The sequence below is a fragment of the Schistocerca cancellata genome, chromosome 3, assembly GCF_023864275.1.
Source record: "Schistocerca cancellata isolate TAMUIC-IGC-003103 chromosome 3, iqSchCanc2.1, whole genome shotgun sequence".
NCBI lineage: Eukaryota > Metazoa > Arthropoda > Insecta > Orthoptera > Acrididae > Schistocerca > Schistocerca cancellata.
In genome coordinates this window covers 306,604,686-307,164,416 of record NC_064628.1, presented here as the reverse complement: position 1 = coordinate 307,164,416, position 559,731 = coordinate 306,604,686, and the positions used below count along the sequence as shown (strand labels likewise).

The following is a 559,731-nucleotide window of genomic DNA, read 5'->3' as shown; positions in this document are numbered from 1 at the left end:
CCTTTCAAATTTACATTTCCAGTTCCAGAATATTTTAACTTGTATCAGCAGTTACATTTAAATATCTGAATATTCTCTTGACTGCCATCCAGTGCTTTTCTCTCGGATCACTGCAAAACTTGCTTAATGCATTTGTGGCAAATGCAATGTCTGGTCTGGAAGTCTGTGCTAAGTACAGTAGACTTCCTACAGCTTCCAGATAGGATACACTTTCCCTACATTTCTTGTCATCATCAGTTGTTAGCAGTTTTGCATTGTTTTCCATAGGAGTAAAAACAGGTTTACAATTTTCCATATTGAACTTTTCTAAGATCTTTCTTGTGTACAGAGATTGATCAATCCATAATTCTTCTCTGTTGGCACTTAATAGAATCTTCATGCCTAAGTATTGATTAACTTCCCCCAAATCATGCATATTAAATTCTGACCATAACTGTTCTTTTAAAAAGTCCATCTGGCTTTCACTATTGGCTAAAATTAAAAAAAATTATCTACCTATATGGCCATGATTACAGTTTCTTCATTGCTCCTTTTATGATATATATTGGGATCTGCCTTTGGCTGTAACATGCCTAGTTTTACCAAACTTTTATGCAAACATTTATTCCAGCAATGGCTACTTTGCTTTAATCCATATATTCCTTTCTTCAAATCCCACATTCTTCTTTCCCTTTGATAAGGTCGCTTAACTTCATCAGGTGGAATCACATATATTTCCTCTTCCAGTCTTCCATTCAGGTAGGCTGTTTTCACATCCATTTGATGAATTAATAAGTCTTCCTTTACTGCCAGAGCTAAAAGATATCTTAATGATGAATACTTCACCACTGGTGAGAAAGTTTCATTGGTATTTATTCCTTCTTTCTGGGAATTTCCTTTAACTACCAATATGGCTTTGAATTTTGTTATTGCACTCTCAGGATTTTTAATACTAAACACCCATCTTGTTCTTAGTGACTTTTTTTTCAGGCATGTCAACCCATTCATACGTATTATTATCCACAAAAGATTGCAGCTCCTTTCCAGTAGCCTTTTTCCAATCTTGAGCATTTGAACTTGCTACAGCTTCATCAACTGTGATTGGTTCATTGTTGATTGTTTGGGCAGCATACATTTCATAATCTGGATATTCTTTTGGTTTTGCTATATGTGAAGATTGCCTTAAACTGACTTCCTCTGTTGAATCTTCTTCCTCAATTTGATTCTCAGATAGCACATCGGTTTCCTATCTATTCTTGTCTTCCTCTGTTTCAGTTTCCATCTCTCTTTCAGCACTATCACACATTATGCATGGTTGCAATACTGTATCATTTTGACTACTTTCCTTTATTTTAGGTCTATAATCCTCCAAAAATACTATATCTCTACTATTTATTATCTTCTTATTCACAGGATTATAAAATCTGTAGCCTTTTGAATCCTCACAGTAGCCGACAAAAATATATTTTTGAGATTTTGCATCCGACTTTCCTCTTAATTGTTTTGGAATCTGAACCATGGCTTCACATCCAAAGACTTTTAAGTGCTTTAGATCCAGTTTCTTCCCAGTCCATATTTCATAAGGTGTCTTGTGTCTCACACCTTTGGTAGGTGATCTGTTAATTAAATACACTGCTGTTGACACAGTCTCTGCCCAAAAACACTTAAGTGGCTCAGCATTGCTTAACATACTTCTTGCCTTTTCTACAATGGTTCTGTTGGCTCGTTCTGCAACTCCATTCTGGGAAGGACTGTAATGAATGGTAGTCTGATACCTAATACCATTTCCTTAAACCGCTTGTTCACGAATTCTGATCCATTGTCTGATCTAATGATTTTAATTTTCTTCCCAGTCTGTCTTTCGACCATTTTGCAATAAACAACAAATATATCACTCACTTGATCCTTGCTACTTATAAAATAAACATGTGTGTATCTAGGAAAATCATCTATGAATGTCAGGAAATAGAAGCTACCTCCTAAGGATTCATTCTCCATTGGTCCACAGAGATCTGAATGTATGAGTTGCACAACTTCGGTAGATCTGCTCTGACTCGATTTAAATGGCAATCTAGCCTGCTTCCCTTGCAAACACACGTCACATTGAACATCATTCATTCCACAATTTTCCATCCCAGTTGCCATATTATTCACTAAAGTCATACTTTTCCTATTCAAATGTCCAAGTCTCCTATGCCACAAGAAACCTTTTGCAGCATAAATAGAGTGATTTCCTGTTTCAGCAGTATTTTGAACTGTATTCACTTTGTAAATACCTCTTACATTACTTGCAGTAGCTACAATATCACCACAAGGGTCTATCACTTTGGCTTCCTCTATATCGAAGATAACTTTATTACCCTTCTTTACTATTTCGCTTACTGACAACAAATTAGTTGCAATATTCTTTACATGATGTGCATCATGAGCAGTAACAATTTCCTTTTCCCCATTCACAAGCAAATTAAAATCCACTTTTCCTGCGAGTTCACACCTTAACTTAGATCTATCAACTCTAGAAATTCCAATGTCTGTCCTTGACTGAACATCATACAAACCTGACGGAGCTTTGTTAATGTGCACAGACGCTCCTGAATCTAGGAACCGTTCTGCATGATCGTCACTCACTTCATTAAAAGAGTGAAAAACAGAAAATGCCTTACCTTTATCAGTATGTTTCTCTCAGGACTACTAGAATTAACATGCTTCTTTTTCTTTATACTAAACTTTTCATTAAACTTTGAAGCAATATGTTGTGTCTAGACAAGACAGTCTAGACACAGGGTGAGGTTACCGAAAGGGCACGCGTCAACTCACGCCGACTGGCGTGAAGTCTGGAACAGGATAAGTTATGAATGCACTAAGGAAAAGTACGTAGCTTAGGTTATACTTAACTTTTATTCCATCATTGTGGTACATCGCTCTTGACTATACAAATTAGACTCTCTCCAGATATGGTTAATGGCGCCTTGCTAGGTCGTAGCCATGGACTTAGCTGAAGGCTATTCTAACTGTCTCTCGGCAAATGAGAGAAAGGCTTCGTCAGTGTAGTCGCTAGCAAAGTCGTCGTACAACTGGGGCGAGTGCTAGTCCGTCTTTCTAGACCTGCCATGTGGTGGCGCTAGGTCTGCAATGACTGACAGTGGCGACACGCGGGTCCGACATGTACTAATGGACCGCGGCCGATTTAAAGCTACCACCTAGCAAGTGTGGTGTCTGGCGGTGACACCACACAATATGTCCAATTTTCTGGCATCTGAAACATCTTACTGGCTTCTTCTTCTTGTACATAGAGTATAAAGCCGACACTGTTTCTTTTTCTGGCGCATTAGAATCTGGTTCATTCTTCACGCCCTGTAAAATCTTTACTTTAACTCTATCCGCTGTAATGGATATTCCCAAACTTTCCAAGCCCATAATCATTGACGAATATTCCTCTGGGAGCCCAGCTAACAATAAAGTTCCAATCCATTCATCCGCAATTTCAAAACCAATAATCCTCAGACGACTGGAGATTGAAATTATTTTACTCATCCATGCTTTTACACTTATTCAATCTTGTGGTTATCAGCTCAAGAAGTAATCCTACTTTTCTGGTTAAACCACAATCTTCAGTTTGAGTTTTTCAGTTTGTCCCTTACCTCCTTTGCTGACGTAACCTTTTCAATGTGAACATAATTCACTGGATCAATCAAAAGGATTAGTTTTGATTTCGCCTTCCGATCCTTAGCAGCGAAACTTGATGCCGTAGGTGCCAATTTACCTTTTACGACGTCCCATAAACCATCCAAGTGCAAATACGCCTCAATGGCAAATTTCCGAGTCGCGTAATTTTCGCGCCCTACAAGCCGCTCTATTTGCGGTATTTGTGTTGTACCCATTTTACAGTTATTTCTTCTTCGTATAGCGTACACAATCCAAGTTTATACGAACTTCTGCGCACCTTTTGCGCAAATACGCGTCACCTTAAAGGTTATTATTTCGCTTTAATGCAGTACCTGGGCCCATAACCTGTTGTAGTTTATGCAGGTTAACGCAGCTAAATGACAGGTAACAACTATTTAAGGGACAAAATAAACTTATGCTTTATTCGCACAATACATATTAATACATTTGATTACCAAATTATATTACGTTACCCCATCAACAAACACGGAACATGTATATTCCATAGAGTCTAATGCACTCTGCACATCATATCTTGTGAGCCACTATGCACGGTGGAAAATGTTTGTTCACATATTCCCAACAGCATCCTCATGCATAGGCTGTATATTCTGCTTTGGAAGTAAATCAGTAAGAAATCAACATATTGAATGTGAATCATAATAATGGGGAACAGAACTCAGACAAAACACATACACAATGTAATCAAAGTACTGTAGCGACGCTGCCGCGCGCTAATTCAAGCTCGCCGGTGTGTGTGTGTGTGCTGTGCGCGTGCGTCAGTGCAGTGGTGTGCGGTCGTAATTACTTTACGCGACGTTTGTGTAGTTCCGCGCCCAGCCTCTAGAGGCGCTGTGTTTTCTAGCTTTTATATACGTTCTGTTTATTATTATTATTATTCCTTGTTTTTTGAGTTAGTTAGTAGTTCCGTGCCTCCTGACTTGTGTGGACGAGTACTGTTTTCTCTCCTAACTACGGAAGTTTTCCGAGGATTAAGGATCCTCTGTATAGGCCGGAAGCAAATTTTATATCTGTCTATGCATGCCGGGCGTCGTCAGACACGCGCTCGCAATAAAGTTATTGTTGCTCAACTGAAGGTCTTCATTCTTCTGAATCACGTTAAGCAAAGGTCGGACAGCCACCAGTTTAGCTGAACCCGACAAGTGGTGACCCCGACGTGATACAAGCAGAGACCGACGTGATTAAGAAGAAGCAGCCGTGAGCTACATAAGTAACGAGCACATAATGACCGAACAGCAGGCCGTCTCCAGGATTGCAGTCCGTTTGCCGCCGTTCTGGCCCGACAACCCGGTACTCTGGTTCGCGCAGGCAGAGGCAAGTTTTAACTGCGCTGGAACAACGGTCGAAGCAACTAAATTTGCGCTGATTGTGAGCCAACTCGACCAACGTTATGCAGCCGAGGTGCAGGACATAATCACAGCACCGCCCGAGGCTGGAGCTTATGCCAGGCTAAAATCAGAGTTGATTCGACGGGTGGCTGTGTCACAAGAGGACCGGATACGTCAGGTTCTGACACAGGAAGAAATTGGCGACAGGAAGCCTTCTCAATACCTGCGACATCTACGCAGCAAAGTTGACACCGTTACTGCGCCAGACAGTCTGCTCAGAACGCTGTGGAACAGTAGGTTGCCGCCGCAAATAAAAGCCATAATCGCCTCACAAACGGACATGCCGCTGGATGACGTGGCGCAGCTAGCAGACCGGATTCAGGACGCGATCACACCGGCTCCGGTCAGCGCAGTCGCGGCGTTGGACAACAGTGCAAACAGTACCGCGTCTGTAGCACGAGCCGACCATGATTCTCTCGCTGCCAAGGTTGAGCTTTTGTGCGCCCAGGTCAGTGCGCTGCTGGCACGTGACGACGACAATAATAGAAGAAGCCGATACAGACGGCGGCGTTCGAGAAGCAGATCTTCCGGCGGTACTACCACTCCGCAAGGCGAGGTACCGTTGTGCTGGTACCACCGACGATTCGGCGATCAGGCAAGGAAGTGCACATCGCCATGCTCGCACCCAAACGCCACCGGCGGTCGACAATAGGCACAACCGACTGCCAGTTATCCTCCAAGCGCCTGTTCGTTACCGATAGGAGTTCCGGTGTAAAGTTTTTAATTGACACTGGGTCGGACCTGAGTATCATACCACGAACAGCCGTACATCGTTGCCGGCCGCCAACTGCCTTCCGTCTGACGGCTGTCAACAATTCTTCCATCGCAACGTATGGCACACAGAGGATGGAGCTTAATCTCGGCCTACGTCGCGCGTACGAGTGGAATTTTACAGTGGCTGACGTCACGGAGGCGATCGTCGGGGCTGATCTCCTCGCGCACTACCACCTGCTGCCGGACGTCGCGAACGCACGCTTGGTAGACAGCGTCACTGGCTTAGCAGTCACGGGTTTCCGTCGCAACACCGCAACGCACAGTGCCAAGTTCGTCCATGCTACGGAGGGTGAGTACACTGAATTACTGCTTAACTATCCTAACTTGACCAGGCCGCCCGGCGCTCCCCGGTGTATACCACATGACACAGTGCATCACATTCAAACGACTGATGGTCCCCCAGTAGCATGCCGACCTAGGCGTCTCGCTCCGGACCGATTGAAGATAGCGAAGGCAGAATTTGACGCTATGATTCGCGAGGGCGTAATGCGGCCATCTAAGAGCCCGTGGTCCTCCGCATTACATTTTGTTCCGAAGAAGGGTGGAGCTTGGCGCCCATGCGGTGACTACCGTGCGCTTAACGCGCGAACAGTGCCGGACAGATATCCCGTTCCGTTGCTGAGGGATTATAATCACGCTTTACATGGTGCCACGGTGTTCACAGTTCTGGACTGTGCTAAAGCGTATACTCAGATTCCGGTGGCCAATGACGACATTCCAAAGACTACAATAATAACGCCTTTCGGTTTATTTGAAAGCAAATTTATGACTTTCGGTTTACGCAATGCCGCTCAGGCCTGGCAAAGGTTTATAGACTCGGTTCTCCAGGGGCTGCCGTTCTGTTTCGCCTACCTGGACGATGTGTTAGTGTTCTCTGCTGACCACGAACAACACCGACAACATCTGCGAGAGATTTTCGAGCGATTGGAGCGTTAACGGTGTCGTCTTGAACGTGGACAAGTGTGTTTTTGGGCAGTCAGAGGTGACATTTCTTGGCCATAAGATTTCTGCTGAAGGCTCTCTTCCTCTGTCCGAGAAGGTGGACGCTATCTTGCAGCTACCCCGACCAACTACGATCAAAGAATTACGTCGTTTTTTGGGGATGCTCAATTTTTATCGACGACACCTTCCTCACGCTGCGGAGCTGCAGGAACCTTTGACGGCGGCATTATCAGGCCCTAAAGTAAATAGCAAGTCTCTGATACAGTGGACAGAGGACATGTGTTCTGCGTTCGAGGCAACAAAGAGGAGCATGGCCGACGCGGCGCTTCTCGCACACCGAAGGCTCGACGCGCCATTAGCAATTGTCGTAGATGCGAGCCAGACGACGATCGGTGCCGCGTTACAACAATGGTCCGACAACGCATGGCAGCCACTGGCGTATTATTCCCACAGGCTTTCGCCTGCACAGAGAAAATGGAACACATATGACCGTGAGTTCCTGGCAGTATACCAGGCAGTGAAATATTTTCGCCCCCAAGTGGAAGCGCAAACTTTCACGATATATACAGACCACAAGCCACTCACGTTCGCCTTCCGTCGGAATAGTGTCAACTGCTCTCCCCGTCAATTTCATCAGCTTGAGTTCGTGGCCCAGTTTACTACCGACATTAGACATATTTCTGGGATCGACAACATTGTTGCGGATTGCCTTTCACGGATCAGCAGTGTTTCCAGTACCATAGACTTTCCTGCACTGGCACAGGCACAGAGAGACGACGAAGAACTCCTTGCCTATGTTAAAGACACGGCTTCCGCATTGCACGTGAAACTCGTTGATGTTCCGGGGGAAGATACACAGCTATACTGCGACGTTTCTCGCGGCCGACCTCGTCCCTATCTGACGCCGGCTTTTAGAAGACAAGCCTTTGATATAGTACATGGATTGTGCCATCCCGGGGTACGCCCGACATTCCGCCTAGTATCGCAACGTTTCGTGTGGCCAGGCATGCAAAAAGACTGCCGCGAGTGGGTCCGATCTTGTCTTCAGTGCCAACGCTGCAAGATTAACCGCCATGTACACGCACCGATCGGCGATTTTCCGGATACCTCCGCCCGCTTTGCCCACGTTCATTTAGATGTAGTCGGACCACTTCCACCTTCGAACGGGCAAAGATATCTGTTTACAATGATCGACCGTTTTACACGTTGGCCGGAGGCAGTGCCGGTGGATAATATCACAGCAGACACATTAGCTTCCGCTTTTGCAATGACTTGGTTGGCAAGATTTGGATGCCCACTACATATTACCACTTGAAACGTCCCCTTAGAACAATTGTACAAGACTGTGCTTAACCTGACACACAATGTTTTTAGCGCAACGCAATCTGACTATCAAAAATCCCTGCAAAAGAATGGCCCTGAGTAACATTAAACTACACCTTTCAGAAATCACTTACCTCACAAAAATCTTCGTTGCTCGAACTACTGCAATACAGCGAGTGCCACTACTGCCAGCTAAATAAAAGATACAAACTACGGAAGGCACTAACTACTGATAGTCTTAGCAAATGAAAGATTCTAATAGAGAACAAACAATGTATTTACCTCAAGATTCATAATATATACAGCAGTTCATGACATTTTTCAAAACTCCGCCATCTCTCTCCCCACATCCACCACTGCTGGCGGCTCACCTCCAACTGCCCAACGCTACGCGCTGTTCGCATCCAGCTATAGCAGTTCATGACAACAATGGCAGACAACAATGCAAACTAGCCACATACTGCACACAGCACAGCCAGTGATTTTCATACTGATTTTCATACAGAGTGCTATGTAGCGTTGCCAATAAAAAACATAAACAGCAAACTTACATAAAGAAAACCTAAACAGCCTACTTACATAGCCCCCATGCTCCCCACAAAAAATTTTACAAAATGTTTTTGGCCAGTGGCCAATACAGATTTGAAAAAATTTTTCATAATTACAATAACAAAGATATCAAATGCACACACTTATTGATACAATGTTGGTCAACAGCTAAAATTTTCTCACAGTCCATAAAGACAGTCCTGATCGTTCATCATAATAGTAATTACAGTTTTTTTTCACAAAGTCTCATTAGTAAAAGAAATTGCACACAGAAGTAGTGGATTTCCATGCAGTCTTGAAGAAGTAGTGTTGTCCTTCCAACGGAAAGACAGTGCTGACTCTTGACATGCTGATAGGTAATGGGCCACAACAGAGCAAACCCACAGCAGAGTCAGTCGACGTTTCGAAGAATATTGGTAGGTAGGTCATCACAGAGTAGACCCACTGTAGTCCTGGTAGAGAGTATTGTATTGGTGGGCCATCAAAGATGCAGACCCACTGTAGTCCTTGTAGAGATGGCCAGCAGCCATCTGTTGTGACTGTGCAGGTGCACAATCACCATTGAAGAGTCTTGCGGATAATAGAGCAAGTCCATAACCACCACTTGTGCATTCACAAAGTTTTTGGGAATTGTCCTTAGAACCAGCAATGCTGTTATCCAGTCCCTTGCTGAATTATTAACACACGTGCAAACACTAACAGTCCCTACTTCTCACATATCGTCCATATACTATGACCAACAGAAATGTGTGCAGTGAAATGAATGCTTACCAGTTAATAATAAGATGAACTGGTGTCAATTACAATTTTATGACGTAAGAATACAATTACAAAGGTACAAAATACATCATTAAAAACATAACAATACAGATAACATTTGTAGTACAGGCTTTACAAAAGAATAGAAATAAACATATACATCAGTGTTACAGGAATGATGACATGAGCACATACATAAAAGATCAGAATCACTTTTGAAACGTCAACTTCACACATGAGCATTAAAACAAAACAGAATAAATAATGTCTAAGCATCTTTACAAAGTAAATAACATATTATTAGAAAAAGTCTACAACAGAGCTTTCATCAGCTAAACACATAAAGACAGGAAAAAAACACAAATACACAAGGGTACACAAACACATAGTGGGATAACACCAAAAGGAAAGGACAACACACAATTACATATTTGGAAAAAGCAGCAAAGAGGAAAGGACAGGGTTTGGTTTACTGCAGTATTTTGCTTGGAGATCTCCCTTCATTCCATAGTCAGTTTCTTATATAGTCTACCCCCTCTTAAGCTAACTTAAATCTACTGAGCTCAGATATATATATCAAGGGACGAGGCAATGCAGCATCACAACAAATCAACACAAACAGAAATGACAAAAAATGCAAATTGGCAAAGCTAGCAGCGTAAATTAGCAAAGCAAGTGCAATATTACAACTAATATAAGGCAATGCAGGAAACAAGAAAAACTAGCTTAGAAGAGTAACACAAAGTCCAATTCAGTAACACTATGCCTGGCAAACAGCAGCAACTTATACCTAAACATGACGTAGCTCAAGCAGAAAAATTATTACAGGAAAAACAACAATGCAGACAAGGGAAATGCATATTCACATCTTAATGTCTATGTAATTAAAGTGGTGCACCATAACAACTTATTGTAAAAAAAATATTACCATGTACTTGAAAAGAAAATTTTGTTTTACTGTTGCTAGTTCCTTCTTATTGTTCTTTCCTTTCCAAGTGCTCCTTTCTTAAAGAATGTGGATTACAAAATTATCATTTAATAGATCTGTTGACAGAAAGAGTTCACATTAGCAAATGCATCTCATTTTATAAAAGCAATGCTGCAACACAGCTGGAAACCAGATATCAAATGAAATAAGCAATTACGCAAACCAAAGCATAAAAATATCATTCAGTAGTCATGTGACATTTCATTTCATAAGTTAATGGCTCTCAACTCTCGTAGAAAGACACTTGTCATAATCAGGTGAGCAGATGTATGAATATTTCCCATCAATTCATAAGCATTTCAATAATTAGCACAAAGTGCGAGTAATCATATGTTTTTAAGTAACGAGGGTGTCGCATTAGCGATGAAAGGCACACCTTAATGGCTTGTTCTCCAGGTGTTTGACACAGCTGTGTGCCCACAACGCATTACAAAAATCATATGTTTTCAAGTAACGAGCGTGTCGCATTAGCGATGAAAGGCACATCCTAATGGCTTTCTTTTCTACCTGAGCGTCTGAAAAGGGTTGTTCTCCAGGTGTCTGACACACCTGGGTGCCCACGTCGCATTATGTGCAGGTGGTCACTTAACTTTCTTACGGAAATATTTACGACAGCAGTTTCCGCTACAGTGACAGTCTCATATAAAAACATTTCATAGGTCAAGAATTTTATTGACATAAACATACCTCAACAGCATAATACACATCGTCGTCGTAAAAATAACATCATAACACCTCAGTCAAATGTCAAAAACGTCGTAGCTTCCTCCAATGATTTCAAAACCTAAAGAAAATTCTCTGCTCATTTCAGTAGTGTCATCTACCTCAAACGTACTTTAAAAATTATGATCTCATACCAAAATACATCATTCAAAGCTCTCATAGTATCACAATGGTACCAAAAAAATATGAACAGTTCACACAGTACAGACAAAGTACAATTTCTTAAGTGTGAAGTAATCCAACTCTGTAATCGCGTAAACATGTGTCACTGACGTAGTAAAAAGGTTTGTCTCTCTCAGTTAAATGATCAGATAGCTGTGTAATTTATGTGTTAGAGAAATATGGTACCGATGTGTTAAATTGTATAAGCAAATACCATATTAGCTAGGGCTCCTTGTGCTTGCCAAACACATGGTACACAAAGTAGGCGTGTACCCCCCTGAGGTTTATTGTAATTGTATCCTCAGGTATTACAGCTTACAGCAATGAAATGAAATGTGTCACGAAAAACTTTCTTTGTAATTCAAAAATCTCTAAAAATAAATGTCTTAAGTACAAAATTAATCACTCAAATACGTGTCCAGTAGCGCTAAATGTGCGTCTTGCTCTAAGATAATCTCTGGGGAGTGTCGTAGTTATTGTCCTCCGAAAGCTAAGTTCTGCAGAAGTCAATGTACTTACCTCATGATACACAAAAGTGAAATGCTTTGCGTATAGATATCATACTTATTACGCTTATTGCCGTGATGAGGAAAGTACTGTGCTGTAACGTATTGTTGTCCTACGGAAAAGGCTGTCTCCTTGTAGCAATAGCACAAAAGTCACCACTAAAACATGTTTTACTTTACAGAAGAATTCAGAAAAACTGTGCAGATATCAAACAGATACACCGCAAAAGCAACATTGTAAATTGTCACTCATTAGTAACGTCGTGATATAATCGTGTAGCTGTCACACAAACCAACCACTGTGTCATCTGGCATTTCACAGAAAGCACCTCAAATCCAGAATCCACTCGTAAGCAAACCAAAATGTTGCATGTTAACAGTTTCTTAACTCTGACAAATTGTACAAGTAGCGTGAAGTGAAAATTGCAAAGACTAAGTTAAAAAGCAAATTATCTGTCAATAAATGGTTTGACATGAGAAATGTGGTGTAAACCTTTACTCTTCCTAGTACGCAGAGTTTCAACTTCAACGCAATTATCATGTGGTATACGTCGGTGAAGAATACTGGAATTTTGCTCAAGGTTAACGTCTATGTTATTTTTCCCTGAGCCAGCGGGCGCACGCGGCTGCCTGCGGTGTGAGTCATTGTCTGTTTCTTTGTTGGCGCGCGCCGTTACTGGGATTAGGAGGCCTAACTTCCACAAATTCGCCTTGCCCAGAGGGCCCAGCTCTGTTTAAAGCTCGCCAGTTCTGATGCAGTTCAGGTCTGTCGTTACGATCATATCGCCTGTCGTCATGTCGGTAGTTTACATAGTTTCTTTCTTGTCGGTCACGTGGTGGAGAATTTCTCCTTGAATCGTAACTACGCGCTGGACCGTTGCGTCTAAAGTTATTCTGTCTCCCTTGATAATAGTTATTTTGGTTCCCATATTGTCTGTTTCTCTGATTGTCTCTGTGATAGTCATTACTGCGGAGAGGTGATCTTTCCCTGTAATTATTACTACTCTGCCAACGGTTGTCATACGGGTGGTGTCTGTTTTGGTCACGATTTGCGTTGTAAGAATAGACTTGTCGTGTCCAGTTATTATTTCTGTCGTCACGGAATTGTGACGGATGTGACCTGTAATGATTGTTTTCCTGTTTTCGCATCCCGCGACTGTCTGTGTCAATTTCCAGTTCTTGTAACAATCCCTGAAAAGCTTCAATGTCGTCTTTGCAACGTCCTGCTAAAATAATATGTCGTAAATGTTCAGGCAGTTTGATTAAGCAAATGCGGATGAGTTCTGAGGGGCTGTATGGGTTTGATAGGTACTGATTCTTGTGCAACATGTCTTCAAAATATTTCACAAGACTGGAAAATTCAGATTGCTCGAAGTGTTTCATCATTATGATGCTATGTTTTACGCGGTCTTGTGTGGCTTGAGACCAATATGCTGAGAGGAAGGCATGGTAAAATTCTCCTTCACTGTGACAATCGTGAATGACCGATCGCATTCTTACAGCTGGTTCATTCTCCAAGTAGCCACACATAAATTCTAATCTGTGTTCTAATGACCAGTTGGGAGGAAAACAATGAGAGAATTGATGGAGCCACGCTTGTGGATGAATGTCGTTGCCAGAATTCTTAAATGTTTTGAATTTACGTGTAGTAATGAACAGCTTATAGTCAAAATCATCATGTCGGCGAGTCACATATCGGTCATTGTTACGTCGTGTCGGCGGTTCCATCTCAAAATTCGGTGCACCTTGCCAATTTCTTTCATAATTACCGAAATGCTCTGTGTTATTATATTGTGGCTTTTCCGTATTTCTATGTCCCTCTTCCAGTATTGGGGCGCGAGTGTCCTCTGAAATACGTAATTCTTGTATCACCTGCGTCAACTGATCTTGTACTTCCCGGATTTCTCTTTTATACTGTGTATTAATTTGATTTTGATTTTGTTTGAATTTTCTTATTTGTTCATAGTCTTCTGTGTCAGTGAAGGCTACGGGTCTTGTGTCATTCAGATCATCATCTACCTTTGTAGATAAGTTAGTGACCTGATCCGAAAGTTCGGCTACTTTCTCTGATAATGAACTAATTTCCCCCATGTGTCTTTCTACTGTGTCCTTTAAGTTTTCCTGAGTTTTTGCAAGTTGCGTAACCGAATCGGTAGATGCAACTGAGTCCATTTTAGCTTGCAAGGTCTCATGATTTTCATGAACAATAGTTTGCAGTTCTTTTATGGCTGCTTCGTGATTCTGTAATGCATTTTCATGCCGCGAAAAAATAGGCTGAAAATGCTCACAAATTTGTGTTTTTACGTCATTACAGACTTTTTGACATTTCGATTCAATGTTATGTAATTCAGTAGTTAAATCTTCACGTGTTTGTTCAAGTGTGGTGTCTAACTTTTGAAGCTTTTGCTGTGTTTGTCTCTGATTTTGTTCCATTGAGTCTAACTTTTTAAGATTTTGTTCCATTGTGTCTAACTTTAGGAGATTTTGTCCCATTTGTTGCATTAATTGTAATAACAATGCATTAGTGTCTGGAATCTGTTCCTCTACGCTTTTCGGCAGTGCATTTGCACCAGCAACATTCACATTTTGACAAGAAGAAAATGTGTCTTGACTCATTTGAGAAAACGGTGAGGACGCAAAACCTGAATCTACAGTATTTGCAAAATTGTGTCCTATCATTTCGGATTCCTGAGGCGAGCTGTTGCCGACCGATCGATCGATAATGCTTCCCTGTTCACTACCTGTTTGACTGTCTATGCCATTGTTTGACGCCCGCTCCATTTCCCTATGCACAGTTACCAAATTACTACTTTGAACATTAGTTAACTCATTACACAGTGGCGCTAACACATTGCTTTCGTCTTCACTGTCGTTTCTTAGTTTACTTTGGAGCCGAGTGTTACGTTTTTCACACGCCATTATTGAGACAATGTTTCACACGATAACACACAAAAACACAATTTGAAGAGCAAAAAATAAGAGAACACATTAACATAGCACTGAAAATAATATCTAGTTAATTGCAGCAGCGAAATACTTGGCGCAAAGCTACATGCATGCCACAACTGTTTTACTGTACAACAATGAAAGACTGCAACTACAAAGGAGATTCTCTCTACAATTACGCGCTAGCAATAAACAAAAGCTACACTAAATACACAAACTACAAGAAAAAAATCAGAAGATTCCAGTGAGGTATCCTGGCAGGGTCGCCATATGAAACGTCCCCTTAGAACAATTGTACAAGACTGTGCTTAACCTGACACACAATGTTTTTAGCGCAACGCAATCTGACTATCAAAAATCCCTGCAAAAGAATGGCCCTGAGTAACATTAAACTACACCTTTCAGAAATCACTTACCTCACAAAAATCTTCGTTGCTCGAACTACTGCAATACAGCGAGTGCCACTACTGCCAGCTAAATAAAAGATACAAACTACGGAAGGCACTAACTACTGATAGTCTTAGCAAATGAAAGATTCTAATAGAGAACAAACAATGTATTTACCTCAAGATTCATAATATATACAGCAGTTCATGACATTTTTCAAAACTCCGCCATCTCTCTCCCCACATCCACCACTGCTGGCGGCTCACCTCCAACTGCCCAGCGCTACGCGCTGTTCGCATCCAGCTATAGCAGTTCATGACAACAATGGCAGACAACAATGCAAACTAGCCACATACTGCACACAGCACAGCCAGTGATTTTCATACTGATTTTCATACAGAGTGCTATGTAGCGTTGCCAATAAAAAACATAAACAGCAAACTTACATAAAGAAAACCTAAACAGCCTACTTACACACTGACCGCGGACGGCAATTTGAATCGGACCTGTTCTCACAGCTGGCCAAGTTTTGTGGTTACACCCACCATAAGACCACAAGTTATCACCCAGCAAGCAACGGAATGATCGAACGCTGGCACCGTTGTTTGAAGGCCGCGCTGATGTGCCACGAAGAAACCTGGACAACCGCACTACCAGTGGTTAGGCTTACGGACTACTTTCAAACCAGACCTGGGGTCGTCAGCGGCAGAACTGGTTTATGGAGAAACACTGCGCCTTCCTGGGGACTTTGTAGACGCCGATGCCACAGAGACAGTTGCTACTGGCCAGCCGGATTTCTTGCGACGATTGAGGGACCATGTATCAAAGATTCGTCCTCCGAAAGCCACTCGTCATGGCAAGCCGCCCACTTTCGCGCACCAGGACCTGGAACAATGTCGTCACGTCATGCTCCGCACTGAGGGCGTTAAACCGCCTCTACAAGCTCCTTATTCTGGTCCATATGATGTGCTACGGCGCAGTGCCCACACCATGGATATCCTAGTGAACGGCAAAACCACGACTGTTACGTTGAATCGGGTTAAACCTGCGTATGTTTTTCCTGACACCCCACTAGCGGCACCTCGTCGTAGGCATCCACCTACCGCTGTTCCAGACACTGACGCCACATCTCCGGCGCCGGCTCTTCAACATCCGCCGTCCAATGCAGCACACCATCCGCCTCCTGACGCTGTTCCTCCTCCTCCGTCGAGGACGACCCGTTCTGGACGTCGGGTGCACTTTCCGGCGCGGTATCTCGACGCCGACGCTCCGCTTCCGCCCGGGGGGCTGATGTAGCGACGCTGCCGCGCTAATTCAAGCTCGCCGGTGTGTGTGTGTGCTGTGCGCGTGTGTCAGTGCAGTGGTGTGCGGTCGTAATTACTTTACGCGACGTTTGTGTAGTTCCGCGCCCAGCCTCTAGAGGCGCTGTGTTTTCTAGCTTTTATATACGTTCTGTTTATTATTATTATTATTATTCCTTGTTTTTTGAGTTAATTAGTAGTTCCGTGCCTCCTGACTTGTGTGGACGAGTACTGTTTTCTCTCCTAACTACGGAAGTTTTCCGAGGATTAAGGATCCTCTGTATAGGCCGGAAGCAAATTTTATATCTGTCTATGCATGCCGGGCGTCGTCAGATACGCGCTCGCAATAAAGTTATTGTTGCTCAACTGAAGGTCTTCATTCTTCTGAATCACGTTAAGCAAAGGTCGGACAGCCACCAGTTTAGCTGAACCCGACAGTACAAAATTATCTGCATTGTCGGATTTTACTTTCAATCTATCGTCTTTACCTTTTGACTAACAAGCATAAAATATTGTTACATAAGATGCTATCCATGAGTGACGCCCACTTCCCTTGAGCTGTTAAATGGTCTAACACTGAAGATCTAAAGTAAATGTCACAGGAGCAATGGAATTATATGATCATGCAAGATGCTGTGTGCTAAGGGAGGAGGGGTAGTTGCCAGTGGAGAGTGCAACATCTCATGTACATTTGTAATATGTGGAGTACACTTGGCTTCGTTCTATATTTAACCAGCGATCACGTTTTTATTCACTTCGTAATTAGTATTAATGAAGGGGAAAGCAAATACACTAAATACATATATCAGAGTGTAACCAGTAAGCAAAACGTGGCGCTAGCCTACAAGGAGAAGGAATAAAAATCCACAAATCTGGAAAAAATCCATGAAGCAGATGGTATAGTCGCTAATGCGCGGCAAATTCGGTGGTTTTCGGACACTTTCAAAGGCCCTGGCTTGTTATTAAGTTGTTTTGCGATAGTATTGTAGCAGAAATCAAAGTCGGTAATACGATTAAGTGGCATGTAAAACCGGAAAATTGCGGTGCCTGCCACACACACCAAAATATGGGTATATATAAGCTGTGATACTTGTCACAAAGAATATTTCAAAGTTTCAATTTCTTGCTTTCCTTATTTCTCTTCATACCGATACACTTCAGGTATCAAATACAAATCGCTATGATGTCTATAAAACGTATGTGCCAAATCCAGAGCACCTACGAAGAAAAAAGTCTGTACTAGTGATGTAATAACATTCTAAATGTAGAGCGCGCTTTATGGCAATAACTACGACGCCCTGACATCATGTTACGACGTTGGCAATGTGTGTTGGCAACACAAAATCTGTTGTGCGAATCCAAATGCTCACTCTAGAGATAATTCTACTTAGTATTTGCAACACGAAGATCACTGTGTGAAAAAATATCAACAATACGGTTGGGCCTCATACATTTGTCATCCCCCCCCCCTCCCCCATCATCCTCCAAGGACAAAGTATGTTTCTCTACATCCATGGATGAAATTTTTGGCACATTTTCCAAGATGGCACCAACTGAGGTAGTTTGGGTGGGTGTAAGTGTAGATGTACAGATGATAACTCAAGAGCTTACAGATAGTTTAACGAGAGGAAAACTGACTCCCTCCCTAGCCAGAAATATTGGCCACAAGAAATAAATTCCTCATAATAGAAATCCTTTGTCGAACTCAAATGCTAGTAAAAGAATGAATTTTCGGATAAATAAAACTAGTTTTTAATTCCTCCACAAGTGTGTTTCTTTCTCTATTCGAAAGACAGGTATATGAGTGTGCAGGTATTCTCCACAAGCCTATCTTAAACGTAAAACATATTTGGCAATTGGTAACCCTTACCACCACAGCAGTAAGCTCTGATGCATTGCTGAAAGCACAATTTCTAAGTTGTTACGTGAAATGCTGCTGTTTTCAATACATGTCAATTCATCTGTGTTAGCGGCACATTGTCAATGTTATTTTAAGGAAGCAACACTGTTTCTTTTCGTTTGTGTTAACTTACGTTTTCCAGCCCCTTTTTTCTTCTTTATCTTTGTCTGCATTATTGTTGTCTGCCATTGAGTGTAAGCTATTACATATTTAAATAAACCTCGAACAAGCAATCTCATTATCAAGCTTCATTTGCTGTGCCTAATTACAGGTTGTTGACCCAGGAACAAAAGTCTGTTTTTCAGTGTAGTGGGAGAGTTTTTTGGTGGTATCATGAACAACAGAAAATATGACATTACTGGCATAGTGTTGGCATGGAGTGATGGAAGAGTTTACTCATTAGTGTTTGAAGTTGTCTGGAAGGGACAAGTGGGTAGTGTGGAAATTCCAAATGGAAGTGATATTCAGAAGAAAAGGCCTTTGGGATATTGTCATTGGCATAGCTATTAAATGTCCGAAGGGGAAAGAAGCTGAAGGAAAAGATGGTTTGAAAAGGGCGCAAAAGCACAAGATCAATGTGTAGTGCTATATTTATAAGTGGGGATGGGGGTAGCGCCAGTCAGTCATCTACTTTTGTGTACAACTTCAGCTGGCATATGAACTAAACTGAAGGCAATGTATGAGAAGCATTCAGTAGTGAGCATTCACCTAAAACAGTAAAAGTTTTCTCGCACTGATATGGTCGAAAATAGAAGAAACTGAAGTAAGTGGATGAACCACTTTCAGAGAAAATGAAAGTAACCAAGGCTGTTGATGTCACTGCCAGAGAGATATAAACATTTCCGTTCAGCATGGGGTCCATTCCCTTTGAGAAGCAAACACTTAGCGAGTTAACTTCAAGATTACCAATCGAGGAAGAGAGAAACAATCAGTCCAGTCAGCAAAAGTTAGCTTTGGAAAGTGTAAGCAGGCAGCAAAAACATCCCTGTTACTCTTGTGGTTAGGGAGGTCATTTTGCAAAAGACTGTAAAAACAAAGTGAAGAGAGGAACTAGAAGCTGCAGTTATTGCAAGAAATGAGGCCATTTGAAATCAGATTACAAATTGTTGAAGTCTAAGAAAGGCAAAAATGCTCAGGATGTAAATATCCTTATACGTATGAGGCAAAGAGTTGACCTGGAAGACTATTGGTTCATGGATACAGGTGCTAGTGACCATAAGAGAGAATTGTTTAAGAAAGTGGGCGCTGTGTGAATAACAGCGAAAATTGCTGTGGGTGACAGTAAACTTCTCGACGTGATTTGGTGTGATACTATGGAACTGTATGCGTGGAACAAGGTTAAATGTATCAAAACCGTGGTTAGTGGTGTGCTTTTTGTGCCTGAACTGAAATTCAGTGTGATTTAGACAGGAACTGTGTTGGACAAAGGTATGTTTTTAGTGTCAAACATGGAACAATGTGAATTCTTCAACAGCAAAAGTGAAGTTCGTGAATTATACAAACATATCGATAAAATGTGTCATACATTGCTTCCCCTAATCTGAACAAATCAGAAATGCCACTGGTTACTTTGATGTGTGGAGGTGAAATGCACTCTAAGGTAGACTGTAATGATACTAGTGACTTTTCATCTATCAGTACTGATTGTAGTCTAGTAAATTTGTCTAAATTTGTTGATAACTTTTGTGTTTGATATAAAAAATGATGACATCAGAGCATTATGACATGTGAGAGAATTCTTGCTGTGTATAGGAGTAGACTTTGTTGACGACTTTGGCACTTGCGAAAAGTGTTTCGCAATTAAACAGTTTCGCTTGTCAGAAAGAGATTTTCACTCTGCAGCGGAGTGTGCGCTGATATGAAACTTCCTGGCAGATTAAAACTGTGTGCCCGACCGAGACTCGAACTCGGGACCTTTGCCTTTCGCGGGCAAGTGCAGGAGAGCTTCTGTAAAGTTTGGAAGGTAGGAGACGAGGTACTGGCAGAAGTAAAGCTGTGAGTAGCGGACGTGAGTCGTGCTTCGGTAGCTCAGTTGGAAGAGCACTTGCCCGCGAAAGGCAAAGGTCCCGAGTTCGAGTCTCGGTCGGGCACACAGTTTTAATCTGCCAGGAAGTTTCATATCAGCGCACACTCCGCTGCAGAGTGAAAATCTCATTCTGGAAACATCCCTCAGGCTGTGGCTAAGCCATGTCTCCGCAATATCCTTTCTTTCAGGAGTGCTAGTTCTGCAAGGTTCGCAGGAGAGCTTCTGTAAAGTTTGGAAGGTAGGAGACGAGGTACTGGCAGAAGTAAAGCTGTGAGTAGCGGACGTGAGTCGTGCTTCGGTAGCTCAGTTGGAAGAGCACTTGCCCGCGAAAGGCAAAGGTCCCGAGTTCGAGTCTCGGTCGGGCACACAGTTTTAATCTGCCAGGAAGTTTCATATCAGCGCACACTCCGCTGCAGAGTGAAAATCTCATTCTGGAAACATCCCTCAGGCTGTGGCTAAGCCATGTCTCCGCAATATCCTTTCTTTCAGGAGTGCTAGTTCTGCAAGGTTCGCAGGAGAGCTTCTGTAAAGTTTGGAAGGTAGGAGACGAGGTACTGGCAGAAGTAAAGCTGTGAGTACCGGACGTGAGTCGTGCTTCGGTAGCTCAGTTGGAAGAGCACTTGCCTGCGAAAGACAAAGGTCCCGAGTTCGAGTCTCGGTCGGGCACACAGTTTTAATCTGCCAGGAAGTTTCAGTTTCGCTTGTCTTTCCCCATTAGTTCATCAGAGCTAACGCCCCACTTGAATTGGTTCATGCAGAAAATTTCTGACCTATCGAGATGCATTCGCTTGGAGGAGAGAGATATTTTTGGTTTTGAAGGAAAACTACTAGGTTTATCGCAAAACATTCTTTATGAAACAAAAGGGTGAAGTTAAAGATTTGGTCACGAACTTATTGCAAAATCGGATAGAGAAACATTAAATATTAAAACTGTAAGGAATAATAATGGAATGGAGTTTATGAATACTGACTTAGGCACGTTTTTGAGTGAAAACTGGATAACCCACCAAAGCAGCGTTGTGTACACACCACACCAAAATGTAAGTGCTTAAAGAAAATGTGCACCTCAGTTGAAGCTAGTCATTCAACGATTTCAGGAATGCCCAAACATTTCTGATCTGAAGCAGTTAACACAGAAGCTTATGTACTAAAATGAACTGGTATAAGTCCCGTCAGAAGTGAAGCTGCCTTTTATGACAGAGGACTGTTCTTAGACGTTCTGAAAATGTTTGGGGTTCATATGTCAGTCCTTATACCCATGGAAAAGAGATTGACACTAGACCCCAAAAACAAGATAGGTTTATGTACAGTTTATAATAATGATGTGAAAGGATACAGAACGTTTATACCTTCCACAAAAAAAAAAAAAAAAAAAAAAAAAAAAACTGAGGTGCATCGAGATGTGGTTTTCTTGATACCATTTGTTGTGATGAAGAGAACACAGATAAAATTTCAGAATCAGAGGGACAGAAAGAAGAAAAAAGGATTGTGCACATTAAAACTTAAAGAAGACCAAGAAATCAGTGAAGGCAGAGCAAACAGGAAAGATTATTTTGAGGATACAGATGAAAATGTAGATGATGTCGATGAGAGGACATACAATCTGAGACCTAGGAGGTATATTCAATGACCAAATTATTTAGAGGACTATGCATTGGGCCCAGTGACAGCAGTGAATGATGATGACCCCAACACCTATGCTGAAGCGATGTCTTGTAGCAATGCTGAAAATTAGAAAGATGACATAACAAGAGAGCTGCAAGCCCAGGAAGAAAATAATCCATGGCATTGTGTATTTAAGCCAAATGATTGTAGTGTTATTGACACAAAGTCACTTTTAGGCAAAAAAGAGGTGATAAAGTTAATATTGCTTTTTATAAAGCTCATCTTTCAGGTTAAGATCGCCAGCAACTATTGACTTATTCAGAAATATACAGTCCAGTAGCAAAATTAACTTCACTGTGTCTTTTTCTGATTTTTTGTAATGAAAATAACTTTCCCATCTATCAAGTGGATGTTTGTAGTGCTTTCCTCTATGGAGAAATAGTTGGAGACTTTTATGTTAAAATATCTACTGGATGTTGCAGTAAAGTGAATGGTAAGTGTTGTAAACTTAGAAAAGCTCTGTATGGTTTCAAGGACTCATCCAAAAATTGGAATGTTAAATTCCACACAGTAATAATCTTAGGACTTGTAAGAAGTGATTTTGAACATTGTATATAAGGACAGAAAAAACCCACAAAACGTACTTACTTGTTTATGTTGATGATCTGCTGATAATTTCAATTTCTCAGAACAAAACTGACAATTTGAAGCTGTTATTGAACGATAAATTTAAAACGAAGGATTTAGGTCTGATTATTAAATATTTAGGTATGAATATTGTTCAAAATTCAAAAGAGCATACTGTTACTATCCATCAAAATACCTATATTGAAAAAGTATTAAAAGTTTTTGATATATCTGAATGCAGCTCTGTATCAGCTCCCATGGAGGAAAATTTTGACTGCAGTGTGTTAAACAGAGAAAAATCTGAAAATGTAGACAATGAGAAAAGATGTAGAGAATTAATAGAGTCACTGATGTATGGCATGCCAAATTCCAGTCCAGTTATTTGTCTAGCAACAAGTATTATAAGCATGTGCAAGACCGGGTGTATGAAATGCTTTAAAATGTGTATTATGTTATGCTAAGGGAACCCTAAAACTGGGTCTGTTATATGTTAGGAATAAAAATTGTGCCGATACTACAACTGGTTATGTTGAATCTGACTGGGCTGGTGACAAACTAGATAGAAAGTCCACAGCTGCTTACCTTTTCAAAGGCATCTATGAAACAACCCACAGTGTGTCTGTTATCAACAGAATCAGAATTTGTAGCCTTAAGCATGGCAGCTAGCGAAGCCTGTTGGCTCAGTAACTTGCATTACAGTCTTTCTGGCAGTCAAATACTTGTTACACTTTATGAAGATAATATGACAGTAATGAGCCTTTGCAAGACCTCATAGTTCCATCATGAACTAAATCTTATAGATGTCAAAATTTAATTACCTAGAGAGAAAATTTTTGCTAAGAAAGTTCTGTTAAAGCACATTAATACAAACAAACAACAAGTTGATGTTCTGATGAAGCCTCTATATACAATAAAATTTGAAAAAATTAGAACCTTGTTAGGACCTACTTAAAGCTTATAATTTCGTTTTTGTAACACCAATAATTAACACTGAAGGAGTATGTTCATGGTACAATGTTAACGTTATTTTAAGGTGGCAACACTGTTTTTCCTTTAGTTTGTGTTAACTTCCATTTTTCAGACTCTTTAGATTTTTGTTTATGCTCTATGTGCATTATTGTCATCCATAATTGAGTGTAACCTATTGTACATTAAATAAACTGTATAAAAACAGAGTTATTATCAAGCTTCAGTTACTGCATCTGATTACTATCTGAAAGGAAGGCTCTTATCTCAACAGACCTTCTTCTTTTTTGTTCTTAGTAACGTCTGAGAGGTCACTTTTGCAGTAAATGTAACTATTTATGTACATTACTTTGTTAGCAACTTTGCACAATTGCCCACAATCAGTCATCATTCAGTGATTGCACCTATAAGAACACTGTTCTATTTGCTTAGGATTTTGTTTCAAGCCAAAAGGCTTTCAGTATAGAAATAAATTTCCTATTTTCACTTTACTATGCTAATTATTATCAATAGGGGTAAGATAGATACTGCCTACAGGAAAATTAAAGAGACCTTTGGATAAAAGAGAACCACTTGTATGACTATCAAGAGCTCAGATGGAAAAGCAGTTCTAAGCAAAGAAGGGAAAGCAGAAAGGTGGAAGGAGCATATAGAGGGTCTATACAAGGGCGATGTACTTAAGGGCAATGTTATGGAAATGGAAGAGGATGTAAGAGAAGATGAAATGGGAGACGTGATACTGCATGAAGAATTTGACAGAGCACTGAAAGACCTAGGTCGAAACAAGGCCCCAGGAGTAGACAACATTCCATTAAAACTACTGATAGCCTTGGGAGAGCCAGCTATGACAAAACTCTACCAACTGATGAACAAGACATATGAGACAGGCGAAAAACCCTCAGACTTCAAGAAGAATATAATAATTCCAATTCCAAAGAAAACAAGTGTTGACGCATGTGAAAATTACTGAACTATCAGTTTAATAAGTCAACGGCTGCAAAATACTTACTTTACAGACGAATGGAAAAACTGGTAGAGGCCGATCTTGGGGAAAATCAGAAATGTTGGAACACGTGAGGCAATACTGACCCTACGGCTTATCTTACAAGCTAGATTAAGGAAAGGTAAATCTTCATTTCTATCATTTGTAGACTGAGAGAAATCTTTTGACAATGTTGACTGGAATACAGTCTTTCAAATTCTGAAGATGGCAGGGGTAAAATACAGAGACCAAAAGGCTATTTACAATTTGTACAAGAACCAGATGGCAGTTATAAGAATTGAGGGACATGAAAGGGAAGCAGGGGTTGGGAAGGGAGTGAGACAGGGTTTTAACATATCCCCGATGGTATTCAATCTGTATATTGAGCAAGCAGTAAAGGAAACAAAAAAATTCGGAGTAGATATTAAAATCCATGGAGAAGAGATAAAAACTTTGAGGTTTACCGATGACATTGTAATTCTGTCAGAGACGCAAAGGACCTGGAAGAGCAGTTGAATGGAATGGACAGTGTCTTGAAAGGCGGATATAAGATGAACATCAACAAAAGCAAAACGAGGATAATGGAATGGAGTCTAATTAAATCAGGTGATGCTAAGGGAATTAGATTAGGAAATGATACACTTAAAGTAGTAAAGGAGTTCTACTATTTGGGGAGCAAAATAAGTGATGATGGTCGAAGTAGAGAGGATATAAAATGTAGACTAGCAATGACAAGAAAAGCGTTTCTGAAGAAGAGAAATTTGTAAATATCGAGTATAGATTTATATGACAGGAAGTCGTTTCTGAAAGTATTTGTGTGGAGTGTAGCCATGTATGGAAGTGAAACATGGATGATAAATAGTTCAGATAAGAAAAGAACAGAAACTTTCGAAATGTGGCGCTACAGAAGAATGCTGAAGATTGGATGGGAAGATCACGTAACTAATGAGGAGGTATTGAATAGCATCGGGGAGAAGAGGAATTTGTGGCACAACTTGACTAGAAGAAGGGATCGGTTAATGGGACACGTTCTGCGGCAGCAAGGGATCACCAATTTAGTGATCGAGGGAAGTGTGGAGGGTAAAAATCGCAGAGGCAGACCAGGATATGAATACACTAAGCAGATTCAGAAGGATGTAGGTTGCAGGAGGTACTGGGAGGTGAAGAAGCTTGCACAGGATAGAGTAGCATGGACAGCTGCATCAAAGCAGTCTCTGGACTGAAGACCACAACAACAACATTCTAATTACAGTCAATAGCCAAAGCAGAAGTTCATTATTGCCATAGTGAAATCAAAATACTTCTAGAATATAACCATTTTTGCAGTACTGTGAACCTCAATTATTACATATTTGATAGGTTGAGTTACTGAAAATGATACGGTGTTACTTCAATAGTCTTCAGGGGCTGTGGCTAATTCACACGTGAATTCGCTTAAGCTATCCTCACATGGAATGAGTTAGCTAGCATCAGCGATATTTCTGCAATGTGCCATGCAAAGCGGAACTAGAGACAGCGAGAACGCTCTCTACACTGCAAGCAGAATTTACCGAGGTGCCATATTGTATCGGTCGTTTTCAGCTGAAGGCTGTATATAGTGGAATTTATGTTCTAACTTACATTTTATTTTGTTTCTAAGCACCAGCATACTGAATCTCTCGAAAACGCGTCGATTTGTTGCAATAATGTGATAAGCGAATTTTCGTGCTTAGTTATTTTAGTGTTATAACTTATGGAAGAAGGCCATTTTAAGGAAACAGCGCATGCAGACAGCTGCCACCACACTTCTCAGAGGAATGGAGTACTAAAAACACTAGTACACAATGCGCGCAGCATCTCAGACGCAGAGAATCTGCCCCAGGAATTGGAACACCTCAAAACCGTGTTCCCAAAAAACGGGTACTCGGGATGGCAGATTAGACGCGCTCTCCGTCCCACCACCACAGCACAACCTGTGGAGACGGATGAAGTCACGGAAGAAGAGGTAGCCACTGCCTTTAGTCCGTACAATGGCGCACTATCGGGGAAAATCGGCCGTATATTAAAGAAACATCGAGTTAAAACCGTCTTTTGCCCGCCCAATAAAACACGGGCATTACTGGGGAGTGTGAAAGATGACCTCGGCATATACCAAATTCCCTGTGAGTGTGGGAAGACTTATATCGGACAAACAGTACGCATCATAGAATATCGTTTCCGAGAATGTCAAAGGCACACTCGATTGAAATATCAAAATAAGTCGGCGGTAGCAGAGCACTGTTTGTCCGAGAAACACGAGATGGATTATGAGCGTACCAATATCCTGGCTCAGCCCTCTAAATATTGGGACAGCGTTATAAGATATGTTGTTGTTGTTGTTGTGGTCTTCAGTCCTGAGACTGGTTTGATGCAGCTCTCCATGCTACTCTATCCTGTGCAAGCTTCTTCATCTCCCAGTACCTACTGCAGCCTACATCCTTCTGAATCTGCTTAGTGTACTCATCTCTTGGTCTCCCTCTACGATTTTTACCCTCCACGCTACCCTCAAGTACTAAATTGGTGATCCCTTGATGCCTCAGAACATGTCCTACCAACCGATCCCTATTTTGTAATGAGTCACATGAATATCTTTTAAGAAATCACCTGTGGAGGCTGACTGTATTTTCCCAGTATACTACAAATGAAGTGATTTCTGTTACTTGCTTTCCTTACACTTGAGTTTATGTCATCATTCCATTGCATACAGTCTCAGATTTTGGCCCAAGTTATCTGTGTTTCTTAACCGATTTCAATCGTGATTCATCTGCATCCACACCTCTACGCTGAAACCACTGTCAAGTGCATGTTAAAGGGTACTTCCCAAAATTCCACATAATATTAAGATTTCTTCCAGTCAGCTTGCATATTGAACATGGTAAGAATTATGGCTGAATTGCCTTATCTACCATGTAATTAGTCTAATCTTGTCTTCAGATTCATACAGAAGTGTTATGCAGCCAGTTGTAACATATTAGTAGATTCTGAAATTAATACTGTTACTTGAAACTTTGTAAGTAGGCTTTCACCATATAATTGGAATCCATCCTCAAGTGCCTGCCAGTCTAGGCTTTTCAGCCTCCTTGTGACACTCTCTGAAGGATCAAACAAACCTGTTACCATATCTCCTGCTCTTCTTTGCATATGTTCAATGACCCCTGTAAAACCTATTAGTAACGGTAGGCACAGTTTTGCAATATTCTAGGATGGATCACACAAGTGACTTGATGGAAATTGCCTCTCGAGAATTACTGCATTTTCCCAGATCCTACTCAATGAACCATCATCTGCCACCTGCCTTACCTTTCACTGTGCATATGTGATCATTCTGACTTCATATCCCTACGAATTATTAATGCTGACATTTGTGTGAGCTGATGTATTCCAGCTGTGAGTACTGATACTGAAATCTAAGGATACCAGTTTTTTTTATTTTGTGAAGTGCACAATTTTTTTATCGCTTAACGTTTAAAGAAAGTTGCCAATCATCACATTACTTTCCAGTCTTATCAAGATCTGACTGAATATTTGTGAAAATTTTTTGAAGCAATACTTCAGTAATGATGAGATGTTAAGCACTAATTTTCCTTCCATTTTTAGTACTTTGTACACAAAACTGCATTACCTGCAAAAAATTTAAGAGTACAATTATTATTGCCTGGCAGGTCATTAAGATACAAAATGAACATCAGGAGTTCTAATATAGTTCCCTGGGATACATCTGAAGTTACTTCTGCATCTTTCAATAACTCTCCACCCTAAATAGCATGCTGTGTCCTCCCTGCTGAGAAATCTTCATTCGTGTCCTACAGAATCAAAGGCTTTTTGGAAGGCAAGAAATATGCACCCACATGACTGTCTTCATCCAAGACTTTCAGGAAATCAAGTTATGCCGATTCATGCTACTGAACCCCACCCAAACAATCTTGCATGCAGTTTCAATTTTTATCTCGTTGGGTCAGATTTCTTGCCTACTATGACAAACAGGAGTACACTATCTCCAGTTTCCATTAGGTTATCCTTTCAACATACATTAATATTTGCCATAAAATCTCACTACTGTCAATTTAAGATTTTTAACCAGCTTTCTTTATCTAGTATTATTTTAGCTCCATTGCTTTCTGGTTGCTCTTCAGACTTTGGCATGGATGCTCTGGCAGTTAATGACTAGGATTTTAACAATCTATTCCATGGCAGATATTTCTTTCCATCTTACACTAACACTTTGGGGTCTCTTACAGTTATTCGTATGTGGACTGCATGGAGAGTCACCTAAGTTGTCTAATCCAAAAAAAAAAAGAAACTTTTTTACACCCCAATCGCTGTCAGCTATCTCAGTAGCAGCCTTGGATGTTTAGTACAAATACGATCCTTTAAGGGACCTCTCATTTCTCAGCCCTGTGGCGCAGTTTAGCAAGTTGCACCCTATCTTATCAAAGAACCTTCACCATTACTGGTCTGACTGAGAACGAGAGGCCACAATTAATTCTGAGACAGTACTCCAGATTTCGTTGCATTTTCCTAACCAAGTTTGATCGTTTCATTATTCTCTGTCAGTCATCGGAATGATCCAGGTATACTTCAAAGCCCAGATGTCAGGTATTGTTTGTTTCAAAGTGTGCGACATTCTGCAGGTTGCATACTGTCCCCTTAATGGCTGACGAAAAGAAGCCTCCAAGCACACATAGTGAGTTCACAGGGCGATGCTTCGCATCCCTTGCCGCCGTCTCCCTAAGTGGTACGATTATTCGCTTTTTGTTTAAAATACTGACGACAGACTGACTCCTAGTTTTATTTTATTTCCCTCTCTTTGACAAAGGTAACAGTGGATTTCCCAATGGGTGAAGCGCGTCTCATGTGCACAATATCAATTTCAGTGGAAGGTAATGCCTAGAATTTGTTCGTTTTGGGGTAGGTGCAAATACAATGGTATGTAATACTTAAGGAAGAAACTTTCGCATGATGTGTCACTGGCAAGTAACACAGCTCGATGAAATTTGGGCCATACGTAGAAAGAACTGCTACAGTATAGCACAGAACGTAACTGAAAGAAACGAGAAAAACAGAAATGACACTAATTACACTGAATTCACCACATTTATGACGATCCCCTGACCATTACACAAGCGATACATGGTTGTTAATGGCATGTGTGACCACCACAGATGACAGTGTGTGCTCTAAAACTTGCATCCATGCAGTCCACAAGACTGTTAATGCGTTCTTGTGGTAGGGCCCTCCAGTCGTCCATCGGTGCAGTTGACAACTGCTAGACGTGGTCATGTTGTAATACATTTCTTCAACGAATTCCACACATGCTCGATGGGTTTCAAGTTGGTGGAATGGGCAGGCTAGTCCGTTCACCAAATATGCTCTCGCTCTAAGAGCTCCTCTAACTGTGCAGTTCAACATGGTTACACACTGTCATCTGTAAAAACGAAGTCAAAGCCAAAATAAGCCCTCAAAGGACGCACATGGGGAAGGAGTACAATCTCAAAAGATGTTTAACGGTGAGTGTGCCATATTCAAATATTTGGAGGTCGTATGCCCATGCAGTACTACGCCTCGCAACACTGTAACACCTGGACCACTAAAACGACTATGTTCGACAGTATTCCTGGGTGCATTATATGTTCTTACCTCTCGCCATATGAGGACACGTCCGGCACTGTCGAACATGGTCCTATGTGCATTACTTGTTTCCACCTCTCGCGATACGAGGGTACGACCAACGTCGTTGAACATGATCCATTTGGTGGTCCAGGTGTTATGGTTTGGTTTGGGAGACATACTGTTACATGCGCAAAATGACTTCCAATGTTATTGAAACACTGTACACCTTCGATAGGAGCGTCTTTTCAGGGATGCATTTGACCCTGTCTTGATTTTCGTGAATGACAATGCGTGACTGCATGAACCTGCACAGTCGGGAGAGCTCTTGGAACAGAAGGATATTTGGCAAAAGGACTAGCCTACCATTTCCACCGACTTAAAACCCACCAAGCATATGTGAAATGTGTAGAAGAGACATACTGCAGCATGTCACATGCATTAAAGACTGTTCAACAGTTGTCAGCTGGGCTGGTGGAGGACTGGAATGCCATACCACAAGAACTCCTTGCCAATCTTGTGGGCTGACGGGATGCAGGCTGCAGAGCATGCATTGTCGTCTGTGGCGATCACATTTTGTAATGACCACATGGGACCACCATAAATGGAGTGAATTCAGTGTAGTTATTGTCTTTAAATAAAAGTGTCGTTTCTGTTGGTCTCTTTTCTTTCTGTTACGTTCTGTATTGTACTGTAGCAATTCTTCTGTGCAAGGTCCAAGTTTCATGAGATACGTTACTTATCCATGACACATCAGGCAAAAGTTGCTTTAGTTATGCATACCGGCATACCAAGGGATTTTCCTTGTCCTTGTCCTATTATACAGGGCCCCAGACTCACTACTTATGCGCCATTCACAGGTAAGAGCACAAGTGGTGATAGATTCTTCCGAGAGAGAAGATGGTATCCACAGGACAGGATATTACCTGAAGTACTTTTACATCTCTAATACATGTATCTTGCTAGCTCCCCCAGTATATCCATTTGCAGCAGCTTTCAATTAAGTGACAACTTTCAGGGTGATTTCCAGTGTCTGCATCTATCTCATCCTGTACCCAAGTACTGCATTCACTGTTTGGTTACATTGTTTCTGCTGCAGTGTTTTACAGAACAGTAAACAAATAAGTTGTTTAAACTAAATCTGCTGTTTCTCTTTTAATGTCTGGGTCACTGCATTCTGTTTTTTGAAAATTTTTTCCCTGGTCTTTGAATGTCCCTCAGAAAAGAATTTCATAAGTTATTAGTGAATCGAAATATCGAAAATTAAACAGTTTCTTCATTTTTAGTATGCCTATAGCAGTATTTATGCTTACCGCAAGCATAACTGAAGCAAGGCGTTTCCTTAATTTTAAGCAAAATTGAAATTGTGATCTATCCGTAGTCCCAAAAATTTAACTCTTCCCACTTCTTGTATTTCTATGTGTTGAGATAATTATTTTTACAGCTTGTGGAGTTCTATGAGAAGTACTGAACTCTATGTACTGAGTAGTGTCAAAATTCAATGATAATCTGTTTGCCCAGAAGAATCTGCTGATGTTTATGAATATTTTATTGGGTTCCTTTGCAGTAAGTAGACTGGTACTATCTTTTATTACCTAAAAAGATGTTCAAAATTTGTTTCTTTTGAAACTGCAACTGGAAGATCGTTTATTTATATCAGGAAATAAAAGAAGACCCAAAATTGAAACCTGTGGTAGACCTACATCATGGCTGAGTGCTTAAAATTCTGAGTGCCTGTCGTTATGTGAGTGTTGGGGAACTGATCCATATCGCTTTCTATCATTCACCTAAGATAAAATCATGAACCTACTGTGCCTACTGACAAATAATATTTTAGTATTTGCTTTAGAATACCATTGTTCAAAGAATCAAAAGCCTTTGCCAAGTCAAAAAATACTTCAATGGTAGCAGTTTCTGATTTACTTATCCTAGTACTTCATCTGTCATGGTAAATGTAGTCTGTGCAATTGAAAGTCCTTTTGAAATTCAAACTCTTTGCTACCAAGTATGTATTCATGGTACATTATGTTCCACAAAATTTTTGATAATGTTGGCAGTAATGAAACGGGTCAGTAATTCCTTAATAATGTTTTCTCTCCTTCCTTGTGACTTGACAACAGCATCTTTAAGACTCTCTTGTTAAGAACCATTGTAAGAAGTTTCATTGTACTAGTTGTATATTACTAAGTTCAGCTGAAAAATATTTCAATACCTGGCTACTGATTTCATGATAATCATCTGGACACCTATTTTTAAGAGGGATGGTAATGTTGAAAACTCCTTCTAGAGATGTCAAACTAGTTTGGAAGGCTTTTCTTAGCAAGTGTTGTTTATTTTCAAAACAAAAGTTCAAAACTAAATTACCTGCTACTGACAGAAAAAATTTATTAGAAGTTTCTGCAGTGCTATTACTATTTTTAATCAGTTCATTATCTACCATTAAAATCCTTCATTATCTTGATTTATTTTTCCTGTGCCAATATTGCTATGTTCCAAAAAGTTTTAGCTTGTTGCTGGAGGAACTTATTTTTTCGTGTAATTACATGTGGGTCATTGAGACCTATAAGGGCCCAAAGCAAAGACATAAAGTTTTGAAAAAAATAAATCTTTGTGAAAATCCAGTTTGTAGACAATCCACTAGTCTAATACAACTTAATTGTATTTTAACCAAGCCTCAGCATCCTATATTTCCTCTGAAAAAACAATATACCCACTTTATATTAGGATATTTTAATTAATATTGAGGATTATAAAATTTACATACATAGATGAGTGAAAATAGTGTGTTCTGACACATGTAAAGTTCGTAATTCATGTGGAACTAGAACCATAACATAAAGAAAGAAGATGCACCACATACATAATTATGACTGGAATCAAAGGGGTACATTTTTTTAGGTTCAAGTCAGGTTACAGATACAGGGTATCGAAAGAAATTAAAGCTGTAGGCCTTAATATGTGCAACAGTTTCCATAAGAATAAAGTTAATTTGTTTCATTAAAACACTAGAAGCTTGAAAAAAAGATAGGTGAGCTTACTATATGCCTAGAAGATATGGAAAATTCTGAAGTGATACATGTTCTGTTCCTTTTTGAACACTATGTAACCACAGGGATGGAGAAGTTAAGTATAAAGGATTATTGCATCATTTTAATATAGAGTTAACATGATGAAAGGACTAGCAACACATGTAAACATTGGATACAAAATCAAAAATATTGAAATAAATCGTTTTTGTGTTGATCAGAATCTAGTATCATGTGCTTATGAGTTGTTACTGTAGAACACTTCTCTGATTATTATTACAGTCTACAGATCCCCTCTAGTAAACTTTCAGCTATTTGTGAGAAATCTAGATGCATTCCTGAGCGACCTTTCAGACAAGAAGAAGCAGTTAGTAGTGATAGGTGTCATGTCTAATTTAGGTATGTGAATTTTTGTATCTGAATCGATTGTAAGGGAGCAGCGATGTTGTAAGCTGCATCACAGTAGTTAAACTAACATCTTTGAATTGCACGAGGGTGCAGGGAGGCAGTCGAAGTTTAGCTGTGTTTGTGTAAAGCAGACAATGTTTAGCTCTGGTAGCGAGTGCAGTCGAAGTACAACTGTGTTAGACTTAAGCTGATAATGTTAAGCAGTGTTAGTTAAGAAGCTATGGAAATATTTTGATTCAAATGAAATGTCTAGTTTATCTTTGTTCAATCAACATGATCACGAAACTGATTTGTGAAGGAAAAAATCTAATGGAATGTGAGGTAAATAAAATGATGATCTTATTATTTTTTACTGTTGTTGCACCATCGAAAGAACTTGTTATTGTACTGAAATTTTTTAGATTTGAGAGATAGGAAAGTCTATTGTTTGGATGTTGAGAAGATTATTAAATTTAAAATCTGCCTTGAGCACTTTTTCTAAATATACGAAGAAAACAGAATGTTGTCATTTTTCTTACCAACCTTTCTCATACAATTCTTTTTAATGAATGATCCAACCAAGTATGTTCGATTTGCAATTAACAGAGAACTCATTGCACCTCTCGAGTGTCTCTGTAGATACTGTAATTTACAGCTTTAGTATAGTGGCGCGCAAGACAGAGCAGTATTGCAATGCATTATCCAGATTTGTGCAGATTAGAGGTAAGGAGAAAATATTTTGATTTATTTATTCAATCAAGGCCAACTTATGTTATTCAGAGACAGTTTTTGTGAATGTTCTAAATCTAAATTAAAATCATTTCTGCTGGGCAACTCCTATTCCGTCATTGAATTTCTACTTAAAACTGGTAGCCACTAAAAAGAAAAAAGAAATAAATGTTAAAACTAATCACGTATACATATTGCATAAACTAACTCATTCCAAATCATTTCGATGAACAGAACGTTCAAATGTTCTTTAGAACATGTCACTAACTAACTAAATATCTAACTAACTGACCTATTCCAACACTTCATGGCCCTTGTTGTCATCATTTTCATGAAGCAAATTCTCTGACTTGAGGTTTGGAATAAACTGCCAATACAGCTCAAATTACGAAGTACTAATACCACATACATGATGTTGACACTAAGTTACTTTAGCAGTTCTAGATAACAATCGAGCAGCACAGCCAACAAAATTATGCCTTGTCCTTTGGGCCCATATGGAAATGAATATCTGGGAAATTGGTGAGGCACCTTTCTGTGAATGTTCATATAAAAGACGTGACTCTACAGATAGAGATATGACGTGATCCTATAGATACAGATAAAACTGATCCACCACAAAATCAACAGACATAAAGAGCATTCATACATGCTACAGTCTCAAAATCAATGACGGTGTGCCCTTTTGCTTGTTAGTGCCTCATATGTTGTGATGTTACGACGGCTTTTCTTAGTATTTTATAGTACATAGTGATACCATCTGTAATTATCAGTATGTTTAGCTTTATTTTACTGTCATACAATAAGTACAGATTGGCTGAGAACATAGTAGATGGAGTTGTGGTTATCATCTTTGAAAATGTTTTAACAAAAATATATAACTTAATAGTTCATCTTTTGCAGCACATGATATTTCGATACAGTTTGCTATCTATAAATAATAAGAATTTCGTTTAAGTAGTGTGCTGTATGTGGAGTGATAAATGCTGCCTAAAATCAAACCACTATTGACTACATTACTTTTTACATTAACAATGCTTATGAACTTACTGTTGCTGTTAATTGTTACTTCTACTGCCAACATTGCAGTGCCAATTATGTTATCATTTGTTTTTAAATTTTTGTTACTTGTGGAAATGTGCGCTTGCTTGTTAATTAAGAAAATGTATTATTTATAACTAACTTCTTAAAATTCTTTTGTTAAAAGTTATTTATAATTTACAAGTTGTGCAGGTTAATTACCATCTTTTGCAACTGTAATGAAAGTCTTATTAAGAACAAATGCTTTTCAGTTTATTCTAAAGTATCTTCAATGAAGATGTGTTTCACTTCATTCCAAAGTATCTTCACTGAAGTCTTAATAAGACTTTCATTGCAGTGCAAAAGATGGTAAGTAACCTAAACAACATGTATATCTGCAACTGTGGAAAAAAGAGACCCTGAAAAAAGAACACAACATGTTTATTTAAGATTTGTTTTAACTTACTTCCATTTTGTTGTTGGCTGTCATCTTTACGATTTAGGAGTTATCTACTTTAGGAGTTTATCTACTTTTTTGAGTTAGGGGTTTATCTACTGTCTGCATGTGAGATACAGAAACTCTTACTATGCACATTTTCATTTCTTGTTGTCATAAGGGATTATGATTCTGGGTATCTCAGTACAGGAACAAATCCATCATATTCATTCATGACATTTATTCTCAGAGATCTTGTAGGCCTCTGTCTAGCAGTCTGACTTAATTACACTCACATCTTGATGGAGTCAATTCCTTACAGATCTATGGTTGGTAGCATAAGTTTGTTTGATCTAGTTAATAAACAAGAAATGGTGGAACAATTTTTAAGAAGTAAGCACACCAGTGGTAGTGGGCTACTCTCTTAACATACATCTGCAATATGCTTCCACAGGACATGAATAGTGTTAATGGAAAAAGGAACTACTAAAACTCACACTGAAGGTTTTTTCCACTGGAATATTTCATTTGCATTTAATTGTGTTACAGGAAGATAATCCATTGAAATGAATTGAATAGTAGACAGCAAGGTCTACACATAAGTTCATTAGCACAGCTTGAATATGTAACATTAACTGTAGCTCTCTAAAGGAAATTAAAGGTATGAAAATCGGTTTTTATGAAAATGATTCAGACATTATAGGTAAATTCCAGGATACTTCCCATTTATATGCCATAGTCGAGAAATTCACCTCTCCAACATTACTCTGCATTACACATTAATAGCATTTGTGAAGTGACCTACCATGCTTGGGTGTCACTTACAACCGAGCAGTAGCTGGCAGCTGATGTCGCAACATAGCAGTGGGAAGTGACAGACGTTAACTAACAAGTAACTTTAACTGGACTGCTGTAAGTACGTTAGTGTACTTTTGTTTAACCATACAGGAGCACAACATTCTGATGTGCTATACACTGTTCCTAATGCAGAGCAGCGGCGCATTGCAGCTTTTGATCCTCATGAGGTACCATACAGCTTTTGGTTGATGTTGCTCCTGGTGTAAACATTGGCCTTAGTATAGTAGAGGGTGATGGATAGTTCAAGGATTGTCCACTGTGTAACCTAAATATTTTGGGGTAGAGCTGTATTTAATAGAGTTTCCTTTAAAATAGGTTTGTAATTCACTGTTGGCCTTTTTGTTATTGATATGGAAGCATGAGTATTCTGTTTTACTTGAGCTGATTTTGAGTCACTGCACATGAGAGTAACGCCAGAAGATTGAGAGATCTTCTGTCAGTATCCTCTGTAGGCTTACAGTGGACACTAATGACTACATCATGTATGCAACGAATTTCCTGCTAGTGATTGATTACACACCTTAGGAGGAGAGGGCTCGTTGCAGTTGACAAAAATGTTATCATCAGTGAGATCGAAATTGAGTGTACAGTGAAATTATATGGTCGCGTATAACAGATCTAGGTAAAGCCAAGTTAACTGCTGGAAGTTTTTACTGGCCACCTGATTCTGCCATGACAGTTCTAGAGTCATTCAAGGAAATTCTACAGTCAGTTATACTTAAGCACCCAGATTTTGCAATACCAGTTGGAGGCGACTTTAACGTTTTGAGTGTAGACTGGGATGTCAATGGATTCATTGCAGAGCTACAGACAGACAGTTTTGCTAAGTACTTTTTAGCATTATCCCCGAAAACTAGTTCAGCAGCTCATATGCAATGGAAATACCTTAGACCTAGCAGTTACAAACAGGCCAGATGTTATCGATGGCGTCACTATAGAGCTCGGAATTAGTGAACATGATGTCGTCATACTGACTATAGTTGCGAAAGTTAGTGAATCAATCAAGAAGGCTAGGACAGTCTCCCACTAGGAAGAGCAGATAAGCATTTTTTAGCATCTCACTTATCCAATGCAGTCAAGTAATTTAGATTCAGTATGATGGATGTAGAGGAATTGTAGCTCGAGTTTAAACAGACTGTAAACTGTGCACTGAACAAATATGTGGCTGGTAAGTGGATTAAGAACGGAAAAACCCACCACGATTTAACAATGAAAATCGGTAAACATTGAGGAAGCTAAGGCTGTGGCACTCTCGTTTCAAAAGAGGACATGCAAATGACGACAGCCAAAAGTTGGTAGAGATTCTTGCATCTCTGAAAAGATCTATGCAGGAAGCATACAACAGTACTGGGGTAAAGCAGCTTCTGGGGCATTTTATTAGCGAGGGTTGCACAAATCCAGGGGCAAATTTGATTGACATACGACCCCCTCCCTCTCCCCTTAACCTATTGTTCTGCTAATTGATTTATGACCCACTGGGCGTTGATTTATGAGCCCCTGGCAATAATCCATCCTGCTGAGAAACCATCCAACTCTCCCTCTCCATCTCCCCCATCTCTTTGGGAAATCCCCAACCATCCCACCTCCCCCTCGATTATAAAAGCACACTTTTGATATCAAATTAAGTGACTAATTAATTCGATCAGTTAATTAACGCCTCCCCCCTCTGGTAAATACGCAAGCATCCCTCCCTTACCACGCCTGGAAATTGACAAGAAACTCTGTGTTGAGCTGCAGGACTGGAAGTGTCAATATAGTATTTATTTAAACAGCTTTATCCTGTTTCTTTATTTATTTAAACAATTAGGAATGCCACACTCAAAGAACCTCCCACCAAATCCCCAATCCATCCCCAACTCTCTCAAAAAAAGAAGCTTGAAATTGACAATGTCACACAACTGGCGTTAAAAAAATTCACAATATCACTCGAAACTACTAGCATGCAGATTCAAAATCTACATAGAGCGCCTCTTCCATGCAACTCTAAACACATAAATTTCTCTGTAACTCTAAATAGGGCGCTCGCCACTTTTTGAGTTTTAGCTGCTTGTTTCGGGACACTGTCGGAGAAAGAAAAACTTCTGAGTCTTACAGCTGCTGTGATGTTCATCACTATTTTGAAACGCTACGTGGCTTAACTACTATTGCCTGCAGAGTCAGGGATGTTAAAGACACTTAATTTTTTATTTTCCTCACTATTCGAAGTACTCTGGTGTCTAAGCACAGACGGGAAAATCGCAACGATTACAGATAGAGCAGTTCATACCATACATCGAAACTTACAACAGATCGCAAAAAAAAGGTGCACAGGCCCACAGCAGATTGGGTGTCTAAAAGATTCTCCTAGAACTCGAAGCGCTATCCTGCAGACGAGAAAAATGGCTGGAATCTTCTGTGAAGTTTCGATGTCTTGTAACTGCTGGAATGGTGATGGCTCTAAAGCCACAATGGCAGGCTGGGGACAGCATCCCACCTGTCCGAACCAGAGGAGGCTGGTCTGCCTGGACTTGTCTCTGAATACTCGAACAAAGAAGACATCACATGACTCTTCGACGTCACAGAACTTTCTGTAAATACCTTGTCTTGGGACTGTATTCTTCGACCCAGGCTCATATGTCCCCAACAAAGGTTGTCTTGTGATGTTAATGTAATGGAACTTCCTTGAAAGGAGCATTCTAATTGGTTCTTATTGAATTTACCCGCCAAACTGCTGCTGATGGTGTGGGAGCACTGTCCACTACTCTCTACAGACGGACAAATTACGAGAATTTCAGCAGAAAACTATTTTGTACAGATAGAAAAATATACAGCAGTCATATTGCTTGTGCTACTGTAACCTTCTTGTACACAGGTCCTTGCTGTTCTTGTTAGCAGTTTCCCAGATCGATGCCTATTAGTGTTTGCAGCCTCAATGTCTTGTTGGATTGGCAGGCTTCGATTTCCCATGATGTTTTTGTATTCACGTACAAGGGCGTCAGTACATTGCAAGTGTGGCGGCAGGATGTGGCTTAATATTGGGATTCATTGCATTGTAGTGGGTTTAATTACTCCAGAAATCATCCTTAGAGTGTTATGCAACTGGACATCCACCTTTTTTTACATGTGGGCTGTTTAGCCAAATCGGAGCACAGTATTCGGCAGCTGAGAATAGAATTGCTAAAGCAGAGGTGCGGAGACTGGAGGCCGTTGCTCACCAGGTAGTACTACAAAGCTTTTGAATGATGTTGTTTCTTGTCTTTAATTTTTCGGCAGTCTTTGTTAGGTGCTATTTAAAAGATAGTGTTCTGTCCAGCATCGTGCCCAAGCACTTTTGGAGTTTTATTGTGCCTGAGAATGGTGTTTTCAAATCAAATGTTGAGTTCCTTTCCAGCGAGTTTATTGTTGAGATGAAAGCAACTAACCTCTGTTTTGGAAGGAAGCATTTGGTTGAAGACTCCATTTACGGAAATATTCACCCATTATCTTCAGGTCTTTCGTTAGGATGTCCTCAGATCTTGTAGCAAGGGTCCATTCATCAGCATAACCGAACTTTCTTGATTGTGTTTCCGGCAGGTCTGCAATATGGAGGCTAAACAGCAGTAGTGTGAGCACTGATCCTTGTGGTAAGCCATTGTTTAGTTTTTTGATGGAGCTGTAGTCAGTGCCCATACTTATTTGGAACACCCTATCATTGAGCTTGCTGTCTATTAAGCGTGCTATAGATTTGAAAGGAATTACTTGGAGAATTTTGTACATGATGCCTTCTCTCCACACGGTGTCATAAGCTGCTGAGAGGTCAATAAAGGCCACTGATGTTTCCAATTTTCTCTGGAATCCGGCATCAATGCAAGTAGTGAGTGACAACACCTGGTCAGTACAACTTCTTCCTGGCTGAAAGCCTGCCTGTTCAACTGGGATCACCCTGAACAATTCTGGGCTAATTCTGTTATATGTAAGCCTCTTCAGTAATTTGTAAATTACAGACAGCAGGGCAATTGGTATGTAGCTTTTTCTGAGTTCCTGTGGGATATTGCCAGTTTGCATGATGTTTGTGAAAAATCGAGACAGCCATACTTTTGTATACTTGCCACAGTTTATTATGAATGCAGGGTGAACGTTGTCGAAACCTGGTTCCTTTGTTGGTTTGACATCTTTAAAAGCTTTTTCTGTGTCTTTGCTAGAGAAAGGGCGAGAGTGTTCATTTTCTGTGGCTTCATTTTTTAAGATTTTGAGATCTCACTTCACTTGGATTGTATGTGTTTTATCCTTTGATGTCCTAGATGTGTTAACTAGATGTGCAGCTATGGCATTTGGTCTTACAGCTGCTTTTTGTCATTATGCTGGTGGGCCTTTCCCTAGTTTTCTCAGCAGTGACCATGCTTGCTTGCTAGATGTTTGGAAATTGAGGCTTTCTACCATTTCCATCCACTTTTGTCTTCTGGCAGCATCCAAGCTGTGAAGCAGTGCATCCGCTATTTCCTGATCTCTGGATTCAAGGAAGCTCTGGTATAGTTCTCCACTGGTTTGGGACCATCCAGGGATGTATTCTTTGTGGTGCCCTCTTGGTATGTGCTTCTTGGCTGTGCTTATCATGGCACCAACAAATCTTTGGTAATTTTTGCTAGTAGGTGGTATCCATCCCAAACATTTTCCAGATCTGTGGAGAACCCAGTCCAAATAGCTTTTTTTTAAATTCCATCCTGGGTGAGGAATAGAGGTAATTAGGGGAATTTAAGTTCCTACCTCTATTATTTATGAAATGTATGATGAGATAAAAGAAATTATTCAGGTAGTGAAGGGAGATGAAAATTTAATAGTCATGGGAGACTGGAATTCGAGAGTAGGAAAAGGGAGAGAAGGAAACATAGTAGGTGAATATGGATTGGGGATAATAAATGAAAGAGGAAGCCGTCTGGTAGAATTTTGCACAGAGCATAACTTAATAAAAAAAAATTTAGGTGTGTCCATTGATGATAGGTTAAGCTGGAAGCAACACATTGATGGTCTGCTGAAACGTCTGAGTTCAGCTACGTATGCTATTAGGGTTATTGCAAATTTTGGTGATAAGAATCTCAGTAAATTACTATGCCTACTTTCATTCGCTGCTTTCGTATGGCATCATATTCTGGGGTAATTCATCGTTGAAGTAGAAAAGTATTCATTGCTCAAAAACGTGTAATCAGAATAATTGCTGGAGCCCACCCACGGTCATCCTGCAGACATCTATTTAAGGATCTAGGGATCCTCACAGTAACCTCACAGCATATATATTCACTTATGAAATTTGTTGTTAATGATCCAACCCAGTTCAAAAGTAATAGCAGTGTGCATAGCTATAACACCAGGAGAAAGAATGATCTTCACTATGCAGGGTTAAATCTGAATTTGGCACAGAAAGGGGTAAATTACGCTGCCACAAAAGTCTTTGGTCACCTACCAAACAGCATCAAAAGCCTGACAGATAGCCAACCGACATTTAAAAATAAATTAAAAGAATTTATAGATGACAACTCCTTCTACTCATTGGCTGAATTGTTAGATATAAATTAAGGGAGGGGGAAAAAACAACTAACTTAAACATTAGTGTCATGCAATATTTTGTGTTATGTAATATCTTGTACAGACATCTTTTATTAACCTGACATGGTCCACATCATCAAGTGTCATATTCATGATCTATGGAACAAGTATTAATCTAATCTAATCTAATCTTGCACTGGCAGTTAAAGCCTGCAAAAGTGGTCTACAGATCATGTAATATGGAAGCTACCACCAAAGACACTTCGTCAATTACAGTGTTCTGCTGCTCTCAGGGAAAGCTTGAACTTTTCGGTGAGAAACTTTTTTCCAACCCGGCTACATTACTACAAACTATTGTACCGCCATACCATATCGTTATAGTAAACAAAATCCCATCCTGCACCATACAAAATCATCACTTCTGCATCCTGCATATAGCTGTAGACCACCACTCGCTCACACTTATACCGTGAAGACACATAGATTCCAGAAACATAAACACATGCAGCGTATATAGTTGCAGCATGGATTTTACCTGTGAAGTTGGTCAGTCATCCACCGCGGCCAATTATCATGAGCCAGCTGCCCCCTTGGCGGCTTGGCGCGCGATCAGAGCGCCCTTTGCAGACAGCAATCACTCTCTAAACTCGTATAAATACATTGGGCTTTTTCCCCTGGCACAAAGGCGTCCACGAATGGTACTATTTCTGGTCTGGCCTGCTTGCTGCCATGACTTCTGCAGTGAGCTGCGACCATTTCCAGACTCTGCGGTTACAAGAACATTTACTTTCTGAGCTCTGTCGATGAGAAATGCTTCATCAATTGGAAGTTAATTTACCAATCTCGAACCGATGTCATCTGCAGTATACAATTACACACGCCAAAAAAGCGACGTATTTATGACACTTTTATGCTGAAATTATCGAAGAGCATATGAAAATTTCCAGAATTTGATGCATCTTCATATGGTTTCAGAATATTATACCATTCACGCCACTGTTTTGATATCAACCACATAGCAGTTTGCTACCGATCGCTTGGCAGTGTACTTCCGAAGATAAAAGAGTGGAATTTATATCCCTAGAAAGCCGAAACTTTAGTGAGGTCTTTATGTGGGTCATGCTCCAAACTACTGAGTAATTAGAAACTTATCTCGTCTGCATAGGATTTTACGTGAAAACTCACAAATAGAGGACACTGGTAGCTCCACTCGTATTTTTAACGAATAACAATGACAATGATGTAACAGATTCCAGATCATTGTTGTACTTTACAAAGTCGACTACGCTTTTAATACTTATAATGAGGTGCGTTTTTCATGTCTAGATAACCAGAAAATGTCTCTTCCACCTGTGTTACACCATCTTAATGCAAAAAACACATCACAATTTATGTTTCCTCAGACAAATAAAGACAGAAAATGTGTAGAATGCTAGTACAATCAGTTAACCAGTCAGTTTAAACGGGGGGAAATAATTGTCCAGTGCAAACACACGCCATATTGGATCTTCTCAAATGTACACATGGGAAAGTACTCGCAACACACGCAGTCAGGAAGGCTGCCTAATAGATGCTGAGTATTAGTTTATTATTAATTGGCTCAGAGGGTGACATGATTAGATCAGTTACGAAATTTTTACCACACCTGTCCAGTTTGGCAGGCTCAGTAGTGGCTTGTACCTTAAGCCATAAATGTCAATTCACTACACTCACTGGCTACCTTCTCCACACACCCAAAAGGCCGTCATAGTGATCCTAGGGATCCAGCCACATATTTCTAATTAAATATTACGAGTGCAACTCTAATCTGGTGACATTCGACAGTGAGTGAAGTATCGGAATTATCTCCTCCTGGCGACTGTGGCGTTAGAAATACAAGTATCCATATTCTTCTTATGACAGGAAATAATTTTCCAAGTAAAGTCTTTCATCCCCTTACAGATATCAAAGAACTGAAATCACAGTTTCCCACGTTATACCTGTACCTCCCTTACAACTGGACATAGTTATTTTATTTACACATGCCGGAACACTGACCATAGTAATATGTTTAAACAGCGCAACATTCCCAGCAACTACTATAGCTGTACAGCATCTGAAAAAATATGGTATGTCCACGTTCACACTAGCTGGGTGTCGTTTATTATGGCTGTCATAACTTCTCACTATGAAAGCCCTCCTGCCACACCATTGTTATCACATCTTTGTCAAGGAATAATGGGGGTAATTACAATTAAAAAGCCCTCACATCTTTTATTTATGTTATGTACAATAGCCGAGATTTGTGAGAGCAGGTAGAACTGATACCCCCCCAGCCAAGTCACAGACCCCTGCTAATTCTTTCGAAATCCCATCATGTTCTGACAGCACTGTTCCATAATTTGAAGTACTAGATAGTACTCCATCTCTTACTAACTAGGTAGTAGTCTATCACAAGGATAAAAATAGCACACTAACGTAGGTGGAAATTCACAATCATGCAGAGTATAGGTGGACTACACAGAGAAATTCAGAAGAATAACACTGACAATTCGTCAATACGAAATGACGGTCAATAAATATCACCCAGTACATGTCCTTATCTCCTTCATCATATTCCTATGATTACCTCACTAGAAAAACAACATCGCAGTGTCTCTCTCTCTTCTCTGTCTCCTCATTATTTCTGTACCATCCAACGGAATAAAACAACGAACTACAAAAACTTCGCTAATGTCACCTGGTAGCGCACTCAATAAGATATTAGCATGTCTCTCTCTTCCAATATATTGAAAATGAATACGGTCTGCGTGTTGACATTGGGCATATTAAACATATACTTACTGGTCCTCTGGAGCAGGTGGCTGGCCAGTAATCAGTCACTTCTGTGGACCTGTGTACAGTTTTGTTGCCTGTGCTGGAGGAAGACCGTGTCCCACAGACTATCAATCACAAGATAGGACTCTTGTGTTGTTCTTTCATAAGACGTTTGTCTGGGATCTTTTTTTGTGTAATACAACCAAGCAGTGTATGACTACAGCTACAGCATTGTAAGAGGGTCACTCCAAAAGAAATTCACACTATTTTTTTTTAAATCCATATTTTATTCTACATGTTTGAAAGTTTTACAGTGCGTAGATACATCCTTTAGGAACAATATTTTCATTTCTCCACATAATTTCCATCCCACTCAACTGCCTTCGCCATCTTGGAACCAGCGCCTGTATACCCGCACGGTAAAATTCTGGACCTACCTGTTGGAGCCACTGTTTGGCAGCGTCCACAAGGGAGTCATCATCTTCAGACCTTGTTACACGAATAGAGTCTTTCAGTTCCCCAAAGAGATGATAGTCACATAGAGAAAGGTCAAGACTGTTAGGCAGGTGTTTCAGTGTTGTCTATCCGAGTTTTGTGATCGCTTCCATGGTTTTTTGACTGACATGTGGCTGTGCATTGTCGTGCAACAGCAAAACATCCTGCTTTTGGCGATGTGGTCGAACACGACTCAATCGAGCTTGAACTTTCTTCAGTGTCGTCACACATGCATCAGAATTTATGGTGGTTCCACTTGGCATTTTGTCCACAAGCAAGAGTCCTTAGGAATCGAAAAACACCGTAGCCATAACTTTTCCAGCAGAAGGTGTGGTTTTGAATATTTTTTTTGTTTTTCTTGGGTAAATATGCATGATGCCACTCCATTGATTGCCTCTTCGTCTCTGGTAAAAAACGATGGAGCCATGTTTCATCACCTGTCACAATTCTTCCAAGAAATTCATCTCCACCATTCTCGTACTGTTCCAAAAGTTCGCTGCATACCGTTTTTCTTGTTTCTTTGTGAGCCACTGTCAACATCCTGGGAACCTACCTGGCACAAACCTTTTTTAACGCCAACACTTTCAGTATTCTGCAAACAATTCCTTCCCCTATCTCAACGTAGCGTGACAATTTATTCACTGTGATGCGTCTGTCAGCAGTCACCAATTCGTTAACACTCTGCACATTGTCTGGAGTGTGTGCAGTACGAGGCCTGCCGCTGCGAGGACAATCCTCAATATTGCCGCGCCCGCTTTCATCACGTAACCTGCTTGCCCGCCGACTAACTTTACTGCGATCGACAGCAGCATCTCCATATACCTTTTTCAATCTTTTGTGGCTGTTTCCCACTGTCTCGTTTCCACAGCACAGGAGTTCTATGACAGCACGTTGCTTCTGACGAACGTCAAGTGTAGCATCCATCTTGAAAACATGCTGTGACGGCGTTACTCACGGGAACAGGTTGAACTAAGTTTGAAAACAAGCGGGAAGGATGTATCTATACACTGTAAAACTTTCACACATGCAGAATGAAAACTGTATTTTTACAAAAATAGTGTGCATTTCTTTTGGAGTGACCCTTGTACCTCGCCACAAATTTTGTTTTTCCACCATGACTTTCTCATGCTAAACCGTCATTAACATGCTTTGATCTATCAGCTCTCACAGAAAGCTGAACATCGCATAGTGGAAACTAAGCCGCTCCCACAACACACACAGTGTGGTAGAAAAAAAGACAGAAGCGATGTTCCTTATTGTCAGAATGTGGAAGACTCCGCAACATATTAAAACTGGAAGAGGTAATCAATACACTTCAATATTCTGTTTTCGAAAGAACACAATACATGTTCCACACTGGCAGAACTCACCAACGGCAGTGATACAGCCCAGTATTCTCATCCCAGAGTCGTAACTAACATTCAGAGGAAACTGTTCCTTATCTGCCTTACTCACTGCACTAATCAGGTACAGATGAACTCTCCAGATTTGTGCTTACTGAGGAGGTTAGCACTCCTTATTGATGAACAACAGATTTGAGCCTGAAACATTTGAGAGTATTATGATGATATAACTGATGGTTAAGAGGAAGAAGGAACGTTTGGTTTATGCTTGAGATGCCTCCAGATGGGCAGAGTTTGAAACACTTTGAGAGGTGGCATTTTTGTATTCTGAATTTTTGTTGTGTGTATGCAAACAGTGTGCCCGAAGTCCCCATAAACTGAAGCAGATACCACCACTGTCATTGTGAATGGACCATCAGTTCAGGGAACATTTTGTAAAGGTTATTCTTGCTGCAGGGAGACAGAATGAATCGGAGGTTGTAATTAGATTCTGAAAGCTCACAAAGAGATTGTTAACTTAAATAGTATCATGTGTGAGTGAGTTCAGGTTAGTTTAATGATTCAAATTGTTGTAACATCTTGGGCATTTAATTGTGGAGCACTCCAACTCTGATTGTAAAGAATAAACTGCTCCATATTTGGCTCACATGCCCGGGCCATATGTAGAGCGTGAATGTCTGTGTGAATCGGTGTTTGGAAGGGGCTCCCTGGGTATGGATGTGTAATGTGAGTGTTAGAGTTCCATATTAAGAAGGTGAAGTTGGCTACATCATAAATAATCCTCCCTCTATGAGCTGCATTTTTCAGTTGCAGTGATTTTCGTTATAGAGTGCGGCGTGTGGAGTCAGTTTGCAAGATTGTTCTTGGGCGATTGACTCACTACCTTGCTCCTAAGTGAGCCAACCGCTCACCAATTACAATCTAAAATGGCGTAGGGGCTATGAGAGGTGGCATGAGCCCCCTCTCATATTTCTATCTTACGATTTTCCTCTCTAATTGCATGCAGTGAAAAGTTGCTATTCCTTCACACGCTGACTTCCCACGCAGCATCTCTCGTCACCCGGGTGGTCCGGTGACAGGCGGGCTCTGCTGATTTTGAAAGGGTAAGCCGACGGGTGTGAGGCAGTGGAGTGAATGCTTTCCAGACGCCGACATTGTCAAAAGACACGCCCGCAGGGGCCTGAAGGAGCGGCTGGGCTAGAGATTCCGTTACTTCGCAGAAACTTAGCGAAAACACTTTCTGGCGGGCTACCAGCAAGGCGTGGGAATAACTTTTGTACCCAGGCAGTTGTGGCAGGCAAATTCCCGCGCTTTCTGCAAAATCGTAACTGTGATTGGCTTGCTCAGGGCATAGTTCCGTGACGTAGAAAATCAGCGCAGAAATTGTCGCCAAGAATCTCCATTGGTGGAATGGTAGTGCTCCGGCAATAGAGTGGAATTTTCCGCCGGTTTTCGAGTTGCTGATTGGAACAGTTAACCACGGCCACTGTCGTGGGGGTGGAAATGTTCTGTGTTCGGTTTGTACGGGTGCTCTGGTGGTAGTCGGCTCTCGACTTTCGGTCGGGGTAGGTTACAAGACTGAGCTCTCGCTGCTCTGGACAGCCTGCCTTCCGTTGGCTGTCTAATATACTTTTATTTGATTGTAACTGTTTAACGAAGTTGCTGAAGTTTCGACTTCAACGTAACTTTCCGAGTACAGTTGGCAATTGAGAGTTCTGCGTACAAGCGGTCTATGCTGTCTGTCTTGAGCAGTTTTGGCTAAAGTTGACTGTATCGGAATTACTGTGTGACTTTGCTTGTTAAAATTAATCACTGTACCGTCAGTGATTGTGTGGCGAACCTTCTTCGTCTCCCTCAGAGGCGCATTTGTATTGCTAGGAAGTCTTTAGTCTGGAACAACCAGACCAGGATAATTTGTTTCGGACTATACTCCCGACATTATCATCACCACGACGGGACGTTGAAGCATTCAGCCATCGCCTCCAGTACGCCAGATCGTGTATGTGCAGTTAAGAAGACAGCTTGGTAATGTACGTCTGCAGCACTGGCAAAGCAGGCAATTTCGCTAGGTGATAATCAGAGCTCAGCAGGGCGCGCCTGTTTGTCTTTTCGAACTTTGTTCTGTCTTGGGTGTTCATTGTCTGAGTTCTCACTAATGTAGCAGCAATTAATGTTGGGTTAGCTGTGTGCCTCTGTTAATATTTGAGTTGCAAGGAATTGGCTCCACATACCACTTCGTCATAAACGTCACAATCTACACTCCTGGAAATGGAAAAAAGAACACATTGACACCGGTGTGTCAGACCCACCATACTTGCTCCGGACACTGCGAGAGGGCTGTACAAGCAATGATCACATGCACGGCACAGCGGACCACACCAGGAACCGCGGTGTTGGCCGTCGAATGGCGCTAGCTGCGCAGCATTTGTGCACCGCCGCCGTCAGTGTCAGCCAGTTTGCCGTGGCATACGGAGCTCCATCGCAGTCTTTAACACTGGTAGCATGCCGCGACAGCGTGGACGTGAACCGTATGTGCAGTTGACAGACTTTGAGCGAGGGCGTATAGTGGGCATGCGGGAGGCCGGGTGGACGTACCGCCGAATTGCTCAACACGTGGGGCGTGAGGTCTCCACAGTACATCGATGTTGTCGCCAGTGGTCGGCGGAAGGTGCACGTGCCCGTCGACCTGGGACCGGACCGCAGTGATGCACGGATGCACGCCAAGACCGTAGGATCCTACGCAGTGCCGTAGGGGACCGCACCGCCACTTCCCAGCAAATTAGGGACACTGTTGCTCCTGGGGTATCGGCGAGGACCATTCGCAACCGTCTCCATGAAGCTGGGCTACGGTCCCGCACACCGTTAGGCCGTCTTCCGCTCACGCCCCAACATCGTGCAGCCCGCCTCCAGTGGTGTCGCGACAGTCGTGAATGGAGGGACGAATGGAGACGTGACGTCTTCAGCGATGAGAGTCGCTTCTGCCTTGGTGCCAATGATCCAATGATGGTCGTATGCGTGTTTGGCGCCGTGCAGGTGAGCGCCACAATCAGGACTGCATACGACCGAGGCACACAGGGCCAACACCCGGCATCATGGTGTGGGGAGCGATCTCCTACACTGGCCGTACACCACTGGTGATCGTCGAGGGGACACTGAATAGTGCACGGTACATCCAAACCGTCATCGAACCCATCGTTCTACCATTCCTAGACCGGCAAGGGAACTTGCTGTTCCAACAGGACAATGCACGTCCACATGTATCCCGTGCCACCCAACGTGCTCTAGAAGGTGTAAGTCAACTACCCTGGCCAGCAAGATCTCCGGATCTGTCCCCCATTGAGCATGTTTGGGACTGGATGAAGCGTCGTCTCACGCGGTCTGCACGTCCAGCACGAACGCTGGTCCAACTGAGGCGCCAGGTGGAAATGGCATGGCAAGCCGTTCCACAGGACTACATCCAGCATCTCTACGATCGTCTCCATGGGAGAATAGCAGCCTGCATTGCTGCTAAAGGTGGATATACACTGTACTAGTGCCGACATTGTGCATGCTCTGTTGCCTGTGTCTATGTGCCTGTGGTTCTGTCAGTGTGATCATGTGATGTATCTGACCCCAGGAATGTGTCAATAAAGTTTCCCCTTCCTGGGACAATGAATTCACGGTGTTCTTATTTCAATTTCCAGGAGTGTAGTTTAGGGACAACTTCACCTTCACAGCATTTATTTGAGTATCCAATTTGAGCCAATTTGATGTATTGTAAATGTTTCATGTGTTTTTGTTTATTATTTTGAGTTTAGTCTTAATAAATCATATTGTTATTTTGGACAGAACTTTCATTCTGTAAATCAGCAGAGCAATCCTATCATTTCTCACTACGTTAATGAAACCTTCCTTTATTTAACTTATTTATCAAATTAAATTATTGCAGGTGCCAAACTCTTTTTCTACTCCACTTGCAGGGTTTGTTACAGTCAGTTTGCGTATCTTTTTAATCCATGTGCAACAGCAAAAGTCGGAGTTAGAATAGGGGGGGGGGGGCTTAGAGCATCATTTACATATGTAGATGAATGTGTTTTTCAGTTTTATTAGGTCTCTCCACATTCGTTCCTTTTAATGTGTGTCAGGGTGCTGATGACCTCGATGTTGAGCGTCCATAAACCCAACACACACGCACACACACACACACACACACACACACACACACACACACACATATGTAGATTCTAGAAGAATTTAGTGTTAAATACACTCCTAGCCCCTCACCTCGCAACTTTACGTAAATCACTTATCTTATCAATTCCCGACTATTTTTCTAGTGTCTGGAATCCGTACCAAGAAGGTATTGGCAACAGACAAATGTTCCTAGAACATAAACAAACATTTCTAAGGCTATGGGATCCTGCACTCAATCAGGTGCTGGAAGGTTTTTTGGGGAATGGCAGCCGATTCTTCGCGGAGTGCTGCCCTGGGGAGAGGTATCGATGTCGGTTAGTGAGGCATGGCATGAAGTCATCGTTCCAAAACATCCCAAAGGTGTTCTATAGGATTCAGGGCAGAACTCAGTGCCGGCCAGTCCATTACAGGGATGTTATTGTCGTGTAACCACTCCGCCACAGGCCGTGCATTATGAACAGGTGGTCGATCGTGTTGAAAGATGCAATCGCCATCCCTGAATTGCTCTTCAACAGTGGGAAGCAAGAAGGTGCTTAAAACATCATTGTAGGCCTGTGCTGTGATAGTGTCACGCAAAACAACAAGAGGTGCAAGCCCCCTCCATGAAATACACGACCACACCGTAACACCACCGCCTCCGAATTTTACTGTTGGCACTACACACGCAGGCAGATGACATTCACTGGGTATTCGCCATACCCACACCCTGCCATCGGATCGCCACATTGTGTACCGTGATTAGTCAGTCCACACAATGTTTTTCCACTATTCAATCGTCCAATGTTTACGCTCCTTACACCAAGCTAGGGGTCGTTTGGCATTTACCAGAGCGATGTGTGGCTTATGAGCAGCCGCTCGACCATGAAAACCAAGTTTTGTCACCTCCTGCCTAACTGTCATAGTACTTGCAGTGGATCCTGACGCAGTTTGGAATTCCTGTGTGATGGTCTGGATAGATGTCTGCCTATTACACATTACAGCCCTCTTCAACTGTTGGCGGTCTCTATCAGTCTACAGACGAGGTCGGCCTGTACGCTTTTGTGTCCCTTCACGTTTCCACTTACTGTCACATCGGAAACAGTGGATCTAGGGATGTTTAGGAGTGTGGAAATATCGCACACAGACGTATGACACAAGTGGCAGACAATCATCTGACCATCTGGTTCTGCAGAGCGCCCCATTCTGCTCTCCTACGATGTCTAATGACTACTGAGGCCGCTGATATGGAGTACCTGGCAGTAGGTGGCAGCACAATGCACATACTATGAAAAACTAATGTTTTGTGTGTGTCCGGATACTTTTTGTCACATAGTGTAGGTTCTTTGCGATACATGCACTATATCGCATTCCGGAGGTGTACAGTGCCCGCCCTTCACACCAGATTACGATTCGGAAGTTATGCTATCCTCGCATCAGTCTTATAAAATTATGATCATCAATGGAAAATGCATGAAACAGCTACGTTTCATGAGGAAATAGACATATGCATAGCAGCTGCGCTTGACATCTGAAACTACACACCATGCTGCACTAACTCCGTGAACAGAACACAGTCTCTTCCATACACAACAACTGTCAAGCAGGGTTTGCAGTACATCAGAAACCCCTGTCACTTACTTTAAAAAGGAGTGTGAAACATTTTATGTAAGTCACTTCTAAAAATTCTGAAGTATTGTTCCAGTGTTTGGTGCCCATTCCAAGAACGCATCAGAAAGAGAGAAATGATCGTAGAACATAAACACATTCCAAGGGCTACTTGGTTCTGCACCTAAACACGCTATAATGTTAGAGCTGTGCGGTTTCCAACCTATTAGCCATGTGGAATGCAACGCTGTTAACATTCTAATATATGAAATATAGACCCAGCACAAGATATACATTCTCCATGCAAGTTTCTTCATGATAAACTAAAGTGGAAAACCATAAGGAGAGAAAAGAACTACCTTGTACACCAAAGAAAACATCGATTCTTTGTAACACAAACACTACATGGGTTTCAGGAGATGTATCATGTTTGCTGTTTATAAAGTTCAGGACTGATTACAGTTTGGAAATTATGAAATGTTCACAACAGTCTTATAAAACGATCGTCGGCAACTGAAAATGCATATGAAATACCAGTGACATCTTGCGAGGAAATAAACATCATGATCAGTCGCCTTACGAGGAAATAAAGATCATGATCAGTCGCCAGAGGAGATGTAACAGTCTTACTGCACTTTACGACCGCTGCCTCTTGCACACACAAATCATGGCCCAATGTTAAGTTGTATTGCTCATGTGCAGGTTAATATGGCCGTTTCGCCTTGACACCGTTTCTCTAGAATGCCTCCTCTTTCCACTATTAAGGTATGTACATGTAGCATCAGTCCACTCTCCTCTAAACAAGCAGTTTTATTGATTTCGGTCAGTACTCATTTATCGGTATTTTTTCTCTAATTTTACGTATTCTCAGTCAGTTTCCGTAATTTTGCTAGGTTTTCGCGATTTTACTATTTCATCGTAATTCCTCTTATTTTACGTATTTCATATCAATTTTTTGCGATTATTCCAGGTTTTCTTCGAATTTTATCGATTTTATGTCTTTCAAATTTTTTGACAGTTTTCCATATGTATATGGTCATATTGTTGACATACCCATATGTCATTTTATTTTCTATGAGAATATTTGCATGTTTTATGCATGAACGTACCAGAAATTCCAAAGACTTCCCACTCTTCCTAATGATCAACATGAGCGCATTTCGAATAGTACGATCATGATGAGTATAGTAACAGTTGCTTCGTACCTATATCAAGCTCAATGAGTGGTGCAGATGATGGATGTATTGGAAACTTGAAGTTTACAGACAATTCCGTGTACCGCTCTGACCCGTAAATCGGCTTGTCTGCAGCTCATTTAGTACTGCAATTGATTGAAATTCAAAGTCTAGAAACAGTTCTACATGTTCATTTGACTTACATTCCATCGTGTAGGGATCGGCAACAGGGAGTTGACATGTATACAGAGTTGTTTTCTATTGCCATTCATATTTTGTTTTCTGTATGTGTATGCTCTTATTGCTTACTGGATATGATATGCTACTTTTGTTTATATCTTCCAACCCTGATATGTACCCATAATTCTGTCAGGACATCTACAAACTGTAGCTTTCTGGTATTTATTTTTATTACACCAGTTGACAGTGTGTCGACTGCAGGTAGTATCTTGGGCCACAAGAGATTCTCTTCTCCATCTCTACCTACGGAGTGTATCTCCCTGGCAGCGTCATTTACAGACGAACAGTTAGCAAGATATGCGTCCGAACCACAACCATCCACCACTGACAGCTCTACTCACATACAAACAGAAAGGCTCCACTCATATTAACGATCGCGAAGTCTCGGTTTCAACCACTTGTACATTACTTTCAGCAGTGTTACAGCTCTGTAAAGAGCGAAATACTCTTCGCAAAACGCTTCTACAGTAGGTGTAAGCAGATTTAAATTTATCCTGCTAAAGAGCATAACATCTTCAATATAATTTATACTACTAGTATTTGCAACAAGATTGTCTAAATTCTCCAATAATGAGAACCAAGGCGTCCTGCTGCTCCTGTCACACGTCGTTTACCATTCTAAAGATCCATGATGATGACACATGATCACCCAAATCAGGCTATTTTTTGTGCAACATGTTTGATGGATGATGGGAGATAGTCTTCCTATGTATGAGATAGAACAGCACATTAGTCGGACGGTATAGTATAGCACTGTACTCAAATGTATCCAATCACTTCAAACTACATATTCTACAGTTGCAGTGTATTTGCCCTATTTTCTGTATGTCTACGTCTGTGTGTGTGTTGCAGATGGCTCCCATGACTCAGAGTAAACCTGAGTTAGTGTTCGAATGTGGATCCACCACGTGTTATATCCAGAACAATGTTTGGAGGTGATTCCACAATATGGTATGTTCAGGATAGGGTTTGAAGGTAGATCCGTCACATGTTATATCTGGAGTGGTGACTAGAGCTGGATCTACAAGGGGCATTCAATAATTAAAGAGTCAAATTGGTCTGAAGAAAACAGCATTTATTTTTACAAAATAATACTTTTTCTACTTTTCAACATAATCCCCTTAAACACTTATGCACTTGTTCCAACAAGCTACAAGCCCTTTTATTCTGGCTGCAAAGAACTCTTTATCTTGATGTTTGAACCAATTTCCCATAAACTTTTTCACGTATTCGTTGTCCTAGAACCTCTTCCCAAATAATGCCTCCTTCAGTGCACCAAACAAATGGAAATCAGTGGGTGCTAAATCAGGACGGTAAGGGGGATGAGGCAACACCTCCCAGCCCATTTTGTCGATGGTTTCACGGGTTAGTTGAGCAATATGAGGACGTGCGTTGTCTTCCTGAGGAATCATACCTCTCCTCTGAGATCCACGACGTCTCTTTCTCATGGCTGAATTCACCTTGTTTAAAAGCAAATCCGAGTACTACTGGCTGTTCATTGTACGCTGCTCTTCGACATAATCACAAAAACCTGGACTTTCAGCATCCCAAAACAACGTCAACATGACTTTTCCTGCTGATGCTTGGGTTGTGAATTATTTCTTGACAGGTGAGTTGGTTAGTTTCCACTACATGCTTTGTCTTTTTGATTCTGGCTCATAATAGCGAATCAAAGTTTCATCACAAGCTAAAATTTTGTAGAGGAAGTGCTCACCTTCTCTTTCACAAAGTTCCTTTAGATCTGTGCACACTTCCAACCCTGTTTCAGAAATGGTTCAAATGGCTCTGAGCACAATGGGACATAACATCTGAGGTCATCAGTCCCCTAGAACTTAGAACTACTTAAACCTAACTAACCTAAGGACATCACACACATCCATGCCCGAGGTAGGATTCGAACCTGCGACTATAGCGGTCGCGCGGTGCAGACTGAAGCTCCTAGAACTGCTTGGCCACACCAGCCTGCAACCTTGTTTCCTTGTGTAGCCATCTTAACTCCTTTGGGACCTATCTTGCACATGTTTTGCGGTACTTCAGTTTGTTACAGATAATGTTATGAACTGTACCAGTACTAACTCGAACCTTATTAACTATCATTTCCATAGTCACACAGCGGTCGGCACAAATAATGTCATCTATTCGACTTTCAAGTGAGGGAGTTGAAACTGCAACTGGTCGGCCAGAACGGTGTTCGTCAGTCACTGAGTCGTGACCATTTTTGAACTGTTCTACCCACTTGCAAAAATTTGCACGATTCGTACGACCTTCACCATGAACTTTAGACTTTCTACAGTATTTACTCACTGGTTTCTCACCTTCAGCAAGTAAAGAACGAATAACAGAACGTTGTTCAACTAATGTGGACGTTTCAAGCGGACTCGCCATTTTGAAATGTATTTTTGAGATTGTAAACAAAAGAATGTTGATGCACCAATTGATCAGGACTCATCCCAGTGATGCCAACTTAAAGCCATGAAAGTACCAAACTTCACCTACTAACAGCTTTTTCCCCAGACCAATTTGTCTCTTTAATTATTGAATGAACCTCGTACAATGCGTTACTTCAGGATAGGGTTCGAAGGTACATCCATCACGCATTATACCTGAAGATGTATTCTATGTCCTTAGGTGGATCCACCAGTGGGAGGACTCGGTCAGTTTTATGGGAGCCATCTGAGCTACTGCTGAGCCTGCCGAACTGGACAGGTGTGGTAAAAGTGTGTCACCCCTGGGCTGGGGAATAGTGAACTAATACTCAGTATGTGTTGGTCAGCTTTCGTCGTCGCGTGTGTTGTGAGTATACTCCCATTTTCATGAGGGAATTTGAGAAGATTCAATATGGCGTGGGTTTGCACTCAATAATTATTTCACCCATTTAAATTGACCGGTTGGGTGTTTGCACTACCATTCTACACATTGTCCATCTTTGTTTGGTTGAGAGAACAAAGAATGTTTGCATCGAGATGGTGAAACACAGGTGGAAGAGACATTTGCCGGTTCTCTAGAAATGAAAAACACATATGATTATAAGTATTAGAGGTTTAGTTGACTTTGTAAAGTACAAGGTTGATTTCATATAATTGACATCGGTATTGTTAAAAAATAGGAGTAGAACTACAAGTTCCCTCTATTTTCGAATTTTGATGTAAAAATATTTGCAGTTAAGATAAGTTTCCAGTTACTCAGTGATTTGCAGCATGTTCCACATGATGACCTCACTAAAGTTTTTGCTTTTTAGAAATATAAATTCCACTCTTTTAACTTCGGAAGTATAATGTCAAACAAATGGTAGTATACTGCGTGTGGTTGATATAGAGAACAATTGCGTAAATTGTATTATACTCGGGCAAACTAAGTGAAAATTCATCAAATTCCGGAAATTTTCATATCCTACTCGATGATTTCAGCGTAAAAGTGAGACAAATACGTCGTTTTTTGGCGTGTGAAATAGGACATTTCAGCTGATATGGGTTTAGAGATCGTTAAATTAATTTACCCTTGACGAAGCATTTCTCATCGATAGAGCTCATAAAGTAAATGTTTTTGTAATTGCAGAGTCTGCAGATAGTCGCAACTCAGTGCAGAAATCACGGCAGCGAGCAGGCCAGGAAAACAGTGCCGTTAGCGGACCCCTTTGTGCCAGGGAAACAGCGCAACGTTTTTATCCAGGTTAGATAGTGATTGCTGTCTGCGGAGGGCTCTCTGATGGCGCACCAGGCTACCAAGATTGGGGGCAGTTGGCTCATGATCATTGGCCGCGATGGATGACTGACCAATGTCATGGGTAATATCCAGTTCTGCAACTATATATACTGCATGTGTTTGTGTTTTTGGAATCTATGTGTCTTCGCGGTATATGTTTGAGTGTCTGGTGGTCTATAGCTCTATGCAGGATGCAGAAGTGATGATTTTGTATGGTGCAGGGTACGAATTGTATTTACTACAACGATATGGTATGGCGGTACAATCGTTTGTGGTAATATAGCTGGGTTGGAAATAGGTTTCACACCAAGAAGTTCAAGCCCTTCCTTGACAGCAGGATAACACTGTAATTGATGAAGTGTCTTTGGTGGTAGCTTCCATATTTCCTGATCTGTAGACTACTTTTGCATGGTTTAACTATCACTGCAATATCAATGCTGTATGTTTTTCGATCTGTACAAAACAGTTTTCTGCTGAAATTCTCGTAATTTGTTCGTCTGTAGAGAGTGGCCTACAGTGCTCCAACACCATCAGCAGCAATTTGGCAGGTAAATTCAATAAGAACCAATTAGAATGCTCCTTTCACAGGCAGTTCCATGGCATTAACAGAGTCACAAGACAACCTTTATTGGGGACATAGGAGCTTGATTCGAAGAATACAGGGGTAGAACAAGGTATCTACAGAAAATACTGAGACGTCAAAGAGTCATGTGATGTCTTCTTTGTTCGAGTGTTCAGAGATAAGTCCAGGCAGACCAGCCCTCTCTGGTTCGGACAGGCGGGATTCTGTCCCCCCCCCCTCCCCCCCACCATTGTGGCTTTAGAGCCATCACCATTCTAGCAGTTACAAGACATCGAACATTCACAGAAAATTCCAGCCATTTTTCTCGTTTGTAGGACAGCACTTCGAGTTTTAGGAGAATCTTTTAGACACCCAATGTGCTGTGGGCCTGTGTTCCTTTTTTTCGATTTGTAGTGGGTTTCGATGTATGGTATGAACTTTTCTGGCTCTAATCGTTCTGATTTTCCTGTCTGTGCTTAGACACCAGGGTACTTCGAAAAGTGAGGAAAATAAAAACTAAGTGTCTTAACATCCCTGACCCAGCAGGCAATATTAGTTAAGCGCACCTAGTGTTTCAAAATAGTGATCAACATCACAGCAGCTGTAAGACTCAGAAATTTTTCATTCTCTGACAGTGTGTTGAAACAAGCAGCTAAAACTCAAAAAGCGGCGAGCATCCTATTTAGAGTTACAGAGACATTTATTTATTTAGAGTTGCATGGAAGGGGCGCTCTACATAGATCTACATTCGACTAGTTTCGATTGGTATTGTGAATTTTATTAACGCCAGTTGTCCTCACGAGTCACCCGGGTACGTAAAAATCAGTCTTCAAATAACTTCTAACTTCTGTCTTCTGGCGGCGGGGCTGCTGCTTGCTATTCCATTACAGTGGCGGACTTGGTGCTTCTGTGTACGATGTAGTCTCTTCCTGCATGACGGTCTTCAGCACCGACTGTACGGTACTGGAAATGAACTCGAACCGAAACTGAACTGAAAACTACTGTAACTCCCACTGCGTCTCGCATATTTATTTACTTCAGTTCACTGGAGGTGGACGTCTTCATGGTCATTGTCTTTTCTGTCACGTTGTAAAGCTTCTCGAAGAATCTTCTTAACGTAGGTCATTGGCTCTTGGAATATAGGCGAGGGCCTTTGATCACATGTGACAATTGAGAAATACGTCAGCCAGTCGGGTGATGCCCTGACGGCTGAATCGACAGCTTCCGCTTATGTGGGGAGGGCGATGGCTTCTCCTGAACGTGCTGACTTGCAAGCGCTGGCCATTGCCACTGCTGCTCTGCCCGCTGTTTGCCAGTATGTAACTCTTCTAAACTAAACTAAGTTTTTCATTTATTTTCTAATTTCTACTCACATTGATTTCACTAATTTATTTACCTATCTTAAGTACCACTCAACATTCCTCCAGTCTTCGGAGAAATTTGCCCTCGAATTTACCACTCGATATTCCTCCACTCTTCACATGGCAAAAGCACTAACACAAGTAATGAAAACTTTTGACTTAGACGATTACACATGCTTCACATTAAGTACAATGAAAATGCTTTATCACTTTACTAAAGCACTGTACGCTCATGAATCACATAGTACACACATAAATCGATATAATAAGTGCAACAAATCTTGTTGACAATGAATAAACAAAAATAGATTTTTCACTTTGAAAATTACAGAGCAACACCTGTTTAATCTACCCTATATTAATATAAGAATATCTGTTCTGCAGTATTGTTTATTTTAACATGAGACTGTTTAATAAAGACTGAAGTACAATAAACAAAATTAATACATTAATGCTCAAAAGTAACCACTGAAGTACACCAGTTAAGAGTGTGGTATCCAGTTAACAGGGATTTGATGAAGTGGTATATTATTATTTGGCTTATTTTTTCGTCTTAAATAAAACAAAACTGTACAAAGCAGAAACACCAACAAAAAGGTTCTAGATATATCCGTTCTTAGCATTATAATTTTAGTTTTGTGTTCACTTTTTAACTTTAAGACATGTTGCATCATAACATTGGCACCAATTTTGCCTTACTGTGAGTTTATGAACATATCTAATGACTTCAGAAGGGAACTGTCAAGGGAATCATTCAGGTAGGATAGGTTTTGTGTATGAAATTCTTGCATGGCGTTTTCTGGCCATAAATTAGAGGGAAGGATGAATTAACATTAGTTGTAACAGTGATTGTTGCGGGTAAATGAAAATTCACTCCTGAGATGGAACAAAACGTGCCGTTAATTATTAGTCCGCTTCCGTGAACTTCAAAATGTTGTAATGTTGTAGCTACACCATCCTCGTAACATTGCGCAAAAATATCAGTTGGTTTGCTGACTGCATATAACCAGAGATTTTCTACTTGCTCGAAAAAACATGATGTAGAAGTTAATATATCGCGTGGGCAATTGGTGGCTTTAGATTGTTCGAAAATAATTAAGATTCACAACTATTGGTATGTAATTCAATTGCGTGAGATGGACATATAATAACTTGTTTGGATAGGCAACTATTTAATTCCGAAGTTGTCGTTACCATGCTGGTATTGGTTGTTTGGGAGATTAAAAATACTTGGTGTAATAAAATTATAAACAGCCGACCAGTTGCAATGGATAAAGAATTCTTTACCTAGGTTTCAACAAATTTAAATTTGTCTTCTTCAGAAGGTGTCAATTTTAGATTAGTAAGGACTAATGTACCATCGCCATAAACTACTAAAATACTGAAATACTTGGTGTGTTCGGAACTGTACAAATTTATTTAGTTTGCCCCATTTTTCCAGAAATGAGTGTACTCTGTAGCAGTCATATATACCCATTTTATCTGTAACAGGGAAAGGTATACGAACTCGTATCCTTGCATTATCAGTGTCCACTAGTACTGTAGCTAAGTGGTAATACTGCGGTAAATGTTTCTTATCTGCAGGAAATATTAACTTTAGTGATTCTGGCAATTGTTTTTCAATTTTAACTAATAATGAGATGAATGTAACTGGCGATAGTAACGTGGCTGACAAATGTCCTTGTACTGCATAGTGGATGGCTTCCTTTAATTCTTCCGCTGCTAGTTGTGCATCTATCACTTGATCAGTGAGTAGCCTAAGCGATCTTCTTACTGCAAGTTTCTTATCTACAATATCGAGCCTTGTCTGTATGACTTCTAAGTCTTCATTCAGCGTAACAGTAGTAGCTAGAAGATAATCGTTTAATTCTTGGGTGAGGTTCCTGATGACCTTGGTATTAGTAAAAATTGTTTGCTCCAATCCGTTTAATCTTGTTGTGTGCCATTCTATAGTGCCTTTATTTAATTCTGCGGTATTCTCTATGTCCTGTAATGAATTATTTAACCAATTAATATCTTCATTATCCGCTGTACCGAAAATGGTCTTTAGTAGTTTACCTTCTGCATCCACCCACCCACGTTTAGCTCGTTTAACGGTCTGTGGACGTATATCTTGCAACTGACGCAGCTGTCTTCTCAACTGTTCATATGAGTAGTCTAATGTTTTAAATTCACTGGCTATTTCCTCAAATGTCTCTGGTGAACTTGCCCTTTCATTTAGTATATCAAATTTCAATTCAAGGTTCCTAAGTTCATTACGTAAGGCCCATAAATTATACTCTAATGAAATAGACCACTTGTGATTGGTCAGAATTACAGTACCCTGTTTTACAAAAATTATACCACTTATCAACTGGTTGATCTGTAGTCCATTGTTCGTATTAGACGATAATGCAATTATGATAAGCAGTACAGTCACAATGTAGTTGTCCATTATGCTAGAGGCGTTACCTGAAAAAAGCAACCAACATGGTTATGGACCGACTAACCTAGTAAAAACAAAAACAAAGAAAAGAAGGAATACATTGTTAACTACAAGATCTACATGTTTCTACATTCAACTTTTTTTCTTAAAAAATAAACCATTATCATTTATTAATTATTTACATTTGTATACTATCCACAGTCTACTATGATTCAACTAGGACATTCGCACCCTTGGTCGAGGATTGTATGGTTCCATGTCTGTATGTTGTGCTGGCGTGGCCACTCTTTTTCCTTTTCGGGCACTTCCTCCACGCTTCAGAAAAGCAGACACTATTGTTGAAGGAATTACATCTGGAGTGCCCTTAAAAGGTTTTAAACGACTTGCATGGACAATAGTATTTCGGGTGGGCAGTTGCAGTTTAATGTTGAGTGGTGACGTGATCTCAATAATTTGATAAGGACCCCTGTAGTTTGTTACTAATTTCTTCATTTTTCCTTTCGCAATGTATGGGGTTGACAGTATCACCCACTACCCGATTTTGTAATTTGGATATGTAGCTTGGGCATTACCTAATCATTCCTATAGTTCCAAAACCTTTGTATTAGATTTTTGAACCTTTTTCCATACATCCTTCATCATTCGACAGAAATCTTTTACTGTTTCTCCGACTTTTCTGTTTTTCTGCCTGATTACATCAAAAGCAGACGGCATTTTTCTCCCATAGACCACTTCATAAGGTGACATGCCAGTTGCTTCATGCGTTTTGGCGTTGTATCCAAATTAGAATGTTGTTCGTTAATATAATAACTAAGCATCTTGCCAATTGTCCGATGAACTCTTTCTGTGCATCTGTTGCACTGAGGGTGTAATGTAGTTGTGCGTAATTTACGTAGTTTTAGTAAGTGGCATAGCTGTTTCATTAATTCAGACATAAAATTAGATCCCTTATCTGTGATAATAGCTTTAGGTACGCCAAATTTAAGTATCCAGTTGTTAACTAAAGCTTGGACAACTGTATTTGCTTGCTGATCTGGGAGACTCACCATAGCTAGATAGTGTGAAAAGTGATCTATAATCGTAAGAACATACTTATTACCAGCAGGTGTTTTATGGAAAAAAAATCTAATCCACAGATTTGAAATGGGCATGAAGCCTCGGGGAGCCTCTGTAAGGGTATTTTTAAACGAGAAAGTTCAGCTCGTTGTGCGCACGTAATGCAATTACGAACGTACTGCACAACATCCTGCTTTCTGGTTTGCCACCAAAATCGCTCTGCTACGCGTCTTTCGGTTGTCCGTTGTCCACCATGTCCTGCAAGGATATGATCGTGAGCCTCTGCCATTATTTCTTGTCTAAGGTGTTGGGGAACAACAATTCGCGGTCCAGGTTTTGTTTTACGCCATAATACACCATCTTCAAAGCAAAATTGTTTTTGAGTTGTGTATTTTTTGCAATCTGTATCCTCATCTTGTGCCTTTCTCCAGTCCTCAGAATCTCCGTCTGTTGCTTCCAAAATTGCTATTTTACAACAGGCAATCTGCATTCGTGTGTTTTTTGCCTGGTTTATGGATAACTTCGAAATCCATTTCAGAAAGACATAGGGCCCAATGGGTGAGATGACTAGATGGATCCTTTAACCCAAGCAACCATTTTAAAGCTGCGTGGTCTGTAATAACCTTGAATTTCCTACCATACAAGTAGCATTTAAAGTATTTGATGCCATAAATAACACTTAACAATTCTTTCTCCATTGTGGAATAATTTCTTTCTGCCGTTGTTAATTGTCTCGAAGCGTAGGCTATGGGGTGTTCTGCGCCATTAATATTTTGACTCAAAACAACTCCTACTGAATGACCACTTGCATCACAGGATAAAATAAATTCTTTATTATAGTCTGGATAGGTTAATACTGGACTGTGTGTTAACTTATCTTTAAGGGTTTGAAATGTTGATTCACAATCTTCAGAACAATGAAATTTTGCACCCTTTTTTTATAATTGGGTTAAGGGTCAGGCAATTTCAGCAAAATTTTGATGGAATTTTCGGTAATACGATGCGAGACCAATGAAACTTTGTACTTCCTTAACGCATTGTGGTGTTGGGAAGTCCTTAACTGCCGAAATTATCGAGGATCTGTTTTAATTCCTTTTTCACTAATGATATGCCCTAGGTATGTAACCTCTGTCAATGCAAAACTACATTTTTCTATATTTAATGTTAATTTAGCTTTTCTAAGTCTCTGAAAAACGTTACGCAGACGCACAGCATGTTCATTAATGTCTTCGGAGAATACAATAATATAGTGTAGATATACACAACATTGCTGAGTTTTGAGTCCTCGCAATACGCCATTGAGTCGTCTTTGAAAAGTTGCTGGTGCGTTTTTCAAACCGAAAGGCATTCTTTGAAATTTTCAGTGGCCTCCAGGGGTAGAAAATGCTGTTTTATGCCTATCTTCAGGTGCAACTTCCAATTGATGATATCCGCTACGTAAATCGATTTTTGAAAAGTATTTACTGTTATCCAAACTGTCAGTGATATCTGTAATGTTTGGAAGAGGATAAACATCTGAGATAGTTTGTTTGTTAAGGTGTCTGTAGTCACAACAAAATCTATATCGTTTCGTACCGCTGGGAGACTTCTTTGGAATAGGTACAATATTTGAATTATAAGGCGAATCAGAATATTCTGTAATTCCATCTTTTAGATGCTGTTCTAAAAATTCATCCAGTAGACACATTGTAAGTGATGTGGAACTGTATAAGGCTTCCTATAAACTGGGGGGGGAGGGGCTATTTCCTGTTGGAATCCTATGCTGTGTGATATCTGTTGCTGGCAGTGGACCTTCTGCATTAAATAAACCTTGTAACTCAACTAAAACTGCTTCTATCATGTCTGAATCATTTCCTTTCAAATGCTCAATCTTCTGGCGTAGTGCAGTTTTATAGGTGTCTGGTTTCTGACCATCAGTAATATCTGACCAAATGAAATCTTCTTCAAAAGTGCTGACTGTAGCTACTAATATTCCCTTATGCAACTCTTTGTCCTCCACTCCGAAACTGTCGATATGTACTGGTACTTTTCTTTCTCCCTCAACATCTTGAACCCAACACTTCTACGTACAAAATAATGTGATACATCTAATTCCTCATTTTACTCTAATGGCTCTATTAGACACATTGTATCTGTAGGTACCTCAGGGTCAACAGTCATCCAGAGAAGTTTTCCTGAGCCAAATGGTATCTTATCCTGTCAATCAACCTTCAAGGACGTTGCTCGCAGTGTAGTTGATTTCGCCTTCCGGTTGGGGAAATCTTGCGGCAGCGGGCACTTCGCAGCAGTGTCACCTAGCTGAAGCACTATTCCGCTAAGTCCTACAGTTTGCTGTCTGAGATCGATTTTAGCGTGATGTTTATTGAGGAAATCCAGCCCTAGGATCGCGTCGTACCCATCAGTTACCTTTGTTACCACTTCTACATCTTCTTGAAATTGTACACCGTGAATACAGAAAATCAATTATGTACATCCTAATGACTTCACTGTACTTTCTCCTACCCCACTCAATCTATTCCTTGGAGGGTCATATTTCTTTTCTCCAATGCATTCATTACTCACTATTGATACGTTTGTGCCCCTTATCCACCAGTATCCTTGCCTCTTTATCCTGTATGGTAGCAGATAACCAGCATTCTGCCTTCACATTCGCCTTAATGTCATGAAATTTTATTGGGAACGCCTGGCAGCGGCTCCGACATTCCCGTTTGAGTTCAACTGATTTCTATTTCCAAAAACTTTCTTAGACTTGCATTCCTTGAATGTGTGACCATTCTTTGACAATTAGTGCATTGAGGTTGTCTGCAGTTTTTTGCTATATGTCCCTGTCGATTGCACCTAAAACATCGTACTCCTGCTGAAAATACATTTCGCTTCTCCTTGTATTTGGTGGCAATGTCTATTTCTTCGAAAGCTGTTGCCACAGATACAGCTTCCGCTAAATTTTTAGGAAACTCTGCCCTGACACTATGTGACATTTCAGGAGGTAACCCACGTAAAAATGTATCCAGAGCTCTATCTTCTGCCTCTTGTAAAATAACTTTATTTGCTTCATCACTAGTTGTCAACTGATAGGTGTTAATATTAACTTTTCTAATCCCATCTACAAAGCTTTCTAACGACTCGTTTTGCCTCTGAGTGATAGTGTTTAATTTTTCCCTATAAAATCTACAGCTGTTCTGTTTTTGAAAACATTTAAGTAATCCTTTCTTCAATTCCTCAAATGTTGGAGCATTCCGTTATTCTTCATGATATAATACGTGTGCTTTAGCCTCTCCTATCAATCTTAACTTTGTCATTTGTAAGAGCTGTTCATCTGACCATGATCCTAACTTTGCAGCTGCTACTAAATCATCAAAAAAGGCTGTTATGTCCTCGCCAGGTTTACCTGAAAAAGGAGTTACCAAGGCTGCTGCTGAGGAATCTTGGGTGGGAGGGATTGAACCGGTTTGCCTAACCTCACAAAACTGTTTAAATAATGCATTATTATCATTTTTAAGCTGTGCTATTTGATTAACTAAGCTCTCAATAGCTTCCTCAGTAGAAACCGCTTGTGGTGCTGACTCTTTGTACGATTTCGTGTCATCATTTTACAAACTATTAGTTACACAATTTTACTACATTGAATTAAAAAGATGTTTAAATATTTTCGACAAACACTTAAAATTATGAGAGAAAATACACTTCTAAATAAAGAAAATGTTATGACTGCTATGCAAACCTCTATCCTTTCACACATTAAACAATACTAACTGTGGACCTTTAGTGACTTTCATTCACACCTCATATTGAGCCAAGGATTTATTCTCTGACACCAAATGTAATTGGGTAACCTCTTTTGATGCTAGTCAATTGTCAGGATGAGCATTACTGCAAAGGGCATTTGATTCTAAAGCATTATGTCAGGGTGAAAAACACTAAATAAATTACTTTTTCTCTCTTAACAACGTGTGGGCAGGGTGAGTTCTTCCTTGGCTCGGGTATGAGGTAGAATAAAAACAGCATTTTTACATAAGATAACTTTTATTGAAAGATTTGTACAATGGTTTCCTTACTGCATTGTTCTGGCTGGAAGAGCGGCAGCTGTGTCATTTGCAAAGCCTTCTGCTGCGTGAGCGGTGGTGTCTGATTATGCCTGGCGGTGTGTATCTCATGTTGCTGTGTCGTCCAGTTGACTGGAGACGCGCATTGTGAAGTGGCCCGTTTAATTATTGAGAAAGAAGTCGTGAATCGGATGGTGATACCTTGGATGTGGTGTCCCAATGTTTCTCTTCTCTAAGCAGCTGCGTGTGTCAGTGTTGTGCGTCGGCCAGCGGAGCGGCGCGGCGGGGGAAGGCCAGTGTCCTGGTGTCCTGGACTCGAACAATGGCCTCCAGCTTGCCTGTCTTCGGCTGTCAGATCTTCATCACCAGCACACAGGTGACTGCTGATGTGAGGCAGTTTCCTTCCTGTCCTCACGAGTCACCTGGGTACGTAAGAATCAGTCTTCAAATACCTTCTAACTTCTGTCTTCTGGCGGCAAGGCTGTTGCTTGCTATTCCATTACAGCGGCAGACTTGGTGCTTCTGTGTACTATGTAGTCTCTTCCTGCATGACGGTCTCCAGCACCGACTGAACTGTACTGGAAATGAACTCGAACTGAAACTGAACTGAAAACTACTGTCGGGCCCACTGTGTCTCGCATATTTATTTACTTCAGTTCACTGGATGTGGACGACTTCGTGGTCATTGCCTCTTCTGTCACGTTGTAAAGCTTCTCCAAGAATCTTCTTAATGTAGGTCATTGGCTCTTGCAATGTAGGCGAGGGCCTTTGATCACATGTGACAATTGAGAAACACGTTTGCCAGTCGGGCATTGCCCTGACAGCTTAATCGACAGCTTCTGCTTACGTGGGGAGGGCGATGGTTTCTCCTGAACATGCTGACTTGCAAGCGCCGGCCGTTGCCACTGCTGCTCTGCCCACTGTTTGCAAGTGTGTAACTCTTCTAAACTAAACTAAGTTTTTCATTTACTTTGTAATTTCTACTTCACTTCACATTGATTTCACTAATATATTTACCTATCTTAAGTACCACTCAACAATAGTGTCAACTATTCATTCACAACCGACACAAAAGAGTTACATGCTTGCACCGGTTATTGTTCTTCAGAGTAATCACCAGTGTTGTGTAGAACCTGTTGCCAGCGATATGGAAGGTGTAGTATACCATTAGCAGAGCTTTTTCTGTTGATGGTACCAATGGAGCTGTATACTGCCTTTCAGGTCTCTGGAACAGTTCTCAAGCGAATGCCATGAAGTGGTTCCTTCATCTTCGGAATCAAATCTAAGTCACAAGGACTTTTCTCCCAGTCCTGCAGCTCAACACGGAGTTTCCCGCCAATTTTCAGGTGGGGGAAGGGAGGGAGGCTGGGGTATTTACCAGTGGGGGAGGTGCTAATTAATTGATCGAATTAATTAATTAGTCAATTAATTTGATATCAAAAGTGTGCTTTTATCAGCGAGGGGGAGGTGGGAGGGTTGAGGATTTTCCAGAGGGGTGGGGGAGACGGGGGGCGAGGGTTGGGTGGTTTCTCAGAAGGATGGATTATTGCCAGAGGGTCATAAATCAACCCTCAGAGAGTCATAAATCAATTAACAGAACAATAGGTTAAGTGGAGGAGGAGACTGACGTAAATCAATCAAGTTTGGCTCTTAATATACGCAACCCTCACGAAAAAATGCCCCAGAACCCACTTTGCCCTATTACTTATAAAAACTACCTCCATCATACCTTAACAAAATATCTGACCGGGAACTCGAGAAATTCTTGGTCCTGTGTAAAATCGCCTTGTGGGTCTAAGGCTTCCTTCAAGTCACTCGTTGATCAGATTGGTGTGGTAATAGAAGGCACAAAAGCAGGAGCCATAGTATAAAATTTAGCGTTTAAGAAATCGTTCATGCAGGAGAATCGTACAAACATACTGTCGTTTGCCCCTCGCACAGAATTCCATATGGAAGACACAGTAATAAAAATCCCTGGCGTAGAGAAAAATCTGAAACTGTTGAAAACTAGTAGCTAAAGTCGCCAGGACAGGATGGAATCAGAATTTGGTTTTAGAATGCGTATTTTACGGCACTGGCCCTGTACTTAGCTGACATTTATCGCGAATCTCTCGTCCTGCACAGTCCCAAGCAACTGCAAAAAAATACAGGTGCCTCCTATATACAAGAAGGCTAAGTGAACGGACCCCAGCATCGGTTTGCAGCATGATTCTTGAACATTCCCTGAGTTAGTATAACAGATTTCCTAGGTACCGAAAATCTTACATCCACGAATCGACACGGTTTTAGAAAGCATCACTTGCAAGAAACCCAGCTTGCACTTTTCTCAGATGATATACTGTGAACTGTGGATGAAGGACATCACGCGGTTTCCTTATTTCTAGATTTCTGAAAACGTTTTGACACGATACCCCACTTCACAATGAAGGTACCAGCATATGGAATTAGTTCCCAGATCTGAGACTTCTTAAGTTATAGTACCCAGTGTGTTATCATTGAGGGCGAGTGTTCATCAGAGACAGGGGGTCGTGAGGAGTGCCCCAGGGAAGTGTGACATGACTGCTGTTCTTTTCTATTTACATAATGATCATACGGATGGGGTGGCTGCAGTATGCGGTTGTTTGCTGATGTTACTATGTTGTATAGCAAGGTGTCGAATTTGAGTGACTGCAGGAGGATACAAGATGACATAGACGAAATATCTAGTTGCTTTGAAGAATGGCAGTTAGCTCTGAATATTTTAAAAAAAATGTATGTTAATGTGGATGAAAAGGGAAAGCGAAGTCGAAATGTTCAGATACAGCATTAGTAATTTACTGTTTGACACAGTCATGTCGTTTAAACATCTGGGCGTAACGTTGCAAAGCGATATGAAATGGAACGCGGCTGTGAGGATTGTCGTCAGGAGGGCGAGTGATCGCCTTCGGTTTATTGGAAGAATTTTAGGAAAGTGTTGTTCACCTGTATACGTGACTGCATACAGGACGCTAGTGCGACCTATACTTGCATACTGCTCGAGTGTCTGAGATCTGCAACAGGTCGAATTAAAGGAAGACATCGATGCAGTTCAAAGACGGGCTGCTGGATTTGTTACCGGTAGTGTCGAGCAACATACGAGTATTACGGAGATGCTGCAGTAACTCAAATGGGAATCCCTGAAGGGAAGAAGACGTTCTTTTCAAGGAAAACAACTGAGAAAATTTAGAGAACCAGCATTTGAAGATGAATGAAGAACGATTCTACTACCGCCAACATACATTTCACGTAAGGACCACGAAGAGAAGATATGAGAAATTAAGGTTACACGGCACATAGACAGTCGTTTTTCCCTCGCTCTATTTGCGAGTGGAACAGGGAAGGAAATGACTAAACTCCATTCACCGAAACAAGAGACGTACTGTAAACACGGCAAGGCGCGTGACCACAGCACTGCCGTCGAGGGGTGTACAAGGCAGGGGCGTCACAAATGAAAAAATAAAAGTCCGGTTTTTGATAATTTGGCACCTGAACATGATAAAGTGATGCGAGAACTACCTTCCGACACCTTTTTTTCATTACATTAAAATTTATTGTCAGTTAAAAAGAGAAATATTTAAGCTTTCAGGAAAAGTTGTTTTTCGCGTTACTCTATATTTATCACACCATAACTCCTAAACTTTGTGTCGCACAGCAAAATCATTTTATAATTGCCTTCAGTACTATATGTTGATGACGTCTGCAAATTTTCTACACAATAGAGTCAGTAATAGTGAAGTAATAAATTAAAATCTCACGTCTGATGCAGAACTTTTACCAAATCATCATCCGAAATATAGTAAGCGACTAACCTTTCCCCTTTAATTTTTTTTGTGGGAGTGTACACGAGAAAAGTTTCAGAAAGGTTTGAATTTAATTTTGTAGTTTGTTCGAATGCGATGGGTGCAACCGTTTGTCCTTTATGAGGGATGCATTGTGCGGTTCACAGGCGCGGTGCTCAGTCAGTGTGGCCGTCTCAGTTGCAGGTGTGAGCTCGTTAGCGGGCGTTGTACAGCGGCGATTACACGATATCTTAAGTTAATCTGTAAAGACGCTTGAAAGACTAGTTGTTGATTATTAGAGTAAGTATGTGTGTTTGTAGTTACGCTGAGCATTCACTGTTTATGTGCGCATCCAATAGCATCGCATGGTTTCTTATTTTATATATTCACTTATTTCATTAGCATCACATACGGCTGTCCTCATTATGTCAGCCACGGATTCAGCGAGCGAGGTCGACATGTCAGTTCTGAGTCCACCAAAGAAGCGAGCACAGAAGAAATCATTAAGTTCTTCTGAGAAGCACATGGTGCTTAATGCGTATAAAACGGAACTGTTACATCCAGAGCAGTCGATGAGTGACATTCTTTTGGAAACAGCTGCAGCTACAGGTGTTGGACGTTCTTCAGTGTATCGTGTGATCAGTGAGTACAAGGCCACACACTCTTTGAAGTCTCCCAGAAAAGGATTATTACGACAGAAACTTTCTGAAAGTGTTGATGACTTCGATAGAAATGCGATACGAGGGAAAGTACACGATTTTTTTTTCGTAACGAATTGCCAACAATTGACAAAGTGCTTACAGTCGTGAACGAAGATGCAGATCTTGGCAATTTTCGGAGAACTACATTTTGTAAGTTATTGAGAGAAATGAATTTCAAATATGTCCGGCGTTGGCGCAATAGCATGCTAAAAGACAGGGATGACATCGTTTTATGGAGGCAGTGTTGTCTTCGAACCATTAAACGGTTGAGAGATAAAGGCAGACCCATTTACTATTTGGACGATACTTGGGTGAACGCAGGATATACCCGAAGTTACGTCTGGGTAAATAACAATAAATTCCTCAAAACAAGCGTTTCTGTAGGGATTATCCACCGGAAGCAAGGGCCCATCAGGTAAAGGGAAAAGTCTGATTATCGCACACATTGGCAGCAAAGAGCCGGCCGCGGTGGCCGAGCGGTTCTAGGCACTTCAGTTTGGAACCGCGCGACTGCTACAGTCGCAAGTTCGAATCCTGCCTCGGGCATGGATGTGTGTGATGTCCTTAGGTTTAAGTAGTTCTAAGTCTAGGGGACTGATGACCTTAGATGTTAAGTCCCATAGTGCTCAGAACCATTTGCACCATTTGGCAGCAAAGCAAGGTTCGTTGAAGGATGTTTGTGGACTTTCGAATCCAAGAAAAGTGGAGATTATCATGAGGAGATGTGCGCCGAAACCTTCGAGAAGTGGTTTCAAGATGTTCTTCCTCGGCTTCAGGAAAATGTAGTTATTGTTCTTGATAACGCGCCGTACCATTCTTGGAGAAAATAAAAAGTTCCCAGTGCGAATTCCAATAAGCACGAAATATCAGAGTGGCTAAAATTTAAAAACATTGATTTCGAAGACGGTATGTCGAAGAAAGAACTTTAAGATATAGTTAAAAATCACAGAACAGCGCACAACGAATATGCAATAGATGTAATGGCGAAGAATGCAGGGAAAACTGTTCTCAGAATTCCTCCGTACCACTGTAAATTAAACGCCATCGAGTTAGTGTGGGCCAGAATCAAAGGCTATGTTGCAGCGGAAAACAAAACATACAAAATGCCGGAAGTACTGCTAGAAGAAGCAGTAAGAACAGTGACTACAGAGGATTGGAACAAGTGCATCCTCCACGTCGTAGAAAAAGTGGAAACTCAAATGTGGAAATTAAGACTGCATTATAGAGGAGCGGTTTGTTATAAACCTCAATGAAAACAGTTCAAGTTCGACAGAGTGAACCTTGTTTCGTTCTTTATCATTATTATTATTACTGGTATTATTGTTAAAATTAACAGTTAATTATGTTTGAATGGAGCGTTTTGTTAGCAACCTGAATGAAAGAAATCTGCTTCGACAGAATGAACTCAGTTTAACATTATTTTAACATTATTGTTAAATTTATTTCGTACATTGTTGCCCAGGTTTCTCACGGTCCGCTGTGACAGCTCGGCAGCCAGCCGAACGCCGCCAGCTGCAAAACGTGCGCCAAGGATTTTCCACACCCCTACGTATCACGTGAACACCGAATGCTTTCTCTGGAAACGAGCGTAGTCGCTCACGTGACACTGTTTATGTTTCGTCCCAGCTCTCGGTGAATAGACTATACACTCTGTTTATCGTACCAATAAACATGACGTAATGATTACGCCATGTACTATTCCGCGTTTGCTTGAATCTCATTGTATTTCGTTTCACGTGGAGCGGAAGCCAAGCTGTAACCAGTGCACTCAAGTTCGGTCGTAAGGATACATTTTATGCCGTGTTACACGCACGTAGACTGCGCCATAATGCGAGACAACTGCTTCACTGGCGCATTAAACTTGGAATGCACTGGTCAGCCAGCGGTCCAACTTTCCTGCAATGGTGTGAGCAGTTGAAGTTCAGATGTAAAAAGAGGCGAGCAAAGAAAAAATATAGCTTCGAATGTAATCTAATTTTTAAACAGAATGAGATAACATTCGGCAAAACTCCAGCAATTCCGCGCCCTTCTTAGGTGACCAAACGGAAAGCATAAAATTCTTTCGCAGTCTCCTGACACAGTATTCTAATTACAAACAAGAGTGATGAAAATTCCTAACTTAAACAAAGGGTAATTTTTCTGAGCGAGCTATGTGTGATGCAAAAACATACTGCAGGGATTTCACCGTACTGTTGAGTGCTGAAGCCACTGAAGATACTAATTACCTCTTACCTCCTTCCTTATCCGAATCCGAGAAACACATATCAGTTCTCGAACTGTCATCTGCTACATCGATCAACAACAGAATCCACGTAGCCAACCAGGCGCCGCCTTTTCCCCTCTTCTTTTATGACATGTTGTTCTGTATCCCGCCAGGTTCGGTAGTGACATGTCAAAAAGCTGCATTCCTTAGTTTCCAGTACGTCTGGCAGCTCCACAATCTTGTTATTTCTTGGGCCAAATCCCTTAACTTGGCTCCCAATAAGTTCTGTTGGGTTCATATTGTAATGGTGCAGCGGCGAACGCAAAAATGCAGCATTTGTATGGTGTGGTCGATGTTGTGAAACTAATTGTTTTTCATGTTTCTATGACACTTATCTGCATCTGCGGTATAAAACTGTGGGCATAGTCCAAATAAAGAGTAATTTTTTTAATTTTTGCCTCAAAAAATTAAATTGTTATGTTTTCTTAATTTAAGCAACCTTTATTAACAGTCTTTCACAAAATATCGATAATTAATAACTTATATTTGTAAGAAAAACAGGAATTTCGCGTGCAATACGTAATCAGAAACAAGAAGACGTGCATTAATCATAAAAAAAGATGATGAATTTTACAAATTCGAGACGTAGGTATTCCAAATTGAGTGTGAAAAAAATTACGACTCAGGTGAGACCTGAACGTGCGAACCGTTAACTGCAGTGGGTTACAAAACGTCTGCCCTACCGCCTATTCTATAGACTCGATATACAATGGTTTGTCAATTGCATCTAATAAAGTCTGGGAAAATTTTCAAGCCGATTAGCTCTGTAAATTTATGAAAAACGTTAAGAACAACCTATTTATGAGTACTTTTTAACCGTGTTCCGTGGATTTGCGGAGTATGTATGTAGATGTAGATGTAGATGTGTTTCACTACGGGACAGGAAGCAGCAGCCTCAGCCATTTTCATACTGTGTATTAACAGAGCGACAGTCAGAGCACAATAGTGCAGAGTCTGTGACTGTACACGATTTTTGAAATAAAAACTATGTTGCTAAAGCTCGATTAAGAACAACGTTAATGGCTGTTAATACATTTAAATATCTTAATGTTTCATTTAACATAACTTGTAATAATATATCTAATACGTAAGTATGAGCAACTTCCAAGAGTGTAACAACACCAGTGCACGTGTACTACAGCTTCTACCAATCATCAGTGTTTGTTTACATCAGGTTTATTCTTATGATGAGCGGAGTACAAGGTACCTTCCACCATGCACCATATGGTGGCTCACAGAGCTGTATGTAGATGTAGTTGAATATCTGCAGTATTGTAAGGCATCCAGATTTTTCGGACCTTACATGAGATTGATCCATAACAACAGTGCGATACAGTATGAGATCCTAAAAAAATAATAATTATATTATATCAACAAAAGGCAATTGCAGTCAATCTTACGTACCAAAAAATAAAAAAAGAAATCTACCAATATATGGACAGGGGCATGAGTAAACAAGTTAAAGTGAAACACATTTTTGAGACAATCCTAGCAGGTGGTTAATGGCTTTGGAAAACCACATTTAACAAGAGAACAGCGAGCTTCAGCGCAGAAAGGGATAAGGCTAGAACAATACATTATTCCTATTAACAAAAATACGGCCGGGGCCGAAGGTAAGTGGCTGCACGGCATTAACTGCGACCCAGCAAGAAAAAATTCACATCTAGTGAGATGGTGATTAGCTGAAGCCACACTGGGCGACGCGGATGCGACACAGTGGGGAGATCCCCATTATATAAAAGCATTTTGAGAACTAAGTGAGCCAGATCTCTCTCTCGTCTCGTGGCGGACTGCACAAATGTGTGGAAAATAAGCGAGGGCGATGAGAGCTCTGCTTTGGACTGGGCAACAAGGGAAATATAAATATGAACAGAACTGTCATACTTTGCTTACTTTCCACGAGGATGCACTTGAATGCTGGACAGTATGGTAGGTACGATTGCAGAAAGAAGACTACACAAATCAGAAGTTCCATGTTGCCTGTCCTCTGTTTTCCATTGCTGCGACTTAAGTGATCTGTCAGTACTGGCATTTTGGAAACATTGAGAAACACACACATCAAAAAATGTTTTACATCACCCCAGTTCACAGAACTTCGGAAGACAGACATTGACTCTAGATACTGTATCACAGACATAGTCCCTTTGACTGTTCAGAGATGTCACTAAACCTGCCCAAAGATGTAAACAACCATGCATGTGCAGCGCCTATTAGACGGAAGGGGTCCGACAGCCGATCAGTTCCAGTCATTCCACCAGGAAGAAGGTACATGGCTCATGTTGTCTGTAGTTCAACCATGCCTAGACAGCCAATACCGCAGTTCGATCTCGTCCACATTGTTACTTTTGTGTTAGCAGAAGAGCCAACACCGTGTTACGAGTGGAGGCCGAAATGCACGCGATTTAGCTCACGCAGGCTGGCGTGAGGAGGGAAGAACTATACTGACGTGAGGTCTGGTACATGACAAGGAATGAGAATTCAGAAAGCGGACGTAATTAGTTTGATACTTAACTTTAATCCATTAATGATGAACGTCGCTCTTGACGGTGCATGATTCACAATATTATCTGTTCAGAATACATTCTTGAAGATAGTAATTACAGTAACTGACTATGGCGCCTTGCTAGGTCGTAGCAAATGACGTAGCTGAAGGCTGTGCTAAACTGTCGTCTCTGCAAATGAGAGCGTATGTAGACAGTGAAACATTGTTAGCAAAGTCGGCTGTACAACTGGGGCGAGTGCTAGGGAGTCTCTCTAGCCTAGAACTGCCGTGTGGCGGCGCTCGGTCTGCAATCACTGATAGTGGCGACACGCGGGTCCGACGTATACTAACGGACCGCGGCCGATTTAAAGCCTACCACCTAGCAAGTGTGGTGTCTGGTGGTGACACCACATTCCTCCCCCGCAAATCGGCGTACGGTTGTGGTATAAGGCCTCCGCCCGCCGTGGGGAGGACCCCATGTTGACGTATGCGACGAGGTGGGGAGCCTAATAACAGGCGAGGCTGTGTCGCCCGCACCCTGCCATTCGGAGCGCGAGGAGCTAGGGAACGCCTGAAAACCTACTCGAGGGTGCACGCCAACACGCGGTGTATGTGCCCGTAGAGAGACAGGAGAGACCAAAGGGTCGACCTCCATCGTGCCCGGGCACCCGATGGGCGAAGACGACATATGGTCCGGAGCGGGCAAGACTTCCATGTCGGAGGATAACTGGTCACGGGGAGCGATCGGCGGCGCGTGACCCAGGGGGGGGGGGGGGGGCGCCCGGCAGCTGCAGCGATGCGTCCACTGCGGGCGTCGCCGGCGGGAGAACAGGCGGCTGCGCGTCGCCATGGGGCAAAATGGAAGGCAGCGTCGATAACACGTGGGGCCGAGGCGAGCCAGTAGATCGGTCCTCGGGGCGCTGACCGGAAGGCACCGTCGCTGAAAGCAGACGGGGAGCGGCAGATCCCGTGTGACGACAGCGGCGCATCTGATTGAGATGACGGCGCTCCTCACAAGAGGCCCCCAGAACCAGATACATAGCGCGTCCGAGGCAGCGAAGACTGCGCCCTTCGAGCCAACGCAGTGAACCTCGATAGTGGCGGTTGTAGACAACGTCGCCTGGGGCAAAAGCAGGTGTCTGCCGCGGCACAGGAACCTGATGCGGCGGATGTAGCAAAAACATCAAGGTTCGATTATGGCGATCGTGGAGCAACTCAGCTGGCGAGCGACCATCTCGGGCTGAGAGCGATACAAGGACAAAAAGAGCAATAACGCGTCCTCCCGAGAATGCGACTCTTTCAACTTCAACATCTGTGACTTGAAATTCCTGACCAATCGTTCAGCGGCACCGTTTGACTGTGGCGAAAACGGCGCGGACGTCAGATGTTGAATACCATTAGCCTTTCAGAATGACTGAAATTCTGGGGACATGAATTGTGGGCCACTGTCGGAAACAATAGTCTGTGGAAGACCTTCAATGCAAAAGATAGCGGATAACGCTTGGGCGGTGGCAGATGACGTCGTGGAAGACAACTGGACAACAAAAAGAAAATTACTGAATGAATCTATCACAACCAACCATCGAGCATTCCAGACTGGACCAGCAAAATCGATGTGTAAGCGTTGCCAAGGGCAATTGGCTTTTGGCCATGCAAAGAATTTCCGCGTTGGTGCTGATTGTTGTTCGGCACACACCATGCAAGAAGAGCACATATTCGTAATCGCGGCATCGATTCCGAAACAAGTACAGTGCTGACGAGCAAGTTGTTTCGTTCTCACTATACACCAATGTCCTTGGTGGAGAAGCTTGACAGAGGACTGTAACGAACGTGGGACCACGACCCTGCACTGATCATTATCAGAACGCAAAAGCAAAACACCACGTCGAACAAAATGTCTCTCCTTGTGAGCAATTAAGCGGCGAACCAACGGGTCCCCGATCCGCGACTTTCACAAGGGCCATTGCGTAGCAACAAAACGCAGAACGGTAGCAAGGACAGGGTCGGCACTTGTGGCTGTAGCTATAATACGAAAATCAATCGGAAACGATTCGACCACGTCATTGGTTTCCGAATCAATGAGCATGCAAGCAAGTTCGGAGGAATCGAATGCCCTATCCTCAGTATCAGGCAAACGAGACAACTCATCGGCGTTTCTGTGCTTAGCAGTGGACCGATACAAGATATCGTAGCGGTACTGCGAGAGGAAAATAGACCAGCGAATGAATTTCTGCGCTGTACGTGGAGGTACAGGCTTGGTCGGATGAAAAAGCGATGTCAAAGGCGTGTGGACTGTGATTATGGTAAAGCGACTACCATACAAAAAGTCATGAAACTTTGTAACACCAAATACGAAAGCCAATGCTTCTTTCTCGATCTGTGAATAATTTATTTGCGCAGACGAGAGCAATTTGGACGCAAAGGCAATAGGGCGATCGTGTGCACCATCTTCGTGCGCAAGCACAGCACCGATCCCGAAATCCGATACATCCACCATCAACAAAAGTGGCTTCTGGGGATCGAATGGCGTAAGGCAAGTATTGGAAAGCAACGCCGATTTCAACCAGCGAAAGGCGCGTTCGCATTCCGACGTCCAGACGAACGGAACACCGTTACGGCGTAAGCGATGAAGCGGAGCTGAAATGGAAGCGGCATATCTGTGATAATAGTTGATTTTTCTCAGCACACTCTGTAGCTACTTCAAATTCTGCGGCGAAGGCAAGTCATGTATGGCACGGAGGTGCGTGGGACTGGGATGTATGCCTTGGGCATTGAGTACATGTCCCAGGTATGGCAAGTCAATAGCAAAAAACACACATTTGTCCCTCTGTAAGCAAAGACCATTTTGTCGCAAGACCTGAAATAATGTTCTGAGATTGGCTAAATGTTCCTCTTCCGTCTTTCCGGAGATCACAATATTATCCAGATAGCTGCAGTAGGGACCGACATACAAACAGTTTGTAGATATTGCTGAAACATTGCAGGGGCGGATGCACACCCGAATGGCAGTCGTTTGAATTGATACAAACCAAGGTGCGTGTTAACCACCAAAACGCGCTGGGATTCTTCGTCCACCGGTATTTGCAAGTACGCATCTGCTAGGTCCAACTTCAAAAAATATGTGCCTGGGCACAGTTTGTCAAAAAGATCTTCCGGGTGGGGTAAAGGAAAAGTTGAAATCACTAGTTGTGGATTCACTGTTCCCTTCAAGCCCACACAAAGTCTCAATTTTCCCGAAGGTTTTGGCAAAATTACTAAGGGTGATGCCCAGAGAGAAGCCAGTACACGTTCAATTACACCTTGTGATTCCAAATCGTGTAATGTTTTTGCGACCTCATCACGCAATGCGTGGAGAACATTGCGCGCTCTGAAAAATTTCGGTTACGCGTTTACTTTGTAAGTAGGCTGTTTAGGTTTTTGTGTTGGTAACGCCACGTAGCGCTCTATATGAAAATCACTGACTATGCTGTGTGAAGTCTGTGGCTGGTTGGCATTGTTGGAATAGTCGCTATTGTAGTGTTGGGCAGTCGGATGTGAACAGCGCGTAGCATTGTGCAGTTGGAGGTGAGCCGCCAGCAGTGGTGGATGTGGGGAGAGAGATGGCGGAGTTTTGAGAACGGATGATCTGGATGTGCGTCCATCAGAGATAGTCAATTTGTTAAGACTGGATGTCATGAACTGATATATATATATATATATATATATATATATACACTCCTGGAAATGGAAAAAAGAACACATTGACACCGGTGTGTCAGACCCACCATACTTGCTCCGGACACTGCGAGAGGGCTGTACAAGCAATGATCACACCCACGGCACAGTGGACACACCAGGAACCGCGGTGTTGGCCGTCGAATAGCGCTAGCTGCGCAGCATTTGTGCACCGCCGCCGTCAGTGTCAGCCAGTTTGCCGTGGCATACGGAGCTCCATCGCAGTCTTTAACACTGGTAGCATGCCGCGACAGCGTGGACGTGAACCGTATGTGCAGTTGACGGACTTTGAGCGAGGGCGTATAGTGGGCATGCGAGAGGCCGGGTGGACGTACCGCCGAATTGCTCAACACGTGGGGCGTGAGGTCTCCACAGTACATCGATGTTGTCGCCAGTGGTCGGCGGAAGGTGCACGTGCCCGTCGACCTGGGACCGGACTGCAGCGACGCACGGATGCACGCCAAGACCATAGGATCCTACGCAGTGCCGTAGGGGACCGCACTGCCACTTCCCAGCAAATTAGGGACACTGTTGCTCCTGGGGTATCGGCGAGCACCATTCGCAACCGTCTCCATGAAGCTGGGCTACGGTCCCGCACACCGTTAGGCCGTCTTCCGCTCACGCCCCAACATGGTGCAGCCCGCCTCCAGTAGTGTCGCGACAGGCGTGAATGGAGGGACGAATGGAGACGTGTCGTCTTCAGCGATGAGAGTCGCTTCTGCCTTGGTGCCAATGATGGTCGTATGCGTGTTTGGCGCCGTGCAGGTGAGCGCCACAATCAGGACTGCATACGACCGAGGCACACAGGGCCAACACCCGGCATCATGGTGTGGGGAGCGATCTCCTACACTGGCCGTACACCACTGGTGATCGTCGAGGGGACACTGAATAGTGCACGGTACATCCAAACCGTCATCGAACCCATCGTTCTACCATTCCTAGACCGGCAAGGGAACTTGCTGTTCCAACAGGACAATGCACGTCCGCATGTATCCCGTGCCACCCAACGTGCTCTAGAAGGTGTAAGTCAACTACCCTGGCCAGCAAGATCTCCGGATCTGTCCCCCATTGAGCATGTTTGGGACTGGATGAAGCGTCGTCTCACGCGGTCTGCACGTCCAGCACGAACGCTGGTCCAACTGAGGCGCCAGGTGGAAATGGCATGGCAAGCCGTTCCACAGGACTACATCCAGCATCTCTACGATCGTCTCCATGGGAGAATAGCAGCCTGCATTGCTGCTAAAGGTGGATATACACTGTACTAGTGCCGACATTGTGCATGCTCTGTTGCCTGTGTCTATGTGCCTGTGGTTCTGTCAGTGTGATCATGTGATGTATCTGACCCCAGGAATGTGTCAACAAAGTTTCCCCTTCCTGGGACAAGGAATTCACGGTGTTCTTATTTCAATTTCCAGGAGTGTATATATAATGACTTTTGACCACTATTAAGGTAAATACATTGTTTGTTCTCTATCAAAATCTTTCATTTGCTAACTATGGCTATCAGTAGTTAGTGCCTTCAGTAATTAGAATCTTTTATTTAGCTGGCAGTATTGGCGCTCGCTGTATTGCAGTAGTTCGAGTAACGATTTTTGTGAGGTAAGTGATTCATGAAAGGTATAGGTTATTGTTAGTCAGGGCCATTCTTGCCATTCTTTTGTAGGGATTATTAAAAGTCAGATTGCTTTGTGCTAAAAACATTGTGTGTCAGTTTAGTGTTGATCTGAATAAGTAAAGAGAGAAATGTCTGAGTACGATCAGTTCTGCTCAGCTGTTTGAAAATCAAATAACGTAAGAGGTTTATCAGCACAGTAATTAATTAATTTTTCTACAGGGATGTTTCATATGTCGACCCTTAGCCGAGGATACCTCACTGGAATCTTCTGATTTTTTCTTGTATTTTGAGTATTTAGTGTAGTTAATGTTTATTGCTTGCACGTAATTGTACAGAGAATTTTCTTAGTAATTGTAGTTTTTCATTGTGTAGTGGAAAACAGTTGTGGTGCATGTAGATTTGCACTAAGTATTTCGCAGCTGCGCTTGCAAATAACGAGATATTATTTTCAGTGCTATGCCAATGTGTTTTCTTGTTTTTGATCTTCAAATTGTGCTTTTCTTGTTATCGTGTGAAATACGTGATAATTATGGCGTCTGAAAAACATAACACTAGGCTCCAAAGTAAATTGAGAAATGATAGTGACGACGAGCATAGCTTATCAGCACCACAGAATAATGAATTAACAGACATTCAAAGTAGTAATTTGGTAATTGTGCATAGGGAAATGGAGCAGGCGGCAAATAATGGTGTAGACAGTGAAACAAATAGTGAACGGGGAAGCATTATCGATCGATCGGTCGGCAACAGCTCGCCTCAGGAATCCGAAATGACAGGACACAATCTTGCAAATACTGTAGATTCAGGTTTTGGATCCTCACCGTTTTCGCAAATAAGTCAAGACAAATTTTCTGCTTCTCAAAATGTGAATGTTGCCAGCGCAAATGCGCTGCCGAAAAGCATAGAGGAACAGATTCCAGACACTAATACATTATTATTGCAATTAATACAACAAATGAAACAAAATCAGAGACAAACACAGCAACAGTTAGACACAATGGAACAAAATCTTCAAAAGTTAGACACAATGGAACAAAATCAGAGATAAACATAGCAACAGCTTGAAAAGTTAGACTCAATGGAACAAACGCTTGAACAAACACGTGAAGGTTTAACTGCTGAATTACTTAAAATCGAATCGAAATGTCAAAAAGTCTATAATGACGCAAAAACACGAATTTGTGAGCATTTCAAACCTATTTTTTCGCGTCATGAAAATGCATTACAGAATCACAAAGCAACCATAAAAGAACTGCAAACTGTTGTTCATGAAAATCATGACACCTTGCAAGCTAAAATTGACTCAGTTACATATACCGATTCGGTTATGCAACTTGCAAAAACTCAGGAAAACTTAAAGGACACAGTGGATACGATTTCAACACAAATGGACTCTCTGAAACTTGGTTCAGAAAAACACACTGAGGTAATAGGTTCACTATCAGAGAAAGTAACCGAACTTTTGGATTAGTTCACTAACTTGTCTACAAAGGTAGATGATGATCTGAATGACACAAGACCCGTAGCCTTCACTGACACAGAAGAGTATGAACAAATTAGAAAATTCAAAGAAAATCAAAACCAAATCAATTCACACTACAAAAGAGAAATCCGAGAAGTACAAGATCAGTTGGCACAGGTAATACAAGAATTACATATTTCAGAGAACACTCGCGCTCCAATACGGGAAGAGGGACATAGAAATACGGAACAGCCACAAACTTAGACCGGGCACTTCGGAAATTATGAAAGAAATTGGCAAGGTACACCGAATTTTGAGATGCAACCGCCGAAAAGAAATAACAATGCGACTCGCCGACATCATGATTTGAATATAAGCTGGTCATTACTACACGTAAATTCAAAACATTTAAGAATTCTGGAAACGACATTCATCCACAAGCATGGCTTAATCAATTCTCTCATTGTTTTCCTCCCAGCTGGTCATTGGAGCACAGGTTAGAATTTATATGTGGCTACTTAGAGAATGAACCAGCTGTAAGAATGCAATCGATCATTCACGATTGTCGCAGTGAAGGAGAATTTTATCATGCCTTCCTCTCAGCATATTGGTCTCAAGCTACACAAGACCGAGTAAAACATAGCATCATAATGATGAAACATTTCGAACAATATGAATTTTCCAGTCTTTTGAAATATTTTGAAGATATGTTGCACAAGAATCAGTACCTGTCAAACCCATACAGCCCCTCAGAACTCATCCGCATTTGCTTAATCAAATTGCCTGAACATTTATGACATATTATTTTGGCAGGACGTTGCAAAGACGACGTTGAAGCTTTTCAGGGACTGTTACAAGAATTGGAATTTGACACTGACAATCGTGGGAACCAAAAACAGGAACACAACAATTACAGGTCACATCCGTCACAATTCCGCTATGAAAGAAATAATAACTGCACACGACAAGGCTATTCTTACAACATAAATCGTGACCAAAACAGACACCACCCGTATGACAACCGTTGGCTGAGTAGTAATAATTACAGGGAAAGATCACCCTTCTGCGGTAATGACTATCACAGAGACAATCAGAGAAACAGACAATATGAGAACCAAAATAATTATTATCAAGGGAGACAGAATAACTTAAGACGTAACGGTCCACTGCGCAGTTATGATTCCGGGAGAAATTCTCCACAACATGACCGACAAAGAAGAAACTATGTAAACTACCGACAAAACGACAGACCTGAATTTCTTCAGAACTGGCGGGATTCAAATAGGGCAGGGCCCTCTCGACAAGGTGAATTTGTAGAAGTTAGGTTTCCTAATCCTAATAACGACGCGCGCCAACAAAGAGACAGACAATGACATGCACTGCAGGCAGCCACGTTCGCCGGCTGGCTCAGAGAAAAATAACATAGACGCTTACCTTGAGAAAAATTTTAGCATTCTTTACTGAGATACCGATAATTGCGTTCAAGTTGATTTGCTGCATAGTGAGGAAAGATAAAGGATTACACCACATTTCACATGTAAAACCGTTTATTGAAAGATAATCTGCATTTTAACTTAGACTTTTCCATAAAATTTTTCACTTCACATTACTGGTACGCTTTGTCAGACTTAGAAACTGTTAACATGCAACAATGTTTGAAGTTAACTATCCAGTCAAGAACCTAGGCAACATATTTAGACAGTAATTACGAATGCATTTTTATAGTGAACAGACGACACAGTGTTGTTGCGTGTACATTCTTCCTTGTTCGTTGCATGATTACGTAACGACTATAAGACTTACATACTTCGAACATATACTGCTACTGAGATTTTAATGCAACATTTTGGTTTACTTGAACAGACATTTTTTATTTGAAGTACATTCTGTGAGATTAAAGATGTCTTAGCATTTGGTTCCTTTGACAGCTACACAATTATATCATGACACTACTAATGAGTGACACAATTTATATTATTGCTTTTGCGCTGTATCTGTTTTATATCTGCACAGTTTTTCTGAATTCTTCTGGAAAGTAAAACATGTTTTAGTAGTAACTTTTGGGGTATATCTACAATGAGACAGCCTATTCCGTAGCACAACAATACGTTACAGTACAGTACTTACTTCATCTTGGCAATAAGCGTAATAACTACGATGTCTATACGCATAGCATTTCACTTTCTTTATTATGAGGTAAGTACATTGACTTCTACAGAATTTTGCTTACAGACGACGATAATTACGACACTTAGCACATTTTTTACCCTTAAGTAATGACAGAGATTATCTTACAACAAGACACACAGTTTAGCGCTGCAGTACACGTATTTGACTGATTAATTTTGTACTTAAAACATTTATTTTTAAAGATTTTTTAATTACAAAGATACAAAGGTTTTCTGTGATACATTTGATTCCATTGCTGTAATCTGTAACACCTGAGGGTATAATTACATTAATCCTCAGGGGACTACACGCCTACTTTGTGTACCATGTGTGTAGCAAGCACAAGGAGCCCTATCTAATATGGTATTTGCTTATACAACTTTACACATCGGTAACACATTTCTCTAACATAGAATTACACAGCTATCTGACTATTTAACAGAGAAACAAACATTTTTTTACTACGTCAGTGACACGTTTACGCAATTACACAGTTGGATAACTTCACACTTATGAAATTGTATTTTGTCTGTACTTTGTGAACTGATCATATTTTTTTGGAACCATTGTGATACTATGAGAGTTTTGAATGATGTATTTGCTATGGGATCATGATTTTTAAAGTACGTTTAAGGTAGATGACACTATTGAAAAGAGCGGAGAATTTTTTTAGGTTTTTAAATTATTGCAGAAAGCTACGACGTTGTTGAGATTTGGCTGAGGTTTCATGATGTTATTATTATGATGACGATGTGTATTATGCTGTTGAGGTATGTTTATGATCAATAAGCTGATTGTATATGAGGAATTTGATTATGCTACCTTTTTATTATGATGAAATATTGAAGAAGTGTCGACGAATATGCATATGTATAATAAGGTAAGGAATAATGAGTAGTGGTTAGGGACTCTGACTTGTGATAAAGGATGTTGGAAATCAAGAATCGTACCTTAAGAATTATGAAATGTGTGTACATACGTGGAAGTATCACAAAGCCGGCGAAAATTTTTTGGACACTGTTATATTTATAGGATTTTGTTTCTACACATTTGTAACGCAAATTCTCGAACTGTGAAATTTTATTTTATATGAGAATGTCACTGCAGCCCAAACTGCTGTTTTAAATAGTTCGGCAAGAAAGCTAAGTGACCTTGACGTAATGCGTTGTGGATGCCCAGCTGTGCCAGAAGCCCGGAGAAAAAGCCATTAGGAGGAGAAAAAAGAGGCCATTAACGTCGCTATTCACATTCCTTTGTAGAAAGCATCGCAAATATGACACACTATTACTTGGAATCATATGATTATACTGTGGAGCACGTACTTTGTGCTACTTACTGAAATGCCTAATGAAATGATGAGAAATATTTTATGTCTATACACCTGATTATGACTACTGTCTTTCTAGTTGAGAGATTTTTTTGCTACCTTATGAAATGCCATATGGCTAGTGAATGATGTTTTATGCTTTGGTTTGTATATATATTTGCCTATTTTGTTTAATATCTAGTTTCTAGCTGCACGGCAGCATTGGTTAAAATAAAATTTAATAGATGTACTAACATAAATATTTTCTGTCTACAGAGCCATTAAACAATAATTTTATGATCTACTTTCTTATAAAAGGGGAACACAAATAGACATTTCCCTTCACAGGAATTGCATAAATAATTTTTTAACTATTTGTTAACTTGTCTGCTAGAGTAAGTTATCATGATGCATCACTCTAGTGTTAAGAAGAGACATAGCTATAAGACATGCACATCTTTACTGTAATATTTTTTCTGCTTGAGCTTTGTCATGTTTAGGTATAAGTTATAGCATTTGCTGCTGCTGTTTGCCAGTATAGTGCTACTGAATTTCACTTTGCATTACTCTATTAAGCCAGTTTTACTACTGATTTATTTTTCTTGTTGCTGCACATTGGCTCATATTAGTTGTAATGTTGCATGTGCTTTGCTAATGTAGATATACTGCTGCTTGCTTTGCCAATTTCCATTTTGTTGTCATTGCTGTTTGTGTTAATTTGTTATGTGCTGCTGCATTGCCTCGTCCCTTAGTATATATATCTGAGCTCAATAAATTTTAGTTAGCTTAAGACCGGGTAGACTACATAAGAAACTATGAAGAATAGGGAAAGAATGCATTGAGAAGTTATATGAAAAAGATTTGTGGAAAAATGAGTATTGTACAATGAGAAATATTTATTTTGAAAGAGGATACGAACAAAACAGTAGGGTTTAGGGACAACACGTTTATATAGGATTTTTTTTTTTTTTTTTTTTTTTTTTGCAGGAGCAAATGTTGAAATAAGAGGAAAGATCTATGGAATGAAGTTTTGGGTTGGACTGTAGTACCAAATGTTACACTGAAAACGAACGCTGTCCTTTCCTTTTGTGTTATTCCGCTATGTGTATTTGTGTTTTTCCTGTCTTTATGTGTTTAGGTAATAAGATTTATGTTGTAAAACTTTTCTAATACTAAGCTACATTCACTATGATGAGGAATACTGTTATCCTCAAATGTAGTTTGCATTAATAATATGTTATTTACTTTGTTAAGATGTTTAGACATATTTTCTAAAGCTATTCTGATCTTATTTCATAATTCCTGTAACACTGATGTATATGTTTATTTCTATTCTTTTGTAAAGCCTTTGTTACTACAAATGTTATCTGTACTATTATGTTTCTTAACGATGTTTTATTTACTTTTGTAATTGTATTCTCATGTTATAAAATTGTAATTGACACCAGTTCATCAAATTAAGTAACTTGTAAGTATTCATTTCAGTGCACACTTTTCTGTTGGTCATAGTATATGCACAATAGATAAGAAGTTGGGACTGTTAGTGTTTGCACGTGTTTTGGTTAACAGCATTGCTGGTTCTAAGGACATACCAAAAAGTTTGTGAGTGCACAAGTGGTGGTTTATGGACTTGCTAAAAGCGCCACCTGCTTTTTTGTTGTATAACTACATTATTTGTACCAATGCTCCCATACTGTTATAATGGGAGTGTTAAATGCTGTCCTTGTTTTTTATTGTAACTTTATCTAAGGATGTTATTAATACTGATAATTTACACGCCTTTGTACGCCAATTGGCACATGGTTCTCGCCATGAGCGCCATCTGCCCTGGTCTCAGACTGGTTAACAGCATTGCTGGTCCTAAGGACATACCAAAACGTTTGTGAGTGCACAAGTGGTGGTTTATGGACTTGCTAAAAGCGCCACCTGCTTTTTTGTTGTATAACTACATTATTTGTACCAATGCTCCCATACTGTTATAATGGGAGTGTTAAATGCCGTCCTTGTTTTTTATTGTTACTTTATCTAAGGACGTTATTAATACTGATAATTTACACGCCTTTGTACGCCAATTGGCACATGGTTCTCGCCATGAGCGCCACCTGCCCTGGTCTCAGAGTAACTACGCTCGCCAATTACACTCAGTCGGTTGTGAGCTCTGCAAGATCCATGTACTAATTAATATTTACGTGACAAACCCTAATTGTAGGGCTATATTTCATTTTTTGACAAATGGATCTATGCCGACATTTGTAAAAACGGCGATGGTACATTAGTCCTTACTAATGTAAAATTGTAAGTACCAGTCGTCGTTCTCATATTTCTGTAATGCAAGAGCTCTCTAATTTGTGTTAAAATTTATTCTTGGCTGAAGTTTCATACTTTTCTAATGAAAGCTATGATGTTCATTGTCCTTTGGCCACCTTCTGAAGAAGACAAATTTATATTTGTCGAAACCTAGCTATGGAATTCTTTATCCATTGCAACTGGTCGGCTGTTTATAATTTTATTACTTGCTATATTGTCCGCAAGACTCTTCGATGGTGATTGTGCACCTGCACAGTCGCAATAGATGGCTGCTGGCCGACTCTACAAGGACTGCAGTGGGTCTGCACCTTTGATGGTCCACCAATGCCATAATCTCTACAATGACTACAGTGGGTCTGCTCTGTGATGACCTAGCTACAAATATTCTTCAAAACTTCGACTGACTCTATTGTGGGTTTGTTCTATTGTGGCCCATTACCTGTCGGCATGTCAAGAGTCATCACTGTCTTTCCGTTGGAAGGACAACACTACTTCTTCAAGACTGCATGGAAGTCCAATACTTCTGTGTGCATTTTCTTTTACTGCTCAGACTTTGAAAAAAATACTGCAATATTACTGTGATGAACGATCAGGACTGTGAGAAAATCTTTGCTTTTGACCAACAGTATATCAATAAGTGTGTGCATTTGATTTATTTGTTGTTGTAATAATGAAAATTATTTTCAAATTTGCCCAAAACAATTTGTAAATTTTTTTGTGGGGAGCATGGGAGCTATGTAAGTAGGCTGTTTAGGTTTTTATGTTGGTAGCGCCACATAGCGCTCTATATGAAAATCACTGACTGTGCTGTGTGAAGTCTGTGGCTGGTTGGCATTGTTGGAATAGTCGCTATTGTAGTGTTGGGCAGTTGGATGTGAACAGCGCATAGCGTTGTGCAGTTGGAGGTGAGCTGCCAGCAGTGGTGGATGTGGGGAGAGAGGTGGCGAAGTTTTGAGAGCGGATGATCTGGACGTGTGTCCATCAGAGACAGTAAATTTGTTAAGACTGGATGTCATGAACTGATATATATATATATATATATATATATATATATATATATATATATGTATATATATATATATATATATTATCACTTTTGTGCTCTATTAAGGTAAATACATTGTTTGTTCTCTATCAAAATTATTCATTAGCTAACTATGCCTATAAGTAGTTAGTGCCTTCAGTAGGTAGAATCTTTTATTTAGCTGGCAGTATTGGCGCTCGCTGTATTGCAGTAGTTCAAGTAATGAAGATTTTTTTGAGGTAAGTGAATCATGAAAGGTATAGGTTATTGTTAGTCAGGGCCATTCTTGCCATTCCTTTGTAGGGATTATTAAAAGTTAGATTGCATTGTGCTAAAAATATTGTGTGTCAATTTAGTGTTGATCTGAATAAGTAAAGAGAGAAATGTCTGAATACGTTCAGTTCTGCTCAGCTGTTTGAAAATCAAATAACGTAAGAGGTTTATCAGCACAGTAATTCATAAATTTTTCTAAGGGGATGTTTCAACTTTCAGTTCAAAATGTGCTTTATAGTTCTTAGCACAACCGAGGTCCAGTGCAAAAATGTCTGCAAAATCTTCACATAGACGAGAAACACTGTATAAAGGCACAGTCTGGTTCACTGATAGGACCTGATTTACTATAGACAAGTTAAACAACTAAAATGAATCGAAACCAAACAAGTTCACTGCAGAAGAAGAACGAAGGACATAAAATGACACAAGTTTTGTTTGTCCTTTGTATGTTGCAAGAAGGCTGCACTGTCCTAACACAGGGATCTCGTGACCTGAATAGCTAGTTAACTTAACATTTGCGGCACACAACAGAGGTGTGCCCAGCAGTTTGTAAGTGTCGTGATTGATCAGTGAAACTGCAGCTCCGGTATCGAACTGGAATGGTACCACTTTGCCGTTAATGCCCAAGTGTACAAAAAGTTTATTGTCCTGCTGACGACAAGAGCGACTGCCTCATGCAACGTGAACTGACACTGGTACAAAATCACTTGCAAGTTGACGGGAGTTCCGGCGATCGATGCACATATTTGTGGGACGAACACAGTCACTGTTAGAGAGAGTGGCACAGGGCGGAGTGGAATGAACGACATGAATTTCCATGGGCGAAGTTTCCCAAGCCTGAGTATCCTTGGTTCGATTCCGATTCTGGCGCGAAGCAAAGGGCCTGGAATGGTTTTGAGTTTCCGATCTGAGCTTTTTCTGGCAACACTCTGAACATGTCCTTTTTTATTACAGTAAAAGCAAATAGCTTGGTGTGATGGGCAATTCTCACGCGAATGTTTAGTAGCGCACTACGGGCATGATTTGAGCACCGCATTTGCTTGCCGGCGCGGCACACATGGCTGAGAGCCTGGCGGCAGCGGCGCGGCCAGGTGCGAGGGCTGTATACTGCTCCGTGCAGCTCACCTGGTGGGCCGGTTAACCTGACACACGGCTGGCGAAGTTTCAAATGATTCCTGAGCAAAGTCAAGTGTGTCTTGCCGATCCAATATGTCCATCACTTGTTGAAGGGAGGGACTGACTAGTTCAAAATCTGTTCCCTTATACGAACATCAGAAACGTTCTGTGCAATTGCATCACGTACCATAGTATCTGAATATGGGAGTCCACATTGACACTCAAAAGCACAATCCCTAGTAAGGCCTTTCAAGGTTGCAACACACTCCCGATTAGTCTGACCTGCTGTACGTTTTGTACGAAAGAAGGTATACCGTTTCGCAACTACAGTGACTGATTGTTTGAAATATGCATCTAATGCAGTCAAAATTTCTTCATCGGACAGAGTGGCTATGTCGCGTTGGGAAAATAATTTGACTATCATATGGTAGGTTTGCACACCGATGGACGACAAAAGAAAAGGCTGCCACTCGTTACCTTGAATTCTGTAGGCTGCGAGATGCATCCAAATTGGCGTGACCACTCTGTCCAGCTTTCCAGTGCAGCATCAAAAGGTCTGAAGGTCGGTGCAACTGCGTGTTGTGGCTGCGTTGGGGTTGGAGCAGCGGCTGCCGCATCGTTTTGCATTGCACATTGACCCTGGATGAGCTGTCCAAGAGCATCCAGTAATGCCTGCATCTGCTGATTCTGTAAGCGATAAAAATCGGTCCGGACATCTGGAGATTGTGGCAAAGCAATTACACAATGAAATCAGGGCAGTCTCAACGACATATGTCAGTATAGTTAAGAACACCGTTTTTACTCCTCATCGCCAATTTTGTTTTAGCAGAAGAGCCAACACCATGTTACGAGTGGTGGCCGAAATGCACGCGTTTTAGCTCACGCAGGCTGGCATGAGGAGGGAAGAACTATACTGATGTGAGGTCTGGAACATGACAAAGAATGAGAATTCAGAAAGCGGACGTAATTAATTTGATACTTAACTTTAATCCATTAATGATGAACGTCGCTCTTGACGGTACATGATTCACACTATTATCTGTTCAGAATACATTCTTGAAGATATTAATTATAGTAACTGACTATGGCGCCTTGCTAGGTCGTAGCAAATGACGTAGCTGAAGTCTATGCTAAACTGTCGTCTCTGCAAATGAGAACGTATGTAGACAGTGAACCATTGCTAGCAAAGTCGGCTGTACAACTGGGGCGAGTGCTAGGGAGTCTGTCTAGACTAGACCTGCCGTGTGGTGCCGCTCGGTCTGCAATCACTGATAGTGGCGACACGCGGGTCCGACGTATACTAACGGACCGCGGCCGATTTAAAGGCTACCACCTAGCAAGTGTGGTGTCTGGCGGTGACACCACAGTTACTTTGTGCCAGGAAGGGCGCTCAAAAGGGAAATGTCCAGGCGTATCGGAGTGAACCAAAGCGATGTTGTTCGGACGTGGAGGAGATACAGAGAGACATTAATTGTCGATGACATGCCTCGCTCAGGCCACCCAAGTGCATGACCGCTACCTAAGGATTATGGCTCAGAGGAACCCTGACAGCAATGCCATCATGTTGAATAATGCTTTTTGTGCAGACATAGGAAGTCATGTTGCGACTCAAACTGTGCACAATAGGCTGCATGATGCACAACTTCACTCCTGACGTCCATGGCGAGGTCCATCTTTGCAACCACAACACCACACAGCGTGGTACAGATGGGCATGTCGAATGGACCGCTCAGGACTAGCATCATGTTCTCTTCACCAATGAGTGCCTACAACCAGACAATCGTCGGAGACGTGTTTGGAGGCAACCCGGTCAGGCTTAATGCCTTAGACACACTGTCCAGTGATTGCAGCGAGGTGGAGGTTCCCTGCTGTTTTGGGGTGGCATTATGTGGAGCTGACATACACCGCTGGTGGTTACGGAAGGTGCAGTAATGGCTGTACGATATGTGAATGCCATCCTGCGACCGATAGTGCAACCATATCGGTAGCATACTGGTGCGGCATTCGTCTTCATGGACGATTATTCGCGCTCCCATCGTGCACATCTTGTGAATTACTTCCTTCAGGATAACGATGTCTCTCGACTAGTGTGACCAGCATGTTATCCAGAAATGAACCCTATCGAACATGTCTGGAATAGACTGAAAAGGGCAGTTTATGGACGACGTGACCCACCAATCACTGTGAGGGATCTACACCGAATCGCCATTGAGGAGTGGGACAATCTGGACCAACAGTGCCCTGATGAACCTATGTATCGTATGCTACGACGAATACAGGCATGCATCAATGCAAGAGGACGTGCTACTGGGTATTACAGGTACCAGTGTGTACAGCAATCTGGACCACCACCTTTGAAGATCTTCCTATGTGGTGGTACAAAATGCAGTGTGTGGTTTTCATGAGCAATAAAAAGGGCCCAAATGATGTTTATGTTGATCTCTATTCCAATTTTCTGTACAGGTTCTGGAACTATCGGAACCGAGGTGATGCAAAACTTTTTTTGATGTGTGTATTACGGTGTTGCATGAGTCAAGTGAGAAATACATAATGAAACTTGTATGTTTATACATGAACTTCTTTATATCCGCTTTCGCGAGTTCTTGTTACTTTCCCGTGCTATACATGCCACAGATGTTGACCGGTATGAGACAAGTGCATCTGTGCGTTACAGTACTGACAAACAAGTGAACATGCCCTGTCTCACGACCCCTCTAGGCGCGTAGAAGATGTCATTCCTTCTCTGCCCCTCCCATTCCCTTGAGCGAAACCATCTTCTTTCGGCAGAAGCACGAACAGAAAAGAACCATGTATCAACAAAAACATCCGTTATTGCATGAAAACTTTTTGAGGTCTGTTGGTCAGGGAATCTGAACTATCGATAGTACTTCGCAGGTTTAATATTTATAATAGTTAACGCTGATGAAATATATGCGAGAAGCATGCGGCTAATAAGAATGCCAGGAAGATTTAAAAAATTGTTATAATATGTGAGATCCCAGGAAACACGGATGGGTTGGTCACCCTAGATGTGGCCAGGTGAACAACAGACGTATCCGTAACTCAGCTATGAAGAGTGCAATACGGTATCATGGCAACCCAGGAAGGTGGAATCTATCTTTTTGCTTGTGGCATCGATTTGGGAAATATCGTTTGAGAGAATGGGGAGTTGTGCTCCAGATGAGGGTGTTAATTGGATCCATACTGATTCTTTGAGAGAGGCTTGTTTTCCTCAAGGGCTGTGACTGTGCTCGACCTTGGAATATGTTTCTAGATTCCTGTAACAAAGTTATATACACTAATGGAAAAAAATCACAACACCAAGAAGGAGTTGTACGACGTAAACGAAAGTTGGTAGGCGTGTTTCTACATCTGGAAGTAGAAGTCCATTATAATATGGTGCCAGTCGCATAAGAGTGGCCCTATAGGGCCACTATGAGGATAAAAATCAGGTTTGCTTTAAATACATTCTGTAACGATCGTGAGCCTTTAATTACCATTGAGATTGGACGTCGTGAGTTGATCTTAACTCAAGAATGCCTTTAAGGGGACAAAGAATATTATCAGCACCTCAATCAGTTTGAACGAGATGTCATGTAATAGTGTTATGAGAAGCTGGATGTTCCTTCTGCAGTACTGCAGAAATACTTGGTACAGATGTAGCCATAGTAGATGATTGTTGGCAGCAGTGGTCACAGGTCCGTATGGTCGCAAGAACACTGGGCTACAGACAGCCACGTGGCACTGCCAAGAGGGAACACTATCGTGTTTGGTGTATGAGTCTGGCGCATAGTATTACATATGCAGCAGCAATCTCAGCAGCATTCTCCACAGGGATCTCAGATGCAATCTCAGCAGCAATCGGCACCACAGTGACACAACAGACTGTTACAAATCGGTTACGTTAAGGACAACTCCGAGCCAGACGCCCTGTAGTATGTATTCCACTGATCCCAAACCACCGACTTCAGTGGTGCCAAGCAAGAGCACATTGGAGGGCGGGGTGACAATCTGTTGTGTTTGCTGATCAAGGCTGGTTCTTCCTTGGTGACAGTGATGGCTGTGTGGTAGTTAGAAGGAGGTCAGTTGAGGGCCTGCAACCAGCCCTAGTCACACTGGACCTACTCCTGGCGTCATAGTCTGGGATGCAACTGGGTACGACAACAGGAGCACTTCCATGGTTATCCCACGCATCCTGACTGCAATTTTGTAAGTCAGTCTCGTGATTCGACCTATTGTAATGCCACTCATGAAAGACATTCCCAACTGGATAACGCACACCCATAGATTGCTGTCGTAACCCAACATGCTCTACAGATATTCTGTTTCCCAGATATATATGCATATAATTCGAATTGTATCAAGACTCACTTTCCTTGACGCCTCATAATCAATTGTAAAGACCATGGTTTGCACTGTATGTGCGCAAACGTGAACAATACTTTCATACTTCATAACCGTCAATGGGTTACTGACATCACTACCAGGTCTGGTGCAGTTTGTCAAAGAGCACACAGACAGTCCTCATGGCGACCATGTGGTCAGTGGCGATCACAGCTTTGTGCAGAGCAGAAGACGCTCACCACCACCAACCAGAAGCAGCATGCTTGCTTGCTGCCCTCACTCTCACAAGCTGTGTGCGTGTATAATACAGACGCTGTACCCAACCATATTGAATCCCAATACAGAGAGATGCCTTGTGCTGTTACAACCCTTATAACATCACTAATCCTGTTAAATATACTCGCTGCCATCACATTTACAGGAGCGTCTGTCTCAGTAACAGCTTTATTCGGCATTTTACGAACAATACCATTAACAGGGGTCTCAACTACGAGGTGCATTCAAGTTTTAAGGCCTCCGATTTTTTTTCTCCGGACTGGAAAGAGATAGAAACATGCGCATTGTTTTAAAATGAGGCCGCATTCATTGTCAATACGTCCCAGAAATGGCAGCACCGTACAGCAGATGGAATTTTACCGCCAGCGGCGAGAATGAGAACTGTTTTAAATACTTAAAATGGCGACGTTTTCCTTACTTGAACAGTGTGCAATCATTCGTTTTCTGAATTTGCGTGGTGTGAAACCAATTGAAATTCATCGACAGTTGAAGGAGACATGTGGTGATGGAGTTATGGATGTGTCGAAAGTGCGTTCGTGGGTGCGACAGTTTAATGAAGGCAGAACATCGTGTGACAACAAACCGAAACAACCTCGGGCTCACACAAACCGATCTGACGACATGATCGAGAAAGTGGAGAGAATTGTTTTGGGGGATCGCCGAATGACTGTTGAACAGATCGCCTCCAGAGTTGGCATTTCTGTGGGTTCTGTGCACACAATCCTGCATGACGACCTGAAAATGCGAAAAGTGTCATCCAGGTGGGTGACACGAATGCTGACGGACGACCACATGGCTGCCCATGTGGCATGTTGCCAAGCAATGTTGACAAGCAATGGCAGCATGAATGGGACTTTGTTTTCGTCGGTTGTGACAATGGATGAGACATGGATGCCATTTTTCAATCCAGAAACAAAGCGCCAGTCAGCTCAATGGAAGCACACAAATTCACCGCCACCAAAAAAATTTCGGGTAACCGCCAGTGCTGAAAAAATGATGGTGTCCGTATTCTGGGACAGCGAGGGCGTAATCCTTACCCATTGCGTTCCAAAGGGCACTACGGTAACAGGTGCATCCTACGAAAATGTTTTGATGAACAAATTCCTTCCTGCACTGCAACAAAAACGTCCGGGAAGGGCTGCGTGTGCGCTGTTTCACCAAGACAATGCACCCGCACATCGAGCTAACGTTACGCAACAGTTTCTTCGTGATAACAACTTTGAAGTGATTCCTCATGCTCCCTACCCACCTGACCTGGCTCCTAGTGACTTTTGGCTTTTTCCAACAATGAAAGACACTCTCCGTGGCCGCACAGTCACCAGCCATGCTGCTAGTGCCTCAGCGATTTTCCAGTGGTCAAAACAGACTCCTAAAGAAGCCTTCGCCGCTGCTGCCATGGAATCATGGCGTCCTCGTTGTGAAAAATGTGTACGTCTGCAGGGCGATTACGTCGAGAAGTAACGCCAGTTTCATCGATTTCGGGTGAGTAGTTAATTAGAAAAAAAATCGGAGGCCTTAGAACTTGAATGCACCTCGTATATTTTTACATTCCGTGTCTTCATTATATATTTACAGGTTCACTGAATTGTGTTTTCTACTCCCAAACCAACCCACAGCTGTCATTGGAGGTTGTAACACAGTCAGTTCTAGTTTGTTGAATGAGTCATAGTTGGGTGGTATTCTTCTGTCATCTCAATAACATTTGTTATTGGATACTGTCTCGCCAGTTTGTGTCAGCAGCACGCTTTTGCACTGTACCCCTTTGGTAGTGAGTACTGTTTGGATTTAACTGGGTGTGTATTTCCATGCTGAAGTTCCACTCATTGTTATTGTATTGATGTGCAGCCTAAAATGGCGTTAAGGATAAAAAAGAGCATTATTTTCTTTTCCAAATTTTTCAATATTTTTCTAGCAACTACAACTTCGCCCTAGTGGCGTGTTGTAGGTTACATAAGCAGCTCTGTAACACTGGAGATGGATGCCACACTCGGTTCTGCTGTGCTAGGGACACTATCCATGGGGCTTCTGAACAAGTAACGCTTTCAGAAGATTCAAAGTCAACCAATGGTTCAAATAGCTCTGAGCACTATGAGACTTAACATCTGAAGTTGTCAGTCCCCTAGAACTTAGGACTACTTAAACCTAACTAACCTAAAGACTTCACACACAGACATGCCAAGGCAGAATTCGAACCTGTGACCGTAGCGGTCTCACGGTTCCAGACTGAAGCGCCTAGAACCGTTCGGCCACACCGACCGGCCAACCAATGGGAGAGCGGAGTTTGGTCATGTGGGTGTGTAGGTTGGCTGGTGAGACAGTGATTGTAGTAGCAGATGACTCTCTCGTCTACCAGACCTCCTCCATACGGTTGTGACCACCTGCACCTCCCAATGAGAGCAAAATGCTCTCTGCCACGATGTGTGGTTCCCTCTGCAGTTGCAGCATATGATAAACCGTATGTACCCCATAGAACAAGAGAAAGAAAATAAATCTCGACGTTTTGGCAACTCTCCTTTTCATTCCATGTGCTAGAGTGAACAGGATCGTTCCTGGCTGCCCACTTAAGCTCCTTAACACATTCTGACATGTAAAAGTGGTGTCCTAGCGACTTTTCCTGTCCACTGACATGACATGGTAGACACACAAGTGCCCGGCGGTACCTTGCCGTGGGTTACATGTCTGCCTGCGCCGGACGCGCAGTTTGCATTCCTACCGCACCAGGCACAGCACTCAGCCTGGATGGATAAGTACTGCCGCCGAGTGCGCTGTCAATCGCTCGCCACCGTCGCCGAGCTAAGCAGAGGGGAATCGCTAGCAGTTGCTTGACCGCCGCGGGCCGTATCACTTCGACGGATGCAGCGTACCGATCAGGGCCGCCACCAAAGCTGTCGCCGCCTTCGCCACCGAGCCGCCGACGCCGACGCTGCCACGGTGTCGCTGCTGAGACCGATGTCGCTTTCGCCGCCCCCGAAGTCGACGCCACCGTCACCTTCACGTGATGTAAGTGTCGCAGCGATCTATTCTGCCAGTTACCTTTTCATCGCCTAGAATAGAGTGATACCTCTTTTTGTGTACATCTGATCAGTCCCAGTTCTGTAATCGTGCTTGGTTTACGTTCTCGCTAACCAGTGGAGAGGACAAAATAGGCTCCCAGCGCTGCAATTGCGGGCCACTGACGAGCCTGATCGCATTACGTTACTGCAACAGCAGATAAGCGCCCTGACACTTGAAAAAAATTAAGTTACAGGAACAGCTTAACGCGATAACTCTCGAACGTTAAGCCAGAGCTGCCGAAAATGAGGCAACTCTGGATCCTTCAAGAGCCCTTAAGGTTGAACTGAAAACTGGTACCAGATATAGCCAGCACTCTTCCAACAGTAACTGTTGTAGCTTCTTTTGCTGGAAAGCTAGGCAAAAATGTAACGTTTTTGCAAAACGTCAGGGACGGGAGACATACATGTGCATGACCACACCATCTTTTGTTAAATGTCAACAAGCTGAAGCTTTTGGGCGATGTGTGAACTTCAGTTGAGTCAGTAGACGCGTTGTGGGAATTCATGTCAAAGAGGTTAGCAGAGCGCTACTCTGACAAGCATGGGGTTAGCTGTTACCATGATCGGTTGTCCACTCATAGATAGAAAAGCGGAGATGACTTTGAGGCATTTGCAGACAGAATTAGGGCAGTATCTTGTCACACATACACCCCAGGAAGAGACAATACACGTAATGGTTAATTGAAAAAGCTGAAGCGAGAGCATTCTATGTATTCATACACGGAATCCGTTCACAAACAGGGAGTGGGGTGAAGGTAGTCACCCCCACCTCCTTGCAAGAAGTGACTCTGCCTGGGGACTGGATGGTTGTGTTATCCTCATCATTTGATCATCATCATGTGTGGCAGTGACTAGATTGGACTGTGAAAAAAAAATGGACTGTGTAAAAACTGAGACTTTGTACGGGCGCTGATGACCGCGCAGTTGAGCGCCCCACAAACCAAACATTATCATCATCACCTATTATGCAACGAAATGGGAAGATTTGTATCCGCCCCCACGTGCACCAGTGAAGCACGACATTCGTTCGTTAAGTACACGAATTGTCAAGATGCGGGAAGCCCAACCATACAGCTAAGTGCTGCTGATACTTCTGTCCTAAGAAATGTCATACTGTCGGACAAGTACAGCACTGTTGTCCGCAAAACAAATTGCCAAATGCCCCCAAGAGGAATGTACAAGTAGACAAAAAAAAGATCAATCAGACAGGAGTACTAACACACAGGGAAACGAGTGTGGGACAGATTCTGTCACCGAACCTCGCTCCCAATGAAATATAAGAACCTTATAAAAAGTGGAGAGACCACTGATGTGGCAAATTTACTTTTAGAGAGCAAGCTCAGAGGGAAGGCTGTCAAAATTCTTGTCGATACCGGAGCTCAGATTAGTGTTCTTTTTGTTCCTAATAATGATAAGCTTGTGCTAAACGCGCCACGCTATAATATGAGTGGACTTGGAAATGAGATAATCATTCCTGGAGGCATCTGTACAATAGACCTGCACGTTGAAGGTCTATGTCTTTGATAAGGAAGTAGCAAGGAAACGCAAATGGGACTTTGATGTTATCTTAGAGCATGATTTCTTAACAAGCTATCAGGCTGCAATAGATAATAAAACGCTAACCGTTTAATTCAGTGATTCCATTCATTGTCTGAGCAGTGAGTGTGCATCATAATCATGTAGAATTTATGAAGGGGGCCCTGCCTCTCAAACTCCAACCAAGTCATGCATATGGGAGCTGAAAACTAACACACCTATAAAAATCAGTGGCGGAACAAGAAGGGTTCTCTTGACCGATATCAAAGACTGGGAACCTCTGTGATCGGACCTTCTGGTCGATCCACGCGGCCAGAATGACTTTCTCGAGAGGTTGCAAGTACATGTTGAAAGTGATCTGGGTAAGCCCGAGATTAAGGGGAACAGGCTTCAAATAGCTGTGTGTGCTGCCAATTTTGGTCAACAGGATATAGAAATTCTGTGTCACATGGTACAATTTGACCAGAGATGAGGAGGTTATAGAACCTGAAGTGGCATAGCCAAAACAGGCAAAAAGAAAGAAAAAGAAGCAATTATCAGTAAGGAAGATTTGCATAATAGCACCTTCGTTAAGAGCTCAGTTAACTCTTTCACGTACAACTAATTTGACCAAAAAACAGCTCTAGAAGTACCCGACTTACTTTTATTGTCAAAAATTCATACAAGTAACATATTTATAATAGAATGAACATAATAATTACCATTGTACACAAAAATTCAATTTTTATAAACATTGTTGGTCACAAGGGAGGTGGTTCATTCTTTGTACCACCGTGCATCAAGATGCATGATAGTCTTGGAAGCATGTCTTCCTTTTCCCTAAGCATAGAGGGACCTTACACACACTACACATCCAGTCGGTGCGAATTTGTTGTTTCTTGGAAGTACATGCTGCACATCTCCTCCTTGTAGATCTTTCTGGCTGACGAGATGAACTTTCAAGACGCACGGATTTCGGAACATTGGGTTTCTTCTTGTTGAACTGGAGATGGCTGCTCAGACTTCGCTTTTTACCTCTTGAAGCTACCAAGGAAGGTGCCACTAAATACCTTGCGATTTCTCTTCTGAAGTCCTTCTGAGTCATCTTAGGCAACTTCATTTCTTTATGGGTGATGAAAGCATTCACCACGATGGCATCAATAAAGTACCAAAATATTGTGCCACCACTTTCTGCTCTTTCTGTCGGTTTCATATACACCCTTCAGCTGGTCAAATTTATCTACACAATTCATGTTGGCATTGTAATTGGACAGAGCAATGGGGGAAGAAACTTTTATTTCATTTCCATCTTTTTCCTTTCTTGTAACCTCTGGTGGTTGAGTTGGATCATGGAAATTAGAAAGCAGATGGACAGATCTCTTATCTTTCCACTTCATCACACTAAGGCCTGTATTGCTAGTAGCCCAATCATAGTCACCCTTTTTCATTTCCTTGTCACTTTTAAGCATAGGTAAAGATTTTCTACTTGGATTCACTGTACCACAAGCATGTATTTTGTTTTCTTTCAAATCTCGAAGGAGATCTGGGCTACTGAAATAATTATCAAAGTAAACTCTGTGATCCTTACCTTTAATACACTCCTGGAAATTGAAATAAGAACACCGTGAATTCATTGTCCCAGGAAGGGGAAACTTTGTTGACACATTCCTGGGGTCAGATACATCACATGATCACACTGACAGAACCACAGGCACATAGACACAGGCAACAGAGCATGCACAATGTCGGCACTAGTACAGTGTATATCCACCTTTCGCAGCAATGCAGGCTGCTATTCTCCCATGGAGACGATCGTAGAGATGCTGGATGTAGTCCTGTGGAACGGCTTGCCATGCCATTTCCACCTGGCGCCTCAGTTGGACCAGCGTTCGTGCTGGACGTGCAGACCGCGTGAGACGACGCTTCATCCAGTCCCAAACATGCTCAATGGGGGACAGATCCGGAGATCTTGCTGGCCAGGGTAGTTGACTTACACCTTCTAGAGCACGTTGGGTGGCACGGGATACATGCGGACGACATTGTCCTGTTGGAACAGCAAGTTCCCTTGCCGGTCTAGGAATGGTAGAACGATGGGTTCGATGACGGTTTGGATGTACCGTGCACTATTCAGTGTCCCCTCGACGATCACCAGTTGTGTACGGCCAATGTAGGAGACCGCTCCCCACACCATGATGCCGGGTGTTGGCCCTGTGTGCCTCGGTCGTATGCAGTCCTGATTGTGGCATACGCATACGACCATCATTGGCACCAAGGCAGAAGCGACTCTCATCGCTGAAGACAACATGTCTCCATTCGTCCCTCCATTCACGCCTGTCGCGACACCACTGGAGGCGGGCTGCACCATGTTGGGGCGTGAGCGGAAGACGGCCTAACGGTGTGCGGGACCGTAGCCCAGCTTCATGGAGACGGTTGCGAATGGTCCTCGCCGATACCCCAGGAGCAACAGTGTCCGTAAATTGCTGGGAAGTGGCGGTGCGGTCCCCTACGGCACTGCGTAGGATCCTACGGTCTTGGCGTGCATCCGTGCGTCGCTGCGGTCCGGTCCCAGGTCGACGGGCACGTGCACCTTCCGCCGACCACTGGCGACAACATCGATGTACTGTGGAGACCTCACGCCCCACGTGTTGAGCAATTCGGCGGTACGTCCACCCGGCCTCCCACATGCCCACTATACGCCCTCGCTCAAAGTCCGTCAACTGCACATACGGTTCACGTCCACGCTGTCGCGGCATGCTACCAGTGTTAAAGACTGCGATGGAGCTCCGTATGCCACGGCAAACTGGCTGACACTGACGGCGGCGGTGCACAAATGCTGCGCAGCTAGCGCCATTCGACGGCCAACACCGCGGTTCGTGGTGTGTCCGCTGTGCCGTGCGTGTGATCATTGCTTGTACAGCCTTCTCGCAGTGTCCGGAGCAAGTCATGGTGGGTCTGACACACCGGTGTCAATGTGTTCTTTTTTTCCATTTCCAGGAGCGTATTTTCAGTGAGGTCTTTCACAACTCTTCCTCTCAATTTCTTTTCCACAGCATTGTCTTTCTCTCCTGTGTAAATATCCAATTTCCATGCCTAGCCAGATTTGTCTGCTAGTACCCACACCTTGTAGCCTCTCTTGATAGGCTTCTTTGGTAAGTACTGTTTTATAGAAGATTTTCCTTTAAATTTGATCATAGATTCGTCCACTGCCTTACATTCATTTGGATTAAGTGCTTTCTGAAAGTTATGTGAAATTATTTCTAGGAAAGGATGCAACTTATAAAGTTTATCATAGTTGGTGTCCCCTCATTGTGGCATTTTACTATTGGCATTCAAATGTAAGTTGGTGAGAAACCATTCGAAACACCTCCTCGACATCAGCTGACTCACATAACTATCATGTAGATCAGCACCTGAACTCCAGTAGTCTCTGTACCTAGGAAGTGGTTTTGTGCCCATCAAGATATTTATCCCTAAGAAAGTTTTTAATTCTTCCATGGATGCTGGCACATAATGTTTACCAGTAGTCAGAGATGACGGTTGCGTTTATAAGTTCGCCTGAAATAGAAATAAATCCACAATATCATCTGAAAGCAGAACTCCAAATAACTGATATGGTGATCGTGTACCTAACTCGACAATAAAAACACTGGGACCACACTGGGAAGTAAATGCAGGGGCATCGGCAGGGCGTTCAGTTTTGCTCCACTTATGTTCAGTCTTCGACTGATGATCAGCAATCTCAGATGGAGTCTGATGCACTGTGACGGTTTGACTTAGCTCAGTCTCTGGTGACCTAATCACTGAAACGGTAGCTGGGCACTCATCCTCAGAATCACTTGACATATCAGAATCAAACAGAATAGTTTTAGATGTAGTTGGTTCCAGACAATAAGAATTGTCATTGGTGTTGTCACTGTCCCCACTATCAAATGATATGTCAGATGAAATATCCTCTTCAAGGGTTTTCAAAATTTCAGACTCAGTCAGGTTTCTCTGACCCCTCATTATTACTGAAAAGTAAAGAGTAAGATTTACCTGTGTTTGAAGTAGGCTGACTGTTGTGGTACAGTGGTACATATTTTGAACCGATAAATAATTAACTACATTTTAATAATTTCTTATAGAAATAGTCTGAACAACCCAAAAAACTACAATAAACAAATGTACTTAGATATTCCAATAGAAATTTTGTTGGAAACTTCCGTTAGCAGGTAACAAATAACAATGTTGCACAGACAGTGTCTCCACAGTGTACTTGAGCGCACCTGTCGTAAAAATATGAAGTACTGGTGCTGCTACAAGAACCCAGTAGCAACTGCCATCTGGTGCATACAACTAAGAACTACAAAGAACATGCCCTGCTAGTAGTTCAAGTAATCTACCACGAGAATGCGCTGTTCTATGCATCCAAATTGGTGGTACAAATAATGTACCACAGTACAACCTTGGTGCAACATAAGGTGGTACACAAATTGTACCACCAGACTTGAAAGAGTTAAAGTAGAAGTTGGCACATTTGGTGGAGTCAGAGCAAAATCTTTTATACCCAGTTTTAGAGGAATATGTACGGTTGTTTGAGGAAGGGCAGTATTTGCCAGTTACTGTCCTCATGCAGCATGAAATTCCCACGGGAGACACAACACCAATCACGCAGAAAGGTTATTGAATACCATACCACCTACAGTTTGTTCTTGAAGATACTATTCAACAGCAGCTGAATGTGGGGATAATTCAACCCTCTGCAAGTCTGTGGTCGAATCCTATCGTCGTTGTGCACAAAAAATCAATCAATGAGGAAAAATGGATCGTCTATGTGTCAATATCAGCAGGTAAACAAGATTATCACACCTGGTACCTACCCCCTGCCACGATGAGATGTCATACAGATTAGGAACTTGCCAATACTTTACCACCTTGCACATGCATTCTGAATATCATCAGATTCCTATTGCACCACAAGATAGACCAAAATCTGCTTTTGTGGATAGTATGAATTCTTGTGCATGCCTTTTGGTTTAAGTAATGCGCCTGCCACGAGGTTCTCTGACTCTTTACTAAGAGGTCTAAAACCTACTACGTCTTTTGTGTATCTTGACGACATAGCAATTTTTTCAAAAACAATTGAAGAGCATACCGAGAGATTAAAAGATGTATTATCTCGAGTCCAAAATGCAAATTTAAGTTCAAAGCTAGAAAAATGTTCTTTTGCACAGTCAGAGGTTCAGTACCTGGGACACATCATCGAAACCATTTCAAATTTTGGCCTTGGATATCTGCAGCCCATTTCTACAAAGTGCCAAGAATAATAAAGTAGTGGGGTAACAGAGTTACTAGGACGCTTTTGATATCACATTGATATCAGATTAATTATGCAAATTAATTAAACAATAAATTATTTATCCCCTGTAAACAATGTGTGTTCCAGCCCCCTACCCTCCCCCACCTGCCCTATTGGCGGGAATTTCGAATTTTGATGAGTATTCTGAATTTTCAAATAAAATCGAATTTCATGGGAATTTCGAATTTTCACAGAAAAATTTAATTTTAAATTCAGAGGACATAATATTAATGAAAACTGTTGATGGAAATTGTTTATAAAAAGGGGATATGTGGTAGAAATCGAAAAAATTCCGATGACTGGAAAGCAGGGAATTATGCACAGCAGAGGACGTAATTTGCATTTTGTAGGACAGTGATACTCCTGTTTAACTTCTGGTTGCATCATATACCGTGGTCACACCGCCATTAAGGTGCTCCATGGTGTGCCAATGGGTGGTATTGCAGTGATGTTTAAAGCTCTTGCAAACACTGCACGTCTGTGACTGAATGAGCAGCCATGTGTGCCACACCATATGTGCTGCTTGGTCCATTATCTGATGGCTGGCCGCAGAATCATGGGACCCACCCAGGGCCGGGCTCAGATGTCTCGAACGACCTTGATGGCCTGGCCCACACACACTGGGCCGCCCCCCCCCCCCTCCCACCGCCAACTTCCTCTCCACACTGGCCATCTCGACGGGATGGCAGCTCTCCAGGTCCTCTTGCCACTCAATATTGTGCCACCCACCCCACAAAGGGTTGCAGCTGCCTCGTACATGGCCAGCGATTAAAGGAAAGCCATAAAGATTGTAGTGTGAGCCATCATTCCCGAAGCGAGCGGCAGTGGATATCTGCTACACCCTCTGGAACGAACAATAGATATTTTTTTTAAGTTAGCGTCTTCCTCCCACAGCTATGTTTTGATGAACAATAACATGTATTTCAAGGGATGTAGCTGCCGCCAAAGTCTGATTTCGGACATAACAAACTTCCTATGAACAAAAGATTATTCTTTCAGCTACCTGCTGCAGAATCAAAGAAAGTGTCATACCATCTGTTTCTCGCTGAATGAATGAAGGTTTTTTTTCGAAAGATAGCAGCTGTGTTCTATTTTCCAGCCACATGCAGTTACTTGCTTGGGTGTTTTCGAAAGTCTCCTCTATCTGTTTGTCCCACATTTTTTTATCAAACATAGCTCTCCTCTCACAGCAGCATTCTGTTTTCTCAGCCATCTGCACCAAGCCTACTCCAGCCTGCTTGAAGAAAAAGAAGGCGTGTTCTAACTTGCTGGCGTGACATTCTGAGTTCCTATTGGTCCTCTGCAAAGTAGAGCGTGAGGCCTGAAGGTATATAAAGGCCAATACCTGCACAACCATCATCAGTCTGTCTTTGGCAGTGTCTAGTTGAGTTTGTGTGCTCATTGCGAGGTGAAACGTTCAGCCAGCAGCATTGGCAGCGGCATTGGCGGTGAGAAACGGCCAGACTTCGAGCAGTTGCCATGTAAGTGTTTATAAATATAATTATGAGATTAAATTCCAATAGTTATAGAATATCATAGCAATTTCGAGATCGTGAAATATTTTCGTAACAAGTGGTCATAAAAATTCTCTTTCTTGCTGTTGCAGCAGTTATTTCCGAAACGATGACCGGCCTAGAACATCTTTTAAAGTATTCAAATCCTAACATTTCTATTGTTGTTCTAGCATTAGAATAACAACTGTATGCTGAAAGTTGACAGTAGCAGCAACCGAAGAGGTTATGCTACTAACATGTAAGTACATCTCCAAATTCTGTATGTGTTGTAGTTTATGTGTTCCGAAAAAGCTCTTGATGTATTCAAATCACAAGTGTTTATAAAACCTATGATCTCACTGTTGCAGCATTAGAACGGCAGCTGACCGAACATGAGCAGCTGCTGGAGGCCGTAAGGCTGCAGCAGCAATATCGTAACTACATTTGTAATGTATTGTTGTTAGACAATTTTTTTTCATCGTATACATTTGTGTGAGACATACATTCTCTATTGTTGTAGATGCTGCTATGGAGCAAGAGGATAATCTAACAGGGGTATGCATGGAAGATTACGAACAGGTGTTATCGTTTGTACCAATTTGCGCGGCCCATCCCGCCAGAGGTTTGAGTCCTCCCTCGGGCATGGTTGTGTGTGTGTCTTGTTCTTAGCATAAATTATTTTAAGTTAGTTTGAGTGGTATGTAAGTCTTGGGACCGATGACCTCAGCAGCTTGGTCCCTTAAGAATTCACACACATTTGAACATTTTAGTACCAATTTTTTGTTGTTGTTTCTTATAATCAATATCTTGTTGTAGACGACTCCAGTGAGATAGATTGATGGCTCCGCAGCAGTTCTGGCGGCGATGAAACGCCTGAGTGGGCCAAGGAGTTAACCTCTGAGGAAGAGGCATAAAGGCATTGTGACTTGGCCCTTTTAAAGGACTTAGCTGAGTGGGTGGAAGAAATGCTCAGAGGCCTGACTGAACTTCTCAATCCATGGACTCAGAATGGAAATGATGATTATAATGCAACTGCTGTCACAGCAAATAATCATTTATCTGGAATGTTGAAGTACTTAAATGTTGTTATTTGTTCCAGCATATATCAAATACATCTGGAGCATTGTACTTAATTTTTTTCATCATTCATCTGTTACAGAGGTGTCACCAACACCAACACCACAACAGCTCACTGTGGCACTGGTGACTAGAGTGGTGGTTGTGGGGGCAAGCGTCAAACATACACCCGAATGGCGTGTACCACTGTGCAAGACACTGCTCATGACTGCAAGAGAGGTGGCAGCAGATGCGTCTGCTGCAGTGCCAGCCCCCACACCATCACATACCCTCTGGTGCCCATGGGTGGTTCAGTCAACAGAAGAAGAGCAAGGATCTCCCTCCCTCAAGGTTGGTGGTTGTGAAGGCTCCAGCATGCAGCAGTATCAACGAGCGCCCTCTCCACAGCCTGGGTGCTTCTACCAGGGCTCACTGCCACAGCCTCCATCTACTCCAGCTCACGCCGATCGCCCTTGCCAACGAAAGTGTAAGTGTGCCTCGGCGCATACATCTCAGTCCAGCAAGCGCCTCCTCCCCAACGCCATCATCCACCAGGTGGACACAGTCGTTGGCTTCCCCTAGACATAGTTTTATTGGTAATGTTAATGGTAAAGAACCTGTGCCTAGCGGTAGTTCTCTCTCCCATTCTGATAATGAAGGACATGAGATTAGTGGTGTCATGACTCAGCGGTGGCTAAGGCCTTTGGGGGGGGGGGGAGGGTATCTCTTTCACTAGAATTGAGAATCTTGCCTGGGATGTATCACGATCCTATCGGATTTCTAGAAAAATACCTCCCGATGCTGGAGACAGAGTTCCTCAAAGTCCTAGTTGATCCGAGATTTAAAGCCATTAAATGTTTCACAGTACTCAGCAGTGAGCTGACTCACCCTCCCAAACAGTAGGCTGCTGCTGAGAAGAAAAGCATGCACTACATCTGGGATGATAATGACATTATATCTCATAGCACATCAGTCACGGAGTGGTATCGTGAATCTACCTTGGGTGCTATACTGGCCCAGTTTTCCGAGATAGAAGTAAGATGGTCAACTAAAGCGTTCAGCCAAATACCACATCTCGACGTCCATATTCATGTCTATGATCTGTCAAAAGGAAGGTCCAATTATATGAAACTCCCTGAGGATATTAAGAACAAGTAGGCTTGTATTAACGTTCAAAATGAAAAGGATAATGCTTGTTTTGCATGGTCAATCCCGGCTTGCGAGAGAAATTACAGTTTACATCCATGGTGTACCAGTAAATACCACGTGCGCAATATTACGATTCCTGGAGCATATAACTTTGACAGTATCGAGTTCCCCTAAAGATTCAGGGCATACCAAAATTTGAGGCACCAAATACCAGAATATCGGTTCACGTTCCTGGCCTGAAGAAAATAGGAAAAAGCGAGCCAGATGACGCTGATGATGATGATGATAATCAGCAACAGAAGCAGGACAAGCATACTGTAGTTCGACCACTACATTTTTAGAAATATGCAGGTGAGCATGATCTTCATGTAAAAATGATGTTCTTCTCTGAAGGTGAAAATTAACATTATGTTTGGATCAAAGACATGCCCTGACTTCTTAACTCAAAACTCAATAAACACAAGTGAAAAAAAAATACATTTGCTTCAGGTGTCTAAACATCTTTTCGGAAGAAAAGTGTTTAAAAAGGCATCTGAAGGACTGTGAACCCAAAAAACCTACATGTGTTGTTTTGCCTTCAGAAGAAAACAAGTTCATTAAATTCAAGAATGGTCACCACCAGGAGTGATGTCCGTCTGTTGTATATACTAACATTGACTGTCTCCTTTTCGCATCACACATTGTGAAGGGAACCCCTTAGCCTCACCTACCACCTTCATGTAAAAACACATACAGTATGTGGCAGCATACCAACCTGTTTGCTCATAAGATTCAAGTTTTAACCGCTATGAATCTTATGCTTAGGATAATCCTGCAGTTTGGTTTCTCACTGAGCTTGAGAAACTCTCATGGGAGGTTGAGAGGCTTTACAGCACGAAGATCCGCATGACCGAATTGGAGAAGGATATAAATTATACAAAAAAGTGGTTAACTGTTCTATTTGTGGGATGCTATTAGATAGAAAGCTGAGACTCCCTGTAGAGACCATTGTCATCTTGCAGAGAAGTTCTTTGGTGCAGCTCACAACGCACGCAATTTGAAATACAGATTAGCACGACACATACCCGTCTTCTTTCACAATTTAAACAGTTCTAGTTAGCAGTTGACTAATTTCGGTTCAAAGAAAGATCAGGTCAGAGTCCTACCTGAAAATATAGAGAAGTGTATTTCTTTCTTGAAATGAATGACGCCAAAAATTACGCTCCGCTTCCTTGACTCTTTACTTTTCATGCAAACTTCACTCCGGAAATTTGTTGACACACTACCTTAAAAGGATATGCACATCATCCAATCTGCATATCAAAATGAGGAAAAGCGGCTAAGAAAGGAGTTTCCCCTAATGAGTATCTGGATAATAAGGCGATATTCGACAAAACCAGGGTATCCAACATACCTACATTTACCAGTACTCTCACACATGATGCCATAAGTTGTGCAGATTATGAGCATGCTGGTGTAGCGGCAATTCAGCACTCCCAATATGGATGGTTACTCAAGACTATACATGGATACTGACGTGTGCTTGCTTGCAGAAGATTCTGAGCAGTTCGAGAGTGTATGTATGGCCATGCAGTCTCTGGACCCCGCTTTTTATTACATGACACCTGGATTGTCCTGGGACAAGATACAGCATCGAACCTTTAACTGATGCTGGCATCCTTCTTTTCTTTGAGTGCGGGATCTGTGGGGGTCTTTGCCAATGTGTCCATAGAAACACCAAGGCAAATAACCTATGTATGGGTGCGGATTTCAGCCCATCTCTTGATTCAAGTTATATTCTATATTTGGATGAGAGTAACTGATTTAGGCATGCCATGACCCAGCCACTGCTGGTTGGTAGGTTTCAATGGGTGCCCGAAAACGAATTAGAGGGATTACATAGAAAAATAATGGGTCTGGCAGCTGATTCTGATGTAGCATATGTGGTGAAGGCAGAAAGTAATATTTTATCTGCAGATTATGAAAATAACCCCAAAAATTTTGGTCGTACATAAAATCTATGAATGCTACAAATAATTCAATACCTTCTCTTGCTGACAATACGGGCAATGTAACGGATGATGATGAACAGAACGCCGAAACTCTAAACCTAGCTTTCAAAAACTCGTTTACAGTAGAGGACTGCATCATATTTCCCCCTTTCAAATATCGAACAAACGCAAGGATGGCTGACATAGTGTTTAGTGTATCTGAGACTGTAAAACAGTTAAGATCCTTAGACGCCAGGAAGGCATCTGGCCTAGACGGTATCCCCGTAAGGTTATATGTTGACTATGCTACAAATATAGCACTATTCTTATCCATCATCTATCAGAGATCATTGTTCCATGGGACTGGAAGAAGGCCCAGGTCATAGCAGTCTAAAAAAAAGGGTAGAAAGTCGGATGCACATAATTACCGGCCAATATCACTGACATCGATTTGTTGTAGAATCATGGAACATATTTTGTGTTCAGACTTAATGACCTTTCTAATAGTTCCAATGGCTCTGAGCACTATGGGACTCAACATCTGAGGTCATCAGTCCCCTAGAACTTAGAACTACTTAAACCTAACTAACCTAAGGACAGCACACACACCCATGCCCGAGGCAGGATTCGAACCTACGACTGTAGTGGTCGCATGGTTCCAGACAAGCGCATAGAACCGCTCAGCCACTCCGGCCGGTAATGACCTTTCTAGACTCTGAGAAGCTCATCTGCAGAAACCAGCACGGCTTTAGGAAACAGCGGTCATGCGAGGCACAGCTGGCCCTCTTTGAGCATGATATACAACAGGCTCTAGATACCGGCTCCCAGACAGATGCCATATTTCTCGACTTTCGAAGGGCATTCGATTCAGTTCCGCACTGTCGCTTGCTCCAAAAAGTGCGCGCTCTCGGTTTAACCAATGACATATGCGGTTGGATAGAAAGTTTTCTAACAGACAGGGAGCACTATGTCGTCCTGAATGGGGTGACTTCAACAGAAAAAAGCGTAACTTCAGGTGTGCCCCAGGGCAACGTAGTAGGTCCGCTGCTTTTTACGAATTACATAAACTATCTGGTTGATGGTATTGACAGCGGAATTAGACTGTTTTCCGATGATGCTGAAGTCTACAGGAAAGTAGTATCACACGTAAGTTGTGAACAATTCAATGAGGATTTGCGGAAAATATATGTGTGGTGTAATGACTGGCAGTTATCTCTCAATATTAGTAAGTGTAACCTACTGCCTATAACAAGGCGAAAATCCCCATTAATGTACCAGTACAAAATAGATGCCCAGTCTTTGGAAGCGGTAACATCCGTCAAGTATCTGGGTGTGATTATTGGAAATGATCTCAATTGGAATGATCAGATTACACAAGTAACAAGGCAAGGCGAGCTCTAGATTGCGGTTTATTGGTAGAATCCTGAAGCGATGCAGTTCTTCAAGAAAGGAAATTGCTTACAATACGTTTGTTCGTCCAGTTTTAGAGTATTGTTCGTCTGTATGGGGCCCTTATCAGTTGGGTCTCATTCAAGAGATCGAGAAGATCCAAAAAAGAGCGGCAAGATTCGTGACTGGTACATCATTTAGCAATCGCGAGAGCGTTACAAATCTCATAGAAAGTTTGAAGTGGGATACACTTGCAGATAGACGACGCGCTAAACAGAAGGTGCTGTTCACTAAATTCCGAAATCCGATCTTTGCCGAGGATGTAGAGGATATATTATTATCACCAACTTTCAGATCGCACAATGATCACCATTCAAAGATAAGGGAAATTAGAGCTCGTACTGAGGCGTTCAGACAGTTGTTTTTCCTCCCTCGTGTGATCTGCGAGTGGAACAGTGGGGTGGGGGGGTGGGGGGGAGGGAATATGACTTTGTCGCGAATTGTGCCCTGCGCCCCCACACCGCTTGGTGGCTAGCGGAGTATATATGTAGGTGTAGATCTTATTTGCCTTGTTCTTATGCATGAAATGACAAGCGACTTGACGTTATGTTCAGAACAACAAGTTCCGTGAGGTAACACTGTCCGTAAACTGATGACCACTGCTGGACACAAATAGAGGCATATAATTCATTGTTGTAATCGCAAGCAGTGCCTCAGCTTAGGAATGGAGCTAGGTAGATTCCCCCAGGCTGTCTCCTTCAATCAGTCCCCCTGGTTGAAGCAGTATATTGAATCAAATACAGAAAAGAGGGCGGGCGCAACTAGCTGTTTTGAAAAAAGAAGTTATTAATTAATGAATAATTTCATTTTCGGTAAAACCATGCAGAATGTAAGAAATGAACGCGGTATTTTGATCAGAACCGATTGGAATGGGTGTTGGGGCATAAGAAAATGCGTCGCCAGACCAAATTTTAAGTGGGTCACTATTTTCAATGAGAGCTTTGCTGCTGTGGAGATGCCGAAGGTTTCAGTAGAGTTTACGAAACCTATCTGTTTGAGGATGTATATACTGGACGTCTCCAGACTCTGCATGTACCGGTTCCACTACGAGTTTGGTAAGATTCATTTTGTGGATACAAAGTCACTTGATATGGATACAGATAGCTTCATCTATTGGTTGAAGGACTGTGGTCCATATGAAGTAATTAAGTACCACGGTAATGAATTCGGCATGTCCTCATACATGGCTGATAATCCTTATGGTATTGCTCCTCAGAATAAGAAGGTTATCGGCTTAGTGAAAGATGAGGCGAATGTATTGCCGATTGTGGAATTTGTGGGTGTAGGATCCAAAATATATGCATATTGTAGAATAGATGGGCCACCCAGAGCAGTCTAAGGGTGTACAACATACAGCATCACGTGTCCTCATAGTCGAAGACTATTTGCAGTGCCTGTACAATGGTGTTTGCAGTTCTCTGCCGCAACCTCCCAATGTGGTACGGCAAGCTAGTATTCGATTGTGAGGTCATGAGGAGTACACTTTGGTGCAATCTAAAGTTGGATTGTCACCTCATTACGATAAAAGATCCATTTGTGATGACGGGATCGAAGCCCTCCTGTATGCACGCTACTCACTTGAAGGATGAGAAGGGATGGTGGACTCCCGTGGTATGAATGAGAGACAGTGAACTCCATGGATGCCAGGAATGGGAAGAAACCCACTTCGCACTCCGTCTACATACCGGGTGGAGTCATTCCAGATATGGAATGGGTCCTTCCAGAGGCCGTTAAGAGCACAGGGTGCAGCCAACTGCAGGTGGTGGCTCACGTCGGTACCAATGATATTTGTCGCTTTGGATTGGAAATGATTCTCTCTGGTTTCGAGTGGCTAGCAGGGCCGCCAGTCTTCCTTGCGAGATGAAAACAGAGCTCACCATTTGCAGCATAGTCGACAGGACCGATTGCGAACCTCTGGTACAGAGCCGAGTGGAGGGTCTGAATCAGAGGCTCAGACAATTCTGCGACCGTGTAGGCTGCAGATTCCTCGACTTGCGCCAAAGGGTGGTTGGGTTTCGGGATCTGCTGAATAGATCAGGTGTCCACTATACGCAGGAGGTGGCTACACGGGTAGCAGGGGCTGTGTGGCGTCGACAGGGCGGTTTTTTAGGTTAGAAGGTCTCGGGAAAAAACAAAAAGGGCTTCAGTCATAAAGGGTGCAGGCCAAACACAGGAAGAACGTAGATACGGGAAACGTCGATATAACAGTTGTAAATTGTCGTAACTGTGTTGGGAAAGTACCAGAGCACCAAGCGCTTACAGAAAGCACTGATGCTCAAATCGTTATAGGCACTGAAAGCTGGCTAAAGCCGGAGATAAGTACAGCCGAAATTCATGCGGAGAAATTAATGGCGTTCCTAAAGAAAAGGCTACAAACAGTTGGTGTTGACGTGTTTGTTGCTGTTAGAAGCAGTTTATCTTGTCGCGAAATTGAAGTAGATAGTTCCTGTGAGTTAATGTGGGCAGAGGTCATTCTTGTCAACGAGAATAAAATAACAACTGAATCCTCTTAACGACTTCCCAATTCAGCTGATACAGTTGCTGAAAGGTTCAAAGAAAACTTGTGTTTTATTTCGATCACGTACTCGATTCATACAGTTATAGTTGGTGGTGAATTTAATTTACCCTCGGTATGTCGGCGAAAATGCATGTTTAATTCCTGAGGTATTGTCCTAAAAGCATTCTCTGAAAATTATTTTGAGCAGTTAGTTCATGAGCCCTTTCGAGTAGTAAACGGTTGTGAAAACACACTTGACCTCCTAGCAACAAATTATCCTGAACTAATAACGAGCATCAAAGCGGATACAGGGATTAGTGAACAAAGGTTTGTCGTAGTAAGACCTAATACTCTAATCCCCAAATCATCCAAAAATAAACGAAAAATATATCTATTCAAAAAAGCAGATAAAAATTCACTTGACGCCTTCCTGAGAGACAAGCTTCACTCCCAAATTAACAATGTAAGTGTGGATCAGATGTGGCTTGAATTCAGAGAAATAGTATCGGCAGCAATTGAGAGATTTATTTCAAATAAATTAACAAACGCCGGAGCTGATCCACCTTGGTATACAAAACGCGTTAGAACACAGTAGCAGAAACAAGAACAAGAAAAAAAGGAAAACATGCCAAATTTAAACGGACACAAAATCTCCAAGATTGGCGATATTTTACAGGAGCTCGAAATTTAGCGCGGACTTCAATGTGATATGCTTATAATACTTTCCACAACGAAACTTTGTCTCGTCGAGATTCTGGTCGTTTGTGAAGTATGCTAGGAGCAAAACACAATAAATGCCTTCTGTGCGCTATTTCAGTGCAAACACTATCGAGTTACTAACCAAAGTCTTCCGAAATTTCTTCACCAAAGAAGACGAAGTAAATATTCGCGAATTCGAATCAAGAACAGCTGTCAACATGAGTAACGTAGAAGTAGATATCCTTGGAGTAGTGAAGCAACTTAAATCAGTTCACAAAAGCAAGTCTTCCAGTCCAGACTGTATATCAGTTAGATTCCTTTCAGAGTACGCTGATACAGTAGCTCCATAATTAGCAATCATATACAACCGTCCGCTCGACGAAAGATCCATCACCGAAGACTGGAAAGTTGCACAGGTCACACCAATATTCAAGAAAGGTAGTAGGAGTAACCCACTAAATTACAGACCTATATCATTAACGGATATTCAGCAGGATTTTGGAACATATACTGTGTTCGAACATTATGAATTACCTCGAAGAGAACGGTCGATTGACACAAAGTCAAAACGGATTTATAAAAAATCCTTCGTTTGAAATACAACTAGCTCATTACTCACAGGAAGTGTTGAGTGCTATTGACAGGGGATTTCAAATTGCTTCCGTATTTCTAGATTTCTGGAAGGCTTTTGACACTGTACCACGAGTTACTGATGGAAAGTCTTCCAGTAAAACAGAAGCGATTTCTGGCGTTCTCCAAGGTAGTGTTATAGGCCATCTGCTGTTCCTTATCTGTATAAACGATATAGGAGACAATCTGAGCAGCTTTCTTGTGCTGTTTGCAGATGATCCTGTCGTTTATCAACTAGTAAAGCCATCAGAAGATTTAAAAAATTGCAAAACGATCTAGGAAAGATATCTGTATGGTGCAAAAATAGGAAATTAACCCTACATAACGAAAAGGTGAAGTTATCCAGATGAGTGCTAAAAGAATCCGTTAAACTTCGGTTACACGATAAATCAGTCAAATCAAAAGGTCGTAAATTCAACTAAATACCTAGGAATTACAATTACAAACAACGTAAATTGGAAGGGACACACAGAAAACGTTTTGGGGAACAGTAACCAAAGACTGCATTTTATTGGCATGACACTTAGAAAATGTAACACAGCTACTTAAGAGACTGCCTAGACTACATTTGTCTGTCCTCTTTCAGAATACTGCTGCGCAGTTTGGGATCCTTACCAGATTGGATTGACACAGAACATCGAGAAAGTTCAAAGAAGGGCAACACATTTTGTATTATCGCGAAATAGGGGGGAGAGTGTCACTGAAATATACAGGTTTTTGGGTGGACATCATTAAAACAAAAGCGTTTTTCGTTGCGGCGGAATCTTCTCACGAAATTTCGAAAATATTTTGTTGACTCCGACCTACATAAGGAGAAACGATCATCAAATAAAATAAGGGAAATCAGAGTTCACACAGAAAGATACAGGTGTTCATTTTTCCCAAGTACTGTACAAGATTGGAATAATAGAGAATTACTGTTAAGGTGGTTCGATGAACCCTCTACCAAGCACTTAAATGTGATTTGCAGAGTGTCCATGTAGATGTAACTGTAGATGTAGATGTGTGAGTGAGAGCTTGTGCCGAGTAGTATGGTTCTTTTATCATAGTGCTAATATTGTATGTGTGTGATGTATGGTGTGCCTGCATGTGTTATTGGTCATGTGTCCATCTGCATGCATGTGAATGTGTTTGAGTGTGGATGCCTGTAAAATATGAATGCCTACATTAAACACCTTAAATACATTCAGTTTATTTTTTAATTGGTAGCATATTATGTATGCAAGAAAACATAAAAACCATGTGCTGGAAAAAGTTTAAATAATTACAAAAATTATAAAAAGTTAAAAAAATGTGAAAAGTATACATAAAAAAGTTTAAAAATTTTAGAAAATCATCAAATAATTAAAAAATTGTAAATGGAGAAAAAAAATGTAGTTTTACAGTATTTCTCCCTTTTCTACTTCATTTGCATATGTGATTGTGTGTACACATGTGTAAATAGAATAGTTTTTAAGTTTCACCTATCACTAGCTTTCCAAATCATACTAGTTTTAAGTGTGAGTTCCACCTAGTTCATTTTAGTGAAGCTGTTTGGGATGAACATTTTAGAGCCACCCACTTCATTGTATTATTAAATTATTTCAACTGCTTGAGATGGAAAGTGTTTAGAGCCACCAAATTCAGTGTATTAAATAAGTCTGCTGCTTGGGTGGATTGTCACTAGTAATAGTAACGGTATTATTATAAGGGAAACTGTACTTCTGCCGTAGCTGTAATCAGTACTGCAATGTAATGTAGAAATTTTCAAAGATACTGTTAGTGATATAGGAATATTTAATCAGTATTGCAATCTAAAATTAAAAAAAAATTCAAACAGTACTGTTATTTGTAAAACCAGGACCTCCAAGCATGTGTAAAAAAATTTGAAACAGTAACAAGAAATGTGAATTTAAAAGCAGTATTACTTTGTGTATTGTAAAAGCAATAAGATTTATGAATGTAAAGCAGAATTACTACAGTGAATATTTATGTGAGAATAAAAAAGCTGTAATCTTTGTTGTTATTTCACAAACACCTACACTCACAAATGTATGTAAAGGCTGTGCAAGAGGCATAAGGTATTAGTTTGAAGCATGAGGGTGGTGCTGTTTAAGATGGAGGAAAACAAAATATATGTAATGATTGCAAAGGATTTCGCCTATCGTGCTGCACATACAGATTTTTGGGAACATGCAGCGCGTTATCGTGGCCACTTTCAAAGATATATAGCAAAATGTGTCTTTAATTATATCATTCTGTGTTTGAACAAAGCCATATATGTAGAGTCTAGGCAAACCTACATAGTATCTAAGTGGAAGCGAGGTGGAGAGGAAGATAAACACACAATTTGAGGTGGAAAATTCATTTATTTTTATTACCTATAAAGTAATTTTACATTTTCATAAGTAAGCACAAACTAGTTTCACACAACTTCTTCTTCTTGAGTTGATGGGTAGCAAGGCACCGGTAGAATTCCAGGTCTTGAATAGATGCAAACTTGAAGATTCGATGCATCCATATGATCTTCTCCTAGTCCTTGATGTAGATGATGGTCTCAGGATGATCGAATATTCGAAGTGACGTCATCATACCATTATAAGGTATACGATAATCATTCCAGTGGAGTACATGGATGAAAAGTGTTAACCATTTTACACTCGTCCGTGTTTTAGCACAAGTCACATCCTTGAAAGGCCTTGGTGATGCAATGCTTGCTGAGTATGTCTCTATTATACCAGCATCTTCTGTGTATGCTTTGATTGCGGTGTCTTTAAAGATGAATTGTGTGCACTCATCATCATAGACAAATTGAATGTCAGCAACGAAGTTCATACTCCAAGTTGCTATTATGAAATGCTACATGTATCACATTTATACAGCACGCTACACAACACCAGTAAGTGGGCAACAGTTAATCACACGGTCATGTAGAACTGAAACATACACTGCAGTGTGTTCTGGGAAATTTATGAGGATTCAGATTCGATTCTTACATCTATTGGTCCTCATTTAATTATCTCATTCTACTGAGAACAGTCCATTATGATGACTATTGCCAGCTCCTTGAATTTCCATGGACTGAGTAGGCATCCTTCCTCTTCAACACCTTCGTAGTAAGAAGCACGGAACCTTGCATACATGTCAAATGTTAGACTGTATACATTCTGGTCTCACTCTAGCAGTAAGCTGTCATATGGATATAATTCTTAATTCAATTTGACTCTGGCATTAGTTAAATTACGGATGTCAAGTACTGTGGAACCATTTGCTAAATTCCCCCTTCTATTGGTCTGAATTGGAAGAATGAAGAATCTCGTTGTCTCCAGTTGGGCAGAGGGTTCAATAGCCCATGTTTGTCTGCTCACTGTCAGTAACACTGGATACTCAAAAAGCTCCCATGAGCGGAACGTTAACGGCATGTATGCACCAGTATTCAGAAATTTTAAAAGCTTTAAGTGCTCCCCCCCTTCCATGGTGATGTGGGGCATTTTCCTTATAATTTTACCGATAATGATCTGATTCTCCTCTTGAGCCTCTTGAATGTACGAGTTGCTATCTGTTGCACTCTGTACCACAATAAGTCCCTGTTTAGCATTCATAATAATTCGCTGCATGACCTCATAGCACCCAATAAGCATTTTTAGAGGTATGCAGGTGGTAAACTGGCGGTACTGTTCTGGTGTTCTGCCCACAGGCTCGTCTCTAAACCATCCTGCATCTTCTAAACCCTTCAAATCCGAGGGTGATGGTGAGACATATGTTTTAAGGGTTGATACTATGCCTACATTACATGTACGATCAATCTCAGCCCCATCAAGTTCATGTAGTATTTCCTGGAACAGGAATGCCAAAGCATTCTGTGTCAGCTTTGATCTCACTGTATGTCTACCATCCCTTTCCTTAAGTGATCCAACCAAATATATGAAACTCTTGCATGGAAAAGTTAAAGCGTCTTGGTGCTGAATGACTATCTTAATATCATAATTCTTGTTAAATGTCGTTGAAGCTCAAGGTTTATGTGAGAAGTATTCCTGGTGTATGATTCGCTCATCATTTCCCTCTGAGTCAGATATATTGGGCGACGACGTCATTATGGCAAAGGTCCCGAGTTCAAGTCTCGGTCCGGCACACAGTTTTAATATGCCAGGAAGTTTCGACGACGTCATTGCCATGTTTCAAGCCTACTGACTCAAGAAACTCGTAGTTTGCGCGTATTATCGTCTTGCGGTTCTGCTGCATAGTGCTGTGCTGTGCGTTGTGTGCATTTTATACTTTACGCCCATCCTGTCTTAAATATAGTCGTACAATGATTTCTTCACCACGAAGGTTAACAAGTTGGTTATTCTGGTGCACAGTACGCAGCTCCAAGTAGTCCAATGTCTGAACTATCACTGGAAGGTATATAGCATTGGTAGGAGTCTCAACAATCTTATACCCTGTGCCAACGGATGGAAAGAATCCTTAAATTGAATGAATCAATCTGTCGTTGAAATATGAGATCGCTGCAGCGTTACACTCAACACAGACTGTGTTGACAGGTAGAATATCCACAGTCTGATCAATTTGTAAACTTTACTGGGATCCATCTTCAAAACCCATCCATTTGTGAAATCCAGTAGTGGGTCTATTGAACCTCTTTGCGTAAAGTCAATTGATGCATTCACCATCCTTATTTCAGACTTAAGTGTATTGATGTTTGCACAGAGCGCAATTTCTTTGCCACACTGCTTTAAAACTTCATCTAAATCATCAATATCGTATCCACCAGGTTCAATTTCCACAATTTCGTTGTTACCATGAATTTCCAGATGCAGTTTATTGTTAGCCTCTGTGATGTTTGGGATGGTGTTCTATGTCTCCAGTCCAGTCAGTGTAATACTCCAATCTCCAATGCTTAAATCAATTGGTGGGAAGTAACTCACATGTAGTACAGACGATCGTTCTTTTAAAGTCAGGATGTGTGACATTCCATCTAAACATCAGCGGTGAGTGGATGGTTAATGCCCATCCTCTTATATCATTTGTAAACATCAGGAGAAACATGATGCATAGATGAACACACAGGAATGTACACTCCTGGAAATTGAAATAAGAACACCGTGAATTCATTGTCCCAGGAAGGGGAAACTTTATTGACACATTCCTGGGGTCAGATACATCACATGATCACACTGACAGAACCACAGGCACATAGACACAGGCAACAGAGCATGCACAATGTCGGCACTAGTAAAGTGTATGTCCACCTTTCGCAGCAATGCAGGCTGCTATTCTCCCATGGAGACGATCGTAGAGATGCTGGATGTAGTCCTGTGGAACGGCTTGCTATGCCATTTCCACCTGGCGCCTCAGTTGGACCAGCGCTCGTGCTGGACGTGCAGACCGCGTGAGACGACGCTTCATCCAGTCCCAAACATGCTCAATGGGGGACAGATCCGGAGATCTTGCTGGCCAGGGTAGTTGACTTACACCTTCTAGAGCACGTTGGGTGGCACGGGATACATGCGGACGTGCATTGTCCTGTTGGAACAGCAAGTTCCCTTGCCGGTCTAGGAATGGTAGAACGATGGGTTCGATGACGGTTTGGATGTACCGTGCACTATTCAGTGTCCCCTCGACGATCACGAGTGGTGTACGGCCAGTGTAGGAGATCGCTCCCCACACCATGATGCCGGGTATTGGCCCTGTGTGCCTTGGTCGTATGCAGTCCTGATTGTGGCGCTCACCTGCACGGCGCCAAACACGCATACGACCATAATTGGCACCAAGGCAGAAGCGACTCTCATCGCTGAAGACTACACGTCTCCATTGGTCCCTCCATTCACGCCTGTCGCGACACCACTGGAGGCGGGCTGCACCATGTTGGGGCGTGAGCGGAAGACGGCCTAACGGTGTGCGGGACCGTAGCCCAGCTTCATGGAGACGGTTGCGAATGGTCCTCGCCGATACCCCAGGAGCAACAGTGTCCCTAATTTGCTGGGAAGTGGCGGTGCGGTCCCCTACGGCACTGCGTAGGATCCTACGGTCTTGGCGTGCATCCGTGCGTCGCTGCGGTCCGGTCCCAGGTCGACGGGCACGTGCACCTTCCGCCGACCACTGGCGACAACATCGATGTACTGTGGAGACCTCACGCCCCACGTGTTGAGCAATTCGGCGGTACGTCCACCCGGCCTCCCGCATGCCCACTATACGCCCTCGCTCAAAGTCCGTCAACTGCCCATACGGTTCACGTCCACGCTGTCGCGGCATGCTACCAGTGTTAAAGACTGCGATGGAGCTCCGTATGCCACGGCAAACTGGCTGACACTGACGGCGGCGGTGCACAAATACTGCGCAGCTAGCGCCATTCGACGGCCAACACCGTGGTTCCTGGTGTGTCTGCTGTGCCGTGCGTGTGATCATTGCTTGTACAGCCCTCTCGCAGTGTCCGGAGCAAGTATGGTGGGTCTGACACACCGGTGTCAATGTGTTCTTTTTTCCATTTCCAGGAGTGTATTAAAATCTTGGTAGCGTCGAAAATAATACAACACATGTCTTCTGACGGTGAAGTATCATTGTAAATCTTCTGCAGGTTGCAGGTCGCCGAATGAACTGAAATGTTAGACGTCATTTATATTTCTTTTTTTAATTTACGCTATCCATTGAGTTTCGGGTCCTCAATCTTCTGATTTGTACGTAGTCTTCGGTAATGTATTCCATATAAACCCACCTCCTGAGCCGGCCAGGGTGGCCGAGCGGTTCTAGGCGCTACAGTCTGGAACCGTGCTACCGCTACGACAGCAGGTTCGAATCCTGCCTCGGGCATGGATGTGTGTGCTGTCCTTAGGTTAGTTAGGTTTAAGTAGTTCTAAGTTCTAGGGGACTGATGACCACAGAAGTTAAGTCCCATAGTGCTCAGAGCCATTTGAGCCAACCACCTCCTGACTTCAGAATGTTGAATTTCTTCTTAACAAACTTGAGCAGACCTGTATTTGTAAGCGCCTTGTCTGTTAGAACTGCTAGGTGCTTTTTTTTTTTTTTTTTGTTTTTTGTTTGTGAAGAGTTCAAAAATGGTTCAAATGGCTCTGAGCACTATGGGACTTAACATCTATGGTCATCAGTCCCCTAGAACTTAGAACTACTTAAACGTAACTAACCTAAGGACAGCACACAACACCCAGTCATCACGAGGCAGAGAAAATCCCTGACCCCGCCGGGAATCGAACCCGGGAACCCGGGCGTGGGAAGCGAAAACGCTACCGCACGACCACGAACTGCGGACGTTTGTGAAGAGACCTAGACATTTCTTGTATGTTTTCAAGTAGAGTTCTTTTCCGATGGCTGCTGCCTCCATCATGTGGTTATGTCTTCGTGGCTCCTGCAGTTGTGTCTGTGAGTTTTGCGCATTCTTGACTGTCGTAGCAATAGCCGCAGCACTCACAGCCAGTGAACTCACCGCTGAGAGGCTGGCTAGAGCATGAATGAGGAAGGGAATAATTCCATCTCACGGCTTGGGTATTGGCAGAACCCCAGGTGGTTTAATCGATCTTCTTTCTCTCGCTCCTTTCTGCTTCAGGGCCCGTTTAGCTGCATACATCGCTGTAAGGATTCAGTTTTTCATGCGCCCTTTGGCTGTCATCTTTTTCCTTAGCGCCCAATGTACAGCGCTCATAAATTGTCTCAACTTCTTCACACCCAAGCCCAACTTAACTTTACCACACATGGTTTTTCTAACTGCAAATGCTGCAATGTGTTTACCTATGCCAATATCACCTCTCGCACAATTTCCTTAGCTTTATCAGCTAAAATTCGATCGTCGGTGTGACGATCTTTATTTGCTGTGTATACGACGAGATCCACATATGCTTCGTCGAGTAGATCTATCACCTTACCACCGTGTGCCAATCGTTTTTGAAGTTTTGTTCCAGGTCCACAATAGTTATATCCAGGAATGTGTAATTCCTCGTAGGTTGTCGGGAATACCACCTCCTCTTCTAATCCGTCTCCTATCATATAAGTTGTGCTACTGAGATAGTTGTGGTCTGCCCACCCTGTTATATAGCAAATCGCCAGCGTCGATCCAGGTGTTTTGCGATGCGGGAAAACCAAGCCATGTAACTAATGCTCTATTCCCTCTGCACCAAATGACCCTCTCTACAAGATACACATCTGGTTCCGAGCTCTTCTGTAACTCTTCAGTGTAAAAGCATCCTGCAATTTCAATACCACTGCTGTCCTTTAAGAGTAAATTCTAGGATTCGTTCTCTGCACTTTGGAAATTGTGAATATCTCGATTGACCAGCTCGGTACATATGACTATGCTGTCTTTCGTTTTGAGTTACATACTAAATCACCTAAATTAAATTGCTGTTTGCGTTTATCTAGTATTTAATTCGATTGTACATTGTATCTAGAAGTCTATTACCACAAACGACGATTGGTGTCATTTTTATTTTGCAGTGTTTGGTTCGATTATACTGTGCAATTATTTGCAGAAGGATGAGGCATGAAGATTAAAATGCATTCACATGTAGGCGTTGACTGTTCTGTTCAGGTGTCCTACGGTACTCGCCTTCAGGTGGGTGAATGTCGAGTAGTGATGTAATCCACACCGCTCCATCACAGTCTTGAAATATCTATTGTAAAACTCATTGCCGAGATCTGTTTGAAAGTTGTCTGGGCTTCAATTCGTCCCAGTCTGCAGCAAACGCTCAAACACGTGCGACATCCTTCCCCGTTTTTGTTTTCACAGGTAATGCCCAGCCAAATTTAGAATAGTTATCAATGACCATTAAAATATATTTGAAGCCATTATTCACAGATGAATATTGCCTCATGTAAACAAGATCCGCCTGCCACAGGTCATCCAAACCTTTAATCATAACATATGTAAGAGGATATGTTTTGTGTGCTGGTTTGTACGGTTCTCGAACTACAGCATCCATACTTATTCGATAATACCACTCTCTCTAAGCTCAGAAATTATTGAAACAACTTCATTCGAACGAGCTGTATTACCAGCAGCAGCTGATGCCACGAGCAGTAGCCGATCTATTAACTCATTGGTGCTGTAGTACTATATATACTGCGGGAGTCGATTGCTCACTCTTTTATGCTGAATGTCAACTCCATCACCACTGCTATTTTTCCTCAATACAATACAGATTGTATAATGAATTTGTATTGCACATTTCTTCGGTTTTTCGCGTTCTTACGCAGATAAATCAATTGTAATATTTCGCGATACATTTCCAGATCTTCAGGCGAATAATTTAGTTTTTCTGGTTCTTAGGAAAATAAGGTTCAGTGGCCCAGGTGTTCTCTGAGATTGCCTATCACTGATCTGTTTTGTGTTCTCAGTTAAACTTATTGGCTGTGAGCCCATCATGTGTGGTTTTATTCTGCTGACACCGAATACTTTGTCTACCCTAGCATCACTATGACACTTTATAAAATTGGCAGTGGCCTCATCGTCATCGCGTAATTCTGCTGAGAGTTGACTGAGAGATTCTGTAACTGACTTAAATGTTTCTCTCCGCTTCAAATGCCCAGACCTTAGCAACTGCAATATCTTTTGAACAGCCTTCCGTGTCTCGATGACTTCATGTTTAGTCGACATCTCGTTGTATACTAATCGGGCTACTGTGAAGTGCGAGGCTTAATATATCTTCTCTTCTTCTTCCTCCTCTTTTTCTTCTTCTTATGCTGCTCCCCCTTCTCGGCAACAGGTATTTTCCCTTCAGTTGTTGCCTGCTTTTTTTTCAGTTGCATTAACAGTCATTTACTTTCTTTTTGGTTGCATTGACTCAATCATTCAGTGTATTGTTCCTTCTCAGATGGGTATGACAATGCATCACTAGTTTCTTGGATAAGCCTTCAACTTTATGCTCAAGAGTTTGAGTTTAAGTGTCCATGTACAAACGAATGTTTTCTCTATGTACACACATCCTACCAGATTGAGCACCCGACATGCGTGCGAATTTATCCATGGTGATGCATATGCCGATGTACTCACCTCTTTCCACAACTATATATATAGGAACTCCTGGTAGTTCCATCTATTCCATCTATACCTGCCATCATTCAGTTTTCTTGTTTTATCAATAACGAGGAATCCATACTGTGAGTGATTCCAGCAATAAGCAGATATCTTTTCAAAATCATTGAATGACATATCGGTTTCTACAGGAGCCAGGTAAATGTGTTATAAATTAAGATTGTCCCGTTTGAATGCTATAATTAGGTTGGCATTACATCGCACCAGCTGTTTTGGGGTTCTGGAATATGTCTGAATCAGATAAAATACGTCAAGAGTCATATGGCGCGTTTGATCTTGGTTTTCCACAGCAAAATCTTCAAACATGAACACTGTATTTGACTTAACTTTTTCCAGTGGAGGGATATCACTGCCCTCACTGAATGTTGTGTATGTCACACCATCTACATCCTGCAATATCTCCTGCAATAGTTGGTACTTGGGCTGAAACAGTATTTTTGAAAATACACATACATGCTCAAAGCGGGTTCCATCCGAATATGTTAGCAGCAACATGAGAACATCTGTCTTGGCCCAGGTGGATGGACCTACAGTTATAGTACGTATTTTGTCTGGAAGGAGTATGCCATTCTTCTTCCAGTCTCCTTGCACGCCGTTACAGCTCCAGTCACTTATAACAAAGTCTTGATGGTTCGTCCACCCTACAATGATACCAACTACATCAGGTAAAGGTGTGCAATGGGATTTTATAGAAAAATAATGAACACTATGCCCTGCCATGGTACCGACTATGTCAGGTACCTGCAAGCAATGGGCTTTTACAGAGAACTTAGTTATATGACATAATTTTCTGCTCTTGCATGATTGCATTGTAAATAATGGTAGTAATAGCTTTAGTACTTGCAATATAAAGAGAGTTAAGAAATAAAAGATGTACATGGTTATATACATTCTTATTCAGTTATCATGCACAGGGTTCACTACGTCAACAGATTCTTTCTTTATCTTAACGCCAGTACAAAATATAGAAAATAAAGTCTCCTTGTTTATTTCTCTCAAGCTTATTGGCATTACATTAGTTTCCGCTGGCATCATACTGACCCACTGTTCAAAGTCGTCAACATGCACACTGTTCATATGGAGATATTCCACAATGTCCTTATACACAGCTTTAGTACAAGGCAGCCATCTATTCAATCTTTCCAACACAATGGATAGCACCATCTGCAGACTGAAAATGTTTGTAACAGTGGAGTGCTGCAGAAAAATGGATGTGTCACTTAGTTTCATGTAGAGTGCAAATTCATCGTACACTGTTGTGATAGACAGAGTTAGAGCATCACAATAAATGTCTGGAGGAGGACGGCTTGGATGATACTCAGCACTCAAATGCTGCTTTACATACGCTTTTGCATGACACAGTTAATCCCATTCCACCTCTGTAAACCGCACTTGAACACTTTTCGCTGCATTCTCGAGCTCTGTCGCAATATGCCAATCTCTGTGCGCAGACGCTTCTATACCAATACGTAAACACTTTGAGCCACTATATAGTGGTTAATTTATACACCAAAATGAACAGTAGTAGTGTATGTTGCGTAAATGGTACCTTCTCATTCACTATATCCTCACTTCATCCATGTAGTATCACTAGACCAGTATTTTGAACAAGTGGACGGTGTCGCCATGGGAAGTCCTCTGTCTCCCATGGTGGCTAACTGTTTTACGGAAGACTTTGAGGAAAAAGCACTGCAGTCGGCAAGTCTCAAACCTTCTTATTTTTGGCGGTATGTAGACGATACTTTTGTGGTGTGGCCCCACGGAGTAGAGACATTACCTGTGTTTCTCCGACATCTGAACTCGCTCCATGCCAATATACAGTTCACTAGGGAAGTGGAAAAGGATGGCATCTTACCATTCCTGGACGTCTTAGTCAGAAGAAGAGCTGACGGTACACTGGGACACAGCGTCTATCGCAAATCAACTCATACAGAGCTATATTTGCAGGCCACAAGTTGCCATCATCCTGCGCAACGCGGTAGTGTCCTATGCTCTTTGGTGCATAGAGCACATGTAGTCTCAGGTGCCGACAGTCTACCTGGTGAGCTACAACACCTGAGAACGGTATTCCAACAGAATGGCTATTCCGATAGGAAGGTACGCCATGCATTCCGTTCCCAACAAACTCAAGGCAGGGATGTAAATGAAGATTCGGAGGCACCCACTGCAACAGCGTTCTTGCCCCATTTTGGCGGCATGTCTTCGAGAATAAAAAGAATCCTCGAAAAGCACGACGTCAAGTGTGTTTTTCGGCCACCAGCAAAACTGAGGAATTTATTGTGCTCGGTCAAAGACGACCTTGGCCTCAGGAAACGTGGCATGTATAAAATCCTATGCCAATATGGAAAATCTTATATTGGACAGACATGCCGAACCGTGCAAGAACGTTGCGTCGAACATCATCGTCATACACGCCTGGGGCAACCTGATAAATCGGCGGTAGCGGAGCATTGTCTGGACATGGGACATCGTATGCTTTACGAACAGACGGAAATTTTATCCCCAGCGTCATCTTTCTAGGACTGTGCTATTAAGGAGGCCATACATATTCGCACGGCGGACAAACTTATCAACAGGGATGCAGGTTTTCAACCGAGCGCCGTCTGGAATCCAGCACTGGCTGCCATTAAATCAAAAACAGGGAAAACAAGAACTTCCATTTTCTCAAGTGACGCAACGCGTAGCTGAGATTTAGTTCAGACTTTAACCGCAGGAGCGTCCGGCAGCATAGTTATTGCCCATAGCGCACGCGCGGATGGCCTTTGTGCAGTTCCCAGTAGGGGGCACCAGGAGCGCCGCTTCCTCCAACTATGAGCGTCTTCCCGCGCACGCGTATTACCTGCTCCCGTCATGATAAATTCCGACGCCGCCGCTTGATTATCATGAGTCGCGCCTTGCAGCAGTGACAGCAGCAGCTACCACCATCTGATGATGTCGAGCAGCTGCATCGAAGAAATGTGCGATTTACACAATACGATCCGGCGGCAAACCCGAGAAGCGTATTTGCAACAGACCCGTCGGAAAAGCATGAAAAGTCACATCACTAGAATATTCTGCAATGGCGCATATTATGTGGTCCAGTACCGACCTGCGTCATGCTGTTTAGGACTCCCAGTGCACTTCTGCGAGTCAGGGACTGGCTGGTTGTCTTCAACCAACAGTAACAGCTCACTGTCCTGCTCCAACAGGCTGACCAGGTGCAGGGCAGCCACTGCTGCGTGTCCCAACAGGCTGGGACACCTTGCTGCTACAGGCCCTGACAGGCTGGAGGATGCTGCATCCACTGATGAGCAAAGAAGAAAAACCGTTACAAGCGATAATAGTAGCTTTCTCACAATGACAGTAAACACAGACATAAAGCAGGGGTCACTTACTCTTCTTCAGCTTCTTCCTATTCTGCTGCTGCTGCAGCTGGGCAACACTGGACGATCTCGGCTAGTACTTCATGCTGTCTGACTGACTGAATCTGAGGCTGCAGAGCTGCTGGGCCTGCCTAACATTCCTGAGGTAATCGGATGCTGTGCTCCTACTAGTTATTGCCAGTTTCAAGCACCTCTTTCTGCGTAATTGTGAACTAGACCAGTTGCTTGGTCCTCTGGATTGGAGGAACCTCTTGTGAGGTGGAAAGCTGACTCTGAATTTCAGAAATAGCAAGCAGCTATAACAATATCATTAGTCTGTATGAGTTGCAGATTGCATCTTGATACCATTCTGCTGCATAGCCATTATCTACTGGGAAGTATTCCTCTTCTCCTTCAGGCACTCATCCAATAAAACTCCTTTCTTTTCTGCATGTAGCAGGCTATGGGCACAGTTCTCAGCTATATGTTTACAGACAACATGGTTGGTAAACTCCTGCCAGTCAGACACCAGCAGCTCTTCGATAGTTCACAGCACTTAGGATGTTGAGCAGCTGATGACGGGATGAGAGGATGGGCTGGTGGAGGGGGAGTGGATGGGAATTAGCAGCTGATGCTCTTCAACTGTGTATATTACATCTACAAGTGAGCTTCCACTGAAGCGAATCAGCATCAACTGCCCACCTCTTCCATTCTGGAAGAGTAAATGCTTCCTGTGGAATAGCTCTGCAGTTTGTGCATCCGCATGAGCTTGTATCAGTTGAACATGCATCTTGGCTCCATCTCTCTGCATTGCCACAATCTGTTGAACCGAATTCTTCTGTTTCTTTCCCCTACATACCTCCATTATTATTGTCTTCCAACCCCTGTGCAGTGAACTGTGACTACAATTCTCCCTTGAATGCATACATGTAATACAGCTATTGGAAACTGCTCTATTCTTCACATTTATCTCAGTGATCAAACACATAGCTACGCTTCCACAATGACAGCTCAGCAGAGACTGAACCTCTCCCAATTCTGCTCATGCGAGTGGAGAAAAAATAATTCCCACCCAAATTTGAATATTCTGTCAATTTCTGGAGGAGGAGGAGGGTGTGGGATGTCAGCAAAGCCTTGGAACAAAGAAATTCCCGCTATTTTCGATATTCTTATTGTTTGAATTTCTCGCCAAAATTCGAAATTCCTGCCAATAGGGAAGGTGAGGAATGGGGAGGGGCTGCGAGCTAACATCCCTGAGATGTTTGAGCTCACATGCGGTTCCTCTTTGTCGAAATGTCTTGGTCCAAACTTGTCTAGAGGTTGAACCGCATGTGTCGCATTACACGCCCTAAATTAAACACTTGTGACACTTTGGTTAAATTTTCTGGCTGACGGTAGTAAGTTTGCGAAATACAAAGTAGTATTTAGAGTTAAGGTTAATTCAAGCGCATATCCATTTGACACAGTTCGATTATTCACAATCTATTCGCGAAATACAAGTTATCTATGCGAAAAGTTAGAGTTCACACACAGGCGCGCGGCTACTCACCGCTCAGAGACTAAGTCCCGTGATACCACACGACGCGAAATTTTCTAAGTGGCTTCACTTCCTAGCTCCTGAAGGCTGACTCTCCGCTTTCGCGTCTCCATCCGAACTGTACCTTTCGGTGTCTCTAGCCGAACTGTACACTTTTGCGTCTGCACCAGCACTGTCCTTATGCCCGTCCCCCGCCGCGTTTCCGGCGCACCAAATATCCTCGCTCAACTGACTAGGGCAGTTTCTTTTCCTGAAGCCGTCCATCTTATTGGCTACAGCTTATTCTACATTATTTTACATTTTAACATATTTAAATAATCAAAGCTTGACCACTCTTAAGTTCTAAATACTTTTACTTTTACTTTACTTTACTTTTCCGTGTCCAGATCAAATTTTATTTTTCCAGTAGTTAGCCACCGCTACGGCTTTGTCGTTGGCTTGTAGCAGGTCACCAAAACTGCAGGGCTCCGGCAGTAGTCGGCACATGAGCAGATGTGCCTCGTCTTGTACCTCTCCACATCCGCAAAGAACGACGTCATCGTTAGTCAGCAGTCCCCACTTGCACAGATTAGTTTTGCATCTGGGTACACCAGCCCTCAGCCTATTTAGTGTTCTCGACACTGTATAAGGAAGTTTGTTTCCAGGTGCCATTTGCTCTTTTCGTATTATCTGCAGTGCGGTTTGTTCATTCTCCCATTTACGGACTCTATTATCTTCCTGTGAACCGTCAAGGATCTTGGTTCTTGCAATAAAGCTATTTCTAGACTTAAGCCTCCGAGCCTGAGTGACGTGCCCATTCAGTGGGTGTCGGGAATCTGTTTCTTTCTTTGTTCTCTCAGCGTCCGCTGCCACCTGCCTTCTGATCTTGGATGGGGAAATTCCAGCAAGTAGGTACAAATTACCCGTTGGTGTGGGTCTGAGACAGCCTGTAATAATTCGCATTGTCTCATTTACGCTTACATCAACCTGTTTAGCATGTGCAGATGCTTCCCATACTGGCGCTGCATAGTCTGCTGCAGAAACACACAGAGCAAGTGCTGATGTTCTCAGTGCTGATGGTTGAGCTCCCCATTCATTGTTTGTCAGCCCGCAGATAATGTTATTCCTGGAGCAGACTTTAGCCTTGGTGTTTTGGCAATGCTGCTTGAAGGGAAGCGTTCTGTCAAGTACAACCCCAAGGTATTTAGGTGTTGGACAGTGCTTTAGCTTCTTACCTTGCCATGTAACGTCGAGCTCAACTCCAGCATCTCTATTGCGCAGATGGAAAGCACATACTTGGGTTTTGTCAGGGTTTGGCTTGAGGTGATTGGCGTCGTAGTATTGAGCCAGTTCTTCAAGCGCTCTAGAGAGATTTCCAGATGTTGCATCAAAATTGGACCCCTGGACCACCACAGCTGTGCCATCAGCATATACGAACAGTCTTGCATCTTGAGGTATAGGTTGGTCATTAGTGTACACATTATAAAGGATGGGAGAAAGTACACTTCCTTGTGGTAAGCCATTCTTCTGCAGTCGCCATCTACTGTTCTTATCATTTAGGGAGACATAAAATCTTCGATTCTGCAGAAGACTACCAATAACGATCGTCAACCTACAGTCCCCTGTGAGGTGATATAATTTGTGCAATACTTTTCTGTGGTTTACCGTGTCGTATGCAGAAGTAAGATCTATGAAAGCTGCTCCAGTTATTAATTATTTTTCAAACCCATCTTCTATATGTTGCGTCAGATTAAGTATTTGCCCACAACAAGATCTTCCTGGTCTGAAACCGGCTTGTTCCTTTATGAGCTTACCATCTATAGTTTCTGTCACCCGGTTGAGAATCATCCGCTCCAGTATGATTCTCAACCAGCTGGCAGAAACTATAGATGGAAAGCTCATAAAGGAACAAGCCAGATCACGTTCTAAATAAAGTAACAATAATATCCATTCATAATAAATGTTAAATTCTTTTACATAAAACCAACACAGTTTCCTTCTTAACTTTGAATGTCATGGCCGGTAGCCTCGCACCAATGTGCTTTCTGATAAATAAATAAAGAACAAAAGTAAGTATTTTGCACTGAACTTTGCAATAAGTATTCTATTACCTAGTGATTCAATAAGGTGTCAAGCTGTCATCGTTCAAGGTGTTTTGTGTGGAGGAAATGACGATCTGATGCTTAACTAAAAAAATGATAATTTAAATTTACTACATCTTTTAAACAAATGAAGTTACATAGTTGATATTTGCAACATTTGTCATTTTAATGATGCGCTTCTATGTGGAATTTCGATCGTTAAGCTCGACGAAAGATCTTAGCAGTCAGGTCTTTGTTACAAAACTTGCGAATCTCACTTAAACAGTAAATCCCAAACTATTATAGGTATGATCAATATTCAAGTTTTATTGGAATCATCATGAAAATTTATGAAGGATGGTAGATTAAAATCACCGTGGTTTCATTCCCTGCATTACTACAGACTTAAATAGTCTCCATAAATGTTTGCCTTTATGGCTGACCTTAGGTCCGCCATACTTAACACTGCTGTCTCCTTGGCAACAAACGGTTTCTTCTGAGTTTCCCTATGACGTAGGTTCCCGTCTGTCTCATTTGCACACTACAGCACACTAGACGCCTGTGAGTTACTCCATCTCGTGGTGAAACTGCGCCCTTTGTGGCACACAGTCCTCGACGACAGGGTTCATTTCACAATTCCTGTAGGCTGACTCTTTCCACCATATATTTAAATGAGAGCACAATGTTCGTTAACTCGCACATCTGCACTTCATAGCATGTTGGCGTGCCATATATGTTACGAAACAGCACCAAAATTTACAAGACATAAATTCATAATACAATAACATGAATATCCTAAGCGCCAGATCAATAGTGTAATTATTTGTGGTGGTGTTGATGCAGCATGATTTAAATTTAAAGAAACTTACATCTAGCATAAATTATGAATTGCAGCATATTAATTAAATGCCATATAAAACTATACATTTATCAAAATCGACTGTCTATTGAAATGCCGCAGAAATATCAGCACCACTGCCCTCACTTCACAGAACCTTTTCGTCACAATGAAGTCTCCAGCGGCACTCCACAGATTCGGAGCCGAGTACCCTTCCGAAATTCTGTATGGTTCTGAATTCCATCGCCAACGTTTTTCGGGAACAAATCTGTTGAAATTCGAATCGGATGTAGGTATCAGAAAACAAACACTTTCCGAAACCACCCAGGATCTGCACCGAACGCTTCCCCCAGTGGAATCGATACAAACAGATCTAAACTACATAGTAAACAATTGATTTACAGCGTTTTTAAGATGCTGGTAAATCATTCAATGATTCTGACACCTTATTCAAGTCCCACTAAAGACATGTATCTCATGACAGATTCCCAAACGACTTCATCGGCCAGTTAATCTTTTCTTTTAATTTAAATAACTCCCTTGGACTGAAAGCTAACAACAAATATGAACAAATCTCACCCTTCGTTTAATTCCGTGCAGTGAAGCTGCATACACTAATCGATACTCCATACAACAATAAATTATTCCCCCAAAATATTCTCAGATAAGCAGATAAACATACATCTGTATTCCTAGGTAAGCTTTATTAATTTTCATTTTCCAAATTTCTGCGACCACCATGCACCCAAATTGGTGCGACCATAACTTATAATTTGGAAATTACAACAAACATAAAACCATCCATAAACTTAAGCATAACACATACATATGCCTAAATAAATCCCATATATAACCCCAAAAACCTAATTTATATCCATACTGTGCACTGATCTTTTGACTTGATACCATTCACCAGGCCGGCCGGAGTGGCCAAGCGGTTAAAGGCGCTACAGTCTGGAACCGCGCGACCGCTACGGCCGCAGGTTCGAATCCTGCCTCGGGCATGGATGTGTGTGATGTCCTTAGGTTAGTTAGGTTTAAGTCGTTCTAAGTTCTAGGGGACTGATGACCTTAGAAGTTAAGTCCCATAGTGCTCAGAGCCATTTGAACCATTCACCAAATAACTGAGTACTCCGACCTCCTCGCACCCAAATGCGCGTCTAAACTATCTATTTATAATTCCACAGCCGTTGTGACAAAAGAAAATCCTTGTGCGACGAAACAACAAACAATCTACAATAAATCCTGAAATAAAACATCGAAAATTACCCCTCCAAACCTGTCACACATGTTTTCTTCTCATCCCAATCATGTGTAATTATGAAGTGCGCAATCTGGTTGTCCCCCATCAAAAGATTCTTAAATTTTACTTTCCTTTTTTCACCCTCAATTTCAAAATCCAATCACCTTACCAGTTCGTGAAGCGAAGTTTTATATTTACATAAGAAATCTGTTCCCAGCACCACATCTTTTACAAGTCCATTCACTACAAAGCACCCTACACTAAAATAATTCTCCTCGCACTTGAATTCCAAGAGCACTTCTTGCCTTGTCGGCATACTTAAACCGCCAACTGCCGCTTTAATTTTTACACTATTTACAGGTAGTAATACTAATTTCTTATTCTTTATCCTTTGTACTAAACCTTCCGACGCTGCCTCCACATTACTTCTAGAATCGAGCAGTTTCTCGTCATTTACTTTAATTTCAGTGATAGGATGAACGTTAATCATTTCTTTTTGCTCTAAACACTGTCCCTCAATAAATCATTCTGTATATCTCCTCGCTTCTCTTCCTTCTCTAGAGTACACTTATCCTGTTCGATCCACCCCTCAATTTCGCACTCGTCCGAAAATAATTCGTTAAATGCTTCTTTCGCCCCAATTTCATTTTTTTTCCTTCTAGACCTCTCGCTATCTTAAACTTCTCTCGAGTCCACAAATGAGGCAATAACGATCGTAATGTTCTGCCGTACCATCGCCAATCAGCTACAGTAAAATTACATTCTTCTTTAAGATAGCATTCTGTCCAAATATAACTTTCTATATTAGAATCAAGCTCACTGTATTCTCCCTTAAAATTATCGATGTTATAGCTACAACATCATTATCATGAAATAAAGCATTACTTTTTACTTACACGTCATTACAAACACCTTCACAAACAGCACTTTCAACAGCCACTGATACTTCATACAGCTCGCTGCATAAAACCTCATTTATCTCTTTCGACAAATCACCTATATGAGAAACGTTCATAGTTTCACCATCCTCTGCCATTACATCACATAAATTGCAGCTGCAGCATTGTGCAATTTCAGAATCAACAGTACCATTAAATCTGCTGCGTTTTGATTTAAATCTGAGCATAATACCTTTTCCTCTCCTACACGCTCCTGCGCCACATTAATTTCAGATCGCACATCAAATTCAGATCCACATTTATTCTCAAACAAACATACATGATCCACAGATCCTTTCAGACTTTTGGGTTCACCTCCAGTAATAGAAAGATACGCACAGATTCCTTCCTCTGAAGTATCAGTACCAGCAGCTTCAACTTTCGTAACTTCAGCACATTACTACCTTCCTTCAAAAATAATTCACCAATATCCACCGATACACACACAAATTCACCAACGCCGCCCTTATTAACCTCCTTAACAACTTTCGCCGTCACAATATCACCTGAAACATCGTCACCTTCACCACTATAATCGTTACTGCTGATTAGTACCTCTTCAGAATTTTCTGTACCATCTAACTCCACCAAATTCAGCTCCACCTCAGCCTCCTTTTGGCACATAGAATCTTTCATTGTATTAACGTTCACACAGTCTTTGGTCTCACATTCATAAAACAAATCATTTAGCCCTAAATCGTCGTCATCGCCTTTTTCGTTATCTTAAGATAATGCCTTTTATGTACGATTTGATTTGAAAATTTACTTATTTGAGTCTCATCTATTACTAATTTCATTTCAATATTCTGACGCCTTTCTGCCGATTTATTAATACCTATCACATTTCCTTTTACTCGTGTCCTAGTCATCGCCCGTTTATTTTGCCATCTCCGGACCTGAGATGCTGCGAAACTTAGTTTCCTGATCTCCCATTACGCTGGATCATTTCGCCAGGTGCCGGTCCCTCAAATCTACGTTCTTGGTGTCGGTCCCTGTCACAAAAGTATCCATTCACATTCCCCCTTGCTAGGACTGTGCACTATATCCCACTGCAAATTTTCCGGTAACCGCCTTTTCAACGTCGTAATTTCAGTACGCACTTCCAATGGACGATTCACATCCATTAATCTCGCAAGTTCGCGTTTACAAAATTCTCACATCGGCCCATTCCCATATTTAAATGTTGGCCGGTTCAGAAACTCGTTTTGGAGTCGCGTTTGCTTCGGTTCACTCCAGAACTTGTTCAAGAAACTGCTTTGAAATATTTCGTAGGTAGTGAACGTTATCACTATGTATATTGGCCCACGATTACGGCTCACCTTCCAAATGTCTTTTCACGAATGTTATCTTCGCCTAGTCGGAAATTCCACTTATACAACCATCCCTACATACTGCTAGATAATTTACTGGGTGATATTTCCTGTCGTCTCCAAAACATTTGACCGATCCTGAGTTCATCACGGAACAGGTTTGATGTGCAGCTAAAGAATTCAATTTGCTTTTTAACTTCACTGTTTTCAATTTTAATGCCAGATTCTACTTGTTCCTTTTGTTTTATCTACTTCTTTCTCTCCTTTACCTATTCAAACGGATAAGTTGCTGATAGCCTCTGTCGTCTCAGCCATTAGAGCATTTTGCCTACTCATATAATTTCTTACCTTGCCTCCCAGATCTACCTGCGGCTTCTCTGCCTTATCACTGAAATTTTTCTCCGCTTGATACACCTTAGAGTGAAGTATCCCAACTTCGTCAGAAATTTTGCCCATTTCATCCCGAATGGTTTTTAGTTTTCCGTCTATCAATTCCTCGATTCCACTAGCAATTTTACCTACTTCGTCTTTCACGACCGAAGCTATTTCGGATTGAACCGAATCAAATCTTAAATTTACGTCAACCACATCGGTTTTAACAGAATCAATTTTGGATCCCAATCCTCTTATCATTTGCATTAATTGCGACATCATGTCTACCCAAAAATCATCTCCCTTGCCTGATTTCGGACTATTTGCCCTACTAAATTCACCGCCGATCACGCTGTCCCTCTCCCACTTCGGGCTAAGCGGCTCGCTAGTATTTTAGGAACCACACAAACTGGCCGACTGCTTAATATTAGTGACGTCTACACCACTGGCCATTAAAATTGCTACACCACGAAGACGAGTGCTACAGACGCGAAATTTAACCGACAGGAAGAAGATGCTGTGATATGCAAATGATTAGCTTTTCAGAGCATTCACACAAGGCTGGCGCCGGTGGCGACACCTACAACGTGCTGACATGAGGAAAATTTCCAACCGATTTCTCATACACAAACAGCAGTTGACCGGCGTTGCCTGGTGAAACGTTGTTGTGATGCCTCGTGTAAGGAGGAGACATGTGTACCATCACGTTTCCGACTTTGATAAAGGTCGGGTTGTAGCCTATCGCGATTGCTGTTTATCGTGTCGCGACATTGCTGCTCTCGTTGGTCGAGATCCAATGACTGTTAGCAGAATATGGAACCGGTGGGTTCAGGAGGGTAATACGGAACGCCATGCTGGATCCCAACGGCCTCGTATCACTAGCAGTCGAGATGACAGGCATCTTATCCGCATGGCTGTAACGGATTGTGCAGCCACGTCTCGATCCCTGAGTCAACAGATGGGGACGTTTGCAAGACAACAACCATCTGCAGGAACAGTTCGGCGACGTTTGCAGCAGCATGGACTATCAGCTCGGAGACCATGGCTGCGGTTACCCTTGACACTGCATCACAGACAGGAGCACCTGCGATGGTGTACTCAACGACGAACCTGGGTGCACGAATGGCAAAACGTCATTTTTTTCGGATGAATCTAGGTTCTGTTTACAGCATCATGATGGTCGCATCCGTGTTGGGCGACATCGCGGTGAATGCACATTGGAAGCTTGTATTCGTCACCGCCATACTGGCGTATGGCCTGGCGTGATGGTATGGGGTGCCATTGGTTACACGTCTCAGTCACCTCTTGTTCGCATTGACGGCACTTTGAACAGTGGACGTTACATTTCAGACGTGTTATGACCCGTGGCTCTGCCCTTCATTCGATCACTGCGAAACCCTACATTTCAGCAGGATAACGCACGACCGCATGTTGCAGGTCCTGTACGGGCCTTTCTGGATACAGAAAATGTTCGACTGCTGCCCTGGCCAACACATTCTCCAGATCTCTCACCAATTGAAAACGTCTGGTCAATAGTGGCCGAGTAATTGGTTCGTCACAATACGCCAGTCACTACTCTTGATGAACTGTGGTATGGTGTTGAAGCTGCATAGGCAGCTGTACCTATACACGCCATCCAGTCTCTGTTTGACTCAATGCCCAGGCGTACCAAGGCCGTTATTACGGCCAGAGGTTACTGGACTGATTTCTCAGGATCTATGCACCCAAATTGCGTGAAAATGTAATCACATGTCAGTTCTAGTATAATATATTTGTTCAATGAATACCCGTTTATCATCTGCATTTCTTCTTGGTGTAGCAATTTTAATGGCCAGTAGTGTATTATTGGCGATTGAACTACAGAATCATACATAATTTCGCTATCAGCGCAGGTACTTAGCTTTGTCGTGCTGGATCCTTCTGCCATGGTATTGCAGCCGATGTTGCTGTTGAAGCCGACGCTGAAGATCTCGTAGCCTCTGTTCTGTGCGATGAATCGCTGTCGAAGATGCCACTGCTGGCTGTAACCACGTGCTTTTGATATCGCTTCTTCTTCCGTGTTACTTTTTTATCACTCCTAACCACTGCTAAAACTCGGTACAAACAACTGTTTTAAAATTCGTAGCTCAGAGCCCCCACGCAAACTGCCTAGGCTGCCACAGACTTGGGACCTACATCACAGAATGGAGTTAATTGTGAGAATTACAATTGTAATTTCACAAGTATTTAAGAAACCTAATATTCAGTCCTGAACCGATCTCACATTTAACTTTACCGAGAAGTCCTGTCGATCGAAGTTCAGATAATACTTTTGGAAACACTTTTCAGAATTCAAATCCAATTCTAAAACTTTCCAGAGTTCATATTCCAAAACTAACACCTTCCAAAATCCACTCCTGTTCCAAACTTTGCAAGATTCTTATCCCTCAACTAACACTCTCCAAGATCCTATCCCGGACGAGCCCCCAGTTGCGAGCTAACATCCCAAAGATGTTCGGGCTCACATGCGGTTCCGCTTCATTGAAATGTCTTGGCTCAAACTCGTCAAGGGGTTGAATCACACGCGTTGCATTAAACGCCATAAATTAGACACATATGACCCTTTGCTTAAATTATCTGACTGATGGCAAGTTTGCAAAACACAAAGTTACTATAACATATAATAACAGTAATACTAATATTGAGATTTAAATTAACGACCCATAACTGATGTAGGGCAAACAGTCGCGTTTTGGTTAGAATAATGTTTATTCAGAAAGTAAACTAATAGCGAAAGTGGTCGTATTTAGAGTTAAGGTTAATTCAAGCGCATAATTATTTGACACAGTTCGATCATTCAGAAGCTCTTCGAGAATTAGAAGTTATCTACGCGAAAAGTTAGAGTTCACACACAAGGCGCGCGGTTGCTCACTGCTCAGAGACTAAGTCCCGCGATACCACAAGACACGAAATTTTCTATGTCGTTTCACTTCCTAGCTGCCTAAGAGCGACTGTCTTCTTTCGCGTCTCAATCCCAACTGTACCCTTTGGTGTATCTAGCCGAACTGTCTACTTTTACGTCTGCACCACCACTGTCCTAATTGCCCGTCCCCCGCCGTGTTTCCCGCGCGCAGAATATCCTCGCTCAGATGTTCAAATGTGTGTGAATTCCTAAGGGACCAAACTGCTGAGATCATCAGCCCCTAGACTTACACACTACTTGAACTAACTTATGCTAAAGAGCAACACATACACCCATGCCCGAGGGAGGACTCGAACCTCCGGCAGGAGGGGCTGCGCAGTCCGTGATATCCTCGCTCAACTGACTAGGGCTGTTTCCTTTCCTGAAGCTGTCCATCTGATTGGATACTACTTATTCCAAATCATTTTACGTTTTAACATATTTAAATTATAAAAGCTTGACCACTTTTACGTTCTAAAAAAGTAACAATAATATCAATTCATAATAAATGTTAAATTCTTTTACATAAAACCAATACAATTTCCATCTTAACTTTGAATGTCACGGCCAGTAGCCTTGCACCAGTGTGCTTTCTGATAAATAAATAAAGAACAAGGGAACTACTATGCACTAAACTTTACAACAAGCATTCTATTACCTAATGATTCAATAAGGTGTCATGCTGTCATCGTTCAAGGTGTTTTGTGTGGAGGAAATGATGATCTGATGCTTAACTGAAAATACTGATACTTTAAATTTACTATATCTTTTAAACAAATAATGCTACAGAGTTGGTATTTACGTTTGTCATTTTAATGATGCACTTCTATATGAAATGTCGATCGTTGAGATCGACTAAATCGTTCAGATTTTAGCATTCAGGTCTTTGTTACAAAACTTGTAAGTTTCACTTTAGCAGTAAATCCTAAACTATTATAGATATGATCAATATTAAAGTTTTATTGGGATCACCATGAAAATTTATGAAGAATGGTGGATTAAAATTACTATGGCTTCATTCCCTGCATTACTACAGACTTAAGTAGTCTCCATAAATGTTTGCCTTTATGGCCGATCTTTGGTTTGCCATACTTAACACTGCTGTGTCTCCTTGGCCACAAACAGCTTCTACTGATTTCCCTATGACGTAGGTTCCCGTCTGTCTCATTCGCACAGTACAGCACAATAGACACCTGTGAATTTCCTCATCTCGTGGCGAATCTGCACTGTTTGTGGCACGTGGTCCTCGACGACAGGGTTCGTTTCACAATTCCTGTAGTCTGACTCTTTCGACTATATATTTAAATGGGAGCATAATGTTCATTAACTCACAGGGCGGATAGGGGAGGGGAGGGGGAGGGAAGGGGAGGGGATGGGACCCACGAGCTGGCTGCAGAATGCAGGAAAACCAATGACATCCCCTGGGGGATAATTAATTAATTTGGTATCAATTTGATACCAAAAAGTCGTTGGAACCGCATTACCCCACTACTTAATAAATAAATATTGTCAATTATTGATCACTTTCAAGATACTTAATTCTGATATCACTTGCAGATACCACAACTGAAACTATTGCTTGTGCCTTTGTCATTTTCTTGGTATTGCCATTCGGAAGTCTTGATGCAAAAATCACCGGCCAAGGCTCAAATATCATGTCAGCACTGTTTATGCAAGTTTGTAAAATGCTGCGAATAAAACATGGCGAAATACACCCTTCCACCCTAAAACTAATTGGCGCCTGGTGTGTGTGAACAGAGCTATTGTGCGATTGTTATCGTATTATGAATGCAAAACACACTTATATATGGGACAGATATATAGGATTCGTCGTTTCTGTGTATAACAGTCGTGTCCATGAGGCAATGGGATACTCCCCATATGAAGCCTTTTATGGGAGACCCATAAATTCACCTTTTAAAACTGAAAAATAGCCCCTTGGCGTCCATGTAGGTGAAGTGAAAAGATTAGCCCGCTGTCTCAAAGGCATCTAAAAACGGTTAAACGCAGTGATTAGAAAGCCACACAAACAAGTTGGAACGTAGCAATGATGGCACTACGCTAGCTCAGTACAAGCCTGGCGATTTACTATTGCTTAGAAATCTTAAAGAAAGGGCAAAGCAAGAAGTTCTACCCTTCTTATGAGAGCCCTTACCCACTCTTAAGGATAACTTATCCGATAAATGCTGAAATACAGTTATCTGATCTTACTATAATAGTACATTTTAACTGGCTAAAGCCATATCGCGGACCAGCTGTGCCGACTCAATTAACTCCACCTGTCCTTGTAAAACAGCTACGACACCTAAAAATGCCGCAATGACAAAGCCAAAGAAAATGAACGACCGGCTATTGCCATCCTGACACGCTATTCCTCCAGGAATACGCTTCCGGGACTAAATACGTTCCGTAAGTGAACAGAAACATCAATGTTATTGCTGAATGAAGTTTAATTGAAGTTTTATTTATGCAACATACTGGGAGGAGATGCATTGCTGCCACCAGCACGCAGTAAGAATTTGCTTTTGCTTTTCATGTTTATGACCATATGTGTTTGTATTTGTGTCATGTTATATACAAGCCACAGTTTTGAGAATTAGCAGCTGAAGCAGAGAGAAATAATTTTGTGCAATTAACAATAGGAAATGAGGATAAATGTTAAATGGAAGTCATAGTAACTGCTGTTGAAGTCATGGCAAAATCATGCCAGTCGCAGGAAAACACGAAAGTACAACTGAGCTTCTGAAGCAGTAATCTCTTAAGTTACACAACTAGTATTTCCCAACCACTTGTTCCTGGTCATAGACGCAGTTACTTCGAGTAGAAAAAATTAACTAATTACAAGCTCATTGCTTTCGAAGTCATGTGAGACGAAAGACCTTTGTGAGGCATATAAGAAACACTTAGTTTACATAATATTATTACCGCTAGTAACAGACATAAGATGACGTAAAAGGCCTCTGAAATGCCTAACAATAACCATCGTTCAGGAATACACACTCGCAAGTCGCATCTGAATATTAAGTAATTCAAATACACACATCAAAAAAGGTTTTGCATCACCCCAGGTCCCAGAACTCCAGGAGATAGACGCTGACAGTGAATACTGTGTCACAGACACATCTCTTTGACTGTTCAGAGATGCCACTAAACCCGCCCAAAAATGTAAACAACCATGCATGAGCAGGCCTATTAGACGGAGGGGGTCCGAACAGCTGGTCAGTTCCAGTCATTCACAAGGAAGGAGGTACCCAGCTCGTGTTGTCTGTAGTTAAACCATACCTAGACGGTCAATACCGCGGTTCGATCGTGTCCGCATTGTTACTTTGTGCCAGGAAGGGCTCTCAACAAGGGAAGTGTCCAGATGTCTCAGAGTGAACCAAAGCAATGTCGTTCAGACATGGAGAAGATACAGGGAGACATGCCTCGCTCAGACCGCCCAAGGGATACTACTGCAGTGGATGCCTGCTTGTAGGAACCCTGACAGCAACGCCACCATGTTGAATAAAGCTTGTCGTGCAGCCACAGGACGTCGTGTTACGTCTCAAACAGTGCGCAATAGGGTGCATGATGCGCAACTTCACTCCCGACATCCATGGCGAGTTCAGTCTTTGCAAACACGACACCATGCAGCTTGGTACAGATGGCCCCAACAACATGCCGAATGGACCATTCAGGATTGGCATCATGTTCTCTACATAGATGAGTGTCGCATATGCCTTCAACCAGACAATCGTCGGAGACGTGTATGGAGGCAACTCAATCAGGCTGAACGCCTTAGACACACTGTCCAGCGAGTTCAGCAAGGTGGAGGTTCCCAAACGTTTTGGGGTGGCATTATGTGGGGCTGACGTACGTTGCTGGTGGTCATGGAAGGCTCCGTAATGGCCGTACGATACGTGAATGCCATCCTGCGACCAATAGTGCAGCCATATCGGCAGCATACTGGCGAAGCATTCGTCTTCATGGACAATTCTCGCCCCCATCGTGCACATCTTGTGAATGACTGTCTCCAGGATAACGACATCGCTCGACCAGTGTGACCAGCATGTTCTCCAGATACGAAGCGCATCGAACTGCCTGGGATAGATTGAAAAGGGCTGTTTATGAACGACATGACCCACCAACCATTCCGAGGGATCTACGCCGAATCACTATTCAAGAGTGGGACAATCTGGACCAACGGTGCCTTGATGAACTTCTTGATAGTATACCACAACGAATACAGGCATGCATCAGTGCAAGAGGACATGCTACTGGGTATTAGAGGTACAGGTGTGTACAGCAATCTGGACCGCCATCTCTGAAGATCTCGCTGTGTGGTGGTGCAACACGCAATGTGTAATTTTCATGAACAATAAAAATAGTGCAAATGATGTTTATGTTGATCTCTATTCCAATTTTCTGTACGGAATGTTCGGAACCAAGACGATGCAAACCTTTTTTTTGATGTGTGTAGTAATAGAGCGATCTTTTGTGCTTCCTTATGCTGTCCCTAATTGCCTTTATTCTTTGTCGCCATAGTTTTATCTATTAATTTCATCCCATAGCTACTGGCACCAAAGATGTACTTGAGGCTTTGTAGTTTACCCTTTAGATGTACCTTATCGCTGACCCTGTGAGCCCTCTTGGTTAAAGTCTGCAGGGCGGATTTCTTCTGCGTAGTGTGATGATGAGAGGAGGTATGTAGGTACACTATGTGATCAAAAGTATCCAGACACCCACAAAAACATACGTTATTCGTATTAGGTGCATTGTGCTGCCACCTACTGTCAGGTACTCCATATCAGCGACCTCAGTAGTCATGACACATCGTGAGAGAGCAGAATGGGGCGCTCTGCGGAACTCACGGACTTCGAACATGGTCAGATGGTTGGCTGTCACTTGTGTCATACGTCTGTGTGGGAGATTTCCACACTCCTAAACATCCCTACGTCCACTGTTTCCGATGTGATAGTGATGTGGAAACGTGAAGGGACACATACAGTACAAAAGTGTACAGGACGACCTCGTCTGTTGACTGACGGAGACTGCCGACAGTTGAAGAGGGTCATAATGGTATAGGCAGACATCTATCCAGATCATCACACAGGAATTCCAAACTGCGTCAGGATCCACTGCAAGTACTATGACAGGCGGAAGGTGAGAAAACTTGTATTTCATCACACATCACGCCGTAAATGCCAAGCGACGCCTTGCTTGGTGTAAGGTTCGTAAACATTGGACGATTGAACAGTGGGAAAACGTTGTATGGAGTGACGAATCACGGTGCACAATGTGGCGATCCGATGACAAGGTGTGGGTATGGCAAATGCCCATTGTACGTCATCTGTCAGTGTGTGTAGTGCCAACAGTAAAATTCGGAGGCGGTGGTGTTATGGTGTGGTCGTGTTTTTCATGGAGGGGCTTGCACCTCTTGTTATTTTGTGTGGCACTATCACAGCGCAGGACTACATTGACGTTTTAAGCTCTTTCTTGCTTTCAACTGTTTAAGAGCAATTCTGGGATGGCGATGGCATCTTTCAACAAGATCGAACATCTTTTCATAATGCACGGCCTTTGGCGGAGTGGTTACAAGGCAATTACATCCCTGTAATGGACTGGCCTGCACAGAGTCCTAACCTGAATTCTACAGAACACCTTTGGGATGTTTTGGAACGCCGACTTCGAGCCAGGTCTCACCGACCGACATCGATACCTCTCCTCAGTGCAGCACTCCGTGAAGAACGGGCTGCAATTCCCCAAGAAACCTTCCAGCACCCGATTGTGCGTATGACTACGAGAATGGAAGCTCTCATCAAGGCTAAGGGTGGGCCAACACCACACTAAATTCCAGCATTAACGATGGAGGGCGCCACGAACTTGTACGTGATTTTCAGTCAAGTGTCCGGATACTTTTGATCACATAGAGTACCTGTCAGTACTGGTTGGCATCCTATGTACTCTATGGCCCAGTTTACCATCAGGCTTTCTGGAAACTTCCACATTAGGGAAAGGCAGCACCCCATTCTTTTCTATCTCCGTAGTGAATCGGATTCTGCTGTGCTGCTGGTTGAGTTGTTGGTGGATATTTCGTAGCTCTTCCTCTCCATGTCGCCAGATAACAAAGGTATCATCAACATACTGGAGCCAACATTCTGGACGTAATGGTGCGGACTGGCGCGTTGTTTCTTCAAATGCTTCCACGAAGATGTCTGCTGCAATAGGCGAGAAAGGGGAAGCCAAAGCTACACCATCTGCCTGTTCATAGAATTCCCCTTTCCGCCTGAAACAGGTGTCGTTAAACAGTGGGACACTAGCTCGCAGATATCGAGTGCCATACATTCCTCTAAAATGTACATGGTGTCTTGTACTGGTACCTTCGTGAATAATGATTTCACATTGAAGCTAACCATCAGGTCTGTGGGCGAGATACACTTTTCTTCTGAAAATTTTACAAAATTGGTGGAGTCCTTAGCATAGGAATTTGTGTGGCTCACCAAATGTCGGAGCTTTGGAGCCATTTCCTCCGCTAGACTGTGCTTTGGTGAAATAATGGTACTCACAATTGGGAGTAAAGGAAAGGCCTCTTTATGGCTGTGTCAAAGTTCATTCTAGTTTGCTTTAGCAGTGCTTGTGTCGATTTGATTACCTTGGTCGTTGGATCTCCCTTGAGCTTCTTATAAATGGGTTAATTCAGAAGATCCTCCATTCATTTGTCATGATCTTCCATTCCAACACAATGGTTTCATTTCCCTTGTCTTCTCATGTTATTACTAAATGAGAGCTGTTCTTCAGTTCTGCGATAGCATGACGTTCCTCCTTGCTGATATTCTATTTTGGAAGCTTTGCACTGGTCATGACTCATACCGTTTACTGTCTAATCTTCTCCTCGTCAGATTGTGGTAGATGACGAATCGAATCCTCGACAGATTCGATGATGTTTTCTTTCGGAACTAGTTTTGGTTCGACTGTGAAATTCATCCCTTTACCCAGAATTTGTGTGGCTTTGTCGCTTAAGATGTGGCTATAAAGGTTATCCAACGTCCGTCGAGTGTCCAGCATTAGTCATTCCTCAGTGGTTTTCTACTGCAATTTGTCGAACTTCAGCATTTAATGGCTGGCGGTACTATCGCTCGACCTTGTGGCCCGTTGGAAGGTCGACATGTCGACGTTCTCCCAGTCATCCATGTCCAGCTTTCCAACAAGGAAGACATGCAGTTTACAAAGTTTCCTGTTGTTTGTGTCGATACTTACTTGAATGTGGCGGATTCTTTCCAGTAACAAAGCTTTGCTGGCTTGTACACAGATATTCATCGCCTTGTTCGATTTTATATGGGATGTCAGCCATAAGAAGTTTGGCACTACACCAGTGTCCCTGAATTTCCCCAAAAAGGCAAGATCATTCAGCAGTTTACCTCTTCTTAGCTGCAGAGTTTCCAACTGTCTGATGTTTCCGCAGACTTCTTGCCCATACAGGTTGGTTAAATATAAACGTAGGCTTCCGTGGCCATTGTCACAGCCAATAATGTTTTTCTACGTTTGTGACGGCATTGTGAATATGTACAACTACCGACGTTTCTGGGTTTGTGACCGCATTGTCAATATGTAAAACTATCGACGTTTCGGTGGCCTTCTTTGGGGTGTTATCATTTACTGCTGAATGAGAAAACTTTGTTTCTTATATATTTGCAAACGTGGCTGTCGTCTAATTCTGATGGGCTGTTAATGATGAAGGGGAGGCATGTTAGAAGTTCTTTATTGGTGTTTTTATTATTTCTTTTCATTGGTGGAAACCCGACGTTTTGATTAGTGTTTGCATCTTTTGTTGTGCGAAGATCATCTTTTATTCTGTTGCTGCTTTAGTGCCAATGGTTATGGGATGAAACTAATAGATAAAACTATGTTGATAACGAATGAAGGCAATAGAGTAGAGCAGAAGGAAGCACAGATCATCGCTCTATTACTGTATGTCAGGTTGTTATGAATGGGTGGGCAAAATTCACCAGCGAGCAGGCATCAACCCGATTTTCCGAAACAGCAACAGAATAAAATACATGTTCTTCACACAACGAAAGATGCTGTTGACAAACTATATGCAACTGGAGTTTACGAAATAAGGTGCTAATCTGGATTAGTGTATTTAACAGCGTTACGGGACGACAGCCAACGTGAAGCAATACACAAAGGACGGCGGGGGACTGCAGCAGTCGCAGCTACATAGAGTACTGGCGCGCCTCAGCTGGCGCTAGAAATCAGGAAAGCAACGTCACGTCCGCCTGGTTTTCCATTCGCCGATTTCCACCAATCACAAGCATTAATGCAAACACTAATCAAAACGTCGGGTTTCCACCAATGAAAGGAAATTATAAAAACACCAATAAAGAACTTCTAACGTCCCTCTCATTCATCCTTAACAGCCTATCAGAATTAGACACGACCATGTCTGCAGGTATATAAGAAACAAAGTTTTCTCATTCAGCAGTAAACGAAAACACCCTGAAGAAGGTCACTTGCAACAGTGACCGAAAGGTCGGTAGTTTTACGTATTGACAATGCGATCAAAAATACAGAAAAATTGTACTAAGCAATTTCATTTGAATTAATTTTCTGAAACAAATACCTTACACAATAAGTAATTTATTTACGATATACTGCGCCGACGAGCAACCTACATGCATCAAGGAAAGTTCATCGCCAGTGAACCTGCAGCCACTGTCTACGAGAATTATTGATTTACCTCAGTAACTGACTGGATTCGGGAAGTAAGTCGAAAACCACCGCAAGCACCACTGAGGATTTAGTAATGAGGGACAACTTGGCAGTAAAGATTACAGAATGAAAAACATAGGCGCAAGGAATAAAAACAGGTACAGATACCAAAGCTTTAAAATATACCACGCACTTATTACCATACAGGGTGTTACAAAAAGCTACGGCCAAACTTTCAGGAAGCGTTCCTCACACACAAATAAAGAAAAGACGTTATGTGAACATGTGTCTGGAAACGCTTAATTTCCATGTTAAAGCTCATTTTAGTTTCGTCCATCTACACTCAGTGGAGCACGTTATCATGATTTCATACAGGATACTCTACCTGTGCTGCTAGAACATGTGCATTTACAAGTACGACACAACATGTGGTTCATGCGCGATGGAGCTCCTGCACATTTCAGTCGAAGTGTTTGTACGCTTCTCAACAACAGATTCGGTGACCGATGGATTGGTAGAGGCAGACCAATTCCATAGCCTCCACGCTCTCCTGACTTCAACCCTCTTGACTTTCATTTATGGGAGCATTTGAAAGCTCTTGTCTATGCAACCCCGGTACCAAATGTAGAGACTCTTCATGCTTGTATTGTGGACGGCTGTGATACAATACGCCATTCTCCAGGGCTGCATCAGCGCATCAGGGATTCCATGCGACGGAGGGTGGATGCATGCATCCTCGCTAATGGAGGACATTTTGAACATTTCCTGTAACAAAGTGTTTGAAGTCACGCTGGTACGTTCTGTTGCTGTGTGTTTCCATTCCATGATTAATGTGATTTGAAGAGAAGCAATAAAATGAGCTCTAACATGGAAAGTAAGCGTTTCCGGACACATGTCCACATAACATATTTTCTTTCTTTGTGTGTGAGGAATGTTTCCTGAAAGTTTGGCCGTACCTTTTTGTAACACCCTGTATTTGAGAGACCTAGAAATTGTTAGGAATACATAGGAAAGACCACGCCTTGCTTCTACACCACAAGAATAATATAACAGACTTACTTTCATGTAAGTTAAGCTGATCAGGAGTCAGAAATATGGAATACTGAACATTATGTCTAAACCATCTGCTCCTGCTCTGTTACTATTTACGTGTGTTATTAAGGATATACACTCCTGGAAATTGAAATAAGAACACCGTGAATTCATTGTCCCAGGAAGGGGAAACTTTATTGACACATTCCTGGGGTCAGATACATCACATGATCACACTGACAGAACCACAGGCACATAGACACAGGCAACAGAGCATGCACAATGTCGGCACTAGTACAGTGTATATCCACCTTTCGCAGCAATGCAGGCTGCTATTCTCCCATGGAGACGATCATAGAGATGCTGGATGTAGTCCTGTGGAACGGCTTGCCATGCCATTTCCACCTGGCGCCTCAGTTGGACCAGCGTTCGTGCTGGACGTGCAGACCGCGTGAGACGACGCTTCATCCAGTCCCAAACATGCTCAATGGGGGACAGATCCGGAGATCTTGCTGGCCAGGGTAGTTGACTTACACCTTCTAGAGCACGTTGGGTGGCACGGGATACATGCGGACGTGCATTGTCCTGTTGGAACAGCAAGTTCCCTTGCCGGTCTAGGAATGGTAGAACGATGGGTACGATGACGGTTTGGATGTACCGTGCATTATTCAGTGTCCCCTCGACGATCACCAGTGGTATATGGCCAGTGTAGGAGATCGCTCCCCACACCATGATGCCGGGTGTTGGCCCTGTGTGCCTCGGTCGTATGCAGTCCTGATTGTGGCGCTCACCTGCACGGCGCCAAACACGCATACGACCATCATTGGCACCAAGGCAGAAGCGACTCTCATCGCTGAAGACGACACGTCTCCATTCGTCCCTCCATTCACGCCTGTCGCGACACCACTGGAGGCGGGCTGCACGATGTTGGGGCGTGAGCGGAAGACGGCCTAACGGTGTGCGGGACCGTAGCCCAGCTTCATGGAGACGGTTGCGAATGGTCCTCGCCGATACCCCAGGAGCAACAGTGTCCGTAAATTGCTGGGAAGTGGCGGTGCGGTCCCCTACGGCACTGCGTAGGATCCTACGGTCTTGGCGTGCATCCGTGCGTCGCTGCGGTCCGGTCCCAGGTCGACGGGCACGTGCACCTTCCGCCGACCACTGGCGACAACATCGATGTACTGTGGAGACCTCACGCCCCACGTGTTGAGCAATTCGGCGGTACGTCCACACGGCCTCCCGCATGCCCACTATACGGCCTCGCTCCAAGTCCGTCAACTGCACATACGGTTCACGTCCACTCTGTCGCGGCATGCTACCAGTGTTAAAGACTGCGATGGAGCTCCGTATGCCACGGCAAACTGGCTGACACTGACGGCGGCGGTGCACAAATGCTGCGCAGCTAGCGCCATTCGACGGCCAACACCGCGGTTCCTGGTGTGTCCCGCTGTGCCGTGCGTGTGATCATTGCTTGTACAGCCCTCTCGCAGTGTCCGGAGCAAGTATGGTGGGTCTGACACACCGGTGTCAATGTGTTCTTTTTTCCATTTCCAGGAGTGTATATATATATATATACATATATATATATATATATATACATATATATATATATATATATATATATATATATATATATATATATATATATATATATATATATATATATATATATATGAACCATGGACCTTGCCGTTGGTGGGGAGGCTTGCGTGCCTCAGCGATACAAATGGCCGTACCGTAGGTGCAACCACAACGGAGGGTTATCTGTTGAGAGGCCAGACAAACATGTGGTTCCTGAAGAGGGGCAGCAGCCTTTTCAGTAGTTGCAGGGGCAACAGTCTGGATGATTGACTGATCTGGCCTTGTAACATTAACCAAAACGGCCTTGCTGTGCTGGTACTGCGAACGGCTGAAAGCAAGGGGAAACTACAGCCGTATTTTTTCCCGAGGACTTGCAGCTCTACTGTATGATTGATGATGGCGTCCTCTTGGGTAAAATATTCCGGAGGTAAAATAGTCCCCCATCCGGATCTCCGGGCAGGGACTACTCAAGAAGACGTCGTTATCAGGACAAAGAAAACTGGCGTTCTACGGATCGGAGCGTGGAATGTCAGATCACTTAATCGGGCAGGTAGGTTAGAAAATTTAAAAAGGGAAATGGATAGGTTAAAGTTAGATATAGTGGGAATTAGTGAAGTTCGGTGGCAGGAGGAACAAGACTTCTGGTCAGGTGATTACAGGGTTATAAATACAAAATCAAATAGGGGTAATGCAGGAGTAGGTTTAATAATGAATAAAAAAATAGGAGTGCGGGTTAGCTACTACAAACAGCATAGTGAACGCATTATTGTGGCCAAGACAGACACAAAGCCCCTGCCTACTACAGTAGTACAAGTTTATATGCCAACTAGCTCTGCAGATGATGAAGAAATAGATGAAATGTATGACGAGATAAAAGAAATTATTCAGGTAGTGAAGGGAGACGAAAATTTAATAGTCATGGGTGACTGGAATTCGTCAGTAGGAAAAGGGAGAGAAGGAAACATAGTAGGTGAATATGGATTGGGGGGAAAGAATGAAAGAGGAAGCCACCTTGTAGAATTTTGCACAGAGCATAACTTAATCATAGCTAACACTTGGTTCAAGAATCATGAAAGGAGGCTGTATACATGGAAGAAGCCTGGAGATACTGACAGGTTTCAGATAGATTATATAATGGTAAGAAAGAGATTTAGGAACCAGGTTTTAAACTGTAAGACATTTCCTGCGGCAGATGTAGATTCTGACCACAATCTATTGGTTATGAACTGCAGATTGAAACTGAAGAAACTGCAAAAAGGTGGGAATTTAAGGAGATGGGACCTGGATAAACTGAAAGAACCAGAGGTTGTAGAGAGTTTCAGGGAGAGCATTAGGGAACAATTGACAGGAATGGGGGAAAGAAATACAGTAGAAGAAGAATGGGTAGCTCTGAGGAATGAAGTGGTGAAGGCAGCAGACGATCAAGTAGGCAAAAAGATGCGGGCTAATAGAAATCCTTGGGTAACAGAAGAAATATTGAATTTAATTGATGAAAGGAGAAAATATAAAAATGCAGTAAATGAAGCAGGCAAAAAGGAATACAAACGTCTCAAAAATGAAATCGACAGGAAGTGCAAAATGGCTAAGCAGGGATGGCTAGAGGACAAATGTAAGGATGTAGAGGCTTGTCTCACTAGGGGTAAGATAGATACTGCCTACAGGAAAATTAAAGAGACCTTTGGAGAGAAGAGAACCACTTGTATGAATATCAAGAGCTCAGATGGCAACCCAGTTCTAAGCAAAGAAAGGAAAGCAGAAAGGTGGAAGGAGTATATAGAGGGTTTATACAAGGGCGATGTACTTGAGGACAATATTATGGAAATGGAAGAGGATGTAGATGAAGATGAAATGGGAGATAAGATACTGCGTGAAGAGTTTGACAGAGCACTGAAAGACCGAAGTCAAAACAAGGCCCCAGGAGTAGACAACATTCCATTAGAACTACTGATGGCCTCGGGAGAGCCAGTCATGACAAAACTCTACCATCTGATGAGCACGATGTATGAGACAGGCGAAATACCCTCAGACTTTAAGAAGAATATAATAATTCCAATCCCAAAGAAAGCAGGTGTTGACAGATGTGAAAGTTACCGAACTATCAGTTTAATAAGTCACAGCTGCAAAATACTAACGCGAATTCTTTACAGACGAATGGAAAAACTGATAGAAACCGACCTCGGGGAAGATCAGTTTGGATTCCGTAGAAATGTTGGAACACGTGAGGCAATACTGACCTTACGACTTATCTTGGAAGAAAGATTAAGAAAAGGCAAACCTACGTTTCTAGCATTTGTAGACTTAGAGAAAGCTTTTGACAATGTTGACTAGAATACTCTCTTTCAAATTCTGAAGGTGTCAGGGGTAAAATACAGGGAGCGAAAGGCTATTTACAATTTGTACAGAAACCAGATGGCAGTTATAAGAGTCGAGGGGCATGAAAGGGAAGCAGTGGTTGGGAAAGGAGTGAGACAGGGTTGTAGCCTCTCCCCGATGTTATTCAATCTGTATATTGAGCAAGCAGTAAAGGAAACAAAAGAAAAATTCGGAGTAGGTTTTAAATTCATGGAGAAGATGTAAAAACTTTGAGGTTCGCTGATGACATTGTAATTCTGTCAGAGACAGCAAAGGACTTGGAAGAGCAGTTGAACGGAATGGACAGTGTCTTGAAAGGAGGATATAAGATGAACATCAACAAAAGCAAAACGAGGATAATGGAATGTAGTCGAATTAAGTCGGGTGATGCTGAGGGAATTAGATTAGGAAATGAGACACTTAAAGTAGTAAAGGAGTTTTGCTATTTAGGGAGTAAAATAACCGATGATGGTCGCAGTAGAGAGGATATAAAATGTAGACTGGCAATGGCAAGGAAAGCGTTTCTCAAGAAGAGAAATTTGTTAACATCGAATATAGATTTAGGTGTCAGGAAGTCGTTTCTGAAAGTATTTGTATGGAGTGTAGCCATGTATGGAAGTGAGACATGGACGATAACTAGTTTGGACAAGAAGAGAATAGGAGCTTTCGAAATGTGGTGCTACAGAAGAATGCTGAAGATAAGGTGGGTACATCACGTAACTAATGAGGAGGTATTGAATAGGATTGGGGAGAAGAGAAATTTGTGGCACAACTTGGCTAGAAGAAGGGATCGGTTGGTAGGACATGTTCTGAGGCATCGAGGGATCACAAATTTAGCATTGGAGGGCAGCGTGGAGGGTAAAAATCGTAGAGGGAGACCAAGAGATCAATACACTAAGCAGATTCAGAAGGATGTAGGTTGCAGTAGGTACTGGGAGATGAAGAAGCTTGCACAGGATAGAGTAGCATGGAGAGCTGCATCAAACCAGTCTCAGGACTGAAGACCACAACAACAACAACATATATGTATTTGCTAATTTAAGGATTGGGGCTCTGCCTGAAAGTGTTGTATTTAATGTAATATGTTCATGTATTTTGCTTTCGCTTGACAGTCTACCTCTTCTCTCTGAGACTGATTGCCATTTGAAGATGTGTTTCAATTTTATGATGTCAGTTTGTGTGAATATTTCAGTACAGTTAGATACTAGTCAGCACAAGCCTTAGGGTTGTAAGTGATATCAAAGGGAAATACCCTAGCTTTGATGACATATCTCTTCTTGCACTTAATATTGTAATGAATTACTGTTATCATAAAGAGGCTTATACCTATTTGTTCCCCAAATTACAGACGTTTTTGTGCCCTACCTTAGGCACAATATGCACATTCAGACTCATTTAATTTATATTTGGGTTATTGTAATAATCCCCATCTTACGGATTATAAAGGATTTTCCCCCTAAGAACAGGCAGTAGTTACCTGTGTAACACAGCTATAGAACTTTTTTTAACCATGGCGACAGCACAAGCTCTAGCCTTCACCTGAGCTAAGGTATACTAAATATTGTGCACACATAGCATCGTTACCAAGCCCATAGCAGACGGGAATTTAGCGCTGTGTACTTCAGTTAATCAATACAAGAGAGGCACTGGACTGTTTCCGTATTAGAATGAGTAAATTTGGAACAACTTTGGTAACACAGTTCTGTCACACTACTGATGGGACAGGGAACATGTGCATTCATTCTGCTGGGATTGACCAGTGGTTGCCCAAGTCTGCATTGTCGCTGCAGTTAATTTTTTGACACTCACAACTATTATAATAAAATCACTATATACTTAACAATTATTTGTCTGAACGGACGTAATGTACCTTCTTTGTCACAAATTATCTACGCAATATGCAACTTCATTTTGGTTCATCATCGTCATGGACTAGTAATGGCACACACACAATTGGTTTGCTGATGGAACTACTCAGCCCCAGTAATCATTCTTCTGGCATCATCTTACGCTTTTCTTCGTTTGATCACTGCCGCTGTAATCAGCATATCTTCCCTCACTACTCGAGCTGAATCACTTATTTGCGAGGATGCTACGAACTGCAGCTATTATGCTCTGATACTTAGTACTTTGTGAAACTGTTGTCTATTGATAAGCACTTTGCTTTATTGCTGTTCAGGACTTGAAACATTCTTTTTGCTGATGACAACAGTCACATCGACGACATCAGTCATTATCTAAACTCTACTCACTTGCTGTCACTACAATGTAATTGCGTACCAGCTTTGTTCTTGGTTGCAAGTTTACTTGTGTAGAATGTATCTGTATAACATAAGGACCATTTCAGCTTTGTGGTAATTAATGTATTGATACTTTTTTGTTACCTGGTTGTCTGGATAGTACTGCTGTTTTACGAAACCGACCATAATTACTGTGTTTGTCAAGAGGCTTGTAATCGCTACACCCTCTTAATCATGAGGAGCTCTGTTGTACTGTTTATTAATGCTGTGGGTGCCCCACCCTTTCAGAATCATCCCTCATCGTCAGGCATAACGTCCAAATGCCTAGAAAATTCACTGCATAGTCTACTTCTACTGACATGATAGCCGATCAGAATCTAATGGTATTAAAGGAGGAAGTAACAACTTTGCAACAAATTACTATCTGCTTAATCTCTCATGAATCAACAGTATGCAGCCTAGGCCATGTCGAAACCTTTTGTACCCTATAGGACATTAAACGGATACTTACTGCATCACAGGAACAGTTATGAAGCTTTGCAAATTCTGTACCACTCTGTCACGCAAAACAAGCCTGGTTTAATGCAGGTGGTACCATAATGAAAACAATATTCGGTATTCCTGACAAGATTGATGTTGATGGTCGGTACAACGCTTTAAGCCAAGCTATGTCTGTTTCCAAACAAAACCACAATTTCTCGTACAGCAATAGGTTCAACACAATGAAGATAATCTCTCGTCCACCATTCAACAAATCCATAAAATAGCCAGTGAACTACTATAACAATATGAAGTACTTGCACCAACAGCGAACAAGCTGCCTTGCTCCAGTTGATTGGAGCGTGGAATCTAATGACGAATGGCACATACCACAATAAAACACATAACGCACCTGATGCAAACACTGTCCAGATATGTAAAAGAACACCCATTCAAAAGAATACATCAAAATACATTCAATAACAGCTATAATAAAATAAAGGACTGAAACAAAGAAGGTAAATAGTTATTACTACTGTTGACAGCGAACCAACAATGTCAACACAGAATGTGAACATAAACTACAGAAAGCAAATACTAAAAAAAGTTTGTCATAAACGAACAGAAATTGCATTTGAAAAAATAGTAAATACTTTGAGTCTTTGGGGGAGAGAAATGAAAGAGGAGATACTAAAAGGTATCAGATAGATTATATAATGGTAAAACAGAGATTTAGGAACCAGGTTTTAAATTGTAAGACATTTCCAGGGGCAGATGTGGACTCTGATAACAATTTATTGGTTATGAACTGTAGATTAAAATTGAAGAAACTGCAAAAAGGTGGGAGTTTAAGGAGATGGGACCTGGATAAACTGAAAGAACCAGAGATTGTACAGAGTTTCAGGGAGAGCATAAGGGAACAATTGACAGGAATGGTGGAAAGAAATACAGTAGAAGAAGAATGGGTAGCTTTGAGGGATGAAATAGTGAAGGCAGTAGAGGATCAAATAGGTAAAAAGACGAGGCCTAGTAGAAACCCTTGGATAACAGAAGAAATATTGAATTTAATTGATGAAAGGAGAAAATATAAAAAAGCACTAAATGAAGCAGGCAAAAAGGATTACAAATGTCTTAAAAATGAGATCTACAGGAAGTGCAAAGCGGCTAAGCAGGTACGGCTACAGGACAAATGTAAGGATGTAGAGGCTTATCTCACTAGGGGTAAGATAGATACTGCCTACAGGAAAATTAAAGAGACCTTTGGAGAAAAGAGAACCAATTGTATGAATATCAAGAGCTCAGATGGAAACCCAGTTCTAAGCAAAGAAGGGAAAGCAGAAAGGTGGAAGGAGTACATAGAGGGCCTATACAAGGGCGATGTACTTGAGGACAATATTATGGAAATGGAAGAGGATGTAGATGAAGATGAAATGGGAGATATGATATTGCGTGAAGAATTTGATAGAGCACTGAAAGACCTAAGTCGAAACAAGGCCCCCGGAGTAGACAACATTCCATTAGGACTCCTGACAACCTTGGGAGAGCCAGTCCTGACAAAACTCTACCATCTGGTGAGCAAGATGTATGAGACAGGCGAAATACCCTTAGACTTCAAGAACAATATAATAATCCCAATCCCAAAGAAAGCAGGTTTTGACAGATGTGAAAATTACCGAACTATCAGTTTAATAAGTCACAGCTGCAAAATACTAACGCAAATTCTTTACAGACGAATGGAAAAACTGATAGAAGCCGACCTCGGGGAAGATCAGTTTGGATTCCGTAGAAATGTTGGAACACGTGAGGCAATACTGACCCTATGACTTATCTTAGAAGCTAGATTAAGGAAAGGCAAACCTACATTTCTAGCATTTGTAGACTTAGAGAAAGCTTTTGAAAATGTAGATTGGCATACTCTCTTTCAAATTCTGAAGGTGGCAGGGGTAAAATACAGAGAGCGAAAGGCTATTTACAATTTGTACAGAAAGCAGATGGCAGTTATAAGAGTCGAGGGGTATGAAAGGGAAGCAGTGGTTGGGAAGGGAGTGAGACAGTGTTATAGCCTATCTCTGATGTTGTTCAATCTGATTAGATTAGATTAGATTAGATTAATACTAGTTCCATGGATCATGAATACGATATTTCGTAATGATGTGGAACGAGTCAAATTTTCCAATACATGAGATAATTAAGTTAATTTAACAACATACTTAAGTTAATATAACAACTTTTTCATTTTTTGTGTTTTTTATTTCTATTTTTTATTTTTTATTTTTTTAATATTTTTTTTATTTATATCTAAAAATTCCTCTATGGAGTAGAAGGAGTTGTCAGTCAGAAATTCTTTTAATTTCTTTTTAAATACTTGTTGGTTATCTGTCAGACTTTTGCTACTATTTGGTAAGTGACCAAAGACTTTAGTGCCAGTATAATTCACCCCTTTCTGTGCTAAAGTTAAGTTTAATCTTGAATAGTGAAGATCATCCTTTCTCCTAGTATTGTAGTTATGCACACTGCTATTACTTTTGAATTGGGTTTGGTTGTTAATAACAAATTTCATAAGAGAGTATATATACTGAGAAGCTACTGTGAATATCCCTAGATCCTTAAATAAATGTCTGCAGGATGATCTTGGGTGGACTCCAGCTATTATTCTGAATACACGCTTTTGTGCAATAAATACTTTATTCCTCAGTGATGAATTACCCCAAAATATGATGCCATATGAAATCAACGAGTGAAAATAGGCGTAGTAAGCTAATTTACTAAGATGTTTATTACCAAAATTTGCAATGACCCTTATTGCATAAGTAGCTGAACTCAAACGTTTCAGCAGATCATCAATGTGTTTCTTGCAATTTAATCTCTCATCAATGGACACACGTAAAAATTTGGAATATTCTACCTTAGCTATATGCTTCTGATTAAGGTCTATATTTATTAATGGCGTCATACCATTCACTGTACGGATTTGTATGTACTGTGTCTTATCAAAATTCAGTGAGAGTCCGTTTACAAGGAACCACTTAGTAATTTTCTGTAAGACAGTATTGACAATTTCATCAGTTAATTTTTGTTTGACAGGTGTGATTACTATATTTGTATCATCAGCAAAGAGAACTAACTTTGCCTATTAATGAATATAGAATGGCAAGTCATTAATATATATTAAGAACAACAAAGGACCCAAGACTGACCCTTGTGGAACCCCATTCTTGATAGTTCCCCAGTTTGAGGAATGTGCTGATCTTTGCATAGTATGAGAACTACTTATTTCAACTTTCTGCACTCTTCCAGTTAGGTACAAATTAAACCATTTGTGCACTGTCCCCCTCATGCCACAATACTTGAGCTTGTCTAGCAGAATTTCATGATTTACACAATCAAAAGCCTATGAGAGATCACAAAAAATCCCGATGGGTGGTGTTCGGTTATCCAGATCATTCAAAATTTGATTGCTGAAAGCATATATGGCATTTTCTGTATATTGAGCAAGCAATAAAGGAAACAAAAGAAAAGTTCAGAGTAGGTATTAAAATCCATGGAGAAGAAATAAAAACTTTGAGGTTCGCCAATGACGTAATTCTGTCAGAGACAGCAAAGGACTTGGAAGAGAAGTTGAACGGAATGGACAGTGTCTTGAAAGGTGGATATAAGATGAACATCAACAAAAGCAAAACGAGGATAATGCAATGTAAATGAATTAAGTCGGGTGATGCTGAGGGAATTAGATTAGGAAATGAGACACTTAAAGTAGTAAAGGAGTTTTGCTATTTGGGTAGCAAAATAACTGATGATGGTCGAAATAGAGAGGATATAAAATGTAGACGTGTAATGGCAAGGAAAGCGTTTCTGAAGAAGAAATATTTGTTAACATCGAGTATAGATTTAAATGTCAGGAAGTCGTTTCTGAAAGTATTTGTATGGAGTGTAGCCATGTATGGAAGTGAAGCGTGGACGATAAATAGTTTAGACAAGAAGAGAATAGAAGCTTTCGAAATGTGGTGCTACAGAAGAATGCTGAAGATTAGATGCGTTGATCACATTGTAAGACGTGTACATTGCCGGCAATGGGCGAGGCATGACAGAATCTCTGACCAGGGAGTAGTTTATCGTTAGTTGTTGCTTGTGGCTAGTCTGCGCTTGACTGCGCGAGTAGTCAGTAGTAGTCGTCAGTAGTCGGCAGTAGTCTTCAGTCCGTGCTAGTAAGCTGTAGTCGGAGGGAGTCAGCATGTGTCGGCTGTGTGCTCTGCTCGTGACTCTGCCGGGACTCTGGAGGATGGGTATTATTGTAGAAGGTAAAGAAGCAGCCTTGCGCATATTTAATAATGTATGTTAATTGTAATTTAATTTGTTCCAAAAAATGCCGCAATAATAATTTTTATAATATAAAGCAACTCTTTTAAAGAAAAGCATTCATTTCAATTTAAAGAATATTTCAAATGCATGATCATTCCTTCCAATAATAAAAATATATATATATATATATATATACGCCAGTATTGCACGAAGCTGTGTCGAGAAATTCCAACTTAAGAGCAGATATAATTGCGGTTTTTATTGAGGTAAGAATTTTTGCTTTTTTATTCAGAATACAGGGCCGAAGGGCAGCGCTGCTGTCATCATAAGATTTATCAGGTTACTAAACTTTTTTATTATTTTGCTGTTTAGGAATTTTTCTGTTTCGAACTTGATGTTAAATGTGAAAAGAATTTTGTGGGAACATTAAATGTGAATGCATTTCTGCACACAGACTATAAATGGGAGCCAATTTTGTTCAGAGGTTACATTAAGATTAATTTTGTTCAGAGGTTACGTTAAGATTAATTTTGTTCAGAGGTTACAATATTAAAAAAATTCATTTACTTGTTATTCTTTGGGGAGGTTACACTTGGCTCATTTTCATTTACAATTTTTGTGGGGAGGTTACACTTGGCGACATCTGGCCAGGATCGTATTTCTTTGTGAATCTTCTGAGAAGTAGTCATGTATCTGCTCTTATTTAGTTAAATGTAGTTTGCATCTGGTGCAGCGCATTTACTAATTTGTCACTCTTTCTTTCACAGATCATCAGCAATTTGTTGCTCTTTGTTACAATTGTGTTTGTTGCATTTTGCATTGTCCTTGTTTCATTAGTGCTTAATTCTGTTTTGTGAAAAATGCGGCGAAAAACTGTTAACAGTACATCGCGATGTGCAATGAGCGAAATAGCCGACTCTAATAATTTGACCAATAATAAAAAAAATGGTTCAAATGGCTCTGAGCAATATGGGACTTAACATCTGTGGTCATCAGTCCCCTAGAACTTAGAACTACTTAAACCTAACGAACCTAAGGACATCACACACATCCATGCCCGAGGCAGGATTCGAACCTGCCACCGTAGCAGTCCCGCAGTTCCGAACTGAGCGCCTAGATGACCGATTATACTTGCGACACTCAGTGTAATGATGATAATTCCCTAATTGTAGAGAATCAGTGCGTACCAACCGCTAGTAATGATTTTGATCCTAATATGAACAAATAAATTCAATTGTGTCCTCTGTTAATTTCACGACAATTGATGACGCTGCACGTTCTGTTACAATGAACGCTGCCCAGCTTGACACACCCGGTTCGCAAAATTTATGTAATGAACAGATAATTATTTCTAACGAAAATGAACAATGTACTCAAAGTACTCAAAGTACGTCAGTGCACATTTAATTGGCAAACCTTTTCAAGAATTACAGAATGACCAAATGGTTATAGAAAACGTGAGTAATGTAGATACACCGACACACAGCATAGTAAATAGAGTCGCTAATTTTGGCTTGGATCAAATTATGGCAGTATTACTACAACTCGATAAAATATATGACAATCAGATGAAACAACTTAATGAAAATAATGAAAATCTCAAACAAATTAATGAAAAACTAGACAACAATTCCAAACAACTTAGTGAACAGATTGCAGCCGTTGCCGTGCAATGTCATGATACTAAAGAACAATTATGTGATGAAATTAAGGCTTATGCTAGTAACAGTAGTGAAGAAATTAGATCTGTTGCACGTGAATTAAGTAATACGGATGCAGCGACAACAGAATCACTTAGAGATGAAAGTAGTGCGGTCGCTGAACAATGTTCTGAAAATGCAACAGTTACATGACGAGTTTAATTTAAAGTCACCAGAACTTTCACACACTCTGGATACGGAAGTCGATAAGAAATTTGAACAACAGATCAGCCAAATTGACGAATGTTTTAAAGTGACAGAAATGAAAATTCTTTCACTCACTAACACGTCACAGCATACGCCACGTTGCGAACATTTGTCACACTCACACAGCCAGTGTAACTTAGGTAATTTACAGAGATCACGCGACTTAAAATACGAAGTGACACAGACAAATAGATTCTTATGCAATCGTGAACCTGTTCACAGATTCAGAGACGACAACGTTGATTATAAGCAATTTTTATCTGTGAGAAAATTTAAGGTATTTAAAAATGACAGAACGCAGACTCACTCTTTCGACTGGATACGTCAATTTGCTTTTGTATTTTCATCAGCTTCGGCTATAATGCAGAAGCTAGAATTAGGATGGATACAGCAACTTGCTTTTGAATTTTCACCGCCATTGCCTGTAACGCAAAAGCTAAAATTTATTTGCAGTGCGTAATAAACCTCAGGGGATTCATTAGGCTTCAATGAATATGTGCCGTAGCGTGCACAGGGCCCCGAGCCGTAGTAGTGCTGTTTCATCTTTAGTTTTCTGCACTGCTGCCTTCTCTTCTACTATCCTTTATCTCTATCTGAATAGCTCTTTAACTATCGCTCTATCTAGGATTAAGAATGAGTAAAGAAAACCCGATATGACAAATTTTACCAAAGTGTCAATTTTTCATCAGGCACTCCAGAACTACCAGCGTAATTTTGATTACAAACAAAATTGTAATCATCAGTATGTGTAAGATTATCAGCAACAGGAACCGCATTTTGGTAACAATAGTGGTTTTTCCCAACAACAGCAACAAAATCAACCGGTTAGCATACCTAACCAACAATGTAATATACAAGGTCAACCAAGCTTTAATGTTTCGCCGCCTGCACGTATAGCATCAGCTCCAACAAATAGTAATGCACAGCAACAAGGAAACCAGTACGTCCAGAAAACACACCATTTCAATTCATATCGTAATGCACCATATAGAAATGACTATCATGACAGACGTAAAAGTAATGAGCACAATTTTCAGCGTACGTTTAATAACAGTCGGTCTTATCAGCAGCAAAATCATCCGCAACAACATATTATCATGAATGAACCAGACAGTAGATATCATCACGAACGTAACACGTCAGGAAGAAATAACAGAACCGTACAAATAGTAGAAATGCCACAGCATCCTCCCGCAAATGATAGATAGAATTTGACTAGATACAGTACTGGTTGCATCTTCCAGCGATGTAAGTAATGCTTTTGACACGCAGAATCTTGTTCACGAAAATGTTATTACTTTTCACGACATCCGATACACACTTTTGCATTAAAAGACAGAATCATAACGTACGTAGACGACATTCTTATTGCAGAAGCTAACTGGTCTGAACACAATCTGATTCTTGAACAACTGTTGTAACTTTTCGTGCACAAGGACTCGCAGTTAATCTCAGTAAATCGCACTTTGGTAAAACTCCTATAAAATTTCTTGGACATGTAATTTCAGCAGTAGGCATTACGCCTGACCCGGAAAAATTTCCAAGCTTTACGTGATATTACTGTTCCTACGACGAAGAAACAACTACGCAGCTTTTTGGGTTTAATTAACTTTTTTCGTAAATTTATTCATTACTCTGCTTTAGACACCACTAGTTTATGTCAATTGACAGGTATAAACAATATTTGGTCCTGGGATAAGCAAGCACATTCTGAATTTATGAACCTGAAACATGCTTTGGTGAATGCACCACTGTTATCACATCCAGATCTTACTAGAAATTTTTCCATTGCCACCGACAGTTCTAACACCGCTTTAGGCGTACACATTTTTCAGGAAATTGAAGAAGATGGTTCTACAGTAATTAAAAACATCGCCTTTGCGAGTCGCATTCTGTCACGTGCTGAACGCAATTATTCTGTTACAGAACTTGAAACATTATATGTTGTATGGGCATTTACGAGATTTCGGCATTTTCTTTATGGAAGACATACCACCGTTTATACAGACCATAGAGCGATACAGTTTTTACTTTCCGCTAAATTTACACACGACAGACTAAGTAGATGGAAACTTTATTTACAGGAATTTAATTTTACAATTGTTCACATTCCCGGAACACAAAATATTGTAGCAGACGCACTATCCCGTTCTCTCAGCAACAATCAGCAAGACATCGCAACCAACTTCTGCAAAGCAAATTTCAGCGTCATGTACATTCAACAAGTTGCATTTGAAAATTTCATTGTGTCGTCATTACAAGACATAGCACAAGAGCAGAGTAAAGACAACGTATGGAAAGAGATTAAACACCTTTGGCAAGATAGGAATAATGTTACCATTAGAAACCATTACACTGTACGCAATAATATTCTGTTTCGCCGCTCTCACCCTGACAGCAACAATTGGTTATTATGCATTTCTGACGAACTTGTTAACAAATTAATTTGGTATACTCATTTAAGTTACGCACATTACGGAGCCAGAAAACGTTTTCTTATACTGAGACAGAACTGTTATTTTACCAACATGGAGGAACGTATTCGACGAGTTTTAGCGTCATGCAAAATCTGCCAGAAAACTAAGTCAGATACGACTTCACATATTCCTCCATTACATCCCATTGTACCTGTTAAATTGAGACACATGGCCGCTGTAGACATTTTTGGTCCGATTCCCAGAACTAATAGAGGTTTTTGCTACATCTTTGTCGCTGTTGAACTCACTTCAAAATTTGTTACCTTCACTCCGTTACGCAAAGCCACTGCTAAAACTGTTTCGAAAGCATTTATAAAACATTTTCTGTTTCAAGTAGGGCATGTGTTGAAAGTAATTTCCGACAATGGGCCACAGTTTCGATCTGCTATATGGACACATATGTTACGAGCTAGAAACATTTCTCCGATCTATATATCCAGGTACCATGCTTCTTCGAACCCTTGTGAACGATTAATGAAAGAAATTGGTAAACTGTGTAGAATATACTGCCATAAAAGACACATTGATTGGGACACACACATACTCTCATTCCAGGATGTAATTAATTCCATACCAAATGAATCTACTATGCTATCTCCGTCTGTTATAATGAAAAATGTTGAACCACCTAACAAAATTAAAGAATTAGTAATCTTTCCTACGTCGCGTCGACTACGCCACCATGAAATAATTGACATTGCGCTGCACAACATCAAACGTGCCGCAGAACGCCGGAGAAGACAGCAAAAACAGGTTTGTACACGCCGTGACTTTCACATTGGACAGAAGATATTAGTACGTACACACTATTTATCCAACAGAGGAAAGAGTAGATGCAGTAAATTTGAGCTTCTATACGCAGGTCCATATGGAATTCGCAGCATTCCTCACCCCAATGTAGAACACGTCGAAACTCTGAGAACAAGAAAAAGCAAGGGTAATCACCATGTCTCCAACATCAAACCCTTTATTGAATGAACATACTTTATGATTTATCACACTGTAATGCCATTTCCTAATTTTTTTTATGACCACTTATGCAATTATATTTACATGAACACTTACTGATGATTATCGTATTTTTTCTTGGCAAGTGCCCGGCAAGGTAAGTTTAGCAGGTAGCTCTTCTTGTCGTTACACATCAGACCGTGCATATTTATCCAGATGAACTTACACATTTTATGACCACTTATGCAATTATATTTATGTGACTACTTACTGATGATTATCGTATTTTTCTTGGCAAGTGCCCGGCAAGTTAAGGTTAGCAGGTCGCTTTTCTTGTCTTTACACATCAGACCGTGCACATTTTTCCAGATAAACTTACGTATCTTATGAATAATTATGCAATTTTATCTAGTGACATATTAATTTTATTAAATTCTCTCTCCACTAAAGTCTTCAATTCTCGCCTCTATTAACTACACAACATACAAGCTGAACACAAAGAAGGTCACATTTCTTGTCATCATATATCAGACCGTGCATATTTTCCATTTTTACGTATGTATGATTGTTTTCCTGTTTTGTTTGTATGCACTATGAAATATTTAAGATATAACAAACACCAGTTAACTTTGACATTATGCCTTATGATATCTCAACATCATGACTATTTTTACATTTTTTTTGCTGCTACATTGTGATACTCTGTGTACATTTTTGCACCTGCACACTGTCTGTCTTTTTGACATATTACGTTTTCCGTCATGCTATGCTGTATGCTCAATTATATCACTAGAAACCAGTTTTTATTTAATGGGTATATGATTTAAATGCAAGACATTAATCTTTGTTCATCATTTTCAGAACGAAATAACGTGTAAAAGAAATAAATTAAACAGAAATGGAATTTCACCTTCGGAATGAACGAAAGAAGATGCAATACTTCGTCATGAAGAGTAAATGGATCAGAATTAACAAGCATTAACGAGAATATACTATACACATCGTATGATAGCTGTCTTAAATAATTTTTTCTTTCAGAATACGAGGCGATTGATGCAGGCTGTCAGACAGAACTACACATCTTAGTTTTAGTGATGAAATATGCTAGAAATAAGGAATAGTTGAATAATGAATAATGAAGTGACTTTTTTCAGGTGATGATAATAATGGAGTTATGATGAATAATGATGAAGAATATGTTAATATGGATAATGAGGTTTTCCTTTACAGGTGATGATAATAATGGAGTTATGATGATATGGATAATGAAGTTTTCTTTGCAGATGAGGATAATGTTGAAGTTTATGTATTTATGCTATGTAGTTATTTAAGTATTTGTTGCAGTTCATTTTGACAGTATGTCTTATGTCGCATGGTATGATGACTGAAAGTTTTGGAAAGGACAGCTACAGAACACATATATTTTATACACATTTCACTACCTGTTAATTCGAAGTTCACTACTTTTCAGCATAATATGCGTTTCTTCTTTCAGCTTAATAATCCATTTTTTTTAGGAGAAGCTGTTCACGAAATTAATACGCTATAAGCAGTTAATGATTAAACGTGTGTCATTCATGAATGTGATCACATATACTCTACTTGTTTCATAACATTGCTACAGCTGACTCATGACGAATGACGTTAATGATCTTTATTTGCAGCAATAAGTCAAAAACAAATATTTTTATCCCCCAGTAATCAATTAACGGTCCCAACGCAATGCATTGCTAGCACAAAAAAAATGTATTACCAGTCCCAAATAATGCTACCAGTTTAAGAGAGTTCTGAGTAATACTGAATAATGTTTTCTAGTCATAGATCTTGAATAATACTTACAGTATGTTACATTTTCAATATGTCCTATGTCACTGGAATGATCAGTTCTGAGTAGTATGTCATATGAATGATGAATTTTGAGTAATACTGAAAAATGTTTTCTAGTCACAGACCTTGAATAATAGTTACGGTATGTTAGATTTTCAATATGTCCTATGTCACTGGAATGATCAGTTCTGAGTAGTATGTCATATGAATGATGAATTTTGAGTAATACTGAAAAATGTTTTCTAGTCACAGATATTGAATAATAGTTACAGTATGTTACATTTTGAATATGTCCTATGTCACTTGAATAATCAGTCCTGAGTTCTGCATAATGTTTTCTAACCACAGACCTTGAATAATAGTTACAGTATGTTACATTTTAAATATGTCCTATGTCACTTGAATGATGAGTTCTGAGTAATTGAGTAATGTTTTCTAACCACAGACCTTGAGTAATAGTTACAGTATGTTACATTTTCATTATGTCATATGTCACTTGAATGATGAAAATTTTTTGTACTATTCAATACTTGCTGTATATTTTGTAACTGACCAATGAGTGCCAATAATTATTTTTAAATATGTTGTATGTCACTTGAATGATGAAAATTTTTTGTACTATTCAATACTTGCTATATATTTTGTAACTGACCAATGAGTGCCAATAATTATTTTAAAATCAGGTGTATGACACTTGAATGATGAAAATATTTTGTACTATTCAATACTTGCTATATGTTTTGTAACTGACCAATGAGTGCCAATGATTACTATAACTAAGTGAATTATGCCATTCATTAGCTCCTGTTTTCAATGATGACTTCTGATGGTTTGTAACTGGCCAATGAGTGCCAATGTTCACTGTAATCAGGTGGTTTATGAACATTATTCTGTAATACTTCATACATGGTACAGAAATGTTCAGTAACTTGGCGATTAGTGCCACCAATTATTCAAATCAGTTGTTAGACTAGTGTAATTCTCAATGAAGACTAGTATGTGACTTAATGTCCTTCACCTTCTGACCTAATTACCAGAAATTACTGCCATATCCGTTTATCCTGTGTATCCTCATGATCATGGAGCAGTATATTTGGTTTTTGCACTAATTCTACGTTGGTGTACCTTACAAGAACGTGGTGTTGACACGACATGCTGTCCACCACCTTGGAGATGTTATTATGGTCCCACTGTTTGGTGTACCTAGTGTACTACCAAAATGATAGCATGGAATATTATTACGACATTTCAGTGTCTTGGCTACACTGATTAATACTTCGAGGAAAAGAACTTCAGATTGTCTCACTTGGTGTTGTGCTTCTATAGAAAGATATGGACTTTCAGTGCAGCTGCGTGCAACCTAAAGTGCTACAATCATGACGCAATCCTTCCCATTCCTTTACTAGTTCTTGTAAAATGGTAAACACTTATACAATGCTTTTAAATTCTTGTAGAATGATAAAGACTTATACAGTGTGTGTGAACTTTATTTCACTCCATGATATGTTATGAAAGAATGCTAAAGACTTCTACAATGTGTGTGCACTTTATTTTACTCCATGATATGTAAAAATACTAAAGACTTATACAGTGCGTGTGCACTTTATTTCACTCCATGATATGTTATGTAAAAATGCTAAAGACTTCTACAGTGCATGTGCACTTGATTTCACACCTTGATATGTTTATTTGTTGTAAAAATGCTAAAGAGTTTTACAGTGCGGGTGCACTTTATGCCATTTGTACTCATTGCATATACATTTGTGATTTCCTGATATGTTCTGTCCTACAGTGCGTGTGCACTTTATGTCATTTTGTTAACATGATTTGTATTCATTGCATATACATTTTGTGATTTGGTGATACGTTCTGAACTACAGTGCATGTGCACTTTATGTCATTTGTTAATATGATTTGTACTTATTGTGTATACATTTTGTCTTTGCCTGATATGTTCTATACTCAGTGCATGTGCACTATATTTTATTTCATGTTCTGCATCTATTCTGTGATTGTAAAGTTAGTTAATTAAGAAAAATTTGTTGCTCATGGCAAGTCCAATTGACTCACCATCGCTGCCAAATTTTTGCCCCCCCCCCCCCCAGTGGAGGGTTATGTAAGACGTGTACATTGCCGGCGATGGGCGAGGCATGACAGAATCTCTGACCAGAGAATAGTTTATCGTTAGTTGTTGCTTGTGGCTAGTCTGCGCTTGACTGCGCGAGTAGTCAGTAGTAGTCGTCAGTAGTCAGCAGTAGTCTTCAGTCCGTGCTAGTAAGCTGTAGTCAGAGGGAGTCGGCATGTGTCGGCTGTGTGCTCTGCTCGCGACTCTGGTCGGGACTCTGGAGGATGGGTATTATTGTAGAAGGTAAAGAAGCAGCCTTGCGCATATTTAATAATGTATGTTAATTGTAATTTAATTTGTTCCAAAAAATGCCCCAATAATAATTTTTATAATGTAAAGCAACTCTTTTTAAAGAAAAGCATTCATTTCAATTTAAAGAATATTTCAAATGCATGATCATTCCTTCCAATAAAAAAAAAAAAAAATATGCGCCAGCATTGCACGAAGCTGTGTCGAGAAATTCCAACTTAAGAGCAGATATAATTGCGGTTTTTATTGAGGTAAGAATTTTTGCTTTTTTTATTCAGAATACAGGGCCAAAGGGCAGCGCTGCTGTCGTCATAAAATTTATCAGGTTACTAAACTTTTTTATTATTTTGCTGTTTAGGTATGTTTCTGTTTCGAACTTGATGTTAAATGAGAAAAGAATTTTGTGGGAACATTGAATGTGAATGCATTTCTGCACACAGACTATAAATGGGAGCCAATTTTGTTCAGAGGTTACATTAAGATTAATTTTGTTCAGAGGTTACATTAAGATTAATTTTGTTCAGAGGTTACAATATTAAAAAAAATCATTTAATTGTTATTCTTTGGGGAGGTTACACTTGGCTCATTTTCATTTACAATTTTTGTGGGGAGGTTACAACATAACTAATAAGGAGGTATTGAATAGAATTGGGGAGAAGAGAAGCTTGTGGCACAACTTGACTAGAAGAAGGGATCGGTTGGTAGGACATGTTCTCAGACATCGAGGGATCACCAATTTAGTATTGGAGGGCAGCGTGGAGGGTAAAAATCGTAGAGGGAGACCAAGAGATGAATACACTAAGCAGATTCAGAAGGATGTGAGTTGCAGTAGGTACTGCGAGATGAAGAAGCTTGCACAGGATAGAGTAGCATGGAGAGCTGCATCAAACCAGTCTCAGGACTGAAGACCATAACAACAACAACGAGTCTTTAGAAGGGAAGAGTGCTTCTTGTTACAGCTTATCTTAGTGTGTGGTCGTTGCCATGTGACGTCGACGGCGTCTCGTTAATGCTGGTGACTTAATTATTGTAGCTTTGTCAGTCTTGAAATCTCTGTGGCTACGTCCTCTTGCTTAGTATGTGATTTTCCTGGGGAAAATATTGTCATTTGTTGGTGTCCTTTTGTCACAGGCTGGTCGAGCATAGTTGTTGCTGTATACATCCAGTTTCATATGTTAGTGACAATAATGCCCCTTAGACACAAACAGTTCTGTTATCAACGTTCTATACCCAGTTTTAAAATAATATATAATTGCCCCCCACTCTCTGATCACGGAAGTACAGTCCATCTCTTTTATCAATCAGGATAACGAATGCATAGTTTTGAGAGAAACATTATCACATGTAATAAACAGTTTGAAAGTCTCTAATGTTTTAAGATGCTTAGTAGTTGATTAAATTGCAGACTATATAAGTATTTCAAAACACATTAGTTCATACAAGTCAGTTGGAAGTAAACAGTTTGGTTCTCACAACGACAATCACCACCCCCAAAGAAGTCCAGTGCATGAAGTGTACATTTTTAGAGTTCAATTCCAGCTCCAGCCAGACAGCAGAGACCACCTCAAGCGATGTGCTAGTCAAGTAAGCCACTCTGCAGTGTTATTGACATCACATCCAAGCATTCCAGCCAGACAGGGTTGTAACACCAGTCATGGTCGATGTGTGTAAATTGCGAATGCCACAACAGAGTGTGACTAACAGTGAGGTAACATTTTGTAACTTAGAGCATCATGTGCTATCGAGGAACTCACATGTCGCAAATTTAGCCTGGCCTAGCAAACTGTATTTGAGTCAGAGCGAGCTTGGAAAAGATAACAAGACAAGAATATGACAAATCTATTCATCCCCTTTCAATAGGAATATCTCAAAAACATAACTATAAGGGTGTAAATAATCGAGTTTAGGGGCTCTAGACATTCTGGTATTAAATTAATATGAGCATTGCTAAGAGAATTATAAAACTTCAAAAATGTTCCCTGTGACGCTATAGAAATTTCTAATAGAAGAAGAAATCTATAGTGTAGCTGAGTACATGAGCAAACAGGGAGCAGAAGTTCACCCTGAGTATGACAAATTTAACATTAAAAACTAGTGTTACAAAGTAAACTAGAATTAGAATCACTCACGTACAATCAAAGATAATATTATGTCACAAAACTGCACTTTTTATATTCTGGTACTGTATCATTACAAATTGTATATCATTGTGCACTATGTAATATAATGTATGCACTGTGCAAGCTGTTATACATATTACTGTGTAAGCAATAATACATACATATGTTCTGGATTGTAAGCATAATGATGCACCCTATATTATAAGTAAATAACTGCAAGAAAGATAATTCCTTGGACCAAGAATATTCACAATCACTTGTGATTGGAACTACCGCTATTCCTAGCCCTTCCAGTATATTTCGTAGCACACTGTGTTGAAGGTCTTGTTCAGATTGTGGAAAGTGCCATTTACATGATTTCCTTTGTTCAGTGTCAAAAACAAAACTGATGAAGAAGATTGTAGTATATCTTTATGTGTCTCATGAGTCTACTGATCATGAAATTTGCTACTACAGTGGAAAAAAGTGTGATTAGTGAAATGCGTTCATAATTTTCTATACACTTTACATCACTCGTTTATAAAAATGTATGACATTGCACACTTTAAGAATTCTGCGAATGTACCCTTGATAAAAAATGAAGTTATAATGTACACTAAGGGGATTTCTCGGCATGAGTCCACCTGGGGGATTAGTGTCATGGTCAGGTGTGCCGGCCAGTCTGTGGATGGTTTTTAAGGCGGTTTTCCATCTGCCTCGATGGATACGTACTGGTTCCCCTTATTACCCCTCAGTTACAATATGTCGGCGACTGCTGCATGATACTGTCTCCATGTATGCGTACACCATAATTACTCTACCATGCAATGGCATTACACTTGTCTGGTGTGAGACGTTCCCAGGGGGGGGGGGGGTGGTCCACTGGGGCCGAACTGCACAATAACCCTGGGTTCGGTGTGGGACAGAGGTGGGGTGAGTGGACTTCTGTAGCCTGTTGTGGTTTTTTTTAACCACTGAGGACTACAGCAGGGACGAACCATCTCCGTCGTTTCTAGGTCCCCAGCTCAATACAATACATTACAATACAATACAAGGGGTTTCTAAGCTTTCTACAAAATCCTTTAACAGACACTTGGGTACTTCTTCTAAACCTACATAGATTTTATTTTTCAGGTTACACAGAACGTTGTTGAATTCGTCCACAGTCACATTGACAAAAACAACAGCTAAATAGCGTAAGAGGAAAAATCAATGACTTCTTTCTATTTCGAAGAAGTTTATTTCGTAATAATCTATTTGTGTGTCGGAATAAACTCAATAAACGGAAAGTAATTTAGAAATAATCCCCAAATCAACAGTGTGAGTTAATTACTACTAATTGTAACTTATTGTCAGTATCTGTAACAGAAGTAGCCCTCTGTGGTTTCTTCTGCCTGTTACTATATAACTTGATTTGTTCTTCATATCTTAATGCTCCTCCTTGTGAAGAGATACACGAAACAGAATGTGTGAACAAATAAATGGGTGAAGTATCTAAGATCAGAAGTAGTATAAGCATAAGCCACTTAGTCGACTCAGTGCTTCTGCTGAAGAGATAAACAGATAAGTAAATAAACGAATGTAATGCGCTGTGTAGATAGGACAATTACAAAAATATTCCTGTCGTTATTTTCTCGATTGAACATGCTTCCATTACAGTGAATTCAAATCCATAAATATATGTAAAATAAACAATGTAACAAGAAAAAAATGTATCCGTTGCAATGAATGTGTTATTGACTGTAAAACACTCGTGAAACAGCAAAAACAATTTCAGAAGACACTTTTCTTTTACGTAACAACTTAGGCCACGCAGTTGAAACCGTTTGAGTTTTAAAAAAAATTAAGGCTGTGTGGGTTGACCTGCAGGCTGCTCAAGTGAAGCCCGGGCAATAGACAACATAGAGAATTACAATAAAGAGGTCTAATTTTGTGCTGTAGAACGGTCGCCTACAGAGGAGGCTGCACGGTATATATCGGTTAACAGATCAGAGACAGCGACTGGGCAAAAAATTTGACGTCACAGAGATGGTGGGTTGTATCTCTTACGAATGTCACGTCAAGAGGCTGGAGAATGGCTTGCCACGTAGTCAAATTCAAAAACATGGCTGAGGGAACAGTACTATGCCCACTTCAAAAGCATGTGGAGTCTAGCTTCCTATTTCAATCAGTGATCTCTATATAGATTGAGATCATTGGCCTCATTTCGACGAAAGCATACTATCTTTGGTACAACAAATTTCACTTGTTGTGGCATTTGTGTTGTTGTTGTTCAATATTATCTTTGCGTGTACCTAGGAAAATCTTTGAGTAGTTTACCGCCGGCTTCAGTGTTTGTTGAAATATGGGAGAAGTTAGTGGTGTTGCGTCTACATTTTTGAGTGAGGATGAGTATTTGTGCATTCCAGAACATGTTCGGAAAAAAATCGACAGCTACTTGCTAAAGCAAACAGAAGAAGTGAATCTGTATCGTGCTCTAGCTCTTTCGCAGAAGCGTGATTATGGTGAGAATTATTTAGACGTATAAGCAGTTTTGCGTTATGGATTTGACAAAAATTTTCGGGCGATTTATTTTGTCTTTCGTTTTGGTGTATAACATTTATACTATATTCTCGTTATAGCTGTTGAATGTTTATTGTTAATGAAATAAATTCCATCTATTTTTTAAATTGTTAGATGATCACTGACATTCCGTTTTGAAGTACTTTCTGTGTTACTGTTTCCTTTCACAGTGTAAATGTAATAGCTTGTTTATACACACCTTCTACAAAGTAGTTTACCTGTTATACATGACCGGTGTTCATTTTTGTATGATGACAATTTAATTGCGAAACTCGTGTTGTGAAAGAAGGGGTATAGCGGTTTGTTGCAAGCCATAAGCTTTAGAAACTATTAAAAAAAATTGTCAAGACTAATTTAATCGTCAAGACGCTCAAAGTGTAGTTACAGGTGCTGGCAACTCTGCTTCCGAGTGGTATAAATTGTGAGAAACGAGTAGCGATAAACATGCTGCAATGTGCCACTGATAATTGTGACGGAGAGTGAAAGTATTTTGAATGGACGTTTGTTAAACACAAACTTAAGGAGTAGAAACCTTCATTGTTTATTAATTTAAGAAATTTTTGGTATTTTATCGGAACACTTAGTTTGAAACTGAGGTGGTGAGGCATTAATATGATAAGCGTTATTATAAAGGGTTGTTGATACCGAATGTTACGGGTAAAAATCCCAGGTCTTGAGTTGTTGTTTATTCGTTTGACAATAGATAAGTATGTATGCCGTCTCTTCTTTCTGGATCGGTTTGTCAGCAGCATGAGGTATGGAGCGTATAAAACGAAATCGTGGTATTGCCCTTACGCAGCAAACACAGTTTGCACGAATTGTAATAGCACAATGCGCATAGTAATATTACGGTTTCAAAATTCACTTGTAATTGTTAGTGCCCCCTTTCTCAGTTTGGTGGATGGGAGGGGGGGGGGGTAGTTACACAGTCATACTGGACCCTTCAGTGTGTGTCTGTAAAACAGTCACTACCGAAATAGCTGTGGCTCAGGTTGCAAATAATGACAATGTTGCAAGATATTATGTTGTTAAGGGAACTATTCTACTGTTTAGTTAAACATGTTTGGCCTATCATTGCTGATCATATGCCTGCACTATAATTTGAATCTGTTTTTTTGCTGATGTGCTTTTAATTCTGAGAGTCACGTATTGTGCACATTTTACATTTGAAAGATGGTTCTGAATTCAAGTTGCTGTAATAGTTCAGCTCTACAATCCACATTTATTAACACCTTATGTTCTGTTTTCATTTGTATTTTTCTTGTATTGCGTGCAAGGTTTGTATTGTGGTGTCATCTTAGCATTTGCATAGTAAATGAAATCCGTTATGAGATTTCTCTCTTTTTTGCTCTCTCCCTCTCTCGTTTCCTCTTTGTTTTAATACATGTATAATTGGTTGCTACTCACTTCTTCTGGTTGTTGCTCGTGGTAGATGCACAAATTGTGAATATATAAAATTAATAATATTAGTGGTTGTAGTCATCGGACACTACTGATGTGTTTAGAGTGCTTATTTGTGTATTATTGTTTTGGAAGATAATCAAGAATTCAGACACTATTAAGAACAATTGTTTGTATATCTTATCGTTCTATAGACATGAGAATTGTGATCTATCAGAAGCAGCTTTACAATTATTGTCTACTGTCATTAGAAACAGCTTTGCCTAGCAAAGGATGCCACAAGTGGCTTCAGACCATTACAGAAGTGACAACCATGTGCTGAAAGCCTGCCTCAGATAAAAGAACTATGCCTCAGATAAAAGAACTATAGATACAAAGTGGACTTTTAAAACTAAAAAAATGAATTCAAGGGCAATTACCAGATAAAACGTGTTCATTAATTAGAAGATGTACCTAAATGAAGGCTTTAGACTGTGGAGGGGTATCTAATCAAGTAATCCACTGCAATTCCTTAAGATACCAGTATGTTTAACAGCTACAGATAATATAGGCAGAGTTCACTTAGACATAGTAACAGTATTCCTGCAAGGTAATTTAAAGTAGCATATTTGTGCTAAAATCCTAGAATTTGATTTTGTTGCCAGCGCTGTTAACAACAAATGTAGCCTATCAGAGAGATGGTCATAGCGTAAAATAATTCAATTTCAACTGTAATATTAAACTAAATAAAGCACTGTTGAAAATTAAAGATTTACTAAAGATACAGTGTTTATCAAAAGAGTGATGGAAATAAATGCAAGCTTATTTTTAATAATAATGCAAATGATAAAGAAAAATTTAGAAAGAAACTTGAAGAACAATTTACAATGAGGTGACAAAAGTCATGGGGTAGCAATATACAGTTGGTGGTAGTATCGTCTACACGAGATATAAAAGGGCAGTGCATCAGCAGAGTTGTCATTTGTACTCAGGTTATTGATGTGATTATGGCTGCGTGGTGAGAAGTAACGGATTTTGAACATGTAATGGTAGTTGCAGCTGGGTGCATGGGACATTCCGTTTTGGAAATCATCTGGGAATACAATATTCTGAGGTCCAAAGGGACAAGTGTGTGTCAAGAATACCATATTTCAGGTGTTATCTCTCACCATGGACAATGCAGTGGCCGACTCACCATGGACAATGCAGTGGCCGACGGCCTTCATTTAATGACTGAGAGCGGTGGCATTGGCACAGAGTTGTCAGTGCTAAGAGACAAGCACCACTGCGTGAAATAACCACAGAAATCAATGTGGGACATACAATGAATGTATCTTTTAGGCCAGTGTGGCGAAGTTTGACATTAATGGGCTATAGCAACAGGTGTCCGATGCTAGTACCATTCTAACAGCACACCACTGCTTGCAGCGCCTCTCCTGGGTTTGTGACTGTAACGGTTGGGCTCTTATGACTAGATAAACCATGGCCTGGTCAGAAGAGCCCTGATTTCAGTTGTTGAGCTGATGGTAGGCTACAGATGTGGTGCAGACCCCACAAAGCCGTGGACCTCAGTTGTCAAAAAGGCATTGTGCAAGCTTGGTGGTGACTCCATAATGGTGTGGGCTGTGTTTACACGGAATGGACTTGGTCCTCTGGATGTTCGGCTACTTGGAGACCATTTTCAGCCATTCGTGGATGTCGTGTTCCCAAACAACGGTGGAATTTTTGTGGGTGACGGTGCGTCATGTCACTGGGCCACAGTTGTTTGCAATTTGGTTGAAGGACATTTTGGACAGTTCAAGCATATGGTATGGCTACCCAGATTGCCTGATATGAATCCCATTGAATATTTATGGGACATAACGGAGAGGTCAGTATGTGCACAAAATCCTGCAATGGCAACACTTTCGTGATTATGGACAGCAATAGAGGGGTCAATCCAAAGGATGTGGTCCAATAAAAATTAAGTTGGTTGCTTGACAATTTTTAAATATTTTAATTTTTGGTTATGTGATTACTCTAAAATTTAGAAGTTCAAAACAGTTTTTTTTTTTTAAATTACCTTTCACCTTAACTGAATGGTGGCCATTTTTGTTTGTAAGCATGCGACAATGTTTCAGTTTAGAGACGTTAGCAAAAATATGAATATCTCTGCAGTGGGTTAAGATACAACACTGCAATTGACATGAATGTTTTTAGAAAAGTGTCCTCTATACCATTGTTTATTACACAAAATACCCTAAATTCAAAAATAACCAGTCAAAATGACCTCCAAAGTTTGGTATCCAAATTTTCAAAAATCCACTTTTTAGGAAAAAAAAAAACAAGGAGTGATTTATGAGTGTCTATTTTTTCCAATAGTGAGCTATCATACACTACTAGCCTCATATAGAGCAAGAACACTTACAAATGTTTCTGTATTTTTATATGAATTTTTGTAAAGTTTGGGGTTAGTTATCTCAGATGGGACTCAATATATAAATATGATTTTTGCACAATTTGTACACCTATATGATAGCAACGTACTGTAAAAATTTCAACTTTGATATCTGATTGTGAACAAAGATACGAATTTTTGAAAATGAGGAAATAATTCACCTTTCTCTACAAATGATCTTATGGCTGTTGCCTAGACATGTATGATATTGGCGGGATATAATTAGTTATTATTGAAGTAAGGTACTGAATTATATACAAAAAGTGGAAACCACTCAAATTAACATTTATATTATTTTGAAACATTTAAAATAAATATTTTCAATTAGCATCCTTCGAGATGCGACTGTTCCTAAACCTGGAAGTGAATGTTAAGAACACTTATTTCTTCAGACAGCTTCTGTGATATAGAATAAGACCTCCCAGTTGCTGTGGTAAGTTCAAGCACTGAAAGTTTCCTTAAACATTTTTCATTGGTAGGCAAACTTTGTCATTTGTAGATTTCTTGAATGATGTTTTTGGGCCAGCAGGGTGGTAAAAATGCACAATAACATCATTGTGCATTCTTTCAGCCTCTGCAAGCCACTACTTTCCATCATACACACATGCCACTATGTCATTCAATGTTAAAAACAGAAATGTAATTTTACCGACACAATGATCCTCATAAATTTCAGTTTCTGATGTTACATAGCATCGAACTAAGTTTTCTGCAATGCCAAGGAATTTGTGGACATGCCTTGTTCGTTTTTTGCTATACAGTTTTCAAATCTGGTTTGGAGTGTTGTTTTCATATGCAGAACCACTTCTTTCTTGATCAGAAAATAGGTAATGCCTTTAATATTAGCCTTGCAAAAGACATACATGTCCTGTACTGTGAGAATTTGGTCTGTGGCTGGTCTTTGTAGGCTGGCCTTACTTACTTCAAGTTTTGTTGTACCTCCTACTCCATCACATTCATTTTTACCATGGCAAGATGAAAAAAAGTGCCATTCAGCCTCCAACCCAAAGTGTATCAGCTTCTCAACCTTTTATGTAATTTATTACATACTTTTGAAACATGTGTACAGCCGAAGTCTTGTGCTCAAAGTAGTTCCTTAGAATGCAAATTGAAGAACTGCAAACTTCATCTTTCTCATTTTTAAAGTGGGGAACAAATGGATGCACTGTTGCCTGGTCACTGACCCAGTCGTACCCTTGTATTGCATTCTGGATCACAAATGTAAAATTTTCTGCAAAATTGGCTAGCATTATGCATTGTTTCATGAAGTTATGCTTTTTTGTCCTTCAAAATCTTACTTTGGATTTTAGAAACATAGTAGTGGCTTTTGAGTTTTTGTAAGTTGTCAGTTATATATCCCAAGTACTCTTCCTGAGATTTAGCCACTGTTACCATTTCTGCCCTGTCAGTTGTGACCCACTGCTTGAAGGTAATATTGTCTGGCATTTCCTCATCATATTCGTGAAACAATTCAATAACGGTTTCCTTACCAGGGCATTTATTACACAAACTCATCATGCAGTCATAACTGTTAGTGTCACAGACCATTAAATCTTGTAACTCTTTGTAGTTAAGATCACTGAGTTTTGCACCCGTAATAATCAATTTGACATTTTGATGATATAAACAAACACATACGGAGTGTGTGCCTGAGGATCCAGCTAAAATACACCACTTAGGGTGGAGGTCAAAAAATTTTGATCTTCTAATTTTGCATTCAGGATGAGAATTTTTGAAAGCTACATAAAGTTCATTTAAATTTGACAGCACTAGTTGTTACTTTTAACTCCATTTATAACAACCCTTTTGCTATCTTTAAACCTGGGCACATCCTACTGTTTTCATCATCTTCAAAAAACTGCTGGATCTTTTTGTTTCTTCACTTATATCTATTCCTTTCTTCTTTCCTAAAACTGGAAGAATGCCTTGATCTTTCACTAATTTTGGGGTTAGTTTAACCAAACAATGAGAAATGTTGAATACAAGAACTATTTTTTTTTCTCTTGACCATGAGTCAGGGAGCAAACTTAAAATTTTAACTTTTTCATCTGTAGATGTCGCTGAACAATAATTTTTAATTTCTCTATTAAGCTCAAACACTCAGTGTTAGATGATGCTGGTGGTAGGTTTTCTTCTTCTTCAGAAATAATGTTGTTATCTGTATTACTAAAGCATGATTACAAGTCTCTTCTCATTTTGTCTGAAATTTGTTGTACCTTATTTTCAAAGCAGGAGATACGTCTAACTTAGAGCAAGCAAAATCCAATATGCTAACAGCTTCCTCATGAGGAATATAAATGTCATTAACAAGATTACATGATTCTGGTTCTGGATTCACAACAAATATTTTTGAGTAACAATTTGGGCACACGTAATTTCCAGGAATCTTGTTATGTTTCACTTGGGGAGCTGTTTCACTCTCACATAACAAGGACAAATGTTCAAGTTTTATTTCCCTCAAACCTTTAGTAATAGGGTTTTTATGAACTTTAAGTGGATCACAGCACTTTCTTCCAAAAATGTGGTTATACTTCAGAATATATTTCTTCTCATGATACTCACATATTGATGTTACAAAAGAACTTGCTCGAAATTTAAACAAAGTTTGTCTAACTTCATCAAAGTCATTGACATTTTTCAAGTTTTTTGAAACTGAACTGTAGACTGTTTTGTGACAAACTTTCACTTGCTGTCTGTCCAAGAGAGCACTGTTCATCCATGTTATTTCATTCCAGTTAATCTCTCAAAATTAATTACAAACTAGACACAGAACAAAGCACGTAACACATTTTACACTCAATGTAGTATGTACATCCACTCTAACAGAGGTTTCAGAACAGACTGAATACGACAATGTCACACCCGGCAATTATGTTCTTCTACAATGCCACACCCAGCAATAATGTACTTCTACAATGCCACACCCAGCAATAATGTACTTCTTTATTGACAATAAACCTAAACAGAAATTGGCATTTTTGTTACCAAAGAACAAAAGCGAAAGCTCCTATTGTTTAATATTGCATGATTAAAAATAAATAAAGTAAATTAATATTGGGTGATAGTGTTAACGAAATATGTCACAATTAAATTTTATTATATTGAGTCCCACCTGGAGATAACTAACCCCAAACTTTACAAAAAATGAAAATTTTCAAATTTCAAAAATTAATAAAAAATTAAGAAAACATTAGTATGTGTTCTTACTCTATATGAGGCTAGTAGTGTATGATATCTAACTATAGGAAAAAATAGACTCTCATAAATCACTCCTTGTTTGTTATTATTGGGCCTACAAAGTGGATTTTTGAAAATTTGGATACCAAACTTTGGAGGTCATTTTGACTGGTTATTTTTGAATTTAGGGTATTTTGTTTAATAGACAGTGCTGCAGAGGAAACTTTCCTAAAAACAGTCATGTCAATTGCCATGTTGTAACTTAACTCAGTGCAGAGATATTAAAATTTTTGTTAATGTCTACCGGCTGAAAAATCGTGGCGCGGCTACAAATAAAAATGGCCACCATCGAGTTTTGTACTTCTCAAATATAGGGCAATCACATATTAAAGAATTAAAATATTTAAAAATAAGCAGCATGACTTAATATTTCTGCAGGGGACTTAGATCCACTTGTTGAGTCCACGCCATGTTGAATTACTCCAATATGCTGAGCAAAAGGAGGTCCAGCATGATATTAGGAGGTGACCTTTGTCTCCTCAGTGGAAATTGAAAGAGCTAACTGGATTGTGTTACCTGGCCTTCAGAATCATATTAGATGACAGAAGATGGATGGATAAGTCATACAGATGTAATCCTAGACAAATAGCAATCCAAAGGACTGCACTCCAATGTCAGCACTTGGACAATAATCAAGTACTTACACAAGTAGTTTGCTTAGAGACATTTAATATCCATCAAAAATGTTTTGTGTGTTAAATGTGTATCATCCAAGTTTTCAGCAGTATTTTGGTTATCTTTAACAAGACTACTATATCCAAGATCCCATTTGATTCAAGACGGATGTAGGACCTACCCCATGAACCATGGACCTTGCCGTTGGTGGGGAGGCTTGCGTGCCTCAGCGATACAGATAGCTGTACCGTAGGTACAACCACAATGGAGGGATATCTGTTGAGAGGCCAGACAAACGTGTGGTTCCTGAAGAGGGGCAGCAGCCTTTTCAGTAGTTGCAAGCGCAACAGTCTGGATGATTGACTGATCTGGCCTTGTAACAATAACCAAAACGGCCTTGCTGTGCTGGTACTGCGAACGGCTGAAAGCAAGGGGAAACTACGGCCGTAATTTTTCCCAAGGGCATGCAGCTTTACTGTATGATTAAATGATGGTGGCGTCCTCTTGGGTAAAATATTCCGGAGGTAAAATAGTCCCCCATTCGGATCTCCGGGCGGGGACTACTCAAGAGGATGTCGTTATCAGGAGAAAGAAAACTGGCATTCTACGGATCGGAGCGTGGAATGTCAGATCCCTTAATCAGGCAGGTAGGTTAGAAAATTTAAAAAGGGAAATGGATAGGTCAAAGTTAGATATAGTGGGAATTAGTGAAGTTCGGTGGCAGGAGGAACAAGACTTCTGGTCAGGTGACTACAGGGTTATAAACACAAAGTCAAATAGGGGTAATGCAGGAGTAGGTTTAATAATGAACAGGAAAATAGGAGTGCGGGTAAGTTACTACAAAAAGCATAGTGAACGCATTATTGTGGCCAAGATAGATACGAAGCCCACACCTACTACAGTAGTACAAGTTTATATGCCAACTAGCTCTGCAGATGACGAAGAAATTGAAGAAATGTATGATGAAATAAAAGAAATTATTCAGATAGTGAAGGGAGACGAAAATTTAATAGTCATGGGTGACTGGAATTCGAGTGTAGGAAAAGGGAGAGAAGGAAACGTAGTAGGTGAATATGGATTGGAGCTAAGAAATGAAAGAGGGAGCCGCCTGGTAGAATTTTGCACAGAGCACAACTTAATCATAGCTAACACTTGGTTCAAGAATCATGATAGAAGGTTGTATACATGGAAGAACCCTGGAGATACTAAAAGGTATCAGATAGATTATATAATGGTAAGACAGAGATTTAGGAACCAGGTTTTAAATTGTAAGACATTTCCAGGGGCAGATGTGGACTCTGACCACAATCTATTGGTTATGACCTGTAGATTAAAACTGAAGAAACTGCAAAAAGGTGGGAATTTAAGAAGATTGGACCTGCATAAACTGAAAGAACCAGAGGTTGTACAGAGTTTCAGGTAGAGCATAAGGGAACAATTGACAGGAATGGGGGAAAGAAATACAGTAGAAGAAGAATGGGTAGCTTTGAGGGATGAAGTAGTGAAGGCAGCAGAGGATGTGATGATGATGATGTTTGGTTTGTGGGGCGCTCGCGCCCAACTGCGTGGTCATCAGCGCCCGTACAATTTCCCAACCTTTGCTCAGTCCAATTTCGCCACTTTCCTGGATGATGATGAAATGATGAGGACAACACAAACACCCAGTCATCTCGAGGCAGGTGAAAAATCCCTGACCCCGCCGGGAATCGAACCCCGGGACCCCGTGCTCGGGAAGCGAGAACGCTACCGCGAGACCACGAGCGGCGGACAGGCAGCAGAGGATCAAGTAGGTATAAAGACGAGGGCTAGTAGAAATCCTTGGGTAACAGAAGAAATATTGAATTTAATTGATGAAAGGAGAAAATATAAAAATGCAGTAAATGAAGCAGGCACAAAGGAATACAAACGTCTCAAAAATGAGATCGACAAGAAATGCAAAATGGCTAAGCAGGGATGGCTCGAGGACAAATGTAAGGATGTAGAGGCTTATCTCACTAGGGGTAAGATAGATACTGCCTACAGGAAAATTAAAGAGACCTTTGGAGATAAGGGAACCACTTGTATGAACATCAAGAGTTCAGATGGAAACCCAGTTCTAAGCAAAGAAGGGAAAGCAGAAAGGTGGAAGGAGTATATAGAGGGTCTATACAAGGGCGATGCACTTGAGGACAATATTATGGAAATGGAAGAGGATGTAGATGAAGATGAAATGGGAGATACGATACTGCGTGAAGAGTTTGACAGAGCACTGAAAGACCTGAGTCGAAACAAGGCCCCCGGAGTAGACAACATTCCATTGGAACTACTGACGGCCTTGGAAGAGCCAGTCCTGACAAAACTCTACCATCTGGTGAGCAAGATGTATGAAACAAGAGAAATACCCTCAGACTTCAAGAAGAATATAATAATTCCAATCCCAAAGAAAGCAGGTGTTGACAGATGTGAAAATTACCGAACAATCAGTTTAATAAGCCACAGCTGCAAAATACTAACTCGAATTCTTTACAGACGAATGGAAAAACTAGTAGAAGCCGACCTCGGGGAAGATCAGTTTGGATTCCGTAGAAATACTGGAACACGTGAGGCAATACTGACCTTACGACTTATCTTAGAAGAAAGATTAAGGAAAGGCAAACCTACGTTTCTAGCATTTGTAGACTTAGAGAAAGCTTTTGACAATGTTGACTGGAATACTCTCTTTCAAATTCTAAAGGTGGCAGGGGTAAAATACAGGGAGCGAAAGGCTATTTACAATTTGTACAGAAACCAGATGGCAGTTATAAGAGTCGAGGGACATGAAAGGGAAGCAGTGGTTGGGAAGGGAGTAAGACAGGGTTGTAGCCTCTCCCCGATGTTGTTCAATCTGTATATTGAGCAAGCAGTAAAGGAAACAAAAGAAAAATTCGGAGTAGGTATTAAAATCCATGGAGAAGAAATAAATACGTTGAGGTTCGCCGATGACATTGTAATTTTGTCAGAGACAGCAAAGGACTTGGAAGAGCAGTTGAACGGAATGGATGGTGTCTTGAAGGGAGGATATAAGATGCACATCAACAAAAACAAAACGAGGATAATGGAATGTAGTCGAATTAAGTCGGGTGATGTTGAGGGTATTAGATTAGGAAATGAGACACTTAAAGTAGTAAAGGAGTTTTGCTATTTGGGGAGCAAAATAACTGATGATGGTCGAAGTAGAGAGGATATAAAATGTAGACTGGCAATGGCAAGGAAAGCGTTTCTGAATAAGAGAAATTTGTTAACATCGAGTATAGATTTAAGTGTCAGGAAGTCATTTCTGAAAGTATTTGTATGGAGTGTAGCCATGTATGGAAGTGAAACATGGACGGTAAATAGTTCGGATAAGAAAAGAATAGAAGCTTTCGAAATGTGGTGCTACAGAAGAATGCTGAAGATTAGATGGGTAGATCACATAACTAATGAGGAAGTATTGAATAGGATTGGGGAGAAGAGAAGTTTGTGGCACAACTTGACCAGAAGAAGGGATCGGTTGGTAGGACATGTTCTGAGGCATCAAGGGATCACCAGTTTAGTATTGGAGGGCAGCGTGGAGGGTAAAAATCGTAGGGGGAGACCAAGAGATGAATACACTAAGCAGATTCAGAAGGATGTAGGTTGCAGTAGGTACTGGGAGATGAAGAAGCTTGCACAGGACAGAGTAGCATGGAGAGCTGCATCAAACCAGTCTCAGGACTGAAGACCATAACAACAACAGTGTATGTACAAGTTTATAATACAGTAACCATCTGTGGTGTTGACCCAAGGCATTTGGATACATATTGTTAATATTGATATGGATGATTTTGGTTACTGAGTTAAATGCTGTAATTCGATTCACCCTAACATAGTATCACAACTTGCATCTTCGACATAAGGTAAAAAAACGACCCTTGCTTTATTGTTGGTGAGCTACATGTTTTTGGTCTGGTGAGGTGCAAGAGTTGTTTTCATTTTTTGTTGGCTTTGATGTCCATTCAGTGATAATCATGAAAAAGTTCTATCACTTGGTGGTAAAGAAGATTATTCTGATTAAATCTACACTTCACAGTTTGTTCTTGTTGAGGAATGACAGGCATCTTATCTCCTCACCTTTACGTGTTATTCCCGAGTTGCAGTATGATGAGGGTGAAAGGAGAATGACAGTGTTCTTATCTTAGGCTTGTGTTTTATATACAGGCTTTGTTCCAAAACAGTTGCCTTTATGGTCAGTGCTCTGTGGCCAATTCTTTTCTATTAAATAGAACCCTGAAGTATGATTCTGGAATGATACCCATCTGTGGCTGTCATGATGTCATCCTTGTATTCAAAACATTTTCTACTCTCAGTGGCCATTGCCCTTATGTCATAGATTTTTCTGAAAATTTGGTGTAAGAATGTACCTAATGAGTTAGGGTTAAAATATTTTTTTTTTCTGGAATTTTTTGACCAAAATTGTAATTAGGAGACCATTTTGAAATGTGGTCCCCTTCTACCAATCCGTTGAGAAACGAAGTGCCTTGTAAGTTTGTAATCATGATAACTATTTTTATTTATGAATAAATTTTATTCAATTTGGTGTCATTGGAAAGTAAAAGAATAGAGCTATAATATAAAAATTATTAAAGAGCTGTGTCTAAGCAACAAATGTTTGAAAATTTGTAATTAATGTAATTTCTCACCAATTTTTTTATTTGTTTTTATATTTCAGGAATTTTTTTTCAACAGAATCACAAGTTTTGCCATCTGAATTATTGTTTCAAATAATTCCTACTGCCACACTTTTCAACATAAAAAAATCAGAAGGGTGTTTGTCCTCTATTGTTAGATCTTATACTTTTTCAATAATGCTGTAATAATTAATTGCTTCAAATAGCTAATCTACAATACATGAAACAACAATGAAAAATTCAGTCTAGCAGCAACACTCACATGCAACACAGGTTGTGTGTATCTGTGCACTTTATATATCTGAAGGACTTTTTTGTCTTGATTTGTGCTTCTTACATTAGCAGCCATTCTGTCTGGTAAGTTATTTGAAAGTTCAGTTGAACCCCTCAATATGATAACGTTTGGGAAATAGAACCACTCAGTTTGAGATAGTGAAAAGAAGCGATTGAAATTGAAAAGAGAAAGAATTCACGCAGTCCATGCATAGTTGCGCTGTAACGTATAACCAGGGAGAAGAATAAGTGCAATGGGTTGAATTTTTCAACATATTACAGTGCCCTTTGATGTTGTATAATTTTTATGAAGCGACGCTAGACCACCCAATCATAGTATAACCTTCAAACGGTTGTTGCAGTATATGCTTTGTTTAATTGTGGCTTGTTATCAAATGTTTTAGTGAATTTTATTTATCAAATATTATAATGAGTGAAAAAAGATTAGGTTTTTTTAAATGTTGTTTTTTATATCAATCATCATTAGAAATAATGATATATTCATATAAATATTATTATTATTTATTAATAATACATAATTTTGTTTCATACAAAATTATATTATAATCAATGATAATTCATTTAAAAATACGTTAAATTAAAATTTAGTCATATTTCTAACTCCATTTTGAAGTTTTTTTTTATAATAAGTTATTACTCCTTAAATTATTATTTATTCACTATATGATATCATCAGTTTAATTATAAATTAAAAAATTGGGGTTTGTATATTTATTTATTAAACGTAATTTATGTACTGGAAATGTATATTACCTTCAAACCAATCATTAATCCACTCAGTATTAACAATATATAATGAAGTAAAAAATAAATAATTATTAATTATTTTTGTCATTGATTTTGTTATTGACAGTCGAAAGTTAATTTTTAGGTATTTCATGTTAAAGGCTGTTAAGACATTATCAGTACTACATATTTAAGGTAATAAGTGTTTTACATATTTACACACAATTTAAACAAAAAAATATTTTCTTTATTTATGTAAGATTTATTATTTATATATGATAATTCAAATAAAATAAATAAATCAAATTATAATAAACATAATTCAATCCCACAATCAGAGGTTTTATGTATTATGGATCTTACTCTGCTCCTATAGTAGCATCTGATTGACTGTCATAAAATACATCACACTATCAAGTTGAGGGGTTTTAGAATATCATATTGAGGAGTTTTACATATTGAGGGGTCCGACTGTAATACAAAGGTGTTCCATAATGTGAACATTAGAGATCACTTAATAAAGTGGTCATTAACTCCTTCTCATTTCCCTCTTACAGATTCTTCATAGTACAGTCTTGACTAATAGAGAATAAGAAAAAGTTTCAAACCATCCAGTTCTTATTTGCATTATACACAGTTGATTAAAAATCACAATGGAAAACAAATGTTCTTTAGGTTTTGTGTCAGCAGTTGTGTGTCAGAAGAAAAGTAGTAGCAGTGAAGAGCTTGATTTAATAGATATGTGGAAAAAAGTTGTCCAGAATTTTTACTATGAAGATGATATAAGTCGCATTTCTCCTAATAAAAAAACTTTCTGTCTGTCCCTTCAGAAAATGGCAAAAGAGTGTATAAGACAAAAAGACTAATTTTACATAATCTGAAAGATGTATACTTAGCTTTTAGAGAAAAATACCCTGAAGATAAAATCGGTTTAACTACATTTTGTGAACTTAGGCCAAAAGAATGTGTTACTGTAAACAGTCATGGAATGCGAAACGTATGTGTATGCACATATCACCAAAATGTAAAACTGTTAATGCATGCTGCACATGTGAAAGAACCGTGCACTGAACTTCTACAGAAACTTGTGAGCAATCTGGAAAATGAGGAGTGCATGCTGTATCACTGTTCTCAGTGTCCTGACAAATATGAACTGCACAATTTTTTAATGGAGCTGGAGTTCTTACAAGATTGTGAAAATGTTGTTAAAAAACAATGGACGCAAACTGATCGACCTACACTGGAGACATTAATGAAGACGACCAATGAATTTGTTGAGTATCTCATGCAAAAACTTCAAAACTTAACATAATATCACTATGTATCACAATCTCAGAGTCACTATTTCAAATCAGGAAAATGCCCTCCCTGATACTACAAGCATCATCATAGTGGATTTTGCAGAGAACTAGACCAGTTTGCTTCAAGATGCTGCAAAAGCTTTTCACTGGCAGGACATTCAAGTCACCCTTCATCCTTTTGTGGTATACTTTAAAACAGATGATTGCAATAAGTCAATGTAATTGTGTTGTATAAGTAACTGTTTGCAACATGATACAAATACATTCTATGTTTTCCAGAAAACTGCTCTCACTTATATACTGGAACACTTACCACAGCATGTTATGTACTTCGTAGATGGCAGTTCTGTACAATATAAAAACTTTAAGAACTTTTTAAATGTGTGCCATCACAAGCAAGATCATGGAGAAACTGCAAAATGGAATTTTTTTGCCACTAGTCACGACAGAAATGCATGTGATGGAGTTGGTGGTACTATTAAACGTTTAGCAACAGAGGAGATAACAAAGTTGACAAACATGTTACAAAAACAACATGAGACTGGTTCTACCATTCTTGGGACAAGAGTGAATCATTTTTTCAAACAACTGAATGAAAACAAGTTGCTGATAAAGTATGTTTCATCATTTACTAAATTCATTCAAGTTTCTCTTGGAATTCAAAACACTGCCTCTAACATAGTTAAAGAAGACACATTTGTCGCATCTTATCTACAATAACCAGTGGTGGCTTGGAAAAATTCTAGAGATGGTGAAGAACACAGAGATGCAAAAGTCAAGTTCATGAGTCCAAGTGGTCCTTCCTCAAGTTATTCATGGCCACTTCACACTGATGTTTGCTGGATTCCTTATGAAAACATTTTAATGACTTTGCCTGCTCCTAGTGCAAGCACAAGTACTGGTCGTTTATATAATTCTGAATAAGGCATAATATTGTCCATTGAAAACTTGTTTGAAAGAATGAATGCTTTTTAGAATTTTATGAATGTGTTTTATGAGAACTGATCATCATTGGTGACCACTAGGTAAGAGTCACAAAATGAAGCATGTATATTATTATTTATGTTCTTTCCATTTTAAATGATTAAACAGAACACACACACTTCTGATTTTTTTGTGTTGTAATGCATGACAATAGCAGTTCTTTGAGACAAAATTTAAAATGACGGAACTTGTGATTTTGATGGAAAAAATTCATGAAGTTTGTAAACAAAATTTTGAAAAATGGCTTTAATTACAGGTTAGCACGTATTTATATGCACAGTTGCAGCATTTTTATAGTTTAGTGGTGTAGTTGGTCCTTTTATCTTTCTAATGTCACCTAATTGAATAAAATTGATGTATAAATAAGGGAGTTATAATAGTTAAAAACTTTCAACCTACCTTTCATACTGACACCAGATGGAGAAAATGCTAGACATTTCTAAATCCCCCCCCCCCCTCCCCCGGACTACAATTTTGATCTAAAAAATCTGAAAAAAATTATTTTATCACTTTCAATGATTCCAAATCTTGTGCATTAGACAAACGGTAGATGCCCCAAACATATAAATTTATGATCTCTCTCTTTTGAATTGCCAAAGCATTTTTTATTGCCCCAGTGATAAAATTTTTCATCTATTGTCTGGAGCAATTCAACTCTCTTCTTGTTCATTTTTGTCCTCTTTACAATTGTTTACTTGACTTGTGTACACATCACAGAGTACTGTTTTACTCTTTGTAAGGTAACTTTCTTTTTAATTACAGAAAAATACTGGCTGCAACCATTCTGGCAGAAAAAGTCGACATTACTTTCTTTGGCATAGAGCCATTGTCATCTACATATTGCTTCTACTGCAGTTTTGTTGTAGAAAATAGTGTACAAACTTTTTGAAGGGTACACATAATACAACAAAATTTTAGATTTTGCTATATATTAATATCAACAATTAAGGCACATATCTCGCATAAAGCTTTCTGATAGTTAATATTTCTTGTAAATGTATCATATTGTTTCTTCAGATATGCCTATGAGATCAGCTACTCCATAGACCGTAAACCATCGATTTTCTAGTCCTATATTATGCACTTTTTTTGTAGTTACAATTTTGTAAAGCTGTATCTTTTCTTAACTGTTGAAAACCAAGGGGCAGGAGCTAGAAACCTTCACCAATTTTAGTGGATGAATCTTTATTATTGATAAGCTGTATAAATCATACAGTTTTACAGTGGCAAGACTTTTTTATTTTTGGGTTTTAATGGAGCTCTCATGAGGTCATTTTAGAAAGCTATACAAACCAAAATGTTTGCACATCAAGTTGACACTTGGTGTATGCTACTGCACACCGTCTACCCACGTAATAAAAACAGTTTATTTGGTATAGGTGCCACAGGGTGTGGACTTTCCACCTTTTCCGTCATAAGTCCGTATCTTGAATATAATCAGAAATGTTTGCATAACTATAATGGAAATTCCTGGATTGAACAATATGTAAAATAAGAGAAAGGCAGCAACTCATCTATAGTGAACTGCTTTTTTGCAGCCTATGGCACCTATCAGAGACGACTGATACGACAAGTTTGTGGAAGGCAAGCTGGTCAGATTGTCTTTAACAGGGTGCAGCATATCTCATGTCTTGGGGGTAGGCCAATACACAGGTGTCCTTTGTTGGTGGCACCTGTAAGCATTATCTCTCAACAAGTCTCTCAGATACTGCAGTTCAGACTGTTAGGTGATCATTTTCAGAAATAACATTTACTCTGTGTAGTAGCTTGTTCAGGACTGCACTATTTTGTACAGATGGTGAAAACTAATCAGAGTCCGAAGACTGGTCAGTGTGTGTTGGCTTCCTGTACACTGAGTGACCAAGCCAACCTCCTGCCTTCCGCTCAACTAAAACATCCAAGAACTGTAGCTTAGAGATACAGAGTATGGGGGGGAGGGGGAATGAGGAGGAGATGAGAGAGGAGAGAGAATATGCTTCCATCATTGGGGAGGAGGGGGGGGGGGAGAAGAAGAATGGTGGAAGAAGGCAGCACGTGATATGGATGGGGAAGTAGCAGTGGGTATAGAAGGAAGAAGGGGAAAGGTAAGATGAGGCAGTGGGAAATATGTAAGTGAAGATTTAGGCCATGGGGGTCAGACCATACCAAGTGGTTCAGGGAAAAAATTATTGGTTGCTGGACCATCTCAGAAAAATTTGATATTTGCTGGGGGAACTCCCTAATGTTTAGTGAGTACAAAAACCATTTTTTTTTTAATTTTTATTGTTTATCATTTAGAGGCACAGGCCATTTTTGTTTCAGGCCGCAAGTGCCCCCCCCCTTCCCAAGCATTTGCGTTGTTTTTTATTTTTTTTTAATTATTCAGTAATGCTTTGCCCCAGACCTTTCATATAAGAGGCATTGAGCTCAGCACACTGGACTATAAATTAAAACCATGATCGTCTAGCCGAATATATTCCTTAATGTATTTCTAATGGCTCAAAGTAGTTGGTTGGAAATTAAAAAAACTCAATTTTTCCTAAGAAGGAGTAATTTCTCAGCCACACTGCTTTTGGGCTACTACACTGTACAGTATAGTTACTTATCAGTGATGAGAAGCTTTCACTTAAAAAAATAAACTATTTTTTCTTTCATTGGCATGCAATGTCTTTGTAAGGAGACCAGACAAAAATCTGAAAATTACACCCTTAATAGAACTTATGGTATCAAACTTAAGTATAAATTTCAACTTTGATATACAGTTGGAAGATATGAAAAAAATTACAAATATGACTCAAAAGTACATTTTTCAATATCTGGATTAATAGAATAAGATATATCAGAAACGGAAGTAGCGAATCATTATTTGCTGAAACAATTGTCTGCAGAAAGTTTCAGCAGGTTAGCAGACAGCATCTGCAAGTTTGCACAGGCTCACAGACAAGCCTATACAAGTCTGTGTATTGTCCTCCCACTTCCACCGTGAACTGTACATGGCATGGTCCATATCAATGCAGGCAGGCTAGGAAAAAATCTTACCTTCATAGTCATGTTATTGAATTTAGCATATGTTAAAATGGAGGACTAAGTAAGGAATACGTATTGTTTTTGTTGTCTCCAAAAAAATTTCTGCTCCAAGATACAGCCCTCCAAAGATGACACTGCGCAAATCTTTTGAAGGTATAAATTTTGGGGAACAATTCAAAATTCTGTATCGCTGGTACAGTTCTGGATTTTTTATTTATTTTTTTTATTCTAAAGATAATTGCTGTATGATTGCAAATAAATCCTCCATTTGGGCTCAAAGTTCTTTTACTATAGCATTCTGAACTTTTTTTAAAAATAATTAATGGATTTTTTTTTTCAAAAATGCCACTCCATGAAGTTTTGATTTTTTTTCTGTTGATTAGTACCATATAGTTCTACATTCCTTGAAAAGGAGAGCTTACACTTTTAGATTGAACAGGTTTTATAAACGATTGAACTTTTTGCCATACATGAAACCTTTTTATTACCACATTATCACATAATGGGCTCATAAAAATCAAAACCTAGCCTTATTTAACATAATTTTAGTTTTGGAAGATGAGTAAGAGACTCATTTTTTAAGCATTTTAAGTGGTTCCAAAATGTGTGTGAAAGGTCCAAAGACATAAAGGTTTTGACTTATGCAACTTCTGTAGACTCTGTTTTGTACTGAAATTAGCCAGTCAGTGAACTAAACGGAGGGGAATAATCCTATGAAATTGTTAAATAGTATTATAATAAAGATTGAAATGAAGATGAATGTTGTTCCATTAAATGAATTTGGTCCTAGTAATGTTTTAAATTCATTGTGTAAGGTTAAGTTTAGTTTATTTCATTCCACAGCTTCCGTATCTTCCTTTGATATAGAATTATGCCTTCCCGTTGAACCAATAGGAACTGGAGCACTTACAATCTTCAAAACATTGTGAATAGGAAGTGAGCACTGATGGCATTATTGCTGTCCTTCAGCTGGAAACGTATATCCAACAGCTGGCCCATGTGGTAGCATAAAGTTTACTACAGTTTTGTTTAACTCATAACTGGTGTCTATAATCTCTGCAATCCACCAGTCACAGTCATACACACACATCACAAGCATCCCCCTTCTCAGGTTGTGAATCTGAATATTATCCTTCTGTTTATGAGGTGTTGGCTGAACGAATGAAATTTCTTCTTTCTTGCTCGTTAAAGTGTGTGCAATATGAGTTCGCCCATCACTTTGCGTCGAAAAATGTATCTTCTGAATTCCTTTCACAGAAGTAGTTTGTTGGACCATTCTTATTTTTTCTGTTCACAGAAATCTACGATTTCCTCTTTGGACAAAAGAATGAGGGCTATGGATGTGTAAGAATTCACAACTCTTGTAAAATCCTCAGAATTCTGAATCAGCTATATTTGGTCTGGAAAGATTATTTTTTGTGGCATAGTGCTTCAGTAGGCTTCCTGTGACCAATAGCACTGTATAGCCAATCAGTTGGCACAAGTGACTTAATCGATTCAAACAGCTGGTAACGAATTTTAAAATGACTAGGAGGACCATCAGAAATGATTATGACCTCATCTGCCCATGTTTGCAGAAGGATTTTGCGCATTGCTAGCAAAGCATATGCTGAGTCATGTCCTGTGTCATCACTTATAATTCGAACACTTGAGGTGGTGTTAGGAAAATATTTCGCTCCTACAAAAATTGAAACATGGTCATTACTCCAATGATACCCTCGTATTTCTTGTGGGAGAATTACAGACCAGTTCTCAAAGCATTAAACGTAGTTCTTCAGCCTGTACACACCCTTTCACTTCTGCAATGTGTTGTTGCAATTTCTTCAGATGCCGGTGTGTTACTGCTTTCACTGACCATTTACCAAGTTCACCAATGAAACTGTCAAACACAACTGTTTTCTTAATTAGTTTCTTTTCCTCCCATGTAGCATATCTAATTTCTTCAGAGTTATCTGCTTCGTCTTCCAGGCCAAGTGTATATAAAAACAGTCCTCCCTTTCCAGGGCAGTCACCACATTCTTGAAACAAACAAGTCTCTCACTTTATGTCACAGACTACTAATGACTTCACATGCCCAAGCAAGGTTTCATATGTCGCATGCTCCAATAAGTTCTTCAAAATTACCACACAATGTTCAAAATTCGTGCAGTACACACATAAACAGACATCTCTAGGTGGGTGTGAAACTACCCACTTAGGTTGTAGTGCATAAAATTTTGATCTTCCAATATGTGAAGTTGTATAGTTGCTCTTGTAAATTGCAAAAGTTTCTGTAATACTGCGAGTCATGTACTTCTCCACTTTCACAACAGTTACAGTGTCTTTTTTTGTTGGTACTCTGGTGAGAACAGCCCCATTTATCTTCCAGATAAATGGACTGCACCATTTGAAGCTGAGCTGCTTCTACAGGATGACCACAATAGGGATCTGGTCTTCCAAAGATTCCTTTTACAGACCTCACATTTCTGGATTTGTCTACCATGTACTTTGATACTGATGGAAGGTGGTTAAAAATTGTTTTCTTTGAAAAAGTCTCATAATAGTTAAAACTTGCATCTTTTCACTTAGGATGCATAATATACAACAGCTGAATTGATATTGAGTTTTTCAAAGCCAGGGTAATAGTGGGTGGTCAAAGGAATACTAGTCAGTGGCTGTGACAGTGAGGTGTAACAAGGCGGTTTCAGTAACCCCTTCACTCATGGCGCAATGCAAGGTGTCAGTGTGACCTAGTCATGCCATTCTTAACTATATTAAGTTGGAAAACTTCCACTGTGCACATTTCCGTCTGAGAGGTGCACCAGTGGAGGCAAAAAGGATGAAATGCATAGTATTGAGAAGGCAAGAAGCAGTTGAGTGTCCCCACATGCTGGGTGTGGCTGCCTGTGTTTTGGATTGGTGGCTTGCCTGTGCTTTGCTAATCTGAGTAAAGGACGTTGTAACAACAGAAATCTAAAGAAGGAAAGAGACAATTGAATAATTGTTGTGTTAATTATGAGAGAGAACTTGAATTAAACTGTTTGTGATGTTGAGCCAAGATTTGAATATGTGGATGATCTGTTGAGCTATGTGTGGAATATTAAGGAACTGTTTTATTTGTAAAAGCGTTTTGTTAAATGTAACAGTTCTTACAACAAACTTTGGTGTTCCATGGTAATTTTGGCAGATGGTGTGAATTTTCTTTCCAACACTGTGACTATGCAAGAGGATACAAGGTCCATTACATATTGCTGGAGCACTGTTATTGGGTACTAATTAGCAGGCCCCCGTCAGCAGCAAAGTGTGTAAGGTGACCGGAATATTTTATGAGATATGTGTCTGACAATTCAACAGATCATAATATGCAGTAAAGGGTTGGTAAGGAAATGAAACCTTTTGTATGCAAGAAGAAACTCATTGGAATAGGTTTACTGGTGTCAGAGGAGATGGTATGCACGATCTGTTTGTGGATAAATTGGGTAGGATAACATCTGTCAGTGAAGGGTCTGGTAAGATTATCAGCATTTTTGATGACTGCTTTTCACCAAGGTGGCTCATTGAGTTGAGAAGGATCAAGTGAAGTGGATTTGGGAGTAGATGTTGAGGTTATGGAGGAAAGAATAAAGGTTGCCCTTGCCATGGGTCTGGATCATGAAAATGTAATCAATGAATGCTTTACATGTTATCAAACTAACTGGTGAACTGTGTGGCAACCCCTACATGCTGTTGCTTGCAGATTTCTGTAAGGTTCTTCAGAGCCCTTAAGGTGCAGGCTTACAGTAATACATGAAAATGAAATGTCGTGTAACGAGGGCCTCCCATCGGGTAGACCGTTCGCCTGGTGCAAGTCTTTCGATTTGACGCCACTTCGGCGACTTGCGCGTCGATGGGGATGAAATGATGATGATTAGGACAACACAACACCCAGTCCCTGAGCGGAGAAAATCTCCGACCCAGCCGGGAATCGAACCCGGGCCCTGTGGATTGACAGTCTGTCGCGCTGATCACTCAGCTACCGGGGGCGGACACAGTAATACATGAATTCATGGCTTCTGCCGTAACTGGTGGCTTGCACAAATAAGTGTATTCACCTTGTTGATGGGTGACAGCACCATCCTTTTTCCATCGCAAGTGCTCACTCCATCTACCCACAGAAATCACACTATGGCATATTGTTCATTAATGGTATATCTCACCACAAAGGATCCACGTGGAAGCCTTCATGTTTAAACAACCACTTTGGGTCAATATTTAGCTTTACTTGCTAAAGCTCTTGAATTGTCATTGTAGTTGTTGGCCCATCGGAAAGCTCAATCTAAGTACAGTTGAGGTATGGAGATTTCATCAAAATAGGTGCAAATTGTTTGACATCATTGGGTGTACATGTCCTGTAAAAATTTGGAAAACACCAAAAAAAATGAAGATACTTATTGTTAACAACAGGAATTGAAAGAAAATACCTGGATTTGTGGCATGACAGTTGCACTAAGATAATGCACCTTCACAGAGTTCACTACTGGTTCTTGAATTTTTGGCAAAAATATGGTACCATTATGATGCCTCAGCATTTGTATTTTCTGATCATCACCTACTGGGAATTCTTCCTAATCCTGAGGCTGAAAATGACAATCCAAGGATTTTGTTTTCCCCGACACTGAAGAGACAGAATATTTGAAGGAACCAGACACCGTGGCAAGTGATTTCAAAGAGTGAAGAAATGCGCTGGTGCAAATAAATCACATCTCATACAAAGTACTTGGAAGGGGACGAAATCAATATTGATCTTTAAATAAACGTATTTGAAAAAAACAAAAGTTTTGTGTATTTTTGTATCAAACCTTGTACATTGAAAACTTACTTTTTATAAGTTGATTTTAATTTAGGTGTAAAACTTGAAGTACAGTGTTCAAGAATTTCCTTAAAAGCTGTTTAGGGAGGTTTTAGTTCTATGCATTTTCAGATAGCAAGTAGAATTGAATATTATAGCACAATTTTCAATCAGTTGCAGACGAAGGTATCAAACCATTTGAGGAGAGGCTGAGTAGTACACTTTTCACAAAATTATGTTCTCCCCCCCATTCTCTCATATTCTCATTATTTATTAAGACCACATAATTTCAGTTATATTACACAGTTTGATAGCTTTTGTTTTTAATATTAAGAAATTGGTTCCTAATTGCACTGCAGGTGCAGTGTGGTCACTGGTATGGTCTGTTCTACTTTACGGAGAAACAAATCTATTTCTTTTTCGAAACATATTGTCAGTCCACAATTTAATAATGCCTATCACCTCCGCAGAAATTCTCCTTCTGTAGCTAGGTAATGCCCCCCCCTCCCCCCGCTGGGTCTGGGGGTTAGAGTAAGCCTGCGGTATTCCTGCCTGTCTTAAGAGGCGACTAAAAGGAGTCTCACACGTTTCGGCCTTTATGTGATGGTCCCCTGTAGGGTTTGACCTCCATATTTCCAAATTTTCCTGAAGAGCGAACCAATTGGGGAAAGAGCGCCTTACATGGTGCTCCTTGCGTGTGACAAGCTGGGGGATGTTTCTGTTCCCATCATGCTCCATAAGAGCTTGAATATGGTTCAGGGTCTTATATTCCACAGGGATCTTCTTTTGCAGTCTGATGATGAATTGCGCGACAACATAGAACAACGAGGTGTTCACATCGTCTGGCACATCCATTGGGGTCTGAGGGATAATCAGGTTGCCACCGGTACCTAGATCTTGGCCTTTGAAGGTGACGCATTACTCGAAAAGGTCAAGGTGATGGTTTACCGCTGTGATGTGAAGCCATGCATCCTACCCCGATGTGGTGTTTTAAATGCTGGAAGTTTGGCCGTATATCTTCCCGTTGTACTTCCAGCGTCACGTGTCGAGATTGTGGATGTCTTTCGCATCCCAATACTCCATGTGCCCCACCTCCCATCTGTGTTAACTGCGGAGAGCACTATTCCCATTGCTCGCCGGACTGTAGGATTCTACAGAAAGAATGGGAAGATAATGGAATACAAGACCTTGGACCGCTTGACCGACACTGAGGCTAAGCGAAAATACGAGAGGCTCCATCCTGTGCATATGACATCTACCTACACCACTGCTGCGACAAAGGTTCTACCGTCTCCTGTTTCGCCACGTACAGTTGGCTCTCAGAGCCGTCAGACTCCACCAGCCCCCTTGATGATGGGGGCCACTTCCCTTCCTGTTGCTCCTGCACCTCCTACTTCGGGAGCAACACCCCCCCCCCCCCCCCCTCCCTGTCCCCGCCAACCATCGGGGACACCAGCCCCCACTTCTCAGCCGGAGAAGCATATGTCTTCTTCGGCTCCTCTCGCCAGGAAGGGGTCCCTTGGGTCACTCCCCACGTTCCGACAAGTGGAAAAGCAGCCACCCGCCAGTGGCTGGTTGTAGGACTTCATGGTCGTCCTCAGTCCGTGAGACTCCTCACACAAATGAAAAAATGGCTGACATCGAAATAAGTGTCCAAGGAATACAAAAGCAATTGAAGTCACTCAACAGAGGGAAGTCCACTGGACCTGATGGGATACCAATTCGATTCTACACAGAGTATGCGAAAGAACTTGCCCCCCTTCTAACAGCCGTGTACCGCAAGTCTCTAGAGGAGTGGAAGATTTCAAATGATTGGAAAAGAGCACAGGTAGTCCCAGTCTTCAAGAAGGGTCGTCGAGCAGATGCGCAAAACTACAGACCTATATATCTGACATCGATCTGTTGTAGAATTTTAGAACATATTTTCTGCTCGCGTATCATGTCATTTCTGGAAACCCAGAATCTACTCTGTAGGAATCAACATGGATTCCGGAAACAGCGATCGTGTGAGACCCAACTCGCTTTATTTGTTCATGAGACCCAGAAAATATTAGACACAGGCTCCCAGGTAGATGCCATTTTCCTTGACTTCCGGAAGGCGTTCGATACAGTTCCGCACTGTCACCTGATAAACAAAATAAGAGCCTACGGAATATCAGACCAGCTATGTGGCTAGATTGAAGAGTTTTTAGCAAACAGAACATAGCATGTTGTTCTCAATGGAGAGACGACTACAGACGTAAAAGTAACCTCTGGCGTGCCACAGGGGAGTGTTATGAGACCATTGCTTTTCACAATATATATATAAATGACCTAGTAGATAGTGTTGGAAGTTCCATGTAGCTTTTCGCAGATGATGCTGTAGTATACAGAGAAGTTGCAACATTAGAAAATTGCAGTGAAATGCAGGAAGATCTGCAGCGGATAGGCACTTGGTACAGGGAGTGGCAACTGACCCTTAACATAGACAAATGTAATGTATTGCAAATACATAGAGAGAAGGATCCTTTATTGTATGATTATATGATAGCAGAACAAACACTGGCAGCAGTTACTTCTGTAAAATATCTGGAAGTATGCGTGCGGAACGATTTAATGTGGAATGATCATATAAAATTAATTGTTGGTAAGGCGGGTGCCAGGTTGAGGTTCATTGGGAGAGTCTGTAGAAAATGTAGTCCATCAACAAAGGAGGTGGCTTACAAAACATTCATTCGACCTATACTTGAGTATTGCTCATCAGTGTGGGATCCATACCAGGTTGGGTTGACAGAGGAGATAGAGAAGATCCAAAGAAGAGGGGTGCGTTTCGTCACAGGGTTATTTGGTAAGCGTGATAGCGTTACGGAGATGGTTAGCAAACTCAAGTGGCAGACTCTGCAAGAGAGGCGCTCTGCATTGCGGTGTAGCTTGCTGTCCAGGTTTCGAGAGGGTGCAGTTCTGCATGAGGTATCGAATATATTGCTTCCCCCTACTTATACCTCCCGAGGAGATCACGAATGTAAAATTAGAGAGAGATTCGAGCGTGCCCGGAGGCTTTCCGGCAGTCGTTCTTCCTGCGAACCATACGCGACTGGAACAGGAAAGGGAGATAATGACAGTGGCACGTAAAGTGCCCTCCACCACACACCATTGGGTGGCTTGCGGAGTATAAGTGTAGATGTAGACTGACCCAGTGAAGCCCTCCCAGCCAGAACCATTGAAGGAACAGTGAGAGAAACCCAAAAAGAAGGCACCCAAGAATCCAGACCTAGCGGTGGCACCCAGACCACTGCACCCTATGAGCTGCGTCTGAGGGTGAGGTGGAGATTTTGGCATCTGCTGAGGACCTAGATATCGCCGGACTCTCAGATGCAATGGATGTCAATCTCACAGGTACTCAGTCGGTGGCAGCAGGAGACCCAGTGGCGTAATCTGCCTCCTTGGTCCCTTCATGCCATTTTTGGCTGCGGACAGTGTTATTCACCAGTGGAATTTCATCGGTTTTTTCCACCACCTTGCTGAGCTCCAACAACTTATCAGCCTTCACCCTTTCTTCTGCGTTGCTCTCCAGGAAACTTGGTTTCTGGCAACGCGAACCCCTGCCTTCCATGGCTATTGGAGTTGTTATAAGAATCGGGCAGCTTATACGAGGATATCCGGTGGAGCAGCTTATGCAAGGATATCTGGTGGAGCAGCTTATGCAAGGATATCTGGTGGAATCTGCATCTACGTCCTTAACTCTGTTTACCTTCAGAGGCTGTCGCTGTTCGGGTGTGGACGCCTCAGGCTGTTACTGTCTGCTGTATCTGTCTTCCACTGGATGGTGGTGTCCCACAGCATGTATTGGCAACTCCTCCTTACTTTAAGCGGCTCCATGCCTGAGTCTGATGCCTTATTCGCCAACGGAAGCAGGAGTGCTGGGAAAGGTATGTCTTTACCATTGGTATCTGTACCTCTCGATTGCAGGTTTGGGCCAAGATTAGGCGACTCTGGATATCATACCCCCATCAGCATCCCTGGTCTTTTCCTGAATGGAGCAATCTGTACTGAATTAGACACAATTGCGGACCTCTTAGCAGAGCATTATGCTCAGAGTTCTACTTCTACGAATTACCTGCTGGCTTTCCGCTTCCTGAAAGAGCGACTGGAACTTCAGAGCCTTTCATTCCATACACACCATGCTGAATCGTACAATGCTCAATTCAGTGAGTGGGAATTCCAAAGTGCCCTACCTGCTTGCGCTGATACGGCTCCTGGGCTAGATCGCATCCACTGTCAGATGCTCAAACACCTCTCGGTGGACTGCCAGTGACAACTCCTAGACCTTTTCAACCGTAGCTGGGTTGAGGGTGAGTTCCCGTCTCAGTGGCGGGAAAGCATAGTTGTACCAGTGTTGAAGCCTGGCAAGAACACACTGGAGGTGTACAGCTACTTCCCCATTAGCCTCACCAACATTCTGTGCAAGTTGCTTGAACGTATGGTGAGCCGGAGGTTGAGATGGCTACTTCATTCTTGGGGCCTTCTGGCTCCATCTCATGGTGGGTTCTGTAAGGGCCGCTCTGCCACCGATGATCTGGTCTACCTGGAATCTGCCATCTGTACGGCATTTGACCGCCGTCAGTATCTGGTTGCCGTCTTTTTTGATGTGTGGAAGGCATATGATACAACATGGCGACATCACATCCTCACCAGGCGTCATGGGTAGGGCCTTAGTGGCCCGCTCCCGATTTTTATTCAAAATTTTCTGTTGCTTCATTCCTTCCATGTGCAAATTGGTCACTTCCATAGTTCCTCCCGAGTCCAGGAGAACGGGGTCCCGCAAGGCTGTTTCTTGAGTGTCTGCCTCTGTTTAGTTGCTATCAATGGGCTAGCTGCAGTTGTTGGAACATCCATATTGGCTTCTTTGTAGCTGATGATTTTGCCTGTACCATAGCTCCACTGGCATTGCAATTGCTGAACGGCAGCTGCAGGGTGCTATCCGCAAGGCGCAGTCTTGGGTGGTATCGTGCGGCTTCCGGTTTTTGGCCGCCAAGACTTGAGTCATGCATTTCTGCCAGCATCGCACTTTTCACCCTGAGCCATGGCTTTATCTTGATGGTGAACCTCCTGCTGTGGTGGAGATACATCGGTTTTTAGGATTGCTTTTTGATGCCTGGTTAACTTGGCTCACTAATATTCGGCAGCTTAAACAACATGCTGGCGTCGTCTTAATGCTCTATGTTGCTTGAGTCACACTAGCTGGGGTGCCGATCGGTCTACCCTTCTCCGACTGTATCAGGCGTTGATTCAGTCCCATCTTGATTATGTCTTACAGTTCGGCATCGCCTTCCGCGTTGTGGTTGCTTGACCCCATACTTCACTGCGGGATCCGACTCGCAGCTGGAGCTTTCCGCACAAGCCACTGTAATGTGGAGGCTGGTGTTCCTCCATTGCAGATCCAGCACCGACTCCTGGCCGCTTATGCTGCACGTGTTTGTACCTTGCCCAGGCATCCAAATTACTGTTTTGTTCCCCACCTCGGTCGTCCATCTTCCCACATAGCGGTCCCGGTCGGGGTGTCCGATTACGGTTCACGTCTGATCTCTTCTCTCTGGGCTTGAGTTTTTTCCTCTCCCACCTGTTTCCCGGGCCCATATACATATACCCCTGTGGTGTATGCCCCGTCCATGCCTTCAGCTGGATTCGGCAAAAGGCTCGAAAGACTCAGTCCCTCCTGAGGCCCTCCGCCGACACTTAACTTTCTGTCCTTGCCACGTTTCCCGGCTCTTCCATAGTCTATACCAACGGTTCGATGGTTGCTGGTCGAGTTGGTTATGCTTCGACTCTTGGGGAACAATCTGAACAATGCTCATTGCTGGATGGCTGCAGTGTTTTCACTCCAGAGCTTGTCGCCATCTCTCGCATCCTAGAGTATATCTGCTCCTGCTCAGGTGAGTCCTTTGTTATCTGTAGTGACTCCCTGAGTGGTTTCCGAGCTCTTGACCAGTGTTTTCCTCGCTCTCGTCTGGTGATGGCTATCCAGGAGTCCATCCATACTCTTGCCCATTACGACTGCTCCTTGGGTTTTGTGTGGACCCCGGGTCATGTCGGCTTCCTAGGTAATGAAAGTGTTGACACACTGGCCAAACAGGCTATCAGTGTCACGGTCCTGGAGATTGGCCTTCCAGAATTTGATCTCCAGTCAGTATTGCGACAAAAAGTCCTTGATGCTTGGGGGTACTGAATGGCGCACCTTGCCTTCTCCCAACAAACTTCGGGTCATCAAGGAGGCTACTGGTGTGTGGCGCTCCTCCTTGCGAGCCTCTTGCAAGGACGTGGTTGTTTTCTGTTGGCTTCGCATTGCCCACACCTGACTGACACATGGTCATTTATTGCCCCGCAAGAACCCACCTCTATGTCGCTGTGGATCAGCGTTGACAGTGGTCCACATCTTGTTGGCTTGGCCGATCTTAACTGCACTCAGGCGGACATTTGCACTGACTGATACGTTCCCTGCACTTTTAACAGATGACACTGCAATGGGAGGCTTAGTTTAGAGTTTTATTCATGCAGGGGGCTCTTACCACTCGATCTGAGGACTGTCTCTTTTTTTGTGTCGGGTCTGGCCTTTGGCCTATTGTTTTAGATTGCAGTTTTTAGTGTCTCTCTCTTGATGGTTGGCTTTTCCTTTCTTGTTTCCATGGTCGGCCAACCACGGTAATGCTCTGTGTGTTTTTAATTCCTGTTTTCTGGTCTTTGTCTATGTCTTTCTTGTTCTGTGTTGTCCCTAGTTACCTCCATTGCTTGTTTTTATTCCTTGTGGGTTTTCATGGTTGTGGAAAAAGGGACTGATGGGCTTCGTAGTGTGGTCCCTTCAACCCCCACAAACCAACCAACCAGCCAAAGTCTTGTGCTGAAACAGGCTTATTGTTTCCTGTTACAAGATTTATTTAGTGTTGCCCAGTGGTGAGTGCTGCTGTAGCCCAACTTCTATATGCATTTATAGAGATGAGTAAGATTTAACTGCATGGTTTCACAAAGAATCATTCAATTAGTATTTCATTTGACCATTATTAGGGATACTGATGGTTACAATGCCTGTCTTTCTGCAGTGTACTTATCTTCACATTACAATGTCCTTTTGACGTGCATATGTGTTTAATGTGACATACACTGTACTGATGATTACAGTTGTGGTAAATATGATGCAACATATTCGCCTTTTTTGTGAATCTGGATTTACACCTTCTGTTTGCGACACATGGAAATTTGTGCTTTACCTAGACTCAACCTTTATTTTAATTCCTCTTTTCTGGTCTTTGTCTATGTCTTTCTTGTTCTGTGTTGTCCCTAGTTACCTCCATTGCAAACGGTTGCCTTAAGCACTTTGGGTACCCGAGCACACCTCCAGGACCACTTCCAATTTCCATATGTCACAGAGTCTGGAGGACATTGTTGTGTGAAGATAGATGCATTGTAACCATCAGTAAAGTATCCAGGCCTCAACAGATAAAAATAATGATAAAATATTTGTCCCTCCCTGTGCCGGAATCATGGAATGTGTGAGCATAAGGATTGTGGACTCTGTGACATGTGGAAGTTTGGATCGGTTCTGGAGGCATATTCAGGTAGCTGAAGTGATTAGGGTAACCACTCGCAATAGGCAGGAAATCCGGGTTTGAGTACCGGTCCAACAGAAATTTTCATATATCACAAACAGCTGAGTCAGCAAAATGTGAATCCATTTCGTAACAATATTAGTGTAATATTGATTTTGTATACTTTCCAAAAGGCTCAATATCCTTCTGCCCTTTGAACAAGTCATGCTATGTACTGGTTGTATCAGTAGGACTTAGATGTCTTCTGCATGTATGTAGCTCCCAAAAACAGGTAGGATAATAGCTGTCACTAAGGAGCCTTTGCTGGTGAGCTTAAATACCAAATTGCCAAAACTGCTACACATTGAAATTTATTACTAGCTGATGGGTTTCAGTATGGAGGCTATTTGAATTATCTTCTTTGACACTTAACACTTCACAACTGGCAGTAACTTTTTGTCCAGAACATTATTCATCTATCTCATTTATCAGTGTCAAAACTTTGACTAATATTTAGGCTACATTTCCTACTTTAATTCATGTTGTGCTGTCCCTCTCTCCCCCCAAATCCTGCTGCTCCCCTCTCCCGAATAGGTACTGCTCCAGAAAAGAAGTTACGCTGAGAAACATTAAGTAAAGCAGATATTAAACTGTTTTTGTTGAGGAATTACTCATTGACCAAATGTTGCCAATATTTTGATCATTTGAGCCCTGTGTCCTGCTGAAACCGTACTATTCAAGAGAAGAAGCACCTTATTTTCAGTGTCAGAAATTTGTAATGTTATGATCTAACACTAACAGTTTCACCATAAACAAAAAAAGAAAGTTTTGTTTGTCATTGAAATAGTTAAAATTTAAATGAGCTATGTGAGTCATCACTACGAACACGACTAAGGTTTCTTCTTGCAATGATAATTTTGTCTACATGAATCACAGGTGTCACAAGTAATCTGTTTCATTCAGTGGTTGTGCAGTCATTACTTTTTACAGTTGCAAAAACCATCTAATTGTATGAAGTTCAGGAGTCTGTCATCAAGCAAAGATATGAGTACATATAAATTCCCTGACAGTCTCACTATTTTTTATCATTTGCGTTGCAGTTATGGGTTGCCATCATGATGGTTAAAAAAAAATAGAAAATCTAGGATAGAATAACTTTTTGTAGGATAGGCTGCTGCTGACCATATGGAGGAGGAGCTGTTGAATAGCGGACAGGCAAATTTAAAAGCAAAATGTTGTATATTTACTTTTAGCTGTCCGAAGTCTTTCATCAGATCACACACACACACACACACACACACACACAGGGAAGGAGGGGGAGAGAGAGAGAGAGAGAGAGAGAGAGAGAGAGAGAGAGAGACTGTCATCTCCAGGAGCTGTCTCTCCTCTAGGTTAAGTGGATAGTGGGAGTACAGCAGAGGTGTCAGATGGAGGGAGGGATAGCAGGACGGGAGTGAGGTAAAATGCTGTAGTGCTGTGTGAGGGAATGTGCAGGGACATGTTGGGGCCAGGATGGTGGGCTGCCAAGTACAGCATCAGGGGGCTGTGTGGGAGGGAGGGGGAGAGGACTTTGGAGATGCATTGGGGGAGACGGTTTGTATGGGGCTGGAGTGGGAGTAGGGAAGGGAATAAGGGCTGGTGGAGGAAGGAGACTAATAGACTCAATTCAGTGAGGGCACTAGTTTGGTGATTGAAACGTCCAGGACAAGCCCTGTACCTAGCCACTGCGCAGAGCATGAGGAACCACCTGTGACCATCCAGCCAAAGTTCCTCATGGTGTGACATGCGAGTAAGTTCCAGTCCTTCCCAGTGATCAGTTTGTTATTTTTCACTAACTGTAAGTGGAACATGTTGATACAAATCTCTGAGGAGCAACAAAACTGTTCTGGGATTAGTGCAAGTGAATCGTCTAACTAAAGGTTGGTCAGTAGTGAGGCGCAGGATAAGGACTCTTGTACACAGTCACATTTTATTTGGGTGGGGGAGGGGGGGGGGGAAGAGCTTTAATGCATTTTTTGATAAACATTGTAATTTTACCAGCTGTTTATACTGCTCGTTCTAAGCAGGGCAGTTCTGTCAGCTGCACAGTAATTTCTCTTGACTGCGCCTTTGGGATTTGACTTCACTGCAGATTTACAATCTTATACACAGGGCACTATGCAATCCTGAAGGTGATAGAGCAGATGAGGTACATTCAATGTAATTATTTTCTCGTTGGTTCTGGTTCCCTAACTGCTGTACATTCCATTTATCCAACAGAAAAAAATGTACACAGCAGACAAAACACATTTGACATGCTACTATGGAAACGGTAGGAAGTATCATTCTGCCAGGTACCGGGTTACACAGGATTGCGGGGAATTGAACAAGCTGATGTGGCAGAAAGGGACTTTTGCAAGGAATATAACGTTCTACCTTGTGCTGTCCACTTGGGTGCTACTATCTCATTGAGGAGAGTTAAGTGTAATTTTGAGAATGTGTAGCTAGAGGTACGAAATAACAAACCTTAGTTTGTGAAACCAGCAGTTTCACTGCGGCAAACATCCCTCCAGTTATAACTTTGGAAAGAAGTGGCTTTAACATAGTTCAGAATAGGTCACCTTGATCCACCAACACCTCCTCCAGCGGTAAGTTGCATTTTATACCATGACAAGAGAGCTGTGGTTCTTCTGGATGCACTGTTTTAAATTAGATTGAGACTGGTATGGAAAAGGTTTTAAAGTTTTGTGTGTTATTAGACTCCTGCCCAAATTGCTAGATAGCTTATTTTAATGTTGTCTTTCAGTGTGGACGATTCATCTGCTTTTTTTAAAAATGTCCCAGAACTATCAGAATCATAGTTCTGTAATTTGGACTGTGTGTTCACTATTCTTGTAATAAATATTGAGAGTCATATTTTTATTTCAGTAATTTTTAATGTCCATCTAAGGAACAGTTAACCAAATTTTCCATGTTCTCAAAGTGGTTTTTCATGTTATTAATTTGGGATCAGCCATGCATGTGCACAAGCACATGCATATTCACATGTACCCAAGAAAGAAAACCTTTGCACTTATTTCATAAAATTCTCGTTTTATTTGATATTTGATGTGATGACTGAAATAACAGTTTTACAAAGTATGAGGAATGGTGTGTGGATGCATGTGCGCACACACACACACACACACACACACACACACACACATTAAATTATATTTTTAATTATTTATATTAATATATTGATAAGTAACTGCTGTCTTTGTTGTCATTGTGAGATGGTCTTTTAAAGTTCTTATGCAGCTGGATGGGCCGCTTTCTCAAGATGATTGCTCTGAGGAAAGGCTTTGTTTCTCCCACAAAAACACATATATTATATTCATCATCATTTTGATCATTTCTCATACATTGTCCAGTCTTTCAGATACTTACCTTCTAGAGATTAGATTCCATATAATCCTGTTGAATTGCATACTCAACTCGTATGTAACAGTGACTTACTATTACTCGCAAGTGTGCTTAAAATTTGAATCTCTTACATCTCTAATGCTCTTGTCATCATTGGAAAGTTGAACCATAATCTTCCTTCTTTCTTTCCTTTCTGTCAAATATAACATTGACTATCAGGAGACCTCGTAAAATTTTGAGACAGTAATGCAAACTCATGTTTTTCCAAAAAACTTAACATCCTCTCCAAGTGAATTCCAGCAAGTTATCTGGTCAGGTTCATATTCTCAAAATAATTACTGAAGTTTACACATTATGCTACCTCTGGAATTTTCTTCAGGAATGTTTCTTAGGTACACACAGTTGTTCCCAGTGACTGATGGCCATGGATGGTTTCTCTGACTTGTGAGAGGAAAAACAAGTCACATATACAATAATTGGATTGTTAATTGGAACAGGTATATTTGGGTTTGTAATGAGCTGTCATCAGGGTATAAATGGACCCTGAGTGAACTATTTATTCTGTATTATTTGGACACATTGTCTGATTTTACTGTCATACCTTCTTCACAAAAAATTGTAACAGTAGTGTATCTGATTGTAGTACATACCATTCTTTTGATCACTCTCCTTGCTGGTTTCACTTTTGATGACTAATCCTCATTGTGTACTAACTGCTGTGTCATCTCTCTAATCTACCAGAAAGTTTTGAAGCAATACTCACTCCACTGTAAAGTTAAAAATTCATTTTGGAAGCAATCCCGTAGGCTGTGGATAAGCCATTCCTCCACAATCTCCTTTTTTCCTTAAGTGCTGGCCCCGCATGGTATGTGGGGGAACTTCTGTGAAGTTCGGTAATTGGGAGGGTGGATTGTGACCTGTGTACGAATAGCTCAGCAGTAAGAGTATTTTGTGGAAAAGTAAGGTTCTGGGTTCAATTTCCAATCCAGCACAGTCTTAATCTGGCACATAGTTTCTGCCCCAAGATTTTACAGACTGTACTGTGGATGCAGTAGGTGCCATCCACCAACCATTCACAGAACAATTACATTGTTTTCTAGGACAATTGTTTCCGGGTCCATTGATTCACTTTTGTTTTTAAGGAAATTTCTTTCATGCTGGAAGTCACTTATCCAACAAAATAGAATGGTTTTGGAAGGATAACCTTACATAAATCACAAATGCACTTTTTGATGTCCTTATCCCTGCTCACAACTGCTTTTTCTCTGTGGCCAATAGTGATTAAATACCATATGGAAATATGCTTTTAATAGTTGTACACTGTTGAAAGTTGTAAACATAGATAGACTGATGCTGCAGTGAAGGGTCTTTTTTGGAAGTTAATTGGTAAACTAAAAAAATAATTGTTCTTAAAACTTTGTCATTTCTGTAGTTTTCTTGACATAAATCTGATGTAATTAAATTTTCCTTGAGACATAGGCGTCTCAGTTTTATTTATAGCCCCCCCCCCCCCCCACACACACACACACACAACTGAGATGCAGACAGGATTTCCCCATTACATACAAAACTGGGGTGCCATTCCAATACCAGAGAGCCTCGGCAATGCTGACAATTTAAAAAGGAGAAAATAGGCTGAAGGCGTGAAATTGAAGTTTGTGTTAGGGAGGGCATTGGACGAGGATACTCCATGCAGATGTGTTATGTATACTGCTATGTTGGTGTAATTGCTAGCACATCTGCCTAGTAAGCAGGAGACCCAGGCTCAAGTCCTGGCCGTACCACAAATTTGAGTCCATTTCTTCAGCTTCTGTCATTTTCTTGGCATGATTGATTTATTATATATTTTGTGGCATTTAGCAGATTCATAATTACGTTTTGTGTCCAATATTTCAATGACTTACTTACTTTTCCTTCATCGCGTGCTCAAAACTGCAGTCATAAATGAACTTGGAGCACATACAAAAGATCTCTTCCTCTCTTTTCTAAATAGTGTGTGCAAATGAAGCCATGTACTTTGTTAGAAACCTGAAATCATTCTTTTGACTTTCAGAGTGACCTAGTCACCTTGAGAGCTGTGAAGGATCAACTTCCTCCAATTCATCTTAAACCTATTATTGCCCTTTAATTTAAAGGCAGTGTCATCTTATTGTATTTGACTTTACTGAGTTTTTCTCGACATAGGACAACTAAAGCTATGTAAGACCCACACAGTTGTCAGCGGCATAAATCTGGTCCCAGATTTTACTTATGTCCATTCTTGATTAAAAGCTTTCTTTTTCTGTTATGGTCTACAGAATTCAGGTAATTTCCTCACTCCTTAAGTGCTTCCAGTGTACACTGAAATTACAAAGTTGAATTTTCCTTTTTTTTGGTTACTCTTGTGTGCATTGTAATTGGGTTTTAGTATTCATTTTCTTGTGGAACTTTCCATTTCAGATACGCGTTAATGGAAATAATACAAAATTTATTATTAATTTTCATTGTGTTAAAGAGCTTCATGTCAACTGTTCTTACACAACACACAGAAATTGGGAACTTTTATTAGTCATGTATAAAATGTATAAAAGCCATTAGAAGTAGATTTAATGAAAAGTTGTTGCTTAGAGTCAATGTCTAATTTATAAAGTGAGGATGATCTGCGTTGCTCACATTTTGAATAAAAAATTGTTTAATTTTTCAGAGCAGCAGATCAGTGATTTGGAAAGCAACTTGTCATGCAAATCAGAAGATTATTTTGCTGTCAAGAAAGACCTCAGTAATGCTTTGTGTGAAGCATCTGATTTGCAGAAGAAATTGCAAAGCTTACAGAATGAAAATTTAACATTGCATCAAAAAACAGTAACGTATGTATTCTCAGATTTTGTCTGTATTGTCTTAGAAACATATTTATTCTGATCTTTTTGCTTTGTGACATTTTGTCTCTATACAATTTTTTCTAATTTTTACCCTTGAAATTGTTTTCATTGTTTGGTAATGTATCATTTTGGAAAGACTGTTAATGTAAGTAGCTGTGGCTGTCTATGTTAATAATAGGAACCAAAACAACAGAGGTCATGACAAAATAAAAAAAAAAAAAGAAAGAAAGAGAGAGAGAGATATTGCAGCCTGTCTAACTTCTGTATTTTAGTTTCTTTTTCATTGCCAAATCATTTTTGTTACAGTTTGGAGAAGCAGTTTGAGGAATACAAACTTCGACATGATGCAGCACTTGTGGAAAGAGATAATGCAAGAAGAGAATTGGAACAGAGGTTGTGTGAAATTCGTGTTTGTCATAGTGAAATTGAATCACTTACGCAAAAATTTGATGCTGTTACAACAGAAAATTGTAGGATACTCCGTGAAACTGGGTACTTGAAAACTAAAGAAGTGGATTTAAAAGTCAGGTACATTCCTAAAGTGTGTAGTATTAGCAGTTGGAGTCTAAAACTTGTATACCATTTTAGTTGCAAGTGGGTCTACAACCACCACAATTTGTCGAATGAGAGTACATTCTGCCAACCAGCTGTCATCGGACAGATTGAGATATCCCTTTAATTTTGATTTCAGTGCTGCACAGTTTTGGATTCTGAAACCATTTTCATATGATTGTATAGTATACCAATAGAAATGAACGTACCTAGAGTGCAGGCACTCTTCAAATCTCACAGTATTTGAAATGTTGGGGTTAGCTGGACTTCACAGTTAAGGAAATTACAGCGCTCTACTAATTATACTAAATGATTGAACATTTGCTCTCATGCTTCCAAAACATTTCTGCTGTTGTAAAAAAGTTAAGATAGTACATGCATCAAAAGAAGTTTGGTATCACCTGGGTTCCCAGAACTCCTGAAGATAGATGTTGACTGTAGATATTGTATCACAGAGACAGCCGCTTTGACTGATCAGAGATGTCACTAAACCTGCCCAAAGATGTAAACAACCATGCATGAGCAGCACCTGTTAGACGGAGGGGGTCTGACAGATGATCAGTTCCAGTCATTCCACCAGGAAGGAGGTACACAGCTCATGTTGTCTATAGTTTAACCATGCCTAGAAGGTCAGTACCGCGGTTTGATCGCATCTGCGTTGTTACTTTGTGCCAGGAAGGGCTCTCAACAAGGGAAGGTCCAGGCATCTTGGAGTGAGCCAAAGCGATGTCGTTTAGACATGGAGGAGATACAGAGACATGGGAACTGTCAATGACTTGCCTTACCCAGGCCACCCAAGGGCTACTACTGCAGTGGATGACCGCTACTTACGGATTATGGCTCTGAGGAACCCTGATAGCAATGCCACCATGTTGTATAATGATTTTCGTGCAGCCTCAGGACATCGTGTAATGACTCAAACTGTGTGCAATAGTCTGCATGATGAGCAACTTCACTCTTGATGTCCATGGCAAGGTCTGTCTTTGCAACTATGGTACCATGCAGCGCGGTACACATGGGCCCAACAACATGCCGAATGGACTGCTCAGGATTGGCATCATGTTCTCTTCACCAATGATTGCCGCATATGCCTTCAACCAGACAATCGTCAGAGACGTGTTTGGTGGCAACCCGGTCATGCTGAACCATTAGACACACTGTCCAGCAAGTGCAGCAAGTAGAGGTTCCCTGCTGTTTTGGGTGGTATTATGTGAGGCCGACATACGCCGCTGGTGGTCATGGGAGGCGCCGTAATGACTGCACGATACGTGAATACCATCCTCCTACCGATAGTGCAACCAAATCGGCAGCATATTGGTGAGGCATTTGTCTTCATGGACGACAGTTCGCACCCCCATGTGCACATCCTCTGAATGACTTCCTTCAGGATAACGACATCTCTCGACTAGAGTGGCTAGCATGTTCTCCAGACAAGAACCCTATTGACGTGTCTGGGATAGATTGAAAAGGGCGTTTTACGGATGACATGACCCACCAGTCACTCTGAGGGATCTATGCCGAATCACTGTTGAGGAGTGGGAAAATCTGGACCAACAGTGCCTTGATGAACTTGTGGACAGTATGTATGGCAATCTGGACCACCACCTCTGAAGGTCTTGCTGTATGGTGGTACAACATGCAATGTGTGGTTTTCATATGCAATCAAAAGGGCAGAAATGATGTTTATGTCGACCTCTATTCAAATTTTCTGTACAGGGCCCAGAATCCTAGGAACCGAGGTGATACAAAACTTTTTTTGATGTGTGTATTTCTACCATTTGGCAGTTATAGTGTTAAATTCCATTATTTTTAGGTTTAATGAAATTTTCCTAGCATAAATTAGATAAATATCTTTTTTTCCATAGTATGAAACTCTATTGTGAATGCTAGAATGAGTAGTAACTAATATAATAGTAGTTCCAGTCTTGCTCTGCCATTGCTGACAATGTCAATGTCTTAGCTCTGTCAGTAACGTAAACGGTGACAATTTGAGTTTCCTGCAACACTGTGTGATGACGGGGCAGCAACGGCTGTAATGAAGGCTACTGCAACAACTGGCCGAGTGAAGCTGTGGATCCTGTTTCATAAGCTATTTGTGGATGAATGTTCATTGGTACTCTCCATATAGAGGAGTTGTTGAATCACAGACAGGCACAACAAAAAGATTGCTATACAGTTGGACTTATGGCCAAAAGGCACATTCACACAAGTGCAAGTTGCACACACACACACACACACACACACACACACACACACACACACACACACACGTCTGGATGCTGAGACCTTTTATGCACTGATGCAACAAACTCTACTTACTTTAACAATTCGGAATTGGTGCTCTGATTGTTCTTCTGTGCTGTGAAAACTCTCTCTCTTTCTACCTTTTTCCCTTACCAATTTTTCTTATCAGTCAGTCATTCAACTAGAGTGAAATGCAGAAATGGAATGAATTTTCTACCGATTTTTGGAATACCTCACTCAAAAATCAACATTATTCTGTGATCATTATCCTTAATCCACATATTTGTCTTTAACTGTTAATTCATATCATCGATTAAAATGCTTTTTGTACTAAATGTTACATTTTTATGTCTCTGGAGTTCTTCTTTCCATTTTGTTTCATCATTGTCAAACAGCGAACAGTGTTGTCTTCTTTATTTAGTATGCCTCAACATAGCCATCCTTCATGCCTATCTTATATTAATATCAATTATTTATAGATATTTGCCAGTGTCCATAGAATAGAATAGAATCCTAATTGTCACATGACATGCTATATACAATCATGTGATTGAAACATTGGTGACTCGTTAATGAATAATTCTGTGCCTACCTAAGTATACCTAAAACAAAATACATTAAAATAACGCATATGGATGCTCCCAGAAGTACATTACAACATAAAAAGATAATTACATGTAGATTTCTTCCTTTTTCTTAAAATTTGCACAGTGGTTTGGAATCATTCTTTTAAAGTATTTTTCATGTTTGTTTCTGTAGTTTATAGATATGGACATACTTCAAAGACCACATACTTCCATAAAAGTAGTATATATGTTTGCATCTAGATATTTAGACACACAGTTCACATGATACATAATTTATAAGCATGGACACACATAAAAAGAACATGTACCTCCATTAAAAGGTAACATATGCAAACACACAGGGAAAAAAAAAAAAAAAAAAATGAAACACATGTAATATCTCCTACTTGTCTTCCTTGTTTATAAAATCATCCACACTGTAGTAGCATTTGCTTTTTAAATATTTTTCAATGTTTGTATTGGTGGATTCTAGCTTGCAGTCCATCTTTGAACGGATTTTATTGCTAAGCTTCAAAGCCATGTAATATGGAGTGTTTTCAAATAATGTTAGTCTGTGGCAAGGTAACATGTAATCTTGTTTATGCCTTGTTTCATAAGTGTGTGTAAATGAATATCCCTCAAAAAGATGTGCATTATATTGGGGCTTAACGTGTGTAGGAGGGAGTTTGTCAATTTTGTTAGAAATTATGAAATAGTTGTTGAATTCTTCGCAAATATGTCTGGAGTTTGTAATCATTCCCCCACCTGTTTCTAATTTATGATTAAAACTTTTTGTTTTTTTTCTGCACCTATTTCACTCCAGACAATTTGCCATACAGCATTTGATTTATTTGTGGTATCTGATATGAATTTACTCTTTGCCATTTGTTTTGCCTGTTTAACTACTCTACCAAATATTCTTTTGTATTTGTTTACATAGCTGACAAACTGTGCATCATAGTTGTTCTTTGCTTGCATGTGCAGTTTCCTCTTTCTATTACTAGAGATCCTGATGCCTTCAGTTATTCGTGAGTTCTTTTTACCGTTTTTGTCAAGTGCTATTATGAAGGGGAAGCATTCATTGAAAACACTCATGAATTCTGATACAAAAGCATTGTAGCTTGTGTTTACTGATTACCGCTTGCTGAAAGACCAGGATGTTACATGTAGTCTTGAGACAAATGTATTCACATTCCTGACTTGTTTCACTGTTAAAGTTTAATCTAAATTTGGCAATGAGATAAAAAGGGCTGAATAGTCAGATGTACCTAATTCTTAGATGAACTTTTCTGTAGCACCATAGCTGATGCTGCTCACTGTATTATCTGTTGCAGAAGATGCTGTTATTCTAGTGTACTCTCTAAAGTTTAATGATAATCCGTTTGTAGATAACATGTCCTTCAGAGAAGCGGCAAACCTGTCATCTGCTCTTACATTTAATTTGAAGTCGGCACAAATTGACATTTTTACGTAACTTTTCTACCTGCAATCTATACAACAAGGTTTCAAGTTTGTCTAAAAGTGCACATGTAGCGGAATAGTCAGGGATATGATATATACTAATAATTTATATGCAGTATTTCAACAGTTCAATGCAGCAGCTTTCAAATAATAATCCCTCGTTCAAGCAATTAAAATTCTGCCTGGCTTTAAAGCTTAGTGATTCTTCTATTAGGATGCACAATCCTCCAAAACCGTTTTTCTACAAAAACTGTCTGCTAAATTGTAACCTGAAAGTGAGTTTATCAAGTTTATATTTTCACTTTTAAGCCAGTGCTCATTTAAGCATATAACTCTTACAGAATTTGTGTTCTCCAGAAGTACTTCTAGTTCATATAATTTGTTCATCATTCCTACTGATAGACCGCCTGTGTTAAGATGCATTAAGAAATTATTACATTTTAAATCAAACAGAGAATCATTTAATTGGTCATCAAATGTGGCACCAGAGTGGATCTTTAATTCTAAATTGCATTCCATTATTTTGTTTCTCGTGGACCAAATTCCATGGGAATAGGTCCACCCTGTTCGTTTCCCTGTGAAGAATTGCCCAGCACAATAACAGACTTATTTCTACTTTCGTTGATGAGAGAGATCTCTTCAAGAGCATTGCTTATGTTAGAAGCTAGCATCCTTTTACCGTATTTGTTGAGATGCATTCCATGATATGTGAAACAGTTTCTTTCATTGTTACTAATGTCTATCACCTTGACATTCATAAACTTGGTGCAGAAGTCTTTCAGCTTGAAGTTAGTAAGTTTAATTTCTTTGTTTATGCACTACCAGTCTGGTAAGTCATACCTTAATAGCAATGTTGTTAAGATGACATTGGTGAAATACAGCAACTGCAGCACTTTAAACAGCTTCTTAATAAAGGCTCTAGCTTTGTTCCTGTAGGGTGTTCCTACAGGAACAAAGCTAGAGCCTTTATTAAGAAGCTGTTTAAAGTGCTGCACCCCCTATGAGCACAGCACAATCAGTCCTTGTGAAATTAGAACGTTCTTCGTTAACACTCACTATTACCCTATCGAAATTTGCTCCCGGTTTTACAATGCCAGAAACTTGAACACTGTCATTCACATTGTTCGTCAATAATTCTGCAATGTTTCATGCATGATTGTCGCCAAATAGTTTCACTTTCTTCTTTTGTAGCCGTTTTTCCACTGCTGAGCCGTTGTTTGACAAACACTTAGCGTATTCCTTTGAAAAACTGTTATTACACGATGCTGAGATGTCTTTCTCAGTTTCCTGGTGTTGATGGCTGTCTTCTTTTGATAAAGTACAATTTGTACAGTGAATCAATATGTCCACTTTGTTTACATCTGATTTTTTTATTATGATCTTCTAGCGGTGGAGAGAAATATATTTTCTTTTCCAAAAGTGCACTCTTATTCTTCAGAGCATTATACGTTTTGCTTAGAGCAAACATATCACTTTGAAGTGCTCTGATTATTTCGTCCTTTTTCTGATTACATCTTTAAATTTGCGTTCACAAGCATCACCAATGCACTTAAGACAAGACCGTATAAAATCGTCAGTTACAAATGTTATACTTGATTTGGAACATTTCTCATGAAACCAACGGCGACAGTTGCTACACTGGATACCATTTAATACTTTCTTGTCACAAATCTTGCAGTTGTTTGCACTTTTAAGTGTACTTGTGTGATTTGTACAAGAACAAGATGTGATTTTTGCAAAATTTTCATGTAGTTCAGTTGTGTTCCGATTTTGGAACTTATGATTTGAAATTTAATGTATATTTATGTCTTGTCTCATTCTAAATCTGTACTAAATTGTTTTCTGTATTCACAATACATACTGTATTGTGCTCCGTCTTCACTTTTCCATTGTTGTTATTTTATTTAGTAAACTCCTATGCATATTGATGAAGGCAAATCATTTTGTGCATCTGCATTTACCAGAATCATAAACTGAATACAAGAAACACGTCAGTAATCAAATACAAAATTTCACTCCTGTCAGGCAAGTACATGCAGATACAACTGACCTGGTGGATGAATCTCATTACTGTAGCTTGGCTGAGGTCACTCCCCAACTTGGGGCAGCCATTCCCTTTCGGCCTGTAAGGTATGATCAAAACGTAATTGTCATGTTTTAATTTTGCAGGGGGGGGGGGAGGGGGGCAAATTCATATTCCTGAGGGTAAAAAAAACCTTGTTGCACAGAGCATCTAGCATCCAGTGCACATCAGGCTGTTGATTATTCATATGATTTTGAAACGCACCCCTGCTGGTTTTTGGACATTTTTGAACACAGTCTAAGTTGATTTCTGAATGAATTATAAGTTGATTTTTGAATGTGTGCATAGTGTACGTGATGTCTCTGCCAGGGGAATCCTCGTCACATCTAGAAATTAACTTTCCAGCAGACAAAATGCACAATTACTGCAATATTGGAAAGGCCTATTTTGTTTTATCCAGCACACGGTGACAAAATAGATGTAATCAGATCGAGAAACCACACCAGTCTTGGGTACTATTTGTATTAACAGCTTTTTCAGTATTAGACAATGACCTTTCGATTTTTCGTGTAGCAAAATGTTTGACGAGCTTTGATGAGGTAATAGTTCTTTCGTGGAAAGGAAGGCACGCCATGTAAAGCTGTAGCAAGATCAGAGAGGAAAATCACTAGGACCTAAGGATTGAAGAAATGTGTACTGTCTTGCCTGTCTCTTGTCTTTACTGGTTTTAGGTTCCCTGTATTTAACTTTGTCACACAGAAGAGTAAGTTATTAGCTAATAGGCAATAAAGAGTCCAGATTTTCTGAAGATTTCTTGTTCTCCCGGTTACAATCAATCCCATCCAGTATTAATTGCGATTTCTTTTTGTATTTTTGTATTTTTTTTAAAAAAAGGGGCTTGATGTCAAACCGGCCGACTGGCAGCAGGAGAGGCACTACAGGACATTTTAATTTCCAGTGTCCTGAAATAGTTTGATGGCATCCATTACAAAATATACATGTTTGAGTTCCACAGGCGAAATACAGTGACGTGCGGTATGAGAATGTTGTTTGAAGAGGCGTGGCACCGCACTTCAGCACACTTAAGACCAAATAGCATGTCTTACATTTCCTTGAAGAGACATGTTTTATGTATCAGACTCATCAGAAACATGTGTGCTACAAAATTAATTTATTTTTGAAAAGTCTTTAATTTTTTCCCCCCATTCTGATGCGCAGAGCAGTCTGAGTTGTGGTGGTGGTGGTGGTGGTGGTGGTGGTGGTGAGGGGTAGTCTCCACGTGACCCGTGTTTACATTTAGTGATTTTTCTGTTTCCTCTTGGTTTACTGCTCTCACGTCAAATGAAAACAAGATGGATTTCTGTGGCTGGGAGCTATCAAGTCAATTAAAATAAATTTACATAATTATGGAAGGCTAAAATATGTTACTAGTTTCAGATTTTATTTTATTTCCACCTTTCTGACAGTCAAGCATTAATCACCCTGCAGAACAATAAAGGTATTTTTGTCGGTTTGGTAAAGAAATTTGGCTTTCCTGCTGAGGCAGTAAATGTATTTGAAACGAAGTGTTTAATTCCACACTGTTGGCGAGTTTCAACTGTTCACTGCATTTCAAGGGCACGTTTTCATCTTCTAGCACGTATGGCATTATGCCATAATAAAGAACCAAACATGAGATAATACAGTACTGGTACTCCTAGAAAATTTACGTCCCGAAAGCCACACCGAAAAACGTAATATCAGATAGAGGTCTACGTCATTGGGAATCAGGACGTACGAATGTGCGCTTTAAGGTGAACTATGCGTTTTAGAATGGTTCATGGAAATTTTGATGCTCTTGGAGTACTGTCTGATGTCTGTTTCTTTTATGACATAATGTAAGAAAGATCTTTTAATGTTTTACATGTATGAACATATGGGCTTCCTATGTCACTGTAGCTGCGCGAGCGTGGTGACGCCTCTTATCTGGCGCTCTCTGACAACTGCTGAAATGAATCTTAACAGGTAGCGGGAAAATATTGTGAATTGTGGTTCAAAACGCTATATTTTCAAAGTAAATTTCCTTTTACGCAAGATGAACTATGTGCGAGAATGTATGATGAATTTCTTAAATCGCAGAGCGTTTGCTCTCATTTAAAAATCAACTCTTTGATGACGAGCCATTTAGAAGAATTTCGAGCCCAGAAGATCAGAGATTTATGTCGGTATTAAAAACTTTACTGGCATTTTGTATGATGTATCTTAAAGTGTAACATGCGCTAAACAGATCAACATTATATGTCAAAGTGTAGCTTCTCTTGAAGCGTATTAATCTTCGAGACAAATATTACATTCGAAAGCTTTGCTTCTCTTGTAGCAACACTATGTATATTAACTTAAACCATTAACTTTTCCTGTTGGTGGAATTAGAATTTATGCTTTCTTAATACAAAAGTATGCAGCGTACATGTTGCTGCACATCAAAGATCTTTCCAAAACGTGTTTTTTTCCCCTGAGTTTCATTTTCTAAAGTGCTGAGAAATTCTACGCTGCTGTATAGAACCATATTCATTCAAAGGATTGATAAGTTTTACTGTTCTATGGAAAGTATACTGTTACTTAACACGGAAAAAGTGTATTTTCATCCGGGAGAAAATGTATTTTTAACCAGGAGATCCGGGAAAAACCCGGGAATTTTTTTTTCCTTGTCTGCGTATACGCCCTGTGTATAAGCTGGTGTTGCTACATATGACCTGCATGCTTGAAGGTACTGCAGTCCCCGTGTTTCACAATTGCTCAAGCTCAGCATTATGGAGGGGGAACAGTAATATATCAAATTGGCTGAGAACTAGGATGAGTGTGAGGATGGGAGTAGTGAGTGGGCAGCAAATTACATTGTGCTACCAACCATTGCAATCTATACTGCATACATTGGCTTTTTATAAACATCTACCACGTTTGCCTCAATCTGTTTGAATTGATTTTAAAATTGGACTGATGCACAACAACGGTATACATTTCTGCAGCATAAGTAAAAGTCTAGATAGGGGCTAGAGGTGTACTTCCATGTTTCCTGCAACAGTGTTGTCAACACTCGCCGTAACGTATGACGGGAATGAAAGGGGGTGACTCAGCTGCTGGTTCTGTGCAACCAATGAGAGAGTGCTGGGCAGACAGTATGTTTGGAAGCAAGAGACATTGTAACACACTCACGCTAGTTTAGAAGTGAAATCCGATTTGTATACATCGAAAGACAGCTGCATTCTCAGGTTCCATCCTAACCACAACCTCAGAAACCACAGTGTATTCGAAAGAAACAGGGGATTCTTTGTGCCAGCAAAGGTATGAGGATGAGGAGGAGTAGGAACAGGAGTAGGAGTAGTAATTGTAGTGATACCACGGATGAGTAAATATAGTGATACCACAGACGACAGGCTCAGTAAGTGAAAAAGGAAGTAAAGACAAAAATCATTGTAAACCATTTCCTTTTGTTTATTTTTCTTGTATTGTTGAGTAATCAGAATATGTTAAAATTAAATCTTCCTCCAAGGGCTTTTTTAGAAAAAGGGGATTGTCTTATATTCAGGGTCATCTTATACTCTGGTAAATACGGTATGTTTGCATTTTCAGCTGTTTTGAATATTTAGTTTATTGTTGACAGTCGAAAAGGTTATTCATGTTTTTGAGTTCTCGGCTAATTTTTACTGTACTGGATGAAAGAATTTGCATTGAATTTTGGTTGAAGAATAGATTAAAGTGCAAAACTACATCCAAAATATTGGCGAATCTATTATGAGCAAGAAAAAGAGTTCAATAATGGTATAAATTTTTCAGAGAGGTTTGAAAAGACATTGAAGACAATGACTGCCCTGGATGCCCTAGCATGTCAACTCGAATAACCATCAGAGAGGTTGCTGATGATGTTGGTACATCCTTTATCTCGTGCCAAGCAATCTTTTTGGATGTTTTGGGTATGAAATGTGTAGCAGCAAAGTTTGTTCCCAATTTGTTGAATTTCGACCAAAAATAACATCACATACACATTGCTTTGGAATTGCTGAATGAAGTCAACAACGATCCAGGGCTTCTAAGAAGTTTACAACAGGTGACAGAACATGGTATATGGATATGACATTGAAACCAAGGTGCAATCATTCCATGAAAACTTGGCTGAAGAGCTAAGACTGAAAAAAATTTGACAAGTTCAGTCCCTGTTTTCTTTGATTACAGTGGCGTAGTGCATTATGAGTTCCTGCCTTATGGTCGTACTGTCAATAAGGAATACTACCAGGAAGTTAAGCACCATTTGCGTGAAGGAATCTTAAGAAAACAACCAGAATTTTGGCAAAACCACTCATGGATGTTGCATCACAATAATGCTCTTGCTCATATCTCAATGCTTGTTTGTGAATTTTTGGCAAAACACAAAACTGTTACATTGCTCGAACCACTGTATTCACCGGGCGTGGTCCCCTGCAACCTCTTTCTATTCTTGATGCTCCAGAGAACCATAAAAGGATATTGTTTTGCCACCACTCATAAGGTAAAAACAGAATCACTGAAGGAGCTGAACTCTATAATGAAAAATGAGGTCCCGGAGTGCTTCCAAGATTGGAAAAGGCACTGGCATGAATGTGTTCATTTGAAGGGGACAAAGTTGATGATGAGTGAAGAAAGATTCTTTAAGAGAAAAATTAATTCCCATTACTTTTTGGTGACACCTCTTATTATGGTTCCAGCCACATGCCTTCTTTTTGAAATCAGGAAAACTATACCAAATTAGCACCCACTTGTGTGAAACCACAGGAGGGTGCTCTCCATCGAAGATTGTTGTGATTGTTGCATTGACGTAACCATCGATGATCAAGCATAAGTTGACTCGGAAGAGGAGAGCAAGAGGTGAGTCTTACCGATTTGGGTCAAAGTGTACGAGTAGGAGGAAGTAGATGACCTTTCCAATTTCCTATAATATCTCGCCCTAGTGATCCAGAGGCAAAGAGAAGACACTCTGAAAACAGGGTGTATATGCCCCAGGGCAAATGGGAAACCCAAGGAAAACATGGGAATGTTGTTATCCAGGATCAGTCCAGGAAAAACCCGGGAATTACCATAGTTTTAGATTTCAGTTAAATTTTTGTAATTTTGACTGGTAAGAAGTGATAGTCCAACAAAGAATTTTATTTTAGCCCGCTACTGCAGTATAATACTGCATCAAAAAACATAAATGAGAGAATAACACCAAAATAAAACTTTAGTTGGAAAGAAAATATGCCATTTACAAGAAAACACAGTGCACACTCAAACGTGTGCTGACAGCGAAATGCGTTAATGGCTTCAGAACGAGCCTATGCTGTACTTCGAAACTACAAGCTGCTTTCAATGAGCACGACATCACAACTATTTACATTTCTAAAAGGTTATGGGAAAATATTGTAAGTGGTGGTTTGAGAACCAATACTTTCAAAGTAAATTTCTTTTTATGCAAGATGAATTACATTATGTGTGTGAATATCCAATGCATTTTTCTAATCACAGGGTGTTTAATTCTCATTCAAAACTGAAAACTTGAGTACCAGTCACTTAGAAAAATTTCAGGTCCAGAAGACCAGCAGCCATTTACGCCATTATTTAAAATTTTATGGGTACACTTGTGTTTGGTATATCTTAAAGGGTAACACGTGCTGAAAAAGGCCAATAATATATGAGAAAGCTTAGCTTGTCTTGTAGGTACACTGTATGTGTATTAATTTAAACCGTTAATTTCTCCTGTTTGTGTGTTCTTGCTAATTAACATTGATGCTGCTATTGGCTGACTACAACAGGTGTCTTATGTTCTGAATATCTGCTGTCCTTGGTTGATGAGATCATGTGGTGTGGAGCTATGATTTACTGACAAAAGTGCATTGTGCAGTGCAATCTCAGTTTCAGTATGTCAGAAGCTGACATGCTGTTTTTGGTGTGATTCGTATTTATACTTTGATAATACGGAAATGTGCAGCTTATATTTTACCACACATTGAAGATATTTCCAAAACAAACCTTTTTTTGGCTGGGGTTCATTTTCTAAAGTGCCGGGAAGTTCTACGCTGGTATATAAAAACTTTACCAATGGAAGGACTGATAAGTTTTACAGCTCTGAGGGAAAGTATATTGGCTCCTAACATGGAAAAAATGTACTTTCACCACAGAAAAAGTGTATTTTTAACTGGGAAATCCAAGATATTTTTTTCTTTTTCCTGCTTCGTGTATACACACAGAAAGGTTTTTGAGTACTGTGTAAGGAGCTTAAAGCATTAATGTACATGTCAGCACTATAGTGCAATGGGCTAATGCACTGATTACACGTTTCCCAGCTAGAGTTTGATTCTCGCTGCGTCCTCTTTTATTTAATTTTTAATTTTTATTTCTTTAAAATTTATTGTAATCTGCTCAATGTTAAACTATTAATTATAAAATTTAAACATGTTTGAACAGTTTGTATACATTAAATTATTATATTCAATTTAGCTATGATTACTTCAATTTAATCTATTGTATGTGTTTGTATGAAATGTCTCAGAATTTTATTCCATAGGTATATAAAACCACATGTATTTGAATGCAGCAGCCAGCCGTTGTGGTCGAGCGGTTCTAGGCGCTTCAGTCTGCAACCGCACGACCGCTACGGTCGCAGGTTCAAATCCTGCCTCGGGCATGGATGTGTGTGATGTCCTTAGGTTAGTTAGGTTTAAGTAGTTCTAAGTTCTAAGTGACTGATGACCTCAGATGTTAAATCCCATAGTGCTCAGAGCCATTTTTTGAATGCAGCAGTGTGTCAAAATTTCAAATGAATCGGTGCAGACCTTATTTAAGATTTTGAACGAAAGAACATTTACACTGCATAAATAAAAATGCAAAAGGAACTTGGAATGGCCATCTGCCTACTCTTATTCACATAGTTTGAACCATATCAGTGAGACCTGTCCTGTGCCGCCCTCTTGTTAGTGACTTCCTTTTCCTTGCTTGTCATTGCTGGCTGAAGAAGACTGTTGCAAGATATTCTGGTAATTTAAAAGGAAACAAGCTGGAGACTGTAAATTGATATCTGTAGAAGGGATCATAATATCATTGCCTACAGGCAAGATGTGGTCCTGGAGCCGGTAGAAGGACATAGATGTGCATCTGTGTGGTGACATAACGAGCACGAGACTGCCTTGACCATCCATTACACTTAGTCATGCTGTCGTGCTGAAAACAAAGGAGTGGAAGTTTCAAAAGAAGAGCAAAGGAGTGAAGTGCATTTACTTACAGTGGAAGTGGAATGGGGAACAGAAATTTATCAAGGAATGACACAGAGCACTGCTTGTCCATTGCAAGGATCAAGGTGTGACACAGGTGATTCGAGGAAGGACAGATGTTGTTGGCTGATGATGCACAATATGGAATGTCACAATGCATTGTTGATACCATTGTTCAGCAGATGGATGCACACATTATTGAAGAGCAGCAGGTTAAGATGGCAGCCATTGTTCCAGAGGTTGGATTAATTGTTGGACTTCCACTGGACATTCACTGCTCTCTGTTCACTTCTGCCATTCTTTGATGAATATGTATTCCCCACACTCCATCCACTGTAAGCAAATGCACTGTGTCAATTTGCACTATTTTTGAAGCCTTCATTCCTCTGTCCTGAGCATAACTGATTGCAGAGGACAGTTCATGCACACGTGTTTGCTTTGTCGTCAAGTGGGTGTACACCCGTCTCCCTGTAGCCGCTTGTTTGGGGGCCTCAGTTGTTGTGTAAGGACTGCAAATTCTTCTGTAGGCAGGGGCGTTATGATCCCTTCAACAGTTTTCATTTTCTGGCTTATTTGTTTTTGAATGATCCTAATAAAAAAAAAAGTAATGGTCAAGGATTAAAAGGAAAATTTGATCAGTAAACTGAAACTTATATTGTGCTGATAGCTGAAATTGAACACACACACCTCATTGAATTTGTTGTAATTTCAAAATTCAGCCATAGAGTTCAGCTTCGATAGACTAATTCTGTGGATGACAAACCATCTCGGGCTGTAGAATATAGGAGCTTCAGATCACCTAGCTACTTCAAGATGTTTACACAGTGAAAATTATAATGGCCTGTGTTTTTGATGAGTTGTCATCAATAATCTGGATGCTTGGGTCAGCTGTGAAGGTTGACTTAAATCACAAAAAATCAGAACAATCAAGTCAGAACATTGGGATGAATAACTAGAGTGAAACCCCGCTTTTACACTTTTCAAGGTACTTCAAAAAATGGTGTAAAATGTGGGAAATTATGTTTTAAACTGTAAAAGTTACGTATAGGATACCCCCTTCTACTTTATGTATGACATATGTACATAAAAGGTATCAAAAGACTTGTCAGGGACTTGTTTATTATCCAATGAAGGTTTATTATCCAATGAAGGTTTATTATCTAATGAAGGTTTATTATTTAAAAAAAAAAAAGAGGCTGATGTAACTGGAACTGATAACTGTCTGGGAAGTAGGAAGGTTAGACTCATTTTCATATGTCGTAATCGATGTTTTGAAAGCCTGCAGCTGTCATTCATTATTTAAATAATGAAATATTGCACTGGTTATGTATTTTTTCGTGCTTAGCACGATGCAGTTTCGAGAATTTTTTCCCTTTGTCAAGTGCAAATATATACATAAGTATTTTGTGTGGTGTTTGAATATGAATTATTCTGCGTCTCATGCACTGTAGTAGCCTTTTCGAGGTTATCAGGTACTGTGCCTCATCAGTTATGTTGGAAACTACACACACACACACACACACACACACAACACACACAACACACACACAAGCAAACTGTCACTCACATTGTTTGTTCGTGTATCATCACAATAAATACATATGTAAATACTGCACTTGACAACGAGAATAAATTCTCAAAACACCTTTTACTCAGCGTGAATAAAATATGCACCGGCGCTGTGTTTAAAATAAAAACATTTGAGCAATGCAAAGTGAATGCCGGTGCCAACTAGTGCTTCAAGTGGCCATACATCGAAACACACTAAATATGGTTCACAACAATCACAAAACTGCATTTGTGCAGTAGGGACAGTTTGGAAATGGTTGTGATTGGTCTTGATATCTTCATTCGAACTCCCATCAGCCACCATGCCACGTAGAGCTTGGCAGTGGCGGGGGATACAGCATGAATTGTTCCAACTTTCACATGTTTACCAGTTCAAATCTGCTTAGTAGAGTGTCCAATACTGGACAGCCAACATCTTGCTAGCATCATTTTTTCTCCACAAACATTTTTTCGCAGTGCATAAATTGCGGGAAAATTATAAATATGTTGATGCAAAATCCTTTGCAAATTAACATTGTGGGCATAGGAAATGTGACGGGATCAGTAAAAAATGTTGTAAACAGTGGGAAAACATTAATTCCAGGAGTGTAAAAGCAAGGTTATTTTTACTGTATATCACATCCCAAAAGGTATGAGCTTAGGGGTAATCAAATCAGTTTTTCGTGAACAGCTCAGTGCCATTGAGGAAGAATTGCAGACAATCGCCAGAGGTCATCGTCTCATCAATGAACAATTTTGATGCATATTGACCATTCCATGCCAATTTTAAGATAATTGTAAATTCAGAGTGGAGAAAACCAGATTATACAAGGTATAACATTGTATCAGTATTGGTTAACAGCTACCTACTAATCACCACACATACAGGGTGGTCCCCTGTGCATCAGATGATAATTTGAGAGGAACAGGAGAATATACTGCTTCATTCTTATGTAGATAAAAGGTAGCCATTGGTGTTTCTATGTCAACTAACATTGATTGAACAAGGTTACCAAAAGATACATGTAACAATTGCCATCAGTTGGTGACAATTGGACCTGTTTGAAAGGAGTTAATATGTAATGGGAAACCTGGTTTTATACCTCATTTTAGACACGTGATTACAATAAGTGTGACATTGTCGTTTTCTGGAATATTTGAGGAGCCTTTAAACTACTTAACAGTGATGCTGAAGTACGTCTGAACTGCATCTTTGTCTGTGCCTCTATGTTGCCCAATAAATGATAGTCTTGGGCATAGGCGTCTGTAGAAATTTATCCGAGCGGGGTGGTTGTCACATCCTGAAAATTGTCGTATTTAATATAAATGAGTTGGTCATTTTTGATAAACCCACTAGAACTAAAACTAAATGTATCTGGAGAATTGATGGTTATCACTTCTAGAAGAATTCTCTAATGAATAAAAACTCTGTAATCCAGATTACAAGACCGAGCGGGATGGCGCAGTGGTTAGACACTGGACTCTCATTCGGGAGGACGACGGTTCAATCCCGCATCCGGCCATCCTACTATCGCTAGTAGTCAGTGCATGATTCTGGTGTCAGTGTGACAACATTTCTCCAACCATTGGTATAGTGTGGAGAGTTGCAGTTTGCAGTAGAATAATAAGCTCGAGACATTATACATTTTAAAAATGATTTTGCTTCTGAAAGTGTCATGCACAAGCAACCATAGTATTAAATTAATTGCTAAACTGATAAGTAATTTATTAATAAATTTCAGGGAGAAGGAGTTAGATGATGAGCGTGACATTCTTATGCAGCAGATTTCCAGTCTTAAGAATGAGATGAAGAAGACAATGGAGCAAAATTCATATCTCGAAAGAGAACATGCTGTGAGAAGAAATGAATTTGAAGTGCATTTGTCACATAAAGAGGAAGAAGTAAGCCCATATTTGATTAGTATTCCTGTAAATGTATCGGACATGTGCTAATATACTTGCAGTTATAATTTCTAAATAGAGTATTATTAGTTATTTCAATAGAATTAAAGTTCAGCTTTAGAATACTTTTTTCTCAGCTACGGGTTATTCAAGAAGCTAATGAAGAATTGACTGCAACTGTGGAGAAACTCAAAGAGCAGCTAGAAATTTCTAAGCAGACTATAGCACAAGAGCGTGAGAATATGGAACAGTTGCATGAGAATCATTTAAAAGAGATTCAAGCGCACAAGACAATGGTAAATGAACATAAGGGTATGTAAGCTAAATATTTTGTCTCTGATCTTTTAATCTCTTTATATTGCATCAAGCAAACTATTAATTATAGAAATTGGAAAACTGTCTCTCTCTCTCTCTCTCTCTCTCTCTCTCTCTCTCCCCGTGTGTGTGTGTGTGTGTGTGTGTGTGTGTGCTTTGCAGCATTATCACTATACTAATAGTTGTTCCTAAAAAAATTGTTTGTCAGGCCAAAGGGATAATGCAGTCTCCAAAGCACAGTACTTTGAATATAGATTAGAAGGTGTACAGAAAGAACTGGAAGAAACTATGGAACAGTATGAGAAGATGGTAGGTTCAGTGGAAGAACATAACAGTTATCATGAGAAAAGGCACAAACAGCTGGAGAAAGAGAAGGAAAAGTTGAAAGAAGAACTAGAGATTGCAAATGAGATGGTGAAAACTGCTTTGAAAGGTATGTTTACCTATTAATAGTGCACTGGAGATTTGTTTCATGTGTTCTTTCACCTTCCAAATGGATTTATTAACTTTTCCTTTATATTTTTTCATTCTGTTCCTGTCACAGTTATCCTTGTGTAACTATTCCTTCGTTCATCATAGAATAAAATGTTCCTCTCAGTCCACAAGTCACCAAGAGTACTCGGTAAGAACAGCTTGCAGTTGTCGTACTCTTTAGGATATTATTGGAAAATAGGTGTAAACTAATGTTCACCCATCTCCTTAGTTGATGCTGTATTGTGGAGTGTATCTCGGGTGATGCAGGAAAGTAACCTACAGTTTCCTTTTTAATTACAGCTTGGAATGGGGATCACTGCTCAATTGAAATTATTTGTGCTTAACTAGCAAGTACTTGATCTAGGCATCTAGATTTGTTAGACTGACAGTCTATCAGTCTCACTCCGTAGATGTGTGTCACCACTTACTTATTCTGATGTGATCATTTCAGTCACATTAATGGTGTTTAATAATATTTTTATCTTCATGCTTGTCATTTGTGTATTATTATGTCTTCAGATGGGACATGTCAATATAAATGTACAAGCCACTGAAATTACATGGGTAGTTTCAAAATTCATGGAATGATTTGAGTTGTGTAATGTATTCTTGTTAGTGCTGAGGGTAAGTATTTTGATTGGGGATGTCAACCATTTATGACCCATGAGAATAGTAGAAAAAAAAATTTGTGATGGGAAAAGAAAAATATATGCTAGGTACTGAAGGCTGAAAGTTTCTGGCTTGTAGTTTTGTACTTGACTTTTGTAATTATAATACTGTATATATTACACATCACATTTATTGCTAAATGAAGTTTACTTTTAGTACAGTTTGCAAAAATTAAGAGATACAGTGCATAAACTTTCATTTGTGAGTAGGATACCATGTAGTCCTTTTGGATTGTTTGATTTTTGACATCATATTAACAGCATGGTTATTAGATGTGAAGCTCGTAATTGGATTTGACAAGAGAAGCAAAACAAGTAAGGTATTGAACTATCTGACAAGTAGTTAATTTGATTTAATGAATACAGAGCAATGGTAAAGAATTGGTACTGTGTTTTTTCAAACTAGGGTGCAGGGGAACAGTAGCACAGCCATAGACAATATTTTTATTCATTCTTCATTACTAGATGGGCATTCCGTTAGTAAAAGTGTGAATGGCCTTTCAGACCATGATGCACAAATTTTAACACTAAAAGGCTTTTGTACTCAAACCGAGGTCATATTTAATTACAAACTATGTAGGAAAGTTAATCCAACAGTAATACAGAGTTTTTTAAACCATGTCAAGGAACAAGAGTGGAAGGATGTTTATAGTGCCGATAACATTGATGATAAATACAATACTCTCCTGAACACATTTCTCATGATCTTTGAGAGTTGCTTTCCATTAGAACATTCTAAACAGGGTACTAGCAGTAATGGGCATCCTGGGTGGCCGACTTGTGGGATAAGGATATCATGTAGAACAAAGAGGAAATTATATCAAAATGTTAGAAGTAGTCACAATCAAGCTACAGCAGCCCATTACAAACAGTATTGTAAGGTGCTTAAAAATGTTATCAGGAAGGCAAAGAGTATGTGGTATGCAAATAGAATAGCTAATTCACAGGATAAAATTAAAACCATATGGTCTGTTGTGAAGGAAGTGTCTGGTCAGCAGCACAAGGTCGATGATATAATGTCAGTTTGCAGTAAAAATATTTCTGTTACTGATAAATCAGATATATGTACAGTATTTAACAATCATTTTCTGAGGATTGCTGGTGAATTAAATAAAAATTTAGTTTCTACAGGAAATCATGTAACTTTCTTGACAAATGCCTTTCCGAGATTGATGTCTGAAATACTCCTCTGTGATACAGACAAGAGGGAGATCGAGTCAATAATTAAATCACTGAAGACTAAGGACTCTCATGGTTATGATGGAGTGTCTAGCAGAATATTAAATTACTGTGCTGCATATGTTAGGAGGAGGAGGAGGAGGAGGATATTGGTGTTTAACATCCCGTCGACAACGAGGTCATTAGAGATGGAGCACAAGCTCGGATTGGGGAAGGATGGGAAAGGAAGTCAGCCGTGCCCTTTCAGAGGAACCATCCCGGCGTTTGCCTGGAGTGATCTAGGGAAATCACGGAAAACCTAAATCAGGATGGCCGGACGCGGGATTGAACCGTCGTCGTCCCGAATGCGAGTCCAGTGTGCTAACCACTGCGCCACCTCGCTCGGTGCATATGTTAGCCCTGTATTTAGCCATATAGGTAATTTTCTCTTTAGGAGTGTTCAGTTTCCTGAGCGATTAAAGTACTCAGTAGTAAAGCCGCTTTATAAAAAGGGATAAAGGGATAATTTAGGTAATTTTAGACCTATTTCTATGCCATCAGTGTTTGCAAAAGTTATTGAAAAGGCTATGTATGTAAGGATAATTGATCATTTTATATCACATGACATGCTATCAAATGTACAGTTCGGCTTTAGAAGTCGTTTAACAACTGAAAATGCTATATTCTCTTTTCTCTGTGAGGTACTGGATGGGTTAAACAAAAGGTTTCGAACGCTTGGCATATTTTTTGATTAACTAGGGCATTTGATTGTGTAGATCACAAAATATTGCTCCATAAGTTGGACCATTACGGAATACGGGGAGTAGCTCCTAATTGGTTCACCTCTTACTTTAGCAACAGGCAGCAAAAGGTCATTATTCACAATATTGATAACGGCTGTGATGTGGGGTCTGAGTGGGGTGCTGTCAAGTGGGGGTTGCCCAAGGGATCATTGTTGGGGCCAATCCTGTTCCTTATTTATATTAATGGTATGCCCTCTAGTATTACGGGTAACTCTAAAATATTTCTGTTTGCTGATGACACTAGCTTGATAGTAAAGGATGTTGTGTGCAACATTGGCTTGGTTTCAAATAGTGCAGTACATGACCTCAGTTCATGGCTTGTAGAAAATAAACTAACGTTAAACCACAGTAAGACTCAGTTTTTACAGTTTCTAACATACAATTCAACAAAGCCTGACATTTTGATTTCACAGAATAGGCATATGATTTGTGAAACTGAACAGTTCAAATTTCTAGGTGTTCAGATAGATAGTAAGCTGTCGTGGAAAGCCCACGTTCAGGATCTTGTTCAAAGACTTAATACTGCCAATTTTGCTATTCGAACTGTATCAGAAGTTAGTGATGGTTCGACGCAAAAATCAGTCTACTTTGCTTATTTTAACTCGGTATTGTCGTATGGTATTATATTTTGGGGTAACTCTTCCCATATTTTTGGCTCAGAAACGGGCGGTTCGGGCAATAAGTGGTGTTAGTTCACGAACCTCTTGTTGACCTCTTTTCACGAGTCTGGGTATTTTGACATTGGCCTCCCAATACGTATATTCCTTATTGTCGTGTCTTGTTACCAATATTAGTTTATTCCCAAGAATAAGTAACTTTCACTCGGTTAATACTTGGCAGAAATCAAACCTGCATTTGGATCGGACTTCCTTAACTCTTGTGCAAAAAGGTGTGCTGTTTACTGGTGCATCCATTTTCAATAAGCTGCCACTCGAATTCAAAAATCTTAGCAGTAATCCATGTGCTTTCAAATCAAAACTGAAGAGTTTCCTCATGGGTCACTCCTTCTATTCTGTCGAGAATTTCCTTGAAAAATTAAGCTGATTTTTATTGTATTGCTGATAGCGTTTATTTAAACTTATGCACTGACTTTTTTAAGGTTCATGAACATTTATTTTTGTCTGTTATTACGTTTATGTTGTATTTCATGTACTGACACGGTCCATGACCTTGGAGATTTGCTCCTCAATTTGGTCCTACAGAACTTGACGAGTAAATAAAAATAAAAAATAACTTTATTGTCCCCACAGGTCTTCATTTTGGGCGTAGTTCATCCTCTTACTTGGTTAAGTATATTCTTGTCAACATTGTTTTTCTTCTTCATAAATCTTTCAAATGGTCGACAGCTCCCTACGTGACTCTGTAAGAAGCTAAGCAAGCCCATTTTTTGGAATAGTTATTGATTCCCACATCACTTACGAAATTAAAAAAAATACCAACCAGGGTCTTTTGTGTTCACTTCCCTTGCATTGTTGCTTCAAGAATGTGTGTATGGATCTATTTGTGGCACATAATGTGATGTCAGTTTTGTTCATTGTTTTTGTTACTTTTCTCACCAGTTCTTTGAAAGGCTTTCTGCACCGTGGCTCTATTAATTTATTTTAATTGTACTTTTAAACATTTATAAAGCTACTTTCCTTTTTGATTATAGTTAAGTTTCTCATCCACGAAGTACTCTGCTCCAGTTGCAGCTTTTAACCAGTTTTTTACGTCACTTGAACATTTGTATTTTAAGAAAAGCCTTATTGTTTAACTGTAAATGTTACTTTTGTCTCTCTTCCTCTCCATTTTATATCGTCCTTTCTTCTTTTATCTTCAGTTGTATTATTACCTAGATATTTGTATTTTAATGTTGATTTAATCTTATTAATTTTAGTGTTTACCTTCTCTGATATTTTGGGGCATGCTGGTATTTGTCTTTTTTGCATTAGTTCTCATTTTGTGTTCATTTCTTAGTATTCAGTCCATATCTTTTAAGTGCCTTTGTAGGTTTCTTTCATCCTGGGCTGTCAAAATTATGTTATCTGAAAACCTAAACTTCTATTTTCTCTGTTTATTTTACTACCTGTACAGCATTATTTACAGTCATTTATTGCATATGCTTCAATAACTCTTTCTCATGCCTCCACCTTCATCCTTGTATCCCTTCACTCTCTCTACTGGTAGGTCCCTCTCATTCTTCTGTCTGAGTTACCTGCCCTTCATTTTGGCTTACCCAATGCATCCCTCCCTCCTTCCCAGTCAAGGAGCTATTAGTTCTGAAAGCTAGGAAGCATCCGACTTTTAATTTTGCATGTGTTTATCGACAGTACTACACAATTTGCCTGCTGAAGGTAACTCTTGCCAGCAGATCCAGCTCATAATTTGTTAATTTTCATGGTTGAATATTTCTTTGATACACTGCTCTTTATTGATGTTGAAGATGAATGAGAATTAATTATATCCTTCTCCAACTATAAGTGAACTGCCAAATAATGACTGCAAATCTTGTGTACAATTTTGTATAATAATATAATTTTGTATATGTTATTGACCACTGAAGATGCCCCACGTGAATTGGCAACACGTGTCTGGTACTCAAGACTAAATTTCAGCTGCAAAAGATGGAAGCTTTCTTATTTTTATCGTAAAACATCATCGATGAAAAGGAATTAACTATGATGCTCAAGAGCAGTATTTCCCAACCTGGGGATAATTACCCCCTTAGGGGTAAAATGAAATTTTCTGAGCAGTAAAAACTATACAGTTTGATTCTGTTCGTCACAAAATTAAATTATTTTCAAAATATCATTATCATAGTTTTGTAAGACTCTAATATTGATTATATATATTTTATCAATAATTACTTTTTCTCAATTAGTAGCATTAATGCAGTGGAAATTACAGGTTCCTCACATAGTTCACCCACTACACACACACATGTTGTGTTTTGTCCCATACATTGCTAGAGATAAAAGTGAGACACATAAGTAACAAATGCTAAATACCTTTAGAAAATATCTTCCAAGTTGTCGATAGTACCTGCAGCAGTCCAGAAATTGCTTCATTATTCGCTTCTAAACAGATAAATGAATTAATTGACAGCATGACACAGCAGTAACTACATAAGATGTACTATAGTGCTGTATACAGTTTTATTATTATAATTAGATGGTTAGACGCAAAGCATTAACAGCCTGAAGTCGTCCAATTTCGGCTAGTTCAGAATTAAGGAGTGCAGTATATTATTATTATTATTATTATTATTAGATGGTTAGACACAAAGCATTAACAGCCTCAAGTTGTCAAATTTCAGCCAGTCCAGAAATAAGGAGTGCAGCATTGACATGATTTACGAACAATAAGTATAGTGCACATATCTGAACATGTTTGATTTTAAATGGGGTTGCAGTGTGCAGGTCAGGCAAGTTCCACAATGGAGAGGAGTAATACAGGGCAAGCATGATTTGTAACAGATGTTTATCTTCACTGTGGATAGTTAGCTTTCTTATCTGAGAAGGAGTTGTGAGTAGCACTTGTGATGCACCACGAATTGCTTCATCATTCACACACATAAAAATGTTCCAGGAAAAGTCTTTCATTCGATAGTTTAGTTAGGTGCTAAAGTTGGTGATAAAGTGGGGGAGGGGGGGGGGGGGGGTGAGGGACAGACAACAGGGGGTGGGGTGGGGGAGGGAGGGGTGACATAGGAGAGGTTATTAGCTAATGTTTGATTGCACTCAACATTAATGATTAAGAAATGTTGGGAACCACTGTTCTAGAACATTCAAAATTATAGCATTATCCAGAGCAGTGGCATAGCAGAAGTGGTTAAGGTATGTTCTTGACATGCTGAAGGTTGTGGGGTTGAATTGAGACAGATGCTTCGAAATTTTTATTGTTAAATGGTTATTGAAATGACTTTGTTCCTTATTTTACTCAAGTTATTGTTTTAAATGCATTTTTTAAAATTTCTAACCCGTTGTTACATCATTTTAATCACAATGTTAATTGTTTTATTTGCTCTCTTTTTTTCATTCTGTACTTATTTTTCCAATTGAAAACAAGCCTTATGAACGTGAATTTCATTTTTTTTTTTTTTTTTTTTTTTTTTTTTTTTTTTTTTGCCTGTCATAATATTTAAACATTTGAAAATTCTGATCTGTCAGTTAAAAACAAAGAGACAAAGTGATCTATTTGTGTCGGCTGTGCAGTGATGACAAAAATGCATTTTTTGTTAAAATATGTACATTGAAAATGTACATTCTTGTTGCGCTGTGGGTAAAATGAAGCAAATGAAGATTTAAATGAATGGACGAAAGTGTGAAATGGAAGAAATTAAATCAATGGTGATATATTGCAGTAATTAAAATCACATGAACAAAGCTTCGAAAATAAAAAAAGAAATACAGGAAGAAAAAATTAGAGCAGATAAATTTAATTCAGTGGCATGGCAAATGATTCGAAATAAAATCAATAGCATTTGAATCAGTTAACTGAATAAAAATAATTATGTTAGTCAATTCAGTAAATAATTAAAAATAAAAATTTTAAAGTACCTGACAGGATTGTAACCCACAATCTTCACAATTTCAGGAATGTATCTTAGCAACTATGCTACCCTGCATAATATAATGCTATTATTTTTAAATATCTAAAGTAAGGCTGTCCAGACTTTTTAACGATTAGACAAAACTGATGATTCAAAAATGACAGGCAAGCCACTGGCCTCTGACGGTTCCTATTTTTGTTACATTATAAAAAATTAAGTCATTGTGCAACAAAAGAAATGCAGCATTCTGAAATATGTCAACTATTAAAGTAAAATAAATAGCAACTTCTGCCAAGTAAAGAAACAGATTAACGAAAATCAAAGTCTAAATAACTGATACAATTAATGTGATTTTGGATATGGTTTCTGTTTTAGTAATTTTCCTATGTTAGGTGTCAGATCACATGTTGACAGCAACACCAAATCATAAATCTTTTCAAATCTTGATAATTTTCTTTTATGCTTTTGAAGTTCTGGAATGTGCTTTAAAATGACTGTAAGGTAATCTTAGATTAGTGCTTATTACAGTTGATAGCAGCAATATTGAGCTTCTCTTTCAAATCTTTATGTTTGGGGATAAGGTCAACATTTGCATTGGCTAAATTTGCTTTGAATTTGCTTATTAAAGTAAATGTAGTTGGAAGTGAACAATCTTTGCTCTAAGCACTGTCGGACTTAACATCTGGAACAATCTTTGCCTCCTAATTTGAAATTTAAAATGTTGAGGCAATTAGTAATGAACCAGGATTTATTTTGCAGTAAATCAATTCCCAAAGAGTAACAACCTTTGTTCCTCTAAAAATTCCAATACCCGCTCTCTCAAGTTGAAGAAATGTTTCAACGAGTTGTCCCCTTGAAAGCCGTCACACGGCACAGATAGTTGCAACTCTCCATATTTGTGATATCTTCTTCAAATAAAACCCTGAATTGACATCTGTGAATAGCTTTTCCAGTTATGTCATTTATGCTGGTTACTACCTGGTCCATAATATCCTCCAGCTTCATGTCCTTTCCGCACAATGCTTTCTGGTGGATTATGCAGTGATATGAATTTTCTAACAAAGCTATGCAATGATTGTTTTTCTCGACCATTGCAGTTGCACCACCACTGCAAATAGATGTAATTTTGTCATTTGGTAAAGTTTATTTTTTCCCTAACGCCTTTAAATTTCATGAAAATGTCTTTTCCTTGCATTGTAGTTCCAGCTGGCATAATTGTAGTCAATATTGAAATATATTTCAGTGTTTATCAAAGCAATGAACAAAAATAGGCAACTGAGATCTACTCGTTAAATCAAAAGTTTCATCTAATGCCCTCTACAAGTATTTATGCTATCTTGTATTTGGTTGCTGACATCAATGAAAATTTCCTCCACCTGTCTCATAAGTGTTTTGTGAAAGTGAAAGACTGTCAGCTTAAGCTTTGACATTTGGTCATTACAATTTCGTGCAAAGGTTGTCAAAGTCTTTCTAAGAAATTCTCCACAAGAAAAAAGCTGCTTCTTTTCCACTAAAAGCAAAGAAGACATATCCTGCAAACATGTTTCAGCAGTACTTCCAGCAGCTACACGGTTGTTGGCTGATTTGCATAGCAGCCAATGGCAACTATTTTTAGGCAGGCTGTGGATCTGTTGAAGTGTATGCCACGGCATTCAGGCCAGAAGCCATTAAAAAAAATTAAAGGAAAGTGTATGTCAGGGCTGTATGTCTTTCAGAACAAACACAAATCAACAAAAGTATAAGTGTATGCTGTGTTATGCGGCATCTTGAGACATCCAGGCTATTGTGGGTGCCTACTTCGTGGTCTCTGTCTCAAAACTGAACGACAGTAGTAGTATATATAATGAGAGACTAACTGCAAATAGTTTTTGTAAACAAATTCTATCAGTAATTTTTAACTGTTTTTAATTTTATCATTAAATCTGTGTATTAAAAAGTTAAGTTCGAAAAGTACTACCAAATATATATTTTATTTTTTTAAATGATGCCACACAGTTGAAAGCACAGAGTACTATTTAGTAACTCACAGCTCTACAGGGAATTTTTTTGTTGAAATTCATGACTAAAGGTTCTGTGATGGGTTTCTCAATCTCACTTATTTAGCTCTTGGGATGACATCACTTGGGGGGGTGTATCCCAGAGGCTTGTTAGCAGTTAAATCGAAGTTCCAGAGGTTAATGTTAAGTTTCTTTCTGTCATTATTTGAAGAGTACTCACAATACTTTAATCTATGAACATTTTCAGTCAATGTAACAACACTGATGTCATAAAGTAGTAGTCCACAATTGATCCTATAGGAAGATTGTTTTTCTGCAAATGTTGTGATATATTGACCAAGCCCGAAGTCCTCATCATGTGCTTTTTTGTTGGAGAAACTTGCTGTTTACAAAACATATTGAGAATATGGTTTTGTACATCAGCAACTTCAGATGTTACCAGAAAATAATTTATTAAATGAAGATACAGAGGTGAAAAGAGGTACAAGCACAGAAAGTAAGTAAGATGTAGAGAATAAATGAGTGGAAATGTGGAAAGCTTCAGAAATTTCATTGGTAAATATAAGCAGTTTGAACATCGTGTTTGCCACTTCTTATCATGTCTCAGTTCTCTTATTAAACGTGCCACCACTTTACTGTGGCATTATCTTGTTCCATAATTCATAACGAGGTTGAACTATGTGTAATTAGTGGAGACAGCAAAAAAGTCCAATTTTTTGCCAAATTTGGTGTTATTTTTTGCTGATTTTGATCTTATTTTTTGCTGATTTTGATCTTATTTTTTGCCGATTTCGATCTTATTTTTTGCCTATTTAGATTTTATTTTTTGCCTATTTTGGTGTTTTTTCACCCCCCTCTTCAGTGTTACTTTGTCTATATTTTGGTGTTACTTTTTCGAAATTTCAGTGTACTTTTTTTCAAATGTCGGTACCATTTTTTCCAATTTTTTTGTTTTTTGTCAAATTCAAAATTTTTCACTGAATTAGTTTATTTTTTGCATCTTTTGTAATTTTTGGCCAATTTCAGTGTTCTTCTCAAATTTCGGTGATATTTTTTTTTACCAAATTTGAGGTTATTTTTTTGCCAGTTTTAGTGCATTTTTTGCCAGTTTTAGTGCATTTTTTGCCAGTTGCAGTGTATTTTTTGCCGGTTTTGGTTTTATTTTTTAAAAATCATTTCGGTGTTATTTTTAGGCACTTGTGCTGTTTCTATGGCGATTTTTGTGTTACTTGTCAGCAAATTCGGTGGGTTTTTTGCCAAATGCGGTGAGGTTTTTTTGCCAAATGCGGTGAGGTTTTTTTTGCCAAATGCCGTGAGGTTTTTTTTGCCAAATGCCGTGAGGTTTTTTTGTCAAGTGCGGTGAGGTTTTTTTGCCAAGTGCGGTGAGACTGTTTTTTGCCAAATTCTCTGGTACTCATTTGCCTGCCACATTCAGTGTTACTCTTTCTTGGCCATATTTGGTCATTTTTTCCGTATTTGGTTAAATTTTTACCATATTCAGTATTTCTTGCAAAATTTATTTCTTGTGGCAATTCTGCTGGCTTTCTTATAAATTTTAGTGTGTTTATTTCTAAATTTGGTATTTTTACCAATTCGGATACTATTTTAGATGTCACATAGTTTTTTGCACAGGGAACAAACTGTCATTTAAATGTTTAACACAAACCTCAGTCTTGAGGGGAGAAAAAAAGGCAAAATGCAAGCTAAACCTTCAATAACTATCATTTATGAATATTGGTGAACTCGTCCTCAGATTTATAACTTTTTTTTGTATATGGGAAAATGACAGATTAAAAGATATTTCATAAAAATGCAAAAAAAGGGGTTTTTTGTGTTATCATTTTTGCGAAATTTTCCTGTCTCTGGTAATTGGAATATCTTCATCTCACAGGTGTGAGCCCCTCCTTTGCTTATCAACATATTACTGCACACTGATGTATTTTAATCCAAACTTAAAGATATGTGCAACTTTTTCCAGCCTGTGACAACTTTCTCTACAGTCATATTTGGTCTATTGCTCTGTCCATTTATATATTAGAATTATTGACTTACTGGTGAAAAAAGTTTTTGGAGAACTTTTTCTGAAATTTACTTCAGTACTTTTTAATAGATCTTAAGACAAGTATACACAAAATACATGCCATTCCTTCCTCCAGTTCAGCAGTATTTATTGTAAGTGGGTGAATGCCATGCATTTTACTTCTAAATTTTCTGCTTTTTTTTTCTAAACAGAGAATTTGGAGCGAGATGTGGAAGATCTCTCTCCATTGTTAGCTTCAGTAAAACGTATGTTGAAACCTGGTACAAGGCTCACACAAATATTTGTTAGCCACGCTGAACTATTACAAGAACTAGAACAGGAGCAGAATCGTAATTGTCGTCTTCAAAAGCATATGGATGCTATTATAGAGGTTTGTACTTTCAATGCGTTAATTACATTTCAGCATTCAGATTTTAGATATATGAAAAGTTTGTTCTCCAAGAAAACATACTGCCCAAATAGTTTACGGTATTCCGTAAACTATTTGGGCAGTATGTTTTCTTGGAAGTTATAAAATTTAATTTGCTGTAACACCTTTAGAGCAAGAACAAGGTGACGATCTTTTAAATTTTTAAAAATTAGCTGTCCACATACAGTTCTATATTTAATAAGCAGATACTGTATTCTGGTAAATTATTGAGTTTTGATGTCATGCTACCGGAATCTAATCAGCTTTGATTGGGTTCCATATCATTTTTTGCTTTGAACTTTATGAATGGTGGTTTGGTAGCTAAGTTTAGTAGATGGGGACTATTGTGATTGAAATTGTTGTGCATGCTCCATTATTTTACTGTAACCAGTTTCAGACCAAAACTGAGACTTCTTCATATAGTATTAGTTATGATTCTAAAACTGAAATGTGTGTATTATCCTCAGATTAATGTCTTGAGCTTGCGAACAACCACGTCCTCTATTTCACTTGTCATTTGGAACATCACTATAAAATATGTGTAAAGAGTATAACGCTGAGTGTATGTAATCACTAATTATTTATTATGCAAACAAATGTTCCAACGTGCTTTTCTGTATTAAAAATAAGCTAGAATTTGCTAAGGATTATTGAAGATAGTCACTGAGAAGGCAGGTTTTATGCGTAGTAATGGGATATTAAGAATGAAAACAACAAATAAAAATGATAAAAGATTCATTCACAACTGGTTTACAGCTGGCGTGTAAAATACATAGTATCCCAAAGTACATTTCTAGCTCCTCAGGGGGCTCACGACTCTTTTTTGAGTACAGTGAAACCCCACTTTTACACGTTTCAAATCCGGGGAAATGTAAACTGTGGGAAATAATGTTTTAAACAGTAAAAGTTACAAAAGGAATCTCCCCTTGCTGTTTTGCACTTTTATGTATGAAATATGTACTTCGTAGGAATCAAAACACTTGTCAAGGTCTTGCTTATTATCTAATAAAAACCTATGCACTGATGTAACTGGAACTGATAACAGTCTGGGAAGTAGAAATGTTTCATATATCACAATTGATGTTCTTGGAAAGCCTGCATCAGTCATTCATTACATAAAGAATGAAATGCTGCATCAAATGCGTAGTTTTTCATGCTAAGCATGACATGTTTCAAGACTTCATTCATTACGTAAAGAATGAAATGCTGCACCAAATACGTAGTTTTTCATGCTTAGTGTGACCTGTTTCAAGAATTCATTTTTGTTGTCAGGTGCAAATATTTATGTAAGTATTTTGTGTGGTGTTTGCATATGTATTGCTCTGCATCTCTTGCACTGTAATAGTCTTTTTGAGATTATGTGTTACTGTTCCTTCTGAGTAATGTAGGAAAACCACACACACACACACACACACACACACACACACACACACTGTTTGTTAGTGAAATGAGTTCCTAACCAGGAGCAAATTTTATTATATCATCTGTGTGCTTTAATAGTTTAGCTTCTTAAGTTTGTGTGTGTAAATTTAAAATCTAATAGCCACAGTTCTCGCATTTTTGTTTGCGTCAGAAAGTAAACCGATTTTGTGATATATTACAAGTTCCTTATCACGGGCAAATTATTTAGTTTCACCCGAGTGCTTTGGTAGTTTGGTTCTTGAATATCTGCATATTACTAGACACAGTTCATGCGTTTTTGTCAAGGTCTGCAGTAGAGTTGCGCAGCACTTGCCAATAGTCCGTTTATCTGCATAGTTTAGTTTTCCACGGTATTTGGTATGGACAGTGACTGCGATTGTTGTGTGCGGATGCGAACCGAGTTGGTGGCACTTCGCTCTGGGCTTCAGGCTGTGCTGGCTTCGGTTACACAGCTTGAGGCTGCAGTGGTTGGGAACCACTGTTGTTGGCCGGCCTTGGAGATCCAGCGGACGTCTAGCGCGTCCGAGTTCTCCGATTGGTCCTCATCGGTGGCCAACCCAATTACTGCTCACACTGAGGCTGACCCCTCACGTGTGGTCGAGTGGAAGGTTGCCCCGGGGCGAAGCAATACAGTTACTGCTCGCAGTGAGGCTGACCCCTCACCTGTGGTCGAGTGGGAGGTCGCCCCGGGGCGAAACAGGCGGTGAAAGACTTCCCAGGCGGCTGCATCTAAGGCTTCCCTGGTTTGCCTGACAAACAGGTTCCAGGTGCTGTCTGTGGCTGACAATGTCGCTGAGCCGGATGCTGTCACCTGTCCTGTTTCAGAGGAAACCACTCAGCCTGCCATATCTGGGCAATCGCAGAGGGTGGGACTATTGGTAGTTGGGAGCTCCAACAATAGGCGCGTTATGGGGCCCCTTAAGGACTTGGCTGGCGAGAAGGGTAAGAAAACCAATTTGCACTCTATGTGCATACCGGGTGGAGTCATTCCAGATGTGGAAAGGGTCCTCCCGGATGCCATGAAGAGCACAGGGTGTAGCCAGCTGCAGGTGGTTGCTCACGTCGGTACCAGTGATGGGTGTCGCTTTGGATCAGAAGATATTCTCTCTGCTTTAGAGCGGTTAACAGAAGTGGTAAAGGCTGCCAGTCTTGCTTGCAAGATGAAAGCAGAGCTGACCATTTGCAGCATAGTTGACAGGACCAATTGCGGACCTCTGGTACAGAGCTGAATGGAGGGCCTGAATCAGAGGCTCAGACGGTTCTGCGACCATGTAGGCTGCAGATTCCCTGACTTGCACCAAAGGGTGGTTGGGTTTTGGGTTCCACTGAATAGGTCAGGTGTCCACTACATGCAGGACGTGGCTACTCGGGTAGCAGGGGTTGTGTGGCATGGACGGGGCGGTTTTTTAGGTTAGAGGGTCTCAGGAAAACACAAGATGGGCTTCAGTCACTAAGGGTGCAGTCTGAACACAGGAAGGACATAGATAATAGGAGCCATTGGTATAACAGTTGTAAATTGTCATAGCTGTGTTGGGAAAGTACCAGAGCTCCAAGCGCTAATAGAATTATAGGCACTGAAAGCTGGCTAAAGCCGGATATAAGCTCAGCTGAAATTTTTGCGAAGAACCTATCGGTGTTCTGAAAATATAGGCTAAACGCGGTTGGTGGTGGCGTGTCTGTTGCTGTTAGAAGTAGTTTAACTTGTTGCGAAATTGAAGTAGATACTTCATATGAGTTAGTATGGGTAGAGGTCATGGTTGGCAATCGGAATAAAATAATAATTGGGTCCTTTTACCGACCTCCCAGTTCAGATGATACAGTTGCTGAAAGGATCAAAGAAAACTTGAGTTTGATTTCAAACACTTACCTGACTCATACGATAATAGTTGGTGGTGACTTTAATTTACCCTCGATATGTTGGCGAAACTACATGTTTAATTCCAGAGCTATGCATAAAATATCATCCGAAATTGTGCTAAACGCGTTCTCAGAAAATTATTTCGAGCAGTTAGTTCATGAGCCCACACGAATAGTAAACAGTTGTGAAAACACACTTGACCTCTTAGCAACAAATAATCCTGAGTTAATAACCAGCATCAAAACCGATATAGGGATTAGTGAACGCAGGGTTGTCGTGGCGAGACTGAATGTTGTAGTTCCCAAATCCTCAAAAAATAAGCGAAAAATATACCTATTCAAAAAAGCAGATAAAAATTCACTTGATGCATTCCTGAGAGACAGTCTCCACTCATTCCAAATTAATAATATAAGTGTAGACCAGATGTGGCTTAAATTCAAAGAAATAGTATTGGCAGCAATTGAGAGGTTCTACATCTACATTTATACTCCGCAAGCCACCCAACAGTGTGTGGCGGAGGGCACTTTACTTGCCACTGTCATTACCTCCCTTTTCTGTTCCAGTCGCGTATTGTTCGCGGGAAGAACGACTGTCTGAAAGCCTCCGTGCTCGCTCTAACCTCTCTAATTTTACATTCGTGATCTCCTCGGGAGGTATAAGTAGGGGGAAGCAATATATTCAATACCTCATCCAGAAACGCACCCTCTCGAAACCTGACGAGCAAGCTACACCGCGATGCAGAGCGCCTCTCTTGCAGAGTCTGCCACTTGAGTTTGTTCAACATCTCCGTAACGCTATCACGGTTACCAAATAACCCTGTGACGAAACGCGCCGCTCTTCTTTGGATCTTCTCTATCTCCTCCGTCAACCCGATCTGGTACGGATCCCACACTGATGAGCAATACTCAAGTATAGGTCGAACGAGTGTTTTGTAAGCCACCTCCTTTGTTGATGGACTACATTTTCTACAAACTCTCCCAATGAATCTCAACCTGGTACCCGCCTTACCAACAATTAATTTTATATGATCATTCCACTTCAAATCGTTCCGCACGCATACTACCAGATATTTTACAGAAGTAACTGCTACCAGTGTTTGTTCCGCTATCATATAATCATACAATAAAGGATCCTTCTTTCTATGTATTCGCAATACATTACATTTGTCTATGTTAAGGGTCAGTTGCCACTCCCTGCACCAAGTGCCTATCCGCTGCAGATCTTCCTGCATTTCGCTACAATTTTCTAATGCTGCAACTTCTCTGTATACTACAGCATCATCCGCGAAAAGCCGCATGGAACTTCTGACACTATCTACTAGGTCATTTATATATATTGTGAAAAGCAATGGTCCCATAACACTCCCCTGTGGCACGCCAGAGGTTACTTTAACGTCTGTAGATGTCTCTCCGTTGATAACAACAGCCACACAGCTGGTCTGATATTCCGTAGGCTCTTATTTTGTTTATCAGGCGACAGTGCGGAACTGTATCGAACGCCTTCCGGAAGTCAAGGCAAATAGCATCTACCTGGGAGCCTGTATCTAATATTTTCTGGGTCTCGTGAACAAATAAAGCGAGTTGGGTCTCACACGATCGCTGTTTCCGGAAACCATGTTGATTCCTACATAGTAGATTCTGGGTTTCCAAAAACGACATGATACTCGAGCAAATAACATGTTCTAAAATTCTGCAACAGATCGACGTCAGAGATATAGGTCTATAGTTTTGTGCATCTGCTCGACAACCCTTCTTGAAGACTGGGATTACCTGTGCTCTTTTCCAATCATTTGGAATCTTCCGTTCCTCTAGAGACTTGCGGTACACGGCTGTTAGAAGGGGTGCAAGTTCTTTCGCGTACTCTGTGTTGAATCGAATTGGTATCCCGTCAGGTCCAGTGGACTTTCCTCTCTTGAGTGATTCCAGTTGCTTTCCTATTCCTTGGACACTTATTTCGATGTCAGCCATTTTTTCGTTTGTGCGAGGATTTAGAGAAGGAACTGCAGTGCAGTCTTCCTCTGTGAAACAGCTTTGGAAAAAGGTGTTTAGTATTTCAGCTTTACGCGTGTCATCCTCTGTTTCAATGCCTTCATCATACCGGAGTGTCTGGATATGCTGTTTTGAGCCACTTACTGATTTAACGTAAGACCAGAACTTCCTAGGATTTTCTGTCAAGCCGGTACATAGAATTTTACTTTTGAACTCACTGAACGCTTCACACATAGCCCTCCTTACGCTAACTTTGACATCGTTTAGCTTCTGTTTGTCTGAGAGGTTTTGGCTGCGTTTAAACTTGGAGTGAAGCTCTGTTTGCTTTCGCAGTAGTTTCCTAACTTTGTTGTTGTACCACGGTGGGTTTTTCCCGTCCCTCAGAGTTTTACTTGGCACGTACCTGTCTAAAACGCATTTTATGATTGCCTTGAACTTTTTCCATAAACACTCAACATTGTCAGTGTCGGAACGGAAATTTTCGCTTTGATCTGTTAGGTGGTCTGAAATCTGCCTTCTATTACTCTTGCTAAACAGATAAACCTTCCTCCCTTTTTTTTTATATTCCTATTAACTTCCATATTCAGGGATGCTGCAACGGCCTTATGATCACAGATTCCCTATTCTGCACATACAGAGTCGAAAAGTTCGAGTCTGTTTGTTATCAGTAGGTCCAAGATGTTATCTCCACGAGTCGGTTCTCTGTTTAATTGCTCGAGGTAATTTTTGGATAGTGTACTCAGTATAATGTCACTCGATGCTCTGTCCCTACCACCCGTCCTAAACATCTGAGTGTCCCAGTCTATATCTGGTAAATTGAAATCTCCACCTAAGACTATAACATGCTGAGAAAAATTATGTGAAATGTATTCCAAATTTTCTCTCAGTTGTTCTGCCACTAATGCTGCCGAGTCGGGAGGTCGGTAAAAGGAGCCAATTATTAACCTAGCTCGGTTCTTGAGTGTAACCTCCACCCATGATAATTCACAGGAACTATCCACTTCTACTTCACTACAGGATAAACTACTACTAATAGCGACGAACACTCCACCACCGGTTGCATGCAATCTATCCTTTCTAAACACCGTCTGTACCTTTGTAAAAATTTCGGCAGAATTTATCTCTGGCTTCAGCCAGCTTTCTGTACCTATAACGATTTCAGCTTCGGTGCTTTCTATCAGCGCTTGAAGTTCCGGTACTTTACCAACGCAGCTTCGACAGTTTACAATTACGATACCGATTGCTGCTTGGTCCCTGCGTGTCCTGACTTTGCCCCACACCCTTTGAGACTGTTGCCCTTTCTGTACTTGCCCAATGCCATCTAACCTAAAAAACCGCCCAGCCCACGCCACACAACCCCTGCTACCCGTGTAGCCGCTTGTTGTGTGTAGTGGACTCCTGATCTAACCAGCGGAACCCGAAACCCCACCACCGTATGGCGCAAGTCAAGGAATCTGCAGCCCACACCATCGCAGAACCGTCTCAACCTCTAATTCAGACCCTCCACTTGGCTCTGTACCAAAGGTCTGCAGTCAGTCCTGTCGACGATGCTGCAGATGGTGAGCTCTGCTTTCATCCCGCTAGCGAGACTGGCAGTCTTCACCAAATCAGATAGCCGCCGGAAGCCAGAGAGGATTTCCTCCGATCCATAGCGACACACATCATTGGTGCCGACATGAGCGACCACCTGCAGATGGGTGCACCCTGTATACTTCATGGCATCCGGAAGAACCCTTTCCACATCTGGAATGACTCCCCCCGGTATGCACACGGAGTGCACATTGGTTTTCTTCCCCTCTCTTGCTGCCATATCCCTAAGGGGCCTCATTACGCGCCTGACGTTGGAGCTCCCAACTGCCAGTAAGCCCACCCTCTGCGACCGCCCGGATCTTGCAGACTGAGGGGCAACCTCTGGAACAGGACAAGCAGCCATGTCAGGCCGAAGATCAGTATCAGCCTGAGACAGAGCCTGAAACTGGTTCATCAGACAAACTGGAGAGGCCTTCCGTTCAGCCCTCGGGAATGTCTTTCGCCCCCTGCCACACCTTGAGACGACCTCCCACTCTACCACAGGTGAGGGATCAGCGTCAATGTGGGCAGTATCCCGGGCAACCACAGTTGTAGCCCGATCGGGGGATGCGTGGGACGAGCTGGCCGTCCCCGACAAACCCCCATCCGGACCCCCACAGTGATGCCCATTGGCAACAGCCTCAAGCTGTGTGACCGAAGCCAACACTGCCTGAAGCTGGGAGCGAAGGGATGCCAACTCAGCCTGCATCCGAACACAGCAGTTGCAGTCCCTATCCATGCTAAAAACTGTTGTGGAAAGAACGTCTGAACTAATCTACATAGAGCGCAAACGAATCGACACAAAATTTAAACGGTTATTAAAATACAAGATTGCCTAGTAAATGCAGTAAATGCTGCTACATGCGCACTGCTGACACACTGATCGGCGGCGGAAGGAGGCTACGCGATTTTACACTATTCAGGTACTAAAACACGATGCTACAACTTTCAAATGCTACAATATGCCCGAAATTTATGAATTAAACAATGCAAGTACCAAAAACACGCAAAGAAATTAAGAATTAAACTATGTAACAAAATGAGTGAGCTAGGAGTATACGACTTGCTGCTGCAGCTGCTTATCCAAAGGTGGCAGGGAGCACACTTGACTGTGACCAACCGACACTGGCCATTCAAAACAAAAACAGAAGACAGACGACTACGTGAATTTACACTATTCAGGTACTAAAACGCGATGCTACAACTCTCAAATACTATAATATGCCCGAAATTTATGAATTAAACAATGCAAGTACCAAAAACACACAAAGAAATTAACAATTAAACTATGTAACGAATGAGTGAGCTAGGAGAATACGACTTGCTGCTGCAGCTGCTTATCCAACTGCGGCAGGGTTGATACCAAATAAACTAACAAATGATGGAGCTGATCCTCCTTGGTACACAAAACAGGTTAGTACACTGTTGCAGAAATGATGAAACAAACATGCCAAATTTAAACAGACGCAAAATCCCCAAGATTGGCGATCCTTTAGAGAAGCTCGAAACTTAGCGCGGAGTTCAATGCGAGACGCCTATAACTGTTTCCACAATGAAACTTTGTCTCAAAACCTGGCAGAAAATCCAAAGAGATTCTGGTCGTATGTGAAGTATGTTAGCGGCAAGAAACAATCAATGCCTTCTCTGTGTGATAAGAGTGGAAATACTATCGAAGACTGTGCTGCCAAAGCAGATTTACTAAACACAGCCTTCCTAAATGCCTTCACAAAAGAAGACGAAGTAAAAATTACAGAACTCGAATCGAGAACAGCTGCCAACATGAGTAACGTAGAAGTAAATATCCTTGGAGTAGTGACGCAACTTAAATCACTTAATAAAAGCAAGTCTTCTGGTCCAGAATGTATACCAATTAGGTTCCTTTCGGAGTATGCTGATGCATTAGCTCCATACTTAACAATCATATACAACAACGAAAGATCCATACCCAACGACTGGAAAGTTGCACAGCTCACACCAATATTCAAGAAACATAGTAGGAGTAATCCACTAAATTACAGGCCCATATCGTTAATGCCGATATGCAGCAGGATTCTAGAACATATATTGTGTTCGAACATTATGAATTACCTCCAAGAAAACGGTCTATTGACATACAGTCAACATGGGTTTAGGAAACATTGTTCCTGTGAAGCACAACTAGCTCTTTATTCACATGAAGTGCTGACTGCTACTGACAAGGGATTTCAGATCGATTCTGTGTTCCTGGATTTCCGGAAGGCTTTTGACACTGTACTACACAAGTGGCTCATAGTAAAATTGCGTGCTTATAGAATATCGTTTCAGTTATGTGACTGGATTTGCGATTTCCTGTCAGAGAGGTCACAATTCGTAGTAATTGATGGAAAGTCATTGAGTAAAACAGAAGTGATTTCAGGCGTTCCCCAATGTAGTGTTATAGGCCCTTTGCTGTTCCTTACATATGTAAACGATTTGGGAGACAATCTGAGCAGCCGTCTTCGGTTGTTTGCAGATGGCGCTGTCGTTTATCGACTAATAAAGTCATCAGAAGGTCAAAACAAACTGCAAAACGATTTAGAATAAATATCTGAATGATGCGAAAAGTGGCAGTTGACCCTAAATAACGAAAAGTGTGAGGTCATCCACATGAGTGCTAAAAGGAACTCGTTAAACTTCAGCTACACGATAAATCAGTCTAATGTAAAAGCCGTAAATTCAACTAAATACCTAGGTATTACAATTGCGAACAACTTAAATTGGAAAGAATACACAGAAAATGTTGTGGGGAAGGCTAACCAAAGGCTGCCTTTTATTGGCAGGACACTTAGAAAATGTAACAGACCTACTAAGGAGAATGCCTACACTACGTTTGTCCGTCCTCTTTTAGAATACTGCTGCGCGGTGTGGGATCGTTACCAGGTAGGACTGATGGAATACATTGAAAAATTTCAAAGAAAGGCAGCACATTTTGTATTATTGCGAAATATGGGAGAGTGTGTCACAGAAATGATACGGGATTTGGGCTGGAAATCATTAAAAGAAAGGCGTTTTTCGTTGCGACTGAGTCTTCTCACGAAATTCCAATCACCAACTTTCTCCTCCGAATGCAAAAATATTTTGTTGACACCGACCTACATAGGGTGGAACGATCACCACAATAAAATAAGGGAAATCAGAGCTCGTACGGAAAGATATAGGTGTTCATTCTTTCTGCACACCATACGAGATTGGAATAATAGAGAATTGTGAAGGTGGTTCGATGAACCCTCTGCCAGGCTTTTAAATGTGATTTGCAGAGTATCCATGTAGATGTAGAAACACCGCAAAAAATACTTACATAAATATTTGCGTTTGACAACGAGAATAATTTCTCGAAGCACATCTTGCTAAGTATGAAGAAATACATAACTGGTGCTATGTTTGAACCAGAAAGATTTGAGTAATGCAGTGGGAGTGAAGGTGTAAACTAGCGGTACAAGTGACCAAACACAAAATACTATTTGAATAATGCAAAGGTGTCCGTATGATTACAACACACTCAAAGCTACATATGTGCTGTAGAGAGAGTTTGGAACTGGTTGTGATTGGTCAACTTAATTCGAATTATCCTTGTTACTCCCATTAGCCAACACACCAAGTAGCAATTGGCAGCTGCAGAAGAGCATAGATTGTTCCTACTCTTACCTATTTACTGGCACTGATCTGTGGAGTAGAGCACCTTGGTGTCAAGAAACTCAACCACATAACGTTTGTAAATACTTGATGGCCAGCGAGCGCCATTTTATGTCGGTTATGTCAGTTCATTTCTCCATGTTCTCCATGAACATTTTTTCATAAAGCATAAATTGCAGGAAGATTATAAATATATTAATCGAGAATCAGGTGCGAAATAACTTTGTGAACATAGGAAATTTGACGCAGGAAAACATTAATTCTGGGAATGTAAAAGCAGGGTTATACTGTACGTTCCTGGCGAGCACGGTACTCCAAGCTGTTACAGCACTTACTTCTTTTCTTGTACTGAAATCTCTCATCATTGTCTATCCTTCCTTGTCTTACTCTCTTTATCATGGTGGCAGCCCTTGATGATGTGGACCCGGCTATTTTCTAGGTTTTGCTCTTTCTCGGAATATTCATTCATTTACTTTACACCATCTCTTGGTTGAAGTTAATTTTTGCTCCCCTTTTGGGCTCTGACATTCATTTTCCAAATTTTTTCTCTATTGTGGATCGACAGAGTAAGATCACATTCAATAACGCCTACTAAATGCGTTGTTAAAGATCATCTGCACAGAACACATGTGTAGACTCTTACATATGCTTCAAAGCCAAATCACACTCCTGATGCTTGAGATGCTTGTTCTACACGCATGCCAAGAAGTTGGTTCCAGTCTTTGTGGGGCATCAGGACCCCTGGCAATGGCAATTGTGCCAGATGGCCTTTGCTGTGGCTGGGTGGCACCTATGGGGAGAGTCCAGTGGCCACCAATTTCATCAGGCAGGTCTAGACACCTCAAATTGATAACTTATAACACTACTGCTTTCCATACTTTTGCTACCCCATGGGAAGTGGGACAAGCCAGACATCTGGGAACGAAACAATTTATCCAGTACTTAGTATGCACTCGTACTGATGGATCTTTTACTGGGACAAAACAGTTATTTTTTGTGCAACATACTGAAGACAAATCTGTAGAAGCTGTGTCTTTGCGAAAAATACAAAGTGGATTACTACTGATTAAAGCCTCCTTGTGCACAATCTGTATCTCTTCAGGCAAGTCTGGGTTAAATACTAATGACCATTGCCCCCATACAAAGCTTTGAATATGATTCAAGGAATTACCTTGTACAGACCTCATTCTCCAGACAGACAAGGAGCTACAGGCTGATCTTGAACAGCAAGGTGTACATTTTGTTCAATGTGTTTAGAAATGTCCCAAATATAATCAAACACATACAGGTACCTTTATGTTAGTGTTTGAAGGGAATGCCCTTCCAGAAAAAGATAATGTCACGGTATACAGATGTGAAGTAAAATTTTATGTACAACCAACCGTGAAGTGGTACTGATGCTTGTGCTTTGCTCATAGGTCACTCTGCTGCACGGTGGACCCAAAATGATGCAGCTGTGGATGATCAGTCCTCAAAAATAGTCCTTGTGAACAGCTAACTTTGTGTGTCAATCACACAGATCATCCTCCTCCTCCTCCTCCTCCACATTCACAGGTTTCTCCAGTCTTCAAGAAAGGAAAGAAAATACAGGAATATACTGAGGCACAAAAACAAAATGAACACCTAAATCATGTTGACATGATGACTAGTTAGGTGAAAATCCTAGCCATCACTTCGGCAACCTCAGGTTTTTTTTTTTTTTTTTTTTTTTTTTTTTTCCCCCCAAAACCATTTCGCCCACCACCCTTCTGCCTTGTGCCTGTCCTGGCGGATCTTCAGGAATCATACACTGCGCCTAGCTGCAGATGTAGGTTCCTCTTCCAGTGTCTAAATGTGACAGAGGCCCGACAAGAGCCAATGACTGAAGAAATTGCTACCTGTGGGTCCCAGGCCCCAGGGTTGCTCACTCTTCATCCGTCCTCACACTCTTCACAGTTAAGCCCCCACAAGCATCGCAGGCATCAAAGACTATGAAAAAGAAGAAGAAGAATCAGGATAAGGCTACTCCAGTGTTCTTGGAGGCACCAGATTCCCCCTCACATTTGGATTCAGAACCAAGCTCATAGATGTGGTTCCATCCCTACTGGTGGCATGCAGTGATAGTGAGGTATGACCTGTACTCCTAACCTCTACATGCCTAACCTAGGTATCCATAACATCATCATTCATTGGAAGTATAATGGATATTACTATCGCTTGCTGGAACCACAACATGTTATTTCCTCCTCTTGTGCAATTTGTGTTGCTATACAACAACTCACTTCAGTAATGACCATTCTTCAACACTCTGTAGCTATTTTGCTTTGGTCAGAACTGTGGTAGCCTTGAAAAGGCATCATCTGATGAGCTGTACATTGGTTTGCATAGATGTTCTGTTAGCGGCTGCTGTTTCATACCATGTTGGAAGCAATAACAGTATTGGTATAAAGGACCTCATTGGTCACCATTTGCAGTGTTTATATACTGTCAGGCAGCCCACTTACTTAGACTGAGTTGACACCCAACATCTACTTGCTCCCCCCCCCCTTCCCCCCCTCCCCTGCCACCCATTTTCTCCTACTTGGGGACATAAATGGGCACCGCCTCCTTCTTGAAGGGGCCTTAGAATTGATCAGATTCTTACAGACCATGATGTATATCTGTTTAGTAATGATAGTCCTACAACTTCAGTGCTGCCCATGGCACCTTTTCAGGTATTAACCTAACAATCTTTTCTCCCAGTCTCGTGAGTGGCTCTGTTACATTGGTCACTACAGACAGTCTTTGTAGCAGCGATCACTTTTTGGTAATCCTGTCACTTCCTTGCCATCGCCAGACAGACCAACTACCATGTTGGGTGCTTTGAAGAGCCATCTGGCAGTTGTGAGCCTCTGCTCTTACTTTCACCCCCCTTTATCAGATTTCATTGATGAGGTCGTGCAAGATGTGGTCATCCACAGTGTTGGAAGTGCTATCCCTTTTTCTACAGGTTGTCTTCATGATTGGCCAGTGCCGTGGGGAAGGAAAGACATTGCAATAGCTGTTAAGTTTTGCTGAAAAGCCCTCCAATGTTTCCATTAACTTCCTTTGCAGGCCAGCTGTACCATTTTTAAGTGACATCTTGCTAACGTTCTTGCCTTGTCTCCTGATATGGTCTTCGACCCTGGTTCCACTCACAGTTGCATCTTACTTTTATTTAGTGGCCCTGTCTCCTCTGTGTCTTGTGTCACATTTGACTTCCCTTCGCAGAGGCGACACAGTATCATCGTTCCAATCCTTATGCCAATATTTGTTGACAGTTAACGGCCCATTAGCATCTCATATGTGCACTGTAAAATGTTTGGAAGGACCGTTGCCCACTGATTATGCTGGGTTCTCGAATCTCGGGAGCCTTTTGTCCCCTTATCAATGTGATTTCCTGGAGGGACAATCTATGACTGGCCATCTGGTTAGGTTGGAAACGGCAGTCCAAGAGGCTTTTTCTAAATGCCAACACCCTATTGCAATCTTTTTTTGATCTAAGTAAGGCATATGATGCCGCCCGGTGTCACCACATTTTATTTATTCTCCATGACCAGGGCTTTCATCTAAATCTACATCTATACTCTGCAAACCACCATGAGGTGCCTGGTGGAAGGTACATTCCATTGTACCAGCTATAAGTGTTTCTTCCCATTCTGTTTATGTAGGTAGTGCGAGAAGAAAGATTGTTTGAATGCCTCTGTGCGTGCAGTAATTATTCTTATTTTATCCTTAAGATTCCTATGTCAGTGATGCGTAGGGGATTGTATTATATTCCTAGAGTCATCATTTAAAGCCGTTCTTGAAACTTTGTTAATGGGCTGACTTGGGATAGTTTACTTCTGCCTTCAAGAGTCTTCCAGTTCAGTTCCTTTGCAGATTAAACAAACTTATGATCATTTGCGCTGCTCTTCTCTGTATATGTCCAATATCCCCTGTTAGTCCTATTTGGTATGGGTCTCACACACTTGAGCTTTATTCTAGATTTGAGTGTATTGTCCTCTGCGACAAATACACCACCTCCATTTCCCATTTGCCTATACTTTCGATATGCACTTGAATTTTCCTCAAAAATATCACCAGATTTCAACCAGCTTTGTGTACCTAGTAAATGTGAACCTCACTGCCTTTTAACAAGGGCTTCAAACTATGGCACTGTGTTGCAAATGCTTCGGCAATTTACCGTTAGGATTTTAATACTCACACCTGTGGAAGGCATTTCTTTCAATCTTACACAGATACTCCTAGGTTTCCTACAACTGTCATTATCTGGATTGGATGGGGAGTCGAGTAATCTTAAAAAACCTTGTACACACCCCACACGCAGTCAGCTACCTGAGTAGCAGCCTCTGATATGCAGTGTATACCTGATCCATGTAGAAGGGGGGGGGGGGGCTACGTTTCTCAGCCCTATGATCCAAGACCAAGAAGTTGCAGCCTAGCATGTCACAGAACCTTTGAAGTCTCTGGTTTAGTCCTTCCACTCAATTGAGAACCAAGGGCCCACAATTAGTTCTGGCGACAAAGCAGCAAACTGTGAGGTTCTTTGAAACTTCCAAGTGTTGCTACTACTTTTTATTTAAAAGTTTTTATCCCACTGGTTGTTTTGGATTGGAGTAGTTACGTCACTCAACCTTCCAGGAGTCCAAGAGAATGGTGTCCCACTGGGCTCCGTGTTGAGCATTACACACTTGCTCATAGCCATCTACTAGTTGGAATGTGCCTACAGCCCTCTGCCAAGATCTCCGCCTATTCACCTTAGGATGTTGTTATCATGTTTCCTTGCACACTTCCTTCGGTCAGTACCCAGTCCACAAATTAGGACCTATCTATTTCAAGAGCATAGTGTCTCAGTCCTCCCCATGATCTTTGATCATGTTACTTTCAGTTCTTTGCAAATTTCTGGTTACTTCTAATTTACAGTGTCAGTTCTAAAACGTGGATAAGACAAAATACACTTTTACATCTCCTGCTGACCAGGGACACCATTATTTGCTGGGAACTTGTAGTGTTTACATGACAGAGGTGGTAGTCATTAACAAAGCTCTCCATTATATTAAACAAGCCTCCCTTGACTGTGTTTTAATATGTAGTGACTCAATAAGCAATCTCCAGGCAACTTACCAGTGTTACTCTTGTCACCCTGTGGTCTCGCTGTTCATGAACTTCTCGCTGAAACTAGTCATTCTGCCTGCTCTGTTGTCTTGCTATGTGTTTCAAGTCATGTGAGTGTCCCAGGGAATGAAGTGATCGACTATTTGGATAGAGACATGATTACTTGCCACTCCATTGGCTTTGACAATCCCAGGTGCAGATTTGCAGGTGCAGGTAAGGCCTTTGCTCACTCGGGGATGGAATAACATTTGGTGGCTTCTGCCCCCTGTGGTAAACTCCACATTATCCAGGCACTCCTGGCACTCAGCCTTCCTTTTCTAATGGTAGGAATACACCATTATACAAGGGGCATGCAGTAAGTAACGCGATACATTTTTCCTGTAGCCAATTTCGGTTGAAAAAAAAAAAAATGTGGAATACTCCCACTTCAGCCACTACAGTTTCATGAAGTCCTGATAAGTGGGGGTGTTATACGTAACCTTCAGAGTGGTGTCTGTTTGGGTTGTGTTCCATGCAGAGAGCTATCATTAAGTTTCTTTTGTCAGAAAACCTGGTTATCATAGATACTCATAGGTGCTAGCAGAATGTCTACGGAGACCTGGCAGTGAACAAAAGCACATTGAATCTTTGGATGAGTCGCCTGTCGTCATTTCCACAAAATCACGCAAACTTGTCCGATTTCCCAGGTGCTACCTTCAGGAAATTGAAGAAGCTAGTTTAATGTGCTTGTTCCCACAAAAATGCAAATGAACTACTTCTTCATAAGACAAGGCCTCACACAAGTATGTGCACCTGAGAGGAACTCACAAAACTTCATTGAACTGTTCTTGGCTCCAATGTTGAATAATAGAGTGGTACCATGTGGGCATTCAGGCTCTCCCAGTAAGGTGGCATAAGGCCATCACGTTGCACAGAGATATGTTAAAATAGATTTGTAGCTAAACAAGTGGGGAATAATATGGTGTATTAGAATCCCGAATAAAACCAACCTGCTTTCAGGAGGAGGGGGGGGGGAGATGTGTTGCATTACTTATTTAATGCACCTTGTACCCTTGTATTCACATTCCAACTGATGTCTATTACATTTTAGCCATTCCCTTTTACTTTTAGGGACTTCTTGACTAAAAGGCATTCTTTATTCTGTAGATATCTTCACCCTTAATCGGGTTGGCTGAGCCCTGAGAGACCACTTGTCTACTCTAATCTATGTACTGATTCAATCCATATACTTTTGTGTCTCTGTAAAGCGTTTTTTTCAGCTCTAGCATCAGTATTAGCTTCAGTGCATCGCTTTTACCACTTTTTCACACTTTCCCCATCTGAACACATTCTTGGTGGATGTCAGTATATCCAAATGAACAAACCTTTGACCTGAGGACTGATAACCTTGCTGTGTAGCCTCTTCCGCCCCGACCCCAATCAGCCAAGCAAGCAAGCAAGCAAGCAAGCAACCAACCAACCAACCAACCAACCAACTTGCATTTTGTACCTCATCTTAAACCTCCAGCTATGACCCTCTCCACCTTCCACCCAGCCTTTCCTTAGTAGTTTGTCTTAACACATCTCTGCAACTGTTATCCATCTGTCCTTCCTCCCATCCAACCCTTGGTAACTTTGTAGGAAATCCACTCCTCAGAGCTGGCTCTGCCTTCCTTCCCAAAACCCTATCACAGGTACAGAACAGATAACCATTCATGATCTGAAAATGGATCCTTACCTTATTATTTTCCTTCTGACCATTGCTTCACCACTGTGATGATGAATGATAGTGATTAGGTGTATAAGAATGTCTGCCACTAACTGTACTACTATCGCACAAGTCCACCATTAACCCCCAACTGCTCCCACTGAACAAGATGGTGCTATGGTAAAGGCCTGGGCTGGAACTCAGGAGGAGCAGTCATGCACATTTAGATTTTCTGTGGCTTCGTAAAAGGTTTATATAAGTATTCAGAATGACAGTTTAAACAATTGTGGGGCTGATTTCTGTCTCAGTCCAAAGATGTGCTCACTAATACATTCATCTTTCTTCCTGCTCAAAACAGTAGGCTCATCCTAGAAACCTATCACCTGAGTCCATCTTCCTCCTCACACTTGCAATGCTCCATAGATCCATCTTAAACTTACTCCCAAAGCTCCATAAACTCAGTTCTACTAGTCATCCTACTGGTTGTTCCATCCTGGCTGATTACAGTGCTCTCATAGCAATTTCAACAAAATGTTTACAGTCACCCCTCTTACAACCAAGATATTAACTACGCCCTCTACTGCCTATATACTAGAGACCCCCAAGAGCATGGCCCATCCAAATGGTCTCACACTGTGCTAGAGAGCGTGCACGAGAACACTTTGCAAAGGTTAGTGGAATTTGCCGTAGGTGACCGATGCTTCCTCATATAATAACACAAACTCTTACCACCAGAGTTGGGCAAAATTTATTTGAATAACGAATAACAAATACAGATAAAATTGTTTGTAATTGATGAATAAAAACTATTTATTCAAAACGCTTTTCATTTATGTGAATAAAAGCTTTCAATTTGTCATCTGTGAATAAAAACCATTACAAGTTACAGATAAATTAGAAGTCTGAGGAGACCCATCCCAATTTTAGCTGTGATGCTGGTCTGCACAGTCTGTGTAATCTCTCAGTTGATACAGGATGGATAATTGAGTGCCTTTCAGTTATAGCAACCCATAGAGTCCTTTCGACATAGTCTGAATTTGGTAGGGCGTTGTACTCATTCTTCAGGTGTATTATAAATCAATTAATATTCTTCAATGTCTTCTTAGTGAAATAGTCTTCAAGTGGCTTCTTTCATTGATGTAAATGACTGTGTTAGTTGGTGGAAATTAAGTTATACCTTCCGTAATAGAAAATAGTCCAGTTTCTGCGTAAATGTGTAGCAGGATTGTTTAGTCAGCCTAGTTAAGAAAGGACTGCCTTCTAAATTTGAAATAAGTCATCGTTGTGCAAGAATTACTTTCTCCTTTTTCCTAAGACAATGACACATTGTGTCATTAAATTTCTGTCGGCCACAGATACTATTTGACAACAATGCCACATAACATTGAAATATATCACTTAAATGTCAGTTAATCTCTTCCAACTGAACATAAGATCAATAACTCTTTATGGCTTGGATGTCCACTTTAATGTCAAACATACAGATTCTATTACTGAAGGTGAAGTTCTCTCAAATTTATTGTTTTGATATTACTCTTGAATTACCACCAATATCAAATTCACACTCAAGCAATAAAATGAAATTGTTCAACTATATTGTTCAAATGTTGGATTTTTAAAATTTTGTTTGAGGTATTTTAGATTTGACTTCAGGGGGTAGCTTATATGTTCTCAGAAAAGGTACACAAAACACTCACAAAAGGCTGCTCATTATCCTAAACCAGCACTCGTCAATCCTGTTTACCAATTTTGTCTGTACATTGCTCACCTTCCTCTCCTGGAAGCAAAAGCTTGATCTACATCACCAACCTATGTAATCTTTTATTCCAAAATATTATGAAAATTTGCATAGTTCACATGTTTTGCTTCAGGTTGTGAACAATATTATTACTGGTGCCATTCACAGTAGCCATAAATTCCCTCTTTTTTTTGTTAACATTTATTACACTTTGTGTTTATTGACTTGTAAGTTAACTGTTTGTAATAGGACAACTCTTTTTTAGGAACTGGAAACCAGAACACCTCTTTTAAAGATGCAAATGAGTGACCTGACAGAAGCAGTTAAGCAGAATGCAGAAATGGAACTCAAATTTAAAGAAGTGTTGCTAGAACTAATGAGTTTGAGGAAGTCCATGGCAAATATGAGGACTAACTTGAACCCAGATGATGACTTTGGTGAAACAGAAAAAAGTGAAATGCAGCAAGATACAGTGGGTGTGGAAAAATCTGACAGTTTCAAAGATGTTGCTGATATTGTTGATTATCTACGCACTAGACCACAATTAGTGTCTACAAAAGAGTTTATTTCAGAGACAACACCAAAAAGATTCTTTGGTTCTAACAGTACTGCTGATAATGAGAGGCTATTTCCAAAATCAGTAAGTATGAGAAAGTACCACAAAGTTCATTTTAAATAATAGTAATAATAATAATAATAATAATAATAATAATAATGTTTTGAGGGATGTACAAAAGTCAATAAAGTCTCGATGGATGTACAGGTGTCAGCTGCAATCGAGCATTGAAATAATTCAATTTCGAAAGTTGAAATATTTTCTGTACTGGGACTTGAACCCGGATTTCCCACTGTATGAGAGTGGTCGCCTTAACTGATTTGGCTATCCAAGCACACTTTCCTTCTGAGCTAAGTTCTAAACTTTATCACACTCTACAAAGTAATGTCCCTATCAATTTATATCACTTTGCTTGCAGTGTTGTATTCCCGAAAGAAGTATGGGCATTATTGTGCATCAGCATTGACGGTGTCATAGCAGTCAAGCTTACAGACGTGTGGTGCCTGTTCTGTTGGACATGTCTGACGGAACAGACCCCACACATTTGCAATAAATAATAAGATAAATAAATAATAATATAGCTCTCTCTCTCTCTCTCTCTCTCTCTCTCTCTCTCTCTGTGTGTGTGTGTGTGTGTGTGTGTGTGTGTGTGTGTGTGTGTGTGTGTGTGTGTGTGTGTGTCTCAAAGATTTACAACATTTTCATTCTTATTTATGTATTTATGTGCCTGGTGACCTCTCAACCTGAAGTACCAGGTAATAATAATCAAAGTTTGCACTTTGAATCATGCAGTACGAACTTATCAGTTAGATACATTTAAGTTGTGCTTGTTTGGGCCCAAAAAAGTGTGTGAATGAATTAAAAGAATATATGAATGTACTAGTCATAGTGCATAAGTGGAACACACCTTCCTCTCTTGTAATACCTGGTGGTTGTTATTGAAGCTACCCATGATTGTCCAATGTGGGCAGTAATTGTCGTACAGTACCAAAACTTGGAAGATGTAAATCTGGCACTGTACGCTGTTTGTCTGACAGTATGACATCCATGCTGTCATTCGACAAGCCATAATGTGGGTGAACAGCCCATGGCCATCAGAAAGAGAGATCATGCACTGTTAGTGAAACTGTTTTATGTGAACAGCAGCAGTTACAATGTTGCACTAAGACTGTTGCCAACTAAAAGGTCTGAGGAGAGGCTTGATCTCATTAAATGGTTTAAAGGAGATGGTAATGAAATTCGGAAACACGGGTGATGTTTGTGACACCTGGAAGAGGAAGGCATCCTATCCCATTGGAAGTTACAGACGAGGTTGCTTTTGCTGCAACTGACCATGCATCATATCCCCTGGGTAGTGATAGTACTTGTGTGGTGTCAAGAGAATTGTCCATCCTATGGTCAACAGTACAGAAAGTTGTGTGGTCTATTTTACATTGGTACCCATATAAGGTGCAGACAGTGCAGCAAATGGAACCTCATGATCCATGGCAATGTTCTGAAATAGCTCTCCAGTTTCTGCCTCAGATTGAAACTGTTTATATGCTGTTTGATGATCTGTGTGCAATATTTGACATTCTTGCATTAATGTTTCAGTGACATCATCTGTTCCAGGTTAATACACATAACAACAAACAAGCTGTTTTGTTCTTAAAATATGCAATGAACTTCATGTAATGATGTCAAAACTTGTAATGGGAGAAGTAAAGGTAACACCATGTAAGATGATTTTGTTTAAGTTAATTTTTTGTTTTTTCTGATGCAGTATGTGAAAGTGCAATTATTTGGAACAGTGACTGCTCATTTATGTATACCCATGAAATGAAACAAAAGAAATTCTTAAGTACAATGTTTGAAAAGTGTAAATGCAGTAAATATATATGACAAAAATGTTTAAGAACATGAAAATGTTTATATATCATGGACAGTGTGCTTAAAAACATTTTGCCTTCCTATGTTTCGTCATGTAAGTTACATTACTCTCTGTGATCAGTCATCAGATGTAATCACCAAGATTCGCTCGTTAGACTGCCCTTGGTACCTTCTTTCAAACAATTGTCAGTCCCGATGGAACCTTTCGGCCCATCTCCCCAAATATTCACCCATAAAAGACTTGAAAACATCTAGATTCAAGTGGAGTACATGAACTTTAGAGACATTCTGCTTCCCATCCAGACTGTTTTTGTTATGTATGTGGTGTCTTCGTGGGATCGAAAGCAGTAAAGCATACAGTAAAGGATGCTAACAACTCCCATTCAGCATACAGGTCTTATTTTGGTATCCCTTCAGGAGACCTAGACAAGAACTGGGCACCACATTTGTGTGTGGGTGTTGCAGAACCACTGTCGAGGCCTGGTATAGAGGAGAAAACAGAAAAAAATGACATTTGGTATACCTAGAGTTCTTCAAAACACCCACTACCACATCCCTGTAATTGTCCACCCTGTGATTCCCTAGGAAACCATTCACTACATCCTGGAATTTCTTCCAGGCCTTTCTTTGATCTGGTAGAATCTTGCTGATGAATGTGTCATCAAGAAGTAATTTTTTCATGTAGGGTCCACAAAAATTCTGCCCTTTATCTTACCCTCTGATAGTTTGAGTAACACATTCTGGAGTTACTTTATTCCATCTCATGTATTAATGCTTTTACAAAGGCCAAGCTTAATATGGGAGGGAGGCATTATAATCTTTTCCTGTTTGACAAAGGATTCATGTATTTCTGACCTCTTTGTAAACCCATCAAAAACAAAATCATTTTGAAATCACAAATTACATCCCACTGTTGTTCAACATATTTCACCACCTGAAGGAGATGTTAGAACACTGGAGAGTAACCATCCTTTAGGTGTGTCGAATGAGCGATTGGAATTGACGGATACTTGTCTCCATTATGGAGGAGAACAGCTTTCAGGTTATTGCAGGAACTATCAAAGAGGAATTGCCAGTCCTTTGGATCACAGTTAAATCCTATTTCTTTGCAAAAGGTGAGAATATTGTGGCAATAGCACAGTTTGTCTGTCAGAGTGATGTAGTGAGAAAGTTTCATGGTGATTCCGCTGGTTGGATATCTTGCAAATCTTTCCACTGCTTTAGTCTTTATGTTAGAATTTTTGAATTGGATTTTGTAAGTCCTAGATCCCTGATCAAGCCATTTAACTAATTTTTTATGGAGTAGTAAGGTGTTGCATCATCATCCTCTGAGAAGTCTATTACATGATCAATTTCGCTATTTGATTCACTACTGCAGTCTTCACACTCCTTTAGTACAGGTGAAGGAGGAATAGGATGCTCCTCATTGTATGTAATGGGCCTAAGAGATGATGGCAAGTCTGGGTATGCAGTAACATTGGTTTTCTTACCCCTCCTGTGATGAGAGAAGTCAGCAACATGGAAATAGCAGTTGGAGAGGTGATATGTTGATTCTTGCCAAATTCTAGGTATACCAAATAGCATTTTTTTTCTGTTTTCTCCTCTATACCAGGCCTCGAGAGTGGTTCTGCAACACCCACACACAAATGTGGTGCCCAGTTCTTGTCTAGGTCTCCTGAAGGGATACCAAAATAAGACCTGTATGCTGAATGGGAGTTGTTAGCATCCTTTACTGTATGCTTTACTGCTTTCGATCCCACGCAGACACCACATACATAACAAAAACAGTCTGGATGATGCTTAAAACAACGGGAAGTTGCTGTTAGTCATTAATAATGTGAATCTGAGACAGCTGTCATACGATAGAAATGTTTATCCATCTCATAGATAAAGTGTTCTTAGCTAATATAATTTTAACCAATTAATTCCATATAGTTGAGCATAAAAAGCAAAGAAGTTTAGTGTAGATGTGATGTGATTCGTTAAAAAGAAGCACAAAATTCACGTAAACAAGCAAAAGGCTTTCTTATGGTACATAGTGGGTCATACAAATGCCCTTCATCTTATTGTAAATTATACAATGTTGTTTTAACAATATAAAATGAAAGAATTGTATGATGTGGCTATAATTAAAATGCAGCTACTCACAGAGATACAGTGTGGTCTGTATTTATCCTATGGCTGCAAAACTTGGTAGATATTGTAATGTGAAAAAAATACAAAATAAAAAAATAAAATAAAATAAAAATTAAAAAAAAATGCTGGAAGAAATTTAGCTCCAATTTTTACCACCAGGTGCAAACCTGGCACTGTTGAATGCAAGAAAGACATATAGAAATGTTTCCACATATAATGGAGTAGGAATGGGATGCAGGCAAAAAAATGTCAAACAACTGAGAGAAGCATAATATTGATTTTATTATTAACTACACAGTTTGTTCAATAATTGCACTGGAGACATCGACAACATGCTTTAAGTGGCAGATTTGCACCTGGTGGCCTAAACTGGAACTAATTTTTTTCCATTGTAAGTCAGTTCTGCATTAATGCATTATCATATCTATCAAGTTTCAATACCATACAATAACTGCAGCCCACACCGGACCGCCGTCAGTAGCTTTATTTTAATTACAGAATTAGAGGGAAAGATGTGTTCCACTTATGCATTATGATTAGTATGTTCAGATATTCCTATAATTCATTCATTCAGTTTGACCCAAACGAGCACAACTTAATGTATTTAATTCATAAGTTCTTCTACTGCATGATTAAAATTGTGGACTTTCCCCATATCTCAACTCAATATCGATGGTTTCCGTCATTGTACTTCTCCTTTGTTGCATTTAGAATAGAATCTATATATCGTTCTTTTTTACATTTTTTTGTAAGCCGTCATATATATTGTCATGTTGTAACCACAGTGATGTTCACATCCAAAAACAGGGCCGTGAGTGAAGTACAACACAGCACCGGGAGCATGTTTTTTTTTTTAGACACACTATTGTATTGCCAGAGCAGAATTATCTCTTGGGTGGAGAGTGTTGCTGTTTACACAAACATCAAATATTCCAGAATATGCAAACATTACAAATGTAAGAAATTTTGAGAACCTCTTAGAAATGATAAATACTAAATAACAAATATTACTAGTGACAATATTATGAAGGAAAGTTGTTACTCACCATATAGCGGAGATGCTGAGTCGCAGATAGGCACAACAAAAAGACACACATTTAAAGCTTTCGGCCATTAAGGCGTTCATCAACAATAGATCACACACACACACACACACACACACACACACACACACACACACAAGCGACTGCAGTCTCAAGCAACAGAAACGTTGCCCTGTGTGTGTGTGTGTGTGTGTGTGTGTGTGTGTGTGTGTGTGTGTGTGTGTGTGCTATTGTTGACGAAGGCCTTAATAGCCGATAGCTTTAATTATGAGAGTCTTTTTTTTTGCAATTCAGCTTCTCCACTGTATGGTGAATAGCAACTTTCCTTCATAATATTGTTACATTCCATCCTGGATTTTCCATTGTTTGAAATATTGCTAGTGATCGGATGTGAACTGGCAACCTCGGCAGCATGCCGGCCAGTGACACTAAATGCAGCTACTCATTTTGTGCAGCACAGCTTGCAACTGTTGTCCTTTTACACCTTTGTTAGAACTATTCTGATTTCTTAACAAAGAGATAGAGGGGCTGGCCAGTACTTACCTCAGCTCAGTACAGCCGATAGATACACATAAAACGGAACCGAAAATTACATTCCTAGCTTTCGGAACAGATGTTCCTTCATCAGGGAGGAGAGAGGGGAAAGAAAGGGAAGAAGGGAAAGGAGATTCAGTTACTCACAACCCAGGCTATGAAGCAACAGGGAAAGGAAAATAGGGATCCCTATTTTCCTTTCCCTGTTGCTTCATAGCCTGGGTTGTGAGTAACTGAATCTCCTTTCCCTTCTTCCCTTTCTTTCCCCTCTCTCCTCCCTGATGAAGGAACATCTGTTCCGAAAGCTAGGAATGTAATTTTCGGTTCTGTTTTATGTGTATCTATCGGCTGTACTGAGCTGAGGTAAGTACTGGCCAGCCCCTCTATCTCTTTGTTAGTATTTGTTTCACATCTTTATATGAGATTTTCCATTAATTATTTATTCTGATTTCTTGTCTAACAAATTGTGCAGTGTTATGCTTCAGTTCCAGCCAACAATGTTGGAAGTTCACTGAGTGTGATATTGCTTTTTCCTTTCATTTGCTTACTCTTGAATTAGTACTGCTCACCTTGTTTTTCAGTTATGCATTAATTTACAGTGCCTGAGGAAAGGCAACAAACAGTGATGTTAATAACTACACTATTGTGGTCTGCCAGAGAGATGAAATCTGATATTTTCAAAACACCATAGAGTGGTAAATATTTCATACTCTCAGTGGCTAAGTACCATTTCCTGTTTACTATCTGATTTTTATTTATCTGTCAACTTCACATAGTTGAAATTTCAGAGAATTCATAAAGTTCTGGGTGGTGCAATGCCGATGATTTAAATAAACTGTTCTTCATTCCAATTCCATGGATTATCATTCTTCAGTAGCTTCTTTAATAGTGGATTAGGAAGACACTGATCTCCTGTAAGCCTTTGATAGAACCTGCACAGTGCTATAAAAGTTTTCAGTTGCTTTTTTACAAGTTGGAGACACACGTTCTCCAACGGCTATTAATTTTACTGGATCTGGGTTGATTAAATAGAATGAAATTAAACCCTCCACTTTTGATTTTTTTCCATGCATACTCAATTTTATTTTACTTTATAGTGACTTCTGAATTCTGAATAATTGTTAGCATATCATTCAGTATCTCAAGCTGCGCCTCCCATGCGACAGTACTGATTAAAATGCCTCCAATATAAATTGTTAGCTTTTCCAACATTTTATCTCCCGGTATCTGATCTAAGACAAATACAAATGGTGATGCTGAAATATTTAAACAAAGTGGCATGACCTTGAATTAGTAACATCTTCCATTAAATAAAAATGCTGTATCTTTGTGCCTTCTTCCGTCTTATTTCAGCTACCAGTAACAGTTAGCTGCACACAAATTCATTAGACACTGCACAACTTTGGATGCTTACAGTGGTTCTTCTAGGTTCTCTGGTTGGTGAGGTTGCAGCAGAATAATTCTGTTAACTACATCTGCATCAATCTCAACTCTTTACAGTTCATCTTTCTTGCTCATGATCTGTAGCAGCTTTAGAATAAGTACTGTAACATCTTTCACTTACATCATAATCGACCTTTTTTTTTTTATTTCTCCTTTTACTGCCATTGGGTTAAATGAAGGTATTGGATGTTTTTCTGCCAAAAATCAGCACCTAGCAAAAAACTCTTCATCTGCGTGAAACCACATGAACTCCTACCTATGTCAGGGTCTATTCACACACACACACACACACACACACACACACACACACACACACACACGGTGAGCTTATACAAAAGTGGATAATTACTTAAGTGTAATGTCCACCTCTGGAGTCTTTGTACAGTTTTGCCAGATCAGTAATAGTGTGTAATTTTGTTCTATAAAAATAGAAATGAAAATAGTCAATGCCATAAATTATCAGAAGAACTTCCTTTCATATTTGTGAATAGCCTCTCTAGCCAGATACAGAATCTGTAAGCCCTTGTAATCCATTGAGCGCTATGTTCAACTGCCTATTGATAGTTGGAAGTAGGCGTCAGCTAAATAAGTGTTGGAGAAAAAACTTCCCCCAGTTTTGTCATCAAGTATGTTGGAAATGGAGTTGGCTAAGTCTCATATCTTATTGAGAATTAACATTTTACCTGTGTAACACAGAAAATTAATTCTTCAAATCTATCTAAGTCTACTTTTACATTTTCCTTAAATGCAAATGTTTTTAGTCTAGTTAGATAAAATTGGGATTACTACTGATGTGTACTGTTTAGACAATTGGTTTATCATATCCTTAATTTGATAACTGAAACTCGTGCACACTTCCAATCCAAACAGAATTTCTGTTGTGGACAACACTACTTTGAAAATGACAAATATTGTCCAGGTTTTTAAAAAGAAAGATCTAATTTTATTTGATTTTCAATAAGAAACTTGTAATTGTAGATTAAAAAGGTATTTGTAGATTTGACAAGGTTTGGAGAATAACTCTGCCGTGTGTTTGTTTTCATGTTTAAAAGAAAATGGCTGTGTTTGTATGTAACGAAAATCAGTGACCTGTCCTGATGAGACAGAAGGAAATATGGGCTTGTATATTATTTTTGTTATGGGTCCAGTATTGGAAAGGCAGAATAGTCTGGTGGTTAAGACACTGAATTCTCATTTGGGAGTTGTATTGAAGTTCTTGTTAGGCCATACAAATTTTTTTTCTATGCCTTCCATAAACTGCTTAATGCAGATGAACTACAATTAAGATGAAATGAAATGAAGGCCTGTAAGCAGGCATAAATGCCAAATGATGGCAGTTGTGATTGGCTTTTGATGTGCATCCATAATCACACCAGTAAGAGTCTAGTGCCATATGTTCTGATGTCAGTACCTGGAGGCATCATTGTTGTGTGTAAATTGATGTCTCACATCAGTTTAGTAACAGAGTTTAAAGATAATATTTTTCTTCTTGTGATTCCGTATTTGTTGATGAAAACTGTAGTGTTAATTTATGATTGACTGCCTGTATTGTGCTGGAATGTAATGTAGCATACCATTGAGGGTCTTAACTTTTTGAAAATTTCTTTTTATAGTCTTTCGATGAGGGCAGCCTAGCAAGAAATAAAATGTCCTTTGAAGAAGCAGAGATTTCTGGAGTTACACAACAAGTAAGTGAGGTTACATTAATGATAATAGGAATTCATATTTATAGTTGTACTGATTACAGTAGTATTGTTGCTACAAAATAGAGCTTCAAAAACTCACACCAACAGGAAGTAATCAATAAAACAATAAAGCATAGTTAAAACAGGCAAAACATCTACACACACCCCACCAGACTTTCTGGGTGCAGGAATCTGCTGATGCTTGGAATGTGTGAATCAGTAGTATTCCTCTTGTATTTATTATTTATGATAGTGTTTCTGAAAATGGTCTTGTTTGTTGCCTTCAAAAGTCTTTTATTGTATGTGAAAGGAGTTAGAACAATGAAATCATTATTTTATTTGCTTAACTTGTTCAGTTGACAGAAAGGTTTTCTGCATGTGGCACCACCTCGTAATGTAGACCCAGAAGAAGGCCACTGCAACAGTGGCCGATATGTTTCTCTACTATAGTTTTTACACTATGATGCCGTACCATACTCAGAAAACTTTTATGTTAACTTACTCTGGCCTTAGAAGCTTACACAATTACATTAACCTGTTTAGATTAGAACAGTCAGACCATTGGATGAAGATCGTCTCTCTTTCTAATGTTTTTAATGTCTATAATGCCGCATCAACTTTTAGCTAAAGCAGGCTATTTCGAACGTGCACTTGCAGTGTATGTGGCACACAGACTGTGGAGGCTGCCCACCAGATAACTTGGACTTGTTGGAAAGTTTGTCATATACTGTCCAAATTTTGTGCTGTGCCACCAGCTCATTTGCCTTTTAAAATGTGAGAAAGGAGCAATGGCAACTAGGGTGACATCTATTGCTATTGTGTAGTATCTTGTTTACCAAAGTCAGTTTTCTGTGTGTTCTTTGTGTGGTAGGAAGTCTTACTGTTTACTAAAATGAAAGGAGAAAAACAGTTGTAATTTATTGATTACATATGGGAAGCTGACTTAGCCATTATGGATATAACGAGACCTTTAAATAATCTAAACATGTTACTACAAGGAATGACTCTGGCCCACTCAGATAGCTGCGCACATTAGCACGCTGTTTCTAGGATTCAGAGAAGTGTGCTGGCCCCATATTCAATCTACCCTGTAGATTGACAAGGACTTCTGTGTTGTGACAAGGACTTCTGTGTTGATCAGCTGCATGTGGTTTTTAGTTCGTTTCCCCACATCTGAGTAGGTGAATACTGGGCTGGCATACACATCCCGCCTCATTACATGATTTACTAACGTTTAGAAAACATTTGCACACTTTTGCAAGGGATAGAACTAGACATAGACAATTGGAGTACACAAATTCCATCCTGTGGAACAAAGGGGTGGTGAGAGGGAGGGCATCTGGTCACCCTCTACCACTAACACCACCATATCCGAAAATGAACATGCCAACCTTTTGAAAATAGGGATCATCATCATCAGTTATCTGCTATATTAGCAGGTCCTTTGCCTCTCCATTTTCTGTGATCCATTGCTTCCTTCTTAAGGCTGCTGTATGTTGTACCGTCCATCATGTCATCCAGTATCTGGAATCTCTTCCTTCCTCGCTTCCTTTTCCCTTCTACATAACCTTCTAAAACTGTTTTTATCAGTCCGTCATTCTTTCTTAATATATGCCAAATCCAATTTCTTTTTCTTCTCTTTATTACATCCAGTAACTGTCTTTTCTCTCCCACTCTTCTCAGTACCTCTTCATTTTTTACTCTGTCCATCCAACTTATTCTTTCCATCTTCCGCCATGTCCAGATCTCAAAAGCCTCCAGCCTTTCTCTGTATTTTTTTTCCTCATAGTCCATGTATCAGCGCCATATAGAAGAACACTCCATACAAGACATTTTATGAGTCTCTTTCTGAGTTCTCTGTCCAGACTGCTGCAGAAGATTCTCCTTTTCTTATAAAACACCTCTTTTGCCATTGCTATTCTTGTTTTAATTTCTGTGGTGCACTTCCGGTCAGTGTCTATCCTGCTTCCAAAATACTTAAAATTTTGCACCTGTTCTAGTGTTTCTCCATTCAGCATAATTTTTATTTCCTCATTTCCTTCTAGTGCCAATACTTTCGTTTTATTTGTGTTAATTTTCATTCCATATTTTTTCCCCGTTAGTTGCAATGGTGTGCACCAAATCCTGTAACTCTTTTTCCCCTGTGGCTAGAAGGACCATGTCATCAGCAAATCTCAAACAGCCTACTCTTCTTCCTCCAATTTCTACTCCTTTGTCATCTAATGAGCAGTGGTCAATCATATTTTCCAAGTAGAGGTTGAAAAGAGTAGGTGATTAACAGCATCCTTGTCTTACTCCTTTTCCTACTCTGATCCAGTTTGTACTTTCTCCTCTCACTTTAACTGAAACTTTTTGATTAAGATATAATGAGTTTATAAGTCTTCTGGTTTTCCAGTCCACTTTCTTTTCCCTCATTATAGTCGCCAGCTTGTCCCAAACCACATTGTCAAATGTCTTTTCTAGATTGATGAACCACATATATAGGTCTCTTCCTTTTTCAATAAACCTTTCTTCCAAGATTCGTAGGAGCCCTATTGCATCTCTGGTGCCCGTATTCCATCTAAAGCCAAACTGCTCATCGCCAAGATTCTCCCCCATTCCTTTTTCAAGTCTTTTATTAATTATTCTTAACATCACTTTGGCTGCATGTGAAATGAGTCTGATTGTCCTGTGCTCGCTGCATTTCTTGGTTCCTTGTTTTTTCAGTAATGGGATCATTACTGTTGTCAGAAAGTCCTCAGGCCATTCACCACTGTCATATATTTTATTACGTAACCTCAATATTTCTCTATTTCCATCGTGGTTCAAGCATTTTAGTATTTCTCCCGTTATTGTATCTGTACCTACCGCTTTGCCATTTTTCATTGCAGCTATGGCAGACTTTACTTCTTCCATTATGATGGTCAGTCCTTTCTTGTCATAACTTACACTGTTGTGTGATTCAAGTTCCAGAGTTTCTGGTATGCTATTTGTGTCATATAGCTCTTTTATATATTCTTCCCATCTCTGGAAGACATCGTCATGATCTTTGACAATACCTCTTCGTCTTTACTCAAAATTTCCATAGTAGCACTTCCTGCTCTGTTTTGTTCCTATGTCATAGTCTTTACTCTGTTGTATAGTAAGTTGTATCTTCCCTTCCTGTCCAGTTCTTCAATTTCATCACATTCCTCTTTTAGCCATTTTTCCTAGCCTGCTCGAGGGATTTTCATCAAATAGGAATAGAGGACAGGGAAAAGAAGACTCAAGGAATGGATATACCGATCATTAACATGTGTGATACGTGGGGAAAGGAAGGAATTGTTTTATTTTGTATCTAAATTTGGTGGTTTTTCTTACCAGATTCATTGTCATTTTAACTTAATTAGTTGTTATTTTTTGCCAGATATGGTTTTTTTTTGTTGCATTCATTGTAATTTTTTTCTTTTTTCCAAATTCGGTGCTTTTTCCTTTTTTCTCCAGTCAGGTGATATTTCTTGCAAGTTTAAAGTTTTTGCCAAATTTGGTGTTTGTGTGGTGTTCTGAGATACCATGCAAAAAGAGTTTACAACAGTGGGTAGCAGAAGTACTGTGGATGTCTGTCCTTAGTAACATTGCTGCGTGCATACCAGTCACATTGCCCTTAAGAATTGCCCCCTGGAGTGGCAGCGCCACCAGAAAGAGAGATGCGTGCTTACGTAACAGTCCACGAGCCAAAATTGTCAGTTGCAAGTTGTAAATCAGTCAGAGTCTTGCTAGCGAGTTCCTGCAGAACATTTGTTGTGTCTTCAAGTCGTTGAGTAAGATAGAAACAGAGGCTGATAGACAGACAGTGGTTAGTCTTCAGTAGAAACAGAACAGTGAATAGAATTATCATGTATGGACAGGGACCACCTGCCTAGAGATTTAACTGAGTACTGTTAGTTTGGAACTGTTCTTCAAATAATGCGTTGAGACAGAAGATAAGTTTTCTTTGAACTTAAGTTCAGAGAATGTTAATTAGTTCATGTTCATGGAACTGTAGTCAATGCAGAACAGATAGTCTAAACCTGCATTCTACTTTTGCTGTCACCAGCATTACCAAAGTTGAATAACATATTCACTATTCTGGGTTACTTTCATTGTGAGTGCATGTGCTGCCCTGGAACCCACACATCTGTCATACCAGGACACCTTTATTAGTCTTTTTCAGCGGCAATGGTATTTTCATCATAGAGGATGCTCTAAGTCCACAACATTTTTTGTTAAATTCTGTGTAATGTTGATGTTATGCTCTCTGCATTCTGTGCTGAGTGCAGCTTCGTTGTGGCTGTACTGCTTGCCTGATGCTGCTACGTGTGGTGAGACAGCATTCTGGCCCCTGTGGAATACTTCCATTTGATTTTAAGAAAACTATGTGCTGAAAAAAAATTGATTTCTGCCCATCTTACAGTATCATATCTTCATTTCTTAAAAGACTGAATTTCTTTTCGCTATGTCATAGTTACTGTGCTGCATCAAATTTAGTAAAACATTGCACAAAATTGTAAAGAGTTTGCAGAGGTGAAAATACATTGCATAAACTTTGTGTATGGTTGGTTTTAGTTCATACATTTCCATGTGTGAATTGTAGATACGCTATCGAAATTTTATTTACAATTGAGAGCAGAATGATATCTCATTTCATTCTTGAGTTATTGAATTTCGCATTCGACAGACAGCTGCACATAGCATGCCAATTTCTGTCCCTGCATATTAGGAATAATATGGTCATATTTCATAAATGGTTCAGGATATCAAAATGAAGTTATTTTGCAAATGATAGCCTGTAAAGAGGAACACATGTTGTATGATAAATACTCGCACTGGCATATGAAAGCAACTTGTCCGCAGCAGTGAGAGGTTGGTAGAAATGCACGTGTAAACATGTCAGTAGCGCATCAGCAAAACGAAATGGCATGGTATCAGCACTTGGGGAGCAATGGTGCATGACAAGTTACCTCATCCATGTAAGAGGGATGTTAATTTTAAAAATATTTTTATGAAAATTATTCATAAGGTTAAGATGTAGCCGACTGAGTTCACACGTTTTGCAACTTCTACATATTGTGGTAACAAAGGACTTCACAAGGGTAATTGGGACAGACAAAAGCTTGTAATTCACAATCTTTGATTTTTGGTGTTTTGTAATGTCTTGCATACAACACAGTCTCAATATTTTCCACCAGTATCCTGAGAAAACCTCACATCTGCTTATATTTTTTTTATTCCTGTGTAATGTCCTTAATTTCATTTGTCAGAATGGGAAAAATAAGTTCCTGCAGCAGAGTTAGGAACACCTAAATTATTTTGAGAAATAACGTTATTTGACATTTTTGCTGCATGTTTCCAAGGGCAGCCTTTTTCTCAAAAACGCTCTACAATGTATCGAAATGTAGCAACAAAAAGAAATCCATATTATGGTTCAGATTTTGAGTTTTATTCTATTAGGTGGTTAGATAAGTCAGAAGTTGCACATATGGAAATGGCAATCATTTTGCATACCAAAAAATTCATGAAGAGGACTAACTTGGCTCATAAGTGCAAGAGCTATAAAGTAAGCGTAGTTTTTTCTGATAATCCACTACTAAATGCGGAACTCACAATTTTTATTTAATGACATATATATGGAATGCTTTCTTCGTGATGTTGATGTGGCATAGTTCCATTTCTACACATTGCTGTAACCTTGATCTAGAAAATCTTATTGTAATGAATAATGGTGCCTGACGAATTGGAAAATACTTTATTTGGTAACATTGGTGGAATTTGGAACAGCCTTTGATTGCAGAAAGTATTTTTTAAATATTTGTTGTCGATCTATATTATCATTGTTAGATATCACTCTTTTTGCTGATATATTCGGCTTGCTTACAGTGCATACTGTCCTTTATGACTAATGTTTGCTTATTTTGACCAACTCCAGAAGCTATGCTGACCTGTTCGGAGCCTTCTGGCAGCATTGAGTGTGTGCCCACAACGACATTTTGAGTATCTGTTATGCATACATGATCTTAAAGCTGTAGCCTTGTAAGGAGACGCACCATGTGGCGAATTAAGTGTGTGATGATGTACAACTGATTGGTAAGCTCAGTGCTCGATGGTCTGTGTAGACCTTAGTAGGGTATCCCAGTAAATAGTAGTGAAGTCTTTTAAAGGCACACACTAACATCTTGATTTTGTTGGCTGAGTAAGATTTTCCACAGGACATTAAGAAATTACGTGCAAAACTGCTTGTTATAATTGTCTCATCTCTAGTCACATTTGGCAAACTAGAACAGGTATGCATCCATCATTAAGCCTTTGTAAAATCAGGGTGGTAAAACATCATTTCTCCACCTAGCTCCTGTTTTGAGGGTGTTGAATGTTCGCTGCTCCACTCCCAGTGGACGTTTACTTAACAGCCAGTTCAGTGACAGGTCATTTTAAGCCTGACTAAGTACAAACTGTTGCTTATGGACAAACACATATTTTTGGATTTGCCCAGTGATCAATTCCAGATCAAGATTTTCCTTCCAAATGCTCATTCCAATTAAGTGGTTATGTAGACTAACATTCTAATGAGCAACTTTGGCCCTGACACTCGGTTAAGAGCAGGGATAAAAATTCCTGCAGTAACATTTAATTCGAATGGTAACACTTTAAACTGGTAACTGTGTGCTACATAAATAAATATAAGGACATGACTCTGTCCAAATGACTGTCCCATTACGATATGTACAAGATTTGTAGCATACACCATAGAAGGTTTGCAGTTCTTAAAGGTTTTCTGAACATATTCTTGCCAGAATTATTGTCCTGTTCATCACTCAGACATTGAGCATCAACCTTACACTGTCCCCGAGATTTGTTGTTGTTGAGGTCTTCAGTCCAGAGACTGGTTTGATGCAGTTCTCCATGCTACTGTATCCTGCACAAGCTTCTTCATCTCCAAGTAACTACTGCAACCTACATCCTTCTGAAACTGCTTAGTGTATTCATATTTTGGTCTTCCTCTATGACTTTTGCCTTCCACACTTCCCTCCAATACTAAATTGGTGCTCTCTTGACGCCTCAGAATGTGTCCTACCAACCGATCCCTTCTTCTAGTCAAGTTGTGACACAAATACCTCTTCTCCCCAATATTACTCAGTACCTCCTCATGAGTTACAGGATCTACCCATCTAATCTTCAGCATTCTTCTGTAGCACCACATTTTGAAAGCTTCTGTTCTCTTCTTGTCTAAACTACATTTTGTCCATGTTTCACTTCCACACAAGGCTACACTCCATACAAATACTTACAGAAAAGACTTCCTGACACTTAAATCTATACTCAATGTTAACAAATTTCTCTTCTTCGGAAACACATTCCTTGCCACAGCCAGTATATATTTTATATCCTCTCTACTTCGACCATCATCAGTTATTTTGCTCCCCAAATAGCAAAGCTCCCCAAATAGCAAAACTCATTTACTATTTTAAGTGTCTCATTTCCTAATCTAATTCCCTGACCATCACCTGATTTAATTCGACTACATTCCATTATCCTTGTTTTGCTTCTGTTGGAGCTCATATTATATCCTCCTTTCAAAACACTGTCCATTCCGTTCAGCTGCTCTTCCAGGCCAATTGCTGTCTGTGACAGAATTACAATGTCATCAGAAAACCTCATAATTGCCTTCTGGTTTCTGTACAAATTGTAAATAGCCTTTTGCTCCCTGTATTTTACTCCTGCCAGCTTTAGAATTTGAAAGAGAGTATTCCAGTCACCATTGTCAAAAGCTTTATATATGTCTACAAATAATGTAAACGAAGGTTTGCCTTTCCTTAATCTATCTTCTAAGGTAAGTCGTTGGGTCGTTATAGCCTCACATGTTGCAACTTTTCTATGGAATCAAAACTGATCTTCCCTGAGGTTGACTTCTTCCAGTTTTTCCATTTGTGTTAGTGTTTTGCTGCTGTGAATTATTGACCTGATAGTTCAGTAATTTTCGCACCTCACAATGCCTGCTCTCTTTGGGATTGGAATTATTATATTCTTCTTGAAGTCTGAGAGTATTTCACCTGTCTCATACATCTTGCTCAGTAGATAGAAGAGTTTTGTAATGACTGGCTCTCCAACAGCTAGTTCTAATGGAATGTTGTCTACTCCTGGAGCCTTGTTTCAACTTAGGTCTTTCAGTACTCTGTCAAATTCATATCTCTCATTTCATCTTCATCTAAGTCCTCTTCCATTTCCATAATATTGCCCTCAAGTACATCACTCTTGTGTAGACCCTCTATATACTCCTTCCACCTTTCTGCTTTCCCTTCTTGCTTGGAACTGGCTTTCTGTCTGAGCTCTTGATTTTCTTACAGGTGGTTCTCTTTTCTCTCCAAAGGTCTCTTTTTCATTTTCCTGTAGGCAGTATCTATCTTACCCCTAGTGATACATGCTTCTACATCCTTAAATTTGTCCTCTAGTCATCGCTTCTACATCCTTACATTTGTCCTCTAGTCATCCCTGCGTAGCCATTTTGCACTTCCTTCCAGTCTCATTTTTGCGATGTTTGTATTCCTTTTTGCCTGCTTCATTCACTGCATTTTTATATTTTCTCCTTTCATCAGTTAAATTCAATATCTCTTCTGTTACCCAAGGATTTCTACTAACCATTGTCTGTCTACCTATTTGGTCCTCTGCTGCCTTCACTATTTCATCTCGCAAAGCTACCCATTCTTCTTCTATTGTATTTCTTTCCCCTGTTCTTGTCGTGTGTTCCCTAATGCTCACTCCGAAACCCTCAACAACCTCTGGTTCTTGCAGTTTATCCAGGTCCCATCTCCTTAACTTCCTATGTTTTGCAGTTTATTCAGTTTTAATCTACCGTTCATAACCAATAAATTGTGGTCAGAATCCACATCTGCCCCTGGAAATGTCTTACAATTTAAAACCTGGTTCCTAAATCTCTGTCTTACCATTACACTATCTGTCTGAAACCTTCCAGTGTCTCCAGGCCTCTTCCAAATATACAACCTTCGTTTGTGATTCTTAAACCAAGTATTAGTTAAGATTAAGTTATAAATTTAGAGGACTGTAATTTGGGCATTCCAGCAGTGTGCCCAGTCAGGTATTTATTTAATTTTGTTATTCACTTACGATTAGCTAGTGGTTCAATGCAGGGCACAAACATAATGCTTCATGAGCCTTCACTTGCAACATGCAGACAATTTTCTTTTAAGATTGTGAATTTTTCCTCAAACACACAGGAATACTGCATTAAGAGAGATCTTAACTCTCCACGGTTCTGATGGTTTAAGTCACTATCTTCCTCTGTCTTGTTAATCACTTCTGTCAAATTTATTGAACTTGTGCCATTGATGTTTTGTAGTGGTTAATACTCAATACCTACCATACATACGTTTACTTGCTGATAACATTTATCATGCCTGCATGGTGATGTGATTTAAGTTTTCCACAACCTCATGGCCCCGTACCTGTATCTCAGTTCTATCCCTGGGAAAGTCAATTATTCCTTCCTTTTCGCATAAAAAACCTCAATCCCTAGGACAATTCTGCTACCCCAGTAAAAGCATGCTCCACTACAGCATTGTGTACTGCCATTTCTTGGCAAACCTGCTACTTCTTATGCATGCTATGCTCTCTGGCTGTGAATAATACCTTCACACTGTTTATAGGAAGCTTCAAAAGTTTTTGATCCTCTTTTACTTTATAGTACAGTTCCGGCATTGTGACACTAAGATTGCACCCTTGTGGGAGGGCACAGGTTGTATAGGCTACCTGCCAGGTGGCCCTAGTGTAAGCATTCTGCACAGCCATAAATTATTGTGTCACCTCTGCCTGTGTATGCTCAGCCACTGCAGTAAGATCCTGTACACCATGGCCTGATGCAAGCCTGTTGCTAAGTTTGTTTGCCCACCTCTGCCCAGCTGCACCCGTGGGTGACCCCCCCCAACCCCTTCAGCTGCACCTGTACATGCATATGATCTATAACATCCTAGTCTAACTTACCCCTCCATGCTATATCATATGAATTGAATTTATTTGGAGCTGCTTTTACTTGTGTCACCAGCAAGTTGTTTGAGACAGCCAGTGGTCGCATTCAGTAGCATTGGATCACTTTTCTTTGGTATATTGGCATCCAGATCTGCGTAATCTTCCTTTCTTGTCCTAATAACCATATTTATTACTGTGTCTTTTGTGCCTCTCTTGTCCATTGGTCGGATTGCAGTAGCTGTTACACTACCATTCTGAATGTCTGTTATGGTACTCAGTGCGCGAAGCATCATTCGTGTGTCTCATATGGCTATTACATTCGTGGAGAGTCATCCTGCATCCTTGTCTGTATCAAGTATCACTGTTTCCGTTGGCAGCTTGCATAATTTGTCCCAACAATCTATCCTTTTGTTGCAAATTGAGGTTGTCTACTGCCACCAGAACTTCCTTAATATTTTTGTCAGGAATCTTGACAAGTTATCACAGTATTCAGTTTGTTTTGTAGTATCTGCAAGATATTTATCTGTGTCATCTCGCAGTCCCAGTACTTCACTTTAATCAGTTATTTTTTAATATACTGTCACAAACTACGTACATTTTGGGGTTAAATACATCATTGCAGGACCACATATGTATTTCTGCCAAACAATATTTAGCCAAGAACCCATGTTCAAATATTGCGTAATCTTGGTATCTTTTTGCAGTGTCATGCAACTGACTGGTGACAAACCAAATTCATTGCTCATCACTCCAGTAATTAAGCAAAACACCACAGAATGATTTTTATGAAAACCAGTGGATGGACATCTTTCCTCCCATTCATTCAAGTAGGGAATTGCTGGTAGCAAGACCTGCTGTCTTCTACAACTAGAACCTGCCCATCTAATTCTGCCCCCATGTTTATTCATACTGGAATGCATATGTTGCCTTGTACATAATTTGCACATTCAGCTGGAGCACAGGGATCTGCGAGTTCCAGGAAAAGATTTTCCACTACCATTCCTGCAGTGGTGGTGTCATACCTGTCAACTTCTTGAGTTCATAATTTTACTGCACTGACTTCCACTCACACAGTATGCAGTTCATTTTCTGAGCTGTGGCTATTCTCTGCTAACACACTGAACATTTACCCCATGGTTAAAAATGATGGGCATAGAGTTTCTATTACTGATGTGCGTAGACCAATCCAGAAGCAACAAAAATGCCAGTGTGCTTGCTCAACCTGTCCTTTGCCATCTAGCAGCAGTCAACTGTACTGACACACTCATATACTGGATCTACCATTATGCCTGAAACCACTAAAAATTTTAAGTTGTGCTTTCCAGGCACTAGTCCCATGTAAAAAAAATAAAAGAACTAGACTATCATGTAACCACTGCCTGGTGAAAGCCTATACTACGGCAGATAAGTAGTCACCACTTGCTTGGTTTTATGGACATTGTTTTTTGTTGAATGTTTGGTGTTTCCTTTTTACTACCTTCCTTATACCTTTCTGCTTTTTTATGTTTTATCTAATTAGATTCATTTATAGTGATTGAAAATAAAACAGAAATGGATTAGTACCTAATATTACAAATAAACATAAATTAACATACTAAATACTTTATATTTGCAGATTGTTGTGCTGTCCATGTTAATTTGTCTAATATAACATATTAGTGTTGAATCATTCTTACCTTCTTCCTAAATAGGCAGGTGGAGCAACTCATTTCTGAATGTAAAGTAACACAGTTTCATAGTAAGTAATTTACAGTTACTGTTCACTGGTTTTATTGGAAAAAATTCTCCCTTACTATTAACATGTCTGCATTGTTAAATGACTACAGGAAAGAGGACCCCATTTGGATTTTTATAATTTGTTTCATCAGAGATTACTTTCAACCAGTGACAACATTTTGTTTGTATATAAACACAACACTAACCTATTGAACTTAGCTTTCAATGATTACTAAGTAACTGATTTTAAATTAGAATGGTGGTGGCAATAATAATAATAATAAATAACAACAATAATAATAACAGTAACAGTAACAATAACAATAAACAGAGTTCAGAAAACAGAGAAAACAAAACTACTTCAGTTTCAAAGAGTGTAATATATCTCTTTAATAAATTTTTTTGGGGACTTTTTCCTCTTGAGCTATCTGTTGACAAAAGATGCAAATAGTGCTGATGCCTGCATGATTGTAACGTGTCCTGATTTGAGCAAGAAGTAGTTGGATAACTTTCATTCAGTACTTACAGAAAAGGACTGACACTTCATTACCATCGCATTTCCCACTTGCCTATCTGTTATTCTTTTGGGGAAAGAATGGCATTGTCGGGAGACTGATTGACATATTTTCGGGGAAAGAATGGCATTGTCGGGAGACTGATTGACATATTTTCATTAACACAATTCCAATAAGTTTCATACTGTCCACTGGTATTGAACACTATTGGCAATGACTAGAACAATTCAAGCAGGATCGGAGTGGGCTCCAAGTAATGCTTTGTCAGACGAAGTTGTTGTTGTTGTTTTGATGTCACACACAGTCAAGTCACATTAATGTGACCACTTGTCAAAAGCCTGGATAACAACCTTTTGGGATGCAGACTGCTGTGGGACGTATGGTAAGAGAGTCAGAGAGGTTCTGCAAGGTACTGAAAGTGTTATGGAACCATACCGACAACAGTGCCATAGCCAGTTGTGCTAAGTTTCTCTGCTGAGAACCCCTGGTGCAAACAGCTCAATGTAGGTGATGCCACAGATTCTCAGTAGGGTTTAAATTCGGGGTCTTCGGTGGCCAGGGGAGTATGGTTAACTCAAGCTGGTGCTCTTCAACCACACAGGTACACTGCAAACTGAATGACCTGTTGAATTATTGTGCTGAGGAAAAACAAACTGCTTAGGGGATGGAAGAGGTCACACAGCAAATACCACAAAAACATTCTGCAGCCCAGGGCTTCCCAATCTTTTCAGCTGGCAGACCCCTTTTTCAGTCGAAAATCCACGGTGGACCCCGAGACAGTCAAGAGCACAGTAACTTTAAATTTCAGAGCGAAACCCATGGGAACTGAAAGCTTCTTAATGCAAGTGCTATGTTCCCAATGACCCCCCCCCCCCCTCCCCCGAAATATCAATAGTCTTTGGTTTAGAGATGAATGAAAACAACTTGAAATTAACAATCCAATTTGAATTCCCGCTGTATCCAGACACTTACTAGTGGATTTACTCCCTTTGTTCAGCACACTATAGTCTGGTTAAACTTACTTGGTAATTGACATTTCACCCGTTGGAGCTGCCATCCTCTAAGAGCAATCAATGTCACCTCCAAACTGTTGGCTGTTGACAAGCTGCCTCTTGTGGTCTGTTCACTTCCACTGTTTGGGTACTGTTGTGTAAGGAGCATGCATATTTCGTTTGTGTGTGTGTGTGTTTTCATGAAATCCGAAGAACAATTTTCAGATGTATGTAAAGTCTATGGGACTTAACTGCTGAGGTCATCAGTCCCTAGTCTTACACACTATTAACCTAAGTTTAACTTCTGCTAAGGACAAAACACACACACACACACACACACACACACACACACACACACGCCCGAGGGAGGACTCGAACCTCCGGCGGGAGCGGCCGCGCAATCCGCGACGACATGGCACCCTAGACTGCGCAGCCATGCCGTGCGGCTGTGAAGAAAAGAGGCAGACCCATGATTCGGGATACAAGCACGTCACGAAAGAAAAGAGGCCAAGGAATTGCCTTTAAAGGACTATTGTTGCATCTGTTGTGCAATGTGTGGGAATACATTCACCCAGTGTACATGCGTTTCCAAAACCGGTTTTCGATAGCCGATGTCCCAGTTCCGCTTTCGGTTAGGCAGGTAAACACTTTAAAATCGATTCTGGAAATCTGCTTTTATAAAGCCGTTTTCCAGTTCCACAATCGATTTTCGTGCCCATGTAAACAGCTTGGAAAGTCTAGTTGTTTTTACATCTTTACGCATCTACTGAACGGCAACTGTCAGTCCATAGCCGGCAGCTAACAGGCGGCTTTGCAACAGTGTACTGTCAGTTGGTAGCTGGCAACTGGCAGGCGGCATGGCAACAGTTTAGCCACAGCTGACAGCTTCAACTACTACTTGGACACTATATCGTGGCAGTCAGCCTCGACTGTAAAAAAAAAAAATTAGGAAAACAAACAAACAGACTCTCTTATTTCTATATAAGAAGACAAAGCATTTCATAGAATGTAAGACTTTTTTTCTCAAAGGAAACAATTCTGGCTGAGGTGGTTTACCTTTTACAAGGTGGCACATGAAAAGTCCTCATTTGTTTACGCTCGCAGCCAGTTGCCACAATATAGTGTCAGAGTAATAGCAAGTAATTGTAATTGAAGTATAGGTAGGCCATATTTTTAACTGAGAGGATGGAATATATTATAAAGAAAAGAAATTAGCTTTAGAAATCATTTTAATTTTCGTAACAAAAATATCAATGCCAACAGAATTCAATTAATAATTATTTTGTAAATGATAGAAGACAGAAACAAAATTCCTACAGAGCTATAGTTCAGGCACGTTCAGTGAACATCTACGAAGAAAAATGCTTTCTTCTTTACTATAGATGAGTCTGTAGGACTAACAATGGAATCCTAATGTGATGGTTGAGGGTGCTTCTGCTGACACAATTTTGAAAAGTTGGGTTCAATTCTTGACAACTGGAGACGGATGTCTGGTTCTGCATCTAGACAGCTTCAGTACTTAGTTTTGCGGGCAGCATAGATTGAGAATCCAGATTCACACATGTATGTTGTGGCAAACGGAAGAAGTACGTTTTGCCTTTTCAACAAGGGGGTAGTATTTCTTGTTATCCAAAAGTGTGAGTAACCATCAATGTCAAAACTTGATTTCAAGGTAGGGTCTGTGGCAATTTCTATCAACAACTCGTATTCATTTGATGATGTTCGGCTTTTTGGATACAGTGAATGGGTTGACCACCCCTCCGTATTTCTGCAGCTTCTCATCTTTAGCTGTTGGGAAATAATGCTCCACCAATGTCATCAAGCTTCGGAGATGTTCCAGGATTTGATGAAACAAATTCTTCCCTAGTGCCAATGTTTTGTTTTTCAAAAACTCCTTGAGAAGAGGAAAACACTCGACCTCCACCTCCTCGACACACTCTGCCCAAAAACTGATTTTCCTCTTGAATGCTCAAACTTTGTCGATAGCAGTGACCTTTGTTTCACTTTGCCATTGGAGTGAAATATTCATTTTGGAGAAAATATCTGACAAATAGGCAAGTATACGCTGCCAATTTTCGTCATTAGTAAGGTCTGCTAATTTGATGTTATGGTGCAAAAGGAAAGCTAAGACTTCCAATCTTAATTCGTACAACCGAGAGAGTGCGAATCCATGTGAGAGCCACCTCACTTCTGTGTGGAGAAGCAGGGAACAATGAAGGCTTGCCATATCTTCACACAGTATTGTGAAAAGTCTTGACTTCAACAGCCTTGATTTTATGTAGTTAATGATTTGAATGGATTCGTCTAAAACTTTCTTGAACGAAACAGGCATTTGTTTCGTAGCTGAAGTGTATCTGTGGAGAGCACAATGACTACTGCTGCAATTCTTGGCGTTCTCTTTTATTTTTGTTATTGCTCCAACTGTAGGACCCATCATAGCTTTTGCACCATCTGTGCGTGCATCTATGTAACTAGACCATGAAACTTCGTTAGTCCTTAAAAAATCATCCAATAGATAGAATATTTCAGTACCTGTTGTGTTTGCAGGTAGTGGTCTGCACAATAACCGGTCCTCCTCAAAACATCCAGAATACTCACAACGGACAAAAGCCAATAAAATTGCTAATCCTGCAACATCAGTGGATTCATCTATCTGCAGAGTAAATGAATTGTGTTGTGTCTTTCACATCATTTGACATGTCAACAATGCATCTCTTGACAGTATTGTTTGATAATGGCACCGAACATACAAGCTTTACTGCCTTTTCGTCTAGCATGCAAGAAACATTATCATTAACACATGACTTTGTGAAATTTTCTGCAATGGTATGAGCTTTGCCTATTTTTGCCACTCAATAACTAACCAAGAAAGAAGCTTTTAATGATTTTTCATTAATTGTTTGTGCATGAGTTTTCATGCTATGTTGAGAAGCAGCTAGTTCAGCACTCTTCCTTTTGAAAAAAATCGATGTCTTTAGCCTGGAAATCTGGGTGAGTACCTTCAAAATGACGGCGCAATTTAACTGGAACTATTGAACTGTTCGGAAGGACTCGTGCACAAATTACACACTGAGCTTTACCCTCCTTTGTCTCCATAAAGCCTATTTCTAAATAGCTTTCATTGTTCTTATGCATCTTGGTTATTCCACTTCCACAGGATATTGCACCCAATGGAGTACTTGCAGTGTTTTCACATAATAAATCTGGCTGTGGAGCTTCTTGTGATTGTTCTTCTTTTGGTCATCCTCCCTCCTCATTCATTTCAACTGGAAACTTCCCTTGTTGTGAAGGCAATGGAGAAATTGCACCCTTCTTCAATGATCCTGACTTAAGCCCCCAAATCCATGTTAGAGGTAATAAACAGGTCAAAAATCGACTTATGAAAAAGGTAATGCACTGACAAAGCAAGTTTAACATTTAATGATGCCTGGGGTTGCATACGTGCCAGCGAGCGCTGTGATTGGTCGACAAAGCTCACTCCGCGCATGCGTAAAAGGTTTCAGCGCATCTAGTGCCATGAGCCGGTGCACAAAAGACCCCCGTATTGTTGCGAAACAGTCGATCAGAGAAGCCACATTCTCCAGCACTAAACTGTGTATGCGTTCTCACTTAGGAACCGTGAAGGCTGCTTGGGAATACGACCTGAAGTAAAAGTACACGTTTTTCACACGAAAGAAAAATTAAAAAAGTGATAAATTTGATTTTCTCATTTTTATTCAATAATTTTACTCATTTTTTACACGATTTGGTGAAAGGTGGCCACGGACCCCCTAGAAAGAGCTGGCGAACCCCTAAGGGGTCCGTGGACCACACGTTGGGAAGCCCTGCTCCAGCCCATTGTGCAAGCAGGGTGTTTGCTTTCAGGTATTTCGTGCCATATGTGTGAATGGCCATCTGTCCAGTTCATCTGAAAAGTCCACCTTTTGCCATTCAGTGGATGTCCAATTGTGGTATTGCCAAGCAAATTCCACCCTTTGTCGCTGATGAACAGCAGTTAGGTCCCTAAACAGCAACATTTAGTGAACGATCATTGAAGGTACAATGTTGGTAGCCCCTTGGTTCATCTGGGCAGCCAGTTGCTTGACAGTTGCACATCTGTTTGCTCATATACATGTCCATCATTCATCCCAGTCATCTATCACCCGTGATGCACTGCAGCTGTCTCGGCACCAGATTTGGGCAGCGCTGTTTTGCAAGGCTCAGTATACTTTAACCATGGTGGCATGCAAACAGTTTACAAACTTAGCTGTTTCAGAAATACTTCCACTTTTGTCCCAAAAAGCCAATGATCATGCTCATTTGGATGTCACATAAATCACTCTGTCTCTGCATTATGACAACAACTGCACCATTTTCCACGTCCCCATCCCGACATGCTTTATATACACTCCACCGCTAGCACTACCACCTGCTATCTATGAGTGGTTATCACATTTTATGTCAGACGTATACTGTGGTTACATTAACATGTGACTGAACCATGTGTAATAACCTCTGCTGGTGTCACTGAATTGTTAAAAAAAAAAATTATATGACTGTGCTAATCAATATGAACTGAATCTTTAAGGTCTGGATCATGATTACTACATGTTTTTATTTGAATAGTGAACACTATTTGAACTTAATCATGATTCTTTGAAAAACCAACTTTCAATGAAGTTCAGTGTGACAAAAAACAACACAAATGTGCCATTATTCTCTGTGTGTGTGTGTGTGTGTGTGTGTGTGTGTGTGTGTGTGTGTGTGTGTGTGTGTGTGTAGCCTCTAATTAAACAAGTGAATATAAGGAATTCTTCCAGTTACATGAAAGCCATCTTACCAAAATGAAGGCTAGGCATCAACAGCTACTTTCATATGCTTCACTAGCAGTCACACTGTAGAGCCAGCATTTTAGTTAAAAAATAATATCAGATTGTTAATAGCAGTTACTGGCATTGCTGGTGTGCTGCTATTTGTGGGATATTCTGTGCGCACAACATTAACAGGCATATAGTAACAATTAAATAAAGGGAGTAAACACGGAAAAGTATTTTGAGTATGGTATGCTCACAGGTTGCATTTCCGGTTCTCTGTCATGCAGTTATGAGTGTATGTCAACTCATATTTGTTTCCGTCTCCATCCATTTGGATTTATTCCTCAGACCAATGAGTTTTTTGCGGTGGCCGCTACAGCATTCTGCCCATCCAGCTCATTAGGGTGGCTAATGGTGAGCACTGCCACACCGATTTTTAACTATGAGCATATTATACTGCTTTGTGTCCCACATCTGACTGTGCTTGCATGCGACACATTAACAATGACTTCTTAAATACTTGATCACTGCCAGATATTATAGACTTTTCTTTCTTTTTACAATTGTATTTTGGCAACATTTATAACAACAGTTCATTTTCTGCAAACATCTATTTAATTACATTTCAAATACTTGTTTATTTAAAAATAGAAAGTATTGGAAATACCAAACACAAGCCGTATTTGATAAATTTAGAATACTATATTGCCAATAAAAAATTTAAGAAAGTAAATCTGTAAGTGGTATGTTACTACTTTCATTCTTTGCTTGTAATTTTTAAATAATATGTAAATTGAGAACATTCTGCAAACTTACTTTTCTGCCCAAATATGATTAGATGCTGCCATTTCCATTATTTGTTTCCTATACTCTACTAGACCAAGTCGGGTAATGAAATGTCCTTGTAGAAGTAAATAATTTAGGCGAAAGGTAAGAACTCACTGAATAATAGTCATTGAGACATTGAAAGGCACATAAACAAGTTTAAAAACTTTCCTAGCTCGCAGATGAATCTTCCTTTGAGCAAGTGTGTGTGTGTGTGTGTGTGTGTGTGTGTGTGTGTGTGTGTGTGTGTGTGTGTGTGTGTGCGCACGCGCGCCCTTTTTCTTTTCTTTTTTTTTTTCTTTTCTTTTTTTTTCTTTTTTTTTTTATCTGGAAGCTGGCAAAGTTTTCAGTTGGTGAGCTGTTACATTTACTTATAAAATATTTATACCTTGTTTGTTTAGCTGATTTTGACTTATCTACTTCACAATGTGTACTGCCATGTAATAGTGTATCTGCATCTGAATTGTGTTTTGAGATGTATTTCCTGTTTCAACACAATGATTTTGTTAAGAATTTATTGCATAGTGCTGTGGATTCATTTTCCAGGGCCAGCTGGCATTGTTTAAGCAACAACTAAACCACATGGCAAAGCAGCTTGAGAGCAAGTCAATGAAAGTTATGGATATGGCTATTCAGTCTGATCCACTGCCTCCAGATGAAAATATTGAGAAGGTAAATACAAACTATATTGTGCAATGTGAAAAGTTTTATTTTGGCTGTGTATTAAGTATTTACCTGAGACTAATTTATATTTAAGAGATTGACGATTGCTCTTTCCAGAGCAGTGGTAGTAGAAGATGAGTAAATTATTAGAGTTTCTGAGATTGTACGACAGAGAAGTGAAAAAAGAATATTTTTTCCTTCTTGTGAAATTCTGTGACAGTGACCATAGCCACTATTCTGATCATAATTGTTTTTAAAATTGAGTTCAACTATCTTACCATATTCCCCATGGCTGTTATTCTGATATTAATTGTTTTAAAAATTGAATTCAACTATCTTACAATATTCATCATCAAGGTGCAGTATCATCACACAGATAATAGATGCACCAGCTCCTGCAGAAGTTGCACATGCAAGGGGTACAGTAATTGGTCATGTACTATTCTTAACACAGGTGCTTTAACAGTTAAGGGTGCAGCTAATCTCTGAATATTAGTATTCAATGAGCATTCTGCTGCTGAATACAGATCTGCCTCCTCCACCGCAACTGTTGTGCGATGTCGCTGCCTACCAGCATTGACCATTACAGATGCCTAGCGACCTGTCTCTCTCAAATCATGCTGATCGAGGTGGTGCAGATTTGCATACTGGACTTCCATTCTTTGGACAACAGTTCAAATACATGTCCATCCATCTCGATGAAAGTTTCCCATATCCTGAACCTCCCATTCGAAATGCTGGGATGGTTGGTTTCAAAGAGCATAGCTGATTTCCTTCTCCATCTTTGAAACATTCCAAGCTTGTGCTCCATCTCTAGTGACCTCAATGTTGGTGGTTCATTGTACCCTAATTTCCTTCCTTCCTTTTGTATGACGAGTTAGAGACACAACTGTTCTTGGAGTGGGATGTTGTCCAACAGGAAAAATGCAACACACACATGGAAAGCAGCAGTAGCAGCAGCGTTCTGGTGGTCCTGATCATAAATCAAAACCATATCAATGAATTCATCATTACCACATTCCATTGTCTTCTTTCCACTACAGCAACTAACTGTCCGAATGTTTACATTCAGTGCTAGCATTCTGCAGCAGTGAGTTGCATTAGTGCTTACAGTACCAAGTTGCAATGACACTTTCAGTTTATTTGTTTAGTGCAGTTTCCACTAGTAACCTTTGTAGTCTGCAATTGAGGCACTCTAGAACAAGACTTCCTGAAATCAGTCAGTAACTTGTACATATTACACTATCACAACATGTATTCTGAAATCACAATAGTAGTTCGTTTATATTTGACTGAAATTTAGTCCATGTACAGGAGTTTAAAATGAACAAAAAAACAATTTCAGACATTTGATGCACTGTATCTCGATCTCAATATATTTCAATTAAGTTGTTCCAGAGAATGCCTTGATTATGGAGTACCTTGTTTATTAACCAATCATTATTTCTTTGTTTTTGGCTATTACAGAGGCCAATAGAGCTTCAAGATAATTTATAAATAGCTTAAAATCTCCTTCAGGTGCTGCGTTTGCAGTTACTGTTACAAAGAATTTGTTACAAAATTCAATCTTGTATTGCACATGCATCCTGATGCTGCTCTGAGTAGCAATGTTTGTTAATGAATGAAAGTTTTTGATTAATGTAGTGACTCTTCCTTGCTTTATACCGACACTACAGAAGTTAGGTGTTAACCTAAATCCTATCACACTTAACATATCTGTACAGGTGGACATGACATTCACAGGGGCAGATTGTCAAGTGAGTTTGACAGCTCTTAATTCACCACAGTTTATTAATTTTACTGTTCGTACTGTTTGTCCTATAATTAGGTAGAAATTAAAGTTTTTAAAAGCAGTTTACGTGATTGTCTTATGCTGTGATTATGCTGTTCAGTTACTTTCTAAAACTGAATATTTATTTCAAACATAATCTCTCTTAAAATTTTCTTTCTGCGCTTTCTACATTTAAAATACGCTGCTCTGGTATCTGTAACCACTGATATTATACAATTCATGAAAGAGGTCTTCACAATGCCTTAAGCTGTTTGCTGTTAGCCACTGTTCCTGTCACAGAACCTTAGACTTCTCATTTGATTTAAATTCATCAGTAATGTACAGTGTGAAAATACTTACCTATGTTTTCTTCTAGAACTTGACACATTTTCACATGCCCACTTGGAATGACTGTTTATTTCCCCTATAACTGTGTAAGTCATCATCCTTCATACTGATTTCATATCTGGTAGCATCATTACATTTTGCAGTCTGTCAATAGATCCTCCACTTTGGCAATGGCCACACTTTCTCAATATGAAAATTTCCCTTAGAGCCTCTGCAAGTCCCGTCAGCATGACAAACACTGCGCAAAGGTGTTGGGGGGGGGGGGGTGGTTCACCGCACCCTTTATCAGAAGTGAGTATCCTCCCCACAAGGTTTATTAACAGATCATTGCATACTCTACCTTTCCAGAGTCCTTACTTCTTGCACACACCATCTCTAACCAGCCAATGAACAATGAAGAGGCAAACACTTGGTGCATATCTCTTACATTTTCCACTAAGATATTATCTTTTCAGCCATTGTAAAGGCATGTTATGAAAAACGAAGTGGATGTTTGTTATGCCACAGAATATTTTAAAGATTGTTTTTACAATACTGTAAATTCCAATAGTGAATCTATGTATACAAAATAAGGAAAATCTCTCAGTCACCAGTCACTGATTAATGGATGACACACACACACACACACACACACACACACACACACAGTAAGGGTGGCACTGAATGGCTGCTCATACTTACAGAAGTGGGGCAGAAGAAATGAGTGTGGCAGATAGGATTAGGTATATTGGGGTAGAACAGGATTGAGAACAGGGCAGGAGAAGCAAAACGAAGACTAAATAAGATGACACAAATGGGGGTGAGGTGCAGGGGGGGGGGGGGGTGTAAAGGTATGTATAGAGGAAGGGAGATGGAAAAAAGATAGGTTAGTAATGATGGAACTATAAGATGTTTGGGACAGTGGTGTTTTTGGGGACTCGTGGACTTGATTCGCATACTTACATGAGCTCGAAGGCAGCATCATCACGTGTTGCAACAGCACCTTTTCTGGCACATAAAATCAAAATTAGGCATCCATGATGTTCATATTTGTGGACTAAGACACTGACATCAATGGCACCCCTTTTTTCTGCATACTAGCAAGTTCTCCTCAAAGACCGTGTTCTTGAGAGTACAGTTATTTCATGTTCACCTCGTCTTCTGATATTGACTTTGTTTCTTTACTTACGTTTTACAATGGCTGCATTATAAACTTCTGGTACACAATTGTGCATTGCTGTTAGTAACGAAAAAATGTTCAAGACACACAAATAAATTTAAACATCTGAAAATGGTTTGCCAGAGATATTGAAGTGTCATGATTGAAAAATAAACAGGTGACCTGACAACAGATAACTATTTTGTTCACTAACTAATTGTGTGTGTTGCCATTACTCAGATTGGCACTTTTCATGAGCAGTCAGGAATTTTTGTGCAATTATCACCCACTCCCAATGTTTCGTGATACATCGATGTGTAGGTGGTTAGTAGTAGATAACATTTGTATGTTGTCAGCACTGACCCAGAGGCAAAAATACATCCCTTGATGCTCTTTCAAGGTAGTTAGCTGTTTCCTCAACTCTCCACACACACATTTGCAATGGGCGTAACTTAGTGTTCACGATGGAAATGTGTTTCTCTTTGTTGTTCAAATACAGTGGTGGCAGAATGGCATTGCACTTCCACAGAATAAAGAAAACTGTAATTGGTCTGTGCCATGAGCTGCAAAACTCAGTGGAGTTCTGTGTTGAAAGAAATATCCAAAAATGCTCCTCGGATGGAGCACAATGCGAGCACCATGATCTCTCTCCCACAAATTTTTTCCGTGGGCTGGATTGAAACCATTGACAGGCTGGATCTGGCCTGTGGGCTGTTGGTTGCCCACCCGTGAGCTTGAGAGACTGTTCCCACCATCTATGTAATTGAGAGAAGGTGGGTGGGGGAGGTTGGGGGGGGGGGGGGGGAGATCAGTTGGAAAAGACAATTGGTGTGCTACATTAACTGCATTTTCAGCAAGTGGGTGGTTGAGTTTTTGTTTAGCTACAGTCTGACAGTGGCTTTATGTGGCTACTTTTGCAAGAGCCTCTATCTGTTACAGGATAGAAAATACTGCTGGCGGAACTGTGGTAGTAGGAGGTAGTTGTGACAGTGTATTGGCCAAGTCTTGCATCTGAGTCATCCACAGAGGAGTGACTTATGGGATGCAAGGATTGGGAGTAAGGCTGGGAAAGAGGTGGATGCAAGGATAGGGAGTAAGGCTTGGAAAGAGGTGGACGAAGATGATGTGTTGATTAGCCAAGCAGTTGGATAATACTGTGAGTTGTGAGGGTGGGAAAAGGGGTAGCATATTCTTTTAACCAATTTATTAGATTGCTACCAATATTTTCAAAAGACATCAGTCTTTTCCAATTCCATCAATCCTTAAGCCTTGCTTCTTTAATCCCACATTATCACTTCACTGAAGCTCAGACAAAACTGCAGTTCTGTCACAAAATCCTTTTACACGTAGAAGGAAATTTCTGCATCTCATATCAGAGATAGTGTTCTTCTCCAACAGCTGGCACAACATTGACAGCAGTACCTGAGAAAGCTGTCACAGCTACTGATGTTCCTTCAATTTTGGTGTGCCAGTTGCTCTTGATGATCAAATCTATAAACAGTTCTGCAGAACTGCCATGGATACTGACATGACACTACTCCATGGTATATTAGAAGAGTCTTCTCTATCTACCCAGTACCTAAAAACGCTTTTTTCTGGTTTAGATTAATTGATGACATTTTCCCGATTTAGACATATGATGAGGGTAGCCTTTGCTCTGTCCTTCAGAATTTCATTCACTCCCAAATCGACTTAACGATTATTCTCAACTTTATAAGCTACCTTTCTAGATGTTTATCTAAACATCTGCTTCTACATGTATTCTCCACAAACCACTGTATGGGTTGTGCCAGAAGGTACTTTGTGTATCAGTGGCACTTCCCCCTTTTGCTGCTTCATCGTATATGGTATGCAGGAAGAGCAATTGCCGGTAAGCCTCAGTGTGGACTCAAATCTTCCTAATTTTATCTTGATGGTCTTTTAATGAGATAATGTGAGGAAGCAATATATTGATTGACCCTTCTAGGAAGGTACAAATGGCTCTGAGCACTATGGGACTTAACTTTTGAGGTCATCAGTCTAGGAAGGTACACACTCAGAACTTTAACAGTAGATCATACTGTGATGCCTCTTTTTCATTGTCTGCCACTGGATTTGCTGAGCATATCTTTTATGCTTTCATGCTTACTAAATGAACCTGAAATGAAATGTGCAACTTCTCTTTAGATCTTCTCTATTTCCTCTATAAGTCCTACGTGGTACGAATCCCATACTGATGAGCAGCATTCAGCTATTGGGCAAATGAGTGTTTTGTAAGCTACTTCCTTTGTTGATGGACTACATTTCTTGAGGATTCTTCCAATGAACTATTCTGTCATCTTTCTTACTCGTGATTAATTTTATGTGGTTGTTCCACTTTAAAATACTCCACATGCATATTTCTAGATATTTTATGGAAGTAACTGTTTCCATTGATTATTCGGCAGTTGTCTAATTATTCAGTAAAGGATATTTCTATCTATGTATTTGCAATTTGTTTATGTTGAGAATCAGTTGCCACTCCCTCCACAAAGTGTTGATTCACTGCACATTATCCTTCATTTTGCTACAATTTACTAGCGCACTTCTGTCTGTTCAAAATGATGTGCTGTGTTCCGTTTGCTAGCAACTCTTCAATCCAATCGTGCAGTTGGTCTGATATTCTGTGTACACTTGTTTTGTTTATCATATAGTAGTGCGGAACTGTATTGAATGCTTTCTTCTACTATTTTCTGGGTCTCGTGGATGCACAGTGTGTGTTGCATTTCAAACAATTGCTGTTTTCAGAACCCATGTTGATTCCTACAGAGAAACTTGAGAAATGTCTTAATTCATGAGCATAAAAGATGTTGCAGAATTTTATGACAGACAGACATCAGAGACAGCCTTTCTTGAAAATGTGAATGATCTTTGCTTTTTTTCCAATGTTCTTGTAGAAACCTATAATACATTGCTTCTAGAGGGAGGTTAAATTCTTTCACATACTCCCTGGAGAATTGAATAGGTATCCTGTCAGATCCAGTGGCCTTTCCACTGTTGAACGATTTCAGTTGCTTTTCTGTTTCTTGGTCATCTGTTTTGATATCGGGCATTTATTTGTTTGTGCGATGATTTAAAGGAAGAACTACAATGCAATCTTCCTCTGTGAAACAGTTTGGAGAAAGATATTTAGTAGTTTGGACTTTTCTATGTCATCCTCTGTCCCAGTGCCAGTAAGATCACAGTGTGTCTGGACAGATGGCTTCGATCCATTAACTGATTTAACACAAGTCCAGAAATTCTTAGGATTTTCTGTCGACTTGGTAGGTAGATACATCAAACATTCCAGTTATCAGGAGTACTAAAATTTTGACAGCTGTTGACCATTACAGGTCAAAAGTTCCACCATGTAGCCTCAGGACCTGTGGGTTCCACATCTGCATTGGGGAGGAATTGTCTGCATATAAGGTTAAAGTGTTGAAAATACGCTGTCCAGGTAGACCAAAAATAGGTTTTGTGACTTGTAAAAAATAAGACCAAATGTGAAAGCAGGCGCGTTATATACCATTTGGTATACCTGCATTAATGATTACAGTAAAAATGTCATGTGAAGAGGGCCTGCTTCCCGTTGGGTAGACCGCTCGCCTGGTGCAAGTCTTTCGATTTGACACCACTTCGGCGACTTGCGCGTCGATGGGGATGAAATGATGATGATGATTAGGACAATACAACACCCAGTCCCTGAGCGGAGAAAATCTCTGACCCATCTGGGAATCGAACCCGGGCCCTTAGGATCGACAGTTTGTCGTGCTGACCGCTCAGCTACCGCGGGCGGGCAGTGAGTGCAAACAATTCATACTACACTCCGTTGTGTATTTAACCTTTCCCGTACTGTAGGAGGTGATGTGAAGCTAGATTTGAAAATGTTAACTGTTGTGGTGAATTATTCAGTTTCGCAGCTTTGCTCAGGAACAACGAACTGCCCGTCCATTGCCTTCAGGTATTCTTCCACGCAGTGTTTGCAGTTGTCATTTATGAACGACCAAGCACATGTTGTGGTTTGTGGTCGTGGTAAATATTTTCATGCATGGACTAGTTACTGATGATCTTGAGCAATTTCAACTAATGATCAGCAATTTAGACCCATGGACAACATAATTTGCTGTTGGACATTGTTGTGCACCCACAATGTCATTGAGGGTGCTGTGTGTTAATAGCTGAATTAATTGCTTGCTGCACCAAATTGCCAGACCAAAGGCTCAGACAAGTGCTTTATCAGGAAACATGTGGTGAAAAAACTCCTACAGAGACTTACAGAATAATTTATGGTTTTGGATGATGAGTTTTCACATATTTGGCAGCAGCGAATATTATCACAAAAGCAAGCAGTATTGGCAGAGCATGAAGATCAAGCAGTAATCAAGTTGCTGTACATGGCTGATACAATATACACATCATTGGAGATGCCAGCAACAATGGCTGTGACGTTATTTAGCAGATACTGCATCAGCTGACTCCAGCTGATGGACCGAACTGAACTGCAGAGATGACACCAGACTGCACCACCATCACTCCCCACCATCCCAAGCATTTCTGAAGAGCTTCATAGCTTAAACTTAACAATTCAAACACCAGCCAGACAGGGTCAAGTGCAGCAACATTGCGGAGGGACTAGCAAATAACTTTGATCCTGACACACTACAATGCTACAATGCCAAGATTACCAGCAGTCTGGCTATGAAAACTTTTATCACTTTTTGCTGGTACCACAGGCATTTTGGTTGACAATCATTGAAATGCACAAATCCATATGCCTATCCATACAAAAACCACGATCTGGATTAGGTTCAACATATTGCAAATCAGGCAAAAAGTGCCACCTGTCATGGATGCAAGATAAACAGCAGACATTATATCATTGTGCAGCAGTAAACAAACTGCATCACAACAGTGGGTACATCTGTGGCAGCAGTCCGGTGTCTTCATAAGCCCCACAAAAACTACAGCCACTAGCACACCCTACTGCTTGACAACGGTTGGACTTATCAGACAGCCATAAGGCCAAAATAACTTTTGAACCTGTAGGCAGTAAACAGTTCTGTGATTATCACCTAACGCTACAAGGTACTGGCTATTGACTTAGGCCCTCCTCTACGTCGGCAATTATAGTTGCTGAGCCTATATTACACTACTGGCCATTAAAATTGCTACACCAAGAAGAAATACACATGATAAACTGGTATTCATTTGACAAATATATTATACCAGAACTGACATATGATTACATTTTCACGCAATTTGGGTGCACAGATCCTGAGAAATCAGTTCCCAGAACAACCACCTCTGGCCGTAATAACGGCCTTGGTACGCCTGGGCATTGAGTCAAACAGAGACTGGATGGCGTGTACAGGTACAGCTGCCAATGCAGCTTCAACGCGATACCACAGTTCATCAAGAGTAGTGACTGGCGTATTGTGACGAGCCAGTTACTTGGCCACCATTGACCAGACGTTTTCAATTGGTGACAGATCTGGAGAATCTGCTGGCCAGGGCAGCAGTCTAACATTTTCTGTATCCAGAAAGGACCATACAGGACCTGCAGCATGTGGTCGTGCATTATCTTGCTGAAATGTAGGGTTTCGCAGGGATCGAATGAAGGGTAGAGCCACAGGTCGTAACACATCTGAGATGTAACGTCCACTGTTCAAAGTGCCGTCATTGCGAACAAGAGGTGACTGAGACGTGTAACCAATGGCACCCCATACCATCACTCCGGGCCATACGCCAGTATGGCTGTGATGAATACAAGCTTACAATGTGAATTCACCGCGATGTTGCCCAACACGGATGCGACCATCATGATGCTGTAAACAGAACCTGGATTCATCCGAAAAAATGACGTTTTGCCATTCGTGCACCCAGGTTCGTCGTTGAATACACCATTGCAGGTGCTCCTATCTGTGATGCAATGTCAAGGGTAACCGCAGCCATGGTCTCCGAGCTGATGTCAAGGGTAACCGCAGCCATGGTCTCCGAGCTGATAGTCCATGCTGCTGCAAACGTTGTCCAACTGTTCGTGCAGATGGTTGTTGTCTTGCAAACGTCCCCATCTGTTGACTCAGGGATCGAGACGTGGCTGCACGATCCATTGCAGCCTTGCGGATAAGATGCCTGTCATCTCGACTGCTAGTGATACGAGGCCATTGGAATCCAGCACGGCGTTCCGTATTAACCTACTGAACCCACCGATTCCATTTTCTGCTAACAGTCATTGGATCACGACCATCGCGAGCAGCAATGTCGCGATACGAAAAACCACAATCGCGATAAGCTACAATCTGACCTTTATCAAAGTCGGAAACGTGATGGTATGCATTTCTCCTGCTTACAGAAGGCATCACAACAATGTTTCATCAGGCAACGCTGGTCTAGTGCTGTTTGTGTATGAGAAATCGGTTGGAAACTATCCTCGTGTCAGCACGTTGTAGGTGTCGCCACCGGCGCCTACCTTGAGTGAATGCTCTGAAAAGCTAACCATTTGCATATCACAGCATCTTTTTCCTGTCAGTTAAATTTCGCGTCTGTAGCACGACATCTTCGTGGTGTAGCAATTTTAATGGCCAGTAGTGTAGATTCTGTTTTCCTTGCTCTTTAGGCACTAACGGCAGATTTGAGGACTACAATACACAGTTTGTCGACAGTGACAGTAACCAGTATATGGATACGCTCTACCTAAAGAACAGAACAGAGAGTAGACTCGGAATGATTTATGGATACCGTAATAGGTAGTGGCATCAAAAACAACATTGTGCATCACATCCATACTACACTGGACTACCTGTTTCACAGTGTGCCCATAGACTTGCCCGAGAACAGTGGTTCCCAACCTGGGGTTAATTACCCCCTTAGGGGTGGAATGAAATTTTCTGAGGGGTAAAAGCTAAACAATTTGATTCTGTTTCAGTCATTAAACTAAATTATTTTCACAATTTTGTAAGATTCTAATATTGATTACATAAGTTATCAATAATTACTTTTTCTCAAACAGTAGCATTAATGCTTTGGAGGTTACAGGTTCCTGACATAGTCCACCCACAACACACACATGTTGTCTTTTTCCTGTACATCACTGATGATAAAAATGAGACATATAAGTGACAGATACTAATTATCTCAAGAAAATGTCTTCTTCAAGTTGTAGATAGTACCTGCAGTAGTCCAAAAATTGCTTCATTACTCGCTTTCAAACAGATAAATGAATTAATTGACAGCTTGGCACAGCAGTAACTACATAAGGACTACTATAGTGCTGTGCACAGTATTATTGTTATTCTTATTACTATTACTATTGGTGGCTCTGGTCAGACACAAAGCTTTAACAGCCTGAAATCTTCCAACTTCTGCCTGTTCAGAATAAGGAGTGCAGCAATCAGTTGATTTATGAACAGCACACACACACACACACACACACACACACACACACACACACACACACACACACACACACACTAACTAAGCATCATTCACCTTTCATCATTTTAAAAATAAAAGTTTTCCAAGAAAAGTCTTCCATTCTATAGTTTAGTGGGGGAAGGGGGCAACGGATAGAAAGGGGGGGGGGGGGGGTACTGGGTACTAGCTAATGTCTTATTGCACTCAGGGGTAATGGTCTAATAAAGGTTGGGAACCAATGACTTAATAGAAACAGAAGCCATATCCAAAGAAATGCTCCAAGTGGGGACAGTCCATCATTCCAACAGCCTGTGGCCTCCACCTTTGTACCTCATTTGCAATAAATATGGCTCACAGTCATTATCGTGCTTCCCAGATAGGTACCCTACACCAAATATTCAAGATTTTATCTGGCGCAAAATTCTTCAGTGTCATGGAATGGCACAAAATGTGTAACAAAATACCTGTTGCACCTTGTGAAATCCCAAAGACTGCAGTAATTATGCTCTTTGTCATGTTTGAATTTTTAATTACCCCATTTGGTGTGAAAAATGCCACAGACACAGAACATTTTGTTGGTGGAGTGTCAAAGAGACTTCAGTTTGACCCCTGCCTCACCAAACTTCGAGCTGCAATAGTGACACATGCGGTAGGTGCATCAACAGCTGCACAACTATAGCATGGTATTGAATGAAGAGATGTGTGCAATGAGGAAAACTGAAGCAACCTTCGTGGGACTTACGGTTTTGGCAGATGGCATTTGTCCATTACCGTAGAAGATAGAAGCTCTACAAGCCCATCCAAAGCCAACGGATTACCAGGAATTAAAAAAAAAAAAAAAAAAAAAATGCCTGGGAATGGTTAGCTTTAATATCGCTGCACCTACTAGCAACAGCAGCTAATGAATGCCACTTACAGATGCACTGGAAGATGCTACATCATAGGTCGACAATCCCTCAAATTGATGCCAGAGATGGAAAAAAAAGGAAAAAACCTTTCCAAAAATTTAAAGTGAGCCTAACTAGTGTCATACTCCTTGCTCACCCAATACCATCTCCACCACTGGTGATAGCTGTAGGTGCTAGTCAATCAGCAATAGATGCAGCCCTACTTAAACACATCACCAACGTTGACAGATTTTAATTTTTTTCCAAAAAAGTTGCAACTGTTGTAGTAGCAGTAGACCGCGTATAACACAGAAGTATTTGCAGTTTATGAATCTGTTACAAATTTCTGCCCAAAAATCTAAGTTCATCCCCTAACAGTTGACATTGACCACAAACTGATAATCTGTTTTCCTGAACGCCAGTGACATACTTCCCACAACCCTCCATCCCCAATCCCAAATCTCCACAGTTCAGACATAAAGAGCTATTCAACTAGTTTATAACAGATTTGTGCCAAATAAAATGAGCAGATAATATTGTGGATTACTTTTCACACATCTGTGTTGTGGCAAATACCTTGCAGTACAAAGAACCTGGCACCGAGCAGACTGTCAGTCTATAACTACAGCATTTATTGGCTGACCCTTTCACAGGACTGTGACTTGCCTAAATCCTGAGACCAGGGGCAGAATTAACACTGTGTTGGGATGTTGCAATGTCTCTCAGCAGAAGCCAAGGCCCTACATTGCACGAGAACTCTGCAAGGCTGCTTTCAAAAGTGTTCATAATCTATCACACCCAGGAGCAGATATGACAATCAAGTTATGGACCAATCATTTGTATGGTCATTGATTAAAAATAGCAGTTTGTGCATGGGCGCATTGGGATATTCAATGCCAGTAGTCCAAAGTGGGACATCAAGTACACACTGACATTGGGCAATTTCAAGGCTCTCCACCAGTATTCGCTCACGTGCACATTGATCTCGTTGACCAATTTTCACCTGCATATGGTTACAGACAACTTTCCACAGCGGTGGACAAATGCACTCAGTAGCAGATATTTTTGCCGAGACAACAGTAAAGACCCTTGTCGCCACATGGATAGCATGATTGTGCACAGTGTACAGGCCGGAAATTATAGCCTCACTACCAAAAATTATGTACGGGGAGCCATTATGCAATCTGGCAGGTTATCTCATGCCTTCACCGCTATCCTCTGTAGCGGAACTGCCGCAGATGGTGCAACAGGTCTATGACCACATGGCCAAGAAACAATGCCCGCCTGCTTCGCGCCACAGTGGCTGTTTTCATGCACAAAGCAGTAGACAACTTTACTTTCATCATGCTGCGACAGATCTCATCAAATTGCTTCTCCCTCCACCATACACTGGACCATTTCTGGTATTGCGATGAGAACACCAGAACTTTGAGAATCTTTGCCCCTACAAGACACCATACCAATGCCACAAGACCCACCACACCTGGAGACACCCACTCGCAATTACCATCTCCCTCCATCAGTTTGCAGCCACACTGTTATTGCTAGCAGCAGCTGCACCTGTGGCATGGCAGCAATGCACACAAGAAACGGCCAGCACATAAAGTTTAAATTTCGTTCCATTCCATATGTTCTGCACCGGGCAGGGGGGGGTGCTATGAGCCACATGTTTTCACGCGCGTGTGTGTGTGTGTGTGTGTTTTGCTCAAATTAAAAGAAGATAAATGCTGTACACTTCAATTTCAGGTACTTTATTTTATGTGGAATATAAGCTTTACTCACTGGCGTACGATTAGTGTTCTTCTGTCAAATTTGTTTCTGTCATCACAAAAGCTTTGCAGTATTAACATTCTTTTTTAAAATAATAATGTTCCCAGTAACCCTAATTTAATGAAACAGAAACAACATATTTTATCCAGACTCAATATCATCACTACCACCCTCATACAATACATTTAAATCTTAAGTATAGTTAACAGTTGTTTCATCCACTGTAGTTGTCATCTTGTGTAATTAGAATGTTTCCACAGTCATGATGTAAAGATCTGTGCTTCCTACTTGTTAACTTGCATATGATCGACTTTAATGCACATAATGAAATCTTGATCAATAGGGCCGAAAATTTAGGAGTATGGGATGTCTTTTACTTGCAGGTGAGAAGTTGGATTGATTTTCATTATTCTGACCAAGTGTACATCTACATCAATACTGCTCAAGCCACCTGACAGTTTGTGGTGGAGGATACTTCTGGTACCACTGACTGATTCTGCACCACCCCCACCCCCTTTCTGTTCCAATTGCAAACAGTGTGTGAGAAGAATCATTAGCTCTAATTTCTTGAAGTCATTTGTGGTCATTTTGTGAGATGTATATGGGAGGATGTTGTCAGACTCTTACTGGAAGGTACTCTCTTGAAATTTCAATAGTTAACTTCCCTTTGATGCCTGTCTTTCAGCATCTGCCAGTGGAGTTCATTTAACATCTTTGTATCGCTCTCCTGCATGCTAAACAATCCCTTTATGAAGCATATATTGTCGGATCATCTCTCTCTCTCTTCTGTGTCATACCTGGTAAGTGTCCCAGATTGGTCAGGGTGTATATGACCCGGGACAACTGGGAGATCCGGGAAAAACCCGGGAATTTTTTCATCCAGGAGAAAAGCGGGAAAAATCCGGGAATTTTTTAGAATTCTGGTAATTTTTCGTTGTTTTAGTTTTCAGTTAAATTTTTATAATTTTGACTGCTAAGAACCGTTACTTTAACAAAGGATATTGCTGTATCCTGCTATTGTACCATTAAAACATGAATAAAACTTAAACCGCAAAGGAAATGCGCCGTATATAATAACACAGTGGTCGTACAAGCGTCTGCCAACAGCAAAATGTGTCAAAGGCTTTCAGAGGACTATGCAATGCTTTATAACAGCAAATTGCCTTTGATGAGTGTGACGTCACAACTGTTTACATTAGACTCATTTAATCAGTTATGAGTGGGCTCATGCACACGCGCAGTTGAGTCGCGTGTGAGTAGTACCTTCTCCTGCTTCTGGCTACAGAAATGTGGCTGTTGGCTGTGTAAGCAGCAGTAGCAGCAACCAGCCACATGGTACTCGGAAAAATTTTACTGGCGCGCCCAAGTTGCCAGATTCATGCGTGTGCAGCAGGCCTGGATCTACCGTATTTACTCGAATCTAAGCCGCACTTTTTTTCCGGTTTTCGTAATCCAAAAAACCGCCTGCGGCTTAGAATCGAGTGCAAAGCAAGCGGAAGTTATGAAAAATGTTGGTACGTGCCGCCACAACTAACTTCTGAAGTCGAATATATGTAGCGCTACGCACACATGCTCTGTAGGCACAAAGATAAATACTACTGGCGCCAAAATCTCTGCATCAGTAAATAAATTAAAAAAAAAAAAGTGGAAGACGAGTTTTTTTTCTCCGCCGCGAGTTTCGACCACTGCATTTTCATACATTATCCAACGAAGTAAATACAAATTCCGTATTGTTCATCTTCGAATGTAGCACAATTTCAGTGTACTACGAAAATCTGACTGGCAAGACTGTTTGGGATGTTTGTCAATATGGCCAACTCTACGTTCTGAATTTTTTCCTATCTGTGAGAAGAGATGGTTGCTAATAGGAACCTGATGAAATTTGAATCACATACAGTATTCTCTTCACCATAAGAATAATACGGATATAAACATGTTGCCATGTATTCTTTCGTGTTTGCTGCTCTCTCATTTAAATCCTGTCTGCCTAATAAACTACGAAACTAGAGTGAGACAACATCAAACGCGGAAGAATATACGTATCGTGTCATGTTTATATTCGTATTATTCTTATGCCTAACAGCGATACAGTCAGAAATGAAGCACGGCAAGTGACTAGATTTTTAAATCTAAGATGACTCTAATTTCTGTGCAGAATTTGATGTAATAAAGAAGCGGCCGCGAAGATTTTCAAACGGAGAAAAATTTTCGCCTAACTCTTGTTCAGAACATGTTCTATCATATGCAGTCTATTATTTGATTCTTGTTGATCATTATCAAAGAAAGCAGCAGTGCAAGTAACAACAAATAGCAGTCTCTTGCCATTGTTTCGCTAATGAGACGATTCCTCACTTTTTTTTTTTAATTGTACGCGGCGGTAGCGCGCACAAAAGCAAGCCATGCCGTGAGCCGCGACAGGCCGTAAACACGCACTATCAGAATGCAACAAACAATGCATGACACAGTGCAGTAATGCATTTTCAGCTTAAGAGTGACGCAAACACCTATAACAAAGAAAACGGCACTTGTCAGCTCAAAGCAAAATAAGCAATCGATTCAAACCAGACGAAGCACGTGAAAAAGGAAGGGCACCCGTATAAATACGGGCGGAGCGCCTGACGCATAGCAATGGCTACGTAGTAAAGCTTAACTGCTAAGCTTACGACTCGAACCAAACTACTGTAGCAGTATCGTCATTCATTCGACCTAAATTGTGTCTCATATTACAATGGACCAACTTTGTTTCGATTTGGAGGTGCGGCCTAAAACTTTTCTCTCCCCTTGAATTTCGAGTCTCAAATTTCAGGTGCGGCTTAGATTCGGGAAATTTTTTTTCCCTTTATTTCGAGTCTCATTTTTCAGGTGCGGCTTAGATTCGAGTGCGGCTTAGATTCGAGTAAATACGGTAGTGGGGAGTGAGGGCAAACTGGGGTATCTGAACCAGGCGGCAATTTCGGGGGGATGGGGCAAATTCATATTCTTGAGAAAAAAAAACCTTGTTTCACAAAGCACCTAGCATCCAGCACACGTCAGTCTATCGATTATTCATATGATTTTGAAATGCACCCCTGCTGGTTTTTGAACACATTCTAAGTTGATTTCTGAATGTTTATTTTTGAATGCGTGCGTAGTGTACGTGATGTCTCTGCCAGGGGAATCCTCGTCACATCTAGAAATTAACTTCCCTGCAGACAAAATGGGACGGGGCCATACGAGCTGAGCGGAACAAAGCCGAACCGGTGAGTGCCAAGTGCTGCTTGTTTATGTGGTTGATTCGGTTTGCGAATGTTCAGTGTTGTTATAATTACTATCAAAATACATAGATACAGACTACCAGAGTGGAAATAAATGACTAACAGGTAAGAAAGATTATGTATTATCTTCTCGGTGTATCCAAGAAAGTGAAGTTTTGACAGAAATTTTTTGGCCAGATCGCTACATGAGACAGGGCCATTTGTAGACCCCGGCTAGCAGCCGCTTAAGTTCCATTCTGAGAGTAGTGCGGAAAACGCGTTGTACGAACACGTAATAATGCCTAACCAGAGAATAATCGCTGGATAACTAAGCCGGTGATTGTGGCAGGGTTAGTGAAGTTAACCGGAGAATATGTTGTGACAGTTGTAGGAATAGTTACAGAATTAGTGATTACAAGACTGTTTGTTAGAACAAGGAAGGAGAAAGAAATGGGGACATCACACAAATTATGGTGGAATATGACAATTCCAAATTTATACAAAAATTTCGTTCTACTACTTTTTGGTCTCGTGCATGAGAAACTGGAGCTTATGAATGAAATGTGAAACTATTTCCTAACGTAAAGCTTTTTGCTTGTAGTAGGCCAAATAGGTATTTCGTATTGGTACTTTGTGAATTATATTCTGACATATTATAAAAATGATCATTATTGCCAAAACAGTCTTGCTTATTTGGAGTGTGTTACAATTGTTGAAATATTAGAAAGTCCCATGTAAAGCTTTAGCAAGATTAGAGAGAAAAACACTATGACCTAAGGATTGAAGAAATGTGTACTGTCTTGCCTGTCTCTCGTCTTTACTGGTTTTAGGTGTCCTATATTTAATTTTATGTCACAAAGTAGAGCAAGTTATTAGCTAACAGGCAATAAAGAGTCCAGTTTTTCTGAAGAGTTCTTGTTCTCTTGGTTACAAGTAATCCTATCCAGTATTAATTGCGAGGGGTTTTTTACAAAAGAAAAGGGGGGGGGGGGCAGGATGTCAAACCGGCTGATTGGGAGCAGGAGAGGCACTGCAGGACTTTTTAATTTCCACTGTCCTGAAATAGTTTGATGGCATCCATTATAAAATATACAGCGAAATACAGTAACGTGCGGTATAACAATGTTGTTTGAAGATGCGTGGCACCCCACTGCAAACATCAACATAATTAAAATACATCCACATAATTACGGAAGGGTAAACTATGTTACTAGTTTCAGATTTTATTTTATTTCCAACTTTCTGACAGTCAAGCATTAATCGCCTTGCAGAACAATGATGTTATTTTTGTCAGTTTGATAAACAAATTTTGCTTTTATTAAGCTTTCTTGCTGAGGCAGTCAATTTATTCCACACTATTGGCTAGTTTCAACTGTTCGCTGCATTACAGGTGCACATTTTCATTTTCTAGCACATATGGCATTATGCCATTATAAAGAACCAAACACGAGATAATACAATATTGGTACTCCAAGAAAATTTAGGTCCCGAAAACCACACTGAAAAGCTTCATATCTGGTCAAGGCCTACGTCATTGAGAATCTGGACATACAAATGTGCACTGTAAGATGAATTAAGCATTTTAGTATGGTTCACGAAATTCTGATGCTCGTGGAATGTCCTCTGATGTCTTGTTTCTTTTATGACATAATGTAAGATCTTTTAATGTTCTACACGTACAAATATAACGGGCTTCCTACTTCACCATAGCTGCGCAAGCGCGGTGACGCCTCTTATCTGGCGCTTTCTGACAACTGCTGAAATGAATCTATTTCTAACAGGTCACGGGAAAATATTACGAATTGTTGTTCGGAAAGTGTTATTTTCAAAGTAAATTTCCTTTTATGCAAGATGAACTATATGCGAGAATGTACGATGGATTTCTTAAATCACAGAGTGTTTGGTCTCTTTTAAAAATCAACTCTTTGATGATGAGCCATTTAGAAGAATTTCAAGCCCAGAAGATCAGAGATTTATGTTGGTATTAAAAATTTTGCTGGCGTATTTGTGTGATGTATCTTAAATTGTAACACGCGCTAAACAGATCAACATTATAAGTGACAGCTTTGCTTTTCTTGTAGCAACACTATGTATATTAATTTAAACCATTAACTTTTCCTGTTGGTGGAATTCGAATTTATACTTTCACGATACGAAAATATGCAGCCCACATGTTGCTGCACACCAAAGATCTTTCCAAAATGTGATTTTTCCGCCTGAGTATCGTTTTCTAAAGTGCCGGGAAATTCTACGCTGCTGTATAAAACCATATCCTATCAAAGGATAAGTTTTACAGTTCCGAGGGAAAGTATACTGTCACTTAACATGGCAAAAGCATATTTTCACCCGGGAGAAAATGTATTTTTAACCTGGAGATGCGGGAAAAATCCAGGAAGTTTTTCTCCTTGTCCACGTATACACCCTGTTGGTGAACAATATTCAATAATCAATCAGGCAAGCATCTAGCAAGCCACTTCTTTAGTGGATGAACTACATTTCCGTTAGATTTTTCTTATGACTCTGTCTGGCATCAGCTTTTCCTACTATTTATTTTATGTGGTTATTTCATGTAAGGTCATTCTGGTTAGGTACAGTAATGGATTTCTTTTCCTGTTTATGCACAATGTGTTACATTTATATATGTTCAAGGACAACTGCCAGTGACTGCATCATTCAGCAGTCTTTTGTAGGTCATTTTGCAAATTGATATTGTCTTCTGGCATTCATCTGCATCTCCATCTACACGATTACTCAACAATTCACAGTGAAGTGTGTGGCAAAGGGTTCATTGAACCACTTTCAGACTATTTTTCTTGAACATTGCACCAGAAAAATGAACACGTAAATATTTCTATGCAAATTCTGATTTCTCTTATTTTATTACAATGATCATTCTTTCCTATGTAGGTGGGCAACTGCAAAATAATTTCACATGCTGTGGACAAAGCTGGTGATTTAAATTTCATGAGAAGATCCTGCTGCATTGAAAAGCACCTTTGTTTTGGACTTAATGATTGTCATCTCAATTCATGTACCATATCCATGGTGCTCTCTTCCCTATTTCACGATAGTAATAAACAAGCTGCCCTTCTTTGAACTTTTTCAGTGTCCTCTGTCGATCCTATCTGATGTGGATCCCACACCTCACAGCAGTACTCCAGAAGAGGATGTACAAGTGTAGTGTAGGCAGTCTCTTTAGTAGACCTGCTGCATTTTATCAGTGTTCTGCAGTAAATCGTAGTCTTTGGTTCGCTTGCCCCTCAAAATTATCTGTGTGGCCATTCCAACTTAAGTTATTCGTAACTGTGATCCCTAAGTATTTAATTGAATTTACAGTCTGTAGATTTGTGTGGTTTTTTGTGTAACCAAAATTTCGTTGGTTCCTTTAGGTACTCAAGTGGATGAATTCATGTTTTCGTTATTTGGAGTCAGTTACCACTCTTTGCACCACACAGAAATCTTGTCCGAGTCATTTTGCAATTTTTTTTTGATCGTATGATTACTTTACGAGGTGGTAAATTATGACTGCCTCATCTGCTAACAATCTAAGAATGCTACTCGGATAGTCTCCCAAATAGCTTATGTAGATCAGGAACAGCAGATGGCCTATGATACTTCCTTGGGGAATGCCAGATATTACTTCTGTTTTACTGGATGACTTTCCGGCAGTTACTACAAACTGCGACTTTCTGACAGGAAATCATAAATCCAGCCACACAACCGAGGTGATAGCCCATAGTCACAGAATTTGATTAGAAGTTGCTTGTGAAGTATGGTGTAAAAAGCCTTCTGTAAATCTAAAAATATGGAATCAGTTCGATATCCCCTGTCACTAACACTCATTACTTTGTGGGAATAAAGGGGGAACCACATCATATGCGAACAGTCTTAAATTACCTTCATCTGTTCCATTAAAAGTGACGTGTTGAGTTTCATCTGCAGGGAAGTCCTGAATCCAGTTACAGATCTGACCTGCTCATATTTTTTTCACTAGATGGCATTGCATGATGGTGTCAAATGCCTAACATGGCATCAACTTGGTTGCTGATGTCTACTGCTCTTTGGATCTCTCAGAACAACAGAGCAAGCTGAATTTTGCAAGATCTCTGTTTGCAGAATCCTTGTCAATTTTTACAGGGGAGATTTTTATTCTCTAGAAACTTCACAATTCTTGATTATAAAACATATTCCATAATTCTGCATCAGACGCCTTCAGTGTACCGGCCTATAATTAATGCATTTGTCCTACAACCCTTCTTCAAAATTGAAATGATGTGCCCTTTTTTTCAATGTCTAGGTACCCTTCATTGCTCTAGTGACCTGCGATAAACTCCTACTAGAAGGGAAGCAAGCTCTTGCACATAATCTCTGTAGAGTCTTACAGGTATCTCATCTGATCTTGATGCCTTTCCACTATGAAGTGATTGTAGCTGTTTTCTATTCTGCTATCAGTTATCACAATATTTGCCATTTAGAAGTTTGTACAATGATTGACAGGAGGAGCTGTATTACGATATTCTGCGGTGAAAAATTTTTATAAGACCAATTCAGTATTTCAGCTCTCGCTTTCTCATCTTCCATTTTGTTGCCCTTGTGATCACTGAGTGAGTAAATAGATGATGATTTCGAACCACTTACTGATTTTATACGAGACAGAAACCCCTAGCATTTGTAGTCAGATCAGTTGAAAGAATTTTTCTTTGGAAGTCATTGAATGCTCCTCTCATTGCTGTCTTCATGCTTATTTTTACTTCATCCAGCTTTCTTTTGTTAACTTAGATTTTTTACTTCTTTTGAATCTGTGATAAAGCTCTCATTGTTTATGTAGCAGTTTTCTAACATAATTATTACAGGGTGTATACGACCCGGGACAACCGGGAAATCCGGGAAAATCCCGGGAATTTTTTCATCCGGGAGAAAACCGGGAAAAACCCGGGAATTTTTCGGAATTCCAGGAATTTTTCATTGTTTTAGCTTTCTGTTAAATTTTTGTAATTTTGACTGCAGTATTGATTCTCTAGCAAAGAATGTTATTGTATCCTGGCTTCTGGAGAACTGCAGCAATAAAATATAAACGAGAGGGAAAAAAATAAAACTTTAGTGGCAAAGGAAATGTGCAATTTAGGACAATAAACACCATGCACGCACAAGCGTTCGCAGATAGCAAAAATATGTCAAAGGCCGTAGGGCGCAGACTGCAATTCTTCGTAACAATAAACTGCTTGCTATGAGCATGACGTAACAACTGTTCACATTAGGTTCGTTTGACCAGTTGCCAGCGGTCTGTTGCGCATGCGCATTTGACTCGCGGATAAGCAGTACCTTCTACCGCTTCCCGCTACTTGAAGTTTGGCTGTTAGTTGTAAGCCAGATGCAAAGGAGAAAAATTTTCTCGCGTGCCCTAGCTGCTAGATTCGCGCTTGCACAGAGTTGTAGTGGGGAGGGGGTTAGTCCTACGTGACCCGTGTTCACGTTAAGTGATTTCGATGCTTCTCTTCGTGTACAGCTCCACAGTCAAATGAAAACAAAACGGATATCTGTGGCCGGGAGCTATCAAGTGAATTAAAATACATTCACATAATTACGGAGGGCAAAAATATATTATTAATTTCAATGTCTGATTTTATTTTCTTTCCAAGTTAGTAGCAGTCAAGCATTAATCGCCTTGCGGAAGAATGAAGTTATTTTTGCAAGTTTGCTAAAGAAATTCCACTGAGGCAATCATTTTATTTGAAACGAAGTGTTTCATTCTACAGTATTGGCTAGTTCCAACTGTTCGCTGAATTTCAAGTGCACGTTATCATCTTCTGCCATGTATGGCATTACGCCATAATAAAGAACCAAACATGAGATCGTAGAGTACTGGTACTCCAAGAAAATTTACATCCCAAAACCCACACTGAAAAGCTTAATATCAGATGGTACCTACTTCATTGTGAATCTGGGAAAAGCCAATTTGCACTTCAAGCCAAATTATGCATTTTAGTATGGTTTACGAAATTTCGATGCTCGTTGGAGTATCCTCTGATGCCCTGTTTCTTTCATGGTGCGATGTAAGCTCTCTTAGTGCTTTATACACACGAACATGCAGGCTTCCTACACCACTGCAGTTGCACACGCACAATAATGCGTTTTCTGGAGCTCTCTGGCAACTGGTAAATCGAACCTATTTCTAACAGTATTGCGAACGGTGGTTACAAAAGCGTTACTTTCAAAGGAAATTTCTTTTCACGCACGATGAATTATGTTACATGTGAGAAAGTGGAATGGACATCTAAATCACAGAGCGTTCGACACTGAACAGTTTGAGGAGCAGCCACTTACAAGAATTTCGAGCCGAGGCATTTATGTCATAATTTTAAATTTACTGGCACATTTGTGTGATGTATCTTAAAGTATAACACACGCAAAAAAAGATCAATATTACATGTGAAAGTTTAACTTCTATTGTAGCGTGTAAATCTTAGAGACCAATATTATTATATGTGAAAGCTTAGCTTTTCTTGTAGACATACGGTACTGTGTACATTACTTTAAACCGTTAACTTTTCCTCTTGTGTGTTCGCGCTATGTAACCAGTAATCTTGCTATTGGCTGACTATAACACGTGTCCTATGCTATGAATAGCTGCTGTCATCGGCTGGCTTGAGATATGACTCGCTTACAAAAGGACATAGCAACCTCGGTTGCATTGTTCCGGAAACTAACGCGCTGTGTTTGGTGCAATTCGAATTTATACTTTCATAATACAAAAATATGCAGCGTATATGTTGCTGCAAATCAAAGGTCTTTCCAAAACTTCTCTCCTTTTTTTTTATTAAAAGTCTCTCCAAAACTTCTCTGCTCCGCATTTTTTTTTTTTTTTTTTTTTTTTTTTTTTTTTTTTTTTTTTTTTTTTTTTTTGGGGGGGGGGGGGGGAGTTCTACGCGATTATATAAAACGTTAACCATTCAAAGGATTGATAAATTTTACAGTTCCGAGGGAAAATCTACGGAAAACCTACAGTGACTTAGCACAGAAAAAGTGTATTTTCGATATTTTTTACAACCGGATATCCGGGAGAAATCCGGGAATTTTTTTTCCTTGTCCCCGTATACACCCTGTATTAACCCTTGGAATATCAAGGGGTAAGGGGTACTTTATGCCGACTTTTCAAAAATATTATAGTTTACTTTGTATTTCAAATTTTGGAAAAATATTTACTGTTTATAATGATTTCTTGTATCAGATTCTGCTATTGTTTTAAATATTTCAGTAAAACTTAAGTAAAAAATTCAAGTCTTACAATTAGTAGTGAATGTGACTCTTTGCAACGATCATATTCGTATTTTCAGGTTTAGGATCCTTCTTACGCAAATGTATGTCTTTAAAAAGTAGATTGTGAATAAAAGTCAAGTGCTATTAATGAAATTGGTATTTCTTAAATTTTTTTGTGTGGTGGTCCTAAAGTATCCCTTCCCTTGGTGTACATATACACAGAAAATGTGTTTGTGTTGCCTCCTTCACGAGTTGGTTCTTAACTATCTGCTCAAAGTAATTTAGGACAAGACATTCAAAATAATGGCACATGAATCCTTGTCCCTGGCACCAGTTTCGATAAGATGACGCTGGTCTATAAAAGCATCCTATTATTTTTTTAAAAATTTTTTAAATCCGCTCTTCTTGCTTAAATTCACCCAGATTAAATCCTGAGTAACCTTCCTAGATATTATCGAATTCTTTACTGGAATAAATACGCCGGCACCATTGGTAACTAACCTCTCCTTCCAATAAGTATCCCAATCTGAATTCAGGATTTCATTGCTATTCACTTCTTGTTTCAACCAACTTTCTGTTCCTAACACTAAGTGGGCATTATAACTTTCAATAAACCATACTGATTCTGGGACCTTGCCATTGATGCTCCTGCAGTTTATTAATATTATATTAATGTCTTCCATTTTTGATCTGCTGGGAGGAGCATTCTCTGAGAATAATGTGACTGATGTATCTACCATTTCGACAGGTAGTTCAGCTCTGATCTCAAGGGGAGGGGCGTTCCTTTAACCTAAAAAAGTTCACATGTGTACACCCCACATACTCTGCTACTGTAGTAATTGCTCCCTGCTTCAAACCAGAGGATTGCAATAGACTCTGGGTAGGATGCTGAAAATAGTGAGCTTAGCCTGCACCCCATAGGCTGTGTTAGCTGTCTTCTCCAAATCAGCCTTTTGCCTTCAGGTACTGAAGATGGCCTCTGAAGTCAAGCAGCAGGCATTATTCGTGCTAGCATGAGCCACGATTTACAGATGATTCACCCATTTTGCTTGATAGCTGCTGTCAGAGCTGTCCACATTTCAGACGAGATCCCCGTGCAGACATACAAAGTGCCCACTGTGATTCTTACGTGGCCTGCACAATCTTTATTGCCTTAAATGCTATTTCCATTAGGGGCTCCATGATCCACCTAACTTTGGATCTCCCATTGACTAGTGTACTTCTTCTGCACTTGCCCAGACACAAATTGGAAGTAGTAGCAGCTTGCTCATGCTAACGAACTAGTCTGGTGTTGTCGGACTGCACTGTATGTACCGTATTGTCTGAGTTTAGCATATATGAAGAAAGACACAATACACAGAATTGACACATGAAACAGAGCTCTGCACAGTGAAGACAATACAGAATGTTGACAGCACTGCTAGTGTGCATTATACTGTAAGCTGTGCAACTGTTGGTAATGATCTGAAAGAAGTGAATGTGGGTCAAAGACATGCACTATAATGTGACTTCTGTTGATCCTGCTACTTCCATCACCCACCATGCTGATTGACTTCTTGGAGTCCATGAATGGTGTCCTTCATGGTATGTTGTTCACAAACATTAATGTGTTTCCTGTATTCCAGTGTCCAATTTTGCTCTGATTTTGAAGGCGGTACATTTTTAGTATACTGTTTGTATTTGGTAAAACTCACTCAAAACTTGAGAGGGTGCTTGCTAAATGCTACAAAAATGCACAGACATGCCTTTTGTGGCTGTTGTACACATCCTGTGGATTGTCTTAAGAAAATATGCACAGTGAGTCTGCAAGCTCTATTTTTGTCTAAATTGTAAGAACTTGCTAAATAATATGCATGAGTCCTTAAAGTTGTCCATATGTCTTCAGCTTCTAATTGTTTAACATGATGTCATAATAATTACAACCAGTGACCTTATGTACAACAGTGTGGTAATTCTGTTGCTCAACTTTAAATCTGGTATAATTTTTAGTTGCAGAAAGATCTTGCTGATAAAGATGTCATCATAAAAGACCTTCAGAAGCAAGTAGGACAGGAAACAGTTTTGCGACAACAATTGGATGAGAGAACTGTTCAAGGAGCCTCAATGGCTGCACAACTCCAGGTGGCTCAGGATGGATTAAAAGTGTTACAGGCAAATACTGCTGGCTACAAAACAAAATTGGTTGAAGTGGAAAAGAAAAGCCGCAATTTTTCTGCTACAATTTCAAAGCAAGAAGGTATCATCCAGCAGTTAAAACATGTAAGTACCTGCTCTCTCTCTCTCTCTCTCTCTCTCTCTCTCTCTCTCTCTCTCTCTCTCTGTGTGTGTGTGTGTGTGTGTGTGTGTGTGTGTGTGTGTGTGTGTGTGTGTGTGATATACACTCCTGGAAATTGAAATAAGAACACCGTGAATTCATTGTCCCAGGAAGGGGAAACTTTATTGACACATTCCTGGGGTCAGATACATCACATGATCACACTGACAGAACCACAGGCACATAGACACAGGCAACAGAGCATGCACAATGTCGGCACTAGTACAGTGTATATCCACCTTTCGCAGCAATGCAGGCTGCTATTCTCCCATGGAGACGATCGTAGAGATGCTGGATGTAGTCCTGTGGAACGGCTTGCCATGCCATTTCCACCTGGCGCCTCAGTTGGACCAGTGTTCGTGCTGGACGTGCAGACCGCGTGAGACGACGCTTCATCCAGTCCCAAACATGCTCAATGGGGGACAGATCCGGAGATCTTGCTGGCCAGGGTAGTTGACTTACACCTTCTAGAGCACGTTGGGTGGCACGGGATACATGCGGACGTGCATTGTCCTGTTGGAACAGCAAGTTCCCTTGCCGGTCTAGGAATGGTAGAACGATGGGTTCGATGACGGTTTGGATGTACCGTGCACTATTCAGTATCCCCTCGACGATCACCAGTGGTGTACGGCCAGTGTAGGAGATCGCTCCCCACACCATGATGCCGGGTGTTGGCCCTGTGTGCCTCGGTCGTATGCAGTCCTGATTGTGGCGCTCACCTGCACGGCACCAAACACACATACGACCATCATTGGCACCAAGGCAGAAGCGACTCTCATCGCTGAAGACGACATGTCTCCATTCGTCCCTCCATTCACGCCTGTCGCGACACCACTGGAGGCGGGCTGCACGATGTTGGGGCGTGAGCGGAAGACGGCCTAACGGTGTGCGGGACCGTAGCCCAGCTTCATGGAGACGGTTGCGAATGGTCCTCGCCGATACCCCAGGAGCAACAGTGTCCCTAATTTGCTGGGAAGTTGCGGTGCGGTCCCCTACGGCACTGTGTAGGATCCTATGGTCTTGGCGTGCATCCGTGCGTCGCTGCGGTCCGGTCCCAGGTCGACGGGCACGTGCACCTTCCGCCGACCACTGGCGACAACATCGATGTACTGTGGAGACCTCACGCCCCACGTGTTGAGCAATTCGGTGGTACGTCCACCCGGCCTCCCGTATGCCCACTATACGCCCTCGCTCAAAGTCCGTCAACTGCACATACGGTACACGTCCACGCTGTCGCGGCATGCTACCAGTGTTAAAGACTGCGATGGAGCTCCGTATGCCACGGCAAACTGGCTGACACTGACGGCGGCGGTGCACAAATGCTGCGCAGCTAGCGCCATTCGACGGCCAACACCGCGGTTCCTGGTGTGTCCGCTGTGCCGGTGCGTGTGATCATTGCTTGTACAGCCCTCTCGCAGTGTCGGAGCAAGTATGGTGGGTCTGACACACCGGTGTCAATGTGTTCTTTTTTCCATTTCCAGGAGTGTATATATATAGACACACACACACACACACACACACACACACACACACACACACACACACACACACTATTCGGGTTTCATACAGTATTGCAATAATAATACTGTAAATTCCTGATCGGATAAGTGACCTTTCATTACTTGTTTTACATTTCAGTAAATTTTTTTTCATATCTTAACTTCTAATGTTTTAACACTGTTTTGTGATACATACTCTGTATTGTCTTATTGGTAATTTTTTATTCTTTTTATGAGGTAGAATTTATCTGAATGGAAGAGGAGTTAGAGACTTACACAACATACTGATACTAGTAAACAGAGTGTTTGGGATGGGGGGAACTGTCTTCTAATTTTTACCTCCGATGCTCTCAACACTGCATGAATACATTAAAGTTGGATTTATGCTTGCCAACGCACGACACAGTATCACACACTCTTAGTGTTGCTATACCTGTTGAAAATTTGAACACAAAATGATTGTATGTGGAAGCAAAATGCCTTGCTCTAGCGAGCACCCACTGCAGAGTAAGAATGGTGAAAAAATGCAATAACTGAAGTTCATCAACTAAATAATAAATACTGAAGCATGGAAGGTATTTCATGCACAGCAGCCCAAAGAGTTTGCTACTTTGTTTACCTCTACCCATGAAAAACCATTGCTAATTCACAGTGCTATACAGACAGATGATGATATCACTGTACAGATGCAGAGGTGATGTGATCTGGTTGACAAGGGTTTGTGCATTGGAAAGGCTTTGTAAATGAAAGACTCAAGTAAAAAATAATAAAACCAAGTATATTCATTATACTCGGTACAGATGGGCACACCCAGGTCAGTCAATGAGGCTGTCAGCTAGTCTTGGCAGGCCATGAGGTAAAGTTAATTTTGTGTTAGAAAAAAAGACATAGGAAAGGAGTCACATCTTTGCTAGCTGGAAGCCGGGGCCAGAGTGTGTCTAGACTACAACTGAAGCTCCAAGTGGTGATTAACAGACCTCACGTGTTTTCTTTCCCATGTTTCCTATTAACTACCTACATTGGGTTCATAATGGATATGTTGTCGGCAGATAACTTTTTACAGTAACAACCAACCTCTGCTGAAGTGATGACCCTATTTGGCAGGTAGATGACGACGAATTACACTTGAGCATTACAAGAAAATATCAAAATGAAAAATTTGAAATAAAGGTTAGACTGGCTAGGCGACCTGCACACAGCTACATGTGCTACCCGTAACTGTTAATAAAGTGTTTGACAATTCCTATTACAGGCTTCTACAGTTTGTAGAGAGGACTTAGTAGATAAAGTTTCGATAAGGAAATGTACCGTTTGGATTTGCAATAAGTTTGAAGATCAGACCACTTTCAAAGTGCCTGTTTCACAGTAGGCACATGAACTGACAAGAGTTCACTGTCATCAGTCTCTGTTCTACCTGGGACATCACATACCAGTTTTGTCGAACTGCCACAGCTACAATAATTTGGCATGTTTGCAACTAGGAGGGTTGACAGTGGTGCTCCAAGGACATGCTGCACTATCAACTTTGAACAGGATTCCTTCATCACAAAAAAGAGAACCCGACAATGAGTAGTTGACAGATTGCCCTTGCCAAGAGCTCCTGTGCAGCAGCACACAGGTCAGTGCTCATTGTCTCTGTTGTGTGCATACCATGAAGCAGATACAAAAATGGTTTGATCTTCAAACTTATTTTACATCCAAACAGCAAACAGTACTTTCTTATCAATACTTTATCTACGAACACCCCTCTACAAGTCCGAGAAGCCTGTAGAGGTATTTTGAACTGTGAACAAAAGAATAAGTAAAAAAAAAGTAGGTCATTGACTCACCATTCAGCAGTAATGTTTCCTGCCATGTCCCATACCCTCCCCTCAAAAAGAAGAAAGCCTGTAGGTAAAAGAACACATGCTTTGAGGTAACAAAACTAATATATTTATTGTATGGCAAATTTCCTATGTTTGATGACACAGATTGTCCTGAAATGAAACTTGACAGACAAATCATAAAATGATAAACCTTCTATAAAGGTCTTGGTCTCATTACCAAGATGGAAAGATAAGATAAAATTAACCCTAAAATGGTCCCATTATTCAGGAGAATATGGATTGATCGGGAGGGGTGCAGAAGAATTGAAGCTCCTTGCATATGAAACACCTTAATGTTTTTGTCTCTAAGAGAGACATTTTAAAGATAGGGATTCACCTGTGTTATGGGGCTACAAGGAACTTGTTAGTGAGTAATCCAAATGTGGGATGATTCTTTTTACTAATGTTTTGAACTTCTCACCAATCCCACTTTCATTGCCTTTCTAACAATTAAAATCACTGAAAATAAAAAACTGTCACTGTGGTAAAAAACACATAGGACAAACAATATGCTGTGTACACGAACAGTGTCTCAAACACCCACCTTCTATGGCACAGCAAAAATGCAGAGGTGAAACTTAGTATTTCCACTGGCCATTCCATGGATCATAGAGAAGTCAAAATCTGGCCACAGCCTCATCCTACTGCGGTTCAGTGATCAAGGAAGCAGTGGAAATACAATTAGCAGGATTGCATCCTCAGAAGCTGCACTTCAGTAGATTATCACTCACTTGATACACTTCCATGTTGTTGTTGTGGTCTTCAGTCCTGAGACTGGTTTGATGCAGCTCTCCATGCTACTCTATCCTGTGCAAGCTTCTTCATCTCCCAGTACTTACTACAACCCACATCCTTCTGAATCTGCTTAGTGTATTCATCTCTTGGTCTCCCTCTATAATTTTTACCCTCCACGCTGCCCTCCAATACTAAATTGGTGATCCCTTGATGCCTCAGAACATGTCCTACCAACCGATCCCTTCTTCTAGTCAAGCTGTGCCACAAACGTCTCTTCTCCCCAATACTATTCAATACCTCCTCATTAGTTATGTGATCTACCCATTTAATCTTCAGCATTGTTCTGTAGCACCGCATTTCAAAAGCTTCTATTCTCTTCTTGTCCAAACTATTTATCGTCCATGTTTCACTTCCATAAATAGCTACACTCCATACAAATACTTTCAAAAACGACTTCCTGACACTTAAATCTGTACTCGTTGTTAACAAATTTCTCTTCTTCAGAAACGCTTTCCTTGCCATTGCCAGTCTACATTTTATATCCTCTCTACTTCGACTATCATCAGTTACTTTGCTCCCCAAATAGCAAAACTCCTTTAATACTTTAAGTGTCTCATTTCCTAATCTAATTCCCTCAGCATCACCCGACTTATTCGACTAAATTCTATTATCCTCGTTTTGCTTTTGTTGATATTCATCTTATATCCTCCTTTCAAGACACCGTCCATTCCGTTCAGTTGCTCTTCCAAGTCCTTTGCTGTCTCTGACAGAATTACAATGTCATCGGCGAACCTCAAAGTCTTTATTTCTTATCCATGGATTTTAATACCTACTCCAAATTTTTCTTTTGTTTCCTTTACTGCTTGCTCAATATACCTATTGAATAACATCGGGGAGAGGTTACAACCCTGTCTCACTCCCTTCCCAACCACTGCTTCCCTTTCATCTCCCTCGACTCTTATAACTGCCATCTGGTTTCTGTACAAATTGTAACTAGCCTTTTGCTCCCTGTATTTTAGCCCTGCCACCTTCAGAATTTGAAAGAGAGTATTCCAGTCAACATTGTCAAAAGCTTTCTCTAAGTCTACAAATGCTAGAAACATAGGTTTGACTTTCCTTAATCTAGCTTCTAAGATAAGTCGTAGGGTCAGTATTGCCTCACGTGTTCCAGTATTTCTACGGAATCCAAACTGATCATCCCCAAGGTCGGCTTCTACCAGTTCTTCCATTCGTATGTAAAGAATTCATATTAATATTTTGCAGCAGTGACTTATTAAACTGATAGTTCGGTAATTTTCACATCTGTCAACACCTACTTTCTTTGGGATTGGAATTATTATATTCTTCTTTAAGTCTGAGGGTATTTCGCCTGTCTCATACATCTTGCTCACGAGATGGTGGGGTTTTGTCAGGACTGGCTCTCCTGAGGCTGTCAGTAGTTCTAATGGAATTTTGTCTACTCCTGGGTCCTTGTTTCAACTCAGGTCTTTCAGTGCTCTGTCAGACTCTTCACGCAGTATCATATCTCCCATTTCATCTTCATCTACATCCTCTTCCATTTCCATAATATTGTCCTCAAGTGCATCACCCTTGTATAGACCCTCCATATACTCCTTCCACCTTTTTGCTTTCCCTTCTTTGCTTAGAACTGGGTTTCCATCTGAGCTCTTGATATTCATACAAGCGGCTCTCTTTTCTCCAAAGGTCTCTTTAATTTTCCTGTTGGCAGTATCTATCTTACCCCTAGTGAGATAAGCCTCTACATCGGTACATTTGTCCTCTAGTCATCCCTGCTTAGCCATTTTGCACTTCCTGTCGATCTCATTTTTGAGACGTTTGTATTCTTTTTTGCCTGCTTCATTTACTGCATGGAAATGTCTTACAATTTAAAACCTAGTTCCTAAATCTCTGTCTTACCATTATATAATGTATCTGATACCTTTTAGTATCTCCAGGATTCTTCCATGTATACAAACTTCTTTTATGATTCTTGAACCAAGTGTTAGCTATGATTAAGTTATGCTCTGTGAAAAATTCTACCAGACGGCTTCCTCTTTCATTTCTCTCTGTCAATCCATATTTACCCACTATGTTTCCTTCTCTCTCTTTTCCTACTCTTGAATTCCAGTCACCCATGACTGTTAAATTTTTGTCTCTCTTCACTACCTGAATAATTTCTTTTATCTCATAATACATTTCATCAATTTCTTCATCATCTGCAGAGCCAGATGGCATATAAACTTGTACTACTGTAGTAGGCATGGGCTTCGTGTCTATCTTGGCCACAATAATGCGTTCACTATGCTGTTTGTAGTAGCTTACCTGCACTCCTATTTTTTTTATTCATTATTAAACCTACTCCTGCATTGCACCTATTGATTTTGTATTTATAACCCTGTATTCACCTGACCAAAAGTCTTGTTCCTGCTGCCACCGAACTTCACTAATTCCCACTATATCTAACTTTAACCTATCCATTTCCCTTTTTAAATTTTCTAACGTACCTGCCCGATTAAGGGATCTGACATTTCATGCTCCGATCCGTAGAACGCTAGTTTTCTTTCTCCTTTCACTTTCTCCTTCCTTTCTCCTTTTGACTTTCATAGGTTAGGATATATCTGCATCACAACTGGTACAACATATCTCTTGGAAGTCTCCCATTTTGCAGCACCAGTGGCATGTTGAACCCCACTGGAGGCATGTGCTGCATACATTGTGAAGGAAGCATTGCTTAAAACCAGGCCTTAGCACTGCCACTGACATGGCACATTTTAACTGGTGAGGTTTTCACAAAATTATCCAGGTCATAAAGCTGGTAAAGGCCCCACCAGAGGTGGTGTGAGATCCTGTGTGACTGATGTGGGAGAGGTGACTGCTTGGAAGATATCCGTCATAAACAAACTCTGGGCATAGTGGAGAGTTTCATAGGCATTGCTTTCCTCATAGAGGAATCTGATTCCCACAGTACGTTGTTTCTCACTTCAGAGTCAAGGGTGAGACACACCATAACATTCCTGATTAGTGTGTCTGCCTGTACAAACATTTAAGATTGCAATTCCTTCTTAACTGATAGACTGGCGTACTTTTTCAGCTATCAAAAACCTAGCTGCAATAATATGTTTCTCCATTGGAAAATGTTCTTGATACGCCTTGGACACAGTGCAAGCTAACTTAAATCCGTATTCTAAAGCAATATCTAGCCCACACCATATCAAAGTTCTGCCTATGACAGAAGGAGTCCATGATACTAGCACCTGAACCAAATTGGTTGCACACTAGCTGTGCACTTCACAGATCACATCTCAACTGGCTTGAGCTGGCCCTTGACCGGCTTCAGCTGGCCCTTGACTGGCTTGTATACTGGATTGTGGCATGGTCTTGTCAAAGGGCATGTTTAATACCAAGTGCTCTGTAGGTTGGGGTGCCACAGCAGTCAACAGTAATGTTGTAACAACTACTTAGTTTCTACAGTAGCATTGGGCGTGCTTATAGATTATTTATTGTAAAGGATCTAAGCTGGGCAATATTCTTACTTGCTCCACTGTTTTCCTTGATTGTGGCTTCAAGTTGTGCATACCCGAGCAATTAACAAATTATGACATTAACGTGTGCGATTATTAAGGTGAGAACTCATTAAAGAAGAATATTTGTTATATTCTCAGACTCGTATCCACAAGGAGATAGAAAACCAAAGGCAAGAAAGACAGTGTTGTGCTAGTTGCCAGGATGTAGCAGGATAAAGGCAAATAATGCAGCCAACAAAGAAGCCATGACTTTATGCAAAGAAAGGACTGTAATACAGTGGCCCATTCCCACATGCTATCATCTCTCTGTTGAGTAAAAGAATAATGTGTCAGTGGGACAACTGCCAAATCAACAACCTCACCTCGACACAAAACTATTACTATTCATAGCGATTATATGATGTGTTGCTTCCTGGCGTAAGAAGATTCTATTGCACATATACACTCATCTTCCTTCCCCATCAAGTTGATCAGCTAATTTATAAACATTGTGGAGTATCACTTTCTGTATAACATATTTTAACAATATGTGCTTTATTTGATGATGTCAGTACTCATTTCATGTAGAGATTTCCTTCTTAATTTAGATGACTAGTGTAACACATCTTTTGCTTCCTTTTTGAAGGATTTCAAAAGTTCCCTTGAATTGACTGCCTTTCGCTCTCCCATGTTTTAAAATTATCATTAGTGATCACACCTGTACACCCATGCACACTGAGTAGTACTGTTTGTTTAACATCAGACTACACCTTAAGCATTGTTGTATGATTCATTTGTCATTTATAGTTGACCACTATTAAATTATGATGATTAAAGTGCCATCTATTGCTACATGTTGTAACTACTTATTTTTCTTCTGCCATACATTTTCCCCCTTCTCTGATAATATTCCACTACAAATTGATGTCATTCTGACCAGCGGTGTTACTTCTACAGCGTTTTGAAAGCTTAACTTTAATTATAGCCACCCTGTATATATTCCTCACTGTCATTTCTTGTTAAGAATATCAACTTATTCCCAAGAATAAGCATCTTTCATTCAGTTAATACTTGGTACAAATCAAACCTCCATTTGGATCGGTCTTCCCTAACTCTTGTGCAGAAAGGTGTGTAGTATGCTGCTGCATCCATTTTCAATGAGCTACCACAAAAATTCAAAAATCTTAGCAGTAATCCACATGCTTTCAAATCAAAACTGGGTCACTCCCGTTCTTCAAGAGTTCCTTGAAAAATGAAGCTGATTATTGTTGTATTGTTGATTCCGTTTACTTAAACTTATGGCTTGACTTTTTTCCGGTTCGTAAACATTTTACTTTTATCTGTTATTACTTTTATATTGTAATTTTATGTACTGACACGTTACATGACTTTGGAGATTTGCTCCTCAATTTGGTCCTGTGGAACTTGACATGTAAATAAAGAAATAAATAAATAAACAATACAATGTCATTGAGAAAGGTCAATGTTCTTTATTTTTTATTTGTAAACTTTAGTTCCTTTTCGAAATTTTTCTTTTACATTCTGTACTACTTGTGCTATGTACAGAATGAATAACATTGTGGATAGGCAAAAACTCTGCCTCTCCCCTTCTCAACCATTGATTTCCTTTCTTGTCCTTACTGCTGTCTGGTTTTTTTACATTTTGTGAAAATATTTTACTCCCTCTATTTTACCCCTGCCACCTTCAGAATTTCAAAGAATGTATTCCAGCCAACATTGATGACTGGCTCTCCAAAGGATGTCAGAGTATTTATGGGGGAATTTCGTGTACTCCAGGAGGCTTGTTTTGGCTTAGGTTTTTCAGTGCTCTGTCAAATACTTATCATAGTATCTTATTTCCCATGTCATCTGTATCTACTTCCACGTCTTTTCTTTCTTCCACGTCTTTGTCTTGAAGTTCATTTCCCTTGTTTAGCCCCTCCATATAGTCCTTCTTTGCTTAGCACTGAGTTTTCCATCGGAGCTCTTGATACTCATACTGCTGCTTCTCTTTTCTCCAAAGCCCTCTTTGATTTTTCTGGAGGTGGTACCCCTAGATATACGAGGGGCGTGCAAACTAGATTTTTAATTCTAAGATGACTAATTTCTGTGCAGAATTTGATGCACTAAAGAAGCGGCCGCAAAGATTTTCAAACGGAGAAACATTTTCGCCTAACTCTCGTTCAGAACATGTACTATCATACGCAGTCTATTATTTGGTTCTTGTTGATCATTATCAAAGAAAGCAACAGTGTAAGTAACAACAAATAGCAGTCTCTTGCCATTGTTTCGCTAATGAGACGATTACTCTCTTTTTTTTTTTTTTTTAATTGTAAGCGGCGGTAGCGCGCACAAAAGCAAGCCATGCCGCGAGCGGCGACAAGCCGTAAACACGCACTATCAGAATGCGACAAACAATGCGTGACACAGTACAATAATGCATTTTCAGCTTAGAGGGACGCAAACACCTATAACAAAGAAAACGGCACTTATCAGATCAAAGCAAAATAAGCAATCGATTCAAACCAGACGAAGCATGTGTGAAAAAGGAAGGGTACCCATATAAATACGGACGGAGCGCCTGACGCGTAGCAATGGCTACCTGGTAAAGCTTAACTGCTAAGCTTACGACTCGAACCAAACTACTGTAGCTCTATCGTCATTCATTCGACCTAAATTGTGTCTCATATTACAATGGACCAACTTTGTTTCGATTTGGAGGTGCGGCCTAAAACTTTACTCTCTCCTTGAATTTCGAGTCTCAAATTTCCGGTGCGGCTTAGATTCGGGAATTTTTTTTTCCTTTATTTCGAGTCTCATTTTTCAGGTGCGGCTTAGATTCGAGTGCGGCTTAGATTCGAGTGCGGCTTAGATTCGAGTAAATACGGTAGTAGTCCGAGGGTACGAAGTCTGCAGAATAAGGGGTATGTGAAATGATTTGGAATCCTATTTCCATTAATTTTGCGACCACAACAGTTGAGGTGTGTACTTGTGCATTGTCGTGATGGGAAAGCACTTTTTTGTGGTCCAATTACCGGCGTTTTTCTTGCAGCTCTGTTTTCAAATGGTCCAATAACGATGAATAATATGCAGCTGTAATAGTCTTATCCTTTTCCATATAGTCAATGAAGATTGTCCCTTGCGAATCCCAAAAGACAGTCGCCATGACCTTTCCGGCTGAAGGAATGGTCTTCGCCTTTTTTTGTGCAGATTCTCCCTTGGTAACGCAGTGTTTAGATTGTCCTTTGGTCTCAGGAGTATAGCAATGTATCCATGTTTCATCCACAGTAACAAAACAATGCTTGAAGTCCCATGGATTCTTCCTGAATAGCTGCAAACCATCCTTGCAACAGTTCACAAGATTCCGTTTTTGGTCAAGTGTGAGCGATCACAGAAACCATCTTGCAGATAGCTTTCTCATGTCCAACTGTTTATGCAAAATATTACGTACCCGTTCATTCGATATGCCCAAAGCACTAGCAATCTTACGCACCTTAACTCTTCTGTCATCCATCACCATATCGTCGATTTTATCAATGCTTTCTGGAGTCGTAACCTCCACAGGGCATCCAGAACATTCAGTATCGTTTGTGCCCATATGGTAACTCCAAAAATTTTGAAACCACTTATAAACTGTTCTAATTGAAGGTCCAGAGTCACTGTGATGTTTATCAAGCGTCTCTTTAATCTCCTGAAGTATTTTGCCTTTCATAAAGTAATGTTTAATCACCACACAAAATTCTTTTCATCCATTTTTTGACAATCACTCGACTTCCTTGATTCACACGAATGCCAAATACAAAGAAATATACCAATATGGCTGAAACTTGGTGTGCGTTCTTTCCAAAGATGCTACTAACTAAACACAACCTCGATACGTTGTGAAGACGAATATAAACATGACACGATACGCATATTCTTCCGCATTTGCTGTTGTCTCACTCTTGTTTCGTAGTTTATTAGGCAGGCAGGATTTAAATGAGATAGCAGCAAACACGAAAGAATACATGACAAAATGTTGATATTCGTATTATTCTTATGGTGATTCACATTTCATCAGGTTCCTATTAGCAACCATCTCTTCTCACAGGTAGGAAAAAATTCAGAAAGTAGAGTTGGCCATATTGACAAACATCCCAAACAGTCTTGCATGTCGGATTTTCGTAGTACATTGAAATTGTGCTACATTCGAAGATGAACAATACGGAATTTGTATTTACTTTGTTGGATAATGTATAAAGTGCAGTGGTCGAAACTCGGGGCGGAGAAAAAAAAGCTCGTCTTCCACCTTTTTTTTCTTTCTTTTTTTTACTGACGCGAAGGTTTTGGCGCCATGCCTGTGTAGCGCTACATATATTCGACGGCAGAAGTTAGTTGTGGCGGCACCTACCAACATTTTTCAGAACTTCCACTTGCTTTGCACTCGATTCTAAGCCGCAGGCGGCTTTTTGGATTACAAAAACCGGAAAAAAAAGTGCAGCTTAGATTCGAGTAAATATGGTACTTGCTCCCCAATGTGAAGAAATAGCTGGTGGGACAAAGATTTTATTCAAATGAGGTGGTGATTGCAGCAACTAATATATATTTTGCAGACTTGGACAATTCCCATTATTCGGAAGGGATCAACAAATTAGAACAGCATTGGACGAAGTGTATAAGTCTAAAAGTAGACTATGCCGATAAATAAGAAAGGTTTAACCCAAACACATAAGTAGTTTTTATTTTTGCATGGACTTTTCAAACGCCCCTGGTACATGCTTCTAAAGATTAACATTTGTCCTCTAGCCAGTCCTGCTTAATCGTTTTGCACTTCCTGTCAAGCTCGCCCCCCCCCCCCCCTCCCCCGCCCTCTCTCTCTCTCTCTCTCTCTCTCTCTCTCTCTCTCTCTCTCTCTCTACCTGCACCATTTGCTGCCTTCTTTTAATTTTCTACTTTTGTCAGTTAAATTCAGTATCCCCTATGTTATCCAAAGATTTCTCCTAGGCCTTGTCTTTTAACACTTTTGATTCTCGACTGCCTTCACTATTTCACCTCTCACAGCTACCCATTTTTCTTTTACTGCATTCCTTTCCCTGTTCTAGTCAGCTGCTGCCTAATGCTCCTTTTGAAACTCTTAGCAACCTTTGGTTCTTTCAACTTATTCAGATCCTGTCTCCTTAATTTTCTAACTTTTTGCAAATTCTTTGGTTTTAATCTACAGTTTACAACCAATAAATTACAGCCAGAGCCAACATCTGCCCATCAAAATGTGTTACAGTCTAAAATATGGTCCCAAAATTTCTGTCTTACCGTTGTGTAATCAATCTGAAACAACAGTCCAATGTGTCCAGGTCTCTTTCACATAAACCACCGTCTTTTGTGATTCTTAAACCAAGTTAGTGGTGATTAAATTATGGTTTGTGTAAAATTCTACCAGGTCGCTTTCTCTTTCACTCCTTTCTTCCAATCCATATCCTCCTACCATGTTTCCTTCTCTTCCTCTTCCTACAATTGAATTCTGGTCGCCCGTCAAAGTTAAATTTTCCTCTCCCTTAACTAATTGAGTAATTTATTTTATCTCATCACACATTCTTTCACTCTCCTCTTCAACTGCAGAGCTAGTTGGCATACAAATTTGTATTACTGTGGTGGTTGTTGGCATTTTGCCTCTCTTGGCTATGACAGTGCACTATTCTGCTCATAGCAGCTTACTTTCATACTTATTTTCTTATTCATTACTAGACCTACTCCTGCATTATTTCTTCATCCCTTCACTGAGCTCCACTGATCCCCACTGTATCTAACTTCAAACTATCCAGTTTACTTTTTAAATTTTCTAACCTCTACTCGATTCCTCTTTCTTCTACCACCCATGTTAAAAATTAATTTACAGAATAAGTGTTCACTTGCAGAAATATATACTCTATGTAAATTTAATGTTTGCCATGATCTAAATTCACTGGCTTAAAGATTCATAATACTCTTTGAACAACTTCTGTGAAGTTAAAATACCCTTTTTCATGTTCATAGTTTGGAAATTGACTACTTTCTTATTTTTATTTGAATTACTATAGATGCTGGATGACATGCAACGTCGTCTTGAGCATGCTGACCTACAAATAAGGAATCTGCAGCGCGATAATGAAATATTGCGGAATGTGCAGATTCGCTCTGCAGCCCAACAGGAATTGCTAACTGTTGAACGACAAAGAACTGACTTGTTATTCAGCCATCTAGAAAAACTACAAAGTAGTATTAACCAGTCTGAAGAGGAGGGTCGTTTACATCTGCAATCCTCACTTGAGAAATATGTAGCTGAGTGTGCGGAATTGAAGTTGAAATTGCAGGTAAGATTTCTCAAAAATATCTGATTTTGCTATTGAGTTCTTTTCTTTAATATATTTTCATTTGTCTGTTGCTGCAATTTTGGGTAAAATTTACATCCTGCCCCACCTTTATTCTTTTGTATATTTTCCAGGATTCCTCCTTTCCATATTATGATAATTTCAACATAAAAAAATTTAACAGTTTACCTCATACAGGAGATGCCATGAATATCAGTGACCGACATAGGAAACAATTAGCGACACTAATAGGAACACACAACAACAAAAAACATATCTTTAGTATCCACAAACTGCAGATTTTTGATTGAAATAAAGGCAAGTTGTAGAAAGAAGGATAAGTGGAGAAACTAAATTACAAATCATGAGGGAAAGAAGTTGTTAATAATTTTTGTATTTTTTGGCAGGTGGGGTATTGGTGTGATGTCTGTCTTTTTGTCTCGAGTGTGTTACAACGACCACGTTTCACCTCCAGTCACTGTAGAGCTCAGAAAACCTTCAAATTCAAGCTGCTTAAAAAACTTGTGAACACTATTGGCCTGATTTTTCTTGTGCTCCTGTGTCAGCTATTTTAGGGTCCATCATGTGCACAGTTTCTGGTATCCCAGTGTTTCTGTGAGTGAGTGCCTTGTATAAGAGAGATAAGGAAAGTTGTGAGAACATCACAGAAATTTCATCCGATATCAGTCAGTGGTCTTCACAAACGTTTTCCTCGATTTTTTTTTTTTTACACAAACTTATCAGTCAAAATGGAAGATCTTCCATTCCTCTGTTCATCATAAACATTTGTTCTCTTTCCAGTAAACTCACTACACTGCTTGAACACACTTATTCTGTTCATAACCCATTTGCCGTAAACTGTTCTGATTCCTAAAAAAAAAAAAATGTGGTAGGTGTCATTCAAAATAAGAAGTGGATCACAGCATGTGGCTTGCACATGGTGGGATTTCTTACCAACATTTTTCATGCAACTGGACAGTGCAACATGAGTTACATTCTGCCTTGCTCATGTGATGCTCATTCTGATCAGGGACACCACCTCTACCACTAACAAGGGAGTGGTCCAATAATAAGACACGTCGAAATGTACCCTGAAATATTTTACACAGGAAGAAGACAGTGAAAAAATGCACTGGCAAAATTTTAGCTGCTAAGAGGCACTGTGAGCATTTGAAGAAGAAGAAGAAGAAGAAGAAGAAGAAGAAGAGGAAGAAGAAGAAGCTGAAAATTGCCAAATTTGTAGTGCACCAGGCAGCGGTAGAAATTTACACCACTGCTGGTGCTGCAGCAACTGACATGCACAACTAGGCTCACACACAGCAGAGGTCGGTGGTACCTTTGTAAACAGGAAACACTATACAACCTGATTGTAACTTGTAAAGGATGTTTCAGGTTACCATTCGTTGATACTCGTAGTTTCTCTGACACTACAGTACACAGTTACTATTCTCTTGAATTAACCACTCGGGTAACATCTAATACAAATTATCAGTTGCTTTTTGCAGTATTGGGAAGTAAGCTGAATTAATATTTACTGTGCTTTTGTGAGATATGCCTGCCAGTTGTACTTTTCTTTTCTTCCAGTTTCATGGTAATGTGGAATCGAATTAACGTTCTCAATTTAATAACGATGAAATATGAAGAATGTGGTTTCCAGCCAAAATCACGTACTTCTCCTGAGGACGTACATATGTGTCATTTGTTAGTTGAGTTCCTTGACATTCATTCGAATGTTATTGACATTTGGTTTGAAATTGTGGATACATTAGAAGAAATACGAAATAACTGTGATGATTCCATGAATTGTGGTTCTGAAGAACACCTTCAAAGTCTAAAAAAGGATATGTACTGCAATAGCTTTCAGCAGCAAAGAAAAGGCAGTGAAATATTTGTTAAACAAAGGAGGGAAAGAATTCTTGAAGTTACGCAGTATGCAAAGGCATTTTTGTTTCGTAAAATCAGAGCATGAACTGTACAAATAGCAGAATGAATTTTATGAAGTGAAAAATATGCTCCAAATGGAAACCAGAACCATCTGAATGAAAAACTGTTCGAAAGATTTAGAACTGCTCGTGAGGGGCTACGCACCATTGCCGATGGAGATCTACGAGGCTGAGCCCTTCGAATTGCATCTGACATGAATGTTGATAATTTCTAGGCTTCGGTGACCTGGTTATGCAGGTTCAAGAAATTGTACAGAATGGGAAGTCGCAAAATTACCAATTTTACGTGACGTAAACGTGTAGAGCAGCTGACAGTGATAGTGCTATAGAGAAATTCATAGCTGATGTGAATAAAGACTAAACTTGCTGTTATCCCCGCAGCTGCTGTTTATAATGCTGATCAGTCAGGTTTCTTGAAAGGACTGTGTGTACACTGCAGTGATAAGTATGAGTGCTTTACTGTTTCCACAGCTTTATATCTGCCGTCAAGAATCACAAGGCAAATTAGGACCAAAAATAAAAAAAACGGATTGTTTAGTTGGAAACATGTTGTAATCGATGTACCAAAATCTGTAAAAATGGGAAAGAATAATTTTCAACATTTCGTTTGAAATGTATTCCTACCAGCTGCAGAAACTAATTCATTGCTTTTGTTAGATTCATGATCTGGCTGTAATGATGCCTCTGTTTTTGTGGAGGATGACGAAAAATCTACAGATTAATGTGGATTCCCCCTGGAACTACTAGAATTTTTTCAACAGTGTAAAGTATTTTTCAGGAAATAATCAGACAACATAATTTCCGACACCTCTCTCTCATTTCAGGTTTGTCAGTGGAACAGTATTCTTAAGCTCCAGTCATTTGTGGATGACCAGTTTCTTTCACCACGTTATACGAATTTGAAGTATGCCTGGTATACAGTTCAGTAAGGAGAACAACGGCTGGGACCATTTTTGACTCCATCCCACTTCTGTCTAAATAAAAATGGTGGTTACTGCGAAGTGCCTGACTGCAATTTTTCCTTTGTTCTGTGTGCCTGGTGCAAGAAAAATGTTTGTTTTAGTCTTTCAGTAGACACTTCACATTTTTGTGGCAACTACAGTGAATAAACAAAGGACTGTTTCACTGATAGTCAGATTTACAGCACTCAAGCATTATTATAAGGAATGGCGTATAAGAATTTTTGTAAAATGTAGTACTGCAAGAGACATTTCATTTCAACAAATTACAAGTCCTCGTTGATGGAAGTCGTCTGTGACATCAAAAACTGCCATGATTTTATTTTCTCTGCTAGCCACTTTTATCAGAATTACTTGTGCAAGAATTGAACTGTCAATTTGAAGTTATTCAAAGAAAATGTTTGTATAGTTTAATCCAGGATTTCTCTGGAGAAAACAACCTAACAAGCATGAGCAAAAGAGAATTGTGTCTGGTGTGCCCAGTAGGCCTCTTGCAGGTCTTTCAACTGGACACCACTGCAGCTGCTTACGTGTCCCTAACCTTCCCCAGTCACTTAATAGAAAAATGGAGACCTACAGTTTAATGTGGAATCCGAATCGCATGTCTTTCGTGGCCACTCCAAAAGCTATGAGAAGTGAATACTCGGTTAAAAATCATGTTGTTGTTGTTGTCTTGAGTCCTGAGACTGGTTTGATGCAGATCTCCATGCTACTCTATCCTGTGCAAGCTTCTTCATTCCCAGTACTTACTGCAACCTACATCCTTCTGAATCTGCTTAGTGTATTCATCTCTTGGTTTCCCTCTATGATTTTTACCCACCACGCTGCCCTCCAATGCTAAATTTGTGATCCCTTGATGCCTCAGAACATGTCCTACCAACCGGTCCCTTCTACTAGTCAAGTTGTGCCACAAACTCCTCTTCTCCCCAATTCTATTCAATACCTCCTCATTAGTTAAGTGATCTACCCATCTAATCTTCAGCATTGTTCTGTAGCACCACATTTCAAAAGCTTCTATTCTCTTCTTGTCCAAACTATTTATCGTCCATGTTTCACTTCCATAAATAGCTACACTCCATATAAATACTTTCAGAAACAACTTCTTGACACTTAAATCTATACTCGATGTTAACAAATTTCTCTTCTTCAAAAACGCTTTCCTTGCCATTGCCAGTCTACATTTTATATCCTCTCTACTTCAACCATCATCAGTTATTTTGCTCCGCAAATAGCAAAACTCCCTTACTACTTTAAGTGTCTCATTTCCTAATCTAATTCCCTCAGCATCACCCGACTTAGTTCAACTACATTCCATTATCCTCATTTTGCTTTTGTTGATGTTCATCTTATATCCTCCTTTCAAGACATTGTCCATTCCGTTCAACTGCTCTTCCAAGTCCTTTGCTGTCTCTGACAGAATTACAATGTCATCAGTGAACCTCAAAGTTTTTATTTCTTCTCCATGGATTTTAATACCTACTCCAAATTTTTCTTTTGTTTCCTTCACTGCTTGCTCAATATACAGATTGAATAACATCGGGGATAGGCTACAACCCTGTCTCACTCCCATCCCAACCACTGCTTCCCTTTCATCTCCCTCGACTCTTATAACTGCCATCTGGTTTCTGTACAAATTGTAACTAGCCTTTTGCTCCCTGTATTTTAGCCCTGCCACCTTCAGAATTTGAAAGAGAGTATTCCAGTCAACATTGTCAAAAGCTTTCTCTAAGTCTACAAATGCTAGAAACATAGGTTTGACTTTCCTTACTCTAGCTTCTAAGATAAGTCGTAGGGTCAGTATTTCCATAATATTGTCCTCAAGTGCATCACCCTTGTATAGACCTTCCATATACTCCTTCCACCTTTTTGCTTTCCCTTCTTTGCTTAGAACTGGGTTTCCATCTGAGCTCTTGATATTCATACAAGCGGCTCTCTTTTCTCCAAAGGTCTCTTTAATTTTCCTGTTGGCAGTATCTATCTTACCCCTAGTGAGATAAGCCTCTACATCGGTACATTTGTCCTCTAGTCATCCCTGCTTAGCCATTTTGCACTTCCTGTCGATCTCATTTTTGAGACGTTTGTATTCTTTTTTGCCTGCTTCATTTACTGCATTTTTATATTTTCTCCTTTCATCAATTAAATTCAATGTTTCTTCCATTACCCAAGGATTTCTACTGGCCTTCGTCTTTTTACCTACTTGATCCTCTGCTGCCTTCACTACTTCATCCCTCAAAGCTACCCATTCTTCTTCTACTGTATTTCTTTCCCCCATTCCTGTCAATTGTTCCTTTATGCTCTGAAACTCTGTACTACCTCTGGTTTAGTCAGTTTATCCAGGTCCCATCTCCTTAAATTCCCACCTTTTTGCAGTTTCTTCCGTTTTAATCTATAGTTCATAACCAATAATTGTGGTCAGAGTCCACATCTGCCCATGGAAATGTCTTACAATTTAAAACCTAGTTCCTAAATCTCTGTCTTACCATTATATAATGTATCTGATACCTTTTAGTATCTCCAGGATTCTTCCATGTATACAAACTTCTTTTATGATTCTTGAACCAAGTGTTAGCTATGATTAAGTTATGCTCTGTGCAAAATTCTATCAGACGGCTTCCTCTTTCATTTCTCTCTGCCAATCCATATTTACCTACTATGTTTCCTTCTCTCTCTTTTCCTACTCTTGAATTCCAGTCACCCATGACTGTTAAATTTTTGTCTCTCTTCACTACCTGAATAATTTCTTTTATCTCATAATACATTTCATCAATTTCTTCATCATCTGCAGAGCCAGTTGGCATATAAACTTGTACTACTGTAGTAGGCATGGGCTTCGTGTCTATCTTGGCCACAATAATGCGTTCACCATGCTGTTTGTAGTAGCTTACCTGTATTCCTATTTTTTTTATTCATTATTAAACCTACTCCTGCATTGCCCCTATTTGATTTTGTATTTATAACCCTGTATTCACCTGACCGAAAGTCTTGTTCCTGCTGCCACCGAACTTCACTAATTCCTACTATATCTAACTTTAACCTATCCATTTCCCTTTGTAAATTTTCTAACATACCTGCCCGATTAAGGGATCTGACATTCCACGCTCCGATCCATAGAACGCCAGTTTTCTTTCTCCTGATAATGATGTCCTGAGTAGTCCCCGCCCGGAGATCTGAATGGGGGACTATTTTACCTCCGGAATATTTTACCCAAGAGGACGCCATCATCATTTAACCATACAGTAAAGCTACATGCTCTTGGGAATAATTACAGCTGTAGTTTTCACTTGCTTTCAGCCGTGTGCAGTACCAGCACAGCAAAGCAGTTTTGGTTAGTATTACAAGGCCGGATCAGTCAATCATCCAGACTGTTGCCCCTGCAACTACTGAAAAGGCTGCTGTCCCTCTTCAGGAACCACACGTTTGTCTGGCCTCTCAACAGATACCCCTCTGTTGTGGTTGCACCTACTGTATCGCTGTATTGCTGAGGCACGCAAGCCTCCCCACCAACGGCAAGGTCCGTGGTTCATGGGGGTAGGTTAAAAATCATAGTGAAATAGTTATGGTCTGAACAGGATTTGATCCAATTTGATCTCTCGATCACGAAGCATGTGCTTTGCCACTAGACCATTTTTTTATTTTATTTTATTTTATTTTCTTTATTTTACTTTTTTTTGTAGGGGGAGGGGGGGGGGAAGAATATTACTATTAAACCTTATACGCTATGCGCTAGCTGCATCACCTGTTGAGATGATGCTTGATATCAGTAATTAGTGTTTTGTTTATAAATTTTGCCTAAAAGGTAATGAGAAGCCAGGGAAAAATGGCAGCCGACATACAAGGAACATTTTGGACCAGTGCAAAGGAGAGATGGAGATGCAATTTTGTATAAAGTGCATGATCTCCATGCATGTCATGCTTCCATACAAATTGAGACACTTAAATTCTCCTTCCCTGCACCATTTTGCATACTCTGTCAAGAGCAGTGTGCTCGCCATGCAAAATAATCATCACTGAATAGTAAAGTATCCTGTATGCTGAATATTAGCTCCAAAAACTAAAAACTAATAACACAGCATTCATGGGCAATGTCCACTACCTCATGTTCTCTTCTATTCCCTATAGTATAAACAATTCTACTCGTATACAAGCGAGGGGACGTCCTCCGCTCGTGGTCTCGCGGTAGTGTTCTCGCTTCCCGAGCACGGGGTCCCGGGTTCGATTCCTGGCGGGGTCAGGGATTTTCACCTGCCTCGAGACGACTGGGTGTTTGTGTTGTCCTCATCATTTCATCATCATCCAGGAAAGTGGCGAAATTGGACTGAGCAATGGTTGGGAAATTGTACGGGCGCTGATAACCACGCAGTTGAGTGCCCCACAAACCAAACATCATCATCATCACACAAGCGAGTGGTAGTGAATTTTCTGCAGATGCTCATTCGCACGTGTTCGCTTCCATTCACTCAATTGTAAACCAGGTTTTAGGTGGTTAGATGATTGACATGTCTTATTGGACCATTCCCTTGTAAGTGTTGCCAAACCTTTAAAAACAAAATGCCACAACTTGCTACGACCACAGCAAACTTGCTTCCTCAACATGCTTTGTATTATTGAGTTTTACAAAATGAGAATTCTGAATTCACTTTGGAAGGGGGGGGGGGGGGGGGGGTGTAGGATCACAATGAGCCAGAATGATTGGCCATTGTTTACCTTTTAGGAAGTGAAATTCCAGTATGGCCATCAAACATTTAAAACTAAAGTAAACTGTTCCTAACTTTTGGAACTGCCAGTTCTTTCCACAGGGAGGAAAGAGGTTTGAGAAGAAAAGGCAGTCACTCAGATCACAAATTGAGAAGGGGCCACCCACTGTGAAAAGATAGGGAGACAAAGAGCAAGAAGTCAAATATGGTACATTGTCAAGGACTGTGGTAACTTCAGCCCTGAGATAAAAGGGGGACAAAGGGAGAAGCAGGGATGGATTAAGAGGAAGAGAAACTAGAAGTGAAATGAACAGTGCGATTAAAAACTTAAGGAGGAAAACAGAAAAGAGAGGAAGGGGTAAAAACCTAAAATGAGGAAAGACGATGATTTGATTCAGTAATGGTGGCAGTTCATGTAGGTCAAGCCATGGACAGGATTTGCAGTGTTGCCGGTTCCAAAAAACAGTTGTAGTAAATGCCTACGTATGCTTTGTGCATGATGAAAGCATGTCTCCTAAAAATTAGCCCACTCGCTTGCATCTGTAGAATTTTATTACTTACCATCACTGACAGCGATGATAACCCACAGCAGATGGAATAAAAATTCACTGAATAACTTGCTGTGATTGTATTTAATGCTTCATTGGCTACAACATTCATAGCAGAGTGTTCAGAACACTACTGAACAGTCATTGGCTGTCGGAGATTGGATGACATAGGTCTGCAGAAAAAAAAAACCTGAGCTTAGCCGCCATTGTCTGTGACTCTGAGTGGTTGGTGAATAACATATGTGGTTTCACATTTTGCTCTACCTTCGATATTTTCTCTACCCCTAACATGAAAGATGACGGTGACAACAATCAATCAAAGAAAGGCGACTTCACTTCCAAAGAGCAGAAATTTATTATCTTGTCCTTTTTGCCTTCATAAGTGTTACTCCTGTTGTGGATTTTGTGACACCTCTGAGTTCAGTAATGAAGCTATATTTTTAAACTGTAAAATGTGTGTGTGTGTGTGTGTGTGTGTGATATGCTAATAGTCAGAGCTGCAGTCATTAAATATTTAGGTGAGCAACCTGACACCAAAAATAACATTCATATTCTAATTTTCAAAAACGTCGTCTACTATACGGTAATGGTTAGCAGCATTTTGTGAATGCAGCTAACCAAAGCAATTTAGAATATTGCTTTTCCTACAGACTATGTTTTGTGTTATGAATGCTGCTAAGAGCATTTACAAACAACTCATATGAGTTGTTTATCTGAACTCCCTTGCCAATAAGAGTTGCTTAATGAATGTTATACAGCTGCTGCTGCAATGCGGCTTACATTCCCCTAAGTCACTGAATTCCTTAATTGTGCTGATTTATGTGATAACAACTGAGAGAAAGGAAAACTTTAAAAGGCTGTAATGTTATCCAAATCAAATACAAGTAATGTGTAATATTATACCATTGAGCATAAAATAAAACCACTGATTATAGCTTTACAATAATGGAAGCCCCATTAAAGTAAAGCAAGCCACAATATAGTGAACTGTTGTTATTAATAGAATAGAATATTTGTCATTTGAAGATCACATGAATACTAGAAACTGGTCTGGTGAAACTTCACAAGAGATTGAATATTTTAGGGATACCTCTGTGACTTCTTATGAGGTGCTTAATGTTCATAAAGATCGTTAAATGTTCACACTATTCAGCTGTACTATCAACTTTTAGTAAGAGAAAGTGCTAATGCAGTGTTGGAAATGTGTACCACTATTACCAGTCCTATGAAAATACACTGCCTGACAAAAAAAAAAGGTGAAGCACTCATAAGGAAAGGGAAAGGGTAATGAAACCTCATCGGTAGAGAGATTATGTGCTGTTATGTCAGTGAGTGTAAAATCAAGTCACACTTACAAAGAACATAGTGTATAAGCCCACTTACCAGTATAACTTCCCTCTTAGCATGGATGGATCCAACAGTTTGGTTGGGAAGGGTGTCATAAGGCCATTGTATTCTCGCTTGAGCTGGCCCACAACTGTTGTAACTGGATCTGGAAATCCCAGATACTAATGCCAGGACAGAGATGACATCAGAGCTTGTCCCAAACATTTTCTGTCATTGATAAATCTGAAGGTCTTGGTGGCCCCAGGACATCCACATATCCCGGGCAGTTCATAGAGACACTTGTGATATGTGAATGAGTGATGTCCTTTTGAAAAATGGCAACAGGATACTGTCACATGAGAGGTAGCACATGAGTACGCAAGATGTTCGTGACATGCTGTTGTGGTGTCAGAGTTCTCTGAATCACTACCAGCTATGACCTGAAGAATTATCCAATGGCTCGCCAAATCATAATGCCAAGGGTAATACCTCTGTACCTCTGTAAAACATTGGAAGAAGGAGACCTCTTCACTTGTCACCAACATACTCTCTGAAGATTCTCATCCTGGGTAGTGTAAAACGGCTCTTAATCACTGAACACAATGCTTTATGGTCATGACATCACTCTAAATGCAACCTTTTGTGTTGTGGAGTTAATGGCAACCTTCATGTGGCATAGTAATTCCCTATTCCAGCTTCTGCTGTCTCTGACCAGGGGTGTGGGATGACACAGAATGTTGCAGAGCACCCATTACTTGTTATCAGATGGCAGGGGCAGATGTGAAGGTGCTTGGTGCACATAATGGTTATCGTCCCATATGGTTAGATATGGTCGGCCACAACATTGACAATGAGTTTGCCTGCATTTTTTCCTCATGCAGTCCAACATCGGGTCACTATCACATCTGAATTCCCCACAAATATGGATACTGCATGATTCAATCAACTGGCCACATCGAGATTCACAATGGTGCTCCTTTCGAGCTGTGCCAGATGCTGATAATGTTCTCACATGAGAGTGAAGCACTTCCGTGTTCTTTGTAATGATCACTCAACATCTGATACTGTTTACACCACTTATATACTCTACCAAGCTTGGTAACAACACTAAACACAAACAACACTAATGTGCTCTGGTGGCCATTCTACCTGTCACAGAGAATCACAACTCCATAATTATTTACATAAACACTGGTGAATTGTGCATGTACAAAGTACAAAGTTACAGAAGTCAGTTACTGAAGATTTGGTTTGACTTTTAGTTGATATGAGATGCATTATAAACCTTGTGTTGCAGCATTATTTTGTGCACCTTCATTGTAAAGTTGTTATAAATTCAAATGTTACATTTATATACTATAATGCCTTACTAGTCACACTTCTGTTGGAGGTGGTAAGCCTTTGTCAGGTTTTGACTTCTGATGTGGCTTACTTGATTATGGAGCAATTTAAAATTCACTGTTGATTAAAACCTGTCCTGGGACAGGAACATAGTCTTATTGGCAAAAACACATGAAAAACTAGAAAACTTACTGTATTGTGATTATATCAAACTTTGAACATTTGGATATGTGGTTTGATGCTTTTACATACATCCACGATGTCAGATTAACATCTTTGCAGTAAGATAATGAACCTGGTTTTCTGACATGTACATGCTTGTACATGTAATGCATTTGATGAACGATAGGTCTGAAGTCAATGACTGTTTCATTTTTAGAATAAGTGTCATTCATAATTAAATAGTCTGTTATAAAGCAAATTGACAATGTCAAACTATGTGATTAACAATTAATTCAAGCCACATGTTTGGCCCCAACCAGCGGTCTTCCTGTGCTGGAAATATTCTTCATTTTCTGAAGCATTACTTAAGAAATGTAGTTATTTCCCATATTGAAATTCTAAATTTGTGCTGATAACTATTAGTAACTGATCAAGTCTTCAGCAGTATATTTTAATACAGATTGTGAAATGCTTCAGCAGCAAGTTCAGTGTATTGTACAGGGAGCACTGTTTGCAGTGTCAATTGTTTAACTGCCCTACTTTTTTTAGGTGGAGTGGAATGTGAGACCTTGTTAACAGTAGTAAAGTCTGCTTCCCTTGCAGATTGGTCATCACGTAAGACTACCATGTGGTGGACCCGGGTTTGGTTCCCGGTAGTGTCAGATATTTTTTCCTTGATCTTGACTGGAAGAGATTCTACACAGCCTCGTGATGTCATAGAGCTACTTGAATGAGAAGTAGTGACTCCAAGGTCTGGAAAATGGACAACGGCCAGAAGAGCAGTGTGCTGACTGCCATGCTCCTCCATACCACGTCCAAATGACGCCATATGGAAGAGGATGACACAGCAGCCAATTGACATTGCTCACAAAGGAAACTCCCCATTGCACCCCCTCCATACCATGTCCAAATGATGCGATATGGAAGAGGGTGACACAGCAGCCAATTGACGTTGGTCACAAAGGAAACTCCCCATTGCACCCCACTCAAACTTAGCTGTAAGATGACCCATTGGATAGCCTATCATAATCTTTAACACAGATCAAGCATGGAAACGGGAAGAAGGTGTACAGAACTGTGAAAAAAAGGAGTAAAATCGAAACAGTGAACAGTCAAAGCACAAGATGTGCAATGTGGAGTGCATTTGAGTATCCACGTCATCTTAGTTCTGTGGTCCCAGTGGTAGACTGTGAAGGGGGAGATCCATGTTCAAATCTCCCCTGTAATCCCCCCCCTCCCCCGTTCACAGAATTATTAACTGTCTGTCTGGTCATTGACATGTCTGTTTGCTGTCTTTAAATTTGTGTCTGAGTCATGGTGCAGTGTCCGTTTGCAACAGTGAGGTGTAAGGAGGGGATCTCCAGGTGTAGTGAACTTGGTATGACTCATACATTCTGTTTTGGAAGTTTTGCCTCTTGAATTCCTTTGTTGTAACATAGTTCACACCCGCTTATTTGTTGTTTTCCATTTCTGTGAGAGGTCTATGCAGTATCTTGCCTGCTCTGATTATTCATCACATTTACGTGTGATGGTAATATATTCTTACCACACGACTCCTATTCTATAATTATACAACCAGTGTATAGTATGACAATTGCCAAGACTACGGGAGGGGAACAAACATGTCAATGACCCGGTGGAAAGTTCATAATTTAAAAGGTGCCATGAGGAAGATTTGAACACAGATCTTCTGTTTTGTAGTCCAGTATAGTGGCCACACGACGATAATGCCATGATTCGTGCACTTTGCTTGATGTTGAACGTCCTGTGCTTGGACCGTTCACTGTTCCTATTTTGCTTCATTTTTCACCCTTCAGTACAGCTTCTTCCTGTTTTCAAGCTTGATCTGTTTTCAGTTTTTGACGGGCCACCCAGTGGGCCACTTTCCCAATAAATCTGAGGAGCTGCAATGGGGAGTTTCCCATGTCAGTTTCCCATGTCCCATGTGATTGCAAAGTTTAGTTTTTTATTGACTACTGCTGGCCAAAACTGGATTCTTATTGGAATCTTTTGTTGTGACAAAGTTCATTTGGATACTCCCACCAATTTATGGCATTTATCTTTAGGTAATATATTGGTGTATAAAATGTTCATACTTAGTAAATTATGTGAGCCTAATTGGCAAAACAAGTTGTTCTACGGCTATTGATAAACCACTGTTATTTTTCTCCTCAGTTCTTCTGCAGAACTAGTAATCTGTGTAGAGACTAAATATGTTCAAACTTTGTTTTGAAGAGCTTCATACAGGGCTGAATTTGGCATCCATTGTTTACGAATGTAGGTTATAACTTGACATCACCTTCATATGTTGCCCATCCAGAAATGAGTAGCTAATTAGTCACGTTCAGCATTCAGGAGTGAATTTATTAAAAACAAACTTAAGACGATATTATGTGGTTGTATTTCAGAAATCACAAGAACAATCTTCCGAGGATTCTAGAAGGCTGCAGAAAGAAGTGGAAAATTCAAGAAAAGAATGCACTTTGTTAAGTCAGCAAATTGAGTCCCTTGAACGGCGTCTGACAGATAAGGATGTACAGATAACTGAGCTTTCTTCAGTGATTGCAAAAAGATCTGCTGAAATAACTAAACCACAGAGTAGTGAGAAAGATAAAGTACTTACAGGAAAAGGTATAGTTGTAAAATAATTTTAAAAAATAAGTTTAATTTGGAAAAAGTGCTGTGTCCTGAAATTGTTTCATAAAAAACGTTATCCAAATTATGTTCATCCTGGGAATTTATTTATTCGATTAAGTTTGATATTGCAAACTATGGTTTTGTTTTCTTTTTTGTCCTGTTGTTTGGTTTTATGACATGTGTAGCAGTAATGCTCAGTTTTATATGATGCTGTTCATGTAGTTCTATGGAACTTTTAGAGGCATTACTGTGCCATTCAAAATAATACATTCTTCATCAAACAAATCTTCATCCATTCTCTTGATATTAGTTAATACAGTGTTGAAACAACACAACCACATTTTATAGGTGCTTTCTGTTTTATTGTAAAGTAAGGGCTTCCTTAAATTTATCAGATTAAGTACATAGTGTAGTGTAGAGCACATGAGTCAGTATCACTTGTTAATTATGTGTTAGAATTTTGTGTTTAAGTGGAAATCTGGGTTTTATTGTCAGTAGATGAAGTTACAGAATTTCTTTCACACCTCGCAACAATCTTTGAATTATCTTCAGAACATCTTCTAGGTATCCAAAACTAATATTATGGGGAAGAGAATGTTATAATGGTAGTTTAGAAAGCACCCTTGTTTAAGTAATATGTAAAGTTTCCAGAAGTGCTACGAGATGTTTATGCAGTTAAAAAACAACTGGTAAGAGAGAAGTAATTATTAAAATGTTGTGATTGCTTGTATATATTGTTAACTAGCTAGCAACCCGGCCGTAAGCATGTATTCGAGTCTCCAACACCCCCTTCACACCCTTTGTTGTTTTCATTCTCCCCTCTCTGTTCATCAGCTCCTTCCTCCTTCCATCTCTTCCTCCCCCCTCTCTCCTGGCCCAACTCCTCCTTCCCCCTTTCAGTGTCCATTACCTTCTCCCATCCCCCTTACTGTATATCTCCTGTACCGCGTACGTCTACTCTATCCCGTACGTCTCCTCTCCCCCGTACATCTCCTCTCCCCCCATTCCCTCTCAGACTTTCAGCCTTGTAAACATTGGTATTACAACAAAACCTGGTTTGTGATTTGAAGGCACGTAAAATGAGTGGGTAAATCGGTTGGGATCATTGGTATGCAGGGTATGAGGGACATCTCTCCAGCTCCTGGATCTGTGAGGATAGTAGTTTCAGTGACAGTGTTTTGCGTAGTTTTATTCTGCAAGTGGGAAGGATTTCAAAGTTTCAGATAATTCAGATTCCATAATAGTATTCTAATCATAAGCCAATAAGCTATAAATACATCTTTCCTGTTTTCTGTTGAAACTGGCTGCACGGAAGAAAACAAAACAGCACATTGTTGTGTATACAATTTTTATCTAAAATTATATATCAGAATAAAGAACATATATGGAAACAATTTGTCTAATAGTTACATGTCCTAACATCGTAGTTAAAACTCAATGCAAGAAAGAAAGCTAAACCACACATTTTCACATCACAGCACAACATTCTCTTTCCATCTGTTAGTTAAACAAAAAACCTGTACACTGTGGTTTAAAAAAATTCAAATAGCCTATGTTCATTTGAATATTTATAAGAGTGGCATGTAAAAATTGAAGTAAATCAGTCAAGAACTTTTTGAGATATTTGGTAACAACTTTAAACAGTGTCTTGTCTTTTGGTACACCTGCCTAATATCGTGTAGGGCCCCCGCGAGCACACAAAAGTGCTGCAACATGATGTGACATGGGCTCGACTAATGTCTGAAGTAGTGCTGGAGGAAATTTACACAATGAAACCTGCAGGGATGTCCATAAATCAATAAGAGTATGAGGGGGTGAAGATCTCTTCTGAATAGCGTGTTGCAAGGCATCCCAAATATGGGCAATAATGTTCATGTCTGGGGAGTTTGGTGGCCAGCAGAAGTGTTTAAGCTTAGAAAAGTGTTCCTAGCGACACTCTGTAGCAATTCTGGTCGTTTGGGGTGTTGCATTGTCCTCCTGGAATTGTCAAGTCTGTCGGAATGGACAATGGACATGAATGGATACAGGTAATCAGACAGGATGCTCACATATGTGTCACCTGTCAGAATTATATTTAGACATATCAGGGGTCCAATGTCACTCCAACTGCACACACCCCACATCATTACAGAGCCTCCACCAGCTTGAACAGTCCCCTGCAGGGTCCATGGATTCATGAGGTTGTCTCTATACTCGTCCATCCACTCGGTACAATTTGAAACGTGACTCACTCAACCAGGCAACATGTTTCCAGTCATCAGCAGTCCAATGTTGAACTTGACAGGCCCAGGTAAGGTGTCAAGTTTTGTGTCGCGCAGTCATCAAGGTTAGATGAGTGGGCCTTTGGCTCCGAAATCCCATATTGATGTTTCTTTGGACGGTTCGCATGCTGACACTTCTTGATGGCTCAGCATTAAAATCTGCAGCAATTTTGCAGAAGGGTTGCACTTCTATCACTTGAATGATTCTCTTCAGTCGTCATTGGTCCCATTCTTGCAGGATCTTTTCCTGGCCACAGCAATGTCGGGGATTTGCTGTTTTACCAGATTCCTGATATTCATGGCACAAACATGAAATGATCTCAAGGGAAAATCCCACTTCATCACTTCCTCAAAGATGCAGCATCCCATCGCTCGTGCACTGACTATAACACCACATTCAAACTTGATTAAATCTTTATAATGTAGCAGAGTGACCGATATACACTACTGGCCATTAAAATTGCTACACCAAGAAGAAATGCAGAAGATAAAATTGTATTCATTGGACAAATATATTATACTAGAACTGACATGTGATTACATTTTCACGCAATTTGGGTGCATAGATCGTGAGAAATCAGTTCCCAGAACAACCACCTCTGACCGTAATAACGGCCTTGATACGCCTGGGCATTGAGTCAAACAGAGCTTGGATGGAGTATACAGGTACAGCTGCCCATGCAGCTTCAACATGATACCACAGTTCATCAAGAGTAGTGACTGGCGTATTGTGACGAGCCAGTTGCTCGGCCACCATTGGCCAGACACATTCAGTTGGTGAGAGATCTGGAGAATGTGCTGGCCAGGACAGCAGTCGAACATTTTCTGTATCCAGAACGGCCCGTACAGGACCTGCAACATGCGGTCGTACATTATCCTGCTGAAATGTAGGGTTTCGCAGGGATCGAATGAAGGGTAGAGCCACAGGTCGTAACAAATCTGAAACGTAACATCCACTGTTCAAAGTGCCATCAATGTAAACAAGAGGTGACCGAGACGTGTAACCAGTGGCACCCCATACCATCACGCCGCATGATATGCCAGTATGGCGATGACGAATAGACGCTTCCAATGTGTGTTCACCGCGATGTCGCCAAACACGGATGCAACCATCATGATGCTGTAAACAGAACCTGGATTCATCCGAAAAAATGAAGTTTTGCAATTCGTGCACCCAGGTTAGTCGTTGAGTACACCATTGCAGTCGCTCCTATCTGTGGTGCAGCATCAAGGGTAACCGCAGCCATGGTCTCTGAGCTGATAGTCCATGCTGCTGCAAACATCGTCAAACCATTCATGCAGACAGTTGTTGTCTTGCAAACGTCCCCATCTGTTGACTCAGGGATCAAGACGTGGCTACACGATCCGTTACAGCCATTCGGATAAGATGCCTGTCATCTTGACTGCTAGTGGTATGAGGCCGTTGGGATCCAGCACGGCGTTCCGTATTACCCGCCTGAACCGACCGATTCCATATTCTGCCAACAGTCATTGGATCTCGACCAACGCGAGCAGCAATGTCACGATATGATAAACCGCAATTGTGATAGGCTACAATCCGACCTTTATCAAAGTCAGAAACGTGAAGGTATGCATTTCTCCTCCTCACACGAGGCATCACAACAACGTTACACCAGGCAACGCCGGTCAATTGCTGTTTGTGTATGAGAAATCGGTTGGAAACTATCCTTGTGTCAGCACGTTGTAGGTGTCACCACCGGCGCCAACCTTGTGTGAATGCTCTGAATAGCTAATAATTTACATATCACAGCATCTTCTTCCTGTCAGTTAAATTTCGCATCTGTAGCATGTCATCTTCGCGCTGTAGCACTTTTAATGGCCAGTAGTGTAACAGTGAAGAAATAAAAACTTTGAGGTTCGCCGATGACATTGTAATTCTATCAGAGACAGCAAAGGTCTTGGAAGAGCAGTTGAATGGAATGGAGAGTGTCTTGAAAGGAGGATATAAGATGAACATCAACAAAAGCAAAACGAGGATAATGGAATGTAGTTGAATTAAGTCGGGTGATGCTGAGGGAATTAGATTAGGAAATGAGACACTTAAAGTGGTAAAGGAGTCTTGCTATTTGGGGAGCAAAATAACTGATGATGGTCGAAGTAGAGAGGATATAAAATGTAGACTGGCAATGGCAAGGAAAGCGTTTCTGAAGAAGAGAAATTTGTTAACATCGAGTATAGATTTAAGTGTCAGGAAGTCGTTTCTGAAAGTATTTGTATGGAGTGTAGCCATGTATGGAAGTGAAACATTGACGATAAATAGTTTGGACAAGAAGAGAATAGAAGCTTGTGAAATGTGGTGCTACAGAAGAATGCTGAAGATTAGATGGGTAGATCACATAACTAATGAGGAGGTATTGAATAGAATTGGGGAGAAGAGGAGTCCGTGGCACAACTTGACAAAAAGAAGGGACTGGTTAGTAGGACATGTTCTGAGGCATCAAGGGATCACAATTTAGCATTGGAGGGCAGCATGGAGGGCAAAAATCGGAGAGGGAGACCAAGAGATGAATACACTAAGCAGATTCAGAAGGATGTGGGTTGCAACAAGTACTGGGAGATGAAGAAGCTTGCACAGGAGAGGGTAGCATGGAGAGCTGCATCAAACCAGTCTCAGGACTGAAGACCACAACAACAACAAGAACAACAACAACAACAACAACAACAACAGTGTAACAGCTGCACCAGACATAGGTGTTGCCGACTGCAGTGCTGTATTCTGCTTGTTTATGTATCTCTGTATGAATACAAGACCATAACAGCAGAAGGAAAAGTTTTGTAAATTACTAATTTATTTCTTTGTATCGAAAGGAAAATTCTCTTAAGAAAACATTAAAGTTATGAAACAGAATTCCTGTTCAGTACTTACGTTCAAAAGGTGAAATTGTTAGTACTACCGATACACATATAAAAGAACAAAAACTTACCGTTTTGGGAGTGGAGAGGGGTATTTTGGGTGAGGCTGAAAAGAGGAGCAAGCCATTCAGATCCCAGGGATAGGAGAGTCCCAGCTGTTGTGAGGATAAAGGGAAATACAGATGAAGGGGGAGGCATCAAGGAGAGTAGGTGGTAAAAGATAGTATATTGGTAAGCCCTATGCCAACTTCAGCCTAGAGATTGTGAGCACAGAACGAGAAGTAAATGTGAATTAAGAGGAAGAGAATGAAATGAATAGTGCAGTGTGTGTAAATCTTATAGTATCAAAATTAGAGGAAACTGCTAAACTGTGCACATTAGTTTACCAGGTAGCATGTGTCCACTGCGAAGCTTTTTATACAGGAATGATAACAGCTAAACTGGCTTAGCACCTGAGTGGATCTAGAACAACTACCTGCCTGTCTATCTTGGGGACACCGAATACCTATTGCTGACTAAGCACTGCACCATGACTTAAGGGACTTAACTGCCAGCAACACCACATGGCTGTTTGAAACCACCTTTCAAACACTACTTTCAATGAACATGGCCCCCAGCTTATCCTTGCATCCCAGTACCCACCGAGGCTTGACCTCTATTAGAATAGTATCTCCCATCTTTTTTTCATTATAATAATCATTTATATAATTAAAATTTATTATATAATTTATTTATTTATTATCTCTTACTTAATTATTTTCTATTATTACTTTTTAGTCTTCATTCTTCTCCACCTGACCCATCTCCCTCTTAAGTTCTCCGCCCATCTCCTTTTCCTCCTGGCTCTTAATTGCACTATTCCCTCAGCTTAACTCACCTTTGCTTATCTCTTTACCATCATCCTTTCTGGACTGAAGCTAGCACAATGCTTTCTTTGCCAAAGTACTTCTTGGTGACCTCTCTTCCTTCATCTTTGTCTCTCTTTTGTCTTCATCCTGGAGTCTTAAATGACCTTGAGTGACCTGACCCTCTTTTCTAACCTTCCACAACATATCTGTCTCTCCTCCTCCAGGAAGGAACTAGTAGTACTGAAAGCTAAGGATTAGAGTTTTCAAGTATAATTGTGTTTATTGCAGCACTGTCAGTATTCAGCAGTGAATAGTTACCCCAACAAGAAGCTGAACAGTGTAACTTATTCTTTGTCAGTGTGCACAGCTAATAAACTCGTTGATATGCCTTTGCATGTTTGAGTGCATATGCATGTGCACCCAAAAGTGCGAGTGTGCGCGCTCACACACACACACACACACACACACACACACACACACACACACACACACACACAAAATTTAAAACTGCTGTTTCAAATAGCTGTTAAATCCAACAGCACACAGTTAACACCCCTGCTGCATCTTAGTTGCAGCCTTGTAAATTTTCCCCTTAATTTTATTGGTCCCGATTTTACAAGTAGTATACGGTGAGAAACAGTCAGTACGTAATTATCGTGCAACATATTGTATTATAAATTTCACTTCTGCAACTACATCTACATCCACATTGTTGCAAAGCACTGTGAAGTGCATGGCAGAGGATACTTACTATCGTACCAGTTACTAGGGCTTCTTCCAATTCCATTCATGAATGGAGTGCAAGGAGGAGATGTCTTTAGAAGCCTCTATGCATGCTGCAGTAAGTGTAATCCTGACCTCATTATTCCTAGGGGAGCGGTACTCAGGAAGTTGTATATTTCTAGAGAATCTTGTTCTTCTTCCTTTCTCTCGCTACAGCCCATGAAGGGTCTGTGCCTTGTTGACTACCTTTCTCTTCCAATCCTCTCTTGAATTCATCAGCCTCCTCCAGTTCCGTACTCTGTCTCTACATCATCCAGCCATTGCAATATTGGTCTCCCCACTGATTGGCTCACTTTGGCATTGCAGTTGGCACTTCCTTTGGAAATTACTCTTATTATTCTTTCTTCCACTATTTTGTTCCTCAATAGCCATCTTGCAGTCATCCTCATACCACTCACTTCGTCTTATCCTGTTTTCCAGTTCCAGCTTGACTTCCATCGTTTGCCCTATTGTTCTTTCCAGTAATTGCCACTGCTATTCGGGGCCAGCTTCCTCCTCAGTGGCAATCACTTTCACCCCTTCATTCATCTCCGTTTGGAATTTTGCTCTTTCCGTCTTATTGATGAGGACTGGGTTCACATTATACTTCCTTCCCTTTCTACATGGTTTTATCCTCTGCCTATACTTGACCATCACCATATTGTGGTACAAGTATGTATCAGGCCCTTCTCATCACCTTAACATACTTAATGTCTGTGCCTTGTGTTCTTTGAAATATGGTGCTACTTATCGAGAAGTTTTTGCCTACAGCAAAATCAACCAGCCTCAGTTCGTTGTCATTGTACTCTTCATGTAGACTCTACATTTTCGCATTTGGTCTAAACAGCATTTCTCTTCCCACCTTAGCATTCGTATTTCCTAGAATCACTTTCATTTCATTTTCTGCTATTGTTTCATATGTGCCTTCGAGGTGTTCATAAAAGGAGCCTTTGCCCTCGTCATTCGCTTTCTCTGTTGAAGCATGGGTTCAAGTCAGTACCATATTGAAGAATTTAATTTTTATTCTCAGTGTGCATATCCTGTCATTCATGACCTAAAAATTTGATATTGCCAACTGGCATGTCCTGTATGCTAGGAAAACGGTACCAAGATTATCTGTATTGCTACTGAAAATAATTGTGTAGTCACCAGACTCAAAAATGCAGGCATCCTTCCACCTAATCTCCTGGAATGCTGCTATTCTTGTTTGGTACTTTAGTTGGTCTTTCAAGTTTCTGGATGGAGTGCATTCCAAGTAGCTATGTGTAGATCAGTCCATGTCCATTGCTGGGTTGTCATCTTGGGGCTGTCCTTTTTCCACATGTGCTCAGCATTTTCATGACTATGAGTGGGTGTCAAAAAATAACCGGAATCATTTTTTTGCATTTTAATGTGCCTGTGCTTGAGATTGGTGTTGGTAGTATCAGAGAGATCTGATCTTGTGTAACGTAATACCACATGCGTCATTCGCATGGTGGTATGTAGTTGGAGGAAAGCAGTGAAAGTACACAGACGTACTGTACCCATAATGGATCTAAAGTTGCAGCAGTGCATGTCAATTAGATTTTGTGTTCTTGACTAAACACCATCAGAAACACTGAAAACGTTCAAGCCTACAAAGAGCACACGGTGGGTAAAACACAGGTTTTTCTGTGGCCAAACTGATTTCAGGAGGCAGGGAGGAGTAGAAAGACTTTGTGGATGCTCCACACACCAGAAGATCATCAACTTTGAAGACTGAAACCAACGACAACACAATTGATCTCATATCGCAAGAAGACTTGTTTATCGTTAACAGAGATTGCAGAGATAACAAATCGTTAACAGAGGTATCGTATGGATCAACTGAAGACATTGTACGAAAAGTTCTAGGGTATAGAAAAGTTGCAGCAAAGTGGGTGCCTCGTATGATCAGTGACAAACAGAAGGCTCGCCATATGATGGCATGGCAACAATGGAAGGGAAGGCTTCAGCATGAACCAGATTTTTTGGGAAGTCCTACATGCAGCAAATGAGACAAAACAAGACAGTGTCTGATGGAAACACCCTTCATCTCCAATACCCAAAAAGGCCAAAGTTCAACCAAGTGCAAAAAGTTATTTATCTTGTCTTCTTTAATAAACAAGGCATTGTGTACAGTTGTATGATGGATGAGCAACATACTGTTACTGCAAATTACTATTGTGATCTATTGAAGAGGCCATTAAGGAGCAAAATTGCAACAAGAAGACCATATGTTGCCCAAATGAGATGGATCCTTCATCAGGATAATGCACTGCCTCATCATTCCATCAAGACTCAGGAAACAATAACAATCACTGAATTAGGCATTGAGGTGATGCCACATCATCCTTATTCACCAGACCCAGCACCATGTGACTTCCAACAATTTCCTGCAGTGGAAAAGAGCTTCGGGTGTGTTATTTTCAGAGTGATTGAGAACTAAACAATCAAATTTTTGGTGTACTCAACAGACTATAAGAAAGTATCTTCAGTTAGTGTTTTGAACATTGTTGTGTTGTGTTCGAGGGAGATTACTTTGAAGGTCTGTAACAGAATTTGAATAAAGGTGAGCAGTATTTTTTGCTAAATAAATAATTCTGGCTATTTTTTGATATCCCCTCATACATACTTTTTACGTGGCAGAGAAGTCACCCCTTCACACTACTTGCTGACCCTTCACAGCCTCTTTGGTGGCTGCCTTTTCTGTCAGGGATGGTCCCCTTAGCCTTTGAGGAGCCCTCCTCTTCATACAAGGCAGTTGGTTCCTTCTATTATCCTCAGCAGGCAAGTCCCCCATCGAGATAGAAAAGGAAAAATGAAAGACACCCTCAAGCCTCAATACCTAATACCAGTGGGATTGAGAAAGCCAAGAGTTGCCCAAAAGGGGCCGATAGGAAAGAAAACAGAAAAAGTCTTATACAAGTAAGTGACGTAGCTAAGGCTCATGTGGTTGCCACCCCCATCCTCCCAAGAAAGGAGGCTTCTGTGGAAATGCACTTTGTCCATTGTCCTATCAGCTAACAAGTCTGGCAGGAACATTATTTGTCACGCCATATCTCAGTGGATCATTGAAACACACACACACCTTCCTCACCAATGTTAAGGCGGTAGTCCATGGGGAGGCTTTCTCAGGACAGCTTGCATTTTTCTTGAAGTGTCTTGACATTTCAGTTCCTTCTGCACCTCTGTTACAGTCCCCCATGGATCAAATAAATCTGTGACTGTTCGTGCTGCCCTTCTGAGTATATACTCAATATCCCCTGTTAGTCATATTTGGTATGAGTCCCATACAGTTGAGCAGTATCCTAGGATGGGTCACGTGAGGGACTTGTAACCAATCTTTTTTGTAGACTGATTGCGTTTCCTCAGTATTCTACCAATAGACCGAAGTCTGCTTCCTGCTTTACCCATGACTGTGAGTGAGTCTATGTGATAATTCCATTCCATGTTCCTACAAACTGTTACACCCAGGTATTTGTATGAATTTAGTGATTCCAACTGTGACTCATTATTACTGTAGTTACAGGATACTATTTTTTTTCCTTTTCTGAAATGGCAAAAATTTTCATTTCTGAACATTTAAAACAAGTTGCCAATTTTGCACCTATTTGAAATCTTATCAAGATATGATTCATTATTTTTGCAGTTTCTTTCAGACTATATTTCACAGTAGATAACTGCGTCATCTGCAAAAGGCTGAGGTTACTGTTAGTATTGTCTGCAAATGTCAGTAATGTACAATATGAATAGCAATGGTCCAGAGACCCTTCACTGGCGCACACCTGAAGTTAACTTATACATTTATCAGTGATTATCCATCCAAGATAACATTCTGTGTCTTCTTTACCAAAAAATCCTTAATGCAGTCATAAATTTCACATGATGACTGATACAAGTGTGCTTTTGATAGTAAGTGTAGATGTGGTATTGAATCAAATGCTTTTGAAAATTAAGGAATATGATGTGTGCATGACTACTTTGATTCATGTCTTACAGTATGTCATTTGAGAAAAGTGTTAGTTGGGTTTCACACGATCAATGCATGCAGCAGCATTGGCATGCAGGAGGCCATTCCATTCTATATTTTTTTAAAAGAAGCTCAGAATATGTTCTAAGATTCTACAACAAATGGATTTCAGTGATATTGGATGGAAGTTTTATGGATCAGTTCTGCTCTCTGTCTTGTAAATACGTGTGAACTCTCCTTTCTTCCAACTACTGGGCTTTTTTTTGTTCACAGGATCTATTGTAGATTATAATTAACAGTTGCTTGATTCTCATATTTAAGTTGGTGGTATGTGAACGTACCCTTAAAGCACAAAGTTCCTTTTTTGATGTCACCATTTTCTAGAAATTTGCTGTCTCCTCACTTTCATTTTGTGTTAATTATGATTGTGTTTCTAGACATTATAAGCTGCATATTTGTGCCATTTTAGTGATATTCCTTGTGACACACATCCATAAAAGGTATGCCATTAACAGTGATTTCTGTGATGTTACCTTCCCTTCATTGCTCTGAACAGGCTATCTTTGCTTTTTTTCCTTCTTGCGTTTCTATTTCTTTGTGTCAACTGTACTGTCTTATATTCTTTGCACACTATTTTTCCCTTAATACCATTTTGCAACCATCTTCTGTAGAGCTGTGTAAAGTACATATAAAATTCCCTTCATTAACTTTGAATTTCATTTTCTTCTGACATTGCTGGTACTCATCTATTTATCTGTATGATCATCAGAAATTAATAATTATTTCATCTCCATGGAGCACTATGGGCTTTTTTTACAATCACTCATCAGACAGATTAGTCTGTTCTGTATCAACATTTGTGATACTGCTGCAGAATGATTTATGGTTCCTTCTGCTATTCTGAGCAACCCTTTTACGACGAGCAACCCTTTTCCAATTATCTCACAGTGTCAGTTCACTGGACAGTCTTTGAATTTTGCGGTAGTAAGATTCCTGTTGCAAGGCATGACTTTTATGAATCAGCTTTGTTTTATAACATAGCATACAAACTCCTGTTACATTGGTTTTGTTACAGATGATCAGGCAGACACACTAATTAGAAAACTTAAAGAGAGTGAGCTTGAATTGTCGAACTGTAGATTAAAGTTACAAACTACAGAAGAACTTTTGGAAACATCAAGAACACATTCAGTTATTTATAAGGATTCATGTCTTAAACTGGAGAAGGATCACCAGAAGCTGATTGAAGATTTTAATTTATTCAGAGATAATTCAGCAAAGAGGTTGGTGCAGTACATTGTACAGTTTACTATTACATAATAATGAATAACAATTTTAGAGCTGATGCAGAGAAGATATAAAATTTAGAATGGTATGTTCGCTACAAGAAGACATTTTGTAAGTACATTTGCTATCGGTTCGCAAAATAATGCACAAATTCTTCTGTTGAAGTTGTGGAAAATATATGTATCTTACTGCATTTGGAAGCCACACGTACCGCTCAGAAGGGAGTTGCACGTCATACAGTTATTTGTATTCTTACTTCAAATGACCTGCTGTAGCTTCTTCTTTCATAGTGTAAAACTAGTGAGATATTCTATAAGCCTTGTAGAGAAACACTCTTTGAGTAGTAGTCATTTGTGGCATTTGTAAGCTATCATTAATGTCCAGTTGCACAAATTATTTAGTGTAAAACACACTATTTACCAAGTGTTGCATATTTGCATACGTGAAGATACTACTATAAACTGAGCATGCTTGAATTTAATGTTAATTGGTAAAACTCTTACATTCTTCTTTTGTGGGGCCACATTGTTTGTAGTTGCTTTACAATTCCTCAGGGTATTTTTGTTCAGTCATTACAAAAAAAAAGCTCTTTTTCACCAGAAGCGTTTCACTTTATTGAGGTAAAGCATCATCAGTGGTCTGTAATTAAAGATATTTACAATTTGATTTGCTTTTAAGATAGAAAATAGTTCATTAACAATATGTCAGTTCTTACTGGCGATTTCCCCTTGGTTTCTCACCTACATCGGGAAATGCCATCTGCTAGCACATCTTCAGTGTCTTTCTTCATTAAATACGATACTTAGTCTAATTTTTCATTGCTCCATAGAACTATGCATTTCTTATGTTTTACACAACACACTTTTTCATGCGTCACTGTTTACTGTTTATTTTTATTCTCCTAAGCGTGTATTGATTGTGAAAAAATATACATTGGAGTGACTGGCAGGACTTTCGACACAAGGTATAAACATGTCAGAACACTGAAATACGGTACAAACTATTCAACATTTGCAGATCATCTAAAACAGGAATACCATAGACTAAGCAATATTGAAAAAGATGTGAACATCATAAGATTCAGGGAAGACAGAAACCTTCCTTCTTGCCAAGAAAATTTCCACACACACAAAGCATTAACACAAAATATATAGTTGCTCAGTGACCAGATAAAGATTGGAAACCAGACACTATATAAAATAATGGAAAAAAATCACGTGAAAAAGAAGAGCCTTTTCCATCCTTCACCCTCTCAACCCCCACGCCCTTTCCCAGTTTCATTTTATTTCTTGCTCCTCATCTTTTCCTCCAACCCACACTCCGTCACACTACTGTACACTTATGCCACTCATGTTATATTGGCAACACTAAAAAGCACAATAAATGCTTAGAAGTATAAAAATAACAGCAATGTGTGAAAAAGTGTGCTACATAAAGTGTAAGAAATGCATAGCTCTGCAGAGCAATGAAAGATTAGACTGCAAATGTCAGTATTTAATAAAGAGAGAGACCAAAGATATTCTAGCAGACTGTGTTTGCCAATGTTGGCAAGAAACCAAGCAGAAATCACCATAAGTAAAAATCACCATATTGTTAACAAATGGTTTTTCTATCTTAAAAACAAATCAAATTGAAAATATCTTTAATTACGGACCACTGATGATGTTTTACCTCGATAAAGCGAAATGCTTCTGGTGGAAACTTGTGGTTGTAATGATGGAAGAAAATACCCTCAGGAAAGCTCCTAGAACTTATTCAGGGTGTATATGATACAGGACAACCGGGAGATCTGGGAAAAACTCGGCAATGTTTTCATCTGGGAGGAAACCAGGAAAAACGCGGGAATTTTTTAGAATTCCAGGAATTTTTTTATTGTTTTAGTTTTCAGTTAAATTTTTGTAACTTTGACTGGTAAGAACCAGTTAAGAATATTACTGTATCTCGCTACTGCAGAATAATACTGCAGCAATTAAAAACAAACGAGAGAAAAAAAAAAAACGAAAATAAAACTTAAGTTGCAAAGGAAATGCACCATATATAACAACAAAACACAGTGCTCATACCAGCGTTTGCCAACAGCAAACTTGTGTCAAAGGCTTTAGGAAGACTATGCAGTGTTTCATAACAACAAATTGCCTCCGATGAGCGTGACATCACAACTGTTTACATTAGATTCGTTTGAGTGGTTTTATGCGCATGTGCACTTGAGTTGCGTTTGAGTAGTACCTTCTCCCGCTTCTGGCTATAGAAGTGTGGCAGTTAGCAGTATAAGCAATAGCAGCAAGCAGCCAGGTGCTATCCAGAAAATTTTACTGGTGCACCTAAGCTTCCAGATTCACGTATGCGCAACAGGCCCGGAACTAAGGGGTGGGGGCAAACAAGGGTATCTGCCCTGGGTGGCAGTTTCAGAGGGGCGAGGAGGGGGGGGCACCAAATTCATATGATTGAGGAAATAGACCTTGTTTCACAGAGGGCCTAGCATCCAGTGCATGTTGGTGTATCGACTACTTGTATGACTTTGAATGCATCGCTGTTGATTTCTGAAATAATCGTAAGATGATTTTTGCATGCGTGCATAGTGTACATGATGTCTCTGCCAGGGGAATCCCTGTCACATCTAAAAATAAACTTTCCTGCAGACCAAAGGAGATGGGTCTATACGAGCTGAGCGGAATAAAGCCGAACGGGTGAATGCCCATTGCCATTTATATGTGGTTCATTGGGTTTGCAAATGATCAGCGTTTTATAACTACTAGCAAATTCCATAGATTCTGACTACCGTATTTACTCGAATCTAAGCCACACTTTTTTTCCGGTTTTTGTAGTCCAAAAACTGCCTGCAGCTTAGAATCGAGTGCAAAGCAAGCGGAAGTTCTGAAAAATGTTAGTGGGTGCCACCACAACTAACTTCTGCAGTCGAATATATGTAGCGCTACACAGGCATGCTTTGTAGGCACGAAGATAAACATTGGCACCAAATCCTCTGCGTCAGTAAATAAATTGGAAAAAAAAAAAAAGGTGGAAGACGAGCTTTTTTCTCCGCCCCGAGTTTCGACCACCGCATTTTCATACATTATCCAGCGAAGTAAATACAAATTCCGTATTGTTCATCTTCGAATGTAGCAGCATTTCAATGTACTACGAAGACCGTTTGCGATGTTTGTCAGTATGGCCAATTCTACGTTCTGATTTTTTTTCTACCTGTGAGAAGAGATGGTTGCTAATGGGAACTTTTGTGAATTGTGAATCACATGCAGCATTCTCTTCACCATAAGAATAATACGAATATAAATATTTTGCCATGTATTGTTTTGTGTTTGCTGCTATCTCATTTAAATCCTGTCTGCCTAATAAACTACGAAACTAGAATGAGACAACAGCAAACACGGAAGAATATACGTATCATGTAATGTTTATATTCATATTGTTCTTATGCCTAATAGTGATACAGTCAGAAATGAAGCACAGCAATTGACTAGATTTTTAAATCTAAGATGACTCTAATTTCTTTGCAGAATGTAATGTACTAAAGAGGCGCCTGCAAAGATTTTCAAACTGAGAAAAAATTTCGCTAAACTCTCATTCAGAACATCTTCTATTATACGCAGTCTATTATTTGGTTCTTATTGATCATTATCAAAGAAAGCAGCAGTGTAAGAAACAACAAATAGCAGTCTCTTGCCATTGTTTCCCTAATGAGGCGATTCCTCTCTCTTCTCTCTCTCTCTCTGGGGTTTTTTTTTAAGCGTTGGTAGTACGCACATAAGCAAGCCATGCCGCGAGTGGTGACATGCTGTAAACACACACTACAGTAATGCATTTTCAGCTTAGAGTGACGTAAACACCTGTAACAAAGAAAACGGCACTTATCAGATCAAAGAAAAATAAGCAATCAATTTAAACCAGACGAAGCACGTGAAAAAGGAAGGGTACACATATAAATACGGACGGAGTGCCTGACACATAGCAATGGGTACCTGGTAAAGCTTAACTGCTAAGCTTATGACTCGAACCAAACTACTCTAGCTGTATCGTCATTCATTCGACCTAAATTGTGTCTCATATTACAATGGACCAACTTTGTTTCGATTTCGAGATGCGGCCTAAAACTTTTCTCTCCCCTTGAATTTCGAGTCTGAAATTTCAGGTGCGGCTTAGATTCGGGAAGATTTTTTTCCCTTGATTTCGAGTATCATTTTTCAGGTGTGGCTTAGATTCGAGTAAATACACTACCAGGGTGGAAATAAATGACTAAAAGGAATAACAGGCAACAAATATTTTTGCATATTGTCCCCTCCGTGTAGCCAAGAAAATAAAATTTTGACAGAAAATTTTTGGCCAGACCCCTACACTACTAAGGGCCAATTATACAGCTCTGGCTAGCAGCAGCTAAAGTTCTATTCTGGGAGTAGTGCGGAAAACGCGTTGTACAAACAAGTAATAATGCATAAGCAGAGAATAAATGCGGGATTACTTAACTGATGATTGTGGCAGGGTTAGTGAAGTTAACCAGAGAATAAGTTTTGACACTGGCAGGAATATTACAGAATTAGTGATGACAAGTTTGTTTGTTAGAACAAGGAAGGAGAAGAAATGGGGACTCACGCAACAAACGAGAAAGGAGAAGAAACGGAGACTCTCACAAATTATGGAAGAGTATGACGATTTCAAATTTATATAAAAATTTTGTACTACTACTTTTCGACCTAATGCTTCGGAAGCTAGAGAGTATGAATGAAATGTGAAACTATTTCCTAATATAAAACTTTTTGCTTGTAGTAGGCCTAATAGGCATTTGATATTGGTACTTCGTGAATTATATTCTGTCGTGTTATAAAAATGACCATTTGTGCCAAAACAGTCTCGTTTATTTGGTGTGCGTAACAATTGCTGCAATATTAGGCAGGCCTATTTCATTTTATCTAGCAGTGACAAAATACACGTAATCAGATCGAGAAACCACACCAGTCTTGGGTATAATTTGTATTAACAACTTTTATGGTATTAGGCAACAAAATTTCGTTTTTTCAAGTGGCAAAACGTTTTATGAAGTTTTATGAGATAATAGATCCTTTCACAGAAAGGAAAGGACACCATGTAAAGCTGCAGCAAGATTAGAGAGAAAAAAAGCTAGGACTTAAGGATTGAAGAAATGTGTACTGTCTTGCTTGTCACTTGTTTTTACTCATTTTATGTATCCTATATTTAATTTTATGTCACACAAAACAGCAAATTATTAGCTAATAGGCAGTAAAGACTGCAAATTTTCTGAAGAGTTCTTGTTCTGCCAGTTACAAATAATCCCATCCAGTATTAATTGCGAGATTTTTTTTAAAGAGGGGGCAGGATGTCAAACCGGCCGACTGGGATGGAAGCAGGAGAGGCACCACAGGACATCTTAATTTCCACTGTCCTGATTATAGTTTGATGGCACCCATTACAAAATATTATGTGTTTGAATTCCACAGATCGAAATACAAAAACGTGATAGAAGAATGCTGTGTAAAGAGGCGTGGCACTGCACTTTGGCACACTTAAGACTAAATAACATGTCTTAGGTTCCCTCGAACATATATGTTTTATGTATCAGACTCTTCAGAAAGATGTGCACTACAAAATGAAGATATTTTATAAAAGTCGATTTTTAAAAATTTTTTAGTATCCAACCTCAAACCCTCAAGGGAGGGGCAGCGCCACTACCTATTATTGCCCCGGTTTGGAAATGTCGTAGATCCAGACCTGATGCACAGAGCAGTCTGAGTTGTAGGCTGATCAGAAAGCCTCCCCGGTTCATCTGACAAACAGGTTTCAGGCACTGTCTCTGGCTGAGCCAGATGCAACTGTCCGCCCTGTTTCAGAGGATGTTTCTCAGCCTTCAAGGTCCGGGCAGTCGCGGAGGGTGGGCTTATTGGTAGTTGGGAGCTCCAATGTTAGGCGCGTAATGGGGCCCCTTAGGGATATGACGGCTAAGGAGGGGAAGAAATCCAGTGTGCACTCCATGTGCATTCCGGGTGGAGTCATTCCTGATGTGGAAAGGGTCCTTCCGGATGCCATGAAGAGCACAGGGTGCAGCCAGCAGCAGGTGGTGGCACATGTCGGCACTAATGACGTGTGTCACTTTGGATCCTAGGAAATTCTCTCTGGATTCCAGCGGATATTTGATTTGGTGAAGGCTGCCGGTCTTGCTTATGAGATGAAGGCAGAGCTCACCATCTGCAGCATCATTGACAGAACCGACTGCGGACCTTTGGTGCAGAGCCGGGTGGAGGGTCTGAGTCAGAGGCTCAGACGGTTTTGCGAACGTGTTGGCTGCAGATTCCTTGACTTGCGCTATAGGGTGGTGGGGTTTTGGGTTCCGCTGAATAGGTCAGGAGTTCACTACACTCAGCTGGTGGCTACACGGGTAGTGAAGGCTGTGTGGCGTGGACTGGGCGGTTTTTTAGGTTAGAAGGCCTCGGGGAAGTACAGGGTGGGCTGCAATCTCAAAGGGTGCATGGCAAATACAGGACGTGCTTTGATTAACGAACAGTTGGAATTGTAGTTGTAAATTGTTGTTGTTGTGCTGGGAAAGTCCCTGGGCTTCAACCGCTAATAGAAAGCACAGAAGCTGAAATCGTTATAGGTACAGAAAGTTGGCTAAAGCCTGAAATAAGTTCTGCAGAAATTTTTACGAAGTCTCAGACAGTGTTCACGAAAGATAGATTAGGCAGAATTGGTGGTGGAGTGTTTGTGTCTGTCAGTAGTGGTTTATCTTGTAGTGAAGTCGAAGTAGATACTGTGTGCAAATTGGTATGGGTGGAGGTTATACTTAACAGCCGAACTAAGTTAATAATTGGCTTCTTCTACCGACACCCAGACTCCGATGATATAGTTGCTGAACAGTTCAGAGAAAATTTGAGTCTCGTAACAAATAAATACCCCATATGTTGGCAAGAATACTTGTTCAGAACCGGTGGTAGGCAGAAAACATCTTCCGAGATTGTCCTAAATGCTTTCTCCGAAAATTATTTCGAGCAGTTAGTCCACGAACCCACGCGAATTGTAAATGGTTGCGAAAACACACGTGACCTCTTAGCCACAAACAATCCAGAGCTAATAGAGAGCATCATGACTGGTACAGGGATTAGTGATCACAAGGTCGTTGTAGCTAGGCTCAATACCGTTTCTTCCAAGTCCACCAGAAACAAATGCAAAATAATTTTATTTAAAAAAGCGGATAAAGTGTCACTAGAAGCCTTCCTAAGAGACAATCTCCATTCCTTCCGAACTGACTATGCAACTGTAGACGAGATGTGACTCAAATTCAAAGATATAGTAGCAACAGCAATTGAGAGATTCGTACCTCATAAATTGGTAAGAGATCGAACTGATCCCCCATGGTACACAAAACAGGTCCGAACGCTGTTGCAGAGGCAACAGAAAAAGCATGCGAAGTTCAGAAGAACTCGAAATCCCGAAGATTGGCTAAAATTTACAGACGCGCAAAATTTGGCACGGACTTCAATGCGAGATGCCTTTAATAGGTTCTACAACGAAACATTGTCTCGAAATTTGGTAGAAAATCTGAAGAAATTCTGGTCGTATGTAAAGTACACAAGCGGCAAGACGCAGTCAATACCTTCGCTGCGCAGTGCTGTGGTACTGTTACCGACGACTGTGCCGCTAAAGCGGAGTTATAGAACGCAGTTTTCTGAAATTCCTTCACCAGGGAAGACAAATGGAATATTCCAGAATTTGAAAGACTAACAGCTGCTAGCATGAGTTTCTTAGAAGTAGATACCTTAGGGGTTGCGAAGCAACTCAAATCGCTTGATACGGGCAAGTCTTCAGGTCCAGATTGTATACTGATTTGGTTCCTTTTAGATTACGCTGATACAATAGCCCCCTACTTAGCAATCATATACAACCGCTCGCTCACCGATCGATCTGTACCTACAGATTGGAAAATTGCGCAGGTCGCACCATTGTTTAAGAAGGGTAATAGGAGTAATCCATCGAACTATATCATTGACGTCGGTTTGCAGTAGAGTTTTGGAGCATATACTGTATTCAGACATTATGAATCACCTCAAAGAGAACGATCTATTGATAAGCAATCAGCATGGTTTCAGAAAACATCGTTCTTGTGCAACGCAGCTAGCTCTTTATTTGCACGAAGTAATGGCCGCTATCGACAGGGGATCTCGAGTTGATTCTGTATTTCTAGATTTCCAGAAAGCTTTTGACACCGTTCCTCACAAGCGATTTCTAATCAAGCTGCGGGCCTATGGGGTATCGTCTCAGTTGTGCGACTGGATTCGTGATTTCCTGTCAGGAAGGTCGCAGTTCGTAGTAATAGGCGGCAAATCATCGAGTAAAACTGAAGTGATATCGGGTGTTCCCCAGGGAAGCGTCCTGGGACCTCTGCTGTTCCTGATCTATATAAATGACCTGGGTGACAATCTGAGCAGTGCTCTTAGGTTGTTCGCAGATGATGCTGTAATTTACCGTTGTCATCCGAAGACCAGTATCAGTTGCAAAGCGACTTAGAAAAGATTGCTGTATGGTGTGGCAGGTGGCAGTTGACGCTAAATAACGAAAAGTGTGAGGTGATCCACATGAGTTCGAAAAGAAATCCGTTGGAATTCGATTACTCGATAAATAGAGCAATTCTCAAGGCTGTCAATTCAACTAAGTACCTGGGTGTTAAAATTACGAACAACTTCAGTTGGAAAGACCACATAGATAATATTGTGGGGAAGGCAAGCCAAAGGTTGCATTTCATTGGCAGGACACTTAGAAGATGCAACAAGTCCACTAAAGAGACAGCTTACACTACACTCGTTCGTCCTCTGTTAGAATATTGCTGCGCGGTGTGGGATCCTTACCATGTGGGATTGATGGAGGACATCGTGAGGGTGCAAGAAAGGGCAGCTCGCTTTGTGTTATCATGTAATAGGGGAGAGAGTGTGGCAGATATGATACGCAAATTGGGATGGAAGTCATTAAAGCAAAGACATTTTTTGTCGTGGCGAGATCTGTTTATGAAATTTCAGTCACCAACTTTCTCTTCTGAATGCGAAAATATTTTTTGAGCCCAACCTACATAGGTAGGAATGATCATCAAAATAAAAGAAGAGAAATCAGAGCTCGAACAGAAAGGTTTAGGTGTTTGTTTTTCCCGCACGCTGTTTGGGAGTGGAATGATAGAGAGATAGTATGATTGTGGTTCGATGAACCCTCTGCCAAGCACTTAAATGTGAATTGCAGAGTAGTCATGTAGATGTAGATGTAGATGTAGTGGGGAGGTAGTAGTCTCCACATGACCCTTGTTTACGTTAAGTGATTTTGCTGTTTCCTCTTCGTTTATTGCTCTCACGTGATATGAAAACAAAATGGATGTCTTGACCGGGAGCTATCAAGTGAAGTAAAATACATTCACATAATTAAGGAAGGCTAAAATATGTTGTTAGTTTCAGATTTTATTTTGTTTCCACCTTTCTGACAGTCAAGCTTGATCACCTTGCAGAACAATGAAGTTTTTTTTGTCGGTTTGTTAAAGAAATTTGACTTTTGTTAATCTTTTCTTCTAAGGCAGCCAATTTGTTGGAAATGAAGTGTTTAATTCCACACTATTGGCTAATTTCAACTGTCAGCTGCATTTCAAGTTCACGTTTTCATCTTCTAGCACATATGGCATTATTCCTTAATAAAGAACCAAACATTAGATAATACAGTACTGGTACTCCAAGAAAATTTACATCTGAATCTGGACATACGAATGTGCACTTTAAGCCGAATGATGCATTTTAGTATGGTTCACAAAATTCCCATGCTCTTGGAGTATCCTCTAATGTCTTGTTTCTTTTATGACATAATGTAAGATCTTTTAATGTTTTACACGTATGAATGTACGGGCTTCCTGCGTCATTGTAGCTGCGCAAGCGCGGCGACACCTGTTATCTGGCGCTCTCTGGCAACTGCTGAAACGAATCTATTTCTAACAGGTCGCGGGAAAATATTCTGAATGGTTCTTTGAAAAGCGTTACTTTCAAAGTAAATTTCCTTTTACGTGAGAAGAACTCTGTGGGCGAATGTCCAATTAATTTCTTAAATTACAGAGCATTTGACTCTCATTCAAAAATCAAATCTTTGAGGAAGACCATTTACAATATTTTCGAGCACAGAAGATCAGACATTTATGTTGTTGTTAAAAATTGTACTGGCGCTTTGTGTGATATATCTTAAAGTGTAACATGTGCAAAAAAAATCAACATTATGTGTGAAAGTTTAGCTTCTCTTGCAGCTTATTAATCTTAGAGACCAATATCATACGTATAAGGTTTTCTTTTCTTGTAGCAACACTATGCATGTTAATTTAAACCATTACCTTTTCCTGTTTGTGTGTTACTGCTACTTAACAGTAATGTTTATTTTGGCTGACTACATCGCATGTCCTATGCTGTTGAATATCTGCTGTCATCGGCCGGTGAGATTGTTTGTCATGAGCTATGACTGGCTTACAAAAGCACTTTGCAATCTCTATTTCAGTCCTTCGGAAAGTAACGTTTGGTGGAATTGGAATTTATGCTTTCATAATATGAAAATATGCAGTTTGCATGTTGCTGCGCATCAGAAATCTTTCCAAAACGTGTTTTTTCCCCTGAGTTTGGTTTTCTAAAGTGCCTGGAAATTATACGCTGGTGTATAAAACCACAACCCCTGAGAGGATTGATAAGTTTTACAGCTCCAAGGAAAATTATACTGTTACTTAATATGGAAAAAGTGTATTTTCATCCGGGAAAACCGGGAATTTTTTTTTTTTTTTTTCTTGGCCATGTATACACCCTGTTATTGATGCCTGATACGTAATAGCTGCCGGCTGCGTATAAAAGTGTAATCATTTCTTTTGAGCTTGTGTTAGTGCACATCAATTGTTTGAGGTGCAACCTGCACTGCTACGATACTTGTGCGTATATCTTTTTTTTTTATTGTTCCAGTACTGGCTATTTTCATCTGAATCTAACAACTTTGGTATACACACTACTGGAAAATGAAAAAAAGAACCCAATGAATTCGTCACTCCACCAGTACGATATTATTTTGATGCACTCTTGAGGACATATACAACAAGTAATCACACTGACTGAGCCATACATGTAGAATACAGTCGATAGGGCATGCGAAACGTCAGCCCTAGTACCCTTTGTGCCCTACTTTCTCATTAATGCTGGCTGAAGTTATCACATGGAGATGTGCATTGTCATGTCGGAAAAGCCTACCGCCTTGTAGGCACACAAACAGTAGCACAACACACTGAATGATGTTTTGGATGCACTGTACACTGCCCAATGTTCCCTCAATGATCACTAGAGGAGAATTGCCATTGTAATACATGGCACCCCCCACCATTATGCCAGGTGTTGGCCTTGTGTACTCCTGTCATATACACTCCAGACGTTGGCACTCACCTGTAGGATGCCACATATGCGTGTGGCCATCACTGACCCAAAGCTGAAGCAACTCTCATCACTGAAGGCAAAAAGTCACTAGTTGTTCCATTAGTGCCTTCTCAACACCACTGGAGGGGGCTGCACAACATTGGGGCATGAGCGGTGGACGGCCAAACGGCAGGCAGGAATGTAGCCTGCTTCACAGAGATGGTTGCAAATGGTGTTCGGTAATACCCCCAGATTAACAGTGTCCTTAATTTGTTTTGAAGTCGTGGTGCGGTTCAGTACAGCATTTCGTAAGATGGCGACATCTTGGTGTGCATCTGTGTGATGCCACTGTCCGGACCCAGGCTGAGGGCATGTGCACCTTCTGTTGACCACTGGCCACAACATCAGTGCACCGTGGAGACCTCTCGACCCATGTCTAACACATTACTGTGGTATGATCACCCAGCCTCCTGCAGACTCATTAATCCCTGTCGCTCAAACTCAGTCACTTGTGCACAAACGGTTCATGTCCATATTGTCACTGCTTGCTACCAAAGTTGCAGGCACAGAGGGAGCTTCGTATGCCACAGCAAACTGACCGCTTGTGGCTCTGAAGGTGAATAACTCCCACAGAGCTTGCAACATTCCACAGCTGATAATGCACTTCGCAGTTTGTCTGGAATGCTACGCGTTTGTTCATTGCATTAACTGCCCTCTCATTGTGTCCCATGCAAGTATGGTGGCATGCCTCAGTCACTTGTGTCAAAGTGTTCTTTTTTCATTTTCCAATAGTGTATATGAAAATGAACAATCTGGCTGTAGATAATAGGTTAGTAAGAACAATAACTACGAAGATACACTCAAGTAGAGGTAGCAGCAGAATGCTTTAAGGGAAAACTAAGTCAACCAAGGCCCTTTCTCAGAATATAAATACCGTGTAAATGGGTAAATGTATAATAAGTAGAACAATGGAAGATTCATAGTTTAGGTGAGTCAACCATATGCTTCTGGAGGGAGAGAGAGAGAGAGAGAGAGAGAGACTGTGTTTGCACACACTGTGTTGAAGATATTTTTCTGTAGCGTGATTACAATTAGGCTGATTTATTCCAAGGGTGTACCACCGATTTATACTTGACTATGGCTTAGTGTGAAATACTTGTAACAAATCTTTCATTTATGAAGGGACTATTGTTTGAACTGTTTACATCACTTTATTACCTCCAATATTATTTCTTTTATTTGCAGAGAGGAAGAAGCAGCAGTGCATATAGCAGCACTTTCTCAACAGATTGCTGATCTGAAACAAGATCTTGAAGCTGCTCTTGCATTTGAGGTCAAACTTCAGGACTGCTGCAAGGAATTGGAAAATACCAAGATAACAATAGAAAATTTAAAATCTGAACTGCAAGAGCAACAGGCTAGAACCCTTGCTGCTGAAGTAAAGTATTCACAGCAATTGCTTGCACATCGGGATGATGAGAAGGTAATTTCTGTTACTTCTTCTGTAAGCAAAGTTCATGCCAGTAATAAATAAATGTTTATAATATAGTATAGGAAGCCAGCCTCGGTGGCCGAGCGGTTCTAGGCACTCATTCCGGAACTGCGCGACTGCTACGGTCGCAGGTTCGAATCCTACCTTGGCCATGGATGTGTGTGATGTCCTTAGGTTAGTTAGGTTTAAGTAGTTCTAACTTCTAGGGGACTGATGACCACAGATGTTAAGTCCCGTAGTGTGCAGAGCCATTTGAACCATTTTATAGTGTAGGAGATAAATTCGATAAAATGTAACAAAAATAATCTACTTCCTGCAGTGTGTGCCATGGTAGAGCCACAGCAATTTTATTAAATCCTCAGACTTTCAGCACTAGGTTTCTTTCAGAAACTAAACAGATGTTACATCAGTTCATTGTGTACAAGAACACAAATGTTAACACCATATGTGTACAAACATGTTATTGCTGTTAATTTTCTTCTGTCAGTTATAGGGAGGCATGTGAAATGTACAATATTTGTGGTTAAATTTTTTTTATGTTTTACTTTATTTTAAATATTGCAACAGCACTTGTGTTATGTTTGGTAAGGAGGGGATTGGAGAGGAATACACTGCATGTTACACTGTGTGTGTGTGTGTGTGTGTGTGTGTAGACATGAGAAGAGAGGAAATGCGTGCTGTATGCAGTGATTTTAATCATTATCATGATTTTTTTTTTAAATATGTGAAGGTATTTCTGGATGTCATATTTGATTGTGAAGTGTTTGAATAACAAGATCCCAAGTTATGGGGCACTGACAAAGACTGTATGGTTCAGCCTTACTGGGTCTTTGTGCAACTCTGGCTGAATTATTGGTGCACACTGTACAGATAGCAAAGCTATATCAGGGAGTATAAACCTTGGGAAATCTGAGTTCCGGGAATTTTTCTTAGAGTTCTGGGACTTTTTTTAGAGTTCTGGGAATTTTTTTTAGAGTTCTGGGAATTTTTTTTAGAGTTCTGAGAATTTTAATTGTTTTAAATTTTGACAGAGCACTGAAAAACCTAAGTCGAAACAAGGCCTCGGGAGTAGACAAAATTCCATTAGAACTGCTGACAGCCTTGGGAGAGCCAGTTCTGACAAAACCCTACCATTTTGTGAGCAAGATTTGTGAGACAGGCGAAATACCCTCAGACTTCAAGAAGAATATAATAATTCCAATCCCAAAGAAAGCAGGTGTTGACAGATATGAAAATTACCGAACTATCAGTTTAATAAGACACGGATGCAAAATAACAACATGAATTCTTTACAGACAAATGGAAAAACTGGTAGAATCCAACATCGGAGAAGATCAGTTTGGATTCCGTAGAAATGTTGGAACACGTGAGGCAGTACTGACACTATGACTTGTCTTAGAAAATAGATGAAGGAAAGGCAGACCTACGTTTCTCGCATTCGTAGACTTAGAGAAAGCTTTTGACAATGTTGACTGGAATACTCTCTTTCAAATTCTGAATGTGGCAGGGCTAAAATACAGGGAGCAAAAGGCTAGTTACAATTTGTACAGAAACCAGATGGCAGTTATAAGAGTCGAGGGACATGAAAGGGAAGCAGTGGTTGGGAAGGGAATAAGACTGGGTTGTAGCCTATCCCCGATTTTATTCAAGGTTATTCAATTTCTATATTGAGCAAGAAGTAAAGGAAACAAAAGAAAAATTTGGAGTAGGAATTAAAATCCATGGAGAAGAAATAAAAACTTTGAGATTCGCCGATGACATTGTAATTCTGTCAGAGACAGCAGAGGACCCGGAAGAGCAGCTGAACGGAATGGACAGTGTCTTAAAAGGAGGATATAAGATGAACATCAACAAAAGCAAAATGAGGATAATGGATTGTAGTCGAATTAAATCGGGTGATGCTGTGGGAATTAGATTAGGAAATGAGACACTTAAAGTAGTAAAGGAGTTTTGCTATTTGGGGAGCAAAATAACTAATGCTGGTCAAAGTAGAGAGGATATAAAATGTAGACTGGCAATGGCAAGGAAAGCGTTTCTGAAGAAGAGAAATTTATTAACATCGAGTATAGATTTAAGTGTCAGGAAGTCGTTTCTGAAAGTATTTGTATGGAGTGTAGTCATGTATGGAAGTGAAACATGGACGATAAATAGTTTGGACAAGAAGAGAATAGAAGCTTTCGAAATTTGGTGCTACAGAAGAATGCTGAAGATTAGATGGGTAGATCACATAACTAATGAGGAGTTATTGAATAGAATTGGAGAGAAGGGAAATTTGTGTCGCAACTTGACTAGAAGAAGGGATCGGTTGGTAGGGAATATCCTGAGGCATCAAGTGATCACCAATTTAGTATTGGAGGGCAGCGTGGAGGGTAAAAATCGTAGAGGGAGACCAAGAGATGAATACACTAAATACATTCAGAAGGATGTAGGTTGCAGTAAGTACTGGGAGATGAAGAAGCTTGCACAGGATAGAGTAGCATATAGAGCTGCATCAAACCAGTCTCTGGACTGAAGACCACATCGACAACTTGGACTGAAGTTAGGATGAACAAAATGTTGCCGCTTACTTTGTGAGTGGGACAGCTCTGACTGGAGATCACGCTGCAGTGGTGTGGTGGTTAGCACACTGGACTCGTGTTCAGGAGGACAATGGTTCAAACCCGTGTCCGGCCTTCCAGATTTAGGTTTACTGTGATTTCTGTAAATTGCTCCAGGCAAATGATGGGATGGTTCCTTTGAAAGGGCACAATCAGTTTCCTTTGGGATCCTTAACACATTCCGAGTATGTGCTTCATCTCTAATGACCTAGATGTTGGTGGAATGTCAAACAAAGTCTTCCTTCTTCTGAAAAATCTAGCCTGAAAAGTAAATGGTGGAGCCTGGGAAAAAGAATATAAAGTACAATACCTTAATTACCTGACATAAAATCTTACTACCATAAGACTATGGCTTGTGCAAAAAATTAGTGAAAGCAAGGAGAAGTTTTCAAGTATTTAAGACAAAATTTCCAGATTTTGTTGATGCTAAGATCAAAGAGGGAATCTTCATTGGACTACAAATTTGAGAACTATTTAAGGACGACACCCAATACGGTCATCGAAGGGAAAAATTGTGATAAGCACAGAGAGTACTTCCATCAAGAGATTACAGCACTGGAAAGTTTTACGTGTGCAAACAAAGTTGATACTCAGCGTGGTGGCTGGTGGGACCGACTGTAAAGGCATTTCCCATTTTCAGTCGATCCCATCAGCCACCGCGCCGAGTGTCAACTTTGTTTGCACGAACAATAGGTATCTTGTAAAGTAGAACTCATCTTGCTTGTGGACTATTGGTGGAATGTTGTGAGAGATGCCTCAAAAGTAGATTACAAAAGAGACCAAGGGAGAAATTCCATACCTACTTGTTTAAATATGAATATCTTTGAACCAAAAGCTAAAAAAACAAAATTCTGGTGTCTTATTCTTGTTCTTCAACCTCAATTTGGTTGTAATAGACTATTTTTGTAAAGAGTCAATACACCTTTAATTTTTTTGAAGACCAGTATTATAACATTGTCATCAGAAGTCATAAAGCTATACATTGATTAATAAAGTCTAGCAGTGTACAGCATTAAAAAGAATTTGGTAATTTTGTATAATCATAGTATCTGCCTTATCCATAGAAAAGATATCAGAAAAGAAAAAGTGTTTTTAAAGTGTGGGCTTCTCAAATTTAGTAAATATTAAAATACTGAATCACAAAGCCATATTAATTTAAGCTTAAATCTTGAAGCCATCAGGTTTATGGTGTACAGTTGTAACACCTTTCTTCTTTGTGTATTTTGTCCCCAGCTAAATTATTGGTGTGAAATTATTCGGTGAGCCCTCATTGGTGGTATTTATAAGTTCATGAAAATCTATATAAATTTCTGACATGCTGTAACTGTTTTACTTCAAATGGTTTCTCCCTTGATTTCACCACTCTTCTGCCTATCACATTTTGCCCCTGTTCATGCTGTGAGTGATTTCATGTCTGGGACATTTTCATGCAGTATAATTTCAACAGCATTTGCAAGTGTTGATGCCTCTTCTCTTCAGTGAATTGTAGCTTATCTTTTTCTTTTAATTCACAGTGTATTTATAAACCATAATGATGACATTTGTCATTTTCTTCCGCAATATTGCTGTGAGTGTTATTAATTTTTTCCCTATCCAAATAAATAAAATAAAGAATTTAGAAAAAATTCTTGTCACCAAGTCTTTTTTCATTTCATCACATTTTGTGAAGAAGGTTTGTGTCTGGTTTTTATGTGTCAGATCACTCATTAAGTTGCTGAAATTGTGCTGTGGCAAACTTGACCATGTCTACTACACGGTGACACATGACTTCCATTTTCCACTTTGGTACTCATATGATTATTGTTTTACAAATTAAGTTGAGGGAAAAAAGCCACTTTGTAACATGTTACCTGTTGACACCTATCTATGCGTCTTCACCCGAAGACCCTAAGAAGAGTGCCAACAGGCATCGTGCACATACACCATATTTATCAAAAAGTACCACAACTTGTTTTGATAATAATTATAAGAATCTTAAGTTTATTCTGAGCTTTCTGAATTTCAGATTATCACGAGTCTAAGAGAGAGAGTACAATCCTTGGAAACAGAATTATCAGATGTTAGACTGGCTAAAGTAAAAGCAGAAAATTTATTACAAAATAGAAATGAAGTTTGGCAGAGAATGGAAGAATCCTGGAGACAAGAACTACAGTCATTGGAAAAGCTTATAGACACCCTCAACAACAGAAATGAAAACCTGTACAAACAGCTAGGGGAAGTTTCATCTAGGGCACTGACATGTGTACAAATGGTATGTGTTAGTATTTTTTATGATCCTGTCCAGGCATTTAACTGAAAAAGAAGGTTTTTTTCATTGTATTTCATGAGTTAAACTTATTAAATTTGTGTTCTTGTGTGTTTAAGACAACAAAGCACTTTCTTTATTAAAAAATTAATAACACTATCTTTAGATAGTAGGTTGGTTATAATTTAACATCTCATTTACAGGAACGACAACATTGTGTTTTGTTAACTCTTATTGTGTAGCATGCTGATATAAATACTTTCATATGCCATTGTGCTTTATTTCTTGAGAGTGTATAGCTATTGTTGATAAAAATTCAAGCTGTACCATACTGTTGAAGCAAGCTGGATTCAGATTATCACCTTACAATAGAGAAGCTACCTGCAAGCTGTCCAAGAAGTTTGTTTTGTGAACTGTCAATTTGTTCACAATAATTGTATTCCACTAGTTCAGCTTTTCTGAATTGTGCATGTGGGAGTTATCCTTACAAACACATTCTCCACTCCTGCAGTTATTTCAGCCTCAACCTATGATAACCACACAATATCACACTCTTAACCCAATAGTTTCTGCCCCCCTCTGTCCTATCACCTCCTCCCAATTCACGTCCCTTCACCCTCATTGTACACCAATCTCTGCCAATGTATTTTCATAATTGTTAATATTCCAACATGGACTTTCCATTGTTCAAATTCACATAAGATACAGATCCCTATAGTGTGTCTCAGTACACCAAAAATCTAAGTAGGACAAGAGTAGTGTAATTTTTTTTTAACAGATTAAATTTTCCCGTTTATAAGCAGCTTTGAAATTACCATAATTCCGATGTTGTGGTGACCCTTCACTGCACATCGGTCTACTGGTCTAGCCCTGTTCCAGGTTTGTGTAGCACGTTACAGCTGTCGGTTAATGCAGTGACGTTCTTTCTTTGTATGTCCACTTCAGCCAACAGTTCTTGATTCTGCTTTCCACTGTATGATTAGACACTTGTCCACTGCGGTCACTGACTAATGGTACCTAGACAATAACTCTGGACCTAACGAGGATTCCGCTGGCCTAACCTTGTCCTCAGTTCATAGCTTTGCTTTCTGTTGTGAGCATTGGATTTCAGTCACCATGTGCATGTGCTATGATGGACACACCATGTGGCGATGACCTTTTGTATCCAAGATGCTTGTAGTAAAGTGTTGAGACTGACCTAGGCTGCACTGCCTCTACTCCTGCAGTGCAACTCAGTATGTAAAACAGTGATCGCAATACAAAGCATTCACCCTGACCAACAAACATTTGTCCCCACCTGGGTACTAACAGAGTTTCAAGCTTCCGCCTGTCACACTTGTGTGATAACTGTATTCTATTCTTTCCTATCTTGCTCTGACCATTTCTCCAATGAGAGACATTTAATACCACACTTCGTGTTGGCCAAAATCATGTTTATGGTGGCAAATACTTGGCCACGAGGTCTTGAGTTGCTTCTGTGTCCTGTACGCCTGTGGAACGTGTATTGCGTGTTTATTTTTGGGGTGAGTCTGCACCAAGGACATTATTCCTAATGTATTGCTATTTTATATAATGTCAGCAAGTGACTTTTGCTAAGAACTATTAAATTTGAGATCATTCCGTGCTCCCTGTTTTAATTTATTTATCTGAATAAATTTGTTGTTTGCATAACCTCTTTTCAACATTATTAATTGTGCAGTACCCAACATGCCTGTTCTCACGTCCTCAACTGCAGGTAAATTTTTGTGATTATTTAAGTTAGGTAGGGATACTTTCCTTCTGTGCCATATCTCAAAAACTTGATCTTGCAGCAAAACTTGTTTGTCCATTGATTGCCAAAATACCTGGCACAGCAAAAAATACTTTAAAATTTTCGTATTGCATTGTGTTTCCTATATACGAGGTTTGATCAAAAAGTAACGGGAATTTTTTAATTTTGTGGCCTTTATGCACCTGATATTCATTTTTTAAATATATATCTTGTTGGTATATATGTTCCTGATCTATGTTGGCAGTTTCAGCTGTTTTGAATACTTTGTTTATTGTTGACAGTCGAAAAGGTTATATGTTTTAGAGTGCTTGGCAAACTTTTACTTTCAAAATATATGATCAAAGAATTTGCGTGAAATTGTTCTTGAAAAACAATAAAGTGCAACATCGTATTTGAAATGTTGACTGTGGCTTTTGGCAAACCTGCCATGAGTAAGACAAGAGTTTATGACATTTCAAAGAGGGTTGAGAAGACTTTGAAGATAGCGACCACCCTGAACACCCTAGCACATCAATTACTGATGACAAGAAATAAAGAAATTTTTTCAGGAAAATCTCCAAATCACAATCAGAGAGGTTGCTAATGATGTTGGCATATTCTTTGGCTCACACCAAGCAGTTATTATTATTGTTATTATTATTATTATTGTTATTATTATCAATATCATTATTATTAATATTAGGCATGAAATGTGTAGCAGCAAAGTTTGTTCTGAAATTGTTGAATTTCGACCAAAACTGACATCATGTAGACATCACTCAGGAATTGCTGAATGAAATTGACAGCAATCTAGAACTTCTAAAGAACGTTGTAACCCATGATGAAACATGGGTATATGGGTATGAAATTGAAACCAAGGCCCACTCGTTCCAATGGAAACTGGTTGAAGAGCCAAGACAGGGGTAAACAAGTTCAGTAACATGTGAAGGCTTTTCTCACCGTTTTCTTTGAGTGATGGGATAGGGCTTCATGAGTTCCTGTCTTGTGGTTGCATGGCCAATAAGGAATACTACTTGCAAATTGTGTGCAGTTTGTATGAAGTAATCCAAAGAAAATGATCAGAAATGTGGTAAAGCCACTCATGGAAATTGGGTCATGATGGTGCTCATGCACACTCCTCAATGCTTGTTAGTGAGTTTTTGGCAAAAAACCAAATCATTTTGTTGCCTCAGCCACTATATTTGCCTGAAATGGTCTCCTGTGACTTCCTTGTATTCCCAAGGCTGAAGAGAACCGTGAAAGGAAGTAATTTTGCCACCGTTGATAACAACAAAAGTTGCTGAAGAAGCTGAACACGTCAATGAAAAGTTAGTTGAAGAAGTGCTTCCGAGATTGTAAAAAGTACTGGCACAAGTATATTATTTCTGAGAGTGTTTACTTTGTGAAGGGGGCAAAGATGATGTAGATGAATAGATAATGGTTCTTTAAGAGAAACAAAAATTCATAGTACTTTTTGATCACACCTCACATAAACTTCTGAAAATGGCCTTTACATGCAATTGTGTCCAAATTTAATTTGTAACAAGTACGAAATTTAATGTCTCTATATCCTACAAAACTAATATAGAAAATTTGAAATTTATGCATAATATTGCTCTCAGTAACATATCTAAGCACATAAAAAATCTTTTTGTGATTTTTAATTATGACTGGCATGATATTGGTTATTGAAATAGGAAAAATTGTATTGCCTTGCCCATGTGTGTCAATTGTTCCGAAGCCCATCCGATTTTGGAGCAAAGTGTGTCCTGTTCTTGCAGAAGAGAAGAAAATCCAGATGATTAAAGTAAATTGCTGGAGTGCCTCTGATGCTCAGAGGTGAAAAGACAATAAAGGCCTCATAGCTGCCTACTTCTGTGCATTCGTTTGCCTCAATGTTGAAGCAGCCAGTGCAGAGAGCTAATGCTGGAACCCAGACCTTGACAGTTGATGAGGCACCTACACCTGCACCTGTAAATGCAGCTGTAAGCTTGTATTGGTCATTCAGCAACCTAGCCTACCAACCAAAGCAAAAGTGGTTGCTACAGAGTTTAGTGTCTGAGAGGATAACGGACTCTCATGGCAGACAGATGACGAGACCAGGCTAACTGTTCCTGTTATAATGGCATTGCCACCATTTCCAAAACCCAATCTTAGAACAAAAACCATCAAGGCAAAACTTTGAGATCTGAAGCCATCAGACCATGCGGCCTTGATCCTGTCTGATGGATCGGATGATGACCATACTTTTGATGGTACGTGCGTCAACATCTGCCAGAGGGAACTGGCTATTCCGCCAAGTCCCTCAACCCTCCTCTGATGCAATCTCACCATTCATATGGCTTCCATACTGCAGTGGAACTAAAATGGTTTCAGGACACATGTGGAGGAACTACATCTATTAACTTAGGCTAGACCAAAGTGTATCTGTATTAAAGAGCCACATTTTAAATTCTCTGTGCTATGTGGCTGAAGAGAGATAAAGGAGTGGTGGCCCGTTTTTGTCAACAACAAGTACTACACCTTGCTTCTCTTCTTCACAACCACCCTGCAAGCAGTTGCTGTATCAATACATGTGCATCACCAGTTGAGAATATGTTCACTTTACCTGCCACCACATGAGGTGCTAGAAAAAAGGCTCACCATGCTCTCCTTATTCAGCTCATCCATCTGTTCATCCTGTGTGGTGATCTTAATGCACATAGTGGGCTTTGGGCTCTGCAACCACCTCCCCCAGTGGTAGAGCAATTGAGAGGCTTCTCTTGTTGTCATGTGCGTGTTTGTTGAACATAGGGTGGAACACGCAATTCAGCAGTGCTTCAGGGTTGTTAACTGACATCGATCTCTTGATATGTTCCCCAGCCATCACACACACTGCTCTATGGGAAGTGGTCGATGACTTGCACTCAAGTGACCACTTCCCATTCTGGATTCACATGCTGGACAGAGTGCTGCCCAAAAGACATCCACCACAATGTATGCTTCATAGGACAGACTGGATGTTTTACAGCCAATTTGCTGTGTTTGAACACTATGATAACATCCAGGAATGGGTTGATCATACTACCCAGACAACCCATGATGCTGCCGAAGCCTCCGTTGTTCAGTCTTCAGGCTAGCTGGAAAGGCAACCTGTTCTTTGATGGAGTGACAAATGTCGCACTGCTGTCAGGTCCAGGCAGGCGGCTCAGTGTAGGTTCAAGTGCCGGCCAACTGGAGAGAACCTTGCACCCTTTTGGCTAGTGAGGGCGAATTATTGTCAAATAATTTGTGAGAGCAAGAAGAGAGCGTGGCAACAATGTCTGATCACTATAAACCTTTCCACTAAAAGTGCAGTTGTATGGGAGGCCATCAGAATTTTTGGGAGAGATGGGAGGTTTCCAGTGGCTGCAGTAATAGGAAATGGAGTCATTGCCCAGACTATAGTTGCCTGTTTTATCATGGTTACTGCCTCATTTGGACGAGAGGCCATTTTAATTCTAGTTTTAAGACCTGGGAAGGACTGAACATACTCGAATAGTTACCTTAGTGTTGCTCTCACTAGTTGTGTGGTAAAGACATTGGGGTAGATGATCAGTCTGGATCTTAGAATCCAGACAGCTTCTACCGTATCTTCCTTCGCCGTCGGCGTTGTCGTTGTTACCGTGAGACACCGTTATACCAAGAGGAAAGGCGCGTCGATCTTAGAGCATGAGATATGATGACCTTAAGCCATTGACAACACACAACGGTCACGGTAGCACCTGATTCCAGAATAGCTGCAGTAGTTAAGATCTACGAACTATCCCCTGTTGACCAGGTCCCCAAAACGTAACTCGTAACGAGATCCCTTCAAAGCAAATTGTCATAACGATCGTCTATAAAGGCTTCGTACAACGAGAAGAAATGTTACGGTTGATGGAATAATAACAGATACGACCAAACTGTCTTGTCTCTTCTGCTTTATTTAACATAACTTCGTTTACAGTTTCATTTCGCATTCACCACTCATTCACCGAAACCCTTTGATGAACAGTTTTGGTTGCTTAACACCAACAGTCAATGATAATGATACAGCTTTTCTCCTTTTTATAAATTGAAGCCCGCTCTCCATGATATTATTAAAAAAAACTGGTCTCAATACCGCGTCTCTCGTGAGATGCGAATAGACTTATCCCGGAATTGACCGCCCTGTAGGTGTACTCAATTTAATGACCACACTTCGCTGTCCGCTATTTTGCGTAACTGAATGTCCATTTGTTAGTCTGATTATAGACTGTAGCTATTTAAAATTCGCCCCTATATTTTTCACAACCTACAATTAGCACTTCGTTATTTATTTGTTTTTTTGTTTTCTCAGAGTAAACGGGAAAAAAGACGCCGTATCATGGGCTTAGTCGACATAAAGCAAAACACCTTAATATGCCCAATTTCACCTCTTCTTATAGCATCGGCTACCTTCCTCATTAATTTACTACATATTGTTCCCAATAACACTAAACAGGTATCGCTGTTATATTTTAATTGTATTCAAAAGCATGTTACTACTATTATGACCAAACAAATCGTCAAAAATCGCGCGGCGTGTGTTTTTAATGATAACTTTACGCCATTCAATTAAATCGCGCGGCGTGCGTTTTTAATGATAACTTTTCGCTATTCAATTTCCGTTACAGCTATCTTGACTCGTAATGTTACAAGCTCTGTTGTCACTTTCACCTTTAATAACCTGACCCTCCTTGAAGTGGCTAAACAAAAGGCTTTCCTGCACCAGCATCATCTCCAAGGTATATTTTTTGACTTTGGGAAGGCCTACAATACTACTTGATAGCATGTTATCCTCGAGCAGTGCCATGAATGGGGTTTTTGAGGATGCCTTCCCATTATTATATGATCCTTTTTCTCACCCCACTATTTTAGACATTGAGTGGGCACCCCACTATTTTAGACATTGAGCGGATGATGTCCTCTCTGACCACTTTCAGCAGGAGAACAGTGTCACTCAATGTAGTGTTTTAAATGTAACTGTCTTTGTCATAGCTATTAATAGTACCATGTCCATTGTTAAATGTAGTGTCCAGTGTTCTCTGTTTGTTGACAACTAGTCTGGTCGTATTTTGCTCTTATTCGAGCCTTGCAATGATGACCCATCAGTTGCACCTGACTCTTCATCAGTTGGATGAGTGCGTGAAGAGTAGGGGTTCTTAAATTCTCAGCTAAGAAGGATGAATGTATCCTTTTTAATCATTGCAATTCAGTTTGAAACATTCCTACGTCGTGGATTAGGGACACTGTTCATAGTTTTAAAGACTGAGTGGCGTTTCTGGGCCTCATATTTGATTCAAAACTTACATGGTTTCCACACCTTAGGGGGCTGGAAAGACACTCCCTGAAAGCACTTTAAAACGTCTTAGCCACAATTCATCCGGAGCAGACAACTGTCTGCTCCGACTTTACAAGCCTTTGTGTGATGTTGACTTGATTATGGCCGCACGGTGTAGGGATCTGCGTAAATGTCTTATTTAAAGATATTGGTGGGCACTGGGGTCTTTCGCACCAGCCCCATACTGGGCCTTTCTGCTGAGATTGGTAAACTATCCGACAATGATTCCTCATGGTGTGACAGGCCAATGAAACATTGTCCATGCTATACACACCTGATTACCATAGTGATTCTTGTTCACCAGTGGAAAAGCTTTTTGATTCTCAACACAGAGCAACTACGTCCTGTGGGATTTGTGCGAAGGATTGCCTTTTCGAGTTGGATGTGAATGGCTTTAACTTCTACACCAAGGTTGAAGCAGATCTCCATCTTGAGTCCTACAGAGGCCCAGAATTATTTTAGATCTGACCAATTTTAAGAAAGGTTGCACTCACAATCTTATGTTTCGATATCTCTTTCTCAAGATTTTAGATAGGCCTCATGGCTTTACAGTTGTGTATACAGATGTCTCCCAACAAGGGGCTCCCTTGGCCATTCATTCATCTTGCCCGACCATGTCTTCAGTTCCGAGTTCCCCTTAGCCATACTGTATATTCTGCTGAGATGCATGTAATTCTGAAGGCATTGGAGTAGATGAGTATCTTCAGGACACACATTTTCTCACCTTCTTCAATTCCCTTAATGCCATACAGTTGTCACAGCATGTGTACCTGGTGGAAAAATTAGTCAGGACCAATTGTACTTCCTACAGTGGTGGGATAAGAAGGTATCATTTTGTTGGATACCAGGGCATGTGGGAATGTGGGGAAATGAACAGGCCGACAAAGCCACCAAGGAGGTCTGCAGGGTACATACCATTACAGAATGACCCATTTCCTTGTAGGTTGTCATTGCGCTGGTGGGTCACAGATCCATACAGTTGTCGGAGGAGGACTGGCTAGCAGAGACAGACTACCGTATTTACTCGAATCTAAGCCGCACTCGAATCTAAGCCGCACCTGAAAAATGAGACTCGAAATAAAGGAAAAAAATATTTCCCGAATCTAAGCCGCACCTGAAATTTGAGAATCGAAATTCAAGGGGAGAGAAGAGTTTTAGGCCGCACCTCCAAATCGAAACAAAGTTGGTCCATTGTAATATGAGACACAATTTAGGTCGAATGAGACGATACAGCTATAGTAGTTTGGTTCGAGTCGTAAGCTTAGCAGTTAAGCTTTACCAGGTAGCCATTGCCATGCGTCAGGCGCTCCGTCCGTATTTATACGGGTACCCTTCGTTTTTCACGTGCTTCGTCTGGTTTGAATCGATTGCTTATTTTGCTTTGATCTGATAAGTGCCGTTTTCTTTGTTATAGCTGTTTACGTAACTCTAAGCTGAAAATGCATTACTGTACTGTGTCATGCATTGTTTGTCGCATTCTGATAGTGCGTGTTTACGGCCTGTCGCCGCTCGCGGCATGACTTGCTTTTGTGCGCGCTACCGCCGCTTACAATTTAAAAAAGGGAGGAATCGTCTCATTAGCGAAACAATGGCAAGAGACTACAGTTTCTTGTTACTTACACTGCTGCTTTCTTTGATAATGATCAACAAGAACCAAATAATAGACTGCGTATGATAGAACATGTTCTGAACGAGAGTTAGGCGCAAATTTTTCTCCGTTTGAAAATCTTTGCGGCCGCTTCTTTAGTACATCAAATTCTGCACAGAAATTAGTCATCTTACATTTAAAATCTAGTCAGTTGCCGTGCTTCATTTCTGACTATATCACTATTAGGCATAAGAATAATACGATTATAAACATGACACGATACGTATATTCTTCCGCGTTTGCTGTTGTTTCATTCTAGTTTCGTAGTTTATTAGGCAGACAGGATTTAAATGAGATAGCAGCAAACACTAAAGAATACATGGCAAAATGTTTATTTTCGTATTATTCTTATGGTGAAGAGAATACTGTATGTGATCCACATTTCATCAGTTTCCTATTAGCAACCATCTCTTCTCACAGGTAGGAAAAAACTCGGAACGTAGAGTTGGCCATATTGACAAACATCCCTAACAGTCTTGCCAGTCAGATTTTCGTAGTACATTGAAATTCTGCTACATTCGAAGATGAACAATACGGAATTTGTATTTACTTCGTTGGACAATGTATGAAAATGCAGTGGTCGAAACTCGGGGCGGAGAAAAAAAAAAAGGTTTTGGCGCCAGTATTTATCTTTGTGCCCACAAAGCATGCTTGTGTAGCGCTACATATATTCGACGGCAGAAGTTAGTTGTGGCGGCACCTACCAACATTTTTCAGAACTTCCACTTGCTTTGCACTCGATTCTAAGCCGCAGGCGGTTTTTTGGATTACAAAAACCGGAAAAAAAGTGCGGCCTAGATTCGAGTAAATACGGTATAAGCTGTGGTTGGTGAAGCCAACTATTTGACCATGGCGATCCTCATTCTGGTTGCGCCAACGAGATTACGTGGCCCTAACCTGCCTCCGCATAGGGTAGTGTCCCCTCACAATGGCTTTTTACTCCAGCGAGAGGACCCCACTGTCTGTAATGCCTGTGGTGTGCAAGTCAGTCTATACCACCGAGCGAGGTGGCACAGTGGTTAGCACACTGGACTCGCATTCGGAAAGACGATGGTTCAATCTCGCGTCTGGCCATCCTGATCTAGGTTTTCTGTGATTTCCCTAAATCGCTTCAGGCAAAAGGGCACGGCCGACTTCCTTCCCTATCCTTTCCTAACCCGATGGGACCAATTTTATGATACTCCTCCTCGCTTATCTCATTACATTTTAGTATGGGTGCTAAGACTTCATTGTTTTGCAGCCACAAAACCTGATCACCACCACCACCACCACCACTACCACCACTATCATCACCACCAAATAACTACTGCAACTTCCATCCATTTGAACCGACTTACAAGTTATTCTATACAGAAAATTACCATTTTTAATTTGATTATCTCTAATTTTCACAAAATTTGGTATGTTCATTGCACATGTCAAGAGAATTAAAATGCCAAATTTCAGAATTTTAGCACAATAACAACAAAAGTAATGGATGTACAAAGTTCTAAAAAGTCTGGAAAATTTGACAAAAATGGCTGTAACTTCTGTTTAATAGAGATATAATTATGAAACAGGTGATTCTGGAAAGGGGTAAGAACAAGGTTTCAAATGATACCCTACATGGCCGTATTCAAATGATGAAAATAATGAAGGTCAGGGACCATGACTTTTATCTGGAATATGTCAGAATATGTCATCTTCAAAATTAGTGAAAAAGAATACACTTGTTCTTCATGATACACTACACTGCATAGTAAAGTAATTGGGATGACTTTTGGATCAGTAGAGGTAAATAAATATCTACATCTACGTGATACAATAATGCAATACAAACTACTCTGGCTGCCAGAGACTGTGGTCGTTTGTGCGTGCGCGTGCGCGCGCGCGCGAGTACGCACGCACGTACATCGTGTACTTGTAGTAGCAGGTTGCGCCGCCAGAGGGTTGTAGTAGGAGCTCTGTTGAGTCATACTGCCACGTGGCAATACCCAACAGTGAGAAGTGTGGTTTCTTTTCCAGTTCTTTGAGTGTGCGTACAGCGCAGACGTGACACGAGGAAATGGCTAGCTCTTACGAACAACGTGCAGCAGTGAAGTTTTGTTTCTTGTTCGGCAAGAATGCAGCAGAAACTGTCGCGATGATTCAAACAGCCTACAGAGACCATGCTCTAAGTAAAACGCAAGTGTATGAATGGTTTTCTCGGTTAAAAAAAAGGTAGAAATGGTGGTTGAAGATCAGCCCCGTTCCAATTGACCTTCAACTGCTCGAAGCGAAGACAACATCAACAAAATCCGTGATCTCATCGGTGAAGATCGACACAGGACAATTGTCCAACTCGAGAACTTGTCCGGGTTGTCCTGGAGCTCAATTCAGTGCATCTTGACCATCGATTTGGGGATGCAAAGAGTGGCAGCAATATTCGTGCCAAAGCTTCTTACAGGAGATCAAAGGGATCGTCGCGTTCAAGCCTGTCTTGAAATGAAGGACGCTTTCAAAGATGATCCACATTTTTTCAACAAAATCATTACAGGTGATGATGAGTCATGGTGCTATGAGTATGATCCAGAAAGTAAACAACAGTCATCGCAATGGATGTCACCTGGCTCACCTCAACCAAAAAAAGCTCCATAAGTGAAATCGAATGTGAAAACGATGTTGATCTGTTTTTTTTGACATCAAAGGGATCGTAAACTCTGAATTTGTCCCTGAAAACCAGACAGTAAACCAACAATTCTATTTGGAGGTTATGAAACGGCTTCGCAGAAGTATGTCGCGAAAACGTCCGGCTTTGTGGGATTATGGCGTGGTTCCTGCATCACGAAAACACTCCCGTGCACACGGCTCTCAGTGTTCGCCGGTTTTTGGCCTCAACGAAGACGACTACCTTGACCCATGCGCTCTATTTGCCGGATTTAGCATCCTCAGACTTCTCCCTATTCCCGGGGATGAAAAGAGACTTGAGAGGGAAGCATTTTGTGGATGTGGAAGACGTAAAACGCAATGCCATGAAAGTGCTAGCAGGTATCAAAGACAACGAATTTAAAAGGTGCTTCAAACACTGGAATGATGGTTTGGACAAGTGTATAAATGCTAATGGAGAGTACTTCGAAGGAGATTGACGTTATATTTGAAAACAATAAAGTATATGCTTTCTAGAAAGAAATTCCAGTTTTTTTTTTGCCCCCCCCCCCTCGTGTGTGTGTGTGTGTGTGTGTGTGTGTGTGTGTGTGTGTGTGTGAGAGAGAGAGAGAGAGAGAGAGAGAGAGAGAGAGAGAGAGATACACGGCAACAGATGCATCAGGACATAGGCTGCAACTATGAGTTGTGTACCTGACGTCGAGGAACCTTCTTTTAACTTGATGTAAGTATATTCACGACAAAGATGCTTGCCTGACTGAAACTCATTCTATAAATAAATGCATATTACAGCAGATGTTTGTGTTGCATGATCCTTTTTTTAAATATAACTGACTTGTTAGTACTGTACTACTTCTCTTTCTTATCCTTGAAGAGATGTGTTTCGAAACGCCTAAACATGACGTGGAAACACTAATATGAAAATATAAGCCACAAGCATGCCATCATCCCACTTTCTTCTGATAATTTCAAACCCCTCACTGAAGTAACATATTTTGTTCACAACAATTTTTGATTCCAAGTTTTGCAAATTGGGCGATATGGACTAGAAGACATCCAGTCACAGTGTATATGGGGCTCCAAATGTTTGCTGTGTTGTTGGTTTTTTACATACATGTGCATCCTTGTCACATCCAATATGTTGCCCAAGTAGGAAGGGGACAGCTTTTTTACTGTTGCCTCTAAGGTTACGACTATCATGTAAGTGAAACCTCTACTGAAATGAAGCCATGTTTGAGATATGTGCAAAGTGGATTTTGAGTCTTATCCAGGAGACTATTTGAGCCAAAGCTACTTGGTCATGGAAGGAGTCATATATATTTTGAAGAATGCTGTTAGATAAATAACAAGTAACACAAATTAAAGAATTAAAACAATTGAGAAACAACTGTAAGAGTGTACACAAATAAATAATACATTACAGAGGAAGGTTCTCAATTACTGTGAGGTACTCCTACTCATGCCACAAAGAGATCTTTCAACTTAGACTTTAAGATTTAGGGTGCGCCACTGAAGTTTCCTGTTCTGCTTGAAGCTTACTACAAATGAAATATGCTGGATAGTGTTGATAGAAGTGAGGGATGGAAGGATATAAGCAGGGAGGGATGAGGAAGAGAGTGAGGGATGGAAGGATGGAAGCAGGGAGAGAGCGAGGAGTCGCGTCCCAAGCATGTGTTTCGCTTAAGGTCAAGGGACACAGCTTAGCTGATTAGTGCTAATGAGAGGGAGACTTTTGACCTAGCTAAAGTTACAGAGTCTGGTGTGAAGATAGTAAGTCTGGGATATAATTGAAGTAAGTCTCCAGAAAGTTTAACAATCTGAAGTATATTCACAAATACAAAGAATGAAATCCTAACTGCTCTGGCTGAGACGTTTCCAATGAGTGACCAAGTCTGATACAGAGACGGCAAATGACAATCACCGTTCCGTCAACTCTTAAAATGTGACCCATTCAGCTAAGTCATGAGTGGCGCCTATCTGACCATCAGCTTAGGTTGCTGACTCTGCATCAAACCCTGCCTCTCCCTGCAGCACCTTGCGTCAGACCTCTCTCTAGCGCTCTCCTACCGATCTTCTCCTTTTGTCGGAGTGTCTTACTGCAGAAGTTTGTGTACCTTTCTCCTTTGACCCCACTGGCTATTACCATGATGTAATGTCGAGTGCTACTTGCCTCCTTATTGGCTGTAATTGTGCACTATTCATCAGTGGTTCTTCGGAGGCTGGGGGGGGGGGGGGGTAGAGACACCTCTCATAATATGGTCACACACTGCTTTCTAAATCCTGTATTGGTTTCTCATGACATAGTGGTGTTGCCACCAGAAGGCCCTTTCTCTTTCTCCCTCTCGTCCCTCGCTCTCTCTCTCTCTCTAATCAGAAGAACTGTTTGCCTATTAACTTTAATTCCAGCCCTTATCTAGGACCCCATTGTCAGATGAACACAGAGCCCTCTTTGTGCCTTTATAGCTTTTAGCTCATTATCAAACGCAGCTGCCCATCAGCCTGGCATCGGCCAACCAGCCCGCTTCTGGGTCTGTTGCCTGTTTTGTTATTACAGTTCCCACTTTTGTTATTAACAATGCAATTACGACTTGGCTTTACTCAAGGCTATAACACCTCCCCTGCCAGCAAAATTGGCATTTCTCTTCAAAGTAGCATCAATTGTGAGTCTTTAATTCACTTTTAATAAAATATATTACAGATTTTACATTTGCTTTGCTTTTTTGCATGTGTTCATTTACATGTACACTTTGACATTAATACATTTACATTAAAACAGGAAAACATTGACATTTAACACCTTGTTTGTTTTGCACAGGTACATTTGTTTCACTTGTTTCATCAACTTATATTTTTATTTAACAATTACATTTTACATACATACCTTACAAATTCCTTTCATTTAATGTCTGTTTCAAAATGATATAGACTAATCTTGGTCCTTTGCACACCTTTAGTAAATCACCACACCTTCAGTCTTTCTAATGAGCTGTCTCCTATCCAAACTGGTTTCGGGATACTGGTTCAAATGTTCAAATGTGTGTGAATTCATCAGGGACCAAACTGCTCAGGTAATTGGTCCCTAGACTTACACACTACTTAATTTAACTTACGCTAAGAACAACAACAACAACACCACACACACACACACACACACACACACACACACACACGCGCATGCTGGGGAGGACTCGAACCTCCGGCAGGAGGGGCCACGCAGTCTGTGACATGGCGCCTCAAACCGCGTAGCAATACTGGTTCACAATAGTGTTTCTTATGCATTTTTTTTTTCCCCCGCAACAATCAGTGTTCTCAAATATTTCCATATACTTTTAAAACATTCTGTAAAACATATACACTGTTTGCATCAAAATGTTACAATAATTAGGGTAATTAGTGCTACGGCTACCTATGTAGTTATTGAATAGTGTGTAAAAAACCGGAAATATTTCTAACCTTCCTCCTGTATCTCTGCCATTTTCTAGACATCGTCCAGTCATTTGCTTGTGATTTTTAAATCGTCCAATGTGTTACTACATGTTCTGAAGGTAAATCTAAAGTTAAAACTGAAATGTTTTTCTTTTCTTCACTCACAACACAACAATCAGATTCTAAATTTATTTGTGATATTGTATCCTTTTTTGTTACGTTACTGTGGATTACTCAGTCTGCTTGTATAATACTCTTGTTCCACACCCTTTGCACTTACTATAAAAACTTATTTTACGTATGCCCTTCATTACTAGATTCTTAGGAGCTTCTCTTCCACGTAAAATGTTTAAGCCTTCTTCTTTTGGAGCTACATTTAACAATTCATCACATATTTAGATATGTCCAAATGCTTCATTCAGTGTGACTCTTCTTTGCACACAATCATCTGAATTTCTCTACCCTTTTAAACCCCACGTCTGTGTCTTTCACATATTCTTTCAATGCCTGTCTTTAAGACATGTTCATTTGACTCAAATGTGTAAACAGTCCCATTCACTCGTGCAAATGGGGCCCTTACCACTGCCACTTCTGCTTCATCTGATGTGGTGAACAGTGTTTTACTTACCAGGCCTACAAAGTTAAAGACTCCTCTTTTCCTTCTGGTCTTATGTTTTGTCAGCTGTTGTACTAATCTCGCTGCAGACCTGTGATTTTTCTCTATGTGATGTGTCACCTGTTGGTCTAGTAAATGACAGTGTAGTAAACCTAAATTTAGTTGTTGTTGTTTGTCTCGGCACCTTTGTACCACTGCTTTACTGTATCTTTCTCCCTTTTGAAATCTTTGTGTTATTGCATCAAAATTTACATAAGTAACATTTCTCCAAGTAGTGCTGTATATTTCTACTTGTCCGGCGTTGACATAATACACGAAGTTGGAAACTGTGTCGCTTGAAAGTCATTCGGTGCATATTCTGACGCAGATGTTTTTTATGTTGCTGTCACTATGAGGAGCTGGACAATTCTCCACCTGAATGCCATACCTGAAATTTAAAAGAATCGTTTCACTCTGTTTACGTGTACTTTTCTTTCTTTGTTTCTTTTGATCTTTATGACTACATTTTACTACTTCATATGGCCCTCATCATTGTGAATCTAGTTTTCTAGATCTACTACATTGTGCAGCAACAGTTTATGCCCTACCTTGAATTCTTTTATGTTGTCATTCCTATCATAATGTTCCTTGCTAGCTTTCCAATGTGTCACTAATGACTCTGTTGCTATTCTGTGAGCTTCTTGAATTCTCACTTTTAGCCTGTTAACATACTATTCGTAGTCGTAACTTAAATGCATTGATTCCTGTTGCAGTACTCCCAGTATATTTACTTTTCTCCTGTACAGTAGTTCAAATGGATTGTGCCCTGTACTGCTGTGTGGTGTGCTGTTAAAAACTAAAATTGTGTACGGTACCCACTTGTCCCATGAACTTTGATCTCCAGTGACAGTGTCTTAGATATTCAACATGTGTTCTGTGACTTCTTTCCAAAGTACCGGTAGAGTCTGGGTTGTAAGCTGTAGTCTGTACAAGTTTAATTCTTGAAAATTTACGTACTCTTTTAAACATATCACTTAAGACATTTCATTTGGTCACCTTCCATTAGGAATGGGGGTGCACTCAGTGGCTGTGACATGATTTACAACCGATAGAGAACAGCAATAAGTCGTCCTTTTTTGCAGGTTTTATTTCTCAATTCTAGATTTCAGCTAGTGCCTAGCATTATCAATGCACTATTTCATAGTATCAATACATGTTGGTTCCCTGTTGTTCGGGCATCTGTCACAGTTCTTTCAAGGGTCTTGCACTGATACTCCGAAATAGTGCATTGATAATGGTTAGGCACTAGCCGAAATGTATATTTGCCAAAGAAAACCTGCAGAAAAGGATGACTGATTACAGTGCTCTATCATTCGTAAAACTTAAGAAATTTGATCCTTGGTTGGTTAAAAGGACTGGTGGAATTCCATATCTTAATTTGTATGTTCCACAAATGCTTCAGCTACAGTTTCGGCATCTTGCCTTTCAATTGGAACTGCTAGGGTTAATTTACTTAAATCGTTCAAAATGTTCAAATGTATGTGAATTCATAAGGGACCAAACTGCTGAGGTCATCGGTCCCTAGACTTACACATTACTTAAACCAACTTATGCTAAGAATAACACACACATCCATGCCCGAGAGAGGACTCGAACCTCTGGCGGGAGGGGCTGCACAATCCCTGACATGGCACCTCAAACCACGCAGCGACTCCGCGTGGCACTTAAATCATCTTGAAATATTAACATGTACCTCTTACCCACACTTGATACATCTAGAGGACCTACAGTGTCCATAGAATATTTCTCAGACACAATCTCCACTGTGTTTGTAATTTCTAAAGGCATTCATGTTTTTATTTGAGTGTGTGTATTTTTCTGATGGGATGGACACTGCCAAATGTAATCTTCTGACAGGATGGACACTTCCAAATGTAATCTTCAATATCACACTTCATCCCATGCCACTGCTTTGTAAGCCTTCATTCTTTTTTAATGTCAGATGCATTCCCTGGTGCCCTCCCAAGGGGTTATCATCCAGTATGTTCTCCTTCCCCTCAAGACTGATTTCCTCTTCGCTATATGTTGCCTTTTCTGTTTCTGGTGACACTTGGGCTTGTCGCACATTTACGGGATTATGTTCCCCACTCACTTCTGGTACAGAGATCTTCCTTATCTTCAGGCCTTACTCGGCTCAGAGCATCTGCATTACTGGTTAACCAACCTGGTTTTTATACCACATTGTAAGTGTATTCTTTGAGGTTCAGCCTCCATTTCAGGAGTCTTGAACTCCGGTCCTTGACACTGAATATCTACATTAATGGCTTATGGTCTGTTACCTCTATAAATCTTTGGCCATATATGTATGGTTGGAACTGTTTCACTGCAAATCTTATAGCTAACAATTCCTTTTCAGTAGTGGTATAGTTCAGTTCCGCCTTATTCGGTGTTCTTGATGCACATGCAGTGGACAAGCCTTCACCCACCTTCTTCCCAGGTGACAACACTGCATCTAAGGCCGCATTGTTAGCATCAGTCATGACAATAAACAGTTTCGTGAAATCTGGCTACTGAAGTAACGGAGGATTTATCAGCTCTTTGAATGCATTGTTCTGTCGTTCACCCCATTGGTACTCCAATCCTTTCTTTAATAGCTCATGGAGTGGCTTTGCAATTTTGTTAAAGTGTGCAATAAATCGTGGGTAGTACCCTATCAACCCTAGAAATCCTTTCAACTCTTTCATTGTTTCTGGCTGTGGGAAGAACTTTACCTTCTCCACATTTTCCATATTTGGTGACATTCCATTGTCAGTAATATAATGACCTAGGAAGATTACCTCCTTCCTCAGAAACCCACACTTTTTTGGTTACAGTTTCAAGGTATGCTCTCGCAACCTTTCAAAGATTTAATGGTGCTTCTCAGTATGCTCCTGCAGGTTTCTTCCATAGCATACCAAGTCATCTAGGTAGACAAAACATTTTATCCTTTGCAGACCTACCAAGACTGTGTAGGTCACATCTGTCACTGGAAACATCCTGGGGCTCCCTTCAGTCCCATTGGTATTCTCCTGTGTTCATAATGCTGATAATTCGAGCTGAACGCCGTTTTCTTTCTGTCCTCATCCATCAATATTTGATAGTATCCACTTGCAAGATCAAATGCTGAGAAGAACTTTGCATGCCCTAATTGGTCCAAAATGTCGGAGATATTTGGTAGTGGAAATGCATTGCCTACAGTAATATTGTTCAACTGCCTGTAGTCCACTACGATTCTCCACTTTCGTTTCCCAATGGTGTCTATCTTTTTCGGAATTAGGAGCAGTGATGTTTTCCATGCACTCTTACTTTCGTCTGTTATGTCATCCTTCAGCATTTGTTCAATTTGCTCTTATAAAACTTCTTTTTGAGTTTCATGATGTATTCGATATGGTCTCACATTCAATACCTTCCTGGCGTGTTTTGACACTATCAGAATTTTGCGCTGCATTGCAGTTCTATATGACAATTTGTCTCCTGGTAAATTGAACATGTCTCCATACTCAGTGTATGCTTCCACTAATGTGCTCCTTTCCTCGGCATTTAAATGCTCTACTCTTAGCTGTTTCTGTAAGATACTAGCATGACTTTCAGTTTTGCTCGTGGCTTCCTTGCTGCTTTTTACTTCATGTATTTTTACTAGTGGTTCCAGTTTCTCTGGCCGTGATCTGACATTCTGCAGCTGAACTCTGTTCTCCGACACATTCAATGCACTCGCTAGGGTTTTACCCTTTCGAAGCTTCACTAGCAATTCAGATACATGCACTCCTTGTGCAGTTTCCTGTCTTGAAATAACCATTTCCCTTTCACTCTGTACTGGCACCTTGCCTTCCACTCTTAACAACATTTTCTTTTATTCTCGTGGACCTATTTCCCCATCGCATTCTTGATCCATTTTGAATTCATAACCTTTCGTTTCTTCCTCTACTATTAGAGGTGTGTTCGCCCTTGTAGTCATACAACCTTCCTCGCATAGTCTAACTTGACCCTATGCTCAGTTAGGAAATTTGCACCTTTTACTCCATCATAGGGAATGTCTGGTCCTGAGCTATACACATGAAATTTCTGTCCAACTTTTCCAGCATCTTCCACACTAAGTGTATTTGCCCTGTACCTATTGTACACTGCAACTGCAACTGCTGTGTTCGGATGCAGGCTGAGTTGGCATCCCTTCGCTCCCAGCTTCAGGCAGTGTTGGCTTCGGTTACACAGCTTGAGGCTGTTGCCAATGAGCATCACTGTGGGGGTCTGGAGGGGGTTTGTCGGGGACGGCCAGCTTGTCCCACACATCCCCCGATCATACTACGACTGTGGCTGCCCGGGATACTGCCCCCATTGAGGCTGATCCTTCACCTGTGGTAGAGTGGGAGGTCATCTCGAGGTGTGGCAGGGGGCGAAAGACATTCCGGAGGGCTGAATGGAAGGCCTCTCCAGTTTGTCTGAGGACCCGGTTTCAGGCTCTGTCTCCGGCTGATACTGATCTTCGGCTGGACATGGCTGCTTGTCCTGTTCCAGAGGTTGCCCCTCAGTCTGCAAGATCCAGGCGGTCGCAGAGGGTGGGCTTACTGGTAGTTGGGAGCTCCAACGTCAGGTGCGTAAGGGGGCCCCTTAGGGATATGGCAGCAAGAGAGGGGTAGAAAACCAATGTGCACTCCTGTGCATACCGGGGGGAGTCATTCCAGATGTGGAAAGGGTCCTTCCGGATGCCATGAAGGGTACAGGGTGCACCCATCTGCAGGTGGTCGCTCATGTCGGCACCAATGATGTGTGTCGCTATGGATCGGAGGAAATCCTCTCTGACTTCCGGCGGCTATCTGATTTGGTGAAGACTGCCAGTCTCGCTAGCGGGATGAAAGCAGAGCTCACCATCTGCAGCATCGTCGACAGGACTGACTGCGGACCTTTGGTACAGAGCCGAGTGGAGGGTCTGAATCAGAGGCTGAGACGGTTCTGCGACTGTGTGGGCTGCAGATTCCTCGACTTGCGCCATAGGGTGGTGGGGTTTCGGGTTCCGCTGGATAGGTCAGGAGTCCACTACACGCAGCAAGCGGCTACATGGGTAGCAGGGGTTGTGTGGCAAGGACTGGGCGGTTTTTTAGGTTAGATGGCCTCGGGCAAGTACAGAAAGGGCAGCAGCATCAAAGGGTGCGGGGCAAAGTCAGGACATGCGGGGGCCAAGCAGCAATCGGTATTGTAATTGTAAACTGTCGAAGCTGCATTGGTAAAGTACCGGAACTTCAAGCACTGATAGAAAGCACCGAAGCTGAAATCGTTATAGATACAGAAAGCTGGCTGAAGCCAGAGATAAATTCTGCCGAAATTTTTACAAAGGCACAGACGGTGTTTAGAAAGGATACCGTATTTACTCGAATCTGAGCCGCACTTTTTTTCCGGTTTTTGTAATCCAAAAAACCGCCTGCGGCTTAGAATCGAGTGCAAAGTAATCGGAAGTTCTGAAATATGTTGGTAGGTGCCCCCACAACTAACTTCTGCCGTCGAATATATGTAGCGCTACACAGGCATGCTTTACAGGCACAAAGATAAATACTGGTGCCAAAACCTCTGCGTCAGTAAATAAATTTAAAAAAAAGATGGAAGACGAGCTTTTTTCTCCGACCCGAATTTCGACCACTGCATTTTCATACATTATCCAACGAAGTAAATACAAATTCGGTATTGTTCATCTTCGAATGTAGCAGCTTTTCAATGCACTACGAAAATCCGACTGGCAAGACCGTTTGCGATGTTTGTCAGTATGGCCAATTCTACGTTCTGATTTTTTTTCTACCTGTGAGAAGAGATGGTTGCTAATGGGAACTTTTGTGAATTCTGAATCACATACAGTATTCTCTTCACCATAAGAATAATACGAATATAAACATTTTGCCATGTATTCTTTCGTGTTTGCTGATATCTCATTTAACTCCTGTCTGCCTAATAAACTACGAAACTAGAGTGAGACAACACAAACGTGGAAGTATACACATATGTCATGTTCATATTCGTATTATTCTTATGCCTAATAGTGATACAGTCAGAAATGAAGCGCGCGCGGCAATTGACTAGATTTTTAAATCTAAGGTGACTAATTTCTGTGCAGAAAATAATGTACTAAAGAGGCGTCTGCAAAGATTTTCAAACGGAGAAAAATTGTCGCTAAACTCTTGTTCAGAACATCTTCTACCATACGCAGTTTATTATTTGGTTCTTGTTGATAATGATCAAAGAAATCAGCAGTGTAAATAACAACAAATAGCAGTCTCTTGCCATTGTTACGCTACTGAGACAATTACTGTTTTTTTTATTGTAAGCAGCGGTAGCACACACAAAAGTAAACCATGCCGCGAGCGGCGACAGGTCGTGAACATTCATTATCGGAATGCGACAAAGAATGCATGACACAGTACAGTAATGCATTTTCAACTTAGAGTGACGAAAACACCTATAACAAAGAGAACGGCAATTACCAGATCAAAGAAAAATAAGAAATCAATTCAAACCAGACGAAGCACTTGAAAAACGAAGGGTACCCGTATAAATAAGGACGGAGCGCCTGACGCATAGCAATGGCTACCTGGTAAAGCTTAACTGCTAAGCTTACGGCTCGAACCAAACTACTGTAGCTGTATCGTCATTCATTCAACCTGAATTGTGTCTCATATTACAATGGACCAACTTTGTTTCGATTTGGAGGTGTGGTCTAAAACTTTTCTCTCCCCTTGAATTTCGAGTCTCAAATTTCAGCTGCGGCTTAGATTCGGGAAATTTGTTTTTCCTTTATTTCGAGTCTCATTTTTCTGGTGCGGCTTAGATTCGAATGCGGCTTAGATTCGAGTAAATACGGTAGATTGCATGCAACCAGTGGTGGCGTGTTTGTCACCGTTAGTAGTAGTTTATCCTGTAGTGAAGTGGAAGTGGATAGTTCCTGTGAATTAGTATGGGTGGAGGTTACACTCAACAACTGAGCTAGGTTAATAGTTGGCTCCTTTTACTGACCTCCCGACTCAGCAGCATTAGTGGCAGAACAACTGAGAGAAAATTTGGAATACATTTCACATACATTTTCTCAGCATGTTATAGTCTTAGGTGGAGATTTCAATTTACCAGATATAGACTGGGACACTCAGATGTTTAGGACGGGTGGTAGGGACAGAGCATCGAGTGACATTATACTGAGTGCACTATCCGAAAATTACCTCGAGCAATTAAACAGAGTACCGACTCGTGGAGATAACATCTTGGACCTACTGATAACAAACAGACCCGAACTTTTCGACTCTGTAAGTGCAGAACAGGGAATCAGTGATCATAAGGCCGTTGCAGCATCCCTGAATATGGAAGTTAATAGGAATATAAAAAAAGGGAGGAAGGTTTATCTGTTTAGCAAGAGTAATAGAAGGCAGATTTCAGACTACCTAACAGATCAAAGCGAAAATTTATGTTTCGACACTGACAATGTTGAGTGTCTATGGAAAAAGTTCAAGGCAATCGTAAAATGCATTTTAGACAGGTACGTGCCGAGTAAAACTGTGAGGGTGGTTCAACAACAAAGTTAGAAGACTACTGCGGAAGCAAAGAGAGCTTCACTCCAAGTGTAAACGCAGCCAAAACCTCTCAGACAAACAGAAGCTAAACGATGTCAAAGTTAGCCTAAGGAGGGCTATGCGTGAAGCGTTCAGTGAATTCGAAAGTAAAATTCTATGTACCGACTTGACAGAAAATCCTAGGAAGTTCTGGTCTTAGGTTAAATCAGTAAGTGGCTCGAAACAGCATATCCACACACTCCGGGATGATGATGGCATTGAAACGGAGGATGACACGCGTAAAGCTGAAATACTAAACACCTTTTTCCAAAGCTGTTTCACAGAGGAAGACCGCGCTGCAGTTCCTTATCTAAATCCTTGCACAAACGAAAAATGGCTGACATCGAAATAAGTGTCCAAGGAATAGAAAAGCAACTGGAATCACTCAACAGAGGAAAGTCCACTGGACCTGACGGGATACAAATTCAATTCGACACAGAGTACGCGAAAGAACTTGCCCCCCTTCTAACAGCCGTGTACCGCAAGTCTCTAGAGGAACGGAAGATTCCAAATGATTGGAAAAGAGCACAGGTAGTCTTCAAGAAGGGTCGTCGAGCAGATGCACAAAACTATAGACCTATATCTCTGACGTCGATCTGTCGTAGAATTTTAGAACACGTTTTTTGCTCGCGTATCATGTCGTTTTTGGAAACCCAGAATCTACTCTGTAGGAATCAACATGGATTCCGGAAACAGCGATCGTGTGAGACCCAACTCGCTTTATTTGTTCATGAGACCCAGAAAATATTAGATACAGGCTCCCAGGTAGATGCTATTTGCCTTGACTTCCGGAAGGCGTTCGATACAGTTCCGCACTGTCACCTGATAAACAAAGTAAAAGCCTACGGAATATCAGACCAGCTGTGTGGCTGTATTGAAGAGTTTTTAGCAAACAGAACACAGCATGTTGTTATCAATGGAGAGATGCCTACAGACGTTAAGGTAACCTCTGGCGTGCCACAGGGGAGTGCTATGGGACCATTGCTTTTCACAATATATATATATGACCTAGTAGATAGTGTCGGAAGTTCCATGCGGCTTTTCGCGGATGATACAGAGAAGTTGCAGCATTAGAAAATTGTAACGAAATGCAGGAAGATCTGCAGCGGATAGGCGCTTGGTGCAGGGACTAGCAACTGGCCCTTAACATAGACAAATGTAATGTATTGCGAATAAATAGAAAGAAGGATCCTTTATTGTATGATTATATGATAGCGGAACAAACACTGGTAGCAGTTACTTCTGTAAAATATTTGGTAGTATGCGTGTGAAACGATTTGAAGTGGAATGATCATATAAAATTAATTGTTGGTAAGGCGGGTACCAGGTTGAAATTCATTGGGAGAGTCTTTAGAAAATGTAGTCCATCAACAAAGGAGGTGGCTTACAGAACACTCGTTCGACCTATACTTGAGTATTGCTCATCAGTGTGGGATCCGTACCAGATCGGGTTGACGGAGGAGATAGAGAAGATCCAAAGAAGAGCGGCGCGTTTCATCACAGGGTTATTTGGTAACCGTGATAGCGTTACGGAGATGGTTAGCAAACTCAAGTGGCAGACTCCGCAAGAGAGGCGCTCTGCATCGCGGTGTAGCTTGCTCGCCAGGTTTCGAGAGGGTGTGTTTCTGGATGAGGTATCGAATATATTGCTTCCCCCTACTTATACCTCCCGAGGAGATCACGAATGTAAAATTAAGAGAGGTTAGAGCGAGCACGGAGGCTTTCAGACAGTCGTTCTTCCCGCGAACCATACGCGACTGGAACAGAAAAGGGAGGTAATGACAGTGGCACGTAAAGATCCCTCCGCCACACACCGTTGGGTGGCTTGCGGAGTATAAATGTAGATGTAGATTTAGATGTACTTACCGCTTCACTCATTATGCCTTTTAACCAAAGCCTTTTGCGTAGTTTAATTGCACTGTTCACCGGAATATTTGTTCTCTTAATAAGCACACTGTGCTCCTGTATCTATTAATAACTTTAAGAACTTTTTAAAATTCTATACAGTATAACACTGGAACATCTTTCTCCATTGCATAGTCGATTACCCTAACTGGGGGGGCTTGCTTACTGCGAAAATGCCCGACCGTGCGACCTTGCCACCCTTTAGTTTCCCTGTACCACTTTATTGGCCGTTGCCCATATTCTGCCCTCTGGCTTGTTCTTTCTACATTCGCTTGCAGTAGGACCTCTCAGACCGCGAGTAAAACATTTTAATTCCTTAATCTCTTTTGAACCCTTTACCGTTTCCCTTCCATGGTTAAACATTTTCTTTGAGGCCAATCCCCACTCTTTCATTGATAATATCGCACTTTCCTCTTGCAGGGCTGACTCCACTGCTGCTGCCAAGCCTTTTTCATCGCCTCAACTTCGCACTATTGTTTGAATTCTGTCATTGCTTTGGCCACGAATGAAACAAATTCTTCTTAATGAATCAATCAATTCTATGGCACCTTTTATGTTCTCCTGGCTTGTAACCCAACTTACGGCTTTCCTGATACCTCTCTGCATTTCATAAATTCTGCTTGCCCACAATGAGATCAGCTCACCTTGTCCTTGCCGTGCCTGAAATATTTCGCACGTATAGTAGCTTACAGTGTGTTTACCCACGTAATTCTCTTCTAGAACATGCTTCACTTCTTTCCATGTACCTGTTTTTTCCCTTACTTGCAGTCTTGACCTGGCCTCACCAGTTATCTTAGCTTTTACAAATTTCAATAATGTTTCGTGTTCATCTGGCTTGACTAATTCAAATGCTACATCCACATTCTCGATAAACTCCCTGAGAGATCTTGTTTGTTCCCTTCTAACACTTTTGAAATGATAAACAAAGCTTCCGTAACTGACATTTTACCACCACAGGAGGACGAAGGAGCTTCATTAGTCTGGGGCATTTTACCAATTTTAACAATGTTAGCACTATGAAGATACATTATAATTAAAATCAGCTTGATAGGTATTGCTTGTTGTAGTGCATCATTTGGTGCTTGCTTGCCACCCGCGCGTCTGCAAACTCGTGATGCATCAGCCGCTGTACTCCACTGCACCGACCATGTCACTCACCTCGGCTGCCGCCGCCGCTGCTGCTGCTGCCGCCGCTCTGGAGCCCAGACCCTTGATCTTGAACGTGCAAACCTCTCTGGCTACTGAGGCACCCCTGTGCCATGCTGCTCTGCACCATGCTGTCATATCTCTGTGCTGCCCTGCACCCACTTGGACTTCTTGAACTCTACTGTTCTTGAAGATGATCGCCTACTTGCTCTGAAAGTTGTGAGTCACCACAACTTTCTGCAGGTTCCTACAGTCACTGTAGCAATATCTTCTGGCTTCCTTCAGCGGATCCTACCTCTCAGTTGCCTAAGTGCCTTTGTGGTACCCCACAACTGGCACCAAAATTTATTTATGTCGCATCCCAAGTGTGGGTTTTACTTGAGGTTTAGCGATATGGTTCGTAACCACAGCGTAGCTGGTTGGCCGTAATAAGACGGAGACTTTTGCCCTAGCTAAGAAGTTACAGTCTCTGGTATGAAGATAGAAAGGCTGGGAGATAATTGAAGTAACTCTCAAGATAGAAAGGCTGGGAGATAATTGAAGTAACTCTCCAGAAAGCTTAACAACCTGAAGTTTTTTCAGAAATACAAAGAATGAAATCCTAACTGCTATGAGACATTTCTAATGAGTGGCCAAGTCTGATGCAGAGATGACGAATGACAACCCCACATCAGACCTCTCTTTAGTGCTCTCCTACCGATCTTCCTCTTTTTCTCGGAGTATCTTGCTGCCGATTTTTGTGTACTTTTCCCCTTCATCTCCATGGGGTATTGCTGTGAGGTAATGTCAAGGACTACTTGTTTCCTTATTTGCTGTAATTGTGCACATTTCTTCAGTGGTTCTTCAGAGGCTGGGTGGAAGGGTAGAGGCGCCTCTCTTATTATGGTCACACACTGCGCCCTAAGTCCTGTATTGGCTTCTCGTGATGTAGTGCTATCCCCACCAGAAGGCACCCTCTCTCTTGTCACATGCTCTCCCTCTAACCAGAAGAGCTGTTTGCCTATTAACTTTAATTCCAGTCCTTATCAAGGACCCCCATTGCCAGAAGTACACAAGAGTCCTCTTTGTGGCTTTATAGCTTATAGCTTTTAGCTCGTTATCAAACGCACCTGCCCATCATCCCAGCGTTGGCCAACCAGCCCGCCTGCATCTGGGTCTGTGGCTTATCTCGCCACACCTAAATATGTTACTGTTGCCTGTTTTGTTATTACAGTTCTCAATTATGTTATTAACAATGCATTAACAGTTCCCCGTTTTGTTATTAATAGTGTAATTCAGACTTGGCTTTACTCGTGGATATAACAGAGGGATGGAAGGATGGAAGTAGGGAGGGAACAAGGGACAGAGCGGAGTGAGGGATGCTGAGAGTGTCGGAGCGAGCGAGGGAGGGAAGGAGGAAGTGGTGGAGGGAGTGAGATTGAGCAAAGAAGTGGTGTTCGAGGTAGGGAGGGGTGTTCAAGGGAAGAAGATGGGGTCAAGGGAATGAGGCAGCGTTCGTTAAAGGGTAGGAAGGGGGTTCTAGGGAGGGAGGGATTGGGGAAGGGAGGTAAGTGGGGCTCTAGGGAGGTAGTGAAGGGATGATCAAGGGAGGGAAGACAATTTGAGGGAGGAGAGAAGGATGGAGGAGCAAGCAACGGGGGGAGGGGGGGGGGTGTAGCAGGAGTGAGGAAGTGATGGAGGGGTGTGAGTTGGGGAGAGAGCAGGGATCAAGGGAGGGAGAGAAGGAGTTAGGGAGGGAGGGAGGGATGGCGGATGTGTCTATGCATTTGAAGAAATAAGTTTGAAAGACAAAGTACGATCATAAACTATTTCTTTTATGTATTTACCTACTGCACAGCTCTTACTGTAGAAAGCTGTGACTTCACGTATATCATTGCTTGTATTCCTCTTAGTTTTTCTTAATTGTTGTAACAGTTATAAAGTGATAAGAAGAAACATTTGGTACTTTATATGGCAATGGTTTCATTAATGCTGTTGTTTTATAGATATGGAATGCAGCTATTTACATGCTAGGAAACTAGTTTCTGCCAAAAAAGTTCTAAAGAAAACAGAAAGGAAGAAATAAAAGTCAAGATTAGTTTCCTATTAATATTTATATTATAAGAGATAGTTTGGATTGGATATTGATGCAGAAGAAACACTTTTGGAATTTTTGTGAAGTGATACACAGAAATCACAGAAGATCTAAATCAGAATAACTTGACAGCAATTTGAACCTTGTTCCTTCCAGATACAACTTCAGTACCTAAAATGCCACAGTACCTCACTCATAGAGTTCTTAAGAACTGGTATCTGTTTTGCTTTCTAAATATGTGCTGCACTTTTGAGAGGAATTTTCATTGTTTACAGATATTCTTTACACCGAAGTGTAGAATATATTCATGATCATGAAGGCAAGACAAACTGTACGCCAATTGACATATTAAAATGCACACATGTTCTTTTCAGTTTCTTATATTGTGGAAGTGACCTACGCTACTTTCCAATCATCTGGATCTTTCACTTCACAAGGAATTCGTAAAAACATAAACTATAAAAAGGGCTAATTCAACAGCATAGCTAATGTAAAAAAATAATAGGTATTTTGTAAATGCATTGAAACATATTTGTTTTCAGCAGTTTCACTAGTTTTTCAGAAACAGGTGCTTTTATTTTAAAACTGTCATTTGAGAATACCTAACACTATATATTGTAACCTCCAGTGAAACCCACTGTTAACTCCTCACAGCACCCAGACACTGTCTTTGCTGTCTTTCCCAACTGGCGCAACCCCCGAAACTCCCTCCCAGTGTACCATAAAACCCAGGACCCAAACAAATCCAAAACTTTGCCGTCAGCCTGTCTAGCAAACAACTTAATCCTATAGAAGTTTCAGTTGTGTAAAAAAGATCTTGCCTTCAGTCCCACACTCAAATTCAGTTATGCTGGATTTGTCAAAGACCTATTTTACTTCTCCAAATCCCTACAGTGGAAACACTTGTCTCTCACTTCCTACAGAAACCAGCCGAAATCCAGAACTGAACATTGCCTCTCCAGTTTGTTTCCTCCCAACTCCACCCACCTCACCATAACTTAGATTACTTATCATTGTGCCCAGAAATGAGAAACATCCTTCCCACCTCTCCTGAAGTGGTATTATGCTGCCCAACCAATCTATAAACTATCCTAATCTATCCTTACACCAAGCTCACAACCTAACTCGATTGTCACGGGTCCATACAAGGAACACTCAGGTGCAAAACCTGTCCAACACTCTACCCAGAACGCCCTACATTGGAGCTGAGCAGCACTTTTTGCAGAAAATAAGTGTATTATAGTTGGGAGGAGGGTAGTTAAATCTCCTGACCTGCAGAGAATCATGAAAACACTTTGTGTGTCAGAGAAAGGAATGAGATATTTAGCCGTAAGGTCTTTGTCCTCTTTCTCAGTGGTGTATTTAATGTAATAGATAATAAAAGTAACTTCAATTGTAGCTTAAGGCAGTCATATAAATTATCAACAATGTACATTATTTTTGATTGAGAAAGTGTAGTAAAATTGTAAGACATTTTTGTTCTGTATCACGGTGAGAATCACAAGTATGATCCTCAAAACATGCAAATAACTAACTTTATTTGCGTGAAGTAAATTCTAGAAGAGAAGTAAAGCTGTCACACACACAAAAAAAAATTTAATGCACCAAATTAAGAACTTCATCATTTAAGTGCAGTTAATCCAGCATATTTTCATTTCTTTATTATGGTTCTCATAACTTTAACTTTTGCCATCTAAAGTGGATGTAAGTACCACAACTATTTGAGGTACTTTTTTTTCATTTTCCTGTGCTCTCTCTCTCTCTCTCTCTCTCTCTCTCTCTCTCTCTCTCTCTCTCTCTCTTTTTTTTTTTTTTTTTTTTTTTTTTTTTTTTTTTTTTTTTTTTTTTTTTTTTAAAAAAACCAAGAGTAGATTGATAACTAAGTCATCTGTGTATCATTTACACTTTTGTTATAGGGGGCCCCTAATCCTTCAAAAAGAAAGAGGAGTGATTCTGAAGAAAGAGCACATGAAGTTTCAGTAAAGGTAGTGTTCGTATTTTTATGTATAATAATGTATATTACCTATAATAATTCTTTTATAGATAGTGGGGAGATTTAGTGGGGGGGGGGGGGGGGAGGAAGAGGGAAACAGGTAATAATAGAGCCATTCCACGCCAAGTGGTCTAATTTCTGAAAAAGTTCCCTCATGACCTGAGTTTTCAGCACCTTTGAGATATAATATCTGTGGCAACATTTTCTTGAAAGAAACGAAACTCGGCCATCATGCACAACTTTCTGCGCTCTCTTAAGTGGAATAATAATTTTAAAAAGGTTTCCTGAATGATTTACATATGAATAATTTGAAGCACAGTCAGCCAAAAAAATATACGCTTGGAAAAAAAATGTGAAGTTCTGCTTTTATATCTCTGAAAGTAACTGTGTAATTAACCTGAAACTGTGCAAGTAAAACCTGAAACTGTGCAAGTAACAACTTGCCAATATAAGGTCTAAGAATATGTAATTTCATGCTGCCACTGCTTTTTGGTAGTTTATAAGTTGAGAGCAAACTTGAAGATTTTTCCAAAAGTGCCAAAAATTACTATTTGTGGCCCAGTCTTACAAAATAGTGTCTTCTGCAGACTTTTAAAAATTGTTTTCATTAGAAAGATCTAGCTCTATACCACATAAAAAACTACATTTGATTGTGCAGTGTGAGCATATAAGGCCCTAAAAAACAAGAAGGTGAAGCAAAGTCAATCAAAAAACTAGATGAAAAAATGTGAAGTTTAGTTTTTTATATCTCCGGAAATAAGTGTGGAATAAACCTGAACCTTTGCATGTTATAGCTTACCAGTATGAGGTCTTAGTGTATAAAATTTCATCATCCTATTGCTTTCAAATAGTTTAAAAACTGAAGATTTTTCTAAAAATGTAAAAAAGACTATATTTGGCCCACTTTTACAAATAGCCTTTTCTGCAAATTCTTTTAAATGATTTTTGTTAGAAAGGCCATGTTCTAAAACACCTAAAAAACTTATATTTCTTTTCCACTGCAAGGATATAATGCTCTAAAAAAGGAGGACTAGTGCATTGAAAACAGGCCCAAATTCCACTGGTATTCAAATTAAATCTTATGTTCTTTATTAGGTTCTACAGTTGTTTAGTATTCTGTGTGGAAAATAATATCAGAAGTCCTAATGACTAGGAAATGAGCCTGAATCAGAATAACTGCTAGTAAGTAGTCTCATACTGTGTGTTACATTGTACCTTAAACCAGAATTAAACTAGCACCTCACTAGCATTACACAACAAAAAGATACACTAATCATTATCAATAACATGAATCCATTCTAAAAAATGCCAGGAAGATAGCTGTGAAGAAATTCACCAAAGTTTATTCAATGTGACAGTGGTGTAAAACCTGCTGGCTATTTATACAATCTATACTGCAGCTGTTACTCAACACTTCTACTACCATGGTCTGCACTGCCTTGGTAATACAGAGTTAGATGATGAAGTTTATAACCAGTTTGAGATGATGAAGTTTATAACCAATTTGATTAAAATAAAAATATTTAAAAAAAGTTCTGAAATACAAGGGTCAGTCAAATGTAAACCTTAAATTTGTAATAACAAATCGAAATTTCACGCCGTTATCCTGTAAGTTGGTAAGCATGCTATAGACGGTGTGCAGTATGACCTGTAGGTGGCAGCATAGTGCAGATGCACACATACCGTCGCAATATCAGTATAAAGGTGGCCGCCCCACTTGCGACTTGCACCAGGGAAGAACAGAATTATGTTTTTCGGTTTTTGCATAGTGAAGGTGTGAAACCTATTGAAATTCATTGACGAAGAAGGTTCAGTATGGTGATGCATGTTTGTCCCAGCAGCAAGTCTATGAATGGAGTAGGAAGTTCGCAAATGGTGTGACTTCAGTGGAAGATGCTCCTCGTCCAGGTCAGGCATAATGAGGTGTGACTCCACAGAACATTGGAGCAGTTGAAGCCATAGTGGAGGAAAACTGCTGAGTGACACTGAATGGCATTGCAGCATGTTTAGATTAGTCATGGGTCAGCACACCACATTGTGCATGATGTGCTCCAGTTTCACAAAGTGTCTGTAAGATGGGTGCCATGGCAGCTGACTCCTGAAATAAGAGAATGACATGTTGATGTTTGTGAAGAACTTCTGCAGCGCTTTGAACGAGAAGGTGATGGCTTCCTTGCAAGAATCGTTACTGGGGACGAAACCTGGGTTCACTTCCACCATCCGGAAACGAAGAGAGCGAGCAAGGAATGGCGCCATTCCTCATCACCAAAACCAAAGAAGTTTCAAACAGAACCATCAGCAGGGAAGGTTATGCTGACTCTCTTTTGGGACGAAAAAGGCGTCATTTTGGAGCATTACGTGTCACCAGTGCACCATACACAGATCTCCTAAAAAATTGTCTGGCCTGCAAACAAATCAAATTGCCATGGATTGCTGTCAGCAGGTGTCCTTTTGCAACATGACAATGTGCGGCCCCACATTGCCCATACAACAGTTGCAACAATCACAGACCTGCATTTTGAGTGTCTTCCTCATCCACCATACTCACCAGACCTTTCTGATGAAGAGGTACGCCACACGGTGCATGAGTGGTTGCGCGAACTACCAAAAGAATTGTTTTCTAAAGGAATTTATGCACTTTTGAAGTGCTGGAGGACTTCCATTGCACGTGGGGGGAGATTATATTGAAAAGTGATACAGCTTTGTACTACTTCTGCACAATAAATAATATTTAAAAAAATATTTAAGGTTTTCATTTGACTCACCCTCGAATGTCTCGGCGAGTCATGACAACTTTTTTTGGAGTTTTTCAAGTTACTCAAACCTTACCTCACGTTGTAGTCATAAAGACTTTTGATATTGACTTCCCCAGAGAGTAATAAATAGTTGTAAAATGCAGTAGGATGTCAGGTTTAACTTGAGTGCCAGTGGAATATGGTCTCATTATCAGTGCACTTGCACTTTTTTTTTGGGCCTTATATGCTTGCATTGCAAAACCACATATAGTTTTTAGGTGGTTTAGGATGTGATCTTTTTAATGGTAATGGTTTAAAAGAGATTACAGAAGTCTTAAAAAGGACTTGGCCAAAAATAGCCATTTTTGGGGTTTTAAAAAAATCATCAACTTATGCCCTCAGTTTGTAAACTAATGGAAAGCTGTAGGAGGATGAAGTTTTATCTCCGGAAGTAGTGAATTAAGTAGTTAATAGGGAACATGTGTGATTGCTCATACAAAATTTCATCAAAATCTGTGTTGGTCAAGGGGAACCTCTAGACCACTTGACACTGAAAGACACTATAGCATTGTCTAATAATGTATTTGTTTGTTTCCAAGGAACTTGTAGTTTATTTTGTTGAAATAGAGCGCTGTTGTGATAATCATACAATTTCTCCCAACTGTATCGTGATCTGTTTGTATCTCACACCACCAATCTCTGAAAAAATTGTTTGTTTTGTGCACTGTACCAAGAATATTTAGCATTTCATATTATGTTTAACTCTTTATAATTTATTCAGAGAACTTAACAGCATGATTATTAATACTTCTATAGCACACAATAGATATGTAACATAGGCTATCTGATTTAATCTGCTGATGTGGATGTTGACAAGCTACTTGTGTTTAGCAGTAGATGTTTAAGAAAGAAGCCAGAGGCTGTGCAGTTAATGTAGATCTCTGTTATTGAGACTGATGCAACAGGAGCTTTATTTTGCAACTGATTTGAACTTTTTATAACCAAATAGAAAAAAAATGAAGTAGATGTTTTCCACCTCTTGATTATTGTTTATTAATGCAATGCGTTTCCTGACCGTTACCTCATGTGATCTTGTTGTCTTCAGTTATGGCTGTTGAACTTTACTTTGTGCAGGAGATTGTTTAAAACTGAAATTACATGATTAAAAATTAACAGGAGGCAGTTTATTTTGTTTTAAGAAACTCTTCAAATAGGGTCAAAAATTAAAGCAAGTGTTTTGAAAAGTTTTAACTGTTTTTCAATGTTATCATTATGGTGAATATAGCATTTGTTGTAATGGTTCAGCAGCTTTCGTATCCTTTCTGGGAAGAGTCTGTCATCTCTTTATTATGCTGCGCCAGCATGGTACCTTACATTTCTGCATTTTTGTAAACTGAGGTATTGGTCGCTATCTGGTCGGTGCACTATCAGATATATGCACCACCATAGTGTGTAGAAGTAGAAAGTGCGGTCCTCTCATCTCCAGTATCATGGCCTGAATAGCGTTAGTGTGGTAATCTCCCATTGCACAGAGCTGCAATTTTTTTGCGCCCTGTGTTGTCTGTGTTTATAAACATTATATCATGTGCTTTGTTGCTGATTTGTGGATATTTTGAGATATATATGTGCAATTTTGCAGCGGTACAGATTTTTATTGGTGCTTGATTATAAACTAAACTGAAATACGTGGTATTTCAATTGAAATTAATAGTTGGGTCAGCAATCTCCTAAGCTGATATGATGATACCTTTCTGTTTTGTGGCTGGTTGCAAGTCAGTTTATAGAAATTGCAAAGAGGTAAGATGCTCAAGCTCCCAAAAGACGTAGATAATTTTAACAAATGGAAAAAGTTATCCCAAGAGAAGACAAGGAGCTAACAAGAAACTTGTATATTTGTGATGCTCACTTTGCTGAAAATTTAATGTTAAAATCAGACAAATTTGTTATTGATGAAAAGGAGGTAGAATTGCCCAGAATTTATCAGCACTTGTTACCAAATCCAGTTCCTTACATTTTCCAGAATTTGCCCAAGTATTTGTGTACCCTATTGAAGATAAGAAAATCTCCCACAAAAAGGAAAGCTGCTTGCAAAATTGTGAATAAAACTTCCACCAAATGCTTAAGAATTTGTGACAGGGACACCACTTCTGTCGCAAGGACAACTCATTTGTTTGATAGTTGATCCACTTGATGAAGTAACTGTATTGAAACTGCAAATAAAAAAATTAAAAAGCAGCTTTGCTAGGACAAACAATAAACTCAAATTGGAAAAGGCTAGAGAATTATGCTGCAGTCATTGTAAATGTAATGAAAGCTTATCTAATAAGCAAAAAATAATTTCAGAGACTATATTACAGAAGTGCCAGAAAAAGAATCCATAAGGAATGAGATACAATAGCGATTTATTCTAGATAGTTTTTATTGCATATTAAAATCTTATAAGGGTTATGGGCACTGCTTGAAACATAATCTGTTACCTCTTCCTTCACATCTGCATTTGAGGAAACACTCAAAAGGTTTGAAATGCACATATGCCATTAACAAGACAGCTGTAGACGCTACTAAGGAGAATTTTAAAGAAGAGCCTGATGCAAACAGAAAGACAGGGGTAGTTATTTTTTATGAGGTTAAACTGAGGGAGGGTATTCAGTTCAGTGGGCCCTATTTACTCGTAGATTTATTTATTGACTTTGGCAGTATGACACCTACAGTAAAAAATAAAGACTTACCTGATCATATCCTGTTTCCATGTTCATACATCTACTACACAATTGGGTACAGCCAGTTGCTACGCCAGTGAAAATGTAACTTCGGGAGAAGTGTTAGTAAAATTTTTAATTTAAGTTGTAATGCAACTGGAGCAGGCAGGTTGTAAAATTGTGCTGTTTACATGTGGTGGCAGCCAATCTAACAAACAAGCCTGGAAACATTTGCAAATATCAGGAAATAAGGGGAATACTAAATGCTATTTTCAAAATCCTGTTGATGAGAACAGATAAGTTTGGGCTTTTTCAGATGCAGTACATATTTGGAAATGCACACGTAACCATTTTCGTGGTAAACATACTGTGCTGTTTGGTGCTGACATCATGAGGAAAGGATTTTGTGGAATGTTTATGAAGTTGACAATTCTATAGAGTTTACTGGTGTAAAGGCATGTAGTAAATTGACGTGCACACATACACCTAAACTCCTTTTGGTGAATGAATTCTTGCCTTGCTTTCCGTTTGTTTAGTGCATCGTGGCAAAAGCTATATATAATATAGGACAGGTATACACTCGCACGCACACACACGCAGATCCATCCGCACATATTCAGACACATGCAGACATAATGTCTGCCTGTGTCTGTATATGTGCGGATGGATATGTGTGTGTGTGCGCGCGTGAGTGTATACCTGTCCTTATTTCACCCTAAGGTGAGTCTTTCCACTCCCAGGATTGGAATGACTCCTTACCCTCTCCCTTAAAACCCACATCCTTTCGTCTTTCCCTCTCCTTCCTTCTTTCCTGATGAAGCAACCTTGGGTTGCGAAAGCTCGAAATTTGTGTGTGTGTTTTTTATTGTCTCCTATCAACATACTAATGCTTTCGTTTGGTAAGCTACAACATCTTTATTTTTAGATATATTTTTCCCACATGGAATGTTTCCCTGTATTATATATATAGCGGTTGCTTCATCAGGAAAGAGGGAAGGAGAGGGAAAGACAAAAGGATGTGGGTTTCAAGGGAGAGGGTAAGGAGTCATTCCAATCCCGGGAGTGGAAAGACTTACCTTAGGGGGAAAAAAGGACAGGTATACACACGCGCGCGCACACACACACACACACACACACACACACACACACACACACACACACACACATATCCATCCGCACATACACAGACACAAGCAGACATTTGTAAAGGCAAAGAGTTTGGGCAGAGATGTCAGTCGAGGCGGAAGTACAGAGGCAAAGATGTTGAAAGACAGGTGAGGTATGAGCAGCGGCAAATTGAAATTAGAAATTAGTGGAGATTGACGCCTGGCGGATAGCGAGAAGAGAGGATATGCTGAAGGGCAAGTTCCCATCTCTGGAGTTCTGACAGGTTGGTGTTAGTGGGAAGTATCCAGATAACCCGGATGGTGTAACACTGTGCCAAGATGTGCTGGTCGTGCACCAAGGCATGTTTAGCCACAGGGTGATCCTCATTACCAACAAACACTGTCTGCCTGTGTACATTCATGCAAATGGACAGTTTGTTGCTGGTCATTCCCACATAGAAGGCTTCACAGTGTAGGCAGGTCAGTTGGTAAATCACGTGGGTGCTTTCACACGTGGCTCTGCCTTTGATCGTGTACACCTTCCGGGTTACAGGACTGGAGTAGGTGGTGGTGGGAGGGTGCATGGGACAGGTTTTACACCGGGGGCGGTTACAAGGGTAGGAGCCAGATGGTAGGGAAGGTGGTTTGGGGATTTCATAGGGATGAACTAAGAGGTTACGAAGGTTAGGTGGACGGCAGAAAGACACTCTTGGTGGAGTGGGGAGGATTTCATGAAGGATGGATCTCATTTCAGGGCAGGATTTGTGAAAGTCATATCCCTGCTGGAGAGCCACATTCAGAGTCTGATCCAGTCCCGGAAAGTATTCTGTCACAAGTGGGGCACTTTTGCGGTTCTTCTGTGGGAGGTTCCAGGTTTGAGGAGATGAGGAAGTGGCTCTGGTTATTTGCTTCTGTACCAGGTCGGGAGGGTAGTTGTGGGATGCGAAAGCTGTTTTAAGGTTGTTGGTGTAATGGTTCAAGGATTCCGGACTGGAGCAGATTCGTTTGCCACGAAGACCTAGGCTGTAGGGACGGGACCGTTTGATGAGAAATGGGTGGCAGCTGTCATAATGGAGGTACTGTTGCTTGTTGGTGGGTTTGATGTGGACGGACATGTGAAGCTGGCCATTGGACAGGTGGAGGTCGACGTCAAGGAAAGTGGCATGGGATTTGGAGTAGGACTAGGTGAATCTGATGGAACCAAAGGAATTGAGGTTGGAGAGGAAATTCTGGAGTTCTTCTTCACTGTGAGTCCAGATCATGAAGATGTCATCAATAAATCTGTACCAATCTTTCGGTTGGCAGGCCTGGGTAACCAAGAAGGCTTCCTCTAAGCGACCCATGAATAGGTTGACGTACGAGGGGGCCATCCTGGTACCCATGGCTGTTCCCTTTAATTGTTGCTATGTCTGGCCTTCGAAAGTGAAGAAGTTGTGGGTCAGGATGAAGCTGGCTAAGGTAATGAGGCAAGAGGTTTTAGGTAGGGTGGCAGGTGATCGGTGTGAAAGGAAGCGCACCATCGCAGCGAGGCCCTGGATGTGCGGAATATTTGTGTATAAGGAAGTGGCATCAATGGTTACAAGAATGGTTTCTGGGTGTAACAGACTGGGTAAGGATTCCAGGCGTTCAAGAAAGTGGTTGGTGTCTTTGATGAAGGATAGGAGACTGCATGTAATGGGTTGAAGGTGTTTATATACGTAGGCAGAGATACGTTCTGTGGAGGCTTGGTAACCAGCTACAATGGGGCGGCCGGGATGATTGGGTTTGTGAATTTGAGGAAGAAGGTAGAGGGTAGGGGTGCGGGGTGTTGGTGGGGTCAGGAGGTTGATGGAGTCAGGTGAAAGGTTTTGTAGGGGGCCTAAAGTTCTGAGGATTCCTTGAAGTTCTGCCTGGACATCAGGAATGGCAAACTTTGTATGTAGTGTTGTCTGAAGGCTGACGCAGTCTCTCAGCCACATACTCCCGACGATCAAGTACCACGGTCGTGGAACCCTTGTCTGCCAGAAGAATGACGATGGATCGGTCAGCCTTCAGATCACGGATAGCCTGGGCTTCAGCAGTGGTGATGTTGGGAGTAGGATTAAGGTTTTTTTAAGAAGGATTGAGAGGCAAGGCTGGAAGTCAGAAATTCCTGGAAGGTTTGGAGAGGGTGATTTTGAGGATGAGGAGGTGGATCCCGCTGTGACGGAGGACGGAACTGTTCCAGGCAGGGTTCAATTTGGATAGTGTCTTGGGATCATTAGGAGTAGGATTAGGATAATTTTCCTTCGTGGCAAAGTGATATTTCCAGCAGAGAGTACGAGTGTAGGACAGTAAATCTTTGACGATGGCTGTTTGGTTGAATCTGTGAGTAGGACTGAAGGTGAGGCCTTTGGAGAGGACAGAGGTTTCGGATTGGGAGAGAGGTATGGTGGAAAGGTTAACTACTGAATTAGGTTGTTGTGGTTCCAGATTGTATTGATTAGAATTTTTAGCTTTGGGGGGAATGGAGTTTGAAGTGGGAAATTGAGTAGATGGGAGAGACTGGGTCTGTGTGTAATGAGGGGAGGTTGAGGTTTGCTGGAAAGGTTGTGAAGGGTGAGTGAGTTGCCTTTCCGGAGGTGGGAAACCAGGAGATTGGATAGTTTTTTGAGGTGGAGGGTGGCATGCTGTTCTAATTTGCGGTTGGCCTGTAGGAGGATGCTCTGAACAGCCGGTGTTGATGTGGGAGAGGAAAGACTGAGGACTTTTATTAAGGATAGGAGTTGACGGATGTGTTCATTGGCTGAGTTGATGTGTAGGTGAAGGATTAGGTGAGTGAGGGCAATGGATTGTTCAGTTTGGAACTGTTATAGGGACTGATGGAAAGAAGGGTTGCAGCCAGAGATGGGAACTTTAAGTGTGAGGCCTTTGGGGGTAATGCCAAATGTCAGACAAGCCTGAGAAAATAAAATATGGGAGTGTAATCTGGCTAGGTCGGAGGCATGTTTGCGGAGGAAATGTAAATAAAACTTAATGGGGTCGTTGTGGGGATGTTGTGAGGGTGACATGGTATTAGAAGGTGGAATGTGTAACATGAGGCTGAAATGAAAATGAAAATAAAAATATATGGGGAGAGATAAAGGTGAACTAGAAAGCAACTGGAGATCTGGTATGAAAAAAGGCGAAAATGTGTCGGTTAAAGCTGGGCTATGTTGATCCTTTGGTGAACTTGGGTTGGTAGACAACGATGTGCACAAAGGTTAGGTGGTTGTGTTGCCACCAAAACACATTAAAGGGTGGAGCAATTCAGGAAAATTTCGAAAAAACAGCGTGTAAATGTATTAAAAGGAGTGGTTTTGTGGTGGCAGATTGTGAAAATGAGGCTAACAATTGTCTGACGAAGAAATAATGGCGTTAAAACCTGTGGGAAGCGGCTAAAAATGGTCAGTGATGTGGGAAAAACGGAAATGGAAGAAAAGCGGAAGTTATTAGAACTAGCCAAAATGGCTGTTTAATAGGTGAAAGGAACTGTTTGTGAACTGGAAATGGTGAATTTTATAGCAGCGGTGGTGTTGAAAGCGAAAAAAAATTTTTTGGTTATGGTTTGGAAGTGGGTTACCTATTATTGAGTATATATAGGCGGGATAAAATTGTATGGTAGATTCGGTAAAAAGGAGAAGGTGAATACAAAGTGAAACTACTTGCAAAAACAGAAAGAGAAAATAAGATGACAGAAAAGATTTCGAAATGCAACCGTGACAGTAACAAACGTAATTGTTGGGTTCAAATTAATGATATGAATATAATAGAGGGAAACATTCCACGTGGGAAAAATATATCTAAAAACAACGATGATGTGACTTACCAAATGAAAGTGCTGGCAGGTCGATAGACACACAAACAAACAAACACAAACATACACACAAAATTCAAGCTTTCACAACCAACGGTTGCTTCATCAGGAAAGAGGGAAGGAGAGGGAAAGACATAAAGGATGTGGGTTTTAAGGGAGGGGGTAAGGAGTCATTCCAATCCCGGGAGCAGAAAGACTTACCTTACGGGGAAAAAAGGACAGGTATACACTCGTGCACACACACACACACACACACACATATCCATCCGCCCATACACAGACACAAGCAGACATTTGGGCAGAGATGTCAGTTGAGGCGGATGTACAGAGGCAAAGATGTTGTTGAAAGACAGGTGAGGTATGAGCGCCGGCAAATTGAAATTAGTGGAGATTGAGGCCATTCCACATCAAACGGTCGCTTCCCTACAGCCTAGGTCTTCGTGGCAAACGAATCTGCTCCAGTCCGGAATCCCTGAACCATTACACCAACAACCTGAAAACAGCTTTCGCATCCCGCAACTACCCTCTCGACCTGGTACAGAAGCAAATAACCAGAGCCACTTCCTCATCTCCTCAAACCCAGAACCTCCCACAGAAGAACCGCAAAAGTGCCCCACTTGTGACAGGATACTTTCCGGGACTGGATCAGACTCTGAATGTGGCTCTCCAGCAGGGATACGACTTCCACAAATCCTGCCCTGAAATGAGATCCATCCTTCATGAAATCCTCCCCACTCCACCAAGAGTGTCTTTCCGCCATCCACCTAACCTTCGTAATCTCTTAGTTCATGCCTATGAAATCCCCAAACCACCTTCCCTACCCTCTGGCTCCTACCCTTGTAACCGCCCCCGGTGTAAAACCTGTCCCATGCACCCTCCCACCGCCACCTACTCCAGTCCTGTAACCCGGAAGGTGTACACGATCAAAGGCAGAGCCACGTGTGAAAGCACCCACGTGATTTACCAACTGACCTGCCTACACTGTGAAGCCTTCTATGTGGGAATGACCAGCAACAAACTGTCCATTTGCATGAATGTACACAGGCAGACAGTATTTGTTGGTAATGAGGATCACCCTGTGGCTAAACATGCTTTGGTGCACGGCCAGCACATCTTGACACAGTGTTACACCGTCCGGATTATCTGGATACTTCCCAGTAACACCAACCTGTCAGAACTCCGGAGATGGGAACTTGCCCTTCAGTATATCCTCTCTTCTCGTTATCCGCCAGGCCTCAATCTCTGCTAATTTCAATTTGCCGCTGCTCATACCTCACCTATCTTTCAACAACATCTTTACCTCTGTACTTCCACCTCGACTGACATCTCTGCCCAAACTCTTTGCCTTTACAAATGTCTGCTTGTGTCTGTGTATGTGCGGATGGATATGTGTGTGTGTGTGTGTGTGTGCGAGTGTATACCTGTCGTTTTTTCCCCCTAAGGTAAGTCTTTCCGCTCCTGGGATTGGAATGACTCCTTACCCTCTCCCTTAAAACCCACATCCTTTAGTCTTTCCCTCTCCTTCCCTCTTTCCTGATGAAGCAACTGTTGTTTGCGAAAGCTTGAATTTTGTGTGTATGTTTGTGTGTCTATCGACCTACCAGCACTTTCGTTTGCTTTTGAACTGATTCTAATACTGGACCCAGTATGTGTTCCATCTCTTTTTCTATCATGTCATCTGACAATATATAGAAAATGGCTTTGTGAGATTTGAAGATAGTAAGCCAACTGTAAAGTTTACTTCGTGTAAAAACTATGCTTTCGATGCTCTGAATTCGAAAACACTATCATGTGGTATGAGGAAAGATTTAGATCACCACAAAATTCTGCAGCATATTTCTCATGTTCTGATCACTTCAGACAGTACTTTTGCTTCAAACAGAACATTGGAATCGCTCAGAGTAACCGTACAGAGCACATTAGGAATAGCTTGCATACCTGTGGAATAGAGGGTTCAGATATGTATTGATGTCAAAGTTCAATCAGGACCCACTAGAGCAACATTTTGGTATTATTAGATCATTGGTATGTGATGGCCATATTTTGTCAGTAGGCATTCTACATTTACATATGCTCTAGTGTTTATTTGTGTGTCAAGCATGTTTTATCAAAAGGAGGGAATTGTGAATTGGGCAGAACCCATCTGTCTGCCTTGTGGGTTGACTTGTTCTGTGACTGTTTGGAATTGGAAAGCATTGAAAAATAAAAATGAAGACTTCAAGCTAAGCTTGTAGTGCAGAACGTGCCCTGGAGGCTGTACCCAACCTAATTTTTTACTACATAAAATGTCGATCCTATTTCAAGATAAGGAACTTAAGAAGGAATGTAAGTCAACAAAAATGAGTAAATCAACAAGAAAGCTTTCCAAAAGCATCCAGCAGCTAAAAGCTAAGAGAAAGTACATTTTTAATTTTTTATTTTAATATGAGAATTTTCTTCTTTTCAACTGTAGGCACACTCCTTTGTGGTCACTTTTGGGCAAGCAGCATTTGTTTTAAGAATACTCTTGTTGTGCATTGTGAGATATAGGTGCTGATTCAATCTTGGCTGACTACTGGTCAAGAAAATTTGGATCCAGACTAAAAGGCTGGAAAGTAACACAGTAGTTGAAAACACAATATTGGGAGGTGATTAAAGATCAACAGTGTTCTACAATACATATTACAGAATTGAAAACTTTCACAACAAATGACTTCTATTATTATAACTCTAGTTTATTTGCAGAATTACTAAAAGTGAGTTGTTAATCTGTTATATTTTGTAGTAGACTTAACGGTCGTTATCTAGTTGGTCAGCTGAAGAAATATGAAGTGACGTGGTAAGAATAAAAATTAGTGTTGCCATGTAACATTCAAAGATCCTGCTTTTTCGTTTTCTTGTTACTTTTAATACATTGATAATCCAAAAATCAATTACTGTGTGCAAAGTCACATAGTTTATACACTGTCATGTTCTCCTGTTTCCAAGCCTGAACAGTTAAAAGATTAGTTATTAGTACTGAATCTGGCCTTAAATAGTCTAGTTTAAGCCCAGACTTAAACATGTAAAATAGAGATACTATTGTGAAAGTTTAATTCGACTGCATAGGAGAGTAGCACTTAAATCGGAGCTAGTGCCGCCAAGCTTTGAAATTGGTGTACTTGACTAGTGATTGCACTTTCTATCTTCTATACGCTATGCCACCGTGTTTCCTACAGTCGCCATCATGGCACAAGGGTGCTGCAATGCACGATTACAGAACTGTCGACGAGACACGAGTATCCCCTTTACTGAGCCCCAGCGGCTGGTGTACTTAAGTTAGAGCATTTGTGCACTGACTCCATTTTTGTGTTTGCCATTTGGATAACATTTGCAGGCTTTCATAGCCAGGGATTGACATCTTCTGAATAGACATTGTATGGAACAGTGAGAGATTTATAAATCTTTTGTATCTGTATATATTTCTACATTCAGATCTACTCTTAGCAACTGACGCTGCACCAACAGCAACAAAATTATGTATTATTTTTACTGTTTGGTATTAGATGTAGAATAATTTGATACTTGAATTCTCTGTTCATGAATGACATCTTTTCCTCGCTCCTGTATCCACTAAAGAACCACACAGTGTGCAAGGAAGTTATAACATAAGTCACGTGATGTCCTACCATAAAAATCTGGTGTAAAACAGATGGGGAAGTGTACTGGGTGAGCCATTGTTCCTTTGTGTGACAATGCCTAGCCCATGCTTTCCACATCACTTTCAGTGGTTCAAGTGGGATGTGGTGTGTCAGCCTCTGTACAGTGGGGATCTGGCTTTAGAAAAATTTTTACCCCCCAGTGATGAACAAATGGTTTAGCTGACTACGTTTCATCTTAAATGAGGAATTGCACCTTTGTGATTATGTTGAAGCATAGCCAATGCACATATGTAGTAACTGCATATAAGCTCCTTCTGACAGTCTCACTTGTTTCAATTTCTGGTTGTATTGAGGGGTTTGAGGGAGTAATGTTACAAACACACACACACACACACACACACACACACACACACACACACACACACACACACACACACCTCTTAATCATCTTTTTCCGCAGACAGTGACCAAAACATTTTTTATTTTTTTTTTGTGATTAGCAACTTAGTGAACTGTCACAGAGGCCTAATCTAAGAAAGTCTTCTTTCAAAGTAAGGCAGCAATTATAATATAGTAAAAAGATGTAGGCCTAATTTGATCCAAGCACTATCGTACATGTGATTGAGAGAATTGTATAACAAAAGAATAAATAGGACTCTAAAAAAGAATGAGGAAAGATGTAAATCTAAATATGGGGAAGGTAAAGGGGAAGAAATTGATCAGAAAAATCTAAGAAAATTTGTGGTTGGCGATAAGGTAAAAGTGATTCTTATTTCTTATAAAATCAAATTGTGCAGAGGAAACAGTTGTGTGCAAAACTAAAAGCTCCATTTATTTGAAAAATTATAGTTCAAATAATTGGTTTATGTTAAGATGACTACTATTTCAACTGCTGTGCAAAATCTACAAAGTTTCCAGGTTAATATGAAATTTGATGATGTCATAGCTGCTATTTGTATATTAAGATACTCATACCAGCAGTATATGTGGACAAAGGTTATTACCCTGTAATTATATTGAACAGAGGCAAAAATTGTCCCTGTGTTGTAGTGCACAAAGTCAATTACATTGTCTTCAATTGCAAAATGTAATCAGATAATTGAAACACCGGAAAATTTTGCAATACAAAGCTAGAGCCAGCAACATATCTGCAAAAAATTTGCAGCCATGTTAACCAGTATTGATGATAAACACTGAACTGATGGAAGTCATGGGATAGCAATATGCACTTCTACAGGTGGTGGTAGTATTGCATACACAAGGTATAAAAGTTCAGTGCATTGCCAAAGCTGTCATTTGTACTTGGGTGATTCATGTGAAAAGGTTTCCAATGTGATTATAGCTGCATGCTTTGAACCCAAAATGGTATTTAGAGCTAGACGCATGGGACATTCCATTTCAGAAATAGCAAGGGAATTCAGTTTTCCCAGATCCGCTGTGTCAAGAATGTCCCGAGAATATCAAATTTCAGGCATTTACATCTCATCATGGATAATGCAGTGGTTGACAGACTGCCTTCACTTAATGACCGAGAGCAGCGACATTTGTGTAGATTTGTCAGTACTAATAGACAAGCAACAGTGTGTGAAATAACCATAGAAATTAAAGTGGAACATATGGTGAACATATCCTTTAGGACAGTGTGGTGAAATTTGATGTTAATGGGCTATAGTAGCAGACGACTGATTAGTGCCTTTGTTAACAGCATGACATCGCCTGCAGTGCCTCTCCTGGGCTTGTGACCATAGTGGTTGGACCCTAGGCAACTGGAAAACCATGGCCTGGTCAGATGAGTCCCGATTTAAATTGGTAACAGCTAAAAGGTAGGTTTCGAGTGTGGTGCAGACCCCATGAGGCCATGGACCCGGGCTGTCAGCAAGGCACAGTGCAAGCAGCAGTTGGCTCCATAATGGTGTGGACTGTATTTATATGGCATGAACTGAGTTGGCTGGCCCAGCTGAACTGATCGTTGACTGGAAATGGTTATATTTGGCTACTTGGAGACCATTTGCAACCATTCAAGAAATTCATGTTCCGAAACATGATGGAGTTTTTATGAATGACAGTTGTTCGCAATTGGTTTGAAGAACATTCTGAACAATTCAAGCAAATGCTTTGGCCACCCAGGTCAGCCAACACGAATCCCATGGAACATTTACGAGACATAGTCGAGAAGTCAGTTCGTGCATATAATCGTGCACTGATAACACTTCCGCAATTATGGATGGCTATAAAGGTAGCATGGCTCAATATTTCTGGTTTCTGGATGGGGACTTCCAATAATTCGTCGAGTCTGTGCCACATCGAGTTGCTGCATAATGCCAGACAAAAGAGGTCAGACATATTGTGAGGTATCCCAAGACAAATTTTGTCATGTCAGTGGACATCGTAAAAAATGCAGTAGTTCCTTTAAGAAGTACTAGGTTGATTTTCTTCATTGTCTTTCTCCTGTATATGCTTGTGTGTATCTCAAATGACGTAGCTCTTAACATTTGAAACATATATCTGCTGATTTCTGTGAGTCACAGCTGTCCGCTCAAGAAAATGAAATTTGCTGAAAGCAATCGTCTGTCCACATCCTGCAATATGCCACAATGTGGCCAGTGCAACCTGTGAAAGTATACATCCAGATTTTTCTCCTTTCCAGAGCAGCTCCAGATATCTGAATGACATTTGATCTTTCAATCAGGATTGCCATGACGAGAGGTTGATTGGCTTTTGCTTCAGTGATGAATATTCTGATTGGTTTTAACTCCTCTTCTGCTAATTGCACTACCTCATTTGATGCTTCCTCCTCCACTGCCCTTCATTACTTTTATTTTCATACCAACACTCGGAAAAGTTTCTAGTGAAGTCTTGGAAAACTCTGTGCTATATAGTAAAAATAAAACAATGGAAAACCCAGGATGGAAAGTAACAATATTATGAGAAGGAAAGTTTCTACTTACCATATAGTGGAGATGCTGAGTCGCAGATAGGCACAATAGAAAGACTTCCACATTAAAAGCATTTGGCCAGTGGCCTTCTTCAACAATAGACACACACACACACACACACACACACACACACACACACACACACACACACACACAGACTGCAGTTTCAGCAGTTTCAGGCAACTGAAACCACACTGCGATCAGCAGCACCAGTGCGTGAAGGGAGAGGGAGGGGTAGTATGGTGGTGATGACGTACAGTGAAAAAATAAATTGAAAAATAAATAAATAAAAATAAAAAGACTGGTTGTGGTGGTGGAATGACGGCTGTGTAGTGCTGGAATGGGAGCAGGGAAGGGGTTGGATGGGTGAGGACAGCGACTAACGAAGGTTGAGTCCAGGAGGGTTACGGGAACGTAGGATGTATTGCAGGGAAAGTTCCCACTTGCGCAATTCAGAAAAGCTGGTGTTGGTGGGAAGGATCCATATTGCACAGGCTGTGAAGCAGTCATTGAGATGAGGAATATCATGTTTGGCAGCGTGTTCAGCTACAGGGTAGTCCACAGTTTGTCAGTGGCCATTTAGCCGGACAGACAGCTTGTTGGTTGTCATGTCTACATAGAATGCAGCACAGTGGTTGCAGCTTAGCTTGTAGACCACATGACTGGTTTCACAGGTAGCCCTACCTTTGATGGGATAGGTGATGTTAGTGACCAGACTGGAGTAGGTGGTGGTGGGAGGATGTATGGGACAGGTCGTGCATCTAGGTCATATTACAAGGGTATGAATCATGAGGTAAGGGCTTGGGAGCAGGGGTTGTGTAAGGATCGACGAGTATATTGTGTAGGTTCGGTGGACGGCAGAATACCACTGGGGAGGGGTGGCAGGGATAGTGGGTAGGACATTTCTCATTTAAGGGCAAAACGAGAGGTAATTGAAACCGTAGCGGAGAATGTAATTCAGTTGCTCTAGTCCTGGGTGCTACTGAGTTACGAGGGGAATGCTCCTCTGTGGCCAGATGGTGGGACTCCCACCAACACCAGCTTTTCTGAATTGTGCAGATTGGAACTTTCCCTGCAATTCATCATAGGTTTCCATAATCCTCCTGGCCTCAACCTTCATTAGTCGCTGTCCTCACCCATTCAGTTTCTTTCCTGCTCCCATTCCAGCACTACACAGCTGTCATTCCATCACCACACCCAGTCCTTTATTTTTATTTATCTATTTTTCTTAAACTTATTTCTCTCCTTTTCCGCTACTTCCCCCGGCCTCACCTCTCCCCTGCCCTTCACCTAACCTAGAGCACTTCACTGTCCACCACCCCCACCATACTATCCCTCCCCCTCCCTACCCCAGCCTCCTCCTTACCCCACCCAGTCGCCAGTCCCATCATGCACTGGTGCTGCTGCTCACAGTGTGATTACAGTTGCCTGAGACTGCAGTCGTGTGTGTGTGTGGGGCGGGGGGGGGGGGGGGGGCGCATGCATGCGTGTGTATGTGTGTCTGTTGTTGACGAAAGCCATTGGCCAAAAGCTTTCAGAGTCTTTTTGTTGTGCCTATCTCAGACACAGTATCTTCGCTATATAAGTGAGTAGCAACTTTCCATCTGTGCTATATAGGTTAGACCATAAATGCTTGGTTGGGGTATGCTGCAATTGTTAGTTCATTTCATGGGAATTGTATGTGGAATGATATATTGCTTGGAAGGATTCTTTCTGAAGTTTACAGTTGACCAGTTTGTGATTGATAATTTGATGTTTTGCCAGCAGAAGTGGATGGCGTTCTCAAAGAATTATCATCAATTGCTCCGTACAGGGCCAAGTAGTGCCTGGGATGGTTACCAGAGGAATAGGCATCCAAGGGTGTTATAAATAGACAAGAGGTTTAATTGGCTAGACTCTGAGCATATTTCTGTGTGCAGAATACAGTCAGTATGCCCTGGAGGTGGAGAATAGGCCATCAATAGTCAGGATAGTCATGACAGGTGACGTTCAGTAATGGAACAGAATCCGAAGACCATTATGAGAGAGAGGATTGGGATAGGCATGTGCTTTGTGGAGAGCTGCGACCAGAGAGAGTGTGTGTGTGCCTGGCAACTGCTGCTCCAGCAGCATCTCATGGCCAACACAGTTTTCTTCCACACTTATTATTAACTGTTCTGGCAGTGCATGTGAACTTTATCTGTCAGTGTCAGTGTTTTTACAAGAACAAACAACTTCTATTCTGAGGTGATGATTCTACCCAGCATGTAGTCCACAATATTTATTACAGACTAAAAGTGAAAATTTTAAGTGTAATACATTATAAATTTACAATTGACAATAAAAAGTCCCAGTACCCCGTAGACTGATGGTGGCTCGCATAGCCCATATTGGACTGAAACTGAAGTTTTGGACAGAATGCATATGTATTTGTGGTGGCGTTGCCTGAAGACCTGTCCACAGTCATTACTGGTGTGCCTTCCCGCTTGCTACCTTAATTAGTTGTTCCCTAAAAGGCACTTGGCAAACATACGTTTACCCCTTTCCATTTCCTTGCTAAAGTTGTTGTTGTTGTTGTTGTTGGTGGTGGTGGTGGTGGTGGTGGTGGTGGTGCTACTACTGCTACTGCTGTAGATCTAGATGGCTTACTGGACCTGGTGGTATGGTAATTTGTTCCATCAGATAGAACTTGAGAAACTTTCCAAATGTTGCTTAATATATGACATCATTCAATGTGTGAAGAGCCAGTCTCAATCTGTTACAAACTCAAATTTCCCTTATGTACCTTGACCTATGTTTAACAGATTGTCCTGTCATTCCAATATTCACTTAGCTGCAAGGTCATGGTATTCAGTAAATGTCTAATGTTGTGAGTGGGTGCCTGTCTTTGGCTTATCTGAGGCACTGATTGATTTTCTTCATTGATTTTTATGTTGTCTTTATATTATGTTTTTGGAGTATACAGTGAATTCTGTATGGGGATTATGGCGGCCAAGAATTTATTCTGTAAAGGTGTGCTTTCACTTACCATTGGCTTTTGTCATGCTTTCAATGTCTTTGACGGAATACCGATATCTCCACAGATTACATTGCAGGCATTGCATTTCATATTCTAGGTCTTGTGGTTCACACATTGTTATTGTATGTTATGAGGGCCTTAATTGATCACTTCTCTTGTCTTGGTTTATGTTCTGAGAGACTATGTAAATACCATTTCACATGCATAAGTTTTGTTGTAACTGCGACCAGGACGGTTGCGGGATAGCAATCGTGGAAAGTGCAGTGGGACCTGCGGAAAGGCCTGTGAACAACAACACAACGGGAGAGGATGGACACGACCGACGAAGGACAGAATGAATACCACAAGATCGAACATGTCCACTTGTACACAGAACAAGGAAGTAAGCTGTCTAGCGTGAAGTGAGGTGTAAACCGACGTACGCGAGATTAGACTGGCTGGCTGAGCGAGAGGCAGGCGCTTAAGTTCGCTATCAGGGGCGCCGCTATTGACTGCTGGGACCACATGTTCCACTGTGGCGCCCTCACACTAAAAGTGGGCCAGGAGGCGTGCACCGCCACAGCTTACGGCGCGATGGTGCAGAGACCTCTATGGGTCTTTGACGTCCATGACGTCTGGCGCGGATTCGAATTCCGCGGCGCGCAGTACCAGAGTTTACAATAAAAGGTACAGCACAGATTTCTGTCATTCCTCATAACTAACATATCAAGTAAGGATATCTGTTTATCCTTCTCTACTTCCATGGTAAACTGAAAACTGGCATGGAGACTGTTTACATGTTCGAAGCAGTCATCAAGCTGTTTTCACTTGCCTCCACACACGAGAGGTGATGTCCATTATCCTGTACCACATAGTAGCCAAGTAGGCTGATGAGTCAAGTGGTTGATCAACAAAAAAAAAAAAAATTGTCATCCATCTGGACATCCCATGCCACTCCTTCCAGCTTCTTATAGAAACTGCCATTCAATTTGAAGTAATGTGATACGAGAGAAGAATGAAATAGTGTAGTAATATTCTCTTGGAAAAGGGAATTGATGCACTCTAGTGAATCCTTTGACAGTTTTTGCTATCATTGCTAGAACTTGATATATAAACGATATTATTACCAACACTGACTATATTGTTCCAACCATTTTCTGTGAAAATACAGGGGCATGTAAAGTCCATTACATGTGATGGTTGTCAGTTTCTTTATGGAGATGTAAGATGTGAGTTCATGAAACACCTAAACGGGTACCATTCCATTATTCAGTTTACCATGCAAGTAGGAAAGAATAGGCAGCTACCATTCCTTGATGATGTGCTACTTATGAGGAATGGTGCCACCATGTGTGACAAATCCATGCACATAGATTGATTGTTACCGAAGCTCTTAAATAACCATACAGTCCGAAAGAGGCATATGATCAATACATTTCTAGCACACAGGAAAATGACTGTGGCATCTTAGATATGCATATTTCATGAAGTACTTAAAAACTTTGACAAGACCAACACCACCAAATTACACTTCTAAGGAATAAAAATTCCTGATGTGGCCTTTCTGTGATACATCCCCAGGCTGACAGACTGCATCAGCCATATGTCCCAAGAAGACAGTATGAATGGTGCTTTCAGACTGACCAAGAAAATTAATGTGTGTGTCTCTGATCAACCAAAGACAACAGGACCCACTCACAGCTTCAGGGACCATACATTTGCAGCAGAATGTATATAGTATTGAAACAAACAAAATTACAAACTAGGACAGACAGGAAGGGGACTGCAGATAGCAATTTCAAAGGCATGTCAAAAATGACTGTGGTCAGACCACAGTGTGCTTCGACAAGTACATGTAGCCTGCAATAGTTAGAGCTCAGTTCCAGTCACTCTTGAGCAATAGATGATAATTGTTTGAGAATGCCAGCCACTCGTGCTGGCATAACATGATGTAGACTGGGAGGAGGAGACAGAACCGAGAGGGACATACTGGAGGAGGGTGTGTGGCTTCAGAATGAGTGAAATTGGGTCAAGGGAACAAGGGTGAAGGTTGATGTGAGATGGGCCAACAAAGATTGAGGCCAGGAGAATTGTGGGATCAAAGGATGTGTTGAAAGGACAATCCCCATGTAAGTAATTCAGAGGAGCTAGTATTTGGGGGAAGGGCCCAGATGGTACGAGTTGTCAAGTAGCCAGTGAAGCTGAGCCTGTTGGCTCAGCTGCATGTTCCTCCAGTGGGTGGATAATTCTGCTGTTGGTCACAGCTTGGCAGTGGCCATTTGTTGTGGTGGATAACTGGTTGGTTATTGTGCTCACATAAAATAAAGTACTGAAGTAACAGCAGAGCTGATATATGATACGACTGTTTTCACAAGTGATGTTGCCTCTGATAGAATAGTATATGCCTGGGTCTGGATAGTGGTAGGTTTTAGTGGGTGGATGCACTGGATAGGTCTTACACTAGCATTTTCCTTGGGGCATGACCCACATGTCAAGGAGTTGGGAGCAAGTGTGGCCTAAGGAAGAACTAGGATATTTTGTAGATCAAGTGGGCAAAAGTACACTACTTTGGCAGGTAGGGAAGAATTGCAGATAGGACATTGCTCAAACCTGAGCACAATGATAAATAACCAAAACTGCAGCAAGGGGTATGGGTCATTTGTGTGACTACTTGTCATCTTGCACAGAAATAAACATCTTCTCTCACCCATTACACTCTACACATCCATTCACTTCATACACGCTGTAGAACTGGCACATTGTTGTTATCTGGGATAGTGGAACCTGCAGGTGTGTGTGTGTGTGTGTGTGTGTGTGTGTGGGGGGGGGGGGGGGGGGGGCACGCACACTGTTAATTCTGAAGAAGGACTTATTCTGAAAGCTCAGCGACATTCTCAATCTTGTTCTTGTGTCTATTAGTGACTCAAGCACTTAAACTATATGAAGAGTTGTTACCTGTACGCCTTCAGTTATTCCTTAGTTACTCAGCTGTTGTTTTTCAGAGCCTGAAAAAGAGATAATAGTTTCATACAGCTTGAAATATAGTCGTGTAATGTGTTCTGGGTTGTGTGTTTGCTAGGAAGGAGATGCAGCTGGGGAAAGCAGAGAAGATGGCGAGGAAGATAATCAGGTGCCACCACCTTGCAAGAAGGTAAAATATAATAAAAGAAAATATTATACCTGTAGAAATCTTTTTGTATTTGTGACTCCTTTATGTGTATGAAATGTTGAGATAAGGAGGTCGCACAGTGCATGGATTTGCTATAAGTATGTGCTGCACTGTATTGTTTTCTATACGGATGATAACTACAGCTGACTCTTTAGCAGATGGCATAAATCACAATTTAGTAAGGACACAAGTAAAGTATATAAATTTGTAAATGTCCAAGAATAATACAAATAAAAGTTACAGGAAGATCACAAATATCCAAAAAAAAGTATAAATAAAGACACAAAAGCGTTAGTCAGGGTATAACAGAGTAAGATGCACATCACAAATGATGTCCATATTACTGATATAATCAATGGCTCCCCATCAGTCGGATCCAGGAAATGAGCAGTCTGGCTGTGGTACTTTCTAACAAGGCATTCCTCAACTATGTGTCAAATTGTTGCAGGATATTTTGCTTATGCACTTTTCATTTGTTGTAGTGTGTTGCACATCTTATCACTTTTACAATGTTCTTTGTAGGGAAAATTAAATAACGAGAACATACATACTTACTAGGTTGGACACACAAACTGCAGTTGGTCCTTGGCTTTGCCAGTCGTCCTGCTGCATTTTCTTTGGTCCATGTATTCTTCTCCAGCTAGTCCCATAGTACTCAGATCTTATCAGTCTGTCTCCGTCGTTGTCTTCCCCTCAACCTATTATCTCTGATGTCTTCTTCCACTCCCTGCCTGGTGATCTGGCCTTGTTGACTTATGCGCCGATACCACTTCAGCTGCCTGTCTTTAATGACAGCCAAGTTGTCTAATGATTTCAGCTGCTACAATTCATGGTTTTTTCTTTTTCTCCAGTCGTCTCCTTTACTGGTCCAAACATCTGTCTCAGAACAGCATTCTCAAATGTCGGGAGTTTCTTTTTATCTTTGGTGTCAGCGTGTAGGTGTCTGCTCCATATAGGACAACAGTTTACTGTCTTGTAGATACTAATCTTCGTGGTTCTCGATAGAAGCCAGGACTTCAGCAGCTTTCATGGTGCAAAGCTTGACCTGTTTCCTGCTTAGATTCTTGTCATTATTTCCTGGTCTATCTCAATCCTTTCACTAAGTACTGCCTCAAGATACTCTCTTTCAAAGATGTTGCCATCCATATCTAAAGATCTGTCAGTGTTCTCTCTGCTCACTATGAGGTATTTGGTCTTACCCATATTTGTCTTTAAGCCTGCTCTCATTGCCTCTTCCATTAACACTCTTCCCATATGAACCAGATCTTGATCATTCTGTGCTATTGAAACTACATCATCTGCAAAGGCCTGGGCATTGATCCTTCTATGCTGCTGAGTTCCTGTCTTCAGGCTTGATACCTTTCTCAGTACTGTTTACAGAACCAGATAAAACAGAATTGGAGAGAGGCAGTCTTCCTATTGCACTGCAGTCCTCACCTTGACTTATGTGACATATTTTCAATCGCTTTCATCATGCATGTTATCTCTTGTGTACATATTTGTGTTATTTTTATTGGTTTTGTGGGAACCTGCACCATTTCCAGTTCTTGCCACATTGTGTGCCTGTTCACACTTTCATATTCTTTTTGGAAGACCATAAAAAGTTGGTGAACATATCCGTGAAATTCCCAGCTCTTTGATAGCACTTCCTTATTGTATGTAGTTAACCCACTGCTGATTTTTCCATTTCAAAATTGGAATCTAGATACTTGCTTGATGTATGGTGTTAGCGGCTTCAGCAACAACATCCTCAGGATCTTATAAGCTGTATATATTACGGCAATTCGTATATAGTTGTTGCATCTCATCGGGTCTCTTATCTTAAGTGTTGGGCAGATGAGAGACTGCTTTATTCTGCTGGCATGCTTCCTCTCCTCCAAATTAAACAGATTAGGTGGTAGACTCTAGCTTGTGGGATATCTCTTCCCTCTTCCAGCATCTCTGTAGGTATGCCATCTATTCGTTCTGCCTTTCCTCTGTTCAGCATTTTTATGACATTTCATTTCTTACCTCTTTCAGCTACGGCAGTTCATTCTCCACTATTGGTGTGGTCACTCTATTTTCTTTCTACAATTACTCTTCTTCTTTTGATGCTGCTGTTGCCACTCTACTGATGATGTCATAGTAAATAATTGCATACAGATTGTAAGGTAATGCTCCCTGGTCTGTAACAGTAGGCTCAGTTTTTTGCAGCTTGCAGCCCCTTTTGGTATACTTCAGTCATAAAGCCACCAACTTTCCATCAGATAGTTAGTGAGAAAGAAGTAATCTAGTGAATGACCTTCTTAAGGTTATTCCTCACCCCTCTAAATACTAAATATCAAGGCCTATCGTTCAAGTGACACCCTCACCCTAGCCCTCAGTGTAACTGTATATTAAGTCCCATTCCATCCGAGTTTCTTCTTTACCCAAACACCTTGCTAAATCAATACTCTTGAAGTAATTGCTAATGTTAGAACATAATTTGCTAATATCACGTTCATATTCTAATACGTACAGCTGTGAGAATACAAAATGACTTGGAAAGGAGTTTACTTAATCATTCTAGACAGTATGTTCATGACAAACAAGGCAAAACTTGTTGCAGCTAACTTGCCTTAAGCCTCTTCTAACCAGCAGCTCACTGCATCATTACCTCCTAGACTGTTCATTACAACATTATGAATAGCCAATTTCTTTTTAGAATAAACTGCTTTTAGCAGTAAATATGGATCTGATTTTATGCTGTGTGAGGATATTTGATTGTAATAATTTTCACAAAACTGGTTGTGTAGATATTCCTCTGATCAGATGACACTGTTTTCCAGAATGTTTGAAACACCTCTTGCATGTCATCAGCAGAAAATTTGTGTCATTTTTTTGAAAATATTTGTGATACAAGTTGGGAGTACACATTGGACCTGATTTTTGTGACACACTTGGAATAATAATTTGGCCACTTCAGTTTCTTGTGTATCCAGTGTACATGTGCCCATGCATTCTGAGCATATTATTAACAATATTCTTCCAATTTTTGGAGGAGACTTTAGACTCTGTTTCTCATTTGGCACTTAAATCACCATAAAACTGTGGTGTCCACTTTCAACGTTATTATTTCCATCAATATCTGATGGGTGACTTGTAAGGCTCGGTAAAAAATCAGCACCAGGATGTAGCATCTACTCCTAAGTAGCACCTATGCCTACAGTATTATTTTGGTCCTTCTTGGACATAGCCAGTAAAGTTTCTAGATGAAAAATATTTAGAAATCAGTTTAAGTTGATGATGATGATGATGATATGGAAACTTGGGCTCCAAAACTCCTTTGAGAAGACACAATTTATGACAGATATAAAATCAGTGCCAAGGGAACTGGAAACTGGACTGCAAAACATTAAGCAGGCAAAAAGATTTAACTACCTAGCTATAGGAAAAAGATTGCTACTCACCATAAAGAAGACACGTCAGATTGGAGACAGGTGCAACTAAAATACACTCACACATAGCTTTCGGCCACAACCTTTGTCAATAAACACACACACACACACACACACACACACAAACACACACACACACACACACACACACACACACACACGTGTATGTCTGTAAGCTCACCTCACGCACACATAACCACCAGCTGTAGCATCTCGGGCCGGAATGCAACATCACATGGGATGCAAGCAACAATATGGAGGGGGCGGGGAAGGGGAAGAGATAGTAGTGTATGGGTGGGGAGAGAGATGAATGCTGTCTGGTGGAGTGTGCAGGGACTAGACTGCCACCAGGTGCAGCATCATGGGGTTTTGGGGCAGGGAGTTGGGTAAAAAAGAGAAGAAGTAGAGAAAGACAGGCAGGTTTGTCAGCAGAGGGCTGCAAATAAACAGGGTAGGAGATGATAATAGAGAGGAGGTAGAAACTGTTGGGTGGAGGGTGTGGGGACAGTATGTTGCCATAGCTTGAGGCCAGGATAATTACGGGAGCAGGGAATGTGTTGTAAGGATAACTTCCATCTGTGCAGTTCAGAAAAGCTTAACTGTGGTGGAGGGAAGGATCCAGGTGGCTCAGGTAGTGAGCAGCCATTGAAATAAGGTGTGTTATGTTGAGTTGCATGTTGTGCCACAGGGTGATTTATTTTGCTCTTGGCCTCAGTTTGACGGTGGCCGTTCATCCTGATGGTCAGCTGGTTGGTAGTCATACCAATATAAAAAGCTGTGCAGTGATTAAAGCAGAGCTAGTAAATGAGATGGGTGCTATCACATGTGGCTTGGCCCTTGATGTGGTAGGATAAACCTGTGACAGGATTGGAATAGAAAGTGCTGGGTCAGTAGATTGGTCAGGTTTTGCACCTGGGTCTACCGCAGATATGATACTTGTGGCAAGGGGGTTGGGATTGGGAGTTGCATAGGGATGGACTAGGATGTTGTGGAGGTTGTGTGGGCGACAGAACACCACTTTAGGAGGGCTGGGAAGTATCTTGTGTAGGATACCACAACCTCATGATCCTGTGCCTGGTGGCAGTTTAGTCCCTGCACACTCCACAAGGCAGCGTTCATCTTTCTCCCCTCCCATCCCCTTCTATCCCTTCCCCTCCCTGCCCCCTCCAAATTGCTTCTTGTATCCCGTATCATATGATGTTGCATTCTGGCCCGAGATGCTGGAGTTGGTGCTCGTGTGCGCGTGAGGTATGCTTGCTGCCCCCCACCCCCCCCCACCCCTAATCTCTCACTGAAGAAGACTGTGACTGAAAGCTATGTGTGGGTGTCTTTTAACTGTGCCTGTCTGCGACTCGATGTGTCTTCTTTACGGTAAACAGCAGTCTGTCTTTTCCTATATTGTTGATGTTCCTGCCTGGAGTTTCCATTGTTTGATAAATACCTAGGTGAATGGATAAAGCCTGTCGTATGAGAGAAAGAAGCTTCCCTGTCACACATTAACAAAATGGTGTACAACTAACTAAAGGCGTCTACACTAAAGACATAAATATTCTTAAAACACCAAAATTAAACGCTACTCCACTGTTACTTGACCAGGGACTTCTTTTTTTAATTTTTTTTTTTTTTTTTTTTTTTTTTTTTTTTTTTTTTTTTTTTTTTTTTTTTTATGAATTTGGCCAGCTATGGACCGCATACAACTTAAGACTTACGGTGTTTCTTTTTCTTCCGTTCTTCCCAGTACTTCTTCATTTTCTCACCTACTGCTCATCTCTGCTCATCTGTCCACACTCTCTTGGGTCGAGGTTTTGGCGCATCTTCTTCATAGTTTGCGTTTTCTATAAGAAGCCTAAAGTTATTCCTGTCACGTATTATTTCTTCTGTAACACCTATTTTGTTGGCGTCTTTCTTTACTGCTTCTATCCATCCTACAGTTGTTTTCAGCTTACTAACGTAATTAAAAATCTTCTTTGTAATCCGTGTCTCTTCCATTCTTTTTAAATGTCCATAAAATTTTAGCCATCTCTTCCTCATTGTATCTGTGATATTTTCTGTATTTTTGTATAGGTCTTCGTTTCTCCTTTTAATCCACCTATTTTCTTTGTTTTTCTCAGGACCTAGAATTTTTCTTAATATTTCTCTCTCTCTTTTTTCTAGTTCTCTTAATTCGCCTTTCTTATTCAATGTTAGGCACTCTGATCCATATGTTGCTTGTGTCCTAATAACTGAATTATAATGTTTAATCTTTGCTTGTATGGATATTGATTTCTTATTGTAGTAGTTTCGTGTTAATTTATATGCAAATTCCAACTTTTTTATTCTTTCTTTATTTGTTGTGTTATCCAGTCCATTGGCTTGGATCCACTCCCCCAGGTATTTGAATCTATCAACTCTTTTAATTTTTCCATACTTTGTTGTCATAAACTTTTCTGTATTATGTTTGTGTTCTATATACTCGGTTTTTTCGTAGGATATTTATAGCCCAGTCTTTTCCGCAATCTCGTGTAACATATCAAGCATAACTGTTGCGTCTGTTCGGTTTTCAGTTATCAATGCCATATCATCCGCAAAGGCTAAACATTTTACTTCAAATTTGTTCTTTCCTTGGCCCATGCTTATACCCTTTGTGCCTCTGTTTTTTAATGTGTTTTCCCATGTTTTTACTACTACATCTAGAACCAAGTTAAAGAGAATTGGGGACAGTCCGTCACCTTGTCGAACTCCTGTTTTGATTTTGAATGGTTCAGAAATTTCACCTTGAAATGTAACTCTTGTTGTTGTATCTGTGAGCGTTTGTTCAACAAGTCTTCTGGTGTTTTCATCTATCCCTGATTCATAAAGTATCTGGAATAGTGTTTGTCTGTCAACTGAGTCGTAGGCCTTTTTGAAGTCTACGAAAGTAACTACTGTATTTTTATTTTGTATAGCTCTCACTCTCAAAATTCCCCCCTGCGGGTCCGGGGATTAGAATAGGCCCGAGGTATTCCTGCCTGTCGTAAGAGGCGACTAAAAGGAGTCCATCCCCCTCACGGGGGTAGTTAGCGCCTGCGTCCGGAGACGGACGGTTTCACGACCTATAATCGTGGTCTTTTTGGTTTTTCACTTCTCGTTTCTTCCTTCCTTTTGTTGGTCCCTTTCTTTGCTCTTCTCCACCTCACTGTCTTCCTTACTCTTTCCCTTGACTTCTCCTTGCCTTCTCATTGCCTTTTTCTCCTTGCCTTCTCATTGCCTTTTTCTCCTTGCCTTCTCATTGCCTTTTTCTCCTTGCCTTCTCATTGCCTTTTTCTCCTTGCCTTCTCATTGCCTTTTTCTCCTTGCCTTCTCATTGCCTTTTTCTCCTTGCCTTCTCATTGCCTTTTTCTCCTTGCCTTCTCATTGCCTTTTTCTCCTTGCCTTCTCATTGCCTTTTTCTCCTTGCCTTCTCATTGCCTTTTTCTCCTTGCCTTCTCATTGCCTTTTTCTCCTTGCCTTCTCATTGCCTTCTTCTCCTTGCCTTCTCTGGTCTCCGCCTCGGCGTTTGAGACAGTCTGTCCTCTTTCTCCCTCTCTCTCTTCTTTTTCCTCTTCTTCCTTCCTCCCTGTGCGTGTCTGAAGGCCGACCCACGCGTTCGCACGCGTAGCCGGTGACGGGGTAACGCGTAAGTCCCCGCCCTGGGTAGACATGTAAGGCACGCGCGTACCCCCTGGTAAAGGCCAGGCCCGGGGAGGGGTGATTGCCTGAGCTGATACCTTCTGACCATGCCGATTGGTCCCTCCGTCTGTTTCTCGGGAGGTGTGACCTGAGGTGTAAACATTCACCTAAGGCGGGAGTGCCCTCTGAGAGGGTCCCCACAAGGAAGGAGCGCGCCATCGGAGACGCTGGCAATCATGGGGGATTCCTCCGCAATGGATTCTACTCCATCGCTTTCGACTTCGACCCAAAAACGGAAACGTGACCAGCCAACAGTGACAAAAGTACTACCGCCTGCCCCACAGTTCCTCGTAGTTTCTCGCACTGAGGACGGAAAGGATTTTTCCTCTGTCAACCCTTTTGTTATTCAGAAGGGCGTTGATGCCATAGCCGGATCTGTCAAATCTTGTACCAGGTTGCGTAACGGCACCTTATTACTCGAAACTGAGAGTGCCTTTCAGGCACAAAAACTGCTTCGGGCCACCCTCCTGTACACGTTCCCTGTCCGGGTGGAGGCCCACCGAACTTTGAATTCGTCTCGTGGTGTAGTGTATACTAGCTCCCTCGACGGATTGACTGACGAGGAGCTTCAATCTTTCCTCGCTGAGCAGGGCGTGACGGCTGTCCATCGGGTCATGAAAAAGGTCAACAACGACCTTGTACCGACCCGGACACTCTTCTTGACCTTCGATAGTGTTAAGCTGCCATCGCGCATCAAGGCGGGCTACGAGGTTATTTCTGTTCGCCCCTATGTCCCGACACCTACGCGCTGCTACCAGTGTCAGCGTTTCAATCACACTCGACAGTCTTGTTCCAATGCGGCTAAATGTGTCACTTGTGGCAGGGATGCCCATGAGGGTGACTGTCCACCTCCGTCTCCTCATTGTGTGAACTGTCAGGGTGACCATGCCGCATCCTCCCGCGACTGTCCTGTCTATAAGGACGAACGTTGCATCCAAGAAATTCGTGTCAAAGAGAAAGTGTCCACCTCGGCTGCTCGCAAGCTATTGGCTAGTAGGAAGCCCACGCTGCTCCCAGCGGGGAAATATAGTACTGTCCTCGCCTCTCCTCGGACTACCCGGGAGGTCGCAACCCAGACATGCGATCTGACCTTCAGCACCACGGTCGTCCGTTCGGCCAGTGCTAAGATCGCGCGGTCGACATCTCCTCTTCCTCCCATCACACCACAGACACCAGCCACTTCCTCAGCTTCTGCTAAGTCGAAGACCCCGAAGTCAGATGCACGGTCCTTCAAGAAGGAACCATCCCGTGCAGACTTCCTCCGTCCCTCGACCTCCCAGCCTTCGACCGGTACTTCCACCAAACGTCCTTCCAAAAAGGCGCATAGGAAGCACAGTTCTCCTTCTCCGCCACGGCGCATCTCTTCTCCTGCGCCACCCAGCGGTTGCCGCCCCAGGCCGTCATCCGTTTCGCCTGGCCGCATCGCCGGTAGCCGTACATCTGGCCGTTCACCGGCGGAGGAAGCTCCCCCTCCCGGCCATCCTCCCGAGATGGCCGATGACCCTATAGACCCAATGGACGATGACTGTCCGCCTACTGATAGCGGCGGCAGTGCTCGCTCGAAGCCAGGCCCTAAGCGGCCTTCGAGGTGACCCCTTCTCTCATCTTCCTTTTCTTACGATGGCACTTATTCACTGGAATATTCGCAGCATTCGCTCCAACCGAGAGGACTTGAAGTTGCTGCTCCGCTTGCATCATCCGCTCGTCGTAGCCCTCCAGGAAACGAAGCTACGCCCATGCGATCACATTGCCTTGGCACACTACACCTCTGTGCGTTTTGACCTACCCCCTATGGTAGGAATCCCAGCTCATGGAGGGGTTATGTTGCTGGTCCGGGATGATATTTACTACGATCCCATCACGTTGCACACCGGCCTGCAGGCAGTCGCCATCCGCATTACTCTCCCCACTTTTACGTTTTCCTTTTGTACCGTTTACACTCCCTCGTCATCTGCCGTTACCAGGGCAGACATGATGCAACTTATTGCTCAGCTACCTGCACCGTTTTTGTTAACTGGAGACTTCAATGCCCACCATCCCCTTTGGGGTTCTCCAGCCTCCTGCCCGAGGGGCTCCTTGTTAGCAGACCTTTTCAACCAGCTCAATCTTGTCTGCCTTAATACTGGCGCCCCTACTTTTCTTTCGGACACATCTCATACCTATTCCCATTTAGACCTCTCTATATGTACTCCCCAACTTGCACGCCGGTTTGAGTGGTATGCACTTGCTGATACTTATTCGAGCGACCACTTACCGTGTGTTATCCATCTCCTGCAGCATACTCCCTCTCCGTGCTCCTCTAGTTGGACCATCTCCAAGGCAGACTGGGGGCTCTTTTCTTCCAGGGCGACCTTTCAGGATCAAACCTTCACAAGCTGCGATCGTCAGGTCGCACACCTCACGGAAGTCATTCTCGCTGCTGCTGAATATTCCATCCCTCACCCTACTTCTTCTCCACGTCGCGTACCGGTCCCCTGGTGGACCGCAGCATGTAGAGACGCTTTACGTGCTCGTCGACGTGCTTTACGCACCTTTAAACGCCACCCTACAGTGGCGAATTATATTAATTATAAATGATTACGTGCTCAGTGTCGTCGTATTATTAACGAAAGCAAGAAAGCCAGCTGGGCTGCTTTCACAAGCACCTTCAACAGTTTTACTCCTTCTTCTGTTGTCTGGGGTAGCCTGCGCCGGCTATCTGGCACTAAGGTCCACTCCCCAGTTTCTGGCTTGAAGGTCGCGAATGAAGTCCTTGTGGCCCCTGAGGCTGTCTCCAATGCCTTCGGCCGCTTTTTCGCCGAGGTTTCGAGCTCCGCTCATTACCACCCTGCCTTCCTCCCCCGCAAACAGGCAGAGGAGGCTAGGCCACCTGACTTTTGCTCCTCGAATTGTGAAAGTTATAATGCCCCATTCACCATGCGGGAACTCGAAACCGCACTTGGCCGATCACGGTCCTCCGCTCCAGGGCCTGATTCTATTCATATTCAGATGCTGAAGAACCTTTCTCCTGCGGGTAAAGGTTTTCTTCTTCGTACATACAATCGCATCTGGATTGAGGGACATGTTCCCGCATGCTGGCGCGAGTCTATTGTTGTCCCGATTCCTAAGCCGGGGAAGGACAAGCACTTGCCTTCCAGTTATCGACCTATCTCACTTACCAGCTGTGTCTGTAAAGTGATGGAGCGAATGGTTAACTCTCGATTGGTTTGGCTGCTTGAGTCTCGACGCCTACTTACCAATGTCCAATGTGGATTTCGTAGGCGCCGCTCTGCTGTTGACCATCTGGTTACCTTGTCGACCTTCATTATGAATAACTTCTTGCGGAAGCGCCCGACCGCGGCTGTGTTCTTTGATTTAGAGAAGGCTTACGACACCTGTTGGAGGGCGGGCATTCTCCGCACCATGCATACATGGGGCCTTCGCGGTCGCCTCCCTCTTTTTATTCGTTCCTTTTTAATGGATCGACAGTTCAGGGTACGTGTGGGTTCTGTCCTGTCCGACACCTTTCGCCAGGAGAATGGGGTGCCACAGGGCTCAGTTTTGAGCGTCGCTCTGTTCGCCATCGCGATCAATCCAATAATGGATTGCCTCCCAGCTGATGTATCAGGCTCTCTTTTTGTGGACGATTTTACCATCTATTGCAGCGCGCAGCGTACACGTGTCCTGGAGCGCTGTCTTCAGCGTTCTCTTGACCATCTTTACTCCTGGAGTGTTGCCAATGGCTTCCGTTTTTCTGCCGAGAAGACGGTTTGTATTAACTTCTGGCGCTACAAAGAGTTTCTCCCACCGTCCTTACGACTTGGTCCCGTTGCTCTCCCAATCGTGGAGACAACCAAATTTTTAGGCCTTACCTTTGACAGGAAACTTAGCTGGTCTCCACATGTGTCATATTTGGCCGCCCGTTGTACCCGTTCTTTAAATGTCCTCCGTGTTCTCAGTGGTATGTCGTGGGGAGCGGATCGAACCGTCCTACTTCGTCTATATCGGTCGATCGTCCGCTCCAAGCTGGATTATGGGAGCTTCGTATACTCCTCTGCACGGCCATCCATCTTACGCCGCCTCAACTCCATACAACATCGGGGTTTACGACTTGCGATCGGAGCATTTTATACCAGTCCCGTAGAGAGTCTTCATGCTGACGCTGGCGAATTGCCACTCTCTTACCGGCGCGATATACTGCTTTGTCGGTATGCCTGTCGGCTACTGTCAATGCCCGACCATCCGTCTTATCGTTCCTTTTTTGACGACTCTCTTGACCGTCAATATAGGTTGTATGTCTCTGCCCTGCTACCCCCTGGAGTTCGCTTTCGTCGCCTCCTTCAACACCTTAATTTTTCACTCCCTGCAACCTTTCGAGTGGGCGAGAGCCACACGCCACCTTGGCTCCAGGCTCAGGTCCGCGTTCACCTTGACCTCAGCTCGCTCCCAAAAGAGGTCACCCCCAGTTCGGTCTACCACTCCCGTTTTTTGGAACTTCGTTCGAAGTTCATCACCATGACTTTCATTTATACAGATGGCTCTAAGACCAATGACGGGGTCGGGTGTTCCTTTATAGTCGGGGCACAAAGTTTCCAATACCGGCTCCATGACCATTGTTCGGTCTTCACAGCTGAGCTCTTTGCCCTCTACCAGGCTGTTCTTTACATCTGCCGCCACCGACATTCTGCTTATGTCATCTGCTCAGATTCCCTGAGCGCCATCCAGAGCCTCAGTGATCCGTACCCGGTTCACCCTTTCGTACACTGGATCCAACGCTCTCTTCAGCGGCTGGTGGACGTCGGTCCGCCGGTTAGCTTTATGTGGGTTCCTGGCCATGTCGGTATCCCTGGGAACGAAGCTGCAGATGCCGCGGCCAAGGCTGCGGTCCTCCAGCCTCAGACAGCTTCTTGTTGTGTCCCTTCGTCCGATTTTAGCAGGGTCATTTGTCGGCGTGTTGTGTCGCTGTGGCATGCCGATTGGGCTGCACTTACCGACAACAAGCTTCGGGCCTTAAAACCTCTTCCCGTGGCTTGGACGTCCTCCTCACGCCCTTCTCGGCGGGAGGAGGTCGTTTTAGCAAGGTTAAGGATTGGACACTGCCGGTTCAGCCATCGCCATCTGCTGACGGCTGCGCCGGCGCCGTTCTGCCCCTGTGGGCACTTGCTGACGGTTAGACACATTTTAATGTCCTGTCCCGATCTTAACCAACTGCGCCTCGATCTTAACCTGCCTAATACTTTCGATGACATTTTAGCGGATGACCCACGAGCAGCTGCTCGTGTTCTTTGTTTTATCAATTTGACACACCTCGCTAAGGACATTTGATGAATTTTTGTAATCCTATGCCTGTCAGTCTGTCTTTTATTGTGTTTTTCCTTTTAGTTGTTGTTGTCAACTTGTGGCTCGCGGTGCATTTTTAGAGTAGTCAGGGCGCTAATGACCATTGAAGTTGTGCGCCCTAAAACCACAAAAAAAAAAAAAAAAAACCTCTCAAAATTGTTTTTAAATTAAGAATCTGTTCTGTACATGATCTACCTTTTCTAAATCCTGCTTGATAATCTCCTATATTAGGTGCTGCTTGTTCCTCTATTCTATTTAAAAGTGCTTTAGAAAGTATTTTGTATGTCACTGGTAACAAGGATATGCCCCTGTAGTTGTTGGTGTCTGTTTTATCTCCTTTTTTATGGAGAGGGTGGATCAATGCTTGTTTCCAGTCACTGGGTATGATTCATTTTGTCCAAATGTCTTTAATTACTTTGTGAATTTTCTGACATGCTGATAAGCACCCTAGTTTCCACATTTCTGCCACTATCCCATCCTCACCTGGTGCTTTGTTATTCTTCAATGCATTGATAATATTTTCTATTTCTTCTACTGTAGGTGGTTCCGACGGTGGATTTTCATGTTGTGGTTTTTGAAATTGCAACCTGTCATTAGGCTCCTCACAATTTAATAGGTTTCAAAGTATTCAGCTAAGATTTGGCAGTTCTCTTTATTGCTTAAAACCATTTTTCCATTTTTATCTTTAAAATATAAACTTGGTGATTGGAATCCTGTTAAAACTTCTCTGAAAGTCTTATAGAAGTCTCTAGTGTTGTTCCTTTTGAAATCAGAATCCATTTCTTCTAATCTGTCTTTGTCATATTTTCTTTTCACTGATCTGATGATTTTTGCTGTCTTTTTCCTTTCTTCTTTAAACTCTTCCCAGTATTCGTGTTTCTTATTACTGTTCCATTTTTTCCATGCCTTTAGTCGATTGTCAATTGCTTCATCACACAGCTCGTTCCACCATCTGTGTTTTGGTATTCTTCGTGGCTGTCCCATTTCTTTAACTGACTCTATCATTGTTTCCTTAATTTCTTCCCAATTATCCATTTTTCTTGTGTTTAGTATATGACAGAATTTGTCCTGCTTTTGCAGGAGAAATTTAGTGTTTACTCTTGGAAATCATCTTGGTTTTGGTTTAGGTTTGTTTGGTTGGAACATGGTCTTTATTTCTGTCAGATAATGATCTGAGTCTATGTTTAGGCCCTTCCTCACTCTGACATCCAAGATTTCCTTGTAGTTGCAAGTCGTTATTGCCACATGGTCCAACTGATATTCACCTTGATTTGGATTAGGTGATACCCACGTTTTTTTCTTTCTTGCAAGTTTCCTGAAACATGTCGACATTAATTTTAGATTAAACTGTCTACAAAAATCTATGAGTCTTTCCCCATTTCTGTTGGTTCTTGCATGTGCTGGATAATCTCCAACTACTGATTTAAATTTTGTTTCGTTGCCAACTTGTGCATTAAAGTCTCCCACTAAAATTTTTATACGTTCTTTTGGTAATATGGATGTTTCGTGTTCAAGCTTTATATGTGTCAGAAACTTTTAATTGAACAAGAAAGGTCTAATGGAGAAACTTGAAGCCAAAGGAAGAAAGATTTTTAGATAGATCATGGGCCCCATCAAAGAAAACAGAGAATACAGAAGGTGTCACATCAGCAAAGTACATAATAGCAAGTTGAGAAGCTAACTGTCATGATTTGGAAAAGGAGGATTGCCTTTTATGGCCATGTGATACAAAAGAGCCTAGGAATGATATGTAAAAGGATACTAACATACTTTCAAAATAAGGAACGCAAAGAGGAATGGTTCACTGAAGTTAAAAAAGGCAGATAAACGGGAGAATGACCTGCTACAAACACACAGAGATTTCAGGGAGAATCCAAAAGTGAAGATAGGCATGGACCCAAGAGAGAAAAGAGAAACACTGGAAACAAATACAGTAGCATAGCCACAAAATGTCTGTCTAATGAAACACAAAAGTAAACAAATAAAAATTAAATGTAAACTAAAAATCTCAATCAGACTGACTTACTACAAAAGAAGAATCAGTTCATAAATATCAAGACAAATTGAAATAGTTGAAAATGTGAGTTGTCAAGAATTACCTAAAGAAAGTAATAATGCTGCACAAAAACATTTGGGTCAATCAAAACTGAAAATAAAATATGTAGGAATGAAATACATGAAGATGTGTTAACAGAGGGGGCCAAAAATGGAAAAAAAATTGAAATGCTCAAGGAAAACTAAACACTATGAGCAATTTCAAAGAAAGGAAACAGTAAGGATAATTAGAATAACTAAAAGACATCTTGAAAACAGGAAACTTAGGAAATTGAGGACAACTTTTCAAAAAATAATTCCATAGATTATCAGATATTTAAGGGCAGATTGAAAGGTTACCAAACCCCAAGTGCCCATTTCATTAAAGTGACAGACTTGGCATGATCAACATTGAAAATTCTGAAATATTTGCCAAATGTTTTTATCGGGTTCTTAACTGTCCAGACAGAACTGACCAATAAGCTGGAATTCTCAAATACTCATGAAAATCTGAAAATCTATATGACTTACCTCAGTGAAAGCTGCTTATTCTTGGGAATAAACTAATATTGCTAAAAAGAAATGAGAATAAGAAATATACATATTGAGAGGCCAATGTCAAAATACCCAGACTTGTGAAAGACTTGTGAACAGAGGTCGACAAGAGGTTCATGAACTAACACCACTTACTGCCCAAACCGCCCGTTTCTGAACCATAAATATTCTTGTAGAATGGGAAGAGTTGCCCCAAAATGTAATACCATATGACATAAGTGAATGAAAATGAGCAAAGTAGACAAATTTTTTGTGTCAAAGTATCACTCACTTTTGATACCATTCGAATAGTAAAAACGGCAGTGTTAAGTCTTTGAACAAGATCCTGAATGTGGGCTTTCCATGACAGCTTACTATCTATCTGAACACCTAGAAATTTGAACTGTTAAGCTTCACTAATCATATGCCCGTTCTGTGAAATTAAAACAGCAGGTTTTGTTGAATTGTGTGTTAGAAACTGTAAAAACTGACTCTTACTGTGATTTAACGTTAGTTTATTTTCTACAATCCACAAACTGAGGTCAAGTACTGCACTATTTGAAACAGAGTCAATGTTGCACTACCAAGCTAGTGTCATCAGCAAACAGAAATATTTTAGAGTTACTCGTAGTGCTACAGGGCATATAACATATATAAATAAGGAACAGGAGCAGCCCCAATACTGATCCCTGGGGCACCCCCCCCCCCACTTGACAGTACCCCACTCAGACCCCACATCACAGCTGTTATCAACATTGTGAATAATGACCTTTTGCTGCCTGTTGCTAAAGTAAGAGGTATTCCATAATGGTCCAACTTCTGGAGCAATATTTTGTGATCAACACAATCAAATGCCTTAGATAAATCAAAAAATACGCCAAGTGTTCGAAATTTTTTGTTTAGCACATCCAGTACCTCACAGAGAAAAGAGAATATAACATTTTCAGTTGTTAAACGACTTCTAAAGCCGAACTGTACATTTGATAGCAAATCGTATGATATAAAATGATCAATTATCCTTACATACACAGCCTTTTCCATAACTTTTGCAAACACTGATGGCATAGAAATAGGTCTAAAATTATCTACATTATCCCTTTCTCCCTTTTTATAAAGCGGCTTTACTACTGAGTACTTTAATCGCTCAGGAAACTGACCATTCCTAAAGGAAAAATTACAAATATGGCTAAGTACAGGGCTAATATGTGCCGCACAGTTCTTTAATATTCTGCTAGACACTCCATCATAACCATGAGAGTCCTTAGTCTTCAGTGATTTAATTATTGACTCAATCTCCCTCTTGTCTGTATCACAGAGGAGTATTTCAGACATCAATCTCGGAAAGGCATTTGCCAAGAAAGTAATACGATTTCCTGCAGAAACTAAATTTTTATTTAATTCACCAGCAATACTCAGAAAATGATTGTTAAATACTGTACGTATATCTGATTTATCAGTAACAGAAATATTTTTACTGCGAACTGACTCTTTTTCCTGTGGTAGTACATGCTGAGGATAAACAAGTTGTTGTTCTCAGCCAGTTCTACTAGTGTGATCTTAGATCTTTCTGCTGTCATATCAAAAATTTCAACTGAAGAAATTATTTGTCTGATTTTGGCATTAAAATCCACATTATCACCTTTTTGGTGAGGTTTGCTGTCATTTATGAGATTCCATGACTCTTGACAAGGTCTTTTACCTCTTCATCTCATTGTGAGCATGTTGTTGCAATAGACCTGAAGATTTCCATAGATTTTCTGTTGTTGATTTTTAACAGAAGTCTTGCTATTCTGGTTGAGATTTCCACAATATCTGTAGCTCATTTGTGTGACATATGATGAAGATTGCATGACTGCCCCAGTGGAGCTGTGTGGTTAGGTAGCTTTGATGATGATGTAAGTGTGTGCTCATAAATTAGTGTTTGGAAATTTTTGTAGAAATTTACACATTTCTTGGAAAGTTGACAATACTGTGTCCACTAAGGGAACTAAATTATGCGAACCTGAGTCTAACAAACAGGAAGCTATGTTCCTTGCCTCAGTGCATCAACAAAGTAGTGTGTGTGTCAGGCAAACATTTATTGAACACCAAAAATGTGAAGACAGTAGTACGCAAACAGAACTTCGTGAGGTAATGGTACAACACTGTGAGTGTTTGGACAAAGTACTAACACTACCTAACACGTGACCTAAAAGAAGTGAAGAAACATAGTAAAAGTCCAGTTGTAGCAAAAGAAGGATTCCTGTCAAAATATGTCCATAGCCCATGTCCAAATATAGAAAGGTTGTTGATGAGATGATCCAGCCAGAAGCACACCCATAGGAACATAAGTCAGTACTGCAAGTTAAGTGAACTGAAGCAGCATTGCAGCAGCCTTTACACCATAAAATAACCTTCATTTGTTGCTCACTTGATCTTTCATAGGTTATGGGATAGTAGCTGTGACATGCTTGCTGCACAGTTCTCTCCGTAATTGTTCTGCTTGTATCAGTTCCATTGTAGTGCCAAAATTGACATCCTCAAATATAATAGACAACAATTTAATTAATTTTCTGATTACTGACATGTTCTCCTGTGTCTTGAATTATTGTTTTCTGTGCATGGTCTTATATTTTCTGTTATTTGTAGGCCCTTCTGAGTGACGAAACAAATGCTGCCCCAGATGTGACAACTGCTGATGATACTGAAGTACGTAATTTCGACAATATGTTTTTTTCTGCATGCAGTTTGAATAAACTGTTTTATTGGTGCATCCAAATGTGCTACCATGCTTAAAGCTAACAACATGTTGCATTGGAATCACTATCACCATCAAGAAATACACAATATTTAAAATTGTGTGGACACTGTATTTTATGCCTCTAAAATCAGCACCAATAAAAATTGCTTTTAATGTGAAAGCTATAATTTTGGTTGTGGTAGTGCCAAATTCAAACAAAAATAAATAAATAAATGAAAAGCCATATTTCTTTCTAGGTGTGAATGTAACAAAGTTTCTGAATGAATATCATATTTCGTGAAACACGCACAAATGCTTATATGAAAAAATCTACTCCTCTTTGATGGAGCAAACACGTGTGCCAATGAGCGATCATCTCCTGTGGTTGAACGTACGGGTTGTAAGGTTTGGGTAGGCAGAGGGAGGAGACGAGTAGGAAGAGCTGCCACCATTGCAACATATTCTAATGACTGATTCTAGATAGTAAGAGGATTGTCTACAGAATTTAAGGAGACAAATAAGAAAACAATAAAATCTGGACATCAGAAAGCTAACAGGGGAGAATTGAGGCAGATGATGCTGTTGTATACAGAGAAGTCACAAACCTAGAAAATTGTAGTGAAATGGAGGAAGAGCTGCGGAGGATTGACACTTGGCATAGGGAGCGCCAATTGACCCTCTACATAAAACTAATCACAGGTAAGACATACACCAGACTGAGATTCGTTGGAAGAATCCTTGAGTTGTGTAGCCCACCCACAAAGGTGGTAGCTTACAAAACCCTCATCTGACCATTACTTGAATATTGTTTTGTCAGTCCAGAATCTGTACCAGGTGGGATTATTAGAGGAAGCAGAGAAGATCCAATGAAAAGAAAAAAAAAGCACATTTCATTACAGGCTCATTTAGTAAACAGGAAAGCATCACAGAGATGCTACAAGAGAGGCATTCTGCATCACAGTATGGTTTCCTGTTAAAGTTTCAAGGACATACATTCCCAGATGAGTCAATGAATATATTGCTTCCTGTTGTTCCTCTTACATACATCACACGAGAAGACCGTGAAGGTAACAGTACAGAGATTTGAGCTCACACACAGGCTTGTGAGCAATCATTCTTCCTATGAACCATTTGTGACTGGAACAGGGAAACAGGGAAGTGACACTGGTTCACAAAGTACCTGTAGCCACACACCATGATATGGCCTGTAGAATATAGATGTAGATAATAGGGAAAAAGGGGGGGGGGGGCAAAATGGTCTGAGAGAGATAATTGGAAGCCAGTGACTGGTAGAGATTGAGGGTGCAAATGTTTAGAGATGATAAGATTCAGGGATGCTGATGTTTGGGGACAAGTTGGTGGTGATGGATGTAGAGAGGAAACCAAATACTGTTGCTTTGGCCCTGACAACAGTCAATAGTGTGTGCAATGTTGCAATATGTAATTATGTGCTGTGATTAGTTCTGAGAAATCATTGGATATTGTAGATAAGTCCCATAGTGCTCAGAGCCATTTGATATTGTAGGTAGCTTTCTACAGTATTAGATAACTTCTTTGCAAAACAGTGTTGCACACTAGTGATAAATTGAATGAGGTTGTGCTTTGGGAAATATCTTTTATCAAAGGAAAAGACAGTTGAGGGAACTAATAATTTATGAGACAAAATTGCTGGCCAGTGCTAGCCTTCAGGGGGTGAAATATGTCATGCTTCTGATAGATACGTATAAAACGAAAAGTTATACACTTCCTGGCTTTCGGATGGATGGATTTAAAATTGTTGAGCACTAAACAGCATGGTCATCACCACCCTTTCACAAGATCTTGGTACTGGTGAGTGAGAATTACTCTTGTTAAAACAAAAAACAGATGTGATTTAATGATATCCACAGCAACAGAAAATGCTGCGTACATGTTCCAGTATATCTTGTCATGAAACTGTCACATGTTAAAAGAATTAAAAAAAAAAGTGGAAGTAATAAAGAAGGTTGGTTGATTGTGAAACTAAAGGAATGACCCAGCTACTAAAAACAAATTAAAACTTCCACCCAGCTAAACTGAGCATGACTCCTGACTATGGAGACTGTCAGACGTCACACTCCAGGAGAGTAGGTCAGAGGTGTCCTTGGTAAGCACTGTGCCAGCTTCAGTCCAGAGACTTTAAATATAGAATGAAAAGTAAGGATAGATTAGAAGGTAAATTAGAACGTTCAATAATTTGAAGCGTAAGGTCTCCCAGAAAAAGTTAGAATAATAGAGTATTTGATTTAATGACGGTTTGACTGACCAAAATGATTGGAGAAAAAGTTGAAGTAAGAGTATCCCATAAAAAAAATTAAAAAATAGTGATTTAATTTCAATAACATTCATCTCTCTTTCCAAAGGCAAGTAGAAAGTAAGAACTAGAACTTAAATTAATAGGAAGCAGTAAGTTTCATTAATTTTGATTGATTTTAACATTCCAGATGAAAAGTGCGCACAAATTTACACACACACACAAGAAAACTTTACCTTTTGCTCCCCAAAAACTTTTCAAATGAAAAGCGCATACACAAATTTATGAAAACGTGCAAGAAATCTTCAATTTCATTCAGCAAATAAATCGGAAATATTTCTTGCTTTGTTTTCAGTGTGCTTGATGAAGCACATTTTCTATTGATTTTCATGCGCATAATTTCAAATGGTGATTCCTTCTTTTTCTTCTTCACGTGGTCATCAAAATGTACAAAATCATCAAATCTCACATTTTCTGCTGAGACAGATAGAAGACACAGGTATCATGAACAACTGAGTCAGTTTCTTTACTCTCCTGTTGTTTCAGTCATATTTTGTTCCTTAATCAATCACATTTTTTGGAACAATTTGAAATCTTCATTGGACAACATAGTATGATACCTTGCAGCTGTATTTACCACTACCAAAACTTTTATGTTGGTCCTCTGACCATCTTCAGTGCTAGCCCACACCATTATTAGAACCTGTTTACAGTAAGAACTTTAAAATTTTGAATTATTCCATGATCAAGTGGTAATTTTGAATTGTATTCACAGGGAAAAACGAAGTTTCACATTATCTACCATCAGTAGGTTGTTTTGAACTGCAAAATTGTCCAGAAAAATCATAGTTTCTTTCACTTCCACTCCTCCTTCCCATATCTCTGCTACAGCTCAAAAGCTACTCATTGAATATTTCTGTTCTTATCCATGCCTTTTTGCTGGAGCAGTAAAACACAGAAAATGATCTGATACCGTTCATACAGCTAAGGTCTGTATCTTTCATTATCAAAACAGATTTTATTTTCTGAGAGCTGTCAATGTTAACTGCAGCGGCAGTGTTACTCTTTCTGTGCTACGTTTTCCCACTTTTCTTTTTAGTCAGTGTTTGTTAGGGAAGACTCTTGAAAAATTTTGTTTGAACGATCTGTGTTGCCAATGTTTTAACTTCAAAAATGTATCTTTGCCCTCTAAATTGACTAAGCCATTTCAGTAAACAGATTGTTAGAAACTGTTTGTATTACTTAGTGCAAGACTGTTAGATAGCCACTGACTAGCCAGTTTAGTCATGGTTATGCCTGTGTATTTGACGTAAGTTAGTTGAAACAACATCTGTGGTTTTCCAAGCTGTTGTGCCTTTGATGTTGCATGGCTTACCAGTTGTGGAGGTGGAGTAGATGGTAGCGGGTGGGTATGTGGGACAGGTTTCACAGCATGAAAGATTGTGTGGGTAGGAACCTATGGGAAGGATAATAGTTTAGGGAGTTATAAGGTTTGACTAGCATGTTCTGGAGGTTAGGAATGTGACATTGTATGGTTCAGGGAAGATCTCATTTCAGGGCTTGACTTGAAAAAGTCATAGCCTTTTTGGAGTAAGGCTGTGAGGCATTCAAGGCCTGTATAGTACTGGGTGACTAGTGACATACTGCTTGTGTTTTTGAGGGTGGAGTCAAAGGATAAGAGGAGGATAATGCCTAGATTTGTTTATGAATAAGATCTGTGGCATAGTTATGGGAAAGGAAACCCTGGCAGCAGTTGTTGCATAAGTGTCAAGAGATTCAGTGGTGGGGCAGATCAGATGCCTAGACTGTTAAGAAGGGAATGGTAAGTGTCAAAAGTGTAGGTATTGTTGTATATTGTGTGGTTTTATAAGGACTTTGGTTTGGGCATGGGATTTGTGAGGTGGTGGTGGTGAATGTTAAGGATGATTGCTTTGGATTTGGAAAAGACTTGATATATTGGAGTTGAAAAAAGAATTAATTGGTGCAGGAAGCACAGGAATTCTTCACCCCAGCTTTTGAGTCTTTATGAATGCTTCTTCCATGCGACTCACGATAAGGTTGGCATAAGATGGAGCTGTCTTGGTTGTTGTAGCAGTCACCCCTGATTTGTCTGTAGGTGTTGTCCCCCATGGGGGGGGGGGGGGGGGTCGTATGGTAGCTGTGGAAGAAGGAAAGAGGAATGCCACTTTTGAGCTACTTGGCTGACAGGGTGGACAGATTCTTTACGAGGTGTTCTCTTCAAGTTTATGGCTGGCTTTTAGGAGAATTGCACTGAGTGTGTGAACACATTCAGGAGCTGTAAGGTGCAGGATTTGTTGGTAATGCAGTATAATTTGTGAGGAGTAGGAAGAATTCTAAGTATGCTATTTCTCATATAAGGAGACATTTGACATTTTTACATTTATTTTTTTTATTAAATAAGCTCATTATGTATTACATAAAACTTTCTGCATTTATGTGCAGTGAAGATTTTTACGTTGTGGTATTATCAAAGTAATTACGTACATTTTATGTCTATTTCTGTACATCTGTGGCTACTTTGGCTGTAGCAGCCAGATTTCCTCTGAGTTACAGCCGTTACGTAAACATTCCTTCATCTGGTACTATAATTCCCCGCTTATTTAAATTTACTACACAAAAAATATTACAACGTATACAACTTAGTCTGCTGCAATACATCTTCATTTGAAATTAACATGTCAGATCCCAGATATACCAGCAGTTGAATCGTTTCTGTCCGTGGGGTAATCTTGTCATTTGTGTCTTTCCATTAACAAATGTTGTATGGCATGCAGCCACCATACAAGTTCCTGCAGGTATCAGCAGTTTCACATAATGTCATTCTCAGCTTTCATGGGTGCTGATGGCTATTAAGTATAATTCAGTTATCCTTATAACAGTTAAACTTTTTATTTGGCAGTGCCTCACTTTGCACAATGTCTAGATTGGAAAGTAAAGAGTAACTTTTACTCCATGTATGTAAGGTTTCCCTTGTCTCACCCACATCTTTAATTTCTTGAACGCTAAATCAGTTTAATTAGTCTAATTTTTTTTTCACTTCTATTTTCTTAAATAAATAACATGCATTATGTTGTATAATTATTAAATCAAATGAACACAGTCCCCATATTGTTAGTAATACAGTAGGAGTGGTCCTGAAATCCCCAGTCCTTCACAGGATAATATTTATTTACACTCTTCTTATGGCCACACGGGTTTCATGAGGTTAAGTCTGTGGGCCCATACGCCTGAACCATAACAGTGAAGCCACAAATGGTAGTTGAAACTTTCATGGGCGAAGCAGTTTAGTAAAGGGTATGCATTGACTCTTAGAAGTATGGGAGGATGTGATGTTGATGTGGAACAGGTATGGTAAGCAAAATTTGTGCATGAATGCTGTGGCAAGATATTCAGCATACTGGAAGTGATATCACCCATTGCTGTAGATACTATATCAACAGATGAAAATTTTTTCGCACAGCTATTTGTGGAATTGTTGCTACTATCACCTTTTGGGGATCTTCAGTATGTCCTGTGTCAGAGGGAAGCATGTGCATATGAATAAAAGTCTGTTAATCATTGACAATTCAAATACACAGTAAATAATGGTGCAAGTTAGGGAAATGGCAGCAAGAGATAAGAAGGATCGTGCCATGCACTCAATGTGAATGCCTGGTGTCTCATTCAGAATGCGGAAGAGGCTATTCACACAGTCACTGCAACTAGCTGCAGTATGTTAACAAATGATGCTTGCGATTTGGACTCCATGGTCATTTGGATCATTTCTGCAACCTTCAGAGAAGATGGAGAAGAGCAGCTTTCATCATCTGGTTTCAATAAATCTCACAATCAGTGGCATTGTCCCCAAAACTAATTGTGTGCCTCAGAACCTGGGTTGAAAAGAACATTATGTGACAAGCTAGGCTGTGATTTCCTAGCTAGGGCCATAGGGTAGCTGACTGTGCGGGGTTTACAGAAGGTTTTGATTTTTAGATTAGGCAGCTCTCCATTCAGTCAAGATCATGATAGCTGTAGGAGACTCTGAAGTATTAACCTAACACTCAAAGAAATGTCCTCCACAGAAGACACTAATAATCCCAGTGATAAGCCTCTGAAGCATTCACATCAAAGTGCCAGAGTTTTAAACTCTCCTAGAAGGCAGTGAAGCTTATATAATTTGAGATACAGAAGCTATCAAAAACCTTAAATTGACTATTGTGTTATGTCTGCGGTAGACCTAAGAGTATATGGAAAAATCTGCACATTGAATTCATTTGCAACTGATGTGTGCAGTATGTGCCATGTCTTTCGTATTTATGATAGTTTGCTATTGATATTTAAATGTTTTCTGCTACTGTATTGTCTTTTTTTGTGTAAATATACATTGCTGGGGGGAAAAATTGTACACCTGGAAAGATCATGTCGATTTTGATCTGAAGGGGGCATATGCTACCTGGTGGATAGTTGGGGTACTAATAACAGTTGCAGCGTTGTCTGCCTATAGATAAGCGTAGCCAGCAGAGCAGTATCTGTGTCTACCCATTAATAGGGCATGCTCATAGCCAGAAGGCTCAGTGTGCTGCAAACGTGTAAAACAAGCAGGTAACCATGCCATGGAGATGCACTCATCTTTCCTACAGCCGACTGAGCAAATTTGAAACTGCCTTCCAATTTATGGGATGGCCCTTTTGCAGAATTGCCACACAAGTGGACATGCTACGTCAGATTTGCAACAGCGCAGGTATCAGTAGTCACATGAACATTCTCACATCCGTTGGTGAGGTTCTGGATATCCAAGCAGCACAAATGCTTGCCAGGATCGTTGCATTGTAAGGACAACAGTGGCAGATTATACAGCTACCACAGCACAGATAAGAAGGCTTGTGAGCCCAGGTGTGTCAACAAAAACTGTTGCGAACTGGTTATTTGCAGTGGGACTGTGGGCATGCACAACTCTGGCCCATCTTCCACTCGCATCACAGCATCGACATGCATGGCTCAACTGGTGCCGTCGGAGGATCATTCGGAAGATGGAATGTTGTGCCATGGTCATCAGTGATGAAAGCAGTATGGCGTTGACATGGTGAACGCTGCCTCCAAAGTGCATTTCACCCAGGCACACCACAGATCTTATTGCCTGGGGTACGATTGGCTACAACTCTTATACAACATTGGTGTTTTCGGAGAGGATGCTAACCAGCATTCGGTACATGCAGAATGTTGTTAGACCCGTTCTTTTATTGTTCTTGCAACAGGAAGGCGACATGTTGTTCAAACAGGATAATGATCATCCATACACTGCCTGTAAAATCCAATGTTCTCTGCAAGATTTGCAGCTATTTCCCTGGCCAGTACAATCTCCGGACTTGACTTCAATCGATCTTGTGTGGGATGTGATGGGACGAGAAGTGACTCGTGCGACTCATCAGCCAACAATCTTACAGAACTATGTGAGAAGTTGGAGCAGGCGTGGCATAACATATACCAGGACAATATTCGGCATCTGTACGGTTAATAGGCACCTGCATTGCCGCCTGTGGAGGGTTTACCACATACTAATATGGCTGTTGCAGCATGAGTCAGTACCCTGATATCTCAGAACCACTTGCGCCGTTGATGTGTAAATGTAGTCATTTCATGTACTCCATATGCGCTGTTGCAACAACAAATTTTGAGTGAATTTGAAACCTGTGAAAGGGAGTACTAACTTTTTTTTCCAGCATTGTAGCTCATAAGGAGCAGTTGTTTTGTGTATTACACGAACAAGAAAGAAAACTTTAATTTCACATATACAATTCTTTTAAGTGATAGCCAGAACTAGGGACATTGGTGAAATGTGATGTGTTTTTGAAGTTTTAGGAAACGGCACTAAAGTTTTGGTACAGGGGTGCAAACCTAATATTGTCACAACTCTGCTTTTCTTCCATTTCCATGTACCATTTTACTTGAAATTTACTCTTAACATTCTTGCTAGAAAGATAGTGATTACTGTATTGCAAACCTAAAAGCACTTAGTTTGAATTATACGAAGTCGCCTAGAACCTTGAGTCAGGGGAGACTAACTGGACAGTAAGTCTCCTGTGACTAGGAGTTCTGGGCAACTTTTGTGAACTCTATCCCTTTCCCCTAAACCTCACCAGTCCTTTTCCTTCACCCCTGTTTTCCTTTCGCTATCAACCCTTCTGCCAGAAGAAGGAACCCCTGGCTCAAAAGCTTGCAAACTTTAATGCTGCCGGCTGGTGAGTAGATTTTTTTATCTATCCAATTGCAGTATATTTTTAATAATATGTGTTCTTTTAATAATGACAAGTTCCGAGAGATTGTTTTTCAATGTGATTTTTGTTTATAATTTGTGTGCCCTGCTTTTACAGAAAGACGGAAATGAAGCAGCAGTTCAGTCATATGAAATAAGTTCCATTGCCAAATCATATGAAAAACTTAGAAATATAATAAAGACCTTACATGAAGAGAAAAATGCTGCCATTGTAAAATCCAGGACTTCAGAAGACAATGTAACTGCTTTGTACAATCAAAGGGAACTAGTAAATACAGGGAAAGACATTATGTCAGATAAAGAGAAAAAGTTTGAAGAAGACTTGCTGGCATCTACAAGGCAGTCTAATATTTTGAAGGTGAGCATTTGTGAAAATGTTATTTATACAAGTTATGTGCTATAAATACCCAGTTACTGATTCAGTTGCTGTCCATGCAGTCTTTTATCGCTGAAGAAGCCAATGTCTGTTTTGTGTTAGATTTATGCTCTTCTTGCCAGAAACATGTGGAGACATTGACAGAATATAGATCACAACATTGAGACTCTTGTTTTCAAGCATGGATTACATACAAAAACACTTTCCTAAATTTGAGAGCATGATAAAAGTAGTCAGACAGTAAAATTAATTAAATGATTGATGATAACAAAGTTGGAGGATTGAGTCTACATTACAAGAAATCCTACACCATAGTAAGGCAATTAATAAAGTTTTCTGTCAAAAACACATTTTGTGCCCCAAATTAACAATTCTGTTATAAAAGTAAATCCAGGTAAAGAATGGTTCCTAAAAATTGGGAAGTCTGTTGAGGGTCATGAAGATCTAATGAAGAGAACAGCCAGACAACAAGTAATGGGAGACATGTTGTGAGATAGGTTGCATCACTTCTTTGAAGGAGTTTATGAGATGGACACAGTAAGCCAAACCACTTGTACACCACAATTTTCCAATAAAATTATGTACATAATAAAATTGCTCAAAAGCACAAATTGTTGTGGAGGTGTATAATATTTCAAATAAGTTACTAAGACATTTTTGCATCGTTAATGTGTGAAGTATCCGATTGTCCATTGTTTGATCTGTTTGTAAGAAAGTAATAGGCTAGAACATAATGATTACCATATTTACTCGAATCTAAGCCGCACTCGAATCTAAGCTGCACCTGAAATTGTAATATGAGACACAATTTAGGTCGAATGAAAGACGATACAGCTACAGTAGTTTGGTTCGAGTCGTAAGATTAGCAGTTAAGTTTTACCAGGTAGCCATTGCTATGCGTCAGGCGCTCCATCCGTATTTATACGGGTACCCTTCCTTTTTCACGTGCATCGACTGGTTTGAATCGATTGCGTATTTTGCTTTGATCTGATAACTGCCATTTTCTTTGTTTAGGTGTTTACGTCACTCTAAGCTGAAAATGCATTACTGTACTGTGTCATGCATTGTTTTTCGCATTCTGGTAGTGTGTGTTTACGGCCTGTCGCCGCCCGCGGCATGGCTTGCTTATGTGCGCGCTACCGCCGCTTACAATTAAAAAAAAAAAAAAAAAAAAAGAGAGGAATCATCTCATTAGCGAAACAATGGCAAGAGACTTGTTATCTACACTGCTGCTTTCTTTGATAATGATCAACAAAAACCAAATAATAGACTGCGTATGATAGAACATGTTCTGAACGAGAGTTAGGCGAAAATTTTTCTCCGTATGAAAATCTTTGCGGCCGCTTCTTTAGTACATCAAATTCTGCACAGGAATTAGTCATCTTATATTTAAAAATCTAGTCAGTTGCCGTGCTTTGTTTCTGACTGTATCACTATTAGGCATAAGAATAATACGAATATAAACATGACATGATACGTATATTCTTCCGCGTTTTCTGTTGTCTCACTCTAGTTTCGTAGTTTATTAGGCAGACAGGATTTAAATGAGATAGCAGCAAACAAGAAAGAATACATGGCAAAATGTTTATATTCGTATTATTCTTATGGTGAAGAGAATACTGCATGTGATTCACATTTCATCAGGTTCCTATTAGCAACAGTCTTGCCAGTCAGATTTTCGTAGTACATTGAAATTTTGCTAAATTTGAGGATGAACAATACGGAATTTGTATTTACTTCGTTGGTTAATGTATGAAAATGCAGTGGTCGAAACTCGGGGCGGAGAAAAAACAGCTCGTCTTCCACCTTTTTTTTTAAAAAAAAAAATAATTATTTACTGACACAGAGGTTTTGTCGCTAGTATTTATCTCTGTGCCTACAAAGCATGCCTGTGTAGCGCTGCATATATTCGATGGCAGAAGTTAGTTGTGGTGGCACCTACCAACATTTTTCAGAACTTTCGCTTGCTTTGCACTCTATTCTAAGCCACAGGCGGTGTTTTGGATTACAAAAACCGAAAAAAAGTGCGGCTTAGATTTGAGTAAAGACGGTAATGGTCAGCTGCATTGTGTAGCTCCTTTTCTAAGCAACATAGTATGATATGTATAAAGAAATGGTTGTGCAGTTTTGCAAAAATAAAACATTTGTTTTTAAATTTTTATTACAGAAGGATCTTACGCAGAAGATTCCTTTTTCAGTTCATGAACTATTGTTCACCATAACTTTAATTTTTTTTCATAGTATTTTCTGGCCATATGATGTAATAATGGTTTCCATTATTGATAATGTATAATCATGATTACCTTAAGCACAACAACAATAAATCAGATTGCATCTTATGATACCACCATATGCGGTGTCAAGCTCTTTGAGATGTGATCACATTAAATAATTAAGAGTCCACAGCTCGTGGTCGTGCGGTAGCGCTCTCACTTCCCATGCTCGGGTTCCCGGGTTCGATTCCCGGCGGGGTCAGGGATTTTCTCTGCCTCGTGATGACTGGGTGTTGTAGGCTGTCCTTAGGTTAGTTAGGTTTAAGTAGTTCTAAGTTCTAGGGGAGTGATGACCATAGATGTTAAGTCCCATAGTGCTCAGAGCCATTTGAACCATTTTTGAAATAATTAAGAATTCAATACTCTTCCAGTATTACTTTACAATTGGTTGATTTTCTGGGGTAAACTGTGTCCGCTTTAAAATGTTGATTTGTGTGATGGCCATTTTATTTTATACTTCCCATTGTTTCAATAAACCTTTCCAGACAAGTGCAAAAACCTTTAAAAAAGGTGATGGCTTAATTTCTTCTCTGGACTCATTGGCCATGAGAACTCATTTCTATTAATGACTTCCTTTGTTACAGTTTCCCCTGAAAAATAGCTGTTTCATTGTTATAGGGCTCATTTGGAAAATGTTATTTGTTTGACTCCTTACACAATTCAAAACTTGAAAAACCAACAAGACTAGGTGCTCTACCAGAAGCACAGTAGGCTTAGTCATTGGGAAGAGCGAGGATGGTTTTGTTCTTAAATTACTGACTTTGATAGCTATTGTCATTATCATAGTTATCTTAAACTTTTAATAATACTGTGTTATTCCGTAGCTTTTTCAAAAAAGAAAATCACCGTCACCACCACCATCCACTGTTAAATAAAAGCTTCCCTAATACATTTCCATACATTATGGTCTTCGTCTTTATGTGTGTTTTTAATGTCTTCTACCCACCTTCCATGTCACCGCTGCATATTTTTAATGTGATCTACTCACTGTCTGTTATTTTGTCATTTCTGCCATTTCTTATCTCTATGAAATCATTACAGAACTTGCTGGGTTCATCTACCATCCATTTTGCATGGCTATGTTCCCTGACCCATTTGTGTATTTTCCTGTGTTTTGCAGTAACACTCAACCTTCAGTTGAGTGTCAAAACTATTTATCTATGGGGTGAGTCAGGAAAAAAAGTTACATGCTTTGAGGGGCGCTAGTTTTAGCGATTGAGAACAAAAAAAAATCATATGAAAATATGTTCTGTTTTTAGCAGTTTCAAGGAAATGAATGAAAACAGTGGGGAACAGAACAAATCAGGGTGATAGTAAATGAAAGATTGTGGTCTGATGTCTTGGTTAATTGTGTACATTTTCTCACAAAATTTGTCAAAAAGGTCCACTTTCAGTTGCAGTGCATTTTGCAACTATTGTAGACAGATAATGTGTTGCGTATCAGAGCTCATTTGTATGGTTCTTTACCTTAGCATATGCATGTAAAATAAGAGTGAGAAGTTCCTCTTTTGATTGATTGATTTCTTTTTAATCTGTGAATCAATTTACATTGTGTGGATTTTGACATGTAAGAGATTGAAATTTTTATGGGTTAAAATTAATTTCTTTTATGTTAATTAGCAGTGAATTATTTAATCTAATAGCATTTTTATAGTCTTAGCTAATTATTATTTTTATACACGTTATAGACAGTACATCTTATAATAGACAAGCTGTTTTAATATAAGTACTTCCTTACCACATAAAAACTTTTATTTTGTAAATAATCCTTCAGTTTTGTTTTGAAACAGTAAATAATATCTGTGTCTTTTATATGTTGTGGTAATTTGTTATATGATATGATTGCATTGTACAGTAACCTCTCCCAAGTTTTAACTTTAATTTTTCTGTTCAGATGCAGATTGTAGCAGTTTCTGATCTTATTATAATCAAGTAATAAGCAATTTTTAACATAGTGGTCAATATTTTTTTTAACATGTGTAACACACTGAAAAATAAATTCACAAGGTATGGTTAATATTTCCTGCATTGTAAAAAGTTTGAAGCAGTGAGCCGTCCTTTCACTGTTGGTCATTATGCATATTGCTCTTTTTTGCAGTCTGAATACAGCTTGAATATTTTTCTTATTCACTATCCAAAAAATTATGCCGTAGCTAATAACAGAATGACTATAAGCACTGATCTGAAACATGAAATATCATATACTGATGTAAGAATTTGGACGGTATAGCATGGTGTAAAGATTCTGTTGCTAACTATTTTTACATTTACCTTAATTAACAATCATCTTGCATTCCTAGAAATTTTGTGCTTTCCACACATAGTATATCTTCATTAGTTATTTCCAGGTTATTGTAATCTTGCTTTTTGTTCATGTAAAAATTCATAGTGCTTGTTTTCTCTTAGTGTTTCAAGTGATTTGTCAGTGATAAGTACATTATAGTCATCTGCAAACAGTATTGTTTGTCCACACTTGATACTTTGTGGTAAATCATGTATGTAAATTAGGAACAGTACTGGACCTAGCACACTACCCTGCAGTACCCCTGTATTTATATATTTAGGGCCAGAAGTAAGTTTTACAATATATTTGGAGCTACTTTGTATATAAGTAATTTCAGTCAGCTTGCACTGCATTTTTTAGATGTCATTGGTACCACTTTTTCACCACCCCCTTATTCCCAGCTTATTTAGCTTCTTTAACAGTATTTTGTGGTCAACTGAATTGAAAACTTTAGTTGGATTGAGGAATATACCTGTTGTATAATTTGCTTTAGCCGGTGCATCTAGGGCATGTTTTGTTAGATATGTAGTTGCTGAATCAGTACCTTTCCCTGATTAGAAACTGAACTGATCATTGGAAAGGAAATTGTATTTATTTAAATAGTTCATAAGTCTGTCTTTTACCAGAGTTTCTATTATTTATCCAAAGCAAGAGAGTAGATTTGGCTCTTAAAGCCAACCACACAAGTAGTAATATAATGGAGTAAGATCAGGCAACCTCGGTGGCTGAGAAATGACTCCACGGTGACCGATTCAACGTCCAATGCACACTTCAGTTGCACATGGTGAGGCAATGAAAAAAGGTGCAGGTGACCCCTGGCCATTTAAATTGCTAGTAACTATGTAGCCTACTGTGAGGTGTGCAGATGTGCAAAGTTATGGCAAAGTTATGACTTGTTGGTCTGCTAAGTTATGACTTGTTTGTCAGTTTTGATGTGGTTTCATTTTTCACAAGTGTACCTCTTGTGGACTTACTACATCTCATTGGCAATAGGTTTGGAGCTGACATTACAGTGCTGTTCCAGCACACCCTCTCCTCTACATATTTTTTATTTAACAAAGAGTTTTATGTCAATCAGACGGTGTCGCCATGGGGAGTCCTTTTTCTCCCCTGGTGGCCAATCTTTTTATGGAAGACTGTGAGGAGCGAGCACTCGCCTAAGCCACTTTTAAACCAACAGTATTTTGGTGATATGTTGACAATACGTCTATGGTTTGGATCGCCTGTGCGAGTTCCTACAACTTCTGAACTCCATACATGAAAACATAAAATTTACTATGGATTTGGAGAAGGAGGGTTGCCTGCCGTTTTTAGATGTCTTGGCGCAAAGTAACAGTGATGGCACACTTGGTCATTCAGTATGTAGAAAGCCCACTCACACAGACCTTTACTTGCAAGCTGCTGGTTGCCACCATCCGGCACAAACAATGGGTGTTTTGAAGACCGAACCCACGTTATCTCTGACACCGATAGTTTGCAAACGGAACTGGTGCACCTGCAGACTGTATTTCTGAAGAATGGGTATTCATCCCAGCAAATGGAGAGAGCACTGCAGCTCTGTAAACGACAGAGCAAAAAAGGGGAAGAAGCCTTTAAAACAACTGCCTATTTACCATATATTGGTAATACTTCAGGGAAAATAGGCAGAATACTAAGAAAACATAAACTGAAAGTAATCTTTTGCCCTCCCGCAAAAATTTCATCTCTGTTGGGATCTGTTAAAGATGACCTCGAGTGACGCAAGGCAGGTGTTTACAGGATTCCATGTGAATGCGGCAAATCTTACATAGGGCACTAACACGTATTGTGCAGGATCGCATTGTAAACATCAGCGACATACTCGCCTCCTTCAGCCTTGTAAGTCTGCCATCACCGAACATTGTATTTCCACAGGCCATGTAATGACTTACAGTGATACAAAAATTGTGGCTCATATGTCTAACTTTTGGAGTTCTATTGTTAATGAATCCATGGAAATACGACTGTCTGACAGTGAGTGTCTTATTAATCGAAACTGCGGTTTTCAGTTGAATTCGGCATGGAATCCAATCTTTGAAAAATTTCGTGTCCTCTGTAGCCAGCATAGTTGTGTGATGGAACCGCAGGAAGACAATCGAATTGATATCAATGCAGTGAGTTTTCACCATGGAGGGCGTGCTTAATCTAACGCACTCAAGCCGCGCACCCACAATGCCAAGTGAATCCCTCACACATGTGCCAGCAGGGCCTTAAATACTAGAGCTCATTGCATTTTTGCCAGTATCACCTGAAGATGACCAGAAGACTCTGTGCTGAAATAGTGTGGCAGGAAGTTACAAACATCTGGCAGTTCTCCCGAATTTTTGTGGAACATTTAGCCTATGTCGCTTTGGTTGTATTAGCATGTGAGTGCTGGTGAAGGACATGCGACTGACGCCCACAATTTTCAAACAGGTGTGTATTGGATATGGTTAAGAAAAGAGCATATGTTCATTTGAAGTTTTTTGTTCAGAATCACAAATACTGCTCTCCTCAAAGCATGTGCCTTTGCTCCTGACTCATCCTGTATGCTGATTGTAAAATTTCATTTCAGGCACATAAGAAGCTTAGTTTTTCCAGCCCTATTTAGATTACTAAAAACACTCCAGATCTGTTCTACTCTTCTGTTTCTCCTTACCTGTTTATTCAGTTGCTGTCTTCAGTTGTCGTAGGTACAAAAATCTGTCAACTGATCCATGTCTTCATTTTAAATTAGTACTATTTCTATTCCATTGTATTTGTTGTATATTGTGTTAATATTATTATAATTAATTTTCAGATTTACTTCCACACTTGTTGACTGTGCTTCGATATGTTGTTGAAGTTTATGTGCAATATTGACAAACAGTGCAAGGTCATCAGCAAAGCGAAGATGGTTCAAATAAGTTCTATTTATATGTTGTATTCTTTCTTCTCTTTCCCTATCTAAAGGCATGACACTTTTTCTAGAACTGCTGTAAATAGTTTTGGTGAAAAGGAATCCCCTTGCTTAAATCTTCTTTCAGTTATGAATTTTCCACTATCCAAAAGCGGTTTAACACTGCCATATATTTAATATGTGCCTTGTTAGTGTGTAGAGTCTGCACTGACTAAGTAAACTCAAAATTTATGAATCCTAGACAGTGGTTCATTCTCATTGTTCTGCTCTATAATTCCATGACTTTCATTGTGCTCTATTCAGATCTAAAGTGTATTTTCCTTTGCTTGATTAAAATCTGCCCCCCCCCCCCCCCCCCACCTATATGTTTGGTGATAATCATAAGGTTTTTTTTTTTTTCCTTTTACTTTGGGGGGGGGGGGTTGCAATAACTGCATTGTTGTTTCAGTTTTGAGGAATTATCTTCTTTCATCTAAATTTTAAATTGTGTACCTGTGATATATTTATCTTAGTAAAAGGAAAATAAAGAAAATCCCATACTATTCAACAAAAGAAATCTGTTATTTGTAACATTGAAGACAGTCTTAATATTCAGCTCCCTGTCATTCCAAAGATAGACAATTTTAATGCCATTTTCTTTGTGTGTTGCATTGAAAGGCCTTTTCGAATATGAAAATTTTTTGTGTGCTATTGTTATTATTTAGGAATTACCATCTTCATAAATTTGTCCGTTGAAATAAGGAGTGAAAACATTCCGTACACTCAAAGCTTGCCCTCAGTCTCCTCTTGCGGTGCTCCATATGCACACTTGCTGTGTGAACCTAACTTCACTCATCTTTCATTCTCACCCCTCCACAGTTCTTTGTTCTTCCATTCTACCTTTCCGTCCCAATTCCTTTCTCTCAGTTGGCTGTTTACTGCACACAACTTCCCTGCCTGTGACCAGACCAAGCTCATGAGGGTCACATTTCTATCCCATCAACCTACTTGCTCTCCCTGCCAGCTATCCTTCTCCAACTTTCTCTCCAACTCCCCGCCTCCTTTCTTTCTTGCCCACTCTGCTAAATGCAACTCCTCACCCCAGTCAAGCTGCAGTGCTAGCACTTCCGTGACGCAATCTGCTATAGCAATAGTTACAGTTAGTTACTACAATCATATAAGAACACCACAATGTGAAACTAAAGTCAGTAACTTCACAATAAAAGTAAATAATTGTTCTGTGGCACAATAAAAGTAACAAATTTGCGCAACTAATTCACTGTGGATGCAAGTTAAACTGAATACAAATCAGATGCCTTATAGTAACAAAGACATGGTGATACTGGTGGAAACCAACACAATAGTTAGTTTGCTTGACTGAATAATTATACCAACCCGTAGTCGCCAAACTCAACTTCACTCTAGCAATCTCATATGCAGGAATATTCGTTTTGCACAACAGTAAAATCGGTCTACTTAATTATTCAACAGAGTCCTTAAATGCAGCGTCGTAATCTAGGGTAGCACAGGCTAGATGAAAAAACATCACCTCAGCTGACTTGAAAAGAAATGAGAGTGAAACTTCCTGGCAGATTAAAACTGTGTGCCCGACCGAGACTTGAACTCGGGACCTTTGCCTTTCGCGGGCAAGTGCTCTACCATCTGAGCTACCGAAGCACGACTCACGCCCGGTACTCACAGCTTTACTTCTGCCAGTATCTCGTCTCCTACCATCCAAACTTTACAGAAGATCTCCTGTGAACCTTGCAGAACTAGCACTCCTGAAAGAAAGGATACTGCGGAGACATGGCTTACCACAGCCTGGGGGATGTTTCAGGAGTGCTAGTTCTGCAAGGTTCGCAGGAGAGCTTCTGTAAAGTTTGGAAGGTAGGAGACGAGATACTGGCAGAAGTAAAGCTCTGAGTACCGAGCGTGAGTCGTGCTTAGGTAGCTCAGATGGTAGAGCACTTGCCCGCGAAAGGCAAAGGTCCCGAGTTCGAGTCTCGGTCGGGCACACAGTTTTAATCTGCCAGGAAGTTTCATATTAGCGCACACTCCGCTGCAGAGTGAAAATCTCATTCTGGAAACATCCCCCAGGCTGTGGCTAAGCCATGTCTCTGCAGTACCCTTTCTTTCAGGAGTGCTAGTTCTGCAAGGTTCGCAGGAGATCTTCTGTAAAGTTTGGAAGGTAGGAGACGAGATACTGGCAGAAGTAAAGCTGTGAGTACTGGGTGTGAGTCATGCTTCGGTAGCTCAGATGGCAGAGCACTTGCCCACGAAAGGCAAAGGTCCCGAGTTCGAGTCTCGGTCGGGCACACAGTTTTAATCTGCCAGGCAGTTTCATATCAGCGCACACTCCGCTGCAGAGTGAAAATCTCATTCTGGAAATGAGAGTGAGCTTGTGGCTATTTGGCATTAAATCACTTGGCTAGCTGTTCTCACATCATTGATCAGGCGTAGATACTGTGATTTCCTTGCTGGCAATGCCCTCCCCGTACATAGACGGAATGGCACTTGATAGCTCCACATCTTCCATCAGTCATCAGGGACAGTAGAGGTGTGTGTGTGTGTGTGTGTGTGTGTGTGTGTGTGTGTGTGTGTGTGTGTGTGTGTGTCACATCTTCAGAGACACTTATGAAAAGTTTTGTGTAATTATATCATATTCCTAGTGCTTGAAATTCTTACCTTCAGTTTATTCACTGCGCAGTCCGTTTGAAGTTTCCTTTGCTTTTGGTTTCTGTGTTCTTGCAATATCTATGGATGTTGGCATAAGCACATTGTGGTACATAATTTCATTTGTGTGTTCCTAATCTATTGTGAGATGCTGAACTTGTTGATTAATATAATTGGGTATACCTCTCTGTTTTTAGAGAAAGTGACATAGTCTGCATTTTTTACTTTCTGCCATTAAGTCTTTTTCTTTCTAGTATTGTGTTTATTTTTAAGAGCCTGTAATCACAATTTGAAAGTGGCTTAGGACAGTGCCATTATTATTTGGTAAAATTTAATAGGCTTCATTTTTAGTTGAGTTTTATCCCTAACAAGCCAATTTTCTATTTGCTTTCCTGTGGTAGTACATGCTGAGGATAAACAAGTTGTTGTTCTCAGCCAGTTCTACTAGTGTGATCTTAGATCTTTCTGCTGTCATATCAAAAATTTCAACTGAAGAAATTATTTGTCTGATTTTGGCATTAAAATCCACATTATCACCTTTTTGGTGAGGTTTTCTGTCATTTATGAGATTCCATGACTCTTGACAAGGTCTTTTACCTCTTCATCTCATTGTGAGCATGTTGTTGCAATAGACCTGAAGATTTCCATAGATTTTCTGTTGTTGATTTTTAACAGAAGTCTTGCTATTCTGGTTGAGATTTCCACAATATCTGTATTATTGTTCTTTAATCTTCTTGTTCACAGTTAATCTTCTACATGAATATCTTTCCTAGTATGTTCCTCTTGTAGTAAAACACACAATCTGATTTTAATTCAGTTTGCTCTTATTGGTCTTTTTTTCCCTTAATTTACCCTTATTTATCTCTTCTCCCATCACTGCTAACTTTTTTTTGGGCCAGAGAGTTTTGTAATTTGGAAAACAATAGAAGCTCACATGGCAGTACTGCCTCTTGCACTTCTGTCCATGGTACAATGGCCTGCCAAGGCCACATAGTTTGGTAAGATACATGAACAGTGGTAAACAAAAGCATAACTATGTGTCAGGGCTCTCACCTGAGGCCTTAGTCCATTTGAATCTCAGGGCATGGGATCAGCATAACCAGCAGCACCTACTAGTCTCTTGTTAGCTACTGTCATTTAACAGCCACTCAATCATTATGTCACCTGTACTGCAGTTGACCAAAAGACCAGCAGACTTTTGTCTCAGTGTACTGTTTAAGTGTAGTTTGCTGTTGAGCCCATATACATTTCTTCTCCATAAAACAATCCACCAAGATCATTACATTATTGGATACTAACAGCTATACAGTGTGAAAATATGCATTGAACAGTGAGATCTATCGTGGTAAGTTCCCTTATCCCATTCACTGCTGTGGATGTATAATCACATCCTGCTGTACCGTTCCCCAGTTTCTGTGGATGTGTATAAGTGTGCAGCTTGGCTTTTCCTGCAGTGCTGTGGATGTCTGTCTCTCTCTCTCTCTCTCTCTCTCTCTCTCTCTCTGTGTGTGTGTGTGTGTGTGTGTGTGTGTGTGTGTGTGTGTGTGTCTTGAGGCACCTAGCTCTCACTGCTGCAGAGAAGTTAACTTTCATATATCAGTGATTAAAGAGTTTCAGGTATTTATCATACAACATATGTAAAACCTTGTTTTGATATCTTGAATCGTTCATGTGAGATATGACACATTTTATGACTGTATGATTCGCAATGCACAATGAAGTGACTGTGCCATGCGTGATCATCCATTGGATATAAAACCAAATAGCTCGATAACAAAATGAGATATCATTCTGCTCTCAATTTTAAATAAAATTTTGATATATTATCTACATTTCATTCACTGCAATGTACGAGCTAATATCAACCATTCACAAAGCTTATGCAATGCAATTTTTGATGTACCTTCACTCATGACCTGCACAATTTCAGAGATTTCGCGTCCATACAGTTCACAGTCCTGGTTACAGAGGCCACTGGGCCAGCCGCCTGGTGTGCTCTGGTGAGCCACCAAAGAAACATTATTGTTGAAGCCAGGCCATGCAAACTCAGGTGCTTTGTAAGCACCGACAAAAGCACTGGTGGTCTGCTGTAGCGTTGGTGGTGTGGGGGAAGGTGAGGGAGGCAGACACAGCACCATTGTGGCAGTGGTAGGAGAGGAGCATGTTGTGGCGGTGATTGTTGAGGCGAGAGTTGTTGTGTTGTTTGGTGAATGTGGCTGGGCAAATCAGTGTGCATTAAGTGGCACACACATTTTAAAATTAATAATAATAATAATACCAATTTTGTATGCAGACGGAAAGAATAGTTTTATTTTGTTCCATATTTTGCATTAATTTACAGCATTCTTTGTTTATCTTTGGCTTCGCTTTGAAGCCACTGATTTTCTGATATTTGGAGCAATCATTTTGGCAGTTGTAATTTGAAGTATAGTTTCTAACAAAGCATCAGACAAACTCAACCTTGTTTTTGTTTTGAGAATATTCGTAATTGAAAACACTTGTTCACAAAAGAACATTGTTCTGAACATAGCAACACAGCTCAGGGCAACAGCTTGAACCCTCAGGAATTCTTGTTAAACAACACCTCTATAAATTGAAATCAAATCACCATTGTAATGTAGTCTGCCAAAATTGAGTTGATCTAGAAGTTTATCAGCTCAAACTGGAAACTACTGGGGCATACTCTGGGCACAATAAAAAGGAATGTCCTTGTGTGTTGATTCAAGATCCTCCAAAAATTCTTGTAAATTCTTGATGATTCAAGCATTGCTTTGTACAAAACTTTGCAATTTTTGCAGCTTTATCCATGGTGGACCTAAACTTGTGGAAAAGTAATGCCCCCTTCTGACAACATTGCAGGGGCCCTGTCAGTACCAATGCTGTATAGGCACTCAAATAACAGCCGCATGTCGTTCAAAAACCTCCTCTGCAGCCAGGAAAAAAGGAATAACATCCAACAGTTCCTCAGTAACAGTGAGATCTTTTTCAACACCCCTTATGAATACAGCCTCTACTTGGGAGAAAAGAGGGGAGGGAGGGGAAAAGCACCGGTGTGGCACTGGGTCGTGCAAGCACTAAATGCTCGAGTTGGCGTGGCCCGATTTAAGCGATCTCAAATGAGTACTGGGCATATTCTGTAACCTGTATTACTGTTGTCCAGTCATTATGTTCGGTGCTACGTGCAACCTGTACATCATTGTATCATACGTGTTGCTCTATAAGTATTATGTTCCATAAATCATGTTTCTTCTTGCTATAGCATTTTTATCTCTGCAAATTCTTTAAAATTTTGTGCAATGTTTTACTTAATTTGATGCAGGGCAAAATGAAAATAAATTTAATTCTTTATCGAGTGAAGATATCAGACTGTAACTTCAGCAAAAATTAATTTTTTTCACCTAATAGTTTTCAAAAAATGTGATGATACGTGTTTCATGTTGGCCAGAATGCCGTCTCTCAGCACAGGCACCAGCATTTGGTGAGCAGTATGGCAACAAAAGCGCCTTCATTGGAATGCAGAGAGCAAATCTGTAACAGTGAAAGGGTTAATAATCACTACATTGTAATTAAGGGCTCTCCCCAAAGTTGCTAGTAATCTTGTTTTGCAGTCCATGTGAGAAATAATTTGGCTCAAAATATGTTTTAATGTTTATTGGAGATGTGTGAACATACTTCAGATATCAAGTGACACTTTCTGTCTTCCTTCCTGTCTGGGTAGTATTGTGTGCTATTTTGCATTTTGTAAATACAGAAGTGATGGTTTTCTTTTACTTTGTGGGTGCTACTCTGTAAATGCCTAATGATTGTTACTTTTTCCATATTTTATTTCTAGAATGAATCATTTAACTCACTCAGTGAAACCAACTTGCGGTTTTGCAAGGAGCGAGATGATTTGGAAAAACAATTGCGAGTGATGCGGGAGCACTGTGCAGTATTAGAAACACGCCTTAGTGAACAAGATAAGACTGAAGTGAGTTGTGCTGCTAATTTTACTTTATGTTGTTAGTATACAGATGAGGGATGTTCCGACACTAAGTTTCATCATGTTTTTGGAAGAGAAGATGGCACGGCAAGTGACACAAACAATTGCCATATAAATCCATACCCATTGCTGGTTCAGCAGTGGAAGGGGCATCAGTGGAAGAGGAATGACACATTCTCAGGGCACTGAAGAAGAGAGAGACACATACACAGGGCACTGAAGCAGAGAGAGTAGCAGCAGACTGACATGCTGTTGGGATATTTTGTGATCTCTCAAAGGCTTTTGATTGTGTGAATCATGAAATTCTTCTAAGCTTAAGTATTGTGGTATGAGTGGGACAGTGCACAAATGGTTTAATTCATATTTAATTGGAAGAATGCAGAAGGTTGACATTAACAATACAGATAGTCTGCAAAAACCAGCAGAGTCCTCTAACTGGGGAGGTATCAAGAATGGTGTCCCACGGGATTTAGTTTTGGGTCCCTTATTGTTCTTAATGTATATTACCAACTTGCCACCCTATATTCATGAAGTTGCAAAGCTAGTTCTTTTTGCTGATAATACAAGTATAGTAATCACACCCAACAAGTAAGAATCAGCTGAGGAAATTGCAAACAATGTCTTTCAGAAAATTATTAAGTGGTACTCTGCAAATGGACTCTCACTAAATTTTGAGAAAACACAGTTTATACAATTCTGTACAGTAAATGGCATAACACCATTAATAAATATAAATTATGGACAGACATCTGTTGCTAAGGCAGAATACTCAACATATCTAGTGTTTGCATTGATGAGAAATTGAATTGGAAGAAACACATTGATGATATGCTGAAACGGTTATGTTCAGCTACTTATGCTATTAGGGTTATTGCAAATTTTGGTGATAAACATTTCAGTAAATTAGCCTACTATGTTTATGCTTTCATATGGCATCATATTTTTTGGGCATTTCGTCATTAAGAGAGAAAATATTCATTGCACAAAAGCGTGTTATCAGACTAATAGCTGGAGCCCACCCAAGATCACGTTGCAGAAATTTATGTAAAGAACTCATGATATTCACAGTACCTTCACAATGTATATATTCACTTATGAAATTGTCATTAATAACCCATCCCAATTCAGAAATAACAGCGAAGTGCGTGGCTACAACACTAGAAGAAAGCATGATTTTCACTATTTTGGATTAAATCACACTTTGGCACAAAAAGGGGTGAATTATGCTGCCACAAAAATGTTTGGTCATTTGCCAAATAGTATTATAAGTCCGATAGATAGCCAACCAACATTTAAAAGCAAATTAAAAGAATTCCTGAATGACCACTCCTTCTACTCAATAGATGAATTTGTAGATATGAAGTAGTAACTGAAAAAATAATTATTATTTTGCATAAAGATAACTTATGTTAAAGTGTCATATTCCACGTCATTACAAAATGTTGTATTCATGATATATAGAACAAGGATTAGTGTATGTACGTTATTAAAGTACACATCACAAAGGCAGACAGACATGTACTAACAACATGTTCACCAGTGGAAGTGTGCTCTGTTGTCTAGTATAAATGGCACATGGGTCCAGTGTCTCTTGTTACTCATGAATGCCTACAGACTGGTATGGTGAAGAGGTCATGTCTCATCAGATGGTAAGTCACTGATGTTGCATGTTCAGAGAAGAAGGCAAAATGTGGAGGACAAAGATCGAAGTGGGTGTTCTCTCCACATTCACGAATGAAAATAACATTGCAAACCAATGCTGAGGTGGAGGAGGCACTGAGTTTTACCAGAGTCGTTTCCTCAAATTAATTGCACACTATGGCAAATGTCTCAGTGTTGATGCTACTATGTCAGAAAACAGTGGAAGGTGCTTAGTTCATGGTGCCATGGTGTGTTTGTTTTTGGCAATACAGTTTCTGTGTGAAAAACTGTGATGAAACTTACTTTCGGGATGTCCCTCTTACAAATTTAATTAACTATTCTATTAATGTAATAATTTAGATATACTATTTGACATATATCTCTCTCTTAAGATTGCAGTGCACTTGTAAGTGGAGAACATACACACTATTTCAGTGAATAATTTGCCTGGGAGGGGGTGGGGGGGTGGGGGGGGATATCTGTACAACATTATTGTAAAATGTCGTCATTAACCACCAAAAAGTTTTTTAGCTTTTCAATCAAAGGGGTTGGTGGAAGAAAGTGCTAACTCACAATTTAGTAAGGATTAGTCTGTTCATGTTATCTGTTCTGTTTCCATATGCCCCGCATGGTGCCAACAGGCATATCTGTAAGCACTGATAGGAAATACAGTTAACTATGTAAATAGCTTTATCTTGTTGTATTTATCATCTTGCCTTTCAATTTAGGCATGCAATAACACAAAATATGCTCTTGGGCTTTAGCACTATTTGTCACCAACCGTTCAGTTGAAACCTTTCTGAAGATCGATTTGTGAATAAGGTAGAAAAAACTGCAGTAAGTCTTACAGTTAAATGATTTCCTTATTTTTCAATCTCTGTATATAAGTTAATTGCATTCCAGTTAAAACATTTAAGTAATTTTTGGGGAATTTGATGTTTGCTGAGGCCATAGTAAATAAGAAATATTTGTCTAAGAGACATATTCATACGTACATTTCTTTCTTGTAATGTTGTGATGTGTGTGTTTTGCATCAATTAGGTACCTAATAGATACTGAATATAACATTGAGCACTTAGGGATAAGGTCTTTAGTTTGTTCTGATTTGTATTTGACTTTTTGTGGACCACCCAAATGAAAAAGTCATATATCAGAACATGTCATTAAGCATGGTAATGTTCATATTTTGTTGCACTTTCATCCATTGGGAGAAAAGATGATCAATATTTTTATGAATCTTATTGGCTCATGCCGGATATGCAACTTCAGCCAGTCACATATGCTTGTGCACTATGAAATGTGTCTGTATAACTGGTATTGTGTGGTTTTGGCACACAACAAAAATAGGTTGACATTTGTCAATGTACATGTAATTGCTTGATAGGTTCCCAGGAATTACACTCGATAATATTGTACAAACCGCACAATATTTCAGCGAGACAACTGCCCGCCAACTTCGGGTGCTACTGTTGCATCGCTGAGAAGCTCGCCAATTTATATGTTGGCTTTCTAGAACTGCGCAAGCGCCAGCGGGGGCATAACGTCATCGAAGACGAATCGTGGCCGGCGTTGAATACCAGAGCCCTCTGCTGGAGAAACGGGTCGCGGTCTGCGGAAGCGTGCCGCGGTGCGGGAAAATGCGGCTGGGAGCGACGGACCCCGTTTGCGCGCACGAGGTGTTGGCGCACGATTTAAGCATTTGTGCTAAGGTTTCCCATCTGCATTGACTTGGTGCAGTTGCTAATCGGTGGCTGACGATTCCTTTGTGCCGCCATGGCTGGCTCCCAGGCTTTACTCAGGTGAAACCCCAGGTCTCTGTTTATTAGGTCACTGCTTGTACGTTTTTCGACCGCCTCTTTGAAGATGGAGTCCCAGTATGTGGAAGCATACAAGAGGACCTAGGTTTCTTCATAGATCATGCCGTGTCCCGTGTCAAGGCAGTGTTCAGCAAGCGCAGATTTCTCTGGCTGACCCAACCTTGTGTGACGTTTATGTTCGTTGCACCTGTACTTAACCGTACGAACGTCTGGCCAATATAAGACAACCCACAGTGGCATGGGATTTTATATATTCCTGGTCTCCTCAGGTCGAGGTTGTCTTTAACAGAGCCCAACATTGATTGCACTCGTGCTGGGGGCCGGAAAACACATTTAATCTGGTATGTCTTGAAAATTATGCCCATCTTAAAAGATACGCCATCATCATAAGGTAGAAAAACCAACCCCCGTGGTGTTCTCTGGTTCTTCAGGCTCTTCTTAAGTTTTGGAGCGTGCTGGTTGAAATGCATTCTGGATCTGCTTCTCGGAGTACCTGTTCTGGGCAAACACAGAGCGGAGATGGCTAAGCTCTGCCGATAAGCTGCCCTGATCGGAGATGACTCTAGTCCTATGCACTTTTAAGATATGCAGAATTTTCAAGAAATACCAGATTAAATGTGTTTTCCGGCCACCAGCGCGAGTGCAGTCAGTGCTGGGCTCTGTTATAGACAACCTCGGCTTGAGAAGACCAGGAATATATAAAATCCTGTGCCACTATGGGAAGTCTTATATTGGCCAGACGTGTTGTATGGTTAAAGACAGATGCGACAAACATAAACGTCACATGAGGTTGGGTCAGCCAGAGAAATCTGCAGTTGCTGAACACTGCCTTGACACGGGATATGGCATGAAACCAAGATCGTCTTGTATGCTTCCACATACTGGGGCTCCATCATCAAAGAGGCGGTCGAAATACGTACAAGCATGACCTAATAAACAGAGACACAGGGTTTCACCTGAGCAAAGCCTAGGAGCCAGCCTTGGCGGCACTAAGGAATCGTCAGCCGCAGATTAGCAACTGCACCGAGTCAACGAAGATGGAAAAACCTTAGCACAAATGCTTAAATCGTGCGCCAACACCTCGTGCGCCCGAACGAGGTCCGTCGCACCCAGCCGCATTTTCCCGCACTGCGGTGCGCTTCCGCAGACCGAGAACCGTTTCTCCAGCAGAGGGCTGTGGTATTCAACGCCGTCCATGACGTCTTCGACGACGTTATGCCCCCAATGGCGCCTGCGCTGTTCTAGAAAGCCAACATATAAATTGGTGAGCTTCTCAGCGATGTGACTGTAGCACCTGAAGATGGCGGGCAGTTGTCTCGCTGAAATATTTTGCGGTTTCTACAGTATTATCCGGCGTAATTCCCAGGAACCTATGAAGCAGTTGGAGCGCCGGGAAAGCCTCAAACAGCACATACATATAATTGTCTGGGAAGAAGCACTGTGCGGACAGCAACCACCTAGCTCCAATGCAGGTGTGAGTTGACATGTAAATGGTTGGTATCCGTGACATCTATAGGCTTACCACAAAGAGGAATGTGTTATGTGGATTGTATTGGAATGCTTTTCAAGGGAGACACATGCAAATATCCGTGACTAAGCAGAGAGAGGAGGAGGAGGAGGAGGAGGAGGAGGAGGAGGAGGAGATGGACAGAGTGTGAGGGTGGCTGAGGAATTTTCCAGTCAGAATGGGGAAAGGAAGACATGGATTGGGGGGGGGGGGATAAGGTGGACAGAGAGGGGGGGAGGAGATGGATAGTGAGTGGGGGAGGAGGGGAGAGGTTGAGAGAGGGGATGAAGGAGATGGACAGAGGGAGGAGGAGGCGGGGGGGGGGGGGGGGGGGGCGATGAGATGTGAACGATGTACACTGACAAAAGAAAAATTGCAGCACCAGGAAGGAGTTGAGCAACATAAACAAAAGTTGGTAGGTGTGTTTCTACATCTGAAAGATTATCTCTCTTCAGATTTCACACCAATTGCATCAGAGTGATGCCAGTTAAGGGGACTACACCCTGCCTATCTAACCCATGTTAATTTAGGCAAGTATTTGACCCATATCTGAAAACACTATTTGATGCATGACCTTAATATTTTTACTGTATGTTACATGATGCTAATAGAGTCAACTGTACTAAAATCTGCTTTATCCTTTTTATAGTTTTTAAGAAATAATTTTCTAAATTTTTTAACACAAAATATTAAGTTTTTTTCTGCAGAAAATATTTTTTGTGAACTTTCGAATGGGGAAATATTAATGAATGGTGGCTTTTTATGTTATGCAGAGTCTGAAAATTTCATTCATTTATCATTGATAGTTTCTGATATAATGGGGCATATGTACTAAAAATTTTAGTTTGCAGGAAATTGACTTTAAGGAAAAAACTTCTGAAATTTGTTGCTTACAGTTAATCAAAACTGTCCTGCTGCATATGATGGCCCTTCTTTAGCCTCTAGCAGGTCATCCAGCTTCATTTTCACCTTCTTGGGTGTTTGTCTTGCTTTCTTGGCCATATTAGATGCAGACCTGTCTGCATTGGCTATTCTCATTTTATCGCAGTGCTGCAGCCCAGTGATCATATTTTCACCAGGATTAATTCCCAGCTTTTTCAGTACCCAACACGTTCCAATATTACCACAGTTGAATGTAATAACAGCATCATGAACTCCTAGTTTCGTTGTATGCATGCCTACAAATACAGTTTTAGGAAGGTGGTTCCAAATTATGCTGTTGAAACATTCATTTGGGTTCTGTGTCTGCCCATGCAGATATTTCCTTAGAAGGTCAGGATGAGCCAGGTCTCTGAAAATAGGTTTAATTGCTCTAATAACAGCAGCAGGAAGAGAATGCTGGTGAGAATAAGATTCTCCAGTTGCCTGAGCCCTATTGTATTTGCACCATGAATTTTCTCCTGATGGACACAATCCATGACATGGCTTATCATCAGTAGTGGACTTATGGAAGAATATGGCCCAAACATCTCTCTTCATTGCCTCTAGATTTTCTTTATTTCTCATAATTGCCTGCCCATAGTATACCTGGAAGTTTTCTATTTCACTTTTAGTTAACCTACCTTGTCCGGTCAACAATTTTCCATCTTCTAATTTTTTTCCTCTCATATCAACAGTTAGTTTTCTCAGCCTTGTTCCCAAACATTTTTGAACATGGCCTACACATTCTATTTTGCTAATAATGGCACCTCCAAATGGCTTATAGTTCACCACATTGTTGTATGCCTTACTGTTACCATCGCCCAAATATTTGGTGTACCATATGCCTCTTGTTTCTATGGAGTTGTTTCTATGGAGCGATGGAATATTTGTAGTACTCCATGAACTTCCATACCACCACTTGTTCCTCAAAAATTAGCCACACAGTTGTGTTCATTATGTTCATTGACTTTACAACATTTGCAATATTTAGACATTATCTCCACATCTAACACTTTATCAGTGTCTACACTCGTGGTAGTCACTACTCCATTCAGAGAAGTATGTCCTCTTTTCTGCCAATTTCCATCAAGTGCAACTGCAATATCCGAACATCCATCATTTTCTTCCACTGCTTCCCTAGCAGCCAGTTTCATGCTTTTCTCACTGACCTCACATACAGCATTCTTTAATATTACAGTCAGTTTTTCAAATTTATTTGGTGGTTGATGTCAGTTCATCACTGAACAAAATGTTCTCCCTGCAGCCATGCCCTTGCCAATGGATTGTAAGGCATAAACTAATCTAGTATTAATTTCATAGGGGCCACTTGCATCTGGGTTTGAAGAACTCATAAATGAAATCACAGCTGAGCATTTAGTGCAAATTAAATCCAAAGCAATTGCTAGATCTTTTCTCTCACTGGCTCTCTCGCAAATTTTCACATTCTGTGACTCACCACACTGTCTACATTGTACAAATTTAGAACTTAAATCTGATAATATTCTCAAATTTATAATAATGTTATTGCACCTATTGTCACTTACAGTAAATTTGTTGTAACTCTCTTGAAATGGTGAGAGCTTCTTTGATGTTGCACTTGTTGAGGAATTACAACTAGAAACATCATTGCCAGGCGACATAACCTCTTGTACAGAAAGATTTCTAAACTTGTTTCCTCTAAATTGTCGTTTCTTGAAAATGGCTTTACGTTTCGTTATCTTCAATAAACACAATAAAACACACGTAAACAAGCACTGCAAACGTAAGTATAACAACTACTCACAATCACACTTGAACAAAACTAACCACTTGTTTGAAAGCGTGTTGTTTATAAACAACAGAAACAAAAGAATACCAATCGTTGCATTCCAAGGGTAGCCAAAACACTCGGGAGTAAAAAAAAGAAATCCCTAACCTGCAATGTAGGGGATATAAAGATCTAAAATATATGCAGAAATGTGGATGACAGAAAAGTGGTCATGGCACATAAACATGCGTGGTAGGAAAATGCTCTTTAAATGCTTAAAAAGAATCCTTTTCAAAGTACTTAAATAAAACCTTAATCTGTTGAAATATGATGAAAACCGAAAATTGATTTTTTTCGACCTGAACCAGGGTGTGGTCGTCTTAAACCACTAGGGGATTGCAAATCAGGTTTGTTTTAAATACACACTGTAACAGTCTTGAGTGTTTGTTAACTTTGAGATTGGACTTAGTGAATTGATGTTAGTCACTAATACCTTTAAGGAAACAAAGACGCCTTTATCAACACCTCATTGAGTTTCAGTGTGGTCATGTAATAGGGCTAGAGAAGTTGTATGTTCCGTCTGTGAAACTGCAGAAAGTCTTGGCAGGAATGTAACCACTGTACATTATTGCTGGCAGCAATGACCACAAGACTGCACGGTTGCAAGAGGACAGGGCTCCAGGCAGCCACATGGCACTACCGAGAGGGAAGACTGAACAGCAGCTAGAGCAACAGTTGGCCCTACAGTGACGCAACAAACTGTTACAAATTGGTTATTTCAAAGACAGCTCCAAGCCAGATGTCCTGATGCGTGTATTCCACTGACCCCAAACCACTGCCAATTACAACTTCAGTGGTGTCAAGTGAGAGGGCATTCGAGGGCAGGGTGGAAGTTTGTCATGTTTTCTGGTGAAAGCTGGTTCTGTATCGGTACCAGTGATGGATGTGTGTTAAGAGGAGGCCAGTTAAGGGTCTGCAACCAACCTGTCTACATGCTAGACCCACTGAACCTACACCTGGAGTCATGGCCTGGGGTACTATTTTGTATGACAGCAGGAGTGCTCTGTTAGTTATCCCATGCACCCTGACTGCAAATTTGTACATCAGTCTGGTGGTTTGACCTGTTGTGGTGCCATTCAGGAACAGCATTCTAGGGTGTGTTTTGTTTTCCAGCAGGATAATGCTCGTCCACAACCCGCTGTTGTGCCCAACATGCTCTACAGTCTCTAAAGTGTTGACATGTTGCTTTGGTGTGCTCAATTACAAGATCCGTCTCCAGTTGAGCACGTGTGGGACATCATCGAATGACAACATCAGTGTCATGCACAATCAACATTAACTGTTCCTGTATTGACCAACCAAGCATAACAGGCATGGAACTCCATCCTGCAAACTGACATCCAGCACCTGTACAACACAATGCATGCACATTTGCATGGTTGCATTTGACATTCGGGCTGTTACAATGGTTATTATTGTATCAGCATTTCACATTTTCAATGGCTTATCTGCTGCTTATATTGACCTGTGATCTTGCAGTGTTAATTACTTAAATATGTTACCTAGACAAACGTATTCTAGAAATTTCATTACTGTACTGTAATTATTTCTTGGTGTTGTGATTTTTTTCTGTCAGTGTATGTGCCATACATGGATGAAGACACTGGTAAAAGACTAATGTGTGTGTGTGTGTGTGTGTGTGTGTGTGTGTGTGTGTGTGTGTGTGTGTGTGTGTGTGTGTGTGTTCCATATAAAGGTTTGCTAGAAATATTAGTCTTCATTGTGAATATTCGTGCCATATGTCTTCATTTATTATATACCTTTCCAGCTTGAAACAGAGAAGGAGAAAGTACGAATGCTTCAAAAAAGGGTCACTATGATGAAAAAAAAGCAAAATAGAGTGAATAAACAGATCATCATGGAGAAATTGTCCCTTCTTCGAGAAAATGAGTTCCTCAGGCGCACAAAAAGACTGAAAAATGAAACAATTGCTGATTTAAGGAAGCGCCTGAGACAAACCTTAAGTAAATATATTATTTATGATCACTTTTGTACTCCATGAAATTACAGTCTTATGATTTTTTATTAGAATCTAATACAATAACACTGTGGTTTTAGGTAATTTATTTTGTTTAGTAGTTGAGATCTGCACTAACTTATGGCTATTATGCGTGCTGCTTCTCTTCCTTTGGCAGAATTAGTCTGCCATTGTATTTGCTCTGAAAGTTTCAGCTGTTCCACAACGCATTTAATTTAGTAACAGAAATGCATCATATTAAATTCCATTAATTATAGTTATCTGCATGCCTAGGGAATTTTCTATATTGTCATGTTTCTTTCTCACATATTCCAGTTCTGTAGCTTTCAGCCAATACAAATCTACATTTCATTTTAGTATATCAATCAGCAATTACAACGAAGACATACTTGTTTCTATAAATTCTCAGTTTCTTATGTTCATTCCTGTACAAACAAAATAACGAAACACTTAGCTTAAGTAACTGTTAAATTGATGAAAGAGCAAGAACATAATTTTCTTAGAGTAAAATAACAAATAAGCTAAAAAAAAAGATTTGGCCATGTATTTGAATTCGTGATTGTTCTGTTAACAGCCCAGTGTTTTGTCCTTGTGCTAATGTGTCACACAAGCAAATCCCTTTTGTTTAATCTTGTTAGATTGCACTGTTACTGGAATGCAAATTTATGTTGTGGATGTAATTTGGATGATAAACTGACTACGAAAAAGGAAAGTGAAACACAAAAATGAATTTAGCACAGCTTGTGGGTGAGGTGTTCTTCCCAGTCTGTATGTTATGTGATGTTTTATGAATTTCTGGTTACCATTAATTAATAATTCTGACCTCTTATGTTTAAACTCCCAAGTCAGAATAACCGTGTATGTCTTCGTGGATTCTGTCTCCTCCTGGAGCTTCTTCTGCACTGGAAGCTGAAGAGGTCTGTCATAAATCGCAGTCTTCCAAGAAATGATGTACAGGCCTTCTTCATTTATATCAGTATGTTTACCAATTAGTTACAATAATGGAACACGTCATACAATCTTTTTCTGACAAATAAACTGTATCAGTTACAATTTCGTGCGATAGTAATGGATGTTCATTTTCACTCAGATGACACCTAGCAGAAAAACAACATCCAAAGCAGCTTCAGCTGTTCTTATGGTGTCATTGTGATTGTCATGGCAGTTCTTCTTCCATAGGGCACACCATATCTCCAAGGCAGGACCCGACAACATGGGATAAACCTCCCAAACAGCAGGTACCACACAATGTAGTAGTGCTGTTGTTGTCCCAGCTTGCATATATGCTGTGTCCAACCATCCAGAATACATGCACATAAAGAAAACAAACTTTCAAACAGTATACTATACTAACTCGTTACTTAAATAAAATTTTGGTTGTGGCGATCATCATCCATCAGCTCCGTGTGCCACACAGCACATCATTTTACCAAAGTGATGTATTACACTACAAGGGGCAGCTTTGACTATGGCACACATCAGCATGCCTCAACTATTTCATTATATTTACTTCATATTGCAGTGGGATAAGTTCTGTTTCCAACTTTAAAAATGATTTTGATATGTTGGCTACATTTTGTGATCTTATGTCTCATGGCACTGTTTCTTTGCAGTTTGTTAAAGTCACTGCGTCACTGCTGGTATCTAAGTCTGCATTTCCATGACAGAGGGAGAGTACTCAAGAGTTTTTAATGTTGGCTGTCACTCTGTTCCATACACAGTGGAAAACTGTCATATATATTTCAAACCTAACTGGAGTGAATTTGCTCTCAATGAGAACTCCTGTAACTGAAATAATGCACATGTGCTGCACTAACTTTGGCTTGTCCATTGTCATTTGTGCCACCATCACTTTGCATATGGCGAAGTGAGACGGCATAGCCATGATTTCATTAAATCACTTGAATGCCAGTATGGTTCCTTCGAAAGAGCACAGCCAGTTTCCTCTCCTGTATTTTATGAATCGAAATGTTTGCTCCATCTCTTATGACCATAATATCAATAGAGTATTTAACCCCCAATCTTTTTTCGTACTTTTCATATGGGATCCCAACTATTGAAAACTTTCTTCTTTCTCTAGTTTGAAGCCAGTTGGTTTAATATGCATGATTTTCAAGTATTTGGTTTAGTAGCAAACATGATGTCATCGGCGTACAATGGTGTCCATGGGACTTTCCTCTGTAGATTCCTTGTGAAGGTGTCCATGATAAGACTAAAGAGTTGAGGTGACAAATCAGATCTCCATTACACACATCCACTGCCAAAAGGAAGCTTTGTGATAATCCTGCTGGGCATATCATTTGGCTGTTGCTGCCTTTGTGTTACATCTTCGGTCATTCAGGAAGTTTCTCTGAAACTCCACAGCCCTAGAGGATGTACCATATGAGCAAGTAAGGCAGGGAATCCAAGGATCGATTGAAGATTGAACCCTGTTATCAGTGGAATGTTAAATCTGAATCATCTTCCTAACATGTATATGGGAACCCCACTCAATTTGTATTTAGGCACTTAGCCACTGAACCTTACTTCATTGTTTGTAACTGATTATAAATAGCTGCAAGTGTTGTGCTTTGCCTTATGCAACTTCCTACTTCACCTTTTATAATTTTCTAATTTTCTAACCTTTTAACTGCTTATGTGTCACCTTCTTCACATGAACATTGTGCTTGGTTTTCCCATGTTAGTTTGTTTACTTTGATGTGGCAAGGTATTGTAATACCGATTGTAGACTTCACTGTAGCAGCAACTGAGGTACAAGACACTGATCAGCCATAAGAGAATTTATTGATGAAATTTAACTCTATAATTAAATGTTTCATTCTGTCAAAGTTGCCACCATTTAATTTTTGAATGGCTCATTGTGCCGTGCCCTCTTTTCCCTTGTAGCTTCTGATTTTCAAGTGTGTATCTAGCAGTTCATGTTGCTGCATTGTGATTGTATGGCTTTTGCAATAATGGCTATTGCAAAATCTGCTCTCCATAGTAAAATGTTATCAGTATGGCTTTTATAGCATCTACTTGTGTATGTGGAAGGTGAGAGATGTGTTTCTTAAAAAAATTGAGATGTTTCCATTTAGTTGTCCTCCTAGTCCATGATTGACGTGGTGATTATACCCATCATTGACACCACCAGCAGACCCTTGAGAGTGTACAGAAGAGTACATTACACCCTGTTACAGTGATGTGTTTTAGTGCCATCCTGCAGTTCTAGCCAAAATTTATCTTTAATTTCCTCATGACAGCCTGCCTTGGGTACATATGTGGAAAAGATGTGCAAATGGCAGCTATTGTGTGCTGCGTACTGATATTAAGTAGCCAGAAAACAATGAACATCTGACAGAGAGCTATGAAGCTTCTCGCTTGCCATTACCACAACTCTTCTTGTGTTCATAGTCTCATTGTAAATTAATTACTGCTGTTCTCCTGTGTCCCAGGTTTGGCAGTTCTCTGCTGTGAACTGCCAGTGTTCCATTATTCAGGATAGGAACACATACTGATCTGATTTGGACTTGCTTATTTAACAAATGTTGAACAGAATAAGTTGGTAGTCTTTGTTCATTTCTGAAGGTGGTCGGGTGAGGCCGTCACATACCACCTACAGGGATGGCACATTATGCACAGGAATTGCATCAGCAATTTCCATCTGACCTGTTGTACTGCTCTGGCATTAGTTTTCTCAGTGTCTTTGCTGGTCAAATCAGTATGTGATTTTCACCGAGGAGTATGAGAGTTTGAGCCTTTGAGGGAAATATGTTCCTATAGCTCCAACCCATTAATGCAAGTGCTGCTGCACACTGGCATGTACATATTCCTTATACAAGACAATGCCTCTTCTGTCTCGTATCTCTTTACTGTAGCAGGTTAGTTAATAATAAATTACACCATGTAAGTCTCTCTACTTGCACTGACCCCAAGAAACAAATCAACAGTACTTTGAATACATTTACTCCCTGCTGTTCTACAAAGTAATCTTCTGGGACAAGCAGCTAAACCCAATGAATACTATATCATGAAACACAAGCAACAAGAATGTTGTTTGTGGTTTATAAGGTAACTACTTACAAATATCTCTCTTAACATTATAATTGTTCCATTTAAGAGTTACTTTTAAATACTGTTTATGCCTAATAATCGGATTCGATTTCATGTTAACTCTGATTTACAAAATATCAACACACAATATACAATCCACTTAAAAAATGTGTCCCAAATTCTTGTGGAGATAGTACTGGTCAAGCAAAAGCCCTACAAACATATCCTTGGAAACAAAAACTTGTTCAGATATGGGCTGTTTTATGAGAGTCAGCAGTGGTCAGTACTGAATGGTGTAGGCTGACTTCATGTTGATATTAATTGTTTACTGTTATTGGCTTTGTTTGTCTCTCTATTTCACCCTCAAACTGTCATTCTGTTTCCAGGTGTAGCACTTACAGCTGCCTCCTATTAGCCATTTTGTATGTATCACTTTGAGCTTTCGCTAGCATCGGAATAAGATTAGCAATTCCGTAATGTGTGAATGACGTAAACAGTGCATTGTAGTCTTACCACTCTACATGGGAAGTAGCATCCTGATCTTCTGCTATCACACTCTTGTCATATATGCTGTATTCCATATTCAGTAAGTTGTTCCAGTGACTTACAGATATGAGATCATTCACATCAGGGCAAAAGGATCACAGTAGCTCTTACAGTTTTCGTATTTTGTATAGTGAGAACCGATTGTTGTACAGAATGATTCTGAAAGAAGTGTGTGAAGAATTGGAGATGGTTAAGGCATAAACCATACTTTTGCATTAACAGTTTTGCATAAGCATTTCTTTATCCATATCACTTTCAGCATATTCAAACAATTGAAAATCTGTGATGCAGTAACAACAATATGAAAAGGATAGACTGTTGCTCACCACATAGAGACAGACACACTCAAAAAGACTGCTAAATATTCTTCATCTGTCAGACATAATTGTTCATCAGATGTAGAAACTTGCACATGTTCACTCAGGCATTTCTCACATACTTGGCCAGTGTTGTTTCCAGGCATTAAGAATGTGTTTGAGGTGAGCAGTGATATTTGCTGGAATGGGTAACGGTGGTACAGAAAAGTTGAGGGACAGGGAGGAGGAAGGATAGCAGGATAGGGATCGGAGATGATGTTAGTGGTGATCAGTGTGTATACTCACCCTGAAAAACACAGGAATTCTTCATTATATTAGTTTTTCATAAAATTTTTATAATTTTGACTTGTCAAAAGTAATAGTCTAAGAAAGAATTTCACTTTAGCCACTACTGTAAAATAGTATTGCAGTGATATATCATACATAAACGAGTGGATAACACCAAAATAAAACTTCAGTTGCGAAGAAAATGTGCCATTTACAACAAAACACAGTGCACACACACGAGTGTCTCTCAACAGCAAAACGTGTCGAAGGCTTTGAGACAAATACCATGCAGTAATTCGTAACAACAAACTGCTTTCAATGAGTGCAATGTCACTACTGTTTACATTGTTAACACATCACGGGATAATGGTACTTTTAGAAATTTTATTTTGAAATTTAATTTCCTTTTACACAAGATTAATTAGGCTACGTGAGAGAATGTGTGATGAATTCCTTAATTCAAGGAGTGTTTGATTCTCCTTCAAAACAAACTGCTTGTTGGCTTCCGTCTTGGGTTCTTTGGCCGACGTTTGTTTGATGATTTTTCTGACATTTCGCCAGCATGAGTGGTTGACATTGTCCAAGTTTCAACCCCCATTGCTGGTGGTGGACTGGAGATGAGCTTGCAGCTGCAGACTATATGTAAGTGTGCGCCATGTCTGAGGGCTTTCTTCTTTCTTGTTGAAGCTGTTCTCGTGTTTGTGTATTTCTATAGTGTCTCTGAACAAGTGGGTGTGATAGCTCTTCTCTACAGCCAGAACTTCCGTGTTGGCGAATTTTATTATGTGGTCAGTCTAGCACAATGCGTGCTCTGCCACAGCTGATTTCTCTACCTGCTCCAACCTGCAATGTCATTTATTTTCTATGATCCTGGTGTGATTGATTGTCTAGTCATTCCAACATGAACTTTTCCATATGTTCATGCTATGCGGTATATTCCTGACATTGCAAGTGGGTCCCTTTTCTCCTTTGCCTGTCTGAGACACTCTTTGATCTTCTTTGTTGATACGTAAATAGTCTTGATGCTGTGTTTGAGCAGTATATGGCCAATTCTGTGCATCACTCTGGGAGTGTATGGCAGAAAGGCTGTACCTGACATCTCTTTTTCTGATTTGTCACTTTACTGAGTGTTTGGCTCTGTTATACTTCTAATGTAACTTGTGGAATACCCATTGCTCCTCAGAACAGTTTCCAAGTGTTGTATGTCATGTCTGAGGTGCTGTAGCTCACATACTCATCTTCCTTGCTTTATGAAAGTATTAATCATGCCTCTTTTCTGGTTTGGGTGGTGATTTGATAGTTTGTAGAGGTATCGGTCCGTGTGTGTAGGTTTTCGATACACGCTGTGTCCCAGGGTTTCACTATCCCTTGTGACCAGCACATCTAGAAATAGTAGGGTTTTGTCTTTTCCTCTTCCATGCTAAATTTTTTGTTGGCATGGAGGTTGTTCAAATGTCTTAGGAAGTCACTGAGCTGTTAATCACCATGGCTTCACCCGACAAAGGTATCATCAACATATATGTACACACCTTATGTTTACACAGTGCCAAGTCCAGTGCCTGTGCTTCGAAATGTTCCATGAAGAAGTTGTCCATTACTGCACTATGTGAACTACCCATGATGACACCTTCCAACTGTTCGTAAAAGTTGCCATTCCATGTGAAATAGCTCGTGGTGAGACATGCATGAAAGAGCTTTGTGATTTCTTGTGGGGAAAATGGAACCAATGTGCTCCAGAAAGTCACTGAGTGGTAGTTTCGTAAAAAAAGAAACAACATCAAACCAACCAGGATATCATTTGGTGCAAGTTTTAGTTTCTTCAGCTTCTCAATGAAATGTTGTGTGTCCTCTATGTATGTGTCGGTCTTCCCAGCGTGCGGCAGGAGCACAGAGGAAAGTTTTTGCGCCAGTTGACACGTCGATGAGCCAGGAGCGCTCTCAATCACTCGTAGTGGAATGTTATTCTTATGGATCTTAGGTAATCCACTTAGCTGAGATGGTAGGGCTTCTGTGTTGTGCAGGTTCCTCTGTATGTCCACTGGCAGAGAAGATGCCTTGATTAACTGTTGGTTATCTGGCTCATATTCCATGTGATACGCTGTGTTGGATCTGCGCTTAGTTTTCGGTACATTGTTGGATCTAATAGGTCCCGGATCTTCTGCTCATAATCTTCTATTTTTATTACGATGGTCTCTTTTACACAGCTCCCGTTGCTGCACTTAGAAGCCAAGCCCACTACCCTGTCCCCAGGAGTGGAAGGAAGCACAGAAGGGGAAAGGACTATGCAGGTGCACCAGGGGTATAGCAGGCATATATAATGTTGGAGTGGGTTAGGGAGAAGGTTACAGGCAGGTGAAGGACAGGGACTAATGAAGGTTGAGGCCAGGGAGTGCACAGAAATGAAGAATACTTTGCATGGAGAATCCTCACCTGCACATTTCCAGAAAGGTGGTGTTGGTTGCTTCCATTTGGATTCTTCCCAACAGCACCAGCTGTTATGAATTGTACAGATTGGAACTCTCCCTGCAACATATCCTACATGACTAAGTGACCTTCAGGAGCACATTGAAGCTGTTCGTGGGTGATATTGTTGTGTGCAAAGAAATAGAAATGGTATAAAATTTTAGCGAAATAAAGGAAGCTGTGCAGAGGATTGACATTCAACACAGTGATTGGCAGTTGACTCTCAACATAAAAAAAGTAACTTACTGCCTGTGAATAGGCAGTGAAACCAAGTAATGGCTGATTGCATGATTTTTGAACAAGTACCAGAGGCAATGCCTGATAGTATGCATACAGATTTAAGGTGGAATGATCACATAAAATGAATTGCAGGAGAGGCAGCTGTGAAACTGAGATTCATTATAAGAATCCTCAGGAAGCACAGTCCACCCGAAGGAGGCAGGTTTTGAAACCCTCGTTTGACTGATACTTGCATATTGCTCTCAGTTTGACAATCATACTAGAAAGAACTGACAGAGGAAACAAATAAGATCCAAAGTTAAGCAGCTTGTGTAATCACAGGTTAAGTGCAATAGTGTAATGAATGTACTCATCCAACACCAATTGTAGAAATCACAAGGAATGCATTGTGCATCAAGGTGTGATTTAATGTTAAAGTTCCATGAGCGTACTTTCCCAGAAGAGCAAATCAGTATATTGCTTCCTCCTATCGTAAATTTTGGGAAAAGACCATGGAGGTAAAATTTCTGAGATGCAAACTGAAGTGGATTCTTAACGACAACCGTTTTTCCTGCACGCAACTCACTACTGTAACAGGAAAGGGAGGAAGTGACAATTGTACACGAGGTACCCTCCATCGTGTACAATAAGGTGGCTTGCGGAATGGAACGGTAGGTGGATGTAAAGGCGTTGGTGTATTCCTACCCGTCGACAACCTGCCCAGTTCATGGGAGTGTTTGTCCCATGTGCGTCATCAAATCTGGGGGCAGCAAGATGTATTCACTCAGCTTCATAAGTTTTTGGCTGAAGGCTCAGGTACATTTAAGATTTAGTGATAACAACATTGGCTGCATGCTGTAGTATCAAGAGCCAGATGGCAAACATAGGACAGAATGGTCTATATTTCTTTGAAGTATTTGTTTCTGGACATAAATGTATAAGATTTTCTAGTTCTAGCCAGTACTACCTCCATTAAGAATATGGAACACATTTTTAAACACTTTGTATAAAAACATCTTCCATCTGTACTTGCTTTGGACATACTTACAAAGTAGTGGTGGTGGCGGTCACCGTCGTAGTAGTAGCAGTAGTAGTAGTAGTAGTAGTAGTACCCATGGTACAAAAGGTACAATATTAGTACTAATTAAACAGTGCTGCATTGACATTTTCTTTTTCTGTTTCAATAAGATTGTGGCTACAAAATCCACGTTTCACATGTTGAAGAGGGTGTGCGTGGAGCACATGAAGTAGATCAATTTAAACAGGGTACTTCTCAGAGTTATGAATATGAAGACACTCGTCAACATGAGGAGCAACAGCAGCCACATGAGCAGCATCACCAAGAAGAACAGGTATGTGCAGTGTGTAGGAAATGTTGCAACAATATGTCATTCCTTTCTTTTAATTTATTTTTGTACTCTGTTTTAATTCTTTTTTCCTAGTTTGTTCTCCATATTGTCTCAACCTCTTATGTTGTATAAATTGTTGTGCCATGCAAAAAACTCCATTGCCACTGCGGTGGTGAATTAGATTTACTTCTGGAGGAGGCTGAGTGAATACTGCAAAACACACACACACACACACACACACACACACACAAAATACTCAGTCATGTTATTATTATAGCTTGAACAGGATGAAATACTTAACTTTCCTCACACTAATGTATCACATGATATGTTACAGAATAATAGTTCCTTCTCTCAGAGTGCAATCGACTATAAACTTCACTACATAACTCTGTCTAATAAAACTCTTGCATTACTGGCTCTGCAGTCACACAATGCTTTTGCTTTTGGCGATGATTGCAGAGTGGCCTGATTGGCACTCTATTTGGTCCTGTCTATGCAGATGTCTTGTTTGTTGCTGCTTCTGGCACTCTATTGAGGTCCTGTCTATGCAGATGTCTTGTTTGTTGCTGCTTCTTGCAGTGACTGTGCTTACTTGTGGCTAGGTCGTAAGGTACTGACTTCGTCATGGAACCTCATTCTTCAAATGATGCCACGTGAATACTCCATGGACATTAACTTACATGTCTAGATAAAAGAGACAATAAAAGCTTTTAAAGATCAATGATAGTTGAAGGTTGCTGTGCTATGGCACTTCCAAGTACAGTTTTAAGATGGAGATGTTGACAGGTACATAGTCTGTAAATGAAGATTGAGGAATAATAATGGTTTTAGTGTATAAGGAAAATGTTCCTAACTGCAATACATCACCAAGCAGTGGAAGTTCATGGAGCAAGTATAATGTCATGAAAATTGTGTGGTTTCATTTCCAGGAATTTCTTAATGGCAGAATGGGTGTGTTGGACGATCAAAGGACAGGGCGACGAAGTTTGTACACCTGAAGTGACAATGTGTACCATGTCAAAGGGTACATTCAGTATGATCGTCGTATTTGTGTGTGAGACAGATAGCAGATGAACTGAACACGTCCAATGGCAGTGTAATGGGGACCATGCACGCTGCAGGATGTTCTCGCTGGGTACCCTGGCACCTCTTAGATGAAAGTAAAACTGAGCCATTGAGGTTGTACTTCAACACTTAAAGCAGTATCAGGTGGAGGGTGTTTTTTCCTTCACTTTAATGTCACAGGGAACAAAACATTGGTGCTTCATGTGACAGCTGAGATGAAGAAAGCATCAGTTCCATGGATACACCATTAGTCTCTAGATTTCATATACATACTCCACAATCCACCATATGGTGCGTGGCCAGAAGGTACCCCTCTCAATAAACTGAACTCCACCATTTGCCTTCCCTATCACAATCCTCACATGCTTGTTCCATTTCATATTGCTTTGCAACTTTACACCCAGACCTTTAAATGATGTGACTGTGTCAATCAGGACACTATTAATGCCATATCTGAACATGACAGGATTGTTTTTCCTACCTGTCTGCATTAACTTACATTCTTCAATACTCAGAGCTAGCTGCCATTTATCACACCAATTAGAAATTTTGTCTAAGTCATGTTGTTTTCTCCTACAGCCACTGAACTTCGACACCTTCCTATACACCATAGCATCATCTCAAACAACCGCATATTGCTAACCACCCTGTACGCCAGATCATTTATGTCCATAGAAAATGATAGTGGTTCTGTCACTCTTCCCTGAAGCACTCCTGAAAATACCATTGTATCTGTTGAACACTTCCATCAAGAATAAGATACTGGGTTCTATTATGTAAGAAGTCTTTGAACTATTCACATATCTGAGAACCTATTCCACATGCTTGTACCTTTGTTAAAAGTATGCTGTGGGGCGCCTCTATGACTATCATGTTGTTGTTGTTGTTGTTGTTGTTGTTGTTGTTGTGGTCTTCAGTCCTGAGACTGGTTTGATGCAGCTCTCCATGCTACTCTATCCTGTGCAAGCTTCTTCATCTCCCAGTACCTACTGCAACCTACATCCTTCTGAATCTGCTTAGTGTATTCATCTCTTGGTCTCCCCCTACGATTTTTACCCTCCACGCTGCCCTCCAATACTAAACTGGTGATCCCTTGATGCCTCAGAACATGTCCTACCAACCGATCCCTTCTTCTGGTCAAGTTGTGCCACAAACTTATCTTCTCCCCAATCCTATTCAATACTTCCTCATTAGTTATGTGATCTACCCATCTGATCTTCAGCATTCTTCTGTAGCACCACATTTCGAAAGCTTCTATTCTCTTCTTGTCCAAACTATTTACCGTCCATGTTTCACTTCCATACATGGCTACACTCCATACAAATACTTTCAGAAATGACTTCCTGACACTTAAATCTATACTCGATGTTAACAAATTTCTCTTCTTCAGAAACGCTTTCCTTGCCATTGGCAGTCTACATTTAATATCCTCTCTACTTCGACCATCATCAGTTATTTTGCTCCCCAAGTAGCAGAACTCCTTTACTACTTTAAGTGTGTCATTTCCTAATCTAATACCCTCAACATCACCCGACTTAATTCGACTACATTCCATTATCCTCGTTTTGTTTTTGTTAATGTTCATCTTATATCCTCCTTTCAAGACACCATCCATTCCGTTCAACTGCTCTTCCAAGTCCTTTGCTGTCTCTAACAGAATTACAATGTCAACTTCTTCTCCATGGATTTTAATACCTACTCTGAATTTTTCTTTTGTTTCCTTTACTGCTTGCTCAATATACAGATTGAACAACATCGGGGAGAGGCTACAACCCTGTCTTACTCCCTTCCCAACCACTGCTTCCCATTCATGTCCCTCGACTCTTATAACTGCCATCTGGTTTCTGTACAAATTGTAAATAGCCTTTCGCTCCCTGTATTTTACCCCTGCCACCTTTAGAATTTGAAAGAGAGTATTCCAGTCAACATTGTCAAAAGCTTTCTCCGAGTCTACAAATGCTAGAAACGTAGGTTTGCCTTTGCTTAATCTTTCTTCTAAGATAAGTCGTAAGGTCAGTATTGCCTCACGTGTTCCGGTATTTCTACGGAATCCAAACTGATCTTCCCCGAGGTCGGCTTCTACTAGTTTTTCCATTCGTCTGTAAAGAATTCGTGTTAGTATTTTGCCGCTGTGGCTTATTAAACTGATTGGTCGGTAATTTTCACATCTGTCAACACCTGCTTTCTTCGGGATTGGAATTATTATATTCTTCTTGAAGTCTGAGGGTATTTCGCCTGTTTCATACATCTTGCTCACCAGATGGTAGAGTTTTGTCAGGACTGGCTCTCCCAAGGCCGTCAGTAGTTCCAATGGAATGTTGTCTACTCCGGGGGCCTTGTTTCGACTCAGGTCTTTCAGTGCTCTGTCAAACTCTTCACGCAGTATCGTATCTCCCATTTCATCTTCATCTTCATCTACATCCTCTTCCATTTCCATAATATTGTCCTCAAGTGCATCACCCTTGTATAGACCCTCTATATACTCCTTCCACCTTTCTGCTTTCCCTTCTTTGCATAGATCTGGGTTTCCATCTGAGCTCTTGATGTTCATACAAGTGGTTCTCTTATCTCCAAAGGTCTCTTTAATTTTCCTGTAGGCTGTATCTATCGCACCCCTAGTGAGATACACCTCTACATCCTTACCTTTGTCCTCTAGCCATCCCTGCTTAGCCATTTTGCACTTCCTGTCGATCTCATTGTTGAGACGTTTGTATTCCTTTTTGCCTGCTTCATTTACTGCATTTTTATATTTTCTCCTTTCATCAATTAAATTCAATATTTCTTCTGTTACCCAAGGATTTCTACTAGCCCTCGTCTTTTTACCTACTTGATCCTCTGCTGCCTTCACTACTTCATCCCTCAAAGCTACCCATTCTTCTTCTACTGTATTTCTTTCCCCCATTCCTGTCAATTGTTCCCTTATGCTCTCCCTGAAACTCTGTACAACCTCTGGTTCTTTCAGTTTATCCAGGTCCCATCTCCTTAAATTCCCACCTTTTTGCAGTTTCTTCAGTTTTAATCTACAGGTCATAACCAATAGATTGTGGTCAGAGTCCACATCTGCCCCTGGAAATGTCTTATAATTTAAAACCTGGTTCCTAAATCTCTGTCTTACCATTATATAATCTATCTGATACCTTTTAGTGTCTCCAGGGTTCTTCCATGTATACAACCTTCTATCATGATTCTTAAACCAAGTGTTAGCTATGATTAAGTTGTGCTCTGTGCAAAATTCTACCAGGCGGCTTCCTCTTTCATTTCTTAGCCCCAATCCATATTCACCTACTACGTTTCCTTCTCTCCCTTTTCCTACACTCGAATTCCAGTCACCCATGACTATTAAATTTTCGTCTCCCTTCACTACCTGAATAATTTCGTTCATCTCATCATACATTTCTTCAATTTCTTCGTCATCTGCAGAGCTAGTTGGCATATAAACTTGTACTACTGTAGTAGGTGTGGGCTTCGTATCTATCTTGGCCACAATAATGCGTTCACTATGCTGTTTGTAGTAGCTTACCCGCATTCCTATTTTCCTATTCATTATTAAACCTACTCCTACATTACCCCTATTTGACTTTGTGTTTATAACCCTGTAGTCACCTGACCAGAAGTCTTGTTCCTCCTGCTACCGAACTTCACTAATTTCCACTATATCTAACTTTAACCTATCCATTTCCCTTTTTAAATTTTCTAACCTACCGGCCCGATTAAGGGATCTGACATTCCACGCTCCGATCCGTAGAACGCCAGTTTTCTTTCCCTGATAACGACATCCTCTTGAGTAGTCCCCGCCCGGAGCTCCGAATGGGGGACTATTTTACCTCCGGAATATTTTACCCAAGAGGACGCCATCATCATTTAATCATACAGTAAAGCTGCATGACCTCAGGAACAATTACAGCTGTAGTTTCCCCTCGCTTTCAGCTGTTCGCAGTACCAGCACAGTAAGGCCGTTTTGGTTATTGTTACAAGGCCAGATCAGTCAATCATCCAGACTATTGCCCCTGCAACTACTGAAAAGGCTGCTGCCCCTCTTCAGGAACCACACATTTTTCTGGCCTCTCAACAGATATCCTTCCATTTTGGTTGCACCTATGGTGCGGCCATCTGTATCGCTGAGGCACGCAAGCCTCCCCACCAACGGCAAGGTCCATGGTTCATGGGGGGATGACTATCATAGTGAAACTAAATGATGCCAATTTATTGTCTAAGTGAGATGCTAACAACTGCTTATCTGCTGTTTCTGGCAGAAAAGCTCTCATAACCTTCTTGACTGACTTGTTAATTTTTGTAATAAAAGTCGCTATGATTACATCGTGATCAGTAATCCCCCTCACTCTACTGATGACATCGATAAGGTCCGGCCAGTTCGTAACTACAGTGTCTAAGATATTTCCATTGTGTGTGGGCTGCTGAACTAGCTGCTCAAGACATTGTTCAGAAGTATGTTCCAAAGTACTTTAGAAGACTTTCTGTATGGATCCACTCCAATGAATCCCTGGACACCACAGTGGAAGGATATAGTCACTTCGGAATTGGGTAGCTATTAAAAACATCTAAGAGTTAACTTGGTTTCACCTAGACCTGTTATTTGTAATCCCTTCACTATTACATTCAGTTTCAACATCAATAAAGGCAATATTTTTGTCAACTGCAATGAACACTCCTCCTGTGGCATCTAGTCTGCCTTTCTGACATACATTCCATGACTTACCAAGTATATTGGAACTGTCTGCTTCAGGTTTCATCCATCTCTTAGTCCTAAAAATAATTTGAGCACAGGAACTTGTGTGGAGGGCAGTAAATTCAAGAATGTTGTTAGAAATTACTTGAAAAATTACTGATAAAATTTGTACAGTCGAAGCTTCTTTGCTCTGAAAACGGCGTGGTTTCTCTATCTGTGTGTTGACTGGCTAATGTTCATCACATTATCTCAAACTAAAGTCTTGCCTTTACAAAAAAAAAAAAAAAAATACGTGCACTCCACAAGTTCTCTGCTTCCCATGTAGCTGCTTTCTTTGTTTAGTACACCCTTGACACATGAAGGGGAGTCCTACAATTCCCCACGTGATTACGCAGGTCCAGAAATCTGCAGCCGAGACTGTCACAAGATTCAAGCCCTTGGTTGAGACGTTCCAATTGGCTCCAAACCAAAGGACCCCAATCAATTCTAGGAACAATGCTGCTAATTGCGAGCCTTATGTGCAACCTGCATGTGAGGCCAGCAGCCTTCACCACCTACTCCTGCCATCTGTCTGAACTGAGGATGACCACAGAACCCACGGGGCAGGTGTCTTTGGAGCCAATGTGAGCCACAACTTGCAGACGACTGCACCCTGCGTGCTCGATAGCCACAGGCAAGGCCACCTTAACAACTTGGATGAGATCCCATGGCAGACATACCGAGTGTGCATTTGCTTTCTTTCCAATCCTGAATGCTGTCTTCCTAAGGGGCTCCATAATGCAACATACTTTGGAGTTCCTGATAATTAGCAAATCCCTGCCCACGTGTGCCTGCTGACCCTGCTGAAGGAACAGCCACCTGTCCACTCACCTCTCCCTGTAACACATCCAGAACAACAATATCTGCAAAGAAAGTTATGGCCACCATCCTTTGAGACAAGCAGGGTGTTCTGCTGTTTGATTACTTCACCCATGGGCAGACTGTGAATGCTCTCGGTTACTGTGCAATGGAGGAGGAGATGGAATGTATTGGAACTGTCTCCATACTGCCCAGATTTGAAGCATCCGGCTGCTTGCCATTTTAAAGCCAAAACATTCAGGAGACTGTTATTAAGTAGTTCCTAAAGCAGAGCTCCAATTTCTTTTATGCCTGTTTTGATGGATTGGTTTGCCAGAGGAACATATGCTTAGATAGCAGTGGTGACTATGTGCCTTGTAACTTTGTGTATCTCTTAGATTTCCTCAATAAACCATTTTACCTTATTTTCTGAACCACCTTTGTTTCTCATTTACATTATAAAACCTGTCTCTTTAAACTTGTGAAATTTATTCGTTATTGTATATTTGCATACATTAGACTGCTACTGCCTCCTCCTCCTCCTCCTCCTCCTCCTCCTCCTCCTCATTTCTGCAATGCAGCAGACTGACAGAACTAAAGCATCACGATGAATGTGAATTAGTGGTAAGATACATATCACCTAAGATAAGATGCACTCAGGTCCTTAGGTTTTGAAAGCACCAATCCATTTGCAAGTGTCAGTAGCTCTGCGGTTGTTTTATCATTTAAAAATTTACTAACAGTAAGAGTAATATTTAATCTGTGAGCTTGTGTTACCGTTGCAAAGTGCTGCATCTGAAGATACTATCAATCACTGTTTGGGACTCTTGCAAATGATATACTATTTTATTATTGTACAGTGTCCACTTCCACTAAACGTAGATAATATAAGACAAAAAACAATTACATTTGTAATCAGGTATATTTTCCTGAAAGATTTAAGTATGTGGTTGTGCGACTCATGTAAGCAAGTGACCTCTTATTATAGAGGCACCTCCTTCCTTCCAATATTCAGCAAAAAACAACTTGCAGCATAATATTGGACCACCTGTTGAGAAAAATCTTGTAATAACAGCTCTTCGTGGCTTTCATAATGGCTTCTCTACAGAGAGAGTGATATTTGATCTATCAGACTCAGATCTGGTAGAGCAAAACAAGAAAAAGTACCCTGTTCCGACTTTGCCAGTACCTTGGATTGTGTTGGTCATAAAATTCTTCCAGGGGAACTAAAACTGTGGTGTTATAGGCTCTCCACTTACATGGATGGAGTCATGTTTTTACAGTGGTCATATTAATACATGATACCAAAGGGATTAGAATAATTTCAGAGTGGGGAATCATTAAATATGATGTATTGTGAGGTTTGGCGCTTGGTCCGCTCCTGTCCTTGAGCTGCATAAATTATTTGCTTAAAACAGTGGTGTTTCCTGATTGCATGACTATACTGATGGAGGACCCAAACACATTCATTTTTATTCCAGACCCTGCTAGGAAAATAACTGAACAGACTCATGTTATGCAGTTACAAAGAAATAAAAGTGACTTGCAGGTACCAGTAGTAGAGATGAGTGGACATACATTCAGTAAAACTCCATGTATGAAGCTCCTGGATTCACTGTCCGGCGATAAACTGAGGTAGTAACACATTTGAAAAAATTAAACAAGAAGCTCAGTTCTGTCTGTGTTGCACTAACCAATGTCTCTCATTGTGTTGACCTCCAGACATAACTGCAAGCATACTTCATGCTGTACTGTCTGTGGTGTAACCTTGTGGGGCGAAACATATCAGGCAGTTAGAATATTGTGTTAAGTTGATAACTGAACATCTTGCAGAACCCTGTTGTGGAAACTAAGGATTCTTACACTTCCATGTCGATGCGATTACTTCCTTATGATATTTGTGTTCAACAAAACAAGCATTAATTTAACATGAACTGTGCAATTCACAAGGACAAGACATGAAGTAGAAATAAGTGTAATTCCATTAGCAACCATGTGTACCATGACTGTATTACTGTCAATATATTTTGGATAAATGACAGCATCAGTAAATATTGAAATTCTTTATTGCATATCGATATCAGTTACTGTGTGACCATCTTCAGTGCATAAAAATATGTAAGAACCATCAGACATGATGATCGTAACACAATTGTGGCCCTATTTATAACCACCACCAAAAAATATGGAAACAGAAAGATATATACAAAAATACAGATTCTTGTACATACCAAGTTATTCAAACCTTGTAGGCCCATATCACAACACCACAATATTTTCTATGAGGTGTAAAATGTACTGTGATGATTACTTCCAACGTATATTTTTACTTTTACTGCATACAATAATTTTTAAATTTACAGAAGAGAGTATCTTGTAACAGTAGCAGTTGCTCCCAGTGTACAGTGCACTTGTAGCTTATATAGCCAACTAGCTAAGCTCAGTATTGTAAAAATAAATATCTTAGTGCTGTATATATTCCAAATTGTACAACAAGCAGACATAAAATACAACAAAAAACATTTATAGAAAAATCAAAGCAGACATAAAAATAACCTTTTAATTTCACATATCACATGATGGTTTTTTACCATCAGAAGTCATAGCAAAACTTTAAAAGAGGCAGTCCAGGCATAATAAAAATACAATAAAGTTACACCCTGTGATGTAAAGTACAAGATAAAATTTTATAGGAATATACCTAAGGTAAAAGCACATAGTAATTTCTTAAAAACAAATACAGAAAAGTTTAACATCAAAAACAGGCCTTCTGCATTTCCAAAAATGTCGATTAAATGTAAAAACATTAATCCTTTACAATGGGACGCTACGCGCACGAAGACTTGACCAACCTGATGACTGACATTATCAGCATAAATTCTTAACAGACATTTACAAAGAGTAACAAAAAGACATTAACAAAAACACAATAATCTGCTGGATGGTGTACCACACCTGTAATGCTGCTATTTTTCATATGAGCAACTGATGTTAAATTTCAGTAACAACAAAGTGGGCGACTGTGTTAACTTCAATGAATAAACAGGCATATGCCAAATAGACATAGCAAATAGCACTCAAAACTGAAACTAATATCCATCATTTGCTGTTAGAAAACCTGTTAAAAACCTCATATCAAAAAATTGCTGAAGAAGAGGCTTGCCTAAATGTGCACCAAGTTTACACTCAAATTGTGAATCAGCTTGTTGCACTGCATAAAAGCTTCATGCTGGCTAATCTTCTGTATCATTGCTGGCCTTGTGACAGCCTTCTTGCCAATGCACTAGGCTGTTATCTCAGTCCTCCCAAAAATAGGCAGTGTCCATAACTGTCTGCTTATTAAACAACATGCAACTACGAGATTTCAAATTGCAGAAAATCTCCATCTCCTCAAGGAGATAGGGATATCTGCCCTTTTCTCCCCTACATAACAATTAAAGCTGTGGTGTCAAGTTAGGAGGATCATGGCCGGTATCAGTTAAATCTGCTGCATAGTTGGATCTGTCAGCAATATAAATTAATCCAGCGCAACATGCTCACAATATCTCACTTCGAGTTTTCTCCCTGTCTGCCCCACATAAATAGCATTACAATAAGCACACTTTGGCCTGTAAAACCCTGACTCTTGAAAAACATTAAATTTATACATACTATTTATTAACAATTTATGGAACCTGTCGCCAGTTAAAAATTAGATGGCCACACCAAATTTTTGGAAAATCATAGCTTTCTAGTACTAAAAATCACATAGTAAAGTAAAGTAACTAATTTTTTCATCCAATACTATCTGTAACTGCACACACTCCTGAGCGTGAGTCTTTATCTTTTTACTATTAATGTTTCTCACAAAATCATCAGTGTAGTTATTCACTCTTGCTATGTACAATATGTGGGGGTGGTTTGAAAAGTTCTCGGAACGGAATAGGAAAAAAGTACTTACCTCACTGAAACTTTTTAAATTTCAATGTAGTCTGCTTATAGATTAATGCACTTGATTCAGCGATGTTCCAGTACCTTGACCCCATCTCAAAAATGAGTTTCCTCGAGGCCTGCAAAATAGTTGTCAACTTTGGCTATCAGTTCTTCATTTGAAGTGAATCTTCATCCACCAAGAAAAATGTTCAGTTTTGGGAAGAGATGGAAGTCTGACGGAGCCATATCAGGTGAATAAGGCAGGTGTGGCAATAATTCATACCTAAGTTCGTGTAATTTTGCCATGCCAATGGCACACGTGTGCAGGTGCGCATTGGCTTGATGGAAGATGACTTTCTTCCTTGCTAAACCTGGCCTTTTTTTGTGTATCTTTTGTTGCAATTTGTCCAGGAGATTAGTATAGTATTCTCCAGTAATTGTTTGGCCAGTGGGGAGATAATCTACAAACAGAATCCACTTTGCATCCCAGAACAGTGATTCCATTACCTTTCCCGCCAAAGGAATTGTCTTTGCTTTCTTTGTTGGCGGAGAATCAGCATGTTTCCACTGCTTTTACTGTTGTTTCGTCTCTGGGTATAGTAGTGCACCCAAGTTTCATCTGTGGTCACAAACCAGCGCAAAAAATTTTGTTCGTTTTCCTAAAACGGGCCAAACATTGTTCCAATATGTCCATTCTCATGTGTTTTTGATCCAGCGTCAAGAGTTACGGCATCTATCTTGCAGATAATTTTTTCATTTCTAATTCTTCAGTTAAAATGTGATATGCCCTTTCAGATGACATCTGGCAAGCGTGAGCAATTTCATGCTTTTTCAATCGGCAAACCTTCATGACCATTTTGTGCACTTTTGCAATGATTTCTGGAGTAGTGACACATCTTGCCCAGCCACTGCGCAGATCACCATCTAAGCTCTCCCGACCAAATTTAAATTCATTTGCCCACTTGGCAACAGTTGAATATGAAGGAGCAGAGTCCTCCAGTGTATTCTGGAAATCAGCATGAATGTCCTATGCTTTCATACCTTTGTTTACGAAGTACTGAATCACTGCTCGAATCACGATTTTTTTTCCATCTTTGCAAATCACTTTGTGGGAACAACAACAAAAACAACAACAACAACAACAACAGAGCCATGTCACCGCCACAGCTCTCTTCCAAGAGCACTGACGTGGCATGTGATTACAGGCAACAGTCCAGTGAATATCATGTAGACAATTCGTTGAGCTAGTGATGATCTCTTGTGGTGATTCCAAGAACTTCTCAAACCACTCACGTAGTACAATCAATTTTGAAATCAGCTTCTGAAAATGGTAATCTAAGCAGTATATTGACAGCAAAATTGAAAAATGCCTTCACCAATTTCAGTACTCTCTCCTTTGATTAAGAAAACAGTATTGTCAGCATATCTGTAGTAATATACTACGTTGCTAGTTTTATTTTAGAGCCCTGTTTGCTATTTATGTGTGGCATATGCCTGTTTAGTCATTAAAGTTACCATAATCGCTCACTTTTTCATTATTGAAATTTGAAATCAGTTGCTCACATGACAAAGAGCAGTGTTACAGGTCTGGTACATCATAGGGGAGATTATTTTTTTAAGTTTTTTTTATTACATTTTGTAAATGCCTGTTAAGAATTTATGCTGATAATGTCAGTCATTAAGTTGGTCAAGTCATTGAGTATGACGAGAGAGAGCGTAACGTCCCATTGCAAAGGATTAACATTTTGACATTTAATAGACGTTTTTTGGAAATGTAGAAGGGCTGTTTTTGATGTTAAACTTTTCTGTACTTGTTTTTAAGAAATCACTGTGTGTTTTTACGTTAGGTATACTCCTATAAAATTTTATCTTGTACTTCATATCAGAGGATGTAACTTTATTGTTTCTTCATTATGCCTGTACTGCATTTTTTTAAAGTTTTGCAATGACTTCTGACAGTAAGAAAACATCATGTTATATTTATGTAAACTTTGGTTTTTTATTGATCTTTTTTTATTATTATTATTTGATTTCTGTGTGTTTTACACTTCAGAATATAGGGGCACTATCATGCTTGTTTTTGCAATACTAAGCTTAGCTAGTGGGCTGTGTATGCTATAAGCATACTGTACATTGGATCGGCAACTACTAAGGTTACAAGAGAGACTTGTCTGTAAATTTTTTAAAAGTATTGTATGCAGTAAAAGTAAAGATATCTGTTGGAAGTAATCATCACAGTACATGTTACATCTCATAGAAAATGTTGTCCTGTTATACGGGCCCACAAGGTTCAAATAATTTGGTATGTATGAGAATCTGTATTTCTGTGTGTGTTTTTCTGTTTCTGTATTTGTTTGATGGCAATTATAAAGAGAGCCACAATTGTGTTAAGATCCTCATGTGTGATGGTTCTTATGTATTTTAAGCACTGAAGATGGTCACGCTGTGACCGAAATCAATCTCTAAAATAAAGCATTTCAATTTTTAAGATCAGTGCTGACATTTATACCAAATATATTGTAGAAATAAGTTCCAACTAGACTAATAATTTCTGTCAAGGCTTCACAATGGGGTTTCATATTATGGTGCACAAGTCTGTAACAGATTGCTGTTAGATGTCAGGCAGGAAATTGAAAATATCCTTGGCTAGTCAAATGCATAAGCCAAATTAAGCCATTCAGAGGTGAAACGAAAATGGAGGACAGTTGCTACTACCAGCATCATCTGATGCACATTGTAATCTAGACTTATGTCCATGTCTTCTCATCTCTACATATATACATTGATGTCTTTTGTTCTCTTCTGCCTGTAAGTTCGGGCTGCGAGATTGAGGATGTCGATTCCATCTTCAGTGTTCTGTGCAATGGCAGTGGTTTTCCACTCAGGTCAACAATCCACCGTGGGTGTGTGAAATACTGTCATCTTCCATTCTGGTACTTGTAATTTTTGGACTCACTGGTCATCTTCAGGGATCAAGTCAGTTTTGTCCAGTATGGATGTGAAGTAGTGTCTAATTGTAGACTTGCGCACACAGTGACAACAAATAATCCCGGAACACAATACAGAGCTGCATCACATGCACGTCACAACAAATGTTCAAAGTGGCCTCCATAGGATGCAGTGCATGTGTTCACACATCGTGTCATGGATTGCCTCACTCTTTCGCATGTTCTGGCCCCTCTGAATAGCATCACAGGTGTAGTAAGCACACTTATGAAGTGTCTACACATCAGGAACTGCTTTAACATACACAGTGCTTTTCAGATGCGCTCAGAGGTAAAAATCTTGGGTTTTAAGTCTGGTGATCTAGCAGGCTATGCTACAGGGCCTCCTTGTCCTACCTAGCATCCGGGGAAGATGTTGAGGTGTCAAGGTGTCAGTGAACTGTAAAGCATAAGTGGGGCGGTGCTCTGTCATGCACAAACCACATAACCTGTTGTATTGCCAAAGGCGCGTTCTCAAGCAACCCAGGCAGAGTATTATGCAGGTAATCCAGGTATGTTCCTCGAGCGAGGCGTTGTGGAATAATAACCGGCCCAAGTATGTGGTCGCCAATAATCTGTGCCCACACATTGATGCCGTACCGATGCTGAGAAGATGCCTCAACTATTCCCTGAGGGTTGTCTGTAACCTACAGGTGATGATTATGCAGATTGATGGTGTCAGTTCTGGTAAATATTGCTTCATCAGTAAAGAGGACTGATGACAGAAATGCCATAATTGTGATAGTCTGGTGCAAAATCATTGACAAAATCATTCCTGTAGAAGGAAATCCGATGTTGATAATTCTGCACTTATTGCAGCTGATAGGGATAGTAGTGGTTGTCATGCAGAATAACATAATCATACTGTGGCATACACCATGTTGGCGTGTCACTTGCCGGAGCTTGTCCTAGGGTTCATCTCAATATCTTGGGGAACCTAAACTTCCAAATTTGGTGTACGCACAGCCCACCACCTCCCTTCATGTTCGTCTGTCTGAAAATATCTGTGATCACACAGACACCCAAAAAGAGCTTGAAAAATTGTTTGATGTAGATGGTGTCTCTGAGGGTACTTGTCGCAATATAGCCATCCTGCCTCTCAACTGTTTCCATCTGCTTGGCTGTACACAAACACCATCTTGGCTTGTTACTGATTTGAATATTGGACCATTATGCTACTTACAGTTAACTGCGTCAGTCATGCTGCCTACAACACATAAGGAATGCAGAGCATGTGGTCAGAGGAACTCTCATTTGTCAGAGCCATCTACTGTGGCAAACGGTGGACTTCCATATACATGTTCATAAGACCTTTTTTCTTACATTTCCAGTCATGAAGCTGTCCTTCCAGTTTGTCTTATTTTTATTATTGTTGACCCTGTATATCGACACACGTTCTTCTTCTATACGTTATGTAATTTGAAGTCCCCTGCTGTATTTTTTTGTCTGTATGTGAAAGATAGTCTCAGGAACTATTGTAGGGATATTAATACAGATTTTACTAATACATAGACATATTCAGGGTGGACTGGGCAGCTTGGTTGCTTGCAGCTCCCATCTTTGCCGTGAGACATCATTTGAATGCCTATTACATATGGAACACACAGCATTCGTGCGTCCTGAGAATGCATGCTCCTTGCTGTGAAAGTGATAATATTAAGTTACCTAAAGTCATTTTCTGAACTTTAGTCATAACTCTACTCAGTGGCCCATAAATAAAATTACCGCTTTGCCACCCAGTCATCTGGCCATAGACATTTAGAGCTTCTTATGCTAAGCTGTGTGGCAGATTACTAGATAATAAAACATGGTCACTGCTTGATAAAATGCCTCCTTTCAGTCTAATCTTTATATTAGGTCATATCTTGTCTAGAATGTAGAAAAATGATAACAGTCTGTATATAGATTGAAGTGAATGTACAAACTACACTAAATCTTTGATATAAAACTGGATCTTTAATCAGGAAAAACAAGACAATAAATTGGGTGTAGAATAAAAATTCTTAACTAAGGCAAGAGAGAGAGAGAGAGAGAGAGAGAGAGAGAGAGAGAGAGAGAGCTTTTTATTTATTGTACATTGTAGCTAAGTGGATATGCTGGAAGACATTCATACAAAATCCACCAAAGTACTGAAATAAAAAAAAGACAGAAAATTGATGCACGCAGAAAGTCGTAAATATCAGCTGATTGAAAGAACAACTAATAAGGGTTGAAATGTTGTTTGTTTTTCTGCCAAATGAAAATTTAATCTCTGCAACCAGATACATATGTATTTGTTTAAGTATGGGTATGATGTCATAAAATTGTGCTGTCAACAGAGCCCTCCTCCGATCAAAGCTGTGTCCATTCTATCTGGAGTAATTTTCTTACAAATTTATTTCTGTACTGTATCACTGCCCAACTGAACTTCACACTGCAGACTCCTCACTGCAGCAAGTGCCTGTTCAAATTATTTACTGTTAGTGTTTCCTTGTTGGACTATTCCAACATATTTTCTATTGCTCCAAATTTTTCGTAAGCACCAACGAAATGTCGACACTGGAAATCATCTCATGTAGTTCTGCAAACAGAACAGACACTCTAAGAATACAGTCTTCAGAAGTTTACATATCATTGTCATCTAACCAGACAAAGAAACAATATTGGAATTGTTTGATATAGTACCTTTTTTTCCTCATGTTTCCATTGAGGGGGAGTGAGATGTTTATGTAACTCAGGGAATATTCAGTAGAACCATGGCAAAGGACGAAGAAAAAGAAATAGCAGAAAAATGTAAGAAACAAGATACACTTGAGAAGCACAATGTTAAGTGCTGTAAATATAATTTTCAGGAACAGATTTGGAGGAACCACAAATCCAAGTGAACAAAATAATCACAATTCCTTGAATCATTACAAGCAATTATTGGAGAAATGGTGTTAACAGTGGTTATAAATAAATCTATAGTGTTTCAGTGTAATGAAGAAAAATGTTGTGCAGGTACGCCTCTTTGTGGTTGAACAATTGTTTATATATTATGGATCAAGTGCCTGGTCATCATTCCCTTTCGCATTTACATTTTGGTTTTATTTGAAACAGTACCTTGTACATTTTATTAACTTGCTGTATAATCTTCCTTCCATATTGTCTCAAAAGTTAACCAAGGTACAAAAATTGAGACCTTATAAATGGAAAATGAATGCATAATCAGTGCTAAATAAAAGTGCCTCTAAGTATTATGAGAAGAAGGAAGTGAAAGTGAAGAAATGGCTAGAGATGAAATGAGTTAAATAAAGGTCCTCTAGAAGGGATAATAATAGTCTACACTACAGACAATGTGGCTGATGGACCATTTCCATAGCTACATGCTGTTTGTGTTCATTTAGAGACTTTATAATTTTATTTATTTAGTTTAAAGTAATGATTATTTTCCTTTCATTGTCATGATTTCAGTTCAGTTCTAAATTATTGTGTTGCAACTAATATCTGGCTCTGCCTGTGTCTTTAATGGAACTTGATTTTTTTTTTCCCTGGATTTAAAGGTTCGCTCTGAGGAAGATGATGTATGTCTTGTTGACCTAGCGGAAGAGGAAGATAATACTGCTCAGGTACGTTATGTTGTCAATAAGTTTGCAATAATTAATAGCAATGATATTTTGATAGAAGGAAAACCTTTAATTACCAGCAGCCAAAACAGAAACAATTGTTGTAAGTCTGATAGATCAACGTGTGTTTAAGAACACAGTTAAAACTTCAACTTTCAGGCAACACAGGTGCTTGGAATTATAGATGATGCAGGGATTTTAAACAAGAAAAGAACAATTTAGACATTTGTTAGTAGAGCCACATGGAATAGGAAATAACTTGAAAGTAACAATAGATTAACAGCCATAATTAATAATCCAGACTGCTAATTGTAATTACTGCTGACAACTGATGCATCAGAGATAACTAATTTCAAAAGAAATAAATAGGCAGAAATGGCAAAAAAGTGCATAAATTAAAACTGATGGAATCAAGTAAAATATTGTGTCACCACAATATTATTATTAAGGGAAAGTATAATAAAAGGCTAGAAATAAAATATAAAATTAAATAATTTATAACCTACACTAATGAAAATCAAATACTGGAAAAGGATTTAGATGTTAGAAGGGAGATGATGCAGAATGTTTATACCAATGGAAGTAAACCTGTGGAAGGGAATGGAGAAACCATAAGGAAAAAGAGTATCATAGACTAACAAGTGAATGGTCCAATAAGACATGTTGAAACCCACCCTGAAATTTTTTACACAGCAAGAAGACAACGAAATAAATGCACTGTCAAACTTTCAGCTGCTGAGAGACACTACAAGTATTCAAAAAATAGCTGAAAATTGCCAAATGTGTAGCGTGCCAGGCGGTGGTAGAAATTTATACCCCTGCTGACACTGTAGCAACTGTGCATGTACAACTAGGCACACACACAGCTGAGGTCAGTGGTACGTTTGTAAACAGGAAACACGGCACAACCAATCGTAATTTGCAAAGGATGTTTCAGGTTACAATTCATTGATAGATTGTTTGACACTGCAGTACACAGTCACTATTATCTCGAATTAGCCACTCAAGTAACATCTATCACAAATTATAAGTTGATTTTGTAGTATTGTTAAGTATTGACAATACAGATAAAGCTGAATTAATATTTATTCTGCTTTCGTAAGGCATGCCTGCTAATAGTACCTTTTTTCTTTTCTTCCAGTTTCACAGTAATGTGGAATCCAGTTAACATTCTCAATTTAGCAATGATAACATATGAAGAACGTGGTTTCTAACCAAAATGACTTGCTTCTCTTGTGGATGTACATGTGTGTCATTTGTTAGCTGATTTCCTTGACATTCTTTCAAGTGATATCGACATTTCGTTTGGAACTGTGCATAGGTTAGAAGAAATAGGAAATAACTGTGATGATTCCATGAAATGTGGTTTGGATGACATCAACTGCTCAAATCGCTTGATACGGGCAAGCCTTCAGGTCCAGTTTGTATACCGATTAGGTTCCTTTCAGATTACGCTGATACAATAGCTCCCTACTTAGCAATCTCATACAACCGCTCGCTCGCTGATAGATCTGTACCTACAGATTGCAAAATTGCGCAGGTCGCACCAGTGTTTAAGAAGGGTAGTAGGAGTAATCCATCAGACTACAGACCTATATCATTAACTTCGGTTTGCAGTAGGGTTTTGGAGCATATACTGTATTCAAACATTATGAATCACCTCGAAGGGAACAATCTATTGATACGCAATCAGCATGATTTCAGAAAACATCGTTCTTGTGCAACGCAGCTAGCTCTTTATTCGCACGAAGTAATGGCCGCTATCGAGAGGGGATCTCAAGTTGATTCCGTATTTCTAGATTTCCAGAAAGCTTTTGACACCGTTCCTCACAAGCGACTTCTAATCAAGCTGCAGGCCTATGGGGTATCGTGCGACTGGATTCGTGATTTCCTGTCAGGAAGGTCGCAGTTCGTAGTAATAGACGGCAAATCATCGAGTAAAGCTGAAGTTATATCAGGTGTTCCCCAGGGAAGCGTCCTGGGACCTCTGCTGTTCCTGATCTATATAAATGATCTGGGTGACAATCTTAGCAGCTCTCTTAGGTTGTTCGCAGATGATGCTGTAATTTACCGTCTAGGAAGGTCATCCGAAGACCAGTATCAGTTGCAAAGCGATTTAGAAAAGATTGCTGTGTGGTGTGGCAGGTGGCAGTTGATGCTAAATAACAAAAAGTGTGAGGTGATCCACATGAGTTCGAAAAGAAATCCGTTGGAATTCGATTACTCGATAAATAGTACAATTCTCAAGGCTGTCAATTCAACTAAGTACCTGGGTGTTAAAATTACGAACAACTTAAGTTGGAAAGACCACATAGATAATATTGTGGGGAAGGCAAGCCAAAGGTGGCGTTTCATTGGCAGGACACTTAGAAGATGCAACAAGTCCACTAAAGAGACAGCTTACACTACACTTGTTCGTCCTATGTTAGAATATTGCCGCGCAGTGTGGGATCCTTACCAGGTGGGATTGACGGAGGACATCGAAGGGGTGCAAAAAAGGGCAGCTTGTTTTGTATTATCACGTAATAGGGGAGAAAGTGTGGCAGATATGATACACGAGTTGGGATGGAAATCATTAAAGCAGAGACTTTTTCGTCGCGGCGAGATCTATTTACGAAATTTCAGTCACCAACTTTCTCTTCCGAATGTGAAAATATTTTGTTGAGCCCAACCTACTTAGGTAGGAATGATCATCAAAATAAAATAAGAGAAATCAGAGCTCGAACAGAAAGGTTTAGGTGTTCGTTTTTCCCGCGCGCTGTTCGGGAGTGGAATGGTAGGGAGATAGTATGATTGTGGTTCAATGAACCCTCTGCCAAGCACTTAAATGTGAATTGCAGAGTAATCATGTAGATGTAGATGTAGTAACAGCTCTGAAGAAGAATACCTTCTGAGACAGCTTTCAGCAACAAAGAAAAGGTAGTGAAATATTGGTTAAACAGAGGAGGGAAAAAATGCTTGAAGTTAAGCAGTGTGCAAAGCTGTTTTCGTTTCGTAAAATCAGAGCATGAACTGTACAAATGGAATAGTGAATTACATGAAGTAAGAAATGTGCACCCAACGGAAACCCAAAACCATCTGAATGAAAACCTATTGAAAGAATTAGAACTGCTTGTGAGAGGCTATGCACCATTACCGATGGGGATCTGTGAGACTGGGCCCTCCGAATTGCATCTGACATGCACATTGCTAATTTTCAGACTTCACTGACCTGGCTTCACAGGTTCAAGAAATTGTACAGAGTAGAAAGTCACAAAAGTACAAAGTTTATGTGATGTAAACATGTAGAGCAGCTGCCGGTGATAGACAGTGCTATAGAGAAATTCATAGCTGACGTAAAGACGAAACTTGCTGTTATCCCTGCAGCTGCTGTTTATAATGCTGATCAGTCAGGTTTCATGAAAGAAATGCGTGCACACCACACTTTATCGTTTTGGTGTGGGGGGGGAAAAAAAAAAAAAAAAAAAAAGACGGAGTGAATTCATATATGATAATGCGAGTGATAAGTCTCAGTGGTGTACTGTTTCTGCAGCTGTATATCTGTCTTCAAGAACTGCAATGCAAATTAGGACCAAAAATAAAAAATAGTCTGTTTAGTTGCAAAAATCTTGTACTCGATGTATCAAAATCTGGAAAAATGGGAAAGAATAATTTTCAGCATTTTGTTCGAAATGTATTCCTTCCAGCTGAGAAACTAATTCATTGCTTCTGTTGGATACATGGTCTGGACATAATGATGCCTCTGTTTTTGTGGAAGACTACAAAAAATCCATAGATGTAATGTAGATTCCACTTGGAACTACTAGTGTGATTCAACCTTTCGATAAAGAATTTTTTCGACAGTGGAAAGCATTTTTCAGGAAATTATCAGACAACATAATTTCTGCTACATCTCTCTCATATCAGGATTATCAGCAGAACAGTATTCTTAAGCTCCAGGGATTTGTGCATTACCAGTTTTCTTTGCCACACTTTACGAATTTGATCAAGTATGCCTGCTTTGCAGTGCAGTATGCAGAACAATGGCCAGGACCATTTCTGACTCCATTCCAGTTCCATCTAAATGAAACTACTGGTTACTGCAAAATGCCTGACTGCATCAATGTTTCCTTTCTCCGGAGTGCCTGGTGCAAGAAAAATGTTTGTTTTTGTCATTCAGTAGAACTTCGCATTTTTGTGACGACTGCAGGGAATAAACAAAGAACTGTTTCACTGATAGTCAAATTTACAGTGCTCATTATTATAAGAAATGGCCTACAGGAACTGTTATAAAATGTAGTACTGCAAGACACATTTCATTTCAACAAATTACAAGTCCTCGTTGATGGAAGTTATCTGTGACATCAAACACTGCCATGATTTTATTTTCTCTGCTAGCCACTTTTATCAGAATTACATGTGCAAGAATTGAACTGTGATATGAAGTTATTAAAAAAAAATGTTTGTATAGTTTAAGCCAGATTTTCACTGGAGCAAACAAGCTAACAAGCATGAGCAAAAGAGAATTCTGTCTGGTGCACCTGGTTGGCCTCTTGCAGTTCTTTCAACTGGATGGCACTGCAGCTGCTTACGTGTACCTAACCTTCCCCAGTTCTAATTGGAGAATGGTGACTAAAAAAGTTTAACGTGGAATCCGAACCACGTAAGAATGCTCGGTTTAAAATCATAGTGAAAAAGTTGTGGTCTGAAGAGGATTTGATCCTCCGCTCTCTGGATTATGAAGCAGCGCTTTGCCACTAGACCAACTTTGTTTTGGGAGGGGGAATGATCGTTACACCTTACAAGGATAGTGGAAATGCTAGCTGTGTCACCTCTTTGCTCTACATTGGTAACAGTGTTCTGTTTGTAAATTTCCTCTCATTGGTAACGAGAAGCCAGGGGAAAAGGGCAGTCGACATACTAGGAAAATTGTTGACCAATGCTAAGGAGAGGTGGAAATGCAATTTTGTGTAAAGTGCACGATCTCCATTCATGTCACACTTCCATACAAATTGAGAAACTGAAATTCTTCTTCCCTGCACCATTTTGCATATTCTGTCAAGAATAGTGCACTCGCCCTGCAAAGTAATCGTCACTGAATAGCAAAATTTCACATTGTGGCTCTTAACAAAATATAGTTGTATCCTGTGTGCCAAATATTAGCTCCAAAAACTAAAAACTAATAATAGAGCGTTCATAGGCAGTGTTCACTGCATCATGTTCTCTTCCATTCCCTTAGTATAAATGATTCTACCCATATACAAGTGAATGGTAGTGAATTTTCTGCAAATGGTCATTTGCACGTGTTCACTTCCATTCACTCCATTGTAAACCAGGCTTTAGGTGCTTAAAATTGGTGTCTGTGAAATCTGGATAATTCTGCTACATTATGTTGCATGGATGATTTGCCGAGTCTTGCGCTAGGCGGGCAGGGCTTTACAAACCGCTGTTATAGGCTGTTCTTCACGTGGCAAAAATGTGTAACTTCAACATAGTTTACAAAATACTTGCAGTGCCTCTTAGCAGCTAAAATTTTGGCAGTGCATTTCTTCCATTGTCTTCTTTCTGTGTAAAAAATTTCGGGGTAGGTTTTGACATGTCTTATTGGACCGATCCCTTGCAAGACCAATCGACAATGAGAGTTATGTATGGTCACATCCTGCCTTCAGAATCTGGAAGCACCCACATCATTTTTGTCAGGATAATATGATGCTTAATTAAGCAAGGATACAGTAACTCAGAGGTAATCAGCTTGGAGCAAAGTTTGTTTAACAAGAGAAGAATTCTGTACTAGAAAGTCAGATGGACTCACCAAAATGTGTCACAATCTATTAATTTTCATCAGTATTGTATTATTTATTTCTCTGGGAAGGTGAAAGTGTCTTAATTCCACCTGAAATTTGTCAAATGATTATTGGAGTTTGAAATACAATACTTTTTAAAAATCACAGTCTCAATTCTACAACTTGATTGATACCATTACATCTGATTTTCAGTTCATTATGATGTGACATTTCTATTTTCAAGCCAAATCTGTATTTATATGAACCTCCACACAAATAATCTTATTGCTTACATTGTTCAAATCAGTTGTAAACTTCAACTTTCTCTGTTAATTCATTCACTTCTGTTGTGCACCTGTTGTTTGGTGTGTGTTATTTGTGTAATAGTTTCATTAATGTACTTCTTAGGTATGTCCTGTTCCCCTATCACAAGTTCATAAGCTGAGTAACCATTCACTATATGGCAGGTTGTTAGCTGGACTTTGTTTCTTAGAGTTCTGCAGGTACTGACATTAAAGCACTGCTATGTTTCACACAAATGAAAATACAACTTTTATGAGACGGTTCTCTTGAGTCATTATAACAAGAAATGTTCTTGTGGTTTTAATTTTAAACAGTCTTCCTCAAAACTCTCACTCTTTTGTTATGTGCAGTCATTTTGTTCTATCATAAAAATTGTTACCTCCAGGCTTCTTCCTTTAATTGTTGTAAAATTCACCATCCTTTCTCTCAGTTTCTGCTCCTCTTGTGGTTCCATCTTTCTTCATTTTTATAGAAGAGGTTATGCTATTTTTAACAGTGTGGCCTTGTATCTTGTGGTGGGATAGAGGCTCTAATCCCCACCCAGACATTCTGATTTAGATTTTCCATGGTTTCTCTCACCATTCCACTCTTGCAAGCTCTTTCTTAAGTTAGCTCTTGGTTTTCCTCTACCTCCTCTGTTATTTGCTTGTTCTTGGTTTACATCCCATATAATTTATTCATCTCCTTTTATTTTTAAGTTCACTTACTTTAGATGCATCTGTTTCTTGCTTGTTTTTAGGTTTAAGGTTACCTATGAAAATATAATTTCTTATCATTGAGCCATCAATCTCTTTTTGGGTTTGAAACCTCAAAGTTAGTTGCTACTGATTTGGCACACCTATTTCTGTAACTGAGTCCTTGGGCTTTAGATGCATTTAACCCACTCTTCCAACTAGTTCCATATTATGAATGGATTTGCATTTTGCGAATCAGGATTGATGTCAGCTGTTTCAGTGAAGTCCCATATTACATTTTGGCACCATGCACCAATGCACTTCACAATATTGCTTATCTCTGAGATTTTAATTGAAGGCTTTGATCTTAGAAAGATTTTGGGGAGGAGGAAATATTTTGTTGGATAGAATTTGAAGTGAACTGCCGATTCATATGTCACATTAGGATCATATGAGTTGAAAGATCTCACTATATGAACGGGAAATATTTTTGCTCTAGGATACAGAAGAACCAGAGTATCATGACCCACTATATACAAATGATACTGGTGCACCAGAGTACCAGGGAGAGGAGGACCCTGAATATAACACACCAGGAGACCATAGTCAATATCAGGACCCGGCTGACAGTTCTGAGTACCAGGAACATGCTGGTGATCCACACTACCAGCATGTGGAAGAAGACAGCCAGTACCATCATCCAAATGGTGAAGCTGAATATGCTAGTGGAGACGAACACCAACCATATGTGTGTGGTGTGGAACCAGATTATGCAGAAGAGGATAATGAGGATGCATATGATTATGAAGAAGAATTTCAGGTAAATATTATAATTCATTTTATACACTCTTTGATTAGTAATTGAAATAATCTTTTTCTCTTTATTTTACTTCATCGACTTTGTTATACTTAGAGAAACTTTTAATTTTCATCCATAGGAAGCTGAAGAACAGGAAGACGTTTTGCATCAGCATGAGCCCGTTGAACGTGAAACTGTCATGACTCTTACAAGAACCATTCAACCAGGGCAGCTGGAAGATGTTGAAGAGGAAGAAGAGGAAGAGGAAGATGAAGATGTTGATGAGAATATAGTAACAGTCCTGGGTAAGCTCTCAGTGCAAGAGTACACTCTCTCTCTCTCTCTCTCTCTCTCTCTCTCTCTCTCTCTCTCTCTCCCTCCCTCCCTCCACCCCCTCTCCCTCCCTCCACCCCTGTCCCCCTCCTCAACCCCTGTCCCCCTCCTTGTCCCCCGTCCCCCTCCATCCCCCTCCTCCTCTTCGCCCTCCACCTCTGCCCCCCTCCTTCACCAACCTCCTACCCTTGCCTTCTGTCATCGCACATCTCTTGAACTTTGGAACCCAGTATAGCATGAATTTTCACTAGTCTTGCCATTGGTGTTGGATAAGACATAAAGCCTGAAGGGATGTAGATGGTACGCAATAATGATCACATAGTCCACAGAGGGCAGTTTGTTACGGCCTTTCACCTAGGAATTAGCATCTTGGAAATTGAAGCTGGTCACCTGTTTTCATGCCACTTTAATAAGCATCCACATAGTTAAAAAACTGTGGCATTGGGGAAGGGATGGCACAGGTTGTGAAGCAATTATTGCCTTTGATTACTGCCACAACTCCCATGAAAGTCCAGTTAATGTTAATACTAAACCCCCACTCGTCTCTCTCTCTCTCTCTCTCTCTCTCTCTCTCTCTCTCTCTCTCTCTCTCTCTCTCTCTCTCTCTCACACACACACACACACACACACACACACACACACACACACACACACACACTGGCAAACATTGTGCATTGTGTGGCACAAGTTTTGAGCTGTCATTCCATTGCAGACACTGTATCAGGACATGAGGCATGGCCATCCACCTGGTGTAATAAGAAATGTGATTCATCTGATCAAGTGACAGACCACTCTTAATGATCCCATTCCTACTGCAATCATAATTGATGATGTCATTTGGTCTGCATGGGGAAAACGTAGGGGTTGTCTGCTGTGGAGCCCCGTGTTCAACAGTGTGTGCTGAATGGTATCTTCTGAAGCACTTGCACAGCACAAGCATTGTACTAAGCAGAAGAGTCTCCGACCTCCATGTCTGTGATGAGGTGCAGACATCCAACATCTTGTCGTCTACTTGTGCTTTCATCATGTCCAACCACTATCTACAGATTCTTATGACAGTTGCATCTGAAAAGGTGTAAATAATTTGTGAGTAAAGGAGGCAACTTGCTGAATAGTGGAAGCATTGAGTTATTGGCACAAAGAGTGAAAACTCTGCTAGCTTAAAGCTTTGAATGCAGTTTGGCAGGTGGACTGGGGTTAGGAGTTGCTGTGTGGGGCCGGTAGAGGGAGAAAAGAGGTGGGAGGGAAGATTGGGGAAGGTGGGATGGCTCAGAATGGAGCAGCAAGTGTGTGGGATAGGAATGTGAGAGGGAGAGGCAGCAGGTGCATGGAATAGGAATACAGCACATGACTCGAACCAGTGAGCTCGTCATGTGCACAATAATGATTGTACGGAGGGTTGGGTTGGAAGGGGGTGCAGGACAATCAAGACTGTTGGGTACAGGGTGTTGGTCATTGGGTTGGCAGAGATTGAGGCAAGGAGTATGAAGGGGAGCTGGAATGATCCATCTCGTCCATGTTATTTTTAGCTAATAGAATGAACATTTTTTTTTCTAAAACCATTAAACATACTGCTCTGAAATTTGGGCTACATGTTCAGTGAACATTTCCCTACAAAGTTGTAATGCCATGTTAAGAAATATTTATTGGTTTTTGTTTTACAATATTTTTAAACAGATGTTTATTTTTTTCTCTAAAATGTTGCACGTTTTGTTCTATAACTCTTGAATTATACAGCATTTTCTTACAATTTTTTATAAAAATTAAGGAAAATAAGTAAACAATATTGTGTAAAAATTTTATTGATATACTGTTAGCACTTTTTGAGAAAATGTTCCTCGAAGATAAATATTTAAAAGTTACGGGAAATGGCTTTCCAAAGTTTTTTAATACATTCCTGCCCCATATTGTGGATTATCAGCATCCTCTTTTTTCCAGTGTTAGTTTCCTTTGCACTGGTCTTTTCTTCCCTTTTGTTGCATGTTGTAGGCTTTTGTCACTTCTTCCTGCACCTCTTAGTCTTTCTTCATCAATTAGGCTTGTTGGGGAAATGGTGTTGTGTCCTGGTTGGAAACCTAAACGTTTCAGTGCATCACATTTGATAATGTTTCCTTCATTGTATGTTGCCACTGCATCATACACTCCAAAATGCAATGTTTTTATCTGTACAAACACTCTTTTTGGGAATCCTAATCCAAATTAAATTATTTACACTTTCATTTGGATTTTGTGTTTTCCCATGTAAACACTTTTCCAATAAACTTGGCTGTGATAAATCTCTGAATATGGGCTTAATTACATCAATTAGAGCATTTGGCAAACTGTTTTTATGGGCATATTCCTTTCTTGATTGTTACTTACACCAAGAGGCATCACCTGTGGGGCACAGTGCATGTTGTGCGTGCACATTTGTTGATGCAGTATGAAAAAATAATGCCCATACTGCTCTACTCATATGCTCAATACTTCTTGCATTTTGCCTAATTGCACACGCATAATACCTCTGCAATCTATCAATTGCTTCATCTGTCAGTCTTCCTCTTCCTCCAAGGGTCTTACCATCACTAAGCTTCTGGGATCCTAATGTCTGCTTTAGTTTGCACAAGCGAGCCCCCATGCACTTCCGCACATGTCCAGTGGACTCCTGTTTTTTAATGTGAATTGCCATAAGGTTTGAGTTCCTCTACAGCTTTATATCCCTGAGAATCACCATCTCCTAGATAGTTAGTGTATCGTACATTATACCACTCCTGTGATCTGGAAAAAAATCCTTTCACTCCCTCTACTTCCATTGCTCCACTCTTGCCGTGAAAATTTACTTCACATCTTTCACTATGTTTGTCCTTGGTATTGCCCTTACATCTACAATGTTTTGAGAGAATAGCAACATCAATTACTTTGCAACTGTCTCCACTGGTAGCTGTCACAACTCCAATTACAGATTTATGACCTCTACGTTGCCATGATCCATCTAAAGCAACAGTTAAATCTCTACAATTCCCATTAATGTCAGAGCTTCTTCAGCTGTTTTTGTCATTGTTGCTTGAGCAATATCTTCAGCAGGAGATCCCACCAATTCATTATAAAACCCAAACTTGGTTGGTGGTTTTGGCAAGTTGATAATTCCACATAACATTGTCCCTGCAGCACTGCCCTTGCCAATGCAATGCAAGCTATACACTAGCCTATCACTTATATCATACACCTTATTTCCACTATTACCACTACAAGGAATACTGTTAGAATTAGGAAACGAAACTTCTGCAGCATATTTGTTACACTTCAATAACATTTTACATGCCAAACCAATGTGTGAAGTTATTTTCAATTCCAGTCCTCTTTCTTTGCAAACTTGGCATAATACGTTATGTTTCAAAATATTAGAGAGCAAGGAAATGTTAATTATTTCATTCACATCATTACTGGCACTTTCATAGTTTTCAAATTTTTCTTTGCTGTCACAAAGTTTCTTGCTGGAAGAAGTTCTATCACATTCATTTGGAGTAGTCGGTGAAGCAGTCTGAGCAGCATCTCCCTTCGAAACAACAAAAGATTTCTTCTCACTCATTGTGAATTTTCTTAAACACTCGATTGCTAAAACGGGGCACATTGATATCCACAAACCAAATACATAAAACAGGTACGAGCGAAATTCGTCAAATACGCAAAATTGAACAGCTAAACAACACAAAGCAAACTCCACAAGTCAGCACACATGATATAACGTTTATGTTTACTGATATGAACAGTCACTTGTCACAAAGATAAAGTCATACAGCGTTGGAAAACAAAACACTGTCTAATTCCGCACAGATACCCTGCTTGCAGCCAGCGAGTGGCGCTGTCAGAGGTGACACACCAAGTCGCTTCAACCGTTTACGTGGCGCGTCAACTTTGCAGTGATAAAAAACATGCTTAGAATTCACTTAGAAAGGTGAAACTTGATTTGTTTTATTCAGAAAACTCCAAATAATTTTATAATGAAAAAAAAAAAAACATTAATTTTGTCATTTTCATCATTCCGGCTCCCTTTAAGGGAAAGAAGGCTGTATTGAAAGGATATCTCCCATGTACAAAGTTAAAAAAAGCTGGCATTGTGGGAAGGATCCAGATGGCACAAGTTGTGAATCAATCATTGAACTTGAACACGTTGTGCTGCAGTGTATCCTACCACTGGGTGTTCAACTACACTTCTACCCAGCCATTCATTCTGGTGGACGGCTGGTTGGTGGCCAATCCCACATAAAATGCAGAAATTGCACCAGAGCTGATATATATAATGGCTGCTTCCAGAAGCGACCCTGCCTGTGATGTGATGAGGTAAGCCCATGACAGAACTAGAGTAGGACATGCTGGGTGGGTGAATCTGGCAGGTCTTGGACCTGGGTCTTCCTCAAGGAAATGGTTTTTGTGGCAAGGGATTCGGAGTGGGAGAGGCACAAGGATAGATCAGAATGTTGATTATTTGGGTGGACAGTAGAACACCACTGTAGAAGGGGCTGTGAAGATGCCCTCGACATGTGTTTTTCCTTTTAATATAATTATTATTGTTATTATTATTATTATTATTATTATTATTATGTTCACCCAAGCACCAACTGAAAATTCAGTTAATGTTTTTATTACACTTTGATGAAGATTCAAAGTTTGTGACAAGTTAAGCCAAGACCCCATCACTATCCCCATGTCCTTGTGTGCTATTACTAAAAGTGTTAAACATTTTGGTCACACATTGTCAAGGACCCTCTCAGTTACTATAATCAATGAGATTCTTTAATGGTAATAGCTTTTTGAAGTTAAAGACAGGCAGTTAGATATTCAGCCTCTCCAGTTGCACTAGTGGTAGCATGTTAGCGGGAGGTCTTCTGGCCAGTGATCTATGACTCCTTGAACACAGCATGTTGGGCATTGGGAACCATTCCTCCCACCCCTTCAACCCCCTCCCAGCATTCCCTTTGTATGCCATTCACCTTACCAGCCTCAGTGACAGCAATCTGGGTTGAAGTTCAATACAGTCCTGTTTAATTTGACTTGAACAATTGCAGAGACACATTTATTCCTCTGTACTTCAACAGACACAAATGACCACAATACTGGAAAGTGATTGGCAAACTTTAGAAAGTCTGGCCCATTGTACATTTGTAGACTAAAAGTTAGCAAAACTCTACAAAAGACTATACTGCACTTCTGAACTTAAGATTATCCCAGTGGCTGCGTCAAGCTAGAACTTCTGTAATGGTTAACCTGGTCAACAATTTTCATCTCACAAATATTGTGAGGTGAACTGCAAAACACTGTCAAATAACAATTACTGAATTCAAATAGCAGACTCATATTTCAAGGTGTCCATGTAAAAAAAAAAAAAAATAATAATAATAATAAAAAATAAAAAAGGGGGGGGTGTCAACTACCGCTTATATGAATTCAAAACACAAGGTAGTAGATAACTGAGCACTTTTCTTAGTTATTCTTATGCGTATGTGACAGTACTTGCTTTCTAACTTGATCATATCTGCTTTACTGTCGTAGTGTTCTTCTGCATTTTGTAGGTTCCATTCTTATACTCGTACATCTTGAACATGCTTGACTGGAATAAAAAGAATTACCAACAAGTGTACGGGTCAGCTCTCCTCTGTCATGGAATAGAACTGGTAGAAAAATCCCAAATGCTTTGAGAGTGAATAAATATATTGACCTATTTACAGCATTCACTTCAATCTTCAAAACATCATTACTTAATGATGGTTTAAGAGGTTGCCACCCGTGCGATTATCACTCACTTTACCACTCCAAAGCAAGAACAGTATTCTATCAGATTGTTGTTCTACTGCTTTAACAATGAACATAATTACAGTCATTTTATCATATCTTTCCATTGAGTGTCTGGATTCAGAAGCTGCTTTCAGTGTCCACCAAGCTTTTAGTGCAGTAAATACACTCCTGGAAATTGAAATAAGAACACCGTGAATTCATTGTCCCATAAGGGGAAACTTTATTGACATATTCCTGGGGTCAGATACATCACATGATCACACTGACAGAACCACAGGCACATAGACACAGGCAACAGAGCATGCACAATGTCGGCACTAGTACAGTGTATATCCACCTTTCGCAGCAATGCAGGCTGCTATTCTCCCATGGAGACGATCGTAGAGATGCTGGATGTAGTCCTGTGGAACGGCTTGCCATGCCATTTCCACCTGGCGCCTCAGTTGGACCAGCGTTCGTGCTGGACGTGCAGACCGCGTGAGACGACGGACGCTTCATCCAGTCCCAAACATGCTCAATGGGGGACAGATCCGGAGTTCTTGCTGGCCAGGGTAGTTGACTTACACCTTCTAGAGCACGTTGGGTGGCACGGGATACATGCGGACGTGCATTGTCCTGTTGGAACAGCAAGTTCCCTTGCCGGTCTAGGAATGGTAGAACGATGGGTTCGATGACGGTTTGGATGTACCGTGCACTATTCAGTGTCCCCTCGACGATCACCAGTGGTGTACGGCCAGTGTAGGAGATCGCTCCCCACACCATGATGCCGGGTGTTGGCCCTGTGTGCCTTGGTCGTATGCAGTCCTGATTGTGGCGCTCACCTGCACGGCGCCAAACACGCATACGACCATCATTGGCACCAAGGCAGAAGCGACTCTCATCGCTAAAGACGACACGTCTCCATTCGTCCCTCTATTCACGCCTGTTGCGACACCACTGGAGGCGGGCTGCACGATGTTGGGGCGTGAGCGGAAGACGGCCTAACGGTGTGCGGGACCGTAGCCCAGCTTCATGGAGACGGTTGCGAATGGTCCTCGCCGATACCCCAGGAGCAACAGTGTCCCTAATTTGCTGGGAAGTGGCGGTGCGGTCCCCTACGGCACTGCGTAGGATCCTACGGTCTTGGCGTGCATCCGTGCGTCGCTGCGGTCCGGTCCCAGGTCGATGGGCACGTGCACCTTCCGCCGACCACTGGCGACAACATCGATGTACTGTGGAGACCTCACGCCCCACGTGTTGAGCAATTCGGCGATACGTCCACCCGGCCTCCCGCATGCCCACTATACGCCCTCGCTCAAAGTCCGTCAACTGCACATACGGTTCACGTCCACGCTGTCGCGGCATGCTACCAGTGTTAAAGACTGCGATGGAGCTCCGTATGCCACGGCAAACTGGCTGACACTGACGGCGGCGGTGCACAAATGCTGCACAGCTAGCGCCATTCGACGGCCAACACCGCGGTTCCTGGTGTGTCCGCTGTGCCGTGCGTGTGATCATTGCTTGTACAGCCCTCTCGCAGTGTCCGGAGCAAGTATGGTGGGTCTGACACACCGGAGTCAATGTGTTCTTTTTTCCATTTCCAGGAGTGTAGTTCCTGCAACTTGGATTTAGTGACTTGACCTCATTATTCTGGTGGTATGCTTACATATGTACAGCCCAGCGATATCCACAGTTTTCCACCTGTCTTTCCATTGTGAGGTGACTAGTTCTAGTTCTATTCTGGCCAAACAGACATAGAACTGAATTTATCATTTTGTTGAGTCATTGCTAAGATTTCAACACTAATAAAACTTCACTGCCCATACACATTTTAAGTCTGCTTTATGCTATCTTCCACTGCTAATTGTGTTGCGTATCACCTCCAAGAACAAGCGGTTTCACCAGGAACGAGACAGCGTGCTGTTACCTGTGTCCTTTATCGTCCATCATTGGATAGTGCCATCAGAGGTGAATGTCAAAATCCACCTCCAACTAATAACTCATACCCTACCCTCTCATATTAAGGATACAAACCACTTCCTTCACTCCATTGCTGCTTTGATCCCTACCTGCCATCTCTGTATACCCCAACATCCCCCATACTCATGGCCTTGCTGTTATTGAACACTACCTTTCCCAACATTCTTCCATCTCCAGATCCACTACTTCATTCCTTACATATCTAATCAACTTTAATCAACTACATTCTCAAGCACAACTACTTCTTCTTTGAGGGGAAGATATATAAACAAATCCGCAACACAGTCATGGCCAACTGCGTGGCACTTTCCTATGTCAATTTGTTTGTGGGCCATATAGAAGAAATGTTGCTAGCCTCCAAAAACCCCAAACCCCATCTGGTTCAGATTCATTAATGATATCTTCATGATCTGGATCCAGGGTCCAGATACTCCTTCTTCAGTCCTCCACAGGGTCAATACCTTCTCACCCATTGGCTTCACCTGCTCCTCCTCAGTCAAACATGGTGCCTTCTTCCTGGGTGTTGACCTCCACATCTGTGATGGCTCCATTCCAAACTGAAGCGCCTAGAACCGCTCGGCCACAACGGCCGGCCCCAGGGCTCATATTCTATGCGAGACCCAAGTGCAAGACGTGCCCAATTCTCCCACCCAGCACATATTATTCCAGCTCTGTCACAGGTTTATCATATCCCACCAGGGACAAAGCTGCTGGTGACAGCAGCCTTTCAGTTAAATTGAAATTTGTTACAATTTTCAGTTCAACAAAATTTTTCACATCGGTCCACTTATTATTCATAATTGAAAACACTCTTTCTGTGAGGGCATTAGATGCTGGGATACTCATAGTAAAACATACAGATTTTTTCCAATTCTGTACACTAATTCCTTTGCATTTAGAATTACAAAACACAGATATCCATTTCTCACAAGTGTTACCAGCAAGATCGACTTCATCATTTAAAATTTCCCTGAGACTACAAAACTCATTATACAGTTCATATTCATTTACATCTAATTCAGAATATTTTAAAACATCCTGTAGCTCACCGACATTAATTTCTTTGATTGTCAGAAAGGAAGAAGATAATTAATTTTCATATTCTGTGAAATATTGAAATGGTTCAGTGAGTATTAATGTGACGTGCAGCATCTAACAAATTCAAAACTTCATATGTTGTACTTCAAAAGTTTCCATAACACTTAGAATCACACGACATAGCGAAAAACCAGCCAAAGTTAGAAATGAACAGTAACAGCACTACAGTTATGTATCTATTTATGACATGGGTTTTGAATTTTTGTAAATATCATTGTGACTATCTGGCACAATGATTTGAAATTGGGTCCCAGCCAAAACTAGTCATCAAGTAAATAAAAAAAAAGTGAAATTTGCAACATTGGTTGGTTTGTCATCGTACTGATAGACAAAGTTGCTGAGCTGCAATCATTCCAGCATGCTGGAAGTTCTTACTTAGATTTGAATTTTCTATGGACTTTGAACTCTTAAAAAGACTCTTTCCAGTGTGAGGGAAAAAAGTTAAAGTAGTCCTGATGAACCAGGTCAAGCCAGACACTGGGTTTTGTCAAGCTGAAGCATAATTTACAGTTGCTGGTGTAGCTGCAGAGGTGATTAAATGTATTTATTTGCTTGGTCAGTTGGCACTAAAATTAGTTGAAAATGGATGGGATCAGTTGCAAGTGACAAGAACAATAAATATTGTTTTGCAAAAGAATGACTTTTGACCATATTCAAAGAAAGTGAAGAGTATCAAATAAGAAACACTAGAACGCATAGAAACGAGCGGCTTATGTTCTACCCCAGTATCCACATCAAGCCACCAATATCACCTATTTGTTAAAGGTCTAAATGGTGAAGATACTTTCTGGTAGATAGTGGTGTAGATGCCAGTTTCAAAAAGCAAGAAAGTTTTAACTATGTGACTTTATGCTGCAAACAGGTCAGAGTTAGAAACTTACATTTAAAGCTGTTAACCATTGATTTATGTCTCAAATGCAGTTTTGAATGGCCTCTCATTGTAGCAGACATACCAAAATCATTTTCCTTCACCATTTTGGGTTTACTCATTGATCTCAAAAATAAAAAAAAGTTGATAGACATCTTCACCAAATTGAACATCCCAGCAGAGGTAACCACTGTGAATGCTAAAGACTCAGTAAGCTCACTGTGTGTGCAGGCCAGTTTTCCAAACCTTTGGAGAAATTTACTGAACTAACAAAACCACCCACAGTAACAAAGGTGTTGAAGCCCAAAGTGCACCAATATACCACAGTCTCTGGTAGTCCACCAGTATACAGCAAGGCTTGTAGATTGGACCCACACAAATTGCAAATTTCTAAAAAAGAACTTTAGTTTCTGTTAAATCACAATCACAGTGGGCTAGTCACTACACCTTGTTATGAAGCCAAATAGTCGGTGGTGAGTTGATGAAGATTAGTGCTGTTTGAATGACAGAACTCCCCCAGACATGTATCCAGTTCCATAAGTTGATGTAAATGTTATACTTCAAAATTAGAGGATACTGTCTCAAAGTGATGTACTGAAAGCATTTTACTGAATTCCATTAGTAATTAAATGCCTGTTGGACTTCGTAATGCACCTAGCTTGTTTCAGAGGTTTATATGCGAAGTTGTAAGAAAACTGGATGTCTGTATCCCATATTTGAATGACATTTTAATATCAGCTGAATAAGTATGATCAGTTCCTGCTGCTGGCACTTGGAACATGCTGCTGAAATCCAAGGTTTACTGAATGATAATTGAAAGCTACAACTAAAAATGATTGAAGACATATTGACTGGGTAGAAGAAACAATTACTCAGTACCACAAATATAAAGATGATCTGACAAATGCTATGCATTTGACATTTCCTGGTGGCAGGTGCTGCACCACAACACCGGCAAAGTAAACAATGGAGACCAGTTGGATTTTTTCCAAAAGTGTTCACAATGACACAGAAGTAGTATTCTTAATGTGACAGAGAGCTGCTTAGTATATACATGGCTGTCAAATATTACAAATATGTATTAGAAGGAAAAGACTTCATTATTTATATGAACTATGCTCCTCTAACTTACGCATTTAAACAAAAGAATGACAAAGCATTGCTAACCCAGTTATATTATATCCAGTATATTTTACAATTTACTACAGATATGCATTGTATATCTAGTAAAGAAAATGTTGTTGCTGATATCAAGACTTGAAGAATCCATTCCAGTGAACTATGAAGAACTCAAACTCTAGCACAAGAAGATGACGAAGAGCTTCATCAGTGACAGTCCATCTGTCATACATCACTTAAATTAACATACCATTTGACACCTGGAGGAAAACAATTGTGGTTTGGTGTGTCTACACATATTATTTGCCCTTATATTCCTGAAGCATCTAAATATCCTGTTTTCCAACACTACCATATCTTGACTCTCATGCATTAAGATGGTAAACATGATCTCATCAAGGCATGTCTGGATCAATATAAAACAGGATGTCTGAAATTGGGCAAAACCCTGTACTGCTTGTCAGAAAACCAAGTGAGGAAGGCAGTAGAGCCTCTATATGGAAGCCCACATGAAGCAATTGAAAGGACCCACAAACTTTGTGGTCTTTAAGCGAAAGAAAAGAACAAGAATATCTCCATTGATCGATTAAAACCTGCGTACCTGATAAATGAAAATGAACAGCCTGAAGATACTCCAGATGAGCTGTCAGCCCAGGACCAACAACCAGACTCTACGGAGTGGTGGAGGGGGGGGGGGGGGGACAACAAGATTTAGTCTTGAAATTCAGTTTCCAGGAAGATTAGTTGAAGTCTTGAACTGACTATGCTTCAGTGGATGTGGAGATGTGGTAACATGACAAATTGCTATTTGTATTTGTTTGTAAAGTGTTTGCTGTGATAATATTGGCATAATAACATTATTTTATTATTCTCTTAAATTTAACGAAAAAGAATGTTATTACTCCTTGGCTATTGTATTTCAGGTTTCATTGTGTGTGGTGTAAGAAGTGAAAAGTCTAAGCTAAATTGAGTCCTTAGTGAACTTAGTGTGCAACAAATCCTTTCTATATTCAGCATCACTAAAATGCTTCTGTAAAATTGTATGACAATCCTCAACACTTCTCATGTGACTTTTAATGTGATTCAAATAACATAAAATCCTGCCCATAGCAGGTGTGAGGAAAAAAAGACACCTGGTAGGCACATGTCTCACTATTTCTGACCGTTCTAAGTCTACTAATGTGAAAAATGATTGCCGTTCCTCTCTTTGTTTAGCTAAAGAAGAAAAGTGACAATATAATTTTAAGACAATTACTTCAAAATCAAAATCTAATGAATTGCAAGCATGTTTACAAGCATTGTATAAAATATGATTACAGCAATTGGCAATGATTATGCTATCATTTTCATCATTTAAGAGCTTCGTTAAAGAGAGATGTTTTCCAAAATTTATATTGTCATTGTCTGTGCAAAATGTGACACATTTTCCACCGTCAAACCATATTTTTCAATCATGCCTTTCAGCAGACTACAGATCCCACATGCACTTTTATAGGCTTTTTCAGTAAAGTCTAAAAGTTTATTTTTAATACACTCAAGGGGATCAAAATACCCACCCATTATTGTGGGGAACATTTTCTTTTTTTCTATCTTTGAAATTCAAAGAATCTATGGCAACTGAAAAAAATTGTGGCTTACTGGGGTCTTTAAGTCTTTGAGTGCTGTGGACATGATAGTCATCATGTTTTGTCATTTCCCAGGTGCTGAGAATGTGTTTAAAAGTGGCCTCTGGGTATTCATTTTTACACCCTCTGTTCTGTGTTGACCCTCTCACTGCTGTGGATGATTTACTTCCATATCATGCTGAATAAAAAAGTTTTTAATATTTATAATACAGCAAACATGCCTCTTTCTTTGCTATCACTTGTTTTGGTATCTTGGACCATTTATGAAATATGACAGTTGTTATGTCATGTTTCCCAATGCGTGGGGACAGAACTCGGTGTGCTGCACGCAGTCGTCCACTATATATAAAAACTAATAACTTGAGAAAGAAATGAGATATCATTCTGATCTGGGTTTTAAATAAAAGTTCAATATCTAATCTGCATTTCAGACAACAGTAATGTTGAGCTAAAATCAACCATACGCAAATTTTTCATAATGTCTTGTTATCTCTGCAAACCTTTAAAATTTCGTGCAATGCTTTACTTAGTTTGATGCAACAGTCATTATGATGAATAATGAAAAGAAATTCAGTCCTTCATCAAGCGAAGATATCAGACTCTTGTTGAAAGGCTAGATTGTTACTCACCATAAAGATAACACTTTCAGTTGCAGACAGGCACCTTGAAAGACTGTTACAGGGTGAGCTTTCAACCAAACCTTTCTTCAGGAAAGAAAGGAACACACACACACACACACACACACACACACACACACACACACACACACACACACACACACACACACTCCAAAAAAAAAAGAAAAAAAAAAGAGCAGGCACACATCACCCGCAGATGACTGCTGCCTTTGGAATATCCATATTCCCGGAGCTGGCGGTCGTGTGTCTGAAGTGTGCCTACTTGTGTGAACGTGTGTATGTTTTTCTTTCCTTTCTGAAGAAGGCTTTGGCCGAAACTCAATGTGTAACAATCTTAACAATCTTCTCATTGTGCCTGTCTGTGACTCAACGTGTTGTCTTCACGGTGAGTAGCAGTCTATCCTTTTCATAGTATTACTGATAATCCAACCTGTACTTTCCATTGTTGGAAATATCTGACTGTAATATGTGGAAACATGAAATTTTTTCAGTGAATAGTCTCCTTAAAATAGGACGATAATTATTTCATAACAGCTGCAAAGCTGTCTCATGACGGATAGTAGCACTAGGCAAGCAGTACAGCGACAACAAAGCCGCACCCAGTGCGGAATGCAGGGAGCACATATGCTGCAGTCAAAGGGTTAAGATTGCTTACATAATCTTCAACATGTTTTGGAGCTAAAATGTTCCCATCTATTGTTTCTGCATTTGTGCATCCCAGGATATTTTTCCTACTACAGCATAGTTATTAATAATACCTTTAAAAGTTTATTGCCATAATTCATACAATTGCAACTTGAACTGTACCTTGCTGTATGGAATATTCTGCCCTCAAATATTTGTCACCAGTCATCATTGCTGAACTTGTAGGCCTGTTGAACTTACTTACATGCACATTTGAATATATATTTGTAAAACTAATTTAATGTTCTCAGTGACACTAATGCACTGCATAGTAGTTTCGTTACTGCTTTGGAACAAAGCTGTGAAGCAAATGTGCAGTTCAATTTATCACCTAGAATATTTTGATAATCGAAGTTGAAGCATTAAAAATCAAAAAAGTATGCACTTCATCCACACAATATTATACTAGAAAGAAAACCGAGGAAAATGCCATCTGAATCCTTAACTCCAGCACCATCGTATCTGTATTCTGTAGAAGGGAGTTATCCTTACAACAAATCCTTTGTTACCATAGTCCTGACCTCAGTTTCCACTAACCCTCTGCACCACACCCTGTACCCTTCAGCCTCCCCTCATACTGTTCCGCACTGCCCCGTCAATCCACTCCTCCCTGCCATCGTCTTTCTCCTGGTTTCATGTCAGACATCTACATCTACATCTACATCCACATCCATACTCTGTAAGCCACCTGGCGGTGGCTCCCTTCTATTCCAGTCTCATATTGCTCGTGGAAAGAAAGATTGTCGGTATGCCTCTGTGTGAGCTCTAATCTCTCTGATTTTATTCTCAGGGTCTCTTCGCAAGATATACGTAGTGGGGAGCAATATACTGCTTGACTCCTTGGTGAATGTATGTTCTTGAAGCTTCAACAAAAACCCGTACCTAGCTACTGAGCATCTCTCTTGCAGAGTCTTCCACTGGTGTTTATCTATCATCTCCGTAGTGCTTTCGCGATTACTAAATGATCCTGTAACGAAGCACGCTGCTCTCTGTTGGATCTTCTCTCTCTCTCTCTCCCTCCCTCTCTCTCTCTCTCTCTCTCTCTCTCTCTCTCTCTCCCTCTCTCTCTCTCTCTCTCTCTCCCCTATCAACCCTATCTGGTACAGATCCCACACTGGTGAGCAATATTCAAGCAGTGGGCGAACAAGTGTACTGTAACCTACTTCCTTTGTTTTCGGATTGCATTTCCTTAGAATTCTTCCAATGAATCTCAGTGCAGCATCTGCTTTACCGATGATCAACTGTATATGATCATTCCATTTTAAATCACTCCAAATGCCTACTCCTACATAATTTATGGAATTAACTGCTTCCAGTTGCTGACCTGCTATATTGTAGCTAAATGATAAAGGATCTTTCATCCTGTGTATTCACAGCACATTACACTTGTCTACATTGAGATTCAATTGCCATTCCCTGTTCCATGCGTCAATTCGTTGCAGATCCTCCTGCATTTCAGTACAATTTTCCATTGTTACAATCTCTTGATATACTACAGCATCATCCTCAAAAAGCCTCAATGAACTACTGATGTTATCCACAAGGTCATTTATATATATTGTGAATAGCAACGGTCCTACGACACTCCCCTGTGGCACACCTGAAATCACTCTTACTTCGGAAGACTTCTCTCCATTGAGAATGACATACAGCATTCTGTCATCTAGGAACTCTTCAATCCAGTTACACAATTTGTCTGATAGTTCATATGCTTTTACTTCGTTCATTAAACGACTGTGGGGAACTGTATCAGACTCCTTGTGGAAGTCAAGAAACATGACATCTACCTGGGAACCCATGTCTTTGGCCCTCTGAGTCTCGTGGACGAATAGCGCGAGCTGGGTTTCACACGATCGTCTTTTTCTAAACCCATGCTAATTCTTACAGAGTAGATTTCTAGACACGTGTTGCCTTCCTGGGTAAACCATCCTTCTCCGAACCTCCCTCCCCCCCTTCCATCTTTCTCCTTCCTCTGCCCCTCACCCCCACCCACACCCCCAACACAACTGTTCACCCCAGTCTACCTGCGAAACAGCTGTTGTGTGTTTAGCCAGAACAGTGTAACTATGTCTGTGTTTGGTGAGTTGTTTGCTTAACTCCTAAATTATTTACAGGCTGCCAGAACTTGCCATCTTCATATTGCCCTTTGTCCAATTTGCTTGTGTCAGTGGATTTCATCTTTTTTGGCTGGTATCATCACTAAATTGATTCTCCATCCATCCCTGCTTCACTTGCGTACTTTTCTTATTGCATCATATGCTGCAGTGCTACCTGGTGGCATTCAGTCTTGCGGTGGCTAGTGGTGATAATGCTTTGGCATATAAGCATACGGTTGTATAGTCATTAGTAATCAAGCACTTGTTTATAGGACTTAGAGTGTTTCAGTACCTTGTCCAGTTTCTATGTTGGGCTTACCCACTAGCTGCGAAACATCCTAGCATAAGATTAGCACACAAGATTCCATATGTGAATACTAGTCCAGAGAATACAGGCGAATATATCGTTTAATGCAACATGCATAATCTACAATTAATCTGTTGCTGTGGGCTGAGGACAAGTGTCATCTTAAGAATGTGCGTTTCAAGTATGGATCCATAAAGCAATCAGTAATGTATGTATTAAAGTCCAGGCTGCTGCTATAGTAGTTAAATGTTTTTATTGTGATGGATCCATTTCAGCTAGATTGCCATGTTCATACTACATGCAGAAGTCTCAGGGTATTTCATCTGATTTACATGGTATATCTTGCGTACCAGCTGAAATAGTTATGTCATGGAATGATCTCCCAAAGACATCAATAACTCTGAGGGAATGTTGTCTACACAATGTGCTTTGTTTCAACTTATGTTTTGCCAAATTCCTCTAGTAGTATCATACTGTCTTACCTCATCTTCATCTAATTCCTCTTCTGTGTCAATAATAATGTCTTCAAGTTCATTTTTATTGTATCCCTTATACATAGGGTGAACCATTTCACTCACAAACTTTCAGAGAAGATAGTATAGGTCAAAACAAGGAAAAACAAAAAATTCTAGTAGAAATGGGCTCTGAAATGTATACCTTAAGAGCTGTGAGCACTTGTTCAGTAGAAGTAGTAGTGTTTTTCACAGTAGTGAAGATGAACAAGTGCTCATAATTTGTAAAGTATGCACTTAGAACCCATGTTTACTGGACATTACTTGTTTTACTCCATACTAACACCTCTGAAAGTTTGTTGATGGATTTATTTTCCACACATTATATTCCTTCCCTTCTTTGCTTCATATTGGTTAGCCATCTGAGCTCTTAGTATTCATACAAGTACTTCTTTTTTCTCTGAAAGTCTTTTTAATTTTCTTATAGGTGGCATCTATCTTTACCATAATTACACTTGTTTCTGCAACTTTGAATTTCTCCCCTAATTTTTTCTGCTTTGCTGTTTTGTACTTTCTGTCAACCTCATTTGTTTGGCATGTGTGTTCCCTTTTGCCTGCTACATTTTATATTTGCTTCTTTCATCAGTTAAATTCAGTATCCCATGTGTTATTTGAGTGTTTGAGATTCTTTGCAGCCTTCACTATTTCATCTCCCAAAGATACCCGTTCATCTTCTGTTGTACTCCTTTCTGCTGTTTCAGTCGTTGCCTTATGCTCCCTTTGCAGCTATCAACAACGTCTGGTTCTTTTAATTTATCCAAGTTCAGTTCTTTTAATTGCCTATATTTCTGCAGATTCTTCAGATTTAATCTCCAGTTCATAATTAATTGTAGTTGGTGGATATCCAGTGCTGCACGGTTGAAGCAAATGGATTTGTGTGTAGGGACAGATGTCTGAAAATCACCTTGCGTCTTTAGGACCAGATGATTTGAAATAATTGCAATTTAATTTTTTTATTCGGTTTTCTGAGAGTTAAATGAATGGAAGAAGTGCACATTTCAGATTTTACTCATTCTGCTGAGAAGTCATTTGCTTCCATAATTAGCTGGTGACTTTATTGTAGTATTTTTCCAAAATGAGTGAATCTGATGTGCAGTCAATCAGCATGCAACAACAAATTTTCTTTTAGCAGAAGAAGTAACACACATTCACATCTGAAGACATTTGTACAATATCGGCAGGGTTTAATAATGGACGTGAGTACTGTTCAGTGTAATGGAGCTGTGAAGGGAAAACACCAACTCATTGATGCAAGCTAGAGAGGATATTTTCAGTATTCACCATCCCTAATGATCTTGTCTTCAGTTTGATATTAAAACTGAGTTTTCTTGTATGCCTTTAGTGAATTTGCAGCCTGTTGATTTGCATAATGCATTGAGGTCCTTTGCTAACACTGGAGACATATAGGTCCTAGTCATTTACTTAGTATTATTTTTAATTTTAATTTCAGTTGGTAACTAAAATATAATATCATTTTAAAGCTTATATTAATAAAATTATTATGCACCATTTGTATGCAAGTGTTTTATTTAAGCTAGAGAATACTCAAAAGAAAAGAAGATTATATTCAGTTTGTTTGACAGTTTGAGACTTGGTTTCACTTCTTTAAACCCTGTGGACTGATACCACTAAAATTTAAAGGAATAAATATGGAGAAAGTGAATCTTCTATTAATGTGACAAAACATGGTGTTCATGAAGCTTGAGTTTTTTGACCAAATGTGCTTTAAGCAGTTGTTTGTTTGTTTAGGATACAGGTGCTGTGTAATTATGCAGTTTCCAAGTTTGCAACTGGGGAAACAGCCTGTAATTGTAATCCAACACTTATTTGACAGACTGGTGTGTTATTAATTGTACATTAGCCAAAATAATTTCATTTTCCTATTAAGCATCTTTATTTTTGGTGGTGTTATTAAAATAAATTTTCTGTATTAATTGTATTGGAAGGAGAATTTTTTTACCTTCCGGAGGTGAAATTACTGCACTTTTGAGATGAACCCAAGAAGGGGAGACAGAGATGAAGGGGAAGGCATCAGATATAGTTGTGTTTCAAGAATACTCTGTGTGTCCAGTTCTGAGTCTAGAAAATTAAAGAACTGGAAAAGAAATAAGGAGAGGGGTTACAAGAATGGGAAACAAGAAGTAAATGAATAATGCAATTAAAAACTAGGAAGAAACCAGAAAAGGAGAGAGAGAGAGAGAGAGAGAGAGAGAGAGAGAGAGAGAGAGAGAGAGAGGGAGGGAGGGAGAGAGTAAATAATGAAGCACTCCTAATAAAGAAAAGATGAGGGAAAATAAGAAAAATGAGGCTAGGGAATTTGTTAACCATGGTTACAAGTCCAGCACAGATTAGCAAGACCTGAGAGTATGTCGAAGATAAGCTAAGCATGATTTTCACAGAGGCAGCAGGTGGAAATGATGGTTGGCAGAGACAGTGTACTAGTCAAAGACAAGGTGAGTAAGGTCTAAGAATTGATCAGTTTGGTATTTAAGGAACAGTTGGTGGGAAGATGGGTTACAAACACAGACCAGAAATTTTTAAGAAAAGGCCTGTAGAAGAAGCACAAAAAATGTCCAGTTTTGGAAGAAAGATATATGGCACTGTTGCGTGACTGTAGTGAGAGCATGTTTGCAGGAATGTAGGTATTATAAGGCAGGGTTAAGGAATACGATGAGCTAGTGAAAAAAGGGGAAGTGATTCACTCTGTTGAAGGTCACATGGTGAGGGAGAAACATGCGGAACGGTGGAAAGATTCTGTACATAATAAATAATTATATGAAAGGAGCTAGTCATTGAATGACCTGCAATGATAGCTGAAAGGGAAATAAACCAAACAATAAAAGTAGATCGTTAAATACAAAAATACGTACAAAAAGAAGAGAGGGGGCGAGGCAAAAGTTAATATAGGGACAAAATATTTCATTATTTATTCTTTCTTTCCTTCTTATTCTTCTTCTTCTTCTCCTTATTCTCCTTCTTCTTCTTCTTCTTCTCTTTTTTTTTCCCACCTCTTTCTCTGGTTTTTCCAGATCATCTTTAATTTCTTGTTTGTTCTCAAATGCAGTTTTCATTGCACTTCTTGGTGTGCTATCTTATACCCCCCCCCCCTCTCTCTCTCTCCCTCTCCCTCTCTCTCTCTGTCTGTCTCTGTGTGTGTGTGTGTGTGTGTGTGTGTGTGTGTGTGTGTGTGTGTGTAATGCATCCCACTTCATGTCTTCTTTTTACATGTGGGCCCCCTCAACTTTTTGTTTGAGTGGCCTGCTCCTCCTCCCAAAACTCATTCCTATCCCTTTCTGGGCAAGGAAATAACACTTCTACAAGCTAGGTAATGTTTTTCTAATTTTAAATATGTGTATCAATAGTGCTGGAGTTTGTGTACAAATACTGTTTTGCTGGTTTTCAATCTGCAGTAGTTTGCTAGTTATTATGATTATGCCTCTCAGGTTTGTTCATTCTTCATTCACCTAATGTAATATATATGTGATATATTTTGAAATCTTTGAGCAGACAGTGAAGACGCTGAATCTGAAGAACATAGTACTAATGTGAACTTGCAACGTTTACTTCGGAGTGGCAACATATCACTGGTTAAAAGGAAAGACCGGCCAAGAAATCCTAACATTTCAGGTAAGTGTCAGTCATCAGTAATATATTATCCGTGTTCTTGTCATGTGTGCTATGTTACTGGTTTATGTTTTCCTTATAACGATAAATGAACAGTATAAGATTGAATTAGATAAAATGGCAGGTGATCCTGATCAAAAATTTAGTTGGAGATTAACACTCATACACTTGCTTCTCATTTTTCAACATTATCTCTATTGTTCCTTCAAGGAATTCAAGTTTAGTGGAACAAATTGTTTTAAATACTCTGCGTAGAATTACACCACTTGAGGTTTCAAACACCTAAGAAATGAAGCTCTTAAAATTTCACTGCTTTTAAGAAAGTTCAATGCAGGTCATTTCTTTCAGTTCTGTAAGTAGGAATATAAAGAAAAGTAGGAAGATATTTTTTCTTAGCAAGAGTGACAAGAAACAATCTTCAGATTTCCTGAGTAGTGAATAAAAATTTCATCTCCAATACTGACAATGAAAATCAATGTACAAAGTTCAAGAATATTGTACAAATGCACTATAGACAAGTATGCCCTGAGCAGTGTTTTAGGGGTGAGGAAGAGACACCATGTTTCAAAAGCCATGTTAGAAAGCTGCTACAAAAACAGAGAGAAGTTCAAGGCAAATTTAAATTAGTCAAAGCCTCACAGACAAACAAAAACTGAATGAAGTTAAAATTGGTGTACAGAGTTATGTGAAACATTCAACAGATTTGAAAGTCAACTTCTGTCTATCAAATTGACAGAAAATAGTAAAAACTTTTGGTCTTATGTTAAATCAGTAAACAGATCGAAGCCGTCTGTCAAGACAGTTTGTGACCGTAATAGCATCGAAATGGAGAGGGACACACAGGAGGTTGAAATACTAAATGTCTTTCCCAAAAGTGTTTCACAGACGAAGTGCACATATAGTTCCTCCTTTAAACTGTCGCACAAGCATCAGAATGACAGAGACCAAAATAAGTGACGATGCCATAGAAAAGCAACTGAAATTGCTGGACAGAGGGAAGGCCACAGGACCTGATGGGATACCAATATGATTCTATGTAGAATATGTGAAAGACCTTGTTCACCTTCCAGCAGCAGTACACCATAGGTTGCTGGAGGAGCAATGCATTCCTAAGATCAGAAAAAAGTGCAGGTCATTCCCATGTTCAGGAATATTTGTCAAACAGAAGCACAAAACTATAGGCCTATATCTCTTGATGTAGATCTTTTGTAGAATTTTGCAACATGTTTTATGCTCAGGAACTATGACATTTCTGAATATCAAAAATTGTCTGTATAATAATCAACATGACTTCCGAAAAAAATTATTTTCTGAAATCCAGAGTGCTCTATTCATCCACGAGACCCAGAATGCAGTAGATACAGGTGCATTGCTTCCTCCTGCATATATCTCTCGAGAAAATGGAAAGATTACTGTTTACTGACAAGTTAGTCTTGCAGATCATTGCCTGAAATAAATGAACATGTAGCACTGTCTTAAGATCTACTATGATCTTCAAAGCTTTCAAACAATTTTCATGTTCAGATATTCCTTTCAGTAAATAGAGAATTGATTCTCAATGAGACATTTCATGGTGAAGAACATTGTTATAACTCATTTTCATTAAGCAATCTACATATTGTGTCCATTATCCAAGAAATAAAAAAAAAGTAAAAAATACATTGCATTTGTTGTCAATAATCAATCAGATTTTTCTGCTATATTTGTACAGTACTTAATTTTATGCTTCACCTATGAAGAATTTACATATCAGCTTTCGAATGTGTGTCTATGTCTGTGGATGTCCAGAGCATTTCAGAGTTCATTGAAATGGTTAGTAAACTTATGCTTCTTAAATTTCAATTATATTTATGAAAAATTACAAAATAACTTTCTTCATGGCTAGTTTTGTCATTCTATCATTCTTTCAAATAAATGTACATAGTCTTATAACCCAATTGCCCGTATTGAACTCTAATTTTGTTTTTGGATATTGTCATTTTCTACAACATAAATTTGCATCATGTTGTTGCCTCACAACATCTAGGAAGAAGTGACTTTCAATAGATACACAGTCAGGATTGATAGTGAAAAGTTCTGAACACTTCAAATGGCAAATTGCAGCCATGCTGTTTTGTGACATCAGTTCCAGATCTAAATTTTCACGATGTTGGTTCTGACGGAAGCTTGTGGAAAGTCTGTAACACATTGATTAATTGTGAAATGATGAGTATATGAATGGGAAAATGCTCAACAAGGACCTTGGTTTTAATTCTAGATCTGACACTACTCTCCTCATTATTTCTCTAATAACAGGAAATGATGGAGATGCTTTTCCTTCAGTCACTGCTGAAAGTATAAGATAAAGATTGGAGATGCTTTTCCTTCAGTCACTGCTGAAAGTATAAGATAAAGATTCACATAAGTCACAGTGTGTTAAGCCATATTACGTCCTCTTGCTTTGGGAAGATGAAGTAATATCTGAATTGAATGAATGGAAATTCAGTCAAGGAAACTAATAAATTAATAAATTTGAGACAGTAAAGTAAAAGGAATGCAGTACCTAGCATTGGAAGCTAATAGTTTCTAGATCATGGAGATTGAGAGTGGTATGTAGGGGAAGGTTAAAAATGAAGAGCAGATCACTTAGACCCCAAGAGACACCCACCTGTATGAGAACAAGGATAGACTCTACCTTCCTATTAATAAGACTTGCAGTCACACATTGTGGGATTGTTATTTTGTATCTGTTTTATCTTGCTGTCACAATAAAGGAAATACCAGCATAATGAGGAATCTGGGATACTCACACTCAGATGATTATACATGTGCACTTGACTATTAATATATGAGTAACAAAAGAATATGACAGAGGAATTTATATCTTGGAATTGTCTTATCAGTATTTAAGTATTGGAAATGTAGAAAGGGATGTGAATTTTTGATTGACAGAATCACACTGAAAAAGCTATGGTCTGTGAAGGTATGAGCATTAATATCCCATTGCATTTTTGCTGTAAATTGTTATATCCTACATCAGGTCTCACATGTAGATTAATAATCTTATGATACCATTCAGTAATTCTTTTGTATCTAATATGTAATATCAGAATAGAGAAGGAAAACTGTAGTAAAACATGAAACTTCAAAATGATAAATTTACCATCCTACTCCAGAGGTGTAACAATACATTACATAATCAAAATATCCACGGGTGTACTGCTGGTCTACAGTGTCCAACGGGCACAATATTTAGGCGGTCATACATGTCACCATCATCAGGTGAACTGACGGACTGAGCTCCTGTGAACGTGCCGGCACGGAGATTCTAGTCCAGGTAGGGATGCATTCTCACAGCGGACAATTGCGAGTGTAAGCCACCCACTGCCAGCTGCTCCAGTTGCGACATCGAGTGAAAAATTAACTCGACATCCACGGAAAAAATAGGTCCATTAAGAATAACAGATTGTGCAGTGCCATTTCATCCAAGTTTATTTTCCAGGCTAATTATGTGTTTATAAACTGGCATGCGGTGGTGGCGATGACGATAGACACGTCGATGAGGCATAGTGCTTCAATGCTGTTGCAGATAGAGCTCACAGCGGAATGATTCCGCTGGTGTGCACTGCCTGCTTATATAGAGAACGCATGACCTTTATTACGTAACGCGCCGATAAGGGACTTAGACTCTGCGCGCACCAGCGGGAGAGCAGTATAGCGTACGCGTGCTGTGGTTGTACTAACAGCGCGCGTCTGCTGGAGCGCCGGCCTAGCGCCGAGCCAAGCGGGTTGCGTAACCGTCCGGCTAGGCACCCAGCAGGCAGTACGGCACTATGCTTTGTAAAAATTTTCAAATTGTTGCATCCTTGAGCCCCCGATTACCAGATGTATGGATCTCCGTGCCGGCACGTTCACAGGAGCTCAGTCCGTCAGTTCACGTGATGATGGCGACATGTATGATCGCCGAAATATTGTGCCCGTTGGACACTGTAGACCGGCAGTACACCGTGGATATTTTGATTATTTCATAACTACCATAAAGGCCACTGTAGAATTTTGAAGCATGGAAACAACATATTGAAATAGGAACTCTGTATTATCTGAAGTTCATATTGGCCTATTCTTTTAAATACTACCTTCGCTTGCATTCCACATCGTCTTAGCACTACAGCAAAGAGTATGAAAGAGTATGTTGTACTGAGAATTGTATGTAATGTGTTTTGTATCCCCCAGGTTGTCTGATGAATATAACTCCTGTGTTGGTATAATAACAGCTTTTCATAACTTAGGGGCAAATTTGCAAATAATTATGAAAAGCAGACTCCTTAAATAGAGTTCATCACTGAAAAGTCTAGCGAGTGGGACTAACAGTATGTGATTGAGAAAATGTAAACATTTTCTGGTGTATTAATAGTAATTGCTGCTCTAAATACTGAGCCACTGCTGAAGGTTCTTACTGATCTGTCTTTATTTTTTTCAGGTAATGGCTCTTAATGCCACAGAGCACAGTAATCCTGACAGCGTCCTTTGAAGATTTTGTGTAATTAGCTGATCATGAACTTAAAATATTTATTATATGGACAGAGAATTTTATTTGTGAACATTGCTAGAACTTCAGAAGACCTGTAGAAAGAACATCTTGTATCTGACATGAGTTGAAATGTGGCTACTGTATTAGATGTGTTTGTGTTTCCTAAGATTTTGATTTTGATGTATATTTGTCAGTGTGGAGGTACAATACCAGTACCATACAGAATAATATTGGCACGCTGGTGTGCCAGCTCATTTGTCTGTCTCGTGTGTGTGTGTGTGTGTGTGTGTGTGTGTGTGTGTGTGTGTGTGTGTTTCAGAGAAAGTGTATATGGCTACTCTTCTTTTTAACTAGAAAGTGTGTGGTACATCAGAAGATATTCTTTGGTATCAGTCATTCCATACCATTTATTTTGTATCAAAACTTTATATGTATCTAAAATAAATCACTATCGAGATCTCATCTATGTAAAATAAAGTTTCTTACTGAGAACTGTGTAAACCAGTCGTTGTTGTATGAAATACCTCCGGGCAGTTTTCTCCCATCAACAAAGATATAGAGAAGGAGGACATGCATGTAGCCAAATATTCATTTCAGTCTTTCCTTACTATTGTTGGTGTTTCCTTTTTTTTCTCAATCAGTTTATTGTAGCCACAAGTGATATAACATTTTAATGTCCTCACAATTTAATAAGGCAATGGAAATATGAGGGTTGACCAAAAAGTAAGTTTCCCAATTTTATTCCTCTGCAAAATAAACTATGCCGTGACGTGAAGGCAGGTGAGTTTGACTGATATGTGTTGACATTCCACATAACATCTTACGAAACATACCACAGTATCTTGCCAGTACTGTGGAAGCTAGCGTGGAGTTTCTACTACAGATTTTGTCCACTTGTGAGCTATGCTCTGTCATTTATTTTTCACGGAAAAACAGCTATCTTCTATTAAAATTCTTCAGGAGTTAACCTCTGTTTGTGAGCAAGTCTGCTGAGCGTTCAAATGCTTTGACGGTGGCATGTACAGTTTGTGGAATGACACGAAGATATGCATGACGAACAGTGCACAAGGAGGCCCACTACAGCAACATGTGATGATGCCATTATTGCAATTCATAATATATTGGAGGAAGATCGTTGTGTTACAACCGACAGTGTTCTGATTTTGACTACCTCTTGCGGCTGCAATTTAAAGCTCATCCATCACGAAGATCTTGACAGACCATCTTCACTACAGCAAAGTCTCTGCAAGGTGAGTGCCGCATTTGCTGAGTTATGCCCACAAGCAGCAGTGGATGGATTTGACCAGAATGTTTCTTGAAATGCATCAAAAGAGGGAAATTTGTTCTTCAAATAGCTTGTTGCTGGGGATGAGAAAAAGAGGGGGGTTTCCTCTCCAAGCAGCTTATTGCTGGGAATGAGACCTGTGTCTGTCGTTTGACTCCTGAGACAAAATGTCAGTGCACGGTGTGGAAGAAATGTGGTGAAAGTGTCCCAAAAAAGGAAAGTTATGGCAGCCATCTTTTGGGACTTTCAGAGGGTTTCGCTCATTCGATACCTGCTTCACCACACCACAATGAATGCAGAGAGGTCCTATAATGTCTTGAGGAATATGCGAGTTGCATCAAAGAAAAATCCAGGACTTTCATCTCTCAAAATTATCTTACTTTGTGACAGTGCTCATCCTCATAAAATTCTAATGATTCATGTGAACCTTGGAAGTGTCAACTGGAAAGTATTCCCATATCTTCCATATTTACTAGATCTTGCCCCCAAGTCACCCTAAAAGGTAAATACTCAAACACTGGTGATGGAAGTCCCATCAACAGTGAACTGCTGGTTACATACACAGGGCCAGACCCGGTACAACACTGTTTTGGAAAAATTTGTGTGACTTGACAGAAAATGCTTTGAAAAACATGGTGGCTATGCAGAAAAGTAACAGAAGGATTGCACAGTGTCAGTAAAATTATTTCAGAATGAGAAATTATGTGTAAAAAGGTTTTTCTTTTTTTCTTTTTATGAAATAGGGAAACTCACTCATTGGATGCCCCCACACATTTTTTATGAAGAGATTAAGTTTGTTGCGTCTCTCACAGTTTTGTGTACTTTAATTTATTCTGCTTTCATTGCTTAATCACCACACTAAAAACAACAAATGAAATTGAGGTGAAGGAAAAACATTTCTAGGTCCATTTGTTAGGAATTGATCCAAAAATGTGATCCACATACAATTACTTGAAACTTTAGCAAGTTCGTAGTATTGGAAGATGGATCACACAACTGAATGGAAACAACAGCTTTAATTGCACAAGTGTTGAATTTTGCCAACAAACCCCCATCAATATGGGCACCAAAATTCTGAACAGTTGCTGGCAATGCATTCTTATGGATTTTGGCACTCATTGTTGTTCTGAATGAAAAAAATAAGTTTAGTTTGTATCACAAACTTGATAAACTACAGATGTGCCAATTTGTTTAAAATCATCTTCCTTGAAAGCTGAACGTGTTTGAGGAGAGGGAGTTCCTGTAATTGAACCTGCCACTGTGAAAGCCCAAACATTTCAGATTTGCCTGTACATAAAATACTTTTCTCAACTCCAATAACTATCTTACAAGGGGAGGCAACGACATCGGGATCATGGATTTACTTCAAACTTTGTACGTCATTAGTAGGCCTTAACAACAACATAATGTACAAGTAGTAAGGTGCACTACTCTGGCAATTCCGAGAAAATCGCAAGAGAAGTTTTAGGCATCAACTATGTAACTGATGTTGAGTGTAAGAAGTCATTGTGGTCAAGTGGTTAGTGTTCGCACATTGCAAGATGGATGCGGGTGAGGCAGAGGTTCAAGTTCTGCTGGTGCTTATTTTTTAATCCATATTTTTTTCACCACTGGTCATATTATTTAATTTATGTGATGTTTGAGAGCTAATATAACGGAAAAAACCATGTGTATTGTCATGAAGTTCTAGTGAATATCATATGTTGTTTGACTATTTACTAAGTGTAATTAAATTTTCAAGGACGAGGGACAGGCTTGGAAAGCCCAAGTCAAACCTCAATGAATAGTGATGCAAATGACGTTATTCACAATCAGTAATATAGTAAATTGCAAAGTGTATACCACAAGAGTAATGTACATTTACTCAACGGATGTGCTCTTGGCATCATACGGTGCAGAATGTGATAAAGTTAGAGTGGAAGTCAAACTGTTGCATCATAAACGTTCCTCTTACAAAGCTTGAATGCTAATCATTTGACCACCATGAAAAATAGTGGCTGTCACCTACATACAGATACACAAGCCACATAATAGATGCATAAAACTTCTCTTGTGATTTTCTCGGAATTGCCAGAGCGGTGCACCTTACTACTCACACATTATGTTGTTTTAATGGCCTACTAAAGGTGTACAAAGTTTGAAGTAAATCTATGATCCCAACATCGTGCCTACCCTTGTTATCTATGATTATTTTTGTTTTTTTATGAGCTTTTAAACTAAATCTTCAGGAAGTTGTGATTTCAGATTTTATTGTGTTTGGATTAACATTTACTGTAAATGAGCATTACATAAACAACTCGTACACATTAAGCTCATTTTGATTTATAAAGATACTTCAAACACAGAAAATACACACAATATAATTAAAATATACATTTAACTGATTTGAGCAAATGTTTTGTACCAAGGTAGGCAAATTATTCCGTCATCTCGTACACATAAAAATTTTAAGAATGTAAATTTGTGACCCAAAATTGTTTTTTTTTTTTTTTTTTTTTTTTACACTTTTTTCGTGCACTTTATGAGATTTATGACTTTTTACTCTTGCATCTGCTCTCCCCATCAATTGAGGAAGCAATGAAAATTTTATCAGCTATAAGAAAAGTCATGCAATGGAATTTTGTGTTTATCATGTTACAACATTTGCTCCCATCATGCAAACATCGTTCAGGTAGACTGGCCTCATTCTCAGTGAAATTGTTCCCTAGGTTACTTGTAAAATAAGGAGGTGAGACTTTCTGTTAGACTGTATCATAATGTTTTAAAGCAAAGGACTCCACTTCTTAGATGGTAAGAAAGAGGAAAGCAAAATTATTTTCATTTTTCTGGTGACATAATGATAACAACAACACTGATTTCATGTGGTAAAGTCAGGCTTATTTATTTTTACTGCAACTATATAGAAGTTAAATTCAGGCCAAAATGTTCATTGTTAGCTGACAGCCTGCTTGGTGTCGAATAACTGTGTGCATTGTTGTTATACATACAAAGGAAATTACTTTGTATAAAGTTTTTCAGACTTCCTGAAAAGATGCAGGCTTGATTAATGATAGAGCGCTTAAGTCACTGGATCGTTGTGTCGTCAAGCAAGTCGCTCCCAAAGTAAATGGCCAAGAATCATTTGCTTCATACTGATAACATAGGAGAGCTGAAAGGTAGATCATTTTACAAATTAAAACACATTTTGAAATAAAATGTCCAATTACTATTGGTAAAAAGACTACAAGTGAGACATTTGCATGTGTTAGTATCATTTTCCATGCATAATTTGAACGATAAATCATGACATGGAATGAGTCATTTTACATCTACATCACAAATCAGTTTGTAAATATGGCTACTTGCTGAACATTTATATGTATTTCTTAAATATAAAGATGCCACTTAGTACTTCCTACCCACCACGTTTTACACATTACAATAATAGAAATTCTTCTATGGAATAGGAGGGGCTGCCAAGGAGAAACTTTTTTGTTTTGTTTTCCAATTTTACTTTGCTGTCTGTCAGACATTTTATATCACTGGGCAAGTTAACAGAAATATTAGTTGCAGCATCGTGTACCCCCTTTTTGTGCTAAAGACAACCAACCCTTTCAGCACTTTTTTATGTTTTGCAGAAGACTTTAATAACTTGTATTCTTTATTAGAAAGCATTTATATACTCTACAAGGTACAAAGATATATTTTTCCACTCGTAGTCTGCATATTATAGAGTGAGCTATAATAGTAAATCAGTTTTCAAATGGAGTAAATTGTTACATTTAAGCAGTTATTCCTCTTCCACCTTGTTTACCTTTCATTTCGTGTTTGTTTTGAATACAGTCAGAGAGAGTCCCTTTAGTCAGCAAGAGTGCCAGTGTCGTCGTAACTACCGTCTGCTTCGCATCTGCTGTGCAACGAGCTACATTAATTTAAGTATTAGCTGTATTTTTCTTACTTGTCTCTTCTTCCGTGTGTTTTTGCTTTTACAGGGTGTATACGACCTGGGACAACCGGGAGATCCGGGAAAAACCCGGGAATTTTTTCATCCGGGAGAAAACCGGGAAAAACTAGGGAATTTTCTAGGATTCAGAGATACTTTTTTGTTTTAGTTTTCAGTTAAATTTTTGTAATTTTTAACAAAGGACTGCAGCAATAAAACATGTACGAGAGAAAAAACTAAAATAAAATGTAAGTAGCAAAGGAAATGCGCCATGTACACAACAAAACACAGTGCTCATACAAGCGTCTGCCAGTAACAAAATCCGTCCAAGCCTTTAGAAAGACTCTGCAATGCTTCATAACAACAAATTACCTCCGTTGATCATGACGTCACAACTATGTACATTAGATTCGTGTGAGCAGTTGTGAGTGAGCCCATGCGCATGCGCAGTTGAGTCGCGCATGTACCTTCCCCCGCTTCTGGCTACTGAAGTGTGGCTGTTAGCTGTATAAGCAAGCAGCACGATGCTACCCGGAAAAATTTTACCGGCGTAGTCAAGATGCCATATTCACTGGGAGCAAACTGGGGTATCTGCCCGGGGCGGCAATTTCAGTCAAGCATTAATCGTCTTGCGGAACAATGAAGATATTTTTGTAGTTTTGCTAAAGAAACATGGCTTTATTAATCTTTTCCGCTGAGGTAGTCAATCTATTATAAACGAAGTGTTTAATTCCGCACTATTGGCTAGTTTCAAGTGTTTGCTGCTTTTCATCTTCTAGCACGTATGCATTATGCCATAAGAAAGAACCAAACATGACATAATACTGTACACTTTAAGCCGAATTATGCATTTTAGTATGGTTTATGAAATTGCTCTGATGTCTTGTTTCTTTTATGACATAATGTATGGTCTTTCAATGTTTTACACAAGCGAACATATGGAATTCCTGTGTCATCGTAGCTCCGCAAGCGCGGTGACGCCTGTTATCTGGCGCCCTCTGGCAACTGCTGAAACGAATCTCTTTGTAACAGGTTGCGGGAAAATATTGCGAATGATTGATTGAAAAGTGTTACTTTCAAAGTAAATTTTTTTTTACGCAAGATGAACTAAGTGCAAGAATGTGCGATGAATTTCTTAAATCACAGAGCATTTGGCTCTCATTCAAAAATCAATTGTTTGAGGAAGACCTTTTAGAAAAGATTTCGAGCCTGGGAGATCAGACATTTATGTCGGTATTAAAAATTTGACTGGCTCATTTGTGTGATATATCTTAAAGTGTAACAGGCGCAAAAAAGATCATTAAACGTGAAAGTTTAGCTTCTCTTGCAGCTTATTAATCGTCGAGACCAATATTATATGTGAAAGCTGTGCTTTTCTTGTAGCAACACTATGTATATTAATTTACACCGTTAACTTTTCCTATTTGTGTGTATGCGCTACTTAACAGTGATAATGGCCGCGCGGGATTAGCCGAGCGGTCTTGGGCGCTGCAGTTCTGGACTGTGCGGCTGGTCCCAGCGGAGGTTAGAGTCCTCCCTCGGGCATGGATGTGTGTGTTTGTCCTTAGGATAATTTAGGTTAAGTAGTGTGTAAGCTGATGACCTTAGCAGTTAAGTCCCATAAGATTTCACACACATTTTTGAACAGTGATAATGTTATTGGCTGACTACATCATGTGTCCTAAGCCCTGAATATCAGCTGTATCGGCTCACGAGATCACGTGACATGACCTATGACTGGCTTACAAAAGCGCATCACAATCCCGATTTCAATGCTCCGGAAAGTAACATGTGGTGTTTGGTGGAATGCGAATTTGTACTTTCGTAATACGAAAATATCCAACCTACATGGTCTTTTTTTTTCTTAGTTTCGTTTTCTAAAGGGCTGAGAAGTTCGACGCCGGTGTGTAAAACCATAACCATTTAAAGGAGTGATAAGTTTTACAGTTCCGAGGAAAATTATACTGTCACTTAACACGGAAAAAGTGTGTTTTCTAACCGGGATATCCGGGAAAAATCCGGGAATTTTTTTCCTTGTCCGCGTATACACCCTGTTTTAGGCAGCTTTAATTTTCGAGTACTAGTAATAGTGTTCCATAGATTTCGTGTTTGTTTTGAATATAGTCAGAGAGAGCCCCTTTAGTCAGCTGTAGTGGCAGTAGTCCTAGTGTTTGTTTTCAATACAGTCCAGACACAGGTAGTGCTTATTTTCATTGTTTTCAACAAGAAGTGTCTAGTAACGACAGTTTAGTCACTATCAGCCGCCTTTAGTGAATTAGCAGTCTAGTTAAAAGTTTATCAACTCTCCACAGTAAATTGTTGATTTCTTAAGATGGATAGGATCTGTGGCTGCTGTGTACGGACGCAGGAGGAGCTGGCCACTGTTCACGAACAGCTGAACGTGTTGATGGCCGCGGTCAGCCGTCTTCAGGCTGCTGCCTCGGAGTGTAGCGGCAGTGGGGAGTCTGGATTGTTGCATGGTACACCCCATGCGTTACATGCTTCACCTACAGTCCCTGCTGTTGAGACATCTTCGCGGGTACTGGGCGCAGGTGGGACACCCTCTCCAGAAGGGGAGTGGTGGGCTCAGTGGCATTCGCGGCGCACGAGGTGGAGGGTCAATGTGAAGGCTGGCCGTGTGGCATCGCCCGCTCTGCCTGTGAGTGAACATTTGGCCACTCCTTCAGCAAGGTCCAAGCAGGCACACGGGGGGAGGGGTTTATTAGTGATTGGGAGCTCCAATGTTAGGCGGGTGATGAAGCCCCATAGGGAAATAACAGAAAGGTTGCGGAAGAAGGCCAGTGTTAACTCTGTCTGCTTGCCGGGGGTCTCACCCGAGATATGAAGGAGGCCCTCCAGGCGGCGATAGAGAGCACTGGGTGCACCAGACTGCAAATTTTTGCTCATGTCGGCACCAGTGACTCCTGCCGTTTGGGTTCAGAGGTCATTCTCAGTTCATACAAGCGGTTGGCGGAGTTGGTGAAGGCGGAAAGCCTCGCTCTCGTGGTGGAATCTGAGCTAACTATTTGTAGTATCGTTTGCAGCACCGATTGTGGTCCTTTGGTTTGGAGCCAAGTGGAAGACTTAAACCAGAGGCTCAGGCGATTCTGTGGAGATCTGGGGTGCAAATTTCTCAACCTCTGCTATCGGGTGGAGAAATGTAGGGTCTCCCTGAATAGGGCAGGCGTGCACTACTCGCAGGAAGCAGCTACAAGGGTAGCAGAGTAAGTGTGGAGTGCACATGTGGGTTTTTTAGGTTAGGGAACTCCCTCCCTAGGCCTGTCAAGATGCCTCCTGAGACGCGACAAGGTAGTAGTAGGCAAAACGCAACAGGGAATAACAATATTAATGTGGTAATAGTAAACTGCAGAAGTGTCTATAGGAAGGTCCAAGAACTGCTATCATTAATAAACGGTCACAATGCCCACATAGTACTAGGGACAGAAAGTTGGCGGAGACCAGATGTAAACACTAATGAAATTCTAAACTCAGATTGGAATGTATACCGCAGAGACAGGCTGGACTGTGAAGGGGGAGGTGTGTTTATAGCGATAAAAAGTGCAATAGTATCAAAGCAAATTGACGGAGATCCGAAATGTGAAATAATTTGGGTGAAGGTCATGGTTAAAGCAGCCTCAAACATGGTAATTGGATGTCTCTATAAGCCCCCTGGCTCAGCAGCTGTTGTGGCAGAGCACCTGAAGGAAAATTTGGAAAGTATTTCGAGTAGATTTACCGACCATGTTATAATTCTGGGTGGAAATTTTAATTTGCCGGATATAGACTGGGAGACTCGAACGTTTATAACGGGTGGCAGGGACAAAGAATCCAGTGAAATTTTTTTAAGTGCATTATCTGGAAACTACCTTCAGCAGTTAAACAGAGAACCGACTCGTGGCGATAACTTATTAGACCTTCTGATGACAAACAGACCCGACCTATTTGAAACAGTTAACGCAGAACAGGGAATCAGCGATCATAAAGCAGTTACTGCTTCAATCATTTCAGTCGTAGATAGAAATATTAAGAAAGGTAGGAAGATTTTTCTGTTTAGCAAAAGTGACAAAAAGCAGATTACAGAGTACCTGACGGCTCAACACAAAAGTTTTGTCTCAAGTACAGATAGTGTTGAGGATCAGTGGACAAAGTTCAAAACCATCGTACAATATGCATTAGATGAGTGTGTGCCAAGCAAGATCCTAAGAGATGGAAAAGAGCCACCGTGTTACAACAACCGAGTTAGAAAACTGCCGCAGAAGCAAAGGGAATTCACAGACAAACAAAAATTACACGAAGCGAAATGTAGTGTGAGGAGGGCTATGCGAGAAGCATCCAATGAATTCGAAAGTAAAGTTCTATGTACTGACGTGGCAGAAAATCCTAGGAAATTTTGGGCTTACGTCAAAGTGGTAGGTGGATCAAAACAAAATGTTCAGACACTCTGTGACGAAAATGGTACTGAAACAGGATGACAGACTAAAGGCCGAAATACTAAATGTCTTTTTCCAAAGCTGTTTCACAGAGGAAGACTGCACTGTAGTTTCTTCTGTAGATTGTTGCACAGATGACAAAACGGTAGATATCGAAGTAGATGGCACAGGGATAGAAAAACAATTAAAATTGCTCAAAAGAGGAAAGGCCGCTGGACCTGATGGGATACCAGTTAGATTTTACACAGAGTACACGAAGGGACTTGCCCCCCTTCTTGCACCGGTGTACCATAGGTCTCTAGAAGAGCGTAGCGTTCCGAAGGATTGTAAAAGGGCACAGGTCATACCTGTTTTCAAGAAGGGACGTCGAACAGATTTGAAGAACTATAGACCTATATCTCTAACATCGATCAGTTGTGGAATTTTAGAACACGTATTATGTTCGAGTATAATGACTTTTTTGGAGACTAGAAATCTGCTCTGTAGGAATCAGCATGGGTTTCGAAAAAGACGATCATGTGAAACCCAGCTCGCGCTGTTCGTCCACGAGACTCAGAGAGCCATAGACACGGGTTCCCAGGTAGATGCCGTGTTTCTTGACTTCCACAAGGCGTTTAATATAGTTCCCCACAGTCATTCAATGAACAAAGTAAGAGCATATGGACTATCAGACCAATTGTGTGATTGGATTGAAGAGTTCCTAGATAACAGAATGCTGTATGTCATTCTCAATGGAGAGAAGTCTTCCGAAGTAAGAGTGATTTCAGGTGTGCCGCAGGGGAGTGGTGTAGGACCGTTGCTATTCACAATAATAAATGACCTTGTGGATAACATCGGAAGTTCACTGAGGCTTTTTGCGGATGATGCTATAGTATATCAAGAGGTTGTAACAATGGAAAATTGTACTGAAATGCAGGAGGATCTGCAACGAATTGACGCATGGTGCAGGAAATGTCAATCGAATCTCAATGTAGACAAGTGTAATGTGCTGCGAATACATAGAAAGAAGGATCCTTCATCAGTTAGCTACAATATAGCAGGTCAGCAACTGGAAGCAGTTAATTCCATAAATTATCTAGGAGTAGGCATTAGGAGTGATTTAAAATGGAATGATCATATGAAGTTGATCCTCGGTAAAGCAGATGCAGAAGTTATTAGACTAGGTTGGATTGAAAGATATCACCTGCATCTGTGACACTATTGTGATGTTTTAGTGAAAAATTCAGTGCCTATGGGGAAGATACATAGTATTGCTAATAACAGTGCATTGGTTATCGCATACAGTGTTGTTGTTGTTGTTGTTGTTGTTGTTGTTGTGGTCTTCAGTCCTGAGACTGGTTTGATGCAGCTCTCCATGCTACTCTATCCTGTGCAAGCTTTTTCATCTCCCAGTACTTACTGCAACCTACATCCTTCTGAACCTGCTTAGTGTATTCATCTCTTGGTCTCCCTCTACGACTTTTACCCTCCACGCTGCCCTCAAATGCTAAATTTGTGATCCCTCGATGCCTCAGAACATGTCCTACCAACCGATCTCTTCATCATGTCAAGTTGTGCCACAAACTTCACTTCTCCCCAATTCTAATCAATACCTCCTCATTAGTTATGTGATCTACCCATCTAATCTTCAGCATTCTTCTGTACCACATTTCGAAAGCTTCTATTCTCTTCTTGCCCAAACTATTTATCGTCCATGTTTCACTTCCATACATGGCTACACTCCATACAAATACTTTCAGAAACGACTTCCTGACACTTAAATCTATACTCGATGTTAACAAATGTTTCTTCTTCAGAAACGCTTTCCTTGCCATTGCCAGTCTACATTTTATATCCTCTCTACTTCGACCATCATCAGTTATTTTGCTCCTCAAAAAAGCAAAACTCCTTTACTACTTTAAGTGTGTAATTTCCTAATCTAATTCCCGCAGCATCACCCGACTTAATTCGACTACATTCCATTATCGTCGTTTTGCTTTTGTTGATGTTCATCTTATATCCTCCTTTCAAGACACCATCCATTCCGTTCAACTGCTCTTCCAGGTCCTTTGCTGTCTCTGATAGAATTACAATGTCATCGGAGAACCTTAAAGTTTTTATTTCTTCTCCATAGATTTTAATACCTACTCTGAATTTTTCTTTTGTTTCCTTTACTGCTTGCTCATTATACAGATTGAATAACATCGGGGATAGGCTACAACCCTGTCTCACTCCCTTGCCAACCACTGCTTCCCTTTCATGCCCCTCAACTCTTATAACTGCCATCTGATTTCTGTACAAATTGTAAATAGCGTTTCGCTCCCTGTATTTTACCCATACCATCAGTCAACATTGTCAAAAGCTTTCACTAAGTGTACAAATGCTAGAAATGTAGGTTTGCCTTTCCTTAATCTTTCTTCTAAGATAAGTCATAGAGTCAGTATTGCCTCACGTGTTCCAATATTTCTACGGAATCCAAACTGATCTTTCCCGAGGTCGGCTTCTACCAGTTTTTCCATTCGTCTGTAAAGAATTCGAGTTAGTATTTTGCAGCTGTGACTTATTAAACTGATAGTTCGGTAATTTTCACATCTGTCAACACCTGCTTTCTTTGGGTTGGAATTATTATATTCTTCTTTAAGTCTGAGGGTATTTCGCCTGTCTCATACATCTTGCTCACCAGATGGTAGAGTTTTGTCAGGACTGGCTCTCCTAAGGCCGTCAGTAGTTCTAATGGAATGTTGTCTACTCCCGGGGCCTTGTTTCAACTCAGGTCTTTCAATGCTCTTTCAAACTGTTCACGCAGTATCGTATCTCCCATTTCATCTTCATCTACATCCTCCTCCATTTCCATAATACTGTCCTCAAGTACATCGCCCTTTTATAGAGCACTCTATATACTCCTTCCATCTTTCTGCTTTCCCTTCTTTGCTTAGAACTAGGTTTCCATCTGAGCTCTTGATATTCATACAAGTGGTTCTCTTTTCTCCAAAGGTCTCTTTAATTTTCCTGCAGGCAGTATCTATCTTACCCCTAGTGAGATAAGCCTCTACATCCATTTTGCACTTCTTGTCGATCTCATTTTTGAGACGTTTGTATTCCTTTTTGCCTGCTTCATTTACTGCATTTTTATATTTTCTCCTTTCATCAATTAAATTCAATATTTCTTCTGTTACCCAAGGATTTCTACTAGCCCTCGTATTTTTACCTACTTGATCCTCTGCTGCCTTCACTACTTCATCCCTCAGAGCTACCCATTCTTCTTTTACTGTATTTCTTTCCCCCATTTGTGACAATTGTTCCCTTATGCTCTCCCTGAAACTCTGTACAACTTCTGGTTCTTTCAGTTTATCCAGGTCCCATCTCCTTAAATTCCCACCTTTTTGCAGTTTCTTCAGTTTTAATCTACAGGTCATAACCAATAGATTGTGGTCAGACTCCACATCTGCCCCTGGAAATGTCTTACAATTTATAACCTGGTTCCTAAATCTCTGTCTTACCATTATATAATCTATCTGATACCTTCTACTATCTGCAGGATTCTTCCATGTATACAACCTTCTTTTATGATTCTTGAACCAAGTGTTAGCTATGATTAAGTTGTGCTCTGTGCAAAATTCTGCCAGGCGGCTTCCTCTTTTATTCCTTAATCCCATTCCACATTCACCTACTACGTTTCCTTCTCTCCCTTTTCCTACTACCGAATTCCAGTCACCCATGACTATTAAATTTTCGTCTCCCTTCACTATCTGAATAATTTCTTTTATTTCATAATACATTTCTTCAATTTCTTCGTCATCTGCAGAGCTAGTTGGCATATAAACTTGTACTACTGTAGTAGGTGTGGGCTTCGTGTCTATCTTGGCCACAATAATGCGTACACTATGCTGTTTGTAGTAGCTTACCTGCACTCCTATTTTTTATTCATTATTAGGCCTACTCCTGCATTACCCCTATATGATTTTGTATTTATAACCATTCACCTGACCAAACGGTTCCTCCTGCCACTGAACTTCACTTATTCCCACTATATCTAACTTTAACCTATCCATTTCCCTTTTTAAATTTTCTAACCTACCTGCCTGATTAAGGGATCTGCCATTCCACCTCCGATCTGTAGAATGCGTTTTCTTTCTTCTGATAACGACGTCCTCTTGAGTAGTGCCCGCCTGGAGATCCAAATGGGGGACTATTTTACCTTCGGAATATTTTACCCAAGACGACGACATACAGTATGTGATAAAAAATATCTGGACACCTGGCTGAAATGACTTTAAAAGTTCATGGGCCCTCCATCGGTAGTGCTGGAATTCAGTATAGTGTTAGCCCACCCTGATCCTTGATAACAGCCTTTGCTCTCCCAGGCATATATTCAGTTAGGTGCTGGAAGGTTTCTTGGGGCATGGTGGCCCAATCTTCATGAAGTGCTGCAATGAGGAGAGGTATTGATGTCAGTCGGTGAGGCCTGTCATGAAGTCAGCGTTTCAAAACATCCCAAAGGTGTTCTGTAGGATTCAGGTCAGGACTTTGTGTAGGCCAGTCCACTACAGGGACGTTATTGTTGTGTAACCACTCTGCCATAGGTTGTGCATTAAGAACAGGTGCTCGAGCATGTTGAAAGATGCAATCGCCATCCCCGAATTACTTATCAACATTGGGAAGCAAGAAGGTGCTTAAAACATTGATGTAGGCCTGTGCTGTGATAGTGTCACGCAAAACAACAAGGGGTGTAAGCCCCCTCCGTGAAAAACATTACCACACCATATCACCACTGCCTCTGAATTTTACTGTTGGCACTACAAATGCTGGCAGATGACCTTCACCGGGCATTTGGCATATCCACACACTGCCATTGCATCGCCACATTGTGTACCATGACTCGTCACTCCACACAAAGTTTTTCCACTGTTCAATCGTCCAATGTTTACGCTCTTTCACACCAAGCGAAGCATCGTTTGGCCTATACCGGCCTAATGTGTGGCTTATGAGCAGCTGCTCAACCATGAAATCCAAGTTTTCTTTGCTCCCACCTAACTGTCATAGTACTTGCAGTGGATCCTAATGCAATTTGGAATTCCTATGTGATGGTCTGGATAGAAGTCTGCCTATTACACATTACGACCCTCTTCAGCTGTCGGCGGTCTCTGTCAGTCAACAGACGAGGTCAGCCTGTATGGTTTTGTTCTGTACATGTTCCTTCACATTTCCACTTCACTATCATATTCGACACAGTGGACTATGTTTAGGAGTGTGGAAATCTCACGTTCAGATGTATGACACAAGTGACACCCAATCAACTGACCACATTCGAAGTCTGCGAATTCTGCAGAGTGCCCCAACCTGCTCTCTCATGATGTCTAATGACTATGTGAACTAATGTCCTACTCAACACAGCACTGAACAGTACTAACGGACATATAACAATTAAACTTCCAACAATTACACATTAAACACAGGTGTGTGCAGGGATGCCAACCATATGACAGTTTAGATTAGATTAGATTCAGTTTCTGTTCCATAGACCAAAAAAATTAGATGATTCTCGTGGGTGTAGAACATGTCAGAAAGTATAACATAAAAACATAAAACATTTGAATGTAATACTTACTACCCTGATCATTTGTCAGGAGATAGTCGAAATAGGTTAATACACTGCAGTTAACTGGAACAGCTAATATTTGCAGAATTAACATGTTGTCAGAATGAAACACTGTTATGCAGTATTAATAAATTTATCATACCCAAAATACTTAATCTTGATCAAGTGTTGTCAAAACTGAAATCTAACCGATATTTTTACTTAAGCTGGCTTAACAGTCTCTGTTAAGACATTCATCTATGGAGTAGAAGGAGTTTCCTATCGAAAAGTTGTCCGAGCTCTGTCTAAACCCTGCTTTATCTGAAACCAAGTTTTTAATGGTTGCTGCCAATTTATTGAAAATGTGTGTTCCTGAACATTGGACCTCCTTTTGGACCGAGGTAAGTGATTTTTAGGTCTTTATGTAGATTGTTCTTATTCCTAGTATTGATACTATGTATTGAACTATTGGTTGGAAATAGAGATGTATTACTTGCAACAAATTTGACTAAGTAATAAATATACTGTGAAGCAGTGCTTAGAATACCAAGTTCCTTGAACAGGTTTCTACAAGATGTTCTTGAATTTACACCACAAGTGATTCTTATCACATGCTTTTGCACCCTAAAAACTTTTGGTTGGTTTGATGAGTTGCCCCATAATATGATCCCATATGACATAACAGAATGAAAGTAAGCAAAGTATGCAAGTTTTTTAAATATATATTTATATTTCGTACATCTGACATCATTCTCACGGCAAATACAGCCTAGTTTAGGCACTTAAGCAATTCTGTGGTATGCCTTTGCCAACTGAATTTATTATCACGTTGTAATCCCAGAGATTTAACACTGTCAACCTCTTCGATCTGCATGTCTTCATACATTATATTCATGCTGGAAGGAAATCTCTTGCAGGTTCTGAACTGCATATAGTGGGTATTCTCAAAGCTTAATGACAGTGAATTAGCTTTAAACCACTTACTAATATCGGTGAAAATTCGATTAGCAGCTATTTCTAAATCTGTACTTGACTGGCAACTTACTGCAGAGTTTGTATTATCTGCAAACAAAACAAACTCAGCATCTGCCAATGTAACAGATGAGAGGTCTTTAATGTACAAGAAAATGTAATGGAACCTTGAGGAACACCACATGTAATTAATTCCCAGTCAGATGAAGACTGACTGCTTAATGCACAGGTATTTCGCAATGACACCCTTTGTTTCCTGTTGGATAAGACTCAACCCTTTGCAGCTTTGCCAGTGACACCATAATATTGTAATTTACTTAAGAGAATGCTGTGGTTCACTCTGTCAAAGGCTTTTGACAGGTCACAGAAAATGCCAGTAGCCTATAATTTATTACCTAATGAATTAAGTACATTCTCACTGTAAGTGTAAATAACTTTCTCTGTATCAGAACCCTTAAGAAATCCAAACTGTGACTTGGACAATATATTATTTGCAGGCAGATGCTTAAGGAGACACTTGAACACAACCTTTCCAAATATTTTTGAGAAAGCCGGCTAAAGTGAAATTGATCAATAGTTTGAGGGTATCTCATTATCCCCATTCTTGTAAAGGGGCTTAACTGCAACATATTTTAGCCAGTCTGGAAATGTTCTGCTGATAAGAGATTGATTACACAAATAACTTAAGATAGAACTCATTTTGCATGGGCACTCTTTGATTAACTTTGTTGATATGTTATCATACCCAATGGAAAACTTTGATTTTATGGATTTTATGATGGATGCTAGCACTGTTCATCGAACCTGACAACCACAAGCTCTCGGTAACAGAAATGAAGTAATTGTTTAATAGGTTTGCCACACTACATGCACTCATTTATTTTTGGAGGTATCTGTTTCTCTTCAATTTTTGCCCCACTCTAGTGAAAGAACTGGAAGCGAGGTGTAGCAAAGCTAATGCAGTGAGCGCTCAGCTACGTTCTACTCTCTTCTGCAAGAAGGAAGTCAGTACCAAGACTAAGTTATCTGTGCACCGTTCAATCTTTCGACCAACTTTGTTGTATGGGAGCGAAAGCTGGGTGGATTCAGGTTACCTTATCAACAAGGTTGAGGTTACGGATATGAAAGTAGCTAGGATGATAGCAGGTACTAGTAGATGGGAACAATGGCAGGAGGATGTCCACAATGATGAAATCAAAGAAAAACTGGGAATGAACTCTATAGATGTAGCAGTCAGGGCGAACAGGCTTAGATGGTGGGGTCATGTTACACGCATGGGAGAAGCAAGGTTACCCAAGAGACTCATGGATTCAGCAGTAGAGGGTAGGAGGAGTCGGGGCAGACCGAGGAGAAGGTACCTGGATTCGGTTAAGAATGATTTTGAAGTAATAGGTTTAACATCAGAAGAGGCACCAATCTTAGCACTGAATAGGGGATCATGGAGGAACTGTATAAGGGGGGCTATGCTCCAGACTGAACGCTGAAAGGCATAATCAGTCTTAAATGATGATGATGATTGTCTCTGTCTTCATGATATTCCATACAGTTTTTATTTTGTTACCTGATTTAATTATCTTTATGTCATAATAAAGCTGCTTTGATTTCTGGATTACTTGCTTCAATATTTTGCAATATTCTTTGTATATTCATTGCAATTCTAACATCAGAGCTGTTCCTAGATAGTACATACAGTCTCCTTTTTGTCCTATATGATATCTTTATTTCTTGTGTAATCCACAGTTTATTTTTTTACTTCTGTGTGATTTGAGTTACCTTTAGGGGAAAGCAATTTTCAAAAGTGGAGGCAACTTAATTAATGAATGCTTTGTATTTTCCGTTTGAGTCAGACATATTGTAAACGACTATCCAATTCATATCTTTGACCAATTTCCTGAATTTCTCCTATTTTTGACTTACTTATTACCCTCTTGTACTCAGATTTAATAGATTTTTTTATCCAGACAAGTTTCGTCATTTAACACAAGATACTGCATGTCATGATCAGATAGCCCATTCACTATTGGTTTTGTGATATGACTTTTTCCCCTACATTTGTCTACAAAGATATTATTAATAGCAGTCTCAGAGCATTTACATATCCTAGTAGCAAAGTTCACAGTAGGAACTAAAGTGAATGATAGTGTTACTGACTGCAAATTGTTCACTGACAGAGCTTTTTAAAAAATCAACATTAAAATCCCCAGCAACCACTATTTCCTTGTTTTTCACTATGAGATGGGACAGCAGAGCTTCCAGATTTTTTATGAAGAGGTTAAAATTTCCTGAAGGTGATCAGTATATACCTACTATCATAAAGGACTTATATGAAATGCTACTTCTGCTGCACAAGCTTGTAAGTGCTGCTCTGAGCAAAATTTATTAATATCAGTATTCTTGAAATCTAAAGTTTCTGATAAATGTGGCAACTCCTCCTTTCTCCATATTTTCTCTACAGAAATAAGAAGCTAACTTGAATCCTGTACCATTTAACATATCTATACCAGTGGTCACATGATGTTCAGAGAGGCAGATTATATCAACTGGTTTGCTCAACTCTAATTCTTCAGCACAAATAAGCAACTCATTAAGCTTACCCCTTAGCCCTCGAATGTTCTGATGCAATTGTGATTACTGATTTTGTGCACTGGCTGAATTAGAACTGGTTGAACCTAATTTTCCTGCCAATTTTTGAGTGTCTAGTTTCAATCAGAGGCTGTCTGCATGAATTGTGTACATTAAAATTTGCTTTCTGGCTGCCTGTTTTATCAAAGTGAATGTCATTTTCAGCCTGTCTCTGAACATCTTTTATTTCTGCTCTCCCTGCCCTTAAAAACTGCTGATCTGTCAAATCCAGCATGTAAGAAATGAAGAATGACTAGCTTCCTGAAGTTGTCTCACCATATTGGTTTGTGAGATGGCTGTCAGTAGGCAAAGATCTAAGCAGGTTCTTCCTCCAGTTATTGGATTTAGTCTGACAATTTCTGCAAGGAAAAGGAAAATCTTTCCCTTTACTTGGTGACCTCAGTGGTTTTATGCTTTTACTAAAGATGTTGAATTTTTACAGATGCCAAATATATCATTGCAATAGAGTCAAAAACATATATCTAATATGTTTCAGCGTGTGTTTAGTTTTCATAAAAAATTAAGACTGCTTTGGAAAGAACTTGAGACTGAAACCATTCCCAAAGTTCTGGTGGAAAGCTTGTATACATATCATGTCTGATCTCTCTGAAGAAATAAATGGTGGATTTAGTGTTTTGAAAAGACAATCAAAATTTCATTTTTGTAAAATTCATTTGCTGCTGTTGTGGGGGAGAGCACTCGCAGTTCAACAAGGATTCAGCAGCTGCATACATTGTTTGAGCTGCTGGAAAAACAATTGTATGAAGAACTGAAACATAGTGGTTGTTGAACTATTGTATTTTGAAAGAAGGTTTCAAAAGAAAAAATAGTCATTAACAAAAGATTGTAACAAAAGACTTGTCTCGCTTGCTGGTATCACTTTTATGTGTGACTCACTGTGCTTAATACACAAGTTCTGTAAATCGTATATGAGTCTGAACAAAATGATGAACAGATAAGTGAAATGCTCTAACCAGTTTGCAGAAAAAAAATGAACACTTGAAAAAGTACATCACAAAAGTAACTTATTCTTAATTGTTGTGTTATTAAATGTCATCATTGAGGCTAAACAGGAAGTCTTTGCTTGCTTACAAAAGAAACCCAAATGGAATATCTCGGGATAACTTGCGAGAAGCAAAGAACAGAGCACAGCATACAGGAGATGTGCAAATAACTACTGGCTGAATTTATGTGTAGGTATACAGAAAGCTGTCGATACTGGGAATGCTGAGGCAATATATCACAGTATTAAGAAAATAGTTGGCCCAACTGTCAGAAAAACAGCTCCTCTGACGTCCAAGATAGGTGAAGTCATTGCTGATGAAGGCAAGCAAATGGAATGCTGGGTCTGAACACTACTCTGAGTTGTATGCAGCTGAGAATGAAGTTAGTAGTGATACACTTGACACCATCAAACAAATGCTAGTTAAGGAAGTGTTAGTTGCAATGTTTACTGTGAAAGAACTGAGTAGAGCAATATGTTTCCTTGTTAACAGGAAGGTTCCAGGTGAAGACAGGATCACTGCAGAGGTTGTTAAGTATAACAAGTCTGTGATTCCACCTTGGAAAACTGATCCAGCATAGCCCTGTCATTTAAGAGAGACGTCTTCATTATCTTTGCTTGGCTTAACAACACGGAGCACATCAGTCACTGAATGGTTCTGTGAATCCACCTTGAGAGCTATACTGGCTGAGTTTTCCAAGATGGAAGTTAAGGGGTCAGCTAAAGCACTGAGCTGAATACTACACCTGGACATCCACACATGTCTATGATCAAGCAAATGGAGGGTCTAGCTACATCAAGCTACCTAAGGACATAGCTGATAAGCAGCCATGTATTAATGTCCAAAATAAAAATGATCAGCCTTGTTTTGACAGTCAGTCCTGGCTTTCAAAAGAAATTACAACGTACATCCAGAGCTCACATCTCAGTATGGTAGATATTTTGACATTCATAAGTGTTACAATTTTGACGGTGCCCAGTTCCCCGTCAACATCCAAGCCATACTTAAATTTGAGATGCAGAATACTAGAATTTTGTCCATGTTTGTGGTCTGGAGAAGAAAAGCAAGTCAGATGAGCAGGACAAGCATATAGTCATCGGCCCCCTCCATTTCTCAAAATTTGCCGGTGAGCGTAAGATGCATGTAAACATGCTCTTATTCTCTGATGGGAAAAAGAAGGAGAATGGCAATTATCGTTACTTTTGGATCAAAGATGTGTCCCGCCTTCTCTCCTCTCAGATGAGTAAACATGAACATAAACAACATATTTGCTTAAGGTGTCTCGATTAATTTTTTTCTCAAAAAGCTATTAGTGGGCTAGCTAGTAGACTGCACTTCCAACTACTTTTATTATGCACACTGAAGAACACAAATTCATGAAATTTAAAAATGCTCACCACCAGGAGCGATGTCCAATTGTAGACTTTGAATGTCTCCTCACTCCTGTGATCCACTGTGAAGGTGACCTCACAACCTAACATACCACCTTTACAGAAAAACATGTACCATTTGCGGCACTATACCAAATAGTCCTATGACTCAAGTCTTAACAGCTATGAATCATATGTCGGGAATAATCCTGCAATTTGACTGCTCAGTGAGCTTGAAAACCTTTCGCGGGAGGTTGATAAAATTTACAGCAACAACGTTCCCATGATCAAATCCAAGCAGAATGAAGATTTGTACAGCAATGCGGTTGACTTCATATTTGGACTGCTGTTAGATAAAAAACCAGAAACTCCTGTCATCTTTAAGGGAAGTTCCTTGGCAGAGCTCACAACATGTGCAATTTGAAGTACTGGTTACCAAGGCACATACTCGTTTTCTAGCCTAAATTTGAGTGGGTATGACACTCACTTTCTTGTTGAGCACTTGGCTGATTTCGCCATGAAGACAGATCAGGTCAGTACTCTATCTGAAAGCGACGAGAAATATATTTCATTCTCCAAAAAAATGATGCCGAGAATTACTCTCTGCTTCCTTGACACACTGTTTTATGCAGGCACCACTGATTGAAACTCTACCTCGGAAGGATATGCATATCACTCGAGGTGCATTTCCCAACGAGAAAAAGTTTCAGATTGTGACTAGGAAGGGGGATTTCCATATGAGTATCTTGATAGTATGGCAAAACTCAAGGAAACCAGGCTGCATTCTCCAGCAACCTTACAGGCAATGCCATAACAAATGCAGAGTATGAACATGCTGTGAACATCTGGTGGGAATTCAACATCACCACTTTAGGGGAGTAAGCAAGGCTTTACAAGGACAGGGACTTGTACTTGCTTGTGGGCATTTTCGAGAAGTTCCAGAGTCTATGAATGACCATATATTCTCTGTATCCCGCTTTTTATTACATAGCACCTGAGTTGTCGTGGGACACAATGCTCAAGAAAATGAAGCGCAACATTGAATTATTGATTGATGCTGACATATTCTTTTCTTTGAGTGAGAGATTCGTGGGGGACTTTGCCAATGTGTCCATAGGCATGCCAATCCGAATAACCCATGGGTGGATGACAGTTTAAACGCATCCTGTGATTTGAGTTACATCATGTACATGGATGTGGAGAACTTACATGGACATGCCATGCAACAATCACAGTCAATTGGTGAGTTTCCCATGGGTGCCTGAAGACCAGTCCAAGGGATTAGGTGGAAAAATGAAGAGTATGATAGCTGATTCTGATGTGTTGGAGGCAGACCTCACATGCCCTATTAGTTCGCATGATGCACAAGGCAATTTTGTGCTGTGTCCAGAGCAACTAGTTCCGCGAGGAGGCTCCACTCCAAAACT

General features: G+C 40.3%; 1 protein-coding gene across 1 annotated transcript; it reads left to right on the top strand.

Moving 5' to 3' along the window:
* The first annotated feature begins 175,961 nt into the window (after window positions 1-175,961).
* LOC126175006 (nucleoprotein TPR-like) lies at window positions 175,962-537,643 on the top strand. Its single transcript, XM_049921492.1, has 28 exons — window positions 175,962-176,162; window positions 213,298-213,460; window positions 213,779-214,000; window positions 230,865-231,024; window positions 231,162-231,336; window positions 231,548-231,772; window positions 243,203-243,381; window positions 262,714-263,088; window positions 271,643-271,717; window positions 291,074-291,199; window positions 316,994-317,263; window positions 330,974-331,246; window positions 344,625-344,847; window positions 356,644-356,851; window positions 369,521-369,758; window positions 374,370-374,615; window positions 404,673-404,741; window positions 427,716-427,787; window positions 445,424-445,483; window positions 454,158-454,418; window positions 468,374-468,511; window positions 477,985-478,180; window positions 487,227-487,390; window positions 504,397-504,462; window positions 511,698-512,018; window positions 512,137-512,302; window positions 532,516-532,635; window positions 537,092-537,643. Exons 1-28 carry the CDS (start codon window positions 176,003-176,005, stop codon window positions 537,103-537,105), a joined length of 4,965 nt encoding a protein of 1,654 aa, XP_049777449.1. The 5' UTR covers window positions 175,962-176,002; the 3' UTR covers window positions 537,106-537,643.
* The last annotated feature ends 22,088 nt before the right edge of the window (window positions 537,644-559,731 follow it).

Bases quoted from the DNA above. Each gene is read 5' to 3' on its own strand.
- LOC126175006 (XM_049921492.1), top strand. From the start codon at position 176,003: ATGGGAGAAGTTAGTGGTGTTGCGTCTACATTTTTGAGTGAGGATGAG. The intron at 356,852-369,520 runs GTTGGTGCAGTA...TTTTATTTGCAG, and splicing joins AGAGATAATTCAGCAAAGAG to AGAGGAAGAAGCAGCAGTGC. The intron at 369,759-374,369 runs GTAATTTCTGTT...TCTGAATTTCAG, and splicing joins CACATCGGGATGATGAGAAG to ATTATCACGAGTCTAAGAGA.